Below are 576,716 nucleotides of genomic sequence, written 5' to 3'. Positions count from 1 at the left end.
AATAAAAAAAGGAAATGCAGACTCTTAAAAAAAGAAAATAACTCTTTGAAAATCAGACTTGGGCAAGGGGAATCCAGTGAAGCTATGAGATCAAGAAATAAAACAAAATATAAAGAATGGAAAAAATGGACCAGAATGTGAAATATTTCATAAGAAAAACAACAAATCTGGAGAACATATCAAGAAGAGAAAATATAAAAACAATAGGACTACCTGAAAGCTGGGGCAAAAAAGAAAAGAAAAGAAAAGAAAAAAATTTGACACAATGATGCAAGAAATAGTGTAAGAAAAATTGTCTTGGAATAATAGAACATAAGGACAAAATAGAAATCTGAAACGTATATCCATTACCACCTCAGAGATCCTTTGTGGAAAATATATAAGAATATGATTGCCAAATTTCAAAGAGAAAATTCTGCAAGAAACAAGAAAAAAAATCAAATATTCTGTAACCACAAATAAAATTGTACAGAATTTATCAGCAGCCACAATAAAAGACCGCAGGTCCTGGAATCATATATGCCTTAAATCAAAAAGAACTAGAACTGTCTCCAAAATAGCATATCTAACAAAATTATCTTTAATATTTAGTGAAAAAGGGAATTTTTAGTGAATTAGCAAATTTTCAGGTCTTTATCTCAACCAAATCCAAACTTAATAGAAAATTTAACATATAAGAGCCAATATCAAAGATTAATTTCAAGGAACTTAATATAAGCAAATTGTTTATTTTTAAACATGGAAATGTATATCATATCTTTAAGATTCACATCAAAAGAAAGATTGGAGCAGAATTGGATATGATCTGACAAAAAACAAAACTGTCTAGGAAAAGGAAAAAATAGTAATCATATACAAATAAGATACAGAGAAAAATAGACTGAGAGGCTTAGAGAGGGGAGAAGGGTTCATAGTTCTGAAAACCTATTCACATCAGGAATGATATACTATGAAGAGTTTAGCACTCTCCAAAATCTATTTAAAAAAAAAATGAGGGGAGGGGAGGAAAGGGGGAAAGGAATAGGATAATGATAAGGGTATAGAAGGAAATATAAATTTATAGCAGTGAGTACGTAAATTAAAGAGCAAGAGAAAGCAATTAGAAACTATGGCCAAAGATGATATAAAACTATGTATATCCTTTGATCCAGCAGTGCCACTAATTGATCCATATCCCAAAGAAATCGTAAAAGAGAGAAAAGGATCCACACATGCAAAAAAGTGTTTGTAGCAGCTCTTTTTGTGGTGTCAAGAAATTGGAAAATGAATAGATGCTCATCAGATGGGGAATGACTGAATAAGTTAATGGCATATGAAAATAGTGGAATATTATTGTTCTATAAAAAAAATTTAGAACAGACTGATTTTTTAAAAACCTAGAAAGAGTTACATGAATTGATGCTGAGTAAAGCAAGTAGAACCAGAAAAAAACATTGTTCACAGCAATAGCAGAATTGTGGGGTGATCAACTATAATAGACTTGGTTCTTCTCAGAGATTCAATAATACAAGGCAATCCCAATAAACTTTGGATGGAAAATACCATCTGCATACAAAGAGAGAACTATGAAGACTGATTATAGATCAATTCATACTATTTTCACTTTTTTTTTCTTTTGATTTTTCCCTTTTGTTCTGATTTTTCTTTCCCAACATGATACATCTGGAAATATGCAACAACAAAAAAATATTTACATGTATGACCAAAAAATGTTTTTACATGTAACTAGGGAAAGTGAAAAAATAGTTAAAAATCAAAATTTTAGAAATTTTAAATAAATAAATATTGGAAAAATTTAAAAAAAAAATGAATCCCAGGTTATCGTGCTGCCTTTCAAATGTAAGTATTTAGTTGGGAGGAGGAAATAAAGCTAATCATGGCACCCCTCATCACTTGATTTCTCCTCAAACCCTGCTGAAATAATTACAGCATGTAAGGGGGAAGAGACAAGTATAAAGACAATGTTGTTTTAAGATTTTAAACAAAAATCCAAGAGCAATTTACATTTTCTTATCCCTTCATGACAAAAATGAGTTCTTCACTTAAATTTGGTATAATCAGAGAATGTCTGACCATTGGCTGGTTGAAGGATATGCCCCTATTGCCTTTAAAAAGCAGAACATACCTTTTAGGAGTAATCAGGACAGGACATTACTCTAAAGAGTTTTAGCTTTGGAAGCTAAAAAGAGCCCTTAGATGGGTTTTTCTCCTCTTCCTTAGAGAGATTTCTTCTCTTCCTTCTTCATATTGGTAATGGCACCAGTAAGAGGAGCCATTCACCCATAGCAGAAATATCACCCAGCAAGAACCTAGAAAGTCAGAAGACAATGCAGCTTTGTAAATATATAAAGAGTTATACCTTTTATCAGGTCCAAAACCCAAAAATAGGTCCAAGGAATACAATTAGAACTGAACGTAGAACAAATGATTGGTTTAAGATTGAAGAGAGGAGTACCACAAGACTATATATTATCACCTTATTTATGTAACTTATCTGCAGAGTACATCATGTGAAATGCCAAGATGAATAATCAAAAGCTGGAATTAAGGTTGCTGGGAGAAATATAAATTTGATATATGTAAATGATGATATTATGATGCAGAAACTGAAGAGAAATTAAGAAGTTTCTTGTTGAGGGTGAAAGGGGTAAGTATAAAAGTTGGATTGAAATTATCATAAAAAACTTAGATCTTGGCAAATGGTCCGATCACTTCCTGGCAAATAGAAAGGAAAAATATGGAAGCAGTGTCATATTTTATATTCTTGGGCTCAAAGATCAATGAAGACGGTGACTACAGGCATGAAATTAAAAAATGCTTTTATTTTTAATAGAAAGCTATGGCAAATATCTACAGCATACTAAAAAGCAGAAACATCACCTTGTCAATAAAGGTCCATATAGTCAAAGTTACAGTTTTTCCAGTAGCAACATATGGCTATGAGAATTAAACTATAAGAAAAGCTGAGCAATGCAAGATTGACACTTTTAATTTGTGGTGCTGCAGAAAACTTTTCAAAGTCAGCAAAGAGATTAAATCAGTCAATACTTAAATTAATTTAGGTTATTCACTGGAAGGTCAAAAACTGAAACTGAAGCTCAAGTACTTTGTCTGAACAATGGAAAGATGGCACTCTAGAAAAGATCCTAATGATGGGAAAGATGATAGGAAAGGAAAAGCAGACAGCAGAGGATAACAACAGATATTGTCATGGAAACAATGAACATGTACTTGGACAGATTTTGAGAGATGGTGCAGGATAGAAGTGGCTAAATGTTATGGGCCATGGGATCATGAAAAGTTAGATATAGCTAAATGACTGAATGAGAAATTTCTGGGAATACAAATATCAGCAGGCAAGACAGTCCCTCAAAAAATTTACATTCAAATAGGGAAAACCATGCATATAAATCCATCAAAATAATAAGAAATATTTAGTAATGATTTACAATAATATTATGAGCAAATGCCATATGTCTCAATTCTCAAACCAATCGTTTAACACTGCTTCATACATGCACATTTACATGTATATAAAAATGTAAAAAATTACAAACTTTATATCCATATCTCATCATCCTCATCATTCATGATAAAAACATAGTTGATCCAGTCTGGAAAGGATAAGGGATTAACAGCTTAATACCTTGGTAATAGAAATAGTCTTCTGTGTGGGAGAGGAGTAGGGGAAGAGCTAGTGCAATAAATGGCTAACAGGAGGCTGAGAATTCAAGATGAAGAGTCAGGAAAGTTCATTGTGCCATGGAAAAATAACAAAAAAGGGGGAGTTTAAAGTACAAATCAGTCATCACTCAGAGGTCCAAGACCCTTCATTTATATTGACAAGTGCAAACTATTGAATCAGCTAAGAGGTCAAGAGCCAAGTAGTAAGTACACAGGTAACTGAGCTTTTCACTGATTGACAGTTCCAACCCCTATCCCACTACTCAGAGCAACCTGAGCATCTTTTTAACAAGAAAGCTATGTAAGCCAAACCCACATGCTTTGGCTTTTTAATAGTGTCAATGCTAGCAACTGGTGATATTTATAAATATCACCCTGAGTGCTATTTATAAACCCTGAGTATAGTGAACCACTCACACAGAATTATAGAATATTTGAACTAAAAGGGAATTTTGAAATAATCTAGTCCAAAAGTTCATAACTTTTTCTGTGTCATAGACCCTTTTGTCAGTACTATCTTATGTGAATCCTATGGATCCCTTCTCAAATAAGATTTTTGAAATGTAGGGAAAGATTCTGGGAAGAGAACTGAGTAGGTCAGTAAATTTCAAGCTCTCCAGATTTCCCCCACAAACAAAACAAATTTGCACCTCAGGGTGAACATAGACTAATGAAAAATCAGGAAGACTTGGGACAGAACAGGGATATTCCTGGTATCATCCAAGAGAATCTAAGGAAAGATCCCAGGCCCAGAATTAACCAATGTGAGGTGAAGATACCTCCAGGCTGGCTCTGCAGAAGCACCAAGTATGAAACCCTGAAGCTAGCTGGGTTTTGCTGGAGTTTCAACAGGAACCACAGAAACTTTAACCTCACAGACCACCTGTGGAGTTGAAAGTTTGAGTCCAGTAAGACTGAGTGAATCTCAAGTGACTGGGAATTTCAGGCCCAGCTGTGCTGCAGAGATGCAGCCTTGGGAAAACAAGGGACAGCATACATGATAAGTGTAAAAGTAATGGGGCTGGCATTAGCAAGAAGGTGGAGGTTTTGGTTTGGGGTTCCAAATAAGAGGAGCCAGCTGAAATGAAGCTAGAGGCATCCTCCTCCCATCCCATGATTAGAAGTGTTTGCACTAAAATGCTTACACTAATGCTTCTCATTTAAAAAAAAATGAATTGACAAAGAAGAAAGAACCCAATCATAGAAACTTACTGTGGGAATAGGGAAGATGGAGGTTCATCTTCAGAGGAGGACACTGAAGTAAAAAAAAAAAAAAAAAAAAGCTGCTTCTAACTCAGAGTAATGTCAAATGACTCTCTGCCCAGAGGGAATTTATAAACTCAAAAAAGAATTTAAAAATCAAATGAGAGAGACTGAGGAATAAATACAAATAAAAACCATCCAAGAAAAACAAAATTATGAAAAAAAGTTAACCAATTAGCAAAGGAGATACAGAGTCTTTTTTAAAAAAATAATAATAATAGTTTTTATTTATTAGATATATGCATGGGTAATTTTACAACATTGACAATTGCCAAACCTTTTGTTCCAATTTTTCCCCTCCTTCCCCCACCACCCAGATGACAGGTTGACCAATACATGTTAAACATGTTAAAGTATAAATTAAATACAATATATGTGTATACATGTCCATACAGTTATTTTGCTGTACAAAAAGAATCAGACTTTGAAATAGTGTACAATTAGCCTGTGAAGGAAATCCAAAATGCAGGCAGACAAACATAGTGGGATTGGGAATTCTATGTAGTGGTTTATAATCATCTCCCAGAGTTCTTTCTCTGGGTGTAGCTGGTTCAGTTCATTACTGCTCCATTGGAACTGATTTGGTTCATCTCATTGTTGAAAATCCATCAGATTTTGATCATCATATAGTATTGTTGTTGAATTATACAATGATCTCCTGGTCCTGCTCATTTCATTCAGCCAATTCATGTGAGTCTCTCCAGGCCTTTCTGAAACCATCCTGTTGGTCATTTCTTACAGAACAACAATATTCCATAATATTCACATATCACAATTTATTCAGCCATTCTCCAATTGATGGGCATCCACTCAGTTTCCAGTTTCTGGTTACCACAAAGAGGGCTGCCACAAACATTCTTGCACATACAGGTCCCTTTCCCTTCTTTAAGATCTCTTTGGGATACAAACCCAGTACTAATATTACTGGGGTCAAAGGGTATGCACAGTTTGATAACTTTTTGAGCATACTTCCAAATTGCTATCCAGAATGGCTGGATGAGAGATACAAAGTCTCAAAGAAGAAAAGAATTCTTTGAAAATTAGAACTGGGGAAGGGAAAACCAGTGAAGCTATAAAAGATCAAGAAATAACAAAATGCAATATAAAGAGTGGGAAAAAATAGAGATATGAAACAAGAAAAACAAAAAATCTGGAGAACAAAAAGAAAAAAATGTAATAATTTGAAAGTTGGGACCAAAAAAAAAAAAAAGAGCTTTGTCACAATAATGAAAAAAATAGTCCAAGAAAATTGTCCTAAAGTAATAGAACTTGAGGGAAAAGTAGAAATATGAAAAATGCACCTATCACCACCTCAAAGAGACCCTTTGGGGAAAACATAGGAATATTACTGTCAAATTTCAAAACCCCCAGATCAAAGAGAAAATTCTACAAGAAACAAGTAAAAAACAATTTAAATATGTTGGAACTACAATTAGAATTGTACAGAGCTTAGCAGCCATACTAAAAGTCCAATCCTGGAATCATATACACCAGCAATCAAAAGAACTAGACCTGTGGCCAAAAGTATCATATCCAGAAAAATTAACCTTAATATTGAATGAAAATAATTGGGCATTCAACAAACTTGCGAATTTTCAGGGCTTTCAATCAAACCCAAATTCAATAGAAAATTTAACATAAAAGAGATAATATTAAAGATCAATTTCAAGGAACTTAACATGGGGTAATTGTTTATGTTTTTTATCTGGAGATTTATAACATATGTTTAAGATTGCTAACAGCAATTGGATAGGCAACTCAAAAGAAAGTTTAGGGCAGAGTTGAGTATGATCTGACTCAAAAAAGCAAAACTGCCTTGGAAAAGTTAAAAATACAAATTATGTTATACAAATGAGGTGCAGAGAGGCGGGGCAGAGCCAAGATGGCAGAGAGCAGACATGACTTTCTGTGACCTCCTCTAACCTTCTCTCAAACCAACAGTAGATTAAGCCTCTAAACTGGTTTTGAAGTGACAAAACCCACAAATATTTGGAGTACAACACATTCCCAGAAAAGATACCTTGGAATAACTTCAGAACAGGTTTGTTTCAAAAGGGCAGGGGGGTAGTCTGCTGATCCCAGCCAGCAGCACAGGGAGCCCAGGGAAAGGAGCTGAGGTAAGGAACTGGGGCCTGGAACCAGAGCATTGTCCACTCCAGGGAATCTTCTGCAAGCCTCATAGGCTCATAGGCTACTCTGTTCTGGTTGCAGATATGCTACAAAAGGCAAATAGTAAACCACTGAGCCCCCCAAAAATGAAAGACCTGGAAATTATATCTCACAAAGAGGCAAAGAACAGGCAAAGAAGACCTATCATAATTGACAGAAAAAAGAGAAGGGAATGAACATTGTGTGAATTTTACTCTCATTAGATTTAGTTCAAAGTGAGAATATCAGGCATATTTGGTTTCACAGAGAAACTTGTCTCACCTTATAGGAAAGTGGGAGAGGAAAGGGGAAAAGAAAGGGGAAAGTTAATAGAAGGGAAAACAGAAGTAGTAGGAGAAAGTGTAAGAAAGGGGCAGGGGCTTTAAAGGAGGAGAGCTGTTTGAGGGAAGTGGTGATCAGAAACAAAATACTGGGGAGGAAGGAAGGGGAAAAAAAAAGAGAAAAGCATAACTTAGGGTAAATAAGATGGCAGGGAATACAGAATTCGTTATTTTAACTGTAAAAGTGGATGGGATGGATTCTCCCATAAAACAGAAGCAAATAGCAGACTGGATTAAAAGCCAGAATCTACAATATGTTGTTTACAAGAAACACATTTAAAACAGTGTTACATAGAGAGTGAAGGTAAAGGGCTGGAGCAGAATTTATTATACTTCAGGTGAAATTTTTAAAAAGCAGGAGTAGCAATTCTGATCTCAAATCAAGTAAAGCAAAGATAGACCTAATTAAAAGAGATAAGGAAGAAAACTATATCTTGCCATAGATAATGAAGCAATATCAATACTAAATATATATGCATCAAGTGGTATAGCATCAAATTCCTAGAGGAGAAATAGACAGAAAAATTATACTAGTGGGAGATCTCAAACTTGCCGTTTCAGAACTAGGTAAATCAAACCACAAAATAAATAAGAAAAAAGTTAAAGAGGTAAACAGAATGTTAGAAAAGTTAGGTACGATAGATCTCTGGAGAAAACTGAATGGAGACAGAAAGGAGTACACTTTTTTCTCAACGACTCATTCAACCTATACAAAAATTGACCATATATTAGGGCATAAAAACCTCAAAATCAAATGCAGAAAGGCACAAATGCATTTTTTTCAGATCATGATGCAATAAAAATTACATTCAATAAAAGGCCAGGAGAAATAGACCAAAAATTAATTGGAAACAAAATAATGTAATCCTAAAGAATGAGTGAAACAACAAATCAATAAATTCATCCAAGAGAATGACAATAATGAGACAACATACCAATATTTACGGGATGCAATCAAAGCAGTTCTTAGGGGAAGTTTTATATCTCAAGATGCTTACGTGCATAAAATAGAGAAAGAGAAAATCAATGACTCGCTTACAACTAAAAAAGCTAAATAAAGAACAAATTAAAAATCCTCAATTAAATACCAAATTTGAAATTCTTAAAATAAAAGAGGAGATTAACAAAACTGAAAATAAGAAAACTATAGAATTAGTTAATAAAACTAAGTGTTGGTTTTATGAAAAAACAACAAAATAGATAAACCTTTAGTTAATTTAATTAGAAAAAGAAAAGAAGGGGGCAGCTAGGTGACACAATGGATAGAGCACCAAGCCTGAAGTCAGGAGGACCTGAGTTCAAATCTGCCCTCAGACAATTAACATTTCCTAACTGTGTGACCCTGGGCAACTCACTTAACCCCAATTGCCTCAGCAAAAAAGAAAAAGAAAAGAAGAAAATCAAATTATAAATCTTAAAAATGAAAAAGAGCGCACTAATGAAGAGAAAATTAAAGCAATAATTAGGAGTTATTTTGCCCAACTATGTTTCAATAAATTTGATAATCTAGATATTTGATATCTACAAAAATATAGATTGCCTAGGTTAACAGAAAAGTAATTAAATTATTTAAATAGTCCCATTTTAGAAAAAGAAATAGAACAAGTTATTAATCAACTAACTCCCTAAGAAAAAATATCCAGGGCCAGATGGATTTACATGTAAATTCTACCAATCATTTAAAGAACAATTAATTCTAATACTATATAAACTATTTGAAAAAATAGGGAAAGAAGGACTCCTACCAAATTCCTTTTATGACACAGATATGGTGCTGATACCTAAACTAGGAGAGATGAATTAGAAGAACATAGGATAGTTTACCTCTAAGATCTGTGGAGAAGGAAGGAATTTGTAGCCAAAGAAGAACTGGAAATCATAAATTGAACACCAAATAGATCATTTTACTTATATTAAGCTAAAAATTTTTGTACAAACAAAATTAATACAAACAGGATCAGAAGAGAAGCAATAAGTTGGGAAACCATTTTTACATTTAAGGGATATGTTAAAAGACTTCATTTCTAAAATATATAGAGAATTGACTCAAATTTATAAGAATTCAAGCTATTCTCCAATTGATAAATGGTCAAAGGCTTGGATGAAGAAATTAAAACTATTTCTAGTCATATGAAAATGTACTCTAAATCACTATTGAACAGAGAAATGCAAATTTGACAACTATGAGATACACTATACACTTCTCAGATTGGCTAAAATGACAGGAAAAAATAATGATGAATGTTGGAGGGAATGAGGGAAAACTGGAACTCTAAGGAATTGTGAATAGATCCAACTATTCTGGAGAGCAATTTGGAACTATGTTCAAAAAGTTATCAAATTGCGCATATCCTTTTATCCAGCATTGTTTCTACTGGGCTTATATCCCCAAGAGATCTTAAAGGAGGGAAAGGGGCCCACATGTGCAAAAATGTTGATGGCAGCCCTCTTTTTTTAAGTGGCAAGAAACTGGAAACTGAGTAGATGCCCATCAGTTGGAGAATGGCTGAATAAGTTATGATATATGAATGTCATGGAATATCATTGTTCTATAAGAAATGACCAGCAGGATGATTTCAGAAAGGCCTGGAGAGACTTACATGAACTGATGTGAAGTGAAATGAGCAAAACCAAAAGATCATTGTACACAGCAACAGCAATATGAGGATCATTTTTGATGGACATTACTCTTTCCAACAATGAGATGATTGAGGCCAGTTTCAATGATCTTTTGATGAAGAGAGCCATCTACACTCAGACACAGGACCATGAGAACTGAGTATAGATCACAATGTAACATTCTCATTCTTTTTGTTGTTGTTCACTTGCATTTTGTTTTCTTATTCATTTTCTTTCCTTTGTGCAGCAAAAAAATTGTATAAATATGTTTACATATATTGGGTTTAACATATATTTAACATGTATAACATATATTGAATTGCTTGACATCTAGAGGAGGGGATGGGGGGAGAGAGGGGGAAATTTCAAACATAGGGCTATGCAAGGGTCAATGTTGAAAAATTATCCATGCATATGTTTTGAAAATAAAAAGCTTTAATAAACAAAAGAAAACAAAAACAAATGAAGTGCAAAGGAAGAATAGACACAGAAGCATTAGAGGAAGAAGGAAGGTTCATAATTCTAAAAACCTACTCACATCAGGAATGGTTAAAATTGGCAACACTGCAAATATACCAGGATGGGTATAACACCCTCCAAAATCTACAAAGAAATAAAGGGAGAGAAATGGGTGAAGGAGAAAGCAAATGGAGAGATCCATGGGTAAGGGAGAGGTTAAGTAATAGCAAGGCAAGTTAAGGAGCAGAAGTGAAGCTGAAGAGTTAGCAAGGATGGTAAAGAAGAGATGCACACAAACACCACAATAAGGATCAAAAATTGAATTTATTAAAACAAAAGTACAGCTAATAATTATAGATCTTAGACAAAATCAAAGATTCAATCAAAAGAGAAATCTGAGTATGAGTGTATATATGTATATATGATATACATGCATGTTGCTCTATGTATGCATGTATCTATATAGATACATGTATATGTGTGTGAGTCTGCAGATGGATGTGAATGTATATGTATGTGTATGTATGTATGTGCATATATCTACATATGTATAAATAAATATATTTGTGCTTAACTATAGCCTATTTGGGAGAGATGGTGGGGATGAAAGGAGAAAAAAAAATAAAGTAAAAAAAAGTGCTCAGCAGAGAACAAAATAACAGTCTACAAGGAAGCAAAGAAAAGACAGATATACTTTCTGGAACTGATAATTTATTTTTATATATTTTGTCTTCTCTCTGATATTCTGCTAGCACATGACAATATTTTATTTTGTTTTGTTTTTCTGTTTTTTGGTTTTTTTTAATAAACAGAAATTTTTAAAAATTTTTTAAAAAGATTTTGAAATGTATAAAATAAATTACAGAAAATTATAAAGGAATTCCATAATATTGAAATGCATTTATCAAAACAGGTATCTAGTTAGAACACTGGATTTGGACTTGGACTCAGAAACACCTGAGTTCATATCAAGACTCAGATTTTTACTATTTGTGTGACTATGGTTAAGTCATTTATCCTCACCCTGCTTCAGTTTCTTCAACATGAAACAGTAAAATTGGGATAATAATCACACATATCTCCCAGGACTATTTTGAAGATCAAATAAGAAAATAATTGCAAACTAATTAATAGTGTCTAGCACACCATCAGCATTTGATAAATGCTTTTTCCTTTCTTCCCCTTAATTTTTTTTAAGTTTATGGACCTTAAACAAACCTCTGATTCCAGTCCAATGACCTTAGTTTTAATTGAATCAGCCCCAAGACCAAAGAGAGGAAGTAACTTAACCAATCTCATGCAGCTGAGAGTCATAGGACATTAAGGGTAGGATTTCTAGTCTAGTTCTCCTTCTACTATAGCATGAGTTTTTCTCCTACCAAGAATAGTAAAATTAACTACCTCAGTCAAAAAGCATCTCATGTTTGATTGTTGAGGTCAACATCCATACAGGTCAAGGGGAAGAGAGATAGAGTGGAAAGGCTCCTGCTATCTACCACAGGCTTGGCAAAGTCCACTTCTAGTCACTATTTCTATGGATGGGCTCCTGTAATAAGAGAAGGTCACGCTTTCCCAGATTCTGTGAAAAATCAGAATTTAAAAATAAAATTCCATTTTTGACATTTGTGCATATGCTCCAGGCTTAAATACTGAAGCCACCCTCAGTCAAGTACAATAAGAAAAATTCTCTTCTCTAGCATGATCACAATCAAAATGTCAGAGATGGGACAAGGAAGGAGAGCAAAATTCTCAAGAAATCAGACCACTCGGCAACATGATTGGAGTTGAAGAGAGATAAGCCCCTGCTGTTCTTTCCTCTCCTACATCTGCTACAGATAATAATCATTCCCCAAGACTGACATCTACACTTCCAACAAACAAGCTTGATTTTTGAAGGATTTATTGCAAGGATCTAGTAGGATGTGATAGGGAGATGTCAAGTAGGCAGAAATAGTTATGAGTAGGAATTATGTCTTTTCCTTCAGTATCTTCCATAACACTAGTTTAGAAGTGAGATATATAATAAACATTCAGTTGTTGCTTATTGACTAAAGGAGTTACTTTGAACTGAGCCTTAGCATGAAGGAAAGAAATGCTGGGAAGAACATTGGCCAAAATAAATATTCAATTGTTTGTGTGCGGTCTTTGTTTTACTGTTTCCTCTTCAAAATCAACTTTATACTTGCCCTTTATTATCTGTAAAAACCTCAATTGACACCAGATTATAGAAGTTTCAGCTCATTAACTCTTACTTAGTCCTCATATCAAAAATAATGAGAAGATTAATCTTTGAATCCCAATTGCCTTTATTAGGTACCAGAAAATATGTATACTTTATGCCTGGTATGTAATAGGCACCTAAGAATTTTTTGATTGATTAATAATTGGCAATAAGAGATATCCAGCAAAAGCTACGGGTTCAAATATGCTCTTCTGAAGGAGGTAGTATAGTTTGGCAGTGAAAACACAATTATTTCTTCTACTTATCAGTTGTGGAAGTCTTTTCCCATCTCTGGCCTGCTTCTTCATCTGTCAAATAAGGGGATGGGATATATGACATGTAAAGGGCTTTCCAGCTCTAAGTTCTATTTCATGATCTGATGAATCAAGGATCTAGTGTTGCTAGGACCTAAGATACCATCTAGCCTAACCCTTATGGTTTACAGTTAAGGAAATTTTAACCCAAAGAGGGGAGGGGACTTCACCTGAAATTTTTAAGATGTTAGGAAATTACTTATATGAAGAAGTGGGGCAGGATTAGAGCTCAGGTGATACTAGGATGTTGTTTGTGTAGCATTGCTATAGTGTTCTTGCATTTGGGCAAATGGTCTCTCTCAAGGGCCCCTTAGATGAATAATTTCTTCAAATCTGATTCAGATGCCAACTTATGACTTTCTCCAAAGATATAATGAGCTTTCAACATATAAGGATTCAAGGCTGCTTATCACACAGCCTGATAATTGCTAGTTAAACAGTTCCACCAGATCACTAGGAAACTAAATTTTCTAGTTTTCCTGGAGGCCTTGGATAACCAAAAACACTCTCATACCAGGATATGAAATAATCTGTTCCCTCCAAAATTCAATCTGCAAATATTGAGGGGCACCTGAGAGACAGCCACCATGCCCAGGGAATCTTGGGGATGTTGAGATGATTCAGAATAGTTGGGCCCAATATAAATTTTGGCCAGTAAAAGTGAAACCCAAGAATTTTAGTCATTTAAAGGAAAGACTTCCTTTAAATATTTCTCCAGGTGTTGCCACTCCATGTTAGACTAAGGATGGAGGTTCAGGAAGAGATGGAGTTAAGGAAGACTTCATAAAGATCCTTCTCATACTTATATCAGGTCTCGAAAGGTCATCTATGAATCCTCATGAAGTAGAAATGACTGGGCAGTTCTCCAAATTCATTTTAGCTGTGGTCAAAATTATCAGTTCAATCCTTCTCTCCCCCAGGCAATGTTTGTAAAGCATGACAGGGACTCTCTTCATCATCTTGGAAGAGGAAAATTCCCTGGGATTCTGGGCCAAACATGGGTCACTGATTAACCTTTCCCTACAGTTTTTTTCTTTGCAAAAAAATTAGTCTGAAAGTTTTTTTTAAGGTTATTTTGATATGATATTGTCTGCCCTCTGAAGATGCTGTCAGCTGCAGAATTTTAGTGTCTGTATACATTATTCAGCATGCAGAGGTGTTTTAACAATTATGTGCTTGAGAAATGAATTTATCCATTTGATATTTTGATATTAATAGAAGACTGACACCAAATTCTGTTTCCTTCCTGTAACTCAATTTTTTAATTTAAGGAAAAAAAAAAAAAAGAAAAGAAAAGAAAAAGAACCACTTTTATTCCTCAAGAAAAACCACACCCAGTTAGCTGTTGGTAGGCATAAACTATTCATTTAAATGCAGTTTGAACTTCAAAATCATGACTGTAATATTGAAAACTCCAATTTCTGAGCCAGCAATATAATCTTGGACCTGTTATTTTTCAAGAGATAATCGTTATGGTCAAAAGGTACCAAAGAGGTACTTCCTCCCTAATCTGTCTTCAGTGTTGATGAGGGAATTCTTAATCATATACAGGCCAGACTAAATTTTCTCTGAATTCCTTTCCAATGCTAAGACTTAGCTTTTTAATCTCATCTTCAAATATATTTTTCTACATTGTACCAAAGAGCCAAGTAACAGTCTATAGTGGTAGACTATAGACAACTTGACAATAAAAACAAAAGCTCACGCCCAATTCTTCAAGCAATGAATCAATCAACAAGATTTTAAGTCCATACTATACATCAGGCATTGTGTCATGTATATTTCAAAAACAGAGAGAAAGGTCCCATCAATATAAAAATATTCAGAGCAATTTTCTTTTGTGGTAACAAAAATCACCCCAAATGACCCAAAGAGAAACTGAAGAAGAGCTCCAAGCCAAAACACTTTTTTTTAATAATAGTTTTTATTTTCCAGATACATGCCTGGGTAATTTTACAACATTGACAATTGCCAAACTTTTTGTTTCAATTTTTCCCCTCCTCCCCACCCCAGATGGCAGATTGACCAATACATGTTAAATATGCTAAAGTATAAATTAAATACAATAGATGTATACATGTCCAAACAGTTGTTTTGCTGTACAAAAAGAATTGGAGTTTGAAATAGTGTACAATTAGCCTGTGAAGGAAATCCAAAATGCAGGCAGACAAACATACTCATCTCCCAGAGTTCTTTCACTGGGTGTAGCTGGTTCAGTTCATTGCTGCTCTACTAGAACTGATTTGGTTCATCTCATTGTTGAAAATCCATCAGATTTGATCATCATATAGTATTGTTGTTGAATTATACAACGATCTCCTGGTCCTGCTCATTTCACTCAGCATCAGTTCATGTAAGTATCTCCAGGTCTTTCTGAAATCATCCTGTTGGTCATTTCTTACAGAACAATAATATTTCATAATATTCATATACCATAATTTATTTAGCCATTCTCCAATTGATGGGCATCCACCTACACTATACTACAAAGAGGCCTGCCACAAACATTCTTTCACATACAGGTCCCTTTCCCTTCTTTAAGATCTCTTTGGGATATAAGCCCAGTAGTAACACTTCTGGGTCAAAGGGTTTGCACATTTTTTGAGCATAGTTCCAAATTGCTCTCCAGAATGGCTGGATGTATTCACAATTCCCTGTTTTCCCACATCCCCTCCAACATTCAGCAGTATCTTTCCCTGTCATTCTAGCCAATCTGACAGATGTGTAATGGTATCTCAGTGTTGTCTTAATTTACATTTCTCTGATTAATAATGACTTAGAGCATCTTTTCATATGGCTAGAAATAGTTTCAACTTCTTCATCTGAGAATTGTCCGTTTATATCCTTTGACCATTTATCAATTGGAGATTGGTATGATTTCTTCTAAATTAGAGTCAATTATATATTTTGGAAATGAGGCCTTTATCGGAACCTTTGACTTTAAAAATATTTTTCCCAGTTTATTGTTTCCCTTTTAATCTTATCTACATTAGTTTTGTTTGTACAAAAACTTTTCAATTTGATATAGGCAAATTTGTGATCAATAATGATCTCTAGTTCTTCTTTGGACATAAATTCATTCCTATTCCACAGGTCTAAGAGGTAAACTATCCTATGTTCCTCTAATTTATTTATAATCTCATTCTTTATGCCTAGGTCATGAACCCATTTTGATCCGATTTTGGTGTACAGTGTTAAGTGGGAGTCAATGCCTAGTTTCTGCCATATTAATTTCCAATTTTCCCAGCAATTTTTGTCAAACATTGAGTTCTTATCCCAAAAGCCAGGGTCCTTGGGTTGTCAAACGCTAGATTATTAAAGTTATTGATTATTTTGTCCTTTGGATCTAACCTGTTTTTGGGTTCTTTAAATATACCATCATATCATCAGCAAAGAGTGATAATTTGGTTTCCTCATTGCCTACTCTAATTCCTTTAATCTCTTTTTCCACTCTTATTGACAAAGCTAGCATTTCTAATACAATATTGAATAGTAATGGTGATAGTGGGCAACCTTGTTTCACTTCTGATCTTAATGGGAATGGTTGCAGTTTATCCCCATTACATATGATGCTTACTGATGGTTTTAAATAGATGCTACTGATTATTTTAAGGAAAAGTCCATTTATTCCTATACTCTCAAGTGTTTTTAATAGGAATGGATGTTAGATTCTATCAAATGCTTTTTCTGCATCTATTGAGATGATCCTATGGTTTTTAATTTGGTTATTAATATGGCCAATGTATACTTATAGTTTTTCTAATATTGAACCAGCTCTGCATTCCTGGTATAAATCCTACTTGATCATGATATATTATCTTGGGGATGATTTTCTGTAGTCTTTTTGCTAATATCTTATTTAAGATTTTAGCATCAATATTCATTAGGGAGATTGGTCTATAGTTTTCTTTCTCTGTTTTCAACCTATTTGGTTTGGGTATCAGTACTATGTCTGTGTCATTAAAGGAATTTGGTAGAACTCCTTCATTCCCTATTTTTTCAAATAGTTTATATAGCATTGGGGTTAATTGTTCTTAAAATGTTTGGTAGAATTCACATGTAAATCCATCTGGTCCAGGAGATTTTTTTCTTAGGGAGTTGATTAATAGCTTGTTCTATTTCTTTGACTGAAATGGGACTATTTAAGCAATTTATTTCCTCTTCTGTTAATCTGGGAAGCCTATATTTTTGGAGGTAGTCATCCATTTCACTTAGGTTATCAAATTTATTGACATAAAGTTGGGCAAAGAAAATGTTTGTGGCAGCCCATTTTGTAGTGGCTAGAAACTGGAAAATGAATGGATGCCCATCAATTGGAGAATGGTGGTAAACTATAGTATATGAATGTTATGGAATATTATTGTTCCATAAGAAATGACCAACAGCATGAATACAGAGAGGCTTGGAGAGACCTACATGAACTGATGCTGAGTGAAATGAGCAGAACCAGGAGATCATTAAACACTTCAACAACAATACTACATGAAGATGTATTCTGATGGAAGTGGATATCTTCAACAAAGAGAAGATCTAATTCAGATCCAATTGATCAATGATGGACAGAATCAGCTATACCCAGAAAAGAAACACTGGGAAATGAATGCAAACTGTTTGCATTTTTGTTTTTCTTCCCAGGTTATTTTTACCTTCTGAATCCAGTTCTTTCTGTGCCAAAAAAAAAAAAAAAAAAAAAAAAAAATTCGGTTCTGCATACATATATTGTGTCTAGGATATACTGTAACATATTTAACATGTATAAGAATGCCTGCCATCTAGGGGAGGGGGTAGAGGGAAGGAGGGGGAAATTTGGCACAGAAGGGAGTGCAAGGGATAATGATGTAAAGAATTAACCATGCATATGTACTGTCAAAAAAAATTTTTTTTAATAAATAAATAAATAAATGAAATTAAGTTGGGCAGAGTAACTCTTTATTATTTCTCTAATTTCCTCTTCATGGTGGAAAGTTCCCTCTTTTCATTTTTAAGACTAACAATTTGATTTTCCTCTCTAGTTTTTCTAATCATATTTACCAAAGGTTTATTTATTTTATAAACCAACTCTTAGTTTTATTTATTAGTTCAATATTTTTTTTTACTTTCAATATTATTAATTTCTCTTTTTAATTTTAGAATTTCAGGTTTAGTATTTGATTGGGGCTTTTAATTTGGTCTTTTTCTAGCTTTTTAAGTTGCAAGCCCAATTCATTGATCTTCTCTTTCTCTATTTTATTCAAGTAAGCCTCTAAAGATATAAAATTTCCCCTTATTACCACTTTAGCTGCATCCCACAAATTTTGGTATGATGTCTCATCGTTGTCATTATCTTGGGTGAAATTATTAATTGTGTCTATAATTTGCTGTTTCACCCAATCATTCTTTAAGATGAGATTATTTAGTTTCCAATTACTTTTTGGTCTATTTACCCCTAACTTTTTGTTGAATGTAGTTTTTATTACATCATGATCTGAAAAGAAAGCTTTTACTATTTCTGCCTGCCTGCATTTAATTTTGAGATCTTTATGTCCTAATATATGGTCAAATTTTGTATATGTTCCATGAAGTACTGAGAAGAAGGTATATTCCTTTCTGTCACCATTCAGTTTTCTCCAAAGATACTGAATTTTCCTAATATTCTATTTACCTCTTTAATTTCTTTCTTATTTGTTTTGTGGTTTGATTTATCTAATTCTGAGAGTGCAAGATTGAAATCTCCCACTATTATACTTTTATTGTCTATTTCTTCTTGCAACTCTTTTAACTGCTCCTTTAGGAAGTTAGATGCTATACCCCTTGGTGCATATATAGTTAGTATTGATATTGCTTCACTGTCTATGCTACCCTTTAGCAAGATATAGTTTCCTTCCTTATCTTTTTTGATTAGATCAATTTTTGTTTTTGCTTGATCTGAGATAAGGATGGCTACCCCTGATTTTTTTACTTCACTTGAAGCATAATAGATTCTGCTCCAGCCTTTTACCTTTACTCTATATGTATCTCCCTACTTTAAATGTGTTTCCTGTAAACAATATATTGTAAGGTTCTGACTCTTGATCCAGTCTGCTATCTGCCTCTGCTTAATGGGAGAGTTGATCCCATTCACATTTACAGTTAAAATGACTAATTCTATATTACTTGCCATCATATTATCCCCAGATTATGCTTTTTTCCTTGTCCTCCTGAACCCCTTCCCCCATATTAAACTTATAGACCCCACTTGCATCACACAACCCTCCTTCTTAGTATCCCTCCCTTCTCCATTTAAATCCCTTTCCCTTTCTTGTACCCTTCCCTTATTACTCTTTTCCTTTTCCCTTTTCCTCTTCCCCTTTTTAATGAGGAGAGACAATTCTCTGTAAAACAAATATATCAATTATTTTATTTTTGAGCCAATTGTGATGACAGCAAGATTCACACAATGTTCCTCCTCCTCTCTAACTTACCTCAGATCTGATAGGTTTTCTTTGCCTCTTTGTGAGATGTAGTTTCCTTCTTTTTATCTCTCCATTTCCCTTTTTCTGACACTATCCCCTTTCCATTTCTACTTCCCTTTTTTTTTTTGTTATATCAGTAAAATCAAATTATACATGTAGTCTTAATGTATATCCACAACAGAAATACAGTTCTCAAGAGTTCCTTTTACCTTTTTCTGCTTCTATTGGGTCCCATGGTCGGAGATCAAATTTTTTGTTTGGATCTGTTTTTTTTTTTCCTTAGAAAAAATGGAATTCATCTGTTTCATTAAATTTCCATCTTCTTCCATGGAAGAAAATGCCAAACTTAGCTGGGTAGTTTATTCTTGGCTGCATTCCAAATTCTTTTGCCTTTCAGAATATCAGATTCCAGGCCCTTCGATCCTTTAATGTAGAGGCAGCCAAATCTTGAGTGACCCTTATTGTGGCACCTCAGTATTTGTTGTTTTTTTTCCTGGCTTCTTGTAATATTTTTTCCTTAGTCTGCTAGTTCTGAAATTTTGCCACAATATTCTGTGAAGTTTTTTGTTTTTTGTTTTTTTAGGGTCTTTTTCAGAAGGTGTTCAATAAATTCTTTCAATGCCTATTTTACCTTCTGATTCTATTACATCTGGACAGTTTTCTTTGATGATTTCTTGTAAAATAGTAGGCTCTTTTTTTCATCATAATTTTCCGGAAGTCCAATAATCCTCAGATTATCTCTCCTAGATCTATTTTTTCTCCAGTTTTTCTTTTTTTTATTTTATTTTATTTTATTTTTTTGCTTTTGCTTGACTGAATCTTAGTGTCTCAACGAATCATTCATTTCTATTTGTTCAGTTCTGATTTTTAATGAGTTATTTTCTTCATTAGCTTTTTTTACTTCTTTTTGTATATGTCCAATTGAGTTTTTAAATGAGTTGTTTTGCTCTCTGGAATTTTTTTCCATTTCACTAATTTTTTTTTTAGTGAGTTATTTTCTTTTTCCAATTCACAAATCCTACTTTCCTGGGAGTTCTTTATCTTTTCCAATTCACAAATCCTATTTTCCTGTGATTTCTTTAGTTTTTCCAATTCCCTAATTCTGTTTCTCTGCATTTCCTATGAATTCTTTACCTTTTCCAATTTACATTTCAGGAAGTTGTTTACCTTTTCCAATTCACGTTTCAGGAAGTTGTTACTCTCTTGCATAGCTTCTCTTTCCTTTCCCCATTTTTCTTCTCTCTTTTGAGATTTTTAATAATCTCTTCTTGGAGAATGTTATTTGGGGTATTGTCTGGAGGCTATTTGCTATTAGTCTCCTTGGTGTTGGAAACCTGCTCTCTTTCTGTATAGAAGCTATCAATCTTTCTCTTAATTTTTTTACTCATTTTTTAAAGGCCTTTAGGGTCTGCCTTCAGGGCAAGGAGGTTACCAGCTTCCTCTGCAGAGCAAGGATACAAGGAGTGGCCAAGCTGTGGCAGTGCTCTGGAAAGAGCTCCACACGGAAGTGCCTAGGCCTGGGTATCAAGAGCCTGGCTGTGTAAGTGCCCTGCTAGGAGCCCCCCTGTGAGGATTAGTGACTGCCTTGGGGCTCGAGGTTAAGCAGTGAGATTATCACTGCCCCACCATAAATGCCAGCTTTGAGTATTAGCAGTAGCCCTATCCTTCATGGCATGGAAGTGTCTCTGCCTGGGGAGCACAGGAGAGCTGGGGAAATTCCACTACCCCAAGCTGAGTCTCCCAGTGTATAAATGAGAGGCTGCCCCAGGCTGTGCCCCTGCCGTGCAGGTTTATGACTGCCCCCCAACAAGAGCCCCTAGCTGCAGAATGCCACAAAGAGCTGTATTATGGTCAGCGCTGTGTCACTTCCAGTCCTGGGTGGGTGCAATCAGATCCTCTTAGGCTCTGGTGTCCCTCAGAGTACTCTCTACCCTAGGCTCCAATTTCTCTGCTGGTCCACTACTCTGCGACCAAAGCAAAACAGTCAGGGTATGGCAGAGAGCTCTATGTAAACCTTCCAACTTCAGAAGCCACCCCTGCTCCCTACTCTATCCCTGCCCTGCACAGGTTTGTTCCCGCCACTCAGGACAAACCTTTCCTGGCAATATTCCAGATTATCTTCGTCTGGTGAGTTGTTGTACTTCCAATCTTTGTGCACCTTACCAATCTATGTCTATTTTTGAGGCTGATTTTTAAAATTGGTAATGCGGGTATGAGAGGAGCTCAGAATCTCATGTATGCCTTCTCTGCATCTTGGCTCCACCCCTCCCAAAACACTTTTTTAAAGAGACCTGATCCCCTCTCATGAAGTGGACCTTAGACTTTTCTCATAATCTGAGATAACCTCTCCTTCTATGACCCTATTTTTATAGGGATTGATACCCAGAAACTCTAAAGACATATTTACAAAATATAGAATTATTCCATAGGTTAACATATGACGCATAAGCTAAAATAAGCAATAACACTCTGCAGAGTCACAGCAGAGTCACAGATTAGGTGAAGGAAGAAATATCTCCACTAACTAGTGAGGAGATAGATAGGCTCCTCCTTAAGTTGAACAAGAGGAGATGGTACAAGTTATACAAATGGTCCAAGAACATGTTGCCACCCATATTTGATGTGTCATGGAATTTGAGTCAAGACAAGATGGAGGTATCCATGTCAGTCTTCTTGTAGTTATGCATGCAAGCTCCATAACTGACAAACAGGTATTAAAATTTGAAGACCATTTTATGGCCCTCACTAGAATCTATATTCCTATGTAAATTATACAAAATATGGATTAATACATTGCTTATTCTTATACCTATTATTAAATGACTAGTTATTAACAATCATCACTCCTTATAAAATCATAATAAACTAATATTAATTAGAGTTTGACTAGATGAACTCAATGAATCAACTTTTTCAGTAGTATAGAACCAGAAGACAGGTGGATCAATTAGGAAGTGATCAGATTGCAGAATATAAATGAATTGCAATATGATTATACCACAAGGAATTATGACTGAAAAATTTAGAGAAGAAGAATTTTTTTAAGTAAAGCAGAGACATATAAGCAAAAAAGGGAAGAATTTATATAATAACTTCAATAATACCAATGAGAAAACCTGGAAAGATATATCTCTGATCAATACAATCACTAGCTGTGACTTTAGAGGGAAGCATGTCTTCTCCTTTCATAAAAGGGATAATAAAATATAGGTGCAGAATGAGGCATATATTGTCATTGACAGCCAATATGTTTGCCTTGATTATACTTCATTGTTACAAAGAAAGGACCTTTGCTTATTAGTTGTAGTAGATGATCTGTTATCATAGCATATATTACACTGGATTGAACGTGAACTGACAGGTAAAGTAAAATAGTATGAAAAAGAAAGCATTAATAAAACATTTTTAAGGAATTTATGAATCTTAGAAAAATATAAGGTTTTACCAATACTTGAAGCCACATATAGCACTCCTCTCATTTTGCCTGTCCCTTACCCTACTGCTCAGAGGAGAGAGAAATTGTCAGTTAACCCATAAGCATTTATTAAGTGCCTGCTATGTGCAAAGCACTGTGGTAAGTTGCTGGGGATACAAAGAAAGGCATCCCTATCTCAGGAAACTTACAATCTAACGGCGGAGACAAACGTAAAGAATTATGTACAAACAAGCTATGTATTGAATAAATAGGGAATAATCAACAGAACAAAGGTACCAGAAATAAGAGGCACAAGGAAAAACTTCATATAGAAAGTAGAATTTTTCTGGGATTTGAAGGAATCTAGAGAATCCAAGAGGTAAGTTAAGGAGGAAGAGTATGGAGGACAGCTAATAGAAATACCCCAAGTTGTATGCCAACAAATAAAGATGAAGAATCAGGAGAGTATGGGTGCAATAAGAATTAATGATAAAGTAGTAGAAGAGAAATGCTACAAATGCCAAAGATCTTGAGGTCAGAGAAATAAAAGGGGATACCAAGGCAGATTGACAGTAGTCTCCTTCTGCCAAGTCCAGTTGAACAATATACTCCAGTACTACTACAATATACTATGCTCTAGAATAAAGGTAAGAAGCAATCAGAGATTTTTTTTTTTCCAGCAAGAGGGCAACAATTCAAAAAGCATTTCCTTTCAGGTCTTTCAATTCACCCTGAATAGCAAGATAATGCTTTATACTATGAGAATTCCTACATCCTGAGTGTCCACCTAAAGAATGGCCTTACTGGATGTATGAGTTGCTGCCTCTCTCTTCTGCTCTTATAACTCCACAGGACCTCTCACAACTTCTTCTTCTGCTCTTTACACCTTGAATAGGACTCATCAGAAGCTAGATTTCATTTTGAACCTCTTTCCTAGACTCAGTAAACTCACTTCTAAAGATGATCTAAAGGTGTAATTTATAATTCATACTATTAAACTCTGTTAGCTATTTTGTGTATATGTGTGTGCACATGTGCGTGAAAGACCAAGAGAAACAGCGAGAGACGGAAATAGAGTTTGAAAGAGAAAGACAGAGAGAAGAGAAACAGAGAGAGAAACAGAGGCAGAGAGAGAAAGAGAGAGAGAGAGATGGAAAAGAAAGAGAAAGAGACAGAGAGAGACAAAAACAGAAAGAGAGAGACACACACAGAGAGAGAGAGAGAGAGAGAGAGAGAGAGAGAGAGAGAGAGAGAGAGAGAGAGAGAGAGAGAGAGAGAGAGAGAGAGAGAGAGAGAGAGAGAGAGAGAGAGAGAGAGAGAGAGAGAGAGAGAGAGAGAGAGAGAGATGGAAGGAGGGAGAGACAGAGAGGCAGAGACATGGTTGGGAGGGAGATCCATGAAAGACTAATTTCCTTAAGGTGGGATGGGAGGAGAATTGAAGTTAGGAGATAAAGAGGCTAGTCTGGCCTGCTAAATTAGTCCAGTAATAGATTTATTGTTTCCTTGTAGATCTTGACATGATAAGTGCAAACACTGAGATAGGCACTGGGGAGTATTTAAAGTCAAGTAGGGAAGTACTTGGGATTTCAGTCATGCTTATTCGAAAGAGCCTCAAACTTCCCCTAAAATTTCAATCTCAGATTTACATTGCTAATATGACAACCCTATCTAGAAGCTTTTTCCCCCTCCTTAAGAGCTGTCTATCTAGAAGGTTTAAAAAACAAAACTGTATCCCTGAATCTGTAATTGATAAAGCTAACTCTTTTCTAAGCAGCTTTTTATGGTTTCAACTAAAATGCAAGCTAAACTGAATTCTATAATGGACTATACTTCATAATAATTGTAGTATATTTGTATGCAAATAGCTGAACTGCATCTCTCAATTTCAGGCTCTGGCTGTGAAGTCACATCAGCTTGGGGTGGATTCTAATGAAGCATATGATATAATAGGTACCAAGTTGGGGAAAATTCAGACACACATTCCCAGGCTTGGAAACTCACCATTCTCCTTTGGAGTCCCAGGTCAAATGGTGCTAGAGGCTATAAGAGAAAATGAATTGGGTGGTAAATGCATAATAAATACAGAATGAGAACAAAGTAGTTTTGGGAGGGGAGTACACAAGCAGCTGGGAGATTCAGGAAGGTGTCATATAGAACTTGAGCTGAATTTTGAAGAAAACTGAGGATTCAAAGAGGTAAAGAGTGTGCATTCCAGACATGAGAGAAACCTAGTGCAAAAGCATGGCAATGGGAAACAAAATGCCGTATGTACAGAATAGCCATATTATTTCATATTTTTGTGCTTTTGGAGAAAATGCAATAGAAAATGGAAAGTAAGAAATAATATTCAAGAAATAGAGAAAGAGACCATTCCCCTCACACCCCACATGGAAATGTTTATATTAACGATATGACATCGTAAGATCATATTAGTGATATTAGAGTACTCTTTTAAAAATCTATAATTGGCAAAGGTGGCCTTTTAAAGTAAAAGTCGAAGAGCTGTGAGAAGGCAGAAAGAGTAAAACACTTTTGTGTGCTTTGTTATGAATATGCCCAAAGTCAAGCAAGCTAAAGATATTAGAGAAAAGCTACAGTGAAAGAAGAAATAATTTATCTAATATTGTACTGTTTATGGAACATTTTCCTCATCACTCTATGAGGTAGATAATACAAAAATCCACCCCATTTTTATAGATAGTGCAGCTGAAGGTTCTCTGAAGTTAAGTGATGTTTCAAGTCATGCAATAGAAAGTATCAGTACTCCCAATTCCATATTTTCTGACTCATGCATTACACTGTCTCAATGTTCTTACACAAGATGGTTTTTGGTCTAGAAGGGATATGAGACATAACCTAATTTAATTTCCTCATTTTACAGATAAGGACCTTGAGACTTAGAGGGTCAGGTAATTTGCTCAAGATTGCACTGATAGAAACAAAGGCAAGATTTAAACAGATTCAGTGACTCCAAATGCAAATAAGAATAGAGGTTGAACCTAGATACTCAAAGAAGATTAAATAGAGGGAATGAGCCAATAACAAAGCCCATAGTCTCAAATAATTACTGTTGTTGTTCAGCCATTTCCATCACATCCAACTCTTCAAGACTCCATTTTGAGTTTTCTTGGTACAGATAGTAAAATGGTTTTTCATTTCATTCTCCAATTCATTTTAAACTGAGGTAGGGGTTAAATGACTTACATTGGATCACACACAGAGAAAGTGTCTGAGGTTAGATTTGAATTCAGAAATTTAAACTCTTAGAATTCTACCTATTTCACCACCTATCTGCCCACTACTACCTATACAAATATCCAAAATTTAGATAACAAAAATAAAGAACTCATGGCATCAAAAAGTTATCAAACTGTGCATACCCTTTGATCCAGCAGTGCTACTACTAGGCTTATATCCCAAAGAAATACTAAAGAAGGGAAAGAGACCTGTATGTGCCAAAATGTTTGTGGTAGCCCTTTTCATAGTGGCTAGAAACTGGAAGATGAATGGATGTCCATCAGTTGGAGAATGGTTGGGTAAATTATGGTATATGAATGTTATGGAATATTATTGCTCTGTAAGAAATGACCAGCAGGAGGAATACAGAGAGGCTTGGAGAGACTTACATCAACTGATGCTGAGTGAAATGAGCAGGACCAGGAGATCACTATACACTTCAATGCTGTATGAAGATATATTCTGATGGAAGTGGATATCTTCAACATAAAGAAGATCCAACTCACTTCCAGCTGATCAATGATGGACAGAAACAACTACACCCAGAGAAGGAACACTGGGAATTGAATGTAAAATATTAGCACTACTGTCTATCTACCCAGGTTACTTATACCTTCAGAATCCAATACTTAATGTGCAAAAGAAAGCTGGATTTACACACATATATTATATCTAGGTTATATTGTAACACATGTAAAATGTATGGGATTACCTGTCATCTAGGGGAGGAAGTAGAGGGAGGGAGGGGAAAATCTGGAAAAATGAATACAAGGGATAATGTTATAAAAAAAATTACTCATGCATATATAATGTCAAAAAAAATTATAATTATAAAATTAATTTTTAAAAAAGCACTCATGGCATTAATTCAAGAAGACAAATTTAACTTCATAAGAAACAATGCAGAATCCTGAAGGTTTTTCTTTTCTTAAGATACCTGACTGTTGGTCTGAGTAAAGTATTTCTGCTGGGAAGGTCATTTACCTGGAAATAGGGGGTTGGTTCTTTTCCATGGGTCAGCTTCTAACTACCAGGACTAATTTTCCCTTAAATCTATTGACTTTCTTCTCTAATACATAGACATTTTTAAAAGTTGGTTCAATTTTTTGCTCACTGTTCAATGTCATCTCTTACTAGATGAATAGCTACCATGAAAGAAGCCATGGATGGTGTAGAAGAATGTACTATACTTACATTCTTCCCCAATCATTTTAATTGTTGCACTATAGTAGAGGCACAGCAATCACAATCTACAAAACTATTTCCTTAACTCAACTATTCCTAGATCTGGGAAGCTGACTTTTTTAAAGGGAGCCAATGGCCAATCTTCAGCCAGCTAATGACAAACTGCCTCTCCAATTCTGGCACAGAGAACTCCTTTATTCTCCATCTAGGGGTACCAAGTCATTGACACATCTTTAGAGTTTGTTTAATTCCTTAACACCTCTTCTCTAGTATGTATTCCTTTCCTTCTGTGATTATAGCAGCTAGACTAAGGGGAAACTTAATCTACTCGACTTCTACACAATAACTAGAAATGCAAAGAAAGAAGGTAAAGTCTACCTTTCAAATGTGATGTAAGTTTTCTGATCCTATTGTTCTATTAGTATAGCCTTTGAGAACTCACAATCATCTTCAACCCACCAGAATCATCAGTGTAGGGTTTTACTAGAGAAATTTGTCATTAATAAAGGAAAGTTAAATTTTACATATGCAGAAAAGGGACTGAAGAAAAATGCTTGAAATTTCAACACATATTGATAGGGGTTGAAGTCCCTTTAAGATTCCTTTCTAATTGCCCGACTCCTATGGCTGACCTTGCTTCACAAATCCTGGTCAAAAAGCACACTTCTGAATATCAGGGCCCAGCCCCACTATCTGCTCAGCTTCTCCCAGCTCCCACCTGATCTGAGCTAACTGAAAAGCCCACCAAGAACTTGGGGTATTGCCCACAATCTTTTAGGTATAAAAGAGCCGAGCTGTAGATCTCTCTTTGCAGGAGCCCTCCCCCAAACACATAGTATCCTTCTGTCCATGTAAGGGTTCCTGCCTGCCCAGCGGCCACCTTTGGCCCTGGCGTCTTTCTAACTGAACTTTACTTCCAAATTCCTATAATAAATCTTTTATTTATCAATCTAGGTTTTCAAGCCTATAAATTCATTTACAGGGGACACTGCGCTTCATGGGATTATCTTACTATCTATGTGCTGATAAACAGGGTTTCCCCCTTCCTTTCCCTCATCAATATTATCAACTATTTCCATAACCATTCCAGTTAGGTTAAAAAAGATTAACTGGATGCTTGACATTGTAGAGACACAATAACTCTTGTCTTATAAATATGTTTATTTTCCCTTTTGAACATGTTATATGTAAGGCAGTTTGATAAGATGCCCACATTTTTAAACTGTGGCTCTCAACTCATATGGGGTCTTATAACTGAATACGGAAGTTGTGAAATAATGGGCCTATTATTAGTAAATGTTTTGTTTGTATACTTATTTTTTTAGAAGCCCCAGTATAGCAGAAAGAGAGCTAATCAGTGTCAGGAAGGAGTGTGCTAAAGTTGTACTTCTGACACATATTGGTTGTGTGGCACTAGACATATTTTAATGTCCTAGAAAACTCTCTAAGACTAAGTTACAGAGTAATTGTTGTTCTGAATAAATATAGGGAAATCCTCACATTAATGAAATCTCAGGTCCAGATCAAACAAGCAAATACAACAACAACAATTCCCTTGATTAGTTTCTAGAAAATAGAAATAACTGGAAAATGGAGCATTTGAAGTATGTTGGAACCCCACTTCTATGTCATCTTGCCTATGGGACCACTTAACAGGCAAATTCTCCTTAAATATAAGAAAACAGCTTGAAATAGTGATTAAAATAATAGTCTGAACACCAGGACACTGGAGTACTATTCTCAACAGAGTCATAACTATAAAGTTTTGTGCTTGGGGCAGCATAAACTCATTGGAGAAAGTGGTTGAAATCTTTAAAAACAATAATAATAAACATCAACTCAACTTTTAAACCAGACATCACAAGTGGTGTTTATGAGGTCAGCATTCACCTGAAATGTAGCTGACAGCAGAAAGAAAAGGGCCATCTGGTGGCTTCTTATAATAACTTTTTTTCTTGCTAACTAGATGCAAATTCTCAGCTGATGGAGGATTGAAAGTGCTTTGAGTTATCTAGTAAATTCATCACCCTGGACAAAAAACCCTGTTTACTATCACCCTAGTGAGAGATGATTCCCAACTCTGATTTATTTAGTTAAGTGGCTTATAAATGATTCTCACCTATTCCTTAATTACTTATGTGACCTTAGAGGGGTCATTTAATTACCCTGGACTCCTTTTGTCTTATTCATAAAATGAAGGCACTGGACTAGGTGATCTCAAGAAATCATCTATGATCTAATAGATGAGAATGGTGACTACAATTTATTTAATTTAAAATTATGTAAGATGAACCTATCATATCAAATTTAACATCACAGCAGCTTACATTCTAGTCAGGGGTCAGTACACATCTCAATAATCATAATCCCTGAATTTATACTTCATATCATTGGGGAATATTAACATTACAAAGATACTCACTCACTCTCAAGAAAATCCTAGTTTATAGAGAAAGATGATCCCCTGAGAGTCAAAGACAATTCAGAATTGTGATAATGATGAAAAAGTCATGGCCTCAACATGCAATAAAGTCAAATCCCAATTATTTTATAACAGTTATAAAAAGGTAAAAGATAGATTCCATCTGCATACAGATTATTCGATTATCTACCACCCCTGAACTATGTTATCTTTGTTAGAAGAATCTGCCTTCTTCTTATGGACCAAGACTGAACCAATATTCCACCTATTTAACTACAAATGCTTTTGCTAACAATTTGTGGCAAGTCAGAGGATTCTGACTGATTATCTATAAAAAGATAAAGGTCCTCTCTAGCCTATTCAAATACTTATCATTTATAAGTTTTCATGTTGGGTAGAAAAGGGAAGGGAAGGGAAGGGAAGACAGGGAAGAGAAGAAAGAAGAAAAAAAAGGATTTAAAAAACAAAAAGGAAAACCAGCCAAATTCACTATCATAAAGCAAGTAAAGACCTTCAGAGGAATCTGTCAACTGTATCAGCTATCATTGATTTAGCTAAAATGAGATATGAATTTTTTGAAGTTGGAATAACAGTGAGAAGATATTTTCTTTTAAAATGTTTAGTTGCCACCAAGAACAATGCTTATCAGCTGAGATAATTTAAATACTGACATACTAAAGATTGGGAAAAGGTAAGTTTTACAAATGAATCACACTTTGATCATTGTAGACCATATCAGAATGCTTGTTAAAAGTATTATAGGTAAACCTAAAGTATCTTTGCATCCTCATCAAAGTACATGCATCCAAAAATGGGGGAATTTTTTTTTATTTCTAGTAGGCCAGGAAGTTTTGCTTCTGCTTAGTAACTCTAATAAATGTTTTTATATTGAGAAGAAAAATTTTCTGAAATTATAGAAATTCCAAAAGATGAAATTTTGTAACATACCTACAACACGCCACACATCATTTAATGTTATAAAAATTATCTATGAGATCATGATAAACATGCTTTAGTGGCCACAAAGAACTTGACCAATTTAAGTACCTTTAAAAACCTATGATTTATAATTGAGCAAGATTTGGAATAAACAGACCATTCATCAAAGATGTGTTTAATTCTCAATATGATAAAAACTATGATTTCATGATGAATAATTAAAAAAATAAGTTGCAAGATCTTTGTGAATGCAATGCCAAATCATGAAAAATAAGTGATTGTAACAAAAAAAAAAAAGAAACATTGCATAGATTAAACTTTTTAAAGATGCAAAATTTTGTTCTATGACAACAATTATTTCACTTTCACCCAATTAATTTGCATATTACTATATATGGCTACTTATACAGACATATGAACTTTCAACCCCACTAGAAGAAAAGGGGTCCTCAAATCACCCTGCTTTGCTACACACCAGGGAGGATTCTAAACATAACCATTGAAGTTCTTTCAGCTATATGTTGGCAACCTCTATATCCTGGTTTAAGCCATGCAGATTTTTAAGCTTAGGAAAAATGCCAAATACTAAGTTACATGAACTGAAATGGTCAGTAGCATTCATAAGGAGACTGAATTTTGGCTCTCTCAGAGCTGAATTACTGCCAGTTCTCCATTATCCGCACCAAGAGAAGGGAACCAATGTATGCTTATCCTCTCCTCCTCCCAAATTAACTTTGCACTTCTTTATATGGAGATGGAGTAGAAGCTTATCCTTGCTCATTACATTTGGCTCAGACATTTGTCTCAATTTGCATTCTCCGCACACAATCTAGCTGAACAGTCTGAGGAGGTGACATGGAATTGTATTATGCACTAGGAGAAGCTGGCAGGGGATTAAAAAGTGGTCAAAGATAATTCATAAAGATAACTACACAGTTAGAACCATGTTCCCTTTAAATTAAGACTTTGCTCTGTCAGGGGTAGGATTATAGGATCATAGATTTAGAGTGATAAGCAACTTAAAATAAAATTCTTAGGGTTTAAAATGAAATGAATTGCATCAAAATAGTTATCCATTTTAAAAAAAAAATCATAGACTCCAGATTAAAAATCCATGTCTTAAATGATCTTTGATGTATTTTGAAACTTTGACCTGAGAAAAGGTCCATAAGCGTCACCAGTCTATCTAAATAGTCCATGAAATAAGAAGGAATAAGAAACCCTGATGTCATTTCATCCATTCTTTTTTACAGATTAAGAAACAGAGACCTAGGAAGTGAAATAATTTTTCCAAAGCACACAGAGAGTATGATATTCCTTGATATGACCCTAAAAGGTTTCTCCCAAACAACTTAGTTTCCACTAATAAACACAATCTGAAACTTATTGTGCATAAATTTATCTTTTTATTAAGTCTATCTATATTCTTGTTATATATCAGTTATGGCATAAAAGAAAGAGCTGGCTTTTGAGTCAGGAAATCTGGGTTTGAATCTAGCCTCAGAAACTTTGACCTGAGAAAAGGTCCATAAGCGTCATCAGTCTATCTAAATAGTCCATGAAATAAGAAGGAATAAGAAACCCTGATGTCATTTCATCCATTCTTTTTTACAGATTAAGAAACAGAGACCTAGGAAGTGAAATAATTTTTCCAAAGCACACAGAGAGTATGATATTCCTTGATATGACCCTAAAAGGTTTCTCCCAAACAACTTAGTTTCCACTAATAAACACAATCTGAAACTTATTGTGCATAAATTTATCTTTTTATTAAGTCTATCTATATTCTTGTTATATATCAGTTATGGCATAAAAGAAAGAGCTGGCTTTTGAGTCAGGAAATCTGGGTTTGAATCTAGCCTCAGATATTTTTTAACTGTGAAACTATGTTCACTTTTCTAGGTTTTGATTTCCTCAATGAAAAAAGAAAAGTTGGTCCAAATCTTTAAGGTTCATCTAATAAATACTAAGTTCTAGAGGGTTTGTTTTTTTGGTTTTTTTTGGTTTTTTTTTTTTTTTTTGTCTTGCTCAGTTAAAGAGGCCTAATCATTTTTTGCTATCTTCCTGAACTATTAGTTTTGCGTGGGCTCTCAGAAGTCATTGAATTCAACCTTCTATCCAGTTATGAAATCTTACTACCATTTCCCTTACAAGAGATCATCAACCTTTGTTTCAACACCTTCAGTGATGGGAAACTCTAGTTTGTTGTTGTTGTTGATTGTCAAAGCCAGTCATTCCACATTAAGAGACTGCTGATTGTTAGGCAGGTCTTCCTTACATCTAAGATCAATTTGAATAAAACAGCTTCACCTACTACCTTCATTTTCTTGATTGTTTTAGCTGTCCTATTCTGTACTGTCTCCAGCCAAAGATTCCATGGGATAATTTGGCAATTCCTTTCTACTTGGAAGATTCCATAATTGTAAACTACTTTAGAGAAGGGACTGTCATAATATTTGTATACACAGGACCCAGCACAGTGGCTGAAACATAATAGACATTTAATGAATTCTACTGATTGCTAGTTGATAATTCTGAATTACAGAAAGTTTACTCTTTTTTTGGAGAAGCAACTTCGAGTCACAAAGAAGAGGTAGAAGTAGGCAAATGAATGCCTAAAAGTTAATAATTGCTATCTCAAAATAATTTCCAAATTTGCATGAAAATGAAATTTGCACAAGAGTATAGACTGTTATAAATTTACCTATTCACACAGGTCAGAAATGCATAATACTTTTCAAACTTCAAATTATTTTCTAATACCTAGTGTCTTTACCACAATGTCAGAATATCATTTTCTAAGGTAAGGTAAGTATGCCATTGTTTGCATCAAGCAGAAAACCAATGCCATCTTAATATAGGTGAGGTCATATTGTAAGAGACAAAAAAAGATGGAACACTAGCAATTCCATCAAATCATAGAATCAGTCACATAAATCCACATATGGAAACTGTATTCAAACTGGCCACACCAGTAAGGTACTATTTACATGGTCCTCCTCTCTGAGGGGATCAACTGTGAGAATAAAAGAAAGATAGAATGGGGCACCAAGTAGACTTTTGAAGAAGAAGCAGTAAATGTAGCCTTCAGTCCTACTTTCACTCTTAGAATGTCAGTTTCTTCCCATATAAAATAAGAAGACAAGGCTAGATAACTTCTGAAATATTTCCATTGCAAATTCTGTGATTCAATGACAAGATCAATCCCCAACCTGTAACACACAGTTATTGCAAAAAGTCAGCAAATCCATAATTGAACAAATATGTCTTCTGTAGAGTAAATAAATCATAATATATATATTAATATTTTTTAAATTTGTGGATACTATTGTGATTACTAAAATATTAATTCATTAAATAACATTATTGAATTCAAAAGATTTCTGATATATATTTTCAAACAAATTCAATAAAAATATTTGAACACTTAAACAATGAATCAATATGATAATGTCCACAATTTTTACAAAAAAGAAAAAGTGTTCTCATATCCTAGCAGGTTGGGAACTATTGAATGATCTCTGAATTCAATTATAGCAATCTATGAACTTGGCAACTCAATTTACAGACAACTAAATGTAAGATCTTAAAGGAATGGGATGCAAAATAAATACTTGGGAAGGAGATCTTGGAAATCTATTATTATAAAACAATAATACATTACATTTGGGTCTTGCTTTACAAATTTTCTAATTATTTTCATACACACAATCTTATTTGGTGCTCCCAATATTCTTTGAGAGAAGCAAGCATTGTTATGCCCATTTTATAGCTTAATCATTCAACAAGAATTTATTAAATATATAGTACATGGGACAGGTAGGTGGCATATTGGATAGAGTAGTAGGCCTAAAGTCAGAAAGACATCTTCCTGAGTTCAAATCTGGTCTCAGACACTTACTAACTGAGTGACCTTGGATAAGCCACTTAACTCCTATTTACTTCAGTTTTCATGAAGAATCAGACACATCTGAAAAACAACTCAACAACAGATTCCTGACATTGTGCTAGATACTGGGGATGCAAAGACAACAATGAAAATCTGTGTGCTTACATTCTATTGAGGGGCACAATACATACACAAATAAGTCTATACAAAACAATTTTTTTTATTTTTTTTTATATTTTTTTTATTCATTTTTCCAAATTACCCCCTCCCTCCCTCCACTCCCTCCCCCCATGGCAGGTAATCCCATACATTTTACATGTGTTACAATATAACCTAGATACAATATATGTGTGTAAATACCATTTTCTTGTTGCACATTAATTATTAGCTTCCGAAGGTATAAGTAACCTGGGTAGATAGACAGTAGTGCTAACAATTTACATTCACTTCCCAGTGTTCCTTCTCTGGGTGTAGTTGTTTCTGTCCATCACTGATCAACTGGAAGTGAGTTGGATCTTCTTCATGTTGAAGATTTCCACTTCCATCAGAATACATCCTCATACAGTATTGTTGTTGAAGTTATACAAAACAATTTTAGAGAGCTTAAAGCTGACAAATTAAAAAAAAAGGTTTCATGTAGAAGGGAGCAATAAAGATGAATTTTGAAGGAAACTAGATATTCTAAGAGACAGAAGTGAGGAAGGAGTATGGGGCAGACATAGGGACAGTTAATGCAAAGGCACAGAGACAGGAAATAAAGTACCTTACATGAGGAAAGAAAGAGAATGAAGAAAAATCTCAGAAAAGTTTGGCAAGTAGCCCATCATAACATGGCTTATAAATTAGGTAGTGGGGGAAGAGGACCTGAAGGATCTTTCCATTTTGTCATACTGTGTCATATATCCTTCTGCCTAAATATCTTCAGAAAAGCACATTAAAGGCTTTCATATACATTCGCCTAGATCTTATTATACTTTTATGAGACAGGCAGGGAGCATGCAACATCCCCATTTGGTGGAGAAATAAATTGAGGCCCTTAAAGCCTAGGGTCCCTGCCAAATTGATAACTAGCCAGTGGCAATCACAGACTGTCAGAGCGTCATGCTAACACCTTTCTAGCTGTATTCAGGAGCATTTATAACTTCCTTCACCAGGGAAACGCAAAAATGTCAACTTCTCCCTGGAAGCAGTTCCTGCAAGGTTACTTCAGAGTGAGCTCATCCCTCCAAGTTTTCACTTCCAAGTTACAACTGCTTTATATTCAGAGCTTAAGCCCTATTTGAAGGCTCTCATAAAGAAAGTTGTTACATTACAATTGAGTGAGATTGTCTGAATTGTTCCCCATCCAGGGCAATATTTTTACATTATCAACTAAATTAAAAGCCATACATTATGTTTACATGCATTATGGAAACTCATTTAAAATTCTGTTTAGCACACATTTGCAGAACATTTGCTGATTCAATGAATTGCACACTTACAAATCAGGTATAAATCAGCATTTGGTTCTAGGTAATAATTTGGGACTGGCAATCCTGATAGTGTCCATTTGGATCTGCCTTTTATTGAGGTTAAGATTCATCTCTGGACTCTCTTATTCCTCAGACCTATGAAGGTGTGTAAGCTAAACTCAAGAGTACCACCTAAGTCTGCAGCCTACACGCCCATAATTTCAGACAGGTATCTAAATAAACTCTTGTGAGATCAATTATTTGAACATCCTAAAGGAAAAGCACCAGGCTCTGGACCCATTCTGCTTTGTTCTTTGAACTAGAAATAATGAGTGGATGCTGTTATGATGTAGATTTTAGTTTGTGAAAGAAAAACTCCTATAAATTAGTGATCATCCCTCAAATTCAAATAGTTTGTCTAAGGTCAAAATTGCCCATCACAGAAAATTTTGTAGTGAAGATTAGGTGACCACTTAAAGATGATAGGATGGAAACCTGATGAGAATGTAGCTCTGAGAAGGGATCATTTAATTAAAAGGAACAAGATACATAAATGAAGGCTAGAGCAGTGCTGCATATTTTCAAATACATACTCAAGGAAAGAAATTCATCCAAAGTAATGATATTTTGAACTCCTGAAGAAGGAATCAAGACTATTTTGGTGGAAAATCAATGGAAGCAAACCAGATGACATGCTGTTTTGGGAGTATATTACAGACCATCTGGTCAAAGAGAAAAAATAGATGAAGAGTTCAGGAAATGATCACAAACCTGACACAAAAGCATAATATAAAATATTATGTGATAAGAATGTCAATTAACCAGGTATCTGCTATAATCTCTTCTAAGCTAATAACTTCTTGACATAATGATAATTTCAACTTTCAAAAGGTGGTGGATGAAACATAGGAACAGATTATATTTTGAATCTGAACTTTTTGGAGGGACATCAGACACCTAATATACACACATATAAGTATATTGCAGCATAAATATGATAAATAAATACAAAGTAATACAAAGTAATTAAAGACAAGATATTGTTGTTGCTGCTGCCATGTTTGTTCTCCATTTTCTTTCTTTTTTTTGTCCTTCAAATTCAAAGAGGACCAATGACATCATTGCTTGTGAACTGGACTTAAGTGAGACAGAGTTTTACAAAATGATCAGTATTAATCTCTCTTCCTGAGTCATTAAATTCCAGTGGCAGGAAAAAAGTCAAGACAACTGGCAACAGCCCAGGATGCAGTGCACAAGCTTGACATCTTCTATGCCTGCCCAAACTCTAATTACCAGAAGGCACATTTTCCAGCCACATTCATGGCCATTGGAACAAATTGTTCTCATCTGCCCATTGTTGGGAGAAGTTTTTACATGATTTGGCTAGGCATCCTTCTAACTCAGCAACAGCTTTGAAGCCAATTCGTTATCTCTAATCTAGTTTTAGTTCTTTCTGCCAAGATTTGCCAAGGTGTGGCCACTGCACATATTGTAGCTTTTTAGAGCCACAGGTGAGAGCTGGATAAAGGTAGCACCACAGGGGATAAAAAGCCTCGAAAGGGGCTTGGAACGATCTCAGCAGAGGTTCTAGTAATTCCTGAATATCCCATTCACTCCTAAATACAAGATAATTTGAAGAGAGAGAAAGCTAGCAGTTCGGGAAATGAGGAAAGGGTTTATATAGAAGATGATGTTTAAGATCCATCTTAATGGATGTCAATAAGACAGGGAGGCATTTCAGGCATGGAAATGTCCAGTATGAAAACAAAGTAACAATCCATATTAAAATTTGAGTTACAGAAGGAGAGAAAAGTTGAAACATGCATCACAGTCTGACATTTATTCTAGATTTAGGAAGAACAAGTTTCAAAGGGTTTGGAGAAAGAATAGGTAAGATCACATGGGATAAAATTCTTCAAAATAATCCCAGGATAGGTAATTCCTATGAATGGAATTCTGAAGTCACAAAAATAAAACATTCTAATAAAGGGTAGTCTATAAAACTGAAAGGAAACTCACCATGCAATTTAGTTTTTAAGAGGTAAGTACAAACCAGAAAACATTATGAAAGACAAAATGACAACTTTGATCACAGTAAATTAAAAAAAGGTTTGCACAAACAAAACCAACAGAAATAAAATTTAAAGGGAAGTACAAAGCTGGGGGAAAATAATCTTTATAGCCAGAGTTTCTGATAAAGGTCTCATTTCTAAAATATATAAAGGACTGTATCAAATTTATAAGAATGAAAGTCATTACCCCATTGATAAATGGTCAAAGGATATGAACAATTTTCAGATGATAAAATTAAAGTTATCTATCATCATATTAAAAAATTCTCTAGATCATTATTGATTAGAGAAATGCAAATTAAAACAACTTTGAAGTATAACCTCACACTTCTCAGATTGGTAAGATGACAGGAAAAAATAATGATAGAAGTTGAAGGGGATGTGGGAAAATTGGGACACTAATGCATTGTTTTTGGACTTGTGAAATCATCCAACCATTCTGGAGAAAAATCTGGAAAACTATCTGGAACTATGCCCAAGGGGATATAATACTGTGCATACCCTTTGACCCAGTAGTTCCACTACTGGGCCTGGAAATCATAAAGGATGGAAAAAGACTCATATGTACAAAAATGTTTGTAGCAGCTCTTTTTGTGGTAACAAAGAATTGGAAAATGAGTAAATGCCCATCAATTGGGGAATAGCTGAACAAGTTGTGGTATATGAAAGAAATGGAATATTATTGTTCTCTAAAAAATGATATACAAGCTGATTTTAGAAAAGCCTGGAAAGATTTGCATGAACTGATGCTGAATGAAATAAGCAGAATCAGGAATACATTGTACACAATAACTGCAAGAATGTGCAGTGCTCAACTATGAAAGACTTGGTTCTTTTCAGTGGTTCAGTGATCCAAAGCAATCTCAACACAGAAAATGCCATAGAGATTGAATGTAAATCAATACATGCCATGTTCACTTTTTTGGTTTTTTTTTTCCCTCCCTGTAGTTTTTCCCTTTTGTCCAGATTTTTCTCTCCCAATATAATTCATAAAGCAATGTGTATTAAAATAAACAAATTTTTTTAAAAATGAAAAATGAGTGGAAAAAAGAGCTAAATACAACAGATAGAAGCAAGAGAAGATATTAATAAAGTAATATAAAAATGTAGCTGTGTCAGTACTAAAGTATAAGGATGGTGAAATAAGCAAGGTATAACAAAAAGTGCTTTTTTAAAAAGCTGTATTATAAGGAAAATGGAGTCTCACAAAAAGGATTTTTCCTACTGCTTTGAGTAGAGAGGATCATGATAAATGACAATAGAAAGAATATGGAACTGTTCACTTATTTCATTTTCCTTTGAAGAAAAAAGAAAACTAGCTTTATTAAGCACTAATAAGTGTCAGTCAGTATGGTAAGCACTTTTCAAACTAATTTTCCATCTCATTTGGTATTTTGTAAAAAAAAAAAAAAAAGGATGATATTTGAATTAGAAAAAAATAGAAGAAAATGACTAATCTGGAGTTGAAGACTGAAATGGTTAGTGAAATAGGAAGAGAGCCCATAGCTATCCTTGTTGAGTTCAAGTCACTGGGCCCAAATGGACAATTTCCCAGGAACTGGCAGTTATGCTCACTCAACCACTGTCAATGACCTTTAAAAGAGTATAGATAATAAGAGAAGTGCTACAGGACTGGAAGAAAGACAACAATTCTGATTTTCAAAAAAGGAAAAACAGTAAGCCAACAAATTATAGGCCAATGAGTTTGACTTTGATTTCTGGCAAAATTCTAGGGCCTATAATTTGAGAGATGCTTAGCAAATATATAGAAAACAATGATCACAAAGAGTCAGCATAGCTCCATCAAGAATAAGTTATAAAACATCTTAAAATTAGAACTAACCATATTGTATAGGAAAAGAATAGAGGGGTATATTTGGAAACCAAAATGATACCCAAAAAAAGATATTAACAAAAATAAGATTAAAAATTAGAATTGTCAATAAATAGAATACAAATACAAAAAAAAAAAAAAAAAAAAAAGAGTTCGTACCCTCAAAGAGCCAATATTCTAAATGAAGAAGATAACACAAAAGGGAATGGATGTTAAGAGAAGGGACTCAAGAAAAAAGAAAAAGTTCATTTGATCATGATTTATGGTTCAGGCACTGTAGGAAAGGGAATTTGTACAGGATATAGTGGATTATTTGCCAATAGATTTCTTCAAGCAGGGGGCAGCTATGTGGTGCTTCCTAGCTGTGTGACCCTGGGCAAGTCACTTAACCCCAGCCTCAGGAAAAAAAAAAAAAAGGAAAAAAAAAAAGAAATTAGATTTCTTCAAGCAAAAGTTAACAGAGTTGCCAAACTCTAGCTAGTGCAATCTGAACTAAAGAGATTAAAATGTAATTGGGAAACAAAATAACAAAATAAATGAAAATTCACTACAAAATTAATAATAGTAATTTTCTGTTTTCTAAAACAACTTACAGAACTCCATTTCTATTTTAATTTTGATACCACTAAATTGTCATCTTATTGAGAAAATTTTATTTTATCTAACTATGAGGATTTTTTATGCAAAAATAAATATAAAATTAGAATATAATACTCAAAGTAATTCTAAAAATATAAGACCCAGAAGAATTCCTATGAATGGGGTGAAATTTGAATTTTTATTTTGCATCTAGTTGAGTGGATTTTGACATCAGGTCACAAGACAACAAGACAAAGAGACATAGAGACACTGCTGTTTATCATTTGCCCATAAGGAAGAACTTTAGAAACATACAAACAAAAAAAGCAAAGCATTTAGTTCTGCTACTTATTTTGGTTGCTTAGAAAGGACAAGGAAGGAAAGACAAGAAAGAAAAGGAGAAGATTTATGTACCTTCTAATTTGAGTCCAGAAATATTTATTAAGTGCTTACCTTATGCCAGACAAGGTACTAAAGCCAATTATTCAAATACAAGCCAAAGGGAACCAAAAACAAAACAAAACAAAAAATGTCTCCTCCTTTAAAAAGAATTGGTAAGACGACATATAAAGGGAAACTGAAAAGAAGTAAGGAATGGAAAAGTCAGTCAATAGGTATTTTTAAAGTATCTATCATTTGCTAAGCACTGTGCCAAGTGCTGGGGATACATAAAGAGGCAAAATACAGAACCTGTCTTCAAGGAGCTCAAAAGCTAATGAGGAAGAAAACAAGAAAGCATATATGTACAAATTTACTACTTAAGAATAAATAATTTAAAAAGAGAAGTTGCTGGAATTGAGAGATTTGGAAAGGCTACATAGGATTAAGTTTGGTCTTAAATGGAAATCAGATAGATAGTACACGGAGACAGGAAGAGAGATCTTTCCAGACATTAAACATAATCAGAGAAAATGCCCAAAGCCAATAGTTAAGAGTTTTGTGATAAGAGTCTAGTTCCTGGAACTGCAAGGTGGCCTATATCCCAGGATCTCAAAATACCTAGAGAGGAATAAAGCTTAAGAAGATTCCAAAGGCAGGAGGGGATTAGTTTGGAAATTTCAATGGCAAAAAGGAGGATTTTGCATTTGAATAGGCTCTCTATTATTCAATAAATTGGATGACTTGTTCAGCTCTGTACTTTAGTTAAAATCACTTTGGTAGCTGAAAGGGGAAAATACTGGAATGGGAAGAGACTTGAGGCAGGCAAACCTACCAGCAGGTTATTGACAGTAATCAAGTATAAGGTAAAGAGCGCCTACACTAGAAAAGTAGCAGTATCAGGAAAGAAAAGAGTGCACATGCAAGAGATTTTTGTAATAAGGAACCTAGCAAGAGGAATGGGTGGAGTGAGAAATAATAAGTTCTGTTTTAGACTTATTTAGTTGAGATTCCCTCTGGAATCCAGTTAGAGATTTTTAAAGATGGTTGGAGATGTGATTTTGAAAAATAAGAGAGGTAGATATGAGAGCCATCTTCACAGAGTTGGTAGTGAAATCCTTGGGAACTAATCAGATCACCAAGTAGTACAGATAATAGAAGATATAGAATCTTGTGAAACACCTGTAGTATGATTTGGATGAGGTTCCAACAAAGGAGATAGCTATTTGATAGCAGGAGAATAATGAGAAAATCGTGTTCCAAAAACCTAGAAAGAAAAGAATACCAAGAAGAGAGTGATCTGTAGTGTCAAAGGCTGCAGATAGGTGGATGAAAATGAAAACTAAAATAAAAACACTGGATTTGGCAATAAAGAAATCATTGGTAATTTTTGTGAAGTGATAAGGTAAAAAGCCAAATTTTAAGGTGTTACGAAAAAGTGAGAAGAAAAACAAGTTTGAGGCATTTATCAGACAACCTTTTTCAAATTTAACAAAGGATATAATAATGAAAGATGATAGCAAAGATAAAAGAATCAAGTAAGAATATTTTGAAGATGGAGAAAACATAGGCATGTTGTAGCTAGTAGGGAATGACTCAGTAGACTTGGAGAGATTGAAGATAAGTAAAATTGTGAGGATGACAAAGAAATAATCTGACCAAGGAGACAGGATTAAATGAGATATGTGAAGATAAAAGACTTAGTTTTGATAAGAAATAAGCCCTCCTCTTCATGTGAGACAGGGAAGAAGAAAGAAATAGTGACAGAAGGCATATGAGTGATATGGTATTAGAAAGAGGCCACAGAGGTCTTATTTTTTTCTGTAAAAATGAGGTAGCATTCTCAGATGAGAGAGTGATTAGAGAGAAAGCTATGGAAGTTTTGAGAAGGATGTTTTCAGCTTGAAAGAGTCACTGTGAAGAAAGGAATAGTGAGTTGTTTAAAAAAAAAAAAAGTGTAATAGGATTATCTAACAGTAGTAAGGCTCAGTTGAAATTGTGAAACAAAACTTTGCAAGGGACCCAATCATGATTTTCTCATGATTCTCATAAAAAATGTATTTTACAATACATCTGTAAAAATAAAGTCATCACATGGTAGAAATGATCCAAAACTGAGGCTTAACAGGAAGCAATATAATGAGGGGATTAGAGATTCAAGAGAAGATGATAGTGTAAAGAAGAATGGGTTATCCAAGGGATCAAGATGGAAAAAAAAAGGAAAGAATGGCTAGAACAGTCTGGAGAGAACTGAAGTGTCAAAGAATTGAAATTCTGTGTGGACAAAGAACAGGATCTGGTAAGGAGAAGCAGAGGGAGAGGTAGAAAATCAGTAGATTATGGTCAGATAAATGGATTTTGGAATTTGTGAACCTGAAGGTGGTACAAAAGCAAGATCAAAGATGTGACCCTCTTTCTATGATGCTCAGGAGGCATAGAAGAGTAAGAATGGGAAAAGGAACCTCCTTGGGAGGGAGTGAATAGGGGAAAAAAAGCCTGAAGAATCCAGAGTAGAATCTGGAAAGTAATGAAGATATGATTGGCCTAGCCATGTTCCTTGAAATGGAGATTCTGGTAGGAAACGACCAATGAGAATAAATAACCACAGGGATAGTGTGAATTTATAGGGTGTGAACATTTTAGATAGACAATAACTTCTAAGCCAGAAAGGTTGCTGTGGCATGACAAAAAAATTTTTTTTAATCTAGAGAATCAAGAGTGGAGTCCAGAAAGAAATGAAGCTCCTCCTGTTATTTTTATTCTGGTCAAGACATGTCTTCTTTGTTCACGTCTCCTAGAAAGTTCTAAGCATCTCTCCAGCCCTATTGAAAGAAACATGATATTCTTATATTCTAAACTTCATGACTGGTGTGAGAGTCAAGAAAATGTCATCCTTTTTCAAGGAATAATCTATTTTGGAAACAAATTCATCCAATTTAGTTAACAACAGAAACTGATCTCTCAAACAAACCTCATGATTTGATGCTTCTAGAAGGTAACTCAAAGTTAGTAAATAATTGCCAATAATAATTAAGCATATAGACTCCAGTGTAAGATTCTAGGGTAACAGATCCAGAAATAAATCAGCCCCCAGGTCAAAGGTTCATCCATTTGACTAGCCATACTGCCTCTTCCGGTGTTAAATTTGCAAACTTAAACCTTGGGATTGAAAGAAAAAAGAAAGAAAGGGAGGGAGGGAGGGAGGGAAGGAGGGAAGAAAGAAGGAAGGAAGGAAGGGAGGGAGAAAGGAAAGAAGGAAGGAAAGAAGGAAGGAAAGAAGGAAAGAAGGAAGGAAGGAAGGAAGGGAGGAAGAGAGGAAGAAAGAAAGAAAGAAAGAAAGAAGAAAGAAAGAAAGAAAGAAAGAAAGAAAGAAAGAAAGAAAGAAAGAAAGAAAGAAAGAAAGAAAGAAAGAAAGAAAGAAAGAAAGAAAGAAGAAGAGAGAGAGAGAGAAGAAAGAAAGAAAGAAAGAAAGAAAGAAAGAAAGAAAGAAAGAAAGAAAGAAAGAAAGAAGAAAAGAAAGAAAGAAAGAAAGAAAGAAAGAAAGAAAGAAAGAAAGAAAGGAAGGAAGGAAGAAAGAAGAAAAGAAAGAAAGAAAGAAAGAAAGAAAGAAAGAAAGAAAGAAAGAAAGAAAGAAAGAAAGAAAGAAAGAAAGAAAGAAAGAAAGAAAGAAAAGAAAGAAAGAAAGAAAGGAAGGAAGAAAGAAGAAAAGAAAGAAAGAAGAAAGAAAGAAAGAAAGAAAGAAAGAAAGAAGAAAGAAAGAAGAAAGAAAGAAAGAAAGAAGGAAAGAAACAAAGAAAGAAAGAAAGAAAGAAAGAAAGAAAGAAAGAAAGAAAGAAAGAAAGAAAGAAAGAAAGAAAGAAAGAAAGAAAGAAAGAAAGAAAGAAGAAAGAAAGAAAGAAAGGAAGGAAGGAAGGAAGGAAGGAAGAAAGGAAGGAAAGAAGGAAGGAAGGAAGGAAGGAAGGACGGAAGGAAGGAAGGGAGAGAATTCATCAGAATTTTTATACATCATTTAAAAATCCAACAGCAAGAGATACAAAGAGAAATTTCATTTAAAATAACTGTTGATAGTATAAAATATTTGTGACTCGATCTGCCAAGGGAAAGTCAGGAATTATATGAGCAAAACTACAAAACACTTTCCACACAAATAAACTCAGATCAAAACAAAATATCAAGTGCTCTTGGATAGGTCAAGCAAATTTAATAAAGATAATACTACCAAAACTAATCTATTTATTTAGTGTCATATCAATCAAACTCCCAAGAAACTATTTTACTGATCTAGAAAAAATAACAACAAAATTCATCTGGAAGTACAAAAGGTCAAGAATTTCAAGGGAATTAATGAAAAAAAAAATTCAAATGAAGTTGGCCTAGTTGTACCAGATCTAAAACTATATTATAAAGCAGCAGTCATCACAATCATTTGATATTGGCTAAAAAAAATAAAGTAGTTGATCAGTGGAATAGGTTAGGCTCACAGGACATAATTGACTATTTTGTCAATTACTATAGAAATGTAGTCTTTGACAAACCCAGAGACTCCAACTTTTGGGATAAGAATTCACTATTTGACAAAAACTTCTGGGAAAATTGGAAACTAGTATGTCAGAACAACAGCACATAGCAAGTTTAGATTGAAATGGGTTCATGATCTAGGCATAAAGAATGATATTATAAACAAATTGGGAAAACATTGAATAGTTTTCCTCTCAGATCTATGGAGAAGGAAGGAATTTGTAAACAAAGAAGAACTGGAGACCATTATTGATCACAAAATAGATAATTTTTATTATATTAAGAAAAAAAGTTTCTGTACAAACAACACTAAAGCAGACAAGATTAGAAAGGAAGCAATAAACTAGAAAAATATTTTTACATTCAAAGGTTCTGATAAAACCCTAATTTCCAAAATATATAGAGAATTGACTCAAATTTATAAGAATTCAAGCTATTCTCCAATTGATTAATGGTCAAAGGATATAAACAGACAATTTACAAATGAAGAAATTGAAACTATAAAGATGCTCTAAATCACTATTGATCAGAGAAATGCAAATTTAAGACAACTCTGAGATAACACTACACACCTGTCAGATTGGCTAAAATAACAGGAAAAGATAATGATGAATGTTGGAGGGGATATGGGAAAATTGGGACACTAATACATTGGTGGTAGAACTGTGAACAGATCTAACTAAGCATTCTGGAGAATAATTTGGAACTATGCCCAAAGAGTTATCAAACTATGCATACTCTTTGATCCAGCAGTGTTTCTACTGGACTTATATCCCAAAGAGATCTTAAAGAAGGGAAAGGGACCCATATGTGCAAAAATGTTTGTGGCAGCCCTCTTTGTAGTGGTCAGAAACTGGAAACTAAGTGGATGCCCATCAAGTGGAGAATGGTTGAATAAGTTATGGTATATGAATGTTATGGAATATTATTGATCTATAAGAAACGACAAGCAGGATGATTTCAGTCTCTGAAGAGACTTACGTGAACTGATGCTAAGTGAAATGGCAGAACCAGATCATTATTGTACATGGCAACAAGACTATATGATTATCAATTCTGATGGATGTGACTCTTCAATAATGGGATGATTCAAACCAGTTCCAATTGTTCAATGATGAAGAGAGCCATCTACACCAAGAGAGAGAGGACTGTGGGAACTAAATGTGGTTCACAGCATACTATCTTTACTCTTTTTGTTGTTGTTTGCTTGCCTTCAGGAAAAAATTCTAGCAATTAGAGCTGTCCAAAAGTAAGATGAACTATTTCAGGCGGAAGTGAGTTCCTTCTCTTAGAGGTCTTCAAGTGTAAGGTGATGAGTATATTGTAATAATGATTCATTTTATTTAAAAAAAAAAAGTCAACATTGTTAATATAACTATAAGATAGAACCTTAGAGTTTCTCTAATTATTAACGACATGGGGCATTTTTCATATGGCTAAAGATAACTTGTCATCTCTTTACTTGAGAATTACCTGTTCATATCTTTTGATGATTTATCAATTAAGAAATTGCTTTTATTCTTATTACTTTGAATCAGTTCCTTGTATATCTTGGAAATGGGACCTTTATATAAGAAATTTGCTATAGATTCCTCTTCCCACCTCTCCACATACATATAACTGATTCCTTCATCTCTATATTAAAAAAAAAATCTTTATTTTCTTAATTTTCCTTATTAGGAAAGGCTTGGCTCCATGTTATCTAACCCAATGAGTTATTCTCTAATGTCTCTCAGAATTTTCATTCTTTTAAATAACTTTTTAAAACTATCTCCACTCTCTTTTTTTTAAGTCAGAGAGAATACTAATAGTCTATCTAATTAGCATCATAATGGAAAATTGATGCTTCCCAGCCCTTATAGATTACATTCTTTTTTATTAGTACCAGTATTCCATTTTCTTTTAAATACCAGTATTACACTAATACCTATAATTCAGCTTGTGGCCACATATAATCCTTGAGTCATTTTCTACTGACTAACTCAGTTGTCTTCATTCTGCATTTATATTGTTAGCTTTGTAATTGGTGGCATACTACTTTGTATTGAGTCTTATTAATTTACATTGTATTTTGATAATACTATCCCAACTGATCAATGTAATTTTAAACTTTATTCCTTTTTCCCCCAAGCTTTATGAACATTCCTTTTTCCATTTGTTCATTCATTCATGACCTGCAAATTCACTGATATAGGGAACTCCCAACAGGAAAACTGTTGGACAGTCACTTTATCTCTCAGTATACCAGGTGTCAATCTAGGATTTATACTCTGCAAATGCAATAAGCAAAATTAATTTGTGAAGGGGAAAGAAAGCTGAATTTGTGGTTAGAACATCTGTGTTTGGGTCTTGCTTTGAGCTTTTTTTTTTACTGTTGTTGAATTGTTATAATCATGATTATCTCCTCATGACCATATTTTGGGAATCTCTTGGCAAAGATACTGGAATGGTTTGCCATTTCCCTCCTAAGTTCATTTTATAGATGAGGAACTGAGACAAACAGGGTTAAGGATCACATTAAGGTCACATATATAATAAGTTTCTAAGGCCAGATTTGAACTCAGAAAGAAAATCCTTCTTGATTCCCAGCCCAGTGTTCTATCCACTATATCACCTACCTATGTCACTACTATTTTTACATCTGAGCAAATCATACTTCCTCTGATTCTCAAATTTTATCATTGGTACAATATAAATAGCAATGCTTCCATTAGCTATCTAAGGAGGGGAACAGGAGTCTCAGGCAATTTGGTGCAGTAAAGAGCTATCAAGCTAAAATAGAAAGGGGACCTACTAAACCAAATGGTCGCATATTGATCAAGAAAACAGCATATTAACATTATTTCTTTTCTATTGTATCTTTTATTTATTTTGTTATGTATTTCCCAATTATTAAAGGGTTATGATAAAAGCCTCATTTATATATAGAGAGAATTAAATCAAATTTATAAGAATTGAAGTCATTCTCCAATTGATACATAGTCAAAGGATGTGAACAGACAATTTTCAGATGAAGAAATTGAAACTATTTCTAGTCATATGAAAAGATGCTCTAAATCACAATTGATCAGAGAAATGGAAATTAAGACAATTCTGAGGTACTACTACACACCTCTCAGATTGGCTAAGATGACAGGAAAAGACGACAAATGTTGGAGGGGATGTGGGGAAAACTGGGACACTGATGCATTGTTGGTGGAATTGTGAACAGATCCAACCATTCTGGAGAGCAATTTGGAATTATGCTCAAAAAGTTATCAAACTGTGCATACCCTTTGATCCAGAAGTATTACTACTGGACTTATATCCCAAAGAGATCTTAAAGAAGGGAAAGGGACCTGGATGTACAAAAATGTTTGTGGCAGCTCTCTTTATAGTGGCCAGAAACTGGAAACTAAGTGGATGCCCATCAACTGGAGATTGGCTGAATAAATTGTAGTATATGAATATTATGGAATATTAGTGTTCTGTAAGAAATGATCAGCAGAATGATTTCAGAAAGGCCTGGAGAGACTTACATGAACTGATGCTAAGTGAAATGAACAGAACCAGGAGATCATTGTACAACAAGAAGACTATGCAAAGATCAATTCTGTTGGACGTGGCTCTTTTCAATGAAATGATTCAGACAAGTTCCTGTAGAGTATGGGCTAGCTCCCTGGAGGACCTCAGAGTCAACCAGAGTCAGGATAAATTAAAGTCCTTGGTCTTTAGGAGGAGAAGTAAAGGAGGCAAACAAGCAGAATCCTGGATTCTGGAGTCCAGAGTCACCAACCTCCCTCCACCTCCTCCTGCCGCCAAATCACTTTGGCCTCTCTCCCCCTTCCCTCCAATCCTTGCCTACAATTATCTTAACACCAAATATTCAGCAAGTACCAATGGTGAGAAGAGCCATTATCCAAATATATGCTAATAGAGTCATTGTCTCACATTGAATAGTAATGAGCCTTAAGTGTTGTGTTGTCTGATTTAAGCATGCCTTTTTGGATTTTCATCCCTCTACAAGTTCTAATGATCTTGTGATGAAGAAAGCCATCTACACCAGAGAGAGAACCGTGGGAACTGAGTGTGGTTCATAACATAGCATTTTTACTCTTCTTGTTTTTGTTGTTTGCTTACATTTTATTTTCTTTCTCATTTTTTCCAGTTTGATTTGATTTTTCTTGTGCAACAAGATAATTTTATAAATATTATGGCCATATTGGATTTAACATGTATTTCTACCATGTTTAATATATATTGGACTACTTGCCATCTAGGAGTGGGGGTAGGGGAAGGGAGGGAAATTGGAATACAAGGTTTTGAAAGGGTTAATGTTGAAAAATTATCCATGCATATGCTTTGAAAATAAAAAGCTTTAATAAAAATATTTCCTAACTAATATATATATATATGACTCTGGAATATCATAGATCATGAATATCTCTGAATCTCAGAGAGTAGATTTTGCATTTATTTGATCCTGGAAATGATATCCCCTAAAACTTACTGAATAGGAGGGCCACATAGTGAGAGCTGAGTGGAGTATGGATCTGTGTCGGGAGAGACTTGTGGCAAGGAAACCAATCAGTAGGCTGTTACAACAGCCCAATTGTGTAGTGATGAAAGTCTTCATAAGTGCAGGGGCAGGATCAGAAGAAAGAGAGCAGCATATAAGAGAAAGATTACAAAAAAGTAAAATCAACACACCTTGCCACAGATTAAGCATAGAAAATGAAAGAAAATAAGGTATCACATCTAACCACACAAGAGTAGAGTATGAAACAATGTCTTATATGTTCCAAGGGTCAACTTTCTAGTTACTGTATCAGAAGTATCGAACATAATGCCTGGGATACTTAAGGGAAGAAATCTATTCTGAAACCCTAAGATGGAAGTGTAACAAAAAGTATATGGATGGAATAACCTCTCTTCTCCAACAAATACCTTTCTAGTGATTTTACAATCTAGCCAGCCTTCCCCATAGATTCTGTGACCCAGTGACATGGAACTTACATGGGACACTTCCACTCCTCATTCTGTGCATTTTCACTGGCAGTACTTTATGCTTAGAAGCTCTCCTTCATTTTCACCACCTGATTTCCCTGGTTTCCTTAAAGTCTCAGATAAAATTTCATCTTCTAGGAAGCCTTCCCCAATCTCCCTTAATTCTAGTTCCTTTCATCTGTTGATTATCCTTGATATGATTTGCTTATATATTGTTGTTTGCATGTTGTCTCTTCCATTAAACCCTGAGCTCCTTGAAATCAGGGACTCTCTTTTCCCTTTCTTTATATACCAAAAATCCCTTGGCACTTAGTATAGTGCCATATGGATGTTTAGTCATTTTTAGTCATGTCTGTCTCTTTGTGTTTTTCTTGGCAAAGATACTGAAATGATTTGCCATTTGTTTCTCCAGTTCAGTTTCCAGATGAGGAAACTGAGGCAAGCAGAGTTAAGTGACTTTATTTTCCCGCCATCACAGGACTAGTAAATGTCTAAGGTTGGATTTGAACTCAAGTCTTTCATCCTGTCCTTCTATCCACTGTGCCAACTGCAGGCCCAGAACGCTATCCACTCTGTCAGTACTCAATACATGTTTATTGACTGATCTAACCTCTCATTACCACCAGGCAACTCCTTAAAATCATAAGTTACAAACAAGTTTTACATTTTCAATGATAGAAAGAGTCATCTACCAAGAACTCTAGAAGTAAAAAAAAAAAAAAGAAAGAAAAAAAAATAGGTATCCCATAGGATTTTTGGAAGCATTAATATGCTATATATTGTGAGCTATTATTTTAAAGCTATTATTATTATTTTAACTCCTTCCCCCAGAGCAGGGAAAAGTAAGGAAAATTCACATTTAATCAAAGGCCAAAAAATGTTAGTATGTCTGTTTGGGGGAGAAGGGAAAGCATGGTTTCTAATAAGAATTATACCCCTGTATCCTTTTGGAGCCTGCTTCAGTGAATATAAATTGGATAAATAGTGTTTCAATTTACGAACTTTCATAGGATTATAGACAGAGCTGGAATCTGACAACACTGTATCCATTATTTCCATTTTACAAATGAGTCAGCTCCTTTGTAAAATGAGCCCAAGATCACAAAGGCAATAAGTGTCTGAAGTAGAATTTGAATTCATGATTCTTGAATCCAAACCCAATATTTTATCCATTATACCAAACTTGTTGCCATTTCCCAGCCTCCACAAAAAAATTATATGCATGAAGGACTCTGAAAGACAAAAGCTCTATTAAAGAAATTATACCAGACTAAACTACCTATTTAATGCTTTGGTGAAACTTTAATACAAATATGCAAATCTTATAAAAATTATTTATATGGATGGGCAAATCTATTTTCTAATACAAAATACTAAAAATTCTGTTACAAATACATATTGAAAAGAGATTAAAGTGGATTGTGATTGGATTCACCCAGCTTTCAAAATCATTTCCCCAAGAAAACAGTTATTTCTAGAATCCAAGGATTTCTAAGCAGACATGAAACTTTTTGCTGACCCCTGTGAGTACTTTGGGATGCAACCTATTCTCCAATCTTCTATCCTCCCTACCATCAAAGGGATAGCTATGTGCAGTCTGACCTGACTTTTGCTCTTAATTTTATACAGTATGACTTTTTATAAGTCCTACTCAGATGTATAATATCACAGGTAAGGGTCAAGGTTTGTTTCATAGGTATGACTCCTAGTCTTTTTAATTACTTTCCAACTCTTCCTCAAGGCTAATGAAATAGAACTTCCCTAATTTCGATCCAGGTCAAGAGAATTCTGGTGTGAATTGTTTATTCAAAGGGTATAGGCAGTTATGATAAAAGAGACCCATCCTACTAACAATAGAAATCCACCTCAAAGAATAAATCACAGAGCTCTAAACATGCTTTTTGAAATGTAATGGACCACTGGCTACTGAGACCTACACTAAGGAGAATGGTCAGAGTTGTTGTTGACATTGTTGTTGTTGTTTGTTGTTGTTGTTTGTCCTTTGTTCTCAAACAGGACCAATTGTTATGGGAGCAACCTGCTAGTGGCTGCTGGGTGTTGGAGATACTAGTTGTTGGGGATATAATTCTGACCAGCAGAATAGATCCCTTCCTGTGAGAGGATGATAATACAAGGAGACTGAGAGGCAGTTGCATTTTCTGACCTCTCTCCTCTTCCCTCTTCCTTCCGATACATTTCATTCCCAATTCACAAGCAGCATCTGCTCAGTAAAGGCTGATTTGCAATTCTTTCAAGTGTGTTATGAAACCAGACCTATCCCTTAACCGTACAGTCTCCCCTTTAACCCTTTATAGGCTTTCTGGGTTTCACACAGGCATGGTCCGCAAGAATAAATGGCATTGAGACGATAATAGCTTGACTTTCAATTTAATTGGATTTAAATAAGACAGAGCTGTGCAAAGTCATCAGCCTCAGTCTCTCCTTCAGAGTTATCAGTCTGATCAGAATGCCACTGATACAATTTTTCACATGGAAGAGACTGTGAATCTGAATCTAGGAGACATATAAATATATATTTTAAATATTATATATATATATATATATATATATATATATATATAAATATATAAAAGAAAAGTGCCCTCCAGAGACTCTAGCATATGCCTGATTCCAGTCTGTTACAATGTGGTAAGAGATTGTTTGGCTGAGGTTCATTCAAAGGCACCCTTTCTGACTGGCTTGACTGCTCTTTATTTGGCTCATTCAAGATTGACAGTATTCTGTGAGAAACAACCCTGTTAAGAAGTACTGGTTTTTTTCCCCCTATCTTTTGCATGCTTAGTGCTTTGTACAATGGCTTGAACATAAAAGATGATTAATAGATTTCTATTGGCTGACTGACTGTCCTTTCACTTTAGGTGGAGAAGGTAACTATTATTTTTGCAAGTTTCAAAAGGTCAGGAGAACAAGCTACCTGAGGTACAGTAATAGTATAGGAGTTGAGTTCACATTTGTCTTAAAAGTAACCAACATCAATGCCCAGAGGAATGATATTTGGAGCTCAACTTAAATAAGGACTCATTAAAAAAATGATACTACCTTTGGATATGAACTTAGTGGAACAAATAGTCTATAGAAATAATTTATGACATACTATAATATTAATATAATAAAAATGAACAAGTTTGATGACTTTATAATCTAATGAAGAATCAAGTGAGCAGAATTAGAACAATTTATACATTAACAACAAAATTGTAACAGCAATCAAATTGGAAATTTATGAGAATTATGATCAATACAGTTATTATTCATGATTCCAAAGAACCAATGACAAAATATAATATCTACCTCCTGACAAGAGATGAGAGATTTAAGGTACAGTATCAGACATACAGACAGATAAATGAGAGAGACAGACAAATAGGCAGAGACAGAGAGACAGAGACAGATTGAGAGACAGATAAAGAGAGACACACAGAGAGACAAATGTTTATATATATTTATACATATGGGCAGCTAGGTGGTGTAATAGATAAAGCACTTAGCTTGGAATCAGGAAGACTCATCTTCATAAATTCAAATCTGGCCTCAGACACTTACTAGCTATATGACACTGGACAAGTCACTTTACTCTGTTTGCCTCAGTTTCTTCATCAGTAAAAATGAACTAAGGAAGGAAATGGAAAACCACTCCAGCATCTCTGCCAAGAAAATACCAAAGGGGGAATTTGTTTTTCTTGGCTAAGAATATTTATTATAAAAATTTGTTTTATTTTTCTTTTCAACTTGCTATTAATTAAAAAAAAAAAAAAAACTAAAGGTAAGAGAGGTAGAGGGGATGTTTCAGATATAGAATGTTGCATGCACTTTCAAATGGAGTTACTATATTATTTTTACTTCATTGTTTTATTTTGTTACAGGGGACCTCTCAAGAAGAAGTAATGTAAAAAAGAAACTGCACCAATAAAACTTTTTCAAAAATGTATCTCTGATATTCAATAGATTATAATCCCATTGGGAACATAAAACATAAATATATGAAATAGCAAGAAAACAATAAAAACTGTTTATGATTAGGTGACCAAAAAAGAGGAAGTTGACTTAAATTTGAATCTACTATTCCCAGATATGACAGTAGTATAAGGAAGAATGTGCCTTTGAGGTTTGGGGAAGAAATGTTTAAGCACTTACTATGTACCAGGCACCATGTTAAGTGCTGTGAACACATATGCAAGTAAAAAGCAAGACAGTCCCTGCCCTGTAAGAGTTTATATTCTAATGGAGGAAGACAATATATACAAAGGAGCTAAAACAAAGGGATGGAGGAAGGAAAAAAAAGTACTTGTGTAGTAGGGACAGGATGGGAAAGTAATGTAAATAATTATGTTGTCAGATTGAAGAAAGCCCAGTTTATATGGAGCTACTTCCCCAAGTGGAAGTTCTGGGAGGAATCTCTCCATAATTGATGTTTGTTGGTTAAATGGAATGTAATATTATTTACTAATGGCTAACAATAAAGAAGACCCAGTGAGAATAGAAGATTGACAGTCTCCAATTGATAAATGATCAAAGGATATGAAGAAATAATTTTCAGATGAAATTAAAACCTTTCTAATCATATGAAAAAATGCTCTTAATCACTATTGATTAGAGAAATGCAAATTAAGACAACTCTGAATACCACTATACTTCTCTGAGATGGGTTATAATAACAGGAAAAGGGGCAGGAAAAGGATAGAGCACCAGGCTTAAAGTCAGGAGGGCTTGAGTTCAAATGTGACATCAGACATTTAACACTTCCTAGCTATGTGACCCTAGGCAAGTCACTTAACCCCAATTGCCTCAGCAAAAAAAAATAAAAAATAAAAAAAGATAACAGGAAAAGATGATGAGTGTTGGAGGGGATATAGGAAAACTGAAACACTAATGCATTGTTGGTGGAGTTGTGAAGTGATCCAACCATTCTGAAGAGCAATCTGGATCTATGGCCAAAGGGAGATTTAGCTCTGACTTCAGTAAGCTGGCTTTTATTTGCCAGCCTTCTTTTACTCAGGGTTATTTTTTGGTTGTGATATCTGCTGGGTTCTCTTGCAACAAGAGTTATTTATTTTTCAATTCTGTCTACTAGATTTTATATTGTCTATATGTGTGTGCACATTCCATGTGCTAATAATAACTGGAATCAACTTTGCAGAAGTTTTTATACATTTTTTGGTGTGTTTTGATCCCATGGTGACATCAATACCTGTCTCTGATAATTGGACCCTGGTTGGGCAAGCAGACAATTTTGGGGGTACCTTTTCTATCCACTTTCTCACACCAAGAGGCAAGCAGTTCAACCCATAAAGGCTGCTTAGAGGGCTGGCTATGGCTCAAGATCCAGTGGATGACCTGGGCATCCTCAATGCTCTCAGTACTCCACAGCACCTGCTTCAACTGCCTACATGATTGTTGGAACAAATTGTTATCATCAGCCCATTCCACCAGGGAAAATCTGCACATGTTTGGGGTAGACACCTCTTAATTTGATGGGAGTGAACCCTGAAACTGTGTCCCTTTTAATCTGTAAAAAAATTAAATAAATAAATAAATAAATAAAAGGGGAGATTCTGGGTCTCAGGCTCTTTCCTGGGAAAAGCCTGCAAATTCCCAAGTCAAGTGGCCTCATTCAATCGGAGATCTTGGTCAAATAACCCTCCATTAAAACTGAGATCTTTTGAGGGTAGCCCAGATCCCCTTCAGGGAATTCCCAGACTCTGGGGAGAAGCCTTTAAACTCCCAGTTAAGTGATTTTATTCAATTAGAGATCTATTCTCCCAGGTATTGACAACATTGAAAGAATCTCATTCATTTTTGAATGAAAGCCCAAGCCTCAGACTGTTAATAGAAGATAACTCAGAACTCCAAATCTTTGCAGAAGTCCAAAACAAGAATTTGCTTTTCCAAGGAAACTCTCTTCTTGGCAAGGCTGCCTGAAAGGACTTTTGCCCACTGTGAAGATATTCTCTTCTCAGTGTTAACCTGTGTCATTTCCCTGACAGAACCTTTTGCCACTAAGACAATTCCAAAGGATTTATGATGAGTCCTTTCAGAGAAAGGAGCCTGAATGCAGATCAAAGCATATTACCTTTCACTTTATTTTTATGAGGGTTTTTGATGTTTTCTTTCACAACATGACTAATATGCAAATATTCTTTGCGTGATTATACACATATATAATCTATATCAAATTGCTCACCATATCAAGAAGTGGGGAGAAATGAAGAGAATTTGAAACTATTTTTTTTTTATTTTTTTTTTTGCTGAGACTGTTTTTATCAAGTGACTTGCCCAGGGTCACAAAACTAGGAAGTTTTAAGTGTCTGAGGTCACATTTGAACTCAGGGTCCACCTGATTTCAGGGCTGGTGCTCTATCCACTATGCCACCTAGCTGCTCCCAAAAAACATTTTTAAAACAAATGTTAAAAATTGTTTTTACATGCAGTTGGGAAAAATAAAATATTTTAAAAGGAAAAAATATATACATTCATTCACAGCCTATATTCCGAATCTAGTAAATAAATTTTACTGATTAAGTTCTTAAATGCTAATTAAGAGGGGGGTGATAGGAGGTGAATGTTTGTTTTTCTAAGGTAATTGAAAAACCTGCAGCTTTTAGCTATAGTTCAGCTTGTTACTGCAGTCTCAAGTCACAATTAGGACATAGATCAAGGTCACATTCTTATAAGAGATCTTCACTCAGTTTATCCCATTCAAAACAAGAGCCTTCCTGATTCCAAGCCCTGTGCTCTACGCAAGGAGTGAAAAGAATGTCTACCCTCAAGAAGCTTTCCTTTTCTTCTCTATCAAAGAGGACAAGATATTGTGAACTTTGGGAAAGGAATAGTATGAAATAGTTGATTCTAAAAACCTACCTAGTGTTCAGGAAAGATGGCTCTTTAGGAAGAATTAGAAATGAAGTACCAAAATGTATAGGGATTAAATACTGTTGTTTTATTTGGGAGGCATCCTCCTGAGAGAAATTGTAGATCCCCAAGGGCTAGGTATAAATTCAAAGTAGCCTGCAAACCCAGCCAGCTGGCTCTTAAGGCTTAGACTCCAGGACTCCCTTCCTCCCTTTCACCCCAAGGTGGGGCCAGGGAGTTTGATTAATTTAGAAAAGCAGTTTGTATTTATGTGTATGAGAGAAAGGGAGCATAAGTCTGTGTTTTATCTTCTTTGTTTCTCTCAACTGAATTACAAAGAAAAAGACCTGGCTATTTGGGATTTAAAAAAACACTTGTTTTGCACATAATTGGACTTATCAAATAGCTTTCAGCTAGAGAAAGGAAGAACTAGCTCTGAGATAAAGAAGTGTTTTTTTAACTGACACATCAAGAAGAAAAACAACTGACATTTTTCTTTGGACCTCAAACTGGCTTATTTGGGTCTGCAGAAATAGTTAAAGTTATAGAACTGCTAAACCATTTTAGCAGATTCTGGGTTTTTTGAGACTAATCATTAAGTTGCACTGTCAGCTAACTTGAGTTAGTCTATTGTATTTTTAAGTAGGTCTAATTTACATGATTAAAAGCCTTCTGAGGACCTGAACTTGAGGTTTATAGAAAAACTGCTAAAGGAAGAAACCATCTTCTCTGAGATTTTGCAAGTTTTTCTCCCTTGGAGAGGCTTGTGGAATCTGTCCTGGCTAGGCTGGCCTCCCTTGCTGGCCTGGATTCTTCTGGGGTTTGTGCTGGTGCCCTAACATCTTCGACATGCCCTCTCTCCCCCAGCTCAAACTGAGCTAAGGATGCTCTCATGTATGTGCTCTCAGGCCTCAGCCTGAAGGACCAGTTTTTGATTATAATCATGTCCCTGCTTTTTCCTCTTCTAGCAAATTTCTATAATCAGGGCAAGTATTCAGTAGAAGCTATGAGCATAATTCAAGTCTGTAAGATCTCCCAGTTTCTTATCTGAAAATATGGGGTCATTATATCCTAAATAAGTGAGTATTTGGCCGAGTCATCTATCTGTTGCTAGATGCATACATCTGTCTGTTTCTTTTAGCATTTCTGTTGTTGCTAACTTTCCTGATAGGTATCTTTATTTGTGAAGAGTTACCTACTCTAATTACTGGGGACACAATGGTTGGGGTGATGGCCCCAGATGGGAGTTGAGGGTTCAGTTGTTGGCTGAAGAAGCTAGAGTTTGTGGGAAATTAAATTTTTGCTGTGTGAAAATTGATGATAATGGACAGGGAGTGAAGGAAATTGCCAAAGACATCATGGCTCATGATGGTCCATGTCCATTCCAGACTTGGTCCTTCCTGATGTGATCTGTGGTGTGGGAGTTGTCACCAAATTATGTCAGGCACCAAAAGTTGGGGTTCAGTCATGTGAAGAATTAACAATGGCCATTCTCTTTGGGAAAAGATAGATTTATTTGGGGGAATAGGTTACAAACAAAATGAAGGGACACCAGGAATGGTCAATATGAAATCGAATGATAGAGCATATGAAAGACAAGTTCCTCAGTGGGATTCACAATTTCCCAATAGAAAGTGAATACCCCATGAGGTTGGGGCATGCCCTAAGCTGGCAGGCTAAATCCTGACAGGGACTTATTACCCCAAAAGAGTTAGTTAACTGTTAGAAGTAGGATCGGGAAGCATAGTGGAGTTAGGGGAGATGCCATGTGGCATGGGGGAAAGGATTGTTATGTCTCAATTTTCCTACCTCAGTTTCCCTACCTCAGTTTCCCTGTGGTAACCCCTTCCTAGCCATTAGGATTGAGATAATTAGGGCTGTGGGAGCTCTGGCCACTGGCATTCCAAAGAGTCATAAAACTCCAGATGGCTTATCTCAAATGTTTGGGTATCTTCTGCCTCAGACTTAGTGTTCCCTAACTTCTTCCCAACTTGTCAGAATTTATGATCCTTCCTTCTTTACCCCCAACCTGTCAGAACTGAATTTATGGTCCTTTCCCGGAACTTCCACTCACTAGTGGTCTACTCTCCCTCCCTTGCCTTTGTTTCTCTGATTGCTTGAGCCCTATAAGAGTCTCTGGAATCCCTCACTTGCTGTTGGATGCTTTGAGACAAGAATCCCATCCACCTAGCTGGAAGTTAGACATGGATCCTGTTTGGTTGCCAGCCAAACTTTCCTTCTAATAAAATATTAAAAAACCTCTCATCTCTATTTTGCCTCAGTTTCTCTGCTTATAGGAAAAGACACTATTAGGCAGAGTGCTATGGTGGGCTGACCCAAAGGAAGGTAGCAGCCATGGGATGGCCCAGAATTAGGTTCTATAGGGAAAATTTAACCTCAGGGACATAACTGGGATTTCCACAGAGGAGGGAGTCTCAGAAGGTTGACATAATTTGAGTGGATTTACCTTTAGAAGGTGGGACCAAGAAACCTAATTGATCTCCATGAGAGCCTTCTTTCTGCTTGCCTAAGGGATTATAATGAAGACCTCATCACTCACCATTTAATACCTCTTGGTGGTCTCGATCAGGAGGCAGCTGGTGGAAAGAGGTTCTTTGGTTCCCATTGATAGCTTTAAGTGAAGTCCTACTAATATTTGTCTGCCTTCCCTACCTCCCCCCTTCCCCTCCCCCCCAATGATACAGCTTATCACAAGGGTAGTACAGACATTACTGGTCAGGATGGTAAAAATTGAACAACCTGGAGGGGGAGCTCCAATTAGACCTGGAGTATTAAAAGGACAAGGATGGATCCCAGTAGAGAAAAAGGACAAACCAGTCCAAAGGGATTAGAGACTAAGGACAAGATGGTTGAGGAAATGTGTCAAGAATTGTGTAAGAAATCTTCAAAGGTGAACATATAAAGAGGAGAGATCTAATAGGATAAACTTAGTGAAGACCTCTTAAGAATGTAGGCCTTGACCTATGCCTTAATTTTGACTTGAGACTTTGCAATAACACTTTGAGTTCTATCTAAAAACTGCAGGTGTTTGATTATCTTACATAAGCAAACATTTCTCTCCTGTCCCCCCCCCCCCCAATTAGCATTTATGTACTTGATGGGTAAAGAGTTTGTTATTTACTAGTATACTTTTGTTTCTGATGACTGATTCTCAAAATAATGATTACTATGAAGTTTGTTTGGTTTCGTTTTAACCTCTTCTTGTTCTTGCAAAACATAAAATCAGTGACCATTGCTCAGCATATCATTTGACTAAGCTGCTAGCCATGACTGCTTGAAAACTTTCACTGACTTGTTTACTCATCAGAGAACTTTAGCACCACTTAACTTGCAAAAACAAAAACAAAAACAAACAAAAACAAAACCAACATTACTAATACTGAGGTTGATACTTTAACACCCTAAGGATTTAAGCTCAATTCTCTAAAATGTCTGCATTTCTTTGCCACTCCCAAGTTCCAGCCCAGTCTCTTGGATCTTTTAGATCAGGCAATTCCTCAATCTTTTCTATGGACATTTTTTTCCCTGAAAACATTTATGCTCTGACTAGTGGAATATTCAAATGTTTCCTTGCCACACCCCCCACCCAAACCCTTTCCCATACTTACCTTCTTTATTCCCAAATAATGTGCTTGTTCCCTCTTCCTCCTTTCTTCCTCACCTTCTAAGTTGTTCTGCAACAATTAATCAATCAATAAACATTTATTAAATGCCTAGTATTTGCTATTCTTATGAGTTTTTTGACCTAGCTATTTTATTTAATAGTATTTTATTTTGTTCTAATTACTTTGAAATATTTTGAGTTTTGAATTTTTCTCCTTTTCTCCCTTCTCTTCCCATGATGACAAGTAATCTGATACGGTTATACATGTGTGATGATTTAAACACATTTCTACATTAGACATGTTATAAGAGAAGAGATACAACAAAAGGGAAAAAAAAAACACAAAAAAAGAGAAAATATTATGCCTCAATTTGTATTCAGACTCCATCAGTTTTTCTGTTGGATGTGGAAAGCATTTTCCATCATGAATTTTTTGGAATTGTGTTAGATCATTACATTGTTAAAAAGATCTAAGTTGATCATAGCTGATCAGCATTCAATATTGTCGTTACTACATACAAAGTTCTGATTCTGCTCACTTCACCCAGCATCAGTTCATGTAAATCTTTCAAGGTTGTTTTGAAATCCACTTGATCATTATCTCTTATAGCACAATAGTATTCCATCACATTCATTTATCACAACTTGTTCAGCCATTTCCCAATTGATGACCATATTCTCAATTTCCAATTCTTGGCAATCACAAAAAGAGATACTATATTTTTAAATGTAGATCTTTTTTCCCCCTTTTTTATGATCACTTTGGGATATAGACCTAGAAGTGGTATTGTTGAATCAAAGTGTATGCACAGTTTGATCGCCTCTGGGGCATAGTTCCAAATGCTCTCCAGAATGGTTGTATCAGTTCACAATGTCATCAAAAATGTATTAGTATCTTTATTTTCTAACATATCTAACATTTATCATTTTCCTTTTCTGTTTTCTGATAGGTGTGAGGTGATATCTCAGAGTGGTTTTAATTCACATTTCTCTAATGAATAATGATTTAGAGGATTTATTCACATGGCTATAAATACTTTTGATTTCTTCTGAAAACAATCTGTCCATAGCCTTTGATCCTTTATCAAATGAGGAATAAGTGCCTATTATTTGTCAGATCCTGAGCCTCACAAATCTATCTTCGCAGATTCCTTCTTCTCTGTGTTTAATCTGGTACATGAGTTTTGCCATTTTCAACTGTATATGCAACCTTCATTTTAACACATTCTGCAGCTGACTTTTATCACGAAGTTTTCTTTCGGTATCTTAGGCAGTGACCTTGGCAGCCACAGTAGAGTTATGGGGCTACTTTGTGCTGAATGAATCCTAGGGGATGAAGACTAAAAGGCAAAAAAGTTTTTGTGTGTGAAGATTCCTGCTCCCCCTCCCCAGCTCTGTGGGATCTTATTAGAGTAGAGACAATTTGTGGTTACACATGCTCTCACCCATGTGGCCCAAAGGAAGAATTCCTGGACCTTAAATTCCCTAATCCCAGCCTTATGGATAGAGGAGGGAAGGGTGTCCTGGTTAATGTTGAGAGACTTCTTGGTCAGCATCAGCTTCTTCAAGAAAAAAAGTATCATGCACATGAATTCCCCTAAATGGAGGAAAAGTAATGAATAAGAGTCACCATATGTGGAAACAGAAAACTCTACTTCCTCTATTCTGCATGGTCTTTGCATGGTAGAAGTCGAATGGAAAAGGTATTGTCTCCATAGCAATACCATGCTCATATTATCTTCTGAGGCAGGGGTTGTTGACTTGATAATGGAACTTAAAGAAGAGAAGGGTCTTGCCTCTTTAGCCATCCCTTCAGAAGGAATGCTGTTAGTTTCAGAAAATATGGAAGGTCTTATGGAAAAGATAGGATTCATCAGAAAGGAAAGGTAATTACAATGATTTCTCCTTTTTGGAGAAAGCCAGATAACAGCAAAGATGTTCTTTGACTATGAGGTCTTTCTGTACTTTTCTTCTTCTTTTTTTTTTTTTTTTTTTTTTTTTTTTTTTAATTTTCTATGAGATCAAATAAAGGCTATCTTGTGTTTTAATATAAGGAAGCTATATAGAGCAGTGGTTAGAGCAGTCAGGAAAACTCTTCTTCCTGAGTTCAAATTTGGCCTCAGACACTCTCTAGCCATGGGACCCTAGGCAGTTCCTTATCTGAAAAATGAGCTGGAAAAGGAAATGGCAAACAACTTTGGTATCTTTGCCAAGAAAACCCCAAAAGGGGCCATCAAGAGTCTAACATGACTGAAAATGACTAAATATCAAATATGTCTGATATGCTGAATTACCTTAAGTGCTTCTATGAGAGCTAGGGGACCCTTTTACTCTCATCTACAGACATCTAGATATGAGGTAGAGCTAAGTCTTGATTAGTACAAATGATGCATCCTATGAAATTGCCACATGTATTGTAGTTCACATTATTTGGTGTTATAATTATATACAAAATGGTAATTGGTTCCAACTCAATGGAAATTTGCAGTGTGAATTCAAACAATGTGACTACTTCATGGGATTAATTGTTTGTGCTAATCAGGACCTAGTTTTATATTCAACCTGCATGAGATTTCCCAAAAGGAAATCTAAATGGGAATAAAATGGACCAAAGATATAAATAGGTTAGTTCGCATACACCCAAGACTGGGGGTTCTGGGTAATAGGTTGAACCTATATTATAAGATTATAGCTGATATGGGGATGCAATGATATTACAATTCTTTAGTTACTAGTAAATGGAAAATGTTACTCCAATGTCCAATAAATGGGCATTGGTGACTTAAATGTAGACATTATAAAGACTTAGAATAAAAAGTTAAATGCTGTAAGATGAGAATGTGTCATAGGAAGGTCCTTTTGCTATTTCAGCAAGTATATAGTCCAACAGGATAATACGATCTCAATCTAGAAATGCTCGTACTTTTCCTTTAACAGATGAGGAAACTGAGGCCCAAGGCCAATCAGATAATAAGTGGCAGACCTAATATTTGAATGTAAGTCTTCTGTCTCAAGGCTCTTTCCACTTTATCCAGTGCATCCCCCTTTTGCTAAAGTGAAGGATGGGCTCATTCAGTTTGACTGAAGCAGTTTTCATAGGCAGATTGCCAACATACTATAATTTTTTTTCTGCAACCCTACAAATGCATACTCACTTGCTTGAACCAGGCACTTTTCTCTCTTACAGTAGCATTGAGAGATTGCCAGTGACAAGCGGACATTCTACCAAGTTCTCCCAACAGTAACATCTTTTCCTTCACCTCCCACAGTGACTATAAATGAAAATCATCTCACTAGATTAGAACCATACTGCCACGGAATTGATTTCAGGGGCCAGCTTGCTATTTTTTTCCTACTGTAATTCTAAATGCAGTTTACATACAACTAGAAAAGTTGCAGGCTAAATTCATCACTCCCTTAGGATTAGCAAAAAACAGTAATATGAAGTGCTATAAATGAGAAACAACATGAATTCGTAATGAGATCAGGGGTATATGAACATTAGCATGAGGATTCCAGGCTTCATCCTGCCCATACTTGCAGTACCATCTCTAGGAAAGCTCCCAAAGAGCTGATTATTTCTACAGCCTCAGAGGCTATATAATACAGCAAAAACAACCACAATAACACTGGATTTAGTTTCTAGTTATATGTCAAATCAATAAGCACTTATTAAGTATATGATAGGCACTTCACTAGGCACTATAGACAGAAAAGACAAAACATAGTAGTACCTGTCCTCAAGGAGCTTGCCTTCCTCTGGGGAGAAAAAAACACATATGCATATATACACACAAAAAGAGATATAGCTACAGGTACATATATATAGATGTATGAACACACACACATATGTATCTGCTTTATAGAGTATCCCAAAAGTCTTAATGTATTTTTAAGCTATTAAGACTTTGAAACATTTTAAAGATTATATATGTATGTATTGTGCATGTGCATTGTTTGTATGCATATAGTCATTTTATCCCTCTCAAACCATATTAAAGTTTTAAGGTACCCTAAGACTTTTGGAACATCCTATAAGAGCATATTTGAATGTATGTATGCATGTGTAGTGTGCATATGAATTGTGTCTATGTGTATATAATTATTTTCCTCCCCAATAGTTTTAAAGTTCTTAAAGCTTAAAACTGCACTGATTCTTGAGAAACTCTGTATATAGGTATATGTATATTTTGTGTGTGTGAATATATATATATATATATATATATATATATATATATATATGATATGATAGCAAATATTTATATAGCACTTCAAGGTTTGCAAAATCTTTATGAATATTATTTCACTTTATCTTCCCAACAACCCTGAGAGGTAGTGTTTTTATCTCCATTTTTATCTCCATTTTACAGATGAGAATACTGAGTCAAACAGAAGCTCTGGGTCACAAAGATAACATATGGGGACAGCTAGATGGTGCAGTGGATAGAGCATCAGCCCTGGAGTCATGAGAACCTGAGTTCAAATCCAGCTTCATATTTAACACTGATTAGTTGTGACCCTGGACAACTCACTTAATCCCAATTACCTCACCAAAAAAAAAAAAAAAAAAAAAAGATAGTATATATCTAAGGATCTATTTAAACTCAAGTCTTCTGAAGAGGCCCTGAATATGTAAAGAAAAAACTCCATCTTAGCTGATATAATTTGTTATTTGCCATCCAAACTGGATTTCTTATGTGTCTTTAGGAGTCAAGACAATTGCCAATCACTTTGCACCTGAGAAACTATTTGTGCAGCTGAGACCCTCATAGTATAATCGACGATCCTGTTCATGATCAAGCAATTCCAAGAGGAAAAGAATGCTGATATTTCCATTGGCTTTCTCTTCAGGAGAGGATTAGTCCTTTTCCCAACCCCTATGACTTCTCGTTTTCCTTGTAACTAAAATAACCAAAGATTTCCATGCACAAATTTCTCACATACATGTATGCCTTTCTCTTATAGCAAATGCAGTTGCAACACATATCTCATTGACTTGTGGGTTAAATATATATGTATATATGTATGTTTGCAGACACATACACACACAAAATACAAGCAATTCTGTTTTGTAATTGATTCTATTTTGTGCCAACTACTGATATGTTATATAACTGCTTAAGTCACATTTCATTGTCTCCAGGCTAAGTTTAGAAGTTCCATTTTTCTGTTAATCACTTCAATTCAAGAGAATCTGGTCTGTTATTTCTATACCATTAACCTACCTTGCAGGTGGAATGAATCAATCTGAATTTATTAGTGATAGGTTGCTGCTAACCCTGCATTTCCCCTTTCCAGCCAATGCACCTCATTGTCTATCTCCTATGCTTATGATGTCTTCTCAGACTTCACAAGTAATCATATTGTTTTACCCATCTATAATGCTGCTTTCTATTTTTTGAATGTTTCTCTTTTTGCCTATGAAAATTATCTGTCAGCCCTAATTCGCAATCTTAGCATATTGGCAAATTCATATTTTGTTAACAAATTGATCATACTAAGAGCTTTGTGCCTCAGTTTACTTTCATTTCATTTGCAACACTATACAAACATAAAATGTTTAATTAATTTAAATGTAAAATACTGAAACAATTCAAAGTAATTTGGAGGTTAAAAAAAAAAGACCACTGACAATTGGTGGAGGCAACTATGGGAGGTGCTTGAGCTGAGTTTTGATGGAGGCTCAGATTCCAATAAGTGGACGTGAGGAGAGAGAACATTTTAAACATGGAAAATAGCTTGTAACAAGATACAGAAGTGGGGTGTGAAACACCTCAGGAGAGAAACAGCAAGTAGTTGAATTTGGAAGGAATGTAGAATATGTATGTGAAGGGGATTGGGGGAAGGGATAAACATTTATTGTCTATTATATGCTACCTACTTTAAGTGTTATACAAACATTATCTCATTTAATCCTCACAACATCCATGGGATTTCACAGTTGAGAAACTGAGGCAGACACAGATTAAGTAACTTGCCCAGAGTCACAAAACTAGCTAATATCTGATTTGAACTCAGATTTTTCTGACTCCAGCCCCAGGATTCCCATGCCATCTAGCATCTGATAGGAAAATGTTTTTTTTCAGTTGCAAGACAAAAGACAATATTTAATGCAATATTTTTTTTCCAATTCAAATCTCTCAATTTAGTGAAATGGAATGTCCTGCATGTCAAATAGGAAGCTATGATCACCAGGAGAATTATGAAATCAATGAGTCCAACTTTAATACCACGAATTTCAAGGCTGGACTGTTGAGCAGCCATCCTTTCAGCAGGGTCTCTCTCCTGCTCTATTTCTATCCTCCAGTCACTTAAGTCTCTGCTGGATTCTCCAATATGGGTGAGGGCCACACAGATGGTGCATTCCCTTTCTGGCAGGAAGTACACATGGCACCATCTGCAGATAGCCCAAAAGCCAATGAATGACTCATTTCAAGGGACCTGTTGCTATCCAGGAAAGGCAAAAAGGGATCCAAACCAAACCCACTCCCTAGGAACATTCTTCCACACTCCCTCAGAACCTAATAGCATAATCTTTTGACCTAAAGGGGATTGTTTCTCCTTCAAATCACACCTCAGGCAGGCACTTACTAATTTTGTGACTGGACAAGTCAGTTACCCTTTGTCTGTCACATTTTCCTCATCTATAAAATGAGAATAATAATAACACCTTCTGGAATTGCAATGAAGATAAAATGAGACTTGTTGCTAAAATGTTTTGCAAACCTTAACTATTATGATTAGGAACTGTCTTCATTTTTTTAAATTAACAATTTTTTTTCCCCTTCTTAGTCCCTCTATCCTGGGGGAGGGGGGGGAGGAAAAGAAAACTCTTGTAAGAAATATGCATAATCAAGTAAAACAAATTCCTACACTAGTCATGTGCAAAAAAAAAGGTCTCATTTTGCATATTTAGTCAATCACCTTGTTGTTAGGATGAGAGTAACAGGTTTCATCATTGAACCACTGGAATCATAGCTAATTATTCTATTGATCAAAATTCTAAAGTCTTGAAAAGTTCTTCATTTTTACAATGTTATTGTTAATATGTAAATTGTTCTGGTTCTGTTCAATTTATCAATTCATACAAGTCTTCCCAGGTGGTCCTGATCTCAGCCCTTTTGTTATTCTTAAGATACAGTGATAATCCATTCATTAATGATTAGTTATTCCACACTTGATAAGCACCTTCTTAATCTTGATATAATAGTTCTTGATATAATAGACATTTAATCAATGCTTATTGAATGAATATCATTTTCCAAATTCATTAGAAACTTCATAAACTTTCTGAAATAAAACTTAATTTCTGTGAAGAAATTTTCATACTAGTTATATATTGCTCTATAAACTAAACAGAACTATGTATTAACAAGTATATTTGTGAGGAGTCATTTTTCAATATGAATATTGTTTTAATTTTCTCTATTTTTCAAAATCCCTTTTATCTTGGGAGTATGTCATGCATTCAAACACCCTGGACCAATATTGGCAGTGTATGGGGAGAGTATATAGGGGAGAAAGAATGTCACATCAATACAGCATAAGCAAAAACTTTGACAGTGCTGATCCAAAGTTTAACTCTTCACATTTCCTCTTCTCTTCTCTTCTTTTTTCTTTCTTCTTTCCCTTCCCTTCCCTCTATTCATATAGGGTTAAATACCCTTAGTAGCAGGTGCTCTGCCCAAAGGAATGTACATTTTGATCCTTGAAACCTCAAGAGATATCTTGGGCTCTATGTGATAAGAGCATCCTTAAACCCAAATCACTGGATCTCACTGATAGACCAAGCCAAGTCCTACTCATTGTTTGAGCCCTATTGGCTCAGAGTGAATGTAAATATCATTTGTTTCTATTTTGGCCAGAGATCCTTAGGGTCTTTCTCTGATGGATTTTTTTTTTGACTAGGTTAAAAAAAAAAAAAGTTATTTTCTCTGTCTGTTTTCTTACCTAGCCTTCCTTAATCATTGATTAGGTTTTGCCTCAATCAAACTGAAATCTGTTAAAGACCTTGTTGTAGTTTGCATCCAGGGCCATCTCCAGTCTTCCTGACTTATGTCTGACCACTGGACCCAGAGTTCTGGAGGGGAAAGTGAGGCTGATGACTTTACACAACTCTCCCTCACTTAAATCACTAGCATGTCATGGCATCATCTCTCTGATGTCATGGTGGCCTTCAAGAATGAAGAACAAATAACAATAACAACAGATTATAGTGGAAAGTTAACTCACATATTATAGTGGAAAGAGCACCAGTTAGAAGATCTGAATACAAGTAATCTGTCCCTAATAAATCATTTAATCTTAGTCTGTTTCCTAATTTGTACATTTTTTTCTTTAATACCTTAAATATGTATCTGAAAGAAAATCCCTATGACAAGTGGGAAATTAATCCTGATTGATGAACATTTAATGAGGAAGGAGGCTAGAAGTCTTCATCTCCTCCTGCTGAGAATGTTTGATCATGAGACTTAACCACCTTCAGAAATCTGGACAGGGTAATTCTGTTCCATCCAGACCACTCTGGTTGGTTTTCTCCTTCATAAGCTGGGTCACTTTAAATTCTAATAAAGGGCACAAGGTCAGGAGCTCCTTTCCCCAGAGTGAAGACATGAATATGTTAGCTCTAAACAGAATCTAGGTCTCTTACTCAGGTGAGATTCTGCCTAAAATTGAAGAGCATGTTTTTTTGGAGATCTCATTAATCAGTCATGTCTTTCAGAGACTGACTTTGACAAGAGCTGGGCCTTAATGAGGAAATAGGAGAGAAGCTTGGATATCAAATCAATAATAGATTATTAATATTATAATGACTTCTCTCACGAGATATTGGTAAAGTGTTTAAGGCACATTGCCTGTCATAGAGTAGGTGCTGTATAAATGCTTATTTTCCCCATTCACACTTATCCTTTGTTCTCAATGAGTTTAAGTAACCATCTTTGTTGAACTACATACCAGGGTATCAAAAAAAAATTTTTTTTAAATGTGATTACCCAACCACTCACACAGCAATCTTTGAAAAGTCATGAGAAGAAGAGGTAAAAGAGAATTTATAGCTGTTAATTCAGTCAGTCATATCTGATTCTTCTATGGATCATAGCATACCAATACTGTCTATGGAGTTTTCTTCCTTCATTTTAGCAAGGCAATTGGGGTTAAGTGACTTGCCTAGGGTGATACAGCAAGTCAATGTTAAGTATCTGAAGTCAGATTTAAATTCAGGTCCTCCTGACTTCAAGGCCAATATTCTATCCACTACACCATTTAACCACTCCTCCATGGAGTTTTCTTGGCAAAAATATTGAAATGGTTTGCCCTTTCCTTCTCCGTTGGATTAAGGCTAACATAGGTTAAGTGAAATGCCCAGTGTCACACAGCTAAAAAGTATCTGAAACCTGATTTCAACTCAAGTCTTTCAGACTCCAGGCCTAGAGCTCTATCTGCCATCTACTGCCTCACAACAGAACTATAGATATATGTTTTATTGGGATTTTTTTTTTAATTTTTAAAGAAAGGATATAAAATCTACATAGGATAGGTGGCTGAGCTTTACTTTAATTCCTAGAAAATTTATTATTAAAGAAGTCTTGATTTGTGAATATTTAGAAAAGAAAATGGTACATTATGAACCACCATTGGTTCATTTAGTAAAAAAAAAAAAAATCATTCTAGATTAATTGCATTTCTTTATTGACATGTTTATTAGATTGGGAGATCTAGGAAATGCCATAGATAGAATAGATGTGGATTGAAGAAGCATAATGATAAATGCATTTGACAAAGCCTCCTTTTCTCTCCTTATGGAAAGATGTCAGCTATATTAAAGTATAGTTAAATGGATTTGGGACTAATTTAGTGACTGGATTCAAATAAAAATAATTAATGATCAGCATCAGCTTTGATGGACATGTATTTCATCGAATGTACCAGAGCTCTATCCTTGGCTCTGCTCAACATTTTTATCAGTGACTTAGAGGAGGCACACTTAAATGGAAAAAAAAAAACTAGGAAGAATAGCTAATATGTTGGATGAAAGTCAGGAGCCAAAAAGATCTTGACAAGCTAGAATGATCAGCCATATCTAATAAGATGAAATTTAACAGGGATCAATATAAATTTAGACTCTATTGAGTCAAGTAGGGAGCAGAATTATTGGCTAACAAAAACAAACTAATTATACACCTGAGGGCTTTAAACAGAGGGCAGAATTTCAGTAGCAGTTAGAGAGGAAATGGAGTTTGGGGAAGAGTTCCAAAATGAAGGACTTCCAGGCCCCAGGAAGAAATCGTTGGCAAGAAGGAAAGAGAGATGAAGAGAGATTTTTATTCTTTTCTCTCTCTCCAAATTCTCCATCAACCATGTTATCAGAGAGAAGGAACCACTTGGAAAGAAGCCATCTAGCCAGGAGCAGAGAGACATATGGGAATAGAGAGACATATACTGAGTATAGAAAGACCCTGACCCAGATGGATACTGAAGATATCTCCCAAGGGAGGATGAAGCTTCAAAAAGCATGTCTCCTTGTACCAGTGAAGAATACAATCTTTGGACTCAAGAAAAAAATTCCAGTTACTATGAGCTATGAGTTTACCCTTTTTTTCACCCTTTTTTTCTCTGCATGTATTGCTTCTACAATCTTATTCAAAGTTCACACCCCCTCTTCCCTAGACTGTATGTATTTGAAATGTGCCCTAGATCTTTTAGAAGTGGTGTTAGTATTCATTGTTTTTATAGCAAATACCTTTCTGAAAAGCTAATTGGAGTCTGGCAGATTTATCTTAATGACAAACCTATGAAGGCTACAACTGAAGTAACAGAAACCCAGTGCCTTAGGATTTTTCCTTAGAACATTGAAAAGAAGTAGCAGCAAACCTCTAAGGACCTAACTCATCAACGTGAATGGAAGTTGAAGAAGAAACTCCAGATGGAATGTTGAAAGCACTTGTTTATATGATTGTTGAGTCCCTACCAGTAATCTTTGCATCTTTTTTTAAATACTAGATTTCTCTATTTTGCCCAGGCTGGGAAGTGCAGTGGCCATTTATCAGCCCATTCCCGGCACTGATCTGAATGTAAGTTTAGACCTGCTCATTTCTGACTTGCATCATCAGTTTTCTTCTTTTTTTGCATTGTAGTGGTCTTCCACTACTGGTAATTCTTCATGCTGGTCCTGGCCTCTGTGCAGATCATGAACAGCTTAGCCTATCATAGTTTAGAACTTCTGAATTCACGAGATACACCAGCCTTAGACTTGCCAGTAGCATGGATTACAGACATGCACCATCATACCAGGCTTCAGTCATATTTGAAAAATCACAGAATTACAGAGATACTATAGGACTAGAGGCAGGCAAATAGAGTTCTGACTTATAGATTTTTTACTTTGTAATTCACTGAGCTTATGATCAAGCTATAACAAAATTCTTGAGTATTTTAAAAATTATTTATTATTTTCATGTCTACAATAGAACATAATCTATAAACATATAGAGATATACACATATAAATACATATGTAAGACCATATTATATATATTTTTGTTACTTCTTTTTCTAAATCTGGAGTATATTATTAAAGGTGTGAGTAGTATGATAATAATACACATATAGCGTGTTTCTGGGCCACCATAATCCAATAATTTGTTACCATGTGGCAAATATTTGGGTAATGAGATTGCTTGTGTTTAGCAAAGCTGATCTGCAAACAGCAATCATTATACTCAGGTGAACCTAACAGATGTCAAGATCCTTGAAAATAGTCTTTGAGAAACCATAGTAACCTTGACACCATCTTAAGGCATCAGAAAAGTAGAAGGTCTTCAGGTAGGTAGAGGGGATAATGTGCTAGAGTGGAAAGAACATCTGATTTCATTCTTAGATGGCCTAGATTCCTCACTATTCTTGGAACACCATGCTTACTTTTGTTCATTTTGTTCCCTTTTCCTGGAACTCCTCCTCACATTTGACTCTCACAATCCCACTGTTGCAGGTTCATATTAAAAACCATATTGCCTATGAAGGCTTCCTTGACCACCCTGAACCTTGACTTCCCTCTTTGGAATCTCTATTAGCGCTTTGTCCCAATGTCCAATATGACACATTGCATTCCACATTATGTAACAATTATTTGTGTACTTATCTTCTGATGAACTACAAGTGACTTGAGAGATAGAGATTGAATCTTATTCATCTTTTTATCTCCTTCATTGACTAAAAATATGGCCTTGCATTGAATAAATGTTTCCTGATGGCTCTTGTCAGAATTTTTTTCTTGGGAGATGTTGTATGAGTTAAGTGGTAAAGAGAAAGATCTAGAGCAGAGGAAGCACATTTTATGTATGAGAAATGTTTTTGTAAATGCAGGGAAATATGAGTCAGTGACTAGTTTGAGTAACATCAAACAGCTCCCTTGGTTGAAACAGAGAATGCTTGAAAGTAAATTAGGTACAAATAAGTAGATTGAAGCAAGATTATGAAAGACTTTAAATATCAGACTGAGAAATATATATATATTTTTATCCCAGAGACAACAAGAAGTAACTGAAGATAATATCTTTTGTATCATTTCGTGAATTCAAGTAATTCCTGTGAAGACTACTCTCTCTGCCCACAAGTATTTCTGTTGTCTCTTGGGATGTCTGAAAATTTTAAATCAGTCTTGTAATTTGTGCCATCTAGAATTACTAAGAAAATATTGGTGTTCAAAAGCACTGTGGTATCTTGGATAGTGCTTTATAGTTTCCCTGATATGATCCTGTCCGCCATCCTTCTGATCAATTTTACACCCAGGACACTCTCCAAGCAGTTTGATAGCTAATGTGACACTAGCAGTAAAAGGTTCTCTCTCCATATTAACACACATGTAAACTATGGTATTCTAATCCAGTATTTTTTGCAGGTCAATTTTGTTAAAATGTTATTATTATTTTGCTAAGTATACTCCAAAGCCAACAATTAAAAGAGATGAAAACAAATTATATGCTTATTGTTACAATAGATTGTGGTATATAAATGTCATACCTAAATCAAGAAGGAAACACTAGGTTTTTTTTCAAATGCTGTTTGACCTTGCTCACTCTCAAGGCCATTCTAGAAATCCGTCACACCCTCTCCCATTACTGTATGCTAGAACTATCTGCCTATGACACTGCCCAAGCCCTGATTCTAGCCCTACCCAAAGGCTGCCTTTAATTCTGATTCACTTTCTGCTTCAGTTAAGGTCACTGTCTTATTTGGCAACTGCAAGATGGAAAAGGGGAGAGCAAGTAACTAATTGTAATAAATTGGTCTTTTTTTATACCTTCAACACTCATCCCCTTCCCCTCTTCAGGGGGCAGTAATTTATGATGCAGGATCCTAAAAATATCAGTGGCTGAACCACTACCCATCTGGTGGTATGAGAAGAGGAAAGTGAATATCTAAAACAGGAGAGGCTAAAGGGCCTTGGCTTCCTGTTTTACCTGTTAATGTTCCTTTTCTGAGCAGTAGGCATGCCAAGATTGATTGTAGATGCAATCTGAAAACTTTTTTTTCTATGTCAACATAAGGAATGAGAAAAAGCCACAGCTCTTACAAGCACAGATGAAAAGAATCTTTGGGAGTTCCCAAAAATTGACTCATGGAGCCAGGAAGTCGACCTATGTTGCCCAAGGGTTCTGAGAGCATATGTTTGTGTGTTTCACACAAACTAATCATGGGGAAAAGAATAGGAGAGCAAAATAGGGAAGAAGACTTTCTGTGGCTTTGTATACTTATTTCAGTCCTACAAAGGCCTCTATCCAATAGCAATCAGCCAGATTTTTTTTTTTTTGCCTATGTTGCCCCATCCAACCTTACAGGAATTTTAGTTCCTCCCAACTACATTTTCGCCTACCCAAAGCTTTTGAGTAACCTTGTTGTATATATTTCTTAGCACCCATTGGAAGTGAAGAACATAGCTACTTAAATAGTATCAGAGAACAGTTGTTACTCAAATGAAAGATTCAGTGATACATGCAAGTCTTAAAAGTCATTTGATGTGTGTATGTATGTGTGTGTGTGTGTGTGTGTGTGTGTGTGTGTGTGTGTAAATAGACACTAGAAACTGAACAAAAAAAGACTTTCAAATCAAAAGAGCTATGCAAAAAAAAAAAAAAAAAATAGCTGGAGGGACTTGTTCTTGCCAATATCTGAAAGCTATAAATAAGAAACTAAGGAGCAAAAGAGAGGAAACATAATGCAATGTTACTGAAATGTGTCTGCTGAAGAGAAATTTTTCCCTTTTTTATTGGAAACAGAGAAGGGACAGGAAATTTAATATTCTACAACTCTCTGAAAGTATTCTCCCTAACCAGGGAACAGCATATTCTGTCTAACATCTTTCCTTTTCTTAAGAGAGATGCCTATTTAGGTTAAGGTACAGAACTCAAATAAGAGTCAACTGACATGGCAGCTCTAGGAAAGAATCCAGTAACAGATGCTTAACATCAAAAGATAGGTCGCCACGCTTCAGGATTTGGCTTCATGGAGAAAGATTCTATGAAAACAAAGGTTGTCATTTTGGAAAATGATTTTTGCTATAATAAAACATAGTAATGACCACTACCCAATCTCCCTGATCCTTCCTCCAGCTAAATCTATGATTGTATTTGATATAATGAAAGAATCATGGAAGATTTGTTTCTATACTGGTTTCTAATGATTAACATTAATAATAAAAATAGAGTACAGTAAAAAATAAACTAGTTTCAAAATCTAGTAATCTTGATTTGAACTTGGAAACTTTGATATGAATTACTCTGGCATTTGATATATGACCCTGAGCAAGTCATGTAATTGTCTCAATTTCTTCGTTTATAGAAAAATTGTGGTGGCTCCTCCAAAATTACTCCAGTGCCCAATACTTCTAGGTAGTAAGCAGAAGCAGAATTGGTCCTCCAAAGAGCAGCTTTCTTGGATTCAAAGGCAATTGCAAACCCCCAAAAATATTATTTTTCATAATCAATCAGTACAAGCAATTAACTCAAAGTAAAAGCATTTGTTAAAATCGCAGAATTTGTGAGTTGGAAGGCATCTCAGTAGCTATCTAGTCCAATATCATTTAATCCATGATAGCATACCTGTATCATAGAGAGTATGAAGAAAACTAAAGTCTAAGAATATTGGAAATATGGGAAAGAGCAGATTTTGCAGAGCTTTAAATCCCAAGAGTTTATACTTGATTCTCAAGTTATCAGGGGCAGTGGAATTCATTGACTAGGGGAGGGGAGGTGATGGTTAGACACTTTTGAAATATCACCTTGACTAAGTGAAGGATGGATGAGAGTGGGAATAGACTTTAGGTTGGAAAACTAGTTAAAAGGCAATTGCAGAATTATTCTAAATGAAAGATGATGTGGTCCTGCACTGAGGTTGTAGTTGTATGATTGAAAATAAAAGGATATTTATGATAGATGCTGTGAAAGTGGAACAAGATTTGGTAATTTTGCATATAGAATATATACACAATGTGAGATTGATGAATTGGAGATGAGACTGAGATTTTGGGCCAGAGTGACTAGAAGAGTAATGTTCTTATTATTTAATTTATCTTTACTCTTTGTTGCATTTTAAATTCCAAACTCTCTCCCTCCCCACACTAAAGAAAGTCAGTTTTACACACCCATGCATATACACACCCACAAGAACATATATACAAGCACACACATACATGTAAGAATGTAGATATAAATCTATACTATGGGATTCTACTATTTATCATTTCTCTGGAAATAGAAACATCTTCCTGTAGAGGTCCTTTACAGTTGATTTGAATATATATAATACTCAAAATAGCTTAGTTGTTCAGTTATTTAATATTGCTGTTACTATATATAGGTGTTTTCTTGGTTCTGCTCATTTCACTTCATTCTTCATGTAAGTCTTTTTATGTCTTTTTAAAATCAACCTACTTATCATTTCTTATAATTCTATCACAATAATATATCACAACTTGTTTAGCCATTCCCCAATTAATGGGCATTCCCTCAATTTCCAGTTCATTGCTACCACAAAAACCTGCTATACATATTTTGAAACATATGAATTATTTCCCTTTTTCCCTCATCACTTTGTGAAACAGACTTAATAGTGGTATTGCTGGGTTACAGAGTATACACAGTTTTTTAACTCTCTGAGCATAATTCTAGATCATTCTCCAAAATGGAATTGTTCACAATTCCACTCATGGGGCATTAGTGTTTCAATTTTTCATATCACTTCCAGTATTTGTTATCTTCCCCTTCTATTACTTTAGCCAATCTGATAAATATCAGATGATATTTCAAAATTACTTTAATTTGCATTTCTCTAATCAATAATGATAGAGCATTTTTAATATGTCTACATATAGCTTTAATTTCTCCATCCAAAAATTACCCATTGATGTCCTTTAAACCATTCATTAATTGGGGAATGACTCATAATACTAAATGTAATCATGACTTTTAATAGAAATAAATGTATTGTCAAAAGCTCTTTCTATAGGTATTGATATAATTATATTATTTTGTTATTTTTATTATTTATGTAATCAATTATGCTAATTATTTTCTTTATATTAAACAATTCTTGAATTCCTGGTATAAATTCCACTTGATTAAGATGTATAATTTTTGTGATATATTATTGTAGTCTCCGGAGTCTCCTAGTTGAGATTTTATGTAAGATTCTTACATCCTTAGTCATTATTTAAATTTGTCTATAATTTTCTTTCTCTGTTTTTGCTCTTGCTAGTTTAGGTATCAGCATCATATTTCTTCACAAAAGGAGTTTGGTAGAACTCTTTTCCCTATTATTCCAAATAATTGATTTAATATTAAAATTAATTAATCTTTAAATGTTTGGTAGAATTCTATATGGTCCTGATGCTTTTTTCCCTAAAAAGCTCATTTATGACCTGTCCAAATTTTTTTTCTAGAAAGCTGTTATTCTTAACAATAATGTGGAAGTGAGAAAGGCAGAGCATATTGATGGAAGGGATTGTGGGAGAGAAGAAAATTCATTCCATTTTGGATTTAGCCAACTTGAGATACCTATAGGACACCCAATTGGAAATTTATAAAAGATATTGGAGATATTTTACTGTACCCCAGCAGAGATTCTACAACTGGATATGTAACCACTGGGATCATCTGCATAGAAATGATCATTGAATTTATGGAAGCCAAAGCGATTACCAGCTGAGTTATTATAGATCAAAAAGATAAAAGATGTAAAGAAAAACTTTGGAGGAAAGTCATGATTTGTTAACATGAGTTGAGTAAAATCCAACAAAGAAAAACTGAGAAAGGGAGATCAGATAGATATAATAGAACAGGAGAGGTCAGATCATAAAGCCTAAAGAGGAAAGATTATCCAGGAGAAGGAGATAATAAACACTGTCAAATTTTACAGAGATCAAGGAGAATCAGAATCACCGATAATTTTGGAAAGGGTAATTTTAGTTCAGTGATGAAAGGTCACATTACAAAGGGTTTAGAAAAGAATGAGAAGACACGAAGTAAAGATTTAAATTGTAGAGCATTTTCTTGAGGCATTTAGTCATAAAGATGAGAATTGTTTGATAACTAGCTAGAATGGGCAGATGAAATGTGGTATTTATTTTGTTTTATTTTAGGAGGAAAGAGACATGGACATGTTTATAGGTAGCAGGAAAAGAACCAGCAGATAGGGAGAAATCAAAAATAAGAAAGAGCAGATTGATAGCAGAGGCAATTTGATGAAAAAATTCTGAAGGAATGAGATCAAGGGCACATGTAGAGTGGTTTGTCCTGAGAAAGAGAAGGGTCATCTATTCTTCTAAGACAAGAAAGAGCAAAGGAGGCAAGAGTAGGGGAAGATTATGTGTTCTAAGATACTTGGGAAAAGGGAAAGTTCTCAGTTAATAGTGTGGGGTGGGGAGTGAAGTATAAGGAAGAAACTTAGAAGAAAGAGGAAAAAGATGCCACAGGAAACTTAAGTAGACAAGGTTTAAAAACAACTACTGTGGGAAAAGAAATAGGAAACAATTACAGAGTAATAGAATTTTTGCCTTGATGAATTGAGGGTACAGCTGAGATTAGATAATCTAAATTTATAGTGGGCCCCATCAAGTGAGTTTTGTGATTTCTTCAAGATCCATTTAGCAGAATATGAATAAAAATGAAGGAAATGGATGGTGGCAGTAGTCCAGTGTTGGGACTGATAAATCAAGACCAGCAATAGGACCAAAGGGCAAGAGAATCAAGGATAGATGATAGTATAGAGTTGAGTTGGATTATTCAAGAAAGGGAAGGAAAGAGAATTTATTCAGTGGCAGGGGAGTGGTTCTCACAAAAAGAAAATAAAATGAAAGTCCTTCTTTGTACTTGTTTATCAAAACTATACTATGATTTTTGGGGGAGTAGTGCTAAATGAGTGCTATCCTATCCAATACCTACAATCTATATAATAATATTGTATTCCATAGTTGAAAAGGTTCTGTAAATGAATAAATATGCAAATAAATAAATAAAAGCTTTGTAAACCTCAGAACACCCCATAAATAAAATTAGTGCTATTATTATTAATATAAGACTGAATTTAATTAGGATTAAATTGACTCAGATATTTGGTTATTTTGCTACTATGCTTTTGACTTTGTTCAATGAAATAAAACCCTGTCTTTTGTATCATATATGTCATTTTCGGATAATTGAGGTATATTCCCACTCCCAATCTCTAGATGTAATAGCAGAAATAACAGAAAAGAAATGGGGATTTGGTAGCATCAGCATACTATAATTATTAAGAATTATATTTAATTTGGGTGGGGAAATGTACTTAGAAATATCTGAATCCAGTATTGAGTAAACTACTGTAAGAAAATAAACAATCCTACTGAGCAAAATGTAATTCTGAACCTTGAAAGATCTCAATGACTATATCTGTATGACTAGAGCTGCTGAGGGAATGCCACATTAGGTCATCAATATGATACTTTCTTGTTTATTTCCCAAATTTTACCTTTTAGCAAAAGATACTTGTGGTGATTCCATCTGCTAAGGCACCAACCCAGGCAGAGGCAGGAATTATAAGAGGACTGGAATTATAAACTGGTTTCAATTTGGATCTCATCAGAACTAGGAGATTCTTTAGATTGCTCTTGGTTCCTCTCAGACAATTGTAGAGTGGATAGGGCTTTAAACTCAGGGATGGAAAGATATGGATTTAAATCCCTCCTTAGATATTAGCTAGCTCAGTAATAACTGTTATGCAATTCAGTTTCCTCAACTATAAAATAAGAGGATTGAAGGTAGCTATTGTTCCAATTCTAATACTATGTTGCTATAAGAAAGGACCTTCTCCTAAAACACAGACAAGACTGTATTGTGTGTATGTGTGCTGGACACACATACATACACACATATGGGGTAAGACTCAAAGCAGAAGTGACATTTGCAAAGCTTTTTAAGTGCTTTCTTCCTAACAGCCCTGTGTGGTAGATAATACAACTACTATTGTCCCCATTCTTATATATCAGGAACCAAGGCTTAGAGAAATGAAGCATATTGCCCAAGGTCACTCATCTTAACACTTTTGAAGGCCACTGAGCTAGTAAGTGGCAACAAGGAGGGAAGAGTTACCAGAAAGTGCAAATCCAGTAGAACTGTTTGTGCTCCAGGCACTCAAGAATTTTCACTGAGAAATCTTACAACAAAGATGAAAATGGTTCTTCTATGAAGATAAACATTGAGGCTCCCTATATCTTGGGACTTTAGAGATTTGGCTAAATTTAAATGAGCAGATTTTGCAGAGGAGAGGGCAACAAATCAGCCATATCTATATCCTGACCTTTAGCCTAGCATGGATATAATTTTTGATGCTGGACAGCGCCATCTGGCTCTGTCAGCATTCAAACAGCAAATGCCCCTGATAACTATCATCCATCATTTAAGCACAGATCTCGTTCGTTTTGTGGTCCAAGTTTGCCAGTGCTAGAAGCAAAGATCTAGAAATGTTGACTATTATAGCTAGAAGGAGCTATGCAGATTGGATAACTCAATCATTGAGTGGAAAAGGGACTTGCCCAAGTTGTTCTATTTCTTTTCAATTCTATACAACAGATACCTATTATTTTAGGAAGAATTCTATACTAGACTGTGAGTACAAAGACAGTTTACTTGGGGATGAGGGGTAGAGAATTATAAATACATACATATATATATGTATATGTAGGCTATTGCTTCTATGAATAGAAGCTATGGCTTCAATGAACATCTAGATGGTACAATGGATTAGAGTGCTGGCCCTGGAGTCAAGAAGACTCCTCTTCATAAGTTCTGATCTATACTCAGACACTAGTTGTGTGACCCTGTGTAAGTTACTTACTGTTTGCCTTAGTTTCCTCCTTGAAAAATGAGCTAAAAAAGGAAAAGGCAACTCTCCAGCATTTTTACCAAGAAAGCCTCAGAGAGGTCATGAAAAAATTAACGTAATTGAAAAATGACTGAACAAGTGATCTTTATAATACAGAGGTGAGGCAGAAGAGTCTATGGTGTGGCACAATGGAAAGAGCACTAGTCCTATAGTAACAGGTCTTAAGTTCAGACCCCACATTATTATTTAATGACTTTAAGTCATTAAATCACTTAACTGTATTGGATCTCAGTTTCCTCAGCTTTAAAAAGAAAAGGGATGAGGGGATTAACTAGGCAGCTTCACTGAAGACCTTTCCATTTCTTCAGTGATAATACTAGCTAATGCTTATATAGTGCTTTAAGGTTTTCAAAGTCCTTTATATGTGTTATTTCATTTGATCAACCTGATTAGCCTGCAAAATATGTTCTATTATCATTCCCATTTTAAAGATGAGACAACCAAGGGTGAGAGAGGTTGAATGATTTATTGAGGATCACACTGCCAGTAAGTTTCTAAGGCAAGTTTTAAAAAGTCTTCCTAATTCCAAATTCAGTACCTGATCCACTTTACTCTCAAGCTTCTCACAAATGAGATAGAATAATATGTAAAGGAAATGGTTAGTAGGTTAATTTGCACTACAATACAGTATAGAAGAGGACACATAGTCCACTTCAGAGATATTGCAGATTTGATTCTAAACCATGGAAAAAAGTAAATATCACAATATAATGAGTCACATGAATTTTTTCATTTTCTAAGTGTATACAAAAGTTGTCTTTGCACCATATTATATTTTTAAGTGTACAATAGTATTATGCCTAAAATATATATACCTTAATTTTTTTTAAATTGCTAAAAATACTAACCATAATTTGAGCCTTCAGTGAATAGCAATCCTTTTGTTTATAGACGGTCTTGCCTTGATGTTGATGGTTGCTGGAGATTAGGATAGTTGTGACAGTTTCTTAAACTGTTATGGGCCAGAACTTGAAACAAGGTGCTAAGTCACTGATAGAGACAATGCTTATGTAATTAGTTCACACATTCATATCTTTAAAGAGCATATATAAGGAGGAGTTCACAAGCCTAATAAAGGACAAGCTTACTCTTGGACTTCTGGGAGATTCACAAGTCAGAAGACCACAATCCCACTCTCCAAGATGGAGAAAATTCATTCCTTCCACCTTTGTGCTGGCTGAAGACATTCAGAGAGAGCTCTTGGAACCAAGGAGAGAGATAGGCCTCTAAGAAAGCTAACTGGGCCCAGGAAAAGAGACAAGACTTTGAAGGAGAAAATAAAGGGTTTGGACTTTAACTCCTGGCTGCATTTAGGGTGATTATACTGAACTGAAACTAAGGCTGCCCCCTGAAACTCCCCAAGAAACCTGCTTCCAGAGATTGATTATAATTTAGAGAAGAGAACATTACATTTTGGCACCCAAGGTGGAGCAGACACAATCCTGATCTCAGTGGAAAAGCCACTGATCCTGATTTCAGTGGAAAAGTCTCCTCTACTCAAAAATTAGGGTGAGTACAACAAGGAAACTTTGTTAACGGACTAAACTAGTATTTCAGCTAGAAAACAGCCTGCTTTTCCAGTTCAAGGAAAATGTGTCAAAAACTTGGTCAGAGTGATAAAAAAAAAAAATCAAGGTTTAATAGTAACCTGGGTGGAGATCACTAAACTTTTAAAAACTATACAGTACACATCTCCTTGGTTCTCTAAGGAAAAAGAATTGAACCCAGACAAGTGGAAATTAGTAGGACAGCAACTAGGTGAATACTACAATTCCAACCCAAACTCAATTTCCAAAGATACACTTCATATATACAATTTAATACAACTGGCTTTAAGAAATGTGTTAGACTAAGGAAAAAGAAGAAAGAGCAGGAGGGGGAGGATCCAACTAAACTAGGTGAGAAGGATGAAGAATCAGAAAAGAATGGAGTTAAGTACAATTCTGAGAGTAGCACTTCACAACAGGAGCATTTCCCATCTCTTCCTCCCTCAATTAACCCTTCATGGGTGGAAGAAGAAGGAGGAGAGGAAGGAGCAGTGACATAGTCAACGTCACCTATGAAGCAGCCTATGACAAGATTAGAAAAGGCATTGATTAAAGAAAAAAATGAAGGACAGGATGTATCTGATTTTATAAACGCATACCCTGTGATTGAAGAGCTTAGCTCTTCAGATCAAAAAAGGAGAAGATACATTCCTTCTGATCTGGAAAAAATTAAGGATTTGAAAAAGGGTTGCACTCTTTATGGGGCTACATTGTCTTATGTTAAGATGTTACTAGAGTTTGTCTTATGAAATCCTAACCCCCAGTGATTGGAAATCCATAGCAAGGACATGTTTAGAACCTGGACAAAACTTGCTGTGGCTTTCAGAGTATCATGAATTATGTAGGAATCAAACCAGATGAAATAGGCAAACTGGAATTAACATACAAATCACTTTTGACCAACTAGCCAGTGAAGGTCAATATGGAGAGAATTCAGCACAGATTAACTATTCCATAACAGTGTATGAACAAATTTCTAAGGCTGCAATAAAAGCTTGGGGTTCTCTCCCAGAAAAAAATGAAGGTAAAGCCTTCACAAAAATAGAGCAAGGTCCCAATGAACCCTTTGCAGATTTTGGGGGACGTTTGCAAACAGCTGTCACAAGAACCATTGGAGAAAATGCAGCTACAAAAATAATGACCAGACATATGGCTAAGGAAAATGCCAATGAGGTTTGCAGAAGAATTATATGGGGACTACACAAAGATGCTTCTTTAGAGGAGATCATAAGACCCTGTGCTACAGTGGGCACAAATGCTTATTATGCTCAGACCATGCTGAACATGAGAAGACAGGGTCCCTCTTGGTAAGGGACTTCTAGAGCAACTCATCAATGTTTTCAATGTGGAAAAATATGACATCTGAGAACTCAGTGTAGATATAGAGTTAGACTGAGAGGACAGGGTGAGAGAAGACCTAAAACCCTATAGCCAAAATGCCACAAGGGTTTCCACTGGGCCTCAGAATGTAGATTGACCCAGAGAAATGAGAGGTGGGGCCCAGCTCTAAGACCTCAATCAAAAGACAGGTACGGCATGATGGCAACTGAGTTTACACCCAGAGAGTCTTTAGAAGGTCAATACTCTAATGTGATCAATAAGCCAAAAAGCAATCACAGGGGAGAAAGGGATTACATGGTCTATCAGCCAAAAAGCAATCAAATGGGAGAAAGGGATTACAAGGGAGAATACAGGCTTTTTTAACTTAACAGAAGGGCAGTGTACAGTGCAAGCAGCTCCAATGCAATTGCCAGATAATGAGGAGAAATCCCCAAAATCACTGGATTCCTTGAGATGAAAAATTGTCGATAAAGACTGTTGCAGGACTTGAAAACTGTCAGGAATCATTGAATTCCCTAACACAAGATGAGACTATTGCAGGACTTCAAAACTTGCAGAAATTATTGGACTCCTGGCACATGAACTAATGGACAATAGATCCTTTTGGATTATTTCTAGGACTTAAAGACATGTATAAATCCTCATGTTGATTTATGTTATTTGTTACATCACTTCTAGCCTCTGTTATTTTGCTATGTGCTTCCATAATTTATGTAATTATGTGTAATATCTCCCATATTGATGGATTTATGTATACCTGTTTTAAGAGTGAATCCCTTCAAAAACCTCTAATCTGATTTGATTTCCAATTTCCTTTGGTGTTTTCATCTCCCTTACTGAGAAGTCAGGGAGGGCGTGATCACCTCTTTTTTGGGGTTCTTGCCTCCTTGAGAACTCAGAGAGGTCATGACTTCCTTATGTTCTAAATCAAAAGAAAATGGGAGATGTTATGGGCCAGAACTTGAAACAAGGTGCAATGTACTTAGTTCACACCTTTAAAGGAGTTCATATCTTTAAAGAGCATATATAAAAAGAATCCCACAAGCCCACTCTCAGAAAGGCAGAGAAGATTCATTCCAGATTCCACCTTTGTGCCGGGTGGAGATTTGGAGGAAGCTCTTGGAACCAAGGAGAGAGATAAGCCTCTAAGAAAGCTAACTGGGCCCAGGAAAAGATTGAAGGAGAAAATAAAGGATCTAGACTTTAACTCCTGGCTACATTAGGGGTGATTAATGAAACTGAACTTAACTGAAACAAAAGCTGCCTCCAGAAGCCCTCCAAGAAATCTGCTCCCAGAGAAGATTATATTTTAGAGAACAGAACACTACAAATGAACCTTGCTACATGTTAACTTTTCTTTCACTTGAACATTGTAGAATTATAATTGACCTAATTTCAATGTTGCTGTGTCTCATGTAATAGAGGGACTTGAGGGGAGGCAGACAGATGGGGAACAGTCAATGGAACAGTCAGAATGTACATCATTAATTTTTTTTATATGTAAACATATTTATACAATTATCTTGCTGAATAAGAAAAATCAGATCAAAAAGGAAAGAAAATGAGTAAGAAAGCAAAATGCAAGCAAACAATAACAAAAAGATTCAGAATGCTATGTTGTGATCCATACTCAATTCCCACAGTCCATTCTCTGGGTATAGATAGCTTTCTTCATCACAAGATCATTGAAACTGGCCTCAATCATCTCACTGTTGGAAAGAGTCATGTCCATCAGAATTGATTGTGTGCTGTTGCCGTGTATAATAATCTCCTGGTTCTGTGCATTTCCCTCAGCATCAGTTCATGTAAGTCTCTCCAGGCCTCTCTGTATTCATCCTGCTGGTCATTTATTACAGAACAATAATATTCCATAACATTCATATACTATAGCTTAATCAGCTATTCTCCAATTGATGGGCATCTACTCAGTTTCCAGTTTCTGGCCACCTCAAAAAGAACTGCCACAAATATTTTTGAACTTGTGGGTCCCTTTCCCTCCTTTAAAATCTCCTTGGGATATAGGTCCAGTAGAAACATTGCTGAATCAAAGGGTATGTACAGTTATGTACCACATTAATTAACTAGGCTTACTGTCTCATATGGGTGTAGTTCATGGCACTCCAAAACAATTACAATAGTAACATCAAAGATCACTTATAACTGATCATCAAAACAAATATAATAATAATTAAACTGTTTAAAATATTGTGAAAATTATCAAAATGTGACACAGAGACATGATAAAAACAGAGACGTGTTGAAAACACGGCAACAATAGACTTGCTTAAGGTAGGGTTGCCATAGAAGTTCAATTTGTAAAAAACAAAACAAAACAGTGTCCGGGAAGCACAATAAAGTGAAACACAATAAAAATGAGATATGGCTGTAATATCAAATACGATTGGGATGAATAGGTAGGGGCCACATTGTGGAGGGATTTGAATTTTATCCCAGAAACAATGGGGAAACATTCAATATTTTTGAATAGGACAGTGGTATAGTCAGATCTATGTTTTAGAAATCATTTTAGTGGCTATGTGAAGGAAGAGGAAAGACTGGAGGCAGGGGAGACCAATTAGGAAACTGTAGCAATAGTATATTTCAGTCTAAAAGACATTTATCCATCTCCTTTCAGAGTCACATATTTCACACTGGGATCCAGAAACTAATAGTATCTTTGCAAAGGTTTCTGCTCCTGCATAAAATTGACACTTCCCTCTGGTTCTGTGGCTGGAGTTTTATGAGAATAGTAGAATCTGATATGACCACCATTAAGATGATAATAGAACCAGACTTCAAGACTCCATGAGTACCAGGACACAAACACAGAAAGAAATTTCAAATTCTGTAAGATGAGAAATCCATGAAAATTGGACCAAACTGATTTCTTCATTCAGCTCTTTCCCCATAGACTCAGGCTGCTAATCTTTCTTGTCCTCTGTCAAATGCTTAAGTGTTAGAGAATACATGTCAATGATTTAGGGTTAGTAAGGTGAGAAAACACACACACACACACAAAACAGAAATAACTCTTGAGTAAAACTAACATTTACAGTTAAAAAGTATGAGCTTCCATGGTCAATAGAATTTTGAACTATCTCCTTAATTCAATATCTCCTACTTCCAACCTAGTGACTGCCATTTGAGGAAAACATGCAATTGGCTCCACAATGAATTCATTATAATTAACCTCTCCTGGATCCTCATTTACATGACAATCTTTTTAGTCTTTCCTGACAAATATAGTTGGCCAGTGTTCAGTGACAGAGAGTTAGATTTGAATCAGAAAACTGGGGTTTGAAGTCTAGCTGTTATATTTACTACCAGTATAACCTCAGGAAAATCACTAAGCTCAAAATATCTTCATCTCAAAAATGATGAGTTATGTTTCCACTGCCAGAGAAAGAATTGATTGAGTCTGAATACAGATCAATGCAAACTTTAAAAAAAAAACTTTAAAAATATGTTTTTGGGGGTTGTTTTTTGCCTATTTTCTTTTGCAGCATAGATTATATGGAAAAACATTTTGCATGACTGCACATAACTAATCTATATTAAATTGTTTGCCTTCTCAAGGATGGGGGAAAGAATTTGGAACTAAAATTTTAAGTAAATATTAAAAATTGTGTTTTTATAATTTGAAAAAATATAAAAACTTTTAAAATAATGAAATAGAGGAATTCCAAGTATTTCTAATTAAAAAATCAGAGCATAACATAGAGAAACATAACAAGGTGAATAGAAACAAAAAAGGGAAAAAACCAAATTCAATAAAGTTAAACTATATTTTTACATGGCAAGATAATATTTATAACTCTTAACAATTTTATTAATAAAGGCAATTAAAAGGAGTATGTGTTAAAAGGGTGTGGATATAAGATGTCTTTGATGGGATGATAAATATTAATTGCTTATGAGTTGGCTGAGCCAATATAGTAAAAATTATAATTCTACCTAAATTAATATATTTATTCAATTCCACACCAATCATATCACCAAAAATCATTTTATAGAACTAAAAATAATAATAAAATTGATTTGGAAGAACAAAAGTTCAAGAATATAAAGGGAATTAATGCCAAAAGGAAAAAGAAATGCAAAAAAAAGTAGTCTAGCCATACCAGACCTCAAACTGTATTATAAGGCAGTAATTATCAAAACAATCTAGTACTGGTTAATAGAGTGAGTGGTAGAAGAGCAGAATAGGTCAGGCATGAATTATGTTATAGTAAATGAACATAGTAATCTAGTATATGATAAATCTAAAGATTTAAGCTTTTGGAACAAAAACTCATTTGACCAAAAAAAAGAAATTGTTGGTAAAACTAGAAAACAGTATGACAAAAACTAGTTATGGACCAACACTTCACACCATATGCCAAGATAAAGTCAAAATGAGAATGTGATTTACACATTAAGATTACATATTACACATACTATAAACCAACTAAGAGCACGGAATAGTTTTATCTATCAGATTTACAGATAAGGGAAGAAGTTAGAACCAAAGAAGATATAGAGAACATTGTAAAATGTAAAATAAATAATTTTGATTATATGAAATTAGACAGATTTTGTGCAAAAAAATGCAACAAAAAATATAAGGAAAGCAGAAAACTTGGGTGGGGCTAGATTTGCAACAAATATCTCTAAAAAAGGCCTTTTTTCTCAAATATATAGAAAATTGAGCCACTACATAACTTTCAGATTGGCTAAAATGACAGGAAAAAATAATGACGAATGTTGGAGGGGATGTGGGAAAATTGGGACACTGATACATTGTTGGTAGAATTGTGAACTGATCTAACTATTCTGGAGAGCAATTTGGAACTACACCCAAAGGGCTATCAAACTGTGCATACTCTGATCCAGCAGTGTTACTACTGGGCTTGTATCCCAAAGAGATCTTAAAGGAGGGAAAGGGACCCACATGTGCAATAATGTTTGTGGCAGCCCTTTTTGTAGGGGCAAGAAACTGGAAAGTGAGTAGATGCCCATCAGTTGGAGAATGGCTAAAGAGGTTATGGTGTATGAATGTTATGGAATATTATTGTTCTGTAAGAAATGACCAGCAGAATAATTTCAGAAAGGCCTAGAGAGACTTACATGAACTGATGCTAAGTGAAACGAGCAGAACCAGGAGATCATTGTACACAGCAACAGCAAGATTATACAATGATCAATTCTGATGGACATGGCTCTCTTCAACAATGAAACAATTCAGGCCAATTCCAATAGTCTTGTGATGAAGAGAATCATCTGCAATCAGAGAGAGGACTATGGGAACTGAATATGAATCATAAGATAGTATTTTCATCCTTTTTGTTGTTGTTTGCTTGCATTTTGTTTACTTTCTCATTCTTTTCACTTTTTGATCTGATTTTTTTGTGCAACATGATATTTGTGGAAATATGTATAGAAAAATTGCAAATGTTTAACATATTTTGTATTACTTGCCATCTAAGGGGATGGGTAGGGAGAAGGGAGGGAAAAAAATTGGAACACAAGGTTTTACAAGGGTGAATGTTGAAAATTATCTATGCACACATTTTGAAAATAAAAAGCTTTAATAAAAAAATTGTGGATGACTTAGTAATGGGTTCATGATTTAGGCAAGAAGAATGAGATTATAAATAAATTAGAGGAACATAGGATAGTTTACCTCTCAGACTTGTTGAGGAGGAAGGGATTTGTGACCAAAAAAGAACAGAGATCATTATTGATCACAAAATAGAAAAATTTGATTATATCAATTAAAAAGCCTTTGTACAAACAAAATAGTGCAAACAAGATTAGAAGAGAAGCAACAAATTGGGAAAACATTTTTACAGTTAAAGGTTTTGATAAAGGCCTCATTTCCAAAATATATAGAGAATTGACTCTGATTTATAAGAAATCAAGCCATTCTCCAATTGATAAATGGTCAAAGAATATGAACAGACAATTTTCAGATGATGAACTTGAAACTATTTCCACTCATATGAAAGAGTGTTCCAAATCACTATTGATCAGAGAAATGCAAATTAAGACAACTCTGAGATACCAGTCCACACCTGTCAAATTGGCTAAGATGACAGGAACAAATAACAATGAATGTTGGAGGGGATGTGGAAAACTAGGACACTGATGCATTGTTGGCGCATATAAAAGGACAAGCCCACTGGGAGGAGATTCAGAGTCAGGATTCAGTCAAAGAGGGAACTTCGAGAGAGGACTTTGAGTGATTTACAACTAGGACTGATTTCCAGGAGATTCAGAGTGAAGATTCATTCCTGTTTCCACATTTGTGCTGGTTGGAGACAGTTGTGAAAGAATCCAACCATTCTGAAGAGCAATCTGGCCTAAAAATTATTATTATTATGCCTAAAAAGTTATCAAAGGGTATCCTTTGATCCAGCAGTGCTACTACTGGGCTTATATACCAAAGAAATACTAAAGAAGGGAAAGGGACCCATATGTGCAAAAATGTTTGTGGCAGCCCTTTTTGTGGTAGCTAGAAACTGGAAGTTGAATGGATGTCCATCAATTGGAGAATGGTTGGGTAAATTGTGGTATATGAAGGTTATGGAATATTATTGTTCTGTAAGAAATGATCAGCAGGATGAATAGAGAGGCTTGGAAAAACTTAACATCAACTGATGCTGAGTGAAAAGAGCAGAACCAGGAGATCATTATACTCTTCAACGACAATACTGTATGAGGATGTATTCTGATGAAAGTTTATATCTTCAACAAAGAGAAGATCTAATTCAGTTCCATTTGATTAATGATAGACAGAATCAGCTACAACCAGAGAAGGAACACTGGGAAATAAGTGTGAATGATTTACATTTTTGTTTTTCTTCTCAGGTTATTTTTACCTTCTGAATCCAATTCTTCCTGTGCAACAAGAGAACTGTTCGGTTCTGCACATATCTATTGTATCTAGGATAGATATACTATAACATATTAACATGTATAAGAATGCTTGCCATCTTGGGGAAGGGATGAAGGGAGGGAAAGGAAAAATCGGAACAGAAGTGAGTGCAAGGGATAATGTAAAAAAAATTACCCATGCATATGTAATATCATTAAAAAGTTATAATAATAAAAAAATTTAATTGTGAATGACTTAGTAATACAAATAATCCAAGACAATTCCAAAGGACTAAAGATAAAACATACCAAAGAACTGATATTGATTGAATACAGACTAAAGTATGCTGTTTTTCTTTTTCTTCTATTCATTTTATTTGAGTCCTCATGTATAAAATGACCAATATGAAAATGTTGTATGTAATTGCACATGTATATCCTATATCTCTTTGCTTATCATCTCAAGGAGGAGGGAAGGTAGAAAGGGAGAGAGAGAGAAAGAATTTGGAAAATAAAAACATTTAAAAATTAAAACTTTAAAAATCAGTGTCTTAAATTATGACCTTTCGGGGCGGAGCCAAGATGGCGGAGAAGAAACACACGACTCAGTGAACGTCCTCACTCCCTCACAACCAATTAGATAAATTAAGTCTCAAAATTAGCTCAGGACTGATAGATACCACAAGGACTGGAAGCACGACTTACCAGCTGAAGAGAATCTGGAGTTTCAACAGGAAAGGTCAGTTCTCAGGGGAGGAATAAGAAAGACCAGCACAGACGGTGGGGTAGGGGCACACTGCGCCCATTGCGCTGGGAAGGGCTCTGGGATCAGAGAAGCCACTGAGGTAAAGGAATCTGGCACAGGCTGTTAGCTCTTCTCTGCTAATTATTTAGCAGTTCAGAAGAGAAAGCCAAAATATTTTAAAACTCAGATTAGATTCCCCCCCCCACACACACCCTGGGGGTGACTCAGCAGAGAATCGGCACCAGGGGGTGTGGCCTCAGCTCCCTCCTGAGAATAGTTAAGAGACTGACAAGTGGGTGGATACGGCCCAAGGCAACACACACTGCCTAGCTTAGCTGGAGGGAGTGGAACTCAGCTCCAGGAAGTCCCAGAGAAGCGGAACCTTTGAACTAGGGACCGCGGTTTCTGGCAGACACTTCCAGTTTGAGCGCAGGGGCTTCTCACGTCACCTGCTGCAGACATTCACTCCCCACCCGGACACATAGGCTGGGCTTCCTGCTGTCTTCACTATTCTACGCCCTCGAAGCACAGTAGTGCTAATCACCTCTGGGGCACTTCCGGGGAGGGGGTGGGGAACTCTCTCCCAGAGCTCTCTCTTAGCGCGGGCGCAGGGGCGGCTGCATCCATCCGGTCTGGGAGGAAGCTGGTAAAGAAGTAAATAATTTCCTACCCCAGGGACAGACCCCAAAACATTTTTTAAGTATGAGCAAAAAAGCTAGAAAAACTATAGATTCCTTCTATACAGAGAAAGAGCGGGTATCCAACCCCGAGGAAGTTAACAGCAAAGATTCAGAAGATAACAACCTAAAGGGGAACGATTCCTGCCCCCCATCACATAACTCTCTCCTAGAAGAAGCTCTTAAAAAATTGAGGGAGATCGAAGAAAAATGGGGAAAGGAAAGAGAAGTTATGATAGAGAATAACAATGTCCTGAAATTGGAGTTGGAAAAAATAAAGAATTCACAGGAGATGCAGGGAAACAAAATTAGTGAATTAGAAAAGGTTAAAAAAACACAGGAAAGTAGGATTTCTGAATTGGAAAAGATAAAAAAGTCTCAAGAAAATAGAATTTCTGAATTGGAAAAAGAAAATAATTCTCAAAAAAAAAAATTAGGGAAATGGAAAAAAATTCAATAGAGCAAAATAACTCATTTAAAAACGAAATTGGGCATTTACAAAAAGAACTAAAAACTGTGAAAGAAGAAAATAACTCCTTAAAAGTCAGGATGGAACAAATAGAAATGAATGATTCACAGAGAACCCAAGAATCAGTCAAACAAAACAAAAAAAATGAGAAGCTGGAGAACAACGTCAAATACTTACTGGGAAAATCTACAGACCTGGAAAATAGATCTAGGAGAGATAATCTGCGGATTATTGGACTTCCAGAAAACTATGACCAAAAAAAGAGCCTAGATTCTATTTTACAGGAAATTATCAAAGAGAACTGTCCAGAGATAATAGAAACAGAAGGGAAAGTAGATGTGGAAAGAATTCATCGAACTCCTTCTGAAATAGACCCTAAAAAAAGAACACCACGGAATATTGTGGCTAAGCTGCAGAATTACCACACAAAGGAGAAAATCCTGCAAGCAGCTAGAAAAAAACAATTTAAATACCAAGGTGCCACAATAAGGGTCACCCAAGATCTGGCTGCCTCCACATTAAAAGATAGAAGGGCCTGGAACCTGATATTCCGAAAGGCAAAAGATCAAGGACTGCAACCGAGAATGAACTACCCAGCTAAGTTTAGCATCTTTTTCCATGGAAGAAGATGGTCATTCAATGAAACAGAGGAATTCTATATGTTTCTAAGAAAAAAACCAGACTTAAACAAAAAATTTGATCTACATCCACAAGACTGAAGAGAAACAGAAAAAGGTACACAGAACCCTTGAGAACTGTAACTCTGTTGTGGGTATATAAAAAATACTCAAGGATAATTTGATTTTACTGATATAAAAGAAAAAAAGGGGGGTGTAGTAAAGGGAAGGAGGTCGGTTCAGAAAAAGGGGAAGGAGTGATAAAAAGAGGGAAACTACATCCCAGGAAGAGACATAGAAAATACACCATATCTGAGGGAACTTAGTGAGGGGGAGAATCATTGTGTGAATCTTACTCTCATCAGAAGAGGCTCAAAGAGTAAATAATTAACATATTTGTTTTTCAGAGAATTTTCTCTCACCTCATTAAAAGGGGGGAGAGGAAAAGGGAAAAGGAAAAGGAGAATAAGTGAAGGGACTTGGAGGGAGGGGGGAGGGATCCAAAATAAAAAGAGGGAGGGTTGTGCGGCACAAGGGGGGTCTGTAAATTAAATATCGGGGAGGGGGATCAGGGGGGTCAAGGGAAAAAAGCATAAGCTGGGGATAATACGATGGCAGGAAATACAGAATTAGTAATTTTAACTGTAAATGTAAATGGGATGAACGATCCCATCAAACGGAGACGGATAGTAGATTGGATCAAAAAGCAGAACCCTACAATATGTTGCCTACAGGAAACACACTTAAAGCAGGGAGATACATACAGAGTAAAGGTAAAAGGTTGGAACAGAGCCTATTATGCTTCAGGTAAAGCCAAAAAAGCAGGGGTAGCTATCCTTATCTCAGATCAAGCAAAAGCAGAAGTAGATCTTGTTAAAAAAGATAAGGAAGGAAACTATATCCTGCTGAAAGGTAGCATAAATAATGAAGCCATATCAATACTAAACATATATGCACCAAGTGGTATAGCATCTAACTTTCTAAAGGAAAAGTTAGGAGAACTGCAAGAAGAAATAGACAGTAAAACTATAATAGTGGGAGATCTCAACCTTGCACTCTCAGATTTAGACAAATCAAACCACAAAACAAACAAGAAAGAAATTAAAAAAGTAAATAGAACATTAGAAAAACTAGGTATGATAGACCTTTGGAGAAAACTGAATGGCAATAGGAAGGAATATACTTTCTTCTCAGCAGTTCATGGATCCTATACAAAAATTGACCATATACTAGGACATAAAGATCTCAAAATTAAATGTAGGAAGGCAGAAATAATAAATGCCTTCTTCTCAGATCACAATGCAATAAAAGCTACATTCAGTAAAAAGTTAGGGGTAAATAGACCAAAAAGTAATTGGAAACTGAATAATCTCATCTTAAAGAATGACTGGGTGAAAGAGCAAATTATAGAAACAATTAATAATTTCACCCAAGATAATGATAATGATGAGACATCATATCAAAATCTTTGGGATGCAGCTAAAGCAGTAATAAGGGGAAATTTTATATCTTTAGAGGCTTATTTGAAGAAAATTGAGAAAGAGAAGATTAACGAATTGGGCTTACAACTTAAAAGGCTAGAAAAAGACCAAATTGTAAACCCCCAACCAAAAATTAAACTCGAAACACAAAAATTAAAAGGAGAAATCAATAAAATTGAAAGTAAAAAAACTATTGAATTAATAAATAAAACCAAGAGTTGGTTTTATGAAAAAGCCAATAAAATAGATAAACCTTTGGTAAATTTGATCAAAAAAAAGAAAGAGGAAAATCAAATTGATAGTCTTACAAATGAAAAGGGGGATCTTTCCACCAATGAAGAGGAAATTAGAGAAATAATAAGGAGTTACTTTGCCCAACTTTATGCCAATAAATTTGATAACTTAAGTGAAATGGATGACTTCCTCCAAAAATATAGGCTCCCTAGATTAACAGAGGAGGAGATAAATTGCTTAAATAGTCCCATTTCAGAAAAAGAAATAGAACAAGCTATTAATCAACTCCCCAGGAAAAAATCCCCAGGGCCAGATGGATTCACATGTGAATTCTACCAAACATTTAAAGAACAATTAGCCCCAATGTTATATAAATTATTTGAAAAAATAGGGGATGAAGGAGTCCTACCAAATTCCTTTTATGACACAGACATGGTACTGATACCTAAACCTGGTAGATCGAAAACTGAGAAAGAAAATTATAGACCAATCTCCTTAATGAATATTGATGCTAAAATCTTAAATAAGATATTAGCAAAAAGACTTCAGAAAATTATCTCCAAGATAATACACTATGATCAAGTAGGATTTATTCCAGGAATGCAGGGCTGGTTTAATATTAGGAAAACTATTAATATAATTGACCATATTAATAATCAAATTAATAAGAACCATATGATCATCTCAATAGATGCAGAAAAAGCATTTGACAAAATCCAACATCCATTCCTACTAAAAACTCTTGAGAGTATAGGAATAAATGGATTATTCCTTAGAATAATCAGGAGTATATATTTAAGACCGTCAGTAAGCATAATATGCAATAGAAATAAACTGCAACCTTTCCCAGTAAGATCAGGAGTGAAACAAGATTGCCCACTATCACCATTACTATTCAATATAGTACTAGAAACGCTAGCCTCGGCAATAAGAGCCGAGAAAGAGATTCAAGGAATTAGAGTAGGAAATGAGGAAATTAAACTATCACTTTTTGCAGATGACATGATGGTATACTTAGAGAACCCCAAAGACTCTGCTAAAAAGCTACTAGAAATAATTCAAAATTTCAGCAAAGTGGCAGGATACAAAATAAATCCACATAAATCCTCGGCATTTTTATATATCACTAACAAAATGCAACAGCAAGAGATACAAAGAGAAATTCCATTCCAAACAAATGTTGAGAGTATAAAATATTTGGGAATCCTTCTACCAAAGAAAAGTCAGGAATTATATGAGAAAAATTACAAAACACTTGCCACAAAAATAAAATCAGATTTAAATAATTGGAAAGATATTCAGTGCTCTTGGATAGGCCGAGCGAATATAATAAAGATGACAATACTCCCCAAACTAATCTATTTATTTAGTGCTATACCAATCAGACTCCCAAGAAACTATTTTAATGACCTAGAAAAAATAACAACAAAATTCATATGGAAGAATAAAAGGTCAAGAATTGCAAGGGAACTAATGAAAAAAAACTCAGAGGAAGGTGGTCTAAGTGTACCTGATCTAAAGCTATATTATATAGCAGCAGTCACCAAAACCATTTGGTATTGGCTAAGAAATAGACCGGTAGATCAGTGGAACAGATTAGATACAAAGGACAAAAAAGGGTACATCTATAGCAATCTAATCTTTGACAAACCCAAAGATTCCAACATTAGGGATAAAAATTCATTATTCGGAAAAAACTGTTGGGAAAACTGGAAATTAGTATGGCAGAAATTAGATATGGATCCACACTTAACACCATATACCAAGATAAGATCAAAATGGGTCCATGATTTAGGCATAAAGAGGGAGATAATAAATAGATTAGAGGAACAGAGGATAATCTACCTCTCAGACTTGTGGAGGAGGAAGGAATTTATGACCAGAGGAGAACTAGAGATCATTATTGATCACAAAATAGAAGATTTTGATTACATCAAACTAAAAAGTTTCTGTACAAATAATACTAATGCAAACAAGATTAGAAGGGAAGTAACAAATTGGGAAAATATTTTTAAAAACAAAGGTTCTGACAAAGGTCTCATTTCCAAAATATATAGAGAACTGACCATAATTTATAAGAAACCGAACCATTCTCCAATTGATAAATGGTCAAAGGATATGAACAGACAATTCTCAGAGGAAGAAATTGAAACTATATCCACTCACATGAAAGAGTGTTCCAAATCACTACTGATCAGAGAAATGCAAATTAAGACCACTCTGAGATACCACTACACACCTGTCAGATTGGCTAAGATGACAGGAACAAATAATGACAAATGTTGGAGGGGATGTGGGGAAATTGGGACACTGATACATTGCTGGTGGAGTTGTGAAAGAATCCAGCCATTCTGGAGAGCAATCTGGAATTATGCCCAAAAAGTTATCAAACTGTGCATACCCTTTGACCCAACAGCGCTACTACTGGGATTATATCCCAAAGAAATACTAAAGAGCGGAAAGAGACATATATGTGCCAAAATGTTTGTAGCAGCTCTTTTTGTTGTAGCTAGAAACTGGAAGATGAATGGATGTCCATCAGTTGGAGAATGGTTGGGTAAATTGTGGTATATGAAGGTTATGGAATATTATTGCTCTGTAAGAAATGACCAGCAGGAGGAATACAGAGAGGCCTGGAGAGACTTAGGTCAACTGATGCTGAGTGAAATGAGCAGAACCAGAAGATCACTGTACACTTCAACAACAATACTGTATGAGGATGTATTCTGATGGAAGTGGAAATCTTCAACATAAAGAAGATCCAACTCACTTCCAGTTGATCAATGATGGACAGAAATAACTATACCCAGAGAAGGAACACTGGGAAGCGAATGTAAATTGTTAACACTAATATCTGTCTGCCCAGGTTGCATGTACCTTCGGATTCTAATATTTATTGTGCAACAAGAAAATGATATTCACACACATGTATTGTACCTAGACTATATTGTAACACATGTAAAATGTATGGTATTGCCTGTCGTCGGGGGGAGGGAATAGAGGGAGGGGGGGCAATTTGGAAAAATGAATACAAGGGATAATATTATAAAATATATATATAATAATAAAAAAAAATTATGACCTTTCCAGCTCTATGTCTATGAGTTTATGGCTCTGTCATCCTCTTTCTCTTTCTTCAAATCCTTTATATTACCCTTATCCCTCTCACTAAGTAAATAACCTCTTGCTGAGAAAAATGAAACCATCTTTTGTGAGTTTTTCTATTTCTTCTATTCCATTTTTCAAAATCCTTCATTTTTACCCATCTAGAGGGCACTAATAATTTTTGCATCCAGAGCAAGTGTGTCTTCAGGACAAAAGACATAAAATATATCTTCATATATGAGGCTGAGGAAGCTGCAATATAGATTAGGGAAGAAACTCAAATGGAATGGGGCTGCTATAATAAGGAAGTAGCTCCCACTGGTAGCTTATTTTTTAAACTTTTTTTTTTCCTTACTAATGAGGTGCTAAATTCAGTTGTTCTATGTTGCTAAACAACTCCACGTTTTACCCCATAGTCCTTTAGATTTTGGTCCTCTGAAGTAAAATGACATTTGCCCCTCCTTAGTAACTTCTTTGTTTCTGCCTTTGATACAATTGCTATGGAATACATGGTTCTTCTTGCCAACCCTCTTCTTGTTTTTTTGATGCTCTAACTTCTCAAGTAGAAACCTCTCTGTCTCTCAGTATTTTCTTATCTCTCTGTTCTCTGTCTCTCTGAATCTGTCTCTTTTTCCATCACTCTTTCTTTCTCCTTCCCTGATGTTAATCTATGAGATATACAAAATACAACAACAGAAGACAATGAACCCATACAATGAATACAAATACCAAAGTAGCTATGAAAATTCACTAAAAAAAAAAAAAAAAAAAAAAAAAAAAAAAAAAAAAAAACATTACTGGAACTAGAATAGCATTATAGATAGAACTATTTCTCCTCAAGATAGGAGATGGTAGAGTAGGAGATGGCTCTCCAAATTCCTCAACAGCAACTATAACCAAAAAAAGACAGAACATTGTACAGCAGAAATAAACATGGAGTAAAGAAACTATCCTCAAAAACAATTTGAGAAGACCAGAAATAAAACCTGACCTCTCAAGGTTGGAGTGAAGTGCAAATACCTCCAGGCTAACTATAGAATCAATAAACAATGAGTCTCAGGGGTAAATGTGTTGAAAGAAAGAAGCCATAGCCTTAGAAATTTTCATCTCACAACCAGTTGAGAGGTAGGGAGGAAGGTAAGAGAGGAAGGGATGGGTTCTGATAGCTGACTGGAAAAAGACTGAAAGACTTTCCACTGTGGAGGCTGTCAGCACAGAGCTGTGCTAAGCAGATGTGTTCTAAGCCTGCCTGCTTCTTTGGAGAAAAGGACCTAGCACATATCTGGTGAATGTAGTAATAGAGAGGTGGGGATCCTGCTGGCTGGGGGCACTTGCAGGAAAGCAGACTTCCTGATTTCAATTTGAGGCAGAGTACAGCTATGGTTCGCTACCACTGGAGGGACCACTGAGAACAAAATCATTTGCAGGAAAGTGTGCCTAGGGCCGCTCGCCATGATTTAAGAGTAGAGAGGAAATCCCAATGTTGGGTCCCAAGATTAACCTCATAAAATGGCAGTAAGAAGAACCTGAGACTTGGGACACCATTCTTCATACTTTGGGACTACAACTCGATCACAGTCATAGCTGCTAAAAACAAAACAAAAATAAAAATGAGTAAACAAAAGAGAAAGAAATCAACTAAATATTTACTGTGGGAATGGGAAAGATCTGGGTTCATATTCAGGGGAAGATAATAGAGCTAATAAACCATTCCTTTTTCAGTGAGAAATGTCATATAGTCCCAAGCATAGAAAAGAATTCTGGAAAAAAACATTAAAAGGACTTTAAAAATCAAATAAGATCTATAAAGGAGAATTTGGGGGAAAAATAAGAGCAATCCAAGAAAATCACAAAAAATTATGAAAAGAACGTCAACCATGTGAAAATAATCAAAAACTTTCTTTTAAAATTTATTTTATTTTAAAAATAGAATGAGAAAAAAAGAAAAATAGAAAAGAAATACAAAACAAAACAAAACAAAAAGGAGCATTGTCATGTACCCAGCAGAACATCAGGGAGGATTCAAACTATATAACAAGTTACCAGTTCAAGAAGATACATATATTAGTAGAAGCACTTATATTTATGAGTGTCCATATTTTCTTTACTTCCTTATAAATTGGAAGATCAAAAATAGAAAGAAAAAAAAATAATTCTTTGAAAACTACAACTGAGTAAAGAGTTAATTGTCCCAATTTTTTTGAAAAACAAAAAAGAAGAAACATATCACAGTGCATGGCAATTGAATGCAAGAGTGTGATGGTGATGTATAATAGTCTATATTCTATAATCTCTTCTGTAGGAGACACTAAGGTTAGTGTACCTTTTGAGTTTGGGAGTTCTGAGCTATAATGGGCTATACCATTCAAATGTCCACTCTAAACTTCAACATTGATAGAGTCATCAGGAATTAGTGAGGGGAGAGATGTACCACATTACTTAAAGAGGGCAAAGCCATCAAAATCAGAAATGGAGCAGGTCAAAGTTGCCATTCTAATCCATGGTGGGATTATGCTGTGAGTGACCATATTCTCAGGACCTAGTCTTAAAAAAAATAAAAGAAAGCGTAATATAAGTTGTGATTGTTATATGCTTGTGCTCCTACTCTTTCATATAACTGGATAACATATCAAGAAAATTCTAGTGGAAATTATTGTTTTAGAAGTTTGTTGGCAAAAGTCTATAGTGGCTGGTTAGTGTGATTTGGGTTCTGATTTTGTGTAATATTCTTCTCTAAAATGTAATCTTCTCTTGTTGGGGTTCCCTTGGGGTCTCTGGAGGCAGCCTTCATTTCAGTTCAGTAATCCCCCAAATGTAGCCAGGAGTTAAAGTCCAAATCCTTTATTGTCTCCTTCAAAGTCTTGTCTACTTCACTTGGGGCTTGGCTAGTTTTTCTGGAGGCCTGTCTCTCACCTTGGTTCCAAGAGCTTTTGCTCCCGCCTGCCTTCTCTGGCTTCTGAATCTCTCCCACTGAATCCTGGGTGAGGTTCGTAGCTTATATATGCTCTCTTAAAGGTGTGAATCTTGTGGAACTATAATAAGTACTAAGTACATGTATTGAACTAGAGAACTGTTAAGTACCATGCTAAATAACCATTGTCTCTATCAATTCCACTGACTTAGCACCTTGTTTCAAGTTCTGGCCCATAACAATTTTAGAAAATGAAGCTTACATTGGACAAAAAGCCAGCATTACAAATTGCCTGATCTTTGATTCCTCTTGGTAAAAGTCAAAATATCAATTGTTAATTCCAAAAGGGAGAAAAGAGGTGTAGAGAAGAGAGGGGTGGAACCTGCTATAGGAGAATCTGAATGCTGTGGTGGAATATAAATTAAATCAGATACAAAAGATAGTCAGAGATTATATAGCAGGAAGGTACAATGGAAATAAGTAACATTTGACATTCCCCACCTTTGATATGAATTATCTGTACGATCTTGGGCAAATAATTTTCTTCCTATATAAACTTAAATGTCTGTTGCAGTTCTAGAAAAAGAATGCTGTGAAAGCATATATACATATATATCTTTAAAGTGAATGGAAAAAGGGGGAGAAATGGAAAAAGGATCTGACCCATAACACTAAATATCTCAGAGAGTTGTGATAATTGTGCTCATAGCCCTATCTCTTTCCTAATACATGAACACAACTTGGTCTGGATTACTTTGATTGAAGACACATTATAAAGTACTTTTAAAACTAAGTTTAAGCCAAAAATGGAGGTAGAGGAAAGTTTGTGGTTCAACCTGGAATGGAACATCCAACTTGATTAAATGGTTTTCATTTTAATATGTGCATATTTTTAGGTTTTGATTTCCTTTTGAACCATCGGATGGGGGAAATAAGCACAAAGAGTTTATTTTTATACTGAACTACTTGAAATGTACTTCAACCAAGAATTTAAAGCAGGTTGTTTTCCTTATGAATTTCAGAGCTGGGGAAAAAATGCATACCAGTCATTCAGCATCATATCATCGCTATCCATGATTACTTTGCCTTGGAAGAGATCATCATTTAATGTTAATAGATAATAGGAATTGCAGAAGAGGTAGAAATGGAGCAATTTTGTTACTACCTTGCTAAATTTGATTTTTTCCCTGAGGCAATTGGGGCTAAGTGACTTGCACAGGGTAACAGCTAGAAAGTGTTAAGTGTCGGAAGTCAAATTTGAACTCAGATCCTCCTGACTTCAGGGCTGGTGCTCTTAAGATACATTTAATAGAAGTTGATGATTTAATGTAATACCCTCTTTTTTGTTACTCTGCATGTTGGAATAGTTCCATTTATTGAAGAATACATTTGTAATAATTTTAAAACAAACAAACAAACAAAAAACAAAAAAAACAAGAGTTGATCCAAACCATAGAGTCATATGACTTTATACTCATCCAGAACTTAAGGAGGCTCAGGACCACATTTGTTACTTCCAACATTTTCATGGAAAATATTTCTTTAACAGTATGATAGAGAGAAAGAATATGCAAAATACACATTTCAGGACATGGGTCTATATAAGATCTGACTTTAGAATGAGAATGTCTTAGAAACAGCAAGATGCTGGGTTTTTCCCAGCTACTAGGAGATGATTTGGTATAAGAGTTTAGAATAAAAACCATATCACCTTACTATTACCAAGCAGTTTTCCTCTGAAGATTTAAAAGCACTACATTGTTCATCACCTCATTCATTTAAACACTATATTCTGTGAGGTAACTCTGGGTTGCCATCATCACTCCCATTTTACAAGAGTACCTGAAGAGCAGAGCTTCCCAAACTGCATGTAAAATCCTCTTTTTCTCTTCTAGTCTGAGTAAGGAAATAATCATTTCTACATGGTGTTTCTTAAAGTTCAGAATAGGAAGGATTCTGGGAAGATGGCAGAGTAGGTTGGTAAATTTGAAGCTCTCCAGATTTCCCCCACAAATAGAACAAATTTGTACCTCAGGGCAAAAATAAACTAGTGAAAAAATCAATGGAGCGGAATTGAGGTCCTTCAGATACAACCCGAGAAGATCTGAAGAAAGACCCCTGGCTGGGGATTAACGTGTCTGAAATGCAAACAGCTCTGGGCTAGCCCTATGGAAACATCAAGAGGGGACCCCTCTGGCTGACCCCTCAGGTTAGCTGGGTATGGCTGAAGCCTCCGCTGAACCACTGAGACTTTCACCAGACTGTTTGGGGAATCAGGTATGATTCCAGGAAGACTGAGCAACCCTCCACTGACTGGAAATGCTAGGTCCTGGAACCAGCACCTGGTGAATGCAGAATCATTGAGGCAGGGGCACTGCTGGCTGTGGGCACTTGCAGAAGGGTGGAACTCTTGGTTTGGGGTTGCTGGTCAGAGGGGAAAGCTAAAGGGAAGCTTGAGCCACCCCCATGCTTAGAAATGCTTACACTAATACACTAATACCTCTTATTATGAGCCAGACAAGAAGAAAGAACCCCACTACTGAAATATATCATGGGAACAGGGAACAGGGAAGGCTGGGATTCATCTTCAGAGAAGGACACTTTAGTAAAAAAAAAAAAAAAAAAAAAAAGAGTAATGTGAAATGGCCCCCTGCCCAGAGAAAATTTATAGAACTCAAAAAAGAATTCAAAAATCAAATGAGAGACAGAGGAAATAATTAAAGAAAAAAATTTAAATTATTCAAGAAAAATGAGAAACTTATAAAAAAAAAGTTAATCAACTAGAAAAAGAGGTACAGGATCTCAAAAATGAAAATAATGCTTTGAAAATTAGAATTGGGCAAGGGGAAGCCACTGAATCTATGAGAGACTAAGAAATAAAAAAACAAATTACAAAGAATGACAAAATAGAACAGAATGTGAAACATCTTATAAGAAAAATGATAGCTCTGGAGAACTGATCAAGAAGAAAAAAGAATAATTAGACTGCCAGAAAGTTGTGACCAAAAAGAACCTTGACAAAATAATGCAGGAAATAATCCAAGAAAATTGTCCTGGAGTGATAGAACATGTAGAAATAGGAAAAAATCCATGGATCATCACCTCAAAGAGGTGTGGAAAACACATAGAAATATTATTGCCAAATTTCAAAAACCCCAGATCAAAGAGAAAATTTTGCAAGAAAAAAGAAAAAACAATTCAAATATGCTGGAATTACAATTAGAACTGTACAAGACTTATAGGTAGCTACAATAAAGACTACAAGTCGTGGAATCATATCTGCTGACAATCAATACTAGGCCTGTGCATTGACCCACACTTAACACCATACACCAAGATAAGATCAAAATGGGTCCATGATTTAGGCATAAAGAATGGGATTATAAATAAATTAGAAGAACATAGGATAGTTTACCTCTCAGACTTGTGGAGGAGGAAGGAATTTGTGACCAAAGAAGAACTAGAGATCATTATTGATCACAAAATAGAAAAATTTGATTATATCAAGTTAAAAAGCTTTTGTACAAACAAACTTAATGCAGATAAGATTAGAAGGGAAGCAATAAACTGGGAACACATTTTTTACAGTTAAAGGTTCTGATAAAGGCTTTATTTCCAAAATATAGAGAATTGACTCTAATTTATAAGAAATCAAGCCATTCTCCAATTGATAAGGGGTCAAAGGATATGAACAGACAATTTTCAGATGATGAAATTGAGACTATTTCCACTCATATGAAAGAGTGTTCCAAATCACTATTGACCAGAGAAATGCAAATTAAGACAACTCTGAGGTACCACTACACACCTGTCAGATTTGGCTAAGTTGACAGGAAAAAATAATGATGAATGTTGGAGGGGATGCGGGAAAACTGGGACATTGATGTATTGTTGGTGGAATTGTGAATGAATCTAATCATCCTGGAGAACAATTTGGAATTATGCCCAAAAAGTTATCAAACTGTGCACAACCTTTGATCCAGCAGTGCTGCTATTGGGCTTATATCCCAAAGAGATCTTAAAGGAGAGAAAGGGACCCATATGTGCAAGAATGTGGCAGCCCTTTTTGTAGTGGCCAGAAACTGGAAAATGAATGGATGCCCATCAATTGGAGAATGGCTGAGTAAATTATGGTATATGAATGTTATGGAATATTATTGATCTATAAGAAATGATCAGCAGAATGATTTTAGAGAGACCTGAAGAGACTTACGTGAACTGATGCTGAGTGAAATGAGCAGAACCAGGAGATCATTATACATGGCAGCAACAAGACTATACGATGATCAATTCTGATGGATGTGACTCTCTTCAACAATGGGATGATTCAAACCAGTTCCAATTGTTCAGTGATGAAGAGAGCCATCTACACTCAGAGAGAGGACTGTGGGAACTAAGTGTAGTGCACAGCATAGCATCTTCATTCTTTTTGTTGTTGTTTGCTTGCCTTCGGGAAAAAAAATTTCTAGCAATTAGAGCTGTCCAAAAGTGAGATGGACTACTTCAGGCAGAAGTGAGTTCCCTCTCATTAGAGGTCTATATGAATGTTATGGAATATTATTGTTCTGTAAAAAATGACCATCAGGATGATTTCAGAAAGGCCTGGAGAGACTTACATGAACTGATCCTGAGTGAAATGAGCAGAACCAGGAGATCATTATACATGGCAACAACATGATTATATGAGGATCAATTCTGATGGAAGTGGCTATCTTTAACAATGAGAGGATCCAAATCAGTTCCAATTGATCAATGATGAACAGAACCAGATACACCCAGCAAAAGAACACTGGAAAATGTGTGTGAACCATAATATAGCATTTACATTCTCTGTTGTTGTTTGCTTGCATTTTTGTTTTTCTTCCCAGGTTATTTTTACCTTTTTTCTAAATCCGATTTTTCTTGTGCAAAAAGATAACTATATAAATATGTACACCTATATTGTATTTAACACATACTTTAACATATTTAACATGTATGGGACTGCTTGCCATCTAGGGGAGGGGATGGAGGGAAGGAGGGAGAAGTTGGAACAGATTTGTTTGCAAGGGTCAATGTTGAAAATTTTCCCATGCATATGTTTTGTCAATAAAAAACTATAATAAAAAAAACTAGACCTGTGGCCAAAAATATTATATCCAGCAAAATTATCTATAATCCTGAATGAGAAAAAATGGACATTCAATGAACTTGCAGATTTTCAGGACTTTCTATCAACTAAACCTGAACTTAACAGAAAATTTAACATATCAGAGCTAATATGAAAAATAAAATTTAAGAATCTTAACATGGACAAACTGTTTAAACATGGACAAATTATTTGTTTTTTTAAAAACATATGTATATATACATGAATATATATGAGATTAACATCAACAATAGGGTAGTTTAAAAGAAAGATTGGCAGAATTAAGGTAAAAATTACAATCATGTTATACAAATGAGATGCAGAGGAAGAATAGGCACAGGGGCATTAGAGGGGGGAGGAGGCCTTGCAGTTCTGAAAACCTACTCACATTGGGAATGGGTTCAGTAGGTTACACTACATATATACCATGAATCGAACAACCTCCAAAATCTACAAAGAAATAAGGGGGGGGAGGGATCTGCCAACGGTGAAGCAAAGGGTGAGAGAAGATAAAGGAGGGATCTTTGGGTGGTGGGAGGTTAAGTAATAGGAAGCCAAGGTATGGAGCAGAATTTAATTAAAGAGACAACAAGGATATCAAAGCCTTGTGTGGGTATATTGGGTGGGTGTGGGTGTGAGCGTGTGTATGTATTTATATATCTATATTTGCATACATAAATATATCTTTTCTTAAATGTAGCTTGCTTGGGAATAGGGTGGAGGATGAAAGGGATAAAAAAGAATAAAGTAAATAAGGTGAGCAGCAGAGAACAAAAAAAATTTATAGAACAAAAATGATCATTCAGGAACATCGTTTCATATATATATATACTTTCTTGATCAGTAATTTGTTGTAATATATTTTGAATCCTTCCTGATGTTCTGCTGGGCACATGATAATACTCTCTTTTGTTTTGCTTTATTATGTTTTGTTTTTCTTTTCTGTTTTTCCTTTTTTCTTACTGTTTTTTTTTTCAAAGAAAAAAATCCACAAAAGGGGGGAAAATCCCAGTAAAAAAAAGTTCAGAATGATTTTTTTTAAATAGGCAGAGAAAATGACCTTACAGCAAACAAATATAATATTGATGATCATTGATATTTATTGTACTTAAAGATTTGCAAAATACTTTGCATAGATTATCTGTTTGATTCCTGTAACAACAATGAGTAGGTGGCGCTCTTCTGAGAGGAAACTGCTATTAACCCCCTCTTACAAATGAGAAACTGAGTATCAAAAAGATTAAGTGCCTTGCCTCTGATCATATATCCATAAAGTGTCTACATATGATTATGATTAAATACCATTTACTATAAGAAATGATGAGCAGGATGGTTTCCAAAAAATCTGGGAGGATTTATGTGAACTGATGCAAAGATTATTATTACATGATGGCCAACTACAAATTACTTAGCTATTCTCAGCAATATGATGATACAAGAACTTATGAAAAATGCTATCCACCTCCAAAGGAAAAAAACAGGTGAAGTTTGAAGACAGATCAAAGCAAATTTTTAAACTTCATTTTTCTTTAATTTTTGGTCTGTGATCTTTTTTTTTTTTTTGCAATATGATTAATATGGAAATATGTTTTGCATAATTTCATTTATGTCAAAATGCTTGCCTTCTCAAGAAGGAGTGAAAGAAGGGAGGGGATTTAGAACTCAAAAAAAATTTTTTTAATAGTTTAAATTGTTTTTATGTATAATTGAGAAAAACAAAATAAAAACATTCTATAAAAAAAAAGTATCTGAAATAGAATTCAAACCATCATCTTCCTAACTCCAAGTCAAGTGCTCTATCCACTATGCCAATCTTATTTCTAAAGAGAAACCTAATAGCCATTTGGCTTTTGACCCACCTTCATTAAAATGTATAGTATTTCAAATGAAAGGGACCAGTTTCACAGTTGTCAAAATCCAGCCCCTTTAGAATTGTTTTTCCCCCACAATTTTCTGAGCAGTGATGTGGAAGAACACCATGAATTGTGTCCATTATCATGATTTTCATGAGCCAAACTCTGGTGATACCAGTTGCAATTGAAGTAGGATGACAATTGTCTCTGGCATGCATTAAAGTTTTCCCTTATAATGGTGTTAGACTGGCAAATGCTGGACTACCATTTTGTGTCCACTCTCTGATCTCCCCTCCCCATTGGAATCTTTCTACATCTTATCAAAATACTCCTGAAAATAGGCTCTTGATTTGGTAATGATTTTGCCAACTATATTTCTATAGTCAATAATAAAAATGGAATAGAATCCACTGTTTATTAACAATTTTTTAAAAACTAAATCTGAAGAAAATGTCTTTGGAAAAACTCTAACACACCCAATACTTGATGGTGAGATCATACATTAAGTAATATAGATTAATGGAATATACCCAGTCATGTGCTTTTGAAGATTCTCCTACTCTCTTTCTCTCTCTCATGAACATTTTAAAATTTAACTGTATGGTGTCAAAAACACACTAATGAATAGGGAAGTCCTTAGGGGAAAAATGTGGCAATTCTGTAATAACTTTAAAAAGAAGGTTGTATGATAAAAAAAAATCTTGTGATAGAAGGGACCTCAGCAGCCATCAAGTTTTATGTTTCCTTTATAGATGAGGAAACTAAGGCCCGTTGAATTAAGAAATTATCATAAGATTATATTTCCCTGACCCTCTCCTTATAGGAAAAAAAATACCCTAAAATCTATAGTTCATGAAAAATTAAATATGCTTAAGTTTATTTTTATCACGAAGGAGGCAGCATGATATTTCAGAAAAAGTCTTCACTTTGGAGTTAAAAGACCAGGATCAAATTTTGCCTCTGTTATTTATGGTCTATATGATCTTGGTTAAGTCACATAATGTCTCTAGTTCTCAATTTCTTTATCTGTAAAATGGAGGAATTGAATTAAAATAACCTCCAGGTTACTTTTTTCTTCTAGTTAAAAAAAATATATATACATATATGTATAGATAGATAGATAGATAGATAGATATAGATGGTTAGATATATCTGTATACATCTTTCTTTTCCTCCTCAACAAATATACCAACTGATTTTTCTAAAAATAAGTGAAGATCATAAATGAATGTGACCATACCCTTGAAACAGCATAATTTCAGAGTAAAGTATTAACACAAATCAAAAAGAACCTCTCATTAAGGAGGATGGACACCAACTTCAGGGACAAAGAACAACAAACTAAGTTCCACAGCAACTATGGGCATCATTCAAACAATGAGGAAAACAAAAGAAGGTCAGCTTGACTGAGTTCAAATAATTGCAAGACGTTGGTAACCAAAGGTTTAGTCTTGCAGGCTAATATCACTTCCTTCTTTTGGAGTTGGCCAAACCAGATACAAGAATATGTTGAGTTTGATAAATACAGTGACCAGTCTGTAAAACACATAGGTACAGTTCTGTGGTTTAAGAAAAAGGAAACATTTTCTGTTTTTTTTTTAATAATAGTTTTTTTTTTATTTTCAAAATATATGCAAAGATAGTTTTCAACATTCATCTTTGCAAAACCTTGTTTTCCAAGTTTTTCTCTCTCCATTTCCTTTATCTCCTTCCCTAGATGGCAAGTAATCCAATATGTGTCAAACATGTGCAATTCTCCTATATATATTTCCACAATTATCATGATGTATAAGAAAAATCAGATGAAAAAGGGGAAAAAGAGAAAGAAAAAAAAAAGCAAGCAAAGAACAAAAATGGTAAAAATGCTATGTTTTAACCCACATTCAGTTCCCACAGTCCTCTCTCTCTGGATGCAGATGGCTCTTTCCATCACAAGCCTATTGGAATAGGCCTGAATGAAGGAGTAAACATTTTTGAAGATTTTTTTCAGTCTCAACATGATGTCAATAGCAATTTTTCTATCTAATCCAATGAACATCTAATCATGGATCGCTATGTACAAAGAATTGTATAACTACTATCCTTGTCTGTCCTTCAGTATAAAAAGGACCAATGTTTATCACAAAGGATGTCTTAATTTGCACATGAATTGGATTTAAGTGAGGTAGCATTTCACAAAGTTGGCAGCCTCACTCTCTCTTCCAGAATAATTAGAGTCCAATGGTAAGACAAAAATCAGAAAGACTGACAAAGGTCTAGAATGTGATGGGTAACCCTGGTGTCTTCAATGTCTGCTCAAGCTCTAAGCACTCCACAGAGCCTTCATAACTGTTGTGACAAATTGTTCTCCTCCACCCGTTCTACCAGGGGAAATCTTCACGTGTTTGGAGTAGACATTCTCTTTACTCTCCAAAAGGATTGAGGCCTATCATTTACTCTCAACCTGGTTTAGCCTGGCTGTGGAAATGGTTTTACCATGATGTAGCCACTGTGCATGCTTCTTGGAGCCATGCTGGGACTTCAACTGTTACTCTTACTACAATGGCTATTACTATTGCTACTGATGCTACTACGACAGATAGATAGAATACATAGAATAGATAGATGGATGGATAGATAGATAGATAGATAGATAGATGGATGGATAGTGACAAAATGAAGTACTTTACAAACATCTCATTTTACTCACAACAATTCTGGGAGATAAGGCTATTATTGTCTCCATTTTACAGATGAGGAAATAGAGGCAGACAGAGTTCAAATCATATACAGCTATTAAGTGCCTGAGGTCATATTTAAATTTGTCAGCCTGATTCCAGGTCGTGGAGAATAAGCACTTATGTGCAAGGCTCTTTGCTTAAAGCTTTACAAATAGCTTATTTCTTCCTCACAACAACCTCACAACACCCAAAAGGGGTAGATGCTATTCAACAACCAAAAGGGGCTATTGTCATCTCCATTTTACAGGCTAGACTTGAGGCCCACAGCTATACCCTCCCACTGTGCTTCCTAGCTGTCTCTAATAGTGCTAGGAGTATTACAAGGAAATGAAAAAGTGTCTCTACTTTATTATTCCAGGGGAGGTGGGGAAATACAAAATGTAAGATTGTATCATCATCATCATCATTGTATCGTTATATACATGATGATTTGATGAGAGAGCATAAAATTACAGATCTAGAGTGATAAAGGACCTTACAAGTCATTTCTTTTACAGATGAGACCCAACCAAGTTAAGGGACTTGTTCAGTTATGTTTAGTTGATGAACTGTTTCACTTGGTTGTGACTCTCCAGTACTCAAATTGGGACTTTCTTGGCAAAGATATTGGAGTGATTTTCCATTTCCTTCTCCAGCTCATTTTATATTTGAGAATTGAGATTAAATGGCTTGCCCACAGTTATACAGCTAGTGTCTGAAGTTGAGTTTAAACTCAGTTCCTCCTGATTCCAGGCCATGTGCTTTCTCCAATTGATGTAATATAGCTTCTAGGGTAGATAGCAAAAATTTTAAGGTCCCCTGACCTTAGGGTGCTTCTATTCCAACAATCTGTCAGTATTTTGGGATCTCTGACCCTGAGGCCCCCTTCCCCAACCTATTGTTCTAACAATCTGTCTTTCAACAAACATTACTGCCTGTTGTTCAGTGATAACCAAATTGTTGAGATCATTCCTTGGTTCTACCTTAAGCCATAAAATTATTATATCTATAACATGAAGGACTAGATAAATGTGTCTCCTTGCTTCTGTTTCTTTGTGAAATTCTCTTGGAATTTAGACTGCTTCAATTGGTGTTACTATTACAATAAACTTTGCCCCTTGACTTAGATATTGTTCAAGCCTGCAAATTCTTTTTTTTCCCCTGAGGCAACTGGGATGAAGTGACTTGCCCAGGATCACACAGCTAGTGCAAATTCTTTTGAAACACCTGGACACTGGTTTCTGATCCCAACCTTTTGAGGTCCCTTTCCAACCTCAACACAATGTGCCACCTAGTTGCACAAGGTCATAGAGGTAATAAGTGTCAAGAGAGAATATTTGCTTCTTGATAGATAGTTAAAGGCTTCCCATAGGAGGTGGTAGATGACCTGAACCTTTCCAAAGCATTTTGCCATCATTGCTGAATTCATGGGAAAATATTTTGACTTAAAGGTAGCAGGATATAGGAAGTATAGAAGGGACATCATACTCCTAGTCTGGAGACCTGAGATTCTGTCCTAGAATTCCATAGTGATGTGAATCTTGAGCTTACCCTTTTCCCTTATCAGAAAGATGCCCAAACTGCTATTATCTGGCATAACCAAGTCCGAGACTATCCAGTTTTGTATGGAATGGAACTCTTGATGAGCCTCCATTGTCTATCTTCAAACCTCTGAGCATCTTTAAACAACCTTCAAAATATTGATTAGCATATCTTTTAGGTCTGGGACCTGGTCTGCCAGCTGCATTCCATCTGGCTCTTCTTTGATCCCTCCAAGCTACTAAATTCTTCCTGGCACTTCCCCCTCCTCCTTTGAGAAACCCCCAAGGTTGTATATCTTCTATAAAAAAATCTGCTCATGATGAAGATCTTTGCTAAGTCCTTTCTAGGACTAAGTCTGCTATGAAGTACTCTCTCTTTCCCTCCTCATAGTGTTTTCCTTTAAGGGTGTCTTTCTCCTTAGTCTAGCTAACTATGGTTAATCTGCTAAATTCTTCTATGGATCTAACCTCCCAGTCAATAGCATACTCAGGTCTCATAGCATATTCTTTTAATAGATTCTTCCAAACTCCTTTCCTTAGTAATCCTATTGCTCTCCCCAACTCTGTTTGATATTTGCCACTCCTGGCGCCTATTTTACCTCTTCGTTTAGTCTGTAACCTCTTCTCCTAAATAAACCTATCTTTGCCAAGAGAATGGCCATTGTAAACTTGTCACATGTTTATTTCAGACTAGTGACCTTATCAATAAGATCGTGGATCAGCCACCTAAGCTCTGCAACCAACCAGAAATGTATGTAGCTGTGACTAAAATCACTTTATTATTTCCTTGAGCCTCTGTTTCCTCATTTGCAAAATGAGAATTGACAAGATACCTTCTAACATTCTTACCACTTCTCAAAGTTTCTGGGCTTTGAAGCTATGATTCACAGCTCGCCCCCAGCCTTATATTCAAATGAGGAGTCTCAGAGTATGTGAATAATCCATTCCCTGTTCATTCAAGTTCCACAGCACATCTGTGCTCATACGCCCACCAATCCCTCCCGCCAATAGAGCTCAATATATCCCTTAAACATTTAACTGAAAATAACTTTTTTCCTATTGAACAAGCTTAAAGAAAGGGAATCAGCTGTGAAAGAATATGGCCTTTGTCAAGCCTACCTAAAGAGGCACAAAGTCACCTAAACAGATTTCAATGCACAGTCTTTTAAACAAGTTATGCTACCAGTGTGGTGGTTGCATGCTAATAACACAACCATAAAAACACACAAACATTTTTATTTGGGGGGAGGGAAAGAAATCATAATAATAATTAGATTTTTTTTTTAACTGGAAAGAAAGTGAGTCATACTCCAGCAGATAGGCAAACACCAGGTAATGTTCAGCTCTGAGAAGTCTACCTCTACTACTTCATCAGTAATTCAGTCTCATCCAACAATAGTCTCATTCAAAATTCTAATCTAGAAAATATCCTCTACTTCCCCACTCACATCCACTCTCTAAGTAAATTGGATTAAAATTTCATCAATTCTTAAGGGGAAAAAAAAACAATGGCTTATTTTTAATAGTGTATAGGTCTATTCATATTTATTCACCATGTCCCTCCCAATTAATTTAAGGTTTAGTAACCTTTACTAAAGGCCAAATGCTTAATATCTCTTCAAGTCATCAGGCATTCAAGTACCTACAAAATCAAGACTACTATGTCATTATTTTTGTTTAACAAAAACAAGTTACATTTTTTCCCCCAAAGGAAAAGTGATGGAGGCAATAAAGATTGATCTTTCTTAAATAATCATTTGTAGCAGTAGAAAATTAAGATGCATAGCTAAGACTCCAGCACAGAGGGTTTCGCAGGCAATCTGAATCCCACTTCTTGTGTCCTTAATATGCAAAGGTAGGATCACCTATCTAATAACATTTAGAATGATCAGTTCTAGGTCTCCTTAAGAAGTAGCAACCATAGCACAGAATCTAATTGTCATACAATTCTTTAAAGATGAGTAGAGACTAACTCAACAGGTGCACAGAATAACCACTGATTTCTGTCAAATGTGACTAAAAGATAAATCCCTACACCTTCTGAGATACTGGTTATGCTTTAGAAAATTGTTACATTGAAAACCAACACTTTTTCAATGGAATCCCCAGTTGAGGTTGACATTTTCTTCTTCTCTTTCTTTATTCTCCTCCATAGGGAATGGAGAGGAAAGAGTGTTCATATGATTTAATCTTCATGGAAGAACATTTTTGTTGTTGCTCCAAAGAAATTTTCTCACCCATAGAAAGATTTAATATTCAAATCACTAGTAGTGTTAAGGTGCTTTAAAAAAAAAAAAAAGTACATTGTGCTGCCAGGCAACTTCTCTACAGGGATCAATAATGAAAAGACAGGATCTAAATATCCCCAACATTTTAAAAGCAACACTTTTTGTGGTAGCAAAGAACAAGAAATAAAATAAATGTCCTTTAACTAGGAAATGACTAAACATCAGTGTAATGAAACATGAATCTGATGTAAGAAATAATAATCATGATTCAGAATTATACGAACTGATACACAGTGAAATAAGCAGAACCAGGGGGGGGAAAAAAAGATATATGGTTACAACAATGTGAGTGGAAAGAACAAAACTACTGAATCTGAAAACTGCAGAACTTGACAAAACTTGACCCTAAAGAGACACATTTCTCTCCACACTCACTCTCCCTACTCCTTTCCACAAGCAGGGAACACTGGGTATGAAAAACTGCACACAAGCTTGATCCTTAGTTTTCCAGAATTTCTTCTTTTCTTCATACTTCATTATAAGATCAGGTTCTCTGGGAGCCAGTGGGGCCAGAAATATGATAGGAAATAAAGATAGGGTAAAAACAAAATATATCAATAAAATTATTTTAAAACAGCATGTGGGACATCTATTCTGATTTGTAACTGTTGTCTTGCCTATAGAGTTTATTGCTAACGACTTCATCTCTCCCATTAGTGTTGTGGTTGGTAATCCAAATCCCTGAACAACTCACACATCAGGACTGTAGCTTTAAAAACTTGAAAGCCAACATAAATGGATTCAAGTTGGCTCAGGACTGTAGAAAAACACTGAATTTATATGGAGAAGGAAGAGTAAGAGAAAAACAGAAACTGGAAACTAATTCACACATAATTTGACATAGGACAAAGAAAACAATTAGGATAATGATTGATACACTTAATTAACATAGTAGTCCTTGAGAACCTTAACTCAAATGGTAAGAAAACTATGACTCTAGATGGCTTAGACAAAAAAATTGACGTAAGAGCAAAAACTCTAAGACCCTAAATCAAATTCAACTGCTTCATTTTATAGATGAAGAGATAGGCGGAGAGGGATTAATAAACTGATTCAGTCACCCAGAGCTAGAGGTATCTGAAGAGAGATTTGAACTTGGATGCTCCTGATTTTAGTTTAATATCCTATCCATCCCCTATGCTGCCTCTCCAACCTTACAGTTTTCATTGAAAAACATAAATACACTGTTTTAAGTTTCATCCTGTCAAGACATAGGTCATAATGATTTCAAGCAGGCTAATGTTGAGCTCAGGCAGATAAAGAGAGGCTTAGTGACTGATGAGTCAAGAGCAGGTAGAGGAAAGCAGAGTTGAAAGAACTTTATGAGCCTGATGACTATGGGTTGGCCACTGGGCTTGATTTCTTGGCATTAGATTAAGTGGCTTCTAGCTATAGATTTGTGATTGCATGAAATTCAAAGGGTCTTAATTCTCTTATTGACCATTTTATGTCTATAATTGAATTGTAAAGGTGCAAGGAATCCAAGGAGTCATTTAGCCCATTCCCCCCCTCCATATTACAGATGAAGAAACTGAGGCTCATAAAGATGAAATAATTTTGCAGTGTTTCAGTGATCATTTTAGTGAGGGAGACCTGTGTCCTAGGATCAACAATGTCATAAATGCGAAGCCCTGGGTTAAACACTGGCTCTGTGTCTTCCTTTGCAGAATTATGGAGTAAGACTAGAAATCTCTGCCAGCACTAGTCTTTTCTCTTCCAGGTGCTTGACAAAGAGGAATAGGTTGAGGACTGCTAGATTTTTATAGCTTTGGTTGATTTAAACCAGACTTTCTAAGTGATTTCCACATATCTCCATAAGGGAATTTTCTTCTAAACCAAAATTGGAAAGAGCTCCCATAAAAATGCAAGAGGGCTAAAGGGGAAAAATACCCTGTACAACTAGAGTGCTTATTGCTTATTCAATAACCTATCAGATGGTTCCATTCTAAAATATGCTTATTTGGAGTAACTAGACAATGCAGTTTCCCACTGTGACCATCTTTTCATCTTGCAAACTGAAGAAATTAAATGCTTAAAATCTTAAGTCTCCATCTTTTAAGATGGAATCATAGAGCACTCTTTTTCTTCCACAAAAGCTACAGTAAAAAGGAGCTTAAGTAAATGTTTGCAACTACAAAAATTATTTTGCTTTAACACTTTATCAACTTCAGAAAAGCATGAATCATTTTCAGGCGATTTAAAAAACAAAACAAAATAAAATAAAACCACACACATTTGTTCTTGATTATGATGTTTGCCACTTTCTTGCTTGAAATGGCTGAACAAATTGTTTCTTCTGCTCTTCAAAACACAGAAGAAATAGGAAAGAGATCCTATCGGGGGGACATTGCTATCATCATTGCCATTTCTGGTATTAAAAATGGTGCAAGACTTTTAGAATCCTCCTTACTTGAAAGGAAGAATTTATGAAACCTAAGGATTTTCCCATTCACTATGTAGTTTCTTTTGTAGAAAAACTTCCTTTCTTTCTCTCTGCTGTACTCAGAAACTTGCTCCATTGAGGCCCCCAATCACAGCCACAGTCTGCCCCCATCCCACACAGGTCAATCACTCATTATTAAATCTAACTCACTCCATTTGAAGACATCAGGTTTCTGTTGAGTATAAGTAATTCCTGAATTATTCATATGCTGCTTGTTTGGCTTCTTATGTAAACATAACATTCATATTTCCATAGTGTTTTGCTGTTGTTAGCCAAGCTTATATTATTTTCCTTTTTGAGACCCATTTATGTTTTGATTATGGCTGATTTACTGAAAGTTGCCATATTCCTATCTCCAAGCATTGATATTTTGGAGAAATAAATGAATATTAATTTGAAAATCCAACCTATAAATAAACATTTTTATGAGAAAAATTTATGGTTTAATATTTTTCTTCCTTATACTCAGCAGTTGCTTGGATTTTTTTTTTATTCTGAGTATAATGTTTGTTTTGTTTTTTGTGGTGTCTGAGCCTTTAATTCTGTAAAGAAAACAAATAATGGGAGTGAAGTTTACAGACAAAATAAAACAGCAACCTCAAAATATTCACGACCAACACAATTTTGATTAAAGAAAGAACTCTGATTTTTAATAGTTTTGATCATTAAAAAAGTTTAAACCTGCATAGCAATCATTTCAAAAATAATTATTTAATGTTCCATAATTAAACTGTACACAACCTAGTCTTGGGACACAGAAGCCTGTGAGGTGAGTTTGCAGTCCAGTGCAATCAATCCCAGGAGCAGGGAGTCAAGTTCCCCTTGGCCATTTAGTTCTGTTCGTCTAAGTTTTTTTGTTTGTTTTTGTTTTGGGGCGTGTGTGTGTGTGTGTGTGTGTGTGTGTGTGTGTGTGTGTGTGTGTTCTGTTACTTGGCACAGTCTAGCTCCGCATGCCAGCGGATCTGCACTGGGAAGAGAGAGCAGCTTGACCCCAGTCCTTTCTCCCTTCCCCTTTCCCCACTTGGCAGGACTTCCTTCTCAGAGTCGCTCAATGTCTCTGTATTTCTTCCTCAAGATGGAGACCTGGTCTTTAAAGAGAACGGGGTCGAGCCTCATCTGAGAATGGCTCAGCGGCATGTAGCCAAACCAGCTGGCAAACGTGTTCATGCAGCTCTGTCTCTGGGCAAAGTGGTCCGGATCAGCCCAACGGGAAGCTCTAGAAGTCTGGAAGAAAAAAAGAGGAGGAGAATGAGACTACAATGACTAAGAAATGAGGCTGTAATTAAGAATATGGGTCAACACCAACTACCTAAGAGTCTAGTAGAAATTTAGTGATGGAGAGTGTGTGTGTGTTGAGGATGGAGAGATGGAGAGACTAATTTTGATGCTCCACTCTGTCACACATTATCTCATTTAAGCCTGAGAAATAGATGCTATTATTATCTGCAATTTTCAGATGAAATGGCAAGGTTAAAATTACTTCCCAAAGTCACATAGCTAATAAATGTCCAAAGTAGAATTCAAAGTTGAATTTTCCAACAGAACTCTAATTTAATGTCAATCAGGGGACCTGAGGGGCCACTAAGTCTGACATTTTATTTTACAGATAAGGAAAATGAGGTGTATGGAAGTTAAGTGATTTGCCCAATCACAAAGCTAGGGAAGGCAGACAGGATTTGAATTCAGGATTTCCTAATTCCAAGCTCAGGACTCTATTCCTCCTATCTGTCCAGACTTTCAGAGCTAAAAGAGATTTTGAAGTTCCTCTAATCTAACCTCTATCTATATAAGAATTCTCTCTAAAACATACCTTGACAAGTGACCATCTAGTCTTTGCTCAAAGACTTCTAATGTGAGAGATCATCTCTATTTTGAGGGAGGGAGCCCTTCCCGATTTGAGAAAGCTTTAATTTTCAAGAAGCTTTTCCTCATAACAGCTACCTTTCATATAGCACTTTAAAATTTGCAAAGAGCTTTACATATATTATCTCAGAAGGAATTAAGAGATTTGTCCACAAATAACCAAATTGGAGTGTACAGGAGTCTGCCCTTGGCTGAGCTAACTCAACAGACAGAAGCACAAGTTTTCACGTCTGCACCTGGTATGCCTGAGGTTCAGTGCCAGTCACAGACAAATGCATACATAGGTATACAACCACAATAACCCATTTCTCTCTTGCAAGGTATAGACTGATATCTTGGAAGAGAAGTTCTCCTCTCAAAGCTTCTGGGTTTTGGTGTTGCTGTTTTTAGTTGCTTCACTGTCAAATGAGGGTTAATGCTATTAACCATATCTCCAACTTTGGAATCACTGCATTCCCAAATTTATGTCTTACTTTTTAAAAAACAAAACAAAAAAGGTATAGTGATTTTGCTGTTGACTTTTAGGACTCTCCTTCAACTAATTTGCAACCTTGGCGAATGTCTAAATGTTGTAAAGCTTTTTCCATCTCCCCCCCCTTTTTTTTTTGCTGAGGCAATTGGGGGTCAAGTGCCTTGCCCAGAGTCATACAGCCAGGAAGTGTCAAGTGTCTGAAGTCAGATTTGAACTCAGGTTCTCCTGACTTCAGGGCTGGTGCTCTATCCACTGCACTGTCACCTAGATGCCCTCCGCCAATTTTTTTAAACACATCTATTTAAAGTTTTGAATTCTAAATTCTATCCCTCTCTCTCTCCTTACCTTCTCTTTGATAAGCAATCAGACATATATTAGACACGTGCAATTATGTAAAATATTTGCATATTAGTAATTTTGCACAAGAAGATCAAATAAAAGAAAAAATTAAAGAGTGAAAAATGCATGCTTCAATCTGTATTCAATCAATATCAGTTCTTTCTCTGAAGGTCAATAGTATGCTTTATCATGAGTCCTTCGGGGTAGTCTGGGATCATTTTATTGCTGAAAATGGCTAAGTCATTCACAATTCTTCATCATGTTGTGTACAACATTCTGGTTCTATTCACTTCCTTATGCATCAGTTCATGTAACTCTTTCCAGATTTTTAAAAAATCATATTGCTTGGCATTTCTTAGCTTATTTATCCATTTCATAATTGATGGGAATCCCTTTGATTTCCAATTCTTCCACCACAAAAGAACTGCTACAAATATTTTTGTACCAATAAATCCTTATGAAGCTTTTAAGATAGTTCACAGAATTTAAAAGCCTAAATTAGGTAAAATGATAGAGTTTGGAAGATTTCATTTTGAATCATTCCTATGACATCCACTAGCTATATGACCCTGGGTAAGTAATCTAACCTTTCAGTTTCAATTTTCCCATCAGTAAAATGGAGACCATAATCACACCATCTCACGGGATTGTACTAAGGATTAAATATGTAAAAGTGCTTTGCAAATTGTAAAATGCTAATTAAATATCAGTGATGATGATGATGATAAGAATGCTTTTAGAAATTACTTCAGAGGCCCTTTGCTCCATCTTATCACCAGTTTGGTGACTGAGTAGTAAAACTGTTACTTTTCCAGCTGACTAAAGAAAAGTAAAGGGTAAATGTGTTTTTTATTGTCATAATTGTTTTTTTTTTTTTTTTAAGTAGGAAAACATCCATCAACAAAGACATTTCAAAATTGCCATACTGATACAAGGGTGGGTGGAAGCATCCAAGCCCAAACTTTCAAGCCCACACATCTTTTTTGCAAGGTTAGCACTGTGTCCTATCAGAAAACTTTCTTTCCCTTCAGCAAATGCTCTCTGCTGAGAAGACATTTTAAAAGTTTGTTTAATGGGCAGATTTAGTGAATGTTCATTAAGCTTGGGGTGTCTATTAAATCCCTCTAATGAGCTACCTTTTACTATCTTTTTTTTCCCACTATGACTGCCTATAGATGACAATTTTTTTAATGGTCTCTCATATTCAAACTATTGCTTTTTGAAACTGAAGATTTTTACATTTCTTACTCTAATTATCCTGCCCCACTGGTATCTTTACCAAATACAATCAGCTTTGCAAACAGTCACTGCCTATTCAGGATAGGAAATTATTGATCATAGATGAACAATAAGGATGACTGTCCTCATTAATTAACTTTTTAAGTATTTATGAAGAAGAGGAAAGGATGGCAATTTCTTTTGAGGTTAACTAAATGTGAGCTCCTTGAAGGGAGGAACTATTACTACTTTTTTGTAGCTCTACTTTTTGACATGGAACATTTAAAAATTGTTATTGATTGATGTATTTTCAGTACTTTAAAAAATGGGGGAGAGGAAGAAATATCTTTAAATGGCCATAAAACTTCTAAACAGTATGAATTAAGCATAGGATCACAGGTCCAAAGCTACTTAAACCTTTTCCACTCATGACTCTTCTTTCCCTAAAAAATTTTTACATGATCCCAAATAGTTGTATTAAAAAGATTTACAAATTAAACGTTTGCTGATAATTAATCATAATCTTGCGACCCCTACATTCAGTTACATGATCTCATATGGAGTCACAGACCACAATTTAAGAAGCTCGGGGCCTAATCCAACCTCTTCATTTATAGATGAGGAAATTATGGTAGGGAAATTTGAAGGACTTGGTTGAAGTCACCTAGGTAGTAAAATTCTGAAGCAAAATCTGAACTCAAGCCTTTTAATTCCAGATTCAATGGTCATTACTCTATCCTAGGAGTTGGCAAAGTATAGTTTACAAGTTGCCTATATTTGTATGGCCCTTAAGCTAAGAATGGATTTTAAAATTTTTAAATAAAGTTTTATTGTGATTAAAAATTAAAAACAAATACATTCTTAGCATACAGGTCTCACAAAAAGAGTGGCAGGCTAACTGTTTCTGCTAAACTCTGAACTCTACTATTATGCTGATCTTACAGCATGGTCAGATTCTTGAAAAAAGGTTTTTGGTTGTTTTTTTTAAATGAATTTGAGGAAAGCCTAATTAATGGGATTACTCAAACTGTTCTAATAAGTCAACAGGCTGATGTAAGCATTGATTTATGCTTGGAGCAGATAGCTAAGTGTCACAGTAGGTACAATACACAATCTGGAGTTAAGAAGACGCATCTTCCTGAGTTCAAACCTGACCTCAATTACTTATTAGTTGTATAAACCTGAGCAAGTTACTCAACCCTGTTTACCTCAGTTTCCTCATCTATAAAATGAATTGAAGAAAGAAATGGAAAACCACTCTAGTTTCAATCAGACAAGAAAATCCAAATAGAGTCACAAAGAGTTGGACACAACCAAAAAAATTAAAAAAAAAAAAAAAAAACCAATATGGCCTTTATTCACAAACCAACTCATTCACAATCTAGAATAATTGTCTATTATTGCTTAGATGGGCCATATGAGTTCCAAAAGGTCATTTAGGACCATCTACAAACTAGCCAAAAAGTCAATACCTTTTTAAAAAAGACTTATTCAAAATGTGAGTGCCAAATGAGAGAAATGGAATCTACATGGCAAAGAATACAGCACCTCTTACAAATATTAAGTGCTCAATAAATATAGAATTTAAATATGAATTTATTAAAGATGCCTGTGAATTAGTCATGCTTTAAGAACTATGATTTTAAAAAGCACAGAAAGAGTATAAAAACTAGTTGGCTTCCTTAGTTTAAAAAAAAATGTTCTCACAGTTTTAAACAGTCTTATATTTGTTTCCTAATAAGGACAACTGTCTTCTATCGATAAATGATCAAATTTCTATGTGCATATTTATCATGCAAATATCCAACCTAAGAAACTTTAATTGAATGGTTTAGATGAATCCAAAGTAGTTTGCTTTCTTGTCTAAGTAAAACGTGCTACCATTTAAATGTTGCCCAATTTATAATTGAATTAAATTATTTTCTGGAAGGAAGACGTCATAAGACTATAGATCTAAAAACTGGGAAGAGTATCAGATCCCATAATATAGAACTCTTTCATTTGCCAAAAGAGAAAACTGAGAGTTGGAGCAATTACGTGACTTACCAGTCATCTAGGTAAAAAGTATAAAAGAATTGGAACACTGGTCCTAATCTTTAAGATATATGTGGGTTTTTTTTTTTTTTTACTTGCATGAGTGACATAAGTATTCAACAAACTAACTTTTGTGTATATCTAAGAGGCAGTTACAGATTTATGAACAGATTGTGCTGTAAATGTTCATGTGTAAATTAGTTGCCTAGAGCTCGGAAATTCTGTCATCATAAACTGGTGATATTTTTTGGTCCTGGGCTAGATAGCTAGTTGTATTTCATTCAATTCAGTAAACATTTATTAAGTAACTACTATGTGCCAGGCACTGTGCTAAGCACTGTGGAAACAAAAAAGCAAAAAAACAGTTCTGGGCTTCAAGGACCTTATAATCTACTGGGAGTGGAGATAGGGGGAGGGGAGAACAACATACAACTATATACAAAGAAAGCTACACACATGATAAATAAGAAATAACAGAGGGAATGTACTGGAATTAAGAGGAGTTGGGGAAAGGAGATAGGATTTTAGTTACGATTTAAAGGAAGCCAGGAAGGTGCCATCCTAAGATGTAACACAGCATCACAAATAGGAGACAGGAATAATTGGACTCGTATCTTGCTCCAGACATTTATTGGTTGTGTTACCCTGGGCAAGTTAGTTAATCTCTTCAGATCCAAGTTTTGTCATCTAAAAACTGAGGGGTCAGACTTGACCCTGCCAGTTCTAAATTTATGATTCTATGATCATTATTTTGCATTGTAATATGTATATTACATAATATGTAATATACATATGTAATATTGTAATATAAAAAAGAATATTTTATTGCTATTCAGGGGTCTTTCTTTTTCCTGACTCATTAAGGATTAGAATTCAGTCTCACAGCTTCTCATCTACTCTTCTTTCCTTGACATATCCATAGAGCCCTTTGAAAATATTTTCTCGGGCAGAAAGTCTAAAGCAGGGCTAACAATTCCAAAGTGGGTTGACAGATAAATTTTGGTGGGTCTACGAACTTGGATGGAGAAACCCCACAACATTCTGAGAAGGGTGTCCATAGACTTCCAAATAGGAATGCCAAAGGAGTCCATGGCATACAAACAAACCAAAAAACCCCCATCATAACATAACAAATCAACCTTCTGTTATAACAGATTTTATGAAAGCCATTTAAAAGATTGCCTCACAGCTATTCCTCTCTCATCATGCATACATATAAGCATACATGTTAAACACACAAATCTCTCTCTCTTTTTTTTTTTTTTCAGGAACGAAATATGTCTTTGGGAATACAGAGGACTGTTCTAAAGTATTATTCACCAAATGAGATAATGTATGTAAATTTTTTTTTTGTAGAGCTTAAAGTGCTACATAAACGAACTATTATATATTATCTAGCTGGTCTGAGAATTTCATTAATAGAACTCAGGATGGGGAAAAGGGTCCTGGAGAGAAGAAGAATGGGCTACTTGTTAGCAGATATGAGTAGGATGAGATTGGCTCTACACCAGAGGTGGTAGGAAGGAAAAGAAAAGCAATTACTGGGTTGGGGTTAAGGGACAAAGAAGTGGAAATCAAGAGAGACCTCAGTTCAAATCTTAGCTCTGATGCTAACTGAGCTTTGATTTCTTCACCTATAAAATCAGGATAATAATGTGCCTGTGTATGTTATCTTATAAGATTCTTAAGAGGAAGGAGTTTTGCAAATCTTTAAATTCTATACAAATTTTGGGCTAGATCAATGTAATTCCTAAAAAAAGCTACTGATTCAGAACACCACCCATTCTGCAATTTAGCCTTAGAGAGCTACCTGAGGCAAGGAGAGGCTATGTGATTTGCCCAGCATTCTAGAGCCATTATGTGTCAAAGATGGAGCTTAAATCCAGGTCTTCTTGAGACTCTGAGACCAGCTCTTGCTCTCTCCCTCTATATGAGCTATTATTAAATATTCTTTCTTTCCTCACTATTGTCAGTCCTAATACTTTAACCTGTTCCCTCCTCCTTGACCCCCTTATTGCAGAGATCCTGAGGAAAAAGTAAGAATGGGATATAATAATAGGACCAATCCCAAGCAGAGGGGCCAGGGGAAGAAGTAAGACAAAAGGACTATTTCAATAGATGACAAAAGAAAGGAAAAGGAAGCTTTTGTGGCCACTAGACTGAGTGACCATTCCAGGGTGTCATATAATGTAAAAAAGACAGAAAAACTGGATGAACAAAAGTTGAGTATTTTTTGCACATGACAAATATAGAATGTGGGCATAGCTAGACATGCCTGGCTAAATTCAGATATGGTCCCAAATAGTGTTAAAATTGAGTATAATCAGAACTGGCACTCTTAGATTGAACAAATTTAGCAAGCCACTAGAAAAGGCACAAAATATATACCAAGAGTTATGCAATTTATAACTTGGACATTTAAAAAAATAATCAAATTACAATAAATAAAAAATAGATATTTATCAAAACATATTCAATGAATGAAAAAAATCAGAAATTGAAAATATTTAGATTTGTTTAAATTGTGTCTGTTGTGAAAGAGAAACAGTTTACATTATTTTCAATTACTTATTGCCACAAGATATCCAGACAGAGATATAGAGTTGTGTTAAGATGCTATATTTATGTTCAAGTGTAACTCATTGGAATTGACTAAGCCTAGTCAAGTGTTTCTAGACTTATCTGGATTGAGCTATAAAATTTATAAGAGTAGGGTGTTTGCAAAATGAATAATATGGGAATGTTTTACATGATTGCACATATATAACCTATATCAGATTGCTTGCCATCTTGGTGGAGGAGGAAAAGGAAGGAGGGATAGAATTTGGAACTCAAAACTTTAAAATATTTTTCTGGGGATACATAGGTTTATTTTTCTTTCTCAAATTGCCTCCCTACTCCCTGCCTCTTGTCTTTAACACACATACACACATACACACAAAGAATAGCAATTTAAAATTAGTAAGACTTGATTTCCTTGCAAAAGGCATTCCCCTTCTCAAAATACTTGTCCCAAATTCTCACTCTGTGCATCATGTACCATCCTCCTTTTCTTATGATTCAGACAGCATCATTATAGTAGTTAGAGTGGTCATAAAGTCTAAGGGTCATTATTATTTTCTCTTCATTTATCACCTAGTGGAGGCTTATCTACTGACCCTCTGATCAGGACCATAGATTTGGACTAGGAAGGGGACTCAGATGCCATGCACGCTGAGAGTCAAAAGGATTAAATTACTTATATTAAAAAAAAAAAAAAAAATCACACAGGTAGTAAGCAGCAAGGACCTGAAACCAGGTCCAAGGACTTTATAGCTGAAACTTTTCCCCTATGCCCCCAAATTCTGGTGGATTCTAAAAAGATAGATTCCATTGAGCCAGTACTTAAAATCTTTTTTGCTTGATAGGACCTAGGAGAGCATGCTTTGAGAGCTGAGGGTCACCTCAACACTGTGATGAGCAAGGCTTTAATGGAGGACCATTAATTTATCATGTTCTAAATCAGGATCACAAGCATGAGTTAAAAATGAGACACATAGGCAGGGAGTTAAATCTCTAAATCCCATTACTGGGATTGTTAATGATCCTGTCCCAAATTAAGATAAACCGCAATCAGAATGTACCCATAAGTCTATGTTAAAGAAACTGTCATTATCCATGGATCAAATTAACTAGCCACGATACCTCAACATTTCAAGGACCTGTAATTTAATCCATGTAGGCACTTCCTTCACTAAGGCAGACCAAATTCCATCTTTAATGTAATATATAGTCTTATTTAGTATTCCCAAATCTGTGTAACATCCTGTTTCCCTTTGTAGATTCTAAGTTCTTTGAGAACAGAGACTATTTCATTTTTGTCTTTGTATTCAGTACCTGCTATATTACCTGGCATATAGAAGGCACTTAATAAAAGCTTGTTGAATTGAATTGGAATTTCTGAGCATTTGTGTAGACAAATGAAATTCATCATACTGTAGCTATGAGGGTGAACCTCTCAGCTCAGTTAGGATGGCTCTGAGAGTATACTGGGAGACACTCTAGCTGGGTAGGGCAAACTAAAATCCTCCTAGCTTAGTCCTAGAATTTACAATTAATATATGTAAATTAAGATTACAGAATTATCCATTCAGAGTTGTGAGGTCATTAGAGGTCATTTAGTCTAACATCCTCATTTTAAAAATGAGAGAAATGAGGCTCAGAGAAGATGAGAAATTTCCTGAGATCACACAGCTAGAAAGTATTAGAAATAAGATTTGAACTGAGGGCTTCCTGACTCTAAGTTCAACAGATAAAATTCTTGTACTATACAGATTTTGAGACAACAAACGATAGAAACTCTGGAGGAATTATTAAAAGTCTTTTCATATTGTGTCCTATTTCAGATGATAAGTAGCCTTCTTTCTTTCTTTTTTAATTTCATTCTTTCTCTTCCTTCCTTCATTATTCTTTCATTCCTTCTTCCTTCCTTTCCTTCCTTTCTCCTTCCTTTCTCCTCCTTTATTCATTATCTTTCCTTCCTTCTTCCTTTCTCCCTTCCTTCTTTCATTCCTTCCTATCTTTTTTTTTGATATGGTTGGAAAGGAAAGACATATTTTTGGGTCAATCTCATATGTAGATTTAAACTCCCTGAGGTTGTTTAGATTTTGACTTGTTTAATTTGAATCTGTCTTCATCTTCCAACTAGCAAGACCTTGCTAAATCTTAAGAGTTCTTTTACTATGAAAATATTTGAAGCCTCTGTTAATAAGAAAGAGAAAAGTTAAGTTCCAGTTGCCCTCACCTGCCCCATCATTGTCTCTTTATACTGTTTTTTCTGGGTCACTTTGATTGGAGGCAGTTTTGTCACAGCTGACACAAGGAAGTTCATGAGAATGTCCTCACAGTTGGCCAGCTGGTCCACCATATTCTTCAGGCTGGCTGGCAGATAATGAGTGTACAGGTAGTGATAATATCTACAAAACCAAAGCAGAGAAACAGCAATTCATGTGGAGACATCATCTTGGGATGATATGCGATTCACACATACAGAAAAGTCATATAAACCAGCTGAACCCCAAAACAAATCATTATAATTGGCTTGTCATGGATCAAAAACAGGGGTGATGGCTCACCCAGGCTAACATATTTTCAGGTCAAATCTATTAGGGAAGTACATATAAATACTTGAAAATTGCAAGAGGAATAACTTACATGTTATTTATTTACTGTGAAAGACCTTGCTTTATGATTCCATGGATGTAATTTAAATTCAAACCAAATCCTAGCAATATATAGAGCATCTCTTACCCAAGAAATCCATTACATGGCTACCCTTGTCCTTGATATTATGAATATACTATTCTACCACATATGGTCCATAGTACCAATATTTCAAACAGTACAATGGAACTCAGATTGATTGCAGCTAAATAAACTGGACCTTCAATTAACCAGAATTTATTCCCCTCGACTTTGCTTTCAAGACAGAGAAATAAAATGATATCACAAATTTATTTTGGGGAAAAATATACAGGGAGTATTTTGGGCTCAAGTCTATATTTTATATATTTAAAGGACTAAGGCAAAATGATATAATGGAAGGGAAAATTAATTTGAAGAGGACCTGGGTCTTGGCTCTGCTCCTTACTAGTTGCATGACTTTAGGCTAAACTTAAATTCTCTGGGCTTCAGTTTGCATATGATGAATGAAGAGGGATTAACCAAATGGTCACAAAGATCCCTTAAAATTCGAAATCCTATAATCTAATAACTGTCTATTGCCAAATGATATTTGAAGTTATAACAGCAAGGTCCTTAATGATCCTCAGTCATCAAAGACTCAATTATAGTTGGCAATTCCTCCCTTAATATACAGGAAAGCCACAAATTAATTAATAACACATTTTTTCTATCCCTAATTAAAAACAAGTCATTTATATAGTGTTTGAAGGTTAATAAATCACTTTCTTGAAGTTTAATAAAGTATTTCCAAGAACCCTTTGAGAAAGGTAGTCCAAGTATAATTCTCCCCATTTTTCAGATGGTGAAATTAAGATTCAGAATTGAAGTAGTCTGAACATGGCTGTATTGGTAACTGCTGGACTTACTTTAGGTTACTACCAACATGAGGTGGGACAAAGTCCCTCTATCTCCATGGGCCTTAGTTTCTTCATTTATAAAATACGGGAGGTTTAACTAGGTTACCTCTGAGTTCCTTTCTGTCTCTAAACCTATGAACTAATGACTTCTACTGGACTTCTCTTGAAAAGACTGTCAACAACCAAAACTGCAACCATAAAGATAATTATAAATAAACAACAACAACAAAAAAGTCAATTAACTGAAATAACCTATTCCCCAAGCATGCTGGGATTACTATACAAGAAGACAATAAGAAGACAATATGCTAAGAGCTTTCTCTATATACAAATTAGAGTAACCAGGACATCCAAGCTGAGCCAAGAAGTTAACTAATTAACTCCCACAAGTGATCTGAACATAGCTGCCAAGTTTCAGCTCTGACTGCAGCCAGAGCCCAACTTGATTCAACATTCAGGAAGAGCCCCATCTGATTTGCTTACTTGTGGTAAATAGCAGCTCCTGTCAATACCATGGAATAGTCATTCGTCCACTTGGATGTGTAACCCCACCGTTCTTTAGTGTTATCCCAGAAATGACTGCGAGCTGGGTACCCTACAATCCTCTCTGGAAAACTCTGCCATACTGTAAAGGCAAAATCCACCTGCAGGCAAAACACAAGCCAAACAAGTAATCAGCAATGTTAACAAGTGTCAACAAAACATTACCTTCCCTGCTAATTCAGAATGCAAAATCCGGGGACTGTTGCAAAACATTAATTCCATGTATTCATCAGTAAATTAAACTGACTACTTGACATTTTGCCCTGTGATTATGCACATTTTTATGTTTTCTGTTAAAGGAAGCTCGGAGCATTGCAGAGTTGAAATAAAAATTCATAGAGAAGTCCTTGTAGAAACTCAGCCTTCTCAGGAAAAAACCATATTGGTTATTTTTTTTTTTAATTTGTTTTGTTTTGTTTCCCCCCCTTTTGTGGCAAAAGTAACTATCAATTTAAATTGGAAATAAATTTGCAAACACTAATGTCCTGGCTACACCGTCCCAGAATCAATTTAGATTTCAAATAAAATGGATTTTTAAAAATCATTTAAAAAGGGCAAGTCCTAATAGGAGAATTTTAATATAAGGATGACATAATTAAGAATGATAACTACAGTGTTTTTAGCAGGTGAAGGTATAACATAGTGAAATTTAGAAATCATATACAACAAAACCTCTTATAAAGAAAATGCATCTACAATAGTTCCAAGAGTATATAGTAACCTGGCCAATTAGAGTTTCTAAGTAGTGATCTTGCTTTCAAGATTCATTTGTAACTAGTAAATAAAAATGTAAAACCTGGGTCAGTAGGATTATTTCTGGTTCTAAAATGCTACACTCGACTTTGATGTATAGAATGTGTTTAGAAATCATCTTGCAATGTTGCACAGACCCTTGTTTCATGAATAGTGTGGAGTAGTGGGTAGAGCCCTGAACCAAGAGTCAGAAATATTCATTTTTCTGAGTTCAAATCTGGCTTCAGGAATTTACTAGATAATAGTTTCTGGGCAATTCATCTAACACCATTTTGCTTCAGTTTCCTCATGTATAAAATGAGTGTCTTTGCCAAGAAAACCCCAAACAGGGTCATGGAGAGTTGGACAATAACTGAAAAATGACTATTTGTGCCAGAATGATCATCCATGGAATGATGACATATTCTATATGACAGAATGATCACACATTTCCTATTGAGAAGATCACAAGAAGTGTGACTGTATGTCTTTATACAATACACAAATTAAATCATCTCCTTAATTAGCCAGTTGAAGATTTGAGAATCATAGATCCTGACTATGTAATATTCTGGGGCAGACATCAGGGATGACACAGACTTCTTTTTCCATCATTCTCAGTGCTTGCTAGAAGTACTGCCTCTAGAGAATAAATTTTAATCAATGGATTGAACCTTAGAGAGAATGACTCTATAGGACTGATTCAATTTTATTATCATCAAAACGATCACTCAAAACCCAAAGATCAGAGCATTTTACTTGTTAATACAAGCTAACATTTATTAAGATTCTTCTAGGAAGAACCCTTTGGGGAGATTCTGTTTAGAAATATTTTGGAGGTGAGGAAGGGACTAGACCTGTGATTTCATTGGGATAAGCTACTGGTGAAGAAAGAATCTCTCTCAATAGGAGATAATGCTGCACAATGGAAAATATGCTGGATTTGAAATCAGAGGACTGACATAGGTTTGAATCTCAGGTGTGTCATTTAATCCCTCTATGACAACAGACAAGTGAATTGATCTCTCTGGTCCTTAGAGATCAATTTCCTCATCTGCAAAATGAGGAGGCAGGGCTAGCTGAATTGTGGTCTGAAGTCTCTTTCAGTTCTAAATCTATAATCCAATGATCTTCTAGCAGGTTAGAAGCTGTTCTATAACATACAGTATTAAATGGTTGCCTGGAGGCACTGAGAGTTTAAATGATTTCCTTAGGTTTCCACAGCCAGCATATGTCAGAGACAGTACCTGAAACCAGGTCTTCCTGTCTTTAAAGTCAAGCCTCTATTTATTACACCATAATGACTCTCATTAGTAATATCAAACAATCCTATTAGTTTAAAATACCCACTAATATTTAAATATCAATAATAATTCAATTATTGTTACTAACAATTATTGCTATTAGTCATAGTTGAAGTTTCAAAGCATCTTCATGTCTATTCTCTCATCTCATCTTCCCAGTAACCCCACAGGTCAGGCAGGAAGAGCAGCTGTATTTTGCAGCTGAGGAAACAGATTAAATGATGTACTTCATGTAATGGAGGCTTCAATGATGGATGTAGCAAAGGCCAGAAATGAGACCATCTAATGTTTAGCTTTGAGTTCCAGAGATCATACCTACATATAGGAGTAGAATGTTTTAGTAGAAAGAAAAGAGAAAGAGGGGGTCCATCAATGGGAGATTGGCTGAACAAATTATGATATAGGAATAACATGAAATACTATTGTTCAGTAAGAAATGATGAAAAGGATGCATTCAGAAAAGTCTCAAGAAGATGCTATTGAACCAATGCCAAATTATGTGAGCAGAACTGGAAGAACAATTTATACAATAACAATCACATCATAAAAACAAGGACAATGTGGGAATTTGTATTGCTTGGCCATGCATATTTATTACAGAGTTTTGTTTTCTTTTAAAATGAAGTGGAAAAGAGAAAGAAAAAAGAGAGAGAAAGAGACACAGAGAAAGGGACAGAGAGATAGAATGCTTTTTAATTGAAAAATATAAAAATTTTAAATGAAGAACATAAGATCTGGAGTCAAAAAATCTTGGTTTAATGTCCTAGCATTTACTGTTAATGAGAACTAGAACAAGTCACTTAAACTTGATCTATCCTATGAAATAAGGGCAATAATACGTGTCTACTTACTCATGAGGTCATTTTAAGGCTCAAAAAAGATATCATATATAAAGTACACAAAATGTAATGTTACAGAAACATCAGTAGTTATTATTATGATGAGACTGGAAAGGAAGATTAAAGTAAGATTGTGGAAGGCATTAAAAACCAAGGTAAGGGATTTGGATTTATTCTGTAGCAGCAGGGAGCCATTGCAGGTATGTGAAAAGGGACTAGCCTGATCAAAATTGTGCATCAAAAAGATTAGTCTGGCAAGAGTATGCAGGGGAAATTGAAGGGGGTGGGAATCTGGAGGCAGGAGGATTGAGTAGAATGCTGTCATCCTAAACTTTCAATGGATAGTCTAATTCTACTATAACAAGAAAGCTTTATTTACATAGCTTTGAATCAAATGTTGCTTTCAAGAAAAACTTACTTAGGGTAATACAAATGCTTGTATGATGCTCTAAGATTTGCAAAGTGCTTCACATACATATTCACATATATGCAGTTTTGCTGTATTCAGTCATTTCAGTTGTGTCCAAATCTTTGTGACCCATTTGGGATTTTCTTGTCAAAGATACTAGAGTGGTTTGACATTCCCTTCTCCAACTCATGAGAAACTGAGGCAAATAGGGTTAAATAAATTGCCCAAAGTCACACAGTTAATAAATGTCTGAATCTGGATTTGAACTCATGAAGTATGAGTCTTCCTGACTTCAAGCCTGGCATTTTATCTAGCTACATATGTATGTGCATATATAACATGTATGTGTTTGTGAGTGTATATATACACATACAGATGTATGTATAAGCACACATATAAATGCATAGATTCATTTGATCCTCACAATAATCCTGGGAGGCAGGTGCTTTATTTACTGATGCAGAAACTGAGGCAGAGGTTAAGAGGGTAACACAAGGATAAGACTACAAAGAAAGGGTATGAATCCAAGTCTTTCTTACTCTACATTTAACACTCCAATTTTTTTTTCTAGGAATCTAAAGATTGAGAGGCATCATGAGAATCGCCAGTATCTCTTGGGGTACTTAAATCATACAGTCACAACCTCTACATTGTTTCTGGTGTTTAATATTTAAATGGCCCAACATAAAGAGGAAATTATATCAGGCTCATCTTCAGAGAAACATACTCACTATTATCACTTAAAAAAATACTAATTTATGGCCCCAAAGAGAAAGATATAAATTGGCAAGAACTGGAAAGCCCATAGGGGTATTTTTATCACATGGATTTCCTATCATTTTCAAGCTGTTTTAAGTCATTTCAAAGCAAGTTAAGAGAAATTCAGATAAAATTGTTATTCTTGTGATCATTCAGATCTCATCCAGATCATTAGCATATCAAAGAATCAAAGGTCAGCTTAGGGCCCTTTCTCTTAAAAACTGACATCTGTTTTCTTTAGATCACTTGGAACAATTCAGATTAATGTAAATAACTATAAACCAAGTATGCCTAATGTCCCTTCTAGAATGCAATATAAATATCTGTCCTTTTACTAAGGAGAGACATTTTAAAAAGCTGAAAATATTTGGGGGAGGAAGGTTTGCCAAAACCTATTCATGTAAATAAAGGAAAATGAAGCCAAAAATAAATAAATAAATAAAAATAAAAGGAAATTAAAACAAAAGAAAAGAAACCTTCATCCCAGATCATTTTAAGCAGTATTACCACTCTAGTTATCAGCAAGAAGAGCAAACCAGACTGCCAGCCTTTTAAATCTTCATATCATTTTCAACCCACATTGACTTCTAATTACTGCACATACAACAAATGTCCCTCTCAGCATGTGACACAGTGCTTGGGACTGTTACTCTGAGAATAGAATTTGACATGAAACGTGTATACATCACAGAGGCAAAAAGTTGTTGTATCACAGGATACAAAACACCAACCCTAGGAGGGCCATTTGTGTCCTGGGGGATGGAAAGAAGCAGGTAGGAACCAAAAACTCCTGATCACATTTTAGCAACAGAATTTTCAGCATGTGTGACAATGCCATGTTCCTAAGTTACAGCAGTAGTCAAATGGCAATGGGTACCATCCCATATCAGGGATTCCACACATTTTTTCCTCTTCCAAAATTTAGTTGCCCACTTTACCCCTACCCAACATAACTGGCTTCTGGAGCTTCCTTCTTCATCTCAGAAACAGCAATATTTTATCAAGATAGGCCTGAACACTTGTCTTTTCTAGCACTTCGTTATGAAGTCTGTTCAACTCCATCTTATGGAAATCGAAAGCATCATTTGGGCTGTGAAAAGAAGACAGTGGGTCCCTGAGCTCCATCAACAGTGAGTCTTATTGAGAAAGAAAAAAAAAAAAAAAAAAAAAGCCAAAAGATGACTAGTGACTGAATGATAGCAAATGCTAATGTTTAGTTAGAAAGAAAAAGCTTATGAAAGAAGAGGAAAAAGGAAAAGGAAAAGGGGAAAAGAAGAACAAGGTGCAAAATCTCTAAGCTTTTTAGTAGGTACCATTAATAATGTATTTCCAATATACTACATTTTTATATAACTGTCTTTGGTCTCCCCGATGGTTTAAAGAAAGGTTTCAGGGATCAATACTCATCCTAGTTGTAAAAATTGGTTTTCTACAATATCTATCTTTCTTCTTCTTACTCTCCCCCTCATGCTCTCTTTTAGTGCAATCTTATTTTTGGCACAAATATCTGAACATCTGAAAGAGCAGGGATCTCCATCTCAGACTTAAAGTGAAACCATTTGCTCTTGTGTGGGTGAAAGAAAATCAACACTTGTACCAAGGCAGAAATACTGTTTTTAGAACTAGGAATAATGTTCCATAACAGAGGCAGCATACACCCGCACATACATTAAGAAAATTAAAGAAGGGTGGAACTATTTTCTCCGGACAGCATGGTTAGAAGATAATGTTAAATAGACCCCTTAGGGCCCCTCTAGAACTCCCCTGTTCAGGGCCCAACTCCCCTGCTGACAGCTGGGTCATTTAGAAATAAACTAGGAGAGGGCAGAGAGAAGGGAGGCTGGGCAATGCAAATGAGGAGCCAATTAACACCCATAACAAAGAAGGAAAGGCTCTTGTAGGGGCAGGTAGTAGCAGGGCCATTGACAGAAGTATGATAGGTTGAAAAAATGACACTGTGGGAAATTTCTAAAAAAAAAAAAAAATCTCTTCTTTCCTGAGTCAGGAAAGCAGTGTGACAGAAACCCCTGGGTAGATCAATGCAACCACTCAGAAGAGTTTGCCTCTAAGCAACTATAATGATCAATCTGGATGGGACACTCCTTCCTCCCTTTTTGTAGCTATATGAGGGAGGGGGGTAGAGGGCTGTAGGTACAGAAGGCTGTATACACTATTGAACAATTACTTTGCCAACTGCTTTTGTTTCACTGCTTTTCTTTGATATTCACTGTGTATGGTAGACATACTTAAAAATAATTGTGAGGTAAAAACGAAAATCATCAAAACTCTTAAAAAAAAGCGTGTCTCTTCAGATAATGGACATTACTCACCTCAGTAGTTGAAAGCACGGTGTCTTCATCAAGACTTAAGACTGCATCTGTGACAATGTTGTCGTAGGGCAGAAAACGACTGCTCATGACCTATGTATGAGGTGGAAGAGTGAGAAAGGGGTAAGAGAATGGTCTCAGCTTCATTATCATTTGGGGAGGGGGTCAAAAGAGAGGAACAACCACACTTTCTTTAGCAGGCAGACTCGCCTTCATTTGAGCCTCTCTTTCCTTCCCCCCAAAGTATATCATAACTTTTTGTATCTATTAAAGAGCACTGCCTAGCACAGCATCGGAAATCTGTCATTTTCCATTAGTGTGGCAGTCAGCTTAAATATAACTTGTATCCCAGGAATTAGAGAATCTTCATATCTCAAGAATTAGAGGAGATCTTAAAGGTGAATTTGGAGCCAATCTTCTTCTAAATATGCTGCCTATTTATGAATCTCACACTAGTCCCACTGATACCCATTTGGAACATATTTTTAGGAATTAGGTTGAAAAAACAAAAACAAAACCAGAACCAAAAACCATTTTCTAGCTTCCTTGTGGGCAACAATTCTATTCTTTGATCAAGAAAGAAGAGACAAAGTATGCAGTCTTCAAAGTCTCTATAGTTGGGAACTCTTAAAGTGTTCAATATGGCGGAAAATGGAACCAAAGAAAAGAGGGAAAGGAAGAGAGGAGGAAGGAGAGATGGAGGGAGAAAGAGAACTCTAATGATCATATAAATTCCTATAGTATACTGAGAAGCAATGAACCAATTTCATCCTACTTAAAAGCAGACCAAATTTTACTTAAATCTAGACTAAAAGCTGGCTAGCCTCTAAGTATCATCTAAGAAGTTATTTTCTAGTTGATAAAACCCCTTGGCAGGGCTTAAGACTTTAAAAAATGTGAAGTGTCCATCAGAACCCATCCCTGTGAGTTCAAGGATTGTGTCTGCAGCTTTATGGTTCCAGGGGCTGTTTTTCCACATTGGTCAACTGGGTCAGGTATTTTGTTTCATTTTGGGGACAGGGTTGGTTCCCTTTTCCTCGGGCTTTCAAAATGAAATAAAAAGAGATCACTATTATTACATATGCATTGGTCAGAAATTACAGCCCTGAAGCACTTTCCTGATACTATTTACATGTCCAGTGACTAAGGCAGAAACCATTGGCAGCCAGCTTAACACTCTGATCTTTCCCTTGTTAAGCCTACAGGGGAAAACTGAAAAGACAAGACCATAAATCCACAATTGGATTTTGCAGTCAAAGCAGCCAACACATCAATTTTGAATTCAAGGCCAGGCACCCACGTTATAAAGTGGGAAATGGGGAGGGAGCACGATCTCTCTCCTTTTGTCTGACCTATGCTGATTTAAAGGATGTAGTTTCCTTTCTTAGCTTCGTCAACAGAGGGCACTATTAGTTGACCCAACCTTCCCCATCTTTCAGCTGCACGGGTAACAGTTAATCTCTTTCTAAAGGCTTTGGCACCAGGACCTTCCCAAAAGATGAACTACAAGCAGTGAGTCAGTCAATAAGCAATTATTAAGTACCTACTATGTGCTGGGCACTGGGCATAAAAGCATACATATATATATCAGCACAAGGTAGGGACCAAGGAGGAATCCACAATAACTGAAAGATGAAGAGATTACTTTAGCAGGTGGGAAGGGGGTGAGAAAGAGGGCAGGAAAATGGGGAAGTAAGGATTTGAGAAAGGCTTACTCTGGAGCCAGGACTTAAAGAATGAGAAGGTCCTAAGCAGGTAAAGATGAAGACAAAGTACATTCTAGGCATAGAGATCAGTCTGTGCAAATGTAAGAAAGTAAAACAGTGCATGGAATGCTGAGTTTGGTGTTCAAATACACTCCCCTAATCTTGGAGTCTCAGTTTCCTCATCTGTAAAATGTTGTTGAATTCATGACCTCTAAGGTCCAAGTCTAAATTTATGAGCCTATGAAGTTGAGATCAGGAAAGAGGTATAAGGATGCATTGTCTGAAACAGTTTTATAGATTTAGAACCAAGAGGGACCTTGTCTTTTTTTTTTTTTTTTTTTTTTTTTTTTTTTTTTTAAACAGATAAGGAACCAAAGCTAAGACTGGTCAAAATGACACGTGGGAAGAAGCAATGTGAACAAAGGCTGGAAAAGCTGATGGACACCAAACTGGAAGTTTGGAAGATTAAATGTTATACTTTTAACATTGGATTTTATCCTACAGACCAGAGACAACCATTTAAGATTCTTGAACCAGGGAATAATATGATGAGATGTGAATTGGAAAGGTAACACTGGTAGCAGAATGAAGAATGGATTAAAACGAGTAGAAACTGGAAGCAGGAAGACTCGCTAGAAAGCTATTACAATAGTCAAAGTTAGAGGCATGAGAGACTGGATGAAGTTGGAAATGGAGAGCATGAAAAGAAGGGGACAGGTGGAAAAGACAACAGAAGTGGAATCCACACAGTGTGACAACCATAGGATTTGGAGAGGTATGGGAAAGACAAGCATCAAAGGTGATTGAGATTTTGATAATGTGTGATTAGAAGGATGCCCTGCTATTGATAAAAATAGGGAAAATGAGACAAGGGATAGATACAGAGAAATTGATGAGTTCAGATCTAACCATGGTGAATTTGAGGCACTAACAATAGATTGAGGTGGACATATACAAAGACAGATAAAGGGAAAAATAATGACAATTGGCATTAAAAAAAACTATTACATTTTTAACATACTTTACATATATTATCAACTCTTAGCCTCTTAATAATTTGTAAGGGAGATATTGCATCTTCCCCATTTTATGGATGGGAAAACTGAGGCTCAGAGAAGATAAATATCCATAGGAATGCAATTAGTAAGCTAGGTTTTTTTGACTATGGGTTCAGAAGCATATCTATTATATCATAAGGCCTATTAAAATGGGGGGGGGAAGTTTAGGGGAGAAACTGGGCTTGAATATATCTAAGAGTAATTATTTAAGTCAGGTGAGCAGACAAGACATCCAAGACATTTTTCAACAAATGGTTATAGAAATAACCATAGGCTTCAGTTATGCAACAATGGAATCAACACAATATCTCTATAGATCTTTTGAATCATTTCCACTTGAATTGTCTTGGGAAGATAAGATATGGGATACTGGAGTCCTTCCTCAAGCTGAGCTGCCAAGCATTCAAACTCTACTTAAGACAGTGTAACTCTAATAAGCGGGTCACATTTTTTTGAATGTCAAATGCATGTTTGCTCCTAAAGACCATTTTTTAAAAAGAACTCATATAAGGCAAGCACTCGCACAGAAGTCAGAAGAAACAATTCATAGACACTCTCAAGCTCTCTTTGAACAACTGTGGAATCAATTGTGAGACATGGGAGACAATGGTAAAGGTCCATCCAATGTGGCCTGCCTACATCAAGGAAGGCGCTTTGAGCAAAGCAGAATTGCAATAGTTCAAAACAAATGTGAGATGCACAAATTTTGAGACATCTTTTCTCCAAATGTTCATTCAAACTATCAGTACAGGATCAGCCATAGTCAGCCATAATGTACATTGACCCTGATAAAGTGATACCATTTTGGTCTGCTTTGAGTACAAAGGACTACAACCCTGGCAAAAAAGTGATGAGGGCCTGAGCTAGAAGTCAGAGAGGAAGGCATAGACTAAATTAATGGATTAAATCCCATTTGGTTATGTGAGCTGAACAAATGAATCCATGATCAAGAAGCCTACCGCATAATTCATGAAACATACTTCCCTTCTCTTGTCCCAGAGGTAGGAGGCTACCAGGGCAGAATGCTGTATTCATGTTTTAACAGGATCACATTTAATCAACCTTTTTTGTTACAAAGGAGGATTCTATTCTTGGGATGGAAATGGGAAAAGGGAGGGTGTAGCTAGGCTCTTCCAGAACTGATTGATCAAAAAAGAAAAGCCAACAAAACAAACAAAAAAAACCCTTGTCGTCCTGATGGTCATTCTTAGGGTGATAGGACTGATTAAGAGGAAGGGGCTAAGTCACATAGCAGCCACAGAGCAGTAAAAGGCCAAGCAGAAATGTAGGGGTGCAAGGATGGCATGAGCTCACCCTATGGAACCCTCCCACCATTTTTCTGAAGGCCACCTACCTTGCTTTCTCCTTCGATGACAATGACAGGCACGGGAGTGGCAGGCCAGCGGTGTTTGGCTGGCAGGGGTTTGTCACAATTCCAAAGAACTATAATCTGAAATGGAGAGAGTGGTTCATTAGATATCTTGATAAAAACTGGCTTAGGACACAAAGACTCATTTTATTTATAAAGGGAGAAAATGAAGTCTGGAGATTACTACAGGAAACAGAATAAGAGCCTTCAGAATTGGCTTTAAAGGAGGGGCAGATAATCCACAAGCTCTTCAGTATCTTGTCATTTCAAGAACAAGAGAGAATGGAAAGAAATGGCTTAACTTCTAGAAAGGGTGACTATTCAACTCTTAATGTAGGGGAGGGGAGAAGGAAAGGATGTGATTTCATAGCAATCAGTTCTAGATAATAAGTCATTTTTAAGTGCAGCAGCTAGATGGTGCTATGGATAAAATGCTGGGCTAGATTCAGAAAAACTTGAGCTCCAAATCAGCCTCAGACCCAGGGCCAGCCATTTGACCCCTCTGCCTGCCTCAGTTTCCTCATCTGTAAAATGGGGATGTTGTGAGGATAAAACAAGATAACAACTGTAGAATGCTTTGCGAATCTTGAGGCACCACATAAATGTTAGCTACTATGTGAAATAGGTAGTATAAGCAATATTATTAGTCTTATTTTAAAATCCAATGCTGTTTCCTTATGGTAATGTGAAGGTAACCCTGGGTTCTTACCTCCAAAAGGCAAGTCTTACCAAGCTGGAATGGTACACTGAGGACCAGATTAGTAAACTTCAACAACGAATCCCACCCCAGTCTGGGTTCAGGATGATATATTTTGGAGTCACAGAAAAGCAATTCTGAAAGACCTTATACTAAGTCATAAACAGGGAGGTTGCATCTTGCATGGATGAAGGGTTTACTCATGTCCATGAGCTTAGAGACATGTCATTTTATAGATGTGAAAAATGAGACTCACAAACCATGAGTTAATGAAAAGATGCTAGACAGGGAGTCAGGAGATCCTGTGTCTACAGCATCTATTAGCTTACTAGAAGTAATTATGGACAAACCACTTTACTAATCCAAACCTCAGTTTCCTCATTGTAAAATAGGGCTGATGATATTTGCACTGCCCATCTCCTAGAGCTGTTGTCAAAGAAAACACTTTGTCAATCCTAAAAAGCACTACCTAAAAGTAAGCCGTTAAAATCATTACCATGCAGTGACTTTGCCCAAGGCCATGTAACTAATAAATGTCATAGCCAGGAATGAGTACTTGATTCCAAGTCTACATCTCTGCCCATATTAGTATCCAGTTATTGAATACTTCCTGTTGGAAACAATTGGCCATTTGATCAATTGTATAAACTTTGATTTGGGGCCTTCAAGGTGTAAAGTAGGGTGCTAGACACTTGGGGAAATTTGAAGTACAAGATAAGAGTTCCAACTCCCAAGCAGTTTACCAGCAGTCACTATGGCTAAGAAAGGAATCAGGAAAGCAGAGACTTCCTCATGATCCCTGGGGTCCTTTACTATCTCCATCCTTCAACTCCTCCCAGGACTGTCTCAGTGGCTGTTATCTAATCATTTAAAGATACCACTATTTGCCTGATTTCTGGAGTGTCTTCCCCATGGAGTTCTACCTCACCCTCCCAACAAGACATGCCAGATTTCCCAGGTAACATCAAGAACCTTAAAGAGAATTCGAATTAAATCAAGAGCTTGAAAGGAGAAGGCAGTTAACAAGGTATAAGAAGATCTATTTGGGAGAGCAGTGTGATAGAAGATGGGGAATGTCCTTTTGGAAAGGAAGAGGGGTTTTTAAAAAGCCAGATGCTGTTTAGCAAATGTTCCCACTCACCTGGGCACAGTACTGAGACTTGGCTGCAGCAACTAGGAGTTTCAACACTGGCTGAGATTGAGAGACCAAGGGGGTCACTGCATGGATGACTGCAGTAAATTTGGAAGGGGGCTTTAAACCTGAAATGAAAATCACAGAGCTACTGAACAAAGCACTCAAAAACCACAGAAAATTTCCTGCCCTTCTCCCCATCTTCCCACATGGATCCACTCTAGCAAAACATTCCTTTGGGTATAATTCTCCTTTGCCTTTTCTCTTTTACTAGGGCAAAGTTGTCTATTAACCACTGCTTAGTTGTGTCTGTAAAGAAGGAAACTTTTTTTTGGTAATCCTACCCCACTTGTTCTATGCCTTTCCATCAACTTGGTGGAAATTGGCTTTCTTTCTGTGTTCCTATTCTCAGGAATCTAATACCATTCCCATATAAATATCTATTCTCACCTCTATGTGAATGTGGGTAACTGTTTTATGTTCTTTAGGATATTTGTAGAGAAAAACTTTCTAATCATAGAAGGCTTTGCCAGCATTGAAAGTATTTTAGGTGTGTCTCATTGCACACAGAATAAATGGGAAAGACACTACATCTTTGTGAGCAGTATAAACAAGATTGCTGGAGGGAAAAAGAAGCAATACCACAAGTCTTGATGAAGTTTAACTTGTAATCTTCTGAAACATTATGTGACCAAGCCACTTTTAAGCACATTGCTAAATAATTTAGTATCACCTAATTGCACAAAATTAATAGTCTAATTATAAATGTCTTTTCATTTGAAAGTGATATGGCAAATAGGTAGCTTAGCATAGTATCTGGTACCTAATAGCTACTTAACAAATGTTTACTGATTAGTTGACATTTGAATAGATAGAGCATTTATTGAGTGCTTACAGTATATTATACACTGTGCTCTTCATCACTTCATCCCTTGGCTCCTGGAATTTTCTCTGACTATATCCCAGATTCTCTCTCATTTCTAAAGTTTACTGGCTTCCCCAGCTTTCTTTAAATCCTAACTAAAAATCTTATCTTCTACAGGAAATCATTCCCAATCCCTCTTAATTCTAATGCCTACTCTTTAATTATTTCCTATTTATCTTGCACATAGCTTGTTTGTACATTTTTGGATACTGTCTCTCTCATGAGATTGTAGCCTCACTGAAGGCAGGGATTCTGTTTAACCTTTTTTTATTTTTTTTATTTTTTTTTTTGTATCACTTATTGATAGCACACCTATCACACCTTCTATCACATAGTACGTAATTAAAATTTGCTTATAGAATAACTTGACTATAATAAGAGCTTGGAATAAAGAAAAAAAAATCATCCCTATGTTAAAGGAATTTGCATTTTAATGGGAGAAAACAACACATAAAATGAAGCTGGAAAGTGGGTAGGCAGGGAGAGAATATTCCCACAGAGTAACAAAAGTAACTATAAAAAAATGGATAAATTGTATTTTTTATCCATTTTGCTACAACTACTAATCTCTCTTGTGATTTTATTTTTATTATTCTTAATAGTATTGAAATGGCACTTTTAAGGTTTTCAAAGCTCTTTAAATGTATTATCTCATTTGACACTCATGACAAATCAGAGAAGTAGAACCTATTATTATCCCCAATTAAAGATAAGGAAACTGAGGAGAGCAGAAATGACTTGCCTAACATCACATACCCATGCCTTCCTGACTCCAGGTCCAACACCCCATCTACTGTGCCACTATTTTCATTAAATCAACTATTAATACTTTCATTCTGTGATTTTCCTATATTTCTGTCGCATTTATATTATTGTGTTTGCTAAATATGTAAGCTATAAAGATGGAGTTATAATATGAAAAGAAATGTGTATAATCCAATGCATTAGTCTTTTTGGCTAAAACATTTCTAAATAGGAAGTTACAATAGTGATTCTCAAATGGGAGGGAGAAACAAGGGAGCTGAGGGGAGAGGGGGAGAGAGAGAGAGGAAGGAGAAAGAAACAGACATAGAAAGACACATACACAGGAGAGGAGAGAGAATGAGAAAGAAAGAATGAGAACGTGAAAGACAGAAAAAGAGAAAGAAAGACAAAGAAATAGAGACAGAAAGACACACAAAGAGAAATTTCTAAGGGATCTGCTGAAACTAGAAATACAGACCTCCAAAGAGACTTTGTCTCAAACAACAGAATGACTTTTTGCATGGTCTCTTCCTTCAGTCGCATTAGTTCAACCTCCATTATCACTTTATGCTCCAGTCTACCTTCCCTTTTAGCACTTCTCTAAATGAGAGCCCTTCTTAAGACCACTTTTCTTTAGTACAGAGGTGTCATGGGGACAAGGGGATTATGGAATGAAAAAACAAAACAGCAGAGAACCAGTGCCCTACAATGCTATCACAAGTGAGTATCACAAATGATCAGTTATTGTAGTGTCAGACTCAAGACTATTCAGAAATCTGAGTGAATCTCATTTCACATGATTATAGATTTAGAGCTAAAAAAGCCCTTGGAGGCCATGGAATCCAACCCTCTTATTTTACAGACAAGGAAACTGAGGCATCAAGAGAAAGTAACTAATACTAGTATAGCATCATACAGTTAGTGTCTGAGACAGGATTCAAACTCAGGTCTGATTCTAAGTCCCGTGACTTAGAGATCCTCTAGCCCATGATTTGATATGCTACTACCAAAACTAACCCCACATGTCCATTCTCAATAAAAATGGTAACACCATTGGGTTTTAATTCTGGAAAGAATTGCAGCACAATTCACTTACCTAGATTAGCATAGTAGTAAGGGAAATCTCCCAGATACGACGAATACTGTGGCAGTACGAACAGCCCTCCAGGATGTTTGTTCCATATTAAGCTGTTACGTGATATGTGCTTGAATATTCTGTCCTGAATAATCTGGGAAAGAAAAAGCAGAGCCCACTATTAATAAACAAAGAAATAAAATAAAAAAAGACGCTAACGAAATATCAGATTAAACATAACATTTACTTAACTACTACCACAATCCTTCAAATAATGCCTTTAAACAATAAGAAACTCACTATATATTTAAACACCAAGCACAATAAAAATCACAGGAAAATTATAGAATTTAGAGGTTAATAAGTCCAACCTCTTCATTTTCCTCATGACAAAATTGAGACTAAGATTGGGGAAAGATTTACCCACACTCATTTAGGTATTAAGCTGGGATTCAAATTAACTCTTTGATCCTAGTCTGCCTCCATATCTGGTCTTTGTGCAGTCATGCTGATTACAGAAGCATTTCCCATTGAAGGTTTGGACTCAGTTGGACACCTCCTTCCCTCAGCACAGAATCAGAGGGTTGGAAGAAAGTTCAGAGGTCATCTAGGACTACTCATCACTTTTAGAGATAAAGAAAATTCAGACCAGAGGAGGGAGGGTCTTGTTAAAAATGTAAGAGCTTGCACTAAAATCCAGTTTTTCGGGATTCCAGACCAGGATTCTTTCAAATAAACTTTGTAACTTCACCAGCATTTTTTGCCCCCTGTAATAATTCAAGTTCAACTATATTGTGTGCATTGGAGATGTGAATAGAAGATATATAATGATTGTCATCCACATTGACAGTCACAAAAACTAAATAGGACACTCAAATGGTTTGCTGCTTCTAGTGCTTTTTATATTAAGGGGAATTCTAATAATGACACCAGCTAGCAATTATATAGTACTCTCACCTTACCTTTATTATCTCTTTTGATCTTTACTACAATCTTGTGAGGTAGATACTATTATTATCTCTTCTTTATGGATGAGGCAACTGAGTTCTAAGGAGGTTAATGTTTTGTCCAGTTTCATAAATCTAGTTAAGTGTCTCGGGCTGTACCTGAACTCAGGTCTTCCAAACTGAGTCTAATACCCTATCTATTGTACCACATTGATACCTCTATTCTAGTTAACAGAGAAGGACTTCTGGTTACCAAAAATTCCTTTTGCTTTCAAATAACTTCTCAAATTAATTGTTCTGCTCTCTCATCTTAGTAAACGACTCATTGAAGTGAACAGGACCAAGAGAACGTTGTACATACTAACAAGATTATGAGAAGAGCCAAAAAGACTTGGCTCTACTCAACAATGCAGTGACTCAAGACAATTTCAATAAACTTGGGATGGAATATGCCATCCACATCCAGAGAGAGAACTCTGAAGATTGAATGTGGATCGAAGCATGATATTTTCACCTTTTTTTTGTTTCTTTCTTTCTTCTAGCTTTTTCCCTTTTGGTCTGGTTTTTTTTTTCTTACACAACATGACAAATGTGAAAATATGTTTAAGAGGATTGCACATATTTAACCAATATTAGATTGCTTGCTGTCTTTGGAAGAGGGGAGGGAAAAGAAGGAGAGAAAAAATTTGGAACACAAATCTTATAAAAATCAATGTTGAAAACTATCTTTATATGTATTTGGAAAAATAAAATACTATTCGGGGAGGGGGAGACACACATCACAAATGAATCTTTCCTCTATACCTGACAAGACACCTATATTCATATAAATAAATACAGGGATAGAAGGCATAGAGAGAGTCAAAAGAATATTAAGCCCAAGATATACACCAGAAGCAATTTTTCTTTTTGTTATTTTATGAAAAAACTGCAAAATCTGGTTATTCACCTTTCAATTTCCTGTCCTTGGCAAATATAGACCCCCACAGGGATTTTAACTATGAGAAATGATGCATCATTTTCTTAGTATACTCCTCCTTTCCCAAAGTTCAGAGGACAATTAGCATAGGATTAGGTTTTCTGGACATTGGGACTTTGCAGATCATTAGATTCTACAATTGGAGTCAAATGTTTTCCACTAAAATTGTTTATCAGCCATGAGCCTATTTGCTTCATTCTAAGGTCTTTGCTCCTTGACTTTCAAACTTTTGTAATTATATCATTTACACAATAAAGTAGTTTGAAAATAATTAACTTAATAATGCCTCTCAGCTTCAGCAATCTATTTGTAATTTTTATTAAGGGAAAAAAAGCAAACCTAAAATGAATCTTTGCCATTTCAGACACAAATTACTTTCTCTTTCAAGGTTCTGTTTGATACAATGAGATTTAAAGTATATTGTTCAGTTATTCAGTCATGACTGACTCTTCATGAATGTGGAACAGAGCATGCAAAAATTATCCATAAGGTTTTCCTGGCAAAGATACTGAACTGATATGTCATTTCCTTCTCCGGTGGATTAAGGCAAACAAATTAAATCACAGGGTCACACAGTTAATAAGTGTCCACAGTCATGTTTGAGATCAGGTCTTCCTGACTCAAGGCCCTGCGCCCTATCCATTGAGCCATTCAGCTGTTTCTGATTTAAATTATATCCCATTGTCATCATCCCCCCCCCCCCCCCAGGCTGGGGTTAAGTGACTTGCCCAGGGTCACACAGCTAGGAAGTGTTAAGTGTCTGAGAACAGATTTGAACTGGGGTCCTCCTGAATTCAAGGCTGGTGCTCTATCCACTGTGCCACCTAGCTGCCCCCTGTCATCATTTTTCAAGGTGATCATTAGTCCCGACTCATCTCCCACAATAACTGGTGCCATAACAAGTATTACTTGTTTTAATAAATCAATTGAATTTAACATTCATTTTAAAGCCCCTACTATACTAGTTAGGTAAATGAAACCACAAATGATGGAGCAGGGACTTGCCCTCTCCTCAAAGTGCTGACGATCAACCTTAGGGATACTCTCCTACAAAATCCTCCTGTTTTTCCATTTCTTGAGAGAGAAAAGGAAAGTAAATATAAGTAGCTAGAAGACTAAGTTGGATGGTGTTGAATTTAGTTTTTTCTCAGACTAGTTTGTTAAGTACATGTTTTTGGACAGACGTTTCAATTTTAAAAAAAATTTTTTTTTTTTTTTGCACTGAGTTACTCTGAAATATTTATCTTTAGTAAAAAAATAAAAAACCTGAGCTATGACTATGTGTGCTTCTTAATTATGACATTTATTGATGAAGGGTAGGGTTTTTAGTTACTAGGGATTCCAATTCTTTTTTGAATGCAGTTATATCCCAAACCATAAGAGATTTCACTGTCCACTTCATGATTTTAATCTGCGTCCTTGTCTCTTCTCACCAAATTCCCTTATCTGGGGAAAGTAGTCACTCACTCATAGAGGTTTGAACAAAGAGCCACAGAGTGAATTATCATTTGCAGGAAATACAAAAGGCACAAAGCACAGTGATGTCACAAAGGAGTTTGTCATTCACTTTGAATTTCTGGATGGCACAGATCTTACTGTTCCAGATGGCATTCACAATTTCATATCAGTGTGGTTATCTCTCAGGCTTCAAGGACCAAACAAACTAGATATTCTTCACAAAGATGAGCAAGCATTCTCTGCTCTCATCATAGAACTTGGGAAAAGATTATACTATGCTGAAGAAGGCATACGTGTCTATACACACACTTACTTTCCTGTACCTGCCCATGTAGAGCAAAATACACAGGGGATTTTCTTTCTGTTAGAGTCCCAAGAGGCCCTGCCAATGATGATATCATTTCTTATTTATGTGTGTGTGTATATATGATTTGGAAGACTTAGGTGTCTCCAAATAAAGTACAAAGCCTTGAGAGCACTGAATATATTTCATTTGTTTTCTGTACTCTTAGAATCTACTATAGTGTCTTGCACACAGGGCTATGAAATTAATGATGGTTGGATTTGACTGGGGAAGAGATCTCAATTTGAAGTCAGAGGATCTGGACTGAAATGTTGGCTTTGCTTAAGTAAATCAATTTATCTTTCTGGGCCTCAGTTTCTTATTCTATAAAATGAAAGAACTGAATTAGATGGCTTCTAAAGATGCTTCCATACCTGAGATCCACAGTTATGAAACTAACAATCCCTTCTTTTTGTAGCTACACTTGTTTCTTTAAATAATAGATTCTACAAGAGAGGATGGTGTTATTTCAGATGCCCCTGACTTGGTCATCTGACTAGCAGAGTGCTGAGTTTCACACACACTGGGCTACCATATGCCATCTTACTCCATGCCAGTGCAATCTGCTGTTCTTGTGTCTCTACATCACACTGATTGAGTATTAAAAAACAAATTCCATTGTGTGAATATTACAAAACAATGACAGCAGATACCAGAGTATGCAGTGTTTAGTGATCTATCACTGTGCAATGTTTGGATGCCAGGAGAAAAAAAAGCAACCTTTCTGCATCAAGGTCCAAGTAAGAATATGTCTCCCTAAATAACTCTGAATAGCAGTAACACATATCCTCAATGTTACCTGCTTCGCATCTAATTGTGATTCATTGGTTCATATCCTGGTTTCAGATAAGTACTTTTTCAATTCTGCCTAACAATCATCTCCATTAAATATTGTGTAAAGTGACCATCCAGCCTCTGTTCAAGATTAGCCCATCAAAGCTTGAACCTAACAAAGTGAACTCTGAAGGAATGACTTTAAGAAATTTCACTTTAATTGGAAATACTTCTTCAGAAATTATCACTGAATGACATTTGTGGTTGTTCTAGTCATTAATCAATGTGGACACTAGTCTAAATGGTACAAACAATTGGTGTTGAGCTTGGTTTTGGCTATGAAAGATGCATAAATCATCCAAGTTTCAAGATGGGAGTGGTCTGAGGAATTTTTTAGTAACCAGATCATCTAGTACCTCAGTAGTCTTTCCTGGAGAAAGTTTACAACCCTGGGACCATTGAATCTCTTTCTATAGTTTAGAGTAGAGGAAGCCAAGAAGTTCCACATTTCAAGGCAGCTAATGATCAGACCCATAGATTTAGGGCTACAGAATCTTTGGGCCCTGATATCTGAGATAAGTTCCCAATTGTTCATTTTTGGTTCCTTAAACTCCAGCACTGAACAATATACACTCTCTAAGCCTCAAGGGCTCCCCAAGTTTCAAATTAGACTAGTAATGCTTATGGTGGGTATTTTCCTTCATTCTCAAAGACCAAAAAAATATCACTCTGTTAAGAGTCAAGTTACAATGTGTCTAACTATGGCTGATCAGACCAGTATGAGTTCAAAATGCTCAACCACAAGTCAGACACAAATAGTCCCTGTGAACATTTGACGTGGATTCTCTAACTATGCACATCTTGTATTTCTTTTGAGTTAATTGAGTTGTGTTTCTCACTGTCTTCCTTGATGCAACTATGCCATGTAGGGTGGTCCTTTGCCAGGGTCTCCCATATCATGTAATCAGTTCTAAAGTTCTTCAAAGAAATCTTGAGAGTGTCCTTGTCTGACTACCTTGTGAGCCCTTGCCTTGTAGGAATTATTTTAAATGAATAATGAACTGAAGAAGTTGAGTAAAAAAAAGATGCAAAGATTTCTATTTGTGCAGGACTTAGATTTCACCCTCAACTGCCCTCATGTATTACAGCTAAAATTTAATAATCATAATCATAATCATAATAATAATAATAATAATAATAATAAATTGAGATTTAAACTAAAAGGGAAAACCTGAAAAGCACCTTTCTGATGGCACTTGGTTAAGATGCCAAATGATTACAATCCTTCCTCTGGACTACAACAAGAGATTTGGCAGATCTTGTACATTTAGATGAAGTGTATAATTTTTCCAATATTTTAGAATACATAAGCATCCCCAGAGAAATGAATGGCTCCCATCCAAAGGAAAGGTGTTTCCACTGCCAACCTACAAATTTAAATAGTTTTGACTCAAAACCCTTCTCTGATACAACACAACACATGCAACCTTTTCTACCTGCCAGACATATCAAGATACCTTAGCTAACACTGCTAACTCAATAAGTGAGGGGGATGCTCAAGCAATAAGACCACATGCAAAAGGAGTCATTTTTCACAAGGCCTTAAACAAGATTATGCCTCCTTCACTTGCGGTCACAAGAAGGTAAGCGTGGAAAGGAGATAAAGGAAGATACATTAGTATGAACAGATGTATGTTTCAGCTCCAAAACAGACTAACTCTGACATTGGGCAAGACCCTTGAACTATATGATTCACAGTTTCTTCATCTATTAAATGGAAATAATAATATTTGCAGTCTCTACCTTAATGGGATATTACAATGAAAGCAATTTGTAATCTTTTAAAAAATCAGTGGTCCTTTTTCATGCTTTATGAATTATTTTTTGTGAAAGTGAAAATCCACTTGATTATTATCCAAGAGCTAAGGAAATAATTTTAGTAGAATACATAAAGCTTTTTTTTTTTTTTTTTACACAAGATAAGAACTATCAAAAATAGCACAGAACTAGTGAGTTCCAGATAAACATTTGTTAAATAGTATCTCATTTGAACTTTGCAATTACTCTGTAAGACAAGTGTTATAATCCCCATTTTATAGTTGAGGAAACTGAGGCAGAAAGAGCTTAAGTAAAGAAGACAGTGTTTAAGATGAACTTAAAACTGATTTTAAGAGACAGAGATAAAGAAAGAATACAGTCCAGCTATGTTCAGGTACAGTGATATCACAGGTGATATAATGAATTGATTTAAATGAGTTGCACAAAGTCATAAGCCTCACTCTTTCTTTCAAATCAGTGAAGTTCAGGGCAAGACAAGTAAGTTCAACTGATGATGGCCTAAGATGCAGTGGATGACTTTAATGTCTTCAATGTCCGACCAAATTCTAAGATGTCTATAGCTTTTGGTTCAGCTGCCTTCACAGCCACAGGAACAAATTGCTCTGATCTTCACATGCTTGGTAGACATCCCCCTAACTTATCAACCAGGTTGAGGTCTGAATTAGCCTATCAGACATGACAGTTTTACCACAGCATAGCACTGTGTACGCCACATCATGGGGGTAGATTATACAAAGACAAGGAGATAGAAGGTAGAATATTGTGTCAGGAACAGAAAAAAGGCCAGTTGGGTTCAGTCAATCCTTTTAGGGAAGTTCAGTACCAAAAATGAAAACATTGCTAATAGGCAAATGAAAAATTAGTATAGAATAGGGCAGGTCTGGTCAATCGGAGAGGATGGGAAGAAGACAAACTCGGGGGAGAACGTAAGCCTAAGTATGACTATATAGGCTGCACAGGCAAAGGCAGATCAGATGAGAATATCTGGTCTAGCCAGAAAGAAAGTAGGTGAGTAATACAAGTAGCTATGGTGTGGGCTTCTCTTCTCCAGTTTTTTCCAGGGTATGACTGACCACTAATTCACTGGACCACTTTCAAGAATTTTCTTTTTCAGAATAAGTTTCCTAAAAGTCTGGAGTCTGTTAAGTCCTTCTTTTATAATTCCCCACAAACAATGTTTATAATGTAATTCTCCATCCTAGTTTCCTTACTCTCAGCATTTTATGTTATTATCAGCTTATCATTAGGCCATGACTACATGTTCCACTCCCAAAGTGGTTCAAGACATGGCTCAAGGAGCATCTTTTACATGAGCTCTTACCTAACACTTTTCTGATAAATTATTTTATAGTATAGAGACTAGACCTGTGACTTCATAGACATAGAGAATTCTCAGGTGAGCAAATATTCTCTATTAATGAAAGCCTACATCTTGTACACAACTTAAAATCCTAGAAAATTCCCTAAGAAGTTAATTGATTTGCTCAGGGACACAGAATTCAAGGGCAGCTTGGTGATGTAATGGATAGAATACCAGCCCTGAAGTCTGAAAGACCTGAGTTCAGATATGATCTCAGACACTTACTAGCTGTGTGATGATAGGCGAGTCATTTAACCCTGTTTGCTTCAGTTTCCTCATCTGTAAAAATGAGCCAAAAGGAAATGGGAAACCCCTCCAGTACCTTTGTTAAGAAAACAGTCATTGAGAGTCAAACTTGACTGAAATGACCCACAACAATAATAGAACCAGGATGTGTTAGAGATAAAACCTGAACTCAGGTCTCCTGTATTTGAAGCCATCTTTCATAACTCTGTATACATTTTGCATTTATATAATTGTATACAGAGAATGTCACCTTCCACTATGTCTCTTGGGGGAGTTTATATCTCTGGAGTCTAGTATAATAGCTTCAAAAAGGTAAGAATTTAATATGTGTTTATTTAATTGTGTCATATATATGATTTCTTTTTCCTTTTTGGGGTGGGGAGAAAAAGGCAATGGTTTCTTTAAACTTGGGGCTGTCATTAAAACTCTTTAATAAAACAACCCCTTCTAACTCTAGTGCCTTCCCTTTGCTAATTATTTCCTACTTATCCTCCATATTGCATGATGTGTGTTTATGTGTGTGTGTGTGTGCTTACATATATACTTGTTTGTTTGCATGTTTTCTCCTCCATTGGATTGTAAACTCCTTGAGGGCAGTTTTTTTGGTGTGTGTGTGTTTTTATATCCCCAGTGTTTAACACAGTGCTTGGCACACAGAAAGAGCTTAAAATGTTTACTGATAGATTAATCATTGATTGTCTTATTTACCAAATTGGGATGATTCTGGCTTTCTCTTTACTGTATCTCCTGGAAGTTAATATAAATTGAATCACAGATGACTAGAAAACTAAACGTATTAAGCCTTCAACCAGAACAGAATACATAGAAAACTTCTGACTGTTTGGAGGCACACGAGCAAGAATGAGGATTTTCCCCACTTGGCTGCTAACTTGTCTAAGTGAGTTCCGGAAATAGGTTTTTGAAAAGATCCCATGGAGCATGAATGACAGAAAGACAATCATTAAGTACAAATCCCCCCAAAGCTTCAATGCAGGGCTGGTTTCACCAGCTGGTTTCAACTGCTCATCAGGTACACTTTCATGTATGGATTTCAACAGGAAAGGCAATATTTCTTTGGGCTGGACAAAAGGTGAGGAGGAAAGGAAGATTGGGGTACAGTGGAGGAAAGGGAAATGATATTGTCAAATAAGAGAAGGCTTTGTTTCTCCACTGGTAAATAATCACATGTCATCAAAATCAAGGTCATTCAACAGCAAAACACAAGACAAGAAAGGCACATATCCTAAGGCTTTCACTCACCTCTAGTGTAGTTAATACAATCTTCTCAACCGAAGAAAAATAAGCCTCCCACAAGAACTGTGTCTGTTGTCTAAGTGCTAGAATTTTATCCTGATGGATAGACCTGATTGTAGAAGGAATCTGCAATGCAAGGTTAAAATAATTAGTTATTAAAGAAAACAGCATAATTTGACTAAATTAATACAACTGAGTTAGGATACTGTTTCCAATTCAAAACAATAAGATTTTAGAACCCACATCTATTTCAATTCATTCATTCATCTGTATAAGCAATTCCTCCTACAAAGATGTGTAACCAGCCAAATGATATACCAGATAACAACAAGAGGCATTTAGATAATGCTTCAATGTTTACAAAGCATTCTGTGTATTTGATTTCATTTGAGTCTTGCTACAGCTTTGTAGGGGAGGTACAGCAAGTATTGTTTTCCATTTTACAGAATAGGAACCTAAGACTTAATAAGGGTAAGTGACTTGAAGTAGTCAAAAAGTTAGTGTTATAAGTGGGGTGCAAACTTAGGTCTTCCAGACTTCAGTTACTGCAGATGAATAGTAATTACCTTTAATGTTAGAAATCCAACACTTTCGAGCTGAAATAACGGGTTTTTATTTTGTTTTTTACAGAAGGAGGGGAGAGAGTTAGAAGAATAGTCATACAGAAGAATTGCTAAAAAATGAATTACTCAAAAAGCAAAAAAAAAAAAAATGCTGTCATTGCTGCTAACTAATGTCTTTTATCTCTTTTATCTTAACTAGTTAAAAGTCTAAAAACTCTCACCATCTAACAGATGATGCTGATTTCTCTGGGTTAATTATAGCTTAGAATATGAGTAAATTCTCAGGGAAACTGGGGTAGTGGTGGGGCAGGAGAGATAACCTGGTTAAAGTTTTATTCCTACACTTCTAGTGAACAGGAAGATCTTGTATCAATCATGCTAAAATAAAAAGACCTATTGCCTAAGAATCAGGAAACCTGAAATCCAGACCTGATACTGATCAGCCAAGGTGAGTTCAATCTCCTTGCCTATAAAATGGAGCTAATACCACTATCCTACATAGTAGGGATAAAAGCAAAGGGCTTCTGAAAGGTTCAAATCAAACAGCCCATGCAATTATGGGCCCATCTGCTTAGTCATTTATGGGCAGAAAATGCTCTGTCTCTTTCTAAAAGTTATAAAGAATTTATACATACATATATATGTACATATATATATATATATATATGTATATATATATATTCACAAAATATTTTTTCTTGAACAATAATAATAACTTACCCTTATATTCACATCCAAAAACTTTCGCATACTAGGTACGTAAGCTTCTATAGAGTAGATATCACTTTTTTTGCAAATGAGGATTCTGAAGTTTAGAAAGGCTGCCTTGTTCAACAGATCATACAACTAAATAAGAGAGGAAGCTAGAATTTACCCTCAAGTCTTCAGATACTATATCTATAGTAGGAGATAAAACAACCTAAAGAGGGCAAAAGATTTTTCTCTAAGCACACTATAGTTCCTTAAGAACTCAAAGAGTCCACAAAATGGCCAATGCAGTAACTTTATCGGGAAATATGATTGGGATGAGATATACAAAGTTGAAGCGGGGAAGATTTTAGATAACATTATATAAGAAAACTATGAAGCAAAAAGATACAAACACCCGGTATTAGTCAGAAGAGTTTAAAAGCAATATATGATGAATACAAGTCTCATTAGTAGTTGTCTCTTTTAAAAAATAAAAATTATTCATTTCATTTTTAATTTATGGAAGGAAACAAGCATTTCTATAACATAGCATAATAAAAAAGATAATTGCCCATGAAACTGCAAATCTATTAGTTACAACTTACTATTCCTTTTAAATGTATTATTACAAAGTTATGTTGTACATTTTTTTCATGTTTTTCTTCTGACCCTAGAGATGGATGCCATTAGACACAAACACACACACTTATATATATACACACACTTATATATATATATATATATACATACACACACATGTATATGTGTGTATATATAATGATTTTTATATATACACACATATGTAAAATCATTCTAAACATATTACTATTTATCAGTTCCTTCTCTAGATGCATAGAAGTTACTAAACTACAAAATGACTATTTATATCCATGAATATGTGACAATGTTGTTTCTTTCCCTGTATTTCCTTTTCTGATTCCCAGAAGAATAGTGGAAGAATGCATTAATGAACACAACAGTTTAAATGGAAAGAAAAAAAAAAAAAAAAGAATGGTGGGTACATGGGTACATCTAATGACCAAATCTGACCCTAAAGAAAACATATGACAATGCACCTCCTTTCCTTCTTTTTAGAAATGGGGTATTACAGATATGGAACATTGCATATGTTATAAAAATTGATGGATGTCTTTGGGGTGGAGGAGAAAGGAAGGACATACTAGGAAATGCAGTGATGTAAAAACAAAGGATATTAATAAAAGCTCAAAAAAAGAAGAGAGAAGGAAATTTCTATCTTCTTGGAACAAAAATAGAACTTCCGACAGGTGCGGATTTTGATAAAATAATAAAATGGAAAAAAAAAAAACACACACACACACACACATACACCACACAAACTAGTCTCACAGCATGTATCAATCAGTCACTGTTATTCTTTTAGGCAGTCTTGTTTAATTTTTCAGGAAATAGATAAGGTAGAATATTGTATTTGGAGGAATATGTCTCTTAGTCTAAACAAGACATAAGAATATAAGTCAATTAGTCTCAGTACTTGCTCATCACCCCTCTAAGTATTTTCTTAATCTGGGTATATAGGATTGAATTTATTTCCTTGGTAGAAAGGAATTAGAGAGGTAGATCCATCCTTAATTCTTATAACATCCAATTTAATGGAGGCACTCTTTCAAGTGCTGAAAAATGTTATTATATAGGACTATGGAATCTAGAGAAAGCTGCTAATATAGTCAATATAGTCAAGATGTTGGAAGACTTAAAAACTTCCCTGCAATGAACAACCATGTTTGCAAAGAACTGGTGACAAAAACAAAACAAACCAAAACCAAAACCAAAAAACCTTCTGACAAAGAAATGATGAATTCAAAGTGAAGATATGGTTTTGGAAATGACCAGTGTTGGGTTCAGTTTTTCTTGTTTTTAAATGCCTGAAAAATGAGGGAGAACTAGTCAAAATTGATTCAATTTTGATCAGTACAATAAACAATGATGTCACAAAGATGGTTGATGAAAAATGCTTCCCATTTCTTAGCAGAGGAAAAAATGGACAAAAGATACAGAATGAGACATAAATATTTTCTGCTATTACTAATGTCAGATGTATGGCCAATGTACCACTATGTATGTTTTATTTGACTATATTTATTTGCTATAAAATAGGGCTTCTATCTGAGGTTAGGAGAATAATTTGGTAGACATGTTGTTCAGTTGTTATATCACATCTGACTCTTTGTGACCCCATTTGGGCTTTTCCTAACAAAGATATTGGAGTAGTTTGACATCTTCCCTAGTTCATTTTACAGGTAAGGAAGTGAGGCAAATAGAGAAGTGATTTGCCTAGGCTTACTGAACTAATAAGTATCTGAGGCCACATTTAAACTCAGGAAGATGAGACTTCTTGATTCCAGGTCCAGCACTCTATCACTATGCCAGCTGATAAGAGATTTTTTTTTTTTTAAGTGAAAAAAGTATCAATAAAGCATTAAAGTGTACACAGAGGGGAGGAAAAAGATATTCAAAAGAGGAAACAATTAGAATAGTTTTATTACTACCTTATTAAATTCTTCATAGACTTAAAAAAAAAAAACTCCAATAAACTCTACACAGCTGAAGTTCAGCATTTCATAAACATTTCTCTTTCCTATTCTTCCTATGTCGAAATGTTTGTGTGTTGATGATTGCTAAATGCATGAAAAAAGAAGTCATGTAGAAGGGAGAAAAAAGGGAGAGAGAAAATAAGAGGGGACTGAAAGAAAAAGGAATAGAAGAGGAAGGAAAAAGAGTAGAAATGGAAAGAATGGGGGGGGTGGCAGGGAGTGGAGAGAGGGAAAGGAGAGGGAAATTTCAAGTCTGTTTGCCATTCATCTGCTCTTGCCTTGTGAAGAAGAAATGACCAAAGAGTCTGGAACAATCATTTGTCAGGATGGATAGTTATTCCCGTTTAAAGCATAGACTTGGACTAAGCCTCTGAGAGTCCCTCTCAGCTGTGGATTCCATGATCTCACACCTAAGGGCAGAGTTTCCCTCAATCTCTGGGATCTGAGAAGAATTCATCAAGTTGTCACATTCTCTTTGCCCAGAGTAGTCAAGGCTAACCTAGAAGTGGAAAGATGCTTGTTTTACTTGGTGACTAGCACTGTGGTTGTGGCAAAGGGATGGAAGCCAAGTACACAAAGTTGTCAGAGTCAAAATTTGGCGAGGTTGACATAGAAAAACAGCCCATTTGGCTCTCAAGAAATCTATAATGTTTTCTCCCCTCCCCCCTATGTTTTATTTTAAAATATTTTATATATTAAAAAGAATAGCAAATTGAGCACTAGTAATAGATTTTTAGTTTCATGTGCAATCATGTTTTTATCATACTGTTATATGATTTATTCCATAAATTAAAGAGAACATAAACATTAAAAAATAAAATAAGAAAATTTCTATAGAACCATTTACCCTACATTCCAAACTGCCACCTTAACTCCCCCCAACTCACACCTATCTGTAAATTGGTTACTTTGCTGTCTAATGATAACTACATCTGTATTTCCTCAGAGACATGGAATTAAGTTTAGAGCAATCATTACTTCAATAATCTAGAAGTTGAATAATACTGATATAGAGCTAGGAATCACATGGTAAGTTTGGAGATCACAAGAATCTGCAGATAAATAACCACAAGTATGTTATCTTGACAACAGGTCAAAGATCAGACTTGAGAATGACTATAATTCCCTTTAACTGCTACACACCCATCTAGAGAAGGAGTCTTCTCAACAGCAATCATTCAGGCTTGTCTACTTGAGCAGAATATTCAGAGTTTCACTAAAGAATGTATAAAGATTACAGATATTCAAGCTATTTACAAGTTAAGCAGATTTACAGAATAGACTCTAGCTCTGGAGACAGTTCCTTGCTGGTTTCTTTACTTAGTGTAAATGTTCCTCCAGATGCAACACTTTTAGTGAAGTTTTAGTGAACCACCCACCTTTTTGTCTTATTCATATCCAGTTCTTTCAAACTCTTCCTTGGATTTTTCCAACCCTTTGCTCTAGATCTCTTTATCTGTTCTGTCTTTGCTCTTCTGCACCAAAGACCAGTTGTCCTGATCTATAACTGGCCATTGGACCTAGATGACTCTGGAGAAGAAAGGAACTCTTGACTGCTGCTTTTTAATATAATTTTAGGTCTGGTACAACTAGGCTACTTTCATTTGCATTTTTTTCATTAATTACCTTGAAATTCTTGACCTTTTGTTCTTCCAGACGAACTGTTATTATTTTTTTCTAACTCTGTAAAATAATTTCTTGGGAGTTTGATTGTTATGGCACTGAATAACTAGATTGATTTAGGTAGTATTGTCATTTTTATTACATTGGCTCAGCCTATCTATGAGTACTTGATATTTTTCCAATTGATTAGATCTTACTTTATTTGTTTGGAAAGTGTTTTGTAGTTATGTTCATATAGTTCCTGACTTTGCCTTGGCAGACAGACTCCCAAATATTTTATATTATCTACACTTTTTAAAAATGGAATTTCTCTTTGTATTTCTTGCTGTATCTTTGTTGGTAACACATAAAAGAAAGTAATTCTTTTAAAAAACAAAAACAGAATGAATAAAGGATGTAAAACATAGTAGAGGAGCTATGTTTTATTGGAAAAGAAATTCATGGGCAAAAGGAAAAAGCTCCTCCCTTAGTATGAGACACAGCCCTCCCTTGTCTAAATTCAACTCACTTGCATGTCATTCCATCACCTCCCTGATCATTTTCAAGAATTAAGGACAAATAAACAAAAAACAACAACAACATGTTAAATAATAGCCTACTATGTGCTAGGTGTCACAGTAGATTGAATGAGGGGTCTGGAGTCAGGAAGACTCATTTTCCTGAATATAAATCTGGCCACAGCCACTTATTAGCTGTGTGACCCTGGACCCTGTCACTTAATCCTGTTTGCCTAAATTTCTCATCTGTAAAATGAGATGGAGAAGAAAATGCCAAACTATTCTAGTATCTCTGTCATGAAAACTCTCAAAAGGAGTCACAAAGAACTGGACAAGACTGAAACAATTCAGTAACAATCACAACATGTTCTGGACTCTTCAGCAGTCTATAGATTCTTCTCAGAAATGCTTTTAAATTCACAAAATAAAGCATATGAATTTCCAAAGGAAATCAGATATATTGAAATAATCTTAGAACTAAGATTTTTTTTTTAAAAGGAAACTCTCCAAGGATCAATTTCCCTTTTTTGGGCATGGGTAACAAATTCAATTCTAACAAATATTCATTAAGCACCAACTTTGGATAAAATAATCTGCTAAATGACAATAACAGAAAGGTAAAAATCCAATAGATCTTGCCCATAAGGTGCTTACATCCTACTGGGATGACATATATGGTCATAGATTAGTATCAGATTTCCTTTCAGACTTCACATACACTTATTTATTCAAACAACATGCAAATAGCTCATACAATACCACAGAACTTAACACATCCAAATACATATGATAATTTCTAGCACAGTGCCCTGCATATTAATTCACCAATGATGACTTATTCTTGGGAACATGGGGCTTATATCTTGGCTGGTCCAAGGAAGAAACACACATGCCTCTTACTGCATGTGTATCTGTGCTTCTTTATGTGTGCTCAGAGAAGATGCTGCATAGTTCCTGGGCCCTATAACACACCTTTGACATCTTTTTTAGAGATGGGGAGGTGTTAAGGGACAGGGATTAAACTGTTTTTGTTCTCATTTCTTTTGGTACATTTCTTTGTAGTTATATAGATTCAAGCTAAATCAGGAATGATGATGATCTTATGGTTGTTTGATCCTAAAAAGTTATTCATGTCATCATCAACAGATCCAGCTTTGAATTTCCACAGGTGGCTGTGGAAAGGGAGGGAGGAGGAAAAAGGCATATTCTTTTGGCTGTTGGTTCTTCTTTGGGCAGACAAATGAAGTTGTTTCACATTGAAAAGAAGAAAGGAAGATGAATACTTTTGGCAAATATTCAAAACAGATGCTAACCAAAGTATGCACCTGCATCCACAGCACCAGTCAAAACACAGAGATAACAGGTGAGGCAGAAAAGTTGGCAAGAAAACTTTAAGCGACTAGTTTTGAAACTTATTCCTCAAGGGTTATTTGAAAGTAAAATAATCTTTGGAGAAGATAGCCCGAGAAAACTTTTCAAATGAGAGATCTTTGGTGAGTAGTAGAAAATTAATTTTTATGTCAGTTTTAAGAAAATAATCGAGATCACCCAAGAACAGAGAAATAAGGAAGCCCTAAGCAGAATCTACATTAGATAGTATAGTCCTGAAAGATCATTTCAGCTGAATAAGGAGACCTTACCATCACCCTATTGTACTTGACTCTCCAGAAAATGTGCCGGATATGGCCTCGAAGGGGAATTTATCAGCACCTTTTAATATCTGTATTTGCTCTTTTTGACCTGAACGCATGTGCTTATCCTGAACTTGAAGCACACAATTCAATGTCAGAAGCAACGTGTATGTGTTTATAATACTTGTATGTCTCTCACAGTATGCTGCCAAGAGAAATCCATTGATGATTTTGCCTGGTTGTAAAGACACAGAGATCCCAATTTTAATGGTGTCTGGCTATTAGTTATTAATCTGCTTGTCTGCAGAAACAGGTAAAAGGAAATGATAAATTAATACTGATTTGACAGGTGGCTTTGGCAGTCATGGCACTAGATGGAGTCTTAATAAAAAAGGTCAAGTATGGTAACAAAACCTAACTGAACAGACCAAAATAGATTCAGGGAAGCTGCCTTAAGCTCTCCTGGCGACTCGATGACAAGACAATATGCAAATAAAAACATCCTAGCTGTTCTAAAACAGGAAATGAAAAATTGTAACATAACAAAAACATTTCCCAGAGCAGACATTCCGGCTCTGAGCCAGCTCTCTCAACTCATTGTTACCAACAGCACAGTAGCAATTCAATATGGGAGCAGCTGTACAGAAACTAGCCCTCACGCTGGAGGAAAAAAAAAAAAAAACATACTATAAAGGTCAGGGGGAAAAAAAATTAAATTGTGGGGGGAAAGGGTGTTTTAGGAGGTAAAAATCTATATTGAGCCTAGTGATGGGGATCAGTGTTGGACTGGGCATGATAACAGTGGTATTTGATGCCTAGATCACCTTTCATCCAGGAGCTGATTAAAGTTGGACACCCATTCTATATAATGACACTCACTCAAGAAGTATGGTACTAGGATGTTGCAAATGCCCATCAGCCAACAGCACAAGGTTTGGATGGCAGCTTGTAGGCAAAGATATAAGGGACGTTAGACTGCTTACTCTTCAATGCAAAATGCAGCATGCTTATACCACATTGGAATGCTTACTGTCTTGGGGAAGAGGGAAAAAGGAAGGGAAGAAGAAAAATTTGGAACACAAGGTTTTGCAAAGGTGAATGTTGAAAACTATCTTTACATGTATTTGGAAAAAATGAGATGCGATTAAAAATAAAAAAAAAAATAATTTAAAAAAAAACAAAACGCAGTGGATTTTTAATAGTATAATATGAGCTTTCCTAATGTTCTGGACACTTCGATTAATGTTTTACAGAAGTCTCTTCTCTTTTCTTCTGGAAGCCAGTATTGTCAATCAGAAATAGATGGAAATGGATGTGAGAGGTGGGAAGTAAGGAGCAATGACATCACTGATATCATTAAAAATAAACGAGTAAATAAGATAAGAGGCTTTAAGTGGAGTTGTTATGTATATCTTCCTTTCCTCCCCTAAAAGGTGTTTTTTGCCAGTATGTTTTCCATTTCAAAAGCTGTTCCTCTGATCAGGGCAGATGTTTTACTGGAAAGTGAAAGGTGCCTTGTTAAATGAGTTAATATCCACCGTGACACAGACCATTTTCTCATGATAAAATTTCTTTTATAGCGCTGACCTTTTGGATTCATCTTTCTGATAACTTTGGATGGTGGCAGCAATAATCAACTGATCTGCTGAAGGCCACAGCCCTTTTCTTACCTGTAATAACAATCTCTCATCCCCGATGATGGCGGCTTGGTTCCAATCAATCACTTCGGAGAATGGTAACTCCCATCCATTGCTCAGCATCACTGGGACGCAAGCAGCCTGCACAGAAAAAAGAACCATCTCCAAGTTAGGGAGAGACATCACAAGCTCCACCCTTAAGGCAAAAATCATAACCAATCAAATTACTATCATTTTCTATGTCCTTTGGATCCCAGAATCTTAGGACCATGAAGAAAGGTCAAAAGAATTGAACTAATACTCTAAGGAGTTCTGTATCTGAGAGGAAATCCTTAAGCATTATCAAATGATATCAGAGTCATGCCTACATGAGCCAGTTTAATAATTTGGAAGTTTTTCACAGGGCTTTAAAAATCCTATTTCTATTTCTAATCATTCTGCAGCCATTGAAACAACTGGTCAGGATGGAGCAGTTTCATTAAAAGCAATGAAAATTTGGCCCCATTGAAGTATTAGCATAAAACTAGTTTTGAATATAAAATACTCTGGCCCAGATCTACTGACCCCAGTTAAAGTGACTCACTCCCAAGTGTCACACTCTATATAGAACAGTTCATTCTTTGTCTAATAAGAACTTGATTATAAATTTTACTCAATTACAAACTTAACAACTTTAAGGAATACTAACAATCAAATAAACAGAAGAAAATAAAATCCCAACTATAACATTATATTGAAAATTACCTAAATGTTTCATTAAAAATATAAACTTTAACAAAATAATTATAATTATTTTTTGATTTTTTTAAAGTCTCATTTTAATTTTTTTCTGTCATATTTTTTTCTCCAATTTCTTCATGTTTGTGAACATGAATATGTTTCTTATTTTTCATTCCATTCTATTTACATATATCCTTGTCTTTCTTTTCTCTGTACTTATTAAAAGTGTGTACTTTTCCTTCTAAGTTGACTGAATCAGAACTATTCTTGCCTTCATATTAACAAATCATTTAGATAGCAATGTAAACTTTCTTCATAGGACAGCTGAGTAGCACAGGAAGATTCATTTTCTTGAGTTTCAATTTAGCCAAATCCTTAATAGCTGTGTGACCCTAGATAAGTCACTTAATCCTGTTTGCCTCAATTTTCTCATCTATAAAATGAGCCAGAGAAGGAAATGGCAAAGCACTCTAGTATTTTCGCCAAGAAAACCCCAGATGGGGCACAAAGAGTCAGACATGGCTAAAATAAATGAATAACACAAACTTTCTTCTTAATTACCTGGAAAGATGGCTAGAAATGTCATTATTTCCACTATGCACTTGAGGAAACTGAATTTCAAACACCCATGGCTAACTGTGCAAGTGTAGCAACACATCTAGCTCAAGCTAGTACTACGGTAGGACAGAGATTCCACATCTAGGGACTTTTTCCATTTTATCATTATGCCAGTGGAAGGCATGGCATTACAACAGAAAAGATGTTAAACAATTAACAAAAGTTTAGCTCTGGGCAATTTAAGATGGAAAGGCCCTGTTTGGTGGTGTACAGGAGACATTGAGGAGGCTAAAGGAATGTCTGAGTTTGGTATGCTTTGGAGAATGATAAAGGCAATCTTAAAGACTTTAAAGGAAAGAAGGCTATTCTTTTTTTTTTAAAACAGCTACAAGAGTTTTACACTACAAGTGGTAGGAAGATGTAATTATGAAAGAACAAGACTGAAGAGAAGATAAGGGTATGTTTGGATATACATACCATATTTATAGGAAATAATATAGGGATGTAAAAAACCTAGAACTGTGGGTGTTGAGGAATACAAATGCTTTAGGATCAAGAAGGCCAGGTGGCAACTTTCTCAGGGAGCTTACTGGCAACTATCTTTACACATCAAGAATTATTTAGTTCTTCAGAAGGTGGGGGAGGAGGAAAGGAAAGTCTTCCCCTGTAAGAATTCTCCCCATGAAGGCTTTAGAATTGGAGAATCATCAAACCTGGGGCCTGCTCCCTGATAAGTCACTAAAGCATTAGACCAAACAACTGGAATCAATCTACACTCCTAAGTATCTCTTTCACTTAGGACTCAGAAAACCTATTGCATATTGAGTGGGAATATAATAGACAATTTTGCTTTTATGGAATGAAAAGACTAAACTATGGCAGGGCTGGATATTGTCTTTTCAAGAAATCCAGCTCTAATCCTTGTCAGGTAAGTGCAACAAAATACTCTGGCCCCTGCTCTCAACTATGAATGAACAACCCCCTTCAAGGGAAAAAAAGGGAGCTCTAGAATTTATGGTAGGGTTCTCTGCAAAGGCAGTGAGTTCTCACTGCAGAGGTAAGCACATAGAAACAAGTGGCAAGCCTCCAGGGGAAATCACACTTTCCCACCTCACCCCCATCTCTCATCCCCCCTCTTCCTTTTTTAGGCAAAATAATAAACATACCAGATACAGCCTTAATTCCCAAGTCTATCTTTTTTTTAAAAAATTTTTTTCAATAAAATTTTATTTTTCCAAATACATGTAGATAATTTTCAACAGTCATTTTTGCAAAACTTTCTGTTCCATTTTTTCTCTCTCTCCCCTCTCCAAGGCAGCAAGTAATCAGATATAGGTTAAATTTGTGCAATTCTAAATCTGTCTTAATGCAGGAAGCAGTGTAGTATGATTAATAGAGTATTGACTTTATAGTCAATTGGGTCAATAAACATTTATTAAATGCCTATTGTGTATCAGCAGAGATAAAAATACAAAGCCAATCTCTGCCTTTAAGGAGCTTAGTTTAATTTTTGTTGTATTTATAGTTCAGTCCTGTCATACTTTCCTTGACCCATTTGGGGATTTTATTGGTAAAGATACTAGAATGGCTATAACCTTCTCCTATTCATTTTACAAATGAGGGAACTGAGGCAAATCGGATTTATTGATTTGGCCAAAGCCACATATAGCTACTGTCTGCTGCTAGATTTGAACTCAGGATAATGAATATTCTTGATACCAGGCCTGGGACTATGGAATCACTTAGCTGCCCCAAGAGTGTAATGGGAAAAAATAGAGAACAAGAAGAACCTAAAAAATAGTGGGAGTGGGTAGGATAGACTAGGTGCTCCCTTTTAGTAAAGAAAAGTAAGGTAAAATCCTACCACAGCCAAATGCTAAGTGGGAGATTCCAGGAAAATCACTTTATTCCTCAGATACTCCAGGAAACTGGAATAATATAATACTGCTAACCTCACAGGAATGTCAAGAAAGTCAAATGAGATGATTTATGTAAAGAAGTAGTGGGTAAAATCCTGGACTTGGAGTAGTCCTGAACTTGAATCCTCCCTCAGACATTTACTAGCTGTGTGAACTTGGGAAAGTCATTTAAGACTCAATTTCCTTAACTATAAAATGGGGATAATAATAGCATTTACCTCATGAGGTTGTGAGGAACAAATGTGATAATTTATAAAGCATATTGCAAACTCTTGTAAGCAATCTGTGAGCCTTTGGAAACATTATATAAGTCCTAGCCATTATTGTTAGTGATTATTAAAGTGCTTTGCAAGCCTTAATAGGCTAGATAAATGTGAACTCTTGGTAGTGGTGGTGATATGAGAATTATTAGCATTAATAATAATCTGTAAAGTGCCTCTTACCTGCAGTGCCTCCAGAAATCTAAAGGAGCCAAGCCTGCGGCCACGGGGAACCAGACAGAAAGTGGCATTGTGCAGCATTTCTCGATAATCATACCTAGAGGGAGAAGAATATGTAATTAGATAATGAAGACCCTAGGGAAGAGGGAATGATAGCCATGAAATGGAACACAGATACATATAGATATATGCTAGATGGACCAGTGGATAGAGCCCAGAGCCTGCACTCAGGAAAATCTGAGTTCAAATTTGACTTCAGACATTTCCTAGGTCTGTGATTCCCGGTAAATCAATTAACCTGTTTGCCTCGATTTCCTGTCTATATAAGATGAGGATAATAATATCACCTATTTCCCAGACTGCTGTGAGTATGAAATGAGATAATAATTGCAAAGCACTTAGCACAATACAAAGTAAGAACTAAATAAATCAATGTTAGCTATTGTTATTCCTACATATTATATATTTGTTGTCTCCACCTATTGGAAGGTAAGCTACTCCCTAGGAGTATTTTATTCTTTTTATTTTTATTCTTTATATTTATAGCCACATAATAAAGGCTTAATAAATGTTTTTTGATTGACTAATTTACATACTTGAATCAAGTTGATTGAGACAAACCAGTAGTTAAGCTCTAATCTTACTGTTTTCTTTCTCAGGAGAGGAATTGGTTATGACAGGCCCAGCAAACATAAAAAATTGTGTTGGATGAAACAGTTATAATATGCTTTGCAAACAATATCATCTGACACAAGTCCAGTGGCCGCCACTTCAACAGATTGGGCACCAGCATCTGTGACTTAGAAGTTGAGTTTTGTTGTGACAGCAAATGAAACATTCCCCCCCCCCCCCCTTTCCTCTTGATATAAAATAAGAACATCACCCTTTTTTTCCTGTTGGTTTTTTTAAAATGCCATTTCAGTCAGCCAGAAAAGCCTGTGAAAGCTAAGACAGACCTTGTTCTTCTTTATGCTACCCCTTACATCTATCCCTTTTCTCGAAAAAGAAAAAGGAAAAAGAAAAAAAAAAACAAAAAAACAAAACAAAAAACAAAACAGTTACAACTAACTCAAGAAATCTTCACAGTGAGCACAAACAACATTTGCTCCTTCCTCTGAGCCAAACTCTCTACATTTAGCTAAGAACATTCAGCAACACAAGACAGATCTTTCTGTAGCAGAACAGTTTGAATTTAAGGAGAGAGAAGTGTGGAGAAAGAAGGGAAAGAGATGGATTTTTAAAAGGGAGGAGAGTAGAGGCTAAAAATCAAAAAGCATTTGGGGCTATAAAAAAAAAAAAGCAAGTGATCTGCTTTTAAAAACACATCTTGACTGACACCTTCTTCCCCATGTCACCTGAGCAGTTTAGTCAAGATTAAATATCACCTTTTCATTTATGCCCATCCCTTCTACCTATTTTGAGTAAACATCTCAATTGTTTCCAGTTCATTATGAGGTAATATGAGTTTTACTTAAGACTATTAAAAGTAGAAGACCTGGGTCCTCCAAAGGGACAGTCTATAGAGCATCAAGATTAGCCCCCACCCTCTCATTTGTTAAGAGCCTCAACAGTTCTACAGACAGGTGCTATTTTGAGGGTAACTCTAGTCATCCGAATTTTCTGACTCTTAATAGTCTAATTTAATCATAGCCCAAAGGCATTAGATATTCTTTCCTCCTGTTTTTCCCCCCCCATTTTGGGGAGGAGGGTATTGATGTATACATTTATATTTTTAAAGTCCACATCTATTTTTATATTCTCACACAAACTAAGCATATGGGAGTAAGCCAATTTTCAATTATAAACCCGTCATTAAGAAGAGACATCTTGCAAAGGCCCATTTGCTTAAACAGGCGTGTACAACTAATTTGCACAAGAAAAGGTCACTGGGAATGGATTAAGATTATCTCCACTGAGAGTAAAATAAAAACCCTTGCTGCATTAATTAAACTACAAAATAGACTTCAAAGTGGATGAGATTTTTAAGAGGGATCAAATTTAGCTAAATAAAAAATATTAAATTACAGAGGTAATGGGTTCTTTCCCATCCTTAAACATCGGTAGAATAACTGACAACCAGCTTCAAGTTCAACTCCTGATCTTGGTAGAATACCTTTACAAACTGGAGAAAGGGGGGGAAAAGTTTGAAACTGAGTGTGTGGTATTTTTTTTTTTTTTTAAATATAAAGAAAGGTCGAAGACTCTTCAGAGTACACTGCATGACAGCAAGGTTTAATAAATGCTTAAAATAGAAACCCCTGAGGGACTAGCATAGAAGGTCCTATATCCCCATCATTAGCCAACTCAAAATGTAAAATTCAATTAATGTTCTCAACTGTGACAAGTCCCAAAATTGCCAGTTTCAGAATTTAGGAAATATGAGGGGAAGGAAAGAGGAAGAAGAAAAGAACTTACAGGAAATTCAAAAGAGAATCACTGTTTAATGGTTACATCTGGAATATAGCAACACAGATCTGGAGATGAAAGGAATCTCAGATTCCATCACTTCCTATCCTTTCACTTGAGGGGGAAACTGAGGACAAGTAAAGTAATTTGTCTATGGTAACACAAGTAATAAGGATCCAAGGTAGGATTTATCCTTGTTATCCTACTGAATCACATTGTTCTTTTGCTTTAATAGTGATTTGGGAATGGATCAAAATTTACACTAGTGACTTTGCTAATGTTTGTTCCCATTGCTATTTCAGTAAACAAATAATGTCTCTTCATTTCTTTTCTCATCAACTATCCACATTTCTGTTGCCACTTTATAGCCAAAGATCTATTGTAAGGGATGCCAAAGAAAATGTTCAATAATTGAAAGATCTGAGATTTTGTTGGAACTGTAATTTACAGACTGAAATCCAGAGAAATTAAATGATTTATCTAGGATCATAAGAGTCAACAACCGTCAGATTTTAACTCAATTTTTCCTGCTTGATACCTCCAGTGTGATTTTTAAAGGAACAGAGCAGGCTCTTGCCTAAATCATGAAGTCAGTAAATCATTTTCCTTCCTCCTCTGGACTTCCTTCAGTGTGCTATTCAGTCATGTCCAACTCTTTATGATCTCATTTAGGGTTTTCTTGGCAAAGATATTGGCATGATTTGCTTTTCTTCTCCAGTTCATTTTACAACAAAGTAAACTGAGTAAATAGGGTTAAGTGACTGCCCAGGATCACACAGCTAATTTCCCTTACACTATGTAATCTTATACTTACATAATAATAGCTAACATTTGTAGAAAATCTGATGATTTGCAAAACCATTTATGTATTATTATTGTCTTATTTCATTTTCACCACAATGTTAGGTACAATTATTATCAGACTTGTCTACATGTTTTCCCCATCAAAATGGATGCTACTTTAGGACTAAGGACCACAATTTTGTTTTTTGTTTTTAAATTTTTTATCTCTAAAGTTAAGGAGAGTATAGTAAGCACCTAATAAAAGCTGGATGACTGATTGACCTAGTAGAAAAGTTAGGGGTTGTTCAGAGTGTCTTCCTCCAGCCCTTGCTAGTGGGTCAGACTTTCAGCAAGTCCCAGATCCACATCCTCTACACTCCATCCTCATACATAAAAGAAAATTTGGCAAGCCACTTCAAAAAAAAAAAAAAAAAAAGGTGACTGACCCCTGATCTGACACCATCATTTTAGAACTCACAAGCCACTTAAAAGTATATATAATTAACTAATGCACATGCCAATCTTAGCAGGGAGGTAAGTAGATGAGGGAGGTAAGTAATCTCAAAGAACTTGCAGCTTTAATTAATAAAGGATTTTTATTACCCATTTCAGGTGGGTATTAAGATCTCTGCTATACAGGTGATGACACAGAGGATAGAAGAGTTTTAATAAATGACTGCAGAGGCTAATGCAATTAAGCTATACGGCCCTGAACATAACCCAGAAATAGGTCCCATTTCATACACAATTCTCTTCTGAAAAGTTGTATGCATATGATATACTAGTGAGTTCCCACTTAAAATGGGTCTCTATAATAATACAAAATTAATCCTCCCTAGAAATGTAAGTGCTATGATGCCTGCAGCAATTTCAATATTGTTCTGGCTGAAAGGAAAAATCCCAACAGAATGAGGTGGAAAAATAAATATTCACAAGGGCAGAGCCAAGGGGAAAAAGCAGAGCCAGCTCTCAAAAGAAAAATGACAACAGATTCCTGACAGTAAAGGAATTTCTTATTGGAAACAAGCTTGTTTTCTTATTATGAAAGACTAAATGCGCAGTAGTATTACCATAGTTTAGTATGGGCTCAGCATAGAATGAAGGGAAAGAGAAGACCTGGAGGAGTGAGTCCCCACCATCTACTACTCCATGTGATGTCTATGCCTAAGAAGGGGTGTCCTTTGTCCCCTAGCAGATCTATAAACTTGCATCCTGAGCTTGAGATCCCCTTGTGCCCAAATGATCTTAATAGCTCTGTTTCCCATAGCACCAAGACTCACAAGTCATTTATCTACTGTAGATGCTTTTAACTTGGGAGTCCATGAATTTGTTTTAACACACATTTTGATAACCATATCTCAGCATTTACTCTGTGATCTAATGTGTTTTATTTTATGCATTCAAAAACATTTTTCTGAGAAAGGGCTATTGGCTTTACCAGGCTGCCAAAGGGTCGGTCAAGGCCACACACAAAAAGGTTAAGAACAAGCTTTGATCTCAATGATTGCTTCCCTTTAGCTTTCACATTAAAATGCAAAAGAAGTTACTGGCAAGAAGTATCATCTCACAATCCACATACTGAGTTGCAAGTGGCACCTGGACAAAAAAGTTCCCTGAAGACCAGAAAAAAGTGGGCAAATACTCTAGGTTTTTATGGGTCTATAGGTGACTTTGGACTCCCTTTCCCATGCCTTTCTTTTCCTTTCCATTCTTCCCAGTCACCAAGGCTAGGGATTTGCTGCAGTTTCTGTGGATGCCATTTCCTCCACAGCCCAAAGGTCCTTGCCATTGGGAGCCGGTGTGACTCCTTCCCAGAGCTGGTTGTCTGCAGTTTGCTTTGCTTGCAGTCAGTGTCGTCTGGGCTCCAGATAATGCTCTAGGATTAGAAATTCATTTCTTTGTAATCCTCCTCAGCCCAATGCTTTCTAGCACATTCTGTGCCCTGAATACAGGCCGTCTTTGCTAAATCAAGTCAGGTATTTATCTTTACTTTTCAGTGGACTCCTATCCTCCCCAGGTCCTATGCTGTACTTTTATGCTTCTTTAAAATTCATTTCTTTATGTAGATTCTGAAAAGGAATTCAAAAGAACCCCAGGAAAAATACTACACCTCTGGAGGTAGCTCTAGAGGACATTCAACCTTTAGCATCACCATGAATAGAGCAAGCATTTACAAGATGAATTCAGGATTGCAAAGTTCTTTATATATGTTACCTCATTCAGCCCTCAGGACAACCCTATGAGGTAGAAGCTATTATTACACCCATTTTGCAGATGAGGAAGCAAGGCCAATATAGAAAAAGCAGCTAGCTCAACTTGTGTGAGGCTGGATTTAAACTCCAATCATCCTCACTCCAAGTCTCACACTGTATCAGATTATTACAAAATAGACAAACTAAGAACACATTTCAGCCCCAAGCTGTCTCATTAGTAATCAAGCACAAATGGAAATATTAAATATGAATTTAGACATCTGGAGTCAAAAGATCAAGAACTCTCCAGCAACAACAAATTATAATTAGGCAAGATGGCTATGTGACCAGATCCAGAAAAGGATGGCAGATATGTGGCAAATGGTTGGGGACTGGAGGGTGGCATGAGTCTAAGAGCTGTCAATTTAAAAATAGCAATTAAAAAAAAAAAAAGAATAGAACTTGGAAAGTTAAAAACACAAGGGTCAGCCATCTGCCCCCTAGGATAAGAAGTCTTGAACTCATTATTTTGCCATTAACCTTTCCTTGGCCCCCTCCTTGCAGGCACCAGCCTGCTGCCCCAGATGCAACAAGATCTAGAAGCCTGTGCCAAAGTACACCCCGTTCTCCAAGAGGATGGGGATACCAAAGTCTGTGCTGAGGAGGAAGTTGTTTCTTAGAAATAGGAAAAGCCCTGGAACAGTGCCATCGTAGAAACCTGCCCCAGTGTATTCCTTCTTCAAACAGTCACAAACTCAAAAGCTCCTCAGGGTGACCACTAATCCTCTGCGGCATGTTCTGTTGCCTGTTTGTATGCATGGATGGGGAACAGGAGAAGAGTAGGAAAAAAAAAAATGACAAGGAGAAAAGGCTGACTTTTTCTAAACAAGAAAATTTTAGAATCATGGCATTTCAGAACTGAAAGGGTCCTTAGAGATCATCTCTACTGTTTTCATTTGGCAGACGAAGAAACTGAGGTCCAAGATCACTTAGCCATTAGAGTTCCATTCGAATGCTACCACTTGCTGTCTCCCACAGTAATTCATAGTAAACTAGATATATAAACCTCACCTTCCAATTAATAATGTGACATTTTACCCTTGAATTTTTCTGCAGGTTTGAGAGAAAATTACAATTCAATTTACAAAGTCATTTGCTTAATACATCTCCATGAATACTAGGAGGTTGAGCCTTAGTCAGCCACCAGGGGAGAAATGTTTTTGTTTTCAGATAGGGGAGTGGGTCCTTCTTTCACTTCACTTTCTCTATAGATTTCAGAATTTGGTTTTAAACTCATAAAAATTATAGTTCAATGATTTCCCTATTTCTCCTCAGGGTGATTCTAATCATCCTCTCTAGCAGCCAAAGTTTATAAAGACTATATAATCCTATTTGTAATCAACTCTAATTTACTCACAGTTTATGTCAGGTTGTTGTAGATAGAACTGGCCTGAGAAGTAGGAAAACCTGGGTTTTCCCATTTCAGACAGATAAGCTGTATGACCCTAGACAAGTCATTTTCTTTCTCTAGTCATTTCTATACCAGAAATGTCAAATTTGAATAGAAACAGGGGTCATTAAACTATGCCTAAGTATCAATAGAGGCTGCATATTAACTCAGAAAATAATATATTAACAGTATCTATATTCTATTGTGTTTTTTATGCATTTTATTGAATATGTCCCAATTATATTTATTGTGATTCGTTTCTACCTAAGGTCTATGACCGTATTGGCCACCTTGACAAAAGACAACTCTAAGACAATAAATTGCAGAGAAAGTTCAGAATTGCAATGGTACAACCATTCTTCACACTTCCCCATATAAAGGAAATTTCAGTTCCCACATTATTTCTTTATTTAACCAGTCTTTGATCCCTATCCCCTGCCCCCCTGTCCTTCTCTGGGAGCAGAGGAAGATTTCCATTCCCATCCTCCACCGCCTTTGGTAGCTTTCAACATTGGAAAATCATCAAAAAAGAGAAAACCAGGCCTAACAAGAATGTTCTTACTGCTTTCCCACTTGATCCATTACATTCTTTCTCACAGTGCCAGTTTCACTCAACCCTGGGATTAGGTGGATGCTTGGAATTCCAAGGTCACTCTTCTCTTGACCAGTGCAAGTGGTAGTTATCAGGACTGTCAGGGATTGAGAGTGGGTGGGTAGGGGGTTGTGCTGATCTAATGTATCTTGCATACCTGATCACAGTTTAAGCATTTTCCTGATTCCCCATACTTGAATGATTATAGATTTTCAAATCCCAGTTATTTTTAAGAAAGAAATTCTGTCCTCAAAAACAAAAACAGGTTTTCAGGAGTATGAGTATAGATGGCACTGAAACAGAACAAAATTTGACCGTACTTGCTCCTCTTTTAACAAGGGTTAAAGTCATCATATCTAAGTTGATAGAATGCCTGATTTCGAGACCTCATGGAAACCTTCCTCTGACACCCACTAGGTATGAGTTTCTGGACCTCACATGTTCTCAGAGCCTGTACTCTCTCTTTTACAAAATGGGAATAAATTATATTTGTAATGCTTGCCTCTGATGAATGCACTGAGAGAGAGAGCAGCAGATTTCACCTCAAGAGACTTGGGCTGGATCTGGCTCTACTACTACTTACACTACCTGTGTGGCCTGAGTCAAATCACATTCCCTCTCGGATCTCTTTCCTCAATAGTAAAACGAGAAGGGATTTGTCTAATGCCTTTTGGAACTCTAAACTCTATGGCTAAGTTTTGCTTAACTGTTCAGAGTATGTACTTTTATAGGAAGGGTTTGTTGGGAAAAATCAGTTATGTCTCAACAAAAAAGAAGCAACTCTTTTGTTTATTTAAGCAATCTTATATTAAGGTAAGCTATAAGTAGCTATTATTTATGAAGCACTTTTAAGCTAGAACTTTTCATTTATTATTTTATTTGATTTCATCCTCATATAATTCCTCTGAGTTAGGTAGTGGTGTTATTCCCATTTTATAGATGAGGAAATTGAGGCAGACAGAAGTAGAGTGGCTTGCCCAGGGCTACACAGATAATAAATGTCTGAGAAAGAATTTGAACTTGGGTTCTCCTGACTTCATTTCAGGAAGACTACCTAATTGTCCCTGTTATATCCACTGTACATCAGAAAAGATTCATCGGGTAGGATACGATTTGTTAGCCAGGATACCACAAGTTTCTTCCAGATGGTCAACATGTAGTAAATAAAGCACAGGATAAACTTGGAGTCAGGAAGACCTGAGTTTGAATCTCACTTCAATTATTTCCTAACTGTGAAACCTAGCACAAGCTATTTAACTTCCCTGTGCCTCAGTTCCTTATCTGGAAAATGAGGAGCTTAGATCAGATGAGCTGTAAGGACCCTTCCATTCCAGGTCTAAATCCAGGATCCTGTATGTTCTGTTCTACTGTGCTGAATTCCACATTAGACGTGAACACTGTGGAGATTAGTTGACCCTTTTAATAGCTGCTGCCAAAGCATCTTCACCTGGAATATGTAAATCTGAATGACATCACACTTGACAAACTCTAGAGAGGAGGCAGCAAGAAGGTCTTTTTGGCACAGACTGTTCTGTCGTGGCAGGGTGAGTTATCCTGCAGGAGATGTCAAAAATCCTGGAACAGTTTTCTTTCTTTCTTTTTCCCCTTTCCCTTCTTAAGCCAAAAAAATGGTCAAGGCACACAACCAAAATTCATCCATGACTTTTTTTTTGGGGGGGGTATTAAGAAATACAGTGCTTTTTTTCCAGAAGAAGCATCTGGATTAGCTAAATTATTATCAAAGCCAGTTATTAAACACACATGATAATTCTGGGCTAAATAGCTTGAGACTGTTGCCTAGCTTTCCTTTGTATTAAATTTCAGCTATTAACCAATCAGCCCGTTTTCAGAGTATGAATTCTTAATGCAGATGGCTCTGAACTATTGGCTACAGAGCCCCAAAAGATAGACTAATTTTGTCACATGGAATATCTTGTTGCTTGGTTTCCATTAAGGTATCTTGGCTTTTGGATAAACTGTCAAGTAAAACTTGGCATTAGAAACACAAAGTGAGTAACTTCCTTTGTAGAGAACTTGACAGCTCAGCTATGTGTCAAGCAGATAGCTGCCTAATAGGGATCTCCAAAGGCTAATGCATCTTCCTTGGAAAGTTGCCTTTACCACAGGCTGCCTTCCTTGGGATTTGGGCTGGGCAAAATTGAGGGATGATCTTTACTGGGAGTGAACATACCATTGGCTGGTAGGTCATGTCCCTCTCCACAAAGTGTTGGTTTTGGAATTAGAAAAAGTTTTGGAGGTGCGAAAACATAATTGGAAAACTTTTTTTCCCCCTGCTTAAAGGGCTAATTGATTTCACAGGTGTTTAATTATCATTTGCTGTGAGATAATACCTTGTAGTGCCATAAAAAATGGATTTAATTTTCAAGTGCTTGCAAAACCAGCACCAAAGCCAAGTTCGAGCTAAAGCTAGATAATTATTCTATAAATCAAACACACTGCCTCCTTTCTTTGAAATTTTTAATACTTGGCTATAATGATATCTGACAACCTTGAAACTAACATAAAAAGGATTTTTCTGCCAAGTGCCAAGAGGCAGTCATTGGAGTATTTCAGTCAGTCTGGTTCATTAATATTGAGTCAGCCAGCCAGGGGACCCTGGTTTCAGACATCCAAAACATGCCAACGTGTAAAAGCAGTAGAGTAGAGCAAGGCACTGTCTTTCTTGTAGATAGCAAATGACCACTAAACTCCACCAAAAAAAAAAAAAAAAAAAAAAAAAAAAAAAAAAATATATATATATATATATATATATATATATATATATATATATATATATATATATCAGAAACTAATTTCAAACTACTTACATAACAAACTTATTACCAACCAGCTATACCATTCAGAACTTCAACTTGAATATGATGGATGTTAAGGAAATTGAAAGGGAGTGACCTTTATCATTTAACACTTAACTATCTTGGATCTAAAATATGTGCCCAGTGCCTTCTAACAGAGAGGAAAGAAAGAAGACAAGAGGGGAAAGGGGAGAGAAGTTTGGCTTTAGGTGGAAATAAAAAATAAAAAGTACTGAATAGCTTCTGTATAAAGCATCTCCTTTCTCAGGCAACCAAGTCATTCAATAGATAGAGTACTGGCCTTTATTAAAAAAAAAAAAAAACAAAAAAAAAACTTAAGCTCAACTATAGCTTCAGATACTGTTAGCTCACTGACAAGGCACTTAATCTCTATTTTGCTCAATTTTCATAACTATTAAATGGGCATAAGAGTACTTTGTTGTGAGGACCAAGTAAGACAATATTTGTAAACCAGGTAGCAAAGTGCCTGGCACATACTAGAAACTATATAAATGATCATTCTCTTCTCCCACTTCCTGCTCTCCAAATTCAATATTCCCTCCAACAATGCATATAATAATTCTGTTATGTCTGCTTATTCTTTCACTTTTTTCCCAATAAGTTTGCCATAAGTAGTCTACCCCAATGTGCTGGGGAAACTTTTTTGACAGGGTGAGGCTAACAGGATGATCCAGCATCCACCAATTATTTAAATGTCTTATCATATGAACAGTTCATTTAGTTTTTTGATCATTTATTTATTTGATGTTATTTTCTTATTCCACTCCTCTTCGTGGAATGCCTTATGTTAGGTGTTGCAGTCTATCCCCACCCACTAGGAATCTTTCTATTGTTATCTGAGTGAAGCTCATTTTAAATTCCCCAGATACTATGATGTTTTGTGATTTACCTTTATACAACAATACTGGTAGAATGTTAATATTAAAACAATGGGATTTCATTCCTGTGAAAGTTTGGGTGTAAGGAAGCATTGCAATTTCTCAAAGACATTCCAGAATATTCTTGTACTTCTGTTGAATTTTAGGCTCAATTCATTATCTATTTGCAGTATAAGATCAAAACTAATATGCTCACAGAAAAGCTCCACAAGTTGTCCATCTGACTGCAAGTCATAATCTAGTTATTCTTTATCCACATGGACTTTCCTATGTGGATAATTAGGCTAAACACCTGAGTGGTTACAGATCATATCTAACAGTCCCAACAATTCTAGGGCTTGTCTACCAAAGCTGTCTAGCCATCTGCCCTACCACGAGAATTGGATCTTCACTTTTACTTTTGTTCTAGTCACAGCAATCAAATCATTCATTCATTCACTAATTCATTCATTTATCCATCTGTTCCTAGCCAGGGCAAGATTTACATCATGGCAATTCACTTCTCAACACTTGTGAGTACATTCTCCAGATGTAATTCAGTCCCAGACTCTGGGGAAAAATCATTGATTCCTTAAATAATCATATTTTCACAGTAATTAAAAACCAAATCCCCAAACTCTGTAAAAGTGACATGCAGCTTGAATGCACTTTAGCCCACAGACTGTCTCTAATAACCAGGCAGTATAATGTTCGGAAATACTATGCACTGTTATTAATGCTGCTGAATTTGAGAAAGTAGCTTGAGAAAATGGTCCTGCTTAGAAACAATTTGGAAGGAAAAAAAATATAAACAGCTTTTTTCCCCCCTACATGACAATTTTAGGAAATTGCCTCTGTCTGGGAATAATGCAAAGCTGGAGAGTGTTAGCCATTAACACCTGCCATCTGCTTTACCCTAACTCCTGACTGCTGGGACAGTCTTGGCCACCCAAGAAACATGGTTCAGGAAATCTCTGCACACAGCTGTTACAGAACAGAGCCTTTCCTGATATCTTCAAGAGCAGCTAAAGAAGGAAGACTGGATGGAAGACTTTCAGTTATAAAGGTATTAATTTGGATTAGGAGTGCTGAGTTAAGGAAAATCTGTAAGTGTAATTTTAAAAATAAAGATTCTTTTTGTACTCTACTTTTTAATTCTAATTTTACCTTCCATATGTATGCGAAGGTTGGGGTAGGATTTTGGGTTCATGTGTCCCTTAGACCCCAAGAAATTAAGTAACAGAGGAGTTAAGATGCAAAGGTTCAAAACATAGTATTTCATAATAGCTCTTTCAAGGGACTATGCACACTTATTGTACTTTTAAGAATAAATGAAAGAATTTCATTTTAACTTGTTATTTCTGAGGTGTCTATGAGAAGCTATTTTTTAACTATCATTCTGGAGAGCCTGGTAATTGTCATAACTGGAGGATTGTTTGAAAACGCAGAGAAAAGACTAACAGAACTTCTTTCCTAAGAGACTGAGTCTAAAAAAGCTAAGCTGTGAAGATGTTAAATAGAGAATTCTTGGGAGACTGATTGTCATTCTGAGAAAGCTGAATTGTGGGGTTATTGTTTCCAGAGTTGAGGAGAACTTAGGAATTTTAGCTGATGATTAGAGATATCTCTGAGTGTAAATTTTCTGACTGTGACACATTGTTGAAATATTTAGACATGTCTTTGTATTATAATGTTAATAAATTGTATAAACAGTAACATTGACATTTATATGGTCACACTATATAACACCATGAAGGAAAAAGAAAGGAAGTCTAATTTAAGGGTCATCTGAGTTGGGGAGTAAGGAAGATATTATTGGGGTTGTCTTTGAATAGTCTAAATTCCAAAGCTTTTAGGAACAACCCTTTTAAATGACATTTATCCAATAATCTTTGGCATTAGAAGGGTTATTCTTTTTTGTTTCTGCTCTTTAAAAAGTTTTGTTGGGTATTTTACTATCATCATTATTCTTTTAAAGCAAGGATTCTTAAATATTTTGGTCATAGATCTCTTTGTCACTCTGATGATGTCTACGACCCTTTTTGAGAATGATGTATTTGAATAATTGAAGGAAATGATAAATTTCAATGAGAATTGAATGAATATAATTTTTTTTCCTTTTCAAGTTTAAAATCGATGCATAGTTTTTTGGGGAAGAGGTGGTCTGTGAACTTCAGATTAAGAACTATTTTTTTAATTTAAAAAATTTAATTTTAATTTATTGTTTATTAAAGCTTTTTATTTTCAAAACATATGCATGGATATTTTTTTCAACAATGATCCTTGCATAGCCTTGTAGAACTTCTGTTTCAAAGGAATTTGCTTTCAACTTTATAAATAGGATCAGGCAGAGTTCTTTGTTAAAACCAAGAGAAGTAGGCCCTATTCATTTCAATTCTCCAGTCATTTATTAAAAACCTAACAAGAGCCAGTCACTGTGTTAGCTGATGGGGATGCAAAGAAAGCTATGCTAATCAAACTTGGCTGAGAGTTGACTTTAAAAAGGCCCAGAATAGGTAGAACCCAAAAACAATTGACTTCAAATCTGTTATTAAGAAATCGTTTAAAATATAACCTTAATGTCAGTTTTGTTTTGGTTTTTCTGGAGGGGGTGTTGAATAGATGAGTAGCTTCCTTATATAAATTGGCAATCCTAAAAACTCATCCTCTTTTCCCTACCAGTCATTTCTTTTTTAGTCTGTCAGCAATGCATTCACCGAACCTCTATCCCCAGAATACAAACATCTGCATCCCAAATGCAGAATGCAATAACTGAGCTTCACAATGTCACGAGTGATACCCACTGAGCCCTCAGCACACCAATCCTGTCGGGCATCCAGTACCAAATGTGCTGGCAAGCTGATGTATTATTTACACCAAGGTATTCAGACACAGTATCAAGAACATAAAACATTCATCCACAAAGGGACCACTTTGTCATTTTAAAATAATTATGTTTCTTTAAAAACCCCAACAAATTCAATTGTCTTCGAATTATTTATTGAGTCTAGTAGGCAAGTGAAATCTTTTTTTTTTTTTAAAGTGAGGCAGAAAGATTTCATCAGACTTGCTGAAATTAAGGCTAAACAATGGAATGATGAGGAGAGAAGAACAAATATATGGGAGATTTTCCAGCGTTTCAATGAAATGTCTTTAGAAAAAGATTTTATAGAGATCTTAGTGTTGAAGTATTCTTCATCACCCTTGACTTCAGAAATTCAACTATGTGGCATACTATGGTTATTTAGCCATTGAGATGGTATAAAACTTTGGACATGCAAAATATATACCTAAGAGTATCCAGGTAAACTTTCAAACAATTCTTTAAATAAATGAAATTGAATGTGTCTCTGTAAGTAAAAGTCCCAGGGTTATTTCTACAAACAGGGTAGTGAAATACAATGGTTTCCTACTGCCATCTCAAAAGCATTTATGGAAGTTTAGCACATAGTATTAACTGTTTTTATTACATTAAATTTAATTAAGACTGTATCTCCTTATAGCTGTAATCATTCACTTTAACCAGTAGATGGGGCACATCCACATGGCAAGTCTTGGGCTATCAGCCTCCCCTTAACTCTGCAGGATCTGAGGAAGCATCCATCCCTTGGATGTTTGGGTTGACTTCTCTTCCTTTTAGCCCCCTACTGGAGAGCTTTATATGTATGTACATATGGATTACTCTCAAAACAAAATTCACATTGCACAATCATAGAGAAAGAATAATCATAAAGATTAGATGGAAAGTAAGTTAGAGCTCATGTAGGAGAAGCCTCTTAATGTAGATAAGGCAACTGGGGCACAGAAAGGTTAAGAGGCTTGCCCAAGATCATGCAGAAAATAACATGTGACAGAGCTGGGAGCTAAATCCAGTTATTCCAGCTCTAAATGTAATTTCTCTCTTCACTGCACCATAAGGTTGTCCCATTCTTTCCTTAAATTCTAATATTCTCTCCTTTTACACTTAATAGAGAAAACTTCAAATCCTTTAGAGACAGGGGACTACCAGAGCTGAATATTGTTAAGCTGCATAGCCATGATGAGGTCCTTTCCTTACAACCACCAAATGACCCCAAAACATCATCAATTTCAATCTGGAAAGGACCTCAGAAGTCTAGTCCAACCTCCTCATTTACAAATGAGGAAACTCAAACATATTCGTGCCCCTCCAACCACACTCCAGTTTAGTTGACTAACCTAGGCTCACAAAGATATTAAGCAGCAGAATTCTTGAACCTATGTCCTCTAGCTTTACATCTAGTATCCTTCTCACTAAACCACACTGAAGAATTATTATATTTATACATCATGCATATCATGACTTACTCCAATAGCAGCTGTCTTTGGGACAAGGAAAAGGGTACAATTCTAGGAGAATGTTATTATAATTCTGACTACAAATAAGACAGTCAAGACAAACAGCATTATGGAGAATTCCATATAAAATTTTCATGATTCATCCCACCCCCAGATGTAAGTGATTTCTTCTTAATTTTTCCCCCCAGAGCATTTTGTCAAGATCTCATCTTTATCTCTGGGTGATACTGTGCCATCTACATATGAATGCTTTTATATATGTGTGTGTGTGCATGTATATTTTATATTGTATTTGTGAAGATTATTTGTATATACAAATTTATATTGTACATACATATATGTATACAAATATGTGTATTTGTACATAATTATATACACATACAGATAAATTCAATATATATGTATTTCTTTCCTGATTCTATGGTGGCACATTTCCTTGATATACAGAATTTTCTAACTAAAAATTTTTTTCCTTCCAATGGAAAGAGAAACCTCTGCAACTTATAATTTTAGAGTTACCTGAGTACAGTCCTGATTTGCCAAATGACTTACCCAGAGTCACAAGGCCGGTATGTATCAGAAATAGACCTGAACCCAAATCTAGATAATTCTAAAGCTTCTCTAAACACCATGCACTGCTGCCTCTTGTGTGTATATATGTGTGTGTGTGTGTGTGTGTGTGTGTGTGTGTGTGTGTGTGTGTGCGAGTGTGTGTAGAACAATTTTAATTAAATTGAATTTAATTTTAATTTAATTGAACAATTTAATTAATTTTAATTTATATATATTGAACGATTTAATTTAATTTAGGTCTACAAGCTTCTTGAGAGCCCAGGCCAGGGTGGTGGGGTTTTTGTTTGTTTGTTTGTTTTTAATCCTTATATTTGCTACATCTAGAAGAGTGTCATCACATAGTAGGTAGTTTATAAACTTTAGTTAAAATTGAAACAGTGGTTTGTTGATTTAGTCACAATGAAATTTCTCCAGCGAATAATCTTATTTCTTTTGAGTCCTTCACACACATCCATCATTCTCAGTGGAGGAAAATAACCAGAAACTTGTTTGATTGTTATATTCAAGAAGAAAACTGGCTTTTGCCATCAAGAAGAAATTACTTTTCAACTCCTTTCACTTTTCCACTTTAGTGAAAAATCCTTCCTGCCCAAGATTTGAAGTTTAAGATAGAGATTGGGGAAGGGGAAGAGAAGGAATTATCACTATAGTCAAAACACTACTTTTTACTTGGCTATTAAAAAAATACAATTACACAAACACTAAGCAGCTAGTCTAGGGCAAAGTATTGTTTTAATAGGCACTAAGTAACAAAGGTTACAATGAGAAACAGTCCTAGTCTTCAACATGCTTATTTTCTTGACTGGTGTTGGAGGATATAGCATGAGTTCAGATAAATAAACAGAAATATTTCAGGATATTGAGAAAGATGGCAAACAAGAGGAGGTTTAAGGAGAGTTAAGAACTCTAACGAATGAGAGACAAGAAAAGAGAGCATTTTAGCCAGTCTCAGGAAAGATACTGAGGTGGAAGATGAAATTCCAAGTTTCTGGAAAAATAAGAAGGCCAAACAGGAGTTAAGGGAGGTAATAGATTACCAGCTGTGTTTCATCTCTAGGTTTGGTACACTAGTGAAATGATTTCCTAATGTCAAATGTATTATTAACAATTGCAGCAGCAACAGCACAACAGTTGACTTTTATATTTATATATCACTTAGCTTTGCAAATATTTTAAATTTTCCTGAATGAGAAATTTCATTTGAAAAGGACCTTAATGATCTTTTAATTTAAACATTCATATGAAAGTACAAAAACTGAGGCCTGCAAAGATTAAGTGATTTGGTCCAAGGTCAAATTGCCAGTAAATAGTCAAGAGAGAGGTAGAATCTAATCTTATACCAGTTTTCTTTCTACTATATAATTTTCAATGGTAGGAAATCATAAACGAATGAGTGAATGAATGAATGAATGAATGAAAAATATGTCTTAAGCACTTACTACATTTCAAGTGTTGTGTAGGAGTACAAAAACAGTATATTCATTTTATGTATTATATTGACATTAGCAAAATTTCATTACAAGCAATGTGAATATCCCTCATGTTGCTAGTTATAGTAGGGTTTTAAGGCCAATCCAATCACTCATGTACTTAATCATCCAACAAATACTTACTGGATACCTACCCACTCTATGGCTCATAATGTTGGAAATACAAAGTACCTCATTTTCTCTTTTGGTAAATGACACAAGTTCCTCCCTTGAATAAATAATAATAGCCTGTAATCTATTCTGAGAGAGATGAGGTATATGCATGAAAAGTTCAGCAATGCAAGTCTTAATAATAATAATCAAGGACAACAATATAACATGTTGCAAGGCAGAAAGAGAAAGCGCCCAGTCTATCTATCATGAATTGGAAAGGTAATAAGAAGCACAGAGTGATGCAAGGAAAAATCACTAGAGAATGAAATACACAGAGAAGGATTTTATGGGAGACTTAGGTAGGATTTGATTTAACAGACAAAGGATGCTTATGCTTTAAATAGTTAAAAGTCAAGGAAGAAAAGGTCAGGGATATATGGACAGGAAGAGGTTGTTATAATGGATGGAAATAGTAGAGAGCCAGATTTCAGCTCCATGAAAGGAAAAATGTAACAAGTAGAGATATTGAAAAATGGAATGGATTATCTTGTAGATATGGGAGGGATCATGGTGTAGTGGATACAAAGAGCTCTGAAGTAAAAGGGCCTAAGTTCAAATCCTACTTTTGACATGAGTTTGGCAAGTTACTTAAATCCCTGGGCCTCTGTTTCCTTATCTACAAAATGTGATATTTGAATTAGATGCTTTCTGAGGTCTCTTCTAGATCAGCTCTATTATCTTAACTATGATCTTTAGTCATCGAAGGTCCTAGGGCTATAAAATGAGAAGTGTTGGATTTGATGGTCCCGAAGGTCCCTCCAACTTGGAACCCTGTGTGTACCAAGTCTTTGAAGAAGGAATGGGTATGGCATATTAAAGTAAGAGTAAGCATACCAATCTTGGTCACATATACACATGGGGGGGGCATGCATGAAGCTCCTTAATATTAATATATTTTTTCAAATTGTACAGGAAATTTTGCTAAAACAGCCATGCCAACTGCATCTATTTTCTGTAGACAGAAGTAATAGAAGTAGCACATATAAAACAATCTGCAAATTGGCATCTTCTAGAAGGTGAAGCTGAATTATCATATGATATAATAACCAAGTAGACTGCATACACTCCTATGTTGACTTACATGGGCATTTTACAGCTTTCAGATAAGTCTGGATTTCTTGCACCAACTCCCCAAAGAATAGTAAATCAGAGTGCTATCTATCTCCACAAACTTTCAAGCAGATGTTCTCCCTATGCTTGCTCTCCCAGGTTCCAGATGGTTGCAGATACTGACTCCTTCCTCCTTTAGCCTCTCTCAGATCACACTTCAAACATGTCAGCAACTCTGGTTGATATTGGCAGCTGAGACTCAGTTACTTAAAGAGCCCTGAATGATGATATAGTTTTTGATACATGCATGTGAGAAACCACCAGAACATAACATTTCACCGACAGAATTTTACTACCTATATCCATTTGTTTAATGAAGCTGCTTTGCATGTTGACTTAAATGCTTCTACAAACACATAACCCACTGCTTGCCAGAATGGATCAACATCATCACACACTAAAAAGGATTTAATCACCCTGGAATTGAAAATGGTAAATAATGGTTTAAATTCTCACTCAGGAACTGAAACATGTTTAATAACAGAGTTGCAGTAGCTCCCAACTTCCATATTATTTACTTCAATATATTAAAGGATCAGTGATTTCAGTGGCACAGACAGAATATAATGAGCAGTATTTTTTCATAGGGCAAGCAGCACAGAATGTGAAGCTGGGTGAGGGTTAGGGGGTAAGGAGATAGGAACAAAATTGTTAGAGCTCCCTATTTTGAAAATTATTTCATTTTCTTATTAGATGATAAAATTCAGTTGAAAATAATCACAAGTGTACTTTGGAGCAAATCTCTAATTGCCCAACTCTAGTTTTGGCTTGGCAAAGATATGACAATTTTTTCATATTTTGGTTAAATAAGCTTCAAGAGTTTTTAAACTGGGGAGTGGGGGAAATGAGATGAAATGGGGAGTGGGGACAGAGAGGATGAGAGAGGGAAGAGAGTATTGGTTGTAGTCCTTTATTCTCATACTGATCATTTTCTGGTGATAAGCCTATCTGAACTTAGCTGTGATGCTCAATGGACGTTAAATATATAGTCAAACTGGTTCCATAATCCAAGTTCATCTAGGTAAGATTTGCTAAAGCTTAGTTTCACTGCTATAAACTTTGAGAACACAAGGTAACTTCAAAAGGTATGAAGAATCAGTTAGGACTTTAATAGAAGCTTTTATTCTATAAAATCAAATAAACAAATAAAACATTTTGTCAGGCACTGATAAATGTTTTGAAGACCACATGATTGGAGCCACTCTTGAATATATTCAAGGAAAGTAAAAGGCAAAGGTGAGGAAGATCGATAGGCTATCTACTCCCATAACAGAAAAAGAGATTAGGTGTTGTGTTTTTTTTTTGTTTTGTTTTGTTTTTTTTTTTTTTTGTTAAATTACATAAAAAGTTCTCTTGAAATCATCAACAGAATTATGATCATTGAAGGAGACAGAATTTGAAAACAGTATATAAGTCTTAATTTAAAAGATCTGGACAAAGTCACTTAGCTTAGTATGTATTGAAATTCCACATTTTTTTCCCATTTCCCTAAAGAGGTGATGCTAGACACAAAAATTTGTGAAGTGCTTGTTATCTATAAAATGCTATGTTATATAATTAACCATAACAATAAATAAACAACATTTACAGACATTTAAAGTTTATAAAGCATAGTATGTGTGTTGTTCAGTTGTTTTCAGTTGTGTCCAATTCTTCATGATACTTTTGGCATTTTCTTGGCAAAAATACTGGAGTAGTTTGTCATGCTCTTCTCCAGTTCTTTTTACAGATGAGGAAACTGAGGCAAAAAGTATTACATGCCTTATCCAGTACAGCTAACACATATTTTTGGTCTCAGAAAGATGAATCTTTCTGACTCCAGACCCAGCACTCTATACACTGAACTACATAGCTATATATGCATATTTGTAGGCATATACACGTGTGTATGTATAAAAGAGAGACAGAGAGATAAAATCAGAGGATAAAAGGGGGGAAAGATGAGAGAGAGGGGGAGAAAGTACTGGTTACAGTCCATTGTTCTCAAAAAAGATCAAAATGATATCACTACGTTGGGATCAGGTTATAGTGTCTTCAATTATGGCTGGTCAGACCAATACAAGCTTGAAAGGTTCTACCACAGGTTAGACACAAATAGTCCATGTGATCATTTGAAATGACAACATCAAGGAGCGAATAGCAAGTGAGTGGGTTTCTAAGGAAAGGAGAGATTTTTTTAAAAAATGAAATTGAAAAGATAGGGAAGAAGATCCATCACAGGCAGCAGAAAGATCTAAAAAGAGGGGCAAAAAAACTAAAATAGGAAATACTGTATGGTAGTTTGGCAGAAATATATAATACATAAAGAAAAGTACTATGATATTAGGGCTAGAAAAGAGAGGATAGAGCCAGATTCATGGAGGCCTTAAATGCCAAGTATAGAAATTTATCTTTTTTTTTTTTTTTCCAAGTAGGCAATGGGGAGCCAAGGAAGCTTTTAAAATGGGAGATATATTATCACAACAGCAGATCAGAAAGATTACCCGGGTAGCAGTGTTAACAATGTTTAAGAGTAGAGAATAGTAGCAAGAAGATGAGCTAAGAGACCATTTCAGTAATCTAAAGAAGGGGATACTACAAAGACTTGAATATGAGTTGCTGCATTGGATGCAGAATACGTTCTGGATATGGAATTGAGTCCTAGGAACTAACTTGATGAGACTGAAATGAAAAGGAAGAGATAGTTCCAAAACTATATGTCTGGGAGACTAAAAGGTGCTGTCCAGAGGAAAGAATTAGAAGGAAGGAAGAAAAGGTTAAAAGGAAAATGAAGAGATTGAATTTGAACATGAACTTTGGAATCACAAGATTTGAGTTCAAATTCCAGCTTTGCCCTTTGAAGTTTGAATGATCTCGGGCAAATTATTTAACTTCTTTAGGCATCAGTTTCCTCATCTGTAAATAAGAATGTAATCTAAGGTTTTTTCTACCTCTATACTCACATATAAATTTAGGTACTAGTGAAAAATCTTAGGAAAAATATCCGGCAGGAAGTCAGAAACAGGAGAATAGAGAGCAAGGGGAAGACTTGGGGAAGTTTAAGTAATTTAGGAGTTTTCTATATAAAGCATTACATAATATCTTGGACATTATCATGATAGTAATTGAAGCTTGAAATCAGAAAGATTCATCTTCAATGAATTCAAATCTGGCCTCAGACATTTAATACTTGTGTGACCCTGGTCAAGTCACTTAATTCTACCTCAGGTTCCTCATCTGTAAAGTGAAGAAGGAAATGGAAAACCATTCCAATATCTTTACCAAGAAAACCCCAAATGGGGTCGCAAACAGATCTGAAAAGGACGGAACAACTTCCTATTCAGAGGATAGCTCTCTGTAATATCTGTAATACAGTTTTCTGTAATATCACAGAAGTCATCTGAAAATATTGTGCATCTAAAAAAGGAGAAACACTTATTAAGAACTTATTATGTAAGGCAGCTAGATGACATAATGGATAGAGCTCAGGCCCAGAAGTCAGGAGGACCTGAGTTCAAATGTAGCCTCAGACAGCCCTCAGACACTTAATACTTAGTAGCTGTGTGATCGCAAAATAAAACTATTATGTGCCAACTACTGTGCTAAGAATTGGGGATATTGTATCTAAAAATATGAAAGATGAGGATGACAAAGAGAAAATCATGAGATTTAGCCATACAATTGAAAAAGTTGTTTCCACAAACTGATGGATATAAAAGAAAGGGGTTTGCAAGGGGTTTAGGATAAAAAGAATGGTGAACTAGAAACAGAAAGAATAAATTACTTTTTCTAGAAGTCTAGCAGCAAATGGAAGAAAGAGAAAAATAGCTTAAAGGAGGAGCACAGTCAATGAAAGTGTTGGTTGGTTTTGAGATTATTTTTGATAGAGGATACTTTAATATGTTTGCAGACCAAATGAAATGATCAATGGACAGGGAGAGATTGAAGATAACTGAGATATGTAACTTCAATCATCTTTTAACTCTACTATATTTTGGATTCTCTATCCATAACAACTCACATATTCCCTTGTTCTCTCCATTCATATGGCCACAATGCAAGTTCAGGCTCTCATCACCTCTCACTTTGTCTACTGGGATAATCTTATAATTAGACTCCCTGTTCAAATCTCTCCCCTGTCCAACTCACCCTCACAGCTGCCTGAATGCTATTTCTAAAGCACAGAACTGACCAAGTCTTATGGATCTCCCATCTCCCTACTGCTTCTATGATGAAACAGAAAGTGGCTCCAGCCTACCTTTCCAGATTTATTAAATACTGCTGCCCTTCATGCAATCTCTGTAGCAGCCAAACTAGTGTGCTTGCTGTTACCCATACATGGCATTCCATCTGCTTGTTTCTATGCCTGGAATGCTTCACTTGCTCCCTCCTTACTTCTTATTGTTACTGTTCAGTAGGTTTTTTTTGTTTTGTTTTTTTTAAGTAGCGTCTGACTTTGTGGGTCATTTGGGGTTTTCTTGACAGAAATACTAGAGTGGTTTGCCATTTCCTTCTCCCGCTCACTTTACAGATGAAGATGAGGATACTGAGGCAAACAGGGTGATATGAGTTGCCCAGGGTCACCCAGTTAGTAAGTGTCTAAGTTCAGATTTGAACTTAGGAAGATGAGTCTTTTTGACTCTAGGTCCATAATCTATCCACAGTAATAGTTTTTCCTTGAAAGCTCCTACAGGAGACCTTTCCCTGTCTCTCTAGCAGCTAATGTCCCCACAGATTTATTCTGCATATATTTTATACTAATTTGTATGTACATGATATTTACATTCATCAGTCCTTGAGGACAGGAATTGTTTGTTTTGCTTTTGTTAAGTGATTGTTGATTGTTCACAGCAAAGCTTCTTAAATTTTTTCTACTGGTAATACCTTTTTGTCCCAGAAATTTTTACATAATGCTGGATATATAGGTATATAACATAGGTATACAAATCAAACATTTACTGATTAATAACAAATTTATTTTAAAACAATTATTATATTATATATATGTATATATTTTTAATTTTACCATTTATTGAAGATGAAAGCAAATGTGTTTCTTTTTACATAAAGAATTAAATCTTGGAGTAATATTTGATACTTTTTACTGTTGCCAAATTTTTCATGTGACCCCTGTGAGGCTGCAACCCATAGTTTAAGAAACTTTGCTTTAGAAAAAGAAGATTTAATAAGAACAAATGGAAATGGAATTGATGTGGAGAGCTTGGGGAGGGGTGCAGAAGTAGTAGTTAAGTTTGGCAAGGAGAACAGCCATATCTTTTTAATAACACGGGGAAGTAGGAAGAAGATGCGCAAGAACATGGAAATTTGCAGGAGTACAGGATACCAATGATCAGCTCTTTCACTTGTCTTGGTCAATCTCTTCTCTGATTTTACTGCCTCTTTAAATCATCCATCTCAAAAGCAGAATATTGTTTTTGCTAATTGGGTAGAAAAGGGATAGATGGATATGATGTCATGTATGTATGAGGTATGCTGAGTGTGCTTTCCCATATACACACCTGGTATAATTAATCCACATTATCATCACCTGTCCCTTCCCAGCTTGCAAGACCATGTGGCTATTTTTTATGTCTCCTTTCATATTTCTCCTAAGCTTTGTAATCTTCCCTTAGTGCTCTTAGACCAAATCCTCCTTTGCACACAAGAACCCAGAAATAGAAATCTATTACCAAATCTTCTTCATCTTGATACCTAGACATAACAGAAGAAACAGCAGCCATCAAATGAACAAGCATTTATAAATTTCCTAGTTTGTTCCAGGCATAAGCAGTATTAAGCAGTAAGTGTCCAAAGAAATCCTTTGCCCCTCCCCAAAGTCTGCTTTCTTGAAGCTCACAGTCTAACATACAAAAATATAACTATGTACAAACAAGATGTATAGAGGCTTAGAAAGTAAAAAAAAAAAAAAAAAAATTAAGATTCTATTAAAAAATCTATAATTCAAATCCCATGGAATGACAGAGTGAGAACTAGTAGAAGAGATGGGAAGATTATTCGGTCATAGGGCCTTTTGTTATTTCACAATGATAATATCTGGAAAGCTTCTTATTCTATCTATAGCAAAAGATGGCTCTGAGACACAGTTTGACCTTTAGTGTGTATCAATCCCTGTAATAATAAGCTGGGATAGATGGAATAAAGCTTTATTTTTTCCTTTAAAAAAAAAAAAAAAAAGATGTATAGAGGCTAAATTTAAGATAATCAATGGGAAGAAGGAAGTAGCATTAAGAGGAATTGGGAAATTTGGGAAAACAGGCTTGGCATACATAGCAGGTATAGGGGAAATGAAGGGGAAGCAGAAAGTCCGTCAAATTATACAGAACTGGGAAATTGAGCATCTTGTTATAGAAATAGTAAGGAAGTTGGGGCTACTGAATTCTAGAGTATTTGGGGGCAGGGGTGATTCATCTTGATGAAGATTGAGATAGTAGGAAGGGACCAGGTTATTTTATAGTCATAGCTATAGCAGCAATAGTGATGGTGGCAGTAATTTAGTATATGCTTATTTATAGACATGTATTCCCTGTTAAAACAGCCATAGACAGGTTCTCTAATTTTTCTTTGCCTCCTTAAGTATCAAACCCATAGTAAGCACTTAATAAATGCTCATTGACAGATTGAACCTCTCTTAAGGAGGCTCATTTAGACATGACTGTAGTAGGCTAAATAGTTCATTAACTTTCACACTCTCTCCTGGTATGTACTTCATCTTTTCCTGATTTTGATAGGACTGGATCATTTCACACACACCACAGTCTTTGGAGAGGAAAAGATGCCACACAACATAGTGAAAACCATTGATTCCTGCCCAAACTCCCCCAACATTTGGCTTTGAATGAGGCTTTAGTTATTTGTCCTATCTAGAGATGATGCTTCTGTTCCTGTAAATCTTGTAAATAGCCAGACTTTCTTAATGTCTAAAAATTCCGGTAAATTCTTCAATATTCAGGCAGAATTATGACACATTAATTTGCCTCATTAGTTTTATACAAAAATGTTTTTTCTTTAAAGAAAAAAAAAGTTTTATGGATGCTGTCCCCTCTTTATTACTAACACTTCCCAATAATTCTCCTTTTTTGATAGAACCCTCCTTTGAAATTAGTGTGTCCAATCGTTTTTCAGTTTTGTCTGACTCTTTATGACCCCATTTGGAGTCTTCTAAACAAAGATAATGGAGTGATTTACCAGTTTCTTCTGCAGTTCATTTTATGAATGAAGAAATTGATGCAAACAGGATTAAATCACTTGCCCAGGGCCAGATAACTAGTAAATGTCTGATGTCAGATTTAAAATCAGGCCTTCCTGACTTGAGGTTCAGCACTCTATTCACTAAGATACCTAGCTACTATTTAAAAAAAAATAATATCCATCAATCCATTAGTCATGCCTAAAAATCTATGTTTCATTCCAAATCTATATCCTACTCTTTCTACCAAAAGGCCATGGTCAGGAGAATGCCATTTCTATGTAATATCATTTTCTGAAGGGGAGTGGATAAAGAATTATGCTTAGAGTTCAAATCCAACCTCTGACATTTATTATATGATCCTGGACAAATCACTTTGATATTTCTCAGATAACTTAAATTAATTATTGAATTATTCATGGATTGTCCTGGTGGAGGAAATTCTCTATATCAATTTTTCCCATATTATTTCCTGATAGTTTTTGAGGATGAGCATATAAGGCTGCTAGTCCAGATGGGCCTCCTTCGTGGAAAACCTGATCTATAAAAATCTAAGCATATAAAAAGTTAAAAACTAATTGGAGGGGGGGGGTGGGGTTTCCACACCTTTGAGTTCATTAGCATGGAGAAGCCTCCTGTGGAAATTCTATCAGCTGATTCATATCAGCAACTTATTTGTAACTTAGACTTTTAGTTACATAGGGCCACTGAAATAAAGTGATTTACCTAAGAACAACACATGTATAAATTTGTATCTGATCAAGAGCTTGAGCCTAGTGTCTTCTATCCCACTATATTATCCTATCTCTACAAAGAACTATTCTAAACATATTCAAATTATTTTAAATATATTCAAATACTTATTCAAAATTATTATTTTAAAGAATAACAAATAATGTCTTCAAAATATTAAGCTAACATCTATAGTCATCAGAAAAAATGCTATAAATCATTATTGATTAGAAAATGCAAATTAAAACAACTCTGAAGTACCATCTCACACTTATCAGATTGACTAAAATGACAGAAAAAGATAATGATGAATGTAGAAAGGAATGCAGGAAAACAGGGACACTAATGTATTGTTGATGGAGTTGTGAACTGAGCCAACCATTCTGGGGAGCAATTAGGAATTATGTCCAAAGGGCCGTAAAACTGTGCAACTCTTTGATCTAGCAGTGTTATTGCTGGGTCTGTATTCTAAAGAAATCACAAAAGAGGGTAAAGGACCCACATGTGCAAAAATGTTTGCAGCACCTCTTTATGAGGTAGCAAGGAATTGAAAATTGAGAGAATGCCAGTAAGGTATGGAATGGCTAAATAAGTGATGTTATATGAATGCAATTAAATACTATTGTTCTATAAGAAATGATGAATAGACTGATTTCAGAAAAGCCTGAAAAAATTTACATGAATTGATGGTGAGTGAAATGAGCACAACTATGAATATATCGTACACAGCAAGAGGAAGATTATGTGATTTATCAATTGAGAGACTTCACTCTTCTCAGTAATATAGTAATCCAAGGCAATTCCAATGGACTTTGGATGGAAAATGCAATCCATGTCCAGAGAAAGAAGTATAGAGGGTTTGGATCGAAGCACACTATTTTCACCTTATTGTTATTGTTTTCTTGTTGTTTTTCTCATTTTGTCCTGACTTTTCTTTCTCAACATGACTCATATAGAAAATTTTTTAAAAAAAAACCTGATTGCATATCTACAGCTTATATTAGATTGTTTGCTGTTTTGGGGAAAGGGGAGGTAATGGAAGGAGAGAGAAAAAAAAATTGGAAATCAAATCTTATAAAAATGACTGTTGATCCAGAGAGACAACTATGGAGGACTGAATGTGGATAGAAGCATAGTATTTTTGCTTTTTGTTTCTTTGGGTTTTTTTCTTTCTCACAGTTTTTGTTTTTGTTTTGTTCCCCTCTTTTAGTCTGATTTTTCTTGCACAACATGAATGGATAAGGAAATATGTTTAAAATAATTACACATTTAACCTATATCAGATTGCTTGCTCTCTTGGGGATACAGGGAGGTAAAGAAGGTAGGAGAAATATTTGGAACACAAAGTCTTACAAAAATGAATGTTGAAATTCTTGTAATTGGAAAAATAATATACCATTAAAATGTTTGTTTTTTTTTTTTTTTCTAAATCTCAAGCTAATATGTGATAGAACAGGAATCAAAGTATTCCATTACTTTCTGCAAAACAGATCCTCTTTTTCTCCCTCATATTAAATTTTATTGATATTTTGTGCTTTTCATCATCTTCATTTCTGATTATATCTCCCCAATCTACTTCCCTTACCTATCTCTTCCATTTACTAAAGAATAAGGAAAAAGAGAAAAGGAGAGAGCAGAACCAACCCAATAGTTAAATAATACATGAGACATTGCACATCTTTAATCCTCTAGCTCTGAAAAAAAAAAAAAAAAGTAAGCAGACCTATACCATCTCTTAATAAGAGAGAAGTATAATTTGGACTCTTTATTATGAAAGAATTCTTCACTTTATAAAAGGGTTCATTTCATAAAATCTTTTTAAGTTCCAAGTTCTTCTGTTTCATTTCACCTTGAACAATCCACTCAGAATTCTCAGAGAATTATTTTCCTATTCTGATTTGCCTACCCACTCACGTTTTGTGAGTATCCAATGAAATCAGACATGGAAGACCATTCTGACTATAAAATGAGGTGGCTAGGATAATGATCCTATGCTATGATCCCTTCAACTACAAATCTTGTGAGCTCATAAACTATCAAGTCCAATACGAGAAAAGGACAGCTAGGTTGCACAGTATAGAGTGCTGAGCCTCAGGTCAGGAAGACTAATCTTCCTGACTTTAAATCTGGCTTCAGAGACTTACTAGCTGTATGACCCTGAGCAAGTCACCTATTCCTGTTTGCCTTAGTTTCCTCATCTGTAAAAATTAGCTGGAAAAGGAAATGGCAAAATACTCTACTATCTTCACCAAGAAAACCACAAAATCGTCAGACACAGCTGAAATGGCTGAACAACACAAGTATAAAGAGGCATTCCTCAAATTACCTCCACCTCCATATCCCAGAAAAGTGATTACCATGCAAAGTTAAGGAAACTTTTATTTTTATCCCTGGAGTATGCCTTAGCACTACTTGATGAGCAACAGCTGTTGTTGACCAGTTAGAATATTTATATTTCCATTTTACTCAGATAGCAAGGTGACAATAAATAGAGTGACAGGCGTAGAGTCAGGAACCAGCTGTGTCACCCTGGGCAAAGTTACTTGGTCCTGTTTGCCTCAGTTTCCCCATCTGCAAAATGAGTTAGAGAAGGAAATGGCAAATCACTCTAGCATCTTTCTTTGCCAAGAACACCACAAATGGAGTCATAAAGTTGGGAAAAAATTAAAAAAAACAACAAAAATTTATTTTATATACAGAAAAAAAATTAAAATTTTGTGAGCTGGTAATTTTTCCTCCTTCAAAGTAATTTTTAGGTTGCAATCATCTTCTTGGGATTCATTTTTCCCCTAGTCATCCAAAAAACTAAGAGATGTTTTCTTTGGTCACAGACCACTTCAGTTCCAATTTCATTTGGACAGGAAACTAACTGGAAGTCTGAGACCAGTATTCTGCCAGTGTGGCCCTTCCCTCCCTTGCTTCTATTTCCCAATTTTTTTGGGGGAAAGGGAAGAAAATTTATAGCCTAGGAAGATATATCAGAGGGAGGCTGGCTGTTTATGCACACAATGATCAGAGTAAAGGCAGGTGGCAGCCCAAGCTTCAGATGAATGTCTGTATGGCAGGCAAGGGGAGGAGGAATTGAAAGGAGGGGGTGTATAGAAGGAAATGTCTTGAATCTCCATGGTCAAGTCAATTTTGGGTTTCTATGTGGAGACTGCCAATTAGAGTCGACTGTCATGGTGGTTTATATGAAATGGCCACCTGCCCATTAGGAATTGGACTAGGATTACAAATTCATTCCATACACTCCACCAAACAGCTGTTGTAGGATAATGATTTTCAATCAGTATGGAACTGGCTGGATTTGAACCAGCAACAAAGAGGTAGAGGGCTAGATATATTATTTCCTGACTCTTAGAGATCTTTTACTTTCCTTTGAGGCCTCTCTCTACTTTGCCTTACCACCTTCAATATAATTCATATTGCTTTTCTTTCTTAGTCTGAACTATTTACAACTTTATTTAGGATACCTAAAATAAAATCAGGTTATCCAAATAGTAGATTTGCCTACTCAGCAGCAAGAAAAAGATAGAAAGAAGGAAGGGAGAGAAAAAAAGAAGAGAAGGAAGGAAGGAAGGAAGGAAGGAAGGAAGGAAGGAAGGAAGGAAGGAAGGAAGGAAGGAAGGAAGGAAGGAAGGAAGGAAGGAAGGAAGGAAGGAAGGAAGGAAGGAAGGAAGGAAGGAAGGAAGGAAGGAAGGAAGGAAGGAAGGAAGGAAAGAGAGAAAGAAAGAAAAATAATTTCTCTCATAAAATAACATTCTTGATAAGTTCGCAGATAGGAACTTTATTTTTTTTTTTCAGGTTGAAACTTTAAATGAAAATTATCTTATTCTCCTATCTCATAGGACAAACATGCAAAGAAAAGATAGATGACACTGAAGATTCAGAGATTTTCTAAAGATCCTCAGTAGAAAAAAATCTGATATTGAGTATGGACAGCAGTTACTTCTATTTCTTCAAGACAGATGGTTTACAACAGAAATGATAGCATGATATTCGAGTCCTTGCTTCCATGGCCAGATCTGGCTAATGGCTAGCTGCTAAGTGGGCTGAATATAAAAGACATATCGGTGGGAATTCTCACGTCCTAAGAGGTCTGATGATCTCAATTACAAGAATAATTTGAAATGGTTCAAAACTTGAATGTCCTTCTCGCTTAAACAAAACTTGGGATTGTTTCTGCCACCCTATCCCTCAAAGGAAAAAAAAAAAAAAAACAAAAAACTAACCAGAACAATCCCATAAATTTATCTGGGTTAATCAGTCTTTGGATCTTGCTGATTGATATCAGCATAGGAAAAGGTGAAGTTTCAGTTAAATGCTTCATTTTGCAGCATGTGAATCAAGACCCTAAGCAACGAAAGTTAACAGCACTTACATTTCTGAATATTCTTAGTTTGTAATCCTGGACAAATGTTAAAACTGTTCCTGGCCTCATAAAAATTGCTTGTTTAATTTACCCAATTCAAAATAGATTCTATGGGGATTTTGAAAACATTTAAGTTCCATTCCCACACATAAAGGTTTGGGTTTTTTTTTTTTCTTTTACATTTAAAAAATAAAAGAAATTTCCTTATGCACCATAAAAAATATTCCAAACCAATAATGGATACAAAAGAATATCAAACTGAAAAATAATAGTTTAAATTTATGTGGTGTTTTATAATTTGCAAAGAGTTTTCCTCATAAGCACCTAAAGCATCAGGCATTATTTTATTTGGCATATTTTACTAATGAAAATATTGAGGCTCAGATAAGTCAAAAGATGTGACTATGATCATATTAATTGTCAGATCCTGACTTGAATCAAGGTCTTGAGATTCAATGTCCAATATTTCCTTTTCACTGTACCATGCTTTCTTTCTATTTGCTGAGTACCTTTTTTTTCTGGGGGAGGAGGGGTACTAGAGGTGGATCCATGATTTCACTGGAATGGAAACTCTCTCCACCTACGATTATTTACAATTTAAGCTTGGGAAAGTGGTCCAGAACACTCAGAGGGTATGTAACATTCCCATGGTCAGTGAGCAAGACTGAACTTGATTGAACTTGGGGCTTTCTAAATGCAATTTCCTAAACTCCAAATATTTTTTAGATTTGGGGCAGGGGATTGGGATTCAATGTCATGGAATACCATCTGAATTGTTTGAAGTAGTGCCATCACCACTATTATAACCAGCAAATCTTAAATATGAATAACAGTTCAGTTTTAAACAAAATGCCCCTTTTCCTAAGTTTAAAGAGGTTTTGATTCTAAAAAATATTTTTTTAAAAAATATCTTAAGATGGAGCAGCTTGGTGGTGTAGTAGATAGTGCATCAGTCAGAACTGAGTCAGTAGGACCTAAATTCAAATATGGCCTCAGATGCTTAACACACACTAGCTGTGTAACCCTGAGAAAGTCAACCCCAATTGCTAGCAAATATATATATAGAGAGACAACTCACTTGTAAATTGATCATTTCTAGGATCACTACTTTATTATTGGGGGTAAACTTAATTCAATCTCATAACTATGGCATAATCAGACTTTGCCTTAATCTCAGATTGAAAGAGAAAAAGTGACCCCACAAATATTCCTATGACAGAGACTGTAAAAAAGACAATCATTTTGTTTTTCTAGATTCTGAGCATTCAGTTAAATTTAATAGGTATTTACTGAGCTTCTATGACAGCACAAGGCTTGGACTCTCTGATAGTGGACTAGAGATAAATCCTTTCTCTGCCTTCTTTTCCAAATCAATCCAAATCCAGGAATATTTCTCATTGCAAAATTTTACCACTTCAAACACATACAGGCTTTGTGACTCTGGACAAGTCATAAATCTTTTAGTACTCCAGTCCTAAGGCATTGAATATTTAGCCTATAAAGATCCTGAGTAAGTTCTGAACCAGATAAAATATAAGTTGGGATATATTTAACAAATACAAAAATACAATAGAACATAAATAATGTTGATAAGTGTTTTTTATGTCTACATCCCACAGGGATACTCATATATCTATCTTTTAGTTGTCCTCCTACTTCAGTTTGATAGCACTGATTTCCACCACCAATTTCACTGAAAGTTCAGATTTGTATTAGTGGAGAGAATTCCCTAACTAAAGAACTTTTCCTACTATTGAACATGTAAGTCCAAAAATTTCTCCAGGTGTGATCTGACCAAGACAGAGTGCAGCACTACTAGTACCTTTGAAATACTAATCACTGCTTCTAATGGTTTGCAGTCAAGAATTTATACCATTGACACCAACAACTCTTCCTCTCCGCCCTCCCCCCCAAAAAAGCCTCTTCTCTGATTCCTCATTCTCCTGATTGATGGCTCTTTGTCCATACTATTAATTGAGAAGGGTCTCCGGCCATGACCATGCTATAGGAGGCCACTCTTCACACACTACTAGATTTCTTCCTCCTTACCAGTAGTCTTGCCACTGAATGAATACTCCTTCCCCCTCTTTCTGTTTGTCTTTATGTGTAGTCCTCCCCTATTAAAATGGAGGTCCCTTGAAGGCAGGAATTAACTTCTTTGCTTGAATTTGTTTCAGTTATCCTTTCCACAAAACTGTTTTCCCTGTCATGGTTTTGATATATCATGGTTTGGCATAAAAAATTAAACAGGAATTTGGAAGCCGCAGATAACAAATGAAGGCTAGCAGATGACAGAAAAAAATTAGAAACTAGGAAATGCATAAAATACATGTATAGTATCATGTAATATCAACATATTTATCTCTTAATATCATAAATATATACAATTTCTTCTTCTCTAGTACAAAGGGTCAAACATTTTTATGTGGATTTCCCAGATTGTAGGTCATCCATACTCCTAACCCCCACAATATGGAAGAGATAATTGTACTCAATGTTTGATACAGTTCTGGCAGATAATAAACACTTAATAAAATTTATCTATTCTCATTATGTGTAAGACTGTATGTTGGAGGATATAAAGCTCCTTCTCCTCCTCAAAAAAGTCCCTGCCCTCAAGGGGTTTACATTCTAAACAAATAAACAAATGCATACATGATAATCAGCATTTCCAGTGCCTAGCTGAAAGCTTTGCACATGGTAGGTGTTTCATAAATGTTTGTTAAAATGAAACATTCTGACTTTTTTCACATGATTTCAGTGTCCTGTTGAAACAGCTGAGAACATCCACTAATATTCCAGTATTTAATTTAAAATGGTTCCATATGGTTTCTCGGATACTTTTAGACACAATCAAGAAGAAATCAACTCTAATGCAGGCTTTGCTCATTTTGTAACACAGTCATTTGCAGAACATAAATAAGGCAAGTTCTGGGCAAATCCTTCCAGCAATCTCTGAAGCAGACATCCAATTCCGCCATGTTGTGGGTAAACATCCATATTCTCCCATCATGACATTAGCAGGGTAATAAAGTAGTGGGATCTCTTTCCTTTCAGAAAACTGTAAGAAACACTTATTTCTCAACTATGTGAGTGGCTTTTGCTCACATCTGTTTCAGCCCTGTCCCCCAGAGATGTCTAAAATCTAATTAACCAATTAATTTGCAAATATATTCTAATTTATTCAAGGCAGATTTTCGTAGTGTTCAATTATCTGACAGTGAACCATATGTAGTATACAGAAACAGGACTTCATTCAAACACAAAGGTTACAAAAACTGAGAAAAAAAATGCTCCTATATAGTGTGGTCACTCTTACTTCATGAAACCCGTATGGGAGATAATAAACTTGTCTCTCAAAAAATGGAAGTAAAAGTACAAGTATAAACTTATATTTCAGAAAAATAAACTGGTATTTCATAGATTTAGAGCTGGAATGGGAGTCATTTATTTCACTCCCTTTATTTTACAGTTAAGAAAACAGAGGTTACACAACTTTTCCAATGTCCCACAGGATCTAACTGGCAGAATCAGAATTAGAATGGAAATAGATGCAGGTCCTGTTACTCCAAGGGCAGCTAGGCGGCATAGTGGACAAAGTACTGGATCTGGAGTTAGGAAGATTCATCATCCTGAGTTCAAATTTGACTTCAGATTTTCACTAGTTATGTGACCCTGGGCAAGTCACTTAACATTGTCTGCCTCAGTTTCTTTGTGTGTCGAATGAGCTGAGAAAAAAAAAATGGCAAACCTCTCCAAGACCTTTGTCCAAAAAAATGGAGTCATGAAAAATTGGACAAGACAGTTTTCTCAACAGAATGGATGGAATTTAAGACATGAAGTTAAAACAGAGGAATTTGAGAAAAAGTCTAAGTGTCTTTCCCTAATCAGTGGCCATTAGTTCGGGATGAAGGAACTGGTACCAAGCAGAAACTAACATGATGCTATGCTGAGAGTTACTGTAAGCTATTTAGTTGTAGGCAGAACTCTCTTCTCAAAACAAAGCAGCCTCAACAGGTAACATTGTTTACTCAGACAATCAACCTGTAATTTACTGAATTTGTACATTAAAAAAAGGTTGTCCTTAATTGCTACATTGCAACATTTTATCCAGCTCAGTGACTGTATGGGAACAGATAACAGCTGGGAATAATTCTGTCAGCTATTAGAGAGAGATTACATAATTTACGATGAGGACTCCTTCTATAAATAGTTTGGCACCTAAAAATAAGGTGTATGGATTTTAACATATTCCTCCTTGACGTGTTTGGATACTTGATAATTATGCAGCATTAGGGAGAAAAGATGATTTTCTCATTATTGGTAGACAATTAAATGGTGTAAGATTTAACAAAAGAAAAAAAAACACTCCTCCCGCCTTACTTTCTGACATGTTGCTATTATACAATGAATATGTTTATAATTCTATTATTCAATGTATCCTTTTCTCCACCTTGGAATCAACTAATACACATAAGGAGGAAAATAGAAAAAAATAAAAATAAAACAAACAAGGCTGGCATGAGGATGAAGGAATAGAGAAGGGATTCTGGAAAGTGGATTTGTAGGTTTCATAGTGATGATATTAGAATGTGGTGTTAAGGTTTATAAAGTGCTTTATGCTTATTATCTCTTTTTGCTCTCACAAAACTTCTCTGAAGTGGATGTCATCCTTACTTTATAAATGAGGATACTTAGACAAATAAAGGTAAAAAGACTTGGCCAAGATCATACAGTAGTAAATGTATGAGTCAGAATTTATAAAAAATCTTTCTGAATCAAAGTCTGTCACTCTGAAGAAAGGGCCTTGTAGTGCTCACAGAAACGATCCCCCATTTCATCCAAGGCTATCTCCAGTCATCCTGAGCTATCGCTGGTCACTGGACCCCGATGGCTTTGGAGGAGAAAGTGAGGCAGGTGACTTTGCACAGCCCTCCTTACTTAAATCCAATTCACTCGAATGTTATAGCATCACCTCCCTGCTGTTATGGTCCTCTTTGAGAACGGAGGACAAACAACAATAATAACAACTGCAGTATTCTGTTTTGATCAAATCACACCTGGATGAATGTGTTTTTATATATTTTTATATGGATATAACAGACTACACCAGACAAAGATCAAGAATTAAGAAGAATGTACTTTTTCAAGTATTTGAAAGATTTCCAAGAAAGAAGAGTTATACTTGTTCTGTTTTGCCTTAGAGAGCAGAGATAGAACTTTTGGAGTTGAAGCTGCCTAAAAGAAAATTCAGGCTTGAGGTGTGGGAAAAAGTTTCACAAAATGAGAGGTGCTCAAAAGTGGAGAGGGGGAGTTTCAAGAGGTTTTCAAAAAAGGACTAGCTGTGCAATTCTTTTTCAGGGATATTGTAGTGAGTACTCTTCTTCAAGCATAACTTGGGATGGATAGCTTTTGAGATCTCTTCCAACTCTGTGATTCTGTGACCCATGATTCTCTACATTTCAGTAAATAGGAATCCATAAATAGAGAAAAACAGAGTGCCTAAAGAAGGGAAACATTTTTGTTTCATCTATTAAATAAGTTACTTGTCCAGAGTTACAAAGCTAGTAAGTGTTTGAGGCCAGATTTGAATTCAAGAAAATAAATCCTCTTGACTTCAAGTCTAACACCCTAAACACTGAGCCATTTAGTTAACCCTATTCTCAAGTAGATTTATTTAATTAGACACCCAGTAACCACTTAATAAATGCTTAATGGTCTAGATGGGACTCTTCCAAATTGATAGTTCTTTTCAAATAATTAATTTTCCTCTAAAAATGACTCAGATCACTACATAAAGAGGATCTGCTTCTTTTCCTATAAATCCTACCCATCCCAATAGAATTAATTTATGATCACAGAATGACTTTAATTCAATAAGGATTTATTATGTACCTAATATGTACCTGAATTGGAAATGCAAATATAAAAATGAAAATTAATATTAATGTTGGTTTGAATTTGATAAGGGAATACTCTTAAACACTTTATTTATTCTACACCAACATCTTGCCTTTAAAGAAAGAAAAAAAAAAAGACAGAATCTGCTGATTCCCCCAACAGTAACACAAGAGTTGCTACTTCTCTTACTTTGTGCCTACTTAGCCCTGTAAATAAAGTTAGCACTTTGCTGACAACATCAGCTTTAAAAGGTCTCCAATGCAAATTGATTCCAATACTGGTGACTGGTGACATTAGTAGATATATTCCTTTTCAATCTTCCTGACTGTCAAATAACAGAAATAAGTCACTGCATTCTAAGACACCATGTCGCCTTGCCCTAGTTGATATTCTAAACTTCTCCCAGTAAATTAGGAGTGTTCCATTTACCTTTATTTCAAGAGAGAAGAGATAATGGGTGTTAGCATGAGGCCAGTGGATATTCTGTGTTTCAGCTGAGGTCAGTGTTAAAGGGGAAGAGCAAAGGAAACAAAGGAGAACAGAAGAAACAAGAAGTAATTTAAGTTCTTCAGCACCGAATGAGAAGTCTAACTCATGCCAGGTGAGAGACCACATGTTCAGAACCTGGCATAAATCTTCAATGAATCCATTTGTTTTGTTTATCTGGACTTTGTAAGTCCAGGAGGAATGTTATGGGAAAATGACAATGATGTAAAAAAATGAGAGAATTTTTAAAAACAACATTATGAGACTATGAAATGTACTTATCAAAGCAGACTGTGAAAATTCCTTCAGTAGATGTATTTTAAGGAAAGAACACTAATGATTACTCACACTCATACTGAATTATACAGGATTATATTTGCAACTCTGAGAAAGAAATGATAATGTGCAGGTGAAAACACATGTATGTATATATATACACAGCCTAGCTAGAAAGAGATTAGAGAACATGTGCATATGTATCATCTGTATACATGCACATATAATACATAAATATACGCTACATTTTGTATGTATATACACATACTCATAGTTAAAAGAAAGGCAATTTAGGAAGGCGGGCACTAGGAGTTGGGAGTAGTTTCATGGAAAAGATCCTTACAGGAAGAGAAAGATTCTATTAAGTATAACTAAGGCATGGGAAATGATAATTATGATGACACAGATACAGAGGATAGAATATTATAATTAGGAACAACAATAAAAACATCTTGGCTGGATTGAAAAATGAAGGTGGGAGTGTAAAGTCCAGTGAAGCTGCAAAATTAGGTTGGGACAAAGTTTTGCAGAGCAAGTTAAACAGAGGGTTTTACCTTTTATTCTTGAAACAAGACATTGTTGTTGCCTGAGGAGAGAAGCATTAATATAGTGCTTAAAGATTTGCAAAGTACATAAATTCTCTCATTTGATGAAGGAACTGAGATTCATAGAGGTTTAGGGACCTGGCTGTTGACAATATGATTAAGAATCATTGTAGATTACTTAGAAATCCTAGAGGTCACCTAGGCAAAATTAGTCATTTTACAGAGGAAAGAGGAAAGGAAGGAGAAGGGTAAAAGGAAGGGGAAGGAGAAAAAGAAAAAAAGAATCCCTGTCCTCAAGAAGCTCAAGGAGGAGGAAGAGGAGGAAGCATAGAGTATACAGAAAGTAAAAACATAGACAAAATAAATTGGAGAGGGGAATGTTATAAACTAGTTGCATTGGGAAGGTGGAGTGTTCACAAAGGCCTGAAAAAGGAAGTGGCACTTAAGTTTTGCCGTGAAAGGATCTAAAATTCTATGAGGCAGATTCGAGCCATTCTAGGTTTTGGGGTACAACCTGGGGGAAAGGCAAAGAAGTGGAAGATGGAAATGTCATCCACAGGCACGAAATACTAGATCAGTTTGGATGGAGAAAGAATTCACAATGGAAAATCAGTCTAAATTTGTCCAACTTTCTTAACTGCATTTATTTGACATTGATACCAACAACAAAGACAATTTTCCAATTTCACCTTGATGGCAGGAATCGGATAAGAGTTGAATGGAATGGAGGGTGCTGGGAGAAGACAGGAAAAACTGTAAGAAAATAATGGGAAGTATGGGAAAGGTGTATCCAAGGAAATTTTTGATATGAATGAAGGCTCTGAACAACCTTTCCAACAGATGTTGTTGCTTCTTAATCTTTTGGCTCTTCCCTCTGACTACTACCATCTAGGCCTCCCTACTCACTTGCCTCTAAATTTCACTTAGCTTACTGGATCCAATATCCATTAAGCACATTGTACACTCCAGGATGATCAAAGGAAAGGGGAAAAAATAGTCCAGAGGCCTCATCTCTAATCTTGGCTGCTACTAAACTGTAAAGAGTGACAAGCTTTATGCCTCTGTTCACTTATTTGTAAAATAGAGGGTTGAAGAGATGCCTTTTTTTGTCCCTTTAAGCTCAAATTAACTTTGACTCTACAAGTTTATTCCATTCAATAACTGCTATATCTGCAGGGACCTTCCTAGACCACCCCCATTACCACAAGGATCTCACTTCAGGGTCAAAAGAGAAATTAAATTAGCAATTGTTACTTAGACCATTAACACCTAAGTGAAACGTCCATTTTAAAGTAATCAAAAGAATACTGATCCCCAGAGTTGGAAGGAACATCAGAGATGACCAAGACCAACCATCCATTTTAGACATGATAAATCTAAACAGAAGCTCAAAAAAAAAAGTCTTTCCCAAATTCCCACAGCTAATAAGAGCAAGATATGTCAAGACACTGAATTACATGATACAGGGGAGAAAACAATTGGATTAAAATCAGGAAGAGCAATTTTAAATTTTGCCTCAGATATTTATTAGCTGTGTGTCCATAAGGCACTTAAGACACTTAATTTTTCTCTGTCTCAGTTTCTTCATCTGCAAATGAGGTTGGGTTCAATGATCTTTTAAAGTCCCTTCTAATACTAAATCAATGATGCAATGTCTTTAAATCTGAGAATTTTCTTTCGTAGTCAAAAGCACATGAGCTATATCCCACATACTCAACATGTATTAGATGTATGAACATCAGCAAATCACTCTCTGAGACCGTTATCTCACTAGGAAAAGGTGAATAGTAATGATTTTATCAGGACTGCTATAGTGCATAGAACACTAGGCCTAGAGAAAGGAATATCTGAATTCAAATCCAGTTTCTGAAATTTACTAACTATGTGAACCTGGTATCCCAAGGAAATACTAAAGAAGGGAAAGGGACCTGTATGTGCCAAAATGTTTGTGGCAGCTCTTTTTGTAGTGGCTAGAAACTGGAAAATGAATGGATGCCCATCAATTGGAGAATGGTTGGGTAAATTATGGTATATGAATGTTATGGAATATTATTGTTCTGCAAGAAATGACCAGCAGGAGGAATACAGAGAGGCTTGGAGAGACTTACATCAACTGATGCTGAGTGAAATGAACAGGACCAGGAGATCATTATATACTTCAACCACAGTACTGTATGAGGATGTATTCTGATGGAAGTGGATATCTTCAACAAAGAGAAGAGCTAATCTAATTCCAATTGATCAATGATGGACAAAATCAGCTACACCCAGAGAAGGAACACTGGGAAATGAGTGTAAACTGTGAGCATTTTTTGTTTTTCTCCCCAGGTTATTTTTACCTTCCAAATCCAATTCTTCCTTTGCAACAACAACAACAAAAAATTCGGTTCTGCACATATATATATATTGTACCTAGGATATACTATAACATATTTAATATGTATGGGAATACCTGCCATCTAGGGGAGGGGGTGGAGGGAAGGAGCGGAAAAATTCGGAACAGAAGGGAGTACAAGGATAATGTTGTAAACAATTACCTATGCATATGTACTGTCAAAAAATGTTATAATTATTAAATTAATTAAAAAAAAACTGTGAACCTGGGCAAGTCACTTAGCCCTGTTTACCTCAGTTTCATCATCTATAAAATGAGCTGGAGAAGGGAATTGCAAACTACTCCAGTATCTCTGCCAAGAAAATCTAAATGCCATCAAGACTCTAAATGAAGAGTCAGACAAGACTGAAATAATTAAACAACAACAAAATGTTTATACTCTTTACCATACAGGATTATGAAGGTCAAATGAAATAGTGTATTTAGAACTCTTTGCAAACATTAATATGCTCTGCAAACCTCAAATTGTTATGTAAGTCACTACCATCAAAACATTGTTATTATTAATCCCAGCTGAAAGATCACTAAGTAAAGAGCTGTAGAAAGACTGCTGAACTAACTTATCCAAAAGGGGAATCCTGAAGCTTACTTACAAAGACAAACACATATAGTCCAGTGTGATGGAACATAAGGCATTTTAGAGGCTCAGTTCTATTCCACCACTTGCTATTAAGAGAAAGTTTATTTTCTGCTTCTTAAAATAACTTCTTTCCTGATGGGTGGGACTAAATTAAAAAGTGCTGCTGGTTGGAGGAGGAGGGTAATTGTGTCTAACTGAAGCAGGTCTGAGAACTTGAAAACCTGGGCATGGATTTTGCTTCTAAGACATTTATCTATATACTCATGGTCATAAGGAGCAGCTGGGTGGCATAGTGAATAGAATGCTGACCAGGATTCAGGAACACTCATCCTACTGAGTTCAAATCAGGCTTCAGACACTTAACAGTTGTATGATCCTGGGCAAATGACTAAATTTTGTTTGACTCAGTTTCCTTACCTGTCAAATGATTAGAGAAGGAAATAATGCACCTCCTAGATAGCAAACACTATGCTACAATCCTAAAGACACAAAGAAAAAATTGAAAGTCTCGGTCTTCAGGAAGTTCATACTTTTATCAATGAAGACAAAAAGTAGTATACATATAGCTAAAAGCAGAATGTCCCAAAACACTTAGTGCAATTTTAAATCTTCCTAACCCCAGGGCCAGTGTTCTATACATTGGACCACCTTGATGTCCCCAAATGCTCCCCAAAATTTTGAGCTATCAAAGTTTAAACGTGCCCTAAAACTTTTTGGAGCACTTCATATAAAACAGAGAAGGAGATTAGAGGGAAGAGATCACAAGCAATTGGAGCCTAGGATATGCTTCCTATAAAAGATGGAACTTGAATTGAATGTTCAAAGTAAAAAGATTCTAAGAGATGTGAGTAAGAAGCAAGTATATTCCATATATGCAATACCCCCTTTCCAGTTAAAAAAAAAAAAAAAAAGCAAATAGGTAAATATGTATGGGAAGGAGGAGTAAGGAGGAGAGAACATTTAATAAGCATATATCATTTTATAAAATAGATTATTACTAATAATAACAAAATTTTGAAAGCAAATGTTCAAAGAAATTCAAGCCATGGGTCAAGAGAACCAGGAGAAATTTAAAAGGGGACATTAGATAACTAGAAATCTCAATATCTGTCTCTAATTGTCTCTCTGTCCTTTCTTCCCTCACTCATTCTCTGTGTTTCTCTGTCTCTCTCTGTGTCTCTCTGTCTCTTTGTGTTTCTGTCTCTGTTTCTCTCTTTCTCAAATATGTGTGTATATAAACACACACACACACACACACACACACACACACACACACACACACACACGCGCTCACATAACATGCCTTGCAGCTAACCAAGAATCTGAACATCACAGAGGACCAATTTAACCAGACCTAATGACTGAGCATTTCAAAAACCCTATATCTTAATTACAGGCTCTCTTTTGCAACTTTGCTCTCCTTTTGGATTCTTTACTTCTGCCCAGCACAGAGACTTCAATGTTTCTACTAACCTGTGGCCAGTGGAGCTGAAATAGCCAGTTCTTCCCTGACCTCATAAAGGAAGGTCACCGACTTAATGAGGGACAGATACAGGCCTTCAATGTGGACTTGACTACTCCGAAACTAGGAGGGGTAAGCATGGGCAGGAGAAGGAAAGTAAGTCTTTATTCACCTCAAAACAAAACCTTAAGGGGGAAAATTTTTTCTTGCTGGTAAAAGTCTGCAAAGCTCAGACTTGTTGTTCCCACTGTAGCAAAACTATAGCTAAGCTGAGGTGAGAAAAAATAATTAGGTCCCAAATCTGCATTAAAACATTTTTGCAAGATTTTGTTCTTCAAGTGGAAAACTGTTCCCACAAGGTCTATTTTTAGCTATTTTCTCTTAAAGAGATCAGAAAACCTCTTCATGTTGAAATTTTCTCAGTGGGAAATCTTACAGTAATGATGCTTAGAGCCAGACGAAGAATGACAGAGCAGAGGAAATAAGTGAATGCCATCCGTCTGTGGAAATACAATTGCGCTACTTAAAACAATGCCAGAGAAAGTCTATGGAGTTGACAATCACAGAATCAGTTCTGTTTTCTAATCCAGTTTGTCTATTAGTGGAAGCCATTAGAAAATTGAACATTTCAGTGATACAGGTAGAGAAATGATCTCTATTTCAAATCCAGACTTTTAATTCTTTAAAAAAAACAACATTACAAATAGAGGTCAAGCCTTTTCATTGTTTTCATTATGCCCCTTCATCATGGGATTTTGATTGCCTTTTAATACAACTAAATAGAAAATGTTTAAAGTTGGGAATCCCAGGACAAATTACAGGATCATTCCTAAGAGGCAGTTAAGGATGTTAGACTTGGAAACAGGAACACTGGGTTCAAATTCCATTTATACTTACTAGGTATATGACTATGGGCAAGTCCTTTGACTTCCTGAAGCCTCAGTTTTCTCATTTACAAAATGAGAATTTAAAAGTCTATATTAGTTAAGTCTTACATAGCTTTATTGCAATGGGACATTGCAAATATAAAGGTGTTGTTTGTTCTTTGTTCTTAAAGAGGACCATGATATCAGGGAAGTAATGCCATGACATGCAAGTGAATTGAATTTATATAAGTGAAGCTTTTCCCTCCAAAGCCATCTGAGTCCAGTGACTGGACATGGATATAGATTAGGATGACTGGAGATGATCATGGATGCTATAGAAGACATTGGCCTTTTTAAGGTAAGGTCTTTAATAGGACTTTGACTGAAGCCACACATTCAGTGGTTAAAACTAGGCAGCAGTTGAAGCAAAGAATGGCATCTTTTATTTAGTCAAAAAAAAAAAAAGTGCTAACCAAAAGTCAAGTCATTATCATTGTTATCCCTTCCTAGTCATGGCCTTAAATGAAAAGTCAACTCCATAAAATTGAATAGAGTAGGGTACCTGGTAGTCTATGTTTAAACCTACAAAAGAATAAACTTTTTCTCAGGAAAGTCAGGAGAAGTTTGGAAGAGGGTTAGAGACTAGCAAACAGTAGTCATCTCAGTAGTGATAGGATATTCCTCCTTTATGGTCAAATGGGATATTTTCCATTCTTACATGCAACAGAAGTATTCATGCATTAATTTTGACAAATGTTTTTTTAAGTATCTTTACACACACACACACACACACACACACACACACACTGCATATCACAAAGGAGATAAGGGTCATAAAAGAAAGTTATATTTCACACTTGCCCTAGGCCTTCAGAAATATCAAAATTTCTTCAAATGCAGTTCTATGATAGGTGCATAGTTATGTGCATTTTCTCTTCCCTATCCACACATTTTTTGAGGAAAAAAAACAAAAAACAAAAAAACAAAGAACAAAAACAACTCAAGACATTGAATCAAGAAGTTCTGGGTTCAGTTACCACATCTTATAGCAATGGCACCTAGATAAATTATTTGATTTTCATAGGTCTCAAATATCTCCCTATAACTTATCTCTTAAGTTATACAGAAGTTATAAAATGTGTTAGTATTACATTCCTCACTTCCCATCCCTACATATGCTGCAATCCAGTGCGATTAGACTCACTGCTATTTCTCAAACAAAATCTCCATCTCTTAACTTTAGGAGATGTCTGGAATCCTCTCCTTCATCTCTTGCTTCCTCAATTCCCTTGTCTCAATTTAAATTCCATCCTCTAGAGGAAATTTTTCCTGATTCACCTCAATTCTAGTACCTCACTACTGTTATTTCCCAACTAACTTGTCAATAGCTTGATTGTACACTGCCATGTTGTTTCCCATCCCTCACTTCCCATCAGAAGGCAAACACCTTGAGAGCAAAGAGTGTCTCTTGTGCTTGTGATGTCAGCATTTAGCACAGGGCCTGGTATAAAATAGGCACTTAATACATGTGTATAGATTGACTGATACTGGAAGGTTCTATCATTGACAAAAATCAAAGATCCTATATATGTATTTTCTTCTTGTGTTCATATATACATGTCTAGATTGGCATATCTGTAATTACTTATTTTTTACAACATTCAATAGTTTTTGAAGCAAGAATAGTCTTAGAAGAAAAGGGGAGATGCAAAGACCAAGAAAACACTTGAGACTAGAAAAGAAATTCAACAGTTCAGATTTGAGTTGATTGGTCCATTTTAGAAAGAAAGTCACTCTTTTTTTACATTATATATAATCTTTACCCCAGAAGAGGAGAAGGGAAGGATATAAGATGAGGAGTGAAAGAAGCAAAATGGGGCAAAAAGTAGTCTTGGGAGAAACTCTTATAGGAAACTCTCGTAAACTCCTTTTACTGATGCACACTACCATTTGTCCTGCAATTTATAGTCTCAATGGGTTGTTTGGAGCACTTGCAAGTTAAAGGATTCACTCAGCTTCACATAGCCAGTATATGTCAATAAGTGGACTTAAACCTAGGTTTTTTTGATCATGTGACCAACTTTCCATACACAATGCCATACTAACTCTATAAAGGACTCATGAGAATTCCAATTACAATACTTTAAAAAATTATTTCCCTCAACAAGTACTTCTCCCCTCCCCCCATTAAGAGAAATTATAGGAATAATAGCTGAAATAATTTTTTAAATTAATGAAACTAGTAATGAAAAGGCATGCAATGAGCGCTTTTATATGCCAGATATTGTCCTAAGGGCTTGAAGATTTAAATACAAATACAAGTACCAAAAAAGACAGTCCTTGCTCCCAAAATGCACATATTCTTCTTGAGGGGAGACAAAATAAACAGGGCAAAAGTAATCAGGAAGGGTGATTTGATCTAACAGATCAAAAGGATGGTGAGTAGAACTACAGGGCAATTGATTGATTCATACTTTTCCAGGAGTGAATGTGTTGATTTGTTTATTGTCAGACCAGAGGTAGAATTACAGTATAGACAGCTACATCTGGGAATTCTCATACCTCTATGATAAATCACACCATCTTAGGAAAGAAAAATATCTTTTAAAAAGAAAAGTAAGATGAAATTTTGTTTAACACAAACTTCTTGACTTTTCACTCTGTACCAATTAAAAAGAATTAGAATATTGGAAAGAAATACCTTAGCAAATCAAAAGGGCATTTTAGGCCTTTTAGTTTCTTAGCAACATACTGAGTAACAGACATAAGTATACAAGCATACCAATGTCAAATCATATCAGGAGTTAGAATTTTAGGATGCTGATTTTCAGTTATTGTAATAGTTGCAATGAAATTTTTACAATTCTATAGAAATCCAGTCAGTCTGAGGATTTGCTTTTCACTCATAAGGTCTCTATCTTTCAGAAAAAAACAGGGGGAAAAATCCAGGGAAGAGAAAAGAGTGTCTGATAACTTCTTCTGAGAAATAGGTAATGGAATGAAAGGAAGAAAATAACTGCAACTCCTTCCAATCACTTGATAGCTGGCTTTGGACTATACAGAATGTTTAGTCCATTACAGTTAAGAAGTAGTCTCAAGAAGTCTATTCCATTTGATTCCGTAAATATTTATTAATTGTATACTGTATTCCAGGAGTAGTGCTAAGAGCTAGGGATACAAGGGGGAAAAAAAGACAATCCTTGCCTTCAAAGAGCTAACAATCTAATGGGGAATAAAGTATGCAAAAAAATAAAATAAAAAATAAACTAAGCTATATACAGGATAAATAGGAAATAATTAATGGAGAAAAGGAGTTAAGAGGGATTAATGAAGGCTTTCTGTAGGAGTTGGATTTAAAGGAAGTCCAAGTCAAGGAGATCAGTAGAGGGGAGGAGTGAGAGAGGTTGAACAAAGACAGAGTAGGAATTAGGGTTAGATTGAATTTTTCTCCAGACCTCTGGTGACTTTCTGTTTCCACCTAAATTTACTAAAACATGACAGAATTGGATCTTCCATTGGGATTACAGAAGCATAGCACTATATAAATATCCCTTCTTCCAAAGACAAATCTCATTTGTACTTGAGTATTGGAGGAGGCAACCTCCAACGAGTAACAAATATCATGTACCTAACATTAAAATAAGTCTATTTTGGACTAAGAATAGAGTTTTTTAAAGAAAGGCAGCAGTTTTATCCTAATGAACACATTGGGATTAATCATACCTGATTTTTGTGCATTTTTCTAGTTCTAATAAAAAATAGGCACTTAGTAATAAGCAATCTGTAACATCCATAAGATGCCAGAAAGAGAACTATATTAGCTTCTTAAGGTTAAAAACTGTCATTGTACCTTTCTATTCCCAGTGACTAGCATAGTATCTGATACACAGTAGGTACTTAATAAATGCTTATCAAATGAGAGTTACATCAATTAACCTGACCCATGGATTTTGTCTGGGTTTTATCATTAACTTGATATGTCGCTGTATATAAGTAACTTTTCCTCTCTCTATGACTTGATTTCCTCATCTATAAGCTGGATTGGACCCTCTCTAAAAGCATCTTTCTTACTGTGACATTCCATCACCCTATAATTCTAGTCAAGAAGCACTTATTAAATGCTTACTCTATACCAGCCATTATACTAAGTGAAAGTAACATGATTAGCAAAAATTATTTCTACTTTATATTTAATATAAATCTTCCTTGACTTATGATTATATAGTAAATTTGTTAAATGGGCTGGTTTTCCTCATCTGGAGACATTACTAGCTGAAAATTTAGTTGCCCTGGAAAAGTATTAGCCAACCATATATGCAGTTATGGAATTGAGGCTTGCCCCAATGCAGCTGTCTGGTTTGTAGCTTGGAAGTCACTCACTCATATTTCTGCAAAAGAACATATTGGGGAACTCTAATAGAACTCACTTCGCCAACTACTTTCCAATTCAAGTCATATACTTGTTTTGAAATGAAAAGGAAAACATCAGTTAGCCAGTACATGCTCTCATGATCTGAAGCTTGGCTGTGATTCTCTGGTTGAAGTGATGATGAACTATATAAAAGGGAAATACACAAAGCCTTTTCTAATAGACAAATCAACAATCCCATTGTGGAGAACATCACCACTATTTACTTCTAATACTCTACTTTACTACCTTGTAATGAAAAATACCCATGAAAAAGCTTAGTCTTGAAGAGGTAAATAAACATGCCTAACTCTTCTCAGCAGAGAGTGGAGGACAATGGGAAGAGAACTCTACATATACTGCATCGGTTGGTCTTGCTTTGTTTTAAAAATTACTTAATGTTGGAGGAGACACTACATAGGGAAATCACTGTAGTATAAAATAAAAAGTCATCAACAAAATTTACTAAAAGGAGAGGAGGATAAAACAATCTATTTCTTTCTAATGCACTAGTATTAAGAATTCATTTTGTGATAAACCTAGCGGGGAAACTCCTGACACTTAACGCTTCCATGATTATTTAAGCCTATTAAGAAAGCTGTGGGAAAATCTGTAAAGAAACCTTAAACCTGGTAAAGCATTAGTGGGGTATTTTTTGTTGTTGCTGTTATTATTGTAAGAACAGCAGGTGGGGGAGCTTGTTTTTGCCTGGTCTCCTTTCATTTCATATCCCACATCAACACCATCTCTCTAACAAAGAAAGACATGATACCATGATATTTCCTGATCAGCTTTAGATTATAAATATTATAAAAGAGTCCTGTGGTGACCTAAACCATGGATGGTTACCTTGCTGATATTCCAATAGTTCAGATATACCAGAATCCAACTCATATCCTCTGGAGCATTCAATGTGATACAACAAACACCTACTTTGTGTGTCTGGCACCATACTAGGTGCTCAGAAGATGCAGAATTTGTATCTGTTAATTCCATTCAGCAAATGTATATTATAGTCAAGGCACTGTTAGGTACTGTGAATAAAGGGAAGGGGAGGGGGGAGTAATTCCAGGCTTCAAGAAATGTATATCCTAATGGAGGAGGTATTGTCCTCTTTAAGCAAATAAGTTTAATATGACATATGGAATCATGAGGATAAGAGAGAAATCCAGACTAAGTACTCCAGTAAAATTTGAGGAGGAAGTGTCTTGGTCATGTGGTATGGAGAGCATGATGGACTTAAAAGGCAAGAAGTCTTGGAAGTCAATGGCATATTAGGGGGGCAGCTAGGTGGCGCAGTAGATAGAGCACCATCCCTGAATTCAGGAGGACCCAAGTTCAAATCTGGTCTCAGACACATAACACTTCCTAGCTGTGTGACCCTGGGCAAGTCACTTAACCCCAGCCTCAGGAAAAAAGAAAAAAAAGAAAAAAATAGCATATTAGGCACTTAACTAACTAGCTTTCTGATCTCAGCAGTCCCAATCTCTCTCAGGATCACTTTTCTCATCTGTAAAAAGAAAAGAGTACCTGCCTTATCAGTTTGTTGGGAGGAACCAATGAGATTTCACATAGAGCATTTAAAAAGTTTTAAAAGTATAATATAAATGCTAATTGTTATTGTTATTTTTATCTTAAATCTGAAGAAAGGAGGAAATCAGGAAAGGCATCACAGAGGAAATGGTAAGACCTGGGCTGTGCCCTAAAGTGTGTGGAAGATTCTGAATATTGGAGATGAGGAAAGGGGAATTCCTTCTTTGGAAATGGACAAGTGAAGTTCAAAAGACAGTGCTAATAAATCTTGTAGTAAGAGGAATATGATGAAATGAGGCTAGAAAGGAATTAGAATCAAGAGAGGCTGAGATAGCAGGCTAAAGAATTTGTCTTTTATGTGATAGTCTACAGGAGAGTCTGAAGGCTCTCAGATAGAACTGACATTCAAATAAGGGTCCTTAAGGAGATTACAAATATGTTAGAAGGACCAAGACAAACACAGGAAACTATTACTTACAGAACAGAGAAAATAATATAAATTATAATAGAGGTCTAAACTTGCTAGATTCATATTCCAAAAATATGCAGACATCCATACAATACACTTTGTCTTGTAACAAATAAGGGGTTGCAATCTCTTATCACAAGTTCTAAAGAAGACTTCATTGAATTAGCCAGTTCTAAGAAGCCATAATTCTTTTTAAAAGAGAGCTCTATCAGTAAGTGGCCTACAGCCTCCTTCTATTATGGAAATATAAAGTACATTCAACATTTTCTTCTGATCAAATTGGAAAAGTCTTCCTTTTCTTTATAATTTTTGTCTCACTGAAACAGCCTATAGAGAAATATTTCTTTTTTTTAAATTTTTAAAATTAATGACAGTACATATGCATAGGTAATATATATATATATATATAATTTTTTTTTACAACATTATCGTTTGTATCCGTTCTGTTCTGAATTTTTCCCCCTCTTTCCCTCCACCCCCTCCCCTAGATGACAGGCATTCCCAAACATATTAAATATCTTATAGTATTTCCTAGGTACAATATATATGTGCAGAACCAAATTTTTTTGTTGTTGTTGTTGTTGCAAAGGAAGAATTGTATTTGGAAGGTAAAAATAATCTGAGAAGAAAAACAAAAATAAAAAATGCTCACAGTTTACACTCATTTCCCAGTGTTCCTTTTCTGGATGTAGCTGATTCTATCCATCATTAATCAATTGGAATTGGATTAGCTCTTCTCTATGTTGAAGATATCCACTTCCATCAGAATACATCCTCATATAGTATCATTGTTGAAGTGTATAATGAGAGAAATATTTCTAACCTTTCTATTTGGTATGGACACCTTTGGGAGTTCTGGTGAAGATGCATAAAATGAAAAACATAGGACTCCAAAAGAACCCAAATATACATACATATAACTATAAATATATACATACATACACATATGCATACATGTATGTGTAAACACATATATAAATGTGTATATATGTGTATATATATGCTGAATATATATAAATAAATAAATATACATATAAAAATATAAAATATATATATATATATATTCAGCATCAAAAAAATTTTTTTAATATTCACAGCTCTAAAGTTTGGAACTACTGTCCTGGGGAGAGGGGGGGGACTTGTTTCCAATTAAAATAATTTCAAATTTCCATGTATTTTCAGATTATTTAAAGATTAGTTTCTTTCTAAGTAAGACATTGAATAAAAAGACGGAAATATTTGAATCAGCAGACTTGAATACCAGTTCAGTACCTTTCTAGTTACTGTATGGAATCCTTTGATTTAAGTCACTTGGCTGATTTATGCTCAGTTTTCTCACTGGAAAAAAGGAAGACAGCTGCTATGAAGTGCTGTTGTGAGTAAAAAGCTTTACAAGTCTGAAGAAATGTATATCATTATTGTTAAACTCTGCTTATTGTATCTCCTCTTCATCTTTGTTACAAGACCAAATAATAGGGATTTAACCAAATTGTTGAAACTCAGAAACATATGTCAGCAAATCTGAGAAGCTGAGGCTCAAAATATTGAACCATTTCTTTGGTCCAAGCTTTCTGGATCTTTCATAAAGGCACATCTATTGTTACTACTTCCCTTTCTAGCTCTACCCATCACTAGGATAATTTGGTTGCCTTTCCTATCACTCAACAGGCCAATGCAGAACTTTGGAATACTAAGGAAAGCAAATGAGTAACACCTTCACTGGATCTGTTTCCCCCGAATGTAAGATAGATTTGGAATACCAGCAAGCTATACAAGCTACATGTCCAACTGCCTCTTCAGAGACCACAGATCAGTTGTAATATGAGGTTAGATATCATTCTGACAGCTTTAGCAGATGAACTGAAGTACATTTAGAATATTATTTTTCTTTTTTAATCTGAATTGCATAAAAGTAGCTGGTCAATGTTGTCATATAAAGACAAAGATTCTATTTTTACATTTGGGAATTTCATACCCAGGGCAAACAGCTTATGACATTTTAAAATGTTATTTTTTTAAAAATCTATTTGGTATTTTTGGGAGGAGAGTAAAGAGAGAAATCACTTTTCTTTTGTTCTTTTTCACTGACACTTTTTTTTAACCATCATATTTATTTCAATAATATATTCCTTCACTTTGCCAGTGAGCCCCCTCTGGTAACAAAGATTTTAAGGAAAAAAAAATTAAAAACACTTGAGCAAAACCAAGCAACACATCAACCATACATGACAGTATGTGCAAACATCCACACCACTAGTCACTCAGTACTGCCAAAAATAAAATAAAATAAAATAGAAAAATAAAAGGAGAGTGGCATATTTTTTTCAACTCTTCTCTTTTCCAAAGGAATTCAGAAAGCATGAGAGCAACTCATGAGGGTTTTAATTTGTATAAATAAAGGTTAATATGTGACTAACTGAGAGATGACCATCTGGTCAAATTACAAGGTTCTGCTCTGAAATCAATTTAAATGTTTTCACACTTAAACATAACCCACTCTCCTATTCTTTGAATCTCTTTTCCTAGAACCAGTCTTTGCAAAGATAAGAGAGAAAGATAATAGAGAAACTACCATAAGATTAGCCAGCAGCACAAAGAGGAATAGGGCTTTAAAGAAAGTTAATGGCAGTGACATGGTACTGTAAACAGCATGCTTGATTTTGGACTGAACTAGCCTGGCTCAGATGCCAATACTATACTAACCTTAGCTATTTCCTTACATACATACACATATGTATATACACATATATATGCATGCCTGTATTATATAGCTACACACATAAATGTATACACACATATACATTAATGTATCTGTATCCTTGGGTGAGTTTATATATATATATATGTGTGTGTGTGTGTGTGTGTGTGTGTATACATATATGTATTTGTGTATGTGTATACAGACACCTACAAATCATTGACACACACACAATACATAAGTGTGTGTGTGTGTGTGTGTGTGTGTGTGTGTGTGTGTGTGTGTGTGTATCCCAGCAAGCTGCTTGACTTTGTTTGTCTTAATCCACTGGAAAGAAAATGCCAAATCATTCTAGATTTTTACCAAGAAAACCCCATGGATGGATAGCTATGGTTCATGAGGTTGCAAAGAGCTTGGACACAACTGAACAACAAAAAGTAATTTCCAAGTTTTTCATAGACTTTGGAGAGATAGATAGATAGAGGTGAATGGATGGATGGATGCACAGATAATTGGGATAGAAAGATTTATATTTTATACATATATATATATATATATATATATATATATATATATATATATTCTATATGTACAAAGATACACACATATACATATATCTTATTCGATCCTAAGTCTATGGAATACTTGGAAACAACTCCTGATGTTCTAGCATGGCTGTTAGGCAGAGTAGTGTATAGAGTTCTGGATTTGGAGTCATAAAGACTTGAGTTTCAGTTCTGTCTAAGATACTTATTAGCTATGTGACCCCCTTAGCAAGTAGTTTAACCTCCCTCATATAAGGAAGATTTAAATATTAAGAGGAGCAAGACAAACATGAAATCATCAGTAACAAAACAGAGAAAACAATACAGTTGGGAGTCATTTAGGGAGAACAGAAGAGCGGTAAGCATTGATTGGAATCAATTTCCTCATCTGTAAAATGAACATTCTAACAGCACCTATCTCAGAGTTGTGGTGGCAATCAAATGAGATGCTATTTGTACAGTGCTTTGCCAATCTTAAAATATTATATAAATTCTAGCTATTATTATTTATTATTTATAAAAAGGGCATATTGGTTATGCATCAGCTATGGAGTTAATGTAGTTCCCCCCTTTTTACACAGCCAGAGGCAGAGAGGGCACTGGAGAATGTTCTCCAGATTAAGCAGCTGCTAAGGTGGTCAGCAAACCCCACACGACCAAGAATGAACGAACAGCTGCAGATTACTGAAAATACACAGCAAAAACTATATCAGCACATCCTCTTGAAACCCGAGGCTGTCTAATTACTGTGTGGTCATAATATGCACCCTTGCCTTAATGGCAAGAAGGAAATAAAACAGCAAATTTTCTTCCCTCCTGCCTATCACATAGAAAGGAAGCTATCTGGTTAGCCCCTCACACCTAAACTTCTACATGCTGTGTTGCTTTATTAAACAAACACTTCCATGAGCCCTGACTTTCCGATCTCATTCTGAGTCTCTTGATTGATTAAAAAGAAGCCTTCCATTAAGTTCATTCTTCTCCCTGGCTCACAGAAGTAACAACCAGGCTCAATTTCCCTTGATTAGCCCAACGATTTATATTCACTTTTCCGAAAGTGCTAATCAGCTTTCACTTAAATGGATCAAAAAGGAACACTAGAGCAATTTTCCCATTCAGACAGGTCTCATGGACTCCCACACCCTCCCACAATGTAAATACTAATCTATTTCAAATATGCATATGTATACACACATATAAGAATAGACCAAAAAAAAAAAAAAATCCACAATCACTACAAAATATTACTACTGCCAAGTAGAGATGAGGTACACACCAAGACAGCCTTCAAGGATTAATAGCTGAGATGGTTATGGCTGGCTCTTCTTAAACTCTTCCCACAAATTACATGGGAAAATTTACCTTAATAGCCATTCATCTCCTATAATACTAGTAAAAACAAAACCAAAAAAAAAAAAAAGTCAACAGGCACAGGCATTAATGTAACCCTATTAAAAACTGTATGTGCATGTGTGTATGTGGAAAAAAGATGAAATAAACATAAAGTGCCTACTATATGCTAAGCACTTTGCAAATATCTGATTATCATAACAATCCTGAGAAGTAGGTGCAGTAATTATCCTCATTTTACATATGAGGAAACTGAGGGAGGCAGAAATTAAATGACTTGCCCAGGGCATATAGTTAGCTGTTTTTAAATTCATATCTTTCTGACTCTAAACCTAGCCCTCTATCTACTATGTCCCTTGAACTTTTTATACTACCACTTAAGGGAGGAGTGCACCAGAAATTTATAAATTTCATAATAAATATTATTCACATGTAAAATTATTTCTCTTAATGCATAGAGTTTTTTCCCCCTATACTGAATATTTTCCCTATTGTGAGAAAGACAAAAAGGAAAGATACCAGAATTAAAGTTGAATGATTTAATTTCATAAGTACTGTGCTAAGCTTTGGGGTCAAAAAAGCAAAAAAAAAAAAAAAAACGAAGTAAGCCAGACCCTGCCCTCATGGAGTAATGAATTAGTCAATAAACATTGATTTGTTTATTTTGAATTTTCATGGAGTTGAAGTTCTAATTTGGATAAGATAGATAGATAGATACAGCTCATTTTACAAAGCTAAGTGACTTGCTGGGGACCATAGAATAAATGTCTATAAGTGTCCGAGGCCACATTTGAACTCTGGGAAATGAGTTTTTCTGATTCCAGGCTGAGTATTCTATCCATTTTGCCACCTAACTGCCTATATATATATATATAGGCACATACAAAGGCAAACAAGCAGGACAGAAAAGAGAAAAACTTTGATAAATGGGGTTTGGGGACCAGAAAAGATCTCACATAGAGTTCGGCATCTGAACTGAATGTCAAGGCACAGTAGTTCCTAACCTTTGATTGTGCCATGTACAACTCTGGCAATCTGATGAAGTCTATGGTTCCCTTCTCATTATAATTAATTATTGCATCAAATTAACACATTAAATAAAATAAAAAGCATGATAACAGAAATTAATCCTATTGAAATAAAGATGTCATTTCTCCTCCCAAACTAAATTCTTGGACTCCCTAGTTCATGGATCTCAAGTTAAAAACCTTTGCTTTAAAGAGCCCTAGAGATACAAGAAGTGATGGTTAAAAGAGAGAAATCATTCCAGTAATGGGAGGGTAAGAAAAATGGCAAGGGGAGGGGGGAAAGAAGGAAGAGAGAGGAAGATCTCAGCACATTCCACAACAGTTTTGAGGCACAGTTATGAGCATGAATGTCATTGAGCTGCCACAGGTACGAGTCATAGTTGACAGAAGAAGGTTAAAAAAAATACAGATTTCTCTCAAGAGACAATGCTGTGCCTCCTGACAGCATACCTTCACTAGCCAATTCATACTGTCAAGGCCTGCCTTCTCCTCCTCCCTCTGTGCTTTCCAAAATCAGTCATTCTTTGAGAGGAAATACAATGTGTTCAGTTGTGTAAGTTTTCTTGGTGACTATACTATGAAAAAGCCAGCTCCCTCTAATCTCCATGCACACTCCGGTTTTCTCTGGCTTCTGTAATCCTCTTCCCATCTTTGTTAGGAGGGGAAGTTGTCTTCTTTCAACCAGATCAAATTCTCTATGAACAGAATTTGTACATCCCCACCTGAATCTTGTACTTAACATGTACTGGTCATACTATGCAATTCAGAAAAGCTTTTAAGTGCCTACCGTGTACTTACTAGGCACTGTGCTGGGGTACAGTGCCTACTATGAACCAGGAACTGTACTGTGTACTAAGGATAGAAGAATAAAAAAGGTACAAGCCATGCTTACATTCTACTGAAGAAGAATAAGTACAAATATGTACAAAGTAAAGGCAAATTAGCTGAAGACATAGGGATGCACTAATTCATGACAGGCTTTCAAAAGAGATCACTCAGTTATATAGGACTCATCTGCTTAGAGAACCAGCTAAATGTCTATTATGTGGCAGATGTGAAGAAAGGGAGGAAGGAGGGAGGGAGGGAGGAAGGGACAGGGGGGAGGGAAGGAAGGAAAGACAAGAAAGGAAGAAGGTTGGTAAATGGAGGAAGGAGGAAGGAAAAAGAAAGAAGGAAGGAGGGAAGAAGAACCTCAAATAACATATTTGGTGGGGAAGACAACATTCATACACTCACCATATAGAAGATGCATATAAAATAAATAAATGAGTGCAGGGAGACACTATCTGGTGAAAACTTCAGAAAAGTCCTCATGTATTAGGTGATGTTTGAGTTGAATTCTGAAGGAAATTAGGGATTCTAAAAGGCAGAAGAAGTGAGGAGAGAACCAATTCTAGACATGGGGGACAACCTGGGCAAAAGCTTGGATATAATAAATATACCCATGAGATCACTAATTGACTAGATCCCATGCCAACTGCCATCATACTCCAGACAAAAGTTACATCATTTCCTGCAAATGCAAATCTGATGGGGCAGATGCTTTCAAATAGCAAGTGTTGACTTGGATAATAAACAAATAGCTACTTTTGGAGTAGCCAATTTTGTGCAAGCCTACTGGTTCTGGGCTCCCCCATCTCCCATCCACACTCTATATTGTGCTCAATCACATCAGCCCGCTTGTCTTTTTATGCTCTCCTCTAGCTCCAAAATGGAGACAAATATTTTCAATTCCATTTAAGTATAATGTGGTAAAACTTAAGAGGAATGAAGGGAATTTGATTTAGGTACCATAAATATTACCACTGATGCTGCTAAATTAGGCAAAACCTCAATAAAAAAAGAGGGGTTTTGTTTTGTTTTTACCATTAACAAATGCTTTTCATTAGATAGCTACCTTAAGCCAACTTGGATACTGTTAATAATGTAGCCTATGCTGAATAATTGTCTCCCATCTCATGAAAATAACAGCCTTTCTAGTGTGTAAACAGAGCTACTAATTTGCCAAGAGTCTATCTTGATTTATTCTATTCCCTACCATTTCTTAATTTATAATGTCAAGCTATACCTGAAAGAGCTAGACTTGGAATCTGGAAAACCTAAGCACAAATCTCTTCTCCCACATTTATTTATTGTATGACCATACACAAGTCACCTAAATCCTCTCAGCAAATTTCCCTCACTTATATAAGGGTGATAATATCTCTGGTCTGGTATTGAACTCCCAAGAGGAGCTGTGGGGCTCAACTGAGATGTCATAATCAAGCATTTTTCAAACCTTAAAGCACTGTGTTGGCCATTTGCCACTCATCTCAGCCTTAGCCATAGGCCACAGAGGCTAGATGTGCAGCCTTCAAGTCCAAAAGTCTTGACTTCAAGCTCTGACTCCGACATATATGTTTATAGGTCAGCCACTTAATCAGGAAAGACAATAAATTGTGATTTTATATCAGGAAAGGGAGTTTTCACACAGGAGTCTCCTACCATGGACAAGGAATTGCTCCAGATTTCAAATTCCTTAGAATCATATAAAACACATCCAAGGTGCTTAAAAACAGTTGAAGATGACTGAAGAAATTCTCTGTTACTTTGAAGGCAACTAATATGTATTTTCCCTTTCTGATAAATCCAATGATTAAAAGCATACTATGAAAGAAATTATAACAGATGGACAAAATGCTTACATTTTGCTTCTAAGATTCCATTAAAAGCTTAAAAGAAAAAAACTTCAAGCTATCACAGTTCAAACCAATTTAAGAGTTTGCTAAAATATATACATGGTCATTTGTGTGGGACTGAACAAGTTATGCTAAAGTGAATGACAGAGATTATGATGATAACAAAAATTATAGAGACATCATAATAGTTTAAATAATACTCAGAGATTCATGAACCTGGAGAAAGAGACAAGTATGATTTTAAGACCTTCACTAGACTTCACTAACAGCCTGGGCAACAGACTGGACAAAGGAATCTGTATATTTTCATACTGTAGAATCCCAAAGGTCTTTACAACATATAGTATATTGGGACAACTAGATGGTGCCCTGGAGTCAGGAGAACCTGTATTCAAATCTAACCTTAGACATATAACACTAGCTGTGTGATCGTGGGTAAATCACTTAATCCCAATTGCCTTAGTGAGGGGAAAAAAAATTTGGGGGGGGATTTACAACATACAGTATAACTAAAATATTCTGAAATACCACCAGCAATCCTATCTTCCTCTCAAAACCAAAAAGATTAGGGGTATGTTTTTAGCACATTGGATGCGTCCCATATGGCCAACTTCACAGATAAGAACTGGGATGGGTGTACAGACATGGATCAATTGTCATTTAGAACATGAAAGAATATGGAACTCAAAATCATGAAAAATAAATGTTGAAAACTATCTTTAAATGTAATTGGAAAAAATAAAGTATGATTTTAAAAATTATACTTTAACATATTTAACATGTATTGGTCAACCTGCCATCTTGGGGGGGGAAGGAGGGAAAAAAATTATAACAAAAGGTTTGGCAATTGTCAATGCTGTAAAATTATCCATGCATATATCTGGTAAATAAAAAATATTTTTAAAATAAATAAAGTATGATTTTTAAAAATTGAACAAAACATCCACATCAACAAGATCTTGGATTCATTGTAGCATCTATCTGGCCCACAGAATGATGTTTTATACACCATAAATGACCAATAAGTATTTATAAAGGGAAAGCTAGTTGAGTTCATCCTATCGGCTTGAAACTCTGGGCAATATAAAGCAAAACTCTCACCTCACCCTCTTTTATAGGTATATCACCCAATAAGACCTTCAATTTATACATTATATTACTTCATTTGTTCTTTATAATAATGCTCATGAAATAGGTGTTATAATTATCCTCAATTTGGGGGTAAAGATGGAGGTAACGAAGCTTCCCCACCAGGGAGTTCCCTATGCCATGATTTCACTGGCTTAGGGAACTCCCTGCTGGGGAAGCTTCTTCTGCCAAGATAAGTTAGCGCTTCTCCCACAACTTGCGTATCTCAGAAGATTGTCCAGAGCATTAAATGGTTAAATAAATTGCTCTAAGTCCCATATCCAGCAGGTGTCAGATGTGGAGCAGAAGGAATTTCCTTATTCCCCAACAAAGATGAGTAGACTGAAGTTCTGGGTCTTGCCCGACTATAAGGTGTTTGGGGCAGTATTTGACCCCAGTTTTCCTGATTCTAGTTCTAATGCTCTATTCACTATCTCATGTTGCTTTCATATAGATTTTGTTTGAAGGCAACTAAATATACACATACACACAAATACATGTTTGTGGGTACATTTACATACATATACATGTATGTGCTCACATATACACTTGTGTATACACACACACACACACACACACTATCCCACATTCTTACTTTTATCTAGAATCAGAAGAAAAATGTGGCTGTGCACTTCTTCCCTGTCTGCCCATTCACCTGCCCCATTCACCTAGGATAGGGCCAATGACAGGAAGGAACTGTTATCTCCCAGGTGTAGGGAACATCCCCCTGAGCAAACTTCCTCAGTTAAAGTATATCTGTACCTCCCAGATAGCTGACAGTCTTAAAGACGAAATCTTATCTGGAAGCAAAACCAGATAAAGTCTAAATGAGACACACTCGGTACTTCCCCTAAAGGCAGCCCCCACCCCACCTCCAGTCTAAAATAGGTTGCTTCCACTAATTAGTGAGTCAGCTTTTGCTAATAAAGATTACAACAAGGCATTAAAAGCAACTCAGAAGAAGGGAGTATTTATGCAGGTCAGTAGGGGTTTTCCTAAACATTTTGATTACAACTTTAACTGCACTAAAACACATGCAAAAGCCCTATCATTAAATTTAAACAGCCTGATGATATGCCGAACAAGACCAGGAGAACAGCAAATAAATTGCTGTAATCTGCCACACTGTCACTTACTCCTGTTCCTCAACAGCTGTAATTGACTAATAGGATAATAAGGTGGCAGTTTACAAATCTGAAAGCCATACTCCTTTGTTTTAAATGCCCTTGAGGAGAAAATGCTCCAAGTCAAGAAGACTGAGTGGGGTGATCACAATCATCTCTCTGGATTCAACATTATTTAAAAGCTCTTCTCATATAAACTCACACTAGAAAAGTCCCAGAGTATCTCAGTCCATTCAAAGTCACAGAAAAATGCTTTGGTGTTTTACTGATCCATCTCCTGGGAGCCCAAGGATGCAGGAATATTCATAGGCAGGAATGACAGAGAAGCTGGGCAAGGAAGTCCCTCTTAGAAAGAGCTTCTTCATTTCTCAACCTGGAGGTAATAGACTCTGGGTGCAGAATGAGGCAGATCTTTCTGGACGTGGGCAATGGAGAATTTTTTTTTCCTTGTCTACGTATATTTGTTACAAGGGCTTAGGTTCCCCCCACCCAATGGAAGTTGGATGGAAGGATAAAAATAAGTTTTGTTTATTGGAAAAAAATTAATTTGAAAGGATTTAAGAATGGGAGATGGCACCTTTGATTGTCTGGATAGGCCTTCAGCTCCCACTCTGCTTATGCTCTCCCTCCCCTCCTTCCCTCTCTCCCTCTCTTCTTCCTCCCTTCCTCTTTCCTTCTCTCCCCCTTTCTCTCTCTCCCTCCCTTTCCCTCTCCCTTTTTCTCTCTCAACAACTTTCTACAGAATCACAGAATTTGAAAGTTGAAAGGACCTCAGCAGTTATCACATCCTTTTTGGACTTGTTGGATAACATATCTAACAAGTGGTCATCCAACTTCTATTTGAACATCTCCAAATAAGAAATCTGAAACAGTTCTCTTCACTTTCAGCCAATTCTTATCATTTAACCCTAAATGCCTCTGTGCAACTACCCATTGCTCCGTTTCTGCCCTCTGGGACCAAAGTAAGACTCTTCTACATAGAGAATATATCAAATACTTCAAGATAACTGTTAGATCCTCTTTGAATTCTCTCTCCTCCATGCTAAATATTCCCATTCTTTTAGCCAATTTTATAATAGGGTACCCTTCCAACTACAGATGATCAATATCCTTACTAAATCGTGACAACCACAACTGAACCTAGATATAGTTTGACCAGGAGTAAAGTAAAGAGAATCTATCGTCTCTTTAAACTTGGACACTAAGGTTCTCAATGTAGAACAAAGATGGCATGTTTATTTTTAGGTTGTAATATCACATTCCTAACTTGTTGTCCCCTAAAAGTTCCAGATTTTTTCAAAGAAACTGCTTTCTAAGCATACATCACCCAAGGATATCACAGTGGCTCAAACACCATCTTAATACTCAGTGAGGAATATCCATGGAAATTAAAGTCCCTAGTGTGCTAATCTTCAAAAACTACCATAATAGGTCATTTTAAAGATTTATTGATGCCACTTATTTTTCACAAGGTGGTCATCCCTCCCCTGCCCAACTGGAATTTGCCTTGAAACAAAGAACAGCAATTAAACAAAAGAAGTCTCACCACACAACATACAGTATTCCAAATTCATAGGCCCCTTCCACACCTCTCAACCCCAAAGCTGAAAGTGCACCATGTGTCCTCCAGACCAAGACTGGTCACTGTGATCAAGTTGGAATATGCAATATGTTGGCCTTTTAGCACTTTCAATTACATTATCACAGTCCTTGCATACACAGCTTTTGTGGGTCATTTTTCTTTTTAATAAATCTTCCCATTTTCTCTGAATTCCTCATATTTATGTTCAGACATCACACTACTATGTCTCCTCTTTGCTGCTGTTTAAATTCTGCTATATTTCTATAGAATGCATCTATGTATGCAATATATAATCCTACACACACAACTGTGCACACATATGTGTGTATTATGTATGTTTGGATACGTGTTTGTATGTGTACATGTGTATTGTGTTAAAGTATGTACATAGGCATGATCTCCCGGATATACAATCAATAATGATCTCACTGGGGCAAAAGGAATGAACAATTTAAAATTAAGTTATTTTCCAAGATTCTATTTATGTGAGGCCAGAGTATTTGATAAAAAGGAAACAATGAAGAAAATAAATAGGAGCAACATATCATAAACTCCCACAATTGAGAGCTGATGTAAATATCCTAACTTTGTACACAGGGTCCTTCTGCTATCCTTTTTGAACTGTTCATATCTTCTTTAAATGATATTTGGAAACTAAGGGATCCACACAGTTTGGAAGTAATGGACTACATAAAGTCAAATTCATGAAATACTGGACACAGAGGATATGGGTTCAAATCTTTGCTCTGCTTTCATTGCTGTGTTATCTCATGCAAGACACAACTTTTCTGGGACTCAATTTCCCCCCTCTTGCAAAATATAGGGTTTGGGCTAGATGATATCTCAAGTCCCTCTAATTCTATGATCCCATCATCTTATTACATTTAATAACTTATTGTAAGATTTGTCTTCAAGGGAAAAATTCATATCTGATATCTAAAATAAGGTGTTTCACCCAATTAGTGATATAAGCAATGATTTTTTGTCTCTTAAATAGCATCATTTCCCAAATAAATTTCTCCCCCACCCAATGCAAGCATTTTTTGAGCTGGAAGACAACTTTGAAGCATTTGGATGGAAGTAAAATTCTTCCTGAAGAGCCAAAGTCTCAGTTTCCAAAACTGCAGGGTGACATAAATCCACTCTATGAAAAGACCATATGGTAAGCTTACAGGGAGAACAGCATCCAGGAAGAGACAGGCCTTTGGAATCCTTTGAGGTTTCCTGGGTGAGAATGGAATTTGGGCAGTGAGGCAGGAAACACCCAGGCTGACCTCTGATAGAGCCCTATAAAGTCAGTACATTTGCACTCTAGCAGGCTGTTGAACTAATTCCTTGCAAACACTGACACCTGAGCCCACTGGTAATCCCTGGTAGCTTCTACTGCCACACTAACCTGGAACAGCCGCTGCTTGAGAAATAACTCCTAGCTTGTTTGCTACCTTCTCCCTGTTTCCTAATCCATTGGTGCATTTTGTGTCCCATTTAATGGGAATAGGCACCAAATGGCAAGTTTTACTGCCCATGACTTGGTATAATTTCCTCAATGGGATATTATCAATGCTGTCCATTAAGGAGAGGAAAATACTGAATCTGGAGTCAGAAGACCTGAATTTTAGTACTGGCTCCTTGTTCAATAACAGTAGGACCTTGAACAAATCAGTGCTCAGGGCTTCAGTTTATGTCTATAAAATAGAAAGGGATAAACATGTAGTAGCTCCCTCCACAGGGTTGTTGTAAGGACCAAAAGAGACCCTAACAGCAAGGTACATTTTAAATCCTACAGTGATATGGCAAATGGGAACTTTTATTATTTCTAGAGGCCAGCAGTGTCCTGAATGCCTTCTGTTTCTCACTGCTGTCAAAAAATAACAGCATCAGTCATTCCAAGGGAAAACCAAGAAAGGAAACTAGATTCCTTCCAGGATTCATGACATTGGTGGTTCATTGTATCCTGGGCTTTTTGTTGTTATTGTTGGGTTTTTTTTAATGTTTTAATTTCAGAGAAAACTGTCCCTGTCAAGAATCAATCAAAAGTCACTTATAAGCAGTCACTCCAAATAAATTCCACCCTTCCCTGGGGATTTTGCTCCCTTCAAACCATTTCCTCCCATTCACCCACCACTGGAGGCCTTTTCATTGCAGAAAAAGTTGAGTGTGTTGGGTAGCCCTCACAGCTTCTGCCAGTGTCACTTCTGATTAGTGAGCCCTGGGCTGCTTCAGGCTCCTGTAAATTAAATGTGCTGTAAGGAACACATTCTGACATTCATTGCTCATCTACAATACAATACCCTGCTTAATTGCAGAGCCCCACTGAATTGGGGGAGAGGGAACTGAGATCTGGAAGAGAGGCTATGCAGAAGAGAGAAGAGCAAAAGAAAAGTAGATGGATAGATGGATGGATGAAAGTGCTACATATAAGCATGGAAATGAGTTGATATGAAGACAGAAATAGATGTAAAGGACTAGATGGATCTCTGATAAAGTATTCACTGGTAAAAAATAAAATAAAGCACCATCTCAAAAATCCTTGCATTAAACTAGCAAAACACTCCCCTCAATTGATGAACTAATCCACCAGACCAGAATAATCCTAGAAGACAGGATCAAAGAGGTTATAAACCTAAAAGGGGAGTGAAGTTACATCTAGTATAGAGATAACATCATGGTTTGTTTAGGCTCAGTCCCAACAACAGCAATGTGGGATATCAAGTAGATTGGGGGAAAGCCATGGGAATCCCATAGAAACCTGTGGTGATCTCTACTAGAGGCCTTCATATCTGAGTGGAAGATAAAGTGTTTATAGATGGAATCTTTGGAAATAAGATTACAGGACACAATCTGTCAGTACACATTCCCCAACCACTATCCTCACCCCTCTGTGTAACCAAAAAGGAAGCAGAAATTGCTTTTCAGTTTGGCACTTAATAAATGCTTGCCAAATAGTATCCTCTTGAATTTAAAGCCAGAACTTTTAAGTAATGTTAAATATGAAAAACAGAAGAACATTCTTCTCAAGACTTGACAAATCATTACCCTGGCCCTGGGTTTAATGGTACAGGAAGTTTGCCTGTAGTGAATTACCTTATTATAATCATGCTAATTGTTGAAAATAATGAGAATATTTGCCCATTACTAATAAAGACTGATATATCAAAGTCTCACCAAATATCCTAGGCAACAAGAAGTGGTCTGTTCTTTCTCGCCTAGATGTTTGTCTTCTTTTCCTGCTGATCCACTTCAAAGGTTTCAGACTGGAAACACTAATCATATTTTCATTTGCTCTAGCAGTTCATACTCTCTCTCCTTCCTAACGACTATAGCCTTCCTTCCACCCCAAATAACATTGTAGACCTGTATACAGATCTGCAAAGCTATATGCATCTAGCAAACATTTATAACAGAGCTCTGTATGTACACACACGTGTGTCTATTTATATGTATGCATTTGTTTATGTATTTTTTTTCTTCTATATATTGCTTTCCAGAATGGATGTAATACTGAAAAATATGCAAATAACATTATTATAAATTAGATATTACTTTAAATAAATTGAGGGGAAGTCTCTATGTGTTAAAGATGTCTAAATACTTTTTCAAAAAAAAAATTCTTTTGTTATTACACAAACCCATCATCTAATATTTGTTCTTTTTCCATTTGGAATTCTGCATATTGTTCAATTTTATATACTTATTTACACACATGTGTCTCGGGCACGACTAAACTTTTGCTGGGTCTATTGCACCCAAGAGTTGAAGGTCCTGGAAAGTATTAAAAAAAATCTGCTAAAAATATAAATTAGATGGGGGTTGGGGTGAGGCGAAATAATAGCCAGCTGGCAAGCTGGCCTTTTAAAAAGTATCAGGGAATTAGGCTACTGGGCATTAATCCTGCAATTTTCTCTCTTCTGCCAAACTCTCAAAAGCCCACATTAGCAACCAATCATCCAGATTAAAAACTTGTTTCTACAAGGGCTTCATTTCAACAGACACTTCGATCCTCGACTTCCCTTTCCTTCCCATTTCCATACCAATTTTCTCCCCTAAAATTTTGACAAAATGGAAACCAAGAGAAAAATATTGTAATCAAAAGGTGCTTTGGTATACAGGACCATAATTCAGAACAAATTTGGGATGCAAACTTCAGAACTATCTGTCTTCTTCTAAGTCTTCTTCAATTGAACAATTATGAACTTAACACAATTGCCTGCTCAGTTTTTTAACTGTATGATAGATTATTTTTAGAGCATTAAAACAAATGAAGTCTCTACATTTTAAATGAGCTTTCCTGAAGGCAATGGGTTCATTTTCATCTGATCTATGTATTAAAGCAGAAGGTTTCATCCATGAAGGAGAATGATCAATTTTTATTTTCAATTTCTCTCCTTTTTTGCCCAATGTTTGCTTCATAACTCCCCTCACCATCTACTTTGTGATGATGTATCTAAGTATCCATCAGAGGATACTTACAATTCGATAGAAAAATCCAAGATGGGTTCTTAACCTTTTTCATCATGGAACCATTTGGCAATCTTGATCACTTCTCAGATCAAGTTTTTAAATGCATGAAATAAAATACATAGGATTGCAAAGGAACTCAGTTATACTGAAACCCAATTATCAAATTTTTTTTAAAAAATATATTAAATGTTAAAAATATTAACAGGGAAAATGGATCGCTTGTTAAGAATCTCTGTTCAAGTTCAACTCCCTCATTTTATAGATGGTGAAAATGAGGTCCAGAGACATAAAGTGATTTGCACAAAAGCACATAGGTAGAAAGCATCAGAAACAGGGGACAACTCTCAGTATTCTATCTCTCAATTCAGTACTCTATTCACTACATTACTTATTGCTCAAGATGATAGAACATCTGAGCTACAAAGGACCTTCTGGATCTAATTCATACATTTCATATTTCAGATAAGATCACTTAGACCCAGAGAGGTTAAGGGATCCAAGGTCACATAGTAAAATGGCAGTAGAGTCAACATTACAACCATAATGTTCTGACTCTCAACACAATGCCCTTTCTACCATGCCATGGTAGTGCACAGTATTACTATGATGTGAGACTGAAAATGCCTTTGTAGTGAAAAGAATACCAGGCTAAAAATTCCATTCATTCAACAAAGAGTTACAAAATCTCTACCATGTACAAAGAATATATGCCAGATATTAGGTATACAAAGATAAAAACAAAACATTCCCTACTCTCAAGTTATTGTTCATCCATCCTTCTCAAAGAGGAACAATGACATCACAAAGTTGATATGAATGGAATTGAAGTGAGATAGAGATCTTCAAAGATGTGCTTACTGAAGGAGGGATGGAGAATAAAACATGTATATAAATACTTAAATTAAAAAAAGACACAAAATATTTTTTCCCCGCTTGGGGGAGGATGTTGAGGCAATTGGGTTTAAGTGACTTACCCAGGATCACACAACTAGTAGGGGTAAGTGTCTGAGGACATGTTTGAATCAAGGCCCCCCTGACTTCAGGGTTAGTGCTCTATCTACTACACCATCTAGCAGCTCCACAAAATAATATCTAAATGAAGAAAGTACTAAAAACTAAGGATAGAAGAAGGAAAACAGAAAATGCCTTAGGTAGCAGGAGGCACCTTAACCATGCTTAGAGGTAATGGAGGTAGTATAAGAAGTGTAGATAAGAATGGAGGACATTTCCAACATGAGGGATCACTTTCACAAAGTACAGGGAAAAGGTAGTTGACCAGTTTAACTGGAATTACAACCAAAGGAAGAGGAGTATTATGAGATAATACTGGAAAGGTAGATCTATCTGCATGATGATGCCAAAGCAACCAATTAAAATTTCATTTATTCAGCAGTTTAGATTATATCTTTACCATATATTCTCAAATCAGTGACTTTTTCATGAACAAACTGTAGCTCTCAGAATTTTCATTCATAGAAAGCCATCTGCATCCAGAAAGAGGATTGTGGGGACTGAATGTGGATCACAACATAGCATTTCCATCTTTCTTGTTGTTGTTTACTTGCTTGCTTTTTGTTTTCCTTTTCATTGTTTTCCTTTTTGATCTGTTTTGTTTTTCTTGTGCAGCATGATAAGCATAGAAATATGTATAGAAGAATTACACATGTTTAACATATATTAGATTACTTGCTGTCTAGGGGCCTGGGGCAGGGAGGAGAGAAGGAGAAAAATCTGGAACACAATGTTTTGCAAGGTGAATGTTGAAAACCGGTTTTTTTGCATATATTTTGAAAATAAAAAGCTATTATTTTTTAAAATTATCATTTATGTAATAAAATATACCCCCACATCCAGTTCAAAAGAACATATAGGAAGTATCAGATTCTCTTGGTAAGTGATAATTACAAATCTTACTGCATGCACTTAAGTGCCAGTGGGTCTCATGTTTAAATTACAACTAATTGGTTTGTTTGCTTGCCTGACTGAGGAGTCTTCCTATTCTAGGTTTGTGAAGACAAGAGTTGCGAAGTCTTTATTCTAGTTTTGGCTCTTCCACTGAGTAAGATATCACATCCTATATAAATTAGAGACTTGATCTTAAAGCAGGGAAAGGGACCTGTACGTGCAAGAATGTCTGTGGCAGCCCTCTTTGTAGTGGCCAGAAACTGGAAACTGAGTGGATGCCCATCAATTGGAGAATGGCTGAATAAATTGTGGTATATGAATATTATGGAAAATTATTGTTCTGTAAGAAATGACCAGCAGGAAGATTTCAGAAAGGCCTAGAGAGACTTACATGAACTGATGCTGAGTGAAATGAGCAGGACCAGAAGATCATTATATATTTCAACAACAATACTGTATGATGATCAATTCTGATGGACGTGGCCATCTTCAACAATGAGATGAACCAAATGAGTTCCAATAGAGCAGTAATGAACTGAACCAGCTACACCCAGCACAAGAACTCTGGGAGATGACTATGAACCACTACATAGAATTACCAATTCCTTTATTTTTGTCCGCCTGCATTTTTTATTTCCTTCACAGATTAATTGTACACTATTTCAAAGTCCAATTCTTCTTGTGCAGCAAAATAATTGTATGGACATGTATACATAGATTGTATTTAACATATTTAACATGTATTGGTCTACCTGCCACCTGGGAGAGGAGGTGGGGGAAAGGAGGGGAAAAATTGGAACAAAAGGTTTTGTACTTGTCAATGCTGAAAAATTACCCATGCAAATATCTGGTAAATAAAAAGCTATAATAAAAAAAATTTTAAAAAAATTCCTAATTCCATAAAAAGGGTGTCCCATAGGTCTTAGTGCCAATTCAAGCTATAAGATTTAAAACTACAACAAAATGAAACAATGGGACTCACTATATTTTATCTGAAGGATGGAAGCAGGTAGTTCAAGGAGGAAAAGTGTCACAGAATCTACAATAATACTTTAATTGTAACTGATTAAAATAAACATTAAGTGCCTAGTATATGTTAGGTGCTATTAAGCACTGGAGATGCAAAGAAAGGCAAAATTAGTCCTTGCCCACAAGAAGCTTACATTCTAATGAAGGAACATATACATTATATACACAAAATGAATAAACAGTAACATCAGAAAGAAGTACAAATCAGCAAGGTGATTCAATAGTGTGTCAGTTTGGGAGTCAGGAAGACCTGAGTTCCAACCCATTCCCAGACATTTCTTAGCTGTGTGACCTTCATCAAATAGCTTAATCCTGTTTTCCTGTTTCTTCATTGTAAAATAAGCTGGGAAAAGGAACCACTCCAAGATCTTTGCGGAGAAATGGGATTATGAAGAGTCAGACATACTGAAAGGGCTGAACAATAATGTAGAAGGGAATGCTTGGAAAAGTCTGGAAAGCAACTAGGAATTCTAAGAAGCAGAGTTGAGAAAGTGCATTCTAGCCATCAGGGACAGCTAGGACAAAAAGTATGATGATGGGAAATAGAATGCTTTTTTTTATTTTTCTTTTTTGCACATTGCCTAAAATGCGAAGGAACTAGAGTTTAAGACCTTAGATTATTCTGACTCAAGTATCACTTTGTGTACATTTTTGACAAAATGACTTGTTGATGTAATTAGGAAGAAACCATTAAAGACAGTTTAATTCAATGTGGGGCCGGCAGTTGCTCAAGCAGTAAGTGAGAGAGCTGGAATCAGAACCAAGATGTTGTTCATTATTCTTTGTATCTGTCATATTGTTTTCACCATTACCTCACTATGGTTAAAAAGCAAAACAAATAAACAAACAAAAAAAAGGAAAAACACCACTATATCATTCCTCCCCTCCCCCCATTCCCACACCTCCCCAGCAATTTTGAATTGGATCTATTAGAATCCTAGCTCTGGTACTTATTTTCTGTGTATCGTTGGGCAATCATTTCATCACTTATCTAGATATCAATTTCTTCATTTGAATGATGAGTGAAGTAGAGTAGTCAATCTCTGAAGTCCCTCAGAGTTTTAAATCTATGACCCTATAATCCTAATTTCACTTCAGTGACTAGTTGAACTCTATCCAGTGTATGAAGCTAAATGAAGGCGGGACATTAAACATACTGAAAAGCATTTCTAGGTTAATTTGAATGCAGTGCAGAAAGAACTGAGCAAATACAAGCAAAGATTTCAAATGCTGCTTGAATCTCGACACAATTTATTTATGGTCAATGGTTTCTGCATTAGCTACTAAACTCAGGCTGCAGCAGAAAGAGAAAAAAAAAAAAAGAATGAATACTGCTTTCCTGAGCTAGGATAATGATACCAATCAGGTCTGAAATGAGTGGGAAAAACTGTAACTAAGACAAGTTCTGATTGGTTTTATTAAAACTATAGGGAACATCTCTTTTCTCTACCTTCCCTCTCTCCCCAAATCTCAACTAGAAGGAAAGGGGGGAGGAAATGAATGATAATAGAGCTTTCAGTGTTAGCCAAACAATATATTTTCAATCAAAGGTCACTAGCTGTGATATCTTTTTGAATGCCTTTGTGCGGCTCTGATAGGTATCCACTTACAGTGGAGGGGAAACTGGGCTTCTGATGAAGCATTTATCAAGATCAACTATGTATTCTCCCGTCCAAAAAGAGAAATTATCTTAAACTGACAATTGTACAAGCTATGTTCATATTTACCAACACTGGAAAGTCTAGCTTTTCAGATGGGCTTTTACTACTGAAATTGGTGGAAATGCAATCTGTCAGGCATTTATTCTAAACAGATGTCTCTGAGGCTTCAATAACAACAACAACAATAATAATACACACCCTATTTTTTTTTGAAACAAAGCATTTAATTTTTTTTTCTCTTCCTTCCCCCAAGAAACCCAAATTCTCGTTCTCACTTCCCCTCCCCCCTTACTCTTTCAAGCCCAACACCAAGTTAGGTTCCTTGTTGTTTCGGTAGTGAGGAGAAAAAAAGGAGAGGGAAAAAAATGTGTGTATGAATAATTAGGAAGACTCAAAACTCGTTTGCAGATGCTCTGCAATGAGCATGCTGACAAAGTAACAATGACAGCTTGCTAACGTGTTCATAGGACAACAGCTTCTCTTATAAAGTAGCTTTCAAGAGGATCAGATGGGTTCCCACTGGTTTAAAGAGCAGGAGTTCTGAAGCAGCTTGTGGTCTACAGCTACAGAAGTCTATTAATCCAGTCTAAATGGGGGAGGAAGGAGAAAGCAAAGCAATGCAGCTCAAAGGCAGTCTCCAGTGTTGTGTTCCATGAAGCACATATTAGATAGAGAACAAAAGCTTGTCAACTGTATAGACCTCTTAAAATGATTTCACTTTTCTTTTGCCTTTCAGTTAAGGAAGAGAGACAGGAAATACATAAGTCACAAGCAAAGGGGCTTACTTTTCACTCAAGAGGTGGGATTGTGGGTGGTAGATAGAGAGCTAGACTTGGATTAAGGATAACCTGGCTTCTTTTAGCTGTATGATACTTTCTCCATTTCATTTTTTTTTTTCTTGTGTTATAGTCATTTCAGCTGTTTCTTAACTCTCTAACCTCCTTTGGGATTTGCTTGGCAAAATCCTGGAATGATTTGCCATTTTCGTCTCCAGAGCATTTTATAGACGAGGAACTGGGGTAAACAGGGTTAAGTGAATTGCCCAGGATTACACATCTAGTATCTGAAGCCTGATTTGTAGTCAGGAAGAGAAGACTTTTTGACTCCAGGGCCAGCACCCTATCCACTGAGACGGTGACCCTCAAGTTTTAGTTTGTTCATTTGCAAAATGGGAAAAATAATATCTGGAAGGATTGTAAAATGGCTCAAATATTTTAAAGTATTCATCTAGACATTAAAGATGCCCATCATTGTGATAACAGGACCAGAATCTTTTGAAAGCCCTTACCTATCTGTGTAATCTCAAGTACACTTATAGATATCAACATCTGTAAGCAGTTAAGAGGCATCTATCATTGCAAAGAACATCACCCCCCCCCCCAGAAGGCAATCTTCTCATATGTAAAATGGGAGAAGTTGGACTAGATCGGGGATTTTCATCCTGAGGGCCATGATCTTTTAAAAAATTATAATTCAATAAATATCCTTTGATATAATTTTGATTTTCTTTGCAGTCCTAGATGTCTTATTATATGCATTTCCACACCTCAGAAGAGATTTATGGGCTTCATCGGGTTAGTTGATTTCTAGATTCACCCTTCTCACCCTCCTCCAGCCTCCTCCACACTCCCATCCCACCCAATCTGCTAGCTCTAAATAATATGATAGGGATTAAATGAACTACAATCCCTTTAACCAGTTATCCTATTCCATGACTGAGAATTAGCCAATTATTATAACTATATACCCAGGGCACAACTACACTGTTTGTTCTCCAAGGATCCAACTTTGCAACACTGCACCAGTATGGAACAGGTCACACAGTATCATTCCCTAACTTTCTTAGGCTTAGCCTACAACAAAAATCAGTTAACATAATTTCATTGTGTTATTTTTGTTCACTTTGGATTTGAAACCTATCCATTTCAAACTTGGTGAATGTTTTTCAGAGTGAAAAGTAATTATAAAAATATATACTGCACCAAAGCATCACCTTTCCTGCTATATGCCTCAGTTTCTAACAATAAAAGGGGAACCAAAAAAATCTGATTAAAATTTTAAAAAGTAATAACATTCTCAAGTCCTCTGATGAACAGTGAAAGCTACTATGTCAATGCCACAAAAGCTGTGAACTGTCTCCAAATCCATGGCCCCAAAGAGCAGAAATTGGCATTTTCTCACTCAGGCAAGCTGTGAAACACACTGGTACCTTTGAACAGTCAGTCACCTGATGACTATACACACCATTAATTTCTTCTATTTCCATTTTAAGGACCTATAATTTCATTACTGTGGTTACTCCCTCCCCCTCACAACTTAGTCAGTAGAGAATTCTGACCAAAATTAGCTGCCAATTAGCCAAGATGGAGATGAGTATCTTAGAACTTGCATAGTACTCAGGAGGCACAGTAAGATAGCTCAAAAGGAATAACAGATGGAAAGCACTTTGGAAAGCCTAAAGTATTATATGGAAGCTAACCATTATTGGTAGTAGCAGCAATAATAATAGCTAATAATAATAATAGATGATAATAATAATAACAATAAGTGCTTATTGATTGATTGAGCTTACTTAGATTTCAAATAAATGGGTTTATTATTTAAAGCTTTTCCATCCTCCAGTGGTTCAAAGGAGATAATGTATATAAAAGCACTTTGCCAACTTTAAAGTAGTATATAAATGTCTATATCTATTATGATCACCATTACTATTATTGCCAACTAAGGAGGGTCTGCCTCAGCTTGCCTGTGACTGACATAGCCACAGAGAATTTGAGAATCACCTCTAAGCCAGAAGGAAGTATCACAGATCTTCAGAAGACACCAACTAACAATATAGAGAAAGTCCATTTCCTCTATGGTTAAGACTGTTAGCTTAAGAAGTGTGTACAGGGCCCACCACATTCTTAGAAAAGAAAAACAATCTGATACTTAAAACAAATCATGTGCATTTATTTATGTGAGTATAATAACAGATAAGGTAGTGTGAAATAGTGGAAAACAAGCCTTCTAAATCCTGCCTCATATTATTTACCTTAGTGAACCTGGGAGAGATACTTAAACTCCCCCTTTTTATTCTCAGTTTCTTCATCTGTAAAATGAGGTATATAACATCTATCTCCTAAGGTTGTAATGAAGACCTAAAGAAATAACATTAAGTTGCAAACTCTAAATCCTCCTCCTCCTGCTGCTGCTGCTGCTGCTGCTGCTACAAATGATGAGGATGAATATATAGGACTAGAAGTGGGAAGAGTCAAGTTCAAATTCTGTCTTTGTGGTTTAAAGTCACGTGACCAGAAGCCTGTTATTTATTTTTCTTTCTAAGCTTTAGTACTGTCATTTGTAAAATTTCATACAGCTCCTGAATTCCAAGATTGTTATAAGGATCAAATTACCTAATAATTTTAAAGCATTTTAAAATCATAAAAGCCCACATTATTATCAATTATCAAAAAAGTAAATAAACTTACATTAATATATAGCACTTTGTGATTATAAAGTTCCTTATATACAGTTTTCCGTTTATCCCTTATAATAATCCTATGAACTAATGAGTTGAAAATAGTATCCCCATGCATGACTTTCATTGGTATGGAAACTCTCCATACCAATGCAGATAGCAACTTCTCTAAACCTTAAGATACTGTCTTCATGGACTGTTAGAGCCCCAGTTTTGTCTCTGGGGACAAACTTCTTGGATTAAGCTCTCTAAAACAGGCATAGTGGCCTTCAGGAATACTGTTCCCAGGACTATATTGGAAACCCTTCCAAAGGAATAAGGCTTGCCAGAGCTTGCACTCCATTGGCAATTTGTGATCTAAAACTAAAGGAAACAGTGGATGAGCATCACCTGAAGTTTGATGGGAACTACAGGGACCGTTCTTTCCACAGCCTAAGACACAAATGACAAAAGCTATATTTACTACAATCAAGCCAATTCAACCAAACATTTATCAGCAACAAAAAATAAGCTCAAAATAATCTACTAGACTCTAGAGATGCAGAGATGGACAATGGCACAATCCCTATTCATAAAAAATGTTTAATCTATCATTAATAACAAAAGGAATTTATTAGGCAATTACTATGTACCAGGTGTTATGCTAAATGACAAGGAGATAATGAAAAGTAAAATTTATGTGGTAATACTATGTCCTGAAGGAACTTATATTCCAAAGGGAAATAAGAAAACAACTATGCACACATACAATATAGATAACAATGTAAATAGAAGGTAATCTCGGAAGAAAGAAACTAGCAATAGGAGGGAAGGAGGGGAGGTTATGAAAGGCTTCTCACAGAATATAGGAATTTAATGGTTTCTCTGTCTTTTTGTTTCTGTCTCTGTGTACACATATAATATATATGTATGTACACTTGCAGGGGTATATCTATATATTGTATATACAAATGAGCATGATACAAGGTGAAATATTATAGAGATAAATTTCTCCTTTATCTCTATTTCACCTTGTATCATGCTCATTTGTATATATTCTAGAAAAATATGAAAATAGTCTGTTCGTGGCCCAGGCAAATTGGTGCCACTAGCAGAATTCACCTGACATCTTTGCCTTTGACCTCATCCCACTAGAATCTGAAGAGGTTCAGGACTGAAAGAAGTATACAATGAGCAGCCTCTTAAACACTAAGGCTTTTTCTCATTTTTTTATTATTCCCTTTGTTCACCTACACCGTGCAGGTTTAGCTCATTTGTTATAATCCAAAGCTTCAGAAATTTCTTTTGGGGTCTGACATAAGGGGAAAGCTGTTAGCAGGGTATTGTGGTCACAGATGTCACCTCTATCCCACCCTAAGCAACCATTTGCTTTAACCCTCCTCAGAGATGAAACCTATTGGATTGATAGGGAAAGGAGTCAACTACTCTCCCTAGGGGAGCTATGGTCTCTGTAAGAGATGCATCTTAGTCTTATCGAAATGCAGACTGTGCTCTCTGATCTTGAGCTAAAAGAGGGGTAAGCTGGCAAATCAGGATCAGACTGGTTGCTAGGGTCACTGTTGGGCATCATTATGTTATCAGCCAAGAAGCAGTGACTATTGTATTATTATGGTAATTTGCTCAAAAGCTCATATAGAATTGTCCAGCTAATAAAAGGTAAATTGTGATTCAAAACCTTCCAACAGCTATGATTGCCCACTGAAACATCACTGGACACAATTCAATGACAAGGAAAAGCAAGAAGTTAGGCATTTTCTACTTCCTCTCTCTCACCAATACCTCCTATTATCCACAGAAATGGGAGTTCCAATTCTGGAAGCTGTATACACTTCCTTATTCCTATAAATATATAAGCTTATATACACATATAAAGTATATATCAGATATATACTTTATAAGGGGATATAAAATTTATCCCTTTAATTTGCAATGGATGGTGACAATTACAGATGTCTTCAACCAACAGATTAACTTTTGTCCCTTTTTAAAGGGTTGTCCTTTCTGTTATTATCATCACTATCTCCTTCTCGTCTACATTTTCCTTCTTCCTCTTCTCCTCTTTCCTTTTTTCTTCTTCTCTTTCCTCTTCTCCAATTTTTTTTTCCCTTTTAAAAAAAAATTATTTGGTCTTCCTTTTCTAAGCCAGAGGTTACTCATAAGCCCTATCTCACTCAAAGCCTAGCTAGGCCAGTTCAGACCTCCTTACATAAGTCATATAATGTCAGATTTTTTTTTTAATACAGTGGTTGGTTTTAAAAGAAAATTAATCTTGTTCCTCTTTCTCTCTTTTTAAAATTACAATTTCAAGTGATAATTCTCTGGAAGGGTGACTAGGGATATAGGAAAAATTTAGACACTATAGAAAAACAAAAATCTTGGTAATTTCTTTAGAAGATGGGCTTTTCTTTCACAGAGAAGTTTGTATCATTAAAGGAATTTTGCTGTTTCACAAAAAGACAATCCAGTCCTCTATTCTCTTTTTCCTGTTTCATTCTAATTCCTATAGCATTCCTGAAAATCCAGGGCAAGAATCTCAGAATCATATTCACCTATTAGGTATTGATCCCTACGCTCTAAAAATGAATTTCTATTCTATAGAAAATCTCTGTCTTTCCCCCATATTCACCAATATTAGAGAACAGGAAAAAAACAACAGCACAGCTTTCCAATCTCTAACAAGATATTAAGTTACATGTGGCTTAGGTAAGAGAGAACTCTAGACTTCATATATATATATATACAGGACAAATCTTGACATGTTAGCAGCGTCAAGGCTAACTGCTGAGTAGCAAAAAAAAGAAGAAAAAGAATGAGCATCACCACCAAAGAAATCCTTTTAAGTCTTAAAATTGTCTTTAATGGTGAACTTCTGAAACACTAGACAGATTTCTAGGTGAATTATTCCCTTGCTTGAGCCTTATTCATACCAATTCAAAAGGTATGTGTGAGATATTAGTTATTTTTCTATGATCTCACATTTCTCAGAATGACAGAAACTGTGAATGATCAGGGTGGAGTGTTAATTATTATTATTATTATTATTATTATTATTATTAATTAGAGCACACAAAAACATCTGACTCATTTTTCTTTAGGAGCTCTTTAGATAGTCATGCCTCAGCTTAGAAAACTGGATGCTAGTTTCAAAAGAAAAGATAACTCTAAACAAGAAAGGACTGCTTTTTATGGATATTTGAAGATGAAAGAATTTCTTTAGGAACTGTTTTTTCCAGGATTATGCCTGTCAGAAATCAGAGAAATGTAAAGTTAGTGGATATTCCAGTTACTTCCTATTAAAAACAATAACAACAGTTCATATAGTGCTTACTATATGCCAGGTACTATACTAAGCACTTTTAAAATATCTCTTTTTAATCTTCACTAATACTTGGAAGGTAGGTGGTATTATTATCCTCATTTTGCAGTTGAGGAAACTGAAACAAAGGTTAAATGTCTTAGCTAAAGTTACATGACTAATAAATTTTGTAAGACTGGATTTGAACTCAGATATTCCTAATTGACTCCAGATTCACTGTTCTATCCACTATATCATCTAGTTACCTCATAAAAATAAAGTTAATGAGGGAGAAAATGTTTTGATTTTTTGTTTGTTTGTTTGTTACCAATACTTAATATTATATGAGCACTTAAGGATCCTCTTCCTGTACTGACTAAACCATAAGCTCTTTGGAGGTAAGGATTACCAATCAATGAAAAAGAAAAGAAATAACAAAATAGTTTTGACTCCTTTGTTTATTATTACCTATTCAGGTCCATCTGTCTATACATCATTCCTCCCCCTTTAACAGCAGACAGCCTTGAGGCAAATATCTCATCACCAATTTTTTACCTGACAAGACTTATATCAATTAACAAAATAGATTGAAAGGTAAGGATTGTTTTTCCTGGAATGACAGTTAGCATAAAACAGGGTATCTTCCAATAGTATGGATAGATTTCAATAGAGAATAACTTGTTACTATTAGTAGGAATCAGTACTACCTCACATCGGCTAAATGCCTATTATTAGAGGATACTAGAAAGCTTCTCTTATCTAAATAGTGTATAACATATAAAATGACCTTTAAAAATTCATCAACTTATCTTTTTAAACTAAATATTGTTCACTTCCAATTTTTTTTTTCCAACAAGGTCTTAAACAAGTAATTATTGCCTTGAAATGGACAATTCATGATATGTGAATTGAATGCAAGACTTAAGAGTAGAGTCTGGAAGACCTGAATTCCATTCCTGCCTTACACACTTAACAAGCTGTTTGATCCTGGGCCAGTCATCATCATCATCAATAATATTAACTAACATTTATTTAGCATTTACTATGTGCTATATATTTTTCTAAGTGCTTCACTTTTTTTTTTTTTTTTTTTTTTTTGGATACTCACAGCCTTCAGAGGTAAGTGCAAATATTAACTCCATTTTAAAGATAGGAAACTGAGACAAACAGTGATTTAAGTGGTTTGCCATGGGTCACAGAGCTAGTAAGACCATTTTTAAATTTAGGACTTCCTTACACCAGACCCAGTGCCATCTAGCTACTCCTAAATCTCTTTCAATCTCAGTTTCCTCATCTATAAAATGAGGATAATAAAGTACTTACCTCAAAGGGCTGGGGAGAGATCAAATGAATTAACATATATATGTGTTTTAAACATCTTAAAGTTTATGTTGTTTTATGTCATTTTAGTTGTGTTCAACTCTGTGATCCCATTTGGGATTTTCTTAACAAGGACACTGGAGTGATTTGCCATTTCCTTCTCCAAATCATTTTACAGATAGGAAATAGAAGTAAACGAGGTTAAGTGGCTTGCCTAAGGTCACAAAGCTCCGAAAAGTCTGAGGCCTCCTAATTCCATACCCACCATCCTAAATGTTATATAAACACTAGCTATCATCATCATCATCATCATTATTATTTAATGGCAATTTTGTTGACACATATTCTTAGACTCTGATCCTAGATTAAGAGATCTAATGACAATTAAGATAAGAATTGTTAGCTTTTATTCCCATAAGAATACTTGAAAAGGGTTACTTTGGATATGGAATACCGTCATGCAACTATGGAGTTGAAATAGTGCCTGAGGATGGATTAATATAATGTCTCACTCTTGAATCTCTGACTTAGAGGCACCTTCAGACAACAGCTTATCCAATCTAAATCTTAACAAGAATCCCTATTTCAACATTTCAACAAGTTTATCCAGCCTCTGCATAAAGACCTCCAGGCAGGAGGAAGACTACTTACCTGGAACAATGTATATTTCACTTTTGGAAAGCTCTAATTCATGATATCTATGGGCAGCTAGATGAAGTGCCAGGTCTGGAGTCAGGGCCACCCCCAGTCAAATCTGACACAAACTGTGTGACTCTGGACAAGTTACTTAAACCTGTTTGCCTCCGTTTCCCCATCTATAAAATGAACTGGAAAAGGAAATGGCAAATCATTCCAATATTTTTGCCCCTTCCCCAAAACAACAACATTAAATTAAAAAAACAAACCAAAAAAAAAAAAAAAAAAAAACCTAAATGGAACTTGGACACAATTGAAAATGCCTCAACAGCAACAAAAATTCATCCTATGGAGCTGAAATGTGCTACTCTGCGGTTTCTACTCCTTGTCCTACTTCTTCCTCCTGGGGTAATGGAAGGCGAATCAAATCACGTTTCTACACTATAGTCTTTCCAATTCCAACTCTGTCAGTTACTAGCACTGACACCTTAGGAAGCTATGAGACCTCCCTGAAGCTAAGTTTCTGTATTCACAAATGGTATACTGTTACTACCTACCTCATTGTCATGAGAATAAAATTTATAAAACTTAAAAGTTCTTCATAAAGATTAGCAATTATTTCAATTATAAGTATCATGATAATAAAATTATACATGCATATACATGTATACATACATATATAGTTATTTACATGCATTAAATACACTATATGATCGGATTTTGGAAGGGGGATTGGATTGTTGCTGTCAAAAAACAAAGAACAAAAAATGCCAATTCAACTTTTTTTTTTAATGTAAAGAATAGAAAGAATGATGAGCAAGACAATGTTAACACTAATATGCTGATTTGCAGTTTCATATACAATCTTCTTTTTGTCCTTGTTTGTTTTTGAAATGTTCATATTTTGTGATGCCTATCAAGATCACAATAAAATTATATAATAAAAGTTCATAAAAATTCAGTTTACATAAAATTCATTAAAAAAATAAGACCAGGTAATAGACAAATACACAGGCATAGCTTTGGTGTAGGGAGCAGGAATGATCTTGTAGGAAAGAAGACCTACATTCAAGAATAGCCTCTAACACATACTGGCTGTATGAACCTAGACAATGCCATAATCTCTCAGGGATCTAAGCCCCATATTCTTAAACTGTAGCTTACAATCCCATAGGGGTCTTGTAAGTGAATGTGGGGGTCACAAAATTATGATTTACTATCAGTAAATGATTGATTTATATACCTAAATACTGGGGGGTCATGTAAAATTTCTTGAGCAAAAAGGAGTTGAGTGGAAAAAGTTTAAGAAACCCTGCAATCTAAACAATTCAATGACTCTCAATTTCAGGGAAGGTATCCAACATGTATTCATAAAGGAATTTTTCTTATCTGGGAATTCCTACATTAAAGTAATCAGTCTTTATAAAATACACACACATGGTAATTCCAAAGCAGTATACAATAACACAAGTCCAAATTGGTAGTCCAGCTGTTTACTACTCCTAGTAAAGATTTGCTTAGTTCCCTTTTAGCTAGCTCAGTCTAAGGTAAAACATGGCTAATAAAGATTTTCCCAATTCAAGATCCACTGTACCTGTGCATTACCTATAGAAAAGGGAGCTTGCTAAGTAAATGGATACTATGGACACTATTACAAGGAAAGTGTTAGCCTACTTAGAAACCATTTTTCAACCACTAAAATATATTTGCTCTGAAATTATAGTATAAATAGAAGTTAAAAGCCACTCTCACTGATGTACTCTAGTGCTTCTTTCCACTTCAGTACATAGTTTTGTTAATCTCTGTAACTAATAAAGTCATCATACAGTAGCTGTGATTCCATTTCTTCACACATCAGAACAATGGTCATAATACCAACTCAGAAATCATCTTTTTGCTATTCAGTTGTTTAGGTTATATCGTCTTTGTGACCGACCCCTTTTAGAGTTTTGTTGGCAAATATACTGAACTGGCTTACCATTTCCTTTTCCAGCTCATTTTACAGATGAGAAAACTAAAACAAACAAGGTTAAGTGGCTTGCCCAAGATCACACAGCTACTGAATGTCTGAGGCCAAATTTGAACTCAGAAAAATTAGTTCTAGTTTTCAAGTCATCTAGCTGCCCTTCAGAAGAATTGAGGAAATAGACCCATAGAGAAGGGACTTGCTTAAGGTAACAGTTATCTTGAAGAGGCACTTCATAAACCCATCTACAAGAGATTCAATATTACAAATGCCTCCTTTAAAATCCTCTTCAGATACCTCATCGTTATTTCTTAAAGGCTATGTGTGAGAGCAGACTTCAATCCTTACAAGTCCTATTAAGCAGCACTCAGAACTAGTATAGCTAAATTCTGATATGTTCATTACTAGGAATTGGGTAACCACTGGGTAATGAATTATCAATTATATAGCAATTCATCCAGACCTTCTATTAAGGAGAAGGGAGGCTGCTCCATATGGGATAGGAAATCAGAAATCTGAGATCTCTGAAATATGTGTATGTACATGTAACATAGGCTTGTTTTCTCTCTCTCCTGCAGGAGTAGGTTCTTCTACCTGTCACACCCATGGCAAAAACTAAACTAGTATTTCTGGATGATGGTGATGATAATGGTGACATGAAAAAACATTATGGTAAATCACAGTAAAGCAGCTATGCTTACTTGCTGGAGCTTACAAAATATGAGCTTGTAACAGGCTGATGTTTCTTCCAGGAAACAATCTAGAAAGGAACTAGCCACTGAGGTCGCTTCTAACTCTAAAATTCGATTTTGATTTTTTTGCGATTCAGTATGAGGTCTGTTAGGAGGGATCCAGCAACCTGAAAAATCTCAAAAGGTCTCTCCTTCACACCCTTTCACTAAATTGAATTCTTCTGGACAAATTTATATGGCAATGTCAGAACTTTTCTTATGAAATTTTTTGTTCAATTTTTATTTCACAAAAACTGTTTCCCTTTGGATCTCATTGTTCACATCTGTAAAATTATATTGGTAGTAAAATTTGCAAATAAAATAGGTGTCCAGTGATTTGGAAATGGCTCAACAAATTACAGAGGATAAACCTAATGAAAGTATTATTTTGCTGGATAAATGATTTAGACATAAGGAGAATATTGTAAGTAAACCAGGGTGGAGGGTGGGAGGAATAGAAAATGTACCTGTCACATCTATGGACAAAGGAAGAATTTATGAGCAAGTGAGACAGAAGAGCAAAATAGATACTTTGATTATATGCAAATTTAAAGAGTTGGGTTTTTTGTTGTTGTTGTTGTTGTTTTTTCCCCATAAACTAGTGTATTCAAATTAGTTGCAAAGACTTGATAAAGACCTCATTTCTCAAATATACAAGTAACTGAGTCAAACTTATAAAAATAAGACTTATAATCAAAACTATTAATAGTCACATGGGAAAAATGTTTTAACTCATAACTTATTAGAGAAATGTAAATTAAAACAATTCTGAGAAACTATTTACATCTATCAGATTGGCTATCATAAAAGAAAAAGAAAATGGCAAATGCTTGGAGGGATGTGGAAAAGTTGAGACACAGATATACCACTGGTTTTGTATCCAAAGTAGATCTAACAATCTAGCCTGACCATTATTATGGAGAGCGATTTGGAACTATGCCCAAAGGGCTATAAAACTACAAACCCTTTGACTCTGTAATGTCCCTACTTAGGGTTTGTAACCCAAAGAGATCAAAGAAAAAGGGAAAGGACCCACATGTATGAAATATTTACAGCAGCTCTTTTTGTGGTGGCAAAGAATTGGAAACTGAGGAGATGATCATCAAATGAAGGATTTCTGAACAAATTGTAACATACAACTATAATGGAATACTACAGAAAGAACCAATGAACTCTGAAGGCAGACTGAAGCATACTTTTAATTTTTTTCTTTATTTTTATTGTTTATATTTTCTTTTGCAATGTGGCTAATATGGGAATCTATTTAGTATGACCTCACATGTATAATTCAGATCAAAGTGCTTGCTTTCTCAAGGAGGGGAGAGAGGTAGAAGAGAGAGAGAAAGTATTTGGAACTCAATTTAAAAAAAAAAATTGTTAATTTTTTTAAAAAAAATTGTTAATTTTTTTAAAAAATTGTTAATTTTTTATACATAGTTGGGAAAGATTTAATAAAATAAATAAATATGCTTTTAAGAATAAATTATTATTCTGGTATAAAATGACAAATATAAAGAATTGAGAGACTTATTGAAATGCTTATATGAAATGATGTAGTGTGAAATAAGCAGAACTAAGAAAATAATAAATACATATGATGTAAATGGAAAGATCAAATGCAATTGAACACTGTGTAATTCTAATGACCGTGTTTTGAAAAGAGGAAAAAATTGATCTTTCTCCTTTTACTAGGTGGAACAATGGATGGAGGACTGGACCTGGAGTCAGGAAGAAGTTTTTCTCAGCCTCAGTTTCCTTCAACTGCAAAACAAAGGGATTGGACTAGATGTTCTCTTGGTCTTCTGATTAAAGATCCTATGATCCCAAGGGAAGGAGGAGGGGAAAATCTAGTGGTACAAAATGTTGCATATGCTGTTAGACTTGGATGATTCATTAGTTAGTTTTGATGAACTATTTTTTTTTTTAAACAAGAGAAGACTCACTGGGCATAGAAGAGGTGGAAAGGTATGTCTAGAAATGCATTTAAAATAATTTTTAAAAGCATCCTCAAAAAAAAAAAAAATGAAAGGATTGTACTAGATCCCCTCCAAGTTCTCTTCAAGCCCTAAATCTGTGATTCTATGTTAAAATACATTGGAAGGTTACAAAAAAAAAAATATTAAAAAAAAAAAAACTGTTCTTTAAAAGGTTAAGTTCTAAAAACACTTCAATAGCTACAGTCATATCAAAGGGATGAGTCTCTTTCCAATCCAATGTAGATCTAACAACCAAGCACAGACTGGAGTAGGGGAGAAAAAAACCTAAGCAGGAGAATGAAAACGCCCTACTCAGGAAGAGATTGCCCCAGCAGCAATCCTGCATTTCCTTTCTTTTGATCTGGAGGCAAAGCCTCGTTTACAGCCAGTGAATGGCTCCTCTAGTGACAATGGAATAATAATGGAGCTGTTGAAAATGAAGGGAACAGTATTTTTAAACCCCAGCACTTTATTATCCTCTAAAGAATCTAATTCAACTCCTACTGTTTTAGAAATGGGTGTCCCAAAACAGGTCTAAGGGGAAAGGGGAAAGGAGAAAGAGAAAGGTGGTTTCAGAGAAGACAAATCAAACCTGAGCATTATTGCAGAGAGGACCTTTGTTGAAATTCCTTTGAAATGCTTTGTCTTTCTCAATTATCAGTCTCTTTCTTGTAGCCTCATAAGTCAAAAGTGTGGGGGGAGGAGGGAAGAAGAATTATCACAGCCAGAAGAGCCCAAAGTACCCAGTACTCTAGTTCATAGTTATGAACCAAAAGCTCATCACAGGGGATGGATGCTCTGCCCCTCTCTGACAGCCTCAGTTCCCTCATTTGGAAAATGATCATAATACCTGTTCTATCTTCCAGACTTCTTTGAGGCTCTATTGAACATGTAAAGCTCTTTCAAAATTTTAAAGCAACCCATAAATACCATTTTGTTATTTTTATACTAATACCACGAGGAAGGTATTATTAGGCAATTAGGTGATAAAGTGTTGAACTGAATCAAAGACCCAAGTTCAAACATTACATTAATAGCTATGTGTTCCTAGTCAATTCTCTGAACCTGTTTTTCAGTTTTCTCAGCTGTAAAGTAGACATAATAATAACACCTACATTTGTTATAAGAATCAATTAATAAAAAATATGGAAAGTGTTTTGCAAAATTTAAAAGATTATACTAATGATGTTATAATTATTAATACGATTTTGCAGATTAGGATATTGAGGCTTGGAGAAGATCTCTAGGGTCACAGAGCAAAGGCACTGATCCTTATTTCTTCCTTTTAGAATCACTCATTTCTGTCAAAACCATATTGCATAGGGGCAGCTAGGTGGCGCAGTGGATAGAGCACCAGCCTTGAATTCAGGAGTTCAAATCTGGTCTCAGACACTTAACACTTCCTAGCTGTGCGACCCTGGGCGCTTAACCCCAGCCTCAAAAAAAAAAAAAAGAAAAAAAGAAAAAAAAAAAAAAAACATTGCATAAAAGATTTTTCCTGGAATCCTACAATTGTTAGTATCATCTATAAATAAACTACTTTGTATTTATCCTATATATGTTCTAATCTCTATATATATGCTATTTATTCCTGATAGAAGAAAATTCCTTAAGGGCAGGAGTTGTTTTACTTTGTTTTTCCCCCAATCATTGTTTTTGAAACCTGGGTACAAGTTCTGACCTAAACTTAATAGCTGAGTTATCATGGACAAGACTCTGTATCCCTCTTTTGAGCTGTTTTTTGTTTGGTTGGTTTTGGTTTTTAGTGCTGTTTTGTATCTTTTTTTTCACATTCCTATATAATTACTTGTAGATTGAATGATTGAATCCAAAACTTGAACTCAGGCCTTTTGAGTCTACTATTCCATGAAGATTCTAAATATTGTAAGCCTGTTAGTTTTGCTACTTAATGGTTGAGTGATATTGGGGCAAGTTTATTTGGCTTCTCTGTCTGTCTGTCTGTCTGTCTGTCTCTCTCTCTCTCATTTCTTTATTCGATTATTGAGATACAATTTCATATTTTAGTTCACTAAGAAATGGTACACACAATGACCAATAACAAATTGAGTTCCCAAGTACAATGGATTGAATCACCGTTCTTTTTAGTCAACTGTGATCATTTATACATTCTTTGATCCTTTAAATTTAATTAACAAGGATTTCAAACTGACCCTAAGTTATGATATGTTTTCCATCAGAGTACTTATTGGAGGAAAAAAAAAAGGAATTAGATTACTTAGTTTTATATATTTATTCAAAAAGTGGTCAGCCTTTGATAAAAATTGTAAGTGAACGTTATGTATGATTTTTAATCATAACCCTGTCTTTTCAAAAGTTCTGTTTGTGTGATAAATTTTTAATTGTGAGATTACTCATATGAATCTTTATGCATTCATATATTTTGCATGATATGGGATATGATCATATCACTTACAATCTAAAAACAACTGGAATTTTCTGCTCCATATAGGTAACTACAAAGTTGTCAGGAAATAATTGCCCATCTTCAATGAACACTTCCTTGCCTTCATCAATTAATATATCTAAGTGAGAATTTGGATTAGACTTTACAAGATGAGCAGCATCATATGCTTCCCATTTATTTTGATCTGATCCTATATATCCACTGAAGTCTTTTTCTTCCCAAGGATAGAGCACTGGACTGCAGACTGGAGAGAATACTGACACCCGGGATTCTTCAAAGCACAAATAAGAGCTCCCTGACCTCCTGAAGAATGGCCAAAAATAGACATCTTCTCTGGGTCAGCTGGAAAATTGGCATTTGTCACCTCATCTATTATACGAGTACATCCCTGGTTTTCCAAGGTTTTTCAGAGGCATTCACAAAAAAAAAAAAAAAAAAAAAAAAAAAAAAAAAAAAAAAAAAAAAAAAGCCCTGGTTCTGAAGTTTCAGCTGTCATCTTCTTAAATATTTGTAGCTATGTGGACTGGTGTCTAGTAAAAAAAAACAATGAGGCCATGTTCTACTGCTGCTTAGTGATAACCAGCTTTGTAATAAAATTTTGTTTTGTGCAAGTTAAACCAGACAGTCAGTGAAGTACAGGACATTTCCCAGTTTCTGCCTTGTGTGTAGATTTCCAATTTCATTTTGAAATTTATTCCACACTGTCATGTTCATACATACACTTTCAAAAGCCCCTCAAAGCATTTGATGCTAGAAAACTGTCTAAAGGCCATACTTTCTTCGCTATTCAGTTGCTACTATTTTTTCCTATATGATCTTCAAGTGGTATAGAAGGTGGTAAATAAAGAACTATCGCATGATCTCTTGAGGTCCTACTCAGCACTGCAATTCTAAATTTCTTCAAGTTTTGGTCACAATGTCTTTACATTTCAGTTTTTACAACTAGTAATTAGAGGCTATATTTATTTTTCTCAGCAGACTGAAGGAGAAGGGTCAGAAGTTTTAAGATACAAATCATTATTGATTAGAGAAATGCAAATTAAAACAATTCTGAGGTACCACCTCACACCTCTCAGTTTGGCTAAGATGACAGGAAATGATAATGATAAAAGTTGGAGAGGATATGGGAAAACTGGGACCCTAATGCACTATTTATTGATGGAGTTGTGAACATATCCAACCATTCTGGAGATCAAGCTGGAACTCTGCTCAAAGAATTATAAAAATGTAGATACCTTTTGACCCAGCAGTGCTACTACTGGTCTGTATTCCAAGGAAATCATAAAGGAGGGGAAATGATCCACATGTGTAAAAATGTTTGTAACAGCTCTTTTTGTGCTAGCAAAGAACAGGAAAAGGAGTAAATGCCCATCAATTGGGGAATGGCTGAACAAGCTATGGTACATGAAGGTAATGGAATATTATTATTCCATTAAAAAATCAGCTTTTCAACAAGCTGGACCTGGAAAGATTTACAAGTACTGACACTGAGCAAAACAAACAGAACCAGGAATACATTGTACACAATAACAGGCAAGAATGTGCGATGATCAACTATGAAAGGTTTGGTTCTTCTCAGTGGTTAGTTCAGTGATATAAAGCAATTCCAATAGACTTGGGCAGAAAATGCCATCTGCATCCGAAAAAAATCTAAGGAGATTGAATGTAAATCAACACATGTTATGTTCACTTCTTTTTTTCTGTTTTGTTTTGTTTTTTTTAATCTCTCCCATGATCTTTCCCTTTTGCTCTAATTTTTCTCTGCCAACATGATTCATACAGCCATGTTATATTAAAAATAAATAAACTTACTAAAATAAAGAAAAAAGAAGTTAATAAGATATGTGGCCTGGAAGTGACAGATCTTGGTCATCTTAAAGGAATGTTGATAAGTTTGAAAGATATACCTCGTTACTCACCCCTTAGTCACTTAAAAGTGAACCAGAGAAGGGAAAGGGATTAATAGATTTTCCCTCCAAAGAGAATTATCTGCTTTCCCAGTTCTCTAAGGAGTAGTATCTCTGAGGAAACCTTAATTCCACAAGCAGATTCAGAAAGATAAACAGAAGTTATCTATTTCACAAGAGATTGCTAGATCTTACATGTAAAGGCATCTGAAAAAGTCTTTTTGAAGTCCAAGATAAACTGGGGATGGCAATAAAGAAGCTCCCTGAAGAGAGAGAATAATCAGAACCAGGGCGTTTCCCACTATCCAATAGCATCCTCATCCTGAGACCAGTTTATCTATGGTCTGGAAGTCCAGGAAGACCAAGTCTCTGATTTCACTGAATAGCTGTTAGGAAAGTCCCCTGAGAATGAAAATTAATCAAAATGGGAAAGGAGAGAACTATAAAAGGTTTGGATTGTTGCCATAGTCATATACAAGCCTGTACTGTACCATACTACCTACCTCTACAATCTGATAGTCTATTGACTTAAGAGGGTCAAGAGAAAGGGAACCAGAGAAAAGAGATGTAAGGAGGCTCACAAAACCCTGACAAGGCCTGGGGATAAACTCTCTTGTCTTTTCTTATTAAGAGATTCTGGACTACATGTCCGAGAAGGTTGTGGCTAGAGTCTTCAGTATGTGAAGGATGAGAAGAGTCTCTAGACAATTGCACAAGGAAAAGCTGGTGAGATAAAGGAGATTTTATTTTTGAGGGGGATCTAGAGGAGGACCAGAGTCAGGACAGCAAAGGCAGTAAGAAATAAGAAATTGGAAAAAATAGTATTTTGTTTTGAGAACTTGCAGAGGGTAGGAAGCATGGAGACCTAGAGTGAAAACTGAAGTAAAGAACAATAGTTGAACACAGAGTGTGAAGGAGAATGTATACATAATTGATATGGAATTCTTGAACTCTAGAATGGTCATGGCTACTAGGATCCATGATCAGAGAGCCATAAATCTAGAGCTCAAAGGGATCTCCAAGGCCATGAGTAGTAAGGGTGGATTTGACCTTAAGTCCTACAATCTTAGAGCCAGTACTTTTCCCAATAAGCTATTATCTCCAGTACTATGAATGTCCAAGGTAAGCTATGATTTTTAAACTTGCCAAACTAAAAATGGAAGGAAAACTGAGTAGAAAGTTCTGCTTCCAGCTCTAGAACTATGAGTTAAGCTGACTGTGCCTTTTTTCCTATTTTCTGGGGAATCAGGAGATATCTCTCCTACACTGTAGGATTGCATTCTGATTAAATTTGCTGCTTGGTTTAATTTCTTATATTATTAAATTCTTATTATTAATTTCTTATAACCTTAAAACTATTTCATTAAAAAACTTTTTACCTTTTAAATTCATGTGTCATCTGGTTTGATCTATTAAAAGGGAACACTAAATGGGGTCTTATAAACTACAGCCGTCCATAATGTCCCAAACATTGTCTTAAATCTGGATATAGCTTTCATGAGACTGTTAGTCCTGGGATACACGATGAAAGTAAGTCCAGGGTATTGACTTATTGGCAGGACACTTAAGCTGAGATTTTCTGGCTAATCTGTTGTTCTGAGCTCATCCTCTATCAGACAGAAAGGAAACAACCCATAATGTGATCTATGAATGCTGGAGAAATGATAATATTTAGAATCAGTCACAGGGAATGGAATGAATGTAAGGGAGAACAGAATAGAGAAGAGCATGAGATTGGACATCATACAACCAAGGATCAAGGTTCGGTCCTGCTAATTATTAAGTAAGTCACTATATATTTCAGTTTCTTCATCTGTCAAATGAATAAATGACCCCTGAGGTCTCTTTGACATCTAATCAGCTAAAATTCCTCACTATATTTTATTCTAGAAGAAATTATCAATAGTAGTATGTTATATTTCATATATAACAAATGTTTCTCCTGCCCAGCATAGAGCACATATTTTGTGCTGCTTCTCCAGAAATAGTAATGAATTTGTGCTGATTCATCCACATTCTTTCCCAGCACCCCATGTAACTAATGGAATTCATTTGTAAGACGGCTGGTCAGGTTAAAGGTCAGATCAAGGTCTGTGGGCATAGAATGAACAGAACAAAAGAGCCCATTAGGATTTAATTTAGAGCCTTGATAATATAGCACCACTCTTTAGACAACTGAACAGTTAAACCTGGAGTGTGAACTCTTTTCCTAAAGTTCTAAGAGTATTGTCACATCCATGATGAGCATATTGTCTCCTACATAAGTCACTCATTTTGTTTATCATCATTATTAGAGATTATGGAAGTAGTAAAAAAAAAATAATAATAATACTAATGCTTTAAACTTACAGTGTCTCTTGAAAGACCTTAAGTGATTAGTTACATCAAACTCATTCTTCCTTAGGGCATTCCAGTACAGCATATGCTTCAGAAAAAGCCCAGGGCCGGGCATGAGAACTGACTTTTTCTAAACTAAAGCTCCAAATGAAAAGCAGGACTGAAAAGTTCCCAGAAATAACATGTATTTCCAGGCTATCAGAATAAAGAGCATGAAGCTGTGAGGCAGATAAAGATGGGAGGGTCACTGCAACCAAATGTCTGGCTACCAGCTGCACCAGGATGTAAGGGATAAAGTGATGAGGCAAGAACTAGAATTGGCATTTCTTTCCCCCGCACACTTCCCATGTATAAAACCATAGCATACAACTGGAAGGATCCAATCAAGGAGGCAAACAGTGTGGCATTTTATCCTTTGCCAACACTAGAGAAGTCTCATTTGGATCTCTTTAATATCTTTTAAGACCATCGAATTTGCTCAATTATTTACAGCCTTGACTGATGAGAGCTATGTAATATACAGACTGACGGTGGGGTCTGGAAGGTCTGGGTCCAAGTTCTGGTTCTGATATTTCCTATCTGTGTGACAAAGAGGGTGTCATTTAACCAACCTCTCAAGAGCCAGAAACTCCCAAGAACCCAGATTGTAAATTATAGGCTGTGGATCTGCTTCAGTAGAGGTAATTTTTCATACCAGAATTTTCCTACAAAAAATATAAAAATGAAATTAGGGGAGTGGGAAGAAGGGGACTAGTAGGGAAAGGGGAGAGAAGGGGAAGAAAAGGAGGGAGCGATAGAGAGAGGAGGAAGAGAGGAAGGAGAATGAGGAGAGGAAGGGAAAATGAGGGGGAAGGAAAGGAGAAAGAGAAAGAAGACTGTTTCATTTTTGCCTCTGTATGCCCAGAGCATAACACGTGGTATTTGGTAGTAATTTAATAAATATTTGTTGATCAACTGATAACAGAGAAAGGCATTTGCCCAAATTCATAAAGTTAATTACTATCAGAGAAGAAACTAGAATCCAGATCTCTTATGTTGTCTACCCCACATGAATGCTTTTAAAAATGTGATTTCAGCATCTAAAGAACAGACAAATTTTAAAGGGTCTGTTCAGCTAGACTGTATCCTGCCACCTAACAAATGAATCATCTGTCAGTTTACATCACGACCATCAGGAAGCATTTAACAATCACTTTCCAAGAGCCAAGTTCAATCTTCAGAAAAATTCCTTCCCAGAAAAAAAGAGTTTGGACCACTAGTCTCTAGATTTTTTAAAAAATAAATGAGAGCTCTAGTAACCAGTAAACTCCTTTACTGCAGGAACAGTTTTTCTCTGGCCTTTTTTATTTCCACTACCTAGCAGATAAAGAGATAAAGCAGATTAAAAAAAAAAATTTTTAAAGGGTGGTTGAAGTTTCTTCATATTCAAATTAGGGAGCTGAAATAAAGGAGGGCACTTCCATTTCTAGATCAAGGTTATTATGAAGTCATTTAACCATATAGTCTCAATATTCTCATATGCAAAATAAAGAGATTATGTAGCGTTTACACCTCATATGGTTGTTACCTCAAATGGGTTAACCAATGTATTGCTCAGATGTTAAAGCTCAGATGTTAATGTCAATGACTGTCATCATTGAATTGTAGGGAGAAAAGGGGCAGTGGGTGTGAGCCGGTGAAATGGCTCACCATCAAAGCAACTCTACAAAGTGGCAGCAACAGGCCTCATAAGATTTAAGATAAAGAGTTGAAAGGAGCCTTACAGACCACCTGGTCCAACACTCTCTTTTTATAGATAAATGAACTAGGGTTCCAAAGAGCCTGTGTCCTCTCTTCCTACCAGACCCTATAAGTCTCTTAACATCTCCTACCTAACTATGGACACAAAGTGAAAGTAATGAGACCAACACACCGATTTAGAGTTGCTATAAATAAGCTTAGGTTGACTCTTGTGGTTGATCTGTGGGAAATTTGGATAGGTTCGGTGATTTGCAGTCCTTTTGAAAGATTCTTAACTATTCCTGAGGATCTGGGTTAAACTGCTCCAGGTGGTAACTCTTGGCTTCATGCCAGACTAGAGGAAAGTGAGAATCCAAATCCTTAACTTTTCCTAACAGCCATGGCTTTCAAGTGTCCAGTCTGATATACTCTTATGAGTCATTGCTCCCAAGAGATATTGGTGCCCTTAAAGTGGGTACCCAGTAGATTATCTAAAAGAGTATAATATACACCAATAGGCATTCAGCACCCACTGGTAAACACTCTCTGAGACCCAGCTGGATGGCATTCTCTATTAAACCAAAGGTGGGCATAGTAGCTCCTTTAGAATAGGGATTCTTAACCAAGGAACTTTTTAATTTTTTCAAAAATGAATTTGATTTTTAAAATGTTTTGAGAACTGTTTTAATATGGTTAGTTTCCTTTGTAATTCTATCATTTTTATTTGATGCATTTAAAAACATTATTCTGAGAACCCACAGACATTGCCAGACTGCCAGAGAGGTCTATGCCACAAAAAATGGTTAACAACCCCTGTTTTACAGTAAAAGTATTCTTGGTAGACATTTTAATGAAGAGAGGAGATATAAAGACATGGATGGAACTGTCACAATGGTAACTGGTAACTCTTCCACTTGCTATTTTTACTATGATGAGTAACGATTAGCAACTGCTCAGTCTTTTTTCGATTTGAATTATTTTTGACAATTTACACAACAGCCTTACTTAAGCTGAGCACAGCTTAACTAGCTTCGGTGATTGAAAAATGGAAGCATACCAAAAAAAAAAAAAAAAAAAAAAAAGGAAGAGGAAAAGTAACTTAATAAAGGAGACAAAGGCAATCAGGTAGAGGGCAGAGAAAACAATTACAGTAGCTATTCTTTATGGGGCACCTTCTTTGCGAATCACTCTTCTCTGATATTTTAGTCTCTGAATTCTCTCTGTTCCCTTATTCTTTTTTTTTTTTTTTCCTTTTGAACTGGCCAAACGATGCTTTATACTTAATATAATACTTTAAGTGCTCAGTTTTTATTAATTAAAAACAAAACTTCTAACATCTTACGGAAAGTGAGTGTTTTGCATGACAATACATATTTGTTACAAGGTTTTTAGTTTTATTTCTTTATGGCAGGAGAGGGAGGAGGCTGGTAAAGAACATAAATGCTCGTTAATTAAAAAAATAAAATAAAATAAAAGTTTTTTGGGTTTTTTTGTTTTTTGTTTTTTGTTTTTTATCCAATGTGTGCCCCTCTCTCACTTTACTGGGAAGGAAACTGAGCTTTGGCGAGATAGTGACTTACTCAAGACCAAACATATAAAATGAAGCAAACTTGGGATATGATTCTTAAGGGCTCTGATTCTTAATGCAGTCATCTTTCCAAGACTTAGAGATGATATTAAAGCAAGGGAAAGTACTAAAGGAACCGTTTTAATTATAATCTGCCTTACTGGTATTTTCTTCATTGCTGTCTTCTTTTCTTTTTTTTCCTTTCTTTTTTGCTGAGGCAGTTGGGGTTAAGTGACTTGCCCAGGGTCACACAGCTAAGACGTATTAAGTGTCCGAGACCAGATTTGAACTCAGGTCCTCCTGAATTCAGGGCTGGTGCTCCATCCACTGCGCCACTTAGCTGCTCCTTCATTGCTTTCTTAAATCTAAACAACCACTAAATCAACAAATTGAAGCCTAGTTTGTAGAACTTGCCAATTTCCAATGAGTAAATACTCACACTGAAAATTTGACAATTGGCTCTTCTGAGCCAGTCAAAGGTAGCTCTAGCTCACTCTTGTTTGGAGGTGATCCTGGATTTTCCAAGACTCTACCAGGAGAATGCATATGATAATGGGTTCCATCAATCATGAAAGACTTGGAAGGTAATCTCTAGGATGGAATATATGTCCATTATTTGAGGACCAGGCTAGCTAAATCCAGAGGGACTCAATTGGAGTAGAGGAGAGATGGTCAAGTCAGAACCAGTTTGAACCCACAATGTCATTGTTGCTTCCACTGCCTTCTGTGGATTTATTTGAACAAAATTGCTTTATGACATTGTTATTAGTATTATATTAAGTAAAAATAAAGGTACCTTGGAAGGACTTGGAGATACTAAGGCTTGACACAGAAAAGTTATTTATACATAAATTATGATGCCATTGCCCATATTAATGAGGCTGTCATCTCCTTCATGTGATTTACTGCCATCTTGTAATATAAAAACTTCATTTCCTTGACACCTGGGTGGTAATGGGACCTATAATTCCATGCTGCAAATGTTTCCTTCTTGCGCCTACTAAAAATGTTTTAAAATCTTGAGTGCATTTTCAGGTCATAGTAATTCTGATATCAGTCTCCAGAGTCCACAGCAACAGTATGCACATACGCGCATGTATGCATGCGTGCACACACACACACAGAGGCACATTCACTCAGTCATTAGTCAGGAGGTGAGTGGCCAAAGCTTTTCTTAAATAGAATTATAACTGTGAAGATGGATATCTTTTCTTCTCAGCAAGAGAGTTTAGGGAAGTGACAAGTATGAGTAATTAAAACTGTCAAGGACTTGGGGAAAAGAGTTAAAAATATGTAAATTAAAAATAAGAATTTTATTTTTAAAAATGAATTTCATATTTTAGTTAAATGCACTCAAAACTGTGCTTTAAAAAATAAACATTTTACAACCAAGCTGGTTGGAACATAGGCAAAGATACATGTAAAATGATGTTTATTTTCCTACACTAGTAATTATCAAGACAAAAAGGCAGCAAAAAAGGGGGTGGGAAGGGAAGAGGAAAAGATGTTCTCCAAATAATAATATAATATACAGGTACTCCTACTGATAACATCTCTTAAACTTTTTAAAAGTTAAGTGTTAAACACATTTCTAGATACAAACATACATATATGTTGTTTGTTTCAATCATTATGACTCTTTGGAAACCCTTTAGGGGGTTTCTTCAGAGATACTAATGGTTTGCCATTTCCTTCTCCAGCTCATTTTATAAATGAGGAAACTGAGGCAAACAGGGTTAAGTGATTTGCCCAGAGACATATAGCAAATGCATGAGGTCAGATTTGAACTGGAATTTTCCTGACTCCTGGGTTGACTATCCCACCTAACTGCCCAAATTGTGTGTGTGTGTGTGTGTGTGTGTGTGTGTGTGTGTGTGTGTGTGTGTACACACACATAGCAGATAGATGGTACAGTAGATAAACTTCTATGCTTGAAGTCAAGAACCCAATTCTCTCTGACACTAGCTAGCCATGTGATCCTGAGTCAGCCACTTAACCTTAACCTCTCAATTCAGTTTACTCATCTATTAAATGGGAATAATCACAGCAATTAAATGAAAAGATTGTATGAGGACACCTGAAAAACTATGGAAAGTGCTTTGCAAACCTTAAAGTGTTATGTAAAGACTAGCTGTTACTATATTAAACTGTTATGTAAAGACTAGCTATTACTATATATGTATACATAAGTATGTGTGCATAGGTATATGTAGGTATAAACTTGTATGTGCTGAAACTCCAATTACCACTTTTAATAACTTCCAGAAATAAAAACATTTATGACTGGAAAGGGAGATGAACCAACTATTAATTGAAAATGAAACATCAGCTGGACAGCCTGGTGCTGCATTTGTATTCCTGAGATGTCAATAAAAGGCCAGGTAAATCCCCAGTTTATTGAACAGTTCCTATATAAAATGATATATTGAAGGTCAGTGACCAAAATTATTCAAGTTTGGAAGGAATGAAGGAATTTTGATCAAGGTTATTAGTAAGAGGTATGTGTATATACCAAAGTATAGTGGGAAATCTTAACATATCTAGATAGATATCTAGATCTAGATCTATATATAGATAAATACATACACAAGGACAGAAAGTGGAGATAAGGAAAAGTTGCCTGATGTAAAGAAAGCTGACCAATATCAATGTTTTTTGTCCTCTATCCAAATGTGCAGAGAATGTCTATGTAGATATATCTAGATAGATATCTAGATAGATACAAACACAAAGAAAGTGGAGATAAGGAAAAATTGCCCAATATAAAGAAAGCTGACCAATATCAATGTTTTTTGGGTTCTCTATCCAGACTGTACATTTTTGGATTCAATAGGACATGAAGATTGAGGCTTTCTCTATTTGAAATTGAGGCAAGTAGGTGTTTCTAGAGTCAGAAAGACCTGAATTCAAATGCAACTTCAGAAACTAGTATGTAATCTCCTGGGGGAGTTAACTTCTGCTTGCCTCACTTTCAATTGTAAAACAGGATCTTAAGCACACCTAGCTCCCAAGGTTGCTGTAAGAATCAAATGGAGATAATAGTGGTAGAGCATTTAGCTCAGTTCCTGACAAAGTAGGTATTATTGTTTCCTTGCTTTATTATATAAAGAAAAGATCTCATCATTATTGATCACGAAATAGAAAACGTTGATTATATCAAATTGAAAAGTTTTTGTACAAACAAAACTAATGCAGATAAGATTAGAAGGGAAATAATAAACTGGGAAAACATTTTTTACAGTCAAAGGTTCCGTTAAAGGCCTCATTTCCAAAATATATAGAGAATTGACTCTAATTTATAAGAAATCAAGCCATTCTCCAATTGATAAATGGTCAAAGGATATGAACAGACAATTCTCAGATGAAGAAATTGAAACTATTTCTAGCCATATGAAAAGATGCTCCAAGTCATTATTAATCAGATAATTATTCATTATTAATCAATTATTAATCAGAGAAATGCAATTATGACATACCACTATACACCTATCAGATTGGCTAGAATGACAGGGAAAGATAATGTGCAATGTTGGAGGGGATGTGGAAAAACAGGGACATTGATACATTGTTGGTGGAGTTGTGAATACATCCAGCCATTGTGGAGAGCAATTTGGAACTATGCCCAAAAAGTTATCAAACTGTGCATACCCTTTGACCCAGCAGTATTACTACTGGGCTTATATCCCAAAGAGATCTAAAAGAAGGGAAAGGGACCTGTATGTGCAAACATGTTTGTGGCAGCACTTTTTGTAGCGGCCAGAAACTGGAAACTGAGTGGATGCCCATCAATTGGAGAATGGCTAAATAAATAGTGGTAAATTAATGTTATGGAATATTATTGTTCTGTAAGAAATGACCAATAGAATGATTTCAGAAAGGCCTGGAGAGACTTACATGAACTGATGCTGAGTGAAATAAGTAGTACCAGGAGATCATTATATACTTCAACAACAATACTATATGATGATCAATTCTGATGGATGTGGCCCTCCTCAACAATGAGATGAACCAAAACAATTTCAATAGAGCAGTAATGAACTGAACCAGCTACACCCAGCGACTGGGAGATGACTATGAACCATTACATAGAATTCCCAATCCCTCTATTTTTGTTCGCCTGCATTTTCGATTTTCTTCATAGGCTAATTGTTCACTATTTCAAAGTCCGATTCTTTTTGTACAGCAAAACAACTGTTTGGACATGTATACATATATTGTGTTTGATTTATACTTTAACATATTTAATATGTGTTGGTCAACCTGCCATCTGGGGCGGGGGGAATTGGAACAAAAGGTTTAGCAATTGTCAGTGCTGTAAAATTACCCATGCATATATCTGGTAAATAAAAACTATAATTAATTTTTAAAAAAAGATAAGAAAAGATCTCAATTTTAATATTAAACATCAAAGCCAAATCAAGGCTGCATCATGTAATACGCAGGTGAAATGTGGCAGTTTGGAAAGTAATATTGAATCAGTGGCAAAAAGACTCTGAGTTTGGAGTCTCATCACTTATTTACCAGTGTGAATTTGGAAAACTATAAACTCTCTGAAACTCAATTTTTATATCTGAAAAATGGAAATAAAACAAGAGGCATTATCTTACAGGATTATTGTGCAGTTCAAGTGGAATACACATTTAAAGTATTATCCAGAGGGAAACTATCTAGTTACTGGCTTTATAAGATTTCTGCTTATTCTTCCAAATTTCTGGTTTTGTTTTTGTTTTTGTTTTGTTTTGTTTTTTGTTTGTTTTTTTTTCCTTTTCTTTTGTTGGCCATACCTGACTGGCTAATGTTAACATAAACCAGATCTATCATTTGGGGAGTGGACAGAAAGAGAATTAAAAAAGGAAAGATACTAAAATTAAACAAGACTAAGGAAAAAGAGGAAAGGTGAGATTTTAATTGTACAGCTGTTTGGCAATTTAAAGTTATGGTTCCTACATCCAATTTAACTGTTCCCCTTGGAGCATATGCATTACAGTGGGGTATTTTATTACATAATCATTGAACAGTGGGCAACACATTTACTTAGCAAAGATAACAATGCAGGAAATAATCATTATAATAAACCTACTAGAAAGTCTAAACTTTATACTTTCAACAATCATTCATTAATTACTCTTCCCGATAGCCTGCAGAAATAGGTCAGCATTATTATCTCTATTTTAGGGAAGAGGAAAAAGATATGGAGATATTGGATAATTTGCCCAAGATAATAATACAGTAAAATCAAGGAAACAACAGAGATGAATTGTAGAGAATATTGGGTTCAAAGCCAACCTCTGCCACGTACTTCCTATGACATCTTCGGCCAGTCAAGTCTATCTGTTACTTAGTTTTCTCAACTATAAAATGAGTGGTTTGGCTTAGGTGCTCACTAATGTTCCTTTTATCATCAAATCCATGATCCCAGGCTGCCAATTATTTCACATTTCTGGCTCTCAGTTTCTAATTGGTAAAATGCCTTACCTCTAAGATTAATTCCCATTGAGAGATCTAATTTCCCATGTCGACTGTGAGCTTTTTGAGGACAGGTATATTTCATTTTCTTTCTTTATGTCCTCAGAATTAAGCACAGCATCTGGCATATGGTAAATACTTAATAAATACTTGTTGACTAATGAGATGACCTCTAAGCTGCACAAAATCCATAAGCCTATGACCCACATAACTTCAACCCTCTTGAGATGAAGTTTCCTGATCCACAAAATAAAAGGGTTAGCCTAGAATATTATCTTTGAGGTTTCTTTCAGTTTGAAGGGTCTATGATTCTAAGAGACACCCACTTTTTCAATAAATAAATTGTGATATCCTCCCTAGGCTGAGTGTTTGGTCACACATTTCCCTTTAGATTGCTAAGATCCGTGGTCCAAGAAAAGAATAGGAGTAGGAACCATGTAAAACACTGACTCCATGGTAACAGATCAGCTTTTACCTTTTCACCACCTAAAATGGCAATTTTTTTTCCTTCTATATTTTAAAAACATGTTCATAGTTTATAATAGTAATATCCTGGTGGGAATGGCATTTCCTGAGAGTAATAACTATCTAGGTTAAGGGCCTGAGGTGAAGCCAAGAGCCTGTAGCTCCTCAAGCTGAATTCATTAACTCCTAGGATACAACTTTCCCAGGAGCCCCTACTATTTTAATAATAAATAACAGCACTGGGTACATTTCATCTGAGGATTCTGAAACATCTTACAAATATTATTCATTCTGCCTCACATGACCCCTGGAAGGCATAGTTAATAAGACATGTTGGGGATTCTGTCATGTCCCAAGAGTAGAAAAATAATCAGTTGCTATCTATCCTTGAGGCTTTTACTTCTGATAACAAAGAAGCTGCAGCAGAGTGAATCCCAATTCAGAGAGCCCCATACCTAGCCATCAGGAAGATCTGTATTCAAATCCTGCCCAGTTCAAATTCTACCCAGATATAGCCTCATTACATGACTTTGGGCAAATCACAATCTCTGAGAACCTCACATTATTAATCTGTAAGGAGAGCTAATAACAGCCATCACGAGGCTAAGAGGCATTGAATGCAAAGGAAGCTGCAAATTTTTACACACTATATATAAATGTCTGATACTATCATGATTATGAGAAACAGAATGACAAAGTCTACAGATGCTAGCTTAGAAGTCAGATTTATCTGGTTTAAAATCTCTAGTTCTGGGGAAACCATGAGCAAGTTACTTAACCTCCAAGAAACCTTTCCTTAATGCTAGTGTCTCAATTCTGCTGATTATCTCAATTTATTCTTTTATATGTTTCATTTGTACACAATTTTTTCATGTTGCCATTCCACACAGAGTCATAACTGGATTCTGCATCATATATCATCTATATAGAAAAGAAAGGTCACTTCTAGGTGAGGTTTCACTTAGAAACTTTAAGTCTTAACTTTGTTATAGGAAAAATATAGATAAATTCAATGCAAACAGATGTATGTACCTGTATATACCATGACTTATTGCAGCTAGGTGACACAGAGTCTGGAACACTCATCTTCCTCAGTTCAAATCTCATCTCAGATGCTTACTAGCTGTATGAGCATGTGCAAATCACTTATATCTTGTTTGCCTCAGTTTCCCCCCTCAGTAAAATGATCAGGAGAAAGAAATGGGCAAATCATCCAGTATCTTTGGCAAAAACAAACAAAAAGAAAACCCTACATGCAGTCATGAAGAGCTGGACTTGACTGAAAAAGCCATGCATCATGACTTCTTCTTGGCTAGCTTTGTTATCAAGGCTAATCACTAGGGAAACTACATAATACTAAATAAACAAAAAACTCAAAAAAGGGAAGCAATTATCACAAAATGCATCAGTAAATATGATGTCAGAAGACCTAGGTCCAAATCCTTGATTCTTAAAATCCTTATCTTCCTCCAAAGCTGGGCTCAAATATCATCTTCTACCAGGTTTTTCTTTCCACTCCTTCTAACCAGGTCCCAATCCCCAAGCTACTAGTACCTTTCCTAACAAAATTAACTTATGTTTCTTTTGAATATATTTGGCCTATGTTTAAATATATACAGGTCCAATCCTCTTATAAAAATGTAAGCTCATTAAGGGCAAGGAAGCTTCATGTTTATCTTTGTACTGAAAAAGACTATAAAAGCATAGTAACAAAGTAGATAAAGCTGTGTTGGAGAAAAGAGTTCAAAATTGGCCTCCAACACCTACTTGGCTAAGAGACAATTTTTTAGGTTGCAGAGTACTTATTCTACTCTAGTCATTATTTTCATCTCCCTTACTCCTCCACCCACATTGGAACTTTGGTCTCTGGCAGATGTGATTTTACCTCACTTTACCTAGGACCAGACCTCTAAGACTTTTAGGTCATCTCCAAACCATGCTACCCCTATTACCTTAGATTAGGTCTCCTTTTTGTGTGCTATCTTACCCCCATTTGAATGGAATCTCCTTAAAGAGACTGCATGGCCCTTCTTGAATTCAGGGGTTCTCTAAGCTAGCTCTTATCTGTATCTAAACCTAGAGCTTAAGTACTTAAGAAATACATTTATCTCCTATAAAGCAATCCCCATTGTTTTCAATGAAAACCTAGTTATCACTGAAGGTTCTGGCTATATTTTATCCACTAGTTAGAGTTGCCTCTCTCAAAGGCAGCTAATCATTAGGAAAATTGGTTGATTTAAGTTTCACCTCTTTTCCCTGACCACTCTTTAGATGAGGTGTTAATAAACTGGAGAAGAGCAAGGAGTACCGGCTAGAAAGGAAGCAAAGGGTATGGAAAATTCATCATTCATTCAGTGATTCAATCCATACTACATGGCTACTGGCTAGTATGGCTTCATACTAGGAGATACAAAGAATGCACATCAACCTTCTATCTAAAGATTCTAAATGATGAAGAATGGACTATATGCTTTGTATTTGATGAGTACCCCTGCATTAAATTGTCAAGGCTGCTACAAAGTGAACCTGAATGATGCTAAATGAATAAAGATCCCTTTTGCTTACACTGCTAAGAGAGGCTAAAAGGAAATTATCTATTTACACCTTTATATAATATCTTTCAATCCTTCTGAGCACCAAAGTAATCAAAAGTTGCCAGTAATTACTGTGCTATGTGGCTCATGCTGACCTCCCACTGGCCTCATGTGATACATCATACACTTCAGAAGGAAATAATTATCACTACATGCTTAAACAGATAGAAGAAATAGGAGATCTAGTCAGTTTCAGTCTTGTTCAAAAGAGGGAAAGCAAAAATTTATCACCATGTGAGTTTTAAGTACTCCAGAGACCAGATGGAAGTCTCCAGAATTTAGGAAATAAAGACAATCTTAATGTCCCATTTGCTCTGCAGATAGATAAGATGCTATTTAATAAGCTATTGAAATTATTTTAGAGGTGAGAGCTGTTCATAATAGTATATGATTTAGGTGTCTTTCTTCTCTTTGATATATCTAAAATGGTCAACTTTACATGAGAATGGAAATCCTGCAGGCCATTCTAAGAAAAATAATGTTAAAATATGCCAGACTTGAATGGTTCTTCGATATATGACCAAATCAGCTTATCCTTTGCTCCATTTTTGAGGCTGTTAATAATTTAGGATGTGTATATATGAACAAACAAGTTAACTTATCTTCTCATTACCTCACACAACTCTAATGGACATACTATATAATTTGCAGAACAGAGGAAGAGGTTCACTGAAGAAGGGAACAATCTCATAGGGAGTTCCCTATACTGTTAAAATTATAAGTCTGATCCAAAAGAAAAAAAGATGCACAATTATTACCTATAGGAGACATAAATAAGTCATGAGATTATGATTATGTAGGTGAATTCCCAATTTTTGCAATCTTCTCTAACTTATGACTACCTGAGAACTGGCACAAGTTCAGAGAGTTTAAGTAATTCGTCCATGGTCACACATCTAGTAAGCGTGAAAAGCCCAAGATATGCCGATTATCTTCCTGACTCTAAATTCAGCACTCAATCCATCATGCCACACTTATTCTCACCTACATAAGATACGTTGATTAAAACACTGTGAATTGATCCATTGCTCTTTGGATGATAGGTCCATCAAACTTCACTCCTGGGTATTGTTAGCCTGGCTACTCTTCCACAAAATCCCAACTTACTACAAATCTACTGCTTGAGGCTTAATCCAAAAAAGAAAATATGAAAAGTATTAAAAGTATTAACTTCTTTCAACCTAAGAATCATTGTAGTATATTACAAAACAGTCAACTAACTTTATTTTAATAGCTTAATCAAAATACTGATCTCAATTCTCACAAAGTGCATAAAATAGAACTTCCTTCTCAAAATCCAATCAGTAGCCTTATTACAGCTGACCACAGTTTGAAAATGTGTTCTGTTAAAAATGATCTTTTGAGTTGCCAGAGCAATAAATGAATTAATCCAAGTATATGTATCTTATTATCATTAAATGAAATAATTGTGAAATAATGCAGAATCTAAAACTTCAGTTATTACCAACAATGTTAATCCAAGTACTCCAAAGAACAACAGGCTGTTAAAGATTTAGTATTTTGCTTTTCAGTTTATGAATAACTAGCTATCTCAGCACTCCAACTAACTAAATGACAAAGGTAAAGAGGTGAGTTACTGGTCTAAAACAGGCTGGAGTCCCCTACCAGCTCTTAAGATTGGTCCAATCCAAAATGCACTCCATTATCATTAATTATGGACACATGGGTAATTAAAATATCTTTAGACATTGCTCAGGCATTTTACATATTGAAGAGACTGAGAGAGGTTAAATGGCATCTAGGTAATTAATGGCTGAGATTAGACTACAACTCTGGTCTCAGAACTTTTCACAGTTTAGCACTCTTTTCCTTTGACCCTGGGAGTATATAATGTGCTTGACAAATAAAATTAAGCAATTAAGCAATAAGGGACAACATCTTTTTATGCATCTATATATTCAAATACCCAATTATTTGAATGGGTATTTTATTATAAAGATAGACACACAGCCTGAAATTTTCTCTTAAAAATTTAATAGTCCTCAAAATCTCTCAAATTTTTTACCACCATGATATTTCTTCCATCTATCTTTCTCTTCTAAAAAATGTGGGAATACATGTACATTTCCTTCTCTTACTTCCCTTCCTTTTCCTCCCCCTCCCTTTCCCCTCCTTTTCCCTCTCCTTCTTCTCCCCCCCCCTCCTTTTCCCTCTCCTTCTTCTCCCTCCCCCCCCTCCCTCTCTCCCTCTCTCCTAGTTTTCTTTGTGTGCCGCAGGGAAAGGGAATAGTTTTTTGTTTTGTTTTGTTTTGTTTTTAGGAGAGAACTTAACTCACTTTAGGTTAGTTTAGACCTTGAATTTTGCAGCCTTTCAAAGTAGCATCTACTTTCACTAGATCACTAAGGGTTGAAAAAAATCATACAAGCAAAACCATTCAGTTCACTCCTTCACTTTGCAAGATTCTCAGCATTGACCTCAAGCCATTCAGTTTGGTTTTATTTGTTTTAAAAGGAACGATCACAGTAGTTTGGGGATTTGTGTCTGATTTTCAGACAAATGGAACAATCAATTTGTGGACTTCTTGAAAGACCAACCTAATCTATTTACATATGTATATGCATACATATATACACATACACATTAAAATTATTGATGCCTTTTCTTTTTATACTAGTGTATGAAAAGTTCTTTAACCTTCATTGTCCCATCCAAGCTAAACAGAATTCTCTTAAAAGAAGTAAAAATGTTTAGATAAAAATCAAACAATTATGAAAACATAAACTTCACTGGGTACATACATTTCAGGGAAATATATTTCATTATCAATTTTCTAGAAATAAGAGAGATAAAACTGAAATTGATAGTCTTTTAATATTATTGTCACATATAAATTGCACCTGGTCCAATGGCATATATGACATTTATGTTAAACAATTGTTCAGCCATTCCCTAATCAATGAAGGCCTAGTCCACTTCTACATTTTTTGCTTCTACAAAAATTCTGCTTTGATAAGAGATGTGGCCTTTCTTACTTCCTTTTCCTGGGGTAAATTCCCAATGTTAAATTAATCCACTTTAAAAAGAAAACAAACAAACAAACAAACAAAAACAGCCAGACAATTGAATTACTGTAGTTTCTAAATAAACTTATAATTGCCATCATTACTTATGTTGTATTTGCAGTGTGCCAGGTATGAGCAGCTAAGCAGAGCAGTGGATATGTACCTGAAATTAGGAAGAGTTTAAATCTGGCCTCAGATACTTAGTAGCTATATGACTCTGAGCAAGGCTTTTAACTCCATTTGCCTCCTTTCCTCATTTGTAAAATGAACTTGAGAAGCAAATAGCAAACTATTCTAGTATCTTTGCTAAGAAAATCCCAAATGGGGTCACTAAGAAATAGATATGACAAAACAATAAAATATGTCAGGCATATTGCTAAGTACATTTCAATTTTTATCTTATTTGATCCTCTCAACAATCCAGCAAAGTAAGTGCTATTGTTATCCATGCCACAGATGTGGAGACTGAGGAAAACAAAGTTGTTAAATGACTTTCAGTGGGAGTGTAGATAAGATGAACTAAATGACAGTAGAAAAAACAAAAACCAAAAAAAAATCCTAAAAATTATGTTGGAATAGATAGATGAAGGAGCTTTGAGTTAGCATTAAAAGGCTTAGATTCAAGTCCAGTTCTAACCCTTTCTTAGGCATAGAATCTGAGCTGCAGATTCCATATCTGTAAGATAATGGCCACGATACACTCACTACATAATAGCTCCTATGTAAAAAGTATTGTAGATTCATAAAGTACAATATAAATGGAAGCATTAGTTGATAAGTGCTTAACAAATCGCAAAGTACTTTGTCAATCACAAGTTCTCATTTGAACTTTATTCTGATGAACCCAGATCTCTCAACTCAAAATCCAGTTATTTTCCTACTTAACCAAAGCTGCTTTGTAACTCTCATGTACAACCCTAAAATAGCTAGGAAGTAGACTGATTAAAATAGGCTATCGGGTTACTTCTGCTCATGACAATTGTTTTCTGCTGTCAGGATTAGATCACTCTCAGCTGTAGCATCCCCAGGGCTTCCAAATAAGCTTATGGCAGTGAACAACTAATTGTTAGGAATTGCATCCTAATCAAAAGTGAAGAGTTATCCATAAGTGGAATGACTTCTCACATCCCACTCCTATTCCCAGGAATACTTCAAGCAAAAGCTGGATGATCATTTGTTGGATAAGGTTCTGGTATTGCATAGACTAAAAAGAAATCCTTCTAATTTAGAAATTCTATAAATTATTATAGAAAACAAGTAAAAATGTGGACAATAGAGAAATAACTGAAAATTTATTGAAATACTTTTTTTTTTTCCTTTTAAATCAAGGAGATAGGCACTTAGTAACTATAGCTAGAAATACAGGCTTCAATTTTCTCATATACTTCCAAATAGTTCTTTGGAAGGGAACCATTCACATTGCCCAAGAAGTTCCTATTATTCTGTATAGGATAAAGAAAGGATTATTTAATAAGGAACTGGAATTTAGAGGGAAATTTGGGGAAAATCCAGATACAATATCTCTTCAAATCATGAGCAGTCATGCAAATGCAAGTCTCAATATGTGGATAGTCTCATTGTCTGCTTACTGAGTGAGCCCAACAGTCACCAAAATGTGTGATCCTGCTAGTAACCTCAAGAGAAAACTCCCAGACTGGCAGCCCTAAAGGAGAATTAATCAGTCTCTGGGGAGTATAAATTCAGATACATAAACAGAAAAATCAACATGGAAAGAAAAGAAGGAAAAAAGCCAAAGGCAAGAACCATCATTTATCATTGGATAAATGAATTGGGTTTTGGCAATCTTATATGTTACTTTTTAATATTTTCAGTCAACAAAAAACAAACAAAAAAAATGGGATATCAATATGGACCAACTATAATTAGTATATATGGCATGGCTTAGAAACTTCTGACCATCTAAATCATTAGCAGAGAGTAATTCTTTACAAACCCAAGAAATCACAAATCCTATATGTTTCAAAGATCCTTTACTTTGAAAAGGTAGCAGATTCATCATGGAAATCATAAGACAGGTTTGTTCCCCCCCCTTATGATCTTTCTAAATGGAGAATTATGAAAACTGAGAGGCCCTGGCAAAATATGCAATATTTACAATATTTTGTTGTTATTGTTCAGTAATTTTTCAATCATGCATGACTTTTCATGATCCCATTTAGGATTTTCTTGGCAGAGATACTGGAGTGCTTTATCTTTTCCTACTCCAGCTCATTTTACAGATGGAGAAATTGAGGCAAGCAGGTTAGAGCAGCTTGCCCAGCATCACACAGCTGGTAAGTATTTGAGGTCATATTTGAACGGGGATTGTCCTAACTCTAGGCTTAGTGCCATCTGGCTGCCCTGCACAGCAATTTTTACTTTTTGATAAGTAAAATTTTCTGAGATATTACTTCAGATATCAAGGTGATTCATATTTGATTAATTCTCAATATGCCTACAAACATGCTCTAAGAAGGACATTCTAATGAGATTTCACAATACAGACAAGATGAAAAAGAAATAACAATGAAAATTTTAAGATTGGGCCATGCAGATGATTTTCAGGCTGGGTTGCTCTTAGTTTTTAAATTAAAGCACTGCCTTGCCAGTTTATAAATACTAAGCAATATGTATTATTGTTGTTTGTCCTTTGTTTTCAAAGAGGACCAATGGCATTATAAGTGATGTCTTGACTTGTGCATAAATTAGATTTAAGTGAGACAGAGTTGCTTCATTTCCTCTTCTAGTCACTGAAGTTCAGTGGCAAAGCAAAAACCAGGATGACTGGCAATGGTCCAGGATACAGAAGATGACTTTGGTCTAGACAAGCTCTAAACAACTCCATAATCATTTGGTTGAGATGCCTTCATGCTCCTTGGATCTAATTGTTTTTCACCCATTCCCCTGAGGAAAGACTTCACATCCTTTGAGTAAACACCTCTTAACTCACTGGATAGGTTTGAGTCCTATCAATTACCCCCAACCTAGTTTTAGCCCATCTGAAATGTTTTTACCAAAGCATAGGTACTGCACATAACAATGCTTCTTGGAGTCACAGATGAGAGTTTGGTGAATCAAATGGACATCAAATGTGCCTGAGTAGCCCTGAAAAAAGCTCAGTAAGCCAGAGGTGCTAGTCTTCCTGAATACCCTGTACTTCAGTACCAAGGTATAATAGATAACATCCTAGGTTTGGATTTAGAAAGATGGGTTTTTAGCCAAACTTAGATACTCATTAGTTATGTGATGTTTGACAAATCTCTCAATCTCTCAATTTTCTCTTCAGTAAGTTAGGGAGTTGAATTCAATTGTCTTGAAAATCCCTTTTAGGTCTAAACCTATGATCTTAAGAGGAGAACACTGAATATAAAGAAACAATAAGATAGTGTAGTGTCTTGTTCTAGGAATATTTCTATCTGAATCCTATCAAAAAATATAACAATAATGATTTGCATATAGCACTTCAAAGCTTGCTAACCCATTTATTTGCATTCAGTCATTAAATCATTATAACCTATGAACTAAACAGGATCTCCACTGATGAGGAAACTTAGATTCAGAAAAGTTAAATAACTTGACCATAGTCAGATGAAATAAATAGGAGCTCTTAAAATTCCTAATCTAGTCCTTTTCCAATTGCATCATGGAGCATCTTAATAGACATGAGGCAATTATCATAATCAATATTGTTATTATTTATTATGTTGACATGTTTTTTAATTCCTCAAAGTACATCACCACAAATTCATTAAATGCATTCAAAATGCCTCCTCTTAAAACAAACAAATTGAATAGGCAGTGTGAACTTTTAAAAGTGAGCTCACACCACATTTTTAAAACCTAAGAACTTATTTTTAAAATTAGACTTTTATGGTTCCCACCCCAGCTAACACTCCTCAATCTCTTAAAGCCAAATTGCTATTTTTGCCTTCTTAGGACATATCAGGACAAAGAGACATCCACAGTGAGCTAATAATGCCCCATTCTTTTAACATCTTGCTATAGAAAAGCTCAAAATCCATGTGTCCCCTTCTTTATTTATATTTGAAGGAAATCTGCAGAGCAAATTCAGACCAAAATCTCACTCTAGACCTTTTTCTTGAGTATCTTTTCCGTTCAAATCATCAACTTACATGTGACTACCAAGGGGCACCCTTATCCCCTCCTTAACAAATGTTATTTAAATCATATGATCCTCTTGAAATTTATGTTTTGACTCCCAATTTTTCAAACATAACAAATCTAAGCTCTTGCCAATGAATTTCAGGACACACTAACACTGGGCCACACCTCATTTTGTTGCCATCTTGATCTCATTCTGTACTTTCTTTTAATCTCCAGATTCTGGTACGGTAACCTACTTGTAATCCCTTTCCCTGAGCCCATACAGAAGTTATCTCCTGTGCCTTCTATGGTCTATAATCTCTTCTTCCAATAGGCTTTAATTTCAATACCTGAGAATATGCTTTGCAACATTTTCCAGAATAGAGCACAGCTGTGCATTTACAGAAACATATCTGACTGACAGAGAATGGGGAGGTTGGCCAGGACATATCTACCAAGTTGAAACAGCCCAACATATAAACAGTTTCTGCTGCTGCTGAAATTACCTTTGCTCTGGGAACCTAAAGGCTAATCTTGTCACATTACTCCCTAAAAATTAAATTATCAAACAAAATTTGGGATGTCAACAGGCAGCAAATGTAATCAATGTGTCAAAAGCCATATTTATGCCTTAAATATGTATTCAAAAACATTTCCCAAGGTGCTCTCTTAACAATATTGAAAACCTTATTTACTTATATATCAAAAGAGACTTTAGAGCATTTAGCTTTGAGTTCCAGGCTATAGGTAATCAGGGATTTGAACAAGTGTCTCTTAAGGAAGGCAGCCATCTGGGATTCAAAGAGTTCATCAAGCAAAAGCCGCAGACTACCATGGCAATAATCACAAATCATATAGGGTATGTGTGTGGGTGTGTATGTGTGTGTGTGAGATATGCTACTTAGTTGCCTGTTTCACCCATACATATATATGTACACATGTACATATACATACAGAAAATATGTACATATGTATGTATATAATGTATGTATGTGTGTATATATATATATATATATATATATATATATATATATATATATATATATATATATATATATATATATATATATGGTGTCAACATATGCATGTGGAAACACAAAAACACATTTATTTCTGGTTAAAATTGCAAATTTTGTTTGATAATTTAATTTTTAAGGAGTAATATGATGAGATTAGTCTTTATGATAATATGTGCTATACATATATACTTTTTCACATATAATTCATATTTTCAGATATCTTACTGTGTGTGTATATGTATGAGGACATATATGTGAAAGAGGTAGTAACTAGCTAGCATACTAGAGAAAATACTAGTCCTGGAATCAAAAAGAAAGAATTCAAATCCATCCTCAGGCATTGAGCAAATCATTTAAGTGTTACTTGCCTCAGTTTCTTCTTTACAGTTTCTATAAAATGAGACTAATAACTATCTCTTTCCCAGGGTTGTTGTGGAAATGAAACATTTGTGAAATGTTCTGTAAACCTTAAGGCACTATATAATGCCAGTTATTATTGTTGTTTTTATTAATATATTCATCTGTGTATTTGATAAAGAATTCAGTCCTTCCCCCACCCACTCTACCCAATCAACTGAACACTGAACATTACCTCTTTAAGGGCAAGGAAGCTATCTTTGTATCATTTTCTCTCATATCTTGCTTAATGAATTTCATTAAATGAATCAAAAATAATTCTCCTTGTAAGCTTTGAATCACTCAGTGTCATTCAGCTAGCTAAAAGTTTTTTAGACTTAAGTTTTGTGTTTTAGAAATCCATAAGCTCTTCCTTAATTCAGAAACAGTTGCATCTGAAATCTGAATTTCCAAGCTACCACTTCAAGCCAAAAGAAAGGAACAAAATATGAGTCACCTAACCATTCTATTCTCTTCTACATTTTTTGTTTACACAATATAAAGACTACAATCTTTTTTTTTTTTTTTTTTTTTTTTACCCCCCCTGGGATGATAGGAAGAAAAGAAAGAGGAAAAAAAAAAAAAAAACAGCTAAGAATATTACCTTTATCTAAAGATCCTTGGTCAGTGGCCTACATCACTTTACTATCCTGATTTTTTTATTATTTTTTTGCTTTTTTTTGCTGAGGCAATTGGGGTTAAATGACTTGCCCAGGGTCACACAGCTAGGACACATTAAGTGTCTGAGATCAGATTTGAACTCAGGTCCTCCTGACTTCTGGACTGGTGCTCTATCCACTACACCAATTAGCTGCCCCTTCTATCCTGAATTTAATAGCTTCCTGGATTTAAGGCTGGATTGAGCTATAGAGAACATCTCATTTAACCCCTCATTTTCTAGAGAAACAAATTGAGGTTAAGAGAAGTAAATGGCCTTGCCCAAGATAACTCTGGTAGTAAATAAGAAAGGTGGTATTTGAAGACAAGGTCTCTGAGCTCAAATCAAGCTCTTTTCTCTGTCCTTCAGAACCTCTCAAGGTATATAGCCCTTGCCTATCTGTTCCCACAGTTGCTTGCTGTCTTACACCTACAATCAGTTAATATTCACTTAACCAAAAATCAAAGAGGGAAGACTGGAAAACAGCAGAGCGTGGTTATTGTTTGGCCAGGGATGACCTCTAGGAGTTTGTGGAAGGAAAAGAAAAAACTATCTAAGGACAGCCAAAAAGGAAGGCCTTATTATTCATGATGGGAAATCCCAACCCCCCAAACTAAAGAACTGAAAATGTGATTTTCTAAATGACTCATTTCTGAAAATGGAAAAGCCAAGGAAACGAAGAGGTATTAAAAAAAAAAAAAAAATATATATATATATATATATATATATATATATATATATATATATACCATATACCATATCTCCTATCTATCAAAACCCTCCCTTTTATGTATCCCACATATTTAATTTAAAATCCTGGTTGAATTGTTATTGTACTTTTAATTTAACTTGGTTTTTTAATTTTCTTTTGGAATGTTTAGGTATATATAATATGATTAACAACTTTATTCATTAAACTGCTCCTTCTTTGCAGAGATTCCACCAGATTACCGGAGGCATCTGGGGCAAAACAACCTGTGATATAACTATATAGCAAAGGCATCTTAATGGAACAACTTTACACTCTACTTAATGTAACTGAAGGCACATGTACAATAAAAAGTATCTATCCTTCAATAAGCAAATCATTAAAATGTCAAGTTGCGCATGCACACACACATAGACACATACACAGAAACATGGCAAGACTTGAACAGCTGGCCTAGGTTCAATTCCATTGGAATCTTGCTGAATCTCTATGATTTATTAAGTCTGACTGACTTTGTTTCCTAGCTGTGCTCCCTCCTAGTTCCTCAGTCCTGATGTATGCACATGGTCTCAGCAAGCATATAAATTGGAAAGTGGCCAGAAGCCACAGGACAAAGCCAGCTCTTGTCAAACTGTTTCCTCATTAGCTGCTCATAAACAATAAAGGCTGTAGGCTTTTCCCTCTACATTCAGCGTGCTTCAGAGGCCCATCTCGTTTGTTTAAATCTAAGAGGAAAGAAAACTGCTCTTTATGTCATCTGTGTCTTAGTGAGCAGTGGATTCTATAAAAGGAATGGGTGCTGTACACACACACACACACACACACACACAGGCTCATGACATGTAGTTTATTAGCCCTGCCTGATTACAACACTTATTTCCTGTGGCTGAGTAATCAGCCTCCTATTTCTGGAGGCGCACTATTGGACTTACACTATCTACAATCAGAGATTGTGAGCCAAAGCTGATCAGGCAAAACCTTTGTGAGTTCTCAACTTCCTGTACTATAACAACACGCAAAGGCTCGAGATCAACTTTCCCATACTGTATGTATCAATAGGTCCTCCAGTGGCCTCCTTTTCATATTCCCAATGTACAAGTGGATAGACCTGCCAGACAAAAAGGTGAAAGGGGAAAAACAAAAACATCTACAAGATGACAAAATATCTTAGCTTCCTTTCAATACAGAGATGGCAAATGGTATTATGGAACATTGTATATACAATCAGATTCAGCTTTACATAATTGCTTTCATGTTTCTGCCTTCAGTTTTCTATTCTTTCTTACAATGATACAAAGGACATATTCAGAGATGAAGATGATATAAAAATAAAAGATACTAATAGAAATTTTTAAAGATACTAAGTATCTTAAGTAGAAATAACAATACGGTCTATGTTGGTAAGAAGAACTTCTAAAACTTAAATATTTTGTAACTGCTCAAGGAATTTAACATTAATGTAGGATACACATACTAGAGAAGCATAAAAATTAGACAGGCATGTGCATGTTTTAGCACACACATGCACATACACACACAATTTGCATTAGGCTTAGGTTTCTTTCCTCATAGTATGCTGGGAAGTGGTAAGTAGTAAAAATATAATCATTCCCATTTCACACAAGCAAAATGACACTCAGGTAAGCTAATTAATTGATTGATTAGTTAATAAAAATAAATTAAATAGTTAACATTTACATAGGGCTTCCAAGTTTGCAAAGTAGTTTACAGAAATTATTTTAGCCTTAAAACAACTCTGAAATAGGTGTTATTATAATCCTCATTTTACAAATAAGGAAATTAAGATGTTAATTTAATTATCTAGGACCATACAGCTAGTCAGCCACTAAAGCAGAATTTCACATTGTATCTTCCTGACACTACAGTGCTACTGAGCAATGCAAATGACTTGCTTATAGTCCCACAAGAAGTGTTAGAATGAGTACTTGAACCCAGGCTTCTTGAGTTTATGGACTGATGATCTCTTTCCATTACAGCACTGTAATTTTTTTATTTGACAATATTAAAGAAATTCATTAAAAGTTTTCTTTTTTGCCCCTCATGTCAAAGTGTTCATTTTAACATTCAACCTAATAGGACATCAACATGCTAGTGCTGGCACATGGACAAAGACAAAACAGTTGCAAAAACTCCATTATCGATTTGTAGTCAGAAACCTTGGACTCAAATACTAACTTTGCCCCTTACAACAGATCTGACCATAATGTCCCTTGAGCCCCCTATTTCTCAAATGTAAAGTGGACAAGGTTGGACTAGAAGGTCTTTGAAATCCATTTTATCTCTATGAGTTCTGAACCCCCCAAAATGAAAAACTTATCATGCAGCACAGATCTTACACGGCAAATAAAGCATAACAATGCCTACAACCAAGAAAGGTCACTATGCCAAAATACAAAGGAGACTAATGGGCAGTGGACAATAGAATAATTAATGGACTCTAACCCAAACCATGGAGTGTATCCAGCCTTTAATCTTGTGATGTGAGAATAAGGCCTCCCAGATGTTTTCATTTAATGAAAGACCATGCCATCAAAAATTAAAAATATACCTTTCTTTAAATATACCAAAGATGCTATCCACATTTACACCCCTAAATGGATTCTCCAGAACTTCATCCATCTAAGTAGACTGTCTTCCATGATTCCTGTCTCTGTCTTCTGATATATCTTCCCATAGAGGATCAACCCAACATGTTGGCTTTCTTCTAAATCACTTGACATTTGAATGGATACCAATGAAATCAGTCTATTCTCTATCAGTTATCCCTTGGCTCTGGAAACATGACTAACTTCCTTTTCCAGTCATAAACATCTCTGATGGTATCCTTTATATTGCTTCTCCAGCCTAACATTTTACTCATGCTCTGCTCATGCCCACCATATGCAGTTCAGCTGATAACAACCAATACAATCAGCTGATAACAACCAGTTTTAACAGTTACTGAATTCTCACATCCCATGGCTCCTGACTTTGCTCCAGTCAATTATTTTTAAAAACAAAAATAAGAAAAAAGAATGTTTACATAATGATTTATGGTTTGCAAAGTATTTTTTATACTTTATACTAATTAAGTACACTCACATGCCACAAATCTCATATACCGTCTTCACATAGCAGAATCTTATAATGGGAATATCACTAGACTGAAAGTGGAGAGAATAGGATTTTAAATCAAACTCTTTCACTATCTGTGTGAGGTCAGAAAGTCACTAATTTGGGGGGGGGGTCTTGCTTTATGATTCTCCACAAGAATTCTCCATAGAACTCCAAGAAAACAACCACTTTATATATTTAAACCAAAACCAGAAAAATGTTTATTCATTTTTTCGAATATCTAAATTAAGTTTGCTCCAAGATTAGTAGTTGCTCCCAAAAGTACTTGCCTTAATACTTCAAGTACTAGTTATTTTTGTGGATACATATTCCTTCTGTTGACAAATCCAACACAATTGAGCAGCTTATAAAAATTGCTATAGCTGAAAAAAATAAATCACCAATTTATAGTCAATCTTAATGATTGGATTATCTAATCTTGGACAGGTGAGGAGGCCAATCCAATTTAATCCAATAGTCACTTATTAGTCACTGTGTACAAAGCAATGTGGCAACTACAAGGGATACAAAGATAAAACCAAGAAGAGTCTCTGGTCTTAAGGATATTATGTAGTCCTTAGACATCTCTCAAAACCCATCATTATGGTGCTTAAACAATTTTTTTTTTTTTACAGCTTTTGAGTTGATAGATCTGCTAACATAACTTTGTGGCAAGTAGTGAAAGAGCTTCCATACTTATTTAGTGCACTGGAGGATTTCAGTATTTATGTGAAGACTTCAGGGTTGGAGCAGAGAGATTGCTCTGAATAAAAGTCGAGGTCTTCAATAGGAATGGGGCAGAGATTATAATGAGACTAATATAGAGAACTCCTTGGGGAGGGAATTTCCTCTATCCCCACAGGTCAGCATCTTCTCTGAAACTTTTAAGATTTTAGAGAGATGCCTAAAACAGAGAAGTTATGTACCTTGTTCAGTGTCACATAACCATAATCTCATAGGTGGGGCTTGAACTCAGGTTTGCCCAATACTGAAGAAGGTTCTAGAAATCTTCAAGAAGAACAGATCTATAGAAGTCTTCAAACAGTACTTAAATGATTAATTATTGGGAATTTAGAGAGAGTATTTATTATTCATTCTTCATGTAACAGGTTGAACTAGATGAACTTGGGGGTCCCCAAATCTAAGGACTCTGTGATTCAATGATGGGGCAAAATTGCACATTAATGATATGAGCAACAGGATCAAGAGTAAGGATATCCCCGATATTCTTTATGAATTTGAGTTGTAGATGTACTTCTCTCTTATTTTAACTTTGTCTAGGAAATGATTGTTAATAATCAAAACTGGAAACAAATATACCAATAAAATATCCTAATAATTTTCTTACCATTTCTCAGGGTGGCTCCCATCCTGCCCAAGGATACTTTTCTTATATAAGATAACTCTGTCTCATGCCCTCTTGAAATTACTATAAAATTCCATCATGGTTAACAAGGGAACTGAAAATTAAGTGAATCCCCATTGGCCATAGTGGTGGTTGATTTAGAGCAGGCGGGCTTTTCTGGGGCTCCTATGCTAAGTGATGATGAGGCTATAGTTGGAAAATTAATTGACAATATGAACGGGACAGCAATTCCTGGCAAATCTTGTACAATTTGGGATATTTCTTCATTATTATTTTCCCTGAGAAACAGTATGGAAGAATAGATGGCAATATACTCACTGTGTCATCATGAGCAAATTACTTAAGTTCTCTGGACCTGAAGCAATTCTAAGAAGATCAACTCAGAGACAGTTATGGTCTGTTTCAATGAATTCAATAAATCTATCAACAAGCATTTATTAAATGTGTTTTATGTGCTTGGGTCTCAGCTAGACACCAGGGATCTATGTACAAAGAATTAGACCGTCCCTATTCACAAGGAAAATAAATTACATAGAAATATATATAGTGTAAAACACAAATATGCATAAAGTAGTTAAATACAAAATAGTTTAGGAAAGAGGGAATTACCAATTAATTCAAACCAGAAAAGGCTGCTTGGAGAAGATAGTGCTTGGGTTATATCTTAAAGAAATAGAAGTTTCAATTAATATACTGTGGTGGGGAATAGAGTAGGAGCAGTAGGGAAATAAGGAAAATCCTCCCTACTCAGGACTTTTATTTGCAATTATTTTCCTTCCTCCTTTTTCTCCCTTCTCCCCCACTTGGGGGAAATGAAATCTCATAAAGGGGAAATATCTCCTGCCAAGTCAGTCACATAAATAACTGACAGAGCTAGGATTTGAAACCCACCTCCTCTTACACCAAAAATCTTGGTAGAACATTCTTTCCCATCACTTTTATAGTCCAGAATTCAACCTGTTCCCTTTCTATAAATCTTCATACCATACATGACCTAGTGAGAGAATTCAGAGGTAATATACTTTCTTCTAGGACCAAATTAACTATTTTCAACTCATGCTCAGATGTTGGGTGGCATAAGAGACTCTCCATAACTGCTAATTAGAAAAGGCGATTAAAGTTATAGTTAAAAATTTTGCTGACAGAAAATAGAGTAAGAGTTACCATCTCTTTGCCTTATCTTTTTGTTTAAGAACATTACATATCTAGAGCACCTAGATGGCACACCTCTGGATTCAGAAGAACCTGAGTTCAAATGTGACTAATACTTATTAGCTATGTGACCCTGAGCAAGTCATTTAACCCAACTGCCTCACAAATACATAAAAAATCCACCAAAACAAAATATAAAATATTATATATCAATAAAATATTTAGTTTTTTAAAAAAGAAATCAGAGTTAGTATCCACAGGTAATCCTAATCTTTGACATAATACATCCTCTGCAAAGAAAAACAATAATAACTTTCCCTTCTCACCTGCTCAACAATATTTCATGAGACTGTATTTCTGAGAGACCATGAGTATTATCTAACCCTAATTAATACCTTTATTGCAGAAATCAGGAAATTAAATCTAATATCAAATCCCAAATTTGGAGGCTGTTTTAACTTGAGTTCATGCTACTAGACTCTGACTTGGTCTCTTTCTGCCTCAGTTTCTCCATTTGCATTAATATTAGAATGATTTTTCATCTTACATTGATGGTTGAGCCCGTGAATCAGAACCAATAAAAAGTGATTTCAAGGCACTTTTTAGTGAATTGTAAATACTACATAAAAGCTTCATAGGACTAATCCCTTGGCCCTCTGGGGCCCAAAGCTATAGCCAGGTACACAAAAGATATGGACAGGCCAAGGCGTGCTGAGAATCACCTAGAGAGCCAAATAACCTACAATATAGGACCCAGCATGCACCTTGGAATCTGGGGGAGAGGAAGGGGGAGGTGTGAGAAGAAATGGAAACATATTTTCTACAAATGGCTTCGACCCTTGCCAGCAGCACCAAGTGCAGGCTCGCAGGGTGTTTCAGAATACAACAGGCATTGTTCCAGAAAAGGATGGGGGAGAAACGTCCTTAATTATTAACTTTTCATGTTTCAGAGTGGAACTTTATGATGAGCCTTCTTTGCCACCTGGCATTGATCAGGGGACTTTCCACTACCCTCTTATGGGAAAGTGAAATTTATATTGGGGTGAGGGAAGAATGAAGGGAAGAAACTGCATTCTTCAGCTTCTTCATTGGGAATATCTCCAAGGATTCCCATTATTCTTTCTTCATCTACTTCTTCATCAGAATTAAGAAATGGAGAGAATGAAGATTTGGAAGGAGGTTTGAGGAGGTTGGGAGTTTCAAGACATTTATAGGACATGCTCTGCAGAAGCTTGTAAAATTATTGCTGTTACCTGAGCCAAAATATCTTATAAAAACTCCCAAGGTCTAAACCAGAGATCCGTTCTTACATGTAACAAACACAACCATTCCTAAGTTAATAATTCTACTCACTTAAGATTTTGAGGGAAGGGCACTCCAATACTATGTAGATGTGCCTCACCCATATCAACAAGACAACATTAATGAATTTAATAAAAAAAAAATGGGGATGGGGGTGGAAATATCAGATGTCTCCTCTGCTCTGATCTAACAGAAATAGATGGTGTGCTAGACCAAGAATTTTAGAGCTCAGTTTAAGTTTCAAGTCACCTTGAACACAGCTCTAAATTGCCCAAAGTCAATTACAATAAATAGTAATTGTTAGAGGGGATGCCACTGTTTTTATGGAATCAGAAAGCTTAGGAAATTCTAATATTAATTAAACTTGGTTCTTTTCTATTTTGACAATTAGGTTTAGCACTAAGGGCTGTCATGAGGCACACAAATCACTATATAATTCATGGGCTTTATTATACTTTTTCTCCCATGCAACATATTGGAGCTGACAGTATCTTTGTAATAATGGCAAAAGAGTAAGTATTCTTCTACTCCCTAGCTACTCCCTGACAGAATGAAAGTTGTCAAACCTGCAGTCAGTGAGACTTATAAAATATACTTTGTTTCAAGAGTGTACTAATCAGCCTTTTACTCAATAACACTGAGTGGATATTATACATGATACTATTAAAAATGGATGCTGGAAGATAGAAAAGAAGTAACAATTACTCCCTTCAGGGAACTTCAAGTCTAATGGTAGAATGAAGAAAAACAAACAAAAATAAGAAAACAATACATTAAACAATAAAAAAAAAAAAAAAAAAAAAGGCAGAAAAACCAAAGCAGAAGCTATGACGATATGAGTTCCAAATGATACTGGAACATAATTCCTTATTTTCTCATAAAAGAGGTAGTGGGCTACAGGTGAAGCATCATATATCCTTTGTCAGTTGTAAAAATTATATTAGCCAATTCTGCTCTGCTATGAACACTGTATTATATTCCTTGTTATTTTTTTAAAGTCAGTCCTGTTTCCACTGGCAGTCTTCCCTCCCCTCCAAATCTTTCAAAGATAAAGATAAATGACTTATTCTATCCTTCGTTGATCATGCCCTTTGAAGTGCAGGAGAATTTGGAGTTCATAATGCAAAAGGCTTATTGTAATAGCTTGTTGAGACACAATCTATGATAGAACTTTGACATAGATGATGATGATGATGAAATGGGACAATGTCAAAATCCAATGGAATGAAACTGGGATCTCTGCCCCACTGGACTCCTCTGTCCCACTGTGACCCCTGCTTAAACCACCAGTGGTAGTAATGACTTAATGGCTTAATTTTATATTAATGGTGAACAGAGACAATGTATGTGGATGTGGATGTGGGACGTTCCCCAAAACTAATTGTACCAAATGAACAATTTGGCAAACATTTATTAGGTACTTAATATTTGTCAGATACTAAGCACATAATAAGTACTTAATAAATATACCTAATATTAATTCCCATAAGCTAGAGTATTTGACTGGAATTGTATGTTATAAGGAAAAACTCCATGATTTTCTGGCCAAAAGATGATCTTTGTAATGACCTTAAATGAGTCATACAATCAATCATGAGCCATTGTAACAATCTATTAAGCTGATTAGGTACTAAGGGGCAACACAAGTCAGAATTAGTCAAGAAGAAAGGAACATTTGAGGCCTACTGTTGAGCTTTTACTACCTCTTGGGCATCTTCTTTTATTCTCTATTCTTTACTGGATTTCTTGGAACCAGGAAAAGCTGCCAGAAGCTCACAGAGCTGACTTTATTCCTCACACTAACTATAATCAGGAGACATTTATATACAATGGACATGCTAATGAAGAAAAAAAGCTTTAGCAGAAATTTTAATACTTGTTATTTTAGTTATATATTTTTGTAACTCTCTGCCTGGTGTCCTCTTTATATTTTAGAAATACTATTTAGACTGGAGATTCTCTGTGAAGTAGAGTGAAAAAGCTTAGAATCTTTACTTTCAATATTTTACATCTCAGTGACTATCAACTCTGACCAAGATTCAGGAGGACAGACATCTATTTTTCTTTCAGACTATACAATGAGAGGAATTTTATTTGAATTTTTATATTTGGAGGCAATATCAAATATGTTAGGGTTTCATATCCCATATCTTGGTTCCTTAGGTCTCAGAGGAAAATGACAAAAGGGAAAAAAGCCCACGAAATTTTCTAACATTGAAGACTTTAATTATGTTACCTTTTGTTACCCTGCATACCTTTAACAAAGTAGCTCCACTGTTTCACAGAATTTAGAAGTGGAAGAGAACTTGATATCACTGATTACAATGGCTTCATCTCACAGATCACAGAATCTGATAAGTTGGATGATACCTTGAAGATCATCTAGCATACCTTACACCTGAAGAAGAATCTTTTCAGGTATCTTTAATAAATGGTCATCCAGACATTGCTTCAACAATGTTACACTTTCTCCCTGAGAAGCCCCATTTGGCTTTGGAGCAGATAATTTTGTTAGGAAGTATTATGATTATTTCATCAAACCTAAAACTGGATTTTTAAGCTTTCACAACTCTCACTGCTTTTAGCTCTGCTCTAGATTACAAGGCAAAATACAAGTCCCCTTATCAAATAATAAGAGATAACTGAGGCTAAGATATTAAGTTTAAATAATTTGCCTATGTTAGTCAAGTAGCAAAAAGTTGAAGAACAATCCTAGATCTTAAAGTTAGCATCTAGAATAAAGAGATAAAATCCCTTGACATACTGTGTCCTGGTCATACCATGGGACTCAAGTACTATGTGCATTTTTTAGAAGCACATTTTGGGGAAAAGGATGCTGACAAGCTAGAGTGTGTCCAAAGGAAGGTGAGAAGACTGTAACTCATGCTGTACAAAGTATGGTTAGAAGAACTGAAGGTGGTTTATCATGGAGATGAGAAGACTTTGGAAAGACAAAAAAACAAAACAAAACAAAACAAAACAAAACAAAAACCAACAACAACTTCCAATATTTGAAGAATTCTCCTTTTGTGAAAAGGATTGGCTTTGTCCTGCCTCTGACTGATAGTAAACTAACAAGCTGAGTAGAAGCTGCAAAAGGCTGGATTTAGGCTTAATGTAAGACAGAGCTGCCATAGACAGCTAAATGATCCAGCTGAAAAAGGTGGCCCAGTAGAAAGAGTACCAGGCCTGAAGTCAGGAAGATATATCTTCCTGAATTCAAATCTGGTATGAAACACTTACTAAATATGTGACCTTGGGCAAATCACTTAACCCTACTTGCCTCAGTTTCCTCATCTATAAAATGAGCTGAAAAAGGAAATGGCAAACCACTCCAATATCTTTGTTAAGAAAATTCCAAATGAGGACACCATTGAAAAATGACTGAAACTGAATGTGTTTGCATCATATTATATTGTATCTATCTATCTATCTATACATATACACATACATATATAGAGAGACATATACATACACACATCTGAACTATGACTTTTAGGACACTGTTGTTTGTATGTGCTGAATTTACGTATATATCTTAAATGTACTATATGCAAATGTGTATATCATAGAACTAACCAGATGTATTGGAAAAAGATAATTGTGATGCTTGAATTAAATGGAAATTAAACAAGATGATCTTGGGGATTACCTTTCATTAATTCTGACACAAATACTCAATAAAAGAAAAGAATGCGTACTGAAGTAGAATAACCTATAAACTCAGAAAGATTCAGAGGACCAGGAATGGGACAATACTTTTATTTGTGAAAGGCAAAGCTGAGCCAGATTTGTTTTGGAGTCATTTTTTTTCCCTAAAAAAAAAAAATCATAAAATCTGAGGATTGAATTAACAGATGTGGTGGTATGTGACTAAGAATATAAAAGGAAATATCTGTCTAAGTCATAAGAATTGAAAACTGGTGATAAGACATAGTGATATACTAATTTAGGGGAAAATATCTAGGAGAAAATAGCTTCACAAAGAATTAGAGTAGAGCAATATTGCAAACTTAGTTGAGGGCTTCAGCCAGAGAATTCACAGAGTAATTATGAAACAGACTTGTCTCAAGGGTTGAACCTATACTTGATATTGGATAATATATTTAATACAAATGGATTCCAGGTTTTGTCAGGTACTTCTTGCTCGTCCTCATTTTTTCCAAGAAAGATGGGGTAGTTCATGTTCTAATTAACTTTGCTACTGAAATCTACAGCAATGCAAACTTCTTTTTGCCAAGGTCATAACTAGAGGAAAGCTGCCACAAAATAAATAAATAAAAGAAGAAATGCTTCTGATATCACCAAAATGAGAAGCAGTTGGCACACTGGCTCTTTTTTTGGTTTGATGAACTTAGCTTGACTACTCTGGGCCTTAACCCTTTAAGTGAAAGGAATTGGAAGGAAGGGCAGAGTAAGGCAAAGAATTGTTTTCCAGTGGGTCATTAAGTAAATGCCTTATGAATATGTGAATAATCAAAGTATTAGTGGTCTAACCAGCACAAAAATAACTCCACAGACAGAAACTCTTTATACCAATTAACTAAATTTTAAAGCAGTTAAGCTTTTTGGTGTTCTGGACCCTTTGTCAGCCCAGTGAAGCCTTTAGACTCCTTTTTAAAACATAGTTATTAAATGCATAAAATATATAGAATCCCAAAAGCAGCCAATTATATTGAAATGTTGTTTTGTTCAGTTGTTGTTTAATTGTGTCCAACTCTTCATTATTCCATTTGGAGTTTCCTTGAAAAAGACACTGGAATAATTTTTCATTTTCTTATCCAGTTCATTTTACAGATGAGGAAACTAAGACAGAGTAAAGTGACTTCTTCAGGATCACACAGCTAGTAATTATCTGAAAACAGACTTAAACTTAGGAAGAAGTCTTCCTGACACCAAGCCCAGAATTCTATCCACTATAGTATCTAGATGTTCATTTTGAAAAATAGAGATTTAATTTTTTTTTTTTAAAGGTTGTTAATCCTAAGAGAAAAACCCCTGAGTCTAGAGAGTTACTTGAGGAATGAAGAAGTTAAGTCACTTTTTCTGGGTCATACTCTACTGTTAGAAGCAAGCTTTTGACAAAGCTTTCCCTACTATCCCATGCAGCAATTTATTTCATGTGAATAATGTGCAAGAATTTTATTCAAGTTCAATTTGAATATTTCCAAGTTAACCAGGCAGACCCTTTTGAGAAATGGATTGAGCATATTATATTAATTAAAGAAGTTGGTTTTCACTTTTTAATTTCAATTTAATTTACCAGCAGAAGTAGAGAAAGAAAAAGGAATATCCAATCCGTGCTCAAAGATGACAAAAGAATGGAGACTTCCACTGGTTCTTTTCCTTCGAAACAAAAGCTTCCTTGTTAATTGTGCTTCCTCAGGTACTTCACTGTATTTTGGACCTTCACTGAGATCAAGGGCAAATTAAATCAGCATCCAACTGAAATAATTAGACCTGATCATAGACACACTTCACTCCCAGTTACAAAGCCTACAAGATTATTTTCTTATATGGTCTTTAGAAAATGATAGGAACACTACACTTTACTTTCTCCATTGGTAGCAGGTTGTTTTCTAGGGACTCAATAGTTTGCCACTTTATGCTCCAAAAATATTTTGAAGGTTTAAAGGGATGGAAATTTTCTAAAATATACTACATAAAACCATCATGACTTCCCAAGCAAAGCATTTCTAAAGTATTTCAAAGTAACTATGTTTTTTATCATAACTCTTATAGACCTCTAAAGCAATTGGTTTCCTTGAAAAAGAAAGAAAAAAGTTATAACCTCACCACCAAGCTGGTGGAGATGACCTTAGCTGGTCTGGTCCACTGATAACTAACATACAGAACCACACAGGTTTAACCTCAAAACTTCTCCAGCTTGATAGACCATATCTTATATTCTGCAGACATCAGTTTCATTACCCAGAGCTACTTCCACAATACAAGAGAGTTTGACATTGAGATTTTAGAGAAAGAAGTGAAATAGAAAGGAAATAATCTAACCTTTTGACAAAAGTCATTGTTAAATAGAAAATCAATTATAGCTGCAAAGAAATTTACTTCAGACTTTCCATTTTAACAGATGGAATTACCTAAATCAAAGGTTAGTTGACTTATGCAACACCAGAGTTTTATTTGATCAGAACTGAGCCTAGAAACCATGGCTTCTAATTTCCAGTGTCAACTTTTTAACTGTCCCTATGGCTCTATGGCCTTTGGACATTTAGATCAGGATTTCTTAACATTTTTTTTTGTGTCATGGATCCCTCTGGTAATCTGGTAAAGCCTATATATTCATCAGAATAATACTTTTAAGTATGTAAGATAAAATACACAGGATTGCAAGGAACAGCAATTTTATTGAAAGTTATAAAAAATAGATATGCATGTATATACATATAAATAATATATGTATGTAAAATGTATTGTAAATAATATATGTATAAAACAATATATAAATAATAACATGTATGCACATGCATATAAAATGTGTGGGGGATACACACATACATATATATATATAATATTTAAAATTTACAAATTCGAGGTTAAGATCTTTATCCACAATTTTGCATAAGATTAAGAACAAATGAAAACAGAATATCAATTTCATACAAAGAAGTAGTGCTTATTGTCAACCTATTTGTCAACCTATATCTATCTGTTTATTTATTCATTTATTGAAGACAGTGATTCTTTCGTACATATTTTCAGTTTCAGTTGAAGAAGCATTCCACAATGGAAAGAACTCTAGTTTTAGATTCAAATGTCATAATTGTTCAGTTGTTTGAGTCATGTCTGAGTCTTTGTGATTCCATTTTGGGGCTTTTCTTGGCAAAGATATTATACAGATGAGGAAACTGAAGCAAACAGGATTACGTGACTTACTCAAAGTCACAGAGTTAGAAAGTGTCTTAGGCTGGTTATGAACTCACAAAGATGTATCTTCCTGACTCTAGACACTGTGCTCTATCCACTGTATCATCTTAGCTGCCTTATTATCAAAATATCTGATAAGGCAGCCACTTGGCTGTCTGCATGTTCTCCTATAATTTATTAACTAAAATATGCTAGGAACCAGGAAAACATATACAAAAGCAAGTTAGTTTCTACTCTCAGGAAGCTTATATTCTAAGAAGGGGAGATAGCATTTAATGGAAGCCAGTTCTGATCTAAGCAGCCTTTAAGATTTCTGAGTGGTAATAAATTGTCATGCCCTTTCCAGAGGTCATGCTACTACTCATTTGATTATTCCCTCTAGAGTAAGTGCAAGAGGTAGAAAGTCAAGGGTAAGGGAAGGCTCACTTCACTTTCCCAGCCAAGGTTTCCTAATTTGTGAAATGAGAGGGTTGGAGTTCTAACACTTGATGGAGCTCTGGTTCCTATTATAAGGCAAATTCAGGTAACAAATACCTTTGATCAGCTCAACCATGACAACAGAGCCAAGATTTGGTTTCTGAAATCTCATTCATAGTTTAACTTATCACCTCTGCTCTTTAAGGAATGATACCTGGGATGATTTTTCTGGTTAGGTTCTCTCAATAACAGTATAGAGAAGGTTGGGTTTCTTCCTATAATGAGCATGCATTTCAGCTGAGATAAATTGGTCTACCAATAGCTATTTTGGTACTCACCTAAGACTCACCTAAAGTCTAGTATTCTAATTTGTTGGTTTTTTGTTTTTTGTTTTAATTAGGATTCTGAATTAACAGTATCAAACTGTTCTAGATTTGGCTAATGGGCATACTTATGAATAAAGCTAATTTACTGGATGTTTTGGCAAATCTAATGGAAATCCCATAAAGTGCATCAGAAATCAAAAAAATTTGTTCTTTCTTTGACAGAAAACATCTCATTTTGTGAAATATCCAAATCATTATGTAGATTCTAGCCTAAGGGATTCTTAACCTTTTGTTGTGTTGTGAACACATCAGCAGTTTGGTGAACAATTCTATGATTTAGACATCTCCATGTTAAAGATAGGAAAACTAAGGCTGAGAGATTTCCCAGTCACACAGTTAATGAGTGTCTGAATCAGAAAGAAGTGGATTCTATTCCCACCTCAGAAACTATATGACCCTGAACAAGTTTTGTTGTTGTTGTTGTTCCCCCCCCCCCCCACTTCTCTGACTCCATTTCCTCATTTGTAAAGTATTCTGCAAGGTCCCTTCTAGTTCAAAATGAACCTAAAAACTTAAGCTCTGTGTTTTGTTTTATATACTAATATTGGTGGCTGTCTTATTTCTCCTAGAAACTAGCTTGAATTAAACTATGATGTACCAACTAAAGGCATTCTTGCTATTCCAGATTGACTTAGAAAAGAAGGATCACTTTGCTGATGTATCTGTGTGTGCATGCAGCAAACTCAAAAACAGATTTGCTACCTAGTCATTGCCATTAACTCTCTTTCAGCTATTGCGCTCTGTAAAATTATCTCATCTGATTTCTATTTAATCGAGCACGATCTCCAGGTGGACTCATACCATAAATTTGACAGACAGCCAACTAAACACCTACCTTTTAAACCTGGGGCTACCTTTAATCCAGATGTGCTACTTACGAAAGTCCTTTGGTCTTACCTTTATCAGAGTTGTCACCTCCCACAGGAAGTATTTATTACCAGATTATGAGCCAGATTATGGGCCAATATATGGTCTCCAAGTGCTCACTAATGGGAAGATTAGTTTTCCATTATTGGCTTGTATATTATCAACTCTGGAGATTATTCACAATAACTTACTCTGCTTACTGACTCCTTCCTACCTCCACCAAAGGTCAAGACATTCTCAGGAAGAGTTAGTACTTTTATGATATTAAATGAGTAATAACTAACAGTGATTCCAAAGGCAGTGATGATGCCTGTTCCTGACCAGGAGTGGAGAGACTGAAGGTGCAGAATAAGAAATAAATAGATAGAAAGATAGATGATATATAGATATAGACATATTGAACGTGATCAGTATAGACAGTTATTTTGCCACACTTGGTTTATTTGTTAAAAAGATTTTCTTTCTCCCCTCCCCCCCTCCAATGGCAAAGAAGTGGAAGGGATGTAAAACAGATTTACTATTTGAAAAATAATTAATTTTTTTAAAAAGATCTAAATAAAACATTTAGCCCCGATAAAAGTCCAGAATTAATTGCATGACTTAAAGGGCTTTTTGAGTCTTAATTCTATTTCATTCAAAAAGCATTTATTAAGTACTTATTTTGTGCCACAAGTACTATGCTGGGAAACACAAAAATTATAATATCTCCCCTCAAGGAATTTATATTCAATGGGAGGGAATAGAATACAAAATAGATACAAAACAAAAAGAAAGTAAAAGATGAGGGGTTTTGATTCTCTTTTGTTTGAGGGTTATTGGCTCTTTGAGGTAGCTAGGTAATATAGTGAATAGAAAACAGTTTGGGATCAAGAAGACCTGAACTCAAATTTAGTTTCATACATATACAAACTGGGTGACCTTGGTCAAGTCACTCAATCTCTGCCTCAGTTTCCTCACTTGTAAAATGAGAATAATAGGACCTATCTCCCAGAGTTGTTGTGAGGATCAAGTGAAAATAAAATTGAAAAGCAATTAGCATTGTACCTGGGATGTAGCAGGCATGTAATACATGCCTCTTTCCTTCTTTTCATCTCCACCTTGTTGTTTTATGTACTCAGAAGGTACATAATACTGACCAAAAAAGAGAAAAATTACCCAACAAAATCAGGTGCATTCAATACATTGAAATAGTGATTAAAGGAAAATACCTTTCCTATAGAGAGTGTGACCTGCTGGCATTAAGTTGCATAGATTTCTAAATGCAAGTTGTTGTTAGGCCCCCTAACCAGCTGTGCAAAACGGACTAGGTCATTTATTCTCTATGGGCCTAGTTCAGGACTTCTTGAACTTTTTCCACTCATGACCCCTTTTCACCTGAAAAATTTTTCACACAACCTATGATATATAAGTATATAAAATAAGTATGTAAATCAAACATTTACTGATAAGAAATCATTTTTGCAACCCCCCTCTTATTCACTTATGCATTCATAAATGGGGTTGCTACAAAAGTTTAATAAGCTTTGGCCCTGTCCAACCCCTTCTTAGGGGAAGCCCTTTTCCCAAGGATACAGGTAACAAAGCCCGGTGTGAACCAAGTACTTGGTGGGACAAAGAAAGAAAGGGGATGAAGGAAAGGGAATAGGTAGAAAGTTTTCTTGATGCCCCCATCCCCAAATGCTAGTTCCCTCCCTTCCTCTAAAACTATTTGGTATTTAACTAATTTTCATATGTCTGCCATAAATTTGATATGTATTTGTTACCTCTATGGAAAGTCACTGTGAACAAGAATTATTTCAGGCTTTGTACTTGTATCCTTAGCACCTATCATACTGCCTGGCTGTTAAGGTCATTAATAAATACTTGGCAATTGACCGAGTGAAAACTGAAGTCTTGTGATTCCAATTCCCAGGCTTTTGCCATTATATTTACATAACCAGATTAAAATAGATAATCAGTTCTTAAACTTTTTGGAGTTAGGACCCCTTTACAATCTTAAAAATTATTAAGGGTCTGCCAAAGTGCTTATATTTATGTGGGTTATAGCTCTTGATATTTATTGTATTGAGAAATTTAAAATTTTCATATAATTATGAAACCAGTTTGCATTTCACTGACAAGATTCTACAAATCACACTTTGAGAATCATTGGTTTAGATGCTTTCTACAAGTCTCATCTATCTGTAGAATTATATAATTTTGTGGTTATAGATTATCTAGCACATTCCTTTCCATCATTAAAATTTCCACATTTTCTATAACAGGGAGTTTTATTAGATTATATGATCCTTGAAGAGTTTCTTCTTATTCATCTTTGTATTTTATTTCCAATACTTAATATGCTACAATCCAAACAGCAGATAATTAAGTAACATTTGTTGAATTTAACGGAATCCTAAGGTGGGGTTTTGTTTTGTTTTGATATAAACTAGACCTATTCAATGGAAGAAAGGGAGTTAAAAACATATGAGAAGCCACTATCCTTTCAGACATGGAAAATATACTGGCAAATTACACCCCGTGATTTTGTAAGCATTTCTACCTTAGTATGAAGTGGTAGGTTAGAGGAAAACTGATCTGCCCTTCTAGGCTTTCATGGTCAAAACTGCCCACTTAAATTGAACTATCTGATATTTTAGAAAAAACAGGCTATTGCACATTCTCCTTGCTCCATGTCTCCCCAACAACACAGTGTGCAACACATACAAGCATGATTAGCACCAAGCACACCAGAGTTGAAACCAAGGAAACAATAAAATCAGAGAACCTGCTTTCTTCATTTTTTGAAAATGTTCCATGGTGATTTCAAAAGAACTGGAGAGACTTACATGAACTGATGCTAAGTGAAGTGAGTAGAACCCAAAAAAAAAAAAAAAAAAAAAAAAAAAACAGTATACACAGCAACAACAAGATTATATGATGATCAGCTGTGATGGACTTGGTTCTTCTTAACAATGAGATGATTCAGGCCATTTCCAAAAGTCTTGTGATGGAGAGAGCCAGCTGCACCCAGAGAGAGGACTATGGGGACTGAATGTGGATCATAACATAGTATTTTCATCTTTGTTATTGTTGTTTGCTTGCTTATTCTTTTCTTTTCTTTTTCTTTTTTGATCTGATTTTTCTTGTGCGGCATGATAAATGCGGAATTATGTTTAGAAGAAATGTATATGTTTAACCTATATTGGATTACTTGCTGTCTGGAGGAAGGAAGGAGAAAAATATGGAACACAAGGTTTTGCAAGGGTAAATACTGAAAACTATCCTTGCATGCATTTTGAAAAATAAAACGCTATTTTAAAAAGTATTCCATGGCTACCTCTGCTATTTGCTTTATATGATGAGAGAGCAGAGCAATGGGTTAAATATTTAACCACTGACCAAACTAAAATCATTTCAACGAGCCACACAATGCCACTGAATAAATGATCTGAAGAAACCATGTGTTTTAACTTTCCAGTGGTCAACTTCAACCCAGATCTTGCTTTAAGCACCTTATAACTTCTTGTATGGCAACAGTGGTTTTTCTCCTCCATGGGGTTTTTGGTTTGTTTTTGTTTTTTCTTACCCTGCAGATATTTATCTGTGGTACTACAGTGTAGTGGTAAGAGTACTGAAGTGGAAACAGGAGTTCAGGATTTGGAACCCAGTTATTCCACTAATCCATTGCATCACCTTAGGGCAGTCACTGCATCTCTCTAGAATATACTTATGGCTTCTCATCTGTAAAATGAAGGGATTGGACTAGATGACCTCAGTGCTTTTCAGTTGAAAGATTCCATGGTCCAACTAAGGGTGCCAGAGCTTAGTCATGGAATTAAGTAAAAAAAAATGGTAGCTTGAATTACTAGGGTAACAACCTCAATGGGCTGCCACTAAACCACAATACTTTATGGATTTTCTGATTTCATACATATGGATATTCTCTCCAGCAATGACAGACATTCCAAATCTGTTTGTAATAGGTCTCCAATAGTTCTGGTGGTCAAAGGTATTTATTACCTATGGGATAGCCGTCTGGCATTGGGCCTTCTTCCACCTGGAGGTCTGATGGCATACATGGGTCAGTTGCTGGGCTCAGACTGAATTCCTTCCAATAAGCTCCTTGAGGGCAGGGTATCTCTTTTTTAATTTATTTATATACTAGAACTTAATAAATCTTTCTATTTCAAAAGGACAGCCTTCCATAAACCAAGGTCACCTCCATCTCACCAGGAGGGATCAGAATAGGATTTAGGGAGAGGACAGAAAAAAATCATACTGAACTTTAATCAGAATCAATTTATCTAGGAGAGAGGGGTGTGTGTGTGTGTGTGTGTGTGTGTGTGTGTGTGTGTGTGTGTGTGTGTGTGTCTATGTGTCTGTGTTTGTTTAAAAACAAAATTAAACACATTCCTAAGAAGGCTGCTTAGATATCTACCATATTTGAGGCCACTGCAAGGGAATGTGCTTTCGACTAATTCTGTAATCTTTATATTTGAGGGGGAGGGAAAGGATTGAAGAAAAAAAAAAAGTATTGTCTTATTGGCAGGTTCAAAAAAATTTCTATACATGAATAAGAGCAGATCTCCTCTCTTTAAGACACTTAACTGTTTCTGTTGAAATGTGGTTCATTATAATTACATGCAGACCTCTGTAAAGATAAAGCTATCAGGATTAGATACTAAAATGATTTTATCCTATTTAACCAGCTATTAGTGTCAGCTCTTTCTAAATACAGAGGTGAAAAACAAGACTAGCAAAGAAAAAATTGGATGCCTAATTTGTTGGAGATGAGGGGAAAGAGGTCACACACTTTGATTCCATTAGCAAGTTATACCACAGCTTTTCCTGTTAAGAAGGTTTCCTTAAAATGTTTACAGTTCAAATTGAATAGGAGCATAGAAATACAAAAAATAGACAAAGCTTTTAAAGGGACCCCACAGGTCATCTCTTATTTTATTTAAAAGGAAACTGAAATTGGGGGAGGGTATTTGGCTTGCCGAAGGTCATAGAAAAAGTCAACAACAAATAAAAAGGGAAATGATAAAAATCTCAAGTCCTTATTACAAAACATGAAATTCAACCCAAGAATATTTAATAGGAGCCCACTATATGGATGACACTGTTAGGCAACAGAGAGAAAGATAGACAAATAGAGACAGAGAAAAAGGTAGACAGATGATGATCCAACACCTCTGCTCTAAACTTAAATACAATTGTTTGTCCTTTGTTCCTGAAGAGGACCATGACATCAGGGAGGTGGTGTCATGACTTCAAGTGAATTTGGACTTAAGTGATAGTGAGCTGTACAAAGTCACCAGTCTCACTTTTTTCTCCAGTCATCTAGATCTAATGACAAGATATAGATCAAGATGACTGGAGATGGCCCAAGGGGGTAAAGGATCAGGAAACAGCACAAGAACTTTCTGTAAGGTCTGTTAGACATGATGAGGGAAAGAACCCAAATACATAGGAGAACAAGTGTAACCAAAAGAAAGTGAGTCTATTGGTAAGTGTAGGATACCATTGGTAAAATCTAATTCCAAGCAGCATAAATCTGGGAAGCTGAAGAAGGGAGAGGTATGGAGCACAATTCTGAAGTTATCAGATGTTCTGCTCCCAGAGGCATATGCAGAAATTTTATATAAAAGAAAAATTCTTAGATAATTACAGGGTATACAATAATGTGGAAGAGAGTAGATAAGAATTTAGCGGTTGCTAACTAGGGCCTCCTATACCTCTAAATGGAGGCAATATAGGGGCAATACTTCAGCATAGTCTTGGTTCTTAATAAGTTCTGCTTAATATTATAAGCAACGAGATAAAAAGGTTCTACCTTCAGATTTTCAGTTATTGAATTTTGCAAAGAGGGAAGGGAATAAGCATTTATATAGCATATTATTACAATATATAATACTGGCAATGAGATAATATTTTTATAAATGATATTGATCCTAATGAGAAGAATTCAAGCCCATCAGCTGAAGGTCCCCACATCTGAATGTGACAGAAACAGTGTTAGGGGCAATCTCCAATAAATAAATGTCCCAAGTACATGTCCCAATGTACTTGGGACATCAAGAAAAGGCTATAATTACCTCACTAAAATTATCCAAGAGCAGTTATTCCCTCCCACAGAAAAGAAGTTATATCCCCCAAAGGAAGTTGTGCATGAGGAAATTTCCTGATAAAGAAGAAAGACAAAAACCTCATCCCTCAATCTCTGAGGCTGTTCTACATACAACTACATAGCTGGCATCACAGAAATACAGGCTGCTGCTAAATTCACACCTACTTAAAGGATGGGAGAGGAAGGACATCAGAAACCACCAGTACAGAGTCTAACAGTAATTTCCACTTATGGTTTGAGTTCCTCTGCATGGGATGCCTAAAATTAAATCTGCCAATAAAAGCCTCTTTTGGTTTCAGAGTTCCTCAGAACTAAAAAGTTCTATGGAAGAGCCAAAAGTATTTAAGAGATTCTTCTCAGCATGAAATCCTATGAAATTAAATGTATGTGTCCAGCTGGTGGGGGTAGAGGGGGAGAGAGGAAGGGAATTACAACTTAAAATTGTTGACCACACTGATGACCAATGATCTGGGCTTAGTATCATTCCTTTTTGTTTCTGATGGCATGGCATGAAAATTCAAGGAAAAAATGTTTCGTATGAGGATAATTGCAATTGATAAACAGTATATTAGAAACTCTAAGAGAATTTCCTACCTCATGGTCTAGGCCAATTTTCAATTGTGTAAATCAAAATGATATTGATTTTCTTTTTTTCCCACAAGAGACCATAAATGAAATTAGATCAGGAGGAACAATGGTGGAATGAAAGCATTAACATATTTTCTCATTTTGAGATATGCTATTTATATATCAGTTTGTCTGTACAAGATAGTTATTCAAACAAAAAATATAAAAAAAATTCAAAAATGATGATAAAACTGAAATGCTTTAAATTCTTGGCCTTAAAAATTAAGAAAAATTCCAAAAAATATAAGCTCCTTGAGGGTACAAGCCATTTTACTTTTTGCCTTTGCATTCCCTGAACCTACTATACCTGAATTACAAAATGGAGTACATTAATATTTTATAGATAATGTGCATAGAAATGCTTCTTTAAAAGCTAAGAGGTTCCATGATATTGTGTTTTCTTTCCTAAGAAGCAATTCAGAAAACTTTGAAAGTAATGTATGTCTCTCTCTACAATGACAAATTCAAGAATTAAAACAAGTAAGATGATATTCAGAAAGCATAGTCATTCTTTCCTTTTCATTGCTTTTGATTAGGAGATACAACATGTTAACCAGAGCTGCAATTAAAACAGGGTAGCAAAGACACTGACAGTACTCATACTCCTCCAGGAGTTAGAAACAACTGACCTTAGCACCTAATTAGCAAAAAAAATAACTAAAAATAAGAGCCCAGCAGATGGTATGCCTTCTCTTCTCCCCACTGCCAGATGATATACTCCCTGGATCAACCAACCATGGTCCCTCTCGTTTAGCAGAAGCCTAGCAGGGTTTGGGGTCTCTCCCTTGTCCCCAACTAAATTTTATTTTAGAAATTTTATTTCCGGACACCTACTGTGATACTTGTCCTGGGTACTGGATTTCTTAATTATAGTTCTAACATTAACAAGAAATTCTGAACACCAGAAAGAAAAAAGTTTGATTCCTCCTCTCTATACCCAAATTCATTCATTCATATCGCACAGTATCCAAATCACTATCTTGCCCGGCTAAATAATCAGTTTTATTTGCTGAAGCTACCAGTTTCCTTTAAGCCAATGTCTAAACCTAGTCAGTTTTTCACTTTTCAAAAATGACAAGAAAACCATATAATACCAAAATGGTATATAATGGCAAAAAAAAGGGTCCCTACTAGCGGACACTAGGGCTATATATGAAAATAGGATCTATTTTCCACTGATCTTTTCCATTACAGGTTCCAGGAATATACTATTTTGAAAAACAGAAATGGTCTGTAGGTCATCTCCATTAAGTATATGGAAGGTAAGATACTGCTTTAGCTTCTCTACACAACTATCCTCCCAAGAGCATCACTACTGTTCCACATGCAGATTTGTTTTTGCTACAAATAAAGCTATTGGGATGAGGCAAGTTAATGGATTTTATATATAAATGAAAAAGAAAAAAAAAAAAGACCCTGACAAATTGGCTAATTTGGGAGCTAGTTTAAACTGGTAAAAGTTCTAAATTATAGAAATTTAAGATAAATACAAGTGTTACTTTTAATAACCAACTGTAACTCAACCAAGCCTAATATGCATTCTTAATGTGGCTTAGAGAAATCCTGAAGGGACCTGTTTCAATAAATAGAAAGATTTTAATTAGTATATTGGCCCTTTGTAAGGGAGTGTTTTTAAAGTGCTTGCAAATTTAAGTGCTACTTTCTATTAGGTCTTTCCTCATTCCTACAAAACCCAAATACTACTGTCTCCCTTAAATTTTATATATATATATATACATACACACATATCTGTATCTGTGTGTGTACATATATACATACATATATACACACATAGAAATAGATACAAGTTGTCTTTTACAGTTAGACTAGAAAATCCTTGAGGACAGAAGCTGTTTTTATTTTTGACCTTGTATCCCCAGAGTTAAGCACATTTTTTGAAACATAATTGGTGCTTAATAAATACTCATTATTTGTTTCAGCCTGGAAACAGAAATCTGTTCTGTTCTTTTGTCATGGGCCTCCTTGGGAGTCTGGTGAAGCCCATGTCCCATTTCTCAGAATAATGTTTTGAAATATATAAAATAAAATATCTAGCATTATAAAGGAAACCAAAAGTGAGTGAAAAAAAAAATTTTTTTTTCTCATACAAGTTCAAGAACTCCATCCCTCTCTCCAGTCTATTCATGGACCTCATGTAAAGAATTCCTGATTTAAAGTTTTCAATACCTATATTAAACAAGATAAATTTTGGCTTATTTGGACAATATTCTAAAAAAAAAAAAAAAAAAAAAAAAAACAGAGACCACCTTCCCAACAAAGATCTGTAAAGTCAAAACTACAGTTTTTCTGGTATGGCTGTAAGAGTTGGATTATAAGAAAAGCAAAGTGCTACACAATCAACACTCAAATTCTGGTGCTGGAGAGGACTTTTGAGAATCCCTTGAACATCAAAGAGATCAAATCAATCAATGATTAAAGAAATTAATTTAGGCTATTCATTGGAAACCCAGATATGAAGCTGAATATTTGGAGCACAAAAGGAGAGGGGACTCATTTGGAAAAGACTCTAATGTTGGGGAAGGCAAAAGGAAAGGGGATGGTAGAAGATAGGATGTATAAATAGTATTATGGGAATGATAAACTTGGACAGACTGTAAAAGATAATGGAGAACAGAAGGGTCTGGTGAATAGAAGGGTAGATAAGTTCATGAAAAGTTGCTTACAAATGAACAAGGGCTTTCCCAATAATCAAAGTCCTTGATTCAGTGGAGTTCCACTTCACATCTATTGTAGAATACCCAGCGATGGTTGCTAATTACTGTCTTCTAAATAACTGCTCAACTTGGTTAGACAGATGGAAAGAAGACTAGCTATCACAAGAATAATTCAACTAAGTCAAAGTCAATTCAGTGAGTTCCGTTTCTAAAGCAAGATTTATGCAATGTGTTTCATTACAAAATTTAATCTCTAATTTTCAAAATATTCACTGGAAGAAAAACCATCACCTGTGTTTCAGAAATCCATTCAGCAAGATAGATGACAGCCAGAGTTGATGATGCCTTTTGTGAGGTTACTATTACTAGAAAGGGAATGAGCTGTTAACTTCTGGATTATTGCCCATCACCCACAAGAGAGAAAAAACTTCTCAGACTGAGTTTGGGGTTAGAGATGTGCTTGTTTTATTTTGCCAATATTGCACAATTCCAAGTATTAGCCAATACCATCAGAGTACACATATTCAATAGTGCATATGTCCTGACTATCACTACTCAAATGCAAGCTGGCACTCCATCAAAGCAGCTTATCTAACAATTTGAAAGAGTCAATGTCTAACGCTATTTCCCAAGATCATTAAGCTAAATCTGGTATCCTCTGGTAGAATTTGTTATTTGTATTTGTTTATTAATTGAATTTATGAAATTCAACATTAGACAGTACAAAATGTACAGCACAAAGAAGCTTGATTTTTACAGCTAGATTTTTGACAATCATAAGTGACGTTCATGTAGCAATTTAAATGCTGCAATAAAGCCTTTTCCTCTAATTCCTATTATCCCTTTCTTCTTTCAACACTCCTTCCCTAGTTAATCTTATTAAATATATACTTTTTAAAAAAATTCTAATAATGGATCATTCACAGAAATGCCCAGATAGTCATACAACTTAGCATTTAGTCATTTTCAGCCATGAACCCATCTGGGATTATCTTTCAGGAAGATAAAATCTTCCTGATGTCATGCCAGCACTACTATTCTATTCACTATGCCACTTAGCCATCCTAGTAAGAGCCTACTATGCTCCAAGCACTGTTCTATTCAAATGATGCTACTCTCCACTAAAGCATTGAAAAAATGGGATTTTTTCCCCTTAAAGATTAGAAATTAGTAGATCTTTTGCCATCAATTGCTTCTAACCTCCAAAGAAAATAAGCAATAATGGCTCCCAAATCAAATCTTTAATTCTACTTCAGGCAAAATTATGGACAATGACAGTCATGTTTTGAGTCAAAACTTTATTTTGTAGAGAGAAGAGAAAGAAAATTCTCCTTTGGTGAAATGAAGTTTATGAAAGTCAAATGTTCCCAGGAATCACTTATTTAATTAACCAAACGACCAAGAACAGAACTGTTTTATGACTTAATCTCTTGCCAAATGGGGAGGGAATGAAGTAGAACGATGAGGAGCAAATGGGGTGATGCTGAAAATCCACAGGATATATTTCTTATAAAGAGACAGCAGCCCTGTCAGAAATAACACACTGCCATCACTCTCTCTTCCCTGCTACAGTGCAACATTCCCTCCCCAAACCATGATATCCTCTTACATTAAAACCAAGATACCAAAATACTAAAACATGTCTTGTTTATAAATGTTCAATGAAACTATTCAATCAACCTTCAAGATTCAGATCAATCCCCACATTCTTCTAGAGAATGTTTTCAGTCATTGCCCTCCTACCACTACTTCCTCTACTGCTTGTAGTTTCCCACTGATAGCCTCTTCCACTTAGACTGAATATCTCTTGTAGCTATATAGTTATTTGCATGTTCTCTCTCCCAGTAGAATGTGAGGTTCATTGGGCAGAAATTGAGTTTTAGCTGTTGGATCACTTGCATTTAACACAGTTCCTGGCACATTGTAAATCCTAAATAGATGCTTGTTGAGCGACGACAAGCATTTATTAAGCACTTACTATGTACCAGACGCTACTCTAAGCACTGGCAATACAAAGACAAAAATTCAGTGGTCTTCTCCTCTGAACAGCTTCAATCTAAGGAGGATAAATGGCTGCATCAATTGATTAAGCATATGCTTATGTTCCCAAGTCAATTTGACCCAAGTTTAGGGCTTATTTTTCCTTCACTGTTATTGTTGTCTGACTCTTTGTGAGCCCATTTGAAGTTTTCCTGGGGAAAAAAAAAGCTGGAGTGATTTGCCATTTCCTTCTACAGTTAATTTTACAGATGAGGAAATGAAGGCAAATGGTGTTAAATGACTTTACCAGAGTCACACAGCTCATAAGTATCTGAGGCCACATTAGAACTCATGAAGATGAGTCTTCCTGATTCCAAGCCTGGCACTCTCTCCACTGAACCACTTGTCTGTTATTAAGTATAGTGAAAAGGACACCAAACCTTCTAGATATATTCTTACCTAGATTATCCCAAAATGTATGTGATTTCACCTCTGGGGTTTTATCTTCTTCAATGGAAGAATAAGAGAATGGGAGAACATTAACTTTAAGATCTGATTCAAATGTAAAATTCTAATGGGAACATTTTTGTCTTCTTTCAAATATGGTTTGGAGCCTCATTTTGTCTAGTTAGACATGAAAATGTGTCTACTGCTATCCAATGGCATATACTGATTTTTTTTTTCTTTTTACTTGAAAAAAATTTGTCTTTCTTTGTATCCCCAATACTCAGCCCAATGACTGGTACATAACAGGCACTTAATAAAAGCTTGTTGAATGACTGATTAATGGGAAACAGGATAGCAATTTATTTCTAAAACATTCGAAGAACATTCCACTGACTTCAGATAAAGTTTATTTCCACTCTCCTTTCCCTTTTCTGTACTCTCTTTTTCATTTTTTAAATTTGATATATATATATATATATATATATATATATATATATATATATATATATATATATAGCTGACTTTTCTTTTAAGTGAAGGCCTTCACAGCAATTGAGAAACCAATTTTCTGTCAAGACTTTATAGCAATGTTATCAGGAAAACTGGATACTTAAGGGGCAGGTAATCTTTTATTTCATGCATAATTGCCATGCACTGTATTTTGATTTCATCCTAATAGCAGTAAGTGCATTTTAAACAAACCCTCAACCCACCCAAATGAAAACCATTTTCGCTTCTCTGCTGCACTTGTGTGCCAATGATAATTAACACATCTAGGGAAATTCAAACCCGATCTGATTAAATCATAACATACCATAAAGGTCTTCGTAAATAATCCTTTGAAGAGCCCAACAGAGAAAAGCATGAAAAGAAGAAATTGTAGGAAAGGAAGATGATTATAGCTTTGCATACCATACCTAAGAGTGACCCTGGCAAGGTGAAAGTTAATTTGAGTCCCTAAAGTAATCTAAATGAATCCAAATACCTGAGGAAATAAGAAGGGCAATCAATAAACAGGCTCATTGCTCCTGCCATAATTCTCTTCAGGTCCTAGGCCTTTCCCATTTGGCCTAGAGTAGTTGGAACCATGTTGACCCTTCTGTATAAGAACTGCTCAAATAATAAGACATCTGAACTGGAACCTAAAGGGACATCCATCAATCCTGGCATGGCTGAACAATTTATGGGATATGAATACAGCATAACATAATTTGTGATTAAAAAAAAAAAAGATGATGAAGAATTCAGAGAATGGGGCAGCTTATAGGGAGTAGTAGATAGAGCACAGTCCTAGATAGAAGGACCTAAGTTCAAATCCAGCCACAGACACTTAACACTTACTAATTGTGGGACTGTGAGCAACTTATTTAAGCCCAATAGCCTCACAAAAAATAAAACAAAACAACAATAAAAAAAGAGAATATGCATGAACTGGTACAGAATGAAATAGACCAAACTACAAAAACAACATATATAATTAATTAAACTTCATTAAATGCAACCAGTAAAAATGCTGGAGAAAATATCTCCTTCCCCTCAGCTGAAAGATGGAAGATTACCAAAACATATTAAATTATTATAGGCATTATTGGAGTTAGCTGCTTTGTTTGTCTGACTGGTATTTTTTTTTAATTGGAGAGAACTGATTTCAGGTTAATTTGGGGTGGGTTGTTTCTATAAATAACTGGGACACACACATACACACACACACATACACAAACACAAAAAACCCCACTAAAAACTCAATAACCAACATTAATAAAACTGAAGTTTTTTTTGAAAGGAAAAAAAAAAGTCTTGATTGTTTTTTAAAGATCTCAGATTACACAATTTGAGACAGCATCTTTAGAAGACACACAGAGATATACTACACATATGTGAACCTGGTTCTTATCTCTTAGACATAACACACACACACACACACACACACACACACACACACATGCACACAGATAAGAACCAGGTTTCCCAAAGAAAAGTAGAGAGTGCTGATCTGAAAGACTGAAAATTTATCTTGGCAAGGCAGATAGCTATTTCATGAATGTTTTATGGTAAACACGGCTGAAGATATATGGCTAGTATTCCATGGAACCTATCGCCGCTACTGGGAAAATAGCACTCCACACATGCATTTAACTGACCATGGAACCAGCAATGTTTCCTTTCCAATGGGATAGACAAAATGTGTGCTGCTTGATTTTTGATAATACATTAGAAAGAATAACAGATGGGTGAGATGGCATGGATAGTGGGGAAAGACTGGATTTAGATTAGATGATCCAACTTCAATATCAGCTCTCTTTCTCACTTCCTGATAACTTTAGGACAAACCACAGTACTTGTAGAGGCCTCCCATTTCTGCAGCCTTAAAATGAATGTGCTGGCCTACAGAACAACCTATCTATCAGGTAAACCAAATGGGACCCAAACCAGATTGAAATGTAAATGTCACATCAATTATTCATGCTTCCTCTCACCTCTCAACAGGTAAACTGTGTAATATGTGAGTGAGAGAAAAGAGAAAAAGAAAAGAAGAAAGACAGAGAAGTGAGAAGGGGGAAGAAAAAAAGATTTCTACCTACTGAGTAGACCCTAAACCACACAAAGGGGAAAAAATTACTTCATTTTTTTTCCCACATTAAGATCAAAGTATAAATTAGGAGTGCCTCAAAGGACCTGAAAACCAATATTTTTTTTTTTATGTTCCATCTGGGAAATATACCCTTCATTGGCTGGATCCAGACTGCCTTGATTATTTGATTTAAATAACTGGAGGCAGCCAGCGGGGGCAGATTGGAAAGAGCATAAGATTGAGAGTCAGAAGTCCTGCAGCACTACCTACCAGAAAGCTTCAGCAAGATATTTAACCTCCACATCATCATCTGTAAAATGAGGATCTCAAAGGTATTAAACAATTCTAAAATGTAATGAGCCTATGATGGTGACCCAGTTGGGCCCATCTGACTAAACTTCATCTTTCTGAGCATCAATTTGAGATAATAGGAGCTACTATGTCTTCTCTCTCATGGTTCAAGCCTCACTGCTGAATTTGAACAGTAACATATATAGCAACTAGTACCTCCAAAGACAACCATCCAAACCCTCCAAGGGTCCTCCAAGGAAAGGGGACTACATTTTGTATCTCAGACATTTCACATGTATGGCTGTATCTTTCGTCATTCTTCAGGGGCCTTTTTGTGAATGAACAGATGTTGCTAATTTTCCAATTTGAGAAAGGACCGCCACAACAACCACTTTAAGGCAAGTTCCTGAAGCAATGTTTCTCCAAAAACTTTGGCAAAAAACCTTTCAGCTCAGCAGGAGATAAAGACTTAAACAGTAATAGTGGTGGGTTGCTTGCTAAAAATTCTTAGGCATATAACTATAATGAACCAGACAGTGTGGCTTAATAATAAAGTGATGTGGCTGAAAAAACTGAGCAAAGATTTTGGAAAATAGGACCTTCCAATGCTATTTGTTACTTGTGGCACTTGGGCCATGTAATGTCATCTCTCTGGGTTTCATTTTCCTCAAGTTGTTTAACCTCTAATGCTCCCAAACAACCCTCTAAGTTGCAGAGCAAGTGGAGGTCTTCATTAACAGTTTCCCCACCAAGAGTTTCTATACCCATGACATCACAAATCTGGTCCATCTTGTTCCACTCCTCAAAAAAGTATGGGGTTGCACTAGATAACTTCTGAAATCACTTTCAGCTCTAAATCCTATGTTACAGCAGTTTTCTCAGTTAAGGGAAATTCTCAGTTTTAAGAATGACATATAGAAACCATCCTTTATATTCAGGAAAGACTCCTCTCTGAGTCCTATGTATTAAAGAAGATTAAATTCAGAGTTTATAAACTGTTCATGATTTCTAATGATTTAACGGCAATCAAACGCCAAAGACATTCAAATTAATACTGTTGATGGACAGCCTGAAAAAATGTTCTGCCAAACCCACAGTACAAAAATGCTTTTGAATGAATTAACTGCAATATGGTAAATTACAGATGCTTACATAATTGTCTGGGTTTGAATCTTTTAAAAAACAATTCTCCTTTCCCCGATTTCTCTCCCTTTTCTTTTTACTCCCTTTATTCTCAAGGCCCATGCCAACTCATTCAGGATCACCAAGAGGACAATTCATAACGAGTGACAACATAAACAGAAAAAATGAAATAAGGCTTAGCAATGAAATAGGCTCTTGGATTTCCAGACAGGAGTAGCTGAGGCCAGGGTGCCCTTTGCAGTGCTTTAGAATGCTTGCCAATTTATTTTCCAGGGCAGTAAAAGTTGTTGAGAAATATTCAGTGTTTTCTGCTTGAAGAGCAAATAAATAGCAAGGGTCCTCGAAGCAAATAAAATTAGTAAGTAATAGGGAGATGCAAGAAAGGTCAATTGTTAAAGGAGGAAATATAAAACCACTCTTGCTCAGATAGCATGAAGAGGTGAGGAGGTGTCAGGGGAGTAACTTCATTATACTATAAGTGCCTTTTTTTTCCAAGTAAAAATACATTGTTGGGAGAAAATGTAGTGAAATACCTAGAACTTTCCCCCTTAGTGAACCTCTCTCAGTTCAGGGAAAATAAGACTTGATCAGGATATTTGACATAGATTTGTCTAAACTAGACCTGATTTTGCTCAATGCATTTAATTTTCCCATTTTCCTCTCCATTATTCTGCTCCCTCACTCATTCCCAACCCCATTCCTCTATATCTTTCTGATCTTGCAGGAAATCAGAAGAGAAAGAAAATATATTTATTAAGCACCTACTAGATGTTGTGCTAAGCACTTTACAAATATTATCTAATTTGATCCTTACTATAACCCTGGGAGGTAGGTGCTATTATCATTATTGCTAATATGTAGTTAAGGAAACTGAGGTAGAAAATAGTTAAATAAATATTCTGCCCAAGTCACAAAGTTATTAAGCATCTGAAGCCAGATTTGAACTCGGAGAACTCTCATAACAGAGCTGCCTTATCCTAGAAGTTTGGGTATTCTCACCAGGATCTGCCACTTAGTAAATGTTTCACCATGAATAAGACATTTTAAATTTCTGCATCAATTTTAGTTTCTGTACCTATGAGCAGAAGGCGTGGGCAGCATGAGCTCTTAGTTCAGTTCCTAAAAGCTCTACCATTTTGTGATTCTAAGATTGTATATCTATTTTCTTTTCATTAATTTTAAGTAAATTTAGGGTTCATTCTTTGGCCTGAAAATTTTGAACTTTTATGTGAACAATCACCATTGGATTCTTGATGCTACAATGAAATCCAATAGCAATTTAATATGCTTTTGAGGCCATTGTTACTTTTAGGAGACCTGTAGTGAACCAAGGCAAGTTATTTCACCTTTCATCCTCAGTTTCATCTGTAAAATGGGAATTATATTGGCACCTAGCTCATAATGTTACTGTGATGATCCAGTTATTTGAGTTATCAAGAAGTTTGTTGTTTTTTGTTTTTTTTTTTAAACTCAATTTTGTAAATTTAGGCGGTTTTCTAATAACCAAAGGAAATATTTCACTTTTGGCTTGGTATCTCCAGTTCTTATAACAATGCCTAGCACATGCATAATAATGTTATCTGAATTGAGTTTTACTAAAGAAGACCTAGGGCTAATTAAAGTATCATCAGGGACCTAATAAATAAACTCCTTTCCTTCAAAGGGGTGTCCTAAAAGTATTGGTGCAGATTTAAGCTTTAATAACTTTAAGGCACTGTAATCGAATTCTTTTTTATGAATTTAATAATTTGATTTAATAATCATAAATTTTATTAAATTTAACTTTAAATTATTAATACTTAAAACTACACTAAACCAGGACAAAGTGCTCACTCCCATATTTAAATGATGTTTCCAGGTACTAAGAAATGTCTACTGAATTGTCTGATTTTGTTAAGAGTAAAACACACACACACACACACACACACACACACACACACACACACACACACACTCCATAGATGAATGAGGTCAGCTTGTTTTTTGTTTTGTTTTTAGTTCATATGTATATATCACCTTGTAAGTGCTGACTTCCCCTTAAGGCGGATGTCCAAGAAAGCAGCTTGATGACAATGCTATGCCCACTGAAGCAGAGAATAGGTCTCTGAAGATGAGGAAAGTCTTTTCTTCTCTGTGATATGACCATGGTTTTTTTAAGAGGCATAAATATTTTTCATAGGTACATCACCCACAAACAGAATGTCAAAACCAAAAAAAAATGACTGGAATATCAAGGGAATGAAAAAAAAGAAAGCATATTTGCTTTATGTGATATATGTTCTAAGATCAAACATTTATTAAAGATTTACCATTTACCAGGTATTATGAGAGGCACCTGAAATACAGAAACAAAACTGAAAGATCCCTGCCTTTGAGAAACTTCCATTTTATTAGGGGTTGAGGGAGGGAGAGAAAAAGTACATATAGAAGTATAGAAGTATAGCAAAAAGATACATAAAATTAAAAAGAGTCATTTAAGACAAAGGAAGCATTAGAAATTGGGAAGGATTGCTGTATGCTGGAGTATTAGGGTAGAGAAGCAAAAAAACAACATATATCAGAGTAACTGTTAAAACAAGCTGATATAATTAAGGCTAAATAGAATTAGTAAAATTTCACAGACTATAAAGATGACAACAGCATAAAAGCTCAATGTCACTCATTGTCACTTTTTGATAAGACTTTTGTCTGTCCTATTCAACAAGAAACAAGAACTATGTAAACTTGGACCCAAAATTGTTTAGTTGGACACTTTACTGATTATCATATAAAGAGTTTTGGAACTATTATCACAGCCATAACCAGTCAAATATAATAATCAGCCTTGGCACTGTAATGTCCAAATTAAAGGATGCATTTCTCCTTAATAATCAATAAACTGTTTCTCAGAGAAAATATTAAAAAAAAAGATTCGAGTATTAGTAGTAATATAATATAATATGATGTAATAAAAACTTTTGTATTGTTTAAATATGATTTTTCCCCCCTAAGCATACTAAAATTTGTAAATCAAAAAAAAAAAAAAAAAAAAAAAAAAAGGCAAGTTTCCTTAAAGTAGCTAAAGTATCCTTACCTTAATGAAACTACTGTTGATTAAAAAGAATTTCTGAACAACGTGGTTACATACTTTAAACATTAAACTGGTATAAAGGGACCTCTCAATGTGAACAAGGCTCATAATAATAATAATACACTAAGGAAAATAAAACACACAAAAATAAGATCAGTGAATGATTTACTAATGATCAGTATAAATGGACAGCATCTGAGACTAATAGCAGACTAAAAGCCATATAGAGCTGTTAAGAAAGGAATGTAACATGTAAAAACTCTAGTATAAGAGTTGAAAAGAGACCTGCCTCAGAATCAGAAGGCTGGGCCCATCTCTCCCTTTGGGTTTTAATGAAGCTACTTTATTAGTTATTTTATTACTCTTTTAACTCAAGATGAAGTTCTGGTCCCATAATTAACTTATATAGTCTATAACAAGTCATTTTATCCTCTTTTTAAAAACACCTGTTTCGTGTGCTAAATGGAAATGATAATACCTACTCCATAGGATTGAGGGGCCAGAAAGCTTCAGAAAGACATACATCCAAGTCCTGCCTCTGACATGACAGCTTTGTAAGCCTGGACAAATCACTTATTTCTCATTTCCCCAGATAACTGTCACAGGTGATTTACTGATCTGTATCAATGGAAAGAATTTCCACACAGAGAATTTCCTCACCATAATGAAAACCTGGGTTTTGCCCTAACTCCCACTGACTAGATGTGATGGTTAAATGATATAATACTTTGCAAAATGTAAAGAGTTATATAAAATATAAGTTATTATTTATAACAAGTCATATTTCAAGGTTAAAACTTTACTAAATTATTATGAACATTTCCAGATTTCTCACTTTAAAAGAAGTTTCCTATTACTGGTCACATTTCTAAAGATGCTTAAAAGATTAGAAAAAGGGATTTGGGGAAATAATAACAATTTACACTGCCAGAAGGGTATTTCGTTTACAAAGCATTAAAATGTCATAGTGGATAGAAACTGTTATAATGGGTCTAGTCAGGAAAACCTGAGTTTACATCCTGACTCTCATATTTACTATCTGTCACCCTCTGTCTCAAGGGAAATCATTTAACTTGCTTGCCTCAGTTTCCCCAATCTTAATAGAAGGAAAATAATAGCACCTCCCAGAATATGAGCTCATATCTGTAAAGTGCTTAGCACAACAGCTAGGCGTATATAAAATATTTGTTTCCTTTCTTCCTTTCCTCCTTCTTTTCTTTCCTCCCTCTTTTTCCTTCTCTCCTTCCTTCCATAAAGTCTAGGAAATAAGTAGCACAATTATTATTATACCCATTTTAGAGATGAGGACATGGTGATATGATTTGCCCAAAGTCACCCAGAGATATTCAAGTCCCTTCTTTCCAGGTGTCTTCATACTATATCACATTACAATGTGATAGATGATCTAGTAGATGACATTCCATGCTTCTTCCAGCTCAGAAAGTCTATGACTTTCCAAATGCCATGGAGTAGATGGAATATCATCATGATGGATTCATAAAGTACAAAGCCAATTTTGGATAACAGAAGGAAACTCAGAAAGAAGCACAAACAAGCAAGACAGCTTTGAAAGTTACACTTTGAAGTTGTTAGATACTGAAGATGTGCATAATAAAAATATCTGTGATTTTGTATTTAATCCTCTTTTTTTCTATTCTACTGTATGTGTGTGTGCACGTGTGTGTGTGCGTGTTTTTTTTACTTGATATATAAGTTCAAAATTTTGGGAAAGAAAAGGAAAAAGTACTCTAGGGAGTATGTAATATAAGAGAAAGATCTTCCTGCAAATATTACTTAGACACCATATAACTGATCTTGATTGTATCTTCAGCATCATATTTTACACATATAATCTTTTTTTTGAACATGTAGAAAGTAAACTACAGATTAAGTATTTTTGTTCTGTTGACACTGTGGTTTACCACATATTTTTGTGGGGTTTTATGCAAACATTTATTCATAAAGAAATCTAATGATGTAGAAACAGAACCTGGGGTAGAAAACATTTATCAATAAGATTCAGACAACATATGAGGGGATGGAGGAGGTAACAGTGAAATGAGTATCCCTTCTCCAACTACACAACAAAACAAAAGAGAGGAAGAATGAGGATGGAATTACAGAGGAGTACACTGGACTCTCTAAATATTAATAATCACTTCCCCCAAAAAACCCCCACAGACTTGAGAAACTCAGGTTTTAGTTTTTCTTATTAAAGACATCGTATCTGCCTCTGACACAGAAGGCACCTTGTTTCTCTCCATCCTAACCTCTGCACCCCACTGGCACTGAATACAAGAGTTTTAGTACCTGGCAGCACAGGCAAAGATTTCTGTAACTCCATTGTTAATGACACTGTCTGAGAATGCCAGTGTGGACATTAATAACCATCACTGATCACCAATGAAATTTAGATCACTTGAAGATTTGTCATAATTCTTTCCTTCCTCCACCCTAACTAAGGTGGCTATGAGTGAGCTCCCATGCTCTCCAAAGTAGCAGAATTATAAGGGGGTACTGTCAGTGGCCACATCAACTACCAATTAGAAAAACTATGAAGCAGGTGTTAAGAAAATTGGTTTAGTAAAACACTTTAATTGAAAAGTTTCTGTTAATGACTTCAGCACAAAAAGACTTCTTGAACATTCATTGCAGGAACATATTTTCCTTATTTTCATGCATTTTAATGCCTTAAATGTGCTCTGAAATAAATATGGGACTACACTAAAGTTGCACCATTACATTCGCTACAATATCATGAAATTTAACATAAGGTATGCTTTCATCAATGGCCACCCCCTCAACTGGGACATATTTCCACAATTAAGTTGTGGAAGTTTAGCAGTGCTTAGCAGGTGCTTATAAAGTGTTTATCCACTAGAAGAGTGCTTTTATCCCTATTCTAGGCCCCTTACACTGGTACCAGGGAACCCAGGCAGCTAGCATAGAGAGAAATTGTCTCAATTTTAATGATGAGACAACTAGGGCCCAAAAAATTTAGAGCAATTTACCTTAGCCCACACAATTGACTCATTACAATCAGCACTAGAAGCTTGAGCTATAAACTCCTAGGCTAGTGCTTTCTTGTAGATTAGAAAAGCATTCTTTTTTTTTTTTTTTTTTTTTTAAGAAGAGTGATGCTTATTATAAACATTTACTCCAGTATAGTTTTTTATAGAATCATGATTCAGAGCTGGAAATGACCTTGAAGATAATTCACCCACCACCCTCCCCTCATTTTATAGGAGAGGAAACAGAGAGGGTTAAGTGATTTATTTGTCCAACACTATATAAGTGAGGTCAAAGTCAGGATTTGAACCCAAAAAAATCTAACTACAAACCCAGTGTTCTTTCATTGCATCATGGCACATTCTTTAAGTACTCACTAAATGAATGAAAACTTTACAAATTCAATACTTGTTGACTTGACTTGAATTTATTTAGATCTCTTGAAGTTGTATGGATATCAAGGTTGAACATAAGCTGTCCATCAGTCATCTTTTCCTTTTGCCCATTTTTTTTTTGCATTTCCCCCAAACTTATGACTCCCTAATAAAAACATATACTTTTTCTTTCATGCAATTTTTGATTGGTAAACAAAGTCTACTCAGAGCTATCATATGTTTGTCCATTGCCCTTTGTTTTATTATGCAATGATAATGATGATGAAAACTCTTTATAAAACTTATTTGCAGAGTGCTTACACATACATTAACTCATTTGATACTCACCTCAACCCAGTATCACTACTATCCCCCATGTACAGATGAGGAAAATGAGTCTCAAAAAATTATTATTTCCACTACAAAAACTACTAGCCCAGTATCATTCTCCTAATAGGTGAGAGAGCTAGAACATATAGCAGTATCTTCTAGTGCTTTTTCCATCACACCAGCCTGCTTCTATAACTAAAGGTCTTTAAATAGATGAAAAAGCAAACCTGATTGGCCAGATCAGCACATCAACCCTAAACTACTTCCCTGAATAGTGTGGGTTAAAAGAAAGGAAAGGATCATTTGAGGCCATTTGAGCCCATTTTCCTTTTTGATTACTTATCACAAATTGGCATTTTTGGAAGCCAATTTTGGGAGTTCTTAAGGTTTTATATCATGAGAACTCAAGCAGAAAAGATGACCAAATTATTACAGAACCAGGAAAGATAAGGAGAACAAAATTAGAGAACACCTAAAGTTTTTCATAGTAGCTTGTTTCTCATTACAATCAATAATACTAATTCTAAGTGTTTTTTTTAATCCTAAAAAAAAAAAAAAAAAAAAAAAAAAAGAAAAAAGAAAAAAAAGCTAGATCAGGCAGCAAAACAGTTTATGCTACATGTATTATCTTGAGGGGAAAAAAAAAAATGTTCTGTAGCCTGGCTCCTAATCTTTTTCTTTGAATAGATAAGCCAGCTCTTTTGATCTTCCCAAACCTATGTAAAAGAACCAAGTGCTTTAGGGAAATACACATATAAAGCCCTGTTTATTTGGATCACTCTAACAAAAGAGGGAAAAATGCCATTTAAGGCACATAGCTTTTCAGTTTATTTCTGCCCAATCTTCCCTCAATTCATCCCCAGCTCTCCCAAAAGCTCTGTGAGTTAACACAGATGTTTTTGAAGGTGAATTGGGAATGGACGCTTTCATGTAAGGTTTGTAGACACTGAGCAAAAAGTAGCCCAGTTTTAATGCAGGCACCCCCTGTAGTGCAAAGGACTCTGGTTTCCTGTCTAAAATAGCTGGAAGCATTTTATTAATCCAGAAAGGGTCAAAGCTTCACATCAACAGCCACTGATTTCAAGATGCCCTTTAACAGAATTGCACCAGACCTTCAGATATTGTCATTGGCTCTATCAAATCAAAGGTCTCAGGAACTCACACCAGTTTAGGACAGATAAAAACAAAAGGGAGAGAAGGTGAGAGAGGAGAGGGAGAGGGAGGGGAGAGACAGAGGGGGGAAGTGTCAGTGGAATCAGAACAGGATTTTTTTTTGAGGGAAAGATAAATCACCTATAATGATCTTGCAAACTCTATAAACAACCTTATGTATAAAATCAGTTAAGTAACTGTTAGTCTAAAAAGTTACAATGCTGATAAGTCTCCCTATCTTCTCTGGGACCTCAGTTTCCTCATTTATATCATAAGGAGGTTGGGCTAGATGAATTCTAAGGCCCCTTCTAATTCTAAATACCAAGATGCCATAACTAAAAATACAACTGACTTTATACATTTTAAAAACATCATTCTGACTGTCAAAAAGGTCTATCATTCACACATGAGTATAGAAGTTAAGAACCCTGGCTCTAGATAAACCTTATGGGGGAAAATATGGCAGAAAAGCAAAAATACTGGCTCTGGAATTTAAAAGCTGGGTTCAGATCTAGCCTCTGAAACCTGTCATATGTGTAACCCTGGGCAAGTCACTTAACTTTCATTAAGGTTATACTTAATTAAATGTTAATTAAGGTAACCTTAATTAATGTTAATTTCCTTATCTATAAAATGAGAAAACTACATTAGATGGAATCTGAGGTTTATCCTAACTCTAAAATATTATAATAAGCACTAAGGTAAATTATCCAACCTCCTCCAAAAAAAAAAATTCTTTTTCTTCAATAACAACAAAAAAAAGCAAACATGCCGTCTGTGATTTTTATACTCTCAAATCTAGTCTTTCTGTTATTATCAGTTTCCCCTTAGCTTTATCTTCCACAATTCTGTACCTCCCAAACCTTCAGGCAAAATTATCCTCAAACTAGCCCTGACACTAAGCATCTATTCTTAGAGACATTCATCACTGTGTATGGTTTCATTCACCGGTTTTCATTTCATCTCTCTCTACAAGCTATATTCATAACCTACTAAACCATGGGAATTGATGTTGTTCAGTTGCTTCAGCAGCATCTGACTTCCTGACCTCATTTTGGGTTTTCCTGGCAGAGATATGGAGTGATTTGTTCATTCTTCTTCCAGCTCATTTTTTTTAACAGATGAGAAAACTGAGGCAAATAGGGTGAGGTGACTTGCCGGAGTTAACATAGCTAGTAAGTGTTTGAGGCCAAATTTGAACTCAGGAAGATGAATCTTCCTAACTCCAGGCCCAGCCCTCAACCTACCTCATTAACTAGCTGCCCTATGGCACATAGTAAATGCTTAATAAATGCTTTTCTACTCAGTCACTCATTTTCATTTCATCTCTCTCTATAAGCTACATTCATAATTCATTAAACCATGGGAAACTTCTTTATAAATCTTTCAAACTATAGCTTATCCTATTTCCTCTTCTGGCTTTCATCAGTAGGGATTCTTTACCCATGGACATAGAGCCTAATACAGAGAAATCTTCCTTGGAAAATTAACTAGAGAACTATATTAATTACATATTTCTCTGTCATCCATGATTTTAATCCAGTCCCCAGTGCTTTAACCCATATGATCTTTAATTAAATAGGGTCGTTTGTTTGGATAGAGTGTATTTTTGTTTTTGTTTTACTCACTGTTGTAAATTTTTCATGGAAAAGTTCAGTCTGGTTTCTCAGCACATTGTATGATCAGTGGAGTTAGGACAGGGCTTACGGTCTTCTGTCTAATAAACAAGCAAGCTAAACTGGAGCTTCTGTACAGCCAGTACAAATATACATTCATGCTGAGAGGGTGGCTCCCTGCTGAGGACAGCACAAGGCAGAGGGATCAGTTGTCTGCTTTTCTTATTATTATTACCAGTTGTCATTCATGCAAAAGGGAGACATTTCTTCTTTAGACAGAGCTATAGTGTTTGGCCAGATAAAATTTCTTATAGGAAGATGTTTTGTTTCTCAACGATTAAAGAGACATTTAGTCAAAACCATTTTAAAATTTCCTTTCATACCTACCAAATTACATATGCATATATACTAATGGATACTTTTTTCTTATGGGAGAAATTAAATCATAATGAAAGTCATTAATTCAGACACTACAAACTTTATTTAATTTGATAAATATTTGCCATGTGCTATTAGTTCGGGAGAGGTAGTTATCTCTGGATAGGGAGCTGTTCTCAATACTAAGGAAACCTGAGTTCAAATCTCATATCTGAAAAACACAACTATATAACACTAAGCAAATCATAAAACCTCTCATTGTCCTAGGCAACTCTGTGAGATCATAAATTGCAAAGAAAGTACAGAAATATGGGATAGAGCACGTTTTCCCACCTAGAAATTAGTTTCTTACGACAATGAAATCAGAGCCAAACCTTATCCCTTCTGTGCTTGCTGGGAACATGATTCCTCTACTCAAGTCAAAATTTACAACTGAATGAGTGCGAATGAATAAGGGGAAAAATTATTAAGTGATTACTATGTGACGAGCACTGTGCTAAAACCTGGGATTACAAATATAAAAGCAATGATAGTCCATTGCTCTCCACTATCTATGATAATAGGGAGAGAGAATTCACATAGGGAAGTGGTCATCAAAACACGGGAACTTTGGTGGAGAACATAACATGGTTAGCACATAAGAGACACAAACCATATTCAAAAAATAAGTATATACAAGATACAGTCTGAATGTGAAGGCCCCATAGAATAATGGGGAGGCTATGGACTCGTGTGACCCTTAATGTTTCTCAGCTTCATATATAAAACAGATCCTATCTAACAAGAGGTTTGTGAGGATTAAATTAGATGCATGTAAATTCTTTGTGAACATTAAAAAGCTTCATAAATATAAGCCATTGTTATCTATTAGTAATGATACCGAATTATCATAATTATTGTTAAAAGAGTACTATGAAAGTTCAGTTTTAGTGATGAGTTAACTATTTTGTAAGTTAGGAAGAACTGAGCTCAAGACTTGCCTTTAAACAGAGTGGTAATTTAAATGCCAGAGAAGGTACAAATCTGCACTGGTAAAGGAGTTCCTCAGTAGAAACCTCTATGCAGATGAAATCATAGTGAAAAAAAAAAATTAGAGTTCTACTGTCTCATAACTGTGCTATTGTCATGCCATTTTACAGAAGGAAACTGAGGCTGAGAAAGGTCAGACTTTGCTTTTGAACATTTTGCATTACAGCTACTATGACCTGAGGTCCCTTGATATTCTTAGCTACTTGTAGTCTCAAAGCAGGAGAGAGGAGAATGGAAATGTAGTCCAAGTGTCTAAGTGGTAGGTGAGGTGCTAACCAAATGATTCTTGTAATCATCGTTAATAACTGTAATAATAATGGTATGCAACACTTAAAGGTTTGCAAAGTCAGATAGACTCAGCAAGAATTTATTAGGAAGGGAGAAACAAGCATTAGTTAAATGTTTTCTATGTGCCGGGAACTGTGCTTAACATATTACAAATATTAACATTTGATCCTATCTTTTGCCTCCTTTTGTATCCCCAGGAATCTGTTCTATGCCTAGCAGATAGCAGGCACTAAATAAATGTTTACTGATTCACAGATTGATTGTGGGCCATCTTACAGGTGAGAAAACTGATGTTAAAGGACTTGCCTGAGATCACATAGTGTCTGAGGCTGAATTTGACTCATCTTCCCCAAGTTGAGATCCACTGTTCTAACTGGTGTACCATACACCTCCATGCCTTTAGAAGGAGCATGGTATACTTAAAAGAGCATTACAATAGGAATAAGGAGACCTGGCTTGTAAATTCAATTGAACAACTGACCATTTGACCGTACACAATTCACTTTCTTTTGGCCCTAATTTCCTTCTTTCTAAAATGAAAAAAATGATAGAATCTTCTAGCTATTTGTTCTGTGATTCTATTTGTCATTCCTTCCTCCTTTTTCAACATCTTATTATATACATACTTTGTGCTTAGTTCTGTATTATGTATCAGAATTATTCTTTTGGCCATTATGATAATCCTACTCTAAGGAAGGGGAATAATATTATGATGTGAATCAAACTAACATTCCTTCTCTTACTGTGCAAACACATGGAAACCTTATTATTTCTTTACAATTGCAGAAAAGGGGAGGGGAAGGCCAGCCTAAAAGAAAAAAAATCATAAAGGAAAAGTTTTATTTCTTTTTTTAAGTGCATACAGCAAGTGGAACTAGGCTAAGTACAAGTTCCATGGGACCTGCTTTAATGAATGGGACAAGCTCCTTAGGGACCTGCTTTAATGAATGGAGGATTGCTTGGCCATTAACAATCCAATTGTTTTCAAGTTAAAGTTTACTTCTATAGTACTTGAAATTCCCAATCTGTCAGTTAGTCAATAAGCAATTATTAAGCACCTACTCTGTGCCAAATAGGCAGTTAAATGGATCTTGCCTTGGACCTCAGAATTCTAGGATGATATATTGAACAATCCATCCAAATCTTTTAGGAAATCATGTATTTAAAAAACCACTCTGTAATTTAAGAGTATTTAATCTGCTTAAAAATCTGGAGGGGACTACCTTTTTCTCCTACTCTCTCTATAAGCCTGGGTCATCTCCTTTTTCTGGTTACAAGGGAAAAGAGTTTAACAGTTTTTGTTTTGTTTTCAATCCTCAGAGATCTCTTATCAGTCAACAAGCATTTGATTTAAGTGCTTATTATGAGTCTGATTTTGGATACCACGTAAGGCAAAACCATCACTAGTGTTTTTAAAGTACTTTTATTTTAAAGACAAATTGGAAAAAGAAAAAAAAAAGATATATGCAAATTATATATAATGTCAATGATACGTAACATCAGAGGACAGGAACTAGCTGTGGAGGGTCAAAGAAAGAATTCCAGCAGAAACCAGAACTTTACAATTGTTAGATTAAAAGCTCCATGAGGGCAGGAACTGTCTTTTGCTTCTTTTTGAATCCCTTACACTTAACACAGCTCCTGGCCAAAAGGCAGGCACTTAATAATATTTAGTGACCTTTTGATTGATTGAATTTTGAAGGAAGCTAGAAAATGAAGAGTATTTGAGGCATGGGGAAAATCAATGAAAAGATAAGTATCATGTAAAGCAATTTACCAAGTTAAAATGCTTTTCAATATTTATTATAATTATTCTTTGACACTTAAGGGTCAGTAATAAAATAGTGATTTTCTTCCTTCCAATCCACACTACCATCCCAGTGCATACTCTGGATCAACATGTGAATGGGTGTGCTTCCCAAGCATTTAAAGGATGAGGAAGGAAGAGAAAAAAATAAGTTGGAAAATCTCAAGCATGACATCCAGGAGGCAAAAGGAGTTCAAGTAGCTAATAAATGACTGGGGAAATCGTTGCTAAGTGACAACTAGCATGTAAGGGACCTATATAAGCCCTTATAAGACAAGATTCCACATAATATTGGACAGCGAATAATATAAGTATTATGCATAAATAACAAACTCAAAAATTTGTATTTCTCACTTTTATTTTTTTAATTATAGGGAAAATAAGTAATAACATCAAAAATTTACTGAAATTTTACCTGAAAGTTTAGGTGGTTATATTTTTATTTCCTTGCACCCCAAGTTAAAAAGTATTCCAAATCTGTCTTACACACCTAAAACTGGAAGAGACCTTCTTGTCCAATTTGCTCAATTTTAGAGATGAGGCTTCAAATGGCTAAATGATTTGGCCCAAGGTCACACACAATTTAACAGTGCCTTTGATGAATAGTGGCCAAACCAAGATTTGGACTTAGATCCCCTAGACTCTATACCCAATATTCTTTCTACCTTACAGTGCTGCTTCCCGAGCATGCAACCCATTTGAACAACATATACCCATCAAATAAACTCAACATATACCCATCTCAGAATTCCATAGCAGTTTATCTTTAGGTTGAACTCAAACAATGATCCAGGAAATTCAAATACCTGCCAATTTACTTTTCAATAAAATTCTTCTTCTCTGGCTCTAAAAATAAATACCTCATCTAAAACAAGGGCATCACAGAAAATGAAATTTGGGGCCCTAACATCAAAGGTTTCTGAGCTTCTAATTCATCCTTTTTGTATTTGAGAGTATTAACCTTTGCTGTCTGGCTCAGGCACCCCTCCTGGTTCTCTCCTTAACAACCTGCTCACAGCATGATAGCTAGGATACTCTACAGGATAGACCCCAAATGAGGTCACAAGATACTAAAGTAGCTTGCCATTTCTTTCTTCAGCTCATATTACAGATGAGAAAACTGAGGCAACAGGGCAGAGTTAAATGACTTGCTCAGGGTTATTCAACTAGTGAGTGTCTGTTACATTTGAACTCAGAAGAAGGGTCTCCTTGACTCCAGGCCGTGCCATGTAGCTGCCCACTTCACACACACACACACACACACACACACACACACACACACACACACACCTTCCCTCTAAGACTACCTCTCATTTACATTGTCTTTACCATGGAAGTACATAATTGTTTGTGTGTTATCTTCTTCTTTAAAATGATTTCCTTGAGAGTAGGGACCTTGTTGCCAAGATCCTTCTTCCATTTGCCATTCCTTTCCACTGCCCTCACCACTATGCTACTTCAAGCATTCATTATTTTCTCTCCCAGCTCTGAAAAGTATGCTTTTGCATTATCTTGCTAAATAAACCCAGGCCTCTACATTTTACAGTCTGTTCTATGTCACGCTTATCCTACTCCCATCATTACAGCTCCCTTTTAGAATGTGCCTTTCTTGAGACTATATACTGTCATCTTGCTGTACTAATATTTCCAGTGCTTACCATAGTGCTTGGTACACATTAAATGTTTAATAAATATTTTATCCTATTTTTCAATGCCTATTGCAAGAGCTAGACTCCCTGCTTTCATTCTTTTGCCCTCTAATAAATCCTTTCACACAAGTATCCCAATAATCTTTCCAATACAAAGGCCTGCCTCCATGTCACTTAGCTGTTCTAAAATCTTTAGTGGCTATTGGAGTTTTCTAAGCATTTAAAGCTCCTCTGCTATCTGGTTCCAGTCTCTATCTTTATAGTTTTATTCTATATTATTCTCTTTTATGTACTCTGGGTTCATGCCAAAACTCTTGGCTATTCCCTAATTTCTTCCTGCTTGGGGCCACCTCTGTGCATTCCCACAGATCATCAGCCTGGAACTTACTCCTTGTACATCTCTGTTCACTCACATCATTTCCTGTGGCCCAGTTCAGATCCCAACTTTTCATGAAGGCTCTTTCTTCTCTAGTAACCCTCTCCAGCTGAAAATGATCCCTTCTTCCTTAGATTCTCTCTTTCTTTCTTCCATATCATTCTATTTTATACTATATCCATTTGTCCACAGACACCCATTTACTCCTTTGATTGTAATTTCCTTGAGGGTAAGGAGATGAGAAGAGAAAGAATGGAAGCAAGATGCAATGAGGAAAACAGCATCAGGGATTAAGAGGTGAACAGGACCTTCCATTATATCTGCCCAACCCCTCAAATTTCTCAAATAAAGAAACTGAATCCCAAATAAGAGAATGCAAAGGGGAAACTACCTACAACTGGAACCTAGGTCTTCCAATCCAGCACCTTTTTAATTTCATAGCACTGCCTTTTCTTGACTAAAAAGTACTAAAAATACTTTTAAAAGTACAATATTATGAAGATATTATGACCTAACAGAGAGAAATCTGGTTGTCAAGAAGAACTGTGTTCACCCAAATCCAATCTCAAATGTATAGTGGCTTGTCTATATGTTGCAGCAAAAATCATTGTCCTCAAGTTGTCACTGTTTAAGTTGTTTCAAGTCAATGTCCAACTTTTCAAAACCCCATTTGGAGTTTTCTTGGCAAAGATGCCAGAATGATTTGCCATTACCTCCTTCAGCTCACTTTACAGATGAGGAAATTGAGGCAAACAGGGTTAAAAGACCTGTTCAGGGTCACCTAGCTAAAGTAGTATTTGAACTGAAGAAGCTGTGGTTTCCTGATTCCAAGCCCAGTGCTCTATCCACCCCTGTGCTTTAGGGACCAAATTGTCCCTAAGCAACTATTTAAATTATAGAGTTGCCAATCTGGGACTTTCTATTTTGAGACTTCATTTCCATAAAGCCATAGGGCCAGTATCCCCACAAGAAAATTAACAATGATGTATGTGAGGAAAAATCACTGGCCTGAAGTCTCTTATCTGTCCCTTTTCTAATGTTCAATTGTCCCCTTTCCCCTTACTTTTAAAAGAATTCACATAAATATTCGCCATTAAAAAGTAGGATCCAAGAAAATCATTGAGAAATTTAATAAATGAGCTGAAAGTATCAAAGTTTCACAGGCTCATGTAGATTGTTGACTGATTCTGTTATTCACCTACTCCCCAGCTTCCCCACTGCCTTTACTTTTCTTTTAAAAGATCACCACCTCTGGAGCAAAATAAACCTATGCCAAGTAATTTAACAATTTAAATGGCATTCATGGTGCATCCACCACTGGCATAATAATATCTCCTAAATTTTTGTCAATGTCTAGCTTTGAGACAACAACCAACTTTATGAACAAATGCAATTCACACAGAAAGTCAGTTGTTGGTCAACCGTCTGTTTTCTGCATATGGATCAAAGAAAAATTTTAAATAGGTTTTTGAGGAGACTGGACAAATGAGAAAACAGTCTTTGAAGTGCATGCAAGTAGTAATAGAAACAATCTGAAGGTACCTTATAAGTATGGTCAACCACTCATCCCAACTCTACTACTTCTAAGGGAAGTGGATTGCATTGTTCAAGACAGAAGGTAAGAAGAGATGTAAAAGGAATCTAAATCATCCAGCTGTAAATCCAAGACTCTTAGAGGAGGGTCAGAGAACAACTATAATCCGAAATTTTGAACTTTACCACAAACAGGTCAGTATTTTGCAATGTCCAAGGCACAAGACATTTATTTGAGTTTTGAAATGTCCTTTGTCTAACAAGATTAACTGCTTGCCCTCTAACCTTACCATAGAAGCTTAATTATGAAGAGGGGGGCTAATGGGGAGGCAGAGTTAGTTTAGATTAAAAACATCAATTTTTCATACTCTCAGGCTTGGATTAAAATGGGGAATGTCTGTATATTTTTTCTGCCAAATAGCAAAGTTATCTAAGGATCTGAAGCTTTTATACATTAACAATTTTCTACTTTGAGTGATTCCTGAGCTACCTTCTGTTTATACCACACAGGAATTAAGAATAGATGAGGACATGAAGCAAGAAAGTATTTTGGATAGAATGATGTGATTTTTTTTTTTTAAATCTTCAAACCTGTTTGGCTGGAACCAACATTTTGGTAGGTAACTTTTCTTGGACTTTGGATTGGAAGTTCTATAAAGAAAAAGAAAATTCTTGCTGTTTTCAGACTAAGGAGAACATTTAAGGAGAGTCATCTATTAGACTTTGAGCTTCTTGAAAGCAAGAACTTTCTTTTACATTTCATGGCATTCCTAGTATTTAGCACAGTGTCTGTCAGGCACTTAGTAAATGTTTACTGACTGAATGACTGACTGATGTCACAGGACAAGAAAGAGCATAAGCATCCCAAGCATGGAGGACAATCTGTGCAACGACATGGAAATGGGGGATGAATGCATGCTACTTGTTTCTCTATTAGAAATTCTAGTTTGCACTTTTCCTTTATGGAGTGGGGCTTTCAGAATATGTTCCTGCTTATATGGAACATCACCAATTTATCCCTGTTCCCCTTTATCTGGAGTGCCGATGTTTTGGAATGATTTCTCCCTTTCCCTCCTTTTCTTACCTCTTTCTTCTCTTTTTCTGTCTTTCTCCCCTTCTCCCCAATCCATTTCCACCTTTTAGAATTCCAAGCTTCTTTCAAGAGTGACTCCTTCAAGTGCAATCACCTACAAAGACCCAATAGTAATCTTCTGTATAGTTACTGCCTTCCCCCCACGTTATGTATATTTTGCATTTATTCATCTGTATATGCATTAACAACTACAACAATAATAGGTCAAGGGCAGTGATTATAGTTTGAGATTAGAAAGTAAACTCCTGGAGGACAGGGACTGTTTTTGCTCCATCCCCCACACATAAATACATCCTCTCCCCTTCCTGTACTCAATGGCTTGGACCATAACAATCATGATTGACAAGCCATCTGCATATCTTAGAAACAAAGTGGTTTTTTAAATGACTTGGGCTCTGTCTACACTGGCTTTGATGGCCATCATGTGGCAGAATCTGAGCCAAATCCTCAGCTTTTCTTCTTTACAAGAATAAAAGACTCAGTAAGGTATTTTTTTTTTTAAAGTATGACCTTTCACCCAGAAACACAACAAAAGAAGCAAACCCAAGACTGGTAAGGGACTGCAAACACTTCCAAATCAGGATCATGGCAACCCATACAAAGGCAGGGCTGGGATGGAAGTGGGCAAATAGCAAAGGCTCTCCCCAGACCCACTTTTCCTGCAGGCAAGTGTAACGCAACAGCTCTGCTCCCTACACCATACTTTGTTGCTTTCAGTTACACCATTATAGAAAATTATAACCCCAGTTTTAAAAATGGAAGAGACCTTAAACATCCAGTATAAGTGCCTCATTTTATAGATGAGGAAACAGATGGAGGAGGCTCATTTCTAAATAGTGCAAGGCCCCACAGGGAGTAAATGGCCAGAGTCAAACCCAGTCCCTCTGATTCTAAATTCAGCAGGCAGGTCTCCTAGGAGTAATAATAGCTACGGTCACTTCCGATGTGACATACTGGCCTAGTTGGCATGAAAAATCTAATAATAAAGTAGTAAAGTGCTGAAAAAAGTAGTTTTTGTCATTGTGATTCACTAAGACACCCAGAGACATATTCTTGCTTATCCAAATCAAAGGCAGTAAGGGAAACAAACTACACAGAAGGAGCAGCCTGGTCTACGAATAGAGCACTGTGTTCTTACTGTCGGAAAGATCAAGGGTTCAAATCCTGCCTTAAACACTTACTAAGTGGTTGACTCTGGGCAAGTCAGTTAAAATCTTTCAGACTCAATTTCCTCACCTATAAATTGGAGATAATAAATTACCACTTTCCTCACTAGGCAGTTGTAAAGATCAGATTTTAAAAATCAAATGAAATGATGTCTATAAAGTGTTTTGGAAGGTAAAAAGCTGCATAAATGCCAGCTATTATGCTATTGTTAGTATTTGTATTACATACAGAAAAGTATTTTTATATCTCATTCATTTATCAACTGGGTTACACAGTGGAAAGAAGATTGAATTTGGAACTGGGGGGACAGGAGAAGGAGAAAGGAAAGTTAAATCTGACTCTTGCCTCAGATACTTATTAGTTCTGATACAGGGCAAGTCATTTAGCCTCTCAGCCTCAGTTTCCTTCAACTGCAAAATGGAGATAATAATAGCACCTACCTAGAGCATTGTTGATGTGAAGATGAAATGAGATTATAGTTAAGTACTTTGCAAATTTTAAAATACGACACATATGCTAGGTATTATTATTAAATTGGCATTTAAAGTCCTTTGTATTCTGGCTCTAGCCTATCTTCCAGCCTTGCTATATATTTCTCCTCTTCATGAATCCATAGTCCAGCCCAACTGGTCCTGCTGTTCCTCACATATGGCCTTCTCTCTCTCATCTCTGGATTGGCTATGCCCCATCTTCAAACTGCTCCCTCTCCGTAACTCTGCCTCCTGTCTTTAAGACTCAGTTCAAATTCTGTCTTCTGCAGGAGTTCACCTAATGTGTTCTAGGCACTAAAGATACAGAGACAAAAATAAAACAGTACCTGCTTTCCAGGGACTTACAGGCTATTGGAGAAAGGAAAGAAGAAAGAAAAAAGAAGGAAAGGAGCAAGTTCACCTTCTCTCCCCCCATCGCTACTTAATTAAGGCAGATCAACAACAATTGTTTTAAGGGCCTATTTTGGTATATGCCAGGCACTATGTTAAGCACTGGGCATGAAGGAAAAGCAAACAGCTCTTCCTGCCCTGAAGGGGCTCACAGCTTATGGCTGAAATAACATGGAAACAACTGTGTACAAGTAAGATATATACAAGAATTATGGGAACTAATCAATACAAGACTGAAGGTCCTAGCATTGAGGTAGATTGGAAAAGGTTTGCTATAGAAAGGGAGAGAGAATAGCTGAGATTTAAAGAAAATCAGGAGAGAGAGATGAGGAGGAAGAGAATTTGAGACCTAGGAGGGACAGGCAGTGAAAATGTAGAGTGTAGGGACATAGAGAATCATGTGTGAAAACAGTAAGGAAGTCCGTGTCTCTGGCTGGAAGAAGGGGTAACTGGATGGGAAGAAGTGTCATTTAAATATAGCAGGAGCAAAACAAATTATGAAGTGCTTTATACCCCGACATAAAAGGCAGTGTTAGTGTCTACCCTGTACAATTAACCCCCATTTACATTCTATAAAACTTAAATGTGTGTAGGAAAATGATAGCATATGCCCCATTAAAATGTGAAGTACTGGAGGTCACAGATCATGACTTAACCAGTCTCCCTATCCCCAGACTTCAGTACAACAGTAAACACAATAAATTCTTGCTGACTTTCTCCTCTTAGAATCCACAGCTTCCTCAAATGTTCAAGGCTTCCCTCAATTCTCCTTAAATTTCTTCTTGTATATGTTTGTAATTATTCATGTTGCTTCAACGAGAAAGCTCAGTAGTACAGTGGATAGATTGCTAGGTCTGGAATCAGGGCATTCTAAGTTCAAAACAGGCTTCATGTTGGCTGTGTGACCCTAGATAAATCATTTAATCCTCATTCTGCCTCAGTTTCCTCAACTGTAAAATGAAGATAATCACAATATCTACATTCCAGAGTTGTTGAGAGAATAAAAGGAGATATATAAAAAGTACATTGAATAGTGCCTGGAACATAGCAAGCACTTAACAAATGCTTGTTCCTTTTCTTTTTTTTCCCCTTGCTTCTTTTTTCTCTTCTTCCTTCCTTTCTCCAACAACATGTAAATTCCTTGAAAGAAGGTACTGTTTTATTTTTGTCCATGTATTGTCTGTGACTAAAAAATAGGTGCTTAATAAATGTTTCTTGACTCCTTGAATATCACATTACTTTAAAGTAGTAAACTTGGGGATGTCATGCTCACACAGCCTACCCATAAAATCTTCAGTTTCACAGTGAGCCCCCCCAAACTCCATAGCCATGGGTGAACCTTTAATAGGAAAATTCAGAATGAAAAGCAGCAAGCTGCAGTGAGGTGTTAATATTTTACATTTTTATGTCAAAGCCCAGCAAGAACAACAGATGACATACCCTGTGTGGAAAAGCTGTTCTGCCACCCAGAGAGTACATTAGACGTCATCATCCATTTTTAAATCATAAATCAGAACATGAACACACACAAATGAAAGCGTATGGAATTTAATGGCTTGGTACAAAGTTATATTTTTTTTAAAGTATGTTATCTCCCCTTGCCCTTGAGAACAACAACAATAAACACAAGTGGAGCAATTTTGTTTTGAGAGCACAGATGAGGAACAACTGACTTAATTCTAACCAAATTCCACATAGCTCAGACCACCCAATTCCTGGGCACCCACATTCAGCATTTATCAAACCGGAACCTTAACAATAAAGTTGGACAGGAAGAAAAGGCTGGGCTCCTGAGCACCCAGAAGACATCATGAACCATAGGTAAAAGGCTTGCATGTATTCTGAAGTCAATCAACATACAAACCCCACCAAAAAACAAACAAATGAATAAAAAAAACCTTTCATAAACATTAACCCTTTAACTTTCCCCAGTGATTAGAATAACTACATCTCAAAGTGATGAACATCTATAGTTTGAAACTCTATGAACTAGGAGACATATTAAAGGCAAAGGAGCATTAGAAGCCAGGTTATCCAACTCTAAATTCAGTATTCTTTTCATGGTTCCAAACTGCCCTATAGTATCTAATTAACTCTGAACTCCCTTTTCAAAATAGCCCACTTTTTGTTGTGACATAGAAGTGACCCCAAAGTTCCAGAGATTACATTAGGGGAATAAAATTTTTAGAAATTTCCAACTTATAGGTAATTTGATGTTATTATGCTAGAAAGGTTGAGTAGCTTCTCTCAACAAAATGTAGTTCTTGGGTTTTTTATTATTTTTTTTTACAACATACATATTTGCATATTATTTGAATTCAGGTCTCTTGTAATAAAATAAAAGTTAAGTAAAATTAATAATATTGTGACCCCATCTGAAAGTACAGGCAATATTTCACACCTGTTTTTTTTTAAATTAACAAATCTATTTTCTCTCCTTTGTCCCACAGGGGGAAAAAAAGAAAAAAAAAATTCTTATGACATATGCATAGTTTAACAAAACAAATTTCCTTAATGGCTGTGTGTATACACATAGAGATATCATTCTGTATTTGTTGGGATCCTGGATATCTTAGAATCAGCAGGAGTCAGGATAAGCAAAAGTCTTTATTTTTTTTTTTTTATAATTATAAAATTTTTTGACAGTATATATGCATGAATAATTTTTTATAACATTATCCCTTGTATTCATTTTTCCAAATTTTCCCCTCCCTCTCTCTACTCCCTCCCCTAGATGACAGGCAATCCCATACATTTTACATGTGTTACAGTACAACCTAGATACAATATATGTGTGTAAATCCCATTTTCTTGTTGCACGTTAAGTATTAGATTCCGAAGGTATAAGAAACCTGGGTACATAGACAGTAGTGCTAACAATTTACATTCACTTCCCAGTGTTCCTTCTCTGGGTGTAGTTGTTTCTGTCCATCATTGATCAACTGGAAGTGAGTTGGATCTTCTTTATGTTGAAGATTTCCACTTTCATCAGAATACATAAAAGTCTTTATTCTTGTTCTTTTGGGGTCCCAGTCAGGGGATTAGATCTAGCAATCTCTACATTACCTTCCTCTCTCTCCACAGCCAAAGGAATGATCCTTCTCCTCTTCCTACTCCACCCACTGATCTCACTTCCCCTTTTTCATCCACACCCACCTATCCAGCCATCACAGAATAATTAAGAAGGGTCATCCTCCAAAGATGTGGTAATAGAGAATTGTCCAATTGGTAATTACACTTAAGTGCTAGATTATCTAAGTGCATCTGCTCAGTTCTAGCCCTCTACATGTACTCTCTCTTCTCTGTCATAAATAAAATGTTTTATCTAGAATCATGAATGACCCATTGTCCTTACAGCCCTCAAATTTAGTTATTTTAAACAGTATTGTTGTTTTTGTATAAATTGTTCTCCTGGTTCTGCTCATTTCAGTCTCCATCAGTTCACATGAGTCTTCCCATGTCTTTCTCACATCAACTGATGGAGTGATGGATTCTTTGGTCAGGCTAACCCAAATCTAACTCTCTGCACAAACTTGAGAAAAACGGGGACCAGTCATTATGATCCCAGATTCACAGACATAAAGATCATAGAATCACCCCCTTGAGACTGACCCTATTACAGCTAATGGTGTTTAAAGTATCTAGTACAAAAGGAGGTAAAGCATTCTCTCTCAAAGCTAAAGCAGATCATTCCTCTCCATATTTGGGAAGCTAACTTTAGAGACAAAGGAAGGAAGGAAGGAAGGAAAGAAGGAAGGAAGGGAGGGAGGGAGAAAGGGAGGAAGGAAGGGAGGGAGGGACAGAGGAAGGAAGAAAGGGAAGGAGGGAGGGAAGGAGGGAAGAAGGAAGGGAAGGAGGGAGGGAGGAAGGGAGGGAAGGAGGAAGGGAAGGAGAGAGGGAAGAAGGAAGGAAGGAAGGAAGGGAGGGAGGGAGGGACAGAGGGAAGAAGGAAGGGAGGGAGGAAGGGAGGGAAGGAGGGAGGGAAGAAGGAAGGAAGGAAGGAAGGGAGGGAGGGACAGAGGAAGGAAGAAAGGGAAGGAGGGAGGGAAGGAGGGAAGAAGGAAGGGAGGAAGGAAGGGAGGGAGGGAGGAAGGGAGGGAAGGAGGGAGGGAAGAAGGAAGGAAGGAAGGAAGGGAGGGAGGGACAGAGGAAGGAAGAAAGGGAAGGAGGGAGGGAAGGAGGGAAGAAGGAAGGGAGGAAGGAAGGGAGGGAGGGAGGAAGGGAGGGAGGGAGGAAGGGAGAGAAGGAGGGAGGGAAGAAGGGAAGGAGGGAAGGAGGGAAGGAAGAAAAATTTAATTTTTAAAAATCACCAGCTCAAAGATTTGGAGTGCTAGAAGGAACCTCATCTGCCATCTAGTTCAAACCTCTCATTTTAGAAATGAGGGAACACCCCTGTGATCTCACAATATAGTCAGAGATAAGATTTGAACCCAAATTCTCTTCTCTTTCTACTACTCTGTAGGTCAAGAGAAGATAAGCTCTCAAGGACTCAAGTCAACCACTCTAATCAAGCTAAGAAAAAAGGCTCTATACAAATAACACACATGCACATTCTGATCTCCCACAATACACACTCCAGCCAGAAGAAGCTATTCCCGGCACAAAACTTTTGGTAAAAGTAGGAACCTAGCTCATGATATTTCACAATCACCATGCAACTGATCAAACTTCTGCCTCACATCAATGGGACCAGCAGCTCAGGTGAACAGCACTTCTAGGCTCTTAGGCAGGCAAAAGTGTTATCTAAAGAGAATCATGACTGCAACTTCAGAAGCCTCCCATGTACATTATAAACTCTTCCTTCTGCTATTGTAAATATTAAGGGTTGCATTAAACATTCAGGAGATCTGCTTCTGGGCACATAATTAGGGAGTGCAAATATTTGTTAAAGTAAACCTCCCCGGAACCTCCTCTTTTAGACTAGTTAAAATTTTGGAAGCAGATGGATATACAGATACAAAGGCTTGGCCCCAAATCTTCCCCTAGCCCTGATTACTCCACTCCAGAGAGACCCATGAATCTTTTTAACAAAGAAGAGGCTTAGAGGCCTCATACATTAACACTAGCCTTCCTCCCCAGGCCTTCCTAACTTGCAGCTCCCTGCAGAGGCTCTGTTGACACTCTCACCCACCCCTCCTTTGCAGCCCCTTTGTCTTATGACAAGATAATCAGCACAGGCGAGATAACCACTCTTAGGAGAGGAAGTTAAGATGGTTCTCAGTACAAGGGTAGAATGACTGCAATAACAATGAGAATGGAGAAGTCTGGGTGACATGAGAACAGACAGCTGTAGACCGAGTATCTACAGACTTTCTTCTTAGCAGAATTCTTTTTTGCTACCACGGCAGTGACACTGTCAAGCAGAAAAACACCAGCTTTGCGCCTTTGACTGTCATCTCACAAAACTCAATATTTCAGTACCCAGACAGCATCTTGCTGATTTCACTTCTGTTCTGTGGCAAAAACTCTTCCCTTCTACCAGGGGGGTACATAACAAGTTCAGCAACTAAATTACATTGACTCCTTGGGAGACAGATGTTTTCTGCAGATAACTTGTTGAACCATTAGAAATGGGGACTTGGAGGAAGGGGGGTATTTTTCTACGCATCTTTTTTTTTTTCTTTTTTATTTCCTTAAGTCACCATGATTAAATGAATAAGGGAGCTTCAATCTGTTCTGTCGCTCTCCTGCCAGTGGGTAAAGTCAGAAAAAACTTGGGGAATGGGGACCCATGGGCAGACACATACACACATCTCTATATCATGACAGACAAAAGAAGGAGTACTGCTATTTCCCCGTCTTTGGAAGCTATTAAAAACACGAAAAACCATTGCAGAGAACAAGGGCAGGTCTGAGAGCAGCCTCTAGCTTTTTTCTTCCTTCTTGAGGAGAAAAAATATTCAATATTTGGTCATTCGTTGAATGCCTTTTAAGTGTATAGTCGTGTGCTGAGTTGTGGGGGGGAGTTGGGGCTTGGGAGAGGGGGGACAAACAGGAAGTTTAGATTATAGCTGAGACATCTAAGCACATAAAGCCAAAGGAAAGACAAAATAAAGGAAGACAAAGTAAGAAGCAGAGGGAGAGATCAATAATGTTATTAAATTGTATTCCTTATCGGCAAAAGGGTATGTGATTTAAGCAAATCAAAGAAAAAGCTGACATAATATTCAGGACTAGATTAGTCAGTCAACCTCTGGATACAAGGCTGTATGACACAATGGATAAAGATTCAGTCTGGGAAACCGAAAGACCTGGGTTCAAATTCCACTAATAAAAAATGCTGGTTTCCTGGGACTATCAATATGTCAGAACCATATACGATACTGTGAGACTATAATTTTCAAAGGAAACATTGGTCTGCATCAGAGGAGAGAGCTTTAAAAACTTAAAAAAAAAATGGAAAAATTCTGGATTCATAGACACTAAGTAATATCTGGAAACATTTTTGGTGGCATATTTTATCAATCCTCACTTCACTGAGACATGCAATCTTCTAGCATCCACAGTATCATATACTCAGACCTCGAAAACATCAAGTCCTCAGAATTGACCAAAACATCAACCAATCATGATTTCAAAAGACTGATGATGAAAGATGTCTTCCACCTCTTTGGCAAAGAAGAGACAGATCAGAGGTACAGAATCAGACATGTATTTTATGGCTTGACCAATGTGTTGATTTGTTTTGCTTCACTACACTTATTTGTTTGTTTTTTAAAGGAGGGCTTCTACTTGGGATGGGAAAATAGTAAGTGTGATAAGAATTAAAGAAAAAAAATCAACAAAATATTTTTAAAAATAGAATATCCATCTATGCAGAGAAAGGCCTGTGGGAACTGAGTGTGGATCACAAGATATCATTTTCACTTTTTGTTGCTGTTTGTTTGCATTTTGTTTTTTCTTTTGTTTTTTTTCCCTTTTATTATCTGATTTTTCTTGTGCAGCACAATAATTGTACAAATATGTGTAGAAGAATTGCATATGTTTAATACATATTGGCTTACTTGCCATTTATAGGAAGGGGGAAATTTGGAATACGAGGTTTTGCAAGGGTCAGTGTTGAAAAATTATCCATTCATGTGGTTTGAAAATAAAATGTTTTGAAATAAATAAAAAAGCATAGAATATAAGTGAAGAAAGAGCCACAAATAGAATAATTTTTGTTACCACCCTATTAAATTTGGATAGATATGTATATATAAAGATATCAATTTTTAAAAAATGTATTTAGTAGAATTTCACAAGTGTCTTATGTGATATTCTTCCCAATTCTTTATATCTGGAAATTTTGCACTAATGATTATTAAAATTATAGAAAAGAACAGAACTAAAAAGTATCCTGGAATGTAGCCTTGTAGTTTAAATTAAGTTATTCTTTACTGCTTATCAGTGAGATGAAAGAAATTACTAACCTCAGAGCTAGACAGCCTGACAAAGCTGAAAAACCTTCTAACATTATATCCTCATCCTGAAGCCTAAGTTCTAGAAACATATTCTAGAAAAGGAAGCAAATCCCAGAACACCTAACACTTTTTTCTTAAATCTTTTGAATAAAACTATAAATTAAAGTTTAGAAATCCCATATGAAATCAAAATGACCACTTCACACTAAGCAAATCCCTCGTACAACAAACAATTTAAGCAAATTTCAAGATATGAAGGCAGCAAGCCTAAATTTGTCACAGAAAATGCTCATTTGACAGTACCTTGTACATCTGGCAGTGACTGAGAAATTTCTAACTTAAGTCAACAGTCAGATGCAATGAGATAAAGCCAGCATTTCTCCACTAGTGTAATAAGAATGCTCAGCTGACAGGTCTGAATTCAGAATCTGAACACCATGGAACATCAGCTGTTTCTGTTTTCATTTTCAATTAAATAGATTTCGTGTTTGGTTGGGAAATAAACAAGAGCCCATATATTTAATGCAGAGTGGGAGAAAGAAAAGCTAGATTTTTAAAGTCCCATATATAATCAAAACAACTGAGACAACAACCTTAAAAAAAATTTTTTTTTCCCTAAGCTTTGGCTGTCTAGTCATTTTATCTTATCACTCATTACTCCTCCCCTAATCACTCCCTAACCCCTCACCCTTATTTGGAATTCCTGATTTAAGCTCACCAGAAAAGAGATAAGAACTTTTATTCTATCCAGTCAGCACAAATAATTAACAGGTTTCTCCATTCCAATCCCCAAGCACAAAAACATTTGAGGCTAACCTTCTCATGCTCAATTCCTTAGTGGGGGTCCCAATCAATATTTGTTTTCTATAGCAATCACACGTAACAGAAGGGTCTTTTGTTCCTCTCCTACCTTATGTTTAGGAGAGCCAGTACCAAATGGGGGAAGTTCTGAATCGACATGCAGGGCCCAGTGAGAGATAGCCGATTTATCCCTGATGTTCTCTTGGGCATTGGAATTGAGGTTTTCAAGGAGATAGAACTGCCCTGTGTGACAGTATCTGGATAGACACCATATGGAGCTAAGACCACTATCGGAAAAAATGATCATCCACCATTGGCAGGGCTCCAAAAGGGGACTGTAGGCCTTTCTTCCTCAGCTTGCCCAGTGGAGTTTTAGCATCAATTACTAATGTGGAAAAGCCCAACCTTGAACCATCTGATTGACTGGGGAAGCACATAAGGTATTTCTCTTGCAAGAAAATGGGAAGTTACATAAAATGACCTACATGAAGCGAGAGACTTCAAAAAAGCTTTGAAATCATAGATCTATATCAATGGGCAAGGAACTGTATACAAAGACAAAAGCAAAACATAACAGCCCCTGCTTTCAAGAAGATGACTTTCTCCTAAAAAGATCAGACAAATAAGATATATAGATATATATAGATAGATATAGATGTGTGTGTATGAGTATACACTTATATACAAATGAATATATGTATGAATTTATGCATAAACAAAGTAGAGAATGATGGTGAGGAATGATGTTCAATGTGTTCTAATAACATATAAGGCAAGAGAAAGCACAACTGAGAAGCTTCTAGAAAGCATGTGATTTGAGCCTTGCAGAAATAACAAGATTTCACAAAGCACAGATGAGAGAATACACACACACACACACACACACATATTATGTCTAGTATACATAATATAGCTTGGATGGAGTGTCAAGGCAAGAAAAAATGCAAAGCTAGAAACTTGGTTGGAAACCAGATTATACTTTGGTGTAGTGAAAAGAATCAGATAACATCTAAATTTAAATCATGAAGGTTAAACGATTGGTCCAGAGAGTCATCCAGTTGTCAAGTGAGTAAGGATGTGACTTCAGGTTTTCTGACTATTCCCTTTGCCACTTAGCTGCCTGCTAGTTATAATTACTATTATTAGTATTATCTTCAAAATGAGAATGCCATTGTGAGCAAAGTGCTTTCTCAGCAGCAGAAATATCAATATAACATAAGCTATACTAAAAAATTTTCATTTTTATCTCTAAACAATACTAGAAGTTTGAGATCAGGAGAGTGAAGTGATCAGAAATGGGCTTCTATATGATCATTTTAGTAGTTCACTGAAGAAGAAATTGGTAAAGGAAGATACTCAAGTTTTCCACTCTTATTAGTATGAGAGAACTGGGGTGGGCAGTGTGGCAAAATGAGAGGTCAAAAAAAAGCTGTTGAGCCTATCATCATTTTACTACTCAATCTCTGGAACTGATCCCTGAGGCTATAGCATAAAAGGAAAAACACCGGAAATTTCTATCATAGCCCTGCTTTCCTCCAGTACTTGTCCACCAGATAAACAACTCATGCAAGCCATAAATACCGCAGGGGGTGGACGTGCATTACTCAGGCCAGTTTGTCCAGAGACTCAAAATAATAAACAATGAACTCTCATTAATGTGTTAACCCACTTTAAACAGAAACTTCCTTTCACACTGGACAGACAGTTCCATGTAAAAGATAGCTTAAAGATAAGCCATCCATTGGCAGGGAATGTTAGTCTAGGATAACTTTAATTTTCATTCACAAGATTGATTTCACAGCCCAAAGTGAACCAAAGGATCATAAGGCTCTATAAATCTTAAGCTGCAAATGAACTCAGAATACTTTCTAGGCCAATCCATTCATTTTACAGATAGGGAAACTGAGGCCTAAGGAGGATAAAATGTTTTTCCTACACAAGTAGTGAGCATCAGTATGTAAATAACATATGTGAAATATATACATATATGTGTATATATAACATATATATATAAATTTTTAATAGGTATAGGAGAAAATTCATGTATAATATATATATTTGTAGAAGTTTGTACACCTATATAACTATAGGTATATGTTTCTATACACATATATAATGGGAGCATTACCAGATTTGAAATCTGAAGACCTCAAATTTTAGGTTTGCTACCTATTAATTATATCAGTTGGATAAGTAACATACTCCGGGCCTCAGTTTCTCATTTGTAAAACGAAGAGATTAGACTAAATAAATCCTGGGTCTCTTCTATTCCCCAAAGATTATATGTCATAAATAAGATAACAACTGAGATTTATATAGTGTGTATAAAGTCTTCAAAGAAAGCCTAACACCCCTAGAGGTAAATAATACATGTAAGATGATGCTCGTTTTACAGATGAGAGAACTAAAACCTTGACAGGCTGAATGATTTGTCCACAGAGACACAGCTACTAAATATCAGAAGCAGAATTTAAGCACAAGTGTCCCTAACTGCAAGACCCACACTATGTGCCATGCTAAATTATAGTCGGAGAGAGTAAACATTACAATACAGCCCCATTACATGGAAGAGATCAATTGAGCTTTTCAATATCACCAATTGGGAATTGACAGTAATTCATTGTCTTCAAAAAAATTAAATAAAACTTTTGATAAGTTGGTTAAACCAATAAAGTGTTAAGTTAAAAGGATCAATTTCTTTTGAAAGAATTAATCCCTGTGTGTGTGTGTGTGTGTGTGTGTGTGTGTGTGTGTGTGTGTGTGTATGTTTTGATTTTTTCTTTTAATAGGTATAGGAGAAAATTCAAGTCTGTTCCATGTTATCTGTTTTACAATAACATACCGTTTACAGCCCTGGCCACCATTTCAATTAAGAATCTGATCAGGTAATATTGACTTAATACCAAATATCAATGATATTAAATTTATCTAGTTTACTGGGTTTTCAAAAGAAATTCAATGTATACTAATTAAAAATTCAACAAGGAAAAAAGAAAGAAAAAAATTAAAAATAAATTTAAAATTTTTTAAATTCAACAAGGATTCTCACATATCAGTTTCATGGTCTCATTTGCTTTGAAAGACTTTTTTTTTTTTAAAATCAAAATACAAACTCAATAGATCATTGGATACAGGTTTAGAAAGGTTATTGGTTATTATTTAGTCTAATCTTTTTATCATATAGATGAAGAAAAGGAGTTATAGAGAGGATAAAAGATTTATAATTACAGAGTCAGCTTGGGGCAGAGTGGATAGCAAAAAACTTAGTATAAACCTGAAGTGCAATCCTGCCACAAGCCCCTATTAACTGGACTCCTCTTAGTAAGTGACAATCTTTCCCAGGTAACATTTTCTTTACCTATTAAAGTCACAAAAAATACCCTCAGGGTTTTTTAAGGAAGGAAGGAAGGAAGGAAGGAAGGAAGGAAGGAAGGAAGGAAGGAAGGAAGGAAGGAAGGAAGGAAGGAAGGAAGGAAGGAAGGAGGGAGGGAGGGAGGGAGGGAGGGAGGGAGGGAGGGAGGGAGGGAGGGAGGGAAGGAAGGAAGGAAAGAAGGAAGGAAGGAAGGAAGAAAAGAAGGAAGAAAGGAAGGAAGGAGGGAGGGAGGGAGGGAGGGAGGGAGGGAAGGAAGGAAGGAAAGAAGGAAGGAAGGAAGGAAGAAAGGAAGGAAGAAAGGAAGGAAGGAGGGAGGGAGGGAGGGAGGAAGGGAGGGAGGGAGGGAGGGAAGGAGGGAGGGAAGGAAGGAAGGAAAGAAGGAAGGAAGGAAGGAAGGAAGGAAGGAAGGAAGGAAGGAAGGAAGGAAGGAAGGAAGGAAGGAAGGAGGGAGGGAGGGAGGGAGGGAGGGAGGGAGGGAGGGAGAGAAGGAAGGAAGGAGGGAAGGAAGGAAGGAAGGAAGGAAGGAAGGAAGGAAGGAAGGAAGGAAGGAAGGAAGGAGGGAGGGAGGGAAGGAGGGAGGGAGGGAGGGAGGGAAGGAAGGAAGGAGGGAAGGAAGGAGGGAGGGAAGGAGGGAGGGAGGGAGGAAGGGAGGGAGGGAGGGAGTCAATCATTTCTTTTTTTTTTTTTTTTTGGTTTTTTTCCTTTTGTTTTGATTTTTCTCTCTCAACTTGATTCATATGGAAATATGTAAAAAATGAATGTACATGTATAATCAAAAATGTGTTTAACTGTAACTGGAGAAAAACAAAAAAGAAAAATAATCAATAATGAAAGTTATCAAAAACTTTTTTTTAGTTCATCAACCTTAGTTTTTTAATCTGTATATAATTTAGATTGTAAAGTTTCTTTAGCCTCTGAATCCACTAACTCTGAAATCATAAATTGCCCAAAGAAGTATCCATGCGCATTTTTAAAGGCGATTTCCTTTCCCAGAGTTCCTTACCTTAATGAAAACATAAATTCCATCCATAAATTACTATATGGAATACAATAAATATTGCTCTATTCATCTTTACACAATATCAAGATGCAGAGAAAAGTCAGTCACCCAACACAAAGGGTACACTCCTTGTGTAGGATTTATGGGAGGACATGGACAAGGAAAAAGACAACATAGATAAATTATAATCTGCAAAGCTGGAAAGCATACATACATAGGGCAAGATCACAATTATATCAATTAATATCTTTCTTGAAAAGGTTCACACTATTTTCAACTTTTTATTGTTATTGTCTGTGTGTTGTTGTTTTTTTTCTCTCATGGATTTTTCTCTTTAAATCCTATTTTTCTTCTACAGCATGACAAACAAGGCAATAGGTTTAGAGGAATTGCACATGTTTAACCTAGAGGAATTGCACATGTTTCACCTATATCTGATTGCTCACTATCTTGGGGAGGGGGAAGGGGAGAAGAAATGAGAAAAATTCGGAACACAAGGTTTTGCAAAGATGAATTTTTTGAAAACTATCTTTGCATGTATTTGGAAAAATGAATTATTACTGGGAAAAAAAAGTTTCATACTACTAGCAAGTTTCAATATGTTTGGGGTCCTCAAATTTTACTAAAATATGTTACCAATTAGATAATGGACCTTTGGCCAAGACTGCATTTCACCATCTTCCATGTCTCTCCATTTCATCTATACTCTTTCCCCAAATGCTGGTGTTATCAGAACCTATTCCATTCTGACTTCATCTGAGCTTCCTGACAATTTAGTAAGGATTGCCCGAGGATTATACTCAGTAGGTCAGAGGAGTTACTGGAAGTGAAACTTAGACCACTTAAAGGAAATAGAAGAGAAGTCTCTGCTATCCTTTTGATAATACCATTTGTATTTGGGAGTATGTTCATGAGCATCACCATTTGTGGCAGAACACATTAAGTTTTCCCATACCAGACGGCCACACTGAAACAGATGGACTTGACAGAGGACAATTCAATTCAACAACCATTTGTATTTATTTTGCCTAAATCTCATATTTAGTTATCATTGAACATGCTGTATCGCACCCCCCTCTTCCAAGTTCCTTGGGGGCTGTCTCACTTTGGTATTTGTATTCTCATTACCTAGCAGAGTGTCTGGCACAGAGTAGACATTTAATAAATATTGTTGATTGATTAAGCCACTATAGTATATGCCAGATGCTAGAGATACAAAAGCTTTTTTTTTTTTTTAAGTTCCTTGAGAAACTTACATTACGACTATTGTGGAAATACGCTTCACATGACTGTACATGTAAAATCTATATCAGATTGCTTGTTGTCTTGGAAAGAAGAAAAGGAAGGAAGGGCGGGAATGAAGCTCAAAATCTTATAAAGATAAATGTTGAAAACTATCTTTACATGTAATTTGAAAAAATACTATCAAGTAAAAATAATCTATTTTGAAGAATCAGGAAAAGGAGAAAGATGAAGAAGAAGGAGAAGAAAAAAGAAGAGGAGAAAAAGGAGGAGGAGAAGGAGGAGATACTTACATTACCTGGAGGATATAACATGTAATGAGATGTAAAATATCAGGAAAGGCTTCTTGTAAAAAGGGATACCTGAGCTAAGCAAAAAAGAATTTCAAGATATAGAGGACAGATGTTCAGGGCATAGAAACAGACTATGCAAAAGGCCAAAGACAGGAAGTGAAGACCAAATTGAAGGAGCAGCAAGAGAGGACAGAGATTAAGTGCCTAGTTCATGACAGCCACTATGCTAAGGAGCTTTACAAACATTATCTCATTTGGTACTCACAATAGCTCTGGAAAGTAGGACTTATTATGAGCTCTGCTTTACAGGTGAGGAAAACAAGGCAGATAGTTTTTGAGAGAGGTTAAGTGACTTTCCCAGAGTCACACAGCTAGTAAGAGTGTGAGGCCAGAGTTGAACTCAGTTCTGCCCGACTCCAGTGCCAGCCCTCTAGCTAATGTTCTACCTGCTTGGTTCAAGTATGTCAGTTTGATTGGAATCTAGAGTGTGAGTTAAGGTTCTTTCCAAAAGTTGGTGACTACAGCAGGAAAAAAAAAAAAAAAAAAAAAAAGAGGATAGGCTAGATTCTCACAGGATTAAGAAATAGAATTCCCTAACAAGAATAAGAAAAAGGCAATTATCCGCAAGTACTCTTTGTAAAGCAATAGAATGAGCAATCTACTACATTTAAAATACATAAGGGTCCCCAACTGATAAATGGTCAAAGGATATGAACAGGCAGCTTCCAGAAGAAGAAATTAAAGCTATCTACAGTCACATGAAAAAATACTCTAAATACTATTGATTAGAGACATTCAAATTAAAACAACTCTGAGGTGCCAGCTCACAGCTAACAGATTGGCTAATATGACAGAAAAAGAAAATGACCAACATTGGAGGGGATATGGGAAACTTGCAACAAGAACACATTGTTGGTAGAGTTGTGAACTGATCCAACTATTCTGGAGAGCAATTTGGAACTGTGCTCAAAGGGCAATCAAACTTTGCCTACATTTTAATCCAGCAATACCACTACTAACTGTGTTCCCCAAAGAGATCTTTAAAAAGGGAAAGGGCCCATAACAAAAATATTTAAAGTAGCTCTTTTTATGATGGCAAAGAACTGGAAGTCAAAAGGATGCCCATCAATTGGGAAATGGCTAAACAAACTGCATAATACAAATGTGATGGAAAACTGTTGTGCTGTAAGAATAACAAACAGATTACAGAAAAACCTGTAAAGACTTACATGAATTAATACTGAGTAAAGTAAGAAGAACCAAGAGAACATTGTACACAGAACAGCAGCTTTGTGTGATGATCAATTATGATGGACTTAGTTCTTCTTGGCAATACGATGCTCCAAGACAATCCCAAAGGTCTAAGAATGAAAACTGCTATTCACAACCAGAGAAAAGAACAGATGGAGTCTGAATGTAGATCAAAATATACTATTTTCAATTTATTTTGTTCTTGGTTCTTTTTTGTTGTTTTTTGTTTTTTCTTCTTTCACAATATGACTAATATGGAAATATGTTACATGATTGTCTATATAAAATACATACACACATACCTATATCTGCTTATCTTCTTAGGAAGGAAAAAGGGGAAAGAGAGAGAAAATTGGAATCTTATAATTTCATAAAAAGAATAGAAAAAATTATCTTTATATATAATTAGACAAAATAAAAGTAGTATTTAAAGAAGAAGAAAAAATTATTATACAGGGTGTTCCAAAAATCTTACTGAAGTTTTAAGCTTTAATAGTTTTGAAACACAAAAATTATAGATAGGTACATACAGCTTCCTTTAAGTACCAACTGAAATGCCTTCTTTTACTGAAAGCGTTCCCATCCCCTCATAATTGTAGTGCTTTCCTTCTATTAATTACTTCCTATGTATCCTGTTCACAGCTTACTCTGTATATATGTGGTATCTCCCCCATCAGATTGTAAGCTCCTTGAGGACAAGGACTGTCTATGCCTTCTTTTTGTACCCCTTACTGTTTGCTTCAAAATTACTTGCATGTCTGTAGATCCCTCCCTCCTTCTGTTCTCTTCTGTGGATTTTTTTTTTAAAAGTTTCAATTTTTTTACTCTTTGCTTTTTTTTCCTAGGCTAATCTGGTCTAATAGAATCCCTTCTACAAACACACACACACACACACACACACACACACACACACACCCAAAAAAACTCTGCTCTTCCCTCTCCCAAATGTTCTAAACCTTCCCTTTTAAAGAATAATTATAGTCAAGCAAAACAGCTGGCCATGTCTACAAATATACATCTCGTACTGAACCTGTTGTCCTATCACTACTCTGTCAGGAGATGGGTAGCATTCATCACCATAGGTCCTCTGGAGTCGTGAAAACATACATTTTTAAAGAGAATTCTAAAGCCCAGTAATAAATCAATAGCAATCATTCTTTCCTAGCTCTGAATTTTGTATTTTGTCCTTCATTGGTTTATTTTAAAATAATAGAATACTTTTCCTTAGGGCTAAAAACTAGATTTAAATTTCCGAATCATTTATATTACAAATACATTGCTAACAGCATTTAACCTTTCCAAAAAAAAAAAAAATCCAAAAAACAAAAAACAAAAAAAAACAAAACCCTCATGAGAGGCAGATATGGTGGAGAGGATAGAAAGCTGGCCTTTGGGCAAGGAAAACTTGGCACCTGACCCTAGGCAAGTTACTTAACCTCTCAATTCCCTAGATAATTCGGAGATTTTAAATTGCAGAGAATGTACTCACCTGCATTAGTAAGAGACAGTTTCCTCAGAGAGGAATGCCTTATATTAATGAAAATGAAAGGTCAGGTGTGGCTATCCCTATTCTATGATAACATCAGCAGCAAGTGATAATTTTATAGTGTTTTAAGGTTTTCTAAGCATCTTATATACATTATTCTCGTTTTATCCTCAAAACAACCCGAAGTTTGGCACTATAGATAACAGATGGTAGTGGTGAGGAGGAGGACTATAGGTATAGAACAAGGCATTCCTTTTCCTTTTTTTTTTTCTTTTTTCCTTTTTTAATTTTTACTGAGCTCTTTTTTTTCTATATCATTTTAATTTCCATTTATATCCCAACTTCCAGCCCCCAGATCCATCTCTTTTATCAGAGAAGAAAAAAAAAGGAAACTAACCAAGATATCTATGTGGTCTAACAGAATATAAAGAATTTCCACTACCTTAGTCTCCCACTTTTAAAAAGAAGAAAGAGAGGGAGATTATTTTTCCTCTCTTCACATATGGGCAATATGATTTATGATGCTCAGTTGTATTTATTTGTTAAAAAGAAGGATTCTATCAGAGTAAAAATGGGAATGGGGTGGGGAGGGTCATTACTAGGAAATAACTGTAGTATTAAAAAAAAATCACAAAACAGGGGAAAAACCTAATTTCTTTATATGTTCATCTTAAAATGGCTTCTTCATCCTTACAAAAGGAATATGCTAAAGCAAGTGAATGAATCTGTGAAGGACTATGGGAACTTAATCCTCTATGCTATTTCAATCCAGGCAACGAGGAGAGGAATGTCCCACTGAAGAAGTGGCTAGTTTTCAATCTACATTCCTTTTAGTCTGGACTACTCCAATCCCTTATCTGAGAGGAACAGGCTTTCATAACTACAACAAACATCAGAATTGAGCTTAAGGACCCAAAGGATAACTCATTTTTTTTTCTTTTTACTGTTTTAAAAAAGCCATCCTTTTCTTTTGTTTTTGTTTTGAAACAGTGTAGGTCTCTTACTAATGAATACACTCCAAGTGTCTGGGAATTTCTTTGATTGATACTTAACATTTTTTTCTCATCTCCTCATCTCCCATTACTTATCCCTCTCCATCCCCCATCCCCAAAAGAAGTTACATTTACAATATCATTTTAATGAAAGCATGATGTTATATGACTATATCCCTCTAATCCATGCAGGAATAGCCTGGGATGATTTTTTTGGAGTAGTCCTTGACTATCTTCCTCTGGGAGATGTCAAAGGTTGGACTGGATGATACAGATGCTATAAATAAATCGTGGATTATTTGAAGCCCTCTTATAACCTCTGAAGTAAATTTGAATTGTGAACCAATTATAGGGGTCTCAAACCTGCAGGAAATTACATCTAGATGCCTTCCCATGAAAAACCTAGTCCAGGACTTTCTCTTTGGAGGGAGAGGGTAAAGAGAAAAGGTGGACAGGGAAGGACTGGAAGGGAGATGATTTCTAAGCTACCTTCCAGTTCCAGGAGTTTACATACAATAGATTGTTCTCATTGGCCATAAGATGCCATAATGCCTCCCCCCCACCCCGGGGTTAAGTGACTTGCCCAGGGTCACACAGCTACACACACAGGGTCCGAGACCATATTTGAACTCGGGTCCTCCTGAATTCAGGGCTGGTGCTCTATCCACTGCACCACCTAGCTGCCCCGCCATAATGCCTTTTGATACTTCAGGGATATTTAATGTTAAGGGATATTAGGAAATATCCAATCTGAATTACTGAATTATTCAGTTGTGCTTTTCCATCATCTTCCTCTATACTGTCAGAGTGATACTTAGAAATATGAAGTGTAAGTTAGAAATATATAGCTAGTCAGAAGACATTATGGTCTACTTAGGCTACCATTCAATTTTGAGGAAGCCAATGTGATATATTGGAGAGAATGTCAGGCTTAGAATCAAGAGGACCCGAGTTCAAATTCTACTTCAGACATTTACTAGTTATGTGACCATGGTCAAGTTATTTAACTTTTCTTAATGTTAATTTCTTTATCTTAAAAATAATAACACTCTCACCTCATGGAATTGAAAGGATCAAATGATATCATGCTGATAAATCATTTTATAAAAATTTAAGCATTATAATTCTTACTGTTGCTGCTCTTTGCTTATATGGCCCATCAGCCTTCTAAATAGTCAGGTGCATGAATATAGGAACTATGTTTTATTCCAACTTCATAGCTAACCACAATCTTTTGCTGGCAGTTATTTAAAAAGCTTGTGAACTAGACTTCTAGAACTAGCTCATAATACTTTCCATCTTGAATATTCTATTGTTTTATTTTATCACTCAAAAATATCATCAAGGCCCCAATTGCCTATGAGAATGGGCTAGTAGGCAATGATTGTCCAAAGCAAACCACATTGCATTTCTCAGTTGTGAATTTCCTAGACTATGATAAAAGATTGCTTACTTTTATATTCAAAACTCAACTAGACTTTCACCTGGCAATAAAACAATATAGCTGTTGATAATTAACAGGACATTGAAGACTGAGTCGATATGGTTGTTGTTTAAGGAATTTAGGGGAAAAAATTATTTTGGCCATGTAGGGGGTAGTTTGTAGGACTGAGTCTAGCCAAAGGAATTTCCTGGGTTTGTGACATTTTATTAGATCTAGGGGAAGTTTGGGGGTGGGGAGGATAGAGTGCTCTGAACACTGAATTCTAGACACAAGGACCAAGATTGCTAAGCATTCCATTGTGTTAACAAGTGATTGCATAGTGATAGAGAAAAAAGCTCAACCCCAGGAATGAACTTACTTGGAAATCTGCCACTTTCTCCATCTTTGTTTTTCCTCCCTCTGGCCTCCTCCGAATATTGCTAACCCCCATATTTGTCCTACAGATCCACAACTAGAATTTATGTTATCTGATGCATTTGGGGTCCCTTTCTATCATACAGCAACAATGACCACAATATAGATGATAGAAGAAAAGGAACTTTTTTCAATACCCAAATGGGAATTAATTAATTCTATCTTAATAGACTTAATAGATTTTTCCCTGACTTACAGAGGAAGAAAATTTCTGCATTTACCAAGCATTTTTCATATCAAGCACGTTAAAATGGCGGCACTGTTTCAGGAAAACATGGCCATTTCAGCATCATTATGAGTGATAGGTTACTACCAAAGAATACTGCTCTTGAGGTCTGATTCCAGCTGACACTGCTCCTCTTTCAGAGTGCATTCTCTGATCTAATCATTCCTACCTTACGACCCTGTATGAATCCAGTTTAAATAATACTACTCTTTCAGGACCAAAATAAGCCAGTTCTTGACACAGTAGGATCTGGGAAGGTCAACGATTTGTTCTATCAAATCAATTTCTCTATGGTTCCCACCTTTTTCCTTACTCTTTACATAGTTTCTAATAAGCCCATGCTCTGCATGCACTAAATCATCTATAAATTTTGTTTACCAGCTTCAAATGAATTCTGAACAACATTAACAATGGGGTTCCTCCACCTTTCCTATCTCTTCTTTGAAGCATTCTTCAGCTTCACTCTAATTAACTTCACAGGCCACTCAAAATCTTATTCTTCCCAGAAAGATCTAGAGAAGAAAGCATTGGTGCACCTCACTCTGTCAGTAGGAATTGGTATGACAGACTCAACAGACAGAAATAAATCAAGTTCTATGCCCTTCAAAAAAATTATTTTACCCAATATAATTTTATTATGTTTATTTTAAATTTTTATTATTTATTTTATATAAATGAATTAAATAAAAAATAAATTTTATTATTAAATTTATAAATTCTCTGTAAGAATTTCTATGCAGCATCAATTTTAGGGATAAAAATAATTTGATACCCTGATAGGCAGCTATAGTGTCCAATTTACCTTTTCAACATTAATTCATTACTAAGCTCTCTAGATTAGTTTGATTAAATATGTGTATTTTTTTTGCAGTTGCATCAAGGCCATTCAATTTCATCATTCCATGCTCCTATTCAACTCCAATGTTATTTCTTGTTCACTGATGAGGGCATCCAATGCCAATTTTGCAAAGCAAGAAACCTTACCTACTTTGGCTCTTTACCCACAGGAGTTTGTTTTTCAGATTCAAAGAGAATTATATTCTTTGAGAAATGAAATGTTCAAGAAAATAAATGGTATCAAAAGCAATTGGATTAGACTCCTATCCACAGAGGCAACATAAGGTTTGGAGAAACAGAGGCAAAAGAATCCTAGATGCACAGGTTTTGCTTTAGAAGAAACCATATGGACCCTTGAGCATTTTACCAATGAAAACAAGCACAAAAAGGTTAAGTGATTTCCTGGGGAGGTTTGCTCTGATTCTCTCTACTATCTTCTTGATTCCAAGTCCAGGACACTAACCTATGCTGGGTATACTAAGAGAGCTAAGAACTACCTCACTGGGGAGAGATATTAAAAGGATTCATTAAATCCATTTCCATTTTGTCTATTCTTGATGCTCACACTGAGTACATCATGTGTTTATACAGTCCCCCTTTAACTTTGGGAGGGTTAATCATATGGTTCTTCAAAATGGAGAAATTCAAAAGCAAAATAGATTAAGGTGAAGACCTCTTCCCTGCCCCCACCTCACCCTTTGACAGCTGCCTCCTTTTTCTCTTGCCACAATGGCAAACTGCGCTGAAATAATTCCTGAATGGCTAGCACTTTATTTAACTAATTAGTAAATTTTTGCTTAAGAGCCCAGAATCTCTAGGAGCCTGGAATTTCTAGCTATGGCTGTGTGATAGAATTTGAGGGAGAATAAAAGAGAAACAGACAGTAAGAGTGTGTTTGTTCCCATGGGGGGTTGGGGAAAGAGGCCCAGAATGGGTAAATAGTAAGGTAATCCAGTCCAAATCCAAGAGCAAAGGTCAATGTGAACAGAGAGAACACAAGGGGCCACAAGTCACACTAAGCTTTGACGTTCAGTTTTCTTCATTTACTAGCAGAAGATGAATGTTTTGGAGTTAAGAGTTCACAGGGGTGGTTTTGATTCTCCAAATTTCTTCTCCTCCTTCGCTTCCCTTTCCCAAATGCCAGTCCATGCAGAGGATGACAAGCAGAATGATGAGAGGAATATGGATCAGCAAGTCATACAAAGAGTAGCTGAAAGAAAAGATGCTTAATGTAAAAAAAGAGAAAACCTCCGGGATACTGAACTTCAAAGATCTGAAGGGCTAATATGTAGAGTGGGAGTCTGTCAGGACACAAAAGGAATAATAAAAACAACAGGAAACTAGGTGATTCAATGGTTAGATCACTGGGATTGGAGACAGGAAGATCTAAGTTAAAAGTCAACCTCAGACACTTAACTGTGTGACTCTTAGCTTTCTTCAGTAAAGTGAGTAAAATAGAGAATTAAAAGTGTATCTACCTTCCAAGGTTGCTGTAAGAATTAAATGAAATAATAACAGGCTCTTATGTTTATTCCTTTCCTTTTCCTTTTGAAGAATAATAGCACCTAGCATATATGTAGCACTTCAAGGTTTGTAAAGTATTTTACAAATATTTATTTCTTCCCCTTCACAACAACCCTGGAATGTAGGTACTTGTTATTAGCCCCATTTACAGATAAGGAAAGTGAGTCAGAGTTTAAGGGACTTTTTCAGGATTCCAATGCAAGTAAACACCTAAGAGGCTGGATTTGAACTCAGTTCTTACTGCTTCCAGGTTCAATGTTTTATTTACCAGATGTAGCACCTTCTTGCTATTAGAATTAGAAATGGAGGAGAACAGTTACAGAGAGGTAGTTCTACGTTCAGCATAAGGAAAAATACCATAATAATAGGTTGTTATTGCAGATATTTCAACCTTGTCTGACTCTTCATGACACTACTTGAAATTTTCTTGGCAATGATCCTGGAGTGGTTCACCATTTCTTGTCCATCTCATTTTTATAGATAAAGTAACTGAGGCAAATAAGGTTAAATGACTTGTGCAGGGTCACACAGTTAGCAAATGTTTAAAGCTAAATTTGAACTTGGGTCTTCCTGACTTCAGATCCAGCACACTCTCTACTGCACCACCCATCTGCCAAGTGTTAATAATTGCAACTATCCAAGACATAAATCAGATGCCTTTCAAGAGAGGAGACGTGGGTTTCCCACTTAATAGACATTTTGAGATATGGGTGACAAGGGTTAGGAATGCTGTATTATATCTGAGATTCCTGCTTAGAAATGGGACTTACTTTAGGTATCCTCTGAGATCCTATCTCTCTTCCTGTCTGTCTCTGTCTGTATCTCTCTTTGTGTGTATCTCTCTCTGTCACACACACATACAGAGAGAGATACACAGAGTCAGAGAGAGACAGAGAGAGCATCTTGACCAGAAACTGGAAAGGAATCCAACTCCATATGGAGCAAAGTTAAAGGGAGCAATATAAATTTTACTTAAATGTATTCTAACAACCTCCAAAGATAATCCAAATCACCTGTTTAAAAAGAGTAGCTTTTTAGCAGTTAGTACAAACAACAGCATATGAGGCCTTGCAGGGTGAATTTTCATTGTAAACTGGTGTGTGTGTGTGTGTGTGTAGCCATGTACTTCCCATTAGCATGAATGGCAGTCATCAATTCCCACTAGTTGTAAAATAGTCTCCCCGTGTTATCACTGCCTACATGTAGCCTCATAAATTTTTAAAGGATTTTCTCAGCCCACATCTTATCCTGTTTCACTCTACCCACCTTGAACTTGAGTTTCTCCTTTTCTTTCAGGCTACTTCCGTCACATGGTCTCCCTGTGCCAAGGTTTACAGTAACATTCTAATCAGACAGCCTGGTAACTGAAGGCTTTTCTGTAGTGTAACCCAAGTATATGCTGTAAACAGACACCAGTAGTGCTTTTATATCAAGAAGAGAGAACATACAGTAGAGGTGTGTGAGGGGAGAAAAGGTCAATATGGCCCAGTGTCATGAAGAATGACATCCTCATCACCATCCTCATCACCATCATATATCTTTATCATAGCAACCAATAATAAAATTAACATCCAGACCTGTGATTGAACTGAATAGGGAACTCCTCAGGAGAAAACTCCCTTTACCAATACAGATACAACTGCCCTGAAATTTACAGTCTTAAAGAGTTGCCTGAAGCACTGAAAGATTAAATAACTTGCCCAGGATATCACATCATTGGTCTGTGATCTCTTTGAGAGAAGAGGTTGTCTTTAGTATTAGTTTATGTCCCCAGCACCTAGCAGAGTACTCAAGATATAGCAGGTATTTAATGAAGGTTTGGGAAATATCCGAAGAGACTTAATCATCAAAATGTCTACAAAAACATATGTTTAGATCCAATGATTGAAGCACACAAATTTGTTTATAGAAATGGAGGAATTCGTGGTGGCAATATATGATCAGATCGGAATTATAAAAAACTACTGACAAAAATCATTCTCCATGAGACCGGAGGAAATAGTAGAAACTGAGTATCCTACTACCTGAAGTTACAATATGTAGTACTATTAAATCCCTGTAAAGATATGGTTAGATGGTTATAATTATATGGCCAAAGCTCGCAATCCGTCACAAATAAATGATGTTTAAAATGTAAGCCCCCAAAAATACTGGAAAATTCAACATAGAAACTGTAATGTCATTGGAGAAACATTAAGATAAAACTAATATCCACAATCATCTAAAGAAAACTTGTCCCACCAAAATTTTACTCAACATTTTTAATAGATGTCTCTATATCTAACCCTCTTATCATCTAAACTTCATGAAATGAAAAGCTTGCTGCAGAAATCAAAACCATATGGGAATAGGAAGTGATATCCATCACCTTTACCATCCTGTTCACAACTTAATGCTTTCTGTGAGTCTACTACATAAAAGAGCTTTCATCCAACATTCTCATTCAATAATGTGAAACAATTATGGTATCTACCTGTACAATGAATGGCCAAACATTAAACAAGAAAAAAAAATAGTAAGAAGTTGTTTTCCTTGGAATTGTTTCTATCTGAATTCCACCAAACAGATAAAAGAGGAAATAATAATATGAATAATAAACCCAGGATCATATAACTATTAATGTTGGGAAAGATCCCCAAAATCACCTAATCCAGTTCCTCATTTTAAGAGAGGAAACTGAGAACAGAAAAAAGAAGTAACTGGTCTGCATAGTTTGGGCATAGTGAATAGGAATACTGGGATCTGACTGATCCTTCTCAGGATGCATACTTAGTTAATTGTGTGAGTCTGTCAAAGTCACTTCAATTCTTAGTCTATTCAGAAATGATATCTCCCATACATATAAAACAGGTGATAAAATAATAATTATAAGCTAATAGGCGGCCATCTAATTTAACTTCCTCCATTATATAGATAAGAAAACTGAAATCCAGAAAGGTGAACTAAGTAGCCCAGGTTAACATGGGAAATAGTCAGAGGCAAAATATGAACTCTGATTATAAAGCCAGCAATCTGATGAAAAGATCTCACATTTGTACAATTTAAGGTTTATAAAGGACTTTTTATGCATCTTATATTCAGTTGATCATTATAATAACCTAGTAAGGCATATCCTGTAGTTATCACTACCCTATAATGTTAAAGGGTTTCTACGACAAGTCCATGTTGACTTAAATGTTCCTTTTAGATAGAATCCTAGATTAGGCTAACTTTTCCTGTACAAAGGGCAGGAGAGGATAAAAAGGGAGAATGATTAGAGTACAAGAGGGTGGGACAGGACAGGAAGGGTGTTTTGAGGAAGCAGAAAAAACAGGACAATGGAATATACTAACCATTTCTGCAGTCTTTCATTTCCTTTAACCCTTAGGATCTGAGGATATGAGGAAGAAGAAAGAAAAAAACATTTTATATGCACAAACACATACAGAGAGAGAGATATATACACATATGTATATATGTTTATGGATATATATGTATGTGTATACACACACATATAAAATATGAGAAAAAAAAGAAGGGTTTATTTTAATAATAAAAAGATCAACAAGAAGATTATATACCATTCAAATTAATGAAGTCTATTATTATTTTCCCCACCTTCCCAAGTCTCTACTAATCCACTAAGTGCCAATTTCATCTTCTTCATCTGATGAAAGAGTTAATGACCATGCACATAGTGTTTTAAGGTTCACAAAATACTCTACTAATATAAAGACCATGAGGCATGGAGTCTAAATAGATGAGGAAACTGAAATCTAGTGACCTACCCAAAAAAACTTACTATTCTTTAGTAAATAAACTGGAATTAAAACTCAGGACCTCTGTCACTAAACCACATCACCATTAGGATTCCAGTACAAATTAGAAAGTAAAGTCAGGAGAATTTAGTCTTATATATATTTTCTCTGGCAGTCCCCTATGCCTGGACTTCCCTGGTTTCCTTTAAATTTCAACTAAAATTTCATTTCTTACAGAAAGCCTTCCTTAATCTTTTTTAATTCTAGGATCTTTCTTTTGTTAATTATTTCCTACTTATCTAGATATACCTTGCTCTGTATAAATTTATATGTATATAGTATTCTCTGTTCAGCTGAAAGCTCCTTGAAGGCAGGGACTGCCCTTTGCCTCTTTTGGTATCCCCAGCACTTAGCACAGGTCATGGTATATAGTAGCCACTTAATAAATATTGATTAATTGATGGATTGAAATTTGTTTTCCTTAGTTCAACACAATGCCAAAAACATTTATTTGATCTTCCACCTGATTGTGATGAAAAGAAAGGAAAAAAAAGCTCCTCATGATCAAATTGCAACTCAAAAAATGAGGACTGGATCATATGCTCTTGTATTAAATAATTTGCCCAAGGTAACATAAGTAATAAAAGGCCTAGCCAGAATCTGAACCTAGACTTCTCACTATGAATCTAATATTTCCCCTTGTCCATTTTTAAACGATACCATTATTATTATCCATGCATTGGGCCACTTCCATAGTTAATATTTTCTAGAAAATATTAGGCCCAGAATATTCTTCAAAGAGGTGAATGGGCTTGTTGAACTCTAGAGTAATACAGGAACATAAGTTTCAAAGCTTTTATAGGAGGAAAGGATCAGCTCATCTAACACTGTTTTGGAGAATTTGCGTCAAATTGACATTCCAATTTCAGAACCGTACATAAAACCCCATTCAATTATTTAGCACTGTACAGATTTTACATAACTCTTGAAGTTAGTGACTCAATTCATTTTCCTTCGAACTACAAGACAGATTAATCTAAAATGAATTAAGACAGGCAACCAGAAGTAATGCGCAGGCGGCCAGTAAACATTCTTTTAAACTGCTGGATCAAGTAAGCTGCTTAAGGGCCCCACTATCACTGGCCTCTGCATCTGCTCAATAATGGTCCAAGGTTTGGGAAGCTGCAATGGGTGTTTTTTTGACAATGCCCCCAAAATAAGCTTTCTGGGATCCTGGAATTAGGCTTTCCTTTTCTTTTTATAGAGATATAACATGTCTGTACAGAAAGAGAAAGTCATTCAGTGGGAACTATGACCCTGAAACTCAAAGTTCAAAACAATGAAATGCTAAATGCAACACATTTTTCTAAACTAGGGCTTGACAATGTAAACAAAGCACAAACACATACACATACAGAGGGGAAAAAAAACAGCTGAATCGCATAATTAGAATGACCAAGCTTGGCCCCAGAGAAGACTTTTTTAAGGTAATGTACCTCTTGCCCTTTGTTAAAGAGATAGTGGCTTTTGGATGTGTAATGTTGTTTAAACATCAAAAAAGGTCATTGTGGTTTAGTTGGAACTATATTTGGGGGCAAGGGATACATTTGGAAATGTGATGGTAAAAAACAATGCTTCAAAAATAAGATAATTATATCTAAATATTAATATAATATTTAGATATAATATAATATAATATAAATAAACATGGAATCTTATAATTTTATAACACACATATATATCATAAAAATATAACAAATTTTATCACAAATATACAAATGGTTCCAGAGGTCTGAGTTAGCAAAGTTCTTTTCTGAAAAGGGATTTCTCCTTCTATTTCAGAAGGAGAAAACATACAAGCCTTTCTGGAAAATGGTTTAAATTGAGGACAATAGGGAGGGACAAACATTGTTTATACTTTATTTGACCAAGTTAGACTAAACGTGGAACCACTAAGTCATGACTATGGGAAATCTCTCTCCTCTTCACAGTGCCCCGAATATAGTGAATGCTTATAAATGTTTGTTGAATTCCAAAATCCCATCTTTGTACACTGATCATAAAGAGCATGTGCTGGCTGGCCTAGGTTAATAATAGAACCCAAGTTAGCATTTAAACAATAGATTCCAATTCTGAAAGCTTTCATCTTTTGCAAACTTCTTTTATATGAAACAGGTTATTTTATGCCTTTTAAACCCAAGTGATCAAATTTGCCCCAGGTCCCAGGGGAAGTAAACATAAGGAGCAGGGCTGAGACTCAAGAGTTTTGGCTCTATTTCTTCATATCTCCCCTCACCTTTTTGGCAGATATACTCAGAAGGCATCCAGACATTCTCTAACCACAGAGTCTGAAGCCAACTATCAACCATGCACAAAAACGGGACAGCAATTCAGGGAACAAAACTGGTATCAGATAAAATACATCATAATTGGAAGATTACATTCCTCATTATAGCCCAATATGGCTTTTCAAATTATCAAAGGGACTCCAATCTACAAGATCTTAATTTAAAGCAACATAATTCAGGACCATGAGGAACTTAATTGAGGGCTAGGAAACTGTTTTCAACTTAAATGGTTCTACATAGCCTCATGTACGATCATGTACACACATGTTTAAACCACCTGACATTTAAGGCATCTGGATTTAGCTCTGATCTGCCCAAGGGGAAAAAAAAAAAAGAAAGAAAGAAAGAAAGTAAAAAACTGTAACAGTCAAACAAGGAATGCACTCTACAGATTTTCCATGTATTGGCTAATAATGTTACCATTTATCAGATTGCTTCACTGAAATGTCACAAAGGAAATTAGTTTAGTTAATAGCAGAGTTATTTTGTGTTGTTCCTGCTGCTGCTGTTGCTACTGCTGGGGTCAATTTCTACACTTCTACTGCCTGTCAAAACTGATCATGAAAATGTCAGAAAGACAATATGCCCACAGACACATAGATGCATATACATACGCACACCCCTCTACTAAAATCTCAGTTCCATGTTTCATCCTTAAGTGAAAATGATGGATTGTCCAAGGGCCAAAAGAAAAGAGTACAAGTTCTGACAGATCCTACTAGATGCTGGAATATGTCTGGATTCAGGCCTAGCCACGGACTTGTGTGTTTGAGAACATACCTGTGTGTGTGTGTGTGTGTGTGTGTGTGTGTGTGTGTGTGTGTGTGTGTGTGTTTGCTGTCTCCAGTGTATCTTTCCATGATAATTATACTTTACTCTCCTTCAAGCATTCTATGTTCTAGCCAGCCAGACCCAATGTACTGTTCCCTCTATAAGACATTCCATCTCTCCCTTCCTTTATACAGGTTGTCCCCCACAAATGGAAGAGTTGCCCCCCGCAATGCTCACCTTAAGTGTTGTTACCTCCTTTCAGAAGCCTTTCCCCTCAGATATGAGTTATAGAGCCAGAACTCAAGTCTTAGCCCTGATGAGTTAGGGCCCTAAGTTTATATTTATTGAGGTATAAAACATTTGTGTGTGTGTGTGTGTGTGTGTGTGTGTGTGTGTGTGTGTGTGTGTGTGTTGGTTTTTGTGGGAGCAACAGCAGCCCATGAACCCACCCCCTAAATCAAGGAAGGGCTGGGATAACTCTCAAGGGAGGAATCACTCTTGACTTCATATATAAGGAAGTACCCTGAAAGGGAATAATATCTGTTTATTAAATTCTTCATTTCCTGGGTCATTCTATTTAATTGGATATTGGGAAATCCTGACTCCCATGATATGATTCTAATTGATTAAAGTTTCGATTCAAGTATATAAAATCATAATGGCCTTAAAGCACTAAAATACTGTGGAGGTCACCTAGACCAGCCCCCTCATTTTACAGATAAGGAATCTAATGCCCAGGGAGGTTAAATGCTTTGTCTGGGTCACACACCTAGTATGTCAGAGGTAAGAATGCACACTCTGAATTCATTTTAGCTTAAGAGAGAGAAAAAAAAAGTACATATATAACCTACAACCTCAAATGGCAAAGAGAATACAATATCACACTTTTCTACTCTCCTATCTTCCTGCCCATAGAGATACAGGTATAATTTAGTAATAGTGCCCTGCTTCTTGGGTGCAATTAAAAACGGCCTTCATTACTCCTCCAAATGGGCGTGTTTTATAGTGCTGCAATCTATAGTTCAATAAAAAAGCCACTACTGCACCTATCATGGCAAAGGCTGTAAAAAGTGATCAATGTGCTGGGTACCAGGAGTACCAGAAGCAGAGAAATTTCTTAAAGAAATATGCACAAAATTGCTTGATGGAAATGGTTTTGAACACCTGAACTTCTTTCATTTAGGAAACCTTTGCTTTTCTTCTCTTAATTTATTTTCTTTCTCTTTCCAATTAGTAAGTAGAAACAAGGTTTAGTGATATAGAAAGATAAGAAACACACACACACACACACACACACACACTATGTTGGGGGAGGAGGAATGGATGTGTCATTTTTGGCTAAGAAAGAGACATCTCAACTCTCCCAAGAGATGCTTCATCCAAGAAATCCTTGAGGTTTTTTGTTTATTTGGTTTTTTGGCAGGAAAGTGTTTCAAGGTCTTTCTAGCAACTCTATAACTGCTTTCTATGGTACCATCACAGAATATTCTCAACATAAAGGAAAGAACACTGGATTTTTGAAGTCAAAGGACCTAGGTTCAAATTCTACTAACTCAGGGACCCTGGACACTGTGTTTTGTGTATTCAATTGATCTTGTGATTTCATTTGTAGAGGGAGTTCTTAATGAGGAACTACTTCTACCAAATAGGTAAGCATTTTCTCTGCAAATTATCTTCTTAGTTGCTTAAAGGACAAAGAAATTTAATGACTTGCGCAGGATAACAGAGCTATAAAGTGTCTTGAGTCAGAATTTGAACTCAGGCTTTTATGATTTCAAGTCCAATATTCCCTCCACTGTGCCACCTAACAGCCTTAGAAGATGTTTGAAAAATATTTACTGAATTTGTCATTTAGTTTCTGTTTCCAAATTGGTTTAAAAAAATTTTGTTAAAAATTACATGATCTCCACAATCCCTTCTATTTCTAAATGGTAAACTCTCTTACCTCTAAATGATCATTGTTGAGTCATTTCAGTTTTTGTCTGACTCTTCATGACCCTATTCGAGGTTTTCTTGGACAAAGATACTGGAATGGTTTCTATTTCTTTTTCCAGCTCATTTTACAGATGAAGAAACTGAGGCAAAAAAATTTGCCCAGTCACAAAGCTAGTAAGTGTTTGAGAAAAGGTTTGAACTCAGAAAGATGAATCTTCCTGATTCTAAACCCAGTGCTCTATGATCCAAAAAATTAATTTCTCATGCCCATTCATAGGGCATGGTTTAAATACACAACTGCAATCCCAGAATCAATAATAAGGTATAACAAAAAGAAAAACTGATCCAGGCATTAGAAGAAATACGTTCCAGGGTCACTTCTCCCGCCATCTTTAAGAATGTAAGATTGGATAAATTTTAATTTCCTCTAAAAGTCTTAATTAGTTTGTAAGTAAAATAAAAGAGAAAGAGGATAATGATTTCAAAAGTCTCAATTCAGTATCCTACCATAAATTTATTACATTAGACAGATCTCAGTTTACAATCTTGGACTTCTACAACTTCGAAGGTCAACAAGTCAAAAGAATATATTATGAGCTTATTATGTGTAGATCTTGTAGTAAGTGCTTTTAGGGGACTAAAGGAGCATATAAAGAATAGCATTTATGTGGTAAAGTGAATATAGCACGGGACTAGATCAGTAAGATTTTAGTTCAGATCCAGCCTCAGAAAGTTAGTAGCTATATGACCCTACTTAACCATTTAATCATTCCTCATCTTAAAATCAGGGAATAATAGCACCTTCCTATCCCTTAGGGTTGTTGTAAGGATAAAATCCAATGTTTATAAATGCTTTGCAAATCTTAAAGCACTATGTAAATACTAACATTTTTATTTTATTAAATGATGCCCAGCCTCAGATTGAACTGTTCAATTTATGAATGATTTACATCTTGTGTCTCCTTCCTTGTCAAACTAGATGCCAGATGTTAAACCTTTTAGCTAACTTCAGAAAGTAACAAAGGAAGGGTTGGGTTTTTGTTTTAAACTTATTAGTAATCGTGATTTTTGGTCTTGCACTACTTAATGTTTTTATTAATGATTTGAATGAAAGCACAGAATACCATATATTTTAAATTTATGTAGAGAGATATAGCTAATATCCTAGATAAAAGAGTGGGGGGTAGGGGGTGAAATGGGTTATCTAGAATGCTGGGCCAAATCTAATAAAAGTACATTTATTCCTACTAAATTTCAAGTTTTATATTGAATTATAAAATTCCAGCTTCACTAGCTCAAGATGAGGTGGGCATAGTTAGATAGTAGTTCATTTAAAATAGGGTTTTAATAGACTGCTTGCAAGGTCATGTTAAGTCAAAAGCACAGAAAAGGAGCCCAACAAACCTAATGAAATATTAGGCTGCTGCAATGTGGGGGGGTAGAGGATATAGGACATATATGACTAAGAAATAGGTTTCTGGGGCAGCTAGATGGCGCAGTGGAGAGCACCAGCTTTGAATTCAGGAGGACCCGAGTTCAAATCTGGTCTCAGACACTTAACACTTCCAGCTGTGTGACCCTGGGCAAGTCACTTAACTCCAGCCTCAAAAAAGAGAGAGAGAGAGAGAGAGAGAGAGAGAGAGAGAGAGAGAGAGAGAGAGAGAGAGAGAGAGAGAGAGAGAGAGAGAGAGAGAGAGAGAGAGAGAGAGAGAGAGAGAGAGAAATAGGTTTCCTATAATCTGCTCTAATCAGATTATACCTAGAGTACAATATTCCATTCTGGGTAACTAGTTTGGGGTGGGGAGGGAGGGGGAGAGAATGTCAGGATGGTGAAAGTTCAGAGATCATCATATAGGATGATTTATTGAAGGAACTGAGTGAAGATGATGCTTATCTTGGAGAAGAAAAGGCTCAGGGGAATGGTAGGATAGTAAGAGTAGTTGTTTAAGTAGTTGAGAGAAAATTATATAGAAGAAGAATTTGACCTGCTTGACCACAGAGGCCAAGACTAGAAAATTATGTCTGAGGTTAAATGAGGCAGATTTAGGCTTGAAGAAAAGAAAAACTTCCTAACAAGTAGAGCAGTCCAAAACTGAAACCATACTTCATTGAGGAGTGGTGCATTTGCCCTCACCAGGTCTTCAAGAAAAAGCTTGTCAAACAATAAGGTATGGTTGTTCAGGTATAGATTGAATTAGATTGGTTCCTTCCACCTCTGGGACAAATATAAAAGGGCTCCATGAGGAAGAATTTTAGTAAAATATATTTTAGATTACCAAGAAATTGGTTTAAATACACATTCTCCCTGTTCCGATTTCCACAATGGTTGTGCACTTACTATATTACTAAAGAATGTCTACACTCCATTTTGACTTCTATGAAGCCTGAAATAATTTGCTATTCAGGTGTATTGTATAGCTCTCTCCCTCTCTTTCTCTTTTCCTTTCTCTCTCTTCTCCCTCTTTCCTTCCTTTTCTCTCTGCCTCTTTGCCCTCCCCTCTTTTCTTTCTTGGCTAAACTTCAATTCTACATTTATTTATTGATGTGTATCTCTACAATAAGGCAAAGATATTTTTAAAGACATCAAACAGAGAAGGAATTCCTTTTAATTGTATTGTGTAAATCATGCTATCAAACTCTATTATAACCCTCCATAAAACAACGTCTGGCTCCATTATCTGATCAAAGGGGCAAATATAAAACTCTGTCAAATATTCAGCTACAGAGTATTAAGCATTTGTACACACACACACACACACACACACACACACACACACACACATACACACACACATACACATATACATACAAAACCACTACTAATCATTGTTTCAAAACAGTATTATTTCTTTAAAACACAGCATATGCCTCTTAGAAAGAGAGGTGGAGAGAGGGATGGAAGGTCAATCTTGAAGCTACCTGAGATTTAGACCCACTTCCAAACATACTAGCTATGTGATCTTAGACAAGGTTCAGTACTTTGGACAACTCCCTAAGACTATAAGGTCATGTTTTCTTTATACTTATTTTTTTTCAAGGAAAGTGACATTTAACCACATAAAATTATAATGTAAATAACAAGAAAAAATATTTACAAAGGAGCATAGATTCCAACAGATAATCATGATACTAAAAGAAAGGAAGTCTCAGACACCTCATGCTCCAAGAATGGAGACATAAATGGAACATCTTTCACCTCTCCATTATAAATACTGACATTTTACAGCTGTTATTGTTATTGGTGTAGGAAGGCCTGAGTTTAAATATAGTTTCAGATACTTACTGGCTGTGTGACCCTGGGCAAGTCACTTAACCCTATTTACCTCAGTTTCTTCATCGGTAAAATGAGCTGGAAAGGGGAATGGCAAGCCACTTCAGTATCTTTGCCAAGAAAACTCCAAGTGGGGTCATAAAGAATTAGATAAGACTGAAATCTCTCAGCAACAACAAATAGTCATTGAGAGGCCTCTGACACACTGCCTCACATAAATGGACAGAGAAATAATCTTAAAGTCAGGAAGACCTAGGTTAAAGTCCTGCTGTTGAGTTACCCTGAATAGGTTGTGTATCCTCTCAGTGAGCTAGCAAAGATTTTTCACTAGCACAGTTTTCCTAACATTAAGAAAACAATGAGAAGGGTTGGAAAGGGGCAGAGAGAAAATAAATCGATGATAGATGACAGATGAATGGATAGATGGACAGACAGATAGACAGACAGATATTAGGGAGCGAGATGTATATAAATAGATAGCTGAGGGAGGAAGGGGGAGAGGCTTGAAGGGAGGGAGGACAAGAAAGACTGAGAGAGACAGACAGAGAGACAAAGAGAGAGAGACAGAGACAGAGAGAGAAAAGAGAGGAGAAGAGAGATGAGAGAAGAGAGAGGGGTGAGAGGGAGAAAAGGGAAGGGGAGAGGAAGAGAGTGTTATGAAAGAATTGGCATTTTTTAAAAAGGTACTTTCAAACAATCAAAAAGTATTAAGCACAAAGCACTGTGCTAAGCATTGAAGATATAAAAGAAGGGGCAAACAGTTCCTGCCTTAAAGGAGCACTCATGTTCATTGAGGAGACAAGTTAATAAATAGGTACTTATAAAATAGAATAGATGGGAGGTAAATTCTAGCAGCTCAGGAGAACTGGGAAAGGCCTCCTGCAGAAGATTTGAGGGAGATTTAATCTGAAACTCAAAGGAAGTCAAGGAAGGTAAGAAGTGGAGGCACACACAATAAATACATTTCAGAAACGGGGGACAAAAGGCATACAGATGGAAAGCTAGACTGTCATATGTGAATTGAAGCAGATTGTATTCATTTAATAAATGGTAGTTAACAATGAATTATACCAACTAAGATAATGTAGATGTATCATAGAGTATGTGGAGGGGAGTTAAGTAAAAGAAGGCTCCAATGGTAATAAAGAGCCAGGAAAGAAGGCTTGATACTGAAGGTCACAGAAAACTATTGGAGCTTACAGAGTAGGGAGCTGATAGGGGCAGTCCTGTGTTTTTTAGGCTATTATCCTTCTTTATCAAAGAGGACCAAAATGGCATCACTTTGTTAGAGTTAAGTTACAGTGTGTCCAATGGTGGCTCATCAGACCAAAAAGAGCTCAGAATGCTCTGCCACAAGTCAGACACAAATAGTCCCTATGAACATCTGGGATGGATTCTCCAACTTTGCATATCTCATGTCCCTTCTGAGCCAATTCAACCCTGCTTTACTCACAAAGCACAGCATCTTCTCTGACGAGGGCACGCCATGATGAGTGGTCCTGTGCCAGGATATGCCTGACATACAATCAATTCTAAAGTTCTTAAGGGTGTCCTTATGTCATTTTTTCTAACTACTATGAGAGTGTTTGCCCTGTGTGAGTTCTCCATAAAGCAGTGTTTTTGGAAAGTGTACATTTGGTATTCAAACAACGTGGCCAGTTCAACAGAGTTGTGCTCTCTGCAGTAGGGTCTGAATGTTTGGCAGTTTGGTTCAAGAAAGGTCCCCAAAGTCTGGTATCTCATCCTGCCAGGTATCTTCAGAGACTTCCTGTGACAACTGAAATGGAAGCAATTAAGTTTCCTGGCAGGGTGCTGGTACACTGTCCAGATTTCACAGGCATGAGGTCAGCACAACAGCTCCGTAGACCTTCATTTTGGTAGTCAGACTAACACCTTTCCTTTCCCACACCTTCCTTCTGAGCCTCCCAAACACTGAACTAGCCCTGGCAATGATTGTGTCAGCCTCATTACCAATGTGGATATCCCTAGAAAATATACCACCAAGGAAAGTGAACTTCACAGCATTCAAAACTTTCCCATTTGCTGTAATGGATGGTTCCACATATGGGCAGTATAATGTTGGCTGATGGAGTACCTGTGTTTTCTTGGTGTTAATTATTAGGCCAAAATTAACCCAAGTAGCAGAGAACTGATCCATAGTGAGGAAAAATCAATGGCAACTGAATGGAGGATGAATAGCAGTTTCTTTCTTTGATGACAAACTCAAATGGTTAGAGACAATGCTAAAATAGCACTTACTCCCATTTGAAAAGCCATCATGGTTGAAAATAACCCAAATTTATCTAAGACCCTTCTTGAAACTTATGTTTATATCATTGTCCCGCATAGATTCTAGTACTGCTGAATACTAGTTATTTAGGGGATACCTATGGTTAGTTAGTGACATGAAGTTTGAACAAAGGAAACTGAGAAGGAGTAAGAACAAGAAAATTAGTGTGTCACAGAATCCCACAAAGGAAAAAAATATTCAGTGGGTCAACAGTACCAAAAACTAAAAGACAAAAAAAAGTCAAGATTTAAAAGATCAGAAAAATGGTCTTATTCTCTCCCCCTTTAGCATTTTGAGGTATCCTTCTCAGTCTAGTTTAGTAAGTAGAGATTTAGGTTCTACATAAGAGTTTTTCTATTTAAAAATTTAAAACTCAGGGGATCATTGAAAATGAAGTAAATTAATTTGCTCATTCAAATTTCCAAGCAAATTAGCCCCTGGGGATTATTGTGAAAGTATAGTCACTGAAAAAAAATGTAACACGATTCATATAACACACAAGAGGTATCTGGTATCACCTTCTGTGAAAATAACATATGAGAATAAGGGGCCAGTGTACAGGAGCAAGAAACAGTCTGGAATGGGAAAAGGTGGGGGATGTAGAAAGGAAAAAAATAACCTCCTTTTCTGTCATCTTGGAAATTTTTATGGCAAAGTAGAGTTTCAGAGAATCTGAATGATGAAAAAAAAGGGGAGGGATTTGGAAAGCTGAGAGCCAAGAACATGGCATATTCCATGACAAATCTTTATATATAAAATACCATTTCTCTCTTAGTGTAATAGAGCTCCATGCTTAGAGGATTTTGCCCTTTAGGCCCTGGTACAACACTTATTTTCATCATATAGGCTTAACTTATCCAGACAGGTTGGAATTAAATGAATTACCCTTCACTTAAGATTGTTGGGAGGAGGGATGGGAAAGAGAAGGAGGCAGACTGAGGCAGGAAAAGGGAGTATGCTTATAAATATTAACATTCTGTACATGGCCCCAGAGCTCAAAGAGGTACCTTCAGGTGCACTTTGAAATTTCAAAAAAGTAATCAGGTGTGCTCCTGCTTTCAATATCTAAGAGACTAAACCCAATTACCTATATATATGGGGAGGGGGTGAGGGAAGGAGGGAGAGACTTAAAAGCCACTGATAAGAAATAGTAATGATTTTGAGTAAAACTAAAAAGACACAAACAACAACAACAACAACAAAACCCCACAAAACCACCCCACCTTTTGGAGGCTATCAGAATTATCAATGTTGTGGAGATTAGCTAGTTCTGACATAGATACTATATTTCTCTTAAGGACCATTTATGCATTCTTAAATCTGTTTACTCATCTGTAAAATGAAAGGGTTGGTCTAGGTCAAAGGTTCTTAACTTTTTTGGGGGGAAGGAGGGAGAGGAGCTAAAACTTACATGGCTTTCTTAGAATAACTGTTCTAAATGCATAGAATAAAACATAATTTAATAAAGGAAACTAATTATAATAAAATAGTTATCAAAACACTTAACATGTATGACACAGTAACACAATAAAGTGGATTTCTTTATTAAAAATTATATAGTAATACATTTAAAACACAAGCACGTTAGAATTATCCATGCTATAAGAGGTCACATGACCTAATGGACAGTTAAGAATACTTATAAGAGCTTCCCAGTTTTGTAAAACTTTAATAACAAAAATTATCATTAGAAAACAACTGAGATCTCTAGCTTGCCCATATAAGAACATTCAACTTTATGGTCTGGTGATTGAACAGCTAACAAATAGGCTCAGAATGGCTTGAAAGATGACCAGTCTTTTCACACAGTCCCCAACAGTCAAGAAGTCTATGATCATGGGCAATCCAGCTAATTAACTACAGTAATTTTGAAGCAAAAATAAACTGAGCATAAAACGACATCAAAATATCTGCAACAACTATAATGTGATGAGAAAATATCTGATTTTTCTTGGTGACAAATTCACAGGTCCTGTTGTATTCATAATTAAAGGAAATGCTAGGTTTCAATGAGAGGTTGATGAAAATAAAGATGTGATTTTTTTTCATTGACGTCATGGATCCTCTGAAATTTGTTCGTGGGCCTCCAAAGTTAAACACTCCTGGTCTAAAGGTTCTCAACAGTTATTTTCGGTTCTAAAGCTAGGATCTAAATCCTAGATTCCTATCTAGGATCCTACAGCTAAAGCTAACAATATCAAATAAAGTTTGTGATTCTTTTACACCCTTCAACAATTTTGATGCTTCAACAGTACAAGATAAGGGAGAAAGTAGCAAAACAAGTGGTTTTTCACTATATACAACAACAACAACAACAACAACAAAAAAAATCCTGTGAATTATAATGGAGATGAGGATGGAAAGAGTAGAGGGAAAGGGAATCAGAGTCAAGTAAGCTGCTAAGTATTTTCAACACATGCACATTCATAACATAAATCTTGGCACCGGAGGACTATTCTGACATTTGAGAACTTCCGAAGTCTAATGAATCAAGGGAAAGAGGGACAGGGGATTAGAGGATTTAAACGAGGCTCTTCTGTTTGATATTATGAACCCAGTCAAAAAGTAAATAAATGGTTCTGTAGCCAGGTCACTTTAATTCCTGGAAAGCAATTCTTTCATAGAAGAAACAATTAAAACGCTCTAGGTATAACAAAAAAGACAGCATAATGGAGTGAGGGAAGAATGGTCTGGATTTAAACCTGCCTCTGACATATGCTGATTATGTGGCCAAGAGTAAGTTGCTTAAATTCTCAAAAAAAAAAAAAAAAAAAAAAAGTAAATTACAATAAGATGTTGAGCTTCATTAGGGGAGGGAATTTCCATACAAGGAGTTCTCCACACAGAGGAAAGCACCAATCTGTAATAAAAAATAAAATATCTAACCGAATTTCAACTATCACTCTGTTCTACTTCTATCTTCTGCATAACTTGCCTGGACAATAATACTGGAGGTAAATTTCAAACTTATAAAAAGTAATTTCAAAACAGATGAAAACCGTCCTTATAAGTAAGAGAAATCCACATGTATGTGTGATGACATGAGTAAATATAAAGTTAACTTTATATTTTTTTATCAGATAAGAATTTTCTTGACAGTGTTTAATAATGTCTAGCTTTTAAGAATTGGCAACACCAAATAAAAATTACTGTTTATTATCATAAAAAGCTTCTTGGACTGAAAAGTTTCTTGGATACTGAAGTCATGTTATTGGAAAAGCAGCAGTCCTGGTTGACCAAGAAAATACGTGCCCACAAAATCACATCTGGGCAGGCTTCCTTCAGCCTGCTATGATAGTCTGCATTGAACTTGACATGATTCTGAGACAAATGATGCCCTTAATATTTAAAGCTATATACTATGAGTTTAAGAAGGAATATACTATACTATAACCAGAATGCTTCTTTCCCAAAGTAGAAAATAAATGAATGAATATGTGTTTGTGAGATACTATAAAGGACTGTGCTAAGTGATGGAAGAGCAAATGAAAAAAACTGAGACATAGGAGGAGATAGCATATATATTTCAGCCTCAATGCAATGGAAAATCTAAGGTTCAAGTGGCACATAGCAAAACCCAGGGATCATAGGATCTGGTCTAAATGAAGGAAATCAAGCTTCACCAAGCATTTACAAACATTCTATGGTCAAGCACTGTGCTAAGAGGAAACAGACAAAATCAAAAAACAAAGCAATCACTGTCTTCTGGGTGCTACAATGCTAAGGAGGAAGACAATATGTACATACATAACTATATACCAAATGTGCACAAGATAAATATGAATGAGGGTATTAAAAATTAAGGAAATCAGTAAAGGCTTTATATGGAAAGGTGATGTTTGGAAACCAAAGAAACCAAAAATTCCAGGAGCCAGACAAGTCCTGCATAAAGTAAAACCAATATAGCTACATTTTTTTTTTTTAATAATTAGTTCTCTTCTTTTTATTTCTTGGAAGAACAATATACATAAATACTTGATTTATGAAATTCTCAATTTTCATCTCTAACGAAAGATAAGAAACATCTGTCCCATGCATACTGAATTTATTTTCAAAAGCTCCCCTACATACATACTAAATTCAACTGTTTAATTCTTTTCTCCAATAATTTTCTTACTTCCAACCTATGGAATTACTTTCATAATATTCTTGAGTATATGACACCTGTCTATGTTAGATTATTTGAGTTACCAAAAAAAAAAAAAAAAAAAAAAAAAAAAGAAAGAAAGAAAGAAAGCTAATTTACAGGGAAATCATGCAATGCAGATTTAATAAAAATTTCAAGGTGGCCTTGCAAACATTATTTGAAGTCACATAAGAAAATAGTAGCATGTCCTATATTTAATTCCTTCAAATCTCAAATCAAAAAAATGATTACCAATGACATCATCCAAAAGGAATAGAGACACTTCAACCTTAACTTGAACTGGAAACTCTGACTATTAAATAGTTTCCTTTTCTAGTTTGAATGCCATCTGCAGATGGCCCTGAAATGCAATAGGAAAATTAGGGCTGGGGAAAAAAATTTTTTTTAAATCATCCAGCTTAACTTCCTCATTCTAGATGAGGACACTGATGCTGGAAGAACTATAGTAAATTGCCTAAGTTCACACTTCCACTTTTATCACATGCCCACCTCTTTTTCTGATCAAATGTGCCCATGATGATGTCATTTCCATCTTCCACAGTTAACTCTAAAGACCAACAGCAGAAGAAAGGGAAAAAGAGGATTCTCCAAAGAAATATTGGCTTTTAATGATTTAAAGGACTTTCAAAGATGTTAAGAATTTATCCAAAGATTTCTAACTAGGGTTCTGTGAACTATATTATGTGTGAGTGAGAAAGAGAAATACACACAGACACACACACATACCCACACACAATTTCAATAACTGATTTCTAGAAGGCAGAAATTCCAACTCCCTCCATGCTCCTGCATTCCAGGCACACAGTAGGGACTTAAAATTCTTACTCAATTATAAATGTGACTTTGAAATCTTTCTACATGGACCACAAATTTCTTTCCCACAGGTAATCTGAGATTACTGAAAGAAAAGGGTTACAGATTCTTTCTCTTAAACATCAGTGAAGAAAAATGTAGCTACTAACACATTTGAATTAAACCAAGGTAAAAAAGCCATATGTCTCAAAACAAAACAACCTACTAAATGCAAATTAAAGACTGTTTTAAAGTGAGAGAAGAAAGAAGCACAAGGTCAGCAAGAAGTCACTCAGTCTGCTTAAAATGCTCAGAAAGTGGAAGTCATACAAAGCAGTTTCTTCTGGGCAGGGGTGAGGTGGGGCGGAGGGCTATATATTTTTTTTCCTTCCTCACAATTTCTCAGAAATACCATCTCAATCAAAGTCTTGACAATTATGAAGCATGTCAACTGATCATGAAAATTCATCAAATGTGCTATGTGACAAGAAGGAGAGCTTGACTGTTGAAATTGGATGGGCTTCAAAAGTTACTGACAATCACTGCCATAAATCATATGAGCACATCAGTCTTTGATGCAGAAGGGTTTACAGGCAGCAATATTGCTAAACAAATTCCAACAAAGAAAAGGGGTGCAAAGCTCAGGGTGATTAAATAAAGAAAAGAAAAAAGAAGAAGAGAGAAAAGGTTAAAGGGGATAAGAGGAGAGGAGAAGAGATTAGAGGAGATTAGAGAAGAGGGGAGGAGAGAAGAAAAGATTAAAAGGGATTAGACAACAGGAGAGGAAAGGAAAAAGAAAAATAAAAGCAAAGAGGAAAGGAAAGAAAAGGGGAAGGGGAAGGAGAAAAAGGAAAGGGGAAGGGAAAGGAGTATCCTATTTTCAGCACTGTTACTTCATTGCAGGTGAGGACAGAGGACTATTAGGATAAAGAATCACCTTTTTCCACCCACTAAATCCATAGAATTCTCCATCTCAAAAAGAAGCACAAGAACAGTAAATTCCTGTGGTTCCCTGAGATCCATGAATTTCCAAAAAGAGTAAAGAAAAAATCCTAGCTATACACACTCATAAGCAATATTCCCAACCGTCATCAGGGTGGCAAGAGAAACAGTCAACAACCTAAGTGCTTTTGTTTATTTTACCAGACTCACAAGATGAAAGACTTACTTTTATTTAAATAAATTCGATGGAACATTATGTCATGATTAAAAGGAGAAAAAAGTCAACAATGATTCTGTCTTATTTCTTCTTTTTTTTGTTTCTTTCAACTCCCCCACTGGTTTCCAGACTACATAGACTTGGTTTAAAAAAAAAAAAAAAAAAAAAAAAATTTACCCTAGCAAGCCATTCTCCACTTTATAACTTTAAACTCACAAGCTACTTTACATTTCTAAAAGGAAATGCTATGTGTTGCTTCCTGTACCTTTTTGTGAATACACTCTAGCCATTTCTTAGGGGAATTTTAGAGTAATGAAAACCATTCTTTAAAAAAAAAAAAAAAAAAAAAAAAAAAACCTTAAGTTATTCAGGGGATTTGCATTTTATTTCCAACTCTGATTACAAATGAAAGTTATATTGTCTTTTAAGGTTTACAAACTGCATCAAAAGATAGAAGATTTAAAGTGAAAAGGAAATCGCCTACTTTTATATCCTCAGTTTACATTATAAAGTTTCTCCTTCTGAAGCAAAGGGTGAAATGCCCAAGGTCACATGGTAGTAAGAAGTAGAGCCACAATCTGAAGTCAGGTTTCCAACGCCAAAGCCTCTTTATATATCACACAATATTTCTATTGCCCTATATACATGATTTCACTTTATGCTTGAAACAACCCTCTAAGTATCATTTTGCACATAGGACAACTGAGATTCACACCAATTGATTGCACTAATATCCCATGCTTATTAGTGGTGGAACAAGAAGAAGAATTGTTAGTTGAGTACAATTCTGTACTTTTCTTTACTTACAAAGATGAGAAAGAGAGTTTGTGAGCTGTGCTTAGAAGACCATGTTAATTTGCAGTGTGGCTGATATGGATTCAGGAATTCCAACATCTTGGACAATCCATCAGCTTTCGCTTTCAGATAAATTCAGTTTACAAATCTACTGGCAACATGGAGTCTTGGAAAGAGCACCAGATTTGGAATCAGGAAACTCATTTCCTAGTATTGATTTCAAACCTGTGTTAGATTACTCTGTCTGTAAGATTCATTTTCCTCATTTGTGGGAAGGAAAGGGAAAGAGGTTGGAATCATGTGATTTTCATCCACAAAAATATCTCCCTTAGAGGAAACTTCCTCCATCAATGCAAATAGCATGCAATCTGCACTATCTGTACATAGTGAGAACAGAGGCCCTGGAGGCCTTCCTAATAGAGTTAGAAAGAACTACTTTGAAATCCTGCCTTTGACACCCACTGGCCCTAGTCAGTAGACATCAGAGCAGGATTTCAGCTGGGTCTTCCGGACTCTGAGGCCAGCTTGCCGTTACTACTCTTTTCCTTTCACATCATTATTCAGTTCAGTTATGTGACTTTATGCCATCATCGTTTATCTTCCCCTATATCCCAAAGTGAGAGATAAATGCACTACCCATACCTGTAAGATACTGTTGAGAATGAAATTTAATTCAATTCAACAAACATTAAATACTCAGGATATGGAAAGCACAAAATTATGTATAACATATGCTTTGTAACTTGAAGATGAGATTTTAAGACATTACAAAGGTTATGTAAGCTCTCAAAGGGTCAGAGAAGTTGCATTTTTGTCACTGAACCCTCATAGCATGGCATCGACTTGTGCGAGGAAGCACTAATAAAGATACGTTGGATTAAATAACAGATTGAACTAAGGCAACATGATCATAGGATTTAAAACTAAAGAAATTTTAGGGAATACAAGGGATAATGTTATAAAAAAAATTACTCATGCATATATACTGTCAAAAAAAATTTTAATTATAAAATAAAAAAAAGAAATTTTAGGGAGGGGCAGCTAGATGGCACAGTGGATAGAGCACCAGCCCTGAATTCAGGAGGAACCGAGTTCAAATCTGATCTCAGACACTTAACACTTCCTAGCTGGGTGACCCTGGGAAAGTCACTTAACCCCAGCCTCAGAAAAAAGAAAAAAAGAAATTTTAAGGATCACCTCATCCAATGGTTCCCAATGTTTTGGGGGCTGGAGAACATTAAAGAACTTTACAATACTCTACACACACACACACACACACACACACACACACACACACACACACACACACACATATCCCCTTCAAATATATCTCTGATTTCATCATTTTGGAAATTTCTTCCAAAGCTGAAGATCATAACCCATCCATGCCTGCTCACTTCATTCTACTCCTGTCCATGTCCTTTGCCATGAACTGGGTGCCTTTCTTACTTTCTCTTGAGATTGTCATTGTACCAGTGGAGTGTTCTTGCTGTCCACTTACCCCAGCCACATGCCCAGGCTGTTGCTGTTCTCCCATTCTTCATGACATCTTTTACTCCATCTTTGAAGTTCTTCATGCTCCTAACATGATGATACTTATTATACCCCTCTCCTTTGTCCTCTGTGTGATATTTATTTTCTGATACTTCAGGGACTACTGTGTTCCATATCTCATGACTATGCACAGCCATAACAGGTAGAAGATAGAAGGTTGGTATTTCATAAAATACCACAGAATAGAGTCCATGGGGGGAAAATGTGTCTATTTGAATGGATAAATGTATGCATGTATGTATATATGTGTGTATGTGTGGTGTGTGTGTGTGTGTGTGTGTGTGTGTGTGTGTAACACCCATGCAGGATTATGCTTTCAAGAAACTTCAAAACAAACACAAACTAAAACAAGACGGGAAGACTTTTCTACCTACCCATCTGGATTCAATTCTCTCAACCATAAATTAGAAAAGGCCAAGGGAGACTTTATTAAGTCAGAGAAGGAAGAAGCAGATTACACCAGAAAGCCTAAAGGTCTCAGAGGTGAGAACAAGGCCTAAGGCAAAACACACCTGCAAAAGATAGGAAAAGCTTCATGCAGAAGATGAGAGTTGGAGGAAGCTGGGAATCTAGGTAATGTTAGTTACTGAGAGGGGACAGTGTTCCATGAATAAAGGACAGAGAATGAAAATGCTGGTTTGGGGGAGATAAAAGTACCATATTGGAGGACAGCAAGGAGACCAGTATCATTGAATCACAGAGTATATGAAGGGGAGTTCTCATCACCTGGGTCTGATCATTCAAGCAATTCTGCATCCCCCAAGGTCCATTCCTATTTATCAGTTTTCCCTCCATACATACTCTTGTTGGTCAAGTGATTTACTGAAAACTAGTCATCCCATGCCCACAGCATCCTTCTACCTTCTACTAATCCAGTAACCTTGTAAAAAAAAAAAAAAAAAAAAAAAAAAAAAAAGAAATGACCTGATTTCTGCACTCTAGGAACATACAGTAAAGAGTCACCTTTACAAGTAATACATAATGGAGAGCCCTGAACCAGGAGTCAGAAACCTTGGATTCCAGTTCTGACCCAGTACCACTAATTCACTGTTAGGCACATTGTTAACCTCACTGTTAAGTTTTGTTTGTTTGAAAACTATAAATCAAAAGAGTTATTTCAGATTATTTCTTAGTTCCTAAAATAGAGCAAATCAGTGATGTTAGGGACTTCCCAGATAGAACAGGAAATATTTTTAACATACAGATACAAGTTATAAATCCCTGCAAGGCAGATGGGACCTTCATCAGAAGCACAGTTGTGAAAATTTAAGAAGACTTTTAGGAAACTGTGGCTTGAGACCGGAAAAGGAAGTGAGAAATCAAGCATTATAAGTTCCTCTACTAACAGTGGACTGGGGAGGCCACCAATTACAAGAGCCTCAGAGACAGTACAGCAGGCATGAAGACAAGGAAGATGTGGCTTACTTTGGGACTGCAAATTAGGAGGACCACCAGAACCAGCAGTGATTGACTGGAGCCAAAGAAGAGGAAATGAGAGCACAACAACAAGAAGTTCTGGAAAGGGATTTTATAATGAATTAAAGATAGGCCAATTGTACTAAAAGGCTGTTCTTGGGACCTGCCTCAATTGCAGGTAGCTTATATCCAATCCCACCATCTCATCATTACATTCTGTGGTAAGGTTTGTTGTGCAGCTAAATGGTTTAGTGAATAGTACTGGACTGAGGAAGACCTATATTCACATCCCACCTTAGATAATTACTAATTGTATGTGACCCTGAGTAAGTCACTTAAGCCCTTTCTCCGTCTCAGTCTCTGTCTCTCCCTCTACCTGTGTCTCTGTTTCTGTTTCTATCTCTGCCTTTGTCTTTCTACCTGTGTCTGTCTGTTTGACTCTCTCTGTATCTGTATGTGTGTGGTCTCTCTCTGTTTGTCTCTATCTGTCTGTGTCTGTGTCTGTCTGTCTGTCTGTCTCTCTTGTTTCTGTGTCTCTGTCTCTGTCTCTCTCTCTCCTTCCCTCCCTCCCCTTCTTCCCTTATCTTTAAAATAAACAACCATGTTCCAAGGTTTTTGTGAGAATTAAGCAATTTTATGTATGTAAAACATTTTGCAAACCTAAAAGTGCTATGTTAGCTAGAATTATGATTATCTAAATCTGCTATAATTAAGGGATGATTAGGTAAGAGACCTAAGTCCAAGACCCGTCTTTTTTCAGATTGACAGCAATAGCTTGTCCAAAGTCCACAATTTGAATATAGGTATCCATGATTTGAATCTTCAAGAATGGATACCAGTTGCCTTTCAAACTGCCAATATTTAAGATCTGTAATGAACTTCATATGTCTAATCTTATTTGATTCTTTCACTAACTTGCATAGTTGGCAGTACTCTTTTAATTTAATTTAATAATCAATTTAAAAGAAGAATCCCCTTTGTCTTTGAATGATGATGATAATAGCAAGTTGACCAGAGCAGAACCAGATGAGGAAGAATGCCCCCAAATTCCTAAGTTTAGAACAGTCTTGAATCTCTACTAGCATTAAGCCCTACTTAATCAGGTATCTTGACAGTACACTCTGTCTTAAATAAGAAAACTCCTTAGGATCTATCATCCCCTCTTTTCTCATCTACATCTTGTCCTTCATCTTTCTCCACGTTTAGCTTTTCCACTAAGTCTTCTGTGCTAGACTCCTGGGTGCCAAGCAACTCTAAAGAATGGAAGTCTCTGTTTCCCCAACTATAACTTAGTGAATGGATTATTTTAGGCTATGATGATATTAAGCATGCACTACTATATCTGTCTGTCCTGGGTCATAACAGAGAATGAAAACATGTTTCTCAATATTGAATCAACTTCAATAAACATAATGTGATATGCAATAACATAAAGAGAAAGGATGCTCTAAATTTTTTCTTAATTAAACAGATTAAAAGAGAATCATGCTATTCTAATTTAGGGAAATTTTTCCTTTCAATGATTTAATAAATCCATTCTATTCTATATGTCGAAATTCAATTAACAGAATCATAGACTTGGAGTTGAAAGGAGCTCTCATTGCCACCAGTTCAACCCTCTCACATTTTAGAGATGAATAAACTGAGGTCTTGGGAGGTTTAGTAATGTACCTAAAGTCACATGGATAATTAAGCATTAGACATCGTATCTGAACCCAGATCCTCTGATTTCAGAACTAGGGATCTTTCTGCTGTATCATATTGTCTTCCTAGTGAAAAAAGAATAAGAGGGGGAAGAAAAGAGAATAAAAAGGAAGAGGAAGAGGAAAAGGAAAAGAAAGAAGAAAAGGAAGAGAAAAAGGAGGAAGAGAAAGAAGAGGAAAAGGAAAAAAGAAGAGAAGGAAAAGGAGAAGAAATGAAGAGAAATAGGAAAAGGAAGAGGAAGAAAAGGAAGAAGAAAAGAAGAAAAAAGAGGAAAAAGAGAAGGAAAAAGAAGAGGAGAATGAAAAGAATGAGAAGAACAAAATGCCAAAAGCAACCTCACCAAGCAGTGCATAGGGAAGGTCTCTTAGGAGACATCTGGTATTAAAAAACCTGATCATAGAGGCAGCTAGATGGCTAGATAGTGCAGTGGATGGAGTGCTAGTCCTGAAGTCAGGAGGACCTGAGTTCAAATGTGGCCCTAGACACTTAACTCTTCCTAGCTATAATCCCAATTGCCTGGCAAAACAAAACAGAACAAAATCTGATCATAAAGTGACCTCTCTCAAAGGGTAATGGGTTCAGGTTGAGATAGGATGCTAAGAGGAGAAAAAACAGTAAAAGTAACAGGTGATTGACAAATACATAATAGGATTCAGGGAAAATAGAAGTGTTCATACCACATAAACAATAATTAAACTACCCAGATGCAAATATCCTCCTATTCTAAAACACCCCAACCTAGATCCAAAATTTATATTTGAAAGAGAGAAATTAAAGGGTTCTTTATATACTCACTTCAGTTTCTGGAATGCTTTTTTTTTTTTTTTTTGGTTTGGTTTGGTTTTTTAGATGTCCAGCTAGTCAACACACTTAGATTCATAATATTCACTTCACTTATTTCAATAATCACTTTGCTCTAAAACCAGAGTTGTCAACCTATTTCTGGATGAGATTAGAATTGACCTAAGTTTTACTTCATGATCCATCTATTGACAATTCCCAGCATCACTTTTTAAGATTTCAGTAAATTGTTTATTATTTAGCATTCCATAAACAAACAGGGTCTACAACCAGCTTCTCTGAACCTCTCTATTTAGCTAATTCTTCCTCTCACCACAGGCAAGCACTTTCAGGAAACTATTAAGCACTGTTATATTCCTGGGAAATGAGCGAGGAAAATCAGAAGGACAGCTTCTCATAAATTCTCAAGAGAATATTTCTATACTTGGCATCTCCCCATGTTATGTTCTTTGCTATTCAAATTCCATCCACTTACCTGTCCAACATCAGTACCACATTAGGTGAGCTGTCAAAAGGCATTGTTAATTAGGTGTAGTAGAGGAAGAGGTAGACTAGGTAAGAAAGCTATGAGTTCAATTCCTACCTTGGACTCATTAGCTATGTGATACTGGGCAAGTCATTTAGTATCTCTTAAATTCAGTTTCTTCATTTATAAAATGCATCGTGTTGGTGCAATATCAAATGAGATAATGTAATATCAAATTTCAAATATATGCTATTTGAAAAGCAGCTGTAACCATTTTTGGAAATTATCTCTTGACAGAAAAAGTCACTAAAGACTTTTTCTTTTATATTTTTATGAGTATGGAAGTAAGGAAAAGAGAAGTTGTAGAGGGAAAGAATTCAAAGCAGCAAACAACTACTTTTTCCAGTTTGTAATAGGTGTAGAAAAGTAAGCAAAAGACACAAACTCTAAGGAGGTCAAAGATAGAGAAAGATCCCACATGGAGAAATAAATTTATGCTAGTGCTTTTTTATAGTAACAAAGAACTGTAGGCAGAGTCTATGCCCATCAATTGGGGAATAGCTCAACAAGTTGTAATACATGAATATAATGGAATATTAATGGGTCATAAAACAACAAATGTGAAGAATAAATGGCAGTATGGGAAGCCATGTGAACTGATGCCAACTGAAATAAACAAACCAAGAAAACAACACAAACAATGAAAAATGTATAAGTGGAGAAAATGGAAACAAACTAAAACCAAAGCTGAAATTTATAATGATCAAGTGTAGCCTTGAAGAACTAAGTGAAAGTACTTTCCTCCCTTCTTTTCACTTTGAAGGTGGCATATAACACATTGCTTGACCTGACTGATAGTCTGATGTTGAAGAACTCCTCCCATTGCCCTCTATCTTTTCTCTTTTTATTTTTTGTTTTGAGGGATGGCCTTCTGGGTGGGAGAGAGAGAAAAATATTTTAGGAAAAAAAGGTAATATAAAAACCAAAAATACAATAAATTTTAAGTGAATGGTGAGCAAAGTAAATAAGACATGCATTTTGTTTCTTTGCGTTGCATCCTAGCTAGATTTCCTTTTTTGGCAAACTTTCTTTGCTCCCAGCAGGATTTTACCTTAGAGGGGCAATTTGGAGTCAAGAGACCTAGGTTTGATCACTGTTTCAACTTTTTCTTTTTCAGTGGCTGTGAAACAGGTCAACTTAAAAAAAAATTTTTTTTTAAATTAATGGGCAAGTGATTTGCTTTTTTTCAGTAAGAGGATAAGAACATTTACTCATTCTTATTTTAGAAAAGCTCTTTTCACACACACACACACACACACACACACATACACACATACACACACACACACACACACACACATACCCCTTAAAGTACTAAATAAATAACATTGGACCTGAAATTTCAAGGCAAGTCAGTCAACAAACATTTTTAAAGTAAGCACTTACTAAGCATCAAGTCCTGCAGATACAAAAAAGGGCAAAAGGTATCCCTGTCCTTAAGCTTAGCCTAAGGTCACTATATCCATTTGAAATATTATTCTTTCCTAATGCATATTCCCCTCGTGAGTTTCATTATTATACTTTGAATTGGCTCTTTTGATTTATGTACTCATAATCCAAACTTTGCCCCACTACAGGCCTATTTCTCTAATTCTTGGCTGTGTGCATTTAGTACATTCTCAGTGAATCTGTGACAATAACCTGGGGCTCTGATTTTCTTTTTTCCTTTTTAATTAACTATCCTTTTCAAACTTCCTTGCTACAGTAGAACTTTGTGTATTAAATTAAAAGAAAGCATAAAAATTAAAAATGTTTTAAAAGTCATGAAAAATTTTAGCTAGTTCACAAAATTTCATCTTCCCATAGAGGCTAGCACCTTCTGTAACTGGTTGTTTTGACTCTCTGATATGGTCCAGTGGGTTTACAATACCCCCATATTATCTGATACTAAATAAATGCCCAGTTGTAAATATAAACTTGCAATATTTCTTGTTAATTCACAGAATCACAGATTTAAAAATGAAAAGGCTCTCAGAGGCAATCTAGTCCAACCCTCCTTCATTTTGGAAGTCAGAAAACTGAGGCCTGAGGATGTTAAATGACTTGCTCAAGTCACAAAGGAACTGAGTAGCATTATATTAAACTGCCTCAAAAGAAGGTGACCTAGGGCTGAATTCTGATAGAAATCTGGCAACTTTTAATGCAAATAAATCAATATTACATTAAGTACCTAAGCACCAAACCATTATATAAAGCACCTACCATGTGCCAGTCATCAAGCATTACAGCAAGCTCCTACTATGCGCCAGGCACCAAGCAGTGTGTAAAGCACCTACTATGTGCCAGGTACCAAGCTTCACATCAAGTATCTACTGTGTGCAAGGCCCAAAGCCAAGTGAACAGGGCACAAAACAGGGGAACAAAACAAAATGTCCAACCCCAGATCTTGCTTTCAATGAGCCCACATTTAATAGAAAAGACAATATGCAAATAATTATGTACAAACAAGAGACATACAGGGTAAATTGGAAGTAATCTCAAAGGGAAAGCACCAGAATTAAGAGAGATTGTTAAAAGACTTCTTGCAGATGTCTTCGGGTGACTGGTTGATTGTCAAATGACAATGAAAATGAACAGGAGAGAAAATATTATAAAATATAGCTCAGCTTTTATTATTGCATTACACTGAATAATTAGTCTGATTTCTTTTAGGATCAGACTAGTTTGTTTTAGGCCCAAGGCCTATGTTAATTTGTATGACTCAATTTAATTTAATTCAATTCAACAAGCATTTATTAAATGCCTACTAAAAGCAAAGCTCCTGGCTAGCTGCTAGAAAGAGCTGGCTTGCATCATCAGGGGTTGGGGAAGAGAGACAACATAATTTGAGTAAAATAAAAAAAATGAGATAATTTGAGGATAGAGAAAATAATAACTAGAGCATCCAGCAAGGTCTCTCATAAACCAAAGCATGACCTGAGCCTCTGACATTAACTGAACCTAGACCAAGCCCGGATGAATGTCATCAAAACAGAAATGTAAATTTTTTTTAACCACAAGTAAGATTATGAAAGGCTGGCAAACAGCTTCAGAATGACTGGGAGGTATTAATATCAAAAATGAGACAAGAATGCAGAAAGAGAAACAATGTAGGACATTTCAACTATAGAATGACTGTTTCTTCTTCTTAGTGTATTTTAAGAACCAATCACTCATCAACTCAACTAGATACTGATCTAAGAGATTACATTATGGTTTCTCTAGAAAGCCTTCCTGACTACCAATAGAGAAAAATTCCTAAGTCCTTTACAAAGTATCCCATCGAAATACAGTAACTTTTATTCTTTTTCTCCCCTTTCATTCTTTCCTATCTTGGGGGGTTTTTCCATTTTTGTTTTGGGTTTTTTGGTGTTTTGGTTTTTTTTTTTTTTTAATGAGAAGCCCTGTGTCACGGGCATGTTTCCTTGGTTACCAGAATCACAAGCACATGTGTGGTTTCAAACACTTCCTTCCAGCTATCTTAAGACCACGTTTCTCTGGAACCTCTACAAAGTAGATCTTCTCCCTTTCCAGAGGAGTGAGTGATAAAGCAGATAACATCTCTCAGAGAACTGGAATGTCGGCTGTTTATTTGAAGCTACATTTATAGAAACAGAAAGACCAGCCGACTTGACAATGATGGAGAAGCAAAAGAGCCCTTAGATCATAATGATATTAATGTGACACGACCTCATTCCCCCCCTTACAAATTGGATGGCTCTTAATATTGTGCCATATGGTATCACTCCACTATTTCTCACCTGCTGTTGATTCCAGTCAGTGACTACCTCTCTGGGCAACTGTAGGGAGCACATCCAATGAAGGGAACATTGGACAATGCTTTACCATGATCATTGACTGGGCAAGAGAAAGAATATTTTGTCACTAGCCAAAGTTTTCTGGTAGGGGTCTATAGGGAAGGAAGGGAACTGTATGACTGGGGAGGAAGTCCCTTAAAATCTCTAAGCCTCAGTTTACTCATGTGTAAAATGGAGATAACACTCCCTATACGGGATCTGGTACCAGGAAGAAGGGAGTTAGAATCCTGGCTCAGACATTTATTAGATATGTGACCCTGGGCAAGTCACTTAAAATATCTCAGTGTCAAATTTCCTTATTTGTGATATAAAGAAATAAGAGCACCTGCCTCTCAGGATTATGGTAAGGATCAAATGAAAATGTTTATCAAGCACAATGCAAAGTGCTTTATAAATGCTAGCTGTCATTATTACCCCCAAGGGTTGTTGTGAGATTCAAATAAGATAACATATGAAAGACACTTTGCAAAGCTTAAACACTATCTGAATATTAGTTATAATCTGGAAAATAGAGACAAATCATCCTCACAGCATAACTGAAGAATGTGTGATTTACACCTAAGAGGCCAACATTCAAAATAATAAGTTCAACATCTACACGTTAAGAACACATGGAGAATGAGTACTACTTTATAATAGGACACTATGAAAATATTCTATGTAAAAATGCAGCAGTTATGCCAAAATTTATACCCAACACAATGTAGTATATAAATCAGTTTAAGGAGATAATACAGTTATTTCAAATTTTAAATTCCTAAGCTAGCATCAAACTTCATGCATGATCTTATGTCTGCTACTTGAAACTAACACAGCTCATTTTAGAGAAAGTTAAAAAGATAAAAATGTGTTCTGAAAACCAAATTCCTCCTGAAGTAAGTCACATGAAGACTGGAAGGCTAAAACTGTCATAGAAATCTGATCGAAAAACATCATCTAGAAAGGAAAAAAACAAAACAAAAAACTCACTAGTTATTTAACACTAAACCAACAAAAATTAGTACCAGCAGCTATTTTATGACCAAGTTTTTTAACGACTATGCCCTCCAATATGTACATGATTTCCATTAGGACAGGAGAAAACTGTAAGGAATAATCAAAATTTTGCAGACATTTTTCCCAATCAATAGAAATCTTACATTCAGGCATATCTAAAAAAACAAAAACAAAACAAAAGATGTTTAGTTGATTTCGTTAGAAATTTCCACTTTTTGTTAAGTGAAGATAAACTGAGATTTTAAAAACTCAAATGAGAGTTCTCTATTCCCTCCATGAACTTCCCTCTCAATTATCTTTTCTCCACTGTTAAAATTAAAAAAAAACAAAACAAAAACAAAAAACAACTATTCAGAGGGCAATAGCATCACAGGTAAAAGGGATATCACACAGGACATCTAGTCCAATCTCCACAGATAAGGAAACTGAGGCCAAAGGAAATAAAAGTAACCTCAATTCAGAAGATCAAGCAAAGAAAATGTAGGACCCACCTTAGAATCTCATACAAAGCTTCAGATTGCAATCTTGAGTCCCTGTCCTACTGAAAGAGTTATGCTATAGGATCTAGGGCTGGAAGGAAACTTAGAAATCATCAAGTCCAAATCCCATAATTTATTGATAAGGTATCTAAGGCCCAAAAAGCTTAACTGATTTACCTCCCTGGTGAGAAAGAGAGCATGTTCCCAAATCCAGAGTTCTTTCCACTAAGCAATACAGTTTCTCTGGGTTTCTTGGTCAACAGAAATGTCTATTTAGAACACTGCCTCTTTACTAACACCATAGCCCTTCAAGAGTTTTGTGAAGTCATGCAGTTTGAGAATGGAACTAGAGTAATGTGCTTAACTAACACTACCCTAGGTACCATAGGGGTAAGTAATTCAATTTTAATACTAAGCTCTCTGGGTCTGTGTTTTCATATTTATTAAAAAAAAAAAAAAAAAAAGAAAAAAGAAAAGAAAATGTGTGTATAACTTACTTCACAGAATTGTTAAAAAGCAAAATCTTGTAATCTTGTAAATATAAACTGCTATATAAATATGATTTTTAAAAAGTACTTGGTTTCCTGTCAGCATAAATGGCAGATAAAAATCATTTTTTTACATAAATAATGTGACCCAAATCGTTTGCCAGTAATGATGTGAAGCAGTGTTAAAGGGCTTCATCTTATCTTCAGAAGTTCCAATGAGATGATGCAGACTCAGGTAGTGACTGTAAAATTTATGTTCCAATATAGCCACAAAGCTAAACCATTTAAATATGAAGTGTCATCAGTAACATTATAACAAAGATCAGAGGATTTCATTCAGTCATTCATTCATTTGCTTGCTTCTTTTGGGGGACCAAGTCTTCCTATCTCACCTATATGGAAAATGTATAGCATCCATACAGAGGCTGATTCCAATTCAGATCAACATGGCTTTTTAATGTGCTTTGTTTTTCTGACCTGGGTAGTTCACCCCTCCTTAGCAGCCTGGAAGCTCTCTGCTCCCAGAGGTTGAGCATATTGGTGCCAGACTTTTGAACCATAATAGGTCATTGAAAGTTAAATGAGTACAACCAGTCCCCTATTTTTCAGACATTCAATTTACAAAAGACCAGCACATATAAACAAACAGTGCTGCTGCCTACAAATCCACACTCCCACCTCGGCTTCCCAAGGTAGCTCAAGAAGTCAAAACCTGAGGAGGGGACTCCTGCAGCACAGCAGTAACCTTTACCTTTCCTTCCTCGGGGGTCTTCACACCAGCACTAAAGTATCCACCAACCCAATGAAAACTACTGGACTTCCTGGCAGTCTGCCCACATCCCAGGAGTTACAGCAGGGCACTCCTTTTGGTTGTTCAGTCATTTTAGTCATGTCTGACCCCATTTGGAGTTTTCCTGGCAGACATACTAAATGATTCGCCACGTTTTTCTTCAGCTCATTTTATAGATGAGGAAACCGAGGCAGACAGTTGTGTGACCTGCCCAGGATAACACAGCTAATAAGTGTCTGAGACCAGAATGGAACTCATGAAAATGAGTCTTGCTGATTCTAAGCCTAGTGCTCTGTGCACTAATGGCACATCCTAGCTGGCTCTCTTGCCTCCTTTACCCTTTGGCTTTTCTGCAATCATTTTGATCATTTCTTATAGAACAATACTATCCAATTACATTGATATCTGATAACTTATTCAACCATCCTCTAACTGATGGGCATCCTCCCAGTTTCCAGTTGCTTGTCACTACAAAAAGGGTTGCCACGAACATTCCAAATATTTTCTTACCTGATTTCTTTTTAGCAAGAGTTAAACCTTTTGATTAGTTCAAACTGAAGTTGCAAAAAATGCAATTCTGAGGCTGTCAAAAGACATGTCCAGTTTAAAAAAATTAAAAATTAGGTCTTTTCTGTAAAAATGCTGATGAACTCTTTTCAGCCTCAGGCCCTGAGCATCCACATGAATTATGACTAAAGGAGAAGAGGTTTAACCATTCCTTTGGGCAGAATACAGAAAAAAGTGACTGGGACAAGCTTAATGTTTTCCTTTAAGAATAAAACAAAATAAAACTAAACCACTAAAGTATAAAGGAAGAATATAACACTTGCAGTAAGGACACTTTAGTGATTCCACTGTGATCATGTCTGGGAATAAAGGGGGGAAGAAAAGTAAGCACTGGAGAGGCTAAAATGCTACTTAATGAAGTAGCTTTCTGGCTTATAAAAATCACAAATGGGAAGTTAGAGAGGCACAATGTTTGACCTCTAGACCCTTCCTTCTCATTAATGGAGGAAAGCCGAATTTTTTTCAAACCATCATTTTCAGCAAATCACTATACAGTTCAAGAAAGCCAGCTGGCCTCATTAGTTGACCACAAACCACAGTCTTGCACAGCCACCTATCCTATTTCCTTCTCCCTACAACAGTGCCCTAGTTCAACAGGAATGGGCTGTCCAAAGGATAGATGTGCACACACATAACACACACACACACACACACATGCAAAGAAGTAAATTTGATTTTCTAAAAATCTCTCTGACCCAGGAAGATGTAGGTTCAAGACCCAAAATGGACAGATCACTTAATCTTTTGCTCTAGGGAGCCTGGTTAAGAGCCTAAGAATTGGGTTTAAGTCCTGTCCTTCAGACATAATGACTGTGTGACCCTGGGCAAATCACCTAACCTCAGTGCACTGAATACTCTCTAAACTGATAATTTAAGAAAAGATGCTGACATGTATTTAGAGAGTTTTCCTCATTCCCCATACAAAAAAACTCACAGGTCTGGTGATGAAGCAAAGGGTCTAATCTCTCAATTATTCATTAAGTTACAGTTACTTCTATAATATTCCCTCTACTTTCTCCAGGCTTTTATGGACTGGCCTCAAGTTGGACTGCACACCTAACTGGCATGAGTTCATGACCAATGCAATCAATCTCCTCCCTCCTTGATGCTCAAAAACAGAAAAAAAGCATTAACAATTGTAGTAGCTTTCCTTCCCCATTTTTGTGTTCTTTTAACAAATCATAGTTTCATTACCACAATTAAAAGATGGATTATTTCAATTGTGTCTGGCTCCTTGTGACATCATTTAGGGTTTTCTTGGCAGAGGTACTGGAGTGGGTTGCCATTTCCTTCTCCATGTCATTTACAGATGAGGACACTGAGGCAAATAGGGCTAATGGACTTGCCTACAGTCACATAACTAGTAAGCATCTGAGACTGGATTTGAACTTAGGTCTTCCGGAATCCAGGCCCAGTACTCTTTCTACTGCACCAAAGAGGACCATAGAAAATAAGAGACTTAGCTAGATCACATAAAGTCTCAGCCAGCAGCACTGAGTGTCAGGCCTCAATAGCAGGGACTACAGACTTACAAAACCCAATCCTGATCATCCCAGAATTCAGAGATAGGGAAAAAACCTTCAAGATCACCTCATTCAATCCCTCCTATTTTATAAATGAGAGAACTGAGGTCCAAAAAGGGCAAGTGATTTGCCTAAGTCATACGAGGCAGTAAAGACATAGGTCAGGATTTAAATCCCTCCAACTCACAGGACAGGTGGCAGAGTGAATAAAGCTCTGGACCTGGTGTCAGGAAGGCCTGAGTTCAAATTTGACCTCAGACTAGCTGTGTGATCTTAGACAAGTCACTTAACCCTGTTTGCTTCAGTTTCCTCCTCTGTAAAATGAGCTGGAGAAGGAAATGGCAAAACAGACCAGTATCTTTATCAAGAAAAACCCTAAATGGGGTCAACAAGAAGTCAGACATGACTGAAATGATTGGAAAAAGCCAACTTCCAATTTCAAATTCAGTACTCTATTATTCCACTTTTTCTCTTATTCAAGAAGTTTTTGAATCATAATTATTCAATGAAATTCAAATAAGAACAATCAATTCATACCCCCCCCCCTTTTTTTTCAAACCACCGTTTTCAACAAATCACAATACACGATACTTACAGATTATAGGAAAGGTGGCTGTTATTCCAGACAAGTATGATTGAAAACATCTGGTTCTTAGTCAGTCAGTCGATCAACAAGTGTTTATTAAATGCTTACTAGGTGCTGGAGGTAAGTGCTGAGAATCCAATAAAAGGTAGTCCCTAACCTCAAAGAACTTCCATTCTAAAAAGGGGCAATTAAAACTACATAGTAAGTCATAAATGCTGACTCCCCAACCATCAGGGGATGCTACTTTAAGGAAAATCAAATGAAGTCTTGTAATAACACTTAACTGACACAAGAGCCTCTGTTTTGTATCCATATGTTATCTTTAAAAAATACCTTTCTACAATTCAAGAGCTTCAAGTTAATTTTCTCATAATAACAAATCACTCAATAAATAGCAAATGCCTGCTATAGGGTACCAAGCTATGGGTTGGGGGAAAAGGGAGAAGGGAGATGAAAAACAGTATAGACACAATCTCTGTTTTCCAAGAAACTGAATATCTAATGGGAAAAACAAGAAATATACAAGTTACAACTTCTTGGCTGACTCTAGCTGCTAACTCTGGGAAAGTCATTTTTCTCATCTACATAATGGGAATAATAATAGCACCTACCACACAGGGTAGTTATAAGGATCAAATGGGATAATGCATATAAAGATCACTAAAAACTCGAAGACTATTATTGAAGGCTGAACTAGTTTCAGTATCATTACTTTACAGGTCATTCACCTCCCACACATTCAAAGATGAACAAATAAAAGGCAGTAAATAAATAACAAGTGAGCAGTATAGAGAAAAATTGCAAAAGGAGTTCAGGTGAGGAAAGAAAATTCTAAGCTTGCTATGTATGCAATTTTATATCCTAATTGAATTTTCCCCCAGGAAAACACTACCCTGACAAATCACAGGTTTTCCTATAAATGACAGCATAGCAGCACAGAAAACAGCACAAGATTGGGACTTGGAGGGCCTGTCTTTTAACTCTTACTATTTGTGTAACTTTGAGCAAGTCAACCACTAAGACTCAAATGTCCTAATAATAAGAATAAGCTTTATACAATATTCTGAAGGTTTTACAAACCTTATACATAGGCTACTCATAATTAGCTAGATCGTGTTATTGTTCCCACCTGACAAATGAAGAAAATGAATTTAAGTGAAGTAACTATTACACAACTGGTATGCTTCTGAGGCAGGATTTGAACTCAAGACTTCCTGACTTCTATCCACTGAAATATCTGTCTAAAAAAAGAGCGGTTGGACTAGAGTACCTCTAAAATGAGCCCTAAAATCTGTAATCCCAATCACACTTTAATAAGATAGTAAGGGACTTCACAAAAGTCACCCTCTTGCAAAATAGTAAATGACTTAGTTTCCCTAATCATTACTAAAACATATATATTAAATTTACACTTGGATGTGAAAAGAATGAAGGAAGAAAATAAGCATTTATTAAGCACTTTACCAGATAGCAGGCACAGTGCTAAATGCAATTTGAGTATTGTCCCAGTCTATCCTCACAACATCTCCTGGGAGTTCAGTGCTATTATTATCCCCACTTTATAGGTGAGAAAACTGAGGTAAAAATAAAGTTACTTGCCCAGGATCACAAGGCAAGTCCTGTGACTTGTAAATGTCTGAGGATGGATTTGAATTTGCTGAATCCAAATCCATCACACTCCCATGACAGCACCTGATAGCCTAAAGCAAAGATAATGGCCCATTCCGACAATGGTTAGAACCATTTCTTGAGCATTTGTGCAAATTGTGCCTTTATAGTTGTCTGGACTACTGGAAGGAGCACCCCAGAGCACTCCAGTAATGGTGAGGCAATTCCCTCTTCTGTGTTCTTCAAACCACTGAAGCCAGGTCATGCCCCATTACTTCCAATGTGTAGAAACTGAATAGACATAAGAATAACACATATCTTAGGATAAAGATGTAAGACATGAGCTAACCCATGAATATACTCCTTCCAGAAGGATGTGGAATAAAGAAAGACAAAGTCCCCAGGGAAATCCAGAAATAGAACACCTTCAGTAGGTCTATGTAGCTTATCTGCAGGAAGCAAAGTAGAGTTATCAAGCTTTCCTGAAGATAACTTTCAGAAAAGAGAAATACCATGTTATATTAAATTGTTGTTGTTGTAGGGGACTGTAGGAAGGGATGAGGAAGGAGCAATCCATAATGCAAAGGAATAGCAAACTGATATTCCTAGGGGACAACAGTGATTTTAAAAAAATTTTTTAATAGTTTTTATTTACCAGATATAAGCATGGATAATTTTACAACATTGACAATTGCCAAACCTTTTGTTCTAATTTTTCCCCTCCTTCCCCCCCCAGATGGCAGGTTGACCAATGCATGTTAAATATGTTAGAGTATAAATTAAATACAATATATGTATACATGTCCAAACAGTTGTTTTGCCGAACAAAAAGAATCGGACTTTGAAACAGTGTATAATTAGCCTGTGAAGGAAATCCAAAATGCAGGCGGACAAAATTAGAGGGATCGGGAATTCTATGTAGTGCTTAGTAATCATCTCCTAGAGTTCTTTTGCTGGGTGTAGTTCATTAACAGTGATTATTTTTAAGGGAAAGTTCACCCTTAGGTGAACTTAGCTAAAGGACTTACCAGGTCATAGTGTCCAGGGTAGGGTCCTAACAAAAGGATCAATGCCAAAGATTCCCCAAAATGTTCCTTTTTACAAATGACACATTAATTACACTAAGCTCTGGAACAGTCCAAACTCTCAGAAATACACAGCAATCAGGAAAATGATCTAACTATCCATACTAAAAAGCAAAATGGATGAAAATTATGTATTGCCCAATCAAATTACTGCTTCAATATATAATATTGGGCCAATGCTAAAACTGACAGTGAACTGAATGTGTGTGTGTGTGTATACACACACACACACACACACACACACACACACACACACACACACACACACACACATATATGTGATATATGTGTGTATATATATATGGATATAGGGCTGGAATACATTTAGAAAATTAGTGTCTTTAGAAAAATCATAACTGCCTGGTGCTGCAAAAAACTAACACTGATAATCTAGTAATGCTATGAGATTGTTAATCATCAGCTACATCATCAGCATCATCAGCTACAATCAAAATCACCAATAACTCAAAGAATCATGGAAAAGATTCATAGTGGACGTAAAGAGAAGATAGCATATCTGATGGACATGACTCTTTTCAACAGTGAGATGATTCTGTCCAGTTCCAATGGTTTTGTGATGAAGAGAGCCATCTGCACCTGGAGAGAGGTCTGTGAGGACTGAGTGTGATCACAACATAACATTTTCACTCTTTTTGTTGTTTGTTGTTTGTTTGCATTCTGTCTTCTTTCTCATTTTTTCCCCTTTTTTATCTGATTTTTCTTGTGCAGCATGATAAATGTGGAAATACATAGAGGAAAATTGCACATGTTTAACATATATTGGATTAGTTGCTAAGAGAGGAGGATGGAGGGAAAGGAGGGAAAAAATTTGGAACACAATGTTTTGCAAGGTGAATGTTGAAAATTATCTATGATATGTTTTGATAATAAAAAGCTTTAATAAAAAAAACTAAAGAGATGATAGCATATTATGAGAAACATTACTAACAGGTAGAATTAGAAGAGGAAATTGCATAGTTGCAGAGTAAGAATGAGATAAATTTATAAGTGCTGAGGGAGAGAGAAAGGAAGAGGAAGAAAAGAAAGGGAAAGAAGGGAGAAAAGGGAGAAAAGGTAAAAGAAAAGAGAGATAGAGACAGAGGACAGAGACAGAGAGACAGAGAAAGAGAAAATAGTACAGTCTTCTGCTGGGGCATGAGAGGATTTTCTTTAGAACATATATGGAAAGACAAGACTAGAGATGAGAAGCTATAGGACTTCAAAATGCATCATTAGAGCTACACATCCTAGGTTCTTAAAGCCCTGGAAAGGCTGAAATTTGAAAAGAGTTTGAGGAAAAATGTTAAACACAGGAATAGACTGTCATCTGAGGACTATCCTGTATAAGTTGAGAGGGAGGTAACAGCAAAGTTTGACCTCCAGCAAATTTTTTTTTTTTTTAAGTTACATTAACTCATATTTTCTGCTCACTAAGACTGATGGGAAAATATAGCCAATTTGCTTAGTTTTTTTTTTTCCTAATTTTTTTCCCTTTTGAGATGATTTTTCTTGTGCAGCATAATACATGTAGAAAAATATTTAGAAGGATTGCATATGTATAATTATTTCCTGCCTAGGGGAAGGGGAAGGGGAGAGGGAGAAAATTTTGGAACACAAGGGGTAAAATTGCAAGGATGAATGTTGAAATGTGTGAAATGCTGCATATATTTTGAAAAATAAAAAGTTTGTGTGTGTATCTAAAAGTATGGGTTTCCTCCTTAGTAAAATGGAGATAATAATACCTGTAAGTATCTGCTTTCAGGGATATTTGTGAGGCTCAAATGGGATCATGGAAAGCATAAAGCATTTTATATAGAGTATCCCAAAAAATCTTAGTGCACTTTTAAGCTTCAGTAGCTGAAAACTATTCTAAGACTTTTTAGGACACCCTATATAAAGGATTTTAAAATTCACAGGTATCAGTAATGACAGTGATGATGATCTGTCATCAAATGAATAAATAATCATATCAATGCAAATACTGATCCTTAGAGGAGAAAATAATATACAATTTTTGGCCTAACAAATCACACAACATACAATGAGAATCCCTGCTTTGGGTTTCTTTTAGTTCTGGTTAGTCTTCTTTTTGAGAGCTATATGGAGAGAGGAAGTTTCAGAAGCCTTGGATCAAAGTGAAGGCTTAAGAGGTTAACTATCTTTCATCCAAGTGTGGCTCTTCCTACCACTAATCACCACCTAATAGATAGACAGATGATGGAAGGAAGGAAGGAAAGAAAAGAAAGGAAGGAAGAAGGGAGGGAGGGAAGAAGGGAAGGAAGGAAGGAAGGAAGGAAGGAAGGAAGGAAGGAAGGAAGGAAGGAAGGAAGGAAGGAAGGAAGGAAGGAAGGAAGGAAGGAAGGAAGGAAGGAAGGAAGGAAGGAAGGAAGGAAGGAAGGAAGGAAGGAAGGAAGGAAGGAAGGAAGGAAGGGAGGGAGGGAGGGAGGGAGGGAGGGAGGGAGGGAGGGAGGGAGGGAGAAAGAGAGAGAGAGAGAGAGAGAGAGAGAGAGAGAGAGAGAGAGAGAGAGAGAGAGAGAGAGAGAGAGAGAGAGAGAGAGAGAGAGAAGAAGAAGAAGAAGAAGAAGAAGAAGAAGAAGAAGAAGAAGAAGAAGAAGAAGAAGAAGAAGAAGAAGAAGAAGAAGAAGAAGAAGAAGAAGAAGAAGAAGAAAGAAGAAAGGAAAGAATAGAAAAATTAAAAACATTTAAAAAGATGTCTTTCTTGGAAAAAAATTCCTTGTCCACTGAAGTATACCAGATATAAATGGGTGAGGCTCCATGAGACTGCACCAATTAATCAGCATCATTTTTTTTTAAACACGGATATCCTTTACTGAAGCTCATATTAAATATTGCAACTCACTTATTTTATTGCAGAAGCTAAAAACAATAAGGGAAAAGGCAGTTGAAGAGAAAATAAAGCTTTCTCAATCTGACTTTTTTTTTAATCTATTATCTCATCCATAAATAAAATAAACACACTTTAGAACAGAAATCCTCTATTTCTTTGGAAACACCCAGCAACCATCCCATAGTATAAAGACTTCCTAGAAATGGAATTTATATATATAATAAATAGGATTTAATTCTATGAATGATATAATGCAAAAAAAAACCAAAACCTAGCATTCAATATTATCAGCTTCTCTTTTTCAATTTATATCTATTAAATCTCTCAGTAGCTTTAGATTCCTTATGACCCTATAATGTAGTAAAGCAAAGAGAGTGGAATGGTTTACCATTTTCTTCTCCAGGGGATTAGGCAAATATTAAGTAAGTAGCACCTAGTCACATAGCTAGTGTTTAGAACTGCATTTGAACTCATATTCCTCCCTCAAATTCTTTCAAGTGGTGATGTTTTGCTTTGTTTAAATTTGTTCTTCAGATCGTGTGTGCGCACGCAAGCACATATATATAATCTCTTTTTCAATCTTTTTTTTCAGTCATATCTTTTTGTGAGACTATTTGAACCTTTTTTGGCAAAGATACTGAAGTGGTTTGCCACTTTCTTCCCCAGCTCATTTTATGAATGAAGAAACAGGAGCAAGTAGAAGTGACTTGTCCAGGATCACACAGTTAAGTGTTTGAGGCTATATTTGAACTCAGGAATATGAGTCTTCCTGACTCCAGATCTGCTACTACTTGTGCATTTATGCAAATTGTGTCCTTACATTTGCCTAGACACTGCAAGGAACACTCTAGAAGAGCCAGGGCAGTAATGGCAAGGCAACCCTGTCTTCTGAGTTCTTCAAATCATGCCCTACCTGGCTGCCCCCATACATACATACATACACACACACAAATTTTTCCTTATTTCAACAGTCAAGTACTTTGCTTCTTTAAAGACTGATTAAATGGATATATTAGAAAAACACACTTGAACTATATCAATAGAGAAGTCTCATGAATAAGTTTTCTTGAAATACATAGTTTAAACTAAAAGAAAGAAAAACACATAACATCAGAATATAAAGGATAGTGACCACAGCCCAGTATTTATTAAATTCTAGACTATTGTGGCTAATCAACCATCAATAATTAGCTAGATCCTTTTAGTTAAATCTGTTCCTAGTTTGCTCTTTGTTTTTTTCCAAATAACCTCCCTTCCCTCAAAGCCACACTTCTAGGTTAATTTGCCCAATAACTTCTTAAAAAAGAATCTAAGGATATTGGACTAGCAAATGGCAAATTGAAAAAATCAGGAACCTAAAAACGGACAAATAGCAGCCAACTACAGTCTAGAAAATAATTTTACTTCTCCACTCCATCACAACCTAAACAGACCCAGAGAGTCATCCTCTTATTCAATTGTTTCAGAAGAGGCAATAATATTACTCAGTTAATGGGCTTTGTAAGTCAGAGACAGGGGTCTATGATGTTATAGGAGGAATCATAGATTTAGTGTTAGAAGTGACCTCAGTCAATTCTAGCCCAATTCTCTTACAGATGGAGAAACTAAGGTTGAGAAAAGTTAAATCACTGGCTTTTGGTTTCACCACTAGTTGATAGGATTTGAACCCAATTCTTTCTGACTAAGGCCTGTCTAAATCGAGGACTAGAACTACAGATCTTTCTTCAAGTAATTAAATCACAACAATTTCTAACCTAGAGTTCAATTTGTATTTTTTTTATATATATACAGGTAAGTGTACTTCCTAGTTTCTTTCCAGATCCTATGGTGTTTTGTTTTGTTTTGTTTTAATGCATTTAAAAAATGTTTTTCTGAAAAGGGCCTGAATTCATCAGAGTGCCAAAAGGGTCCATCTCTCTCTCTCTCTCTCTCTCTCTCTCTCTCTCTCTCTCTCTCTCTCTCTCTCTCTCTCTCTCTCTCTCACACACACACACACACACACACACACACACATACACACACACACACACACACACACACATACACACACACACACACACACACATACCAATGCACTAAGAATGCCTGTTACTAGGAAAGAAGGATGGTATAATACAGTGTATCAAACTCAAATAGAAACCATAAGGATTCCTGCAAGTTTCATATTGACAGAAAATCACTTATTAACATTATCAATATCCTATTGTATTTTTATTTTATTTTGCTAATTACATTTTAATCTGGTTCTAGTGCACTGGGAAGTGCTGCAGGTACAGGGGCAGGAGTTGCATGATTGATAACTCTCCTATAATGGAGAGAGTTGAAGTAAGAAAGATCTAGTTTCAAATCCCACTTCTCAAAGCTCACTAGTTTTGTGTCAATCCTTTTGAGCCTTAGTTTCCTCATCTGTGAAACAGAAATAAAGAATAACAATTATTCTCATAAGTATTGAGTATCAAATGCTTTGTCAACCTTAAAATACTAAAAATGCCAGATGACTGAATTATTTTTTGATAAGCAAAAATTAAGGACCAGACTTATAACAGGGAATTATTGATAGGATTGTCTCAAATTAATCAACTCCAGTAATGTAGATTGGTTTACAATTCTTTTTAATAGCTTTCCACAAACAACAATAAATAATTCTTTTTTTACTGATTTAAACAAGTGACCTTAGGGATCCTGAAGCAAGTTGCTGACCAGCAAGATGACTAATGACTGATTGTTCAAGGTAAATATAAAGGGAAAGAAGCATACCATCTGAAGATCTCTATATCTTAAGAGGATGTTGGTTGCCAGCTTTTAAAGGAAAAAAGAATGTGTGTATGTGTGTGGTGTGTGTGTGTGTGTGTGTGTGTGTGTGTGTGTGTGTGTGTGTGTGGTTTCATGTCTGAGAGAGAAAGACAAACAGAGAGAAAGAGAGAGACAGAGAGAAAGAAAGAAAGAGAGGCAGAGAGAGAGGGACAGACAGACAAACAGAGAGAAAGAGAGAGACAGAAAGAAAGAGAGAGAGAGACAGAGACAGAGAGAGAGGGACAGAGACAGAGACCTACATTGGACGTTTCTTTAGGAGAAAGGGTCATTCTGTCACTGGATCTTCATTTTCTGAAGAAAAGCTATTTGGTTTTACTGGGATTTTAAAATTATATTATTTGTTTTTGGCCTGTGCATACACAATTCAGAAGGCAACCATAACTACTTAAAAGGAAGCATGCTAACTAATCAAAAATGTAGAACTGGTAGCTGGCACAGGTCACATGAGTACAGAGTTCCCTCTCTCAGTCACACAAGGCAGACTAAACTAAGTAAAAACCTGGCATGTGAAGTGGATCAAGTGTTCTGCAGGCCCTTCTCCAGGTGTTCACATTCTACCAAAAAGTTTCTCTTTAGTTTCCTCTATGGTTACCATCTCTGATTCAATTTTGTATGCATGTTTTAATTTATCCATAACCCTTGCTCCCCATTGACATTAAAAGCTGCTTCCTGAGAACAGGGACTAGTTTTTTGCCTTGCCTTTCTTTGTGTCGTTATTACACTATTACTGTCCCTAGCATAGTAAGTATTTAATAGATGCTTAGTGATTGATTCTCTTGGCAATATTAAACTGGAAGGGAGGGTGGGGGAGGAGACTTTGAAAATTGGATGGGGGGGGCAGTGGATAGGAGGATCTGAGTTCAAATCTGATCTCAGCCACTTAACACTTCCTAACTGTGTGACCCTGGGCAAGTCATTTAACCCCAATTGCCTCAGTAAAAAAAGAAAAGAAGAAAAGGAAAGAAAGAAAATTGGGATCCTGTAGGAAATTTTTTTTAATTAAGGAAATTAACCATATGCCAGACAAGGCTGGATGAATTAAAAATTAAAATCACTCTTCCAAATAAATAGGATAAAAATTATTCAAAAAGTTTGGCCTAATATTATATTATTACCAAAGTTACTAAATTTACAAATCATAGTACAAATTCTATGTCAAATCAAAAAAATTTTAAACCATGATATTATAGTATATACTATGTGATTTTTGGATGAATCTAGTCTTTAATTTAGTATAACAAGGAAAGGCTGGTAACATGGCATATTAGGAAAGGCACTGGCTTCAGAGGAAGTGGACCAGGATTCAAATCTCACCTTTAATACTATTTGTGTGCCAGGGGTGAATCAGTTAACAGTTTTCAACTTCAGGACATTCACATATAAAAAGAAAAGGTTGTCCCCTGAAATCCTTTCTCGTTCTGATCCTATTATTAATGTTCCTATAAAGCCATCTAAAAGTCCAAGAGGTTTGGGAGATTTGAAATGTATGGAGAGAAAGCCACAGCTTAGAATATAAGCATGGGAATCCACATTATGAATGTTTTCCTGAGTTAACTTTGACAGGCTGATTTACTAACGGGAGTATAAATTTTACTTAAAAAAAGCTAATCAATTTATTTCCCCCACATTTTTCCCAAAACACACAGTACAAGCTGGTTGTTTCTGGTGAATCTAGTCAGCTATAAACACTACACTCAAAGTATCAGAAAGATCAATCATGCACTAAATTGTTCCTGAAAATATACTGTCTCTTCTGGCTTTATTTCTCCACATGACCAGCCTGCTATTTTCTGCTATACATTCCTTAAATAGAGTGAGGAACTGCATATTGGAGCAAGACATTGTCCTGCCATTGGCCTTTGGAAAGAGAGGTCATCACAGGGCATACTTCCTGAAAAGTGATGGTACCATAGAAGCATGAGAGTTTAACACTAGAAGGTTGGGGGGGGGGGGGGAAATTGTTGGCTAAGGAGATAGAACTGGATCAGCTAGAGAAAACAGAATTTTTGTCTTAACATTTGGCTACAAACTTGGAGAAAGGTTCTCGGAATCCCAGGTAGATCTCCTGTCAAAGAGTTCCAGGAGTCTATGGACAAGTGTTGTATTGGATGATCAGGAATTGCTGGGTAATCTGATTTAATTGATGAAGGAAAAACTCAGATTGGCAAGACCACAGATAATTCCACTAGAATGCATTATAATTGCTGTTCTTCCCTGGGTCCAAGTAGGAAAGGAGGGGGTGGGAATCAGACAGTAAACATTTGTTAGATGTATATTAAGTGCAAAGCACAGTGTTCAATATTAAAGATATAAAAAGGTAAAATTTAGACAGTCAGACTGTGCTTCCAAAAGATCCATCATCTAAAGGGAGAAACAAGATGCAAACAATTATGTACAAGGAAGATATATACAGGATAAATTGGAGATAATAATACACATAGAACTAGAATTAAAGGTGATCAGGAAAGGTTTCTTGTAGAAAATAGGATTTTAGCTGAGACTTAAAGAAAAACAAAAGACATAAGTGAGGAGGAAGAGAATTCCAGACATGCGAGACAGTCAATGAAAATGCTCTTGAAATAGTGTCTTGTTTGAAAAACAGCAAGGTGTCCTCAGATTGCAGAGAATATGGAGAGGCGAGGAAGGAACAAGAAGACTGGAAAAGAGAGAAGTCAGCCTGTGAATGGCTTTAAAAGTCATGGAAAGGATTTTATATTTGTTCCTAGAAGTGAAAAAATGTCACTGAAGTTTATTAAAAGGGTGACATGATCAGATTTACACATTCGAGAAGCCATTTGCAGCTGAGTGAAAGATGAAATAGAGCTACAGTCCAGACCTGAGATGTAACAGGCCTACATCAGGATCGTGGTAGTGTCAGGGGAAGAAGGAGGTAAATGTAGATGCCCTGACACCTAAAATAAGAATCTCAGTGAGATGACTCTTGTGGTAATAGGCTAAAACCCCTGAAATCTGGTGTATCCAGATAGTAAAATGAATGGAATGCTAGGCCTAGAATCACAAAGACTCATTTTCATGAGTTTAAACATGGCCTCAGATACTTACTAGCTATATGACTCTGGGCAAATCACTTAACCCAACTGGCCTCAGTTTCCCCATTTGTAAAATGAGCTAGAGAGGGAATACCAAACCACTACAGTATTTTTGCCAAGAAAACCCCAAATGGAGACACAAAGAGTTAAGACATGACGGAAAAAAAAAAAAAAAAAAGACCGAACAACAACAAAACTCTGAAATTTGGCCTTATTTTATGGGCAGAGTTACAGTATGGAACTTTAATCTTTGAAAAATCAGGTGGAAAATTTTGGGAACAGTTTTCCAAGTACTCTACAGTATATTTCCCTTCCTTTTTGACCACACAAAGGGGTGAGACCCACAAAGGAGCCCCGAAGATGCCATTTTCACATTAATTGAAATGATTTGTATAAATAAAACAAAATGTTTCAATGTGAGTTGTGCCTTTTTCGTGAGTTTATTTTATATTCACTTCAATATTTCCAAAGATCCACGATTTTGTCCAGTATCCACTTCCTTCAACAGAAATAGCAATTCCTCCACTAAGACATAAGTCTGTGTCATAAGCTTTGGTGGACAGTTTTTTAGGATTGAATTTAAGTCTTTCCATTCTCAATTAGGCTGAGTTTCAGACAACAGACATAATCTGTCAGTAGTCCTTCCAAGGTTTTCAGTTTATTTTGAAGCGAAAGAGGGGGAAAGAAAAAAAGGAGTAAGTATTTATATAGCACTTACTCTATGCCAGGCACTGTGCTAACCATTTTACAAATATTATTTTACTTGAGTCACAACACTGAGAAGTTTTTAATATCCATTTTATAGGTGAGGAAACTGAGGCAAACAGAGGTCAATTGACTTGGCCAAGGTCTCAAAGCTGGTAAGTATCTGAAACTGGAAAGTCAAGCTTTCTGACTCCACACACAAACACTACTGACACATACACATACATATAATTTATATATATATATTTTACACACAGACATACATTGAAAGAGAGACTGAGAGAAAGAAAGGAGGGAGAGGAAAGAAGGGAGAGAGAAAGGGAAGGAAGGAAAGACTATTTTTTCCCCTCACTTAATACCCATAGGAAAGTTACCTGAGTTCAAACTAGAATTTAATGAAACAAAGTTGGATTGTTGAGGAAATTTTCAATCATTCTCAAGTTAGCCCCCGACCCTCATTGCTCCCTAAAACTAATAACAGACCAAAGTCTTCTCCATTCTTGGAGGCCAAAACATGAGCTGGGGACAGAATGCAGCAACTACTACTAAAACTCCATGTTTCAAATGACCCCCCCCCCCCAGGCTACTTTAGGTTGTTTAGATTGGTTGAACTCAGAAAGTTTAAGATATAGAGAATTCTATTAAGTAGCCTTTGTTTATAAGATCCTGGATCAATTGTAGGAGCAACTCAAGAATTTTTCAATAATCTACCTGGGAGGGGAAGGGGGACAGAGCTAGGTCATCTCATAGATTGTTTGGAATTTGAAGAATCTGCCAGAGAATCTTGGGCAAAGGGCTCCCTAGGAATTATTCATTGAAATGGAGAGTCCAAGACAATAGCTACCTACTGTGACCTGGACTGCCCATTCTATTCATCACTGCCATCATGTTATACCAGTTCTAGCAGCCAGGGAAGTATTAATTTTGCAAAACCTCACAATGAATAATATTCCCAGGAATAATCTCCTAATCACTCCCCTCTATAAAAAGCAAGGTCCAGATAAAAAAAAAATCTCATTTAAAAAAGGGTATGCAAAAATTTATTTTGTGCTACATAATCAAAACAGGTTCCAAGATTGACAGCCATGCATGTGACATATCACATATAAACCATAAGGCTAATTGTGAATTCTTATATAGTCTCCTTTTTCTGTCTGATGTGGCCATTCTTCAATGCTGAGAAGATGGAAATTTTGCTCAGGTTAAAAATGCCCTCAAAGTTACTATACAAGACTTAACCACTCAGTTCAGTAACAGCCACTTCATATTTTCAATATCATTTTTATGTACTGTTCAAGGAGTCTTACCCACATAATAGCACTAGGGATTTCTTAGTGGGTTCTGAAAAGAAGAATCAACCTTAGGGACAAAGCTCCATTTTCTGCCTTTCTCTTCAATGCTCTATTTTCAGAATAATTTTTTTTAACTGGTATTTTGAAGAGATGAGCATTTTAACAATCTACTCAAGCAGCTAAGAGATTTTTTTCTTTAAACTTTTTTCCTCTGGACTAAGTTGCTTTTTAAGGGGCAAAGCGATTTCCTTTAAGCAAATAATTGAGTTTCAATTATTTTGTTTTTAGTTTCATGTCATCCCTCCTCTTCCCTTTTCTCTCTCCTGACCAAAAAGAGGAAACATCTTCAAAAAACTTCAATTCAATTAGGGAAGAGTTAAACTCTTCCACTCATTATCTCTATTTCCTATCCCTCTCAACCCAAATTATACATTCCTATTCCCCAGCATTCTCTTAAATGGTCTCCTTTCTCTTTTTCTATGTGTAAGCATCATAGATTTAAAACTGGAAAAAAACTGAAAAATAATTTTGGCCAATCTCACTTTATAGACAAAAAAAGTGAAATCTGAAAGTGTGAAGTCATGTGAACAAGGTCACAAAGATACTAAGTAAAATAATAATAGAGAGTCAAAGAGACACTTCTCATTTTATAAATAAGTAAAAAGTGGCATCAACTGTGGTCAATCTGAAAGGCAATAAGTGAGAAAGTGTTGTGCCTGACAGTTCTCTTTTATTATCCTGGATCACTTTCCCTAATTGTCCTGACTCAGTTCCACTAAATTGTCCTGCCTCAGTTTCCCAGAATTGTTCTGCTCAATCCTGCAACACCTCCACTCCCTCTTAATCATCAGAATATTTGATAAGGATAAAAGATATTTTAGAATATCAGAATGCCTCTCCCCATCCCAATCTATCAGAATATCAGATACCATCTTATCAAGATGCCTCTCCCCACCCTATCAGAGTTCCATTCCCCTCTTAGCACCCTGACTCCACCCCTGCCTCGGTCTACCCCCAGTAACTGAGCCAGGTATATATATATATGTCATTGAGAACTCACATTGTTTGCTGGATTCTTGGAGAAGATAGTTTCATTCAGCTCTGGGACCAAACCATGGATCCATTTGGTCCCAGTAAATCTCTCCCTTTCAAATAAATTATTAATAACTCTCTAATCTCTATTTTGCCTCAGTTTCTCCAGCATTACAAAAGCAGTCTTCAAATACAAGGCCTCCAGCTCTAGCTCTAGGATTTTTTCCAGTGGTACTCACTGTGTAAAGAGTCCATGTTCAAATCTTTTAAAATCCCATGTCTCACCTCCAAAAACTTTCTTGGATCAGCCTAGATCGTAGAGATCTCTACCTCTTCTCAATTCTAATGTTACTTACCAGCACTGTAAAACATTGAATCCAAGGATTATTTGTTTGTTTGGGTTTTTTTCTTTCCTTCTTTCTTTGTAATCCCAGGGCCCACCAATTGAATTGAACTGAACTGGATATCCATTTTGTGTGTTTTCATTTTATATTCCCAACTGAATCCAAGTTCTTCTGTTTTCTGTCTGTAAGACCTATTTGCAGTACTATTCACTCCTCCAGGCTCAGTGAATCCCTTACTTCTTTCAAGATCTAGTTCAAGCTCCATGTTCTACATGAATCCTACCAGGAAGATACCATGTTACAAGGAAAGATTCTACATTAGGCATCCGAATGCCTGACTTCCAATCTTGACTTTTCAACTACCTACAAACCACAGGTAAGTCCTTACTTACTCCTTTATCTGGGACTTTATTTTCTTCATAAAAGGAGAGGGTAGATTAAGAATTTCCTGGTTCTTCCCAACTCAGAATCTAGAATTCTTTCCAAATAGAGTAGTTAAAAACCTTTCTACCCCAAAACAAACCTAGTAATGATTTTATGTGTATTTTTATGTAAACACAAGTTGTGTCCCCACATTAAAATGTGAACTCCTTTGGAGCATTAACTGATAGGGAATCTTCTTGCCTTGTTTTATTTTTCCTTTGTCTCCTTAACACCTATTTCACACTAGATAAATGTTTGTAGATTGATAAATTCAATACATATAAAATAAAAATATTTTCTTTACCCCAACAAGTTACTTTATCCTAAACAAATCCTTTTTGCCCTAGGCAAAGGACTAACATTAAAGGCAAATAAGAACACCCTAGAGGGATAAAATATCCCATCCTTATCGCTATAGGGCTCCTTCACTACCGCACAAGACTGTCTTCCTCTCTAATTTTCTTCTATCCCCATTATTCCCTTCCAAAATCACCTTTTCAGACAATGGTCATGAAATTACAATCTTTTCTTCTCCTCCAGGAACTTCTATTTTGACTTTTATCATCCGTGGAGAGGTATAAATAATTTATTGTCTTGTATTTGAAGAACTTGATCTATAAGAAAAATTATAGGATTAAACTTTTGAAAGACAAAATTCTCATTACTTGAAGGGCTAGAATTTATTCCGTTATTTTTCCTATGATCTTGTTACCAGTAATAACTGATATAAAATTACCCGCAGATAGTTAAACCAGAACAGAATAAGTAAGGAAACACAGTAACATCTTAACTAGCAAGCATCACACCACTTGAGGCCTAATCTTATTAACAATGCCCAGGGACTCACTCACAAGCTCACTTGGGAGAAGATGGAGGAAGTAAATGAACTTAATAGCAATTGACTAGTTTCCAAGAATAATATTCCAGGAAGAGTTTCTTTCACCAGCTGGGCAGGTGCTGTGCTCACAATTTACTCAACTCACTTCTTAATAAGTCTGGTCCCTGACACTTATCCACAGTGCATCCTTCTGAGTGATACATGCACAAAAAAAGTAGCCATACTCAAAAAAAAAAAAAAAAAAATGTCTCTGGTTATTAGTTATAAAATAAGTTTCAGAAATCTCCAAGTTGGAAGGGACCTTCAAACCATCCACTACCACCAATGTCTGAACAGTAAAATGTTCGGCTGCAATATATCCAGCACGGAGTCATGTGGTCTTTATTTGTCAGCCTCTTTTTTAATGAAATTTACTTTACAGTTGAAAGGTTTGTTTTGTTTTGTTTTGTTTCCTTAGGTGGAGCCCAGATCTGTTCTTACAGCAACTACTAATCTTCTAAGGCCATCTAATAAAAGTTAGATGATCACATATCAAAGATGTCAAGAGTGGATTTCTGCATCATGTGGTAAGTCAGTCTAGAAGCATCTAGGGTCCCTTCCATCACTAAGATTATAACCATGATTCATTAACCTATTAAAAAGTCAGAAAAAATGAAGGGCTATTTAGAATCCCAGACAAGTAAATTGCCTGAAGGTAAACTCTGTGTGTGTTTCCAGTCTTGGCTGAGGAAGGTGTACTTGGTGGGCTTGGCAGACAGTTTCCTAAAATGGAGGAGGGTGACTCATCCTAACAAGTTGTATGATATTGCAGATATGCTACTTCCAAATACTTTCAATTCAATTAAGATAAATATTTATTAAACACCTACTACATTCAAGGCACTGTGCTTCAACTATAAAAATGAAAAGGTACACAGTTCTTGCTTTATTTTTCAATCAAGTAGTAGGGATGAGACATGTACAGAAATAATTATAATTATTTTGGCTTATCTGGTCTTGAACAAAACATTAATCTCTGAATCTCAATTTATAAAGAAAGAAGAAAATGGTTGAACTAGCTTTGAATTATATGATCCCTATGTTAGAGAAAAGAGAAACGTGCAGGAAGGGTCAAGACATTCACTTCTTTAAATCTCTGTAATTTAGTTTCCTGAAACTAGGCCCCTGGAATAGAGAAGAGTATTAGAGAAGAAGAATAGCAACCTGGAGGGTCCCCTCCTTTATAAGTATCCATGACACAGAGTTTGCTTGTTCCATCATACACATGAGGAAGCCCACTGAAGTCAAGTAATATGTTTTTAAAATCAGAATCTAAGTCACTGAGAACTGGTATTAAAATCCAAGGGTGCTTAACTACAATTCCTTTCTAGGGGACCACTGTGCTTATCCAAATTTCTCTGTCCCTTCACCAGGAACTCTTTACTATTGTACCTAAATTAAGGGAAATTTTAAGCAGTCTTGGCTGAGGACTCTTAGCACATAACTCACACCATTTCTTCAACAGAAGAGGTCCCAACACCTGCCTAACTTTTTAGGAGCTGTGGGAAGCAATGCTGATTCACATACAAACTGATCATCATTCAGCATTACAGCAGTAAATTAAAGAAAGAATATATGGACAATGTTTATTCTGGATCAAGGGAGTAGGCAGACTAGACTTCTCTTACGCTTTTTCCAGGAAGATTGGGTCTGAGCCATAAGTCTTATAGAGTCATGTGAAAATAAGGCAAAGGAAAATGTCAATAGAAGTCTCCAAGAAACTCCATTTCCTTATCCCACAGCCCTCCCTACTCCAAATATCCCCCCTGACAAAGAATTAGGTGCTTTGAGTCCAAAAGTTTTTCATTTTTGGTAAGATCTTTCTGATTATTCCTAAAGAACAACATTAAAGTAGCTTTTGTACTTGGGTGATGTTAACAAGCTCCAATTGGAAGTTTGGCTACTTGAAACTCATCTCCAATCCTTACTAATGGTGTGATATAGTCAGTCGCTTCACCTTTCTAAGGCTCACTTTTCACATCTGAAAAATAGGAAAAATAATACTTGTATAGCCTGTATCAAAGAATCGCTCAGATGGAAGGACTTTGATCCCACTTCACCATCTGCTAATGCTCCTTCTTTCATATATTTATGTCTCTAGTTGATATTGTATAAATGTACACCCCAACACACACAAAGGGAGGGAAAGTGAGCATGAAAAAGGAGAGAGAGAGAGGCAGACAGACAGAGAGACAGAGATTACTTTTTCTTGTATCTAGCACCTACTATGATACCTTACACCTGGAAAGTACTTGTTAAATGTCTGTTGATTTAAAGTTCTACATAAATATGAAAAATACAAAGAAGTACAGAAGGACTTATATGTGAAGTAAGTGAATAAGTGAAGTAAGCAGAACCAGGAATACACTATAAACTCAATACAATATAAACTGAAAGAGCATCAAAAAAAAAAAAAAAAAAAAAAAAAAAAAAATTGAACTACACCAGGCATAATGTCTAAATTTTGATTCCAAAGAAGAATCGGGAAAAAAAAAAAAAAAAAAAAAAAAAAGTATCTCTTTTAGTGGGTAAGGGAGTGTTTAGATGTGGAAGATTGTGCTATTTTTTTCCCCTATATCTAGTCTTTGTGATAAGCAGTGGCTTTCTGGGTAGAGAAGTAGGGAACAGGAAAATAATGAATGTAATGTAAAAAGAAAAGAACAGGAAAAAAACTGTAAAGAACTCTTTTTAAAATAGTTAAGTACTATACAAATGAGTGAGTACAATATAAAAAAGTCTGGATTTGAAGAGAACTTGGTTTTAAATCCTGACTTCCACTTGATAGATACTATGTGACCTAGGACAAGCCATTTTACTTAATCTAAGCTCTATATAAGAGTAGATGGTGGACTCTAAGGTTCTTTGTAGCTCTATAGAACCTATGAAAACTATTACTCATTCTAGTGATGTTCTTCCTAATGGGGTAAAAAGTTAAAAAAAAAAAAAAAAAAGATTATCAGTTTTAGGTGTGAACAGAGAAGATACTCAATAAACTCCTTTTGATTCTGGCATCTTAGAAATGCTTTTCAAGATACCCTGAGAGAATTTTGAAATTTAGAATTTATTTGTAAATAGAAATTTCAGTAGTCTTATCAAAGGCTTTAGTCACAGTAGGAATCTCCAGGATCCTGGAATTAGCCTTCTTTCCCCCAAGTCATTTATATTTATATTTGCTTCAGAATTATACACACCAGTCCAAAAAGAAACTGTATTTAATTCTTCAAATCTTAAATACAAAATTGTTTTCTGTAATTATTATTTTTTTTTAAATATGTACTGTATCTTTCTCTTTCAAAAAGATTTCAGCATAAGGATATTCAGATCAATGTGGTCTTTGGTGTCTATTAACTCAAAATTTTCATACTTCCAATACTTCTTCTATCTGAAGAGAAATCTCATGAATGCTATATAACTCATTGAACTATTCCACCAAAACATGGACATAATGAAAACTTTTTAATATTTTTGTGTTACATATTATATGTATATGATTTAAAAAAAAAAACAAAAAACTCCAGCTGTACCATGTACTACTTTTCTAGAAGGTTGTGGGTACATAAGATACTTATCTTTGGACCTGCATATAGGTCCAAAATGAATAAGTTGAACTTATATAAATGACTTAAGTTCAGCAAAATGATCTAAAGGCACTTCCAGTTCCAAATCTATGGTGCGTTCTCATCTGTTTGTATTTGTATGTTAAGTATGTATCTTATTTATAACTATAAAATTGTATAACCCTTAACATATGTCCATATTTCCCTTCAAACTTTAGTTAAGATAATCAGTATGGCAGTATATAAAAATATACATAGATTATGACATGAGTTAATGATGACCAAAAATACAAACAACCACATTCCTCTATTGTCAGGAAAGATCCTTCTGTTCATAAGAAATGATTTTATAAAATCATCTCATGTTCAGTCCAAGATACATAAGTGATCAATGTTAATGTGGAATCTTCTCAAAGCTATTTGCATTTTCTTTGGGGAAGCCTTTGTTTCACTCTAGCCAAAGTTCTAATTATAGAATTGTAAACATTAGTTGTAAGGCAGCATGGGTGGGTATATTTTAGGGCAGTGGTCCTCAAACTTTTAAAATAGGGGCCAGTCCACTGCCCCTCAGACTGTTGGAGGGCCAGACTATAGTAAAAACAAAAACTCACACTGTCTCCACCCTCAGCCCATTTGCCATAACCTGATGGGACACATAAATGTCCTCAGCAGGCCACATATGGCCCACGGGCCGTAGTTTGAGAACCCCTGTTTTAGGGGCTTGGGGAAACTCCCACAACTGGCTAAACTAAAGCCCACAGTATGAGGAATAAGCATTGACACTTTTCCCTCTTACATACTTATCAGGCAACTAAGAGGAAGTGATTTCCCAGTATTATCTTGACCTTTCCATCTGTTTCCTATATGGAATATTACCTATCTGTATATGATACAATGAATTAGAATACAAGTAGGAAAGAAAGAATTATCTAAATTACTGAATCAACCTACTCTAACCTACTAAAGCACACATACTGTATAGAACACTGATGTATACCTTTCCATCATCTAAAATGTGAGAGCGTTAGACCTAAATTCATATATACACATAGAGATATGCACTATATATATTATGTAAATATATATATACATACATGTCATTTCTCATACTCTAGGTCCAACAGATTTGTAATTAAATTAGGGGTATTCCCACCAATACCAAATCTCAGCCATCTATGTAACTTTTTTCTCTTTTTTTGCTGAGGCAATTGGGATTAAGTGACTTGCCCAGGGTCACACAGCTAGGAAATGTTAAGTGTCTGAGGTCATATTTGAACTCAGGTCCTCCTGAATTCAAAGCTGGTGCTCTAACCACTGTGCCACCTAGCTGCCCCCATCTAAAAACTCTTGTCCATGTCCTCCAGTAATTCACCCATGAGGGAGTTCATCTCCCATGACAGGGGATTTTTTTAAGATCACTGGACACTGCAGATTCCAATGGAACACAAACTCTGAATGCTAATCATATGACCAGCCTATTTTTTTTTCCTGGCCATACATTTCTCCCTTACAACCCTATCCTATCCTATTAGTTGTATAATTCTTCATTCATAATGTGTTACAACTTGCTCACACCCACCATTGCACCCCTCTGTTGCCCTTAGGTTAGTCCTCAACTTCAATTCTTCATGTCTGCAGCATTCCATGACTCAGCCATACAGCAACATCAAAACAATACTGGTATTAGGAAGATGTGATCTTTTTAGGGGATGTTATAAATAACAGGACAATGCAATAAAGGTCTACCTATAACACATTCCAAAAAAACTAAACTAATTTTTATGCCAGTTTTTGAATGGGAGTTTATGAATTTTTCTTTGTTTTTAACTTTTTTTGTCATTCTCAATTATAAAAGGTTAAAAATTCCCCTTTCTTCTCATTTTTCAGGGCTTTTTTCTTTCTTTCTGAAACTGTGATTTCATTTATGGGGGAAGAAAATAAAAACAACACTCTCTTTCCATAATGATTAGTAAATCACCTTAGAGAATTGCCTAAGGCCTTAAGTAACCTAGCAAGTTAGACTTAGAAGAGGGAAAGGCCCATCCATGTTACTGAATCTCATTTTATAGTTGAGGAATTAGACTAAAGGCCAAAAAAGTCCAAAGATTTGTCCAACAAGACACAGAAGAAGAAAGCCTGGTGAATACCTATAAACCCTGGTCCTTCTGCCTTCCAATACAACACTTTCCATTTTTCTACATTGATTTGTCCATGGTCACATAGTTGAAGAATCAGAGATAGAATTTATATTCAAACCCAGATCTTCCTGACTAAGGTCTACCTACTACACAATTGCTTCTCTTTTATAGCACTTTAAGACAAAGGTTCTTAACTCAGCCTGAGAAAAGAAAATTCCTATATGATAATTCCCAGAATATTTTACTTGGGCAGGACAGGATCTAGCTTTCCTAATCATTCTGGATAAATCACACTTAATTCTAACTAGATGGCTATTTAAGAATATTTGTATATAATTGTTATTTATTTTAAAATAATTTATTTTCAGGAAAATTTCAATTAAAATTTTATTATCTTTATTAAAAAAAACAAAAAACAAACAAGGGTTCTTAATCATCCCCCCCCTTGCTCTAGCCTTTATAGCAGCCTGGTGAAGCCTATGAGCAAAAGTAATATTTTTAAATGCATAAAATAAAATATATTGTATAATAAAGAATGCCAATTATATTAAAATTCAGTCATTAACTCTTTTTAAAAAATTCACAGCCCCTAAGTTTAAAAAGTTCCCTAAGGTTTTCAAAAAGTTTTACAACAGCCCAGTAAAGTTTAAGCAGTCTAGTTGACAAAATGTGGGGACAAAGTCAGAAGACCTTAGTTTTAATCCTGCTTCAAGATATAACTGTATATCCCTGGACAAGTCCCTGGGCTTTAGTTTAAAATGAAGGAGTTGACTGGGCTTATATCCCAAAGAAATACTAAAGAGCAGAAAGGGACCTGTATGTGCCAAAATGTTTGTGGCAGCTCTTTTTGTTGTAGCTAGAAACTGGAAGTTGAATGGATGCCCATCAATTGGAGAATATGAAGGTTATGGAATATTATTGCTCTGTAAGAAATGACCAGCAGGAGGAATACAGAGAGGCTTGGAGAGACTTAAATCAACTGATGCTGAGTGAAATGAGCAGAACCAGAAGATCGCTGTATACTTCAATGCTGTATGAAGATGTATTCTGATGGAAGTGGATATCTTCAACATAAAGAAGATCCAACCCACTTCCAGTTGATCAATGATGGACAGAAACAACTACACCCAGAGAAGGAACACTGGGAAGTGAATGTAAATTGTTTGCACTACTGTCTATCTACCCAGGTTACTTATACCTTCGGAATCCAATTCTTAACGTGCAACAAGAAAATTGGATTCACACACATATATTGTATCTAGGTTATACTGTAACACATTTAATATGTATGGGGTTGCCTGTTATCTAGGGGAGGGAGTAGAGGGAGGGAGGGGAAAATTTGGAAAAATGAATACAAGGGATAATATTATAAAAAAAATTACTCATGCATATATACTGTCAAAAAATTTTATAATTATAAAATTAATTTTAAAAAATGGAGTTGATCTCTCTTTAAATCTAAACCTCTGATCCCATGAAGTATATATCCTTGGAAATACTTGGAAATGCCACAGCTTCCAGTGGAGAAAGAAGGTAAAAAGCTGAATAAATGGGAGGAACTCAATCAATAACTCCCAGGATGAGTAATGCAGAATAAATTACTTTATGAGAATAGTATTTATCCAAAATGAGAAACCACTTTTCCATTTTTAGCCAATCACCAATATGTTCATTCATTACCTGGTTAGGCAAAGGACTTGAGGGAAATAGATTATAACTCACTAGATCTGATCTCAAGTGGCAGCAAACAGAATTTCTGCCGTTGGTCCATCCTACAAAGATGATTCAAAGAGTTAGCTCTGTGATTGAGGAATGGCCACTAGGCTTACCCAGTATGATCCCATTCAAATTTTGGTTTCATTACCATAGACATTTTTTTCTAGGTCACAAAGCAGCTCAGGCTTGGTTTCAAAGGAACCATAATTAAGAGGTGTGTAACCTTAGGCAATGTAGGGTCTGCTCCAACTTGTCTATGAACAAGCTCCACCACCCAGCTCAGCTGCTGAATGTGAAAGGCTAAGTCTGTGTACTGCAGTACTCTTATTCACACCTCAGCTCCCCAGTCATCTGGGGTAATGTCTGCCTTTCCCTTTCTTTATACCAAAAAGAGAATTTGAAAGCACACACAGAAATGGTTTTGAAAATGAAAATTCCTCTAGGGAATGTTATTTACAGATACATATTTTGTTCTATTCAAAAAAAGAAAAAAAGCAAGGGAAAAAAAAAACCCACCAAGTGAAATGTGAATAAAGGAAAACAGTGAAATCATAGAGGAGATTGAGTCCCAAATATTAAATAAAGTTCCATCAATGTGTGCAGTGTCTATGTCTTGGAAACCCCAACTTGTTTGTCAACAACAGTCCCAGCTGGATGGAACACAGTTTCTAAAAGTGAGTAACCAACTCTTCTTGTTTTACAATAATTATACTGTTGGTAGTCTCTTACTGTTACACACGCACATACACTCATACACCCATACACCCTACATACAATAGTTTTTGTGTGTATACATATATATTCAAGTGTGGTATATATATATATATTTTTTAATTTCCAGATCATCAATGTAGTCTTTTCCATTCACCTTTCCCTTTTCTATCTTTTGTGCAAGGGTCAGAGCCACAGAAGACACCCTTAAGAGCTCACCATCAAATTACCACAACAGCTCAAACATCATTCCCTAATTGAATTCTTGTTTCACTAGACTCTCCCATTTCTTAGTCTATTCTATCCAAAGGATGTTTGTTCAATCTTCTTAAAGAATCATTTTGTGAGGTGATTCAGGCCAATTCCAATAGACTTGTGATTGGAAAAAGCAGAGAGAGGACTAGGGACAACATAATATTTTTAACTTTTGTGTTGTTATTGCTGTTTATTTGCTTGCTTGTTTTTTTTCTTTCTCATTTTTTCCCCTTTTGATCTGATTTTTCTTGTGCAGCATGATAAATGTGGAAATGTTTAGAAAAATTGCGAATGTTTAACCTATATTGGATTATTTGCTATCTAAGGGAGAGAGGAAAGTAGGGAAGGAGGAAGAAAAAATTGGAACACAAGATTTTGCAAGGGTCAATGTTTAAAACTATTTTTGCGTGTATTTTGAAAAATAAAAGGCTATTTTAAAAAAAAGATTATTTTGTACCACTTTCCTAGTTCAAAGATCTTCCCCAAGTCACTAAATCAAAATATTAATTCCTTAGTCTATTGAAGACCTCCCACTAATCTAGTTCCAGCCAACCTTTCTTAGCCCTTGAACATAACTCCCAAATAGCAAGAATTCTAATGCTTCTAATTACTTTGATTCCCCAAACACAAATAGGTAGGGCTTTCCAACTCCCTACTTTTGTTTATGTTTTTTTTTCTATTTTCCTTTCTCATCTTCACTTAATAGAATTTTATTCATGGGGGTTTCAGCAGAATTGGCTACAGAACAGTTCTGGTAGTATACATGGGGATAAAGATAGGCAGTACATATATATGGCAGTAACTATGTCCAGAATGATGGTGGAAAGATCTAGGGGCAGGAACATTTCATCAATTAGACCATCTGTGTTTATATGTTGAAGGTTGCCTCTAATTATCAGTTCAATTTATCTTTGGTTTAAAAAGCTGCTTGCATTTTGGTTATATACAAAGTAAGTTAACAAAGAGACCAAACATCTCCTGAGTTCTTAGACTTTTATTTCGTAGAATTTATAGTATAGAATCACAAGATAGAACAGAACTCAAGTTTCGAATCTTATCTCTCCTGCTCACAACCTATATGACTGACCAAATAAACATCAATTACTATTAACAATCAGACAACAAGTATTAAGTATCTACTATCTGCTAGGCATATCTACAGGGCAGATACAAAAAATAAACATTTCTTCTCAGAATTTCAGTTTCCTAATTTCTCAAATAAAAAGGAGAATTAATAAAGAGGAGAGACCAAATGAATATAAAGGTACCCTTTGGGCCCTAAATGTCCAAATTCTTAACAATGTACAAAATGCCCTCACATTCTAAATGGAAAATTAAATACACCTTCCTCATGATATAATTTTGAAAATTAAAAATTGAGAAAAAATGGAGATAAATCCAAATACCATTAAGTTTTAGTGTTTGTATTGAGTGAAAAGAGGTGTGAATAAGTTTGTAGTGGAGAGAAGTAATTAGTAAATGGGAAATGAATTTATATTCTATTAATGATTCCCTGAGCTTTGGTCAAAGCTCAGCCTCAGTATCACTAATCCATAAGGAAACCCTCTTTCTGATTCCTTAGGCTGGTCACAATCCTATATTACCAGACCCTGGCTGCCAAAATTACTGCTAAAATATATACAGTATTGACTTAGATGTGTTTGTATAAACTCCTTGCAGACAAAAGACAGTTTTATTTCATTTTTCCATCTTCTAGCACCTTGCAGAAAGTAAACACTTCACAACTGCTTGTGGTCTGGTTTGCAGCCACCCTAGGTGATTCCTGTAACTTCCTGAGCTTGCTAAAATACAAATACAACAGATGGTGTTATTCAGATTTTGCTGGGGAGAAAAAAAAAAGGAAAAGAAAAGACATGATGATTTTTAAAATGTTTTCATTAGCTTCAAAGTTTAAAAATAAACATTGTTTGTTTGTTTGTTTATATATAGGGAAAGAAATCCCTTGGAAAAGCTCTGGAAAGAAAACTGATTCAGGAATCTGAGAGCCTTATTTTTTTTAAGATCCCAACTGTCACCTCTCTAACATTCATTCATTTTCTAAAAATGAACAAGAGACAGCTGACATTTATGCTGTGACTTTTCTTCTACAACCTATTTCACATAATATTACCTGCTTCTCACAAAGTCTTTTCCCAGGTCATGTCTGAATTCCAATAAAAACATCTTAGAGCTGAAGTGCTTTGCAGTTTACCGAAGTGCTTTCACAAACATTATCTCATTTGATTTTGATGCTCAAAACAACCATTTAAGGTGGGAAATAACTTAGAAAGTCCTACTCAGAGCACTTGTTCACATTTAAAATGTGTTTCTCTAGCCTAATCCATTGTATTTTCACTGCCAAATACACCATACCAAGTTAATCTTTCTTCTTTAACTACAAAAAGTATCTACCACTACATATTACCATACTACTACAAAAGGAAGGAAGGGAGGAAGGGAAAGAAGGAAGGAGGGGAAGGAAGGGAGGGAGGGAGGGAGAGAGGGAGGGAGGGAAGAAAGGAAGGAGGGAGGGAGGGAGGGAAGAAAGGAAGGAGGGAGGGAGGGAGGGAAGAAAGGAAGGAGGGAGGGAGGGAGGGAGGGAAGAAAGGAAAGAGGGAGGAAGGGAAGAAGGAAAAATTTGTGAGACCAGCTTTCTCCAGGATTTGCCCTCTTTGATATTCCAAGAAAGAGTGAATAGCTCAAATCTCTACCATGAATGGAAAATGCAAAGGAAACACATTTTAGCTGTCCATAGCTACTACCATAGAAAAGGGGAGGGGAGATGGGTTACTGTAATGTCTGCATTTTATCTACGCATGACAGCACAAATTAGATGTTAAACCCCCTTTAAAAAAAAAAAAAAAAAACCTGCTAACAAAGCAGTAGGGATGGATAGTTTTTTGAGGGAAATCTAGTTCCTTGAAAACAAAGGTGTAAGTATCTACAAAATCACTAAACACTCAGATAAACACATATTGTTCCTTTAAAAAGTATCAACTAAGTTATTTCCCTTCTTCCAACCAAGAAGTGCTAAGGCATTTTCTTATGCTTTTCTAAAGTCTAAATAGCCATTCATGCAATTCTGTTAAGGCAGTGTTCAAAATGTTTGGATTTTATGACCACGGCATTCCTTGGTGTTCCTACCACATGCTGATGCTTTACTCTCTTTTGGCTTGAAACTAATTGCTTTACTTCTCTGTGAGAACAGTGAGGGGTTATAGTTTCACCAAGCCAAAGCTCAAAACTCTAATCTAGCTGACAATCCAATAGTGACTGTGTTGATTATCCTTTTTAAATACAATCCAGTTATGGCTACCAGGTCCTCAGAGACCAAATTCAAAAGACTTTTGTAGTCAGTTTCTCAGTTAGGAAGTAAATCTTGAACATTATGTTCCATGCATCCGTATGTCTTCTCCAAGTTTTGGTTTTGTCTTAAGTGGACCTGTGATTTCTTTGATGTAGGGACCTCCCAGGGAAAATTCTCCCTCTGCCAATACAGACTGGTACAGACCCTGCCATGTATAATATTAGAGAACTGTCTCAGAGCACCACACACTTTGCCAATAGAGTTTACTTTGGTACAAAGATAGTATATGCCAAAAAAGATTTGAATTCAGGTATTTCTGACTTCAAGATAGGATTTTCTAACAAACATGCTGCTTCTCCTTATTAATTTATTAATTGAGATGAGTAATCATCACAGTAGAATGGAACTGAGAGGTCTGAATATGGGAATCTGAGTTTTAATCCTGGCTATTCCACTAACTAGTTATATCACTCAAGTAAATTAAGTCATTTAACTACCTGCTTCAATTTCCTGATTCGTAAAATGGAGATAAAACATCTAGTACAAATTACTCCAGTGTTGCTATGAGGAACTTTCTTTATAAACAATAAAATGTTACATAAATGGGGGCTATACACCCAAAAACTACCTCATTCCATTTTAATAAGCTTTTAACTAAATTCTTTGAAAGAGCTGTATTTTCCACATGAGCCAATTCATAAAGTCAGACACAAAATGAATGATTAAATGAGTTGCTACACGGTACCAAAGATATCCAAATAACCACAGCCATCAAAACTTCACAAAATGATACAAAATGGCCAGGATGCTCTGCCTCTCCCCTCTAGCTTCAAAGTAGAAAAAGGGTGTAGGGATGTGTGACGTGTGTAGGGGTGGATGTGTTCCACCTAGCTGTTTCCCCTAAAGAAAAGGATGGTGTAATTTATTCTAAATTTTTCTAGGTATTTTAATAAATTAAATTAAAGATACATCCAACATCAGAGCTTAGAAATACTGTTGGAAGGAGAAGTCTGGATCATCTTTATCTTTAAAACAACATTCAATTTAAAAAATAATAAAAATTCTTGAAAGAATTAAGTTATGTATGTGCTCTTAAGATTCTATGAAAGATTAGAAAGAGACAGTAATCACACTCGCTAATTTGGCTTGGTTTGCATTCAGGATTTATTTCTTTCCACAACTGATTGGAGTCTAAGTTCTTCTGCTAGAGAACCCCATGGTTCTGCTTTTGCTCCATACACTTTTTATGTCTTTCTTACTAAGTAATCTCTTTGACGTATATTGGCCAGGCTTTAATCTGACCCACTAAAGACCAAAGTATCAAGGAGATCAATACTGATTAGAAATTATGAAAAATTATCCCCCAATTACAGGAATTATAAAGCAAACAAACTAAACTAATAAGATAGAATCTGGGTAGACCAAAAGGTAATTACTTTAGATTCTCAGAAAGTAAATATTAAAGCCAAAGATTTTATCTTGTCAGAGGCTACTTTTGTTCATTTAAGAAAAAAGTTTATTTTCCTTTTTTTCTATTACGATCACAGTCCTGTTCTGGTATCATTTCCTCCCACCACTTCTGCTAAAAGTTTTTACTGGCTTTCTGATTTTCACAAGTTCCATACTTTACACTTTGGCAAATAACTAATCAATTTTTTTAATTGAAAAAGACAAGTAGGGTCACTTCTGCAAAGGTCATCACATTCACCTTCCATGGAAAAGGTTTCTGGCTCAAAATCAGAAAGAGACATTTAATGAGAAGATGCCTGGTGTGAAGGAAAGGGATTAGGCAAAAAAGTCAGGAGTCTTGAATTTCTGTCCTGATTGTGCCATTCACTACCAACACTGGGCCTCTCCAAATCTTAATTGTTATTTATGAAATGAAGGGAATGGAGTCAATTGAGAATTTCTAAAAAAACCTCTTCCATCTCCTAATTCTATGAAATTAGACCTCCCTGTAATTTTTTGAAGCAATTAACCCCTAAACCATGGCAATATCTAGCAGGATATGACTTCAAAAGCATAGAAAGCAATTTCACATTAAGCAACTTAAAGGTCAAAGTCTTCCTTGCAATTTTACCAAGTTCCATGTTACAAATATAATTTTGAAACTGAAAAGTATCCTCAGAAGCAATCACATGTGTTTTTGTCCATGTATATCAGAAGTTTACACAGTTCAGTAATATTAAAGATAAGAATCTAGAATAGAGGTTCCTAATGTGTGTACGCGTGCACTATGAACTCCACTGGCAAGCTGTTGAAACTTATAACTGCTTCTCAGAATAATATTTTAAAATACATACAATAAAATAGATAGGATTACAAAGAAAAGCAATTATATAGAAAAACAATAAGTTGTAGGATTTCTTTTATTTTTTTTTAATTTCACAGAGCCCAGGTTACACTTTGGTTTACACTAATATTTTTACATATTACAGACATATTAGTGGTCAACAAGATGCTAAGATCTGCTACCAAAAAGTTCTATTCCAATTCAATACAGAAGATGAATCTTAGGATGGTCCACTTAGATTCAATCAGCCCAGAAACATTTTCTTTTTTCTTATATAAAATTATAAGTAGATATTTCAGTGACCACAATAATCTATAAATAGTTTTTCTTGACCTCACTTTTTTATGTGCTGATCTAATTGGCAAAGACAGATGTACTACATCTTATAGGGGGATGAATCAGGAAGCCTGGAGGAACCAGAACAGTACAGAAACACCAAACAATTACTACTTTGAAGGAACGGGGCATATTTATCTTTGAGAAGAGAAAACTTCGGAGTATGTTGAAGACTAGTTATACTGTTATCACATGTGATAAAGCTAAATACTTTGGCCACATGAGAAGCAACTCATTGGAAAAAAAAATCCTGATGTTGGGAAAGACTGAAAGCAAACAGAAAAGGTTATGGCAAAGTGTCACAGAAGCAACAAACATGAAACAAACAGACTTTGAGAGATAGTGGAGTAGAGAAGGGCCTAGTGTGCTATAGTCTACAAAGCTACAATGTGTCTGACACAACTGAATGACTGAATAACAACATTATTCATGTGTGATAACTGACATGGTATAGTCGAGATCCATGCTTTGGACTTTTGACTTAGGTCCTCTAAGATCTCTTTCAACTCTGATTCTAAAATTCCACAAAAAAGAATTTCTACAAAGTAGACATCTGTACGCACTTATTTTGTGCCATGGCACATCATATCTCAGTACAGTAGAGCAACTTTTTATATCCCTATTAATCCTGTCATTCTATAGCTATAAATATGCAGGATTCTCCCTCATGTCTGAAATTTTCTCACTCATTCCAGTATCTTGCTCTCCATTTCCTTCAAATCCTATTTAAAATTTCACCTTCTAAAGAAAGTCCTCTAGATCTCCCTTAATGCTAGTGCCTTCCTTCTGTTGATACTCTCCAATTTATATTGTATATATCTTTTTTGTACATAGTTGTTTGCATGGAGTTTACCCCATTGGATTGTGAGGTCCCCGAGATCATTAACTTGCTTTGAGGGAGGAGTGGTGGGATGAAGGAGTGGGGGGGTTGTTTGTTTTGTGGAGTTTTTGTTTTGCCGTTTCTTGTATCCCCAGATACAGTACCTAGTACATCATAGGTACTTTTAAAAAGCATGTTGGGCAGGTAGATGGCATAGTGGATAGAGCATTGGCTGAAATCAGGAGAATTTGAGTTCAAATATGACTTCAGACACTTAACACTTTCTAGCTGTGTGACTCAGCCAAGTCACTTAACACCAATAGCCTCAAGCAAAAACAAACAAAAAAATAATAATCTCATTTTCAGCAAAAAATGTTTGTAGCAGCCCTTTTTTGGGCAAGGAACTGGAAATTGAGTAGAGGCCCATCAGTTGGAGAATGGCGGAATAATTTATGGTACATGAGTGTTATGGAATATTATTGTTCTAAAAGAAACGATCAGCAGCATGATTTCAGAAAGGCTTGGGGAGACATGACTAATGCTAAATAAAGTGAGCAGAACCAAGAGAACATTGTACACAGCAGTAACAAGATAATACAACGATCAATTCTGATGAACATGGCTCTTTTCAACAGTGAGGTGATTCAGGCCAGTTCCAATGGACTTGTGATGGAGAGAAACATCTGTATCCACAAAGAGGATTGTAGAGACTGAGTGTGCATCACAACATAGTATTTTCATTTTTTTTCTTGTTTGCGTTTTATTTTCTTTCTCATTTTTCTCCCTTTCTGATCTGTTTTTTATATGCATATGATAATTGTGGAAATACATATAGAAGAATTGCATATGTTTAACATATATTAGATTACTTGCTGTCTAGGGGGAGAGAGTGGGGGAAAGGGAGGGAGAAAAAAATTTTTGAACAGGATTTTAAAGGGGCAAATATTTAAAACTATACATATATTTTGAAAACAAAAAAAGTTTATTAAAAAAGGAAATAAAATGTTTCCTAATGAAAAATACACATTTTTCTGACTGATGCAAATAACAATCTGTTCATAATAATAACAATTTGTAACTCTACTCAAGCAGTACATAGAGAACTCCACCTCAAACACAGAAAACTACCTAGCTTTAAGTCCTAGTCCTGTCATATATTGTTAGCCTAGGTGCTTAAATGTTTTGTGCTCTAGGCAAAAAGAATATAGGTAACATAAATAGTAAAGACCTGCATTGATTAGATTAATCTCCTCACTTCTTGTTCCTAATACCAAAGTTAACACAGGTCTAGTTCCTATTCCCAAATAGCTCACCATGAGGTAATATAACCTGTTGCTTTTGACTTAAAACTTTAAAAAACTTGTTACAAAAAACAAAACATATTTATGTATATGAAAAAGCAAGAGACAGTAAGTAGTACATGTGTGTCTACGAGTAGAGAAACAGGCAAAATGATCAGTCTCATAGGAAGCATACAAGGAAAACAAAGCTAAGTTTCTGAAACCGCACTTTGTGTCAAATGTTAAAAAGGTTAGGAGTGGGAAGGAAAAATATTAAACATTTATGTACCAGCTTCATACTTTGCTATGAGGTTGAAGTATCTTATAATATTGCATTTAGCATGAGTTTTTAATTTTTTTTAAATTATCAGATATTTACAACTTTTACATAGCTAGAAAAAACATGTTTATAATATTGGCAGAACATTTTTATTTTCAGACTATGAAAACTCCATAGTGAAAACTCATCATGCCCTTGGATAAGTGTAACTATTGGTTAACATCATCATTCCAAAACATTTTGGAATTTAAATATTGTAACTTAAAAAAAAAATTTAGTAACTAAGCTAATATCAATCTCAAGAATTTCAAGAGAAGCCATTATAAATATCTTAAGGTGGACAAATATGTATGTATATATATGTGCAAATAGTCTATGTTCTTAAGAAAAGTACATTCTAACGTAGGAGACATCATTTAAATAAACAGGCAGAGTTCTTTAAGCTCATACCCATCCTTGAATTAACAAATATATAACAAATTTTTCTTAGGGCATGTGTATATATAAGTACAGAATGGAAAAAAACATATTTAAGATATAGGATAATTCCAAAATTCAGTAATCCAGTTTACTACTAAGATATCAATAAGAGATGCAATTCTTTTTACCAAAGTTTTGTTTAATGGTAGTCTTAAGTTCCCTACTTAGTGTCTGCTGTATGTAAAGATTAGCAGGTAAGATAGTCATGATTGCATTGGAATAGAGAATTAGTTATACCTTCCACACATGGGGGTTAAGGCAATGAGTCCTATGATCTGGAAAATCCAAGTCAAATTTTTTGGTCTTCCCTTCATAACCAGAGAAGTCTGAATTATTATGGTATTAAAAGATAAAATATGTTGATATTATACATCTATTTTTATGCAAGAATTTCTAAACTTTTTTCATGCCATTGGCTGACCTTTGCTTGTTGTCTGCAACTTCTCAAAACTTCCCCAAAATTCCCATTCAAGTACTTATGCCAATCCGAGATACATCCAAAACTTGAATGGGAACAGCCCTGATGTGGAAGGGATAATTGTAGCAGGGGAAAAAAACCCCACACCTCAGCTCCCTCTACCAATGCACATTAGTACCTTCTCTTCAATTTACAATCTTAGAGAATTTCCTAGGCCATTGATAATTTAAAGTGATTTGCCCAGGATCACACAGCTCATCAGTCTTCCTAGTTTTAAGACTTGATTCTTTATCCACTTCATCACATTGTCTTCTCTACTAAGTATAAGCTAAAAGAAACCATAACTTGTTAACAAGTAAAAAACGATGTACAAGAATCACCAAATCACTAAAAGCTGCTAAGCAAATTTTAGAGGTGAAGGCAAAAAGAAGAGGAGCAGTAGCTGTTTGCAATCAGTCTTCTTCAATTAATTTTCCTCATGCAGACAGGATTTGGAAGACTCATGTTCTGTTCCTGTAGGGAAAAGATACTCAAGGGGAAACCTGCCCTAACCATCAAGAAAGACATTATATCAAAATATTGTGCCTGGTTATAAAATATCACTATTAAGCTGTAATTTTAATGTTCCTGAGCAAGGAAAAAATAAATAATAAATCCTATATTCTGACCTGACCTTTATAGATAGAATGCTAATGGGTTTATTTTGAAACTGTTCAGAGCTTTTATGAACAAAATGCTCTCTCGTAACAATCATCTTTGTGGGTACAGTACACTTGAATTGCAAAAATAGGACTTAAATAAATAAAAATGGTGTCAGTAAAAAGCTACTTCAGTTTGTAAATGACTCAGTCAAGATCTGTAAATGTGTGGCAGTACATTTTGCAAAGTCTGTCAGCATTCCCATCTTAAAGGACTGAATAAATAATTGAAGAATAAATAATTGTGCCAGAGTCTAGTCTCATGGGCCACTTTTATAGATTGCCATCTAATGACAGTACCATCTGTGACACTCTGTATTAATATAGGATAAAATTACATAGTTTTTTGTTTCTCCTGAGCAGTGATGTTCTGAAGTCATATAATAAATGTCATCTAGGATAGAAGGCAAAAGCAATGGCATCAAAAAGTTGTGTGTGTGTGTGTATGTGTGTGTGTGTGTGTGTGTGTGTGTGTGTGTGTGTGTGTGTGTAAAATCAGGAAGAACTAGGGCAAGAATGGTGTTAAGGATGTTAAGATTCTCCATTTCACAGACATCCACCATTAAAAACATTGCAAAAAGAAAGGAGAAAAAAAAAAAAAAAAGCTTTCTCTTCACTCTAGAGAATGCTTCAAGAAATCAGAGTCCTTGATTTTGAAGGCATTGGTTTAGACTGATAAGAGAGATACCTTTTTTATGGCTCAATTTTTTAATTGATTTGATCCAGTAGAATGTAAACTTTTATTCCCATCACCTAGCCCACAACAGCTAGCATAGAGCAGTCATTAATGAATACTTGTTGAACTGAACCACAATCTATCAAGATGTAATCAGAATGGTTATAAATAAATAAATAAATAAATGATATGGTGTGTAGTTTAATATATGGTATAATTACATTATATTATACAATAGAAAAGTTAATTTGATATATACTTTAATTAAACTATATTTAATATAATAAAAATAAACAGAATTTTTTACAAAAAGTCCTCTTGGATTAAAGAATTCCTTACCTCTCATCACTTATCTCAGATATAATGCCTCAGAAACGAAAAAAGAAGAGACCCATTTAAAGTTACATACATACACATTTTCTTTTAAAAGATAGGAAATGTTTTTTTTTTTTTTTAAAGCAGAGTTTCATGATCATGATCATTTTGGGCACTGAATTAGGGACAGCAGTATTATTAATAACTTAGAATCCTAAATCAATTAGACAAAAGGACATCAGTTAAGAAGGAGAATTAAATGATGATGGTAGAGTCAAGAAGATCTAAATTCAAATCCTGACTCAGATAATGTGACCCTGGGCAAGTAAGTGACTTAACTTTTCAGGTACCAATTTACTCATTTATAAAATAGGGCTAATAGCATCTAACTCTCAGCAGTAATGTGAGGATCAAATGAGTTAATGTATATAGAGTGTTAATAAACTTTAAAGTACTATATAAATGCTAGTTATCATTTTCATTACTATTGTTACTTGAACCCTAAAAACCACATGGGGAATTAAAATGGGAAATCTCATCTTATCACACATATCCTTGATGAGTACAGTGCCTTCCACACAGGAGGCATTTAAAAGACACTTTTTGAACAATAAGATTTTTTGTCCAAATAATCTCAAGTTCTTTCATGTATCTAAGTCCTGTCTTCCTAAAATGTTGGAAACTGCTCAGTGACAGAGACAATTTTATTCCAGAAATTAAAAATGAATAAAGAATTCCATCACTATCATCCCTGCTGCACCTCTAGCCTTTTCTTCCATCATTGCTCAGGCTCTTAATAAATACTTGTTGACTTGACATCAATTAATATTTATAGTGAAAGCCCTCATTACGGAGACATAATTGGATGAGACTTAAAGCCACCTGAAAATTAGTTTACTCTAGAGTTTGGAGCAGACTGCATATGTTTCCTGTCCATATAGCATAAATGTGTCAAAATTCATTCACAAGTGCCAACCATAAGCTTTTTCACTCCTTTCAAGCTGAGTTGCTAACAATTTGGAAGTAGCAATGCTTACCTAAAGCTAAATAGATTAGATTACATGTCAGGCAGCTACTAGTGTTTAAAGAAAAAAGTTAGGGTTATACCCCAAGGATTTCAAGGAAAGATTGAATCAGTATTATCTTCAATTAAAAAGTTCTATCATTCTTGAAAATAATCCACCCTCTTGAATGTTCTCAGGATTTTCCATCAGTTGTGATGGCAAATTGTGGAGTTCATGACAGAGTGATGATAATCATATTGAAGTTTATATATCACTAAGGATATTATCTTATTACCTTATGTGAACTATGTTACAATTCCTATAGATATTGTAAAATATTAATTTCCCCCATTTTACAAATGTGAAAATTGAGATTCAATACATCAAGTGACAGCCCAAAGTCACAAAATGAATGTCAAGGACAGATTTGAAACTGGGTCTTTTTGAGTTAACTAAGTGGCACAGTAGTTTGAAATTAGAGTCATCTTCCAGAGTTCAAATCTGGCCTCAGACACTAGCTATATGACCCAGGAGAAGTCACTTCATTGGTAAAATGAGCTGGAAAAGAAAATAGCAAACCACTCCAGTATCTTTGCCAAGAAAAGCCCAAATGGGCTCATGAAGAATCAAACACAATTGGAACAAGGGAACAACAACTTCCTAACTCAATTCTTATTTCAGTCTCAGTTTTCTCAAATATAAAGTGAGCAGGTTGAACTCTATAATGTCCTCTACTTTTCTGACTTGAAATCTATGATGCAATAAAGTTTTGAATCCAGTCATTTTATCCAGAGGTGTGGAACCATCACTAAATCATTCTACTTCTCTTCTCACCTGATTGATTGACTAGGCCAAAAATAAGCTAATACAGGAATCAAGACAAAGACAGAAAGATGGAACAACTAAATTCACCTTGAATAAGTGGAAAAAAAAGAGAATATGAGGAGGTATGGGTGAACAACAGGAAAAATGCATTATCTACAGCAAAAATACAAAGTTCGGAGGTTGCCCCAAATGCAGTAAATCTTTCAGGGTCTTCAAAAGTCATTCTCTCTTCCAGACATTCCACTTTTTCCTGCTGGAGATAGAAAAGGGCCAGCGACCCATGAAGTGTCAAGAATTCATCTGGGGGAGCCCCAGCAAAGTCCCTGGGCAGCTATTGTGCAGGAGTGAAGTTCAAACGCAAATCCTGTTGGGAAGGGCAACACTGATTGGTCCAGCTGGTAGAGAAGGGGGATAGAAAGGAGAAAGTAGGGGGAAGGGAAGAGAAGAGAAAAGAAGGAAGGGGGAAACACATACCCACATTTAGGCCTTTGCCAAGTTACAGAAGGAGGGGGTGGGAGTGGAAGAAAGAACAAGCCTAGAATGACATTAGGGTAAACTTTCTCACAGCTACTGCTGAAAAACATTTTTTTTTTTTTTTTAAAAACAAGGGTAGGAGGAGGGGGAGAAAAAGAGAAGGGGAGGGAGAGGGAAAGCACTGATGGGGTCGAGACTTTGTAATGAGTGAGCCAAGTGTTGCTTTCTTGGAAGGCCAAAGGGTGAGGGGCTGAGATATTTACATTTATCAAAGGAGACAGAGGGAGAGGTTTTTTTGGTTCTGTTTTGGTTTTTTGTTTTTTTTAAAGAAAGAAAGGAGAAAAGGAAAACAAACTGCTTTCCACATTAAATATTCATGACAGCAGCTTGGGTGAGGCCAATGGAAAGCACATAAATCCCTAAACAACTTAGTTAAATGCAAAAAGACCAGTGAGGGTCACAGCTTGCTCTGGGGGCAAATTCAGAGCTGGAATCCAGTCTCAGCAAAGGGGACAGATACTGTAGTCAAACAGTTGTAATAAGTGTGTAGGTAGCCAATGCCATGAATTTTATCATATTAAAATTAACTAGTCAAAGGGGAGTTTTCAACAATAAGCTCTACTGCTCCCTAAGAGGTTGGACCCATTCCTAAAAAGGCCATGGTTACGGACGGACATGCCTAAGATTTCCTGTTTTGGGAGCCAGTCATCTGGCCCACAGGACACAGAACTGAGATTTTAAGGGTCTGTCATATACTTTAAATAGTGAGCTCCCAAGTAAAAAAATTTTAGGGACAGTCCCCAATCTTTTGCTAATTACAAAATGAGCTCTTAATGAACACTTCTTTTCATGGACTTCATATCATGCACAGCAATCTTCTGAATCAAGATACCAAGACACCAAAAGCCAGGAAGAAATCCTTACATCTCTTACTAGACTTTTACCATGTAGGGATTCTGACAAAGGGTAAGAAGGATTCCAGTACTCTTAAAATTCACAAATGGCAAATCAGATCCTTTCCAAAGCACTAGACCCACTGACAGAGATTCGCTGAACATAATTGTAAACAATTTCAATTTAATTCTTCTCTGACCCTCGAAAAAGTATGGGGAGGAATTATAATTGTTTCTAGAAGTGTAAAGATTACATGTTTGCAAAGACTTCTCTTGGCAATGTTGCACATTTTGTTTCTAGTAATAGGATGTTGCCTATTAAATATTACACAGGAACACAAATTCTGTATAAGGGAAGGGTTTATTATGGGGAAAAAAAAAAGATGTAAAATTAAGACATGTAAAGAAAAACCACCAAACTTTTGGTTTAAAGGACAGAATTCTTCTCTCTTCCTGTATTCCCTATGTTAGAATTCTCAAACAGATCACAATTCTGAACGAAACCATGGAAGTAATTCCAAAAGGCAACTGGTGAATTTTGACCCTCATGCAAAACATGGAATTTGAGATCCCAAGTGGTGTGCAGCCAAGGTCAACATTCTTATCATTACTTGCGGTCTCAGGTCTCAAAGGTTATACAAAGACACCTAACTTAACTGCCTAATATGTAATATGCCACCTTTAATAAGGTTTCAAATTCAAAATTTGCTTTCCTAATTAGATTTCCAATCTGTTCTGTTTTCTGCAGTAATGCCAGTATCATAGCACTGTACAGACTAATTCTAGAGAGACTTGTTTTGTCAGATTCCAGTGTCCAATTTAACATATCAAGGATGAGGATTCCTCTCTGCATGTGAGTATTATGTTTTAAAACACATACTTATCATGTTACAGATATTAAAAAACACAATTAATTAGCTAATTAGAGAATATGAAATAATGGATAAAGACCTGGACTTAAAAGTCAGGAAAACCTGAGTTCAAAGCCAGCTGCAGTTTGTACATTTCCTATGTGACTATGGGCAAATTATATAATCTTTTAGTACCCCCAGGTCTTAAGTTAGAGAACCTATCTAAACAGAGAAAGGAGTTCCTTGAACCAATTAAATCACAGATCCATTTTGCTAAAACTGTCATTTAATTTTAGTCCCAGAGCTTAGAATAGAATTGATCATCTGCTCATTGATTGTAAATAAAGCTGCTTAGTACATACAACTGACTTGCTTAAGGAATATTTAATTATGAGGGTAAAGAAAGGAAATGTTATTTTCCTTCCCTCTTAATCATTAAAAAAAAAAAAATAAAAGCAGAGGAAATCTCCATAAATCTCTTTTAATTTTAAAATGCTATTCAGAAATACAGAGAACTGAACCCAGACAGTTAAATATAAGTTCAAGCCAATTTACTTTTATTTTGAATGAAAATATATACACAAGTTTCCTACAAAGCCTAGAATTGTTGGCAGGTTACAAAAAAAAAAAAAAAAAAAAAAAAAAAAAAGACATGCTTTCAAGGTAATATGCAAAGAATTCCAAGACCCAGCTTTACATGGAAAAAGTAAGGGTTCAGCTTCCTGCCTTAGGCATTTTAAAGCCTGTCAGCAAGTATTCTTCCAACCCCACACATTAAGCCTCTGGTCCAACATCTGGAGCTGAGCTTCACAGGTTAAAAAAGAAAGTTATTCCTAGAGAAGAATTCCACAAGTCAAGATTCAAACATATTATTGCTGCCAGATTCTCACAAAATAGAGAACAAATGTTCTCATGTTTTAGTCTAAATAAGGCAAAGTTCTCAAGCCCTCTATATTTGCAATGTAGAAATCAAGCATAATAAGGTTCCCAAGTGATAATAACAAATAATGAAATGAATCACACAAAAGCAAAATAAGCAACTACTAGTGTGCAAATATTAATATATATATACACACACAACACAATATATGGTTTGATTCTAAAGGAGATCAAGTCTAAAAACCAGAAGTCATTACCGAGGTGAAATGGATCATTATGCTAGGCAATATTGCAAAGTAAGTGCATTACAGAGAGAGCTAGCTACCAAACAAAGTGCTATGTGGGTGTTATAGATTGTAAATTATAGAATTTCTGAGTTGGAAAAGATCTGGGCTACCATCTAGGTCTAACCTGTATCTGAACAAGACAGTGAAAGTCTGTGTGATAAAAAGGCTAAATTTGGGTGCCAAAAGAACCTATCATCTTCTCTATTGAGTAGCTTAGGCATTTATCCTTTATGGATTTGTTTCACCATTTATAAAATGACACAGTCCCCTAGAATGATTTTTGACACTAAATCCAGGGTCCTAAAAATAACAAAAGAATAATATATGACATGTATGTAGGGATTTAAAGTTTGGATAGTAATTTACTTGAGCTTCACAAATAATACTGTAATACTACTTTTACAAGGCTTTTATTTTGTAAAATGACCTACAGTTAACAAAAAACTGTACATGGTAAATTTGAATATAGAATATAGAAGTCAAAATTCTTGCAAAATCCAAATAACTATATATAGGACTGGGACGCCATGCAATTTAACTTTGCCCTATCAGAGGAATAATGGCAACCCTGGAGTAATTTCATTATTTTAACTAGCAACAACATGTTTCACTAGCTAATGAAATAAAATATTTTAAGTATATACAATATATGCATGCATATATGTTTTTAAAAAAAAAACCTTTTTATTTCTATATTACTTTGGGTTCTTAATATGCTTTGTACTAGCAGTTACAAGCCCATCAGGATTAAAATTAAAACATTCCCTTTGGTCTCCAATGAAAATTAAAACCTTCTTAATGTTTTTCGCCTTTGCTTTTGCAAAGCAATGAAAGTATAATTGAACAGCAGTATCTTGGAGTTTGAGGACCTGGGAATATCCCAGATCTGATACTTTCTAACTCTGTGAGATTGTAGTAGTTACTTAACTTTCATCAACCTCAGTTTCCTCATCTGCAAAAAGAAGAGGGTAAAGCTAGAAGATTTTTAGTCAATGAAAGTCACAATTAACATAATTAAATTAGCATAAAAGGCTGCTGGTTTAGTGGATTGAGGATTCATCTAAGAATTCAGAAGACCAGGATTTAAGCCCTACCTCTGGAAGATGATAAAAACGGGGAGGAAGAGGGGAAAATGACAATATTTGGAGTTAGAATCCTTGAATCCTAAAATCCTTTTGGCTTTGCTTCTTACTAGCTCTGTAACTACTAGTGTCACAATCTCCCAATGCTCCCAGATAATTCACAAAAATTTAAACTTACAGATGAACTAGTGACATACACCAATGGAGAGAATTTCCACACTAACCAGTCAGCCAAAAAGTATTTATTAATCACTTAATATGTAGCAGGCTCTATGGTTAGTACAGAAGAAGAAAGAAAAAGATGGAAAAAGGAAAGGGGAAAGGAAAGGAAAAGAAGGAAATTATTCATTCTGATGAATAAACAGCTCTCACTTTGAAACAGAAACTCAGCTCCTCCTCTTGATTCAGAATTTCTTGGTTTCTATAACGCTTGTTCCTGAAGCTACTGGACTAGTCACTAAACTAGATCTTCAGCTGCTTTGACCATTCCTATCCCAGGACCACAGGCTTGGCTCCCTGGAAGAGTAATATTGCTACACAGAAATTCCTGTGTAGCAACAGAGTAGCTGTCCCCTACCCTGTCTCACCTTCTCCCTTCAGTCCAAAAGAAGCTGTGTAACCCCTACTTAAAAGTCAATTTCAAGAATATAATCCAGGTTTGTATAAAAAGACACGACCTTGAGTTGGCAACTCTTGTATTTATTTATTTTGTTTATTTATTTTTTAATTTATTTTTAATTTTTTTTTTTTTTCTGAGGCTGGGGTTAAGTGACCTGCCCAGGTTCACATAGCTAGGAAGTGTTAAGTGTCTGAGATCACATTTGAACTCGGATCCTCCTGAATTCAAGGCTGGTGCTCTATCCACTGCGCCACCTAGCTACCCCCCTTCTTGTACTTATTTATCTCAAATAGAAATAAGCTACTTGAAAGCAAAGATTGTTTGATTTTTTTGGCTTTACATCATTATTGTCCAAACAGTACCTGACACTTGGGTAGCTTAATGTTTCTTAACATTAATTATTAAGGTATTGACTTTATTCACCTTTTTCTGGGGACTTTCACCTAACCATGGACACATGAAGTAGGAAGGTCCCTCCTCAGTTATAAAAAGGCAGGACCAATATGGAAATTATTATCCCAGATCTGATGTCCCTGCTAAGACCAAACATAGTAACACTTTAGTGAATTCACTGTTGCCCTTAAAATATAGCAAACCTCAATATAATCAAAGTTAAGTTTAGCATCTTTAACCTAAGAAAGGAATTGTTTTCCACAACTATAATTTAGCACATATAATCCACAGTCATCTTTAAGAATCTGATTTCATGACCAAATCAGTTCCAATTGTTCAGTAATGAATAGAACCAGCTACACCCAGGGAAAGAACTCTGGGAAATGAGTGTAAACCACTACATTGCATTCAAAACCCCTCTATTTTTGTCCGCCTGCATTTTTTATTTCCTTCACAGGTTAATTGTACATTATTTCAAAGTCCGATTCTTCTTGTGCAACAAAATAACTGTATGGATATGTATACAAATATTGTATTTAACATATAACATGTATTGGTCTATATGCCATCTGGGGGAGGGGATAGGGGAAAGGAGAGGAAAAATTAGAACAAAAGGTTTTGCAATTGTCTATGCTGAAAAATTACCTATGCATATATCTTGTAAATAAAAACCTATTAAAAAAAAAAAAAAACCCTTAGTAGATGATACAAAAAAAAAAAAAATCTGATCTCAAAAAAATCACAGATTTTTAGAGTTCAGTGAAACCCAAAAGTCTTTTAGCCCAACACTCTGTGTGACACATAAGTTTTCTCTAGAAATATGCCTAATAACAGATAGCTTGGTGGATAGAGTGCTAGACCTGAAGTCAGGAATATCTGAATTCAAACCTAGATTCAGATACTAATTGTGTGACCCTGGAAAAGTTACTGAACTTTTTTTTTTTTTTTTTAATGCTCTGGGATAGGAAATGGGAAGCCACTCTATTATCAGTGGTCCTCAAACTTTTTAAATAGGGGGCCAGTTCACTGTCCCTCAGATTGTTGGAGGGCCAGATTATAGTAAAAACAAAAACTCACACTATTTCTGCCCCTCAGCCCATTTGCCATAACCCAACGGGCAGCATAAATGTCCTCAGCAGGCAGCATCTGGCCATGGGCCACAGTGTAAGAACCCCTGCTAATATCTTTGGGAGAACACAATCCATAAAGTCATAAAGAAGAACCCACAACTGAACAAAAACTTTTTGAACACTTTCAATGACAAAATACATATTACCTAAATATACATCCATTTCATACAGATATTATAGATAAATAAATATACATATGTATATATATTACCCTTAAGAAGATTCTTCCTTATAAAAAAAAAAAAAAAATCCATCTCCCTTAAATTATCTACCTGCATCTCTTCTCTATAACCAGGATGAAAAAAATTAACCACTCTTCAACATACAATCCTTCAGTTACATGAAAACAGCTAGTCTCTAGAAGCAGCGAGGTAGCCCAATGGATAGAGCATCCAGCTCTGGAGTCAGGAAGATCAGAGCCTAAATTCACTAACAGGCATTTATAAGTTTAGTTGTGTGGCCCTAGGCAAGTCCCAGGATTACGGTGAGGATCAAATGAAATACTATTTGTAAAAAGCTTAGCAAAGTCCTTAGCACACAGTCTGTGCTATATCTTCCCTTCTCCTATCCCACCTTCTCGCTCTTCTTGGATCCTGCTAACATCCTTCAACCAGCTCTCAATGCAACATCATTTCTAGTCCACAAATCATCTTGCTTGCCCACTTTTCCCATCTACTCCATTATCAAGTTTTTTCTAAAATGAGGCACTCAGAACTGAATACTTTGGATGTGGTATGATATTCAAGTTGTAAAATTTCATTTAAAAATTCTTTACATAAACATACACACACACACACACACATACACATACACACACACACACACACACACACACACAAACCTGTATCTGACAATTTGCATTTACTATCTACATAAGGCAATTCTGGGCCTCCAAATGAAGAAAGTATAGCACATGACTTCTAAGATTCTTCCAACTCTCAATTTTTTAACACTATTAAGTAGAAAAAGTAGATAGTTATCAAAGGTGCAAGGTGGATTAAAGTGAGACAAGATTTGCACCTGGAATTGTTATTGTGTTGTATTGTATATGTACATATTTTAATTAATGGAACATCTGACATTTAGTTATTGAATTTTGTGAAAAATCAAGTCCTATGTGTTATAATGAAGGTTTAACCCAAGAGTAGTTTCCCTGGAGAGCCAATTCTTCAAACTATGTCCTAAAAACATCAATACCTTGTCCAAGAGTTGATAGTATTCTACTGATTAAAAATAGAACAAATCTGTATCACATCAGAAGTAAGATGACCAGTGTCTCAGTATTCCATTATTTAAACCTGAATAGGCTAACTCTAAAGCAAGCATTATCAATTCAAATAAAGAGTAAATTTAATGCAGATGACCAGCTGCAGAAATTCTGAGAATCTGGAATGGAGAAAAAAAAACTAGTTAAATCCTCAGTTACAGATTTAGCATCTTAGAAACCTTCACCTAAGGGAATTTGCAATGTTAGAATTCAGGATATCTCCATATATAATTTTCACATTACTAATAAAGGCAAAAAGATCAAAATGTTTAGAGCAAAAATTTATAATCCAAACCTGCATAATATTCAGTATGTTTCTAAACATTTGAGCTAAAAATGAGAACTTTCATGTTTAAGATGTTCATATAGTCAGATACTAAGATAAACAGTTTAGATAGAAAGTAAGCTGGAAATTTTTTTGTGTGTTTCAAAGCAGTCTTTTAAAATATTTTAAAGGAAAAAAAATGAAGATTATGGAAATCATACACCAAATTACTGTCATATTTTTCACACCAAATAAAAAGCCAATCACTTTCTATTCACAACCCCAATATATTAACTGCTCTTTATATCACAATTAATAAATTACTTTACTGAAGTATTTTTGATAGTATGAAAAAAAATCCTTTTGATATTAAAGACATAGGAAGTTTAAAGGCCATACTGAGCAAACTCTTGGTATATTAGGTTCTGCCTGGGAAAACCCTTTTCTAAATTTCCTAGTGCAAGGTATAAGATTAGTAGAGGTTTGTCCAGTGGCAATTGCTAACCATGATGGTGCTTGAGTACTTTCCTTCAGAGTCTATTCAGACAGGTGACAAAATACCCATCTTATCACCAAGGGGAAACACTCCTGGGAGAAGCATTTTCCCCAAACACAAAGAACTCTATGCATTCCACTGGCATTTGGTTGAGGGATGGAGACTCAGAGGAGAACCAGGCTACAATAAAACTTACTAAAAGATTAAATAAAGGGGCCAACTGCTCAAAGTTGAACAACACCAATTTATGCAATACTAAATTCAACCTCATATTTTCAAAACCCACCTGGAATTTAAAAAAATAATTTAATTTGGCTTCGTTTTTATTTTGCTTTTAAGTAGCTGAACAAAGGCTCATTGTTAGATGTAGGCAAAAAACATTGTAAATAGGTTTTAGTAGAAACAAGGAGTAATAACAGCCTGCTGTAGAGAAACTTCAATTTGCATATGGAAAAAATGAAAGCATATGGTTGTGCTTCTTAATAGATTTGCTTTCCTGGATATTCCAGGGGTCATTTAGAAGAAGACAGAGATACATGTCCAAAGGCAGAGAAGAAAGGGAGTTGGAGGGAAGGAAGAAATTTTATTCATTATTGAAATTTGTCCTGCTTCTAGGTTTGTTGATTTGACAAACATAACCTTGACAAGACTATACTTGAAGATTCTGGAGTGTGAACTAATTCCTGCTCCCTTCAAGGAATATAGGGAATGCATATTATTTAAGAGCAAAAGTTCCTAATGGTTACCACTGTTCTTTATATTCAGGACTATTTCCCTCTGGGAGATTATGGATAACCTAAGTAAACAATTATATTTTCTTTACTTCCATGTAAATTGGAACCAGCCATCAGCAAAAGAACTCAATCTCCCTTGAAGAAGGTCTGATGGAGACTGAAACATTAGTCTTTGAGTTAGGTTGGTTTTAATTAAATACTTGTCCTTTTATATCATTTGATTTTTAAATAGTATTCTTCAAGCCTTGGGGATAATCAAAACTTATTAATTTTTCTCTGGAGGTTGTTTTCCTCTGAGAACACTGGCAAAAAATGCCTTCAGATTAGAGAATCCCCTCATCAAAGAGGCTTGAGCACAGAAAATCTTTTCTGGCTTTTTTTTTTTTCTTCTGAACTTCACCAATATTATTACATTTAAATGAATAAATGAAGCACTTAGTAAGCATTTACTATGTGTGGAGTACCATGGGATACAAACAGAAAATGAAGATATTCTTAGGTCTCTAGAAACTCACACTTTAAAGGGAGAGATCCACAGATGGAAGGTTCAGCTCTAAGTCAGATGGAATTGCCCCTACAATCCTTAAGGAACACATCATATTTCAACATCATATAAAGAATAGGAAAGAGCACTGAATATGTATTTCTGAGCTTGCTATCTACAGTTTGGGCTTTGTAATGTACTTTATATTAAATCAATAGTACCAACACTGCCCTGCTTGTCTGTGTCCTCTTCTGAAGTTCCTTCTATTCTTTTCTGTGAATATTTAATTAATGCTCTTTTCTTTCTTCTTTTATCCATTACTATTAATACCCACCAATTTACTCATAGACACACACCAGCAAATAGGTTCCTTCCTATATAATCATAACTAATCAATCCAAACAAATTCACATATTGACCCTGCATGAAAATATATTTCATTCAGTACCTCTAGTCTCTCTGCCAAGAGGTGGGAAGTATGTCTCATCTTCAGTCTTCTGAAGTCCTGAAGTCTTTTAAAATTATTTTCCTTTGCATTACTTTGATCACTAAATCATGGAATCCTAATACTGATTGGACTTAGTAATAATGACAAAAACTTTAAATTTACGTTATAGTAAGGGAACTATGGGAGGAATGGCCTTAAAACCACATCATCCCCATGACACTGATTGATAACATATTTTAGCATCATAACCCCCATTATTATTTTATAAGGAAGATTGAAGTGAAGTGAAATGACTTGACCAGGGTCACAAAGTTTAATAAATATCTGAGACAGGATTCAAACAGATCTATCCTGACTCCATCCACTATGGATGAATGACCTAAGTAAATAATTATATTTTCTTTGCTTCCATGTAAACGGAACCAGTTATCAGCAAAATAATTCAATCTGCCTTGAAAAAGGTCTGAGGGAGACTAAACATCAGTCTTTGAGTTAGGTTGGTTTTAAAATACCTGTCTTTTTATATCAGGCACTCAATGCCATGTCTCAATCTCTTCACAGCAATAAAACTGGAACCCAGATCTTCTGATACAGCCAAGAGCTCTTTCACCATACAAGGGACTAACTTAAATATTTTCAAACACCACTCCATATTTCTAAGTACCACTCCCAAGCCACCTGGAATTACAAAAAGGTTACTGAACAGCACAATTGAATTATGCTGACATTAATTTAGAATGTATATTCTAAGCACTATCAAAAAGCAATGCTAGGTAAGGGAACTGGGAAGGAGAATGTTTTGTGAAAAGGGAGCACTGACTTTAGAATCAAATGACCCAAATTCAAATCCAATGTCCTTCATCAAGGCAGTAAATCTCTCAAGGTCTCAGTTATTCTGATTGAAGAAATAGATGACTATTAAGATTCTCTCTAATCCTGAACTAAAGTAGTATATTAAAAATAGCACTAGGTAGAGTTAAGAGACAGATTCCAAGTCTGGATCTACCACTAGTCAGCTATGGAAACTCCAACAAACCACAGAAATCATCTAAATTATTTCTGTAAAATGAGGGAGGTTGGATAATTTAACTTCTAAGATCTCTTCTGTTATAGGCCAGCACTTACTTGAAAAAAGGATTCCTACAAGGTACTAACTCAGTGGAACTGATAAAGACAATGGTTATCTAGTTTAGCATGGTGATTAATACAGTACTTGTACTTAGTACTTAATATAGTTCTACAAGATTCACACCTACGATGATGTCATTAAAATGCAGCATATAAGCTGGGACAAACTCAGCCAGATTCATTCATTCCATCTCCAAAGGCTTGTCCTCCTTCATTTCTCCACTGAGACCAAGGCCCATCTGAGCCAGAGACAGACTCGGAAAAGGCTTAGAGACAGAGTGGGAGAGAGACAGAAAAGGTGACGGTCCTCCTGCCTTCCCCACAGAAACCAAGACACATTCCAGAAGACCTCAAGAAAGCTGGCCCAGGCCCCAGGCAAGGAACCTAGACTTTGAAGGACATTAATAAAGAATTTGGAATTTATCCCTGGGTATTCTCGAGGTGATTACTCTACTGGAACGAAGGCTGGTCCCAAGACTTCCAGAAAAGCAACCAGAACATTACACTCTGCATCTTTAAATTTTTGACTCCCCAAACAGGAAGCTCCCTTATAAAACTCAAGAGTGGGTTGGGCCAACCTGCATAATTTTCCCTTTAGATAGTAGTTTTAGCATACTGGTTAGTAAGATATTCCACACTGGAAACAGTGGCCAAAAAAGAAGGGGGAAAAAAGATATCTTCTGAATAAGTAACCAGCAGGGACTTTGTCTCTTCCCTCCTTTCCCCTCCCAGATCTTTCTTCCATCCATATGTGGTCTCCCTAGAGCAGGAAGCTGAGAGAGGACACAAGAAACCTCCATTGTCTTTAATGAATTGACTCAGTCATGCTCTTAACAGCTCCATTTAATTGTACAGTAGTATTGGCTTCTGAACTCCTCCCAGTATTAATGTAATAACTATCTCCTCTTCCAGCCCCAGAGGAATTACCACAGCTCAATTTTCACCATCTTCTGCACAATCCCTGCACTACTTGTCTTCCTGTTAAGACTGTTACAAAAGCTGAGAATAAAAAAAAATGAAAAACAACAACAACAACAAAAAAAATTAGAAGATTTTAGCTAGGAATTCTTAGGCATATTAAATGATAGCACAACTCCAGGAAGAGGGGAAGAGAGAGAGTGTTCTCAGAAAAAGAAATGTAATTAATTGTGTAAAAAATAACAGAGAATTATGATCCAAAGGTGAAGAAACATTAATTTTCAGTTATTTAAAGGCTATAACATCACCAAGTCAATAAACCAGCACTGGTGTCTACCAATAACCTCAGATGGAAGCAGCTGAAGTTTCACACAAACAGGCTTCATTGTTACCCCCACTCTCCAACATAAGCTACGACAAAAATAGCAAAATGTATTAAAAATAGTAGATGCCCTACTAAGGTCTGCATCTGGGAGAGTAAATTTATGCCAATATTTTGCATCATGCTTAATAACACAATGCATTTAGGCAACATTCACCTATCTCCAGCTTCTCATTGTTTCCATAAGGAAATGCTTTGTTCTCCCCACCAAGAGGAAAAAAAAAAAAAAAAAAAAACTACCTCTATAATCAGAGGTCAGGAGTGATTAGTGGAAACTTTAGATTACAGCTTGAAACCATTTGGTCTGGTTATTATTTGGGGAACATTGGTTTTGTTTTCCCACTAAGATTTGTCTAGGTTGCTCTGCAAGCTTTCCAGAGCAATGCATCAACTGGAAGCTCAGAAGAAAGAAACAACTAGTATTAAAAATTCAGAATAAAATCAAGCACTATAAACAAGGATACAAACTTGGTCTCTTTCTGCAAGGAAGTGATAGGCTAATTAAAGAAAATACAGGACCTTGATGTTTTCTATAACAAGGAAAAGAAAAAAAAAAGTCCAAGTTTAGTATAGATTATACAGCCTAAGGCACCAATATGGGTTAATAGCATATGTATCCCTGTGCTGAGCTGACAAGTTAAGAAATTTAAATTTTTCTCTGGGTGACATCTACTCCCCTTCCCCTCCCCCAATGCTCCCAATTCAGTCCAAGAAGTTCTTTATAATAAAATTTTCCCAACTTATTAAAAACTGGAAGACATTTTACATGTTCATGTGGAACTGAAACTAGCAAAAAATTCAAGGAAAAAGACTAGAAAAAGAAAGCAGAGAACTAGAAAAAAAGGACCAGTTCTTATTATTTAATATCCTTAAGTCAATTTTTCCACATATCAACAGGATGTTTTGTAATATATACTTATATTCGCTACATTATATAAAGCAGAGTAAAGAAAGAAATATTAATTGAGGAGAAAAGAATGTAATATCTAATACATTAGTAACATATACCTGAACAAAATTCTTAGAGAAATCTTACAATTTTACAAAACCAAATTCTAAATTAACTAAGTAAATTCTACAAAAGAAGTAATCCTTACATTTACAGAATTTTGGGGTGCCTATTATTTTGCTATCTGAAATTTTGTATTCAACAATGATTAAAACTGAATTGTCAGGGCCTAGATAACAGAATCATACTCAACTGCATCTTATTTTCTAATCCAAGCTACCTTGCTGAGAGCAGGTGCCAATAAAATTCCAGTACTGGACTTAAGATCCAACTCCCCTGGCCCACTCACTCCGTGTGCATTTATTTCAGCCAACAGTAGCTTCTATTCAGCTCAATTCACCTGGAATTTATTATTGGCCTACTAGGTGCCAGACATCATCAATGAAGAGAAAATGAATACTCAAAAATAAGCATGATAGAAGGTGGAACACAAACGAGAAAAAGAAGAAAATCAAAGGAAGGGGAAATAACTTCCAGAAAAGGAGGAAGAGGAAGGAAATCAACGTTTCTTGTAGTAGGTAATATCTAAATAGAATCATAAAGGCAAAAGCGGATTTCACAATATAAAGACAAGGAAAGAGTGTGGCCTTAGGCTTGAGAGACAGGAAAGGCCAGGGAAAAACCTAAAGACTATGGATTTGAAAAGGTGCAAAATGAATTCAGCTAATTATCTGGCTTAGTAGTTCAATTTGGCTGAAACACAAAGTGAATTAAGTGTAGTAATGTGAAATGTCTGGGAAAATATATTGGAACAGACTTGGCCGAGGGGGGGAAGCATTTAGCAGAGTGACATGGCACGACTTAGGCAAAGGACTCATTGGAGAGGGGTGAAACTGGAAGAAGAGAGACCCGTTAAAGGGATTACAGTGTGGGCCTGGGAAGAGGACAGGAATAATGCTGCCTAGAGGTAAAGAACCTATAGAATTTAACAACTGATTGGATATAGGAATGATGGTGAGAGAGGGCAGTGAAAGGTTTTGAGCCTGAGTAACTGGAAAAAACTGACCAAAGACATGGAGTGGAGGGATGGTGAAAAGAAGATGAATGTTAAGCACAAGTGTTTGCCTAACTCTAATCTTAAAATCTTGTGATTGGTCATTACAGTCTCAATAAGAAAGAGTAAGAAGAGAAGCTAAAGTTATAGAGAAGTAAATTACATGCAGATATAAAGAAAAACTTAATAATTTTGTTGCTATTTAGTTTTTTCAGTCATGTCTAATATTTCATGACCCAATTTGGGTGGTCTCGGCAAAGATACTGGAGTAGTTTGCCATTTCCTTTTCAGGAGAAAATAAATGAGGAAACTGAGGCAACAGGATGAAGTGATTTGCCCAGAGTCAAATAGCTAGTAAATGTTAAAGTCATATTGGAATTCAGGAAGATGAGTCTTCCTGACTCCAAGTCCAGTGTTCTACCCACTTCACCACTAGCTGTCCCCAGCTTAACAGTTATAGCTAACTCAAAGTGATATGAGTATCTTGGGAACTAATCAATATCCCAGTACTGGAGATCTTTAAAAGATAGATTATTGATCACTTACAATAGAATCAAAGATATTAGGGCTAGAAGACACTTTAGATGTGATCTGGTTCAAATACCTCACTTTTATTGCTGAGGAAACAGAACTTGAAATGGGAGATGATTTTTTCCCAGATCATAAAAGAAATAACCAGCAGAGCCAAGATTTAAACTCAGTTCCTCTGGCTCCAAATCCAATACTTTTTCTACTAGAAAAATATTTATTACATTATTAAGATATCAATTACTAAAATCTAAAAAACAAACAAAACAAAACAAAATGACAAATCATCTGTGATAAAAATATTTGCCACATCAGTCAAACATTGGCCCAGTTGGACTAGAAGACCTTTGAAATTTCTTCCAACTCTGGGATTCTACATAGTTATTTTGTTCTTGCCCAATGCAATGGCTTCCTGACGCAGGCCTCATAACATCAGTATAGGAAGATCTAGGACTTCAAATACAAGGCCACAGCATGAACTGGTAGCAGTTCTAAACTAATTTATGGAAACAAAAATATTATAGCTTGTTAGAGAGTCTGATCATGCCATGGAGAACAACTGGGTCTGGGAAAGTGAAGTTAAGAGCTATAAAGGCCACTAGTCTTAAGTTTAAACATTATCAATCGTTTGGGAATAGATCAAACTAAATGAGATATGGTGTCATGTGGTATAATGTAAAAAGAAGTTTTTAACTTAAGCTCTATATAAATTATTTTGATCTCAGTGCCTTGATTTATCTATGAAATGGAGAAGATAATATTTGCCCTATCTGCTTCATGGAGTTACTGTGAAACAAGCATTCTGTACATCTCTAAGCACTCTAGAAACCTGAGTGATTATTATAAATTGGATTGGACATTTTAATGCTTATCTTTACAATATAGCTATCATCTCTCCTCCAAGAAACTAATGAATTGTGTGACTGTTTACCAGGACATGATGTTTAGAAAGAGGTCAAGTGAAATCAAGTGATTTCAAGTGTAGAAAGGGAAAGGAAGAGGAGAAATAGAGGTGAGAGAAAAAGAGTGAGGTAAACAACAAAGCAAGGCAACAAGTATTTAAGTGCTTACGATGGGGGAGAGAGAAGGAAACAGAAGGACAGAGAGGAGAAAGGGAGAGAGAAAAGGAGAAAAATAAGGGGGGGGAAAAAGGGGGAAGGAGAGAGAGACAGAGAGAGAAAAGAGAAATTACCTTGCATGCATAGGTGTTAAAAAGAACACTTCAATGAAATAAAGCTTAGGCTACATGCTGAGGCTGGAGGATGATGCTATTAGTAATTTAAAAAAAAAAAAAAAAAAAGGAAAATAAGGCGTTCTAGGACTGTACATTTTCATTTTGTTATTTTATATATAAGGCAATACTGCTAAATGCAATTCTGCTTATGATACTGTTTATATCAGACACATTTATTAGGAAAATCAATTATCATTTAAAATCATATCAATTTGAGCACAAGGCAATCAGGGTTATGTGATTTGTCCAGGGTCACAGAACTGGTAAGTGTCTGAGACTTGATTTAAATTCAAGTCCTCCTGATTCCAAAGCCAATATTATGTGCTTTTAAGTCAGGACACAATATTCTGGAGCCAAACTTTTTTTTTTTTTTTTTTTAAAGGGAATTGAGGAAGAGAATGTCTATGTCTAATTTTGCAGAAGTCACTGGGGCAATCATTCCATTAACACAAATTTGCTTTCCAAAAACTCTACTGAAGAGAGGTAATGTAGTACTGAGAGCAGGACTTGGAGGGTGAGGAGAAGGGTTCAATTCTAACTTCTGCCACTTCCTACATGAGTGGCCTTAGGCAAATGAATTAGCTTCTCTAGGCCTCAACTTTCTCAACTGTAAAATGAGGAGACTGGACTAAGTAACTTTTATGATTCATTCCAGTTCTGAATGAATGAATAGTATATGTGTGTATGGATGGATGGATGTGTGTATATATATCTAATAAACAGAGAAACATATGCAAACACACAAGAAAGATCCTTATATCATGTAAACATATACACATACAAATTCCATTTGAATCGTACATGTTTATTTAGGCAAAAAGTGTAGTTTGGTTGTGTTGTTATTTTTCTTGTTCCAGATCTTGTTCTAGAGCTTATTTTTCTTGTTTCGGACCCATGATCACTCTAATTCTTCTATATATCCATCTCAGATAGGTTCTTGGGTCAATGAAGTTAACTGATTTTCCCATGGTCAGTATGTAGCAGAAATAAGACTTAAACCTAAGATTTCTGAATCCCAGGCCATTCTCTAACCACTATGGTAACTCAGATATCTCACAAGTGTTTTTAGAATTCTAGTTTTCTAGTCTTCAGGTGGCCCTGACCTTTCTGTTTGTGTTTTCACAGGCCATAAATTTCCTACTTATCCAACCATCAAGATCATGCATTTTAGAAGACTATTCTGAAGCCAAATAAAACTTTAAAAAATATGAATCCAACTTAATAAGAAAACCTATTAAGTGGTTCACAATTTTTGATTTTGTTAATAAATATTATAAACTCATGTGTGTGTCCTTGTTAATAAATAGTATAAACATATATGTATGTATGCACATAAGCTTTAAAAACAAAAAGACAGAACTAGCATTTTTTTCTGATACCATCTTTATTTTTTTTCAGTTATAAAAAATTATTCTTAAAAGCATCCCTAAATTGTGGGAACAAATTTTATAACAGAACCAAATACTTTTTATTACTTGGAAAAACAACACAGTGCAATGGATAGAGCACTGGATTTGGAGTCAGACATAGGACTTAAATCCTACTTCAGAAACTAACAGCTGTAAAGACAAATGATTTAAACTCTCTGAGCCTCAGTTTCTTCACCTATGAAATGGGAATAACAAAAGCACCTACCTTAATAGATTTTTGTAAGGATGAAATGATTTAACAAATGTAAAATGTTCTGCAAAGCTTAAAGAAATAAATAAATACTAGTTATTACTATTACTACTACTACTTCTATTACTTTATTTGGTACTGGTATAATAGAAAATAATAGAAAATAGATTTGGAGGTATAAGGTCCAAGTTGAGGTCTGCACTCTGCTATACATTACTTTTTATCTAACCTATCTGCTGGACTCAGCTTCTTCATAAGAAAAATGAAGGATTTAGACGAGGTGACTTATAAAGTCTCTTCCAATTCTAAATCTTTAAACCTATGATCTTGACCATCAAAAGTCTATATACTAAAGGTGTCAACATCTTGCTGGCACAGTCCATAACACTCCTGAAAGTAACACAGGCCAGATTAAAATTTAATTGAGAAATATTTGACAAAATAAATAAAAACATAATAAAGCATAGACAATATTAGATTTTAAAACAAAGTCAATAATATTTGTGGCCCTCAGGGATTCTTATGTATTGTTCAGTTGCTCCCATTTCTATATAAATCTGACATCATTGGTCTACATTATAAATATATATTAATCTGAGCATTGAGCATAATGCCATTGGGGCATGATGCTATTTGACAGATTACTTTCTTAATCCCAATTTAATTTCATACAGAAAGCACTTTGATTTCTCAAGGACTTGCTAAACATCCACAGACTTCCTCTTTAAAAAACAAATAAAAACCATTATTAAGTGATTGATTCTGCATCTAGAGTAAGAAAACTTCCAAAACTTATTGTCTATATAATTTTGGCCAAGAAAATCATTTAATATCTTTGGGCCTTAGTTTTTTTAAGTACTTAGATTAAGTTGCCGTTAGGTTGTCTTAATTAAACTGTTATTCAGTCTCGAGATGTCTGATCCTATGTCTTTCCAAAATGCTATCTTAAATAAGCAGAAGGATAGTCTGACCCAGTTGAAAGCATAAAAGACTCTTTATAATAACAGCTTTTTATTTTCAAAATACATGCAAAGATAGTTTTCAATATTCACCTTGCAAAACCTTGTATTCCACATTTTTCTCCCACTCATAGGCAGCAAGTGATTTGATACAGGTTGAACATGCAATTCTTCTAAACATAAACAGATTCTTTCTGGAGAAAGAATTAGTAGCCATACCACATCATTAATTTTCAAGGCAAGATACTGCTTCAATTATATATGTTTTCAGTTGTATAAAGTAAATTTCAAGTTTTATATTCCTACAAAGACCCTAAAAGGTCTGTACAGGCTTCATTATCCGCACCTTACAGAAGAGGAAACTATGGCCTTGTGTGGCCACAGATTCAAATGATTTAGCTTTTGATCTTTACTCATTTCAATCAGGTCTGACTATTCATGACATCATTTGAGATTTTCTTGGTAAAGTCAGTGGTTTGTGTTTTCCTTCTTGAGCTCATTTTATAGATGAGGAAACTGAGGCAAACAGTAAAGTGACTTGTCCAGGATTATACAGGTAGTAAGTGTATGAGGCCACATTTGAACTCAGGTCTTCCTGACTCCTGTCCAGAGCTTTATTCACTGTACCATCTAGCTACCTCCTACCTACATTTACAGGAGAGAAAACTATGGCCTCAAGGTCAAATGACTTAACTTATACCTAGTCAAACTGCTAGCAAGTGTTAACATGGGGAGTAGATAGGAAATAATCAAGTTTTAATTTCCTGTTTAATTATCATATTCATAATGTTTCATCATTTCTACTCCCTAAATAAACAACGTTAAAAATGAACTATGACTCTCTAATAAAAAACTCCCAGTCTGTATAAAGTGGGTATAAATGTTACATATGTACTATTCCCACTTCTTGTCAACATTTGGTTACACTAAAGCAGAGATTCTTAAACTTTTCCCATTCATGATCTTTTTCACCCAAGAAATTTTTACTTAACGCAAATATATAGGTTTAGAAGTCTATAAATCAAACAATTACTGATAATAAATCAAAAATTTATTTTAAAACAATTCTTTGGCAGACATATAATTTTGCCATTTATTAAAGATGAAAGCAAATTTCCATATTAATGAGATGGATGTGCTTGTTTATTTTTACATAAAGAATTAAACTTTGGCAGAACAGTTGATATCTTTTAGTGTTGCCAAATTTTTTACAACCTCCACATTCAATTTAGCATATGAAAACTACTTAGGGAACCTAATTTTTTTTCATAGTGTATCCAGTGATTCACAAAGCTACTCTTCCCTGGTAAAATGCCTGTGCTTTTTTATTTGGAAGAAAAAGGTAGATATCATATACAAGGTCCTGCAACATCACCCAAACGCATAAAACCGTCACCATGAAATATGGCACCACTGCATCACTCTGTTGTTGCTGCTTTTATTCTAGCAGCAGTGGACATCCAATCTCTCAGGAAGGACTTGCTCACCCCTTCAAATCACATGCCCAGTACCAAACAGAAACAGAGAAGCTGGTCGGGGAGCATTTACCTCTCGGGATGCAAACATTGCTGCTGAATCACATAGCAGGACCCCCACTGCATAATAATTTCTCTTCTATATAGGCATTAAATTACTAAGTGAGAGGAGAACATTCCACAATTCATACGAAGAAGCCTAAGTGGGAAATCATAAGCAAATATTTTATCCAGCAAGCAATTTTTTGTTAGCAATAACCCATTAAAGAACACCTTTTTTTTTTACACATTCAACAAGCATTTATTATTCACCTCTCTGGTTCTCAGTTTCCTCTTCTGTAAAATAAGCGGGTTGGACTCTATAATCTCTAAGGAACCTTCCAGTTCTACACTTATGGTCTCCAGGCTGTGAACTCAACTTTCGAAAGTATCTGGGGCAAATCCATAGTTCAGGAGGTAAATGCAGCACTACATAAATCAAAAGGTGCCCAGAACAGGAAGGAAGTATTTTTGCTAAAATTCGTTACATAAAAAAGAAAGCTGTGAAAAAACTTTATCATCAATACCATCCTATAGGAAGGCCAGTGTTCAGGAACAGCATACTCACTCAAGCAAAAAGAATTCAGAATGGCCATGCAAATAGCAGGGAAAGGAGTTGGAAGTATTTTTGTTGCTGTTGTTGTTTAATTTACAAAGGGATCCTTTATCCTATGAGTAGATTTCAAAACAAGGTAGAAACAAGCCCATTCTCAGCTTTTATAGATAATTATGTTTTATTACTCTTCATTTTTATGGGGATTGTGCTATACAAAACAAATACCAGATGCCTGTTTGTTTTATTCATTTCAGGGGGAAAAATTCTACAAGTGCTGTTGTGAACAGAACTGCTTTTAATTAAACACAATACACAATGAGCACATAAAAATTAATACTGTTTGAAACCAGCAGGTAGAAAGTAAATGTATCGAACTGTAACTGCTGAATACCCCTATCTCCTTGGAGCCAACCCTGCAAGAGACAGCACTCATGCTTATTCCTTAGGAGTTGAAATTAGCTTGAGCCGATGCTCTTCTTACTCAAGGTCATTTACAGATTTTATTTTGGGGAAAATTAATGCCAATTTTCATGGAAATCTAAAACCTGGAGAGAGGAAGAGGGAAAAAAAATGAATGTGCTTTTTTTTTTTTTTTTTTTTTTTTTTTTTTTAAACAGCACCTGTGTTAAACCAGGTCAGGCAGTAGCAGCACTCCCTTGTTAAATGAGATTTGACTTTCTCTAAGCCATTTGGGCAAGTGGTTCACATAGAATGAATGAGGTACATTTCTGCCATATCAGAAAAATGCAAAGTGATTTCTGGCATGAATCAGACTGGATCTGAAAACAGTTTAACACAGAAGGAAGTGTCAAGAGTGTCTGGGCTCTGATTAATACAATTGTGCTTTCCAGAAAAATAAAGGGGAGAGGAGAGAAGGAAAGATACATGGAGCAGAGAGCAGGACAGCCTAATATTTACCAGGTTCCTTGTTGACCCTAAAGAAATAAATTCTATCTGTTAATGTCAGTTATTATCAGATCAAGGGAAATTCAACATGCAGCGTTTTAATACCACAATGGAAAGAATGACATCTTTTTTTCTCTTCCCTTGTTTCCTCTTTAAAATATCACAATAAGATCCAATTATCACCCGAGCCTTAGATCTTGATATCATGTGATCAGTTGTGATATGAACTCAAAACACTGTGAAAAGATAAACTGTAAGGACATTTGAAAACATTGTAGTAATAACTGTAAAGCAGCTGAAAGTGACAGATAATGACTGACATTCACATACCTTGAAAGAAAGGATTCTTAATCTCAGGCTTGTGAACTTTTTAGAAATATATATATATATATATATATGTGTATGTGTATGTGTATGTGTATAAATATACATTTATATATGTACATGTCTATATGTGTACATTATAATTGTATTTTGATATAGCTTCCTTTGTATTTATATGTATTTTATTTTATACATTTAAAAACATTTTTTGAAGCAGATCATGTGTCATTAAACTGCCAAAGGGTTCCATGACACAAATATTTTCTATGTATGATTTCATTTGATCAACAACCCTTTGCACCATTTTGCAGATTAGAAAACTGATGTTTGGGAAGATCTAAAAGACTTAACCCACAATAACACTCAGCTAATAAAGTAGGATTCAAACCTGTGGCTACTTGGCTCCAAGTCCAAACATTAACCACACAATCTCTAATACATACACATATTCCTGAATTGTATAATCTTTACTATGGCTCTCAAAAATTTATTAACTCTGGATAAAAGTCACTAGATAATCTCAGAATTACTTTTGCTTAAATTACATACAAAATCACTGACTGTTAATGTAACTTAATAAATAACATAATTTGTTAAAAAGAAAAAAAGATCTTGGTGGTAATTGGGTAAAAAGGGAGAAGAGTTTATAGTTTTATGATCAAAAAGTGGTTCCATAAATTTTCATGTTTTCCACTGTGAAAACAAAGAAAAGAAAAATTCATTTTATCATTAATCTAAGAATGGGAGTCGCCCTAAATAGCAATACTAATAATAAGAGTAATAACTTATTTGATATTTACAACAACCCTGTGAGGTGAGTGCTAATATTACCCTTAATTTACAGATGAAGAAACTGAATCACAAGGAATTTAAAAGACATGGCCAGAATCATAAAGATAGGAGTATGAGACAGAATTCAAACTTACATCTTCTTGACTTTGTCTTGTGTTCTATCTGCTGAAACACATAGTTGCAAGAATAGGGTTTTAAATATGATTTGTAGGTTTTCTTGCTATTGTTGGAAGAAGGTGGAAACAGTATGGCAATTAATTTCTTGAAAAATCAGTCTTAAGAAAAGCTCCAAAAATAACTGCATTTAACACTTTGAAGGTCTGGAACAACTATGGCCAAATTACTTTAGTTGACCATTTTTGTGAGATATGTTAGAAGGAAATAAAATCATCCAGAGGCCAACTTTATAAAGTTAAGCTTCTTTTAAACTGAGTCTGGTCCTTGGACAACCCAGTACTAGGCTCATACTCACATATAATATTTTATTACAAATCTCTTCTTTTTAATATACTTTTTTTAGGCAGACAACTAAGATGCAGAGGAACAAAGAAGAAAAACACAACTAACAAGTAAAAAACAGTCATTTAAAGTATACTAGAAAAATGATAATGGAAAAAGAAATCAGATAAACTATATATCATCCCCAGCTCGTTTCCCATTCAAAGTCTGTTTCTATAAGACACATCCTACCATATTCACTCGAGTTTAACCACTGTTTTGTGCTACAGACAAAAAAAAAATTAAAAAATAAAAAATAACAAAGCTAAGGTAGAATTTGGAAACACTACTTTTTTTCAATGGGTCAGGATTGATTGACATGGACCATACAATGTGGCAATGTCAAGCCATAAGCAGGAAGTATAAGCCAAATTAAAAAAAATTAACAGAAGCATAGAGAGATGATCTCATCCAAGTTAAGGAAGCAGTAAGCAATCAGAAACTAATTAGAAATTGGGCAGCCAAGTAATAGGCAGGGGTATGTTGGGAGAGAATTGTAGATTTGACTAGTTAATAAGTTATTGTGACAGTATTTTGTTTTCTTTCTCATTTTTCTTCCTTTTTGATCTGATTTTTCTTGTGCAGCAAGATAATTGTATACATATGTATACATATATTGGATTTAATATATATTTTAACATATTCAACATATTTTGGATTACTTGCCATCTAGGGAGGGATAATTTTCCCCTAAAGGAGGGGAAAATTTGGAACACAAGGTTTTGAAAGGGCCAATGTTGAAAAATTATCCATGCATATGTTTTGAAAATAAAAAAAGTTTTAATAAAAAATAATAATAATAAAGTGTGACCTTCCTCCTTCCTCCCTCCCCCATTTCTTTGAGTAATACAATGAAAAGAGCATTAGCTCTACAATCAAAAAGACCTGGGTTCAAATTCCACTTCTGATACTTGTTAGCTACATGACATTGGGCAGATTGCTTAACCAATGTGAACCTCCATTTTTTTTCATGCATAAAATGAAAGACTGGGATTAGATGAATTTTATATTTTCCCAAGGATCACATCATTATAACAAGAGGTTAAGTGGTTCTCTTTAACAGTGGCCCTGGTATTTTGTCTCATTTCCTCATCTCCCTTTAATCTATAGATTCTATTTGCCTAAAGGAAGTCAATCTACAAAGATAAGTGTCTTTAGTTGACCTGGAATTTAAGCCACCTTAGGCAATACAAATTGGAGCAGGACATTAAATTGTACTAATGCCATAAGGCAAGTCTTTAAAGAAATTACAAATAATTAGACTTGGAAGCCTACTTATATGTAGAACAGCAAAGTCCCAAATTATTGCAAAATTCTGATGATTTCCTAGCTTAAAAGACCTCTCATTTATAGGTCTTTTACTGAAGACCTGAAATTATCCTCTAGAAGAGAGATGTCAAACATGGTCTGGAAATAAAGGGAAAGCAACAAGTATTTACTAATGGCTTTGCATGTACTAGAAATTGTGTTAAGTGCTAAGTACTTTACAAATGTTATCACATTCTGTCCTCATTACAGCAATAGCAGGTGCTGCTATTATCCCCATTTTACAACCAAGGAAACTAAGGCAAAAAGCAGGGATTAACTAACTTGCCCAGAGTCAGAAAGGAATTGTCTTAGACCAAATTTCAACTCAGGGCTTCACGACTCCAAGCCCAAGAATCTATCTAGTACATTACTTAGCTGCTTATATGAGGCCCAAACATTCCCCAGCCCCAAACCAGATCATTAGAAAATATTAAATAAATCAAAATGATGTAAAATTTATATAAAATATTACCTTTTCAAAGCTAAGACAATATGTTATCTACAGGGATCACACCCCTACTCTAAGACACAAAGATGAAGAGCTTCCCTACAGGATTTCTTAGCAAAATCTCAAATGACATGAGGCACAAAAATAATATAGACTTAATAGAAGCTGGGGTAAAGAAGGACTAAGGGAGCCCCTCTCCCAGTGAATTTATTTGATATATATATATATATGAGATATTCCAGGGAAGGGACTAAATAGTTCTATATAGGACCAAGAGAGATGCATAATAAATGCCTTTGGTTGATAATAGTGATAACCAGTATACACCCTGGGCTGCAGGGCATGCCAAATGGCCAAGTGATTTACACTCTGCTATCTGAAAAAATCACTAGACCATTTTTATGACCCCAGAGGGAAACTAAAATGACAGGTTTCAAATAATAGGTCTTACACCATGTCCTGAATATAAGCAAACCCAGGTGCTGCCAGGCCAGCACACAATGGGAATTCCAAAAATGAATATTATATACCTCTACAGACATGTCAGAAAAGCCAATTAATTCATCTAATCTAATTAAATGAATTAATTTGAGATATAATACAGCATTTTGTCTAATCATTACTTAAATCTACAGGTCAACTTATCTAAAATAAAGGTGATCTTACCATGAAAAATGGATCAGATTTTTTTTTAATGACCTGAGGGAAAGAATGGGGGGGGGGGACACATATTTACATCAATCTTACAACTGAATAGAAGTTCTTAACTTTTTTCCCCTCACAGACCCTTGGGTAGTCAATCAAAACCTATGCATCTCTTCTCAAAACAATGAACAATGTTGTTTTTGGTTTTGGTTTTTTTTTTTCTTTCCCAAGTAATTCAATCATTTTATTAATGTCATTAATGTTACTACTGGGCTTATATCCCAAAGAGATTTTAAAGAAGGGAAAGGGACCTGTATGTGCAAAAATGTTTGTGGCAGCTCTACTTGTAGTAGCAAGAAACTGGAAAGTGAGCGGATGCCCATCAATTGGAGAATGGCTGAATAAATTGCTATATGTGAATGTTATGGAATATTATTGTTCTGTAAGAAATGACCAACAAAACAGGATGATTTCAGAGAGGCCTGAAGAGACTTACATGAACTGATGCTAAGTGAAATGAGCATAACCAGGAGATCATTATACCTGGCAACAACAAATATGATGATCAATTCTGATGGATGTGGCTCTCTTCAACAATAAGATGATTCAAGCCAGTTCTAATTGTTGGAGAGAGTGGACCAAACACAGAATTTCCACTTTTTCTGTTGTTTGCTTGCATTTTTGGTTTTTTTTCTCAGGTTTTTTCTTGTGCAGCAAGATCTGTTTTTTCTTATGCAGCAAGATAACTGTATAAATATGTATACATATATTGGATTTAACATATACTTTAACATATTTAACTTGTATTGGACTACCTGCCATCTAGGGGAGGGGATGGAGGGAAGGAGAAGAAAAGTTGGAACAGAAAGTTTTACAAGGGTCAATGTTGAAAAATTACCCATGCATATGTTTAGTAAATAAAAAGCTATAATAATAATAAAAAAATAAGTCATTAATAAAAGGATGGTCCTTTGACCATCTCTTAGACAAAGACAGCAATCAAATCTAACTGGTTAACTGATTGGAGGCCTGAGTATCTCTATACCAGACCACCCGTAGTTTTAGAGGGGAAAGTTATGAATACCTAAGATATTTGTGATTAATGATCATTTCTCACATTCCCCCATTTGACTCTTGAAAGGCATGGCCTTCAGGACAATGTTTTTAAAAGCACTAAATATACGTAGAAATTACAAAAGAAAACAATTATGTTGAAATACAGCTATCCAAATTTGTTTAAAATCACAAACATGTTTAGTGATCCCATATTATAAAACCTTGCTTTAGAGAGGCATGATCTCCAAGAGAATAAAATATCAGATACCTGCTTTAGAAATACTCCTAGAAAAGATGAATCTAGATGTATATATAGGTCACAGACACACCTACTATACAAATGTGCTTGAAATTTAAAATAAGATCCAGGGAGGTGGGGAGAAAGAGCACTTAACTTATCCACAAAAATTTCCATCTGGATGTGAAAGGGGTAGCCAAGTCTAAGGGCTATAATCCTGCTAGATAAGGCTTTTATTACATATGGTTATGCTTCCAGTCTGACCTGTAGTGTTGTCTAATAATTATGAGTCATGTTACTATGGGCCTTGACTGTATCTGTTATGATTCAAGCGATGTCTGAATTTGGTATCAAGGAGAGTATTAAAGAAAATATCTTATAATATGCTTGTACATGCTTGAATCCATGCCCCTTGGGAGAAAGAATGAAAATATAGGTTACAATTGTATGAACAGTCTTTGGCCTTGAAAATAACATCTTAAAATTCCACCTTAACTTTCACCTTGGCTACTATTAGAAATGTTATCGCCCATAATAAGAGAATATCACCTGAACTTAATATGCAGGAAAAGTATACAGGACCACGTCCTGCTACCCCAGATAATGCCATCCTAAAGGAAAAGCCATCAATTGTTAATAGCCATGTAAATTGTTCAAAGTAGAAAGTTATTCACAATCATCTCATCATGATTTGATAAGTGTCCATGCCTGATGCGATCACTTACTTTAGTACTCAAATTACCGAAGGATAAATAGACTTTTATCTTCCATATTCCAAGAAGGTTTCTCCCAGAAAATCATTTTAGATGACTGTAGCGACACATCTGTTACTATTCAGTGGTGTGGTATTTTTTTTTTCCTAAGAGGCATAAATAAAACCAAACACTATTGCCCAACTTCATTCACTGAGAAATGGCCATTTTTAAATAACTGAAGACTGCTGTAAAAATACAAAGCAATAATAATTTATACATGGGAGAACAATTTTCAGAACTGAGAATCTAGTTTGTTTATGCAATAATTCCCTAGGTGATGCTTTCAGGCAGCAGGATATAATGGAAAGAACACCAGAATTGATTTACCTGTGTGACTTTGGATAAGCAACTTAACCTCCTTTGGTGTAGTTTCCAGATCTGCAAATTAAGGAGGTTGGTTGTATATCATATCAGAAACAAAGCATTTTCATTACAACAACCTAGCACAGGGTAATAACTAAGGTAGTAAACATAAGGTAAGGAAGAAATGAACCTAAATTTCTCTCTCTGTTACCTCTGGCAAGTCCCTGAACCTCAGTTTCCTCTTGTGGTGGCACAGAGGATAGAACATTGGGCTTGGAATCAGGAAGACTCATATTGCTGAATACAATCTGCTCTCTGACACATTTCCTATGTGATTCTGGGCAAGTCTATTTGCCTCCTGAGCCACTCTAGTATCTTTGCCATGAAAGCCCCAAATAGAATTACAAAGTTGTTACTGAAACAACTCAATGACACAACAACAAAAAATAAGATGAAGTAGATAGATGAGATTCCCTTCAAATTCAAAAATCTACGTTGAATAATTCTAATTCATTAAGTACCCACTATATGCTAAGCATGAGAATTCAATGAAAAAAAAAAATGAAACGGTCTTGACTTGGAAGGAGGAGACATTATATATTATATTGAGGAGGGAGAGTGATGAACCTATAAATATAAAATGATATCCAAATTATAAAGAAAGTAATTTGGGGCAGGAAAGAAACTAGCCACTGGGGAAATCATGACTGACTTCTTGTAGGATGTAGGCACTTGAGTTAAGCCCCAAGTATGGAAACAGAAAGGCTGACTTCTGGCATCTGATCTATGTCTTAAATGGTCCTGTCCTCTATCATCCTTCCCTTCAACCTCAAATCTTTCTCTATCTACTCTAGGTCCTTAAGATTACAGCTTCACTTGTAAAGGAAAACTAATTAATAATAGCAAATAGTAATAGCTAACATATATAAAGATTTTAAGGGTAACATAATATGATATAAATATCTCATTTTATCCTCACAACAAACCTAGGTGCTATCACTACTGCTTTTTTTTTTTACAAATAAGGGAAGAGAGGCAGACAGAATATAGGTGACTTGTCCAAAGTCACATAGCTTATATCTAAGGGTAGATTTCAACAAGGTCTTCCTGATCCCAAGCCCACAACTTTATCCACTGAGTCAATGCCCCATATCTACCTTACATAGGGGCTATAAGCACCAAAGAGCTCAGAGGTTTTGAATCCGGAGCTTAAAGAGACATTAGAGATCATTTAGTATAGTCTCTATCCCCATCTTACTGATGGGAAAAGTAAGGCAAAGGAACCAAGGGACTTGTCCAAGGTCCTGAAGGCAGTAATAATCAAAGGTAAGATTTGAACCCAAGAAGTCTTCTGTCTCCAGTCATCATCTTTTTGCCATCCTATGCTGCTTATTCTTCTCATTATATGAAAGCACTTTTTTTTAAACTGTTAAGCACTATACAAATGTATTTCTATTATTACAAACTTCTGGAATCTAATTTGACACTTTATCTAAATGGGTTTATTTGTTAGTGTTTTATTTTTAACAGAAATCTGAGTTCCATTATATATTTAAGTCTCTTTCACCATTTTAACTTAGAAGATACCAAAAGATCTAATTGCTTTATTGATGTTGCAAAGTATTAAGGCACTCAAAGATTATGTTAGTATAAAAGCATGTGTTATTAAAAAGAAAACTTTTAATGTGCTTCTCTCATGTAAATAAAATAATATTACCCACATTGTCAGTATGTGAATCAAGGAAATTCTGGCTGCTCATTCTTCATAAGTTCCTCAAATTACACTTACATACTTAAAGATGCAGTTATCACCCAAGGTGCCAATTTAATGCAGACCTTATTTAATGCAGTGTGAATTTTAATGTGACCTATATGAGAAATGATACTTTCAAGAAATATTTATTCTCTCCCTCTCAATAAAGAGATAGTACTTTTGTATTAGATTAGATTCCTTCTCATTACATTTTCAGATTTAACAGATTCAAATAATTTGGGTAAATGGTTTCACTTAGCTCTGTAACCATAAAACATCATCTAGAAATAATCAAGTGCCATAAGATCACCAGAATCAATATTTAGGAACTAAAAAGCCAACTAACTATGATATGTTATCACTAGAAGTTATTTGGGAGGAAAAAATTGCATGCTTCCTCCTCTTTGTTTCAACATGCTATAAATATATGCAATAAAATAAGGACTTCTGATTTCCCAGATAAATCAAAATGTATTTACTGTACAAAAAGTATCTCAGGTATTAGGAATACAAACAGAAGGAAAAAAAAAACAAATTAGTCCCTGACCTCAAGCCATTTATATTCTATTGGGGGGAGAGGGGGAGGGACATATATGCATAAACAAAATAAATCCATTTCCATTTGGGGAAGGCTTTTATAGTTAGGAGATGTCAAGAAAGGTTATATGTAGAAGACGGTACTTGAACTGAGTTTTGAGAGAAATTGAGGAATAAATAATATCACAAGCAAGGGGAAAACAAGATTTGGAAGAAGGAACAGCAGGTGGGTACTTCCTCTTCTGAGAAAGATCACAAACTCCTCTAACATCTTAAAGGCCCCTTTTCATCATTTTTGTGGGGCTGAAAATTCCAATTCCCTCTACTCAACCTTCTAGCAGTGACCTTTATCATGAGCAATGCTGGCCCTGGCCAGCTCCCATCACAATCCTGTATTCAATGCCTATTCAGTTTCATAAAACTCACAAAGAAAAGGTGCTAGTAGAGCTGGGCTAGCCCAGAGTCAGTAGGAGACAGTCTTAATAAAAAGTATCCTATCCTGAGTTTTCTCTAACCTAACTGGGAGATAAAGAGTGGAGAAGAAATTACGTATATCAATAAACAAGCATTTGTTAAAACACTTCTGTGATAGATACTATGCTCTGTCTTTTGAAGTCAATTAATTCCAAAGGAGTCTAAATAAGTTCTATGTTGCCTTGGATAGTGAAGTTTTGCTTGAAAATCAACTGAAAACATTTAGATATAACAGATGTAGAAAGTGAGCAAAATCCTCCAAATTTACAACTTGGAACGGATTCTTCAGTTAGGAGAAAACCCTTATCACTGGAAAAGGTGAGAAGAGTGCTTTGTTTTTCCTTCTCTTTCCAACTACCTATTCTAAAGCCAGGGGCCTTAGACAACCTGAATTCCCTAAGCTTGGAAAATATACCCCCAGGGATATATCCAAAAGCACCTATGTATGACAACAGGCTTATTCCCCTGGAGATGACAAAATTCTTTGCCATTGCTCCTACCTAACATATTTCTCCTCAAAAGGAAGTGCATAAGTGAATATGCTGTTTTAGAAAAGCTGCAAAACCCATCTAAAAGGATAATTTGTCTCCTAAAATTCTACTTAGCTTTCTGATAAAAGGTACTGATTCACAAGAGTGACACTCCACAACATTGCCCATTGACTCCTCATATGAATGCATTTTTCTTTTTTTTTTCCTTCTTTTTTTAAATCAATTTCAGTCACTAGTTCTTCTGATGTTGTAATAATATCACTGAAACCTAACTGAGTCAGTGTCAAATTAAAATGCTAAAAACAAGTATAGTAAAACTTCAGCTACTCAGAACCCCCAGGGAATAAAAGGACAATCTCATTTTCCAAAAAATTAAGGTTTTATTTCTCATAAGCTCTTATTTTAACTATTTTGAACTAAAATCTCTATTTTATGCATTTCTTTGCCTTCTTGAACAATAGAATCAGTTTATGAATAATTATTTATCAAGTGCTACTATATGTCTGGGACTGTGTTAAGAGCTACAGAGGCAAAATAAAGTCTCTGACGTTGAAACAGAAGGCTAAAAACAATTTGGGCTTTTGTTTATCATTAAAGATCATCAATATTCATAATTCAATAGATATCCTAGAGTAGTAAAAAGAGCACAGGATTTGATTCGTTAGAGACTGGGGTTAAGAATACTTTCTACACTTACAAGGTTATGTCACTATGGATAAACTACTTCACCAAACCTCTTTCCTCATCTGAAAAATTGGAATAGTACCTATAGTAACTATTTCACAAAGTTATTATAAAGATAAATTAAGATAACATATAAAAAATATCCAGACTTACTATAGATCACCACCCTTTGCATATATTTTACAATTCAATCCTTCTTTATTCCTCACATGACAATCCATCCCTGTGTCCATGTCTTTGTCCAGACTAATTCCTGTGCCTGGAATGAACAGAGTTCTAGTCATCACATCTAAATCTTCCTCTAAAACTCAGTTCAAGTTCACTTCAACATGAAATCACTTCTGTGTCTACAAACTCCTAGTACTATCCCTTGTCACCACCCCTCCAAAGAATCCTCTCTTTATTTTTATATATTTTATATACACTTACTTACATGTATACTTGCTGCTTTTTGACAATATGTAAGCCCCCTGAGGAAGGACTGCTTCATTTTTATCTTTGAATACCCAGCACCTGGCATAGTGCCTGACTCATACTGGGGGCTTGATAAATGCTTTTTGATTAATAATGGGGATAATAGCACTCCTAGACCAATAAGAGAACCAAGGTACTAAAGATATGGAACGGAAACCTATCAAGCCCTCTTTTCCATCTATCACAATTGCTGAGTTCCCCTGGGACAACCCTTAATGGATCATCTAGAAATACAGTCACAAACCATTCTCTCCTTGACTCTAGCATGTGAGCTCTGGCCAGTACAGCTGGTAAGTGGGCTTCATAGGGTACCTGTCAGAGCAAAGCTGCTACACCTCTGAAAGACACTGTGCGCATTGATCTAATTTCCTGTAGAGTTAAATCAAGTGGCATGTCAAGCTCTTCAGCTAAAAATAGCTAATAGAAGCACCACTGTTGATTTTTTTTTCTTTTACTGTGGATGGATTTTAAAACAAAAGCTATTCAGACTTCATTAAAGTTGAAAAAAATGCACTGGCATTTTTTTTTTAAAGTTAAAAAATCATTACTGAATGAAAACTTCCTAGAAAATGATTTGATGGGTTGGTATGACTGATCCCTAGATGGGCCAGTGAACTCACAGCTAGCTAGACTAAAATGATCCAGTGACAATCAGTCCTGTGAACATTATGGCTATATCAAGTTCATACAAAGACAATTCTGATAAGATGCATGAACTTGAAGGATGCAATACTGAAATAACATCTCTGAATCCTCATTACATTGTAGTGATTAGGATGTTTATAATTTATTTTAGCCTTTATCAACTTTTATCTGCTGAGGCATATAACTAATGAAAATTAATTAGATATGTGTCATACAGATGGATGTTTTAATATAACTCTGCATGTTTGAGTTGAAAAAGTGCCTTTATACGATAGAAAGAATTTTCCTTCATTTTCTTTACTTTCAATAATCAGTTATGGATTAATAGTAAGAGGATAGTATTCAAAAGAAACAAATTTGTCATTTAGTATCTTTTTATCTTCACAGAATTCTAAGTTTCAGTCATTAAAAGTTAATTCTTTTACCTCAATGGATACATTTTCTATAATTTCTTGATTCAATAATGCCATTTTTAAGTCTCCAACCTAATCACTGTATATTGAAGCTATCAGCTTTAAAAAGGAGTTGATACAAGGCTAGAAGGTGAATATGTGAAGTTAAGGCCTACTTTCATATATATGCCTATTAAAAAGGAAAAGGTATAATGAAAATTGATCAGAAGATCCATGGGCTTTTATAGCCATTACCAAATGAATCCCCAGAGCCTTATTATGAGGGAGGTATGATACCACCCTTTCCACAACCCAGTAAAAATCTGGCTTGGTTGATGTGACTGACTAGAGGTCACACATTCATAGGCGCTAGAGCAAAACTTTTAGACCACTGATTCCACCAGCTCATAACACCTTCTTTCCCATCATCCCAAGAGAAATGAATTTTACTTACAGTCCTGCAAATGGACACCATTTCACATTTGTAAAATTCATTTCTTGAAGACAGACTTTTTTTTTCCACATCAATAAATAAAGAATACAGTAGCTTTATTTGTGCAAAAAGCCAATAAACAATAATACTGTCATGGACCAAACAGGCACATTTTTTGACATCTTCCTTACTCATTAAACATTTAGAAGTCATCAGACATAAATGGCATCACTGCCAGGAAAACACCATTTTTTCCCAAAGGCACACACTTTAGAAGATCCACTGGGAGGAGAATGAAGTAAAGCTTCTACCCTACTACCCCACAAACAAATGTAAATGATCAATAGAATTCACAAATTATGCAAGATTAGGGCTAGATGGCATTCAAAAGAAGTATCAAGAGATTCCAGTTGTTTTCAATGAGAGGTATCCTTGGGTCAGAATTCAATAGGAATCTTCATTGCTACTAAAGGAACCAGATCCCCCAGGTCCTGACCCCTTGTGGTCTTTAAAAAAGGTATCATAACACTTCGCACAAGAATTCTGGTGTCCCTACTGATTTCTCAGACTGTTTCCAAGAAAAAACTGAAGCTAGTAAAAGGAAATGAGAAAATCTAGAGTTTTGAGGGAACACACCTCTTTCCTTCCTAACCATTCCTCTAGTGCTGAAATGCTTGACAGTGCCTCTTAGATTATATCTGAGAGGGAAGAAATTTAGTCTTTTTCTTTGAGAGCAAAAGATGTGGTTGTACCATTCATTGAGTGATATATATTTCTTAACATTTATCACTTAGCATACCATAGAATTCAAATTTCCTAAGGTAAAATTTCTAGTATACCAAATTTAAAAGAATAAAAAGCTCATGCTCTTCTACAGAATTCAATAAGATCGCCTTAGAAGACACTGAAGGGTTAGACTTCATCTCTAATTACTCCACCAAGAACCAAACAAAGAAATTCCTAAAACGCTAGGAGCTTTTTCTTTTACAAAAACCCACAGGAATAGGTTAATTTAAATGTGGCATAAACAAAGCAACCATTACTAGAGACAGTTTAAGTGTATAGTTTCTTGCACAAAAAAAGCAAACTTAAACTTATTTAAAGTGTTTTAAGCATAACTGAACTGTTTTTCAATGAGAAAGAATAACTATCACTTTATTGTCATGACTTCCCCAATCTTGGACAGTAAAGGTAAATGTAGGTATTCCATTCTTCCCTCTCCCCCATTTCAGTGAAAATTATAAGTACACTTGGTTTGTCTCACTTAATTTCCATAACCAATGATTCTCATCAAAAATCGAGGAAATCCTAGAGAGAAACCAGGGTGAGACATCTTAGAGAACACTGATATTCTGTAGTTTTCAGCTTTTTTTTCCTTCTCCCTCCTCCCTTTCTACTCCTCTCCCCTATCAGCTTCTTTGAAGGGTTGGGGTTTCCCCAACAGTGCATTCCATAAATTCAGTTTCAAACTCTACCAACCTCTGGCAGGTCCTCTTTCATTTTCAGCTTAGATTCCCAAGCTCTTGGTAGAACAAGGCTGCTCTGGTTTCTTAACTGGTACGCTGTGGAAATGCACTGTAACCAGATCTTGCTAACTCTTTAGCTATGGTGACCAACCAGCAGCTAATGTGACTTGTTTAAAAGTGAACCACTCATCAGTGCAGACGAGAGCCTTCCGCAAACTTTATTTTGTAAAATTAAATAAAGTGTATGTTACTAACTAACTTAGGGAGACAGTAACAAAGTAACTATCCAAGTTACTTAGTAACTGGGTAAAACTTGTATCAACATAGTAGGAATAGTTTTCATCTTCATCATCATGATCCTGCTTCTAGTCATGCAACTACAAAGTATATAATGTATAGATACAAATAGAAGACAATAGAGACAGAGAAGTAAAAATTATCAATGATGCTTTCACTGTCTTGAGGATTATGCTTGCAAGAGAAAAGACAGGACCACATGGAAACACAGTGATCCCTATTAGGATAGTCCTGAAATTTTCAATATAAGAAAGGAAAAGAAAGGAATGGATGTATTGCATGACTAAATTAAGCACCCCCTTCTACCTCCAAAAAACCAAGCAAGGGTCTTGCATGATCCATAAAAAGCCTGGAGGTTGAGAAACTTCCGAACTATGACATAAAGGTCAACAGAACCAATAGAAGCAGTTAACAGAAAGAAGTCATCACAATCAGGACATACAATAATTTAATCCTTGGGCTATCAAGGCTCCCAACAAGCATCCTCTCTGCTCCTGCTTGTAGTTAAAGGGAGAAGCTGTGACCACAGAATCTCCAGGGCTTCTTGCTATCAGATTCAGCATCTACACACACAGAACAGCTGAAGAAAGAGCAAATAGTTTCCAAATGAGAAGCCTCCATCCCCCTCCTCCACAATGGAGAGAGGGATGTAAGGTGACCAACCAACTCTCTAAAGAGGTGGAAAGAACCCCTTCTACTGGACTATGCAACTTACTAGAGATAACAAGCAAAAACAAGAAAACTCCCCCTCCCCTTTTAGAAAGGAGACTAATATCTGAAGGGGGAAGGAGGGAATTTAGTTTTTTCCTGGTCCTCATCCCCCTACTCCATCCCTACTCCTGCACACCTGTACCAGGAAAGAAAGTCGCAGGCTGCTGACTAGAAAGGACCAGCATGGGGCACTTACTTTTCGTATTCTGTGTTGTCTTTGTCACAACGAGAGTCCTTGTGCTTTTGCCAGTCTTTGCCATGCTTGCAGGTGGTTAAGAGGACCACATCCTCCCCATTATGGACGTGATATAAGGCATTCCTGGTGTCTGACCCAATCCCTGTCAGGTACCTCTTCCCCTTGAATACCAACATGTACTTCCTGAGAGGAGGGATAGTGTTAAACCTCAAAAATCCCTTCTCCCCTCCTGTCCTGGGATGATCCTTAGAAAAGAGGGGAATAGAAACATCAAAATTAGGTCTGAAGTTTTCAGTACTGATGCTGGCTTTGGCCAGCATGGCCTGGCCAATGTCAAACCCCACATCTTCAGTGTAGTCAGGCCAGGTGCCAGAATATAAATTAAAAATTAAATGATTTCTACCATTGTTCCACAAGTGGAGACTCTGCACTTTTGATTTCAAATTGTGCACATACTGAGGTGACAATTGGTCTCTGTCTAAAGTATCCAAGCTCAGGACGAACAGGCAAGCCTGGCTGGGATCCGAAGTGTAAAACCTGGAGCCCTCGATGGCCGCTAGAATATTTTGGTAACTTTCTGCGATTTTCTCCCCTTTCTGCTGCGGGTACACGTAGACTTTGAAGCCGTTTTTCTTGCAAAGGGTGAAATCGAAGCAGGACTCCATGCGACACCTCTTGCCTTTGTAGAGGCTGGAATTGCCGTCTCGCTTCTGCTTGGGGGAAATGGGCACGTTGTCATCTTCGTTTTCCAATTGATCCCACGGAATGAAAGGGCGCAAAGCGTCCGGGAACTGGGGCCAGAAATGATCCGGACTGGGGTGGTGCAAGCCATTCCTGCTACCGTGCTCCTCTCTCCTGCTTTGGTTTCTGGATGCCCTAAACTGCAAGCCTCCGAAATAAAACAAAAGGACGAGACAAGTACCGGCCGAGAGCAGGATGAAGTAGCGTTTTTTGGCCTGCATGTGTCCTGCCTGGGTCAAGATAATTGTAAATAAACACAAGAATCACCCAAGTTTCCCAATCAACACTTTCAGCTCCAGTCCGCCATCTTCCCGCCTGTAAAGACTTCAAACTCTCTTCTCCCACCTTCTCTTTATTCCTTTCCCAAAGCCGTGGACTGATCCAGCGCATGTGGGCGATTTCTTTAACTTTCTCCCCTTCTGTCTTTCATCTTTGGGTTGCACAATGGACGGGAGAGAGTGCAGCCGAATAAATCGCACCCGGTATGGGTAGCCGGGGACTGTAATTTTCTGGCATGCAACAAGACGGAGGAAAGAAGGGAGAAGAAAAAAAAAGGGGGGGGGGGGTGGACGAAGGAAAAAAAAAAAAAAAGCTCCCAATCCCCGATCAATGGCAAGACTGAGTGGTCTCCTCGCCTCCAGAATTCCTCTCGGCAGTGTGGAAAAGGAGCACCGGTGCGGTAACTTCAACTCATCAACACGCTCGTGCAAGCACTCCGGCTTCCAACAAGTCAGCAGCTCCGCCGGCTCCCGCGGAGAATCACATCTCCCAGCTCGCGCGCCGTAACCTCACAAATCCCTGCATGTCTCTGGGCTCCCTCTGCAGCGGCTCCCACACTCTGGCCGTGTTTACTCCTCCGATCGCGGTGAATGGCCCCCGGGACGGAGCGGCGGCGGCGGCGGCACGAGCAGCGGCGGCGGCGGAGGCGGCGGCACCTCCTCCCCCTGCTCAGTCGCTGCACCGAGCTGCAAGCCCCGGCGAGCCTCCCTGGCCGCCCCCCTCCCCCGCCCAGCCCCGTTCGAAGGCTGCCGATCGCGGAGTTCGATCGCCGAATGTTACCCGGTTCTGAATGTTACACTTACACATTCCATTCCCGACACGACAGCGCTGACCTCATCTATCCACGCAGCCGGCCCTGCCATTGGCCGGGCGTCACGTCCGGGGTGGGCGGTGCTTCCGCTGCACCCATTCATAACCCCCCAGCCGGCGGGGACCTCGCTGCAGTCCGAGGCTAGGCGGGGACGGAGCGGCGGCGGGAGGCGGCGGGAGGCGGCGGCGGGGGTCCCTTTAAGGGGATGCGGGGCCCGGGAGGACGGACGAGCCTCCGGCTTGCCGCTGGCCCGTCGGGCGGCGGGTCTCGGGGGCAGACAGGCACCCAGCACGCGCTCCCAGACGTTCGCGGCTGCCTGGCGCGGCCCGCTGCTCGCCTGAAGCTCCCTTCCTGCGGAGCAAGAGAACCAGCGCCCCCCAGAGGAGCGCGGGGAGCGATGGGGGGAGTACGGGAGGCGGGAAGCGAGAAAAGCAGGGAAGAACACGGGAGGGTACCGGCCGCATCCCCGGTCCGGCCCCATCCCTCGCACAACCGGCGTCGTGGTCCCCAACGGGCCGGCCTACCCCTCCCTCCCGACCCTGCCGGCCTCCGAGACAAGCTAGGATCCGGGGGTAAAAGGACCAGCGATGAGGAGCTCAGTCTCTAAAGCAGCAGTGGCGGAGGGAAGGAAATAAAAAGCGGTCCGGAGAAGTGCCTCCCCTCCTCCTCCCCATTCCCAGCAAGCCGCCAGCATGTCACGGAAGCCCAGATATTCCTGCTCCCGAATCGCTCTTTGCCCACTCCCCCTTCAACTCGTCTTTCCTCAGTGTCGGGTCCACAGTGAAAAGGGGAAATCGAATCAGGGTTCCTCTCCCCTCCTTTCCCACCCAAAGTTAAAAAAATCATTAACGTGCACTCCTTATAAAGAGTTCTATGTATCACTATTTACCTCCACCAATAAAATGCAGGTTCCTTGAGAACAGGGACTGGCACTAGTTTTTTTTTTTTTTTTTTTTTTTTTTTTCTGTTTGCCCCTTTTCCAATTAAAAGAGCTGCAGATCTGGAATCAGGAAAACCACAATTCAGTTCTGACTCAGACACTAGCTGTGTGAGCCTGAACAAGTCACTTATCCTCTGCCTCGGTTTCCTCACCTGTAAAATGGGGTAATAATAGCATCTACCTCCTCCCAGAATTATTGTGAGGACCAACAATATAATTGTGGTGAAGCACTTAGTGCAGTGTCTTTCACGTGCCACGAGTACCACTGCTGCTGTCTATCGTTATTCCTCTTAGCTTCTAGCATTTGGTAAGTGCTTAATAAGTAAATACGTGGCCTATATGCACACAAAACTACATTAGCCTGACTGCATTTAGCAGCACAGAAAGTTGAACTGGAAGGGATATTAGTGATCTTTTTTATTCCAAGTACTTCGTTTTTTTCAAAGTGGACATTGAGGAATAAAAGAATGGGAAAAGCTGTTTTAAGTATATACTATGTGTGTCAAGTAATATGCTAAGGGCTCAGCAAGGCAGTCTGTACTCTGTGGAAGCTTACTCTCTGATAGGTTATACATAAAATTGAAGAGGATCTAAAAGGGGAAGGGGAGAGTTGAGATAGAGTAGGAGAGAGGAAGAAAAGGCTTTGCCCAAAGTCACGGGGGGATAGCAAACAAAAAGAAGAAATTTGAAATCAGTTTTTTTTTTTTAATTCCATATCCAGGGCTCTTTTCACTACACCCTCTCTAGTAAAGCTTTTTCTATAAAGTACAATAGATTCTAATACTCTGAATGGATGAATAGGCAATGAGGATTATCCTTCATAATTTTTATCCTTGATAAAATTGATCTTACTGTTCTGTACTCTATTAAGTTTTTTAATTCCTTTAAATGGGAAGGGTTTGGAGAGTAAGTTGATAATTTTCTAGGACTTTCTAAACAAAATTTTGAGAAAAAGAAAACATAATGAAGAAGAAAGGAAGCAACCATATTATTTTAGATCTTATGGAGGTTTGATGGTTTGCTCATAGTGTAACTTAGTAGTTAGTACTCATCAAAGTGATGAATGGGAAAAGCAAAGGAAAAAGCAAAGATTTAAAACTAAAAGAAATCTTAAATACTATTTAATCCAAAGGCCTCATTTTACAGACTAAGAAACCAAGGAAACAAATAACTTTTCCTAAGTTCACATCAATCTCAAATAAACTCAGATTCAAAACCAGGTCCTCTTGACTAGCTTCAACACGCCACTCACAATATTAGGTTCTCTTCTCTAGAGAGCATACAACTTCCAAGAGTCTTGTGGGAGGGGGGAGGAAGGAAGGAAGGAAGGAAGGAAGGAAGGAAGGAAGGAAGGAAGGAAGGAAGGAAGGAAGGAAGGAAGGAAGGAAGGAAGGAAGGAAGGAAGGAAGGAAGGAAGGAAGGAAGGAAGGAAGGAAGGAAGGAAGGAAGGAAGGAAGGAAGGAAGGAAGGAAGGAAGGAAGGAAGGAAGGGAGGGAGGGAGGGAGGGAGGGAGGGAGGGAGGGAGGGAGGGAGGGAAGGGAGAAGGAAAAGAGGAAAGGGAGGGAAGGGAGAAGGAAAAGAGGAAAGGGAGGGAAGGGAGGAGGAAGGGAGGAAGGAGGGAAGGGAGGAGGAAGGGAGACAGAGAGAAGAGAGACAGAAACAGAGACAGACAGAGAGAGAAAGCAATGCTCCTAGTAAAAAGATCCATTAAGAATTCTCTTCTTTTTAACCAACTTTACAAAGTCAACTGACTTCCAAGTCTGAATTATATAGTTTGCTGAGCAAAATCTCTCACCCTTTTCCCTAGTGGAAAGCAGCAGGTCCAAAGCTAACTGGCCAGGCAGTTGCCTAGGGCAGCAAACTGTTTAGTGATTGTTTATTATGGGAGTGACTGTCTGCGAGGGGCAGACACTTTCCACTTTCCCTCAGGCACTAACAATCCTAGCAGAGCGGAAGCAGGACATGACTTTAACAGGACAGGGTGAAAGGGTTGGAGTGGAACATTTAAAATAGGGTTCAGAGTTGTTGGGGATTTTTTTTTTTTTTTTTTGGTTTTGTTTTAATAAGCAAGGGAAAAAGAAAACTGTGCCTAATTCTGACACACCCAGAATGAGATATCTTTTTTGGCTCTATTTTCATTCCCACCCCTCCTCCAAGGCTTGAAGAGCCCCTGGGATAGGAATCATGGCCTAGTCATCTCCCAAGCCCAATTGACTGCATTGCAAGAAATGAAGCCACAAGTGAACAGTTCTCTATTGCCCTGACTGACCTTACTCCCTTCCCCCCACCACAATTCTACAATCTAGAATTAATCTGTGCTGTTAGTTTAGACCGGGGTTCTTAACCTCTGTCTTGGTCCCCTTTGGTTTGGTGAAACTAGTGGACCTCTTCTCAGAATCAAGTTTTGTAATACATAAAATAAATTCTGATTGCAAAGTACATCAATAATATTGAAATACAGTTTATGGACCCTAGGTTAAGAACCTTTGGTTTACATAAAGGCCATAGGTAAACCCAGATCCTTCAACCAATTCTGAGTAACTAGAAAAAATGCAATGTTGCAATTACACACTGGAGTTTTTCTTTCTCTTTTTTCTATATTGTATACTATAGGTCTAACCAAAATTTTAAGAATTCATCATCTTAGAATAGAATACAGTTCTTTAGTGCTAAAAAAAAGACCTCAAATTATACCTGATTCATGTCCTTATTTGGCAGATAAACATTTACCAGGAGCTTACTATTTGCCAGGGCTTTGTGCTAGGTGCTGGAGATATTAAAAAAAAAAAAGGCAAAAAACTGTCCTTGTCCTCATAGAGTTCACAATAGAATGGAGACAACATGCAAATAAAGATATGAAGCAATAATTAACAGAGTGATGATACTAGAATTAAGAGATATTGGGGAAGCCTTCCAGTAAAAGATGGAATATCAGTTAGAACATAAAGGAAGCTAAAGAAGTTTCTAGGTAGAAGTGAAAAGAGAAGCATTCCAGACATGAAGGATAGTCAGAGAAAAGGTCTGGAGCCCAAAAATGGATTGTCTTGTTCATGAAACAGTCAGGAACCAAAAGACTATGTGGAAAAGTATGTGTCAGGGTGTAAGGTATAAGAAGACTGGAAAGGCTGAAGGGGGATAAGTTATGAATGACTGAATGTTAAACATTTTATATTTGAGATGGGGCAGGGCCATCTCCAGTCATCCTGATCTATATCTGGTACTGAACCCCCATGGTTCCAGAGGGGAAAGTGAGGCAGGTGACCTTACACAGCCCTCCTTCACTTCCCAATTCACTTGCATGCCATGGTGTCACCTCCCTGATGTCATGGTCCTTTTCAAGAATAAAGGACAATGGGCAACAAAGTGACTCAGTGAATAGAGCACCTGCCCTAGAGTGAAGACCTGAGTTTAAATCCAAATTCAGACACTTAACACTTAGCTGTGTGAACCTAGGCAAGTCACTTAACCCCAACTGCCTCCCTCACCCCAAAACAATGCAAAGAGTGAAGGACAAATAACAATTTGATCTCGGAAGGAATAGGGAGCCAGAGAAGTTTATTGAATAGCAGGGAAGTGGAAATATATGATTAGACTTATGCTTTATCACTACCACTTTAGTGGCTGAATGGAGTATGGAGAGAGTTTTGAGGTATGAAGACCCACTAGCAAACTATTGCAATAGTACATGTGTGAGGTGATGAAGGCCTGCACTAGAGTGATGGCCTTATAAAGTTAGAGGACAGAAAAACATGTATTACAGAAATGTTGCAAAGGTAAAGTTGGTAAGCCTTGGTAAAAGATTGGGTGAGAGGAGGGGACAGAAATAGTGGGGAGGAAATAGGAATAGAGGATATCTTTTAGATTGTGACTCTGAGAGAATGGGAAAATGATGTTACCCTCTATAGTGATAGGGAAATTATGAAAGAGAAAGGGGGGAAGGGGGGAAATGAGACTCAGAGACAGTAACTAAGTGATATGCTCAGTAAAATTTTTAACTGAATCAAGACTACAAACCAGGCTTCCAGACTCACGGTCCAAGCTTCTTTTCACTATACCTTACTCCTTCTCATTGTCTAGACCCCCTATCATTCAGTATAATAACTAAGCCATATAATCAATTCCCAGTTTCCATTCATTTATTCAACAAGCTCTTAGTGAAAACCTACTATGTGCCGGGCACTAGGGATATAAAAAAGAAAAATGAAACCATTCCTGCACTCAAAAAATTTATATTCTATTGGGAGAAACAATAGGGACAAAGATAAATAAATGAACAAACAAAATCTGCAAAATAATTTCAGGGAGTGGGGTAAGGCACTAGAAATTGGGAAGAACAAGATATGCTTCTTGTTTGAAATGGGATTTGAAGTGAATCTTAAAGAAAAATAATTATTCTAAGTAATAGAGGTTAGGGGAGAATAAATTCAGAGAGTCAAAGATAGCCTGGGCAAAATTATGAAGGTTGGAAACAGGATCCAGGCTATGTTGACTTGTAAAATGTATGAAGGGGAAGCAAATCTGATATACCACGTTGTGAAGGACTTTTAATGCTGAACAGAGAAGTTCATAGTTTATTCTCAAGACAATAGGAAGTCATGTTCCTATTTGGTCATCCAATTGGAATTCACAAATTCTTTATTATACCCCTCTGATCCCAAAGTAGGAGTGGGAAAAAGGAATAAAATTCAAAGTAAAATTGAGCTTCTTATTTGTGGAAGTACTATTATTGACCAGGAATATATAAGCAAAAAAACAGTCTCTCAGAATCCAAGAATTCTACTTGTTTGACCCTGTGATTTATAAAGCCAAAGGGAATTGTTAGTAAGTGTGAGAATATCCAAGGATTTTGTTTTTTAAAAAAGCTAAAATGTGTGAGGAACACTCATATAACACCAGCAAAGATGCTAAAACAATTCCTACTGTTAGAGGAAAAAGGAAACTTTTGCAATTTATTTTCTGAATTGTGATATTTGTTCCCATATCTTTTTCTCTCCCTTTAATGATATCTCCTCCCCCCCAAAAAAAAAAATTTACACAATATCAGGATATGTTCATATGGAAATCCTGGAATACAAGCAGACTTGCTCATGCATGCATACTCACAGTGACACAAACATAATCACTCACAGAGGATGTCACAAGCTCCATAATTCACAGGTACTTTACAACCACTGGCTCAAACAATAGTGACCTTTATTTTTAGGCCTAATCATGGCAAGGAAAATTGATGATGAAGGGATTTTTGCCCAAAGACAATTGTAAAGAGGCAAAAAGATGAGTATGGGGAGATGTCTGTGGAAGGTGGAAAAGGGCAAAGAGAAGTAGAGACATCTGTCCAAAGAAAACTGGAAGTTAGGAAGCCTGGTTATTGTCCCTTATTGTGACTGACGTTCTGTAGGACTTTGGACCTTATCACTTTACCACTCTGGAACTGTTTCCTTCTCTGTAAAATGAAAGAACCAGACAAGCTGATTTTAAGATCTCTTTTACATATAAAATCCTGTAAGTAGCTGACTTGGAAAGAAGACCAAGGAAATAAAGGATAAATGATGCAATCATCAAGAAAGGAAAGTTGAAACACTATAAGAAGCAGAGCAGAAAGAGACTAAATAGGTTAAAAAAAAAAAAGAGAGAGGAGAAGAAACAGATGGTGGTAATATATTTAATTTCCAGGTCTGCTACAACTGTCATCATATCTACCAGTATCAAAATGTTAGCCATGGTCTCATTTTTCTCAAGTAAGACACAATCTAAATTGTCCCAGAATCCCAAGACAGTCTGGTATAGTGGAGGTTTCTATTTGTGGTACTCTAGATTCAAATCCTAAGAAGCTATGTGACCATGCCCAAATTCTTTCCTTTTTCTAGGTTTCAATTTCCTGACCTGTAAAATGGAGTTGACCAAAAGTATTTCTAAAAACCCCTTTATGACTGATCATGTACCTTTGATTTCTGTTAGAAATAATCCATTCCTTGAAATATCCCTATACAAAAGGCAGAGTCAAGAAAGTGATAGTAATAATAACAATAACAACAATATTGATTAAAATGGCTGTTATGCAGATCTGTTTATAGAAACAGAGAGAGTAGTACTATATTGACAGTAAGACATTTTTAAAAATTAGGAGTTAGTGTCAAAGTCTGATTCAGGAATTATGGCTTTGATTCATGACTTTATTATTGATAATGGTTAAATCGCTTTCTTGTTTCAGTTATTCCATCCACATACATAGGGGGAAAGGGTCCACATTAATCCCCATTTGGTAGACTAGGTCTTTCCATTACAGGAAAATCCATTTGTTTAAGATTTTGGTATCATAGGATGGCAATTGGATTCCTTACAATTCTTCACAATTAATATGGTAATTTTAAGGTACACAGAATTCCTTTTATACATCAACCTGATTGGCATTCTTTTATTTGACCTTTGTAACTTATTATAGCTAACAACACAGATAGAATTTTAGAGATATAATAATGATGATGACAATGAAAATCATTTTATCTAAGTATTTATTATTATATTATATTACTTATATTCATCTTGAAATCATACACTAAATATTAAACAATAATAAAAGGCCTTCCAGATATGCTTCGGTCTGAATAGCTTTGTAAAGGATGAAAACAAAATGATGATGATGGTAGTAAAAAATAATTATAATAGTTGACATTTCTCTAGTGCTTTAAGATTGCTAAAACCCTCACTCTATATATTATCTCATTACTTTTCTATTTTAGAACAGAATAATGGAAAGCTGCAGCAATTTTATCTTGGTCACACAGGGATCCAACAATTAAAAAAACTATAAGTATAGCTTAACAACATATTTATTTGAAATATATATAATCTGAGAATCTACTTTGCCTCAAGGTCTGGTGCCTGATCTACTGATCTACTGCTCTCTCATACTGTTTTTTAGCCATCTTAGTTTTTGATAAGGAGTCGAACTCATAGTTCAGGCTACTGAAAGAATGAAGAAATAAGAACTCAGTGGCATCTCTCCCCTCTAAAAAAAAAAACAAAACAAAAACAAAAATTCAACTTCCTCAACTGCAAATATGGAAATGACATTGACTGGCAGAGGACAAAATTGTTTAGAAGTCAAGCTGAGAAAAAGATGAGAAATATGGAATCTTAAACAAATGGACTGCCCTCTAGTGGAGCAAATAGAAGGCTCATTCTATCAGTCTGGGATTTGTGAGGACCCTTGCCCTTATATATGTGGGTGGGATAACTGAAAGAAGAAAGTGATTTAGTAATTATCTATGATGAAATCATAAATTAAAAACAGAATTCCTGAATCACCTTTCCCATTATCTCCTACTCATTTACATAAAAAGTATCAAAGCATATTTGATCCTAATTTTTAAGTGTTTGTTATACAATTTCCTCTGATTTTTAAATGTCTGTCAGACAGAAATTGAAATTAACTGGCATATCCAGGTATTTTCAGCTTTTTAAAAATTATTTACTGATTTTTTCACATCTTTGACATCTCCAAAAGAAACCCCTCTTAAAATAAAGAAAAACAAATAAACAAAATAAGACCAATTTCTGACAAATCTTGTGCTTCATTCTGTACCCCTTTTATAATGAGATAAGGAGGTCACATTTCATCAAATGGAGTCAAGATTGGTCATTGCTTTGGCACATCTATATTTCCATAGTACAATAGATAATTCTTATTAGTGATGATGCTTCTGAATCATTTAAGAACAATTAAAATAGGATCAGATGAGTCTTACCAAGCTGAATCTACTCACCAATCAACAAGCATTTATTAAGCTCTTAATATGTGCCCTCCAAAATGAAACAATTTCTGCTTTCAAAGAATTTACATTGTAGCAGAGAAGTCTACATGCTCATATGAGGTACACAGAAAATAAATGCAAAATAGATTCAAGTTATATAAGGGAATATAGAAGGCTTCATGTAGATGGTGGTCCTTGATTTGAGGTTTCAAAAAAACTATGGATTCAGAGAAATAGAAGTAAAGAAGAATGGCATTTTGGGAATGAAGAAAGGCCAGTGAAAAGAGAGGGATACAGAAAATGGAGTGCCTTGTGTGAGGAAAAGAACAAGAAAGCCAGTTTGCCTAGATCATAAAGTGCAGGAAGGAAAATAGAATATGATGAATCTGAAAAGGTGGATTGGGGACCATAATAGCATTACTCAACATTTTGAATAGTAGCTTTCAATATACAATGGACTCTTCTGTGTGCCTGACAATTGAGCCTAGAAATATGTGCCCTCTACCAAGAAAGAATAAGAAGTAGATTAGCATGTATGAATATAGAAAATGTGCAAGGATAGTAAAAAAATAAAACATTTCCAATTTCTACAGTTTGCATAATAATGTGCACAAGTATAGATGTGGTACTTTTATAAAACACGTTTTACATTTTATTGTCTTTTTTGAATTTTAAAAATATCATAGCTATTTTCCTATCTCTCCCTCCAGATTGAGCCCTCTCTTGGGATAAAAATCCCCAAATGAGCAAAAAAAAAATCTCAAATAAGTAAAACCATCTAATCTAGAATTTATGGATAATTATGTATTACAATTATCTATCCTAATAGTTCCCCATCTCTCTGCCATGAGAAAAGTATATGTCATCTCTTTTCCAGGATATTTATTTATTTAGTTCACAAATATATACATATTATATACATCCATATCTATATAACAATGATTATAATAATAACTAGAATTCATATAGCACTTTAAGATTTGCAAAAACACTTTAAATATGTTTTTTTTTCATTTGGTCTTCACAACACCCTGTAAAGTTTTGTGTAAATATATACTAAGGCTGGGAAAGAATAACTGGCTTATTCAGAGTTACATGGGTGATAAGAATCTGAGACAAGATTCAAACTTAGCACTTTCTGACTCCAGCTCCAACACTGTATTCCATCTAGCTACTATATATACATATGTATGCATAATCATATAATATATAACATAATATCAGACTTGTTTCTTTCAGCTTTAAATCTATGAACTTATAAAAGATAACAGTTTTTCATCTATTATGTGGCATGATGAAAAAAATGCTGAATTTGAGTTTATATATATATGTACATATATATATATATATATATATATATATATATATATATATATATATATATATATATATATATATATATATTTTGTGTTTACTTACCTATAAAGCTATTGTTTCCCCCAGTTAGACTGCAACTTCTGTCTCACTTTTGTATTTATATTCCTAATGTCTAGAACAATGTTTAAACACCAGAGATGTTTAATAAAACCTTGATGATTGCTTGGTTCACCTGAATTAGGATTCACCTGAATTAGAACCCTAGCTTGCCATTCACCATATATGTTATCTTGGACAACTCATATTCACTTCTGGAGCTGTCATTTTCTTCATCTTTGAAATAATAGACTAGCATTAGGTCATTTCCAGCTCCAAATGCAATGCTGATGATATTTTTTGGCCATCAAGAAATCTTGAAAAATCAAACCTTAAGCACAAGAGAATTCATGGTTTTTATTACTATTCTTCCTTTCCTCAGTCATTTTACTTCTGTGGCCCTAAGGGATACCCAAACACTGCCAACTCTTCTAAAGGCCAAATGATTCCTCAGGACAAAGGAAATGTACAGAGTCTTCAGTCATGTTTGACTAGAGAAACTTGGTGCCTTTCTTGTTCTTTAAAACATGTATCAACCTGTTCCTAATAGGAACTCACAGCTGGAGCTTGCTCCAGGCACCTTGCAGGTTTGGCTTGGCCTTGCTGCAAGCTTCCTTCTCCCCACCCTCCTTGAGCAGCTAGCTATTCCACCTCACTCTGCTCTGACCTGTAACCCTTTTTGGCTTGTCTGGTCTTGGGATGCCTCATGAGAGGAACTGCCAATTGCAGTAAATTATATGGTAGATTGATGAGGTGACTGCGAATGCTTTTGAAGATTAGGAAGAGACCCCAAGCCTACCTTCATGGCTCAGTAAATCACATATCGATTGGAAGACCCAGTAGGAAAATGTACCCAGTAACAAAATGGGACCCACTGGTATAGGGTTTAACTGGCTTCTTGATTGTATTCTCATATTGAGGAATGAAGCAGTTCTGGAGAATTTTCAATAAAATCTCCCTGCTTGGTTGGGTCTCTTTAATTATGAGATGGTATGGGTCAATCTTATATAGAATTTTCACTAGATAAAATAGCATCATCCCCTCCCTTCAATACCCTTCAAAGGTAAAATGAATTGATTTCACTGGTCTGTCTTTATTCAGCAGCTTTGTCTCATAGACCTATTAAGGGGTGACTGAGTTATTTAGACTGACATTTCAGCAGTTCTTATTCCTGCCATCTTCCATGTTCTGCTTGGAAAGAGTATGTTTTATAGAAACTTCTGATATGGATACCTGAAAGAAATAGCTGGGATTGGCATTGGAGGAAGAAGAGACTAATCTTTTGACTTGCTGATGGAAGAAAACATTTCATGTATTTTGTTTTTTGTTTTTGTGGCTATTTTTAAAAAAATATTTTTGTCACCACAAAATAAGTTGTAACATTGATAGGTCACTGGGATAGTGTTGAGAGATTTTACTTGCTTTCTCCCTTTCTGTCTCTGTCTGTCTCTTATCTCTCTCTATCTCTGTTTCTGTCTCTGTCTTCTCCCCTTCTCCAATATAACTGTATATCTATGATTTTACTATCTTTAGTTTCTTTGATCGTTCCCCCTAAAATTACATACTAGTTCTAGAAACATATTTTATTTGAGGGAAAGAAACAATCTCCTTTCCTTTCATCTCCAGAGAATCTTTTGGTTACACCAATAAATCAATGCAAAATATATTCTTAGTAAATGCAAAGTAAGTTGGAGCAGGAGGGCATAAACAACTAGGGAAATAAAAGAAGGCTTCTTGAGGAAGGGTACCCTTAGAGAAAGTCTTACATGAAGCTAGGAATTCCACAAAGTGAGGAAGGGAGAAGATGAAAGAGATGGAAGATATGGTTTCAAACCAGCAGATAGTTTGGTTTGATTAGAACGTAGAATATATAAGGGGAAGTGATATAATGAAAATTGTTTTATTTTTAAGTAGGTTGGCAAAAAACTACAAAGGAATTTAGGTGCCAAACTGAGGTAGCTAGGTAGCACAGTGAATAGATCAATGGCCTAGAGTTCAAATCAGAATTCAGGCAGTACTAGCTGTATGACCTTGAACAAGTCGTTTAATCTCTCTCAGTTTCTTCAACTGTAAAATGTGGAATCTACTTTTCAAGGTTGTTGTAAGGATCAAATTATATATTCATAAAGCATTTGGCACAGTTCCTGTCATGTGATGGATACAACATAAATGCTAGATATTATTACTATTGAATAGAAAGGCTTACATTTTATCCTAGAGGCAATGGGATCCCTTGAAGTTTTTTGAGCAGGTCAGACCTGTGTTTTGGGAATATCAATTTGGCAGTTGGCTAGAAGATGAGTTGGAAAAGAGAGGGAGAAAACTGGATTCAGAGAAACCAAATGAGTGACTATTTCTATACTTCAGGTAAGAGATGAAGAACAAAAGTGGTAGCTATATAGATAGAATGAATAGAATAGACAAGAAATACATTGTAGAAGGAGAATTAGTAAATTGTGGTAATTGATCCTTCAAATTTTCCTTTTATCATATATCCAACATATTCATCCACCATTTTCCTTTTCTCTTATTATGATTCATTTTCTTCTTTTTTTTCTTTTGTAATAATAGCTTTTTACTTTTAAAAATATATGCAAAGATAATTGTCAACATTGGCCCTTACAAAACTTTACATTTCAAGTTTTTCTCCCTCCCTCCCCACCTTCCCCCTTCCCTAGATAGCAAGTAATCCAATCTTTGTTAAATATGTGCAATTCTTCTAAACATATTTTCACATTTATCATGCTACACAAGAAAAACATGATTCACTTTCTATTCCAATTCCCATCTCACTCAAAAATTAATAAAAGAAAGAGGGGACAAAGACCAAATATTGACAACTCTGTTAGGATTACCTCTTTCTTTTCATCTCCAGAAATTTTCTTGGTTATATTTTCACTTATTAGACTTCTAGCTTAGTTCTAATTTTTCTTTTATTTTCTCTCTCTTTTAATTCAAACCCTAAATATGGCATAGTCCTTATGCTGAGAAAGCATTTCTACCATCTTTAAGGGGAAAAAAATTCCCAGCTCTAATTAAATTCGTTTCCTTAGTGGGCCTACTCGCTCTTAGATCTAGAGAGTAGGCTATTGATCCAGTCTCCACTGCCCATTGTGGACAATGGGATGTCATGGATGTTGAACTCATCTCTGGAATGGAGGCTAATGGAAGTTGGTGTGCTGTGTATTTCCCCTTTTCTGTCTAAAAGGAAGAGAGTTTGCTGGAGCTGAGCAACTGTTCAATGTGCAGAGAAGCAAATGTTACTAAATATATGTTCTTAGTGTAATGTTTGTATGTCAAAAAAAATTTATCTTCATATTCTCCACAAGGATAATCTTCAAAAATTCTTTATTCAATCATAGTTACCTTTTACCTCCTTCCCCCTAAACAAAAAAAACTAATTGCATGCTGATTTCTCTATCTCTCCTATACCTCTAAAATAACTACCCCCTGTTCATATTCAACCAATGTAACCTCTAAACTGCTTATGGCCTGACAAATGGACTCAGGCTAGCCTCTTGTTTCCACCAGCCCTTCTTTGAAGAGCCATCAAGGAAAATGTCTTTTAGCTTACTGGTAGGAAAAAAATCTCATTAAAATGCAGACTATTTCTACCCTTTCTCATAAGTCAATTTGGAGAAAATTATAAATATGTTAATACAATAATAAATTAGATCATTAATATTACATAGACTTAATTGCCTTGGCAAGATAGCATAGCGGACCAACTCTAGTCAAGATGATCTAGGCTCATGACATCTGAACTGTGTGACCCCGGGGAAGTAATTTTTTATGCATCCAAGAAACTTTCTAAGACTAGAAGTTGCAAAATTGTCCCATAAGTGGAATTTCCTCATTGCATTGGTAGAGGGAGTTTCTGCAGACATACATGAAGTGTTCCTCCACCAAAAAAATAATATTCCCCTCCTCCTAAAAATTGCCTTCAGGAGACCTAGTTCTTGATTAAAACACATCAAAGATTTTATTTTAATTGAACTGAAATTGAATTGAATACCCATCACAATGATGATAATATCTAGATAGTCTAGTCTTGCAAATAAGTTTCTTTTTAAAAATTTTTATTATAATTATATCTTTTTATTTACAAAACATATGCATGAATAATTTTTCAACACTGACCCTTGAAAAACCTTCTGTTCCAACTTTTCTCCTGCTTCCCTCACCCTCTCCCCTAGATGGCATGTAGTCCAATACATGTTAAATATGTTAAAGTATATGTTAAATTCAATATACGTATATATATTTATATAGTTATCTTGCTACACAAGAAAAATTGAATCTAAAAAGAAAGAAAAAACTGAGAAAGAAAACAAAAATGCAAGCAAACAATAACAGAAAGAGTGAAAATGCTATGTTGTGGTCCACACTCATTTCCCATAGTTCTCTCTCTGGGTGTAGCTGATTCTCTTCATCAATGAACAATTGGAACTGGTTTGAATCATCTCATTGTTGAAGAGAGCCACATCCATCAGAATTGACCATCACATAATTTTCTTTCTTGAAAATAAGTTTCAAAAGAACTATGGAATACATGTACATTGTTAGCCTGCAATTTGGTGCTTGCTGTCTCCACAGTTAGCATTCCCTTACTCTTCCAAGAAAGATAGATTTACCCAACCACAGTTTATGTAATCCAATCTGTATCTCATAAAGGCACCTCTGTACAAAACCCTATCATGCTATCTTGTCTTGAAGAGATCCAGTGAAGGAAACTTTAGGTTATATTTTGAGATAGGTCCCCTTACGCTGAACTAAAATATTCCTTCTCTGCAATTTCCATGTATTGTTTGTAATTCTAGTTATCAAATAAAACTAGCTAGTCCCTTTTCCATATGATGATTCTTCTGACAAGCAAAGAGTCTCCTCCTCTCTCCATCAAAATTTCTTTTGGCTGGGCTCAATATCCCTGGTTCCGTCATCTGATCCCCATGTGGCCTTCCACTATCAAAGCCCCCCTCTGTATATCTTGCTTGCATGTCATTTTAATCTCCTCTTATTGTTGTCTATGCTGAAAGGTATTTATTGACATTTTTCTACAATCCAGACTCTCAAAGAAAGGAAACTGACAGAAATCTAAAATATCACACAAGAAGAATTTTTAAGAGAACTGAATTTGTGGAAATCTGGAGCAGAACAAAAAAAATTATAAGAAATTAAAGAAAAAATCTTGGCCTTACAAAAGGTTCCTTTATATAATAAACTTCTTTAGAACACTTACATGTTGGTTTACAGATCATTAACTACTTGATAGAAAGATTAAAGGCCTAAATGGAAAACTTTTAAAACTTAAGTGTTACATGTGCAAAATGTTTGTAATGGCCCTTTTTGTAGTGGTAAGGAACTGGAACCTGAGTGGATGCCCATCAATTGGAGAATGACTGAGTAAATTATGGTCTATGGATTTTATGGAATATTATCGTTCTGTAAAAAACAATCAGCAGGATGATTTCAGAGAGGCCTGGAAAGACTTACATGAACTGATGCTAAGCAGAACCAGGAGATCATTGTACACAGCAATAGCAACATTATATGACAATCAATTCTGAGGGATGTGGCTCTTTCCAACAATGAAATGATTGAGGCCAGTTCCAATGATCTTGTGATGAAAAGAGTTATCTATCCAGAGAGAAGACTGTGGGAACTGATTATAAATCACAACACAGCATTCTCACTCTTTTTGATGTTGTTTGCTTGCATTTTGTTTTCTTACTCATTTTCTTTCCTTTTTGATCTGATTTTTCTTGTGTAACAAGATAATTGAATAAATGTATTTATGTATATTGGATTTAACATATATTTTAACATGTATAACATATATTAGATTGCTTGCCATCTAGGGGAGGGGATAGGGTAAAGGAAGGGAAAAATTGGAACACAAGGCTATGTAAGGATCAATGTTGAAAAATTATCTGTGCATGGGTTTTGAAAATAAAAAGCTTTAATTAAAAAAAAAGAAAAGAAAAAGCTAATTTAAAAAAACCTTTAATGTTAGAAATTATTGCCAACTGAAAATTATCCCCAAATTGAAGAAAAATCTCTGAAATGATAATGCATGCCAGTGGAGGAAGGAGAAATTCCATATACCAAAATTTAATTTGTATTAATTTTGTTTCAGGAATGAATCTAATTCATAGAGAAAGATAAATGTTAGGCTATTGTTGTTATTCAATCATATTAATTGTGTGATTCCCTTTGGGTGTTTTTTTGGCAAAGGTACTGGAATGGTTTGCTATTTCCTTCTCCAGCTCATTGTACAGATGACAAATTGAGGCAAATATGATTAAGTGACTTGTCCAAGGTCATACCATTAGTCTGAGTTTACATTTGAACTCATGAAGATGAGTCTCCCTGATTCCAAGCTTAAGGCTTTATTCACTGTTATCACCTAGCTGCCTCTCCAACAATTTTAAAGCCTGTAAAATAATATAGCAACATTACAATCACAAGTTTTTCTTTGTGCTCTCACTGACCACTTTCTTCCATAGTTGAGGGAGTTATGTAAAGCAGTTGGGTTGCATATACTCAGAACAGAACATTGGACTTGGAGTAAGGCAGACCCAAGTTTGAATCATGCCTCAAATATTTATTAGATGTGTGAATCTAGGAAAATCATTTAATCTCTCTCAGGTTTTGTTTCTTTATCTGTAAAATGGGAGTAGAAAATAGTCTACTTCCCAAGGCTTTTGTAAGAATTAAATGAGATAGTATCTGAAAAATATTTTGCAAATCTCAAAGTGCCATATAAATGCTAGCTCTTATTATTACTTCCCTTTTTACCTTTAAAGAACAATGAGAGAAAGTTACATGTATATTTTACTGTCTAAACTGTAGTTCCTTGACAATAGGAATCAACTCCTGATATCTTCCTACACGCCTTGTACAATGACCTACAAGCTCAATAAATGGTTTTCAATAAATGTTTCTTGTTAGTCCTTTGAATTGATAGTTAAGGCTAAATGTTTTTACAGTTTGGCAGAGATATTCTAGCATCTGTTTCTCTGGAGATTGTAAAATTAAGTTAGAGCTTTTCTATATACTGCTTTATAGTTATTATATAATAACTACATATTTATATAGCTCCCTAAATAGATTATAAACTACATGAGGAGAGGGACCATGTCATAATTATCTTTAAACTTCTCCTAGTGCCTTGCATATTTTGCATAGTTGGTACTTTATAAATATTGTTTTTGAATCTCTCTAGGATTGGTTGGGAGTGTGCATACTTGAAAAAAGGCAAATGTGGCAGAGTGCAATGTGTGTTGGATGTTTAGTAAGTCAATCAGTAAACATTTATGAAGTGCCTACTATGTGCTCAATATTGCCTAGCACTGTGCTATGCATTGGGGAATACATAGAAAGTATCTGAGAGAGTTGGATTTGAATGCTGCCTTTGTTGTTTACTAGCTAAGAGACTATATATAAATCACATCTTTTTGGTGTTCAGTTTCCTCATTTTCAAAACGGAAAAAGTACTGACTATAGGATTCATTTCAGTGTGAAAGGAGGTATGTGTAATCCTCCACCCTAAATTCTAAATTTTAGATTTATAGATATTGGATCTAATATTTGGGGCTACATTCCCAAATCACATTTCTTTAATCTATTTTATCTTAACCTATCCAAGTTTCCTTTAGAAATCTCAAAATAGAAACTTTCTGTACAAACAATACTAATTCAAACAAGATTAGAAGGGAAGTAACAAACTGGGAAAATATTTTTATAATTAAAGGTTCTGATAAAGGCCTCATTTCCAAAATATATAGAGAATTGATCCTAATTCATAAGAAATCAAACCATTCTCCAATTGATAAATGGTCAAAGGATATGAACAGACAATTCTCAGATAATGAAATTGAAACTATATCCACTCATATGAAAGAGTGTTCCGAATCACTACTGATCAGAGAAATGCAAATTAAGACAACTCTGTGATACCACTACACACCTGTCAGATTGGCTAAGATGACAGGAACAAATAATGATGAATGCTGGAGAGGATGTGGGAAAACTGGGACACTAATGCATTATTGGTGGAGTTGTGAAAGAATCTGGCCATTTTGGAGAGCAATCTGGAACTATGCCCAAAAAGTTATCAAACTGTGCATACCCTTTGATCCAGCAGTGCTACTACTGGACTTATATCCCAAAGAAATACTAAAGAGTGGAAAGGGACCTGTATGTGCCAAAATGTTTGTGGCAGCTCTTTTCGTAGTGGCTAGAAACTGGAAGATGAATGGATGTCCATCAATTGGAGAATGGTTGGGTAAATTATGGTATATGAAGGTTATGGAATATTATTGCTCTGTAAGAAATGACCAGCAGGAGGAATACAGAGAGGCTTGGAGAGACTTGCATGAACTGATGCTGAGTGAAATGAGCAGAACCAGGAGATCATTATACACTTCAACAACAATGCTGTATGAAGATGTATTCTGATGGAAGTGGATATCTTCAACATAAAGAAGATCCAACTCACTTCCAGCTGATCAATGATGGACAGAAACAACTACACCCAGAGAAGGAACACTGGGAAGTGAATGTAAATTGTTAGCACTACTGTCTATCTACCCAGGTTACTTATACCTTCAGAATCCAATTCTTAATGTGCAACAAGAAAATTGGATTTACACACATATATTGTATCTAGGTTATACTGTTACACATGTACAATGTATGAGATTGCCTGTCATCTAGGGGAGGGAGTAGAGGGAGGGAGGGGAAAATCTGGAAAAATGAATACAAGGGATAATGTTATTTAAAAAATTACTCATGCATATATACTGTCAAAAATGTATAATTGTAAAATTAATAAAATAAAAAAATTAAAATCTCAAAATATAACTTGCATTTAACCCTTCAAACTCCCTTGCAAGCATTCATAGTAATAATGTATATGAAGTATTCTATAGCCTATATTTTATTCTACCAATAGAATGCAAAAATTCCCAAAGAATTCAGAGTATTCCATTTTTAAAAAATCAATACAGTTCTCCTTCCTCTCTAGTAGAGCTTTCTTTTCCCCAGTAATATATTCTTTCTTCCAGATACATAGTGCTACCCAGTGACTTGAATTCCTTACGCAAAGGAAATGAACTTGGGATTGCAAAAAAATGCAACTTCTGACTCTCCCACTAGGTCCCACCTATATCCCAGAGACTACAGTGGTCTCTAATATTATGCTATTATCATATGGGTTGAGACACTTCCTCAGAAGGAAAATGAGCTTGGGGTAGCCCTTTCCATTTAGACTTCTACTATCTGAAAAACTTATAATAAAGTCATATGTCAAAGTGCAAATCTATGAAGTGGGTCCCTCTCAGCATAAGGAGCTCCTCAAACTCAAGTAATGTCCTTGATCTTCTCTCCAAGAACTCTTCCTTCTTTTTGATTTCTACAAATCTCAATGTCCAGGAAGTCTCCCTCTGCCTTGTAGGAGGCAGTGCCATCCATTCTCAGGGGGACCACATGATTGAATGATTCTGTCATTATTTCTTGCTACCATCTTACAGATCCCATGGGCATATTGTAAGTACTATGTGCTTCTGCCCCAGCCTTTCCTTGGCTGCTATTATAAACTCCACTGAGGTAGGCTAGGCAGTGCACAGGCTTTCCCTTGGGGGCTCTTTCCCCTCTTCTTTCTTCCTTCTCCCCTTTCTCCATCTCCCACTGTGGCTTAGGTGACCTTTTAGCTCAGCTGCAATTCTCTCCTCCCTGCTCTATCCTCACAGAATCTCCCTAAGGGCTGAAATAGCTTTCAGGATCTCTATTTTTTATAGGCCCAATACAAAACTGTATCTCCAATCCACAATAAAGAAAATGGAAAGAATAAGTATTTTTATAGAGTTTCAGTCTTTGTGCTAAGTGTTTGAGTTTGTTTGTTTGTTTGTTTGTTTGTTTTTAAACAAATATCTCATTTGATTCTCCTAACAGTCTTGGGAGGTAGATAATGCTATCACTATCCTCATTTTACCTTTGAGGAAGTTAAGAAAAACCTAGGTTAAGGAACTTGCCCAGAAAAACTCGACTAGATTTGAATTCAATTCTTTTTGATTCTAGGCCTAGCATTCTTTCTGCTACACCACCAATCTCAATTCATCCTCAATTAACTATGAACATACCTAGCTCCTTGAAGTGTCCACAGCTTTATCCTTGTGGTGTTGATGGCAGGTCCACCCCTTCTACAGGGAGATATGAAGTTTCAAGGAAAAATTCTCTTCCCTGTAACTTTCAGCAAATTGATCTGACTCATTCATCAAACTCTTCTATGTGGAGAAGACTGTAAACTTTCAAGCCCTATGTAAATGTTAACCATCACTGAGCAAATTGAAAAGATAACCCAGATATTCTCTTGAGGTTTTGTCTTCTTAGAGGTAGCTAGGGGGTGGTGTGGATAGAGTACCAGTCTTGGAGTCAGAAAAATTTGAGTTCATTATCTGGCCTCAGATACGAACTATGTGACTCTGGGCAAGTCACTTAATTTATATTAAAATTTTATAATAATAATAATATATAAATTATAATAATAGAAATATCTTATCTATAACTATTATCAATTATATATAAATATACATTTTAAAATATTATAATATTAAAATAATAATATATAAATATATTATATGTAACTATATATGTGTGTTTTTTTATATATGTATATATTATATATCTGTTAAAAACAGAAACAATACCCATTTCCCGGGGTATTGTGGGGATAATTAGATAATAATTGTAAAGCACTCAGCACAGTACCTGATACATAATGTTACATAAATGTTAGGTATTATTTTTCAATGTTGGCCAATGAAAATATTTATTAAGTGGCCATTAGTAACCAAGCACAGTTACTAAGCACTGAGGCTACAAAAAAGGGCAAAAGTTTCCCCTGAAGCTAGGTGTGTGTGTGTGAGGGATTATCTGATGAATAATGAGGTTTACAGAAGATTTTGTTAGTGTGTTCATTTAAGTTGTACGGTATAAAAAGTATTGGATTTGGAATCAGAGGGCCTGTGTTTGAATGCCTTCTCTTATTTATTATCCATGTGACCCTGGGCACGTCTCTGATAAAAAAGTTTGACTGGTTTCAATTTCTTCACTGGTCAATACTGGTGACTTTTAACTAGGTGACCTTTTAACCTCCCTTTAATAAATTCTAAAATCTATGATCTTATAAATACCACATAGAAAGTTTCATATCTGCATATTTAATTTTGGAAAGTTAACTTTCCTTTTTAAAACATTCCAAATTTTATCTATAGACTTTCCTGTTACCTATAGCTGGCAAAGGCTGTTTTAACCAATAAGTCAACTTGTACACTCAATTCTAACTAGACTATGTGGAAGGTGTGTGTATATAAAGATCATTCTCTCACCTGGCTCTCATGACATTTATAAGTAGCATGGTATAGATACAGGAACACTGGTTTTGTACTTCTCTCTCTATCACTATCTTGCATATGAGCTTGGACAAGTAAATTAATCTCTCTTTATCTTAATTTCTTCATCTATAAATTCATAGTACTAGCCCAAATAATCTGCTAGGTTCCTATCTATTTTCATAGCATACACATGAAAATCCTTCTATCCTTCCTCACTTCCATCTTCAGCATTGCTCCTGTAGGCCTATAGCTACCACCAACTAGTCCTTTGACTTCTTTTTAACTTACCTACTTAACCACAAAATTCAGGGAGCAGTGATAAGAAATCAGGAACAACAGATATCCAGGGAATCATGTCCTGAGGATTATGGGATGCACTGATATAGTAAGAACTGGGGGAAAAAAAAAAAACTTTTAAAAAACACAGGACATTTTTCATTCAAAATAAAAGGAAAAACCCATGGTTCAGGAAATTTAGGGGTTTTTTATCTTTTTTGGGGGGAAGGAAGAGCTCTGGGATAGATAGATAGATATAAATATAGAAATAGATAGATAGATAGATATACCCACATTTATATGTATATATATATACTTTCCCAGGTTTATTTTACCATGTTTCTGAACAATTAATGCTACTTTCACAATTTCATCATTCTGAAATATATGACATCAGTCATATATCATAATGCTGCTATATTATTTACATGAGTTAGATATTGTATTCTAGAAATATATCCTTAAGTATATTGTATGAGATAATATTCAACTGTATCATTTCTATTCTCTTCCCAACCCCGCCTTGAAAAAGGTCTCATTGATGCTTTCCTCTTTTTTATACACCAGTCATCATCTAATACTTTCCCTCTCTAAAAACTTTCCTTATTTTATTTCTGTTGATTTTAATGAGTTCTGTGGTTATCTTTTGGTTTCATATCCCTTTCACTTCAGGATCCACTCCTCTGCTCTCAGTTAAACCTTCCTTTATAACAACAACAGTTAAGCAAAAAATGACCATGACAATGAAAGAGACTGACAAAGTTGGAAACGTTTTTGCCTAGCCCCTAGCCTCTTTGCCAGAGGTTGGACATATGTCTCATTTTAGGTTCTCTGGCTTCTCAGTTTACTCAAAAGAACCTTCCTTTATAGAAAAGCAAAGCATTTAAGTAAAACTGATATACTGTCTATACCTGATAGCATAAATACCATTCTGCACCCAAAGTCCACTATCTTTCTAAAAAAAAAAAGGGATCTCACTTTTCAGATCACAAAATCTTTAATTGCTGGAGCCATGCATTCCCTTTATTATAATTCCCTCTAGTATCTAGAAAGCACCATACAGCCAATTTCAATATGGCGTCGATCATTTTTTCCACTGGAGTGTACCTTAAAAAAAAAAAAAAATATATATATATATATATATATATATATTTATATATATATACATATATATATGCACATATACACAAATATATACATGTATATATATCTACAATGTATGTATTTGCTTTGAGAAGTTTGTTGCTGCTGATCAAAAAGACAAAGTATGGTCTCAAATGTGAATTTATGGAATGATTGTTTGCCCATAAAAATTATTTTCCAGCTTGGAGCAATTAAAGTGGTCTCTCTCGTCTCCAAATTAATGTAATTAATACTATAGCCTTGGTTGTTTATCATGTCTTGATAATGTCACATGGGAATGAAAATATTGGCTCTTTTATTCCCTTAAATAGCTGAGATGAAACTGTTCGAGCTTCAGTGTTGCAACAGCTGTTTCTCATGTCCCAGAATATAATTGGTTGGTACTGAGGTTACCTAATTATAAGAAATTGACTTTGGTTTTAAGCTAGCCTACTTTTGGTGGAGGGAAGGAAAAAGAATGAGACTGTTTTTCTACTAATGAAAAGGCAGAGACTTCCGGATGAACTGGTAGCTCTGGGTTTCACTTCTGTAGTTTACTTTAACAACAAACTGACAGAGAGCAAGCACCCCAGCACTCTCCCGAGGAGTAACCTGGGAAAGTCAAGTCATCCTGCTTTCTCTTTTTATTGACTATCAACCCAAGACAGTCAGTTTAAATGCAATGTGACTTTCAATAGGATCTCTCTTAAGTAGGCCACACAGTAATAGCACTTTTAAGTGTCCTGGTTTCCAGTAGCAAAGTGGAATGGAGAATTGAGGCAATTATCCCAGTCAATTCAGAGAGAAAAAAGCTTTCACCTGAAGCCCTTGGACCCTGAGATGGGAGCAAGCATTTTTGAAGCCTATGACAGAATTCTTTATTAGTCTTTGTAAGTTCCAGGCACTATTAATCCCTATTTGGATCACTAATGTTTAGTTTACTTTCTCCCACAAGGAACCTGGGCTATGACAATGTCTACATTCACTTTATTTTCCATATAGCTTTGCTGAGATTTTTTCTTCCTTCCTTCCTTTTCTTTCCTTTCTTTCCTTCCTTTCCTTCCTTCTTTTTCTTTCCTTCCTTCCTTTCCTTCCTTCCTTCCTTCCTTCCTTCCTTCCTTCCTTCCTTCCTTCCTTCCTTCCTTCCTTCCTTCCTTCCTTCCTTCCTTCCTTCCTTCCTTCCTTCCTTCCTCCTCCCTCTCTTCCTTCCTTCCTTCCTTCCTTCCTTCCTTCCTTCCTCCCTCCCTCCCTCCCTTCCTTCCTCCCTCCCTCCCTCCCTCCCTTCCTTCCTTCCTCCCTCCCTCCCTCCCTCCCTTCCTTCCTTCCTCCCTCCCTCCCTCCCTTCCTTCCTTCCTTCCTCCCTCCCTCCCTCCCTTCCTTCCTTCCTCCCTCCCTCCCTTCCTTCCTCCCTCCCTCCCTCCCTTCCTTTCCTCCCTCCCTCCCTCCCTTCCTTCCTTCCTTCCTTCCTTCCTTCCTTCCTTCCTTCCTTCCTTCCTTCCTTCCTTCCTTCCTTCCTTCCTTCCTTCCTTCCTTCCTTCCTTCCTTCCTTCATTTCCTCCCTCCCTTCCTTCCTTCCTCTCTTCCTTTACATTTTTTTTTCATCTTTTGGTTTTGTTTTATTGTATCTTGAGTTCTCATAAAGTTATTAGATTCTATTTGGACAATTCTATTTTTTAAGGAATTATTTTCCTCAGTAAGCTTTTATATCTCCTTTCCCAACTGGCCAGTTTTGCTTTTTAAGGCATTCTTTTCCTCAATAGCTTTTTGTATTTTCTTTTGCACCTTTTTCAATTCTTTCCCTAATTTTCCTCTCTCTCTCTCTCTCTCTCTCTCTCTCTCTCTCTCTCTCTCTCTCTCTCTCTCTCTCTCTCTCTCTCTCTCTCTCTCTCTCTCTCTTTCAAAGTCCCTTTCATAGCCTGAGCCCAATTCTTCTTCTCCTCCTCTTCCTCCTCCTCCTCTTCCTTCTTCTTCTTTTTTTGGAGGCTTTGGAAGTAGGAACTTTGACTTTGTTATCATCATCTAAGTGTGTGTTTTGATCTTCCTTATCACCATAATAACTTTCAATGGTCAGAGGCTCATTTTCCTAGCCTATTACTCTGCTTTTTAACTCTGTTAAAGTAGGGCTCTGTTCTAGAGTGGAGGGTACATTGTCCCAAGCTTCAGAATTTTGAGCAGCTGTTTTCAGAAATCTTTCTAGTAATCTGACCACAATCACTCTTTTCTGCCCTGGAGCTGTTAAATGTGTTTCCACCCCACTGTAGCTATGAGACCTAGTATGGTAGCCTAGGCTGGAGCTCCACATGGACTGCTGACTGGAGCTGCACTGGGACTCCTCACCAGACTCCCACTCCATTGCCACAGACCCTTTCTACTGACCTTCAGAATCCTCTTTGATGTTCCCAATCTGAAAGGTCCAGAAGCCTTTAGCACTGCTGCTGATTCAGAGTTTTTGCCTAAATAATGCTGGGGCCCTGGCTGGAACTGGGGGCAGGACAGAACAAGTACTGGGATTGTGCACTGGATTCCCACTCTAGTCCCACAGACCTTTTCTGTTGACTTTCCCGCTCCTATTTGGTGCCTCTGACTTGAGAGGTCTGGAAGTCACCAATATTGCCACTAATTTAGAAATGACTTTGTTTTTAAAATTTTCTTTTTTGAAAAAAAAATTTGACCATTAAAAAAAAATAATTGAGTTACAAATTTTCTGCTATCTTTCATTCCTCCCCTACTCATTGAGAAGACAAGCAATATGATAGAAAGATTTCTTTACTCCTCTCTCTGCAGGTGGATAGCATTTTTCCATGAATCTCTTTGAAATTATCTTGGATCATTGAAATGGTCAGAGTAGCTAAGTTATTGATGATCATTGTTACAAAATTGTTATTATATCCAGTGTTATTTTGACTCTGCTAACTTCATTTTGCATTTCTGAAATCATCCTGTTCACAGTAGTATTCCATCACAATCATATGCCACAATTTGTTTAATCAATGTACAATTGATGGGCATCCCCTCAATTTCCACAAAATAAGGCTATACACACTTAAAAAGTGAGGCTTTTTTCAGAGAAAATACCCTGCTAATTTCAGCTACATTGGTTTTGTTAGTGTAAAAGTTTTTTTTAAAAAATTCATGTAATGAAAATTATCCATTTTATCTCCATGATTTATTTCATTTTCTATTAAAATATGAGCAATTTATATTTTTGTAAATATCCATTCATTTTACTAAGATTGTCGGTTTTATTGGCATGTAATTGAACAATAAGACTTCTAATAATTGCTTTAATTTTATCTTCATTAATGTTGAATTTACCCTTTTCATTTTTGATATTGGTAATTTGTTTTTTTTCTTTCTTTTTTTGATCATATTAATCAATATTTTATTTTTTAACCAACAAAACTAGTCCCAAGTTTTATTAGTTCAGTGTTTTTTTACTTTGTCTTATTAATCTCTCTTTTGCTTTTCAAGATCTCCAATTTGATATTTAATTAGTATTTTTAATTTGTCATTTTAAAGGTTTTTTTTTTTTTTTAGTTGAATGCTCAATTCTTTGGTCTACTTTCTCCCCTTTTTATTGATATAATGATTTAGAAATGTAAATTTTCCCCTAAGTATTATTTTGGCTGCATCTTACAAATTTTAGTATGTTGTTTCATTGTTGTCATTATCTTTAATAAAATTATTTATTATTTATATGCTTTGTCCTTTAGGATTAGATTATTTGGTTTCCAATTAATTTCTAATCTATGATTCCATGACTCTTTATTGAATGTTAGTTGTATTATTAACCAAAAAGAATACATTTAAATTTCCTGTTTTTCTGCATCTGTTTGTACAATTTTATGCTCTAATATATAGTCAGTTTTTGTGGAGCTTCCTTGAACAGCCGGAAAAAAAATGGTATACTCTTTTCTATCCCCATTCAATTTTCTCCAGAGGTCTAGTTTATCTAATTTTTCTAAAACCTATTCATCTCCTTAACTTCTTTCTTATTTATTTTATTGTCAGATTTATCTAGTTCTGAGAAACTTAAGTTGAAGTCCCACACTAGTATAATTTCACTATTTTCTCCTATAATTCATTTAATTTTTCTTTTAAGAAGTTGGTTGCTATAAAGACAACTCTCAGAGTTGAGATACTACTACTACACATCTCTTAGATTGAATAAAATGACAGGAAAAGGTAATGATAAATGTTGGGAAGAGTGTGGGAAAACTGGGACACTAATACATTGTTGGTGGAGTTGTAAAGTGATCCAACTATTCTGAAGAGCAATTTGGAACTATGCGCAAAGGGCTATCAAATTGTGCATACTCTTTGATCTAGCAGTATCTCTACTGAGTCTGTATTTCAAAGAAATCATAAAAATAGGAAAAATTTGCACCCACATGTGCAAAAATGTTGGTAGCAGCCCTTTTTGTAGTGGCAAGGAACTGGAAATTGAATATGGATGTCCATCAGGTGGGGAATGGCTGAATAAGATATGGTATATGAATGTTACAGAATATTATTATTCTATAAGAAATGATCAGTAGGATGATTTCAGAAAGACATGGAGAGACTTACATGAGCTGATACTAAGTGGAGTAGAACCAAGAGAACTTTGTACATAACAAAAACAAGATTATGTAATGATCAACTCCGATGGACATGGCTCTTTTCAGCAATGAAATGATTCAGGCCTCCAATAGACCTATGATGGAGAGAGCCATATGCATCTAGAAAGAGATCTGTGGAGAGTGAATGTGGATCACAACATAGTATTTTTCATCTTTTTATTCTTGTTTGCTTGTTTTTTTTTTTTTTGTTTTGTTTTGTTTTCTTTCTCATTTTTTCCTTTTTGATCTGATTTTTCTTGTGCAGCATGATTAATGTGGAAATATGTATAGAAGAATTGCACGTGATTAGTTTATATTGAGTTACTTACTTGTGGGGGGGTGAGAGGAAAGGAGGGAGAAAATTTTGGAATACAAGACTTTATAAGGGTGAATGTTGAAAAGTATCTTTGCATATATTTTAAAAATAAAAAGCTATTGTTTAAAAAATAGAATTTGGTTGCTATGCTGTTTGGCGGATATACTTTTAATATTGATATTATTTCACAGACTATGATACTTTTTAATAAAATATAGTTCCTCTGATTATTTCTTTTAATTAAGTCTATTTTTGCCTTTGAGATCCTGAGTATTACCCATGCTTTTTGTTTGTTTGTTTGTTTTTACTTCAGTTGAACCATAATAGATTCTTCTCCAACCCTTTGTTTTGATCCTGTATGTCTCTTTTCACTCTCAAGTTTGTTTCTTGTAAACTACGTATTGTTGGAATCTAGTTTCTAATCCATTCTTCTATTGTATTTTGTTTTATGATTATTGTGTATTTCTATCTATTCTATTTTCTTCTCTTTATCTTTCCTTCTTTCTCTCTTTGAACTATTTCAAATGAGAGTGAGGTTTAAGCATTGCCTGTCTCTCCATGTCCCATCCACAGTAAAAAAATTTTTTCTTATGCATCTATCTCTTTTATGTGAAATAATTTTTCCAATTCTTCCTTTTCTTTTTCTCTTTTCTTAATGCATTCCTCTTTCTCACTCCTCTTTTTTTCAGATCATTTCAATAAAATCAACTTATATTCATGCTCTCTGTTTATATACACTCCTCACTACTCTAATAATGATAAAATTCCTGGGAATTACATGTATCATCTTTCCATATAAGAATTAATTTAATAAATTAGTTAATATAAAAATTTTAATCTTATCAATTGCCCTATACTTTAAATTTCTCTTGAGTTTCATATGTGGATGTCATGTTTCCTATTATGCTCTGTTCTTTTCATCAGGAATTCTTGGAGTTCTTTTATTCCATTAAATCCATTCTTTTTGCTTGAAATATTGTGCTCAGTTTTGGTAAATAGATTAGTCTTGGTTATGTACTCATTCCTTTGTCTTCTAGAATCATACTCTAAGTCCTATACTTCTTTGTCATGGTAAATATTGAATCTTGTATGATCCTGATTGTGAATCCATGGAATTTTATTGGATTCCTTAAGGTTATTTGACCTGAGAGTTCTGGAATTTGGCTATGACATTCCTGGAAGTTTTCATTTTGGGATCTTTTTCAGGAATTGTTCAATATGTTCTCTCCATTCTTATTTTTCTCTTGGATCCTAAGAAATTGAAGCAATTTTTCTTAATAATTTCTTGAAGTGTAGACTATTTTATTTATCATGGCTTTCATGTAACCCTGGAAGTCTTAAAATATCTCACCTCATTCTATTGTCCAAGTCAGTTATTTTTTAGAAAAGATATTTCACTTTTTCCTCTATTTTTTTCTTTTGACTTTGTTTTATTTCTTCATGTCTCATAGAGTTATTAGTTTCCTCTTGTCTAATTTTTAAGGAATTTTAAAAAAATGAAACTTTTATACCTTTTTTCCCCCATCTGATCAATCATGCTTTTTAAGGAGTGCTTTAATCAGTGAAGTTTTGTGTCTCTTTTACCATTTGGCCAATTCTTTTTTTTTTTTAAGTGTTATTTTCTTCATTATTTTTGTGCTTCTTTTATTAATCTCTTCAGTTTTTGCCCTCTCCGCCCCTTTGACCTCTCTTTCTCTCTCATAAGATAATTGGAGTTAAGACTTGCTCAGAGTCATATAACTAGTAAGTGTTAAATATCTAATGCTAGATTTAAACTCAGGTTCTTCTTGTTTCAGGATCAATGCTCTAACCACTCACCATGTAGTTGCCCCTTGTTAATTCTCTCTTAATAACTGTCTTGCATCATTTTTATTTCTTTTCCCAATTTTTCCTCTACCACTCTTACTTGATTTGTGAAACCATTTCTTATTTTTTTTAATCTCTTGCTTAGCTTTTCCAGGAATTTTGTTTTGTTTCTCCTATATCTCTCTCACTTCTACTATCTCAATAATGGGACTAGTCCTCAGCAAAGCAGACTTGCTTTTACTGTCATTTGTTGTTTATATTTATTTGTATATGGAATTTTAGTATCTGAACCTCCCCAAATCTGTAGCCCTCTTCTCTATTCCAACAAAACTTTTTAGCATCTTCACTATTTGTCTCTACTTGTCCCATGATTGTAAAAGAAGTTTTGTCCTAATACTTATTGAAGCTAATTCTTCTATTAGCCTCCTTCATTCCATCCTCTCTTTCCTATGTAAGGACCTTGCTCTTGAATGCATCTTTTATCTTTCTTGCCCCTTTTGCCTATAGAATACTCAGATTTTCATAAACCTAAAATTATTTCACCCTTTTAACCCATTCAATTAATATCCTATTTTGCTGAAGATCTTGAAAATTATCTAAATCAATGTTTTCTTTTCCTAATTCCCTACTCTTTCTTCAATAACTTAAAATGAGGTTTTTGTGACTATCACTCTGAAATTATTCCCTCTAAAGTTACAAGAGAGCTCCTGATCACCAAATACAATGGCCTTTTTTTTTCAGTTCCTGTCCTTTTTTTTTTTTTAATCCAAATGGAGGTTTTTATATCCATAATCTTACCCTCCCACTTGATGCTCTCTTACCTCTATGTTTGAGAAACACTATTCTCTTTTGTTTGCTTTTCTACTTTTCCTCATCATTCCTTTGCTTCCAGTCCCCATCTTTTCTTCTGATCCCTTAATGTGAAAGTTCAACAACTTCTTCTTGATCTTCTCCTGTCCTGCCCTGTTCTCTCCTCTTTTCTTTTGTTTTTTCTCCTTAGCTTAATTCCATTTCCAAAAAAGTTACTATAGAGCTAGGACCAAAACCAAAGTCCTTCGGAATCCAATGATCTTTTCACTATTTCCTGTATTGTTTAGCTTTTTACTGTCTCTTCACATTTCTTTCCATTTGAAATTTTACTTTTGATCTCATCATTTAATGGAAGCCACTTTCTCCAAAGTTACCAGTTATCTCTTAGTTGCTCAAATTTATTTTTTAAAAATTGCTTTTGCTAATGAGTCAACCATTCTGGAGAGCAATTTGGAACTATGTCCAAAGAGCTATAAAATTGTGCATATACTTTGACCCAGCAGTGCCACTACTGGGTTTGTATCCCAAGGAAATCATAAAGAAGGGAAAAGGACCCGCGTGTGCAAAAATGTTTGTAGCAGCTATTTCTGTGGTAGCAAAGAATTGGAAAATGAGTAGATGCCTATCAGTTGGGGAATGAATGGATGAACAAATTGTGGTATACATGATGTAATGTGTAGACTTGAAAACCCTCAGGAATCACTGGATTCTCTGAGACATGATAAGACTGTTGTAGGACTGTGTTCTTAAACAAAAGAAAGTGGGAGATGTAAAGGGCTGAAACTCTTGAGTTGATGCACTGAGGTTAGACAACTGGGCACTTAAGGCTAATTATCAATTGGACAATACTCTATAAAAATATGCTTGGAAAATGGCCCTTCCCACTATTCTGCGCTGGCTTGATAATTGGCATCTACAGAGAATTGTAGGAGGGACTAGGGGGTGGAGTAAGACTAGCCAGAGTCACTTTTGGTGGTAGAGGAAGAGAGGAGAGGTTCTGGAAATCCTGTGTCCATTCCCTTTGCTTCTACCCCTAAAGACTAAGAATAAAGACCAAGGACTTTTGCTTATCCTGACTCCGGCTTATTCTAAGGAATCCAGGGTGCTAACTCAGTCTTCATAGTAATGGAATATCATTGTTCTGTAAAAAAATGATGAAAAAATGATTTTAGAAAGGGCTGGAAAGATTTACATGACCTGATGTTGAGCAAATAAGTAGAACCAGGAACACATTGTACACAATAACAAAAAGAATGTGCAGTGATCAACTATGAAAAACTTGGTTCTTCTCAGTGGTTCAGTGATCCAAAGCAATCCCAATGAACTTTGGATAGAAACTGCCATTTACATCCAGAAAAGAACTACGACAATTGAATGTAAATCAACACATGCTATGTGTGACTTTTTTCTGTTTCTTTTTTTTGCTCCTCTGATTTTTCCCTTTTATTCTGACTTTTCTCTCTCAACATGATTAGCACACTATGTGCTAACTGTATGCACCCTGCTGTTATTATGTAAATGCCCCTTTACTGCAAGTATCTCTGCTTCAAGTAGAACATAGGTTGTCATACACCCCCTCCCCCCAACTTCTCAGGAAGGCTGAGACACCTCCAAGGGGAGATGAGAGACAAACCCCCAGACACTGTCAGCAGGTTCTCTCTTGGCTGAAGGGTCTTATACCTCACTGAGAGTCCCTCACTGTCTGTGGCCCTCTACAACTCCTAAACTATATATCTAGCCCTTGTTTTTTCTTATGAGCTCCAGTTACCAAATGCCTGTTTAATATCTACTGTGTATTTTGGGCAGCTAGATGGCACAGTGGATAAAATGAAAGGCCCAAAGTTACAAAGACTCATATTCCTGAGTTCAACTCTGGCCTCAGACTTTTACTTACTAACCATGAGACTCTGGACAAGTCATTTAACCCTGTTTTCCTCCATTCCTCATCTGTAAAATTAGATGAAGAAGGAAATGGAAAAACACTCAAGTATCTTTGTCAAGAAAACCCCAAATAAGGTCTTGGAGAGTTGGACATGAGTGATCAATAACAAATATATATCTTATAGAAATCTCAAACTCAACATCCCCAGAAGGGAAATCATTATCTTTACCCCTAAAACCAACATCTTTCTTAAACTTTAGTTTTGTTGCCTACCATTATTCTTTCCAGTTTCATCTTAGTATCATTTTTGACTCTTTCCTCTTCCTTAGCTGCCATATCCCAATCCAAGTTGCCAAGTCTAGTTAACTCTGTTTCAAGTACTAGGTTTCTCTATAAAGACATTACCAAGATGACTTAGGGGTCATTGCAACAATATTCCATTTGGAATTCTGGGTATTATATAGTAGAAATCTCTTTCAAGTATAATTTGAATTAGATGATCATGTTACTTTCAACTTTTATATTCTGTATTTCTAATTCCAGTTTGTATTCCAATCTTCTATCTGGCTGCCAAAATATTCTTCCTATATTGTAAGTGTGACCCTGCTCAAGGTTCCAGTGATTTTATATTGTCTTTAGGATACAAGTCCTTAATCTTTTTATGTTATGGACTCCTTTAACAATCTGGTAAGGCTAAGAAATTCCTTCTCATAATTATGTCTTTAAATACATAAATCCACAGGATTGCAAAGGAAATCAATTATAGTAAAATGCAGTTATCTAAACATATATTAAAAAGTTAATGGATCCCAAGTTAAAAATCCTTGCTCTAGGTCAAATTACCAACTCTTCAGCTTGGGATTTCCAAACCCTTTACAATCTGGCTCTAGAACAACTTTTCCAAAACTTTAAAAATATTATTCTCTTCCATACTCTACAAGTTCTAGCCCAATTCAGCTACTTGCTGTTTCTTAAACTTTCTAATTTCCACATCTATTCCTTTGCAAAATTATCCCTCAGGTCAAGAATATACACTTGCTCCCTTCAAGAATTCCTTCTTTCCGTCAAGATTCAGCAAAGGTGCCACCTCTTCTCTGATACCTTTCCTCATCCACCTAGTACTTGAAGCTCACTTCCTCATATAATTATGTATGTAATTTTCCTCTTTATCTATAGATAAAGGGCAGAAACTGTTTTTCATTTTGTTTTTTTCTTTAAATATAGCAAGTGATTAATAGCTACTTATTAGATCAATAAGACTGATGATAAATGATATTAGTTCCTACTTCCCAAGTAAAATAATATCTTATAGCTTTTATCCACCCAACAGCCTGAGCTCCATTTTCCAGACACTCATGATTGTGTACTATATTTGGTGTTGTTACATTTTCTCTCACTATCTTGGACTAATGAGAACTTTTGGATATTGTTTTGGAGCCACAGTTATTAATATAAAGTATGACAAAACAAAGAAATATAGATATGAAGCCATGCCTAGAAATCCAGTCTCTTTTCTCTTCCAGCTGAAACCACAGTGACTGATGAACCTCATGACCAGCAGGAATAGATTGAGAATAAATGGTAGCAACAAGGAAATCAGGTCTTGAGGCTCCTCAGGGAGAAGTTTGGACTTGCCATAAAGACCCACATGGAAATGAGTCTGTGAGAAAACTTGCAGATTGGAGTGGGAGTTGCATAGTATTGAAAATTCCAGGCATTCCATCTAGGGTTCACTTCCCTTCAATAATTCCTAGAATACAGCAACTAATAGAAGTGTTAAACCCCTCAAGAAAAGGCAGTCATCCAAAGAGTTGGAAATTGGAAGGATGCCCATCAATTGGGGAATGGCTGAACAAATTGTTCTATGTGATTGGGATAGAATACTATTGTGCTATAAGAAATCCTGAACAGGATGTTCTCAGAAAAACCTGGAAGGACTTATATGAGCTGATGCAAAGTGGAATATACTGTGTACAAAGTAACAGCAATATTGTAAGATGATCAGCTATGAATAACTTAGCTATTTTCAACATTAAAATGATCCAAGACAACTCTGAAGGACTTATGATGAAAAATGCTATCTATTCCTAGACAAAGAACTGATGGTGTCTGAATACAGATTGAAGCATACTCTCTAACTCCATTTTTCTTGAGTATTTTCTAGTTTTTGTTTTCTTTCACAACATGATTAATATGGAAATATGTTTTATATCACTACATGTATATAAAGTATATTGAATTGCTTGCCTTTTCAATGAAGGGAGTGGGGAGAGAGGAAGCAAGAGAATTTGGAACTTAAAGTTTTAAAAAATAGTTTCACATGTAATTGGGGAAAATAAAATACTAAAATTAAAAAAAAAAGAAAAGAAAAGGCAGACATCCTCACTTGAATGCATTTGGAGAATGGAAAATGAGTAGGGTAGAGCAATGAGAATGTCACAGGTAGACAGACTGAGAGGAACCAAGTCACCTCTTCTTTGATCTGCTAAGAAGTTTTTGTGGAGGAGGCTGGGAGATTCAGGAGCTGTCCTTTGAAGGATGAAACAGAAGTGATTTGGCAATCTGGATTTGGTAACCTTGCAGGTATACAGTGCAGCCTGAACATGGCCCAAAGGGAGGCGGGGGCGATCTCTAGATAAACCAGATAAATGAAAGTATGAAAATACATTTAAAAAGTGATTAATCACTGGGAATACATATAGAAAAGCAAGACAGTTCTTGCTTTTAAGGGACTCAAAATTTAATGGGGGGGGGGGAAATAGTTTCAGGGAAAAAGGTAGAAATGAGACCTAAGAAACAAAAGAAAAGCAGATAAAATCCTTGGATTTGATGTAATTTGATTTTATTCTGCATATATTTCCATATGGACATGTTATCTTCTTCAATAGAATGTAAGTTCCTTGAGGATGGATTGGCATGGTTTCCTTTCTGTCTTTTTTTGTCCCCAGTGCCTGTCACATAGGTAATGCTTAATAAAAGTCTATCTATTAATGAAATGAAGATTCCATGGAGCCTGTAAGGAAGCAGAGGGGCACAGTTAGGAGAACACTAGACCAGGAAGCAGGAAGCTTGGTTCCTCCATTAATTGGATATATGATCTTGAGTAAGCCACATTACTTCTGTGAGTTTGCTTCTTCCTATCTATAAAGGCACAAATGAGGTGGTATATGTGAAGTACTATAGGAATGTTTGCCGATCAGTGGGGAGGGCCAAAAACATTTATTATCACTTGATCAAATGCTATCGATTGTCAAGCTTTTATCCCAGGCCTTCAGCAGCTCTAGGATTCAGGCAAGACTCCGCTTGTTCATCTGACTGTGTGGCAACTTGAAACCAAATTTTTTTACTTCTGTAAAAGAGCCTCCATGACTCTTTACCCTATTTCTTTCATCCTAGAATGCCTTCTGCCCTAAAAATCTAATTTATTTTAAATTTCTAATTTATTTTAAAAATCCAGTCTCTTAAATAAAACAAATCTAATTTCTATTAAATTGTAAACTCCCTGCCTCAAAGGCAGTTTGTGGCCCAGTAGGTAGGCCTGGAGTTAGGGAGACCTGAGTTCAAATGTAACTTCAGACACTAGCTGTGTGAACCTGGATAAGTCACTTAACCTATCTCTGCCTCAGTTTCCTCAACTGTAAATGTAGATTATAAAAGTATCTACTTCTCATGGTTGATATCAGGAGCAAATGAGGTAATATTTGTAAATATATATATATATTTAGCACAATGCCTAAGCATATAATTGCTGATTCCCTCTGCTCCTTGAGAGCAGGAACTATCTTATTCCTTTCTTTGTATCCCAGCACTTAGTACAGTGTTTGGCACATGGAAGAGACTTACTAGTTGATTGGCTGACTTCCTTTAAGATTCAAGTTAAAGTTATCACTTTTATGAAGCTTTCTGAACTATCCTTATCCATTTGGTTCAGTTCACAATGCTCTTTAACACATGCTGTCTTTTGACTAATTCCTTTTACACATGTTATGTTTTTGCTTCCCAGATAAAATACACGTTTTCTGGGGTCAGGACCTGAATGTGTATCTTTTGTATATTTTACATTATCCAGCATGATGCCTTATATGTAATAGGAGCTGAATAAATATTTGATGGTTGTTAGGTTGATATGGAAATGAATGAGACATCAGTAAAGTGGGTAGTTTTGTATTCCCAGAAAAGCACTCAGTATGCTTGAAATTCATCACTCAGTCATACTGTTGGGTCATACAGTTACTACCAGGAGAGAGGGAGTGGAGAAAGAAAGGGAACATGCTAGGAGGACAAGTTTAGACACAATCTTCCTGGAGCCCACATTCATTAAACAGATTGATATTCCATCATAAGCAATTAGTCAGGGTTGATTGCAAAACCCTTAGAATATTGGAAAAGGAAGAGATAGTATCACATGTAAGAAACCGTGTGGACAAAAAGAACATGCACCTGGACTGGCAGTCAGGAATCCCTAGTTTCAGTCCTTCTACTTAGCAGCTCTGGGTACTTTGGAATAAGCCTCGGCCTTTAAAATTGGGGGGTGGAAGGGAACAATGAACTAAATGAGCTCTGAGGTCGGTTCACTTCTAATAATATTGTGGTTGCAATGGTGGGTACTAGTAGTCTGTCGGAGGCAGAACTTAAGTGAGCTGTTTTAAACTCATTTGTAGGGAACTAAAACCTGGAATTACTCATTTTCCTAGCAGAAAACTACTGTGTGAGAGCAGTTCCCAGAGCTCTATCACCAATTAGCTATGTGATCTTGGGCAAATTCTCCTAAACCACTGGGCCTTGGTTTCTTAATCTGTACTGTCATCATTTGGGATTAAATGATTCCTAAATTCACTTTGGCTCTAAAATTTCATGATTCTGATTTTCTTTCTGCCTTTTCAAAAAAAGTAACTTTTAGCTTTGAACTGGTATGCAATGAATAAAGTGCTAGGCCAGAGTTAGGAAGATCTGCATTTAAATATGGTCTCAGATACTTACTAGCTATGTGACTTTGGGCAAGTCATTCATTTTTCTTGGTTTCCTGAACTGTAAAAATGGGGACAATAATAGTGTCTAGTCTACATGATTGTGGTGGAGAGCAAATGAGATAATATTTGTTAAAAAAAAAAGTGCTTAGCACAGTGACTGGCACATAGTAAGTACTGTATATAATCACTTATTCCCTTCCCTTCCCTCTTCCCTCTTCCCTTGTAGGTAGAATGTATAACAAAACTACAAATGTGCAAAGCTTGTCACACATCCTTAAATACTGATGGTCTGAGCTCAATTGTGTAAAATATTTCCTGTGCTGGAAACATATGTTCTTATCTGTCTTTCTACTAGGTTTTGTTGAACTCTAGTTCTAGAGAGCATTTTTTTTAAAGACACCTCAGATACTAACTGTATGACCCTGGATAAGTTGTTTAACCTATCTCTGCCTCAGTTTCCTCAATTGTAAAATAGGGATTATAAAAACACCCACTTCCCATAATTGATATCAGGACCAAACAAAGGAATATTTGTAAAAAAAAAATTACTTAGCACAATGCCTAAGGTATAGTAATCACTATAAAACTGCTTATTCCCTCCCCTCCTGGAGAGTAAGAACTATCTTTTGTCTTTCTTTGTATCCCTATGAGTGGTAACAGTGTCTGTACATGGAAGACACTTCCTAGATGACTGGCTGACTTCCCACTTTTTAAAACTCCAAGTTAAAGTTGCCACTTTTATGAAGTTTCCTGAGCTATTGTTATCTCACTCAGTTCAAGTCACAATGCTTTTTAGTACATTCTGTTTCATGGCCTCAGTTCCTTTTACACATGTATATGTTAGGGATAATTAATAAAGTAAGGCAACAATCAATGTGTGAGGATGGCCCTGTTCCTTGCTAAAGTCACTGCCTTTATATGCACCTTTGATCTGATCTCTTTCCATCCTCTTCTTGCCCCCATTATCATTCCTCCTTCTAATCCCCAATCTCCCCCTGTCTATCACTTCTTTCCCCACTGCCTACAGATGTGCTCACATCTCTTCTCTTCTACAAAAACTCTCACTTGTTCACTGCCATCCGTTGTCATTCTGTAGCTCTTCTCAGCTTTGAAAAAGCTGTCTAAACAAAATGCCTACATTTCTTTTCCCAAACCCTTTGCAATTTGACTTCTGGCCTCATCATTCTACTAAAATATCTCTCTCTAAAGTGAGCTTTTAATGAACAGACCTGATGTTTTTTGTTGTGTTTTTTTTTTCTCAATTCTCATTCTCATGACCTTTACAGCATTTAACTCTATTAATCACTGGATCACCTTGGCTACTCCCTTCTCTTTTTCTGTGAATCTGTGACGTTTGCTTTCTGCTGGTTCTCTTCTTAGCCATGTGACCACTCCTCAGTTTTCCTTAAGCCAGCTCTTCATCTATGTTATGCTCATTAACCATGCATGTCCCCCCCACCTCAACCCACCCCTACCTCCAAGGCTCTCTCCTGGGCTCTCTTCTCTTCAGTTGCTAGCCTATTTCACTTCATGATCTCATCAGTCCTCTTGGGTACAATTATTATCTCTAAGCAGATGATTTCCAGTTCTATATATCCAACTGTAGTCTCTTTCCTGAGTTAATAATAGCAATAATTAGCACTGTGCTAAGCACCTTAAAAATATTATCTCATTTGCTTACCACAACCCTGAAAGTTACCTAGGTTAACTTGCATTGCCACTTGTATTAAACCCAATCTCCTGTGGGGGTCTCAAAGCCAACATATCCAAAACACATTCATTATCTCCCAAATTTCTTTTCTTCCCAAGTCTCAGTCTTCCAGTCACCCAGTCTCACAATCTCAATGTCATATTCAACTACTTATTCACATTCATTACAAGTTCAGTTCATCACCAGATCCTGTTTCTATTTATGCATGTCTCAGATATGTCCTTTTTTCTGTGCTCATTCAGCCACTGCACTAATTCAGATCCTCATTACTAGAATGGTCTGCTAATCAGTCTCCCACTCAATCCATCCTCAGATCAATTGGTATACTTATTTTACCCCATTCTACCACAGGCTCCGGTCCTCCTTGTTGGGGAAAGATTCACATAATAAAGTCCTTTCTTTGGCATTTAAGGCTCTTCACAATCTACCCCTTTCCCATTTTTCTAATCTTCTTACACTTCCCTCCCTTTCACATGGACTACAATATTATTGTTCCTCATATATGACATCTTCTGCATTTGTTTCTGTCCCATTCCTGGAATGCTCTTCTTTACTCTCCACCTCTTAGAATCCCTGAATTTCATTAGGACTCAAATCAAAGTCTACCTTTCACAGGGAATCTTAGGTGATCTTCCGTACCACAGTCCCATTAAAACTAGTATGGCTTTCCCCTCTAAAGTTGTTTCCATTTCCTCTATAGATATCTTGCAAGTATCTATTTATTATATATTGTTTCCTATTGTTTTGTTCCTTTTATATGTTGTTCCTATTGTATATTGTTATATTGAGAGCAGTGATAGAATTTTTGCCTTTCTTTTTATTCCCAGTACTTAGTTTATTCCTGGTACACAGTAATTGTTTAATAGATGCTTGTTGGTTGACTGACAGGAAAGACAAACAAAAAAGGGGTGTTGTAAGGATCAGATGAGATAATATTTATAAGTATACTCTATAAAACAAAAAGTTATAGAAATGTTAGCTGTAATAATATTTATTATTATTATTATTGTTATTATCAATGTATACTTGTAGAGTATCTGACTGGTTTTATAGAATTTAAATTCTTAAATCTTTAAATTGCACCAGCTAGGTGGTAAAATGTGGATAGAACACTGGGACTTAGAATCATGATGACTTATCTTCATGAGTTCAAATTTGTGACCCTGGGCAAGTCACTTAATCTTGTTTGCCTCAGTTTCCTCATTTATAAAATGAACTGGAAAAGGAAATGGAAAACCACTTTTATCTCTGCCAAGTATCTCTGCCAAGAAAACCCCAAATGGAGACATGAATACATGACTGAAAAATAAATGAATAGTACAGTATATACAATGCTTAAAAATAAAAACTTAAAAAAATAAAAATAAAAACTTAAAATTATATTATAGTATGCATTTTTTTAAGAATTAAAAGAGAATTTAGAGATTACTTGGTCATTTTTTTTTCCTTGAAGGAATTTTGGCTAAGTCACACAAGTTTGGGAATGTTAAGTGGCTACGGTCACATTTAAACTCAGGTCCTCCTGAGTGGAGGGCTGGTGCTCTATTCACTGCACCACCTAGCTGTCCCCAGTCTTCTCATTTTAAAGATGAAACTGGGATCAGAGGTGATAATTTATCTGCCCAAGATCCATAGAGATGGAATTTGAACCCAGGTTTCCTAATTCAGGTTCAGATTTCTTTATTCTACTTAATAGTTTTCACATGTTGGACAGTAGCACCCATTAGGAATATTTTTGGTATAGCCTTGCTTCTATGTATTGTAAATACCCAGAACATATAAAGGATAAGGGGCTTCTTAGTTCTAAGAAGTTGATCATGAGATTGGAAGATTCCCAACCACAGAAGAAATTCTTATGGATTGGAGAAGAACGAGATTGGAGCGAGTGAACCCAGGAAAAACTTGGGAGTTATGTAAATGGTCCAAAATTCTAATCGGCTGCAAACTCTCTTGGAATATAATGCCCTGAATGCAAAAGTGTTAGCCACCAGCTCAAGTCTTATTTATTAAAAGTTTTGCAATCAATTTAATGTGGATTTCTGTCCTTGATGATGATTTCATAGGACCATATCTAGAGCTGGAAGGGATTTGATTCCAACTCATCCAATCCCTTCATTTTGCAAATGAAAAAACTGAAGCTCAGGTAAAGTAACTTGCCTAAGGTAAACCAGATAGTAAAATATCTAGGTGGAATTTAAATCCAAATCTTCTGTATCCAAAGTCACTGCTCTTTTCACTTTACAATCCTGCCTTCCTTTATACATAAAGTAGACAAGGGACCAGTAGAAAATCAAAGAAATCATTTAAGAAATAAAAATCAAAACTTTGAGGGGAAAGTTAAATGAGGTAGATCTATTTAGGCTAAATTACAATGCCCATTATGAATTAGTAGAGATTAAAAATTTCTCATATTTATATATTACTTTAATGACTATAAAATGCTTTTTCCAAAACAACCTTGTGAGGTAGGTAATACCCGTGTTATTATCCCCATTTTACTGATGAGGACACTGAGATTTTAAAAGCTTGATTGCTTTGACAATGATCACATAGCTACCAAGAGTCAGAGAAAGGATTTGAACTGAGGCTTATTGACTTCAGATCGAGCTTTCCTGGTTTGTTATGATGGCTTGCATGCCACTTTTTGGCAGACTTCAGTGAGAATTTCTCATCTCTCAAAATGGTAGAAAAGCACAAGATAGCTTGATTAGGGTTTGAACCTCAATCCATTTCCAACCTGCCTATTCCCTGTAATCTACTGTTGCTAAATGATTATTGTAGAAAGACTGTAATAATAGTGTGGCTTAAGGAGCATGTTTCCTCTGCTACAATGGAATCCCCCCACCCCAGCTTCCCCTCAAAAAACTCAGCACGATAATAGAGGTGATGAACAATAGTAATAACTAATGAGAGAGCAATATGGACTAGTGGAGAGGAGGTTGACCATTGACATTTTGCTTCTGAAATATACTAATTGAATGACTGGGCAAGTAATTTAACTTCCCATGGCTCTAAACACTTCTATAAGACTATAATTTGCAGATCAGTTATTCCTGTGTATTGGTAGAGAAAATTAATTCACTGAGAATTTTCAATATCAAAAAAATCTAAGATCTGGACAAAAAAATTATGATGAATTCCTGTTTTTTCATAAAATCAAGATAAAGATATTTCAGAAATTAATTGTCATGGATGTTAGCATGGTGCTGGAAAGTCTGACCTGTACTAAGACATATAGTATTTCAGAAAAATCTTTTATATATTCATCATTGGTTAACAACTATTAGAAATGGATGAAAAACTTTCTCCCTACAGTTCTTTCAGAGATAGGGATAGTGGCAGTCCATGGATAAGGAACATTTGTGTGTGTGTGTGTGTGTGTGTGTGTGTGTGTGTGTGTTTTGTTTGTGTGTGTTCAGATTTTTTTGGATGTACCAATTAGTTTTGATGAATTTTCATCTTTTTTTTTTCCTTTTTAATCTTTATTATATGCTATACCTCTCTAGGATAAGGAAAGAATAGATTAAGGGGGAAATTTAGGTGTTTAAAAACCAAAGATATCAACAAAATTTATTTTAAAGGCAATTATTAGAGAATTATTTCTAATTTTCATCTACATAGTTCAATAAATACATGATGTAAACAAGCGGTCAGAGAAAAACCAAAGTTATTTAAGAAATAAAAAACATAATTTCTGGGGAAAAGTTAAATGAGTTAGAACTATTAAGCTTTGAGAAAAGAAGGCCAAGGAGACAACTACATAATTTTGTTGGAGAAAACTCATAAATCTTAGATTTTAAAATTATCATCAACATGCTAGCTACTTGATGAATTCTTTGGCCATGGCAACTCATTGAGAAATATAAAATGGTTTTCAATTCTGTGTTCAGAACTAAATGAGGAAAAGAACATACCTTCTCTTCATTTTAAAAATGTTATTTATTTTTACAAGCATTTATTAATTTTAAGTATAATAATCTAATTTCCTTTTCATTGCCCCATTGAACAACTCTTAAAAAATAAAAAAATTGGACCCTTACAATAAACATATACAGTTCAGGAAAATAAATTCCCCATTGACTTTGTCCAAAAATATGTATCTCATTATGGATTTTATGTTTTTGGCAAGAAGTGAGTATCATGTTTTATCTTCATTCTTTTAGATTTGTGATTTATTTTGTTGATAAGTATTCTAAATGGAACTTTTTCTACAGTAATGGTAGCAAAATAAAATTAAAAAAAAAGGAACAAGGTGCTAAAAATGATAAGCTTAAAAAAACTTTATAAATATTAATTAACTCTTGATACTCCATGAAATCCCTTGCTCACTGACCAATGAATCAAAGATGCTACTAGAAGAACTAAATCATATCAACAAGAACATTTGTACAATCTAGAATAAACTAGAAGTAAAAAAAAAGTTTGCAAGCTAAATAGAAAGATGAGTCACAGAATTTTTTCAGAAAAGCATATGTTAGTTTTAATATGGATTCAAAGATATCAAAGATAGATCATTGTATGGAATACTTGAGAAGTTTATCTGATAGTTCTCATGATGAATATTCTCAAAAAGACCATCATGAAGATAAATGGAACTTAAATGCCAACATCTGTTGCCAAAGAGGAGAAATGTGACAAAAAATTTTGATAAGATCTTACAACACCATTGACATAGGCTTTCATATTCAGGGACTTTGATGCAAACATAAGCATAGAAAAGGATCACAGAAATAAAATCTTGATGAAGCACATGTTGGGAACTAGGTTTCTCAAATATTCAAATGATTATTTTTAATATTCTTACCTGTGATAGAATTTTCAATCTATCCATGTTTTTATGTCCTACCAAGAATTCATTACAGAGGGCCCACGCAACATGATTTTACGTTCTCTTGACACTGCTAGTATTCCTTAAGAACATATAGACTTTGATCTTCTTTGATGATTAACCTATTTTCTTTTTCTCTCCTACATTTCTCCATTACTTCCTGTTCTTTCTATGAGCTCCTCATTTGTTATATGTTGTGTTCTTTCCAAGTCTAACAGTCATAGGATACCATTAACAGAATATTAATAAACTTCTTTCATATTCCAAATTCAATTTTCACATTGATAAGTAAGGTTTCCCTCAGGCAAGGCCATATCTTTATTCTCTCTAGGAGTATCCCTGAGATGATGGGGGCATCTTTCTTTCTTTCTTTCTTTCTTTCTTTCTTTCTTTCTTTCTTTCTTTCTTTCTTTCTTTCTTTCTTTCTTTCTTTCAAGCTTCTTATTTTTCAAAACATATGGATGGACAATTCTTTAACATTAGCCTTTGCAAAACTTCCCTTAGGTGACAAGTAGTCCAATATATGTTAAACATGACAGAAATATTTGTTAAATCCAATATGTGCATACATATTTATACAATTATTGTGCTATACAAGAAAAATCAAATCAAACTAGTAAAAGGAGAAGAAGAAGAAGAAGAAGAAGAAGAAGAAGAAGAAGAAGAAGAAGAAGAAGAAGAAGAAGAAGAAGAAGAAAGCAACAATGAAAAGAATGAAAATGCTATGTTGTAAACCACATTCAGTTCCCACAATCTTCTCTCTCTCGGTATAGATGGATCTTTTCATTATTGAACAATTGGAACTTATTTGAATCATCTTATTGTTGAAGAGAGCCACATCCATTAGAATTGATCGTCGTATAATCTTGTTGCCATGTATAATGATCTCCTGGCTCGTCTCATTTCACTTAGCATTAGTTCATATAAATTTCTCCAGACCTCTCTGAAATCATCCTGCCGGTTGTTTCTTACAGAAAAAATAATATTCCACAACATATATCATAATTGAATTAGCCATTCTCCAATTGATGGGCATCCATTCAGTTTCCAATTTCTTGCCACACACAGTTCCACCAACAATAAATCAGTGTCCCAGTTTTCCCACATCCCCTCCAACATTCATCATTATCTTTTCCTGTTATCTTAGCCAATCTGAGTGGTGTGTAGTGGTATCTCAGAGTTGTCTTAATTTGCATTTCTCTAATCAATAGCACCTTTTCATATGACTAGAAATAGTTTCAATTTCTTCATCTGAAAATTGTCTGTTCATATCCTTTGAGAATGGCTAGAGAATGGTTTGAATTCTTATAAATTTGAGTCAGTTCTCTATGTATTTTAGAAATGAGGCCTTTAACCTTTGAATGTAAAAATTTCCCAGTTTATTGCTTCCCTTCTAATCTTGTTTGCATTAGTTTTGTTTGTACAAAACTTTCTAACTTAATATAATCAAAATTATCTATTTTGTGATCAGTAATGATCTCTTGTTTTTCTATGGTCATACATTTCTTCCTCCTCCACTGATCTGAGAGGTAAACTAGTCTATGTTCTTCTAATTCTAAACTGGCCTAATGTTCTTCTTTATGTCTAGATCATGAACCCATTTCAACCTCATCTTAATATGTGGTGTTAGGTGTGGGTCGAACTCTAATTTCTTCCATAATAGTTTACAATTTTCCCTGCACTTTTTGTCAAATAGTGAATTCTTATCCCAAAAGCTGGGGTCTTTGGGTTTGTCAAACACTAGATAATATAATCATTGACTATTTTGTCCTGTGAACTTAACCTATTCCAATGATTAACTACTCTATTTCTTAGCCAGTACCAAATGGTTTTGATGACCCCTGCTTTATAATATAGTTTTAGATCTGGTAGAGCTAGACAACCTTCATTTGCTTTCTTTTTCCCTTCATTAATTGCCTTGAAATTCTTGATCTTTTGTTCTTCCAGACGAATTTTCTTGTTATTTTTTGTAGATCAGTAAAAATAATTTCTGGGGAGTTTGATTGGTATAGCAATAAATAGATTAGTTTGGGTAGTATTGTCATCTTCATTATCTTTGTTCAGCCTATGCATAAGCAATTTATATTTTCCCAATTATTTAGATCTGACTTATTTGTGTGAAAAGTGTTTTGTAGTTTTGCTCATATAGTTCCTGACTTTCCCTTGGCAGATAGATTCCCAAATATTTTATACTAATGACAGTTATTTTAAATGCAATTTCTCTTTGTATCGCTTGCTGTTGGATTTTATCAGTGATGTATAAACATGCTGATGATTTATGTAGATTTATTTTGTATCCTGCAACTTTGCTAAAGTTGTGGATTGTTTCTAATAGTTTTTTTAGTTGATTATTTAGAATTCTTTAAGTATACCATCATATCATCTGCAAAGAGTGATAATTGGGTTTCCTCATTACCTGCTCTAATTCCTTTAATCTTTTTTTCTTCTCTTATTGCCAAAGCCAACATTTCTAATACAATATTGAATAGTAATGGTAATGGTGGGCAACCTTGTTTCACTCCTGATTTTACTGGAGATAGTTCCAGTTTATCCCAATTACATATGATGCTTGCTGATGGTTTTAAATAGATGCTACTATTTTAAGAAAAAGTCCATTTATTCCTATACTCTCTAGGGTTTTTAATAGGAATGCATGTTGGATTTTATCAAATGCTTTTCTGCATCTATTGAGATAATTATATGGTTTTTGTTAATTTGGTTATTGATATAGTTAATTATGCTAGTAGTTTTTCTAATATTGAACCAGCCCTGCATTCCTGGTATAAATCTTACTTGATCATGGTGTATTATCCTGGGGATGATTTTCTGTAGTCTTTTTGCTAATATCTTATTTAAGGTTTTAAGCATCAATATTCATTAGGGAGATTGGTCTATAATTTTCTTTCTCTGTTTTCATCCTACCTGATTTAGGTATCATATCATGTCTGTGTCACAAAAAGAATTTGGTAGGAGTCCTTCTTTCCCTATTTTTTCAAATAGTTTATATAGTATTGGAGTTAATTGTTCTTTAAATGTTTGGTAGAACTCATATGTAAATTCATTTGGTCCTGGAGATTTTTTTTCCTAGAGAGCTAATTAATAGCTTTTTCTAATTTTTTTTTCTTAAATGGGACTATTTAAGTAATTTATTTCCTCTTTTGTTAATCTGGGCAATCTATATTTTTGTTGATATTCCTCCATTTCACTTAGATTATCAAATTTATTGGCATAAAGTTGGGCAAGGTAACTCCTAATTATTGCTCTTATTTCCTCTTCATTGGTGGAAAGTTCTCCCTTTTCATTTTTGAGACTAACAATTTGATTTTCCTTTTTCTAATCAAATTTACCAACAGTTTATCTGTTTTATTGGTTTTTTAATAAAAGCTACTCTTAGTTTTATTTATTAATTCAATAGTTTTTTGGTTTTTTTTTTTTTACTTTCAATTTTACTAATCTCTTCTTTTATTTTTTAGAATTTCAAGTTTGGTATTTCATTGGGTTTTTAAATTTGTTCTTTTTCTAGCTTTTTTAGTTGCAAGCCCAATTCATTGATCTTCTCTTTCTCTATTTTATGCAAGTAAGCATCTAGAGATATAAAATTTCTCTTTATCACTATTTTGGCTGCATCCCACAAATTTTGGTATGTTGTCTCATTATTGTCAATCTCTTGGATGAAATCATTAATTGTGTCTATGATTTGCTATTTCATCCATTTATTCTTTTTTTGATACTTTATTTTTTTTACTAATTTTATAATTATAACTTTTTTTGATAGTTGCATTATACAAATCCCTTTCATTCACTTCTGTTCTGAATTTTCCCCTCCTTCCCTCCACCCCCTCCCCTAGATGGCAGGCAGTCCCATACATGTTAAATGTGTTATAGTATATCCTAGATACAATATATATGTGCAGGAATTAATTTCTTATTGCACAGGAAGAATTGGATTCAGAAGGTAAAAATAACCTGAGAAGAAAAACAAAAATGCAAACAGTTTACACTCATTTTCCAGTGTTCCTTCTGGGTGTAGCTGATTCTATCCATCATTGATCAATTGGAACTGAATTAGATCTTCCCTTTGTTGAAGATATCCACTTCCATCAGAATACATCCTCATACAGTATTGTTGTTGAAGTGTATAATGATCTTTTGGTTCTGCTCATTTCATTCAGCATCAGTTCATGTAAGTCTCTCCAAGCCTCTCTGTATTCATCCTGCTGGTCATTTCTTACAGAACAATAATATTCCATAACTTGCATATACCATAATTTACCCAACCATTCTCCAATTGATGGGCATCCATTCATTTTCCAATTTCTAGCCACTACAAAAAGGGCTGCCAGAAACATTTTGGCACATACAGGTGACTTTCCCTTCTTTAGTATTTCTTTGAGATATTAGTCCAGTAGCAACCCTGCTGGATCAAAGGGTATGCACAGTTTGATAACTTTTTGGACATAATTCTATATTGTTCTCCAGAATCATCCATTTATTCTTTAGGATGAGATTATTTAGTTTCCAATTAGTTTTTGGTCTATTTTCCCTTATTTGTTTCCCCTGTTTGTTCTATTTTCCCCTATTTTATTGAATGTAATTTTTATTGCCATGATCTGAAAAAATGCATTTACTATTTCTATTTTTTTTGCATTTGATTTTGAGGTCTTTATGTCCTAATAGGGAGCATCTTTAATGCTCAATGTTCAAATTTCAATGTTCAGTTTCAAGCTGTCTAGCTAAACCTACTTTATCTTGTATTACTTTTGAAGTCAATTTTTATCCCAAATGTAAACTGCATTTATTCTATTAAGAGTTTAGCAATTATTAGTATCCTACTATAATTTAATCAGTTACTACCTATTAGTTTTTACATAGGGATATTTATTGAGTTGTTATAGCAAGATTTCACCTACTTAGGTAAGCAGCTCACTGGTTAGATCACTGGACCTGGAGTCAGGAAGACTCAAAATTTAGTTCAAATTTAGTTCAAATTTAGTCTCATATTTTCCTAACTATATGACCCTGAGCAAGTCACTTAACCTCGGTCTGCCTCAGTTTCCCCAACTGTAAACTAAGGATTATAATAGTGTTTATTTCCCAGGGTTGCTATAAGGGTGAAGGGAAACTCTTATAAAGTGCTTAACATAGTACCTGGCACAGGCACTTTGATTTATAAAGATTTATTTCCTTCTCTTCCTTTTTAAAAAATTTTAGCACCTGGGGCTACTACAAACATTTGCCCCATAAAGTTCATTTCTGGATTTGGCATATCTGACGACCAAAGTCACTCCCTTGCTTGCAGGGCCCGTTAACTTACCTATGGAGTTTAATTCACTGCTTGATTGGGCCCCATGTCTTTGCTGTTGAACTGGACTTGGATCACTGCAATCTCTGACGTGGACCTCAGCTCCAAGACCTCTGGTAGTTCTATATTATAACCTTTGGAAATTCACAAAGTTGTAGTTTTCTCAAATAATTTTTCACCTGAAAGTAAGATCAAAGGCAAAGAGATAAAAACCATAATCATCCCTAGGGTGAGGAAGACCTGGGTCACTCCCCATCCAGAAGCTTATAGCATGTCTCTTTCACTCAATTACAGTCAGAGGGGGGAAAGTTCCTTTTGGCCCATTAAGTAACTTTAGAATACATCTTAGTTTTGGCTCATCAGTTAAAACGTTGTCTCTAACATGTAGTTAGCAACTTGAAAATAATACCTGATAAAGCTCTGAATCTGAGAGCAGATCTTTTCTGTTACATATTTCCTGTCTTTCTAGAAGCAGCCTTCATTGTCTCTTTCCATATGGAGACAGCATTAGTGAAACATGCTGCATATACTGATAAGGGCTGGACTTGGCCTGTCCCTCCACTGTACTGGAATTTTGAAAATGGGCCTTTTCAATTTCCTATCTGTAAAATAGGGCTAGATGATCTTCAGAGCCCATTCCAACTCCAAATCTGTGATCCTATCATCCTATAAAAGGATGGAAATTAGTGCTGCTTCCCTGATTAGGTAGCATCTTATATCCTAGCCAATGCGAATGCAAGCTAAATCTAGGTCTCACGGGGAATACATCCTACAAAGATGTGCTTCTTCTTCTTGTCAAATGAGAGCTGAAGGTACACAACTAATAAAATGTGATCATCTTGAAATCAAGGATTCTTTCATTTTTGTTTTTGTGTCTCCCATACCTACAATAACACCTGGCACATAGTTCTTGCTTAAATCCTATTGCTTTGTCAGAAAATTAAATAAAAGATGACCCCTGTTTCTGGGGAAAAATTGCTGTTATTAAAGGAACTTTGTCATTTCTGGAAGGTAATCTAGTCTTCTTTCCCCTTCTTGCTTAATTCTGGGCCCAACTCATTGTCCATTTGTATTGTCTGTTCCAGATAATGATATAAAAGTTCTATAGATTGTTATATGTAGTGTTGCCTATTGAACCCATTTCTGATGTGAGTAGGCTTTCAGAACTACAAGCCCTCATATCCCCTCTAATGCCTCCGTGTTTATTATTCTTCTGCACCTCATTTGTATGACATGATTTTTACTTTAACTCTGCCATTCTTTCTTTTGACATTGTTGATGTGAATCTTAAACATATAGTATACTTTTCCCATATAAAAAAATATAAACTATCTCTTGACATTTAAACAATTTGTTCATGTTGAGTTCCTTAAAATTGATCTTTGATATTGGCTCTTATGTGTTAAATTTTCTGTTAAGTTCAGGTTTGGTTGATAGAAAGTCCTGAAAATCTCCAAGTTCATTGAAGGTTCATTTTTTTCTCATTCAAAATTGTAGGTAATTTTGCTGGATATAATAGGCCTAGTTCTTTTGATTGTTAATAGATATAATTCCAGGACTTGAGGTCTTTTATTGTGGATACTGATAAGTCTTGTACGATTCTAATTGTAGCCCCTGCATATTTGAATTGGTTTTAGTTTGTTTGTTTCTTACAAATTATTCTCTTTGATCTGGAGGGGTTTGAAATTTGGCAATAGTATTCTTGTGTGTTTTCCACAAAAAATTTCTTTGAAGTAGTGGTCAATATTTTTTTTCTATTTCTACTTTCCTTTCATGTTCTATTAGTTCTGGATAATTTTCTCAGATTATTTCCTGCATGTTGTATTAAGGCTCTCCTTTTGGTCACAATTTTCTGGCAGTCCAATTATTCTTATATTTTCTTTTCTTGCTCTATTCTCTAGATCTGTCAGTTTTCTTATATCTCATTTTCTCATTCTTTATCATCTCTTTTGTTATTTATTGGTCTCTCATAGCTTCACTGGCTTCCCCTTACCTGATTCTAATTTTCAAAGAATTATTTTCATCTTTGAGACTTTGTACCTCCTTTTCCAGTTGGTTAATTTTTTTTTATGATCTTATTTTGCTTGGATGATTTTCATCATTCATTTATTTATTTTAGTTTTTCATCAGTGTCTCATTTGTTTTTTAAATTCTTTTATGAGTTCTTCTATAAATTCTCTGTGGGTGGGGAATCATTTTATATTACTCTCTGGAATAGAAGTTTGTTTTGTTTTATTAAAGTGTCCTCTGAAGATGAGCCCTGGCCTTCTCTGTTCCCAAAATATATTTCAATGGTGGGATTCTTCTTTGCTGGTTCATTTTTTAATGGGAGGTAATAGTATAAGCACCTCTAATCGTAGGGTGGGAGAGATGATGCCTCAACTTCCTTTCAGCTCTTCCCTCTAACCATGAAGCCCAAATTAAGAGCTCCACTCTCCTGCAAGTGCCTGCAGTCAACAGCATCCCTGCTCCCTTTCCTTTGCACTCACCAAGTGCTGATTCCTTCTTACCCAGGGCCTTCTCAGCAGCACAGCTGGGCCTGGAATTTCTAATCAGCTAAGGTTCACTCAGTTTTCTTGGGCTGAAACTTGGATTCTACAAATGATCTGGGAGGTAAAAGTCTCTGTGGTAACTGCTGAGGCTCCAGCCACATCTAGCTAGCCTAAGGGATTCCCACTAGATGGTTCTGCAGAGCTAGCCCAAAGATGTTTGCACTTCAGACAGATCAATCTCTGGCCCAGGATCTTCAGATCTTCTGGGGTTGTATCTGGAGGGACCCTTTCTGCTCCAAGTCTTCTTGATTTTTCACCAATTTTGTTTTATGTGTAGGGAAAATCGGGAAAGCTTGAAATTTACCAACCTACTCCACAATCTTCTCAGAATCCTCATCTAAATCACATTTTAAAACATAAAATTACACTTGAACAGATAGGGAAATGATTGCTTTATTAATAAGGCAATTATTTCTGAATCTGCTGTCTTTATAAGTTGAAAATATCAATTTGGTAGAGCAAAAGTCAAAATCAACAAATGAGACAACAAAGTAAAGATTAGAAAATGAGAGTTCCACTTTACCCTGAAATGCTTCAACGAGTGTTGATTCTAGAATAAAGGAAATGGATAAAGAAACAAATATATAGTTGAGTAGAAAAGTCATTGAACTTGCCCATCAGTATTTATTTTAGACAGACTCTGTAGATGAACAACGAGCTTGACTCAGAATTGAGAAGTAGAGAGAAAGATAGGATTGACTTTGGGAAACTACACTTTAAAGAACACCAAATTTCTTCCTGAAATAAAACTTCATTTTTATAGCGTCAGTATCCTTCCATTGATACCATATTATTATGACTCATGAGATATACTATAAACTATCAGGAATCAGAATTGTGGTCCTTGTAAAGGTTAAGTGGAGTCATGTATGGTGAATAAAAATATTACCAATAATGAATTGTGTGCAAAAAGCAGCACGAAGGATTTTTAAACACGTATATGTCTAGAACAAATTGGTAAGTAATATAGTGAGGAAAAACAAATGATCAGCCAAAATATTGAACTGGTCCCCATGTAATTGTAAGACACCTAGAGAATATCCTTAAGGATGTTGGGTTTATTTCCTGTGGAGGATTTATGAAAAAAATTTTGATGAGATTTTCATTAGACAGGAAAACAAGAAAAGACTGTAATTTGCACTGTTGGAAGAAATTACTATGTTGTTAAGATTACAAACCTATTCAAGACCTAAAATTTAAAGATTATAAATCTATACAAGAACTAAAAGTTAAAGAACTGGAAGGGAACCATAAAGTACCTTTACGGATAAGGAAGTCAAGGCCAGAGAATAAGAACCTTGAGCAAAATCACAGTGATTTAGTATTGTGTCCAGAAGTAGAACCCACATTTCCTGACTTCCAGTCCAGTGGGCTCCCCTCTCATTATACTACTAATTTATTTGCATTGATAGAACACCAGGCCTGGAGTCATGAAGACCTGAATTCAAATCCAACTTTAGATATTTATTAGCTGTGTGATTCTGGGCAAGCCATTTAATCTCTGTCTTCCTGAATTTCCTCAACTGTAAAAGAGGGATGATAATAATAGAACCTATCTCCTCAAGTTCTTATGAGGATCAAATGACATCATATTTGTAAAGCACTTGGCACAGAGTATACACTTCATAAATGCTTATTTCCTTCCTTCCTCCATTGAATACTGTCCTTGTAGCTATCTGACTAAAAAAAGGCTCACTGAAATTAACCCCAGTCATTTCAATGGGATTTTATAGATCAAAAATAATGAGTCATTCAGTATTATAATCTGACTTCTTTTGTTGGATATGAAAAAAAGATGATTAATCATAATTTATGTGACTGAGATTGCTTGGATTCTGAATTTCCCCCTGTATGAGAACTTGGCTCGTCACCAATTTACTCATTTCTAAACTTCATCAACCTTACCAATTCCTTCAATCTTTTCCCTAAACCAGGTGCATCAGATTCTCCTTCTGCCAGGACCTGAGGCATTTTTTATTGATGTTACAAATGTGATTCCCTTTTACTTCTAAGACAGATTTTGTTCTGGGGTCATTCTGGGGATTTAGGTTGACTCTAGGAATGCCATTTGATCCAGAAAGCTCCAACCTGCTCCTGAGGAATCATGTATCATGGTGTAAGTGGAAATTTTAAAATAGCAAAACTTTTCCTCGAACTGAGGTTGATTTTAATGCCAGGACAGTCAACTTCTTGTGGGATATTTGCTCTAAACTTATATCTCTCACAATATAGCTCAATGGTCAAATGCTTAATAAATGTCCATTGAATGAATGAACAAATAAGCAAAGTGACCAGGTCTTTCTTGTCTAAGCTTTGTATCATCCCCTACGGCAAGCCCGATAGACATTTGATAAATATGTATTTTGGGGTATTGTTTTTATTTTCTATTGTATGGTACGCTTTGTATCCTCCCTTATACCAACTCCTACTTATCGCTGGTGTTTTAGCTATCGTTGGTGGTCAGAGATCCCTTCAATTCCCATTCCTGCTCAGAGCAGCAGCTGACTGTCAGAGACCCTCCCAGATCCAGGCCAGCTGGGGTGACTAGGAAAAGGAGCTGGTGTGGTCTCCACCCATTAGCAGCTGCTGAAATGGCAAGCTGTGGAAAATCTCTGCTGTCGTTGCTGCTTCTGCATAAGAGAGGGATAGCAATCCCCTCACACAGAAAACTTGGACCTGCATCTTTCTGCATAAAAATTCGGGTCAATCTCTGTCAGGGTGACTCATCCCCAACATATTAGTAGGTTGCTGACATGAACCCAGTCCTCTCCATTGAACCCTAGAACTATTTTATTCCAGATGGAAAGAAATAGAAAGGGTATTGGGGAAGACTATATTCTTCCAGGTTGCAATAGATTAGGGAGGACTCTCCTGGGATCACTGAAGTATTGAATGACTCCCCTATCTCAACCCTAACTAGAGAGACCAAGTAGGAGGATGGACAGGGATTCTATGGGTCTTATGTTTTGTCAAAGAGCAAGACACAGAGAAGTCTCCCACTGCAGAGACTTCATTACCTTTCCAAAACACATTCCTCAGTCCTCCACAGCACATTTCTCAGTCTTAGCCAGCGACTGGGAGGATAAATAATTAAAAGAGAACAGTACGTGTCCAAACCTGCAGTGGCCGCACACCAAGGTGGGTGAACTGAAGCAACTTGGCTTTTAAAATCCTGATTTTTAAAGTTGTTTATGTCCTCTTCTCATTTCTTTGCTAGTCCCACAAAATTGAGTAACATGAAGTGTCCCAACTGTGTACACAGATAAGAGCAATATGATCTTGTATCACTCTCTTTCTAGACTAGGAGTTTGCCTTTCATGTCACAACACATTCATCTCATAAATATAACTTATTTGGGAGCTTGTCAGGAGTTCTAATCAATACTTTTTTTTTCAATTGGGTACTGGAAGGAACCGTGAAGAAGGCCTTATTCCATTGTGTTCTCTCCGCCTTTTCAGCATGATAAACACACACACACACACACACACACACACACACACACACACACACACACATTGTATCTGTCCAGTAGAATGTAAGCTCCTTGAACGCAGCAGGATCTATTTCATTTGAGTCTATCCCCAGTGCCTGGTATAGTTCCTTACTCAGAGTAGGTATTTAGTAATGTTTTTTGTATTTATTTTATAATTTTAAAACTCAAAGTCCTTTTAGAGATCAATTAGTTAAACTTCTTCATTTTGAGAAAGGAGGAACAGATCCAGAGAGATAAAGAAATGATAAAAAATTATACACAGTTATAATATGTATATAATATTAATATGTATATAATATTAATATGTATGTAATATTAATATATAAACAACGTAACATATAATAACAGTTATATAGTACTTTCTTTTTTTTTTTTTGCTGAGGCAATTGGAGTTAAGTGACTTGCCCAGGGTCACACAGCTAGGAAGTGATAAGTGTCTGAGGTCGGATTTGAACTCAGGTCCTCCTGACTTTATGGCTGATGCTCTATCTACTGCGCCACCTAGCTGCTCCAAGTACTTTCATTTTTACAAAGCATTCTCCTTATAGACACTTTGCATGTTAGAATATGATTGCCTTGGGAGGGGGTACAGGGAGGGAGGGGATAATTTGGAAAAATGAATACAAGGGATAATGTTATAAAAAAAGTTACTCATGCAGATATACTGTCAAAAATTATAAAAAAAAGAATATGATTGCCTTTTTGATAGATAAGGAAACAGATTTGTAGAAGTTAAGTGACCTTCCAAAGATCATATAGATGACTAATAATAACAGAGCCAGGAGAAAAATCCTAGAGAAGAATTTTTAAAATTACCTCTTCCTTAGACTACTCTACATTAACCCTACAGCTTTCTGACCATATAAAATTCCATTGAGATCAATTCCATTCATTGGAGCTTTACATAGCAAAAATAAAAATGAATGGTTTCCTTAGCCAACACAGAACAAAGCCCTTGTCACAGTAGATAACATCTAACTGTGTCAGGGTGAAGCTTGGCCTAAAAACTACTCAGATCCAAAGTCTTTCAAATAATTTGTTTTAAGCTGTGAAGACTATTTTCTGTGGGTGGGAGGATGAGGTTATTACTTCTCTTTGTTCCTCAGAGGCTGGTTGGAAAACTTGAGATAAAAAGTGAAATATTATGACTCAATGTAAGTTAGGGCATGGTATGTGTGTGTGTGGTTTAAAGAAAAGACTGTGTGTGTGCTTGTGTGTTTGCCTGCACCTTCATATGTCTGTTAGGCTAGTTTAAAAACTCTTTTTGCAGAGTAAGCTTTTAAAAAAAAGATGTAATAGTAGTAATTTCTTCCAGAGTTCCCATTTAGTGCCATGCAGGTTAAGCCATATCTTTCCTTAAAAGGCAAAGAACCAAATTGGCTTAGGTTAAAGTTTGAGCTGAGTCACATCTTCCTGGCCATATTGATATAGCTTCCTGGAAGAAAAAGGCCTGGTGGGGACCTAAGGCCTTTCAGACATTGGAGGATGTTCCAAGGTTGTTGACTACCATCACACCCTGTTCTGTTCACTAGTTTCCTGATCTCAATTCTGTATATGTGTTAAATGTCCTTTCCATGCTATGAATAAATAAGTCTCTCTCTCTCTCTCTTTTTGGTGATTAACTGTTGGATGTGATCTATGTCTCCTTTCATTTTAATATTAGGCCTAAACTACCTTGGAACCAACCTGATTCAGTCCCAACTTAAGACAAAAGGCAAAACTTAATGGGAAACAAACACTGATAAGTCCTATTTGTTGACTATAGCTCAATCATTTCCTGAATTGTTTTCCCCTGAGGCAGTTGAGATTAAGTGACTTGCCCAGGGTCATACAGCAAGAAAGTATTAAGTTTCTGAGGTCATATTTGAACTCAGGTCCTCCTGACTTCGGGGCTGCTGTTCTATTCGCTGTGCTATTTAGCTTCCCCATCCCTTAGTTTTGATTATATAAACTAGACTTTTGCACTCTCCATTCCCTTCTTAGCCCAATAAAAATTAAGCACTTTGTAAATACCTGCATAGGAAGATGTCCTACTGGGGTCAGTTCAAATGTGCAGATATCTCCCATTAGTTTGTCTTCCTATATTGAGGAAGTATTGGTGAATCATCTCACTATTCTATCTACATATTTATAGCCCAGATTATCAACCAGAGGAGAACTGGTCTCTATTCTGTAGGTGGCTGAAGTGAACAAAGCAGATTAGAGACAAGAGAGTCGGAATCAAACAGAAGTTTAATTTCAAAATGTGGAAAATGGCTTGTGAGCAAGGACACGTGTCAGAGCTTCACCCCAGTGGGGAACTTGAGGCAGTATGGGCTTAAACTTATGGTTGGGAAATGAGCTGTAGCCCTCACAATGAAGGATAACAGCAACAATGAGACAAATTTGATTCATAGTAGAACTTCATGACCAGAAACAATTCTGCAGTTTTGCTGAGGCTGAGATTATCCAGAAGGTGAACAGAAAGCCAAGGTTCACCCAGCCTGCTAGCTGGGCCTTAGCCCTGGAAAACAGGGTGCCTCCTAATGTCTGGACACTCCCCCTTTTAGTCGAAGGAAGGGTATCTGAAAGAACCCCTTTCTCTCATGGCCAATAAAAGAGAGGCAAATATAAGCCAAGACAGCATAAGAGGCTAGGCGGGCTAGGATGAAATATTGCCCAGGGATTTAGTTACTTGAGGGAACCTATAAGGGAAGTGTTTTCTAGGTATTATTGTTAGCCATTGTTTGCTTTCAAGCAAAAAAGAAGGGAGGGCAAGAATGCACGAAGAGAAAATGCTAACACACACTTGAATCAGGGCTTTGATTGTTGGGTACCTAACAAAAGGGAAGAGAAAAAAAGTTAGGACAGTGTCCTCATCTGGAATCTTGAGACAGCCTTCTCATTTGGATGTCAGCTGTTTCTGGGTCCGTAGTAGAGGAACCTTGAGGTCCCTGGAAGGTTCTGGCATTCACTCTGGGGCAGGGGCTTTCTTCAGATGATCCAAGAGTCCCACATCCACAAATTTGGCAGCTGTGGGACTAGTCAGAAGTTCCTGGTAAGGGTGCTTAGAGAAAACTACTCTTCCTGGGGGGCAGCTAGGTGGCGCAGTGGATAGAGCACCAGCCTTGAATTCAGGAGGACCCGAGTTCAAATGTGATCTCAGATACTTAACACTTCCTAGTTGTGTGATCCTGGGCAAGTCACTTGACCCCAGCCTCAGAAAAAAAAAAAAAAGAAAAAGAAAACTACTCTTCCAATTTGAGTTTCTGGTGAGCATAATTTAGGTCCTCAGTTAAGTGTCTCTAAACAACACATAGAGATGATCCAGTTTCCCAGACACACAAGGCTAGGTTCAAACAATATAATAAGGTTTTCAGAAATTCATTATCATTGCTTAATTATATCAAGTCAGACTACTTAGAGGGCTGCTGACACTGGACTAGTTCTGAGAAGGGAGATTTACATGTTACCAAGGTAACCTAGAAAACTTGAACATATATATCTTGAAACAAAAGACCAAAGCAATACAGTGGTTATCACCAATATTCACTGACATCAAATCTCCTCGTATCCTACTAACCCATTCTCAATATCCATTTAACCAGTCCATTTTGAGTTCCAGATGTCTCATGTAGTTGTCTGGTCTCTAGATATCTTTTCTTGGACAATAGGCTGTATTCTCAGGACAGCCCTAAAAAGGAGTTCTACTTCTCTAGTTCCAAATCTACAGGTTCCTTAGTTGTCATTTAAATTTTTTTCTCTAATTTTAAAACTTCAGAGAATTTCAATTTTATACCATTTGGTATTTCTATCCTTATCTAAATTCTATACTTGATATCAGGGAGAAAATTATAAGCTACTTTTCTATTTTTTAGATAGCACCATGTAATTTTGATAATTATTGCCTTATAAAAGTTTAAGATCTGATACTGCTAAATCTTCTTCCTTTAATTTAAAAAAATTAGTTTCTTTGATATGCTTGACTTTTTGTCCTAGGCCCTGCCTACCCATGAACAATTCATTTTTCTCCAATTATTTAAATCTGATATGTTTCCTAGGTTTGTTTTGGCAAATGTATTCCAGGTATCTTAAACTGTCCTAAGTTATTTTAAATGTGACATTTCTTACTATCTCTTCTTGCAAGGTTTTGTTTGTGTCTGCAAAAATTGATAGTTTTATTAGTTCATTCTCCACCCTGATTCCTTCTATTTCTTTTTTTTTTTTCTTTTACTGCTATTGCTAGGATTTCCAGTATAATATTAAATGATATTGGTGACAGTGGGCATTCTTGCTTGAGACTTGATCTTATTAGAAACTAGTTACCAGCTTATCTCTATTATATTACAAATAATGCTTGCTTTTTAAAAATAATTTGGATAAACATGTTTTTTATCAATTTAAGGAAAAAACCATTTATACCTATGCTTTCATATGTTTTTTATTAGAAATGATTGTTAGGGGGCAGCTAGGTGGCGCAGTGGATAGAGCACCAGCCTTAAATTCAGGAAGACTAAGTTCAAATCTGGTCTCAGACACTTAACACTTCCTTAGCTGTGTGACCCTAGGCAAGTCACTTAACCCCTGCCTCAAAAAAAAAAAAAATGATTGTTATGCTTTTATCAAAACTTTTTTGGTCTCTATTGATATAATCAATTCTGTCAACAGTTTTCCTAATGTTAAATCATTTCTGTCTTCCTGGTATAAATCTCACTTGGTCATAATGTATAATTTTATAATACATTGTTATAATCTTTTAGCTGGTATTTTATTTCGGATTTTTGCATCTATATTCATTAATTAGATTGGTCTATAATTTTCTTTCTCTTTTTTCACTCTGCTTGATATTAGGTATCAGTATTATATTTGTTTCACAAAAGGAATTTGGTAGAATCCCTTCTTTGCCCATTATTCCAAACAATTTATTTAATTACTTCAATACTTTAATGTTTAATAGAATTCACTCCTAAATCTGTCTATCCTGACACTTTTTTCTTAGGAAGTTCATTTATGATCTGTTCTGCTTTTTAAAGCTATCAGACAGATATTTTAAAATGGAAAAATAATGTCCATTTCTTTACCATTATTAATACAATTTATGTATAACTTCCTTAATCCTTTTTGACTAAAAACTAAAAGTCAAAGCCTGACTTTCCATGATAAATAAATTTTGAAAGCTAATCATATACATCTGTATGTAGTTCTTAGCAAAATAAAAAAAAGTCTAATCTTGTTTTTTTTCTCAAAAATTTACTATTTCATTTAATTAGAAAACTTTCACATTATATATTTGTCTTATTACTCTATTTATCCTTTAGGAGAATATCATCCCTATAGTGTAATTATGGGTTAAAACTGTAAGCTGTTCATTCTTGAATCCTGGTATAGTAACCAAGATGTTCCAATATCAATTTATTATTTAATAGATTTAGTATCGTATTTAGAAAAAACCTTCTTGGTTATAGAAATTTGTTATAAAAGTAAAAAGAGGGACATAGTTGTAATAAAGTCATATATCATAAGAGGAGGAAAGACAGTAGCCACAGGCTAAGGCTCAGGATTGACAAATTGGGAATTTTCTTTTTCAGAAAGGAAATAGCACAATGGGAAAATAGAGTCAGGATAACCTCACCTAAGCTGTGCCTAAATCATCCCCAAAATTTTTTCCAGGCACAGACATCCACCGTTAGCAGTTTCCTAACTGTAGCACATGACATTTTCTACAATGGGCCTTATGACAGTTTCTGCAAGAACAGAGAAGGGTAGGCTGGCCAAGAGCAGAGGTTGGTTGCCCCGGCCTTCACCTTGTACTGCCATGATAGACACTACTAGGGTAATCAGGATCTTCCCAGGCAACAACTGGGTGGGGCCTGTGGAGGGCTGGATCTGTACTGGAGACACTCCTGGGCTTTAGGGAAAGGTGACAGAATTCTAGAGATTGGGATGGCAAAGTGGATGCAGCTTTTGAGGTCAGGTGATGCTGGGGCTGTAGCCACCTAAAGCTGTTGGGACAGGATGAGCAGGATGTACTGCACCTGGATGATGTCCCCAAGCTTTCCTAAAGGGGTAGACTGCAGGATGTTCAAATGTGCTCTGAGCTGTTAGGGCCACTGCCACTGGTGGGCTCCACTGCAGCTGCTGCTCCTTTCATCCACCTGGGAATTGCATGTCTGGAAGAGTAGAAAATCATCCCAATTTCCTACATTTTTCAAGCATTTTTTTCAGCATCTTTATTTGGGAATCTGATCTGAGATGAGAGGAGTTAACAGAGAAAAGGAGAGGGTCTCTGACCTGGGGGATTTACAGAGGATACATAAGCTATAATGGTCTTGCTAGCAGTTCCCACAACTGAGTGAGATACCCATATGACTCCAGGGAAGGAAAGTGGGACAGTCAGGAAGTATTTAAAATTGAGTTTACAGCCCCATTATCAACAAGCGCAGCTACATCTTGCCCTTGAATGAGCAAGAAGACATTTCTAACAGGAGTCATGGGAATTACAGACTTAGTCTGAATATCCCTCTCCTTGTGTCATCCCATCTTCTGCCAGCCTTCCCCAGAACTGTCATTCTATGATTGGGATTGTGGGGAGAGTCCCTTAGTACTTTGTGGAGAGCTTTCCCTTTTTCAGCATCTTTCCTAGACTTCATTCTACATTCTGTCTTCTAGTGTCCCTTTTTTTTTTCCTACAGTAAAAACAAACTTCTAGCTTGCATCTCATGTTGATTACAGGGACCATATTTTCCTTTCCTAATGGTGCAGAAGAGATACAGAGAGGGACAAGTTAATTCAGTTGCAAAGAAAAAATTATTTTTTTTAGCATTCCTAAGTTCTTTCTTACTAATTTCATTTTCTTTCTCTAGAATGACTACCAGTTGTTTTGTGGTTTCTAGGAGGAACTCAATGTCAGAATGTTTTTAATCAGAAATAGTGAGTTTAATTTATTTAGAGATGGGCAGATGAAGATTATTAACCAAACAAGATAAAAACAGAAATGTCAAAGAAGTGGTAACAAGAGGCTAATGTAAGGTGCAAACTGCCTTCCTATTTTTTGTCTTTCCTCCTGGATTACTTCCAAAATAGCTAATTTTCTTCATTTCCTTAGAACAGTGAGTTATTAATCTTGTCATTTACTCTCAAAACTTTTATAAAATTTAATTTTTATTTTTCCTTAAGAATATTCTGTCCTATTGTACCCCAAAACTTACTAATGTATTTCAAAAGGGGATAAATTCCTGGAATTACCCCAAATTCTCAGGAGTTCCCTCCTGTAATCCTAAAATGATTAATCTTCAATCTCCTTAATCTGCTAACATTTTTGAAGTAGTTTTACAACTTTGATTATCTGACCTTTTTTATTTCCTATCCTCCAATATAGCCAAAGCTGAAATGACAAGAAAAAAGCATATTACAGGTTTTTTTCTCTTTTCTTATAATCTAATCTCTCATGGAAAGTATAAAGTGGGGATTAGCTCAATTTACTGGGACAATTGTTTCAAGTAAGAACATTCATCAATCTTTCCCAGTGTTCTTCTGTGGCTATAGCCCTTAGAAGTTTTTCTAACTGACTGCATTTTAAATCTTTCAAGGTAACAGAATCCAGCTCACAGCACAAACAATGATACAGACATTTCACAAAGACGGAGACATGGACAAAATGACAAGACATATTCAAACAGCAGGCTTGCTTACATACAAACATAACAAAACACACAATTAAAATGTTTATTTCAACTGGTTCTGAGACACACAATACAACAGAGATGTTTGCAATTTGCAATTTTTTTCAGGGATTTGTGATAAAGAATTAGGAGGTATTAACAAGAGATGTATAGGTATAGTCTTAACAGAATGATTTGAGGTTAGCCAGGTCAAGGGAGGATCTCTGGAGTTTTTATCACAAAGAAACGTGAATTCAACCAAAATGTGAACCCAGGATTGGAGTTAAAAAAGGGTAGTAGTCTCATCAGATTGGAGAAAAGTGTTGGTTTGATTTCAAAGAAATCTCTGGTGGTGCTTATTCTATCTGTATAGATAGAATATCTATCGGTACGATAAAGTCCACTTAGTCTAGTTCTGAGTCCAATTCTACTTCTGACATCAATTTAAATGTCAAGTAGACTAGTATCTAACCTTGGATGGCCCAAGCTGAACAAAGCAAGCTAGAGTCAGGAGAGTCAGGAATCAAAAAAAAAAAAAAAAAAGTTTAATTTCAAAATGAGGAAAATGTCTTGTAAGCAGAAAGTATGTGCTGGAGCCTTGCTCCTAGTGGGGGGACTTGAGGCTGTGTGGGGAGATTTCAGTATTTATATCTATGGCTGAGCAGTTAGTGGAAGCCCTGACAATGAGGGATAACGGAAACAATGACTTAAGTTTGATCGGAAACAATGGGATGTTGCTGTGACTGAGCTCTTCCAGAGAGTAAGCACAAAGGATTGTTGTTATGTCAAACTCAGAGCATAGCCTATTTGAGGGGGTCTTAGCTCCAGAAAACCAGGTACTATATTGACAAACTCAAATTGAATATGTATCAAAGGATCCCACAATTTTGTGGGCTGGAAAAAATCTTAGATCTTAATGAAGAATCATTAGAAATCCTTAATTATTCTTGGGGAAAAAAAAAATCTCAAAACACATTACTGCTAAGTGGCACACTGAATAGAACATAGGGCCTGAAGGAAAAAAACACTATTCTCCTTGAATTCAAATCTAGCCTCAGGCAATAGCTGTGTGACTCTGGGCAAATCACTTATCCCTACTTATCTCAGTTTCCTCATCTGTAAAATCAGTCTAGTATCTTTATTAAGAAAACCCCAAATAGAGGGTCATAAAGAATTGGACAAGAATGAACAAAAAAAAAAAAAAAAAAAAAGATACAAAATGCTTTGGGAAGGAGAGTACTAGAAGCTAGGGGTAGGGGCTGGGATCAGGCAAGGAAGGCTTGCTTGAACTCAGACTTGAAGGAAACCAGGAATTCTAAAAGGCAAAGGTAAGGAACTATCTCATATCTCATAGGATATAGGAGATAGGAGAGTTGTGGGACTTTGTGATATCTTATAGCATTAGACCAGTCAAAGTCTATAAAGTACAAGGACAATGCATCAAAAGAATGCCATGGGGGAAAAGGACAGGCTTTCAATGTTGGTGCTCCAGGGTTAAAGTCTTAATAATCCCTCCCTAATTAGATTTATGGCTCCAACTTTGGAGAGGAACTAATGTCCAAATTTGAAAAAGGGGAAGAGGACAGAATCTGCAACTTAAGGTCAGTGATCTTGACTTAAATCCTGGCAACATGTGATTATTAGTGAATATTCAAAAAGGAAGTGGTGATGATAAACCTCTGGCATTAAAAACATAGGTTACATCCAAATAAACCATTTCATTTTTTGGCATGGTTATTAGATTAGTAAATCAAGGGAATATTTTAGATACAGATTACCTAGATTTAAGGAAAGCATTTTATAAAATCTTTTGTGTTATACTTACATTTTCAAAATTGAGGTTTAAAAAGAAAACCCAAAAATCAATTCCTAATTTATCCCTCCATCCTACTGAATCCATCCTTATAACAAAGTTAAGTCAAACTGACCAACAGAGTAGCCATGTTACATTGAACACAATATTCTGCACCTATAGTTCTCATATTCTTCTTGTGAAAGTGGGTCCAACAGTAATATAATTAGATGGCTTTAGAGTCAGGAAACTTGGGTTCGAGTCCTACTTTTAAAGTATATTGACTGTCAACTCCTTTGACAAGTGACATGAGCAAATCACTTTGTGGCTCAATGCAACAGCAACTCTTTTGCTCTCTAAATCATGAGAGTATATTTGAAATACATTGCAGAAGTTTATACCAAAGAAATCTCAGGTCTAGAGTAAGTGGAGTTAGGAATTAGGAATTAGGTAGATTTAGAGTTGGCCAGACCCAAAGGATAATCTTTAAAAAAAAATAATAATCATTCGATATCAATTGAAAAAAAAGTGAAATGCTCACAGGATCTGTTTTTACTTAGCCAGATGCTATTTAACATGTTTATCAGCCACTTGGATAAAGACATGGATGGCCACTTTCCAAATGTACAAAGCTAAAAGAGCCAGCTAATGCCTTTTTTTTTTTTTTCAGAAGAGGAAGGATTCAGAAAGTTCCCTACCAGATTTTGCATTGGATGGAATCTAATGAAGTGAAATTTACTAAGCATAAATATGAAGTTTTATACTTAAATTTTTTTTCATAAATCCAGATAGGCATATTGAGTAGTAGTCTGACAAATATTTCAGAGGTTTTAATTGATTGAAAAATGAATATGTCTCCAGTGTGATGTTGTTATTCAGTTATTTCAATCATGTCTGATTCTTCAAGATTCCCATTTGGGATTTTTTTGCAAAGAAACTGGAGTGGTTTGCTATTTCCTTCTCTAGCTTATTTTTTCATATAAGGAAACTGAGGCAGACAGGATTGTTATTTGCCCAGGATCACACAATTTGTAAGTGTCTGAATCCAGATTTGAATTCAAGAATATGCCTCTTCCTCATTCCAGGCCCCAAACTATCTACTTCACTACCTAGTTGCCCCCAACAGTAAAAGTATGATTGCTGTTGTTCAGTTGTGTTCCACTCTTCATGACCCATTTGGGCTTTTCTTGGCAAAGATACTGGGAGAGGTTTGCCCCTCCCAACAGTGTGATGTGTGAGCCCAAACCACTAATGTGACTAACTAATGCATTAAAAGAGACGTAATGTCTTTAACAAGGGAGATGATAGTCATTCTGTCTTTTACCCTAGTCAAACAGCATCTGGAATACTGTGCTTATTTCTGGGCTTCAAATTTTAGGAAGGACACTGATAAGTTGCAGAATCTTGAGAGGACAGCAGTGGATAATGGATAATGGAAAGCCTCCTGAGGAATGGTTAAAGGAACTGGGGATATTCAGTTGGGAAAAAAAAGACTTGGAAAGGCAGCATACATGACAGCTGTCTTAAAGCATTGGTAGGGCTTTAATATATATGTGTATATATATAAAATTGTAAAGAGAAAAAAATTAGGTTTGATACAGGGAAAAATTTTTACTATTAGAGCTAAGCAAAAATTAAATGGTCTTCCTTGGTGGATGGTGGGATTCCCCTCACTAGAGCTCTTCAAGTCAAAGCTGGGTGGCTACTGATCTGGTCTATTGGAGAGGGAATTTTCATTCAGATAAGGGTTACCCTATGGCTCTTTCCAACTCAGATACTTTTTGATTCTGTAGGGACAATATTAATATTATTCTTTATAGATAAAGAATCTAAGGCTGTTGATATTTAAATTTTTAAACTTGATTTAGTGATTCTGTAGTCTTGCTTTTTAATTTTCTCATTTTAATTCTGAATTTAAACTATAAAAAAATTCCTTATAAAGATCAGAACACAAAAGAGAGGATTCTACATGAGACAGTGAATCTTTATGCCACTTTTTAAAAAATGTATATAGCATGTCAGATTGCTTACTTAGGGAGAGAGGAAGGGAGGGATAGAAATTAGAACTCAAAAACTTAAAATAAAGAAAAAACAAATGCTAAAATTATTTTTATATCTAATTGGGGAAAACAAAATATGGTAAATTCCACTTATTGATTTCAAGTGTCTTTGATTTATTCTGAATTTTTTTCTTTTCTCTTCTGTATATTCAAAAAAAGTTTCAATGTCTCAATTTTGGGGGGGGTATAAAACCATCTCTTTTCCCCTAATCCTTTCAATGAAAATACCAAGAAAAAAATGCCAAAAAAAGCCCCAAATTCTAACAAATAAGTAAAGTCAATTAAAACAAATCTACATGTTGACAATATCTAAAAAAAAAAAAAAAAATAGCTTCTTTCTGTACCTTGAAGCCTCTCTGTGGGTCATTTGTTTGGAAAAAGGTCCTCTAGAAAAAGGGTTAGTGACTTTGCATCAATCAGAATTCTTAAATCTTTCTCACAGTTCTTTTTCTTTAGAATGTCATTGTCCTAGTATAAATTGTTCTTTTGGTTCTACTCACTTAATTAGTTCCTACCTTAATTCCTACTATTCCAAATTTTCTGGATTGTTTTTTTGTTTGTTTGTTTGTTTGTTTTGTTGTTGTTGTTTTTTTTTTTTTTTGACATTTTTGGTAGCACAATAATATTTCATAACATCAATATACACAATTTGTTCAGGCATTTTCCAACTGATAGCCACCCTTGTAGAGCCTTTTTTCTCTTTTAATACACCATTTTAGGATTAGGAAATTGGTTTTATTCCCTCTGTTCCTTATCTTTCCTTATCTTGTTTGCTACCTTCTTAAATTTGAGGTATTTCTATACCAAACCTTGTGGTTTTGTGCAATCTTTCTTTGTTCAGTTCATATAAGTGAAATTCATTTAATTGATTTAATTAATCCACTTTACCCTGCACTTTTTCTCTAATAATAATCACTATATATTTTTTTCATGTACTCCATTTATGAGAAATAGCAAATTTCATCTCCTACTTCCTTCTTTCTACTTTCGTATATTCCTTTTATTCTCCTTTCTCTTAAAAACCCTCAAAACAGAACCAATCCATTCCGATCTTGTTTTTCATATTTAACTTCCTTAATCCCCTTTGAAGACATTAACATTATTTATAGAGACACTTGTTTCTTCTCTCCTGTTAGAATTTTGGCTATGAAATTTCTAGGATTATTCCTTTTGGGGTTTCTTCAAGGAAATGATTAATGGGCTCTTTTCTCACCTCCTCTACCCTTATCCAAAAGGTTTTTTTTTTTTTTTTTTAAGCAGGAATACATTAGTGAAAAAATCACTTAGCTCCCTCTGATTAAATTGTAGTACCAGCAATAGCTATTAGTGACAGAATCATCTATAGAATCTTAGTTATGAAGCCAATGGAAAGTCTTCTCCCAATCACATGGTAGATCAAGCAAAATGTGCATATGTACTTTGGTCCAAATGATTTTCCAGAAAGAATCTTCTTTGTGCATCATATGGAAAATGTCATTTTAGCAAAGTGATAAGGTCTGCACATGCTTCAGACTCTCAATAAACTCCAGTGGCTTTGTTTTACTTTTGGGATCAAATATAAAATCCCCTGCTTAGCATTTAAGATTCTTTAAAAGGTTGCTAACGTTGCTACCTTTTCAATCCTCTTACATTTTACTCCCCTCCAGACATCCTTTGGTCCAAATGTTTGGTCCAATTGGCTTAAAATATCCTTTTTTCTCACTTCCACTCTTAAAATCATTGGCTTCTTTCAAGATTGAATTTCCTTTAGGAGACCTTTTCCAGCTACTAGTGACATCTACTTGTGCTTAAAGTAGATGGAATTTATCTATTTGAATCCTGTATCTATCTAGGTATATTCATGTGGTTTCCTACATTAGTTTGTAAAATCCTTGACTGCAGTTTTTCTCCCCCCCCCCTTTTTTTTTCTGGGGAAGTATCCTTAACTCTTATCACAGTGCCTAGAACAGAGTAAATGCTTAATTAATGCTCACTGATCCATTGATTACATCAACTCTTTAATCCCCTTCCCTGGATCTTGTCTGAAAAAAAGCAAATTTATGTCTGCAATGAATTTTGACAGTTTGTGATTTATCTTTCTCTCTTTTCTATCTTTTCCTCTGCCCTAGGCCAATATCCTATCTTTTTGTCCCTTCTTTCCCCAGAATTGGAATTTCTGAGGTTGAAAGTGCCTCAGAGGCCAGTTTGGCCAAACATACCTGAGAAAATGACCCCTTCTAAAATGTGTTTGACAAGGGGACATCCAGCTTTTGCTTAAAGGCCTCCAGGGATTACTAGGACAGCCCATTCAATTTTTGCAGAACTTTAATAATTAGCTAGTTTTTCTCTATATCAAAACTAACTTCTACCACCCCTTGTACTTGTAACTTCTGGGGCCAAGCAGAGTTAGGTTTATTCTTCTGTATAAGAACCTTTCAAATATTTAAAGAAGTTATGTCTTCCCTAAGTATTTTTGCCCTTTTAGATTCATGATTTCCCATTAATTTATCCTTATATGACACTGACTCAAGGTCTTTTCCTATTCTTCTGCTTGTTTTCTAGTTTAGCAGTGACTTTCCTTCATTTTCCTCAATCTCATTTTGAGACTTCCTAAGTATGCAGATTATGTACTATTTGGCAAGACCTAGTCTTTTAAAGTATATTTTCCAGGTTCCAGGAAAGGTTCTCTTCCTTTTTCCAAAGATACCCCTCACCACTTTCACCACTGGCTTTTCTCTACTGGATGAACTTCCACTATCAGAAGTTATTTACTCCTTTAAGTTTAGACCTATTAAAACACAATTATCCCTGAGATAACATATTAAGTTAACAACCACCAGTAACATGAGCATGAATTAGTTTATAGAATGTTTTTTACTTGCTTAGAGAAGATCTTAATAAATATGAAAGATGGATCTCAAATCCAAGTATTTACCCCTAAAGATAAGACTCTGGGGTAGCAAGGGACATCTCAATTGGGCACTGAATTAGGGGAAGAAAGGGAAGAGGGGATTGATGACAAATATTGCCTACTTCACTATAAGAAGTAAGCATGAGTCTGTGCAGAATGTTGGTCCCTCTTGTATGCTTCTATAGGTATTATCTATCTCTCCGTTCATGTTTCTGCTTTCCCTGGGATACTGCTTTCTCCTATCTCCTGGAGCTACACCAGACAGTCTCAGCCTCATCTTAGAGCTGCCAGGGAGAGCATGATGTAGCCAGTATACTGTGCCCTCCTGGAGCAATAAAAATTGTGTCACCTTGGCCTGGAAACTCGTCCACATTCTGTTTTTTAATAAAGCAAGGCAGAGTGTCAGGAGAAAAACCATAAAAATGTATTGAGGTTATCTTGGAAACAAAGAAGCTCAACATATTGTTTTTATGATCATGAAAAAAATCGAAACTTCAGGATACCTCTTTCCCCCGCATCCAAATCCTCAAAGACCCAGTTCACCTCTTAATTATTCTAATCAGTTCAGGGTCTAATATTCAGTTCAATACAATTCAATTCAACTAAATTCAATTCAATTCAATTAAAAGCAACTACAGTGTAAAGAAAAACAAGTGCTCTCTATATGGCACCATAACATGTTCAATTAAGCAATAAACATTGCTTAAGCACAGGCTAGTCAGAGAACTAGCTAGGCCTTTGGGGAGATACAAGTTTTTGTTAAAATGTGATTCTTGTCTTTAACAAACTCCTGGTTTAATAGGACAATATCCAAACTATATTGCCTTGTTCTGTTTCTAATTTATTTCATGTGTGTTACTCGTCTCATTAACTAGATATTTTGATGTAGTAGTAAGAATTCTCAACTGGTGTTAGTCAATAAACAAGTGCCTACTGTGTATCAGCCTGCTTCCCTATTTTTCCTTCCTTCCTTCCTTCCTTCCTTCTTTCCTTTCCTTCCTTTCCTTCCTTCCTTTCCTTCCTTCCTTCCTTCCTTCCTTTCCTTCCTTCCTTCCTTTCTTCTTTCCTTTCCTTTCCTTCCTTCCTTCCTTCTTTCCTTTCCTTCCTTCCTTTCCTTCCTTCCTTCCTTTCCTTCCTTCCTTCCTTTCTTCTTTCCTTTCCTTTCCTTCCTTTCCTTCCTTCCTTCCTTTCTTCTTTCCTTTCCTTTCCTTTCCTTCCTTCCTTCCTTCCTTCCTTCCTTCCTTCCTTCCTTCCTTCCTTCCTTCCTTCCTTCCTTCCTTCCTTCCTTTCCTTCCTTCCTTTCTTCTTTCCTTTCCTTTCCTTTCCTTTCCTTCCTTCCTTCCTTCCTTCCTTCCTTCCTTCCTTCCTTCCTTCCTTCCTTCCTTCCTAGGCACACAGTAGTAAATCAGTAAGCACTTCCTAATTGGTTGATATGACAAATTTAACTTTTTTTCAGCCAGTGGCCAACTAACTATCATGACAGATCTTTTTTCCTTCAATCTTATGGATTCAAATGTCCTAATAAATGATGAAGAAGAATGATGCTTCTCTTCTCACTTCTGTCCTTAGCCCAGGTTCTCATTATCAAATTCTCATTATCAGAATATTTGAATTTGCCCTTGGAGTAAGTTGCCTTGAATAGTAACATCTTAGCCCAGGAGAGTTGGAAAGTTGGGTTTCTGAATTTCATCACATTTCAGTTTCATGAAATAAATAATAGCCTTTTGAGTTTGTCTTAGCTATGAATAGCTTTTCTTCTCATAACTTCATCTTATATTTATTCCCTAAAATGATAGATTGAAAGGCATCACCTAGCAACTGGCACATGTATCTCTTGTGGTCTAGTTACTTAAAATGATTGACTATTGCTATCTGTTCCCTTGACTGTACTGGTCAAAAATGGCTACACCAGATTCTAAAAATAATTATCTCTTTACATAGATGTAAAGCATTTGAATTCATTTTTCAAAGTTGCACTGATCATCTTTACGTGTATGAATGTATATCTTACTTCCCACAAGGACTAGTAGATTGGAACAGCTCCAGGATTTTATACCATATGGTTGCTTTATTAGTTCTGATATTTCATCCTTGCTGCTGGCCTGCATCTCCTTTTGGAACTAGCTATAGCTATAAAGGAACCTGAAAAGAGATGAGCGAAGACGTAATTTTATAACCCTTCCTGTGGATTTCCGGTAGATTGCTCTATCACACAAAATTAATGCTCTGTACTTTAAAAGATCCTTTCATCCCAGAACCTCAAAGAATTTTATAAATAAATAAGCACTATTATCCACATTTTACAGGTGGGGATTGATGCGCAAAGCTGTTAAAATCAAACCATGAATATAGTGGCAAAACAGAGAAGAAATCTGATCCAATGTAACTCATACAAAAATAAGTTGGATTGATCTTTCACATTTTATTTTATTTTTAAATTAAATTAAATTTGTTTTTGTTTTTAATTTAAATTAAATTTTTTTGACTGAATTTCCCCATCTTTTGCAGGCTAGAATTCCCCTTACTGATCTGTACAGAAGCTTTGAGCTGCTGCTGCCATTTCAACCTGGTTCAGTATCAGGCTTACCGTATTGGGGTTGGACTTAGAGTCTTAGGAGTTAGTCCTAGTATAGATCAGAACTCCATCAACTTTAGCTTTTCCAATAGCAGGGATAATAAGTATGTACCATTATGCATGGTGATCTTTACATGTGGATATATGTTTATGTGTGTGTGTATATATATATATATATATATATATATATATATATACATATATATATATAAAAGAACACATATGTGTGTGTTTTTTGCTTGTTTTTTTGTCAAAAATATATTAGATACTGGATTCATTCTAATAATTTAACCATGCTTTCTTCAGAAATTATTATATCACTTGGACAGCTGGCTGGGAGGTCTTTTTCCTGTTTCTTTTAGCTATATCCCATAAAATTCAGGTGTGTTTCAATTTCTTTGTTTTATGATTGACTCAAAGGACAATGAAAGGATGCATGGTTGGATACAAGTAATAAGGCAGGAAATTTCCTATGATGATCTATATGCTCAGGTTAGGAAAGAAGATGGGTTGGCTATGTGCAAAGAATCAGCAAGAATTGATAGAATAGTTAGTATTGTCAACTATTCATAAAATTTTTTTAAAAATCTAGTAGAAGGTCATCAGCATTTTGGATGGATTTTTCTACAGGTTATCAATAGAAGATGAACAAGTTTGACAAATCAAAAACACTGAGAGACAGAACTTCTGGGTAATTAATAACCAATTTATAAATTAGACTAGCTAAAAATCAATCAGCATTTTCTCTTGATAACCATAGATAAAAATTATAGAGAGTCAGAAAGCTTAAAATAATCTTTGAAAGGGAATTCCCTTGACAACTGAAAATCAACCCTGATTTTAATGAGGAAATGGGCTAGAAGGGAATCCATCTCAATAGACTACTCTGCTTGGATTTTCCTTTTATGAGCTAGGTATCCCTGTGTGGTACGGAAATGGTGAAGGGTCACCATTTAATAAAAAAGCTGGAGAGAGCTCTAGAGAAAAGCAAAGTTTATTGTACATTCTCGCGAGAAGGGCAGGACAGCACCTTTAATCCCTAACGCAAAACGCCCCCTCCCACCACTGACCCTCATCCTCATTGGCTGAGAGTCTTACATTCTAAACGCGAGATCTACCCATGAAATTGAACTTGACCAATAAGTACATAGTTGCCCATATTTGGATGAAATAGGGAGATATCATAGGAGGGGAAGGCAATGTCCTTTACTTGAACTTCAAAGTCCTTCAGGCCTACTAGAATTCTGAAGTAGATGAAGCCTTACTCGATTTTCGCAACTGTCTTGAGAGATCTCACCTCATCTCATTCAGTCCCTCCTCTTATTTTGTACACTGAGATCTCTTCAAATTTTTGTAACATAATTTCACATTCCCTATGAATTCCTCACTTCCTTCTGGTTTCTGTTGGCCTTGGGCCACCGGCTCCACCCTTACCCTTTTAATAGCATCTATTTAACAGACCCTTCAGCTTTCTCTTCCAACCTGATCATTCCAGATGATGAGTTTTGGACAATTCTGGTTATTAATCTGATCAAACAAGGGATGTAGATAGGGAATAATATAACACCACTAAAAGCTATAAGGCCCAACCAAAGGAGCTGCTTCCACCAGCTTCCCAAACCAGGACCATCTAGAAGTATTGAACAGTGAGGTCCAAGTCTGTACAGGAACAGGAGCAAGTTTCCTAATGTTCTTAGTGATTTCCTTCACTAGATTACCATTGTTATCAATCTTTATACAACATGTGGATAAATTTAATTTAGCACAAACTCCCCCTTCCTCAGCCAACAAATAATCCAGCACAAGTCTATGTTGTAAAACAGCCTCTCTGGTTTGAGTAGCTTCATCAGCCAAAAGATCTAGTGCCTCAGCTGTCTGATTGGTGATAATCTCTACAACTGCCTGAAGCCTAATTATCCTGTTCAACATATATATTGGAGTTCTATATCCCCAACTTCCATCTTGAGCCCAAGTTGCTGGCCCATACTCTTTGACTATTCTTTCTGGGGGCCAGGCCTCACCCCAACCATTTGCATCTCCAGTCCAAGTGATGGAAGTATCTAAACTCCTTTTTTCCCTTCCCAAATCATCGTACAACTGAATCCCTAAATATTGGTTTGCCTGTTCGGGAAGAAAGAAAAATTTTGGCCTTATTAGTCCAATATAACAATTCCCCGTCCAGTTGAGAGGCAGGTGAGTATAGGCAGTTAAACCACAGATCCAATAATGACCCTTTAGAGCAGGTTGTTCCTTTGGAAATATGTCTGAGCTATTCCTTGTAAAAGGGTAATATTGATGGTCTCTCGTCCCTAGGGGGCTTCCCCCCACAAAGGGGACATACTGGCATTTCCATAAACCTTGCTCTTTTCTCCAACTACAATTGGCAACTGGCCACTGGCCTGTTAGATTAGAGGTACTCCAAAATGTGGAAAACAGAGTCCCATGTTGCCCGGGTGTCCCTGGGGTGACATTATACCAACCCCATTGGTAACTGTACCCAATGTATATGTTCCCTTTCCTCTTATTCTCTTTTATACATCTCAATACATCCCATTCTACTTCACTACACTCAGCAGTAGTGACTTGTTGATAGCAATATCCCTGCTCTCCTATTTCTGGGAGAACATCCAAGGTACAGTCTTTCTAGTCCTTCCCACACTTCAATTGAGGATTCCTCCCCGTATCCCGCCAATATTTAGACATTTTTGTACAGTCAATTGTCTTTGGCCTCAGGTCTGTTCTCGAATAGGTCCACTCACAAACACTATTTCCCAGCTTCAAACCTCGTCCTGTCTGATTTAAGCAGTATTTCCCTTTCCTATCTTTGGTCAATGACCACTGATGTTTCTCTTCTAAATTCCAGAAACCTGTCCCATTATGAATTTGGGATCTGTTGCTAAGGATCCAGGCTGGGCTTAGGGGGACAGGTACCCATGGCCATTGGTTCAATTGTTGGGATCCACCACAGATCCAACAATTTGATAAGTTAAATGTCCTCCCTATATTCTGCATGAGCAGGAGAAATTGGTTCTCATCTCTAGAAGGTCATAAGGAAATAGATAAACCCAAAGCTTAGGGAGAGCCTCATAATGTTCAACTATTATAACACCGTGAAGTTAAGGTGAACTTCCCAAAGGAAAATATATCAAATCACAAACAGGCAAAGAGACCCAAAGTAAGAAAAGTCATACAGTTACAATTCCCATTCAGTGGAGGTCCCCTCCTCTTATGTAATTGGAGGTCTCCCCTGTCTTCAACTGTCCACTCTGATAAAGGTGGCGCCACAGGTCCTTTTGTCCTGGTGTGGTGTGTCCAGCCTCGTTCCTGGGTGCGAATCGCAGTATCTGAAGTCAGTATCACTTGGTAGGGTCCGTCCCAGCACGGAGTCAGCTTCTCGTCCTTCCAGGAACGGATCAGCACCCAATCACCAACCTGAATTCTATGAACAGGGAAACCTAGAGGAGGAGTCTGAGCTATTAGCCCTTTTTGTTGAAGTCCTTGCAAATGTTCCAGCAATGATTTAACATATCTCTTAACAAACAAATCCTTAGTTTCTAAAATAGGGTCCCAGTCTCCCTTAGGATAAGCCTGGAAAGGATGACCATACAATAATTCATAAGGTGAAAGCCCAATATCTCTACGTGGCTTGGTCCTGATTCTAACCAGAGCGAGAGGAAGGCATTTCGTCCAAGGTAATTGGGTCTCTAAAGATAACTTAGTCAGCTGCCGTTTTATTTCTTGGTTCATCCTTTCTACTTTCCCAGAGGAGGGAGGATGCCAAGGGGTATGGAGATCCCAAATGATTTCTAAGGCCCTAATCAGATTCTGCAATACCTGGGCAGAAAAATGTGTTCCCTGCTCCGAGTCTATCCTCTCCACCATTCCGTACCTAGGAATAATTTGTTCTAATAAGACCTTACTTACTGTCGAGGCAGTTGCTCGGCTGGACGGGAATGCCTCCACCCATGAGGTCAGATGGTCCACTATGACCAGCAAGAACTTAAGGCGACCCACTGGTGGCAGCTCAGTAAAGTCCACCTGGATGCTTTGGAATGGTCTGATTCCAGGAGGTCGTCCCCCTTTTGGAAGCTGGCGTTGGGCAGCCCTGTTAGTCCTTCGACAAACAAGACAACCGTCCACCAGTTGTCGAGCCATAGTATATAGGCCGGGGGAAACATACCTTGTCAGTATAGCATCACACAGGTTTTGGACATCCCAATGACTGCCCTGGTGCAGTTGCTGAAGGACTTGCCTCATACTTGCTTTGGTCAGTACCTCTCTGCCGTCAGGTAAGAGCCATCGTCCTTCCGAGTTCTCAACTGCTCCGAGAGTTGAGGCTTTCTCTTTTTCCTCCTGAGTAAAACTAGGAGAGGGTAGACTAGGGGGAAGTACAGGTATCAAAGCCATTATATGAGGGATTTCCTGATCTCCGGCTCCCTTGGCCTCCTGGTCTGCTAATCTATTTCCCCTTGCCTCAAAAGAATTTCCCATCTGATGTCCCTTTACATGTATTACCGCTATATTCCTAGGAGTCAGAATATTTTCTAGTATCTCTCTGACTAGTGTATGATGAACCAGTTCTTTACCTTTACTGTTTACATATCCTCTTTCCTCCCAAATCCTCCCAAATACATGCACCACACCCCAGGCATATTTAGAATCAGTATATATATTCCCATCTTGGTCACACAATAATTTTAACGCTTGATTTAAAGCATACAATTCACAGCAATTCACAAGTTTGAGCAGACCAATGGGCAGGTAGACTGCCCTTGGTAACAGTGGAAGTTCTAACAAACCCATTTCTTTTCCCATTTACCATCCTAGAAGAACCATACATAAATTCTAAACAAATATTTATCATAACCTTGTGTTGATAACAATAAGGAATTTGTCCCAATGAGTTTATATCCAAGTAGATCTTTCATAAGTGAACATTATTCATACAAATCAGTTTGTTTTTAAAAACATCCAATGCAAATACAATCATATACAGAATGTCTAATTCCACACAAGAGAATTCAAGAAGTTTTGATAATAGATTCCCATTAACTTGTAATGGGAGAGACATTCTGCTATTCTGAAACATAAGGTCTTATCAAGTATTCTGATAGAGGCAGGGGGGGGGGGGGGTTTGCAGAACTAAGAGGCAAGGAAACTGAGGCAGGACTGAGTCAGGACAATAATTCAAAGTTAAAACATAAGCTAGCCAATCATAGTCTAGCAAATTTTCAGCTAGAGTCCCCTGTAAAGGCCTTTTGTCTCCGCAGCCTTCTCCAAACCCCGCATGTGCTAAAATCAGGTGTGTCTAGCTAGTGGACAGGCAAAGAGCTTTTTTCAACTTTTTGCAGCCTCTCCCTTATCTGTAGAGACAAGAGAGCGAGACAAAAGGAGACCTTTTGTCAATCGCAGCAATTCTTAAAAGAATTGTGCCCAACATAGAGCTCTAACAACGATCCAGGCCAGAAGCAGCCTGGATGTCCGGTGCAAAAAAAGAAAAAAAATCTTTTACCTTTTCCAGAGTTCCATTCAGTACCCAAATTATGTCTATTTTCGAGGTCCTTCATCAGGGAACCAAAATGATGAGGTAAGCAAAGAGTAAGTAGTTTCCAATTAGGCCTGAACTGAAATAAGACATCAGTTTTTCCCAATTTTCTGACCAGTTGAAATCTCAGTTTCCCTCCCCCCCCCCCTGTTTACAGAAATTATCATATTATACACAACAGACTAGTAAATTTCCCAAAATAGCAATAGTCATACAGTTTTATACAGCAATAGTTCTGTTCTCCAGGGGACAAAAAGGAAGCAGGATTAAAATTTTTGCAAATAACCCTATCAAATTATCAGATCAGATTAAAATAATCTTTAAACAAGGAGACTATCACGCATGTAAATAAATATTGAATAACTTGTTTTCAGAAAACTTCAGTTCCAACTCCTTAGAACAGTTATAGACTTGAAAAATAAAAATAAAACATTCAGTTATCAACACCATATAAATGTAGGCTTTTCCTTTAAACAGTAGAAATAATTAATATCTAAATCAGCAAGGAGGTGCAGTTATTAAAAACAAAAAACCCCACTATACTTAATGGGAGGGACCTCTCCACGTGGTCACCCTTCCCCCACACCACCATGCTTCCCGACCCAATATATCATAGCTCCATTTAAACTATTACTTTTACAAATCAATCTTTCCTGTCCCGCCTTTAAGTAAATATATATGTATATATTTTTAAACTTTACACTTCAATGTTTGCACGTAACTGACCCAAATTTCATAAAACTTAAAGGTTTCTTTCCCCCGGCCCATGTGGCCCTGCTGCAGTCAGGACACGTGGGAGGAAGAGGAAGGAAGCCACCATCTTCACTCGCTCAATCCCACATACTTCCCCATGTACAGGGTTTCTGATCCCAAATGGGATTTACTAACAGCTATTTCTGGTCAGCTGAAACGACCCCTGCTTCAAAAGACCTAGTTCTCCTCCCTGCCCGAAGGCCCCTGGAAGGGCTAATGGAATTAAATCCTCTCAGGTCCTTCCTTTCAGGTACCATTTAATCCTTTTGGCACCACCAGTCTGCGACAAAACAACAATACCTTATCATCTTTTTCTTGCTTTTTTATTTTTCCTCATATTTTGGCAGTTTGTTCCAATTACTTAATTTATCTCCCAAGGGAATATCTACCGGTATTTTCTGATATTTTTCTCATTTCTCTCCGCGAGGGCCTGTTAACTCAGTCACCCAGGAAGGCCTAGCTCTCTTCCTGTCTACCGTCTACAGCCCCCTCCAGAACCTATAACTAGACTCAAGGGGCTTCACAGGACGCTTACCTCCACTGGGTTGCTGCGCAGCAAATTTCTTGACTGATCTGTCCTCCACCAACCGGTTGGGATTTTCACCGCGGAGTTTCCGTTGCTTTTCTCTGAGTTTCTCCACTTCGGGTCCACTCTACGTCAGGGAGCAAGGAGAAGCCCCTGGATGCTGGCGGGCTGCCTAAATCAAGGCAGGGCGCCATCCCACTAGCACCCAGGAGTTCACTTACTCACTGAGTAAAGGATCCGGACTAGCCCCCAAACTGTGTGGTACGGAAATGATGAGGGGTCACCATTTAATAAAAAAGCTGGAGAGAGCTCTAGAGAAAAGCAAAGTTTATTGTACATTCTCGCGAGAAGGGCGTCCCACTCTTCGAGTAGACTATCGAAGAGAGGAAGCGCCTCCTGTGGGCAGGACAGCACCTTTAATCCCTAACACAAAACGCCCCCTCCCACCACTGACCCTCATCCTCACTGGCTGAGAGTCTTACATTCTAAACACGAGATCTACCCATAAAATTGAACTTGACCAATAAGTACATAGTTGCCCATATTTGGATGAAATAGGGAGATATCATAGGAGGGGAAGGCAATGTCCTTTACTTGAACTTCAAAGTCCTTCAGGCCTACTAGAATTCTGAAGTAGATGAAGCCTTACTCGATTTTCGCAACTGTCTTGAGAGATCTCACCTCATCTCATTCATCCCTAAACTCTAATGGAGGGGTACAAAGACAGGGGTGTTCTCCTTAGGGTAAGAACCAGTCCAGACTGGAATCTGTTTACACTTTAAACAGAAGTAGAATCCAGGTTAAGATTGAAAAGGTGTTCCTTGAGGGCTAGGACAATCTCATCAATCAGTCACATCCTTCAGAGTTTGACCTTTTACAAGAGCTAGGACTTAAATGAGGAAATAAAGAAGAAAAGCCTGGGTCTTAATATGATAATTGGTTATTAATATAATAGTAAAATAATTTCCCTCATACCAATCGTGAAGGCTGAGAAGGCAAGCACAGATTCTGATTTGTACAGCTGAAGGGAATAATGCCTTCATCTCTGAGATCACAGAAGCAACACAATACTATCACAGTGCAATGCAAGAGTAATACTCCATATTTTTGCACCTAAAGAAAAAATAAATTTCCTAGATCCTTTTTATTTATTTATGGTTCACAACAATCAATGAGCACTTATTAAATGACTGTGTTAGGTGTTGGGGATGGAAAGGCAGAAATGAGAATTTCTCTCTTTCAAGAGTTCACATTTTATAGGAGATTCCTTGAGATCAGAGAAGATTTTATTTATCATCTTGACCTCCACACCAAGCTTTGTACTCTGCAGGGCTTAATGAATACATCCTTAATCGATTTACATATGTATAAAGATAAACTTATCCTTCCTGCAGAGAACCTCTTCAGTTATATTCATGTGTAAATAAAACATCCAAAAGCAAAACCACCATATAATTTGTTAATGAGTTAAAAGAGCATAGAAGATAAGCGCTTTAATTTTTTTTTTCATTATAGCTTTTTATTTACAAGATATATGCATGGTGGGTAATTTTTCTGCATTGACAATTGCAAAATATTTTGTTTCAATTTTTCCCTTCCTTCCCCCCACCCTCTCCCCAGATGGCAGGTAGAACAATATATGTTAAATATGTTAAAGTATATGTTAAATACAATATATATATACATGTCAAAACAGTTATTTTGCTGCACAAGAAGAATAGGACTTTGAAACAGTGTACAATTAACCTGTGAAGGACATCAAAAATGCAGATGGACAAAAATAGAAGGATTGGGAATTCTATGTAGGATTAGGGGTTCACTCTCATTTCCCAGAATTCTTTTGCTGGGTGGAGCTGGTTCAGTTCATTACTGCTCTATTGGAACTGATTTGGTTCATCTCATTGTCTAAGAAGGCCATATCCATCAGAAGTGATCAAAAGATAAGCACTTTTAAAAGATCTTCATAGAAGCTTGGGGTTTTCAGTGTTAATATTTACTTTGAAATAAGACAGAAAATCTAGACTTTTTTTTTTTTTTCAAAGACCAGACAAGCTAGACAAATTGCTCATGGATCTAATACCAAAGGAATGCAGTTTCTGGCAAAATGGTATGTTTCCATATAGTATTTGCTCTGTGGTTCTCATTTTGAACATTATTATTGTTTTAACAGAAAATTACAATTTCTTTAACTTCTTAAATTTCTTAATTTAACTTAATTTCTTAAATCACATGGATTTAAAAGGGTTTTTTGGGGGGGAGGGTGTATGTAAGTTTATTATGTTTTCAAGCCATTTTTTTAAGCTCTATGAGAATGCGGCTTTATTTGATGATGTACAACAGTGGGAAAATGAGTTTGATTTACAGAAAATTGCTTTGTAGATACCTTTTCAGAAATACATCTTTTCCATCAAGTGAGCCACTCCAATATTGCTTGCTAAGTTCCTTTGCTTACAATGGGTCTGCCAGCAATCATGTAAGTAATTTTCATAGCACTTTGAAGAGGAAGAATGATATTATTGTTATGTTCCTAATATAATTTAGTTCTAATTAAAACCACAACATTTTGCTTCCAAGAAAAAAAAAAAATTCACCAAGGGAGTAGGTATATACTCTAGTATACATTTTTATTGGGAAGTAAAAGAAGCTAAATCAAGACAAGTATGAGAACACCTTTTAAATTTATTTTTGTTTCCATTTTCTACTCTGCTGTCAAAGTGATTTTCCTTAAATACAGCGCACATATTTTCCTTTACCACTTGTTCCATCACCCCTGGTATTCAGTCAACTCTAGTGGCTCCCTATCACCTCCAGGATCAAATATAAAATCCTCTGCCATAAAAAGCTCTTCACAACTTCCTTTTTCCCATCCCTAACTCCTTACATTCGCCTCTCTGCTATTCCTTATACAAGACACCCCATACTCCTATAAAAGTTATTTTTTCTTGCTGTTCCCTATACTTGGACTCCTCATTTTCATTTTCTAAATTCCTTGAAGACCCAGCTGGAAATATATGTTGTTTTATAACTGGGAATCTTCCCTTAATCTCTGTTAATTTTAGTTTTGCTCTGTTGAGTTTTCCTATTATCTTGTATATACTTTTTCACAGATTTATTTGCTAATTTTCTCCCCAAAACAGTAGGGCCTATCTTTTGCCTTTCTTTCCTTTCCTTTCTTTTTTTTTCTTTTCTTTTTCTTGCCTTTTTTTTTTTTTTTTTTTTGGTATCTCTAAGCCTTCCCACAGTGTCTGGCCTACAAAAGGGTTACAAAAATAAATGTTTATTGATGGACTTTTCACTTTTCACTTTATTGGTAATATTTTATTTTGATGTGAGACATTTCCTCAAACAAGTCCCTTTACAGAGTACATTAAGAGTAAGTTTTAAAATCATTAACAGAAAAGAGAATGTATCCTTAAATATATATTCTTATAATTAACAATCCTATTGCTATAATTTCTTTTTTAGGAGGCTAGGATGGTACAGGCTAGACCTGGAGTCAGAAAGATTTCAGTTCAAGCCCATCCTTGGATACTAGCTATGTGACCCAATTTCTGTCACTTAACCACTGTTTGCCTCAGTTTCCTCATTTTTAAAATAGGGGTAGTTAAAGCACCTACCCTCTCCTGGTTGTTGTGAAAATAAAATGGAATAATATTTGTAAAAAGCTTTGAAACCTTCAGCACTGATTAAATGCTAGCTATCTTTACACCATAGTCATTGCACATATTCTTTTGATTTTGTTTTCTTCATTCCACATTGCTTCATACAAGTTTAGTAGATAATAATCTACTAAAATAATAGTCTACTATATTCATATATATTAGTTATTGCTAACATATTCCCTTCCTATCTGCCTACCTACATAGCGGGTAGTGTACCAGACTTAGAATCAGGAAGATTCATCTTCCTGAGTTCAAATGTGACCTCAGATCTTTAGTAGGTGGGTGACCCTGGGCAAGTCATTTATTTTATACTGTTTGCCTTTTCTGTAAAATGAGCTAGAGAAGGAAATGGCAAACCACTTCAGTATCTTTACCAAAAAAGCCCAGAAATGGGATCATGAACAGTGGGATATGACAGAAAAACTAGGCTAATAATAATAATAATAATACCTTCTCAGCCTTCAAGCAATTAACTCCCTGTTTAGTCCATGTGCCATCTGTTTTGCCTTTGCACAAACTGAAATCAAACCTGAAATGACCTTTCTCCTCAACTCTACTTCTTAGCAAGATTCAGCTCAAACCCTTTCTTTTGCTTTATAAACTATTACAGTTCCCTCCTGGGGAACCCAGCTATGAAGTTACCTCCCATTTACTCTCTAAATATATTGTATGTGCCTAGTTATTACTTATCTCTTCCATTAGAAGGTAAGCTCCTTCAGGACAGGAGCTATTTTCTTCTTGCATACTTAGCAGTTGGTATAATATGTTTAGCACATATTAAGTGCCTTTTTGATTTGATTTATGAATCATTCAGCCATTCCCTAATCATTGGGATCCTCTTGTTCCTAACTTTTGACTATCACTAATAATACTGTTATATACATTTTAGTCTACTCTGAATACTTCTTTTAAAAATTATATTAATTTTGTTGTTATCGTTCAATTATGTTTAACTCTTTTTGATCCCATTTGGGGTTTTCTTGACAAAGATAATGGAGCAGTTTGCCATTTCTTTCTCAGGTTTATTTTATAGATAAATAAACTGAGGCAAACAGGGTTAAGCGATTTGCACAGGGTCATACAGCTAATAAGTTTCTGAGACCAGTTTTGAATTTGGGTAGATAAGTCTTTCTGACTCCAGGCCTGATGTTCTATATCTGTCATCTTATTTACATTTTGCAAATTCTTTATCCTTAGAAAGAATACCAGATCTTTTCAATGTAAGGAGACTGATCAATTTAATTGTAGCCTCTAAGGGAGCCACAGTACCAAAACCTATTACTGAAAAAAGAAATCCAAAAAAAGCATTGAATATAGGCTTTATACTTATTTTCTTTGGAGTAGTTTTTTTTTTTAAATCCAGTTGCTATTTCCATCATTTTATTTATTTAGCTTCAACTCCATTCTATAGGAGTCAGAGCCTAAAAAGTTGTTTGAGTAAACTGGAGCTGATTGAAGATTTGGCTGAGAATGTAATTACCTAAGTTGGCCCTGGCCCAGGAGATATACTGCTCTAGCTGAAAGTACTATTGGATTTTTAATAAGCACTGGCTCTCAGGAGTTTGGCTTTCTGTCCCTTGCATCCTGCCCCCAAACACCTCTCCTTCTTCCCTGCTCTCTCTCTTCTCATCCCCACTTCAGGGTGCAGGACTGAACCTGAGGCAGAAGGGCAACCCACTGAATGAACAATGCTATTCCTGTAATGCTTGACATTTCTTTTCAGATTTTTCCAGTCATCCAGATATTGATCCAAGCCAGATCTACCCACTGCTTATAAGTATTGAAGAATTCTCTGTTTGCAATTTCAGAGTTACCAGACCATCCCTTGTAATGGAGCTGCTGTCTTTAAAGAAGCAGTGAAGGAGTAAGGTGGTTGATAAAGCTAGAATACAGTTAGTTCTGCGTGGCCCTAAAGGGTAGACTTTGGTGCAATGAGTGGAATTTTGCTGAGAGGCAGATTTGGGCTCCATTTGAGAAAGACTCCTAGAGGACTTCCAAAAAATAGTGACTGAAATTTGAACTAGAGGCTGGCTTACATCACATCACTCTACCTTCCTAGACATGAGGCTATTAAAGGAAGGAAAATATCAAATAATCACTTAATATTGACAAGTATTTATTAAGTGTCTGGTGTATTAGACATTCTGCTGGATGCCTGGAATCCAAAAATAAAAGGAAAATGGTTCTTTCCCTCAAAGAGAGAATTTACTCTCTGCATTCTTTTGGGGGAGAATGAATGGATATTTATCTTCAATGAGCTATGTCAGGGTGGAAGAATGACATTATAATATAATGTAATGCAATGTAACATAATATAAGAAGAAGAATAGACAGCATTTATATAATAATTTAAGGTTTTCAAAGCTCTTTACAAATATTTTTCTCATTTAACAGTATTCATTTTTTCCAATTACATGTAAAGATAGTTTTTCAGCATTCACTTTTATAAGACTTTGAATTCCAATTTTTTCCTCCCTTTCTTCCCCATGATGGCAAAAATTGTTATCTGATATAGGTTATACATGTATTATTAAACATACTTCCAGAGTAGTCATTCTTTACAAATATCTTATTTAATCCTAAAAACAACCTTAGGAGATTGTGCTCATTTTATTTCTATTCCTACTTTAAATGAGAAAACTGAAACAAAGGTTAAGTGAATTCCCATGATCACACAGCCAATGAATATCGGAGGCTGATTGGAACTCAAGTCTTCCTCCTTCAGGTTTAGAGCTCTAACCATTGGCCTCTAACCAAACAATTGTCTTTGTTACACATGGGGACTTAGCATGCACTTTCTTGATTTATCAGCTGATTTTTTATGCATTGGCCTTTGAACTCCCCATCTAGAGAATAAACTCTTTAAAGCCAAAGTCAGCATCTTATGCATCTTTGTGGCCTTCATAGCAATTAGAAGTGGCCTGAATGTAGATAGTGCTCAATAATGCTTTGTTGTATGTTTGATTGATTGATGCTAAAAACAAGCAATCTAACCTGCTAACAACAAAACTAGAGTTCATATAACTCAGCTGAGTGAGTTCAAAGATATAACTAGCAATTTTTGTCACCCAGCAACAAAGAGTGTGAAATATGCCCTCACATCAAGTTTTGAAGATAAACTCACTTAGGAGGATGTTAAGAGTGACCCTGAGAGGGCTGTATCCTCTTAGCTCAGATTCAATAAGGAAATGGGGTACTTGAGATCATTGAATAGTTACTTACCCGTAACATAGGAAGATCATTTAACAAGAATACAGTAGCACTTAACAGGTAAAATTGCTACATTCTCTCTTTCCTCACTCCATGTGGAAACATGTCTACTCCATGGCCAAGTATAGTGAAATTACATAGTTTTGGGATAGTTATAAATCTAAAGTGCCCAACATCCTTTGGGAGCCTCTTTGGTGTTGGATGTCATATCAATAAGGTCAGAGGCCACAAAGAATGGAAAATATAGCCTGAACCTTACCACTGAGCCAATCAAATGCCTAATTTATCTTTTAGGGAAAAACCAACTAATTCATATGTGTTTAGGAATGAGAGAACAATAACAATATTATTGGTCCTATAGGAAACAGAAAGAAATATCAGATCTAAGGACACATGGGTGGGAGACAAAACAGCATTACCTTATTGGGGGATGGAGTTCATGGGATGCTATGAGGTGGTTTGTAGGGGAAGGGTAGTTTGGAATGAGACCATGCTTGATTTGGAAGAGGAAGCATGCCATCTAGTAGCTTGTTTATCTATCTATCTATCATATGATTTTATGTAACATATATATGTATATATAGTTATTCTTGGTAGTTAGGTGCTAAGCATAGTCATTTTATTTGCTAGAGGACTACAAGAGATGTCAGCACACTAATTTTTAGTGTCCAGGACCAGAGCTCTGATTGCTCTGCCTTGGTGATATCCTGTTTCCATTTGACTAAGTGTATGGGAACAACTTTCTTCTAGCTTTTCTCTTTGTTCCAGAAAGGATTTATATAACTTGAGTTGACTCTTAGCTTTCCTATTTATTACCTGTGGATCATCAGGTAAGTAATTTTACTTATTTATTCCTTAGTCTCTTCACTTGCAAAATAAGAGGGTTGAGCTAGATTACCTCTAAAGCATATTCTTGTTACTGTTTGCATATAAGTAACAAATTGACTGATTGCAGTAATTTGTAGATTGTGAATTTGCAGATAATCCTATAAATTGACTCTGACCAACTTTGCTAGTTAGCTGTGAACTCTGCATTTGGTTATCAGCTTCCCACTCTTAAACTTCTGAAGGAAAAATATGGCTTTAAAATGCCCCTTCACAAAGGGACTGCCTCTCTTGGTCAGACTGGATGGTTCATAAAGTCATTATCTCCCCTCCTGGAATGAAAGCAGCTTCCTCTATCTTACCAAGGACTCCAGTGTGGTAGTTCCAGGCCAGGAGCTGTCCCCCTGACTCCCAATAGTGACATTTGAAGAATATGTGGCTATGCTCTGAATGCTAAGGGTGGGGAAATCCAACCATAGGCACTTACTTGGGAATTATAAGAATTGTATTCTCAAGGAATATATCACTGTGAAGAATGAAGACCACTCACAGTGGCAGAAGTGCAGCTGGGAAGTGGAGAGAAACTCTCTAACTCCTAGCCAGAGACTAGTTCCTAGTGAGGATGGTTCATACACATTTGATTTTTCACTACTGAAAATATTCACACAAAACTAAGCCAGTCAAAGAAAGGGGAAAAAGGGAAGCTGTATTTAAAATCTTAACAGCAATGGCAAAAAAAAAATGCTTACTTGCCACAATAGTCTATAGAGAACCAAAAGGGTCAATTTGGAGAAAATATATTAACACCGATTTGTTTTTCAAGGTAGATGTAAGCATCAGTGCTTGAAAGAATGGTTCTATTTGCTTTCTTTTTCACCAAAAACAAAAGAAACTTTTTGTAAGAAAAATGCTCAGTAGATAGATATAAGGACTGGACATGATTTCATTAGTAAGCATTAAGGAGCTATAGGATGACAAAACTCCATCTATCAACGAAGGTCATCACCTCCTCTGTATCATCCAGTCTTTTATCCTAGAGCATCTCCAGATCATATGACTGGTTCACGTTCACACAGGTAGTGTGTATCAGAGAGGGGCCTCAAACCCAGGACTTCCTGGTTCTAAGATCTGCTTTCCATTTGCTCTTCCACAGGGACTGGATGTATATGTGTACACATACACACACACACACACACTCACTTGCATATACCTGTATACATGCTATTCCCTCAGATTATAGATTCTATAGATTCTTCAACCACAGCCCTGAGAAAGTTCACAATTTTTTTTCATAATTTACATTCAGTTCCTTTCAGTCTGTTCCTTCGACTTCTCTACATCACTGCCTTACAAATGAAGAAGGAAGAGACTTCAGAGAGTTATTCAAGATTCTATGGAAAGGCTGTGATAGAATCAAGCTTGTGCTATTTCCAAACAGCTCATAAGAAGAGCATGGTCTCTATTTGAGGGTCAATTCATTTCTAGTAATATTTTTGAACCCTGGTTAAAAAAAGTCTCTACATGGAGTTAAATTCTGTACTCATTAGCGGGCCATTATTTCATACTATTCCAGACTATTTCTCTTAAGACTTCTCCCTTTCTTTTGAAACACAAAACAAAACCAAAAAAGCCCCAAACTGCAACAAATAATGAATATCTTAGAGACAGAACAATAACATCTTATTCTCTAGTTATGTAGCAACATAATTCACCCAGTCTCAGAATGAATTGTAAACAAATAAGAGGGAAAGCAGAAGCATGGATTGATCTGTCATGTATGAGGTCAAAAGAGCAAGTCAACTTGACAGAAACAGAACACAGGCCTTGTAAGTCCCCGCCGTCTGTTTTAACCCAGCACACACAGAAACAGACAGAGATACACACATACACACTGGCATTCAAAATGCTAAGCTAAGTTCTCTTGGGAGTCTTTGGAAAACCTTCCGAAAGGGAGGTGCTGGATTCCGCCTTTTCTAGTCCTCATGGGCAAGGAAGGGCTGCAGCTTGTGTTTGAACCAGCTGTTGCCAACAGAAAAACACTGAAAATGTCAAGTTTGATATGGTTTACTATTTTTCCATACTATGTCTATATGAACTTCTTTCTTTTATCTCCCTTGAGTCCCATTTTTTTTTTAAAGAGGGATTTGCTTTTTTGGGCAGTGAGAAATTAACATTTGTTCTTGCTGGTAGACCCTCCTTCTGGGACCATGAAATACAATGTGGTACAGTGGAAAATCCTTCTCACTATCACTGGAGGCAGAGGACCCAGGTTCAAATCCCTGTTCCCATGATCAAGTATTTCATCTCCCTGGACTTTATTTTCCTCTTATTTTAAATGAGAATATTCTGTTATATAGCCTTTGGGATCCCTTTTGGTTGACTGTTGGCTTTCCAACTCACTATCTGAAGGCCATCAGGCAAGTGATTTTACTTGTCTGGCTCTCAATTTTCTCATCTAAAAAATGAGGGGAGGAGCTAGATTACCTCTAAAACATATTCTTGCCACTATCTCCATAGAAATAGGGAAATGTCCATTCCTTTTCTAACATTCATGGATGCTCAAATTTGGGGCAAAGTTGTTTTCCCAGTAAGGCATCTATTACCACAATACCTGTAAGAATAAAAGGTACAGAACACACTCTCCTTTGTCAGTCTCGAAGCAGTGAATAGAGAGGCACAAAGTTCTATTTTAACATTGAATTTTACTTTTTTCTTATTCAGTTCATATTTGATTACCATTAAAAATCAAATCAGGAAATGTATGTTGTTTGGAGAATCAGTTAATTGAGTTTTTACATGCAGGGAGTAACAAGTACATTGGGCATTTAGGTGGCCCAGTAAATAGAGGGCAGGACAGGAGACAGGACCTTCTGAGTTCAAACAAGCCTCAGACACTTACTAGCTGTGTGACCCTGGACCAGTCACTTAATTCTGCCTCCGCTTTCTCATCTCTAAAATAAGGTGGAGAAAGAAATGTCAAATCACTCCAGTATCTTTGTCAAGAAATCTCCTCCTTTTCCCCAAAAAAGGGTCACAAAGAGTTGAACATGCCTGAAAATGATTAAAAACAAAAACAACAAAAACAAGGGCAGTGTGTGTTCCCAATAATTTATCTCTAGAAATGTTAACCATTTGGGGCCAGAAATAGGAAAGCATTGTAAAGTTAATTTTAACAGGACAACCTTCAGCAAAATTGATAAATAAGCAGTTTATCTTTGGTAAAGATTGATGCTTCCTCTTTTCCTTTTTTCTTCAGGTCACTCTCTCTCCTTTCAGAAACTATATGATGAAGTGAAAAGAAAACTGAATTTGGAGGCCCAGGACTTGTATCAAATCCTGACTTTGCCACTTATTAACTTAATTGCATGTCTTTCAACAAGTCACTCAAAGTCCCTGGACCTCAGGGTTCACATTGGACTAGATACCATTTAAATCCCTTTCTAGTTTTTCTAGTCTTTGATCCTACTCAGAAGGTGAGAAGCTAGCAGCCAAAGGCCTATTTTCCATGTTATTAACTCAGAGCCCTATTGTTGACTCTCATCACCTGTCTTAAGATATTTTCAGGTAGATTTATGGTGTTAACCATCTTGGGACTCTGTTTTAATAGAATATTTTGAAATAATAACAGTAAATAGTAGCAGTTGTTCCCAGTTGGGTTCAACTTTTTGTGACCCCATTTGTTTTTTGTTTTTTTGCAAAGCTACTGAAATAGTTTGTCATTCCATTTTCCAAATCATTTTTACGGATCAGGAAACTGAGGCAAATAAGGTTAAGTGATTTGCCCAACATCACACAGCAAGCAAATATCTTGAGATTGTATTTGAACTCTCACTTTCCTTATTCCAGGCCAGCACTTTATCTACCCAGCCATCTACCTGCTCCAAATCACAGAGAATACCTCTCAAATTACATCTTTCAAAAAAGACTGGCACTGATCTTAATCCAGTATTAGATTCCATACTTATTGGTGGCTATGGATGCTCTCTACCCCTCCCTCAATTTTTCATAATAAACTCCAATCACTTGTAATTTATTTTCTGTTCTAAGTTTGTGGTTTGCTTCCTGTTTCACCTTATGATCCTAGCTTTTTATGGAAACTGTTCTGAAATGAATTACAGAGGGAGAAAGGAACACTGGTGGTGTGATTGGTCTTTTTTCAAAAATTGGATGCTAAATTCTTGAGGGAATTAATATTTGCTCTTTCTCCAAAGAAGAATAATGTTACCTTGTCTAAATATCTTCTTTCTTGATTTTTCAAAGTGCATTCCAAATAGTCAAAGGTAAGCAGAGTCTATTTTATCCAGATGTGCATACAGCTATATTTGGGGGATATAGATATACACATGAGAGAGGAGCTAACAGTCTAAATGACTTCAAAATCCTTTTGTCATATGGCTTCTCAACCAGGAAAGTTGCTTAACAGCCCTGATTTTGATGTACCCTGTTGTTGTTACTGATTTTGTATATATACTTAGTGGTATCCTGAAAACAGCACTGGGCTTAAAGGCAGACAGCCCCAAACTCTGATTTCACCTCAAAAACTCAGCTGTGTGACTCTGAGCAAATCATTTAACCTTCCTGAATGCTTTTTATCTGTAAAATGGAAAAAAATAATAGCACCCAACCTTACTGGGTGGTTGTGAAAATCAAATGAAGTAATACTTGTAAAGTGCTTTGCAGATCTTAAAGCTTTATGGAAATGTCAGGATCAAATGAGATAACATGCTTTACCTGTTTTAAAGCTCTATATGAATACTAATTATTATTATTAGTGGTGGTGGTCATCATCATCATCTCTGTTGCAGTAGTTAGTGACAGTAGCCGCAGCAGCAATAGTGTTCTTGTTCATGAACATGTTACATCTCCTGGCAGAATATTTGCTTTTTTGAAAGTAGGGACCACCTCACGTTTGTATTTTTACCCCGTACAGTGTTTTACATATTGCTGTTTTATCATATTTTGTCATATCTGACTCGGTTACTTTTTTCTTGGTAAAGATATTGGAGGGATTTGCCATTTCCTTTTCCAGTTTATTTTAGAGAAGAAGAAACTGGGCACAGAAGGGTTACATGGCTTTCCCCAAAGTTTCACACAGTATCTGAGACTAGATCTGAATTCAGCTTTCTCTCACTCCAGGCCTGGCACTTCACCCACCCAGCTATCCTGCCCTACCCTACACAATAGGTGCTAAATAAATGCTATCAATGACCACTTGGAACAAATTAGCCCTGGAGATGATGTACCATATTTTAAAACCCATGGCAAACCAGGATTTCAGAGGGACTTTTTCCCAGCTGAGTGACACAATAGAAAATGTAAGTGGAATTAGCCACACCTGGGTTCTAATCCTCAGACACTTCCTAGCTCTGTATCCCTGGGAACTGACTTCACCTCCTTCAGCCTCAGTTTCCTCATCAGTAGAATGGGGATAAAAATAGTCCCTACCTCATTTGTTGTGAGGATCAAAGGAGATACTGTCCATATTAGCTATTGTTATGGATCTTGTCATTAACAAGATTCTGGTTCTAAGACTTAATCTCAGCCCTTCAAATACCCACCTCCCCCACTCTCCTCTCCAGTGTAAAGCTTGTTGAGGTTTTTTCTCCCACCATCTAGTATCAAACCAAGATTTTCAAGCTCAGTACAGATAATGCCAGTTGTGCTGGAGAAGTCTGTGTACTAGGAGGAACTGGAGTGAGGCCATAGATCCATTTCACATATATTATTTCTGCAGGAAACACAGCATAATTGAGGACAATTTTCCATCATGAATTGCATCATTAACTAACACAGAAAAAGAGAAATGCAGTAACTTTTTTTTTCCCTTGAAAAGCTGATGATCTGAAGAAAACATAAATGAAAAGTTTAATGTGATTTTTCCAAGAATATTTGTTCAAAACCAGAAATGAAACACTTTTTACACTGTAATAAAAATTTTGTGTTTTAATACATTGCCATGCACATATGAAGTCAAATAATGCGGAGTACAAAATTGTCAAGTATACAAAATGATAAAGCAGATTTCCAAGTCTGCTAGAGATCATGCCCACGGACACCAGAGAGGAAAAACAATAAACTTTGAAAATTTTCATTTAACTCAATTTAAAGAGAATGCCTGCCTCCCCATCAACTCTTTCTAAAGATAGTTGAAAACAATTAAAAAATCAAAAACTAGAACAGTGAATCAATGGGCATTAACATGTTGACAGCCACTTAAATATGGAAATGGACAGGTTAAATGATGTGTAACCATTCTCATATTCGGGAAAAACAAGGTTTTCTGTACATTTTTTGCCCCTGGGGTTCCTAGGGGAATACAATATATGCCCATCAGAAAGGCACTCGATGTTATCACTCTATTTGGATGTCTACAGAGATATAGTATTATGGTGTAAGGGGAGGAAACAGTTGTGGGGGATGAAAAAAGAAAATACCTGTTTATCAAACCCTTCTCAGGAAGCTGATGCAGGTGCTGGCTTATAGTATACTTATAGAAGCTGTGAAAAAGGTCTGACCTACACAGGGCTATGGTGTTACAAAGTACACTTACTAAACCTAGCTGACAACGTGTGCTCCTGCACACAAGCACGGGCATGCAGTTTACCGAAAAGGGAGTGAGCAGTTTTCACTGGTTTGCTTCCCGATGTTACAGAAGCCTTTCCTGGCCTGCAATTCACTTCACATGGTGGGAGCTTTCCTTCCTTCCTCAGAACCCACACTACGAGATGGTGGCTAATGGACAGAAATTCAGGGTAGAACGAGCTGATTCCTTACCCTCCATTTGTCCACTACCTACTTCTGCTCTTCAGCAATGCAGGGATCAAAAACCTGTGAAAAAAGCCAAATCCAAGCTCTCTCCTTTGTCTGGCTAGTTCACAAGAGTGCGAGATGTATTGGGAAATGGAGTCGGGATGACAGATGACTGCCTCAGTCTTTGGAATTCATAAGACAGCACGAATCTCATTTGGCAAATCAGATAGTTGTGGGACATGTGGATCACTCCTTTCTTTCCTGGTTTAACTCCCAAAGGGTGGTGATGTGATCGAGATAGTGGGTGGGGGTCATAAGGCATAAAGCAGAAGAAATAGGCATTGTTTCATGACATTATATTTTCATGGAGTCTTCGACTCAGATTATACTGATAATACCTTGTGTTTGTATCACACTATGATATTCGTATATTGTCTCATTTGGTCCTCATGAAAAGGAAAAGCCTGCTAAGTGGGAAGGTTTCTAAAGGCAGCTGGATGGCTCAGTGGACAGAGAACTGGCCTTGAGGTCAGGAAGACTCGAATTCAAATCCAGCCTCAGTCACTTAGTAATTACTAGCTGTGTGACTCTGGACAAGTCGCTTAACCCCAATAGCCTAAGCAAAAAAAAAAAAAAAAAAAGGGAATCACTGCCTATGGAGTTTAAATTATTGCCTACGTTTTTTCAGTAAAAGATGAAGCTGGGACTGGATCCCTATCTTTGGCTCCCTAGCTTCATGTTTCTGTTTTCAAGATATATTCTTTCCATTTCTTCTAGCTATGTTGTCCCCCCCCCCCCCAAAGTTCTAAGAATAAACCTAAGCCTAGAAACCACAATGGATCAATACTGTCTCTTCTCAGGTGCTCTTTATTGCTAATATGCAGTTTTGCTATGATATCGATCTCTTCTAAAATTTTGTGTAAAGCTATTTAATATAGAGGCTAATGATATTAAATAGTTGGACTAACTGGGAATTGTTTTCACAGGTCTCTAGTAGCACAATTCCAGGCACTATGATGACTTTCAGTAGAATTCACTTCAAAATATTTGGGACCAGATGTCACTTAAATGGAAGTATAGCTCTTGATAGAATTATGGTTGGGATGTAGGACACAGTTCCAAGCCTGCACGGTCAATCTCCCAGCATTATTCAGCTTTCTGCAATGTAAGATGCCTTCACTGGCCAAACCACAGCTGCCGCATATATAACCTTGTAAGGGCAGTTTTTTTTTTCCTATTGGTGGAGGAAGGGAGACTAGTAGTAGAATAATCATCCAGAAACCCAAAGAGGTTTTTAAAATTGCCTGAATATGAATTAAAGCAACTGGAACCCATGGCTCCTGGCTGGGCTTTCTGGTTAGAATTAATAGCCACTCCATGGAGACCAACCTCCCATCCTTTTAGGTTTAAGGTAAGAGTTGAATAAGAATGGGGGAAAAAAACTCACCTCAAGTTAACATTGTTCAATAAGGATCCAGTTATGTAGCCTTTGATATCCCTACCCCCAAAGAGTTGCCTTTCGAAATATGGGCAGGAATTGAGCGGCATACTTAAAAACTTTCTCAGATATGCTGAGGAAACCATCAAGACTTTTCTTTCAAATGTTTACTATGAGCATGAAAGTGGGAATTGGCAAATGCTACTCCTGAGACTTCAGCAAGTCCAGAACATAGTTTTATTTTTGTTTTTCAGTGTAAATGAAACAAATAAAATATTAATTGTGGTGAAGAATAATCATTGGGTGTAAGGGCCCTTTAAATGGGCGGACACAGTGCATCGGGATTGAGGCCCAGAAGTAATTTCTGTGGATATTAGGACTGCCCTTGGGCGGGATCCTGGCCATATTGAGATAGTTTTGTAATGGGTGACTCTCTCGCTGATTGGCTGTGTGTGTGACCTCACAGGCCCTATATAAGCCCACTGCAGGCAGCAACCGCCCTCTTTAACCTCCTGCTGTTCACCCTGGCTCCCTAGCTGGGTGGCCAAGCCAAGATGGGTAGCCGAAAGAGGTAAGGATTTTGGTAGTGAACACATGGGTCTTCTGACCAGGTGTTCACCAGGGAACCAACAAGTCAGGGCATCAGTTAGGGCATTATGTGAGTAGGTATAATAAAGGCTTTTAAGATTACATGTGGTTGTTCTTGGGTGCGCTACCGGTTACTAAGCTATAGATTCAAGAGATTGTGGCCAGAGACCTTAGAAGGCCTCAGAGGAGGCGAGCCGGGTAGAGCTCACACTGCAAAGGACAGTGGTCAAAGGTGCTCTGGTGGGTCTAGGACAGACTAGTAATTGTAACTGCCAGGAGAGCACGTTACAATTGGGGGTTGATGGTATCCAGATCTCATTGGCTACAGCAACACATTACACTGAAGTGGATTCTACAAGAGTGTGTGTGTGTGTGTGTGTGTGTGTGTGTAGCTTATCTTATGGGTGCTAATCTTTTTAACTGAGACTGGCTAACATCTTGGAAGGAGACAGAAGAAGGCAGGTGGAGTCAGACTGTTGGAGAGAAAGGGCAGGATTGGAAAATAAATAGCCTGAGAAGCCCAACCCACCAGCTTCCGGAAGAATCTCCTGTTACAATAAAGATTATGTCACAAAATCAGACTTTTATTTATTCTCCTCAAGGAAATCAAGAAAGATACTTTCTTTATTCTAAAAATAAAAATCTAAAGCTCATTTCTCTCCTCTCCTCCCCCCCCCCCACCATATAGTGTAAAGAGATTTGTATTGTGATAGAAACCACCAGCTCAATCCTAAATTTGACTCATTGTGGTAAAAAGTCTGGGAAACTGCTTGAAACCAGCAATATTTCTTTTGTTCTTAATGAGTGGAATTTTAAAAGCCTTTGAAATATGGGAGGGGGAAGTTATTCTCCACACAAATTACCATTTCAATTAATGATCAATAACTAATATGGCATTAAAAATGAACAAGTGGTATCTCAAAAGTAATATTCTACTTCATGACCAGTGAAACACATTTCAATCATCTTTTACAAACCATCTCATCTTCTGTCTTAGTCCAACTGTATGGACAATTAGCCATTCTCCAGTCATCCTTCTGGAGGGCATGAAGACCAAATCCTGTAGGTACCTGAAGGTCACTTCCTTTGTAAATTTCTTAAGAATCTCACAAGCCTTATCTCAGAATTTTTGGGTCATGGAGAAAGTAATAATAAAGATCCAGTAAGGTGGCAAACATCACTCTTTCCAAACACTTGAATTAGAATTTCAATGGAATCATCTACTTTTCACTAATCACAAGAGTTCGAGCAATTTACAACTTTCTAAAAAAAGCTGAGTGTGAATGGTTGGATTTTAAAATTCCCTCTGGAGAATTAGGAGCAGAAGAAAAATAATGGTGATGCTGTCTTCCTTGATTTGAGGCATTTCTGGGGAGCCTGGGGTAATGTTATGTAAAACTAAGTTCATGAAATTTTGTGGTGACAGGAGACCTAGATGAGACAGAAGTAAGGGGATTAAGAAAGTGTGAGTGGTCTGTCCTAGAAATGTAGCTGAACCTCACCTCCTGGCCTTCTCTACTTTTATTAGGATCCTTTGATTATAAGTAGGAATTGTTTCATTCTTTGTATTTGGATTCTCAGGCCTAGTCTAGGGCCTAACTCTGGCTTAATGACTATTTGGTGATTGATTGATTCAAAGTCAAGTTCCAGAGATGGAAGTTGATGTACCAAAATGGTTCGGTTATCACCCTCCTCTGCCATTGAATGCAAGAAGGTATTATTTATTGGAATGGGATTTTTTTTTTATGTTTGAACTTGGTATCAAATAATTGAAGTCTATCCACAACCTCATGAAAGACAGAAAAGGAGAAAGAGAAGAATGGGGGTGAGGTGGGAATATACTGTGAACCTGGGAAGGGGTAAATAAAAAGTGTCTTTAGTGTCATTTTCAAAAATTAGATATTTTAAGTGTCTGCATCAGTTTTAAGTCTAGTTGTCAAATAACAAAATTATTATAAACAATATGGAGGAAAACTGCACAGAATGAGCTTGCTAATACACTTGGGAAAAGGGGGATTACCAGAGCCAAAGAAGTAATAGGATCTTGCAAATTTCTGTTCTGTAAGACGTTATGATTTTTCATTAAAACAATTGTGACATTTGCAGACATACACAAAAAAAGAAAGAAAGAAAGAAAAAAGCATTACCAGGTAATAGGGTGTGGGTGGGGAAGTCCATTAGACGTTTTCCATTTTGGCATATTTTCTCAAATAAGGTTGATATTCCTTGTTCTCTAGGGTGTTAAAGTATATTTCAGTATTTTCTATAAAACTAAAGACAATTGGACTCAGCCAGTCCAATAGTGAGCTAAAAATGTCTGTTGCACAATCATAATTGTCCAGTCTGTCCTTCTTGGCCCTTAGGGGAATTTTGAGATCCCTGTAGGACATGTAGAAGAAGTCTCTGAGGTCTGAGATCCTCAGGGTGCATTTGTAAAATTATGCAATCTTTTCAATTTAAATTCAGTTTCTTAGTGAAAGTTAGCTAATTTCTTTTTTTCAAACCTCTTCTTGGCACCCTAGAGATTCTAATAATTATTCATGTCTGTTCATTCTCAAGAATATATTTTCCCCTACAGTGGTGGGTGTAAGTGTGCTTATTCATAGGAAGATGTGGGATAGGTTTTGAAAAATTGGAAAAGTGAATGTTAAAAATTTATAAGACCATTGGCCACCTCTCTCTGTGTTTCTATCCATCTCTATCCATCTGCAATCTATGCAGGCTCAATTCCCTGGTCCCCTTCCTCCACACACTCTTGCCACCAACTTTTTAAAAAAGCTGAGTATGAGTAGTTGGATTTTAAAAGTTTTCCTTTGCTTCCCTCTGGAGAATTAGGAGCATAAGAAAAATAATGGAGATGCTATCTTCCTTGCTTTGAGGCATTTCTGGGGAGAAAAAGAAAGAAAACCTAAATTGAGTAACAGGTTCCTAGATTTAAAGCTGGAATGAACTTTAGAGGCCATCATGTTCAACTCCTTCCTTTTCAGATGAGACCCTGCTTGATCTAATGTACTCCAGGTGATGGGTAGGTTTTGACCCTGGCTTCTCTGTCTCTCAATCCAATGTTGCTTCATAATTGAAGCTGTCCATGAATTTATAACGATGCGCTTTTCAAACCCCTCCTGGGATAGAACAACTATCTGAAAAACAGTAGTTTAACCATTTCAATGAATGGCATTGTACTTGGTACTGATACATATTTATAAAAGTCTTCTCTTGGTAACTGTCTTCACACAAATGTCAACTCAGCAGTGATCCATCTAGAACGTTTGAATTGAAACAAGTTGGGAGATTTAAAAAAAAACAATAGAAGCTTTGTTTTCTTAATGGATTTATTCTTAATGGCATTCATATTTTTCCTTCTTCTTTTTCTTTTTGCTGAGGCATTTGGGGTGAAGTAACTTTCCCAGGGTCACACAGCTAGTAAGTGTTAAGTGTCTGAGGCTGGATTTGAACTCAGGTCCTTCTGACTCTAGGGCTGGTGCTCTATTCACTGTGCCATTTAGCTGCCCTGAGCATTCATATTCTTGAAAAAAATCCCTTTCTGACAATAAGACTTCAATCTGGGAAATGGACTGATCTAAATGTTCAGACTATATTTACCCAAAGCCAAAGGGCTAGGCAACATGCCAACAGCTTTTTATTCATTCTAAAGGAGAGAGGCAAGTGGCCAAATATGTTAGTTAGCAGACAATTTTCTCAGGGATTCTAGGAGGAGCTCCATGGGTAGTCACAATGTCACAAAGTCTTGAGAGCCTAGCAGTCTTTCTTTGTAGCATCCAAACTCTGTGTTTTACTGTTCTATCATACCAAATGGATGGCTATATATACCCACATGGATAGGATAGAGTGGGGCTGGGGGAAAGGAGTATGAACAGTATTTATCATAATGTGGCCAGGAAACACAAAACTGGAAACAAGATGAAAACTGGGAGTGGGAAGAGCTGGGAATAAGGCATGGATGGAATTGATGTTTGTTTTTTAACCACCTCTCTCTCTTCCCTTATGCACCATCTTGCCTTAGTTTGGTGGCTCTCAATTGGACCACCATATCATAGATATACTATAAATACTGGCTGTGTACCCTGGGAGAAGGGGGAAAATTGAGGTTGGGGTATTATAAAAAATCAACAGGAGAAGCAGCAGGACAGGATAAGCAAACTGAAGTGAATTAACCCAACTGGTACAACTCAGTAGTAACAGCTGGGGAAGTGGGGTAGAGGATACTGCTCAAAGACCAGAATTATAAAGGGCTGATCAGACCAAATTTGGTTACTTTAGGAAAAAGAACAAGTCAACTTTCGCCAAAGCCACTCTAACAAATCTCTTTTGGGGCTGCAGTGATACTTTCCTCTATTAATATTTACTTGGGAGAATAGTAAATTCTCCCATAGAAGAAACAATAGTAAATTACTTGGAGAATAGTAGTGTGATGAAGAAAGAGTCCCTAGAGGATCTTGGGGATTATTCCTCAACCGGTCCTTTCTTTAGCACTCTCTTGATAAATTTATGTTTATCTTTTTCCCTTTGATTTGCCAGAGTTTCAAGAAGATCTCTTTTCCCTTTGCTGGGTGATTTTAAGAGAGTCTCAACAAGCTATACCCCTTAAAAGATTTGGGAATATGATCAACTAGATGGAGGCCATGGGTCTGGATCTCTCTCTAAATGCTAAACTTAGGGAAGAGTCAGTTACAGATTATCACCTAGGGTTTTAAAGAAGTCACTTTCTAGTATGAGCTAGGCTTGGGATAATGAGTATTCATGTGACAACCCTTGGAGATAAACTTTACTGGATCCTTGAATCTGGTCAAATAGTGGTTTTTAGGTTTCAGAAAACAAATCTGGATCAGCTAAGTAATATTGGTCCATGTGGGTTCTGATGTTCTAAGAAGGATTAAGGATAGAAATCACTGGATTTTGTTCAAATACAACTAAAAACAATCCTTCAAAAATGGACAATAAAATAGCAGAAAAAACACTAATTGGCAGATGATCAGAAGTCATCTATGAGAAAAAAATCCTACTGGGGACCGACTCCCATCTGCTTTTTGTGGGATACAGTTGGGTCACTTTGTAATTTTTGCTTTAAAAGGTTCTAATATGAAGCCACGAGTCTCTTAGGCTCATAATATGTCATGAGACATGTTTACATTCTTAACGGTATAATATTGTGAACATTTCCACTGAGACGGCAGAACTGTTGTAATGGTACCTATGAATATTTCTGTAGGAAGCAAGAACCATCCCAGATTATTTTTACCTTGCGAATACAATCCTTCCTTTGCAACAACAACAACAAAATGCGGTTCTGCACATATATATTGTACCTAGGATATACTATAAGATATTTAATATGTAGGGGAATGCCTGCCAACCAAGGGAGGGGGTGGAGGGAAGGAGGGGAAAAACTCGGAACCGAAGGGAGTACAAGGGATGATGTTGTAAAAAAAAATTTACCTATGCCTATGTACTGCTAAAGAAAATGTTATAATTATAAAAATTAAAAAAAAAAAAAAGGAAGCAAGAACCATGACATGACATGACCAAAATCTCTTCCCTTCATTACGCACTGACCCATGGTTGCTGATGAAAATGAAACCCCACTCCTTGTTTTCAAGATCTCTGCTTCTAGTGATTAAAAGAAAGTTTATAGTAGCGCAATGGACAGATAAGCATGTTTATATTTGTGGGCAACATGAGGGCATCCAGGCATAAGAAAATCATAGGTAATGTCTTTACATTACCATGGTTTGCCTACTATCCCCATGTTCTTCTCTTTCTGGCTAGAATCAAGACAGTCTTCCAATAACATATTATGAGATGAAATCTAACAGTATCACGACCATATCTACACCCAGATATCACAAACCACAAAGGATATGTAAATAGTGGAGTTTGTCTTGGACAATCTCAGCTTAGAAATAGAACAAGATTTTGGGGAAAAAATAAGAAAAAAGAACAACTTGATTTTTTTTTCTTCACATATACAGAACGTGCTAATTCTTTTGTGTAGAGCTCACCTATAAAGTGCTTAATAGTTGAACGGAATACCTTTAGACGGCATAACTAACAGATACGAGACATGTTTACATTCCTATCAGGGTGTAATATTTGAACATTTCCACTGAGATCGCAGAACTGTTGTAATGGTTCCTAAAACATCATGCCATCTGCATACATAATAAAAGAATCCAGTAGTTGCCATGCTAAAATGGGACTTCTAGTGAAGGGCACGGAGAATCCCTCAAAAGGAACTCAAGTTATGCACAGTGATGAAAACTGGAAGCAATTTCCCAGCTAATGGTCTGTCAATGACCACTTGGAACAAATTAGCACTGGAGATGATGTACCACATTTTAAATCCACGGCAAACCAGGATTTTCCCAAACCCATCATCTTGACTGAGTGGTTGGAGCTCAGTTAATCTTTCAATTCTCCAAAGTCATCTTGTGGCACTGCCGTTCTTTTGGCTTTTCATGAGGAAGTGGCCACTTTCATATCAACTGGCAGGACAGCAGCTTTAGAGGCTAATCATGATTATGGAGAACCCTCTGTTGAGGCTGCAAAAGAAATGAAAAAAAAAATCAGGAAAGTCATTTATCTCACATTGTACACATTTATGTAAAATACTGTTATTCCGTTGAAACACAAGTGCCTTGAGCCCCAGATGAAGGCACTCAATACGAGAATGGGGTCTCTGAGAGAGACTCTATAAAATTTTCCATGTAGAGCTGTAAGAACAAGGGAGATACCTATCTTCCTGAGGGGATGCAGGCTCCACTCTGAAAGCAGAGGGATGGACTAGCGCAATCCTAGGAGTCACATCTAATTCCGTGATTCTTTCCATTAATAAAGCAATTGGAAGGAGATCAGATTGGGACAGGCAGTGGGGATGTACTTCTGTGCACAGTTAAATTGGGTTTTCCTACCAGAGGGCAGATACTGTCACTCAGAGGAAAACCCTCCAGTGATACATAGAAGAAGAAAAGAAGCCCCATGCCAGAGCTTCTCAGCTTGCTGCTACATCCATTGCTACTTCATTATCAATCATTTTAGTTGTACAATATGCAACTTTTAATTCATATTTTAAAACAAATTTTTGATACTTTTAATAGCACTGTCATTTGTGAAAATAAAGTCCAACAGAACTCTCTTTTCAAACAAACCATAACAGAAACAACCATACAGTGGCAATATCTGCTGGCAGATGCAATATTTTTTCCTTATACTCTTCTACTTGCCTTGTTCAGATGAAAGATTTCTGTACTCTGGGACCATAAAGATTTTTTTTAACTACTTCTTCCTTTTAGTATGTTTTTCATGTACGTTGTGAATATTATTCTCCTGATTTCCCTTTGTACCAGTTCACACATATGTCTTGTTTCTATTTCTTTAGCAATCAATCAATAATATTTATTAAGCACCTACTATGTGCCTACAAAGCATCATCATATTAAATACAATGCTAAGTGCTGAGGATACAGAAAGCAACAAAAGGCAGTTCCTTCCCTCAAGGAGCTTACACTGTGGGGAGACAGCAAACATCAGAGTAAGCTATGCATAGGATAAATAGGAAATATTAACAGAAGGAAGGCATTAGAATTATGAGGAATTGGGTTAGTCTTCAAGTAAAAGATGGAAGCCAACAGTTCAGTAGGCAAATTGTAGGAGGGAAAACCTTCTAGGTATGGTGGACAGGCTGAGAAAATGCTTGCACTGAGAGAGAGATCTTGTTTGAGGAGCAGCCAGGAGCACAGTGTTAGTGGATCTCAGAATACGAACAGGGGAGTAAAGTGTCAGAAGACTGGAAAGGTAGAAGGCAGCTAAGTTATGAAGAGTTTTGAATGCCAAATTTTGTATTTTGATCTGTATTTGTATTGACAAACTTTGGCAACAGCTTAGATATAGGAGATGAGAGAGAGTGAGAAATCCAAAGTGATTCCTACCTTCAACAGTAAGAGGGAAGGTAGGAGAGGGGAATGGTATGGGGGAAAAGATGATTAATTCCATTTTGGACCTATTGAATTTTAGGAACCTTCAGGTCCAGTTCAATCATTTAAAAGGAAGTTGCAGATGAGAGATGAAGAGTCACAGGGTAGATAAGTAGATCTAAGAGTCTTCAGAATGGAGATGGTTATTAAATCTATGGCCATTATTTATTTCTGTCCACCAATATTTTATTAATCAATTATAATTTGTCCTGTTTTTGAATTACTGGGCACTTACTTTGTTTTTGGTTCTTTGCTACCACAAAAAGAGCTGCTATGAATATTTTGATAGATATATAGCAGCTTGCTCTATCTGCTTTTGACCTTTTTGGAGTATATGCCCAATTGTAAAATTATAACTTTTTTTTTCCTTTAAAAAAAAAAAAAAGGTCAGGTCATTCCCTGCTTCTGTTTGGGTGGCATTTCCTGGATTTCTTGGTTTTTCCCTCTGATTAGCCGGATCAGTCAATCAATATATATATTTACAAATCATCAACTATATGCTTAGCCTTGGGCTAGACACTGTGGGGGTCGTAGAAAAATAAAATAAAACAAAACATAAAAAGATCTCTATCTTGAAACAGTTGAGAAACCAAGATCACCCAAGACATAAGAAAAACACTATTTAAATATTCAGTATTTCTGTCATCAACACCAGATAACAAGACCTCAAACAAAGAATATATTTAACAAACTCTTTTTAAAAAGGACAAATCAAATCGTGGCTATCTAGAACCCTCAGGGTGTGTTTTTATAAATAGTTCAGTTTTCTATATGGTTAAAGACTCACCCCAAAGTAAAACAACCTGTAGAATTTTAGCCATTTTTATATTAAAATACTTCTAAACAACACTTCATTTAATCTCTTTCTGATGATTGTAGGGCATCATACTGTGGATTGTGTGTTGTGTGTGACACGATACATTGTGTATTGCCTAGTGATGGAAGAGTGGTACTGTAGATGAGGTGACTAAGACTGTACTCTGAGTTCAAATCCAACTTCAGAGACATATTAGCTGTGTAGCCTGGACAAGTCATTTAACATCTGCGTACCTCAAAGTTTCCTCATCTGTAAAATGGGGATCATAATAACACTTAACTCTTAGGGTTGTTGTGAGGATCAATGAAATAATTATAAGGCACTTACGTAGTATCTGGCACATAGTAAGTAGTATATAAATATTAGCTATAATAATCTAAGCCAGGTGTTCTAAACTTTTTTTTGTGTGTGTGTCATGGACCTCCTGGCAGTCTGGCGAATCCTATGGTCATCTTGAGATAATGTTTTTAAACTCATAAAAATATATATATAAGATTATAAAAGAAATAAAAATATAATATTTATAATTTTTAAAAAAGTTCATGAACCTCAGATTAAGAACTTCTGTTTTTTTTTTTTAACTTTATATCCTCAAAACATTGCATAGTATTTAGCATGCAATGTAGACTTCAGAACTGCTTTTTGGACTGCACCTCTGATATCATTGGTATATCTGAGGAAATGCCTTTTCATCAATGAAAATTATTTGCCACAGGTATAGACAGGTAGGTGACTAGACCAGGTTTATATAACCAGTATGGGTTAGAGATGGGTCAGATTTGAGCTTGCTATTTGCTCTACTGTGCTGAGTATTTCAACTCAAGAAGAATTTACTGTTTCTTGAATTGAAAAACCTCTTGATTCTTCATCCTGGCTTTTATGAAATCATGAGTTCCTCAAACTTTTTCTTATAGAAAAATTTTAATTTCTGCTCCAATGAACAAAAAATTAATTTCTCCCAGTTTTTCTTTCATGAGGAGAGGGGATATTGGAGAAAACAAAACCTTTCTAAATAACTGGCACTGACATGTAAAACAAATTCTTACATGTGCTGTACTACTTTGAGTTCTTAAAGAGTATGTTGATTTTGTTAGTTATGGATAGTGCAGTGGATAGAATGCTGGATCTACAACGAGGAAGACCCGAGTTCAAATTTGTCTCAGATACCGTTTGATCCTGGGCAAATCACTTAAGTCTGTTTGCCTCAGTTTCCTTCTCTGTTAAATGAGCAGGAAAAGGAAATGGCAAACCACTTCAATATCTTTGCCAAGAAAACCCTAAATGGGGAAATGAAGAGTTGGATATGAATGAAACTACTGAGTAACAAATATTAGTTCTGACAGATTCTTCCTTGATGGAAAAGCTTTGATTATAGTTCTGCCATGAGACTGTATTTGTTGACCTAAGCAGGATCAATCCCCTATAAAGTACAGAGGGCTTTATAATCAGCAGATTGATCAGTTTTGGAAGAATTCTAAGGCCATAGTGACCCAGTAAGAGATAAATGGCATTCGGGGTGGAGCAGTAGGCAAAATGGCCTATTGAAGGAAAACTAATTTACTTTAAAGATGCAGACAGGGCAGAAGAAAGCAAGAGGGTATTGGGTACTTAAGGATTTAGGGAAGAACTACAATAGAGGGTGGAAAAGGAACAGGAAGGGGACAGTGAGGGTGCTAAATCTAGTTTTATTTACAATGGATTTAATATTGAAGAGAGTTTGTATAAGGGTAGAAGTATGCTCTGGGAGATCAAAGGGGGAACAACTTCTATGGCTTCGAAGAGAAATCTTTATTTAGAGATAAGGCTTGACTGTAAAGCACATACGTTTTCTATGTGTTGAATAGAATGAAATGATCCGTTCTTCACATTATCTCTGTTTTCACTATGTTTTGTTCTACAAGCTGCTTAATTCTGTTCCTTGGTCTTGTTATATATAGGTAGATGTTTTCACTTTATCAGATGTGGGAAAAAGAGGAATATTTTGACAGGATTGCAGGAGACAGCTACTTGCTGACGATCAGTTACTCCAATTGTAGAGGCTTCCTTTAGAAATAACTCTTGGCCCACATAGGTAGGAAAATTTTTTTGTTTCTGTCTTTTGGTATAGACGCTGTCCAAATAGTCTCTGTACCAAATGGAGACTGGAGGTTCAGTTTTTTAATGAGAACCCAGCATTTCTGGCTGTTTCTTGCATAAAATCAATTGCTAGTCTAGTGGTTCCATTGATGGATATTTTTATTTTTGCTTTAGCCAAATAAATAGCATGAGATTTTGATTTGTTTTGTCCTTTTCAGTTTGAGGCACACGTAGTAGAGTTTCTGAACCTGGGAGCAGGATTGTGGCTAGTTTGGAAACAGGATTTCAAGCTGGATGTTGCTGCTAGCATTACATGGTAATTCTGAAAAACTTTCCGAGTACTAGCATTCAGTCTTCTGGAACTTTGTGGGACTATGTTACTTAGGAACTGAGTTAAGAAGTAAATCTAATCCCTCTTCACTCCCTTGACATTGAGGTGGTGTAAGGGAGCATCATGTTCCCCAAGTGCTGGGCGAATGGGGGAAGTGTGTATATATTTTCTTCCTATTGTTATTCAGTTGGGTCTGACTCTGTGAGCTCATTTTGGGCTTTTCTTGGCAGAAATACTGAGGTTTACCATTCCTTCTCCAGCTCATGTTTAGAAATGAAGACTAACAGGGTTGTGACTTACCCAGGATCATGCAGCTAATAAGTATCTGGAACCAATCTGAACTCATAAAGACAAATCTTTCTGATTCCAAGCCCAGTACTCCATCTATTTTGCTACCTAGCTGTCTTTGGGGGTAAATATCACTTTGAAAAAGCCAACTATTTTATACTATTACATGGTTGAATGGAAAAGGGATTCCAGAGATCCTTAAAAATGAGGAAACAGTTACTGGAGCTTGAGTTCAATGGTAGAAAAATGTATATTCCTTATTCCCTATTAAGGGGCTAGAGACCCTTGGAGGAGAGGTGAAAGGCAGGAGCCCTGGCCTTCAGGCAATGTGGGCAGAGTAAGCAAGGTTGTTTGGATTTAAAAACATTCTGAGAAGGGGCCAAATGATTGTAATAATTCTGAGAGTGAGTCCATAATTAACAGTGCTATCGTATAGCATTTTCAAGTTTTCAGAGTCCTTTACATAGCTCAGTTGATCCATAGTTTTCCAGAGTTTATCAGAAACAAATGGGTCCATGGTGCAAAAAAGATGAAGAACTCCTGTTCTGAATTATGTAAGTTGAGGGAACTATAAACAAAAAGCAGAAGTCTTAGAGGCCAAGCCTTTTTTTAAAAATTGTATTTAATTTTTCTAAATACATATAAAGATAATTTTCAACATACATTTTTGTAAAATTTTGTGTTCTAAAATTTTCTTCATCCCTTCCTTACTTCCCCCTCCCCAAAACAGTAAGCAATCTGATATAGGTTAGGTAGGTCAAGCCTTTTCTTCAATGTTTAACCAGATAAATTTCCTGAAGCCTCCTTGTATATCCAATTCAGTCACACTCTACCTTTCTCTCCTGGACTTGCCCCAGGCTCACCATGCTTTTACTTTTGCTAGAAGTCCACACCAGCTGAATTTTTATCCCTTTAATTCTACCTGTACCCCAAAGCCTTTCTTGATCCCCTAGGTACCTAATAGCACTTTGGGGAGTTTTTAATAGTTCCTTCTATATTCCTATCAGTTTGCTGAGAAAGAAATTGGAATCCAAAGGAGAGAAGAGACATTTAACTAGTAAGCTGGCTTTGAGAGCTAGGTTTGGAACCCAGGCTCCTGACTTGGGTCAAGCGCTTCCCTTATTCAAATGACTGTAAGATTCGCATTGGCAGGTAATGGATAGAGTGGCAGGCCTGTTAGATAACTCATATTCCTGAGTTCAAATATGGTCTCTGACACTTAGTACTTGTGTGACCCTAGGCAAGTCACTTGTCTGCCTCAGTAAAATGAGCTGGAAATGGCCAACTTCAATATCTTTGCCAAGAAAACTCCATATAAGGTCATGAAGAGGCACATGACTTAAAAATGACTGAACAACAGAATAAAACACAGAGACAGGGAGTTAGTGTTTTATATATTAGCCTTTCTGAGTCCCAGACAACTTCCAAGGCTACAAAGAGTTTGTATTATTCTCAGAAGTTCCTCACTGGAACTCCCTTTACTGATGAAATCACAGGTCCAATCAATATAAGGCTTTGAGGAGCTAGAGGAATAAAGTTTAATATATTTTGTGCAATTTAGGGACTTAGAAAATTGCCTGGGGACATTGAGAGTTAAGTGACTTGCCCAGGGTCACGCAGCCAGGCTGTATCAAAAATAGAACTTGAACCCAAATATCCATAAATTTATATCTATGTTTCTATATCTTTTTCCTCTCCCCTAGTACCTAGCATACTGCATTATACATAAACATTTAATAAATACTTTTGGAAATCAACAAAAAACTAGTTAAAGCACCATTAAGAGGATGTATACCTCCAGGCTTCTCCAGGTAATATAGGCATAACTCATTTATTGAATTTTACTTTATTCTGCTTTCTGTTTATAGTTCCCTCAACTTACATAATTCAGGACAGGATTTCTTAATCTTTTTTTTCACCATGGACCCTTTTGTTTCTGGTAGACCCTACGGAAGCCTGCCCTTCTCTCTCCCCCTTCTCTTCCTTTTCCTCTTCCCCCTCTCTTTCCCTCCCTTCCTCCCCCCGGTTTGTGACAACCCTATTTCAAATAAATCCATCAATGCCATTTTTCCAACAGCATGTGGTCACATCATATCTGTATCACATTTAGGTAATTCTATATAAAATAATAAAAAAAATTTTTATTACTATTGCATCTACTATGGTGATCTGTGATCAATGATCTCTGATATTTCTATTATAATTGTTTGGGGGCTTCGATAATTGAGCCTAAACACTATGACAAATATAATCTATAAATGTAGTGTATATTCTGACTGCTCCATCAAATCAACAGTTCCCCTGCCTCTCTCTTTCTCCTCAGCCTCTCCATTCCCAGAGACACAATAGTACTGAAGAATATTACATAAATAAAACAGCAACATGGTTTGAGAGGATTGATTCCAATTTTGAAAGAAGTTTTACTGTGGGTAAAATGCTACATGAGAATGCTACAGAGAAATCTTTTGTGAAAGGGGGAGTCAATTGATATACCAACTTCATTGTTGTCTTATTTTAAGAAATTGCAATAGCCATCCCATCTTCAGCAATCACCACCCTGACTGGTCAGCAACCATTCCAATCAAGGTAAGACTCTCCACAGCAAAGAGATTATAACTCACTGAAGGCTCAGATGATGGCTAAAATTTTTCAGTAATGAAATTTTAAAAATTAAAGTATATATACTATTTTCACCAAACATAAACTATTGCACATTTAATAAACTATAATATAGTATAGACGTAACTTTTATATGTACTTGGAAACCAAAGATTTTGTTAGATTCACTTTAGTGCTATATTTGCTTTACTGTGTGGACTGGAACTAAACTTACAATATCTCTGAGGTATGCCTATAATTGCTGGCATTAATTTATCACTTTAAGATTCACAAAACATTTTGTTTATATGATCTCATTTTAGCTTCATAAAAACTCAGGGAGGTAAGTGCTACTATTATATCTTTTTTTTACAAATGGAAACTTAAGACTGAGAAAGATTATATGACTTGTTTCAGGTCAAATAAACCTAATAAATATATGAGGCAAGATTTGAACTCATGTCTTTCTGAATATAAGATTAGTGCTCTATTCATTGGGTCACCTACCTTCCAATGAATAAAGGGATATTTTAGTATAAGTAAAGGCGATACTAGAATGCTTAAAAGGCGGGAATATGCTCATTCTTAGGACAGAAACCAGCCTCCCATGTGGCTGGGAATGAAATCTGGAGCTCAGTTTCCAGCTTTGCTACTTTCCTTTTCCAACATGGTACTGAAGTGGTGTCTTTTGGGAAGAAGAAAGACATATGGTGTAGACTCAGACTCATCCCATAGGGTCCAAACAAAGATAGACCTTTCCACTTTGTATTCTGTGCATTCTATTGAGAAGGATGAGGAAGAGGTATCCTTAGTATTCAACAGTCTGTCAAACAATTGGGGTTTTAGGTCACAGGGCCAGGTCTCAAATGATACATGACTGGCTATAAAAATTTACATTATTTTTGAGAAGCACATTCTGAAAGCTTGAGGAATAGCCTAGCCAATAAGTTTGAGGGTCGAAAAGTTAGCTCTCTGGGTCCCATCAGCAAAGTTAGGAATGATGCTGACTATCTGCCTTCCCTTCAGGGAGCTATGAAGGCTGGTGGGGTGTTCATCAACAGCTTAGTGAGCCCTGAAGAGAAGATGCTATAAATCTGGAGAAATAGCCTGGTTCAGTGAATGTTACTATTACACTGATATTTCAGACTTCTCAGATCTTCATCTTTTCCATGGCTAGAAGGTGACAGTTTCTTTGTTCTCACATGCCCTAGTCCACTGGTTCTCAAACTATTTGGTCTCAGGACTCTTTTAAACGCTTAAAAATGATTGAGGACTCTCCAAACAGTTTTTGTGTACATGGGTTTATATCTACCAATATTTACTGTATTAGAAAATTAAAATGTCTTTATTAGTAGGAAAAGAGTTTTGCCCTCTCAACCCCCTTGAAAAGGTCTTAGAGATCTCTAGCGGTCCCTGGATCACACTTTGAGAACTACTCACCTTGTCTAAGATGATACAAATAGGGATTAGACCTTATGATTTAATTGGTATAGGAAATTCTCAGATGAAGAAACT

General features: G+C 35.9%; 2 protein-coding genes and 1 long non-coding RNA gene across 5 annotated transcripts in view; 1 reads left to right on the top strand and 2 right to left on the bottom strand.

The window, feature by feature from the left end:
• Positions 1-117,850: 117,850 nt before the first annotated feature.
• EXT1 (exostosin glycosyltransferase 1) lies at positions 117,851-465,185 on the bottom strand. Its single transcript, XM_074266562.1, has 11 exons — positions 463,844-465,185; positions 166,908-167,001; positions 163,301-163,408; positions 154,060-154,179; positions 144,875-145,007; positions 142,119-142,237; positions 140,266-140,361; positions 136,151-136,240; positions 129,718-129,878; positions 127,938-128,109; positions 117,851-118,452 (listed from the first exon to the last, which is right to left on the bottom strand). Exons 1-11 carry the CDS (start codon positions 464,803-464,805, stop codon positions 118,267-118,269), a joined length of 2,241 nt encoding a protein of 746 aa, XP_074122663.1. The 5' UTR covers positions 464,806-465,185; the 3' UTR covers positions 117,851-118,266.
• On the top strand, positions 151,974-163,346 carry LOC141542236 (uncharacterized). Of its 3 annotated transcripts, XR_012482120.1 has the most exons (5): positions 151,974-152,201; positions 153,040-153,111; positions 154,967-155,064; positions 161,236-161,362; positions 163,211-163,346. It is a non-coding gene; the product is annotated as an uncharacterized LOC141542236 (long non-coding RNA). The 3 variants fall into 3 exon arrangements; XR_012482119.1 differs by lacking the exon at positions 151,974-152,201 and having other exon boundaries at positions 152,864-153,111; XR_012482121.1 differs by lacking the exon at positions 151,974-152,201 and having other exon boundaries at positions 152,864-153,111; positions 161,146-161,362.
• A 101,578-nt stretch (positions 465,186-566,763) lies between the features above and the next one.
• The window catches only part of SAMD12 (sterile alpha motif domain containing 12), a 480,071-nt gene continuing 470,118 nt past the window's right edge, over positions 566,764-576,716 (bottom strand). The window contains exon 5 of the mRNA XM_074266561.1: positions 566,764-567,660. Coding sequence (XP_074122662.1) covers positions 567,638-567,660 — 23 coding nt within the window. The 3' untranslated portion in view covers positions 566,764-567,637. The remainder of the gene's footprint in view (positions 567,661-576,716) is intronic.

Source organism: Sminthopsis crassicaudata, chromosome 1 (genome assembly GCF_048593235.1).
Source record: "Sminthopsis crassicaudata isolate SCR6 chromosome 1, ASM4859323v1, whole genome shotgun sequence".
Taxonomy (NCBI): Eukaryota; Metazoa; Chordata; class Mammalia; order Dasyuromorphia; family Dasyuridae; genus Sminthopsis; species Sminthopsis crassicaudata.
Note: the sequence above shows the minus strand (reverse complement) of the source record. Positions and strands in the feature narration are given on the sequence as shown.

Coding starts and splice junctions, on each gene's coding strand:
- EXT1 (XM_074266562.1), bottom strand. CDS start 464,805: ATGCAGGCCAAAAAACGCTACTTCATCCTGCTCTCGGCCGGTACTTGT. Junction 140,362..142,118: donor AGTCTCAGTACTGTGCCCAG/GTGAGTGGGAAC, acceptor TCTCCATTTCAG/ATTATAGTTCTTTGGAATTG. Junction 128,110..129,717: donor GGAGCTGCTATTTACCACAA/GTAAGCAAATCA, acceptor TTGGTTTTGTAG/ATATTATCACTACCTGTACA.